This window comes from Pan troglodytes, chromosome 20 (assembly GCF_028858775.2).
Source record: "Pan troglodytes isolate AG18354 chromosome 20, NHGRI_mPanTro3-v2.0_pri, whole genome shotgun sequence".
Lineage (NCBI taxonomy): Eukaryota > Metazoa > Chordata > Mammalia > Primates > Hominidae > Pan > Pan troglodytes.
The window spans coordinates 53,005,333-53,491,892 of NC_072418.2; the positions used below are offsets into that span (position 1 = coordinate 53,005,333).

Genomic DNA, 486,560 nt, shown 5'->3' on the forward strand with positions numbered 1-486,560 from the left:
GGAAATATAAAAAATAAAAACAATATGACTTCTAAGGATGGCCAAATTGTCAGCGATGGCTTTTATGTTTTCAACCCAAAATTTCTGACAACTAAACCTATGGATATGGGATATAGATTTAAAAAACCATAAAGAGGCCGGGTGCGGTGGCTCACGCCTGTAATCCCAACATTTTGGGAGGCCAAGGCGGGTGGATCACACAGGAGTTCAAGACCAGCCTGGCCAGGATGGCGAAACCCCATCTCTACTAAACCTACAAAAATTAGCCAGGTGTGATGGCAGGTGCCTATAATCCCAGCTACTTGGGAGGCTGAGGCAGGAGAATCACTTGAACCTGGGTGGCAGAGGTTGCAGTGAGCCGAGATCACACCACTGCACTTCAGCCTGGGCGACAGAGTGAGACTTTGTCTCAAAAAACAAAAAAACAAAAAACATAAAGAAACACACCCAAGAATGACTGGCGAGTCTCTCTGAGCTGCAGAATTACAGGGAATTTGTCTTTTATTTCATACTTCTTTACACTTTCCAAATTATCCTTTATGATGAGCATATGGTATTTCACTAAATTTTTTTCTGTTATAAAAATATATGGCCGGGCACGGTGGCTCATGCCTGTAAATCCCAGCACTTTGGGAGACTGAGGTGGGTGGATCACGAGGTCAGGAGTTCGAGACCAGCTTGGCCAATATGGTGAAACCCCATCTCTACTAAAAATAGAAAAATTAGCTGGGCATGGTGGTGCACACCTGTAGTCCCATCTACTCGGGAGGCTGAGGCAGAAGAATTGCTTGAATCTGGGAGGCGGAGGTTGCAGTGAGCCGAGATCTTGCCATTGCACTCCAGCCTGGGTGACAGAGCAAGACTCTGTCTCAAAAAAAAAAAAAAAATATATATATATATAATTATTAAATGAAAAATAATACTATGTTTTAAAAATATGATTAAAAGTCTCCCCTTGGGAGGTGGGGCTTACAGTGAGCCAAGGTCACGCCACTGCACTCCAGCCTGGGCGACAGATTAAGACTCTGTCTCAAAAAAATAATAACAAAATAAAAAATCTCCCCTTGGGCGTGAATAAACAGTGATGCTTAACAACATGACGCTTAATAGAACAATCACTTTGTAGGCCGGGCACGGGAGCTCACGCCTGTAATCCCAACACTTTGGGAGGCCGACGGAGGAGGATCACATGAGGCCAGGTGTTTGAGACCAGCCTGGCCAACATGGTGTAACCCCACGTCTACTAAAAATAACAAAAATTAGCTGGGAGTGGTGGCAGGTGCCTGTAATCCCAGCTTCTTGGGAGGCTAATGTAGGAGAATCGCTTGAACCCAGGAGGTGGAGGCTGCAGTGAGCTGAGATCATGCCACTGCACTCCAGCCTGGTAACACAGCAATATTCTGTCTCAAAAAATAAATAAATAAATAAATAAATAAAAGAACAGAACAATAGCTTTGTAAAGCATAGATCCTGGAAACATAATAAACAGAAACAATAGGACATTAAAAATGTCTATAAATATGTGAAACATTTATATTTATATCCATATTTATATGAAACATATTTATTGTTTAAGCCAACTGCAGATTCTGATATTTGTAGCTTAAAGTTTCAAAGGAAACTAAAAATGTTACTTTAAAGGGTTAATCTTTATAGCTGTCTTCCCCCATTGAATATTCAGGCTCCAGTTTAAGTTTCTTTTTTTTTTTGAGATGGAGTCTTGCTCTGTTGCCCAGGCTGGAATGCAGTGGCGCAATCTCGGTTCACTGCAAGCTCCACCTCCCGGGTTCATGCCATTCTCCTGCCTCAGCCTCCCGAGTAGCTGGGACTACAGGCGCCCACCACCACGCCTGGATAATTTTTGTATTTTTAGTAGAGAAGGGGTTTCACCTTGTTAGCCAGGATGGTCTCAATCTCCTGACCTCGTGATCCACCCACCTCGGCCTCCCAAAGTGCTGGGATTACAGGTGTGAGCCACCGCGCCCAGCTCAGGCTCCAGTATAAGGAAGGATGAATCAGTTTAAGAAGCTTGGAGAGAGCTGTTCTTGGTGAAGGTCCCAGATGAAATGGCATCCCTTTTGGACCACCCTCTAACTATACCACGATCTAGGGACATGGCAGGGTGGAGGAAATATGCAAGGGAAGCCCCCAGAATGATCAGAACCTGTCGCAGTTAGTGAAAAACTGTGCCACCTTCCCTCTAGGGAACAAAGGAACAAACCGTCTCAACATATGGCGCCAGCATCCTTCTCTGGGGAGTTCCTAGTGTTGATGAAGAGCAGATTGCTGAAAGGCCATTTATGCACCTGGATCCATCTGTTCCTGAAGGCAAAATTTTTCCTAGGGTTCCTAGTGTTGATGAAGGTGGGATGGAACCTAACAGCAGGACAGCCAGCTCATCACACACTCAGGTTGTCTAATCAGCATGAGTTCTCTGATGTTCAGCAAGCTGTGTGCCCCAAGCAAAGGCTTTCTCAAAATCATCACAGAGGTAGGCATTCTGGCCAGTATGAAGCCTCTGGTGTTCAGTCAGGTGTGAACTCCAGCTGAAACCCTCTCCACACTCCTCACATGCGTAGCGTTTGCTGCCAGTGTGGACCTTCTGATGTTGGAGAAGGTGTGAGATCTGGGTACAGGTTCTCCCACAGTCACTACACTTGTAAGGCTTCTCTCCAGTGTGAATCCTTTGGTGTTGGATTAAGTGGATGCTCTGGTTGAAGGCCTTCCCACATTCCTTGCAGGCGTAGGGCTTCTCGCCGGTGTGAATCTTCTGATGTTGAGTGAGGGATGAGTTGTGACTGAAGGTTTTCCCACACTCCTTACACTTATAGGGCTTCTCGCCAGTGTGGATCTTCTGGTGCTCAATGAGGTGCGTGCTCTGGCTGAAGGCTTTCCCACACTCGCTGCACTCGTAGGGCCTCTTTCCAGTGTGAATCCTCTGGTGTTGAATGAGGTGGGAGATCTGGGTATAGGCTTTCCCACACACTTTACATTCATAGGGTTTCTCCCCTGTGTGAATCCTCTGGTGGCGTGTGAGGGAGGAGTTCTGGCTGAAGGTTTTCCCACACTCCGTACATTTGTAGGGCTTCTCACCGGTGTGGATGGTCTGGTGCTGAGTAAAGGATGAGGTGTGGCTGAAAGCCTTCCCACATTCGTTGCATACGTAAGGCTTTTCCCCCACGTGAGTGCTCTGGTGCCTCATGAGGTGGGAAATCTGCGTGTAAGCCTTCCCGCACTTGTGACACGCGTAGGGCTTCTCGCCAGTGTGAATTCACTGATGCTGGGTCAGGGACGAGCTGTGGCTGAAGGCTTTGCCACAATCAGTGCACTCATAGGGTTTTTCTCCAGTGTGGACTCGCTGGTGCTCAGTCAGGGATGAGCTGTGGCTGAACGTTTTCCCACACTCGTTACATTTGTAGGGTTTCTCCCCGGTGTGGGTGGTCTGGTGTTGGGTCAGGGAGGAGGTGTGACAGAAGGCCTTGCCGCACTCTCCACATTGGTAGGGCTTCTCCCCCGTGTGGATTTTCTGGTGGCGGGTGAGGTGGGAGACCTGCGAGTAGAACTTCCCACACCGGCCGCATTTATAGGGCTTCTCCCCGGTGTGGCACCGCTGGTGTTTGATGAGGGATGAGCTCTGTGTGAAGGCCTTCCCGCAGTCCTTGCATTTGTAGGGCTTCTCTCCGGTGTGAATCCTCTGATGCTCGGTAAGTGAAGAGCTCTGAGTGAAGGTCTTGCCACATGCACGGCAGGCATAGGGCTTCTCGCCTGTTTGGATGATGTGGTGCTGAATGAAATACGAGCTGTTGCTGAACGCCTTCCCACAGTCACGGCACCTGTAGGGCTTCTCCCCGGTGTGAATTCGCTGATGGAGAATATAGTCTGAATGGTAAATGAAGGCTTTCCCACATTCCGTGCAGTTAAATGGTTTCTTCTCCACGAACATCCTTTGGCGTTTCAAGCTCTTCCAGGGCCTGCCCCACTTCTGGGGCCTGTCTCCAAAGGGCACTCGTTGCTTCCTGATGAGGGCAGAGGCCTGCCGGAGGCTTCTCCCAAGCTCGTTACACCCAAGGCCTCTCTCCCCTGAGGTGTCTCCCTTGGGAGTAGCAAATAAACACCTCAAATGCCTCTCCTGCTTTCTTGCGTCCTCCGACCGATAGTGACATGCCAAGGGTTTCCCCACCTGGGCATCTCCAAGCATGGCCCTTAAAGGTCCCTCTACTGGGGAAGCTGAATCTTCAGAAATGCTCTTTTTTCGAGGTGTCTCTCGAATAGTCACAGAGCTTGTCTCTGAGTCTGAAAGAAATGGAAAATACCAATACCACCTGTCCCAGGACAAAGCAAGCTGATTACTTGGAAGTGGCAGTGTAAACCTAAAAAAAAAAAAGAAAATTTCAAACTCGATGTTGCTACTTTGTTTGTTTCTTTCTTCTTTTTTCTTTTTTTTTTGAGACAAAGTCTTGTTCTGTTGCCTAGGCTGGAGTGCAGTGGCACCATCTCCACCTCCCGGATTCAAGCAATTCTCCTGCCTCAGCCTCCTGAGTTGCTGGGACCACAGGCGCCCACCACCACACCTGGCTAATTTTTTTGTATTTTTAGTAGAGATGGGGTTTCACCATATTGGTCAAGCTGGTCTCAAACTCCTGACCTTGTGATCCACCCGCCTCGGCCTCCCAAAGTGCTGGGATTACAGGCATGAGCCACCGTGCCCGGCCGATGTTGCTATTTTGAAAGGCATGGTGTACATAGATAGATTCATGTTCTGACATGGAAGGATAGTCTCAATATACTCTAAAAATGAAGACAACCAAGTTCTAAACAGTTTATGTACACAGAGTTGAGTAGCTATGCTATAGAGTACATTTTTTTTACAAATCAATAAGAAAAATGATAGAAAAAAATCCAAGAAAATAGAGAGGCGAGAATATGAGTAGACAATTCACGGAAGAAAAATAAGAGGCTGATAAATACATGTATAGATGCTGAACATCAGCAATAGTTAAAAAAATCAAATCATTAGGATGCTATTTTACCCATTTTAGATTGGAAAATATTAAAGATATCCAGTGTTGCCAAGGGAGCATGGCACAGACCTTCTCACACTATGTTTGTGGGAATGTGCAAGGAAAGAGTGAACAGAAGGTCCATCTCAGTTTTTTTTTTGTTTGTTTTTTGTTTTTGAGATAGAGTCTCGCTGTGTCGCCCAGGCTGGAGTGCAATGGCACGATCTCAGCTCACTGCAACCTCCATCTCCTGGGTTCAAGCCATTCTCCTGCCTCAGCCTCCCAGGTAGCTGGGAGTACAGGCATGCGCCACCACACCTGGCTAATTTTTTTTTTTTTTTTGTATTTTTAGTAGAGCTGGGGTTTCACCATGCTGGCCAGGCTGGTCTCGAACTCCTGACCTCAAGTCATCCGCCTGCCTCGGCCTCCCAAAGTGCTGGGATTATAGACGTGAGCCACTGCGCCCAGCCCATCTCACTCAGTCTTTGTTTATCTCTGCAGATATGGCAATGACCCTTGGCCAGTCTCTGGGAACTAAACTCCTGGGATGTTTACACAGGTGCTGGGTAAGATGTTCTTCCATATGCTCAAGACCACGGGTCAAGATGTACTAGGCTGTCAGCATTGTTGACTGTAAATATGAAGATGCATGATGGGCATCTGGTACCTGGATTGGAGTTCTCACTCTGTTCATGTAGCAGGTATGTGCATACGTGACCAGCTCTCTTCAAGAACTCTGGACTATAAGACTCCAAGTGGGCTTCCCGGGGTGGAGACACCTCATACATGTGTCTGTGGTTTTGCATTAGTGGAAAAATGCACGTCCATGTGACCCACACAGGGAAAGGGAGGGCTGGAAGCCTGTGTATGACCTCTCTTGCCTTTGTTAGTTCCTACTGTTCCTGAGTTACAAACTTTGCTGTAAACCGTCAATACAACTCGCCAAGTCATGTGACTCCTTCCGGAAAATCGCCAAACCAGTGGGTGGTTGTTGGACCCCCAAAACAGAGACATGACAACTAAATGCTATGTGAGATTCCTGAAATTATCCTTTTGTCATTGGATTAGGCAATGGTATCTTAGACATGATGTCAAAAATCACAAAGCAACACAAGCAAAATAGATAAATTGGACACTGTCAAAATTAAAACCTAGGCCAGGCACATTGGCTCACACCTGTAATCCCAGCACTTTGGGAGGCCAAGGTGGGTGGATCACTTGAGCTCAGGAGTTCATGAACAGCCTGGGTAACATGGCTGAACCCTGTCTCTACCAAACATACAAGAATTAGGTAGTGATGGTACACGCTTGTGGTCCCAGCTACTTGGAAGGCTGAGGTGGGAGGATCAACAAAGCCCCGGAAGTTGAGGCTGCAGTGAGCCATGACTGCGCCACTGCACTCCAGCCTGGGTGAGACCCTGTCTCAAAAATAATAATAATTAAAAATTTAAACCTTTGTGCTTCAAAGACACTAGTAAGAAGCAAAAAGACAACTAATAGAATGGGAGAAAATTTTTTCCAATCATATGTCTGATAAAGAACTTGTTTCTAGAATACATAAAGCATACTTACAACTCAGTATTTTGGTTTTTGAGACGGAGTCTCGCTCTGTCACCCAGGCTGGAGTGCAGTGGCACGATCCCGGGTCACTGCAACCTCCGCCTCCCAGGTTCAAGTGATTCTCCTGCCTCAACCTCCCAAGTAGCTGGGACTACAGGCACGCACCACCACGCCCAGCTAATTTTTCTATATTTAGTAGAGACAGGGTTTCACCGTGTTGGCCAGGATGGTCTCGATCTCTTGACCTCATGATCCACCCACCTCAGTCTCCCAAAATGCTGGGATTACAGGTGTGAGCTACCACACCTGGCCACAACTCAATATTTTTAAAAACTCAATTAAAAAAGGGCAAAGTTCTCAATAGTCATTTCTTTAAAGATATACGAATGGCCAATAAGTACATGAAAAGATACTCAACATCATTAGACATCAAGGAAAATGAAATGAAAATCATGAGATTCCACTTCACACTCACTAGTTATATAATAAAAAAGACAGATAGTAACAAGCGTTGGTGAGGATGTGGAGAAATCAGAGCCCTCACACACTGCGGGTGGGAATGTAACATGGTACAGCCACTTTGGAAAATAGTCTGGGAGTTTCTCAAAAGGTTAAACATAGAATTACCCTATGATTCAACAATTCCACTCCTAGGTATCTACCCGAAATAAATGAAAACATACATTCACACAAAAACTTGTGCATGAATGTTCATAGCAGTATGATTCATAATAGCCAAAAAGAAGATATAACTCAATGTTCACCAACTGATGAATAAACCGTGGTACATTCATACAACAAAATAGTATTCAGCCATAAACAGGAATGAAGCTCTCATACATACTGCAATGTGAATGACTCTTAAAAATATTATGCTAGGCTGGGCGTGGTGGCTCACGCCTGTAATCCCAGCACTTTGGGAGGCTGGGCGGGGGTGGGGGTGGATCACGAGGTCTGGAGTTCGAGACCAGCCTGGCCACCATGGTGAAATTCTGCCTCTACTAAAAATACAAAAATTAGCCAGGTGTGGTGGCAGGTGCCCATAATCCCAGCTACTTGGGAGGCTGAGGCAGGAGAATCACTTGAACCCGAGAGGCGGAGCCTGCAGTGAGCCAAGATCATGCCACTGCACTCCAGCTTGGGTGACAGAGCGAGACTCCGTCTCAAAAAATAAATAAAAAAATAAAAAATAAATAAAAATAAATGAATAAAAAGAAATGATGAGCAGAAAGCAAAACCATCTGGAATTTGTGGAGGGAATGGATTTTTTTTTGGAGCTAGTGGGTTTGTTCATGGAATGTCCATTAATTACATATGTGCCAACCACGGTGCTGTGAGTAGGTGACCTTTTGCTAAACAAGATATCTGGTTCTTGTCCTCAGAGAGGGGGGAGAGGCAGGCTTGTATTCAGACATTTTGGACATATCCTACTTATCTCTTTAGCATCCCTGTCTTTGAACAACCACTGCTCCCCTTTTCCTATAGTCTTGGTGGGGCTGTCACATATCTCCCCAACCCCCACCTCAGCAATGGGCATCAGACTTCAGACTGGCCAATCATAATACCCCATTCCTCAGGCCATAATAATTGGTTCATCATCCAAAGGGACCCAGTCAGAGTCTTCCCCAAGATGAGTATATGGGGTTATTAGGCAGAATATAAGTTTGAGACCGTGGGTAGCCATGTTGATTGCTACTTGGAAAGGTCTGTAGACAGAACGAAGCTAGAAACAGACAGAATCAACACATGTGGAAAGCGAAGGAGGGGGAAGGTGGGGGTTGTGGGGAGAGAGAGAGAGAGAGAGAACAAGTAAGCCCTGACAATACCATTTAAGGCCTTAGATTCATGTATGCCGAAAGTCTTGCACTGCAATACTTCCTAGTTATATGGGTCAAAAAAAATCTAATTTTTCTTAAGCTATTTTGATTCTTTACATGTGAGAGTCCTGATATATCAGATAATAACAATTATTATTATTGCACTAGAGAACATTCATTAAATGCTGACTACATGCCAGATACTGTTCTGAGCTTGTTCTGTGTATTAAGTAATTTCATCATCCAAACATTTCATTGAGGTGGGTACTATTATTCTCCCTATTTAATAGGTAAGGACGGCTGGGCGCGGTGGCTCACGCCTGTCATCCTACCACTTTGGGAGACCAAGGCGAGTGGATCATTTGAGGCCAGGTGTTCAAGACCAGCCTGGTCAACATGGCGAAACCCCATCTCTTGGCAGGCGCCTGTAATCCCAGCTACCCTGGAGGCTGAGGCAGGAGAATTGCTTAAGCTGGGGAGGCGGAGGTTGCAGTGAGCTGAGATCGCCATTGCGCTGCAGCCTGGAAGACAGAGCGAGACTCTGTCTCAAAAAAAAAAAAAAAAAAAAAAGATAACTTTAAAAATTCTCATGTCCCGGGTGTGGTGGTTCATGCCTGTAATCCCAGCACTTTGGGAGGCAGAGGCAGGCAGATGACCTGAGGTCGGGAGTTCGAGACTAGCCTGACCAACATGGAGAAACCCCATCTCTACTAAAAATACAAAATTAGCCGGGCGTGGTGGGGCATGCCTGCAATCCGAGATACTCAGGAGGCTGAGGCAGGAGAATCGCTTGAACCCAGGAAGCAGAGGTTGCGGTGAGCCGAGATTGTGCCATTGCACTCCAGCTTGGGCAACAAGAGCCAAACTCCATCTCAAAAAAAAAATTAATAATAATAATAATAAATAAAAATCTCATGTCCTGGGTGTGGTGGTTCACGCCTGTAATTCCAGCACTTTGGAAGGCTGAGGCGGGAGGGTCTCTTGAACTCAGGACCTTTAGATCAACCTGGGCAACATGGGGAGACCCTGTGTCTACAAAAAAAAATTCAGAAGTAGCCAGGCCTGGTGGCACATGCCTGTAGTCCCAGCTACTCAGAAGGTTGAGGTGGGAGGATCACTTGAGTCCGGGGAGGCAGAGGTTGCAGTGAACAGAGATCGGGCCACTGTACTCCAGCCTGGGTGATAGAGTGTGACCTCACGTAAAAAAAAAAAAAAAAAAAAAAAATTCTCACAAATTAAAAAATGTTCTTTTAAATAACTCCTGGGTCAATGAAGAAATCCTAATGGAAGCTGTAAAACACTTTAACTGTATGGTAAAAAAAAATACTATATATTTTTAAATGTGAATGCAGAAAGCAGAACTTCAAGGGAAATTCATGGCACTAAATACATTCATCTCAAGGAGTTAGAAAAAGAATAACTAAAAAAATCCAAAAAAATAAGGAAATGGAAAAAATAATAAAAATGAAAAAAGTCATATAGAAAACAAACATAGAGTTAGGATAATCAACTACACCAAAGTTGGTTACTTGAAAAGCCTAGTAAGATAGTCAAACCTCCAGTGATAGTGATTAAAAAGAGAAAGAAAAAAGCACAAATAGCCAATATCAGGAATTTTTAAAAGGGAACTTTACTACATGGGATCCAGATAACAAAGGAGTAAAACTGTGTGTTAAGAACTTTACACTAACAAATTTTAAAATATAGCTGAAATGGACAAATTCCTGGAAAGCTATAACTTACCAAAAATGACTCAAGATAAAATATAGCATTCAGTTAGTCCAAAACCATGAAACAAATCAAATCAGTAATTTTTAAAAGATTAACCGCAAAGAAAATTCTGGGTCCATACAGTGTCACTGACACTAAATGTTGCTAAACATTTAAAGAGGAAATAATTCCAGGCCAGGCACAGTGGTTCACAACTGTAATCCAGCACTTTGGGAGGTAGGAAGATCACTTGAGGGCAGGAGTTCAAGACCAGCCTGGCCAACATGGCAAAACCCTGTCTCTACTCAAAATACAAAAATTAGCCAGGCACAGTAGCGCATGCCTGTGATTCCACCTATGCTGGATGACGCACAAGAATCGCTTGATTGCGGGAGGCAGAGGTTGCAGCGGGCAGAGATTGCACCACTGCACTCCAGCCTAGGCGACAGAGTGAGACTCTGTCTTGAAGAAAGGAATAAGAAAGGAGGAAGGAAGGAAGGAAAGAAGGAAGGAAGGAAGGGAGGGAGGGAAAGAGGAAGGAAAGAAGGGAGGGAGGGAGGGAAGAGGGAAGGGAGAGAAGGAAGGAAGGGAGAGAAGAGAGAAGGGAGGAAGGGAGGGAGGGAGGGAAGAGGGAAGGGAGAGAAGGAAGGAAGGGAGGGAAGAGAGAAGGAAGGAAGGGAGAGAAGAGAGAAGGGAGGAAGGAGGGAGGGAAGGAAGGAAGGAAGGGAGGGAAGAGGGAAGGGAGGAAGGAGGGAAGGAAGGAAGAAGGGAGGGAGGGAGGAAGGAAGGAAAGAAGGAAGGAAGGAAGGAAGGAAGGGGGAAGGAAAAGAAGAAAGAAGGAGGAGGAGGAGGAGGAGCAACCAGCCAGAAGATCCAGCTGGCCTAACTTTAATACCAAAATCTGACAATGAGAGTATGATAGGCCAAAAAAGGAATCTACATTTTGTTTTTTCCCGTGACGACTTCTTTACAATATGAAACTTTTTTCAAGAAAGAATGTGGGCGAGCCCACACTTTGCTGGTTTCTTGAGCATGTTTGTGGTCTGCATCTTGGGTTATCCAGCATCGGCTGTAGGCACAGGGAGGAGCAGGGACAAAGGAGCATGTTTGGCACATTTGAGGGACAGACAGAAAACCAACATGGCTGGAAGGAGCCTAATGAATGACGGTGAGAGGGACTCCAAACGAGGGCATAGAGACAAGCGACAAATCTTATAAGGCCCGGTGGCCACGGTGAGATCCTGCTTTTGTATTCTAAGAGGGAAGGGAAGCCATTGAAACACTCTCTATAAAAAGCAAGCTAGGAGCTTGCTCGGGTGAATGCAGGCAGCTGTGCCAACAGGAAAAAGCTACCTGGGGACCAGGCATGTTCAACACGGAGGCTCCATCTTTCCTTTTCTTTGTCGACCACGTGTGCAGTAACGAAGCAGGTAGGTCGGGCGCAGTGGCTCACGCCTGTAACCCCACCACTTTGGGAGGCCGAGGCGGGTGGATCGTGAGGTCAGGATATCTAGACCATCCTGGCCAACATGGTGAAACCCCGTCTCTACTAAAATACAAAAAATTAGCCAGGTGTGGTGGTGCGTACCTGTAATCCCAGCTACTGGGGAGGCTGAGGCAGGGGAATCGCTTGAACCCGGGAGGTGGAGGTTGCAGTGAGCCGAGGTGGGGCCACTGCACTCCAGCCTGGCGACAAAGCGAGACTCCGTCTCAAAAAAAAAAAAAAAAAAAAAGAGCAGGCAACATGGTGCCGGCCAGGTAGAGAGCCCATCTGCATAATAAAAGATTCCCTCGGCACGCTATGCAAATGGCACACCTGGTCCCACCAATCTCTCATCCTCTATGTAAATCACACTCCACCTACCCAAGCTCACCTATAAAACCCAGTTCATTTCACCAGGGAACCAGATGACCCACTTGGAGTCCCTCCCTCTCTGCAGGAGAGAGAGATTTTCTCTTTCACGTATTAAACCTCCACTGTTAACCTCAAAAAAAAAAAAAAAAAAAAAAAAAAAAAAAAAAGAGAGAGAAAAAAGAAAAGAAAAGAAAGAAAAAGAAAGACCTTCCATATGTAAAAGAGCTAACGGGGCCAGAATTCAAAACCCGCTTCATATCTTTGCTGTGTATCTTGGGCACGTACTGTGCCACTCTGATCTTGGGTTCTTCCAAGTGTGGAAAGAGGGGAAAGAGAAATATAATCATAATCCAGGAAAGAGATCCAAGAGAGGCTCTTAGATTCCAAAAGTAGATTGGAATCAGTAGATTCCAAAAGTAGGGCTGAGAGATTCTCTCAAAGAGGCTGAGTGCAGTGATCGCAAAGAGCCTTTTTATGCCTCCCGCAGAGAACTCCCACCTTTCATTCCTTGATCCGGTGGTTTATGACCTATATCAAAACTCCTCTTCAGGATTTGGAGGGAGGGACTGGGCATCCTGGGCTCCCTGAGATACTCTGTCTCTTCTCTCCTTTTTGATGCCTTGCTGGCGATACAGCTTGGAATACAGCAGGACTTCATAACCTGGGGCCTGACTTCAGGGGTCAAAAGTTTCCCTGAAATCGTATATAAAGGTTTGTCCACATGTGTTTTTCTCAAGGGAAAAAAATTTATAGCTGTCATCAGATTCTCAAAGGATTAGTCCACTTGCAAAAGACAGACCCCAATTCAAATTGGCTGAATTTTAAAAAGGAGGTTCATGGCCAGGCATGATGGCTCACACCTGTAATCCCAGCAATTTGGGAGGCCGAGGTCGGCAGATCGCTGGAGGTCAGGAGTTCGAGACCAGCCTGGCCAACATGGTGAGACCCTGTCTCTACTAAAAATGCAAAAAAAATAGCCAGGAGTGGTGGTGCGTGCCTGCAGTCCCAGCTACTCTGGAGGCTGAGGCAGGAGAATCGCTTGAACCTCAGAGGCAGAGGTTGCAGTGAGCTCAGATCGCACCACTGCACTCCAACCTGGGTGATAGAGTGAGACTGTGTCTCCAAAAAAAAAAAATTGTGGGGGATTTATTGAATGTATTGCCTCATGTAGCTGAAAAGTCATGGCTAGCCTAGAACTTCAGGCAGGACTAGATCCAAGCACTCAAACGATGTCGTGGGGAATGTGCCTCTGCATCTCTGAGTCCTCATTCCCTCTGACTGGCTTCGCTTCACATAAGCTGTTCCCTCATGCTGGAAATATGACCATCAGTATTATCAGGCTCACATCCAACCCCCTTAGCAACTTTGGCTTAATTCTCTGCTTTGGCCCAGTTTTGCTCACATGACCATCCTTGAACCAGTCAGTATGGCCAGAGATTGTAAATTCTCTGATTAACCAAGCCTGAGTCCTCTGTCTGAAGCTGAGAGGACCCAGTGTATCCAAAGAGATATGTCCAGGAAGGACACATGGGCTATTTGGAGAGAAAGGTGTTTCTGCCACCAAAAATAGAGATGCCTTTGTAGGAATCAAAGGTTGCATTGGGCTGGGTGTGGTGACTCACACCTGTAATCCCAGCACTTCGGGAGGCTGAGGTGGGTGGATATTTGAGCCCAGGAGTTTCGGACCAGCTTGGGCAACATGGCAAAACCCCATCTCTACAAAAAATGCAAAAATTAGCTGGGCGTATTAGTGTGTATGTCTGTGGTCCTAGTTACTCGGGAGGCTGAGGTGGGAGGATTGCTTGAGCCAGCGAGGCAGAGGTTTCAGTGAGCTGAGATGGCACCACTGCACCCCAGCCTGGGTGACAGAGTTGAGACCCTGTCTCTCTCTCTCTCTCTCTCACACACACACACACACACACACAAAGTTGCATTGTTTTTTCTTGCTACCATAGCTATGCAATTTTTTTTTTTTTTTTTGAGACAGAGTCTCGCTCTTCTCGCCCAGGCTAGAGTAAAATGGCGCAATCTCAGCTCATTGCAACCTCCGCCTCCTGGGTTCAAGCAATTCTCCTGCCTCAACCTCCCAAGTAGCTGGGATTACAGGCACCCACCACCATGCCTGGCTAATTTTTCTATTTTTAATAAAGATAGGGTTTCACCATGTTGGCCAGGCTGGTCTTGATCTCCTGACCTTGTGATCTGCCCGCCTCAGCCTCCCAAAGTGCTGGGATTACACACGTGAGCCACCGCGCCCGGCCTACTTTCCCTATCTTAACGTCAGCTGATTAGCAACCTTAATTCCGCCAGCTGCCTTACTTCCTCTTTGCTATGTAATCAAACATATTCACGGGTTCTGGGGATGAGGACATCTTTGGGGAGTAATTATTCCGCCTACCCTAGGGAATGTAAGTGCTAAGGCGGCACCTACAAAATAGTCACCACAGCATGACTCATGGCTTAGGAGCAAGGTTAGGGGTAGCAGGGACTGGGAAGTGGAAGGGAAGGGTATTCGTATTTAGTTGAACATACGCTAGTTGTCAGACACTGCTCTTGGAACTTTTTTTTTTTTTTTGAGACGGAGTCTCACTCTGTAGCCCAGGCTGGAGGTTGCAGTGGCTCACTGCAACCTCTGCCTCCGGGTTTCAAGTGATTCTCCTGCCTCAGCCTCCAGAGTAGCTGGGATTACAGTTGCCTGCCACCATACCCGGCTAATTTTTATATTTTTAGTAGAGACAGGATTTTGCCATGTTGCCCAGGCTGGTCTCGAACTCCTGACCTCAGGTGATCCACTCATCTCAGCCTCCCAAAGTGCTGGGATTACAGGTGTGAGCCACCATGCCCGGCCTGCTCTTGGAACTTTACAAACATTATAAGTTACTTTGATGACAACCCTATTAAATATAAATGAGTATCCCCATTTTACATATGAGGAAACAGAGGTTCCAAGTGAAAGAATGGACTTGTCTAGTGACACAGTTAGGTGGTGGCAGTAGCAGGATTTGAATTCAGGCCTGTCTGCCACAAAGAACATTTAAAATAAGGCCCTATGTTTATATTCATAGTATGCATGGATGTATATATTCATATATATTTCTTCCTTTTAGAAAATTATTTTTAGGCCGGACACAGTGGCTCACACCTGTAATCCCAGCACTTTGGGAGGCCAAGGTGGGAGGATCACTTGAGCCCAGGAGGTCAAGACCGACCTGGACAACATGGCAAGACCCCATCTCTACAGAAAAAAAAAGCAAAAATTAGCTGGGCATGGTGGCGCTCACCTGTAGTCCCAGCTACTGGGGAGTCCGAGGTGGGAGGATCACTTGAGCCCAGGAGTTTGAAGCTACAGTGAAGCCATGATCATGCCACAGCACTCCAGTCTGGGTGACAGAGCAAGACCCTATCTCAAAAAAAAAAAGAAAAGAAAAAAAGGAAAATTACTTTTAAATTGTACAAATAATATACAGATAGACTTTCCTTGCTTCTTAAAAAAAGCTTACAGACAAAGCTAAAATTCTCTTTGGTCACCTCTCTCTCAACTAGATCTCTTCCCTGGAAGTAACCGTTATTATTGGTTTATGGCTGATCCTTCTAGATCTTTGTCTAAAAGTGAGTGCATGCTGCATGTGTGTGTGTGCATGCATGTGTGTGCATGTGTGTGCGTGTGTGGTAATAGAGTATATGCATAGTATTGTATAGTAAATGAGTAGTATTGTTTTGAGCAAGCATATGAGTGTCTTTTAACATAAATGGGAGCCTACTGTACATATTGTTCCGCAGCTTGCTTTTTTAACTCAACAATATGTCTTGGAAATCTATCCAGATTTATTTAAAGAGCTTGTCCTCTTCCTTTTAAAAGGTGCAGTAGTATTCCATAGAACTCGGCGTTTCTTTGTCCGCTCTCCTCTTGCTGGACATTTGGGTTATTCTTGGTTTCTTTGCTCTTATAAACGATGTTGCTATGAACATCTTCACACGAGTTTCCTTGGAGACATGTCTAACAAGGAGAGTTAGAATTATCAAGTTATATGAATGTATTCATTTTAATTTTAATAAACAATTCCTGGAACTGTCAAGTATTTCTACATAACAAATACCAAAAACTCAGCAACTTCATGTGTTCTTGATCTAGCCAGGCTTTTCTGCTTTTTTGTTTATTTTTTGTTTTGTTTTGTTTTGAGACAGAGTCTCTCTCAGTCGCCCAGGCTGGAGTGCAATGGCACAACCTCGGCTCACTGCAACCTCCGCCCCCCGGGTTCAAGTGATTCTCCTGCCTCAGCTTCCCAAGTAGCTGGGACTACAGGCATGCACCACCACGCCTGGCTAATTTTTGTATTTTTAGTAGAGACAGGGTTTCACTATATGTTGGCCAGGCTGGTTTTGAACTCCTGACCTCAAGTGATCCACCTGCCTCAGCCTCCCAAAGTGCTGGGATTACAGGCGTGAGCCACTGCACCCGGCCTAGCCAGACTTTTCTAGGGTTGCTCTGCTTGAAGCTGCGGGTCTGGCTGGCTCAGGTCCGCTCCAAACGTCTCATTCTGGGAGAAGGTCTGGGAGAAGGCCTGAGAGAAGGTCGGCTGCCAGGGAGAGCGTCTCGTGGTGACAGTTGGGGCACAAGCAGACTAGAGGCAGATGCAAGGCTTCTGAAAGCCTAGACTCAGACACTGGTGCATCCACCCACATGCCATTGGCCAAAGCAAGTCAAGTCAAGTTAACTGTGCAGAGTTAAAGGGCAAGGAGGCACTGTCAGGCCTCTGAGCCCAGGCCAGGCCATCGCATCCCCTGTGACTTGCACGTATACATCCAGATGGCCTAAAGTAACTGAAGATCCACAAAAGAAGTAAAAACAGCCTTAACTGATGATATTCCACCATTGTGATTTGTTCCTGCCCCACCCTAACTGATCAATGTACTTTGTAATCTCCCCCACCCTTAAGAAGGTTCTTTGTAATTCTCCCCACCCTTGAGAATGTACTATGTGAGATCCACCCCCGCCCACCAGAGAACAACCCCCTTTGACTGTAATTTTCCATTACCTTCCCAAATGCTATAAAACGGCCCCACCCCTATCTCCCTTTGCTGACTCTCTTTTCGGACTCAGCCCGCCTGCACCCAGGTGAAATAAACAGCCATGTTGCTCACACAAAGCCTGTTTGGTGGTCTCTTCACACGGACGCGCATGAAAGGCACCCTACACACACGATGAGGCCATGGCAAGGGTGTGGAACCATTGGTAGACATACTGATTTTCACTTTGTGTGTGTGTGTTCATGACAGGGTATCGCTCTGTCACCCAGGCTGGAGTGCAAAGGCGCGATCTTGGCTCACTGCAGCCTCCGCCTCCCGGGTTCAACTGCTCCTTATGCTTCAGCCTCCTGAGTTGCTGGGATTACAGGTGCCCGCCATCACACCCAGCTAATTTGGTAATTTTAGTAGAGATGGGGTTTCGCCATGTTGACCAGGCTGGTCTCCAACTCCTGACCTCAGGTGATCCGCCCGCCTCAGCCTCCCAAAGTGCTGGGATTACAGGCGTGAGCCACTGTGCCCAGCCTGATTTTCTTTCTGCTGGTAGTGAGACAGAGGACCTGTTCCCCTACATTCTCATCAATGCTTTTTTTTTTTATGCTGAGCCTCTCTCTGTTGCCCAGGCTGGAGTGCAGCTGTGCGATCTCAGCTCGCCACAACCTCCGCCTCCTGGATTCGAGCGGTTCTCCTGCCTCAGCCTCCCAAGTAGCTGGGATTACAGGCGCTTGCCACTATGCCCAGCTAATTTTTGTATTTTTAGTAGAGACGGGATTTCACCATGTTGGCCAGGCTGGTCTGGAACTCCTGACCTCAAGTGATCCGCCTGCGTCGGCCTCCTAAAGTGCTGGGATTACAGGAGTGAGCCACCGGCCCAGCCCATCTCATCAATGCTTACTACACCAGTTAACTTAGCTTTTGCCAGTCCTATGGGGGGAATATATATTGATTTCCTCTCCCTTAAGGCTACTGTCAGCCAAAACACAGCACAAAGTAGAGGGAAAGTACCAGGTGGGAGAGCCTGCCACTCTCGGTGATTTTTTTTTTTTTTTTTTGAGGCAGGGTCTTGCTGTGTTGCCCGGGCTGGAGTGCAGCGGTGCGATCACAGCTCATGGCACCCTCAACCTCCCAGGTATAAGAGATCCTCCACCTCAGCCTCCTGAGCAGGCATGTATCACCATGCCTGGCTAATTTTTCTGATTCTTTGCAGAGACAGGGGTCTCCCTATGTTTCCCAGGCTGGTCTCAAACTCCTGGGCTCAAGCTATCCTCCCACCCTGGCCTTCCTAAGTGCTAAAATTATAGGTCACTCTGTCTCAAAAAAATAAAAATAATAAAATTATTAGTCAATAAGTCAGGAGTGGCTGGGCGTGGTTGCCCACGCCTGTAATCCCAGCATTTTGGGAGGCTGAGGAGGGCAGATCATTTGAGCCCAGGAGTTCGAGACCAGCCTGGGCAACATGGTGAAACCCCATCTCTACCAAAAGTACAAAAATTAGCTGGGTATGGTGGCGGGCACCTGTAATCTCAGCTACTTGGGAGACGAAGGCAAGACAATCACTTGAACCAAGGAGGTGGAGGTTGGAGTGAGCTAAGATTGCACCACTGCACTCCAGCCTGGGTGACAGAGACTCTTGTCTCAATTAACAACAACAACAACAACAACAATAATAATAATAATAAAATTATTAGTCAATAAGGCAGGAGTGGCCAGAAATGGTGGCTTACGCCTATAATCCCAGCACTTTGGGGGGCCAAGGCGGGTGGATCACTTGAGCCCAGGGGGCTTGAGCCCAAGAGTTTGAGACCAGCCAGGGCAACATGACAAAACCCCATCTCTACAAAAAAATACAAAAATTAGCTGGGCATGGTGGCAGGCGCCTGTAGTCCCAGCTACTCAGGAGGCTGAGGTGGAAGGATTTCTTGAACTCAGGAGGTGGAAATTGCAGTGAGCTGAGATTGTGCCACTGCACTCCAGCCTGGGCGACAGCAAGACTCTATCTCAAAATAATAATAATAATAATAATAATAATAATAAGGCAGGGCCGGGCACAGAAGCTCACGCCTGTAATCCCAGCACTTTGGGAGGCTGAATCAGGCGGATCATCTGAGGTCAGGAGTTTGAGACGAGTCTGGCCAACATGGTGAAACCCCATCTCTACTAAAAATACACAAATTAGCCGGGCATGGTGGTACAGGCCTGTAATCCCAGCTACTCTGGAGGCTGAGGCAGTAGAATCGCTTGAACCTGGGAGGCAAAGGTTGCAATGAGCTGAGATTGTGCCACCGCACTCCAGCCTGGGCAACAGAGCGAGGCTCTGTCTCTAAAAATAAAAAATAAAAATAAAAATAAATAAAATAAATAACGTAGGAGTGAAATGAAAACAGTCTACAGGTAAAGCAGCATCCCCAGATCACACGTACTCCATTAATTTTTAACACTTAAGTTTTTTTCAGATTTGGCTGTAATAAATGATTCTATGAGATACATCTCTGTGTGTATATTTTTGTCTACCTCTCTGATGACTTCCTGAATATAAGTTCCCATGAGTTGAGTTGCTGGGTCATTAACAAAAGTTTTCTGCAGAAGCTAAAACAATTTTCACATTAACTGTTTCATTTAGTTCCTTTTATAAAGCCCAAAGGCATAGCATTAAAACAGCTCAGTGATTCCGTCCTCTGCCCATCAAATGAGCAACAAATGTTTTAAGCTTCTACCGAATGCTAGAGAGAGTGCAGCCAAACAGACATGCATGCTGATACTCAGTTGTCAGAAGGTAAATTGCCACCACAATTTTGGAAACAATTTGGTGAAAGGTGTCAAATACAGGGACAATGTCCATACCCTGAAAATATCCCATGCCTGGGAATTCACCTGAAAGTCAGAAGCTTACAAAGAGGTTCGTCGTGATATTATTTATAATAGTTTTTTTTTTTTTTTTTGAGATGGAGTCTTGCTCTTCTCACCCAGGCTGGAGTGCAGAGGCGTGATCTCGGCTCACTGCAACCTCGGCCTCTCAGTTTCAAGCGATTCTCCTGACTCAGCGTCTTGAGAAGCTGGGACTACAGGCGCGCACCACCATGCTCAGCTAATTTTTGTATTTTTAGTAGAGACAGGGTTTCGCCATCTTGTCCAGGATGGTCTCAAACTCCTGACCTCAGGTGATCCGCTCATCTTAGCCTCCCAAAGTGCTGGGATTACAGGTGTGAGCCACTGTGCCTGGCCTTTATTTTTATTTTTTATTTTTATTTCTTTTTTGAACAGAGTCTTGCTCTGTCACCCAGGCTGGATGGGTGCAGTGGTACCATCTCGGCTCACTGCGACCTCCACCTCCCGGGTTTAAGCGATTCTCCTACTTCAGCTTCCCAAGTAGCTGGGACTATAGGCACGCACCACCAAACCTGGCTAATTTTTGTATTTTTAGTGAAGACGGGGTTTTACCATGTTAGCCAGGCTGGCCTCAAACTCCTGAGCTCAACAGATCCACCCACCTCAGCCTCTCAGAGTTCTGGGATTATAGGCATGAGCCACCATGCCAGGCCGAGTTTTTGAAAAATAAAATTACCAGAGTATCCAACTAGAAAGGAATGGTTAAATTAACCATGCTGTATCCACTCAACAGAATATTAAGTCGGGGCCTTACTCCTAAAGCATGGCCTTCCTGAGCTTTCAACTGAGTGCCCGGGAGCTTAGTGAGGCCCTCCCATTCTGGCTGGGCTGGAGACTCATCTCCTAGCGCTGCATGACGGCTTTTATTTCTGTTCATCTCTCATCTTTGTAGCAGCTACCCCCGACTGGGACTCATGGAGTCTTGTCCTCTGCAGACACTGTCCAGTCCTTAGCCAAGGACCTACGGTGAACTCCACACAGGCTTCTGGGGGCCCACCTCATGCGGCTCCCTTTTCCCCACTGCCCTATCCTGCAAATTCCAGCCTTGTCAGCAGCCCCCAGAGCCCTCTCTCTGCCTCCTCGGCTCAGTAAGACCACTCTGGGCCGGGCACGGTGGCTCACGCCTGTAATCCCAACACTTTGGGAAGCTGAGACGGGCAGATCCCTTGAGGCCAGGAGTTCAAGACCAGTTTTGGCAACATAGCAAAACCCTGTCTCTACTAAAAATACAAAAATTACCCAGGCGTGAAGTGAGGAGCGCCTCTGCCCGGCCGCCCCGTCTAGGAAGTGAGGAGCCCCTCTGCCCGGCCGCCACCCCTTCTGGGAAGTGAGGAGTGCCTCTGCCTGGCCGCCGTGCAATCTTCCAAGTGTGAAGTGACAGCCTTTCTGCAGGTGTACCCAACAGCTCATTGAGAACGGGCCATGATGACGATGGCGGTTTTGTCGAAAAGAAAAGGGGGAAATGTGGGGAAAAGAAAGACAGATCAGATTGTTACTGCGTCTGTGTAGAAAGAAGTAGACATAGGAGACTCCATTTTGTTCTGTACTAAGAAAAATTCTGCCTTGGGATGCTGTTAATCTATAACCTTACCCCCAACCCCGTGCTCTCTGAAACATGGGCTGTGTCCACTCAGGGTTAAATGGATTAAGGGCGGTGCAAGATGTGCTTTGTTAAACAGATGCTTGAAGGCCGCATGCTCCTTAAGAGTCATCACCACTCCCTAATCTCAAGTACCCAGGGACACAAACACTGTGGAAGGCCGCAGGGTCCTCTGCCTAGGAAAACCAGAGACCTTTGTTCACGTGTTTATCTGCTGACCTTCTCTCCACTATTGTCGTATGACCCTGCCACATCCCCCTCTCCGAGAAACACCCAAGAATGATCAATAAATACTAAAAAAATTAAAAAAAAAATTACCCAGGCATGATGGCACGAGTCTATAATCCCAGCTACTCGACAGGCTGAGGCAGGAGAACCGCTTGAACCCAGGAGGTGGAGGTTGCATTGAGCTGAGATCACGCCATTGCACTCCAGCCTGGGCAACAGCGAGACTCGGTCTCAAAAAAAAAAAAAAAAAAAAAGAAGATAATAGAAAGAAGAGAAGAGAAAACACAAAAAAACAACTGCACTGTTTTAGCCCCGTATCTCTGTGCTGTGGTAGGGACAGGGCTCCCAGTGAGGAACCTGGGCCAACACATGGGCTCACCTTCACCATCATCTCTTCTCAAGGATCGCAGTCCTCTTTCCACTGTTCAACGCCTGAAAACAGTGGCCCTCCTGTATTTTGTCCAGTTTCATAGCTGTTTTTCGCAGGAGGGCACGTCTGGTGCCAGTGACTCATCCCAGCCGTACGCAGGAGCGATGTGTTACATTTGTAATGGAAAAAAAAAAAACCCTCATGATTCAATTTTGTCCCAAACATTATGGCAGAGTAGAAAGAACATGTGCTCTGGAGTGCAGTAGAACAGGTCTCGATTCCACACTCCGACGCTTCGTTCCTGTGCGGTGGTCGTGTAAGCACCTCAGCTCTTTGCACTTGAGTCTTCTCTGTAAAGTGGAGAGGAGGATATTAATAGCACCTTCCTTGCAGGATTGTTGGTGGGGTCAGAGGTAATCCAAGCACTTATCTCATGCACGGCAGACCAACAAGAACAATTAATGTTTTGTTATGGGGAAGGATGATTCTGTTTCAGGAAAGGTATTTAAAGTGCAGAGAAGCCTGCATGGATTGTATGTAAAATTCCACAAATTCCATGAAAATACTCAGTTCTCCTGGCATTTTCCAGACACTGGGAATGTAGTCATCACTGAAAATAGACCAGGTCTTTGTTCTCATGGAGTTTGCCTTCAAGTGAGGGAAGACAGTAAGTAGCAAGGAAAGAAGCGAAGAAAATTTCAGGCTGGGCACCATGGCTCATGCCTGTAATCACAGCATTCTGGGAGGCCGAGGAGGGCAGATCACTTGAGGTCAGGAGTTTGAGACCAGCCTGGCCAACATGACAAAACCCCTTCTCTACTAAAAATACAAAAATTAGCCTGGCGTGGTGGTACACGCCTATAATCCCAGCTACTCAGGAGGCTGAGGCACAAGAATTGCTTGAAGCTGGGAGGCAGAGGTTGCAGGGAGCCGAGATGGCGCCACCACACTTCAGCCTGGGCAACAGAGGGAGACTGTCTCAAAAAAGAAAGAAAGAGAGAAAGGAAGAAAGAGAGAGAGAAAGAAAGAAAGAGAGAGAGAAAGAAAGAAAGAGAGAAAAAGAGAGAGAGAGAAAGAGAGAGAAAGGAAGGAAGGAAGCAAAAGAAAAGAGGAAAATTTCAGTTATCAATGAGAGCTGTGAAGAAAACAGAACACAATTGTGTTGCAAAGAGTTACCAGGAACAGGTAGGAGAGTGTCTCTAAATCAGCGGGACAAGGAAGGCCCCTCTGAGGTGATATTTGAACTGAAACCTGAAAATCGGAAGCCAGCATCTGACGATGTGGGAGAAGAGCGTTCCGGCAGAGAGGAACAGGTGCCAAGGCCCTGTGGTGGGAATGAGCACACTGTCCTGGAGAAGCTGGAGTGGGGAGAGGTGGGAGGTGAGGGTGGGGCAGCATCAGGGCCCAGACCGCTCAGGACTTTAGCAGTCATGGGAAGGAGGAATGAATCCCAAATGCAGTGAGAAGTCCTCCGAGTATTTTAAGTTGGAGGTTAATGTGATCTGATTTCATTTTTCTTTTTTTTTTTTGAGATGGAGTCTTGCTCTATTGCCCCGGCTGGAGTGTAGTGGTGCAATCTTGGCTCACTGCAAGCTCCACCTCCCGGGGTCACGCCATTCTCCTGCCTCGGCCTCCTGAGTAGCTGGGACTACAGGCGCCCGCCACCACGCCCAGCTACTTTTTTTTTTTGTATTTTTTTTTCTTTTTTTTTTTAGACAGAGTCTCACTCTGTCGCCCAGGCTGGAGTGCAGTGGCACAATCTCGGCTCACTGCAAGCTCCACCTCCCAGGTTCACGCCATTCTCCTGCCTCAGCCTCCCGAGTAGCTGGGACTACAGGCGCCTGCCACCACGCCCGGCTAATTTTTTGTATTTTTAGTAGAGATGGGGTTTCACCGTGTTAGACAGGATGATGTTGATCTCCTGACCTCATGATCCGCCTGCCTCGGCCTTCCAAAGTGCTGGGATTACAGACGTGAACCACCGTGCCCGGCCTTTTTTTGTATTTTTAGTAGAGACGAGGTTTCACTGTGTTAGCCAACATGGTCTCCATCTCCTGACCTCGTGATCCACCCGCCTCAGCCTCCCAAAGTGCTGGGATTACAGGTGTGAGCCACTGCGCCCAGCCCTGATTATGTTTTTCAGCAAGTTTCACCCTGGCTGCTGTGTGGAGAATGGATTGTAGGGAGGCAAGAGCAAAGGCAATAAGGCTAGGCTGGGCATGGTGGCTCACGCCTGTAATCCCAGCACTTTGGGAGGCCGAGATGGGTGGATCACTTGAGGTCAGGAGTTCAAGACCAGCCTGACCAATATGGTGAAACTCCGCCTCTACTAAAAATACAAAAGTTAGCCGGGCGTGGTGGCAGGTGCCTGTAATCCCAGCTACTTGGGAGGCTGAGGCAGGAGAATAGCTTGAACCCAGGAGATGGAGGTTGCAGTGAGCTGAGATCACGCCACTGCATTCCAGCCTGAGCGACAGAGTGAGACTCCATCTCAAAAAAACAAAAACAACAACAATTAAAAAAAGCAGTAAGGCCAGGGAGGAGGCCTTCAGTCGGCCATGGGAGAGAGGATGGTGGCTTTTGCTACCGTGGTGCCAGAAGGGATGAAAAGAAGGGATGCTTGGAAATGTACTTTAAAGGTAGAGTCACTGGATGATGGACTGGACAGAGGGAGTGAGAAAAGAGTGCCATCAAGAACAATTTCTACGTCTTGAAGTCAACAGCTGAGTGGAGGATGGTACAGTTTACTGAGATAAGGAAGACTGGAAGCAAAGCAAGTGTGTGTGGGCAGGGGCCGGGAGTCAGGAGCCCGACTTTGGCCGCTACATTTAAGAAGAGATGTCAAGGAGCCATTTGTATACCTGCAGGAGGAGCTCGGCGCAGAGTTCAGAGTCGGACACCCATACTGGGGAGTCATCAGCTGCCTGGATTTTTTGTTTGTTTGGTTTGTTTCGTTTTCTGAGACAGGGTCTCACTCTGTCACCCAGGCTGGAGTGCAGTGGTGCGATCTTGGCTCACTGCAACCTCCACCTCCCGGGTTTACGTGATCCTCCCGCCTCAGCCTCCCAAGTAGCTGGGATTACAGGCACCTGCCACCACGCCCGGCTAATTTTTGTATTTTTAGTAGAGACAGGGTTTCGCCATGCTGGCCAGGCTGGTCTCGAACTCCTGAGCTCAGGTTAACCGCCCACCTCAGCCTCCCAAAGTGCTGGGATTACAGGCATCAGCCACCGCACCCAGCCTTCATTCATTTCTTCAACCACTGTTTTTTCAGGAGCAGGGCCTGGGGACCCCAGGCAGCCCTCGGCAGCTCCAGGTCTAGATGGTCGGGCCCTGTGTCAGGGGCCAGGGTTATGGGGAGGCACAGGAGGAGCCTCTGCAGGGCTGTGGGGGATCTGGGAGCTTGTGGAACGAGGGGAGGCTCAAAGGCCAAGGAGGAGATAGAGGGAAGAGTGTTCTGGCAGAGGGACAGCCTGGGCAGATGCCCTGAGGGGAGCAAGGAGAGAGTCCTGGGACAGTTGGGAGGCCGCAGGGCTAGGCCAGGTTGGTCAAAGCTCCCAGCTAGCTCCAGCGTGGCTCCAGCCTGTGTGTCAGGGTTGGGGGCGGTCCTGGAAACTTCGGTGGAGGTTGATGAATCTCCTGCCCTCTCTCAGGCTGGTTTATGTGTGTGTGTCTGCTTGGTCTTTGTCCCACTCTGTCTGAGTCAGCCTCTCTCTCTCTCTCTCGGTGCAGGGAGTGGGGTATCTGAGTCTAGGTTTCTCTCTCGCTCTCTGGTCTCTGCACCTCCACTCTAATTCTAGGTAACTATCACTCTCTCTGGGTCTTTATGCACCCCCAACCCACTGTCTCTGTCCCTCTCTCTCTCTGGGCCTCTGTCTCTCTCTGAGTCTCTCTCTCTATATATATCTCTCTTTCTCTCTCTGGGTCTCTGTACCCCCTGTCTCTGGGCTTCTGTCTCTCTCTGGATCTCTATCTCTCTGTCTCTGGGTCTCTGCCCCTTTCTCTCTCTGGGTCTCTGTCCTCCTCTCTCTGGGTCTCTGTCCCCCTCTCTCTCTGGGCCTCTGTCCTCCTCTCTCTCTGGGCCTCTGTCCTCCTCTTTCTCTGGGTCTCTGTCCTCCTCTCTCTCTGGGTCTCTGTCCTCCTCTCTCTCTGGGCCTCTGTCCCCCTCTCTTTCTGGGCCTCTGTCCTCCTCTCTCTCTGGGCCTCTGTCCTCCTCTCTCTCTGGGTCTCTGTCCTCCTCTCTGGGTCTCTGTCCCCCTCTCTCTCTCTGGGCCTCTGTCCCCCTCTCTCTCTGGGTCTCTGTCTCCCTCTCTCTCTGGGTCTCTGTCTCCCTCTCTCTGAGTCTCTCTGTCTGTCTCTGGGCCTCTGTCCCTCTGACTTGAGAACTTTGCCTGTGGGTCTGTCTTTCCAGCTGTATCCCTCAGTGAGCATCTGTCTCAGTCTATTTCTCTTTGTGTTTTCTCTCTCTCTCACCTTCTCTGTCTCTCCCCTCCTCTCTCTCTCCCCTCACTCATGCTTCTTCCAATCTTTCCTGCAGAACAAATAAGCTTTGATGGTCATGGGCAGCTGTGGCCAGGGAATTACTGGGCCTTGTCCCAAGAGTCAGATTGTTAAGTGGATGGGAAGCCTGAGCCCTGGATGTCAGGGTGGAAAGCAGGAGGCTCCGACGGGAGAGAAAATCAGGGAGAGTTGAAGAGGGGCTGAAGCAAGATATCGCTGACCTTTTCCCCAACTGCAGGAAAAAGCAGATCTTGGGGAGCTCAACTTCTCACTCTGCTACCTCCCCACGGCCGGGCGCCTCACCGTGACCATCATCAAAGCCTCTAACCTCAAAGTGATGGACCTCACTGGCTTCTCAGGTGAGGGTCCTGGGTCTGAGGGAGGAGGGCTGGGGATCTGGACTCCTGGGTCTGAGGGAGGAGGGGCCGGGGGCCTGGACTCCTGGGTCTGAGAGAGGAGGAGCCAGGGGCCTGGACTCCTGGGTTTGAGAGAGGAGGACCTGGGGTCTGGACTCTTGGGTCTGAGGGAGGAGGGGCTCGGGGCCTGGGGTCCTGGACCCCTAGGTCTGAGGGAGGGAGTCTCTGTTCCTTACTTCATTGCTGTTCCCAGACCCCTACGTGAAGGCCTCCCTGATCAGCAAGGGGTGGCATCTGAAGAAGCGGAAAACCTCCATCAAGAAGAACACGCTGAACCCCACGTATAATGAGGTGCTGGTGTTCGACGTGGCCCCCGAGAGCGTGGAGAACGTGGGGCTCAGCATCGCCGTGGTGGACTACGACTGGTGAGGGGCGCGGCCCGGGCGGGGGTCAGGCAGGAGGGCTGGGGTGGGGACAGGCCCTCCCACCACCCTCCATGGTCCTCACCGACCCCAACCCCCAGCATCGGGCACAACAAGGTGATCGGTGTGTGCCGCGTGGGCCCCGACGCTGCCGACCCGCACGGCCGCGAGCACTGGGCAGAGATGCTGGCCAATCCCCGCAAGCCCGTGGAGCACTGGCATCAGCTAGTGGAGGTGAGTAGGGGTCCCACACCGACCCCTGACAAGCACCCGTGCACCCTCGGCCCCTTCATCCATGCAACGAACGCCCTGCATGTTTATGAGTTGCAGAGCCAGGCGTCCTAGGTTTCAATCCCTGCTGTGCCAACTTTAGCTGTGCGGCTTAGAGCCAGTTACCCAAGCGCTCTGTGCCTCAATTTACCCACTAGGAAATGGGACTGTTGATAGCATCTTCTGTTAGGATAGAGGTGAGATGTGCTGAGTTAAACGTTCTGTAAGTGGTCGCTGCTGTTGTTACCCATGAGGCTAAGTTGAAAATAGAGGGGGCCGGGCGCAGTGGCTGATGCCTGTAATCCCAGCACTTTGGGAGGCCGAGGCAAGCGGATCACCTGAGGTCAGGAGTTCGAGACCAGCCTGGCCAACATGGAGAAACCCTGTCTCTACTAAAAATACAAAATTAGCTGGGCGTGGTGGCGCACGCCTGTAATCCCAGCTATTTGGGAGGCTGAGGCAGGAGAATCGCTTGAACCTGGGAGGCAGAGGTTGCGGTGAACCGAGATGGTGCCATTGCACTCCAGCCTGGGAGGCAGAGGTTGCGGTGAGCCGAGATGGTGCCATTGCACTCCAGCCTGGGCGACAGAGCAAGACTCTGTCTCAAAAAAAAAAAAAAAGTCATTTAAGATCATCGCTTGATCAGGAGAAATAATCAAACATGGCCATTCTCTCAATAGAAAACAAGAGGAGCAAAGAAGTAGATTTAGAAAGTGTTAATGACAGATTTGCCTCCATTAAAAGCCAAGAAAGTCAAATTATTCAAATTCTGTCTAGGGTATATATGAAAGATTTAAATGTAAAATAATATTGTGAATTTCAACACACTTACTTCATTTTTCAGTATTTTTCAACTAGTTTAGCATTCCAGGAAAAATAAATTTAGAAAAAATATATAAAAACTTGGGCAGGGCACAGTGGCTCATGCCTGAAATCCCAGCACAGGCCTTGGGAGGCCAAGGTGGGTGGATCGCTTGAGCCTGGGAGTTTAAGACTAGCCTGAGCAACATGGGGAGAGCCTGTCTCTACAGAAATAATTTAGGAATTAGCTAGGCATGGTAGTGTGTGCTTGTAGTCCCAGCTACTCAGGAGGCTGAGGCAGGAGGATCCCTTGAGCCCAGGAGTTTGTTACTGCAGTGAGCTATGATCTCACCACCACACTCCAGCCTGGGCAATGGAGCAAGAACCCCTCTCCTTAAAAAAAAAAAAGCAAGTATATGGGGGCACATACATTTCCTTTGAAATAGCAGTCTGATGTGGCATGAGACTGGCCTTTTTAAAAAATTTGATATTTTGTTCATCATTGATTTTTTTGCATTAATTTTGATTTTTTAAAAATGTTGCATTATTATTATTATTGTTATTATTGAGACAGAGTCTCACTCTGTCACCCAGGCTGGAGTGCAGTGTTGCAGTCTCCCTGAGTTCAAGTGATTCTCCTGCTTCAGCCTCCCAAGTAGCTGGAACTACAGGCATGTGCCACCTCACCTTGCTAATTTTTTTTTTTTTTTTTGTAGAGACAGGGTTTCGCCATGTTGGCCAGGCTGGTCTCAAACTTCCGACCTCAAGTGATCCACCCACCTTGGGCTCCCAAAGTGCTGGGATTACAGGCGTGAGCCACCGCGCTCAGCCGAAGAAATACTTAAAGAAAAATCCGTCAAGCCATTTTGTGCAGGAGATATTCGCAAGTCCCATTCTATCCCAGACCCCATCCCTGATCCTGACCCCCATTCCTGACTCCAGGGATGAGGCTCAGGGATGAAGCAAAACCATCCATTGCCCACTTTGCCTGGTAACTGAAAGGCTGCAGTGTTCGATGAAAAATGTTTAGACTGCGCGACACGGTCCCAGCTCAGAGCATTCTGCCTGTGCCTCCCGCCCCTCGGCACTGCCCGGCTCCCCTCTCCTCATACCCCCTTTCCCAGTATTGGAAGAGTCAGGAGACCTTGAGATCATGCACAGGGATGAAGAGGGCCCACTGGAGTCCACAAAGTTATCCTGGGGAAGAGGAAGCCCAGACTCACCTGGCCCTCGGCCATCAGGGTCCCATTGGCCATTGCTGGGTTCTGGGCATGTGCCTCTGGGAGAAGGGTCCACGCCAGGGCCCGAAGAGCTGGAGGAGGAGACCACAGCAGAAAAAGGGTCATTTGTGACCCTGACAGACAGATGCTTTCCCCAAGACTCCTGGTCACGGAAGGGGCCATGGTCCCCTAAGAGTCAAAGCAAAGTCCCAGGACAGGCCACCTGAGGCCCCCATTCCATACCAGTGACAACAGCCAGCAACCATGAGGCTGTCTCACCTCCCCGACACAACAGCACTCGGACGTGGGAACGATGGTTACCCCTAGATGAGGACATTGAGGCACAAGAGGTCAAGACGCGCTCAAGTTCATGGAGACAAAAAGTTTCAGAGAAGTCTAGCCACAGGGCCACCCCTATCTTTTATATGTATATATATATATATATATTTTTTTTTTTTTTTGATGGATTCTCACTCAGTGTCCCAGGCTGGCTGGAGTGCAGTGGCGCCATCTCGGCTCACTGCAACCTCCGCCTCCCAGGATCAAGCAATTCTCTTGCCTCAGCTTCCTGAATAGCTGGGATTACAAGCACCTGCCACCATGCCTGGCTAATATTTACATTTTTAGTAGAGATGGGGTTTCACCATGTTGGCAAGGCTGGTCTCGAACTCCTGACCTCAGGTGATCTACCCACCTCGGGCTCCAAAATTGCTGGGATTTTAGGCCTGAGCCACTGTGCCTGGGCCAGGGGTTCTTATTTATTTATATAATTTATTATTTTTTAATAATACAGACAGGGTCTCTATGTTGCCCAGGCTGGTCGCGTACTCCTGGGCTCAAGCAATCCTCCCACCTCGGCCTCCCAAAGTGCTGGGATTACAGGCATGAGCCACCACACCCAGCCTTGGCAAAGATTCTTAAAACTTTATTCCATAAACTGGGACTTCCTGCCTGGTGGGGTAGACAGGCTGTATAACAGCCCCCAGAGATATCCCTGGAACCTACAAATCTTATCTTATATGGAAAAGAGACTTTGCAGAAGGGATTAAGTCAAGGATCTTTAGATGGGGGGAATTATCCTGGATTATCTGGGTGGGCCCTAAATGCCTTCACAAGTGTCCTTATAAGAGGGGGCAGAGGAGAGTCTGACACAGGGCAGAAGAAGGCCATGCACCAGAAGCAGAGAGCAGCAGAGGCTGAGAGAGAGGACGCTATGCTGCTGGCTTTGACGACAGAGGAAAGGGCTACAAGCCAAGGAAAGCAGGCCCCTGGAAACTGGCAACGAGGCAGCGAAACAGATGCATCCCTGGAGCCTCTGGAGGGAGCGTGGCCGCGCTGACCCCTTGATCCCTTTGAATCCCGCTTCCAACTTCTGGCCTCCAGGATTGTAATATAATAAAATTGTGTCATTTTAAGTGTGTGGCAATTTGTTACAGCGCCATGGGAAACTAATACAGTCCACAGAATGAAAAGATGCAGCACCTCACACACATTTCCCAGGCGATAAGCCATACACATCCCCGGCTACACAGAACACACACACCTGAATGCTGAAACTAGTGCATGAGGTGTTTTTTTTTTTTGAGACGGAGTCTCTATCTGTTGCCCAGGCTGGAGTGCAATGGCGTGATCTCGGCTTACTGCAAGCTCCACCTCCCAGGTTCACACCATTCTCCTGCCTCAGCCTCCTGAGTAGCTGGGACTACAGGAACCTGCCATCACTCCTGGCTAATTTTTTTTTTTTTTTTTTTAGGAGAGACAGGGTTTCACCATGTTAGCCAGGATGGTCTCAATCTCCTGACCTCATGATTCACCCGCTTCAGCCTCCCAAATTGCTGGGATTACAGGTGTGAGCCACCACACCCGGCCTAGTGCACGAGGTTTTGATGAGAAAATGAGGAAGACAGTCTTAACTTTATCCCCATGAATCACTTGTTAATTACAAAAAGAACAGGGTAACTTTTTTATCTTATTTAAATAATTAATTTATTAATTTGGAGACAGGGTTTCACTCTTGTTGCCCAGGCTGGAGTGCAGTGACTCAATCTCAGCTCACTGCAACCTCCGCCTCCTGGGTTCACACAATTCTCCTGCCTCAGCCTCCCGAGTAGCTGGGATTACAGGTATCCACCACGACACCTGGCTAATTTTTTGTATTTTTAGTAGAGATGGGGTTTCACCATGTTGGCCAGACTGGTCTCGAACTCCTGACCTCAGGTGATCCACCCGCCTCAGCCTCCCAAAGTGCTGGGATTACAGGCGTGAGCCACCACACCTGGCCTTATTTTATTTTTGAGACAGAGTCTCGCTCTGTCGCCCAGGCTGGAGTGCAGTGAGGCGATCTTGGTTCACTGAAACTTCCACCTCCCGAGTTTCAAGTGATTCTCAGGCCTCAGCTTCCTGAGTAGCTGGGGTTACAGGAGCCCGCCACCACGCCCAGCTAATTTTTGTATTATTATTATTATTATTATTATTATTATTATTTGAGATGGAGTCTCGCTCTGCCACCTAGGCTAGAGTGCAGTGGCGCGATCTCAGCTCACTGCAACCTCCACCTCCCAGCTTCAAGCGATTCTCCTGCCTCAGCCTCCCAAGTAGCTGGGATTACAGGTGTGTGCCACCACACCAGGCTAATTTTTTTGTATTTTTAGTAGAGATGGGGTTTCACCATGTTGGCCAGGCTGGTCTCGAACTCCTGACCTCGGGTTATCCGCCCCCCTCGGCCTCCCAAAGTGCTGGGATTACAGGTGTGAGCCACCGCGCCCAGACCAGGGAAACTAGAGAGGAGAAACTTGGCAGATGCCACCTTACCCATGTGAGTGAGGCTGATGTGGTGTGTGGTGGGACAAGCCGAGCCCAGGGTCCCCAGTCCGATGAGGAGACAGCATCACTCCTAGGGCATCCCTGCCAAAAGCGTGTGACCTAAATCTAACTATGAAGAAGCACCAGACAAACCCAAACTGAGGGACATGCAAGTACATGGTCTGTAATCTTCGGAACTTCCAAAAGAAGACTGAAAACCGGTTCCAGACTGAAGGAGACCCAACAAAGCGAGCAATGTGTGACCTAGGATTTCCTTTGGTCATTAAGGACATTATTGGAGCCAGCTGTAATCCCAGCACTTTGGGAGGCTGAGGTGGGAGGATCGCTTGAGCCCAAGAGTTTGAGACCAGCCCGGGCAACACAGTGAGACCCCGTTTCTACAAAAAAAAATTTTTTAAATTAGCCGGGCATGGTGGCGTGTGCTTGTAATCCTGATTACTCAGAAGACTGAAGTGGGAGGATCTCTTGAGCCCAGGAGGTCGAGGCTGCAGTGAGCTATGATTGTGCCACTGCACTCCAGCCTGGGTGACAGAGCAAGACTCTGTCTCCAAAAAAAGAAAAAGAAAAAGAAGGACAAAAAGACATTATTGGAAGAATCATCAAAAATTTGAATAAAGTCTATAGATTAGCTATTACTATTACATCAATATTAATTTCCTCATTGTGATCGTGGTGCTATGGTTATGTAAGAAAATGACCTTGTCTTTGGAAAACACAGAGATTCGCTAGAAGGGCTGGGGAGTGGGAGGGCGCAGAGACCGAGAGAGGGCGACAGAGACCCACAGAGAGGGGGACAGAGACGCAGAGAGAGGGGGTACAGAGACCCAGCGAGAGGGGGACAGGACCTGGGGCGGCGAGGGTGAGGGGAAGATCAGAGAGAGCTGGGAGACCCAGAGAGGGAAGAACAGATGCTCAGGATAAGGGGAGCCGAGACCGAGTCTGTGCCTGTGCAGTGCTGCTTTCGGGTTCTGGGGTCAGAATCTGGGTTGCAGCTCTACCAGCCTGAGAGAAATCGCGGAGTCTCCCCGACTCTCAGTTTCTTCAGTTGCAAAGTGAGGAAAGGTAGGTTCCCCTTCCTAGGGATCGCAGCAGTCCCACGCTCCGCCGGACTCCTGGCAAACAGCAGACGCCCAATTCCTGCGCGCCGAGGCGTCTGAGCCGCACTGATACTAGGTGGGACTCAGGGAATGACAAGAGGGGGCGGGGCGTCACCCACAGCGCACTCCCCACTCCCACCCAGACCCAACTCGGGCCCGCCCCCGGAGCTTCTGCTAGCCTGTCTGGCCCGGCCTGCACCCACCTGCTCCGGTCGGGTCCGCGAGGTCCGTGCGTCCAGGCGGATTCCGCTGGACAGCCAGGCCTTCCCTTCCTCCGCCGGGTCCCGGAACGCGCCTGCGCAGTCCCTGTCTCGGAACTGTAAGTCCAGGTACCTTAAACGCGGCATCGCAGCTGGACTACATTTCCCAGAAACCATTGAGGCTCTTGCTCCTCCCGGCCTAAGGGCTCTGACTGCGAGGGAATGCTGGGAAATGGAGTCTGGGAGCAGGATGCGGGGCAGGAGTAAGACTGTATTTAGATACATACACAACAGCTTTTGGAGGAAAACTGGTATTTGGGACATGCCTGACTGTACTGGCACGCGAATATCCCTGTTTTAGGCAGAGGCGATGCCATTGTCCATTTAATCCAAATTTCTCATACCATGGCTGAAGTCTTCAGGACAGATAAAATTTGGCCCTGTGTAAACTGATGGTGAATGAATTGAACCACTGTTACTCAATTTCCCTGGGCATCTGCCTTCCTGTTTGCCTCAGTTTCACCCACCACTTCTTAAAGGGCAGTGTGATACAGGCAATGGAGCCTGTTCTGGGAGCTGGGAGATGTGTGTTCAGGAGTGTAAGGATGGTTTGATATTAGGACATTACGCAATTTATCTTTTGACCTTTCTGAATATATCAATATGCAAGCATATCTATAGATACACTAAAAAGACTTTTAATAACATTCAGTAACCCTAGATGCTGAGAAAGCTTACAAAAAAATTCTGTAACCAGTCATTTCTAGATAAGCTTAATAAATTAAGCATATATTCATATTGAACAACAATAGCGACAATGTTAAAGAATTACTGGCTTCTTATTGTGTTTATGTATGTCCATATAATCAAAACCTCATATCAATCTTAATCGTAAAACACTAAAAGAATTGCCAGGCTGGGTGCAGTGGTTCACACCTGAAATCCCAGCACTTTGGGATTTCAAAGAGGGAAGCTAAAGAGGGAGGATCACTTGCACTCAGAAGTTTGAGACCAGCCTGGGCAACATAGCTAGACCCCCATCTCTACAGAAAATATAAAAGTTAGCCAAGCATAGTGGTGAGCACCTGTAGACCCAGCTACTCGGGAGGCTAAGGCAGGAGGATCAGTTGAGCCCAGGAGGGCAAGGCTGCAGTGAGCTGTGATGGTGCCAGCCTGGGCAAGAGAGCAAGACTCTGTCTCAAAAAAAAAAAAAAAAAAGTGTAAACCATATATGTGCTCATGAGCAAAAGCTAGATGGCTCATTGCCAGAATGAAATAATAATAGGTGTTACTTATTGACAACACGTTGTGAGATTTACTAGTTGACTGAGCTGACACCACCACCCTATGAAGAAGGCATTGCTCTCCCTATTTCACAGACAAGGACACTGAGATAGAGGATTTATGTCATCCCCCCAAGCTCCCAGAGCTAGTCGAGGACAGAGGCAGGACTTGAATCCAGGTCCAGCCCATATTTGCAACCACTTCATTTTACTGCTGCCGAGTTTGCTCCTTTTTCCTTGTGTTCCGATAACCAAATGCTCCAAGCACAGGTTGTACTGTCAGCTGAGGCTCTAGAGTCAGGGTGGCATGGAGCAGAACCTCAGCTAATCTATAATAGGCATGTCACACTGGAGACAAAGGTGACTCCATCTTGGATGGTTATCCGCCATGTTGACTTCTGATTAATCCCAGTCCTGGGAATTCCTTCTGATTTCTACTTTACTTACTGTCCCTAGTGTAAGAACATGTCAACCTTGATGTTATCACACAAATTATAGGCTATGACACAGCATACAGAACATTGCCTGTTCTGTAGGGTTAATTGTCTTAACCCTTAATTGTCTTGCTAAAGCAAGTATTGCCCTTCCCTATGTGAGATAAGCCTTAGGATTAGGGAGTAACTGTGTGGAGATAGACCTGTCTTGCTGCCACCCAAGACCATGCTTCCCTTTGTAAGTTCCCCAAATAAATCACCCCTTACCAATGAACTGGGTTTGTCTCCCTCTTTTTTGGTTTATTGTCTCCTTCCACACTTGGGGGTTATTTTGCATAAAGTCCTTATATGGAACACACGTGAACAAGGAGTAAGTCTTCATTGCTACAAGCCATGAAGGAGGTTGGGGGGGTGTTTGTTACTGAAGCATAACTACTTATCCTGGCTGATACAACTGTCTTCAAAGGTTTTGAGGAAGCTGAAATTTGATATTAAATACAAGTTATTATCAGAGCTTTGCAAGTCATTAACCTCTCCGTGCCTCAGTTTCCTCATTGTACATGGGGTGATAATAAGTACATGGGGCAATAATTAGTACCCTCTTTATCAGGTTATGAGATTTGAATAGGTAGATAGGAGTAAAGCCATTAGAACAGTATGTGACAGATAGAAAACACCATATAAGTGTTTGCTATTATTAAAAAACGCGTTAGGCCAGGCGCGGTGGCTCATGCCTATAATCCCAGCACTTTGGGAGGCCAAGGCAGGTGGATCACTTGAGGTCAGGAGTTCAAAACCAGCCTGGCCAATATGGTGAAACCCTGTGTCTACTAAAAATACAAAAAAATTAGCCAGACGTGGTGGCTGGGGCTTGTAATCTCAGCTACTCGGGAGGCTGAGGCAGGAGAATCACTTGACCCGGGAGGCAGAGGTTGTGGTGAGCCAAGATAGCACCATTGCACTCCAGCCTGTGAGACTCCGTCTCAAAAAATAAAAAATAAAAAACGTGTTAATAGTTCCCGCCGGTGACTTATATTTTTTACTTATTTATTTATTTTTTGAGACGGAGTCTCACTCTGTTGCCAGGCTGGAGTGCAGTGGCACGATCTCGACTCACTGCAACCTCTGCCTCCCGGGTTCAAGCGATTTTCCTGCCTCAGCCTCCCAAGTAGCTGAGACTACAGGCGCGTGCCACCACACCCAGATAATTTTTGTATTTTTAGTAGAGACGGGGTTTCACCGTGTTGGCCAGGATGGTCTCGATCTCTTGACCTCGTGATCCGCCCGCCTCGGCCTCCCAAAGTGCTGGGATTACAGGCATGAGCCACCGCACCTGGCCCCAACTGTGACTTGCTATTTGCTCTTCCTTCTACCTTTTCCCCACTACTGCTTTCAGAAAACACCTACTTTTCTTGCAAGAACAAGTTCTTACAGCCTCTCCTGCAGTAAACGTTCTCCGATTTCCACCGAGCTGAGCCGGAGCTGGCAATTCGCTCTGTTGGGTTCCCACAGGAACATCCCAGTATCTTATAGGGCTATGTGCTAACCGCTGTGTTGTAATTCTTTGTAACTGTCTGTCTCTCTCGCTCCAGTCTCATCACACTATAATTTATGTACGACTTAATTATCTGTTTATTCTGCACTTCTCCCAGGAAATTTCCATGAAGTTGAGGAAGTGTCTGGACCTGCAGCATTAAGACGTTAAAACAAACAAACCCCAGCCAGGCGCGGTGGCTCATGCCTGTAATCCCAGCACTTTGAGAGGCTGAGGCTGGCGGATCACTTGAGGTCAGGAGTTCGAAACCAGCCTGGCCAACATAGTGAAACCCCATCTCTACTAAAAATACAAAAATTAGGCCGGGCGCGGTGGCTTACGCCTGTAATCCCAGCACTTTGGGAGGCCAAGGCAGACGCATCACAAGGTCAGGAGATCAAGACCATCCTGGCTAATACAGTGAAAGCCCATCTCTACTAAAAATACAAAAAATTAGCTGGGCGCGGTGGCGGGCACCTGTAGTCCCAGCTACTCGGGAGGCTGAGGCAGGAGAATGGCATGAACCTGGGAGGCAGAGCTTGCAGTGAGCCCAGATAGTGTCACTGCAAGTCCGGCCTGGGCAAAAGAGCAAGACTCTGTCTCAAAAAAAAAAAAAAAAAATTAGCTGGGCATGGTGGTGCACGCCTGTAATCCCAGCTACTTAGGAGGCTGAGGCAGGAGAATCGCTTGAAACCGGGAGGCAGCAGTGAGCTGAGATCATGGCACTGCACTCCAACCTGGGTGGCAGAGCAGGACTCTGTCTCAAAAAAAAAAAAAAGAAAAAGAAAAGAAAAAGAAAAAGAAAGAAAATGTATTCGAATCTAGTATTCAGGTGCACAGAGGGTGAAGAATTGTAGTTCAGATAGAGAAGAAAACCTGTACCTTCCACATTGACCACTGCTCTTCCTCTATTTAACCATCCTCGAGGGTTGCACTGAGTCATGTCCTTTCGGATGCATTTCCTTCCCAGAGGATAAGTGGTTGTCACTTCAAACCCTTACAATATGCTGTCCATCCTTTTTGAAGGTCCAAGTCACTTCTACCTTGAATTAGGATAATGGGTGTCTACAGATGAGTGGGATCTGGTCCCAGCCTTTGAGGAGCACCCAGTCAGGTAGAGAAACAGAGTTGGACACCAACTAGGGGGAGGGTCCCCAGGAAACGGACAGAGACATTGATGGATTTGTCACCAATTTTATTAAATTTATTTTCCTTTCTCCTTACCCCCAAACCACCGTCCTACTGCAGCAGGAGTTTTCGGTTTTGTCTGTATGTACAAGCCCTGGTCAGAGAGAAAAAGCCTGTAGATTAGAATGAGAATTTCAAGCTTTTCCAGATCAAGGGACCCATAACTTGCCTCCCCATAACTTTCCTCCAGTCTTTGGCCTGATTTGGCTCATCCAGTGATGTCATGGGCATCTGGGCAGATTTTCAGGGTTCTCTGCCAATCGGAGTTGGTGAGGAGAGAGGAGAGAAGAGCTGGGACCAAGGGTGATGGTCAAATGTGGGAACAGAAAGAGTCCAAAAAGACAAGAGGAGACACAGGCAGAAATGGAGAGAGATAAGGTAGAGACAGGGTATAGTGGAAGCAGGTATAGTGGGTTACAGTGTGTCCCCCACCCCAAAGATATATCCAAGTCCCAACTCCTAGGACCTGGGAATGTGACCTTAATTGGAAACACGGTCTTTGCAGATGTAATTAAGTTAAGGTGACATGAGATTTAGGATGGGCCCTACTTCTAAAGACAGGTGTCCTTAGAAGAGAAAGGAGAGGGAGATTTGAGATGGACACACAGGAAACAAAACCATGTGAAGACAGAGGAAGGGATTAGAAGGGAGCTAAGGAATGCCAGCAGCCACCAGCAGCTAGGACACAGGCATGGGGTGGATTCACTCTCAGAGGCTCTGGAAGGAACCAACTTTGCCAACCTCTTGATTTCAGACTTCTGCTTTCAGAACCCAGAGAATACATTTCTTTTGCTTTAAGTCACCCAATTTGTGGTGATGTTACAGCAGCAATAGGAAATGAATACACAGGGAGACAGAGAAATGAGGAGAGAGAGTTGGAAGAGAGGCTGAGCAAGTTCACAGTGAGAGGTAGCCTGCATGGAGCACTCCCCATGCGCTAAGTGTTATTAACAGCGTTCACTGGCCGGGCGCGGTGACTCATGACTGTAATCCCAGCACTTTGGGAGGATGAGGCAGGTGGATCACCTGAGGTCAGGAGTTTGAGACCAGCCTGGCCAACATGGCGAAACCCCGTCTCTAATGAAAATATAACAATTAGCCAGGCTTGGTGGTGGGCACCTGTAGTCCCAGCTACTCAGGAGGCTGAGGCAGAAGAATCGCTTGAACCTGAGAGGCGGCGGTTGCAGTGAGCCAAGGTCGCAAGATCGCGCCATTGCACTCCAGCTTGGGCCACAGAGCGAGACTCCATCTCAAGAAAAAAAAAAAGAGCGTTCACTGATTCAGTGATCACCACACCCCCCAGTGGGAGGTGATGGCATTACTCCCTTTTTGCATATGAAGAAACTGAGGCGTTAGGGAAAGGAGATTAATTGGGTACTTGGAGGAGGCAGAGAGAGAGAGAGAGAAATTGAGACGGAGAGGGGAAGAGAGGGGCCGGAGAAGGGGCTGGGGGGGAGGGGGAGGGCACAAGCAGAAAGAGGCAGCGAGATAAGCTTAGAGGGGGAGAGGAAGGTGAGGGCCACTTCCTCCCTAGGCACAGGGCCTGGGGTCCATGGAAATGTTTTCACTGTAGTATCTTTAAAAGGCAGAAGAAGATAAATGAATATAATAACAGTAATTATGATGATGCATAGAACATAATGAAGCCAACTTGGATGATATTTGTCTTTCTACCAATGCATCCACAAAATATAACTTTTAGCGTTTTTTTTTTTTTTTTAATGTAAGAAGAGGCCCACAAAGGCAAAAGTGCTGAGGACCCGGGAAAGTTGTAATGTGGCCCAGAGGTGGAGAAAAAGGAAAATGAGAAAGAAAGACAGAAATACAGATGAGAGAAAGGTACGGGGCAGGGGGCGGGAGGGAGAAGAGGGAGGAGAGAGACAGAGAGAAAAAGAGAGACAGAGACTAAAGTGACTGAAGAGGAGACTCCCAAAGTACACAGTGACCCATCCAGGGAGTCGCCATTTTTGAGGGGCCCAGTGGGTTCCACGGGGGACTGAGGAGGGGGCAAGGATGACTCACGAGACCACGATGACCACGAAGACAAAGACAGCCAGAGACACAGAAATGAGGATGCCCAACAGCGCCTGGTTCCTCGGGTATTTGCTGTCCATCTGGTATTGCAGGGCCACGCGGGGTTGCCGGTCGACTGGGGCGGGTGGGGAAACAGCCCCGACCTCCACGTCACCACCCCTCCTTAGCCTCATACCCACCCCACCTGTTCATTCAGCAGCCTGGGGCAGGGGTGGGGGTGGGGCGCTCTCTCTTCTTCTCTTCCTGCTTGTTCCCTGCCCTCTCCTGGGGTCTGACTCTCCATTTATCCATTCCTCTAATGCTCTGTCTCAGGCAGCATTGTAGGCATTTGGGATATAGCCGGGAACCAAACTGGCAAACTGGACTCATGGAGTTGACAGTCCACCCCGCATATCACAGTTATCACAGTTACAGTGAGGAGCTAGTTCTAAAAGCATTTCATTTGATGGGATGGGGTGGGGTGAGGAGGACTTGGGAAGTTTGACTCAAAACCAAAAGATACGATACAATGGTCAGGCATGGTGAGCTCGCGCCTATAATCCCGGTACTTTGGGAAGCTGAGGCAGGGGGATCACTTCAGCCCAGGAGTTCAAGTCAGCACGGGCTGTGAGATCCTATCTCTACAAAAAAGAAAAAATTAGCTAGGTATGGTGGCACGAGCCTGTAGTCCTAGCAACTCAGGAGGCTGAGGTGGGAGGATTGCTTGAGCACAGGAGGTTGAGGCTGCAGTGAGCCGTGACTGTGCCACTGCATCCCAGCCTGGGGGACAGAGCAAGACCCTGTCTCAGAAAACAAAACAAAACAAAAACCAGAGACACCATGCACATGAGAGGGAGGTGCAAAATGCGAACAGTTTCACAAGATGAAAGTCTTAGTTGCTGCATCTTAGCTATTGGCCCTGAAGGTGGCCTTGGGAGTTGCTTTCTGCATCTTCCACTTGCCTCGCACCACCAACTCTTTCCTTCTATCAGCAAAGCCTCTTGGCTTGACCTTCAAACTGTAGGCAGAATCCAATCCACTTCCATGGCTACCAAGCAGGTCCAACCCCAGCCCACTGCTTCTCTTAGGAGGCTCCCTTGACCCCTCCTCCCACAGTTCCTCACATGGCCTCCGGGAGGCGCTGTTAAAACCTAAGTCGGCTCCCTCTGCTCAGTGTCTTCCTGCTACTCCATGGCCCCCCATCTCAGAATAAAAGCTCAAGTTCTCACCATGCTCTTGCAAGCCCTGCATCATCTGGTTCCCACGTGACCCGGCCATTGTTCTAGCCACCCTACTATTCTCTTTCATTCACTCAGCTCTGGCCACACTGGCCTTCTCCTCCTTGTTGCTTAATTATGTTGGATCTTTGCATGTGCTGTTCCCTCTGTCATTGACACTGTTCCCATCACTTGCTTACTTCCTTCAGCTTTCAAAAGTCACCTCTTTAGAGGTGCCCTACATCCGTATTTTCTAAAGTAGCAGCCTCCCCCAGGCACTATCTACCAAACCATTCTATTTTCATTAGAACACCATTGCCATCTGGATCAAGCCTGTTTATTTGTTCATGCAATTACCATCTAACCCAGTGGTTCTCAATCTGGGATAATTTTGTCACTTAAGGGACATTTGGAAATGTCTGGGGACATTTCTGATTGTCATAATGGGGAGGGAGATGCTACTGGCATCTGGTGGATCGAAGCTAGGGATGTTGCTAAACATCCTACAATAACCAGGACAGCCTCCCTAACAAAGAATGATCCAGCTCCAAATCTCAACAGTGCTGAGGTTGAGAAACCCTAGTGTAACCTCTGGCCCCACTAAAATGTGGGCTCCATGAGGGCAGGAGCTACATCTGTCTCCCATTCCACTGTTCCTCAGTTTGGGACATCGTAGGGTGCTCAAAATATTTGTTGTCACCAAATACCAGCCAAAGGAAGCAAACAGGCAAATCCAAAAGTGGGACACTCTATAGGACACACTCCCTTCTTTTTCAATGCCAATGTCATGGAGGGGAAAAAAAAAAAAACCCAAAAACTGATAAGAGAAACTGTTCTAGGCCGGCTGCAGTGACTCATGCCTGTAATCCCAGCACTTTGGGAGGCTGAGGTGGGCGAATCATTTGAGCCCAGGAGTTTGAGACCAGCCTGGCCAACATGGCAAGAATCAGTCTAAAAAAACAAAACAAAACAAAACAAAAACTGTTCTAGATTTTAAAAAGAAGAGAAAAACCTAACAATTGAATGATATAAGAAGTCCTTTCATTGAACCCTGGTTTGAACAAATCAACTGTGAAAAATATTCTGGGGACAATTAAGGAAGTTGACAGTGGGACCTGGAATTATTTGACATTGAGGAATCATTGCTAGGTTTGGTGGGTGTGGGAACGACATTGTGGCTACTTAGGAAAATGTCATTATTTTTAGAGGTACATGCTATGTATGGGGCATGGTGTCTGTGGTTTCTTTTAACATACTATGGCAAAGAATAAAGTAGGTGAAATAAATATGGAAGAATGTTAATTGTTAACATAATTTGATAGTAAGTGCTACTTTTGAGATTATGATCAGAGAGGCCTGTCTGAGGAAGTGACCTTTGAGACCCAAATGAAGTGAAGGAGTGATTGCAACAGTGTGACAGAGAGAGGGAACAGCATGTGAAAAGATCCAGCATGACTATTCAACCCGGATAGATAGATGTGGATTCATTATACTTTTTTTTTTTTTTTTGAGATGGAGTCTCGCATTGTCACCCAAGCTGGAGTGCAATGGTGCGATCTTGGCTCACTGCAGCCTCCACCTCCTATATTCAAGCGATTCTCCTGCCCCAGCCTCCTGAGTAGCTGGGATTACAGGTGCCTGCCACCACGCTAGGGTAGTTTTTTGTATTTTTAGTAGAGACGGGGTTTCACTATGTTGGCCAGCCTGGTCTTGAACTCCTGACCTTGTGATCTGCCTGCCTCGGACTCCCAAAGTGCTGGGATTACAGGCGTGAGCCACTGCATGTTCAGTCTCATTGTACTATTCTTTCTGCTATGAGAATAAGTTTCTTAGGCTGGGCATGGTGGCTCACGCCTGTAATCCCAGCACTTTGGGAGGCCGAGTGGATCACCTGAGGTCAAGAGTTTGAGACCAGCCTGGCCAACATGGTCAAACCCCATCTCTACTAAAAATACAAAACTTAGCAGGGTATGGTGGTGCACACTTGTAGTCCCAGCTACTTGGGAGGCTGAGGCAGGAGAATCACTTGAACCTGGGAGGCAGAGGTTGCAGTGAGCCAAGATCCTGCCATTGTACTCCAGCCTGGGCGAGAATCCATATCAAAAAAAAAAAAAAAAAAAAGAATGTATGTTTTTTAGATTTATGAATGAATGAATGAGTGAATTCAGCACTTCCTTCCAAATTCCTCAGGTACAGCAATGGCTAAGAATAAAATCTTTTTCTAGCACCTGCCATTCTGGAGCTAGGGGCATTCTAAAGTTCCAGGGAGTCTTTCCATTTAACAGATGGAGGAAAGTGAATCTCAGAATACAGGAGCAACTTCTGGGCCACACTCTAAGCAAATGGTTAGGGCAGGATTCGAGGCTGCATGTGGGAGCCTCGAAACCCATATCTAGTGGGTCATGGCTGTCTTCATCTCTTGCATGCCTGTCCCATGTCTTCCCCCACCCCCAGAAGCTTACCAAAGCAGTACTTTTTGTGGATACACTTGGGAGTGATCCTCTGGCAATGTAAACAGTCCAACACCTCTTCTTTTAGCAAGCCTAGGCAAGGGGAAAGGGAGAAGTAAGACAAGGGCACATATCAGAGGACCGGCAAGGGTGGAAAGGAAGAAGGAGAAAGAGGAGATGGGGTCCCTTGGCTTCTCCTAAATTTCATAGGTCCCACTGCCCAGCAGAGGAACTAAGCAAAATGCACTGACAATTCACATAAAAAATAATTGTTATATAATCATTGAAGAACTAAATTCATCCAGTAGATTCAGCATTCTGCTTGTGGACATTTAATTAAACATTTGTTAATTCTGAGTTTGCACTTTTCTTTTTCTAATTTGGAGCCTCCTTTGCAGACACTGGTGAGATGTCTCCTCTTTGGGCGCACTGCCTCCTCCTCTACTGGTGCATACAGGAGGACTACATTTCCCAGGGTGCCTTTCAGTAAACTGTGACCATGTGACCTAGTCCTGGCCAATGGAAAGTGAGCAGGATCATGTGTGTCCCTTCCAAGGCTTGGCTATACAACTCAGTGTGATTGCTATTGCTTTTCCTTTTGAAGCATGCTTAGAAGCTGCCATGTGTGTATAGCCTGGATCCCTGAGTCACCACCTGGACTGCCACTCAACTGTCAATGAAATTTGGGTGAAAGAAAAATAAACCTTTGTTGTGTTAAACCACCAAGATGTGAGGGTTTATTTGTTAATACAACATAGCCTATTTTATCGTGACTTACGTACCTTCAAAATGTTGTTTTGCAGATAGTCATTATTTTCATAAACCTTTAAAAAGCAAATCTCCCTAGGTACCATGGCTTTGGGGTAAGGGAACTGCCAAATGGAGTAAGGAGTGGTAGCCAGGCTTGATTTGGGGAGACAGGGTGAAGGGGGTTAGGAGGGTAGAGAAGGGAGAGATAGACGATCCAGAACTCACGGCAAAGTTTGGGGTTGCAGGCTGCAAGAGAAAATTGCTGAGGTGAGTTAAATTGGGATGGCAACTTGATAATTTAATTGGAAAGGGATCAGGAGAGCAGGTAAGGGGTGAGGCTGGGAAAGGAGAGAAGGGAAGATTGGGGAGAGATGAAGAAGGCTGAGCTATAGGGGAGGTGAAGAAGGAGTTTGGGAGAAAAAGTGGTAAAAGGGGATCAAGAGGTCAAGGGAGAAGAGGAGAGGGGATTGGTGGAGAGATAGGCCGCACCTTTTAATTCATATGAAATTAAAACTTTCTTGAGTTCCTTGATCACATTCGCCCTGAGGGTCACCAGCTCTTCCAGCAGAGGCTCATCTGAGGAGAGAAAGAGATCTCTGTGGGGTGGGAGGCACCCAGAAAGCCCACCCCACTACCTGAAGCTTCCAGGAGAAGAGATAAGGAAGCTCCTCTTCATTTATAAAGGGTAACCAAGACCAGGATTACTAAGGGTCCCCCAGGCAAATCTATGGCCGGGGAGATCCTGCATCTATATTCTGATTCACCGTGGGGCCTAGGCAAAGCCACCCTTCCTTGGCCTCACTTTCCTCATCTGGCAAGTGGATTTGATCTCTCTTCTCCTCTTCTTTTTTTTTCTTTTTGAGACGGAGTCTCACTCTGTTGCCCAGGCTGGAGCGCAGTGGTGTGATCTCGGCTCACTGCAACCTCGGCCTCCCAAGTTCAAGCGATTCTCCTGCCTCAGCCTCCCAAATAGCTGGGATTACAGGCACGTGCCATCACACCTGGCTAATTTTTTGTATTTTTAGTAGAGACAGGGTTTCGCTATGTTGGCCAGGCTGGTTTCAAACTCCTGACCTCAGGTGAACCTCCCACCTCGGCCTCCCAAAGTGCTGGGATTACAGGCGTGAGCCACCGCACCCGACCTCTTCTTTTTTGTGTCTACACTCACTCCTTCATGATTTCAATCCATATGGCTTTATATATTACCTAGACTTGCACTGTCCAGTGTGGTAGCCACTAGCCACACATGGCTACTGAACTTGAAATAGGCTAGTCTGAATTGAGATGTGCTGTAGGTATAAAATGTGCACTGGATTTTAAAGACATTGTGCAAAAAACCTGTAAAATATATTGATAATTCCTATGTGGATTGCATGTTGAAATGGTGATATTTTATATATGGGGTTAACTAAAATATATTATTAAAATTAATTTCACCTGTTTCTATTTACCTTTTTAAAAATGTGACTACTAGAATTTTTTTTTTTTTTTTTGAAACGGAGTTTTGCTCTTGTCGCCCAGACTGGAGTGCAATGGCGTGATCTTTGCTCACTGCAAACTCTGCCTCCTAGGTTCAAGTGATTCTCCTGCCTCAGCCTGAGTAGCTGGGATTACAGGTGCCCACCACCACACCTGGCTAATTTTTGTATTTTTAGTAGAGACGGGGTTTTACCATGTTGGCCAGGCTAGTCTTGAATTCCTGACCTCAGGCGATCCACCTGTCTCGGCATCCCAAAGTGCTGGGATTACAGGCATGAGCCACCGTGCCCGGCTGCTACTAGAAAATTTAAAATTGCATATGTGACTCCTATTTGTGGCTGGCATTCTATTTCTATTGGATGGTGCTGTTCTATACACAGATGCCCCCCACGTTTATATTACTAGCCCAGAGGGCTCACTGAAGGTGGGATTTATATACCCAACTATCTGGTCAAGATCTCCAATTGGATGTCTAAGAGGCATCTCAAACCCACTAAGTCCAAAACTGAACCCTCGTTATTCTCCTCTAGACCTACTCCCAACCTCCCAGTCTACTCCATCTTAGTAAATAGATGTGTCATGATTCTAATTGCTCAATTCAAAATCCTTGGTGCTTTGACGCCTTTTTCTTTTTCTTTTTCTTTTTTGAGACGCAGTTTTGCTCTTGTTGCCCAGGCTGGAGTGCAATGGCGCAATCTCAGCTCACCGCAACCTCCGCCTCCTGGGTTCAAGCAATTCTCCTGCCTCAGCCTCCTGAGTAGCTGGGATTACAGGAGTGCCACCATAGCTGGCTAATTTTGTATTTTTAGTAGAGACGGGGTTTCTCCATGTTGGTCAGGCTGGTCTTGAACTCCCAACCTCAGGTGACCCACCGTCCTCAACCTCCCAAAGTGTTGGGATTACAGGCGTGAGCCACTGTGCCCGGCTGACGCCTTTCTTTTTTTTATATCCCAGTGCAATTCGTCAGCATGACTGGCAACAAATCCTGTTTGTTCAATATTCAAAATACCCATTCCCTCCCCTTAACTCTAAGATCTCATCTTCCATAGAGACAATGTCGCCGTCTCACTCCACTCTGGCCTTTTTGGATGTTCTGTGACTATGCCAAACATAGTCCCATCTCAGGGATTCCACCAGCTGTTCTTTCTGCCTGCACCCTTCTACCCCTAGACCCCCTCATGGCTGCTTCCCTCTCCCCTTCAGGTCTTTTCTCACATGCTCCTTTTTAAGGGACATCTTTTTTGGATGCCCTACTTTAAGCTGCAATCCCCACCCCTACTCACAGCACTTGCTATTCCGTGGTCCCTGCTTTATTTTTTTCCTCCTTAGCATCTCCCTCCATTTGACATATTTTATCGGGCAATAAAGGATTAACTGAGCAGGCCTGGGTTGTCCCAATCCTGCACATCCCCCGCTCCCCCCCCAAAAAATTTGGCTCTTGCCTGGCTCACAGAAGGTAACCTCTATTTCCTTGGAATATCCTGCCTGTTAAGAGTATCTTGGTTTGGCCAGGCATGGTGGCTTACGCCTATAATCTCAGCACTTTGGGAGGCCTAGGTGGGCAGATCACTTGAGGTCAGAAGTTTGAGAACAGCCTGGCCAACATGGTGAAACCTCGTCTCTACTAAAAATACAAAAATTAGCCGGGCATGGTGGTGGGTGCCTGTAATCCCAGCTACTCGGGAGGCTGAGGCAGGAAAATCGCTTGAACCCGGCAGGCAGAAGCTCCAGTGAGCAGAGATTGTGGCACTGCACTCGAGCCTGGGTGACAGGGCGAGACCGTCTCAAAAAATAAAAATAAATAAATAAATAAAAGAGTATCTTGGTTTATGACCAGGTGCAGTGGCTCACACCTGTAATCCCAGCACTTTGGGAGGCTGAGACACGAGGATTTATTGAGGCCAGGAGTTTGAGACCAGCCTGGGCAATATAATGAGACCCAGTCTCTACAAAAAATTAAAAAGTAGAAAATTAGCCAGGTGTGGTGGCACACGCCTGTGGTCCCAGCTACTTGGGAGGCTGAGGCGGCAGGATCGCTGGAGCCCTGGAGGTCGAGGCTGCTGTGAGCTGTGATGGCGCCACTGCACTCCAGCCGGAGCGACAGTGAGGCTCTGCCTCTTAAAAAAGAAAAAGAAAAGGCTACATTACATGCGTGTTTGCTCTTATTTTTATATTCAAGGGAGGTGGGGCAGACCGGCGGAAAGAAGAGGGGTGCTGGAGAAGGCGTTCCCTCGTCTCTCCTACCTTTCAGAGAGTTACCCATTAAGTGCTGCGTTTGGTTCTTGACAAAGGACGCCACAAGGTCCAGTTGATTTGTCTCTGGGGGGAGAAGGGAGAGGACACTCCAGTGAGCCCCCCAGAGAGCCAAGTGATCTCACCCCCTCCAGGCCTGGCCCCGACCCCTCTTGGGGGCGTGGTCTCCGGCATCCCTCGCCCAGCCCCGCTGCCCAATTTCTCCCAACACGCACCCACTTTCCCCACAAACACGTTCAGCGCGTAGTCCCGGAAGAAAGGCCCCTCCATGCCCATCAGCACGGCCCCGGCGCGCGCCTGCAGCTGCTCCAACTGGAAGCGACTGGGGATGAGGGCGGAGCGCAGGTGACCCAGGGCCTCCAGCACCAAGGGGTCGCACTGCAGGCAGCCCCAGCCTCCGGGGGCGCCCAAGCCCGAGAGCAGCAGAAGGGTCAAAGCCAGAGGCATGGCGGGGCCTTTGTGACGTCACAGAGAGAACCCGGCCCGCCCCGCCTCCCAGGCGAGGGCGCGGTCAGGAGGCCCAGGGAGCATCACGGTGTTACAGGCACGTGTTCGCTGAGCACCTGCTATGTGCCAGGCATGGTTCTAGAACCTAGAGAGAAAGTCAACAAAAACAGAAAGCCTCTGCTCAACCCCTCTTGGAACTTACTAATTCCTCTTAAATTTATTCATTCAACACATATTGTTTTATTTTATTTATTTATTTTTTTCCCGAGACGGAGTCTCAACTCTGTCACCCAGGCTGGCGTGCAGTGGTGTGATCTCGGTTAACTGCAACCTCCGCCTCCCGGGTTCAAGCGATTCTCCTGCCTCAGCCTCCCAAGTAGCTGGGACTACAGGCGTGCGCCACCACGTCCGGCTAATTTTTTATTTTTAGTAGAGACGGGGTTTCATCATGTTGGCCAGGCTGGTCTCAAACTCCTGACCTCAGGTGATCTGCCCGCCTCGGCCTCCCAAAGTGCTGGGATTATAGGTGTGAGCCACCACGCCCGGCCCACATATTGTTTTTTTTTTTTTTTTTGAGACAGAATCTTGCTCTGTCACCCAGGCTGGAGTGCAGTGGGGCGATCCCGGGTCACGGCAAGCTCTACCTCCCAGGTTCAACCTATTTTTGTGCCTCAGCCAACCGAGTAGCTGGGGTTACCGTGCCACCACACCCAGATAATTTATATATATATATATATATAGAGAGAGAGAGAGAGAGAGAGAGAGAGAGAGGGAGGGAGGGAGGGAGGGAGGGAGAGATGGAGTCTCACTCTGTGTCACAGGCTGGAGCTCAGTGGTGCGATCTCAGCTCACTGCAATCTTTGCCTCCCAGGTTCAAGAGATTCTCCTACCTCAGCCTCCTGTGTAGCTGGGATTACAGGCACGCACCACCACACCCAGCTGATTTGTGTATTTTTAGTAGAAACGGGGTTTCACCCTGTTGTTGAGGCTGGTCTGGAACTCCTGACCTCAAGTAATTCACCCGCCTCAGCCTCCCAAAGTGCTGGGATTACAGGCCACCGCGTTCAACCTTACATGCAACACATATTTATTTATTGAGCACCTACTATGTGCCAGGTGCTGTTCAAGGCCCCCAGAGCTAGAGCTGAGAAAAACAAGAGGTTCTTGTGCTTGCGGTACTTAAATTAATTAACAAATATTTATTGAGCACCTACTATGTGCCAGGCTCCAGAGATAGACTGACATAAGACGAACACAATCTCTGCTCATAGAGTTCAGGCTAGCAGGGATGGGAGGGAGTGGCAGGAAGAGAAACGTAAAACCTGGTACACAGATGAGTAACTGAAATAGTGACAAACTGCATTACCTGCTGGGAAGCAAATACACAGTGTGATACAGTTAAGAGAGTTCCCTGAGGCCAGGAGGTAGGGTCTGGTTCCCTGCTGTTGTCCAGCGCCTAGCATGTACTAGTTGTTCAACAGATATTTAGCAAATCAATGAATCCACAAGGGAGGGTATACTGAGGGAAGGGCACTTTGTTTTTCCCTGCAATTTTCATCTTGAAAGTTTTAAAATCTGGAGAACAGTTGCAAGAATGACCCAATAAACACTCAGATATGACTTCACATTTTGCATTCGCTGTATCTCTCTATATATGTAGATGAATTTAATATCAATTAAATCATAGAAATTCAACTAAAAGACATTATAATAGTATACACAGAGATATAGCAAATGTCAAAATAATATGATATATTAATATATAGTTAAATATTAATTCAGAGAGATTAAATTAATTAAGACTAAATATTACTACGTTGAGGGAGAGAGGAGGAGAGAGAGGCAGAGTAGGAGAGGGGAGTTGTCTTATTAATAGTTTAGGTTCTACAACAAAACTCCATAGACTGGGTGGCTTATAAACAACAGAATTTATTTCTTCCAGTTCTGGAGGCTGGAAATCCAAGAGCAGAGCACCAGCAAGGTCAGGTTCTGGTGGAGCTCTCTTCTTGTATCCTCACATGGCAGAAAGAGGGTGAGAGGACTCTTTGGGTTCCCTTTTTTAGTTTTTAATTTTTGAGATGGAGTCTTGCTCTTGTCACCCAGGCTGGAGTGCAGTGGCACGATCTCAGCTCACTGCAACCTCCACTTCCCAGGTTCAAGCGATTCTCCTGCTTCAGCCTCCTGAGTAGCTGGGACTACAGGCGTGTGCCACCACGCCCGGCTAATTTCTGAATTTTTAGTAGAGATGGGGTTTCGCCACGTTGGCCAGGCTGGTCTCAAACCCCCGACCTCAAGTGATCCGCAACCCCCCTCGGCCTCAAAAAGTGCTGGGATTACAAAGTGTGAGATCAGGCCACAAGGAGGTGCTCACACCCAAGTGAAATTCTCTCTGCTCCCGGACTGAGAGTCAGGCCTTGCCACCCACGCCTACCTTTCTTGGGATCATCCAGTTGTCTACCTAATGCCGTGCTGGCCATAATTTGAGAAATGAACCTGAGATATTAACGTGTGCGTCCTTTTCCTCATCCCCTATTACCACCTACCTTTCAGGCAGGGAGTCAAGGGGCTGTTGTTTTGAAGAAGGGGTGGCCAGAATGGGATGGGAAGGCCGCTCATTCCTCAGCTTCAAGCCCCAAACCCTCAGGCCTGGGTGTGAGGCAGGAAGGCTTGGGATGCAGAACCGGTTTTGTTTATCGGGTTCAGCCATGCTAATTTGGTAAAACATAAGTTAGATGAACTATCATCAGATTTCACACCCCAGCAAAAGTGGCTGAGGAAGTTCCCACACTCGCTCTCCAGGCGCACAGACGTCCATCACTGTGTTGTTGACGGCACTGGGAGGCAAAGGCAAGCTGGGTGTCCTCACTGGGGAGGTGGGTCGCCTGTGGTACAGGACCCTGCAAGCAGCTAGAAGAACAGATGAGCCTGTCCACACCATGCCATGAATGGATCCAAGTGAAAACAGCAAAGAGCAAAACAAAGCAAGCAAACAAACAAAAAACCCACAGTGAAACCTACAGCTCAATACCATTGACATAATTTTTTTTTTTTTTCTGGAGTCAAGGTTCTCCCTCTGTCGCTCAAGCTGGAGTGCAGTGGCACGATCTCGGCTCATTGCAGCCTCAACCTCCTGGGCTCAAGTGATCGTCCTGCCTCAGGCTCCCACACAGAATAGAAAAAAAATAGCCGGGTATGGTGGCATGCGCCTGTAGTCCTAGCTACTTGGGAGACTGAAGTGGGAGGATCGCCTAAACCTGGGAAATCGAGGCTGAAGCCAGCCATGATCTCGCGACTGCACTCCAGCCTGGGGCAGAGAGCAAGACCCTGTTTCAAGAAATAAAAAGGAAAAGAAAAGGATGATATGTTTGTTCGTTTGTTTATTTTGAGACAGAGTTTTTCTCTGTCGCCCAGGCTGGAGTGCAGTGGCACGATCTCGACTCACTGTAATCTCCGCCTCCTGGGTTCAAGCGATTCTCCTGCTTCAGCCTCCTGAGTAGCTGGCACTACAGGTGTGCACAACCACACCCGGCTAACTTTTGTATTTTTTTTTTTTTTTTTTGAGACCGAGTCTCACTCTGTCACCCAGGCTGCAGTGCAATGACATGGTCTCAGCTCACTGCAACCTCTGCCTCCCAGGTTCAAGCGATTCTCTTGCCTCAGCGTCCTGAGTAGCTGGGACTACAAGCGCACGCCACCACACACAGCTAATTTTTGTATTTTTAGTGGAGATGGGGTTTAACTGTGTTGGTCAGGCTGTTCTTGAACTCCTGACCTCGTGATCCACCCACCCCGGCCTCCCAAAGTGCTGGGATTACAGGCGTGAGCCACTGCGCCAGGCCAATTCTTGTATTTTTAGTAGAGGCGGGGTTTCACCATGTTGGCCAGGCTGGTCTCAAACTCCTGGCTTCAAGTGATCTGCCACCTTGCCTCCCAAAGTGCTGGGATTACAGTCGTGAGCCACCACGCCCAGCTGAAAAGGACTATATGGTTTTATGCTCATCTGAGTTTGTGACTGTTCAAAGCTGTGCCTGCTGCTCTCATATTTCCAGAGGGTTTGGGGGGCTTTGTGAATCTCATGAAGTAATGTACATACACATGTGTGTATTGCCAGAATGAAGGCATGCCTTATCTCATTTCGTCCACACGAAATTTGGCTGATGTGGATTCGGAGGCAGAGCAGGGACAGTCTACTCGTGTGAGGTCACGCAGGTAGAGACAGAGACAGATGTGGGGCCAGGCAGGCAGCCAGAGGTCCCCAGGCTGCAAAGCCCTGCTGAGTGACACTAATGGCCTGATTCGGCGATGGTGTGCAGCAGGCGGAAAAGAATGTCTGGGAAATGGTTAGAGGGATTTGGCTTCAAGCCCAGCGGAGGCGGGGAATTCGAGGAGGTGGTTCCAGCGTAGCGGGGTGGGGTGAGGGGTGTTTTCTCATCATCCACTTCCCATGTCCAGCCCCCTCCCTAGTACACATTGTGTGGCTACAAAAACGGTGACCTGTTCTCATGCACAGCTGTGGGAGGGCAGACAGGGACAGCCACGTTGGAAAACCGTCAGGCTCTATGCAGGCTGGCCACGTGCGCATCCCTTCCTCCACATGCACACACGGGAAATGGGTGCACACATCCGCCAGGGCACGCAGACACGAATCCCCTTGGCAGCGTCCTTTGTAAGGAACTCAAGGTGGAGACGGCCCAAATATCCGTCAACGGGAAGACTCGCTGGATAAACCCACTGTGGCGTGTTCCTCGGATGGAATCCCGCACGGCAGTGGGATGATGATCTAGCTGCCCACAAACCTCTCTGGGCCATCGTTCAAACATGATGTTGAGCAAAAGCAGAAACAAAGGACGACGTGATCTGCAATTCCTTTTTTATTTTTATTTTTATTTTTTGACAGAGTCTCGCGCTGTCCCCCAGGCTGGAGTGCAGTGGTGCGATCTCCACTCACTGCAACTGATCCGCCTCCCGGGTTCAAGCGATTCTTCCGCCTCAGCCTCCCCAGTAGCTGGGACTACAGGCGCCCGCCACCACGCCCGGCTAATTTTTTGCATTTTTAGTAGAGACGGAGTTTCACTGTGTTAGCCAGGATGGTCTCTATCTCCTGACCTCGTGATCTACTTGCCTCGGCCTCTCAAAGTGCTGGGATTACAGGTGTGAGCCACCGTGCCCGGCCAATCTGCAATTCCGTTGATGGAAAGTTCAGAACAGGCAAAGGCACGGGATGGAGCCACAGCTGCACGCTCATCTGACCTGCGGTCCCTGTAAGGACAGTGATGATGGGAAAGTGAGGAGAGAGGTTTTCTCTGCAGGGACAAGGGGGCTCCAACTGGGCCACCTTCTGAGGGGCCTTGACTTTTTCTGAGGGGCCACCTTCTGAGGGGCCTCACTGCAACCTCTGCCTCCCAGGTTCAAGTGATTCTCCTGCCTCAGCCTCCTGAGTAGCTGGGACTACAGGCATGTGCCACCACACCTGGCTAATTTTTGTATTTTTAGTAGAGACAAGGTTTTACCATGTTGGCCAGCATGGTCTCGATCTCTTGATCTGATGATACGCCTGCCTCGGCCTCCCAAAGTGCTGGGATTACAGGTGTGAGTCACCACGCCTGGCCTACAGCCTCCTTTTTTAAGGCTGAATAATATTCCATTGTATGGATGGGCCACATTGCGTGCATTCATTCATCGGTCGATAGATACGTCAGTTGCTTGCACATTGTGTTCTGCATTCTTTTCTGGATGTGTGTTATATTTCACACATACAAAAACTTTAAAATAACATGCTTTGTTATTTGCATGGCCTGGGATTGAATGGCAGGCACCCCAAGGCAGAGGCGGGGCCCGTGACCTGCCCCGTGGGGCACTTCTCACCTAGTTCAGTGACTCTCACACTCACGGGTGGGGCACGGTCACACCCACAGTTCCTCTCATTCCATCACCAGCACCGAGGGGTGACATGGGCTCTGCTCACACACTGGGCCTGGAGGCTGCCCCTCAGGCCAGAGTCCCCACACCCTCCCGAGGCCCAGGGGTTCTCTGTACACTGCCTGTCTCCACTGCCTGCTCTCTGGACGGAAAACTGGGGTGTGAGGTGACCACAGGCTGTCTGCCCCCAGCCAATCCTAACTGTCCCTCTTGTTCCTCAAACTCTATCACTCGCTCCTTTTTCTCTTATGCCTCCCTTTCTGCCTCTTTCTCTCTCTCTCTAGGTCTCTGTCTCCTCCCTGGGTCTCTGTCTCTCTCTCTCTCTCTCTCTCTCTGGGTCTCTGTACCCCCCTGTCTCTGGGTCTCTGTCCCCTCCGCCTTCTGGGTCTCTGTTCCTCTCTCTCTCTCTGAGTCTCTGTCCCCCTCTCTTTGGGTCTCTGTACCACCTCTCTCTGGGTCTCTGCCCTCACAGTCTCTCTGGGTCTCTTTTTTTCCCTCTCTCTCTCTCTCTGTCCCTCTTTCTCTGGGTCTCTGTCCCTATCTCTCTGGGTGTTTGTCCCCTTCCTCTCTGAGTCTCTATCCCCTTTCTCTGGGTCTCTGTCCCCCCAACCCTCTGGGTCTCTGTCCCTCTCTGTCTGGGTCTCTGTCCCCCCCCCCCCCTGGGTCTCTGAGGTGGGTGGATCATTTGAGGTCAGGAGTTCAGGAACAGCCTGGCCAACATGGTGAAACCCTGTCTCTACTAAAAATACAAAAATTAGCTGGGTGTGGTGGTGCGTGCCTGTCATCTCGGCTACTTGGGAGGCTGAGGCAGGAGAATTGCTTGAACCCAGGAGGCGGAGGTTGCAGTGAGCCGAGATTGCACCATTGCACTCCAGCCTGGGCGACAAAGCAAGACTCTGTCTCAAAAAAAAGAAAAATAAAAAAAAAAAAAAAAAAAAGAAAATGCTCTGGAATTAGATAGTGGTGATAGTTGTGCAAACATATGAATATACTAAAATCCACTGAATTGCACGTTAAAATGGTGAATTTTATGGCATGTGAATTATATTTTTAAAAAAGTTTAAAAGGTAGTTTTTTTTTTAAGAGTGTGGGCTGTAGTGTCAGGATTCCAGCTTTGTCCCTTATGAACTGTGTGACCTGCGCATATCCCCCCGTACCTCAGCGTCCTTGTCTGTAAAATGAAGACAACATTAGCATCTCTACAATAGTTTTGCTGTGAGGGGCAAATGGGATGATGAATTTAAAGTCCTTGTACACAGACATTGTTCTGTAAATGTGAGCTGGGAGCACAGAGGTATGGCCTGTGAGTCACCTGAAAATTCTGTTTGGTGAGAACTCAGCTCACATCCTCTCTCCCACTAGCCCCTGGCCCCAACCTGCCCCCAGTCCCCCTCCCAGCCAGGAAAGTTTTATACTGTATGCATGCACTACTTTGGACCAAAATCTAGGGCCTTTCTTTTTTTTTTTTCTTTGGAGACAGTCTGGCTCTGTCGCCCAGGCTGGAGTGCAGTGGCATGATCTCGGCTCACTGGAATCTCTGTCTCCCAGGTTCAAGCGATTCTCCTGCCTCAGCCTCCCAAGTAGCTGGGACTATAGGCATGTGGCACCATGCCCGGCTAATTTTCTGTATTTTTAGTAGAAATGGGGTTTTACCACACTGGCCAGGCTGGTCTCGAACTCCTGACCTCAGGTGATCCACCTGCCTTGGCCTTCTAAAGTGCTGGGATTACAGGTGTGAGCCACTGCGGCCAGCCTCTAGAGCTTTAATTTTAATTTTTATTTTTAGAGATGGGGGTCTCACTATGTTGCCCAGGCTGGTCTTGAACTCATGGCCTCAAGCGATCCTCCCACCTCGGCCTCCCAAAGTGCTAGGATTACAGGCTCGAGCCACTGTGCCTGGCCAGGGCTTATTTTATGCCACAACACTGCATAGGAAAGAAAAATCTTAAAGATTATAAGGCATCATGCAATCATGAAAAGCTAATTATTTTCTGTACCTCCAAGACCAAAGGTTTTAATCTCAACCTAAAAAAACCCCAGTCATGCAACATGCATTAAATATTTGACATAATGAGTGCCTAGATGTGCTTTTGAGTTGTAGAGCTGTTTGGCTATTAAAAGTACATTCAGCCTGGTGGCTCCTGCCTGTAATCCCAGCCCTTTGGGAGGCTGAGGTGGGCAGACCTTGAATCTAGGAGTTTGAGACAAGCCTGGGCAACACAGGGAGACCCTGTTTCTACCAAAAAAAAAAAAAAGAAAAAGAAAAAAAAAAAAAAGCTGGATGTGGTGGCTCACGGCTGTGTTCCCAACTACTTGGGATGCTGAGGTGGGAGAATCCCTTGGGCCTGGGAGGTCAAGGCTGCAGTGAGCCATGATCACACCACTGCACTCCAGCCTGGGTGACTGGGTGAGATCCTATCTCAAAAAGGAAGAAAAGAGAAAAGGAAAAAAGGGAGGAAGGAAGGAAAGAAGGAAGGAAGGAAGGGAGGGAGGGAGAGAGGGAGGGAGGGAAAAAATCCAGCCTCAGGGGCATTTCCAAGGAAAATGCTGTCCTGGTCACAGGACACTGCTCCACCCATGGCTGAGGCAATTGTCCCTCCCTCACAGATCTTATCAGACTGCAGGATGGTATCGGTTTCTCTTTCCCTTGAGGACTCAGCCCTCCCCACCTCAGACAGCGACCGCTCTAGGCCGGAACCTTATCTGAGCTCCCTAGGCCTCCAGAACCCACCCCTGTTTCTAGCCACACGGTAGACATGCTTGTTTCACGCGCACATTCATTCATAGACACAGCACATGCACCACCTCTATGCCAGGCGCAGTTCTAGACACGGGGGCTACACCAGTGACCAGCTCAGACTCAAACCCCTGGAGCTATGTTCTAATAAAATAAGCACATGAAATATATAGTATATTTCATGGTCTTCGGCACTAAGGGGAAATAAATAAAGCAGGTAGGGAGGGTGGGAGGAGGTGGCAGGAGGTGCTGCTAATTTCCAGGGTTCTGCAGAGGAGAGGAGACCTCACCGAGAAGGTGATATTCAGGTAAAGTCCGGAAGGAAATGAGGAGCAAATCACGAGGTCATCCCAGGGAAGAGCCTTCTGGGCAGAGGAAACAGCAAATGCAAAGGCCCTGGGGTGAGAACGTGCCTGGCCTTTTTTTTTTTTTCTGAGACAGAGTCTCACTCTGTCGCCCAGGCTAGAGGGCAGTGGCGCAATCTTGGCTTACTGCAACCTGTGCCTCCTGGATTCAGGCGATTCTCCTGCCTCAGCCTCCCAAGTAGCTGGAATTACAGGCATGGCCACCATACCCAACTAATTTTTGTATTTTTAGTAGAGACAGGGTTTTGCCATGTTGGCTAGGCTGGTCTCCAACTGCTGACCTCAGGTGATCCACCCACCTTGGCCTCCCAAAGCGCTGGGATTACAGGTGGAAGGATCGCTTGAGCCCAGGAGTTCAAGACCAGCCTGGGCCGCATAGAGAGATCCCATCTTCACAAAAAATACAAAAATTAGCCAGGGGTGGTGCATGTCTATAGTCCCACTTACTTGGGAGGCTGAAGTGGGAGGATTGCTTGAGGCTGAAAGTTCGAGTGTAGCACCTGTTCTGTGCATACACCTTGTGTCCTTCTGCCACAGGACCTTTGCACATGCTGACTCTTCTGCCTGGACCACCTTACTCTCCCATTCTACCTAATAACCCCTACTCATCTTTCAACTTAAAGCTCAATGAGGACACCTTCTAAGGGAAGACCTTGGGATGGTCCTGACAAGGTCAAATTCCTCTGTTAGATGTTCTTAGAACACTATGCATTTTTCCATAGTAGCCCTCAGCAGGGAGGGGAGTTTACATTTTTGGGTGTGACTGCCTGATTAATGATGGTCTTCCCCACCTGAACGTAAGCTCCACGTGGACACGAACTTGCTCCCTGCTGTGTCCCCTGCCCCTCGAACAATACCTGGTACACAGTAGGGGCTCAATAAATATTTGTCGGATGAATGAGTGAATGTATGAATGAGAAGAATAACAGGAATGCAGGCTAACAACTAATGAGCTCAGACAGGAACGGATAAATACAAGCCACATTGCAAAGGAAGAATGGGTGAGAGATGGATTTGGAGACAGAATAATAACGACCTGGCTGGGGCCGGGTGTGGTGGCTCACGCCTGTAATCTCAGCACTTTGGGAGGCCAAGGCGGTGGATCATGAGGTCAGGAGATCGAGACCATCCTGACTAACATGGTGAAACCCTGTCTCTACTAAAAACACAAAAAATTAGCCAGGCGTTGTGGCGGGCGCCTGTAGTCCCAGCTACTTGGGAGGCTGAGGCCGGAGAATGGCGTGAACCCGGGAGGTGGAGCTTGCAGTGAGCCGAGATCTTGCCACTGCACTCCAGCCTGGGCAACAGAGCGAGACTCCATCTCAAATAAATAAATAAATAAATAAATAAAAATAATAATAACCTGGCTGGGCGCAGTGGCTCACACCTGTAATCCCAGCACTTTGGGAGGCCGAGACAGGCGGATCACTTGAGGTCAGGAGTTCGAGACCAGCCTGGTCAACATGGCGAAACCCTGTCTCTCCTAAAAACACAAAAATTAGCCAGGCATGGGTGGCACATGCCTGTAATCCCAGCTACTCAGGAGGCTGAGCCAGGAGAATCACTTGAACCTATGAGGCGGAGGTTGAAGTGAGCTGAGATCATGCCACTGCACTCCAGCCTGGGTGACAGAGCGAGACCCTGTCTGAAATAATAATAATAATAATGATAATAATAATAATAATAATAACAACAACAACCTTGGCAGAGAGAGGGAAATCCAGCCGAGATGGTGGAGGCTTACCCCAAACCTAAAAAGTCACCAGTCTTAGGAATGTTTGAGTTTGAAGGTTGAGTTTGCAGCTGGTCGCCACATGTGGCTCCGAAGCGCCTGAAATGTGGTTGGTCTGAGTTGAGATGGGATTAGAGATTTCAAAGGACTTAGTATGAAAAAAAAAAAGAATGTCAAATATCTCGTTATAATTTATTACAGTGACCACATGTTAAAATGATAATGATTTACGTATATTGTATTAAGTTAAAATATATTATTAAAATAAATGTCACCTGGTTTTCTTCTTTTTTTAATTTTTGAGACAGGGTCTCACTCTGTCACTCATGCTAGAGTGCAGTGGTGCGATCATAGCTCATTGCATCCTCTAACTCCTGGGTTCAAATGATCCTCTCACATCAGCCTCCAGAACAGCTTGGAGTATAGGTGCGTGATCCCAGTGCCCAGCTAATTAGAAATTAATATGTTTTTATAGATGGGGTCTTGCTATGCTGCTCAGGCTGGTCTCAAACTCCTGGCTTCAAGTGATCCTCCCACCTTGGCCTCCTAACGTCACGCTGGGTTTGTAGCTGTTCAGGGTGATGATATTACCTGTGCAAGCCCTGGCTGCTTCATTATGTCATCCGGGTCAACACTTCTCAAACTTTAATGCACACATGGATCTCCTGGAGGTGTTGATCAAATGCGGATTCTGATGTATGAGGTTTAGAGTGGGGCGTAACGTTCTAAATGTTTTCCAAGCTTCCAGGAGTCGATGATGCTTCTGTTACCAGAAAAAGGGGTCTTGATCCAGGCCCCAAGAGAGGATCTTTAAACCTCTTGCAGGAACGAATTCAAGGACAGACACAGAGTGCAGTGACAAGAAAGATTTTATTGAAAGCTACTTTATTGCAGAGGAGGGGGGCATCCTTGGAAAGCAAGCAGGAGAATGCATCGTCCTTGTTTTAAGTTTTTCTTATATAGGGGTCTTGTCTATGTAAAGACTAAATTAGGCATGGTGGCCCATGCCTGCAATCCCAGCACTTTGGGAGGCAGAGGGTGGTGGATCATCTGATGTCAGGAGTTCGAGACCAGCCTGGCCAACATGGCGAAACCCTGTCTCTACTAAAAATAAAAAAAATAAAAATAATTTAAAAAAATTAGCTGGGTGTGGTGGCACGTGCCTGTAATCCCAGCTACTCGGGAGGCTGAGGCAGAATTGCTTGAAACCAGAAAGCAGAGGTTGCAGTGAGCCGAGATCGCGCCACTGCACTCCAGCCTGGGCAAAAGAGCAAAACTCCGTCTCAAAAAAAAAAAAAAAAAGGATTGTTAAAAAAAAAAAAAAGAATATGTGACAAATTTTTTTTTTTTTTTTTGAGACGGAGTCTTGCTCTGTCGCCCAGGCTGGAGTGCAGTGGCATGATCTCGGCTCACTGCAATCTCCGCCTCCTGGGTTCACACCATTCTCCTGCCTCAGCCTCTGCAGCAGCTGGGACTACAGGTGCCCACCATCATGCCCAGCTAATATTTTGTATTTTTAGTGGAGACGGGGTTTCACCGTGTTAGCAATCTCCTGACCTTGTGATCCGCCTGCCTCGGCTTCCCAAAGTGCTGGGATTACAGGCTTGAGCCACCGTGCCCAGCCTGTGACAAAGATCTTATATGATTCCCTAAGTTTAAAATATTTCCTCTCTGGGCCGGGCATGGTGGCTCACACCTGTAATCTCAGCACTTTGGGAGGCCGAGGTGGGTGGATCACCTGAGGTCAGGAGTTGGAGACCAGTCTGGCCAACATGGTGATACGTCATCTCTACTAAAAATGCAAAAATTAGCCCAGTGTGGTGGCGCACCCCTATAATCCCAGCTACTCAGGAGGCTGATGTGGGAGAATTGCTTGAATCCAGGAGGTGGAGGCTGCAGTGAGCCAAGATCACGCCACTGCACTCCAGACTGAGTGACAGAGAGAGACCCCGCCTCAAAATAAAATAAATAATAAAATAAAATAAAATAAAATATTTCCTCTCTGGCTCTTTGTAGAGAAAGTTTCACAACGCCATAAAAGACTGTCCTTAGAAACTCTATTGTAATAACCCCAAACTGGAAACTGCACAAACATCCATCTGTCCACCATTGAATGGATAAATAGATTGTGTTATATTTGTACAATGGAATGCCATCTAGTAGGGGTTGACAAACTTTTTCTGTTAAGGACCAGATAGTAAATATTTTCAGTTTTCTGGGCCATGTGGTCTCTGCTGCAGCCATTGCCAGGCTTACACAGCTATAGACCACAGTGAATGAATGGGCGTGGCTTTGTTCCAATAAAACTTTATTTACACAAACAGGCAACAGTCTAGAGCTGACTCCAGGTTGTAGGTTTCCAGCCTGTGCCATTCAGCAATGAGAGGCAACAATCAACATAGAACCTATGTTAAATGGAGGAAGACGGACTCAAAGGAGTACAGACTGTACTGTTCCATTTCCATAAAGTTCAAGAACAGGAAGAAGTAATCTATGGTGTTAGAAGTCAGAATAGTGGTGACCCTTGGGAGAAGAAGAGGGACAAGAGGGCTTGGGGATGTTCTGATTTTAAAATCTGGGTGCTGGCTTCATGGGCTTGTTCACTTTGTGATAATTTGTTGAGCTGTACATTCACAATGTTTGCACCATTTTTGTGTGCATTTATTCTAAATAAAGCTGGGCAAGGGTGCTGCCTGTGACAGTCTGATACCTGGCACAGCAGCTGCACAGCGGAAACCCCCAGCTTCTCACCGGAATTGGGATCTGACAGCTTCTCAGCCTCACAGCTGTTGGAGCTTCTCAGCTCCACTGATTTAGTGAATTTGACACGGCGGAAAAATTCTCAGGTTCTTACAAGAACCACGCCTCAGTGACTCTCCTCTTTCTTAATCTCACCACTTTCAAACCAGGAAATGAGCAGAGAAAAAAAAAAACAAAACAAAAACCAACAATAAACCCATTTAAATACCTCTGAGACACCAAGGGAAATGTCCTAAACGCCAGGTAATGAAGTCCATGTTCTTTACTCCTGGGAAAGCGTTGCTAATTCATCTCCTTCATGCTGTGACTCACACATCTCTGGTGAAGAGAGGCCTCCCCAGACCACCTGATCTAAGGGAGCAGCCCCTCACCCCAGCGTTTCCTGGCAGTCTTCTCTGCTTTCTGTTTTGCCTTCATGAGTGTAAGAAACTGAATTGTGTCTCCCCCTAAAAAAGAATTGTTGACATCCTAACCCCCAATACCTCAGAATGTGACCATATTTAGAAACAGGGTCATTGCCGATGTAATTAGTCAAGATGAAGTCATCCTGGAGCAGAGTGAACCTCTAAACCAATTTGACTGGTGTCCTTATAAAAATAATGCCTTGTGGGCTGGGTGCTGTGCCTCATGCATGTAATCCCACACTTTAGGAGGCCAAGGTGGGCAGATCACCTGAGGTCAGGAGTTCGACACCAGCCTGGGCAACACGGTGAAAGCCCGTCTCTACTAAAAATACAAAAATTAGCCAGGTGTGGTGGCACACACCTGTAGTCCCATCTACTCGGGAGGCTGAGGCTAGGAGAGAGGACTAGGACAGATTCTCCCTCGTGGACTTCAGCAGGAACCAGCTCAGGCAACACTGCAAATTTCTGGCCTCTGGAATTGTGAGACAATAAATTTCTACCATTTAAGCCACACAGTTTCTGGTGCTTGGTTATGGCTAATACAGATGGATAAAATTCAGATATGGGGGAAGGGGAGGATGGGCATTCAAGGTGAAGGGAACAGCCTGGGCAAAGGTTAGGAACCAGGACACCACTAGGCTTCCACAGAGAAGGATGCAAAGTTTAGTGTCACGGGGTTGTGGTGTGCATAACTATAGGATGCTGCATCTCAGGGACACTTGACCCATGCTCACTGTCCCTTTCTCAGTTCCAGATGTGTATCTCTGACAGGGTCTGGCCAGGCAAATGAAAATCACCTTAGGTCTTTCAACAGGAGGTAATTTAATAGAGGGGATTGATCACACAGAGCGTGGAAGGACTAAAGAGTTACATGCTGCACAGGGAGGCATTCTAGAGAGTCTGTACATAGAGCACGGCTATCTGTCTATCTATCTTTTTAAATTTTTATTTTTGAGACAGAGTTTCACTCTTGTCGCCCAGGCTGGAGTGCAGTGGCACTGTCTCAGCTCACTGCAACCTCCGCCTCCCGGGTTCAAGCGATTCTCCTGATTCAGCCTCCCGAGTAGCTGGGATTACAGGTGCCCACCACCATGCCTGGCTAATTTTTGTATTTTTAGTACAGACAGGGTTTTGACATGTTGGCCAGGCTGGTCTTGAACTCCTGACCTTAGGTGATCTCCCCGCCTTGGCCTCCCAAAGTGCTGGGATTACAGGCGTGAGCCACTGTGCCAGCCTATCTATCTGTCTGTCTGTCTGTCTGTCTGTCTGTCTATCTATCTATCTATCATCTATCTATCTATCTACCTTTTCAGAGACAAGGTCTCACTCTGTCACCCAGGCTGGAGTGCAGTGGCTCAATCACAGTCCACTGCAGCCTCAAACTTCTGGGCCCAAGTGATTCTCCCACTTCAGCCTCCTGAGTAGCTGGACTACAGGTGCATGTCACTACGCCTGGTTAATTTTAATTTTTTTTAAAGTAGAGATGGGGGTCTTGCTATGTTGCCCAGGCCGGTCTTGAACTCCTGGCCTCAAGCAATTCTCCTGCGTTGGCCTCCCAAAGTGCTGGGATTACAGGCACGAGCCACCGTGCAATCCATACAATCTGGATTTTACCAAGTCCTAGAGGTGGTTTTCAGCTTTGCTCAAGTTTAAGCAGCTCCAGCTTTGCTGCTTAAAATGTGTCCATGAAGTAGCAGCAACAGCATCACCTGGAGTTTATATTAAAAATACAGAACCTCCACCCCACCCTGGGCCTGCTGAATCAGAATTTTAAGATCCCTCACAACATTAACTGCGGGAGGGATGCTGCGTCCTTGATGCGTGACATCAAGAGGTCTCTGATGTCAGCAGGTCCCACAACGGGTGATACTAACTTTGATCCCATGCTTAAGATGCTGTCTACCCAGTTTCTCCTCTGTAAAGTTACTCTTTCTCACACAGAGCTCATTTGATGGCTTTTACCAACGCACATTTTTAGAGCATATGAAACTGTGAGAATCCCTGATCTAGAGAGTATTGCTCAATAACCATAGGTGTAATGACCCATGTTTGTAATAACAGCCCTGAGTCAAGGAAAGAGCTGATTAATTACGGCATCTGTGGGAGGTAATTTAGCTTAATGGGTAAGAGTACAGACTTGGAGGCACCAAATTAGGGAAGCAGGTAGCCAAAGCGCAGAGGTTTAAAACTTCTACCTTCACTGTACTTTTGTTTCCTATTCTCAGTATTCAGCTCCTTACTATGTTCTCTCTATCCCCCTGTTGCCTTGTTTTGTTGTATTTTTTTTGAGACAGGGTCTCTCTCTGTCACCCAGGCTGCAGTGCAGTGGCGCGATCTTGGCTCACTGCAACCTCCGCCTCCTGGGTTCAAGTGATTCTCCTGTCTCAGCCTCCCAAATAGTTGGGATTACAGGCATGTGCCACCACACCTGGCTAATTTTTGTAGTTTTGTAATAGAGATGGGGTTTCACTATGTTGGCCAGGCTGGTCTCGAACTCCTGACCTCAGGTGATCCACCCTCCAGGGTCTTTCTCTGTTGCCTACACTGCAGTGCAGTGGTGCAATCATAGCTCACTGCAGCCTTGAACTCCTGGGCTCACGCGATCCTCCTGCCTCAGCCTCCAGTGTAGTTGGGATTACAGGCATATGCTACCATGCCCGGCTAACTTTTTGATTCTCGGTAGAGACAGAAGTAGAGGCTGGCCTTGAACTCCTGACCTCAAATGATCCGCCCGCCTTAGCCACCCAAAGTGCTGGGATTACAGGCATGAGCCACTATGCTCAGCCTTGTTCAGCATTTTTAAAAGCTTCACTACCTGCCCGGCGTGATGGCTCACACCTGTAATCCCAGCACTTTGGGAGGCCGAGTGGGGCAGATCATGAGGTCAGGGATTTGAGACCAGCCTGACCAACATGGTGAAACCCCGTCTCTACTAAAAATACAAAAACCAGCCAAGTGTGGTGGCAGGTGCCTGTAGTCCCAGCTACTTGGGAAGCTGAGGCAGGAGAATCGCTTGAACCCGGGGTCGGGGGGCAGAGGTTGCAGTGAGCTGAGATCGTGCCACTGCACTCTAGCCTGGTGACAGAGCGAGACACCATCTAAAAAATAAAAATAAATAAAAATAAAATAAATAAATAAATAAATAAAAGCTTCACTGCCTGACATTATGTCAAACATTTTATTGTTTACTTGTTCATTGTCTCTTCCATGAGAAGTTGAGATCCAGGAGGACAGACACTCTGGCTTGTCCATGGGGGTATTCTCAGTTCACAGCACAGTGCCCAGCATACGGTAGGTGCTTAAAAAATTGTGTTGAATTTTTAAAAATGTGATCACTGGAATCAGACTCACATGAGTTCAAATCCCAGCTCTGCCCCTTACTTATCTGTCTCTAAGTCTGTTTCTGTGTTGGTGAAATTGAGATAATGGTGCTGAAAGGGTTAAAGAAATATGATGCATGTGAAGGTTTTGCCATATATGGCTTTTGAAAAGCTTTTTATTTTGAAATAATTTCAGACTTAACAAAAAAGTTGCAAAAATAATGCAAAGAATTCTCATACAAAATAATGCAAAGAATTCTCACCCTTCACCCAAGCTTCTCCAAAGGTTGAAACTTTTCATAACCACAGTAAAATATTATGAAATAAACATGGTAACATTTCTGTGGACTAATCTACGAACCCTTTCCCTCCCTCCCTCCCTCCCTCCCTTCCTCCCTTCCTTCCTTCCTCCCTCCTCCTCCTTCCCCTCCTTCCCTCCCTCCTTCCCTTCTTTCTCTCTCTCTTTCTCTTTCTTTCCCTCCCCTCCCCTCCCCTCCCCTCCCTTCCCTCCCTCCCTCCCTCCCTTCCTTTCTTCCTTCCTTCTTTCCTTCCTTCCTTCCTTCCTTCCTTCCTTCCTTCCTTCCTTCCTTCCTTCCTTCCTTCCTTCCGACAGAGTCTCACTCTGTTGCCCAGGCTGGAGTGTGGTGGCGCAGTCACAGCCACTGCAGGCTTGACCTCCCAGGCTCAAGCAATCCTTGAACCAAGACCTGGGTCACCTACTGATTTCTTTTTGTTACAGGCGTGTGCCACCATGTCTGGCAAATTTTTTTTTTTTTTTTTTTTTTTGTAGAGATAGGGGTCTCTCGGCTGGGCGTGGTGGCTCGCGCCTGTAATCCCAGCACTTTGGGAAGCCGAGGCAGGCAGATCACCTGAGGTCGGGAGTTCGAGACCAGCCTTGCCAACATGGTGAAACCCCGTCTCTACTAAAAATACAAAAATTAGCCGGGCGTGGTGGCACGTGCCTGTAATCCCAGCTATTCCGGAGGCTGAGGCAGGAGAATCGCTTGAACCCAGGAAGCGGAGTTTGCTGTGAGCCAAGATCATGCCACTGCACTCCAGCCTGGGCGACAGAAAAAGACTCCGTCTCAAAAATACAAAAATTAGCCGGGCGTGGTGGTGGGCGCCTGTAATCCCAGCTACTTGGGAGGCTGAGGCAGGAGAATCGCTTGAACCCGGGAGGTGGAGGTTGCGGTGAGCTGAGACTGTGCCACTGCACTCCAGCTTGGGCAACAAGAGCAAAACCTCGTCTCAAAAAAAAAAAAAAAGTAATAAATAAAAATAAAGAGACAAATGACTGATTCATATAACAACATGGATGAATATCAAAAGCTTTACATGGAGTGAAAGAAACACAAAAGATCATCTACTATAGGATTCTATTTATAAAAAGCTCTAGAACAGACAAAACTAATCTGTGGTGATAAAAATCAGAACATTAGTTGCCTGGGGGTGGGTGGAGGTGCGAGTTGGCTGGGGAGAGTGTCAGGTAACTTTCTAGGACATGGAAATGTTCTATTTTTTTCTAGCTGGGTGTATACATTTGTCAAAACTCATTGAATGGTATACTTAGGAATTGTACATTTAACTGTCTGTAAATTTTACCTAAAAAAAAGGAACCCTAAACAAATATTGAAATTGAATTAATGATGTGTGCAATGAAGTGTTTATGGCTGAAGCCTACTGACGTCTGCAGATTATTCTAATGAATGGATAAACTGCAGTTTCTCAACTCCAACACTATTGACATTTGAGGCCAGAGAATTATTTGTTGTGGGAGGCTGTCCTGTGCATTGTAGGATGTGGTTGACAACCTGGCCTCTACCCACTAAATGCCAGCAGCACTCCCACACACACAGGTTGACAGTAATAAATGTTTCCAGACATTGCCAATGTCCCTGGGGGGACAAATTTGTCCTTGGTTTAGAATTGCTTAAATAGAGAGAAGGATGAATGGATACATATTTATCCAATGCAGCTAATACAGCATATATATATATATATACTCATATATATATACTCATATATGTATATGAGTATATGTGTGTGTATATATATATATATATATATATTTTTTTTTTTTTTGAGATGGAGTCTCACTCTGTTACCCAGGCAGGAGTGCAGTGACACGATCACAGCTCATTGCATCCTCAACCTGCTGGACTCAAGCGATCCTCCCGCCTCATTTTTTGATTTTTTATAGAGAGGAGATCTCACTCTGTTGGCCAGGCTGGTCTTGAACTCCTGGCCTCAAGCGATTCTCCTGCTTCGGCCTCCCAAAGTGCTGGGATTACAGGCGTGAGCCATTGTGCCCAGCCTAATGCAGCAGAATATTAACAGCTGTAGAATCTAGCCAGTGGCTACTTGGAGGTTCATTGTACACTTTTTTCCCCCAAATTTTCTGTATCTTTGAAATGTTCCATAAGTATTAGGGGAAAAATGCATACACCCTAAGATCCAGCAGTACCACTTACTAGTGACTACCCTAGGGAAAAATAATTGGCCTGCATTCACAAAGAGTCATGTATAAAAAGATCCTTTAAAAAAAATTCCCTTGTCTAAAATAGCAAAACACTGAGACAATGTAAATGCGTATCAACCCATCAACTGTGGAATTTTTTTTTTTTTGAGACGGAGTCTTGCTCTGTTGCCCAGGCTGGAGTGCAGTGGCGTGATCTCGGCTCACTGCAAGCTCTGCCTCCCAAGTTCACGCCATTCTCCTGCCTCAGCCTCCTGAGTAGCTGGGACTACAGGCGCCTGCCACCACACCCAGTTAATTTTTTATATTTTTAGTAGAGACGGGGTTTCACCATGTTAGCCAGGATGGTCTTGACCTCCTGACCTCGTGATCTGCCCGCCTAGGCCTCCAAAAGTGCTGGGATTACAGGCGTGAGCCACTGCACCTGGCCCAACTGTGGAATGTTTAAAATGAATTATGGGCCGGGCATGGTGGCCAGTGCCTATAATCCCAGCAGTTTGGGAGGTGGAGGCAAGAGGATTGCTTGAGGCCAGGAGCTTGAGACCAGCCTGTGCAAACAGAGAGACTCCATCTCTACAAAAAAAATTTAAAAAATTAGCTGGGTGTGGTGGTGCATGCCTGTAGTCCCAGCTACTCAGGAGGCTGAAGCAGAAGGATCGCTTGAGCCCAGAAGTTCAAGGTTGCAGTGAGCCCTGATTGCACCATTGCCCTCCAGCTTGAGTGACAGAGTGAGATTCTGTCACACACATACACACACAAGAAAAAGAAAGAAAAGAAAAGAAAAGAAAAAAGATCCTTAATTACATCTGCAAAGTTCCTTTTGCCATGTAAAGTAGCATATTCACAGGTTTCAAGGATTAGGATGCAGACATCTTTGGGAGGCCATTATTCATCCTACAACGGTGATTGTACCATTTTACATTCCCACTATCAGTATAAAAGAATTCCAGTTGCTCCACATCCTCACCAACAGTTGGTGTTGTCAATCTTGTTTATTTTAGCCATTCTGGTACATTTCATTATGATAAATAATATACATTAATTTTACACATTTAAAAACATTGGGCTGGGTGCAGTGGCTCACGCCTGTAATTCCAGCACTTTGGGAGGCCAAGGTGGAAGGATCACTTGAGCTCAGGAGTTTGAGACCAGCCTGGGCAACACAGCAAGACACCATCTCTATGTTTAAATAACAACAAAAAAATAAAAACATTATTCTATATTCATTATTGCCACACCGAAGAATTATACAGGCTAAATATCCTTTGACTAGTGAATGTATAGACAAACTGTGGTATATTTGTACAATAGAGTACTACTCAGCAATGAAAAAGCATACACTACTGATACATGCCACCACATGGGTGAATCTCACATGCATCATGCTAAATGGAAGATGCCAGACTCAGAGGCTATACACTCTGTGATTCTATTTATATAACATCCTGCAAAAGGCACACCACAGGGACCGAAAACAGAGCAGTGATTGTCAGGAGCAAGAAAGGAGTTGACTGGGCCGGGTGTGGTGGCTCAAGCCTGTAATCCTAGCACTTTCGGAGGCCGAGGCGGGCAGATCACGGGGTCAGGAGTTCGAGACCAGCCTAGCTAATATGGTGAAATCCCGTCTCTACTAAAAATACAAAAATTAGCCGGGGGTGGTGGTGCGCACTTGTAGTCCCAGCTACTCAGGAGGCTGAGGCAGAAGAATCTCTTGAACCCAGGAGGTGGAGGTTACAGCGAGCCGAGATTGCAGCACTGCACTCCAGCCTGGGCGACAGACTGAGACTCCATCTCAAAAAAAAAAATTGTGCAAATATACACAAAAATTATAAATCTGTACATATATTTAATAAGCCTGACTTTAAAAAGACAATTCTGGAGGAAGGGTCTGTAAGTTTTATCGGATGCCAAGGGACCCACGGCACGTGCACAAAGACTAAGACTCCTGCGGGGGTTGACTGTGCACACCTGTGTCACCTGCCACGATGGGAATGAAGGAAGAGGAAGGGAAGGACATTCCAAGGAAAGGACCCTTCCCAGGCTCAGATTCAGGACAGGGGTGGCCCCTGGGCCAGGAGCCCGGAGTGCAGGGAGCTTGCAGAGGAGTGGTAGGGAGGAGGAAGGGGGTGGGTTGAAACCAGATGGGGACTCGGTTTCTACCTTTGTCACCAGGCTATTATCATCTACACCCCTCCATATATTCGTTAATCATACACCTGCTTTATCTGCCCTCCCAGCCTGCATTCCATTCGGGCGGACAGATGTCCCTGAAGGCCCGAGGGACACCAGCCGCTATGCCAGGCTCCAAAGAACCCGAGGCAAACCAACGCTGGTCCCGGTCTTTGAGGACTCCCCGGCCCAGTGAGGGAGACCGACAGGTAAGCAGGCAGTGTCCAAGCCTGGGGAAGAGGCTGTAAGGCAGGCGCCGCAGGCACTGGCAGGGCTCCCTATGGAACAATCAGGGAAGACATCCTGAAGAAGGGGGCATTGGAGTGAGGCCTTTCCCCCACGTAATGAGGCCAAGCCCAATAATAATAATGATATTAATAATAATGGCCACTGGCCGGGTGCAGCGGCTCACACCTGTAATCCCAGCTCTTTGGTTTTGTCCTTTGTTTGTTTGTTTTGAGACTGAGTCTTGCTCTATCGCCCAGGCTGGAGGGCAGTGGCACAATCTCGGCTCACTGCAACCCCGGGTTCATGTGATTCTCCTGCCTCAGCCTCCCGAGTAGCTGGGATTACCGGCACCTGCCAGCTCTTTGGGAGGCTGAGGCGGGAGGATTGCCTGAGGAAGGGAGTTCAAGACCAGACTGGCCAACGTGGTGGAACCACATCTCTGCCAATAATACAAAAATTAGCTGGGCGTGGTGACGCGTGCCTGTAGTCACAGCTACTCGGGAGACTGAGGCAGGAGAATCACCTGAACTGGGAAGGCAGAGGATGCAGTGAGGAGAGAGCACACCACTGCACTCCAGCCTGGTTGGCAGAGCGAGACTCTGTCTCAAAAACAAAAAGTAAATAATAATAATAATAATAATAGCAGCCACCAGCATTTATCGAGGGCTTGCAATGGGCCAAAATCACTATGCTAAGCACAGGACGTGAACTAATTAATTTAACCCTTCAACAGCTGTAAATGGTAGATACTTTTCCCATCCTGCCTTCCTGCCTTGCCCGCCAGCCCTCCCTCCCTCCCTCCCTTCCTTCCTTCCTTCCTTCCTTCGAGACAGGATCTTGCTCCGTTGCCCAGACTGGAATGTGCAGTCGTGCAATCACGGCTCACTGCAGCCTCAACCTCCTGGGCTCAAGCGATCTGCCCACTTCAACCTCCCAAAGTGCTGGGGTTACAGGCGTGAGCCACTGCACCTGGCCAGCAGATACTTTTATCACTATCCCCCTTCTTACAGATCCAGGAACATTGAGGCACACACTTGTTTCCTTCCCTCAAAATGTTCCTGCTGTGGCTAGGGAGATGGTCATGGACACTGTCAGTCTGGTGAAGCTGTGCTTTGACGGTAGCAGCAGAAGGCATTGAAAGGAAGTGAGAGGAGAGAGGGACTGATTCTGGCTGGGGAAGGAACGGAGGGTTGGGGATGCCGCTTGCAGAAGGCTTCTGAGAAGCGATTGCCCTCCAGGACAGATCCTTTTATAGGGCGTGGACTTTGGTGCATAGAATTCCGTCATATTTTCTGTTCCTGTTTCTCTATCATTTGTCCATATCCCGATTTTGCTTTCTTTCTTATTTTTCCCTTTAATACTCCAGCCTCACTCCTGTTACCTCCTCTGGTGCCCCATAAACAAACCCTAACACCTTTAACATTCACGCAATCTTGGGTATGTAGAAATGCTTACAGACCAGACAGCATTGCTTCGTGTAATTATATCTTCTAAATTGACACAAAGGATAAATGCTATCTTTTAAATTGTGCTATAGACTGTTTTATTTCCTACTGTTTCAATTCAAAATTAATTTTTTTTTGTTATGTTGTTTTTTGTTTTTTAAAACAGAGCTGGTGCCTTAGCCTCCCAAGTAGCTGGGATCACAGGTGCGCACCACCACGCCCAGTTAATTCTTATATTTTTAGTGGAGACGGGGTTTCGCCATGTTGCCCAGGGTGGTCTCAAACTCTCGGCCTCAAGCGATCTGCCCACCTCAGCTTCCCAAAGTGCTGGGATTACAGGCCTGAGCCACCACGCCTGGCCCAGTATTATGTTTTTATGATCTCTCCACGTTACCAAGTGAAACTGATTTATTGCTTCCAGGACAATATGGAGGAATCCACTCCCTTTTGCTTACCAGCTCCCCACGAAACAGACCTCATGGTGTTCTCTACCTCCCTATTCCCACCCATAATGCTGCCCTGGGCATCCTGGGGTATGTCCTTGTATGTTACCTGTGCATGCTTCTCTATGGTACCTACTTGGAAGTGGGATCGCTGGATCCCGGGAGAAATGCACAGTGAATGTCACAAAATTCTGCCCCATTATCTAAGGTGGGTCTTGAAGCTCTAGCAGCATGTCACCAGGCAGAGAAGGGCGGAGAAGGGACCAACCAGTTCAAAGGACTGACAGTCCACAGCATGTCCAGGGTTCAGTGAATTATAGGTGACCCACCCGAGGGGTGGAACCTTTCAGGGAACAGCCGTGTAATAAACACTTGACTGCACTGGTTTCTTTTTCATTTTTTTTTTTCCTAAAAAGGAAAATAGTCTTGTTGTGGGTGGCAGCTTGGCAACGTCTATGAAAATCTTAACTGCATATACTCTTTGACCCAGCAATATCACTACTCATGCATGAGGAAGTAGGAAGAAGGAGGCTCAGTGTGTTGCGGTCTGTAAAGGTGGAACAAGGAAAACCACCAGCAGCCCCACCAATGGGTGAGGAGTCAAAGGAACCATAGATAGGCTGCGGCTATTGGGTACTGTGTGGTGTAGACAAGATAAAGGTGAATTAAAACATAGGAGCACAGGCTGGGCGCGGTGGCTCACGTCTGTAATCCCAACACTTTGGGAGGCTGAGGCGAGTGGATCATGAGGTCAGGAGATCGATACCATCCTGGCCAACATGCTGAAACCCTGTCTGTACTAAAAATACAAAAATTAGCCGGGTGTGGTGGTGGGCACCTATAATCCTAGCTACTGGGGAGGCTGAGGCAGGAGAATCGCGTGAACCGAGGAGGTGGAGGTTGCAGTGAGCTGAGATCGTGCCACTGCACTCCAGCCTGGGCAACAGAGTGCAGCTCCATCTCAAAAAGGAAAAAAAAAAAAAAAAGGCGAGCCAGATTTCCCTATATCAAGTATCATCCTATATCCCTGAACTCAAGAGATCATAATATTTCTCAGTTCTGCATCTATATATGTAAACCAGGAGTTGGCAAGCTTTTTCTGTAAGGGCTCAGATTGTAAATATTTTCAGCTTTGAACATATGGTCTCTGTCACAATTGCTTAACTGCGTCCTTATAGCATGAAAGCAGCCACAGCCACAGACAATACTAAACCAACAAGCATGGCTGTGTTCCAATAAAAGTTTATTTATAAACCCAGGCAGTAGGCCAGTGTGGCCTGTGGGCTGTCATTTGCTGACCCCAATGTAAATAAATAGTAAATGTTAGATCCGGCTCAGTGGCTCATGCCACTGAGCACTTTGGGGAGCCAAGGCAGGACGATCACTTGAACCCAGGAGTTCAAGACCAGCCTGGGCAACATAGTGACACCTCATCTCTACAAAACAATAAAAAAATTAGCCAGACGTGGTGGTGAGTGCCTGTGGTCTCAGCTACTCTAGAGGCTGAGATGGGCAGACAGCTTAAGCCTGGGGTGGCAAGTTTAGGCTGCAGTGAACTGTGATTGCACCACTGCACTCCAGGCTGAGTGACACAGTGAGACCCTGTCTCAAAAAAAAAATATTTGTGGAAGAAATTACAACAAAATACCAGGGGTACATCTGGAAGGCAGAGTGAAAAGGAAGGGCCTGGTCAAGGGAAATATTACCCTCGTGTTTACATTTTTTCTACTTTGTGTAATTAAAATTGCTTTAAATTAAAAAGAAAAAAGTGTTTTAAAAATAGCTTTGGTGACCTTCTTCTTTCTGATCAGCATCTTAGAAATGCCAGCAGCAGCAGGGCCTAGTGGGTCACACCTATAATCTCAGCACTTTGGGAGGCCAAGAAGGGAGGATCAGTGGAGGCCAGGAGTTTGAGACCAGCCCGGGCAACGTAACGAGACCCTGTCTCTATTTATTTTATTATTACTATTTTTTATTTTTTGAGACAGAGTCTTGCTCTGTCACCCAGGCTGGAGTGCAGTGGCACGATCTTGATTCATTGCAACCTCCACCTCCCAGGTTCAAGCGATTCTCCTGCCTCAGCCTCCCAAGTAGCTGGGATTACAGGCGCCTGCCAACACACCCAGCTAATTTTTGTATTTTTATTAGAGACAGGGGTTTCACCATGTTGACCAGGCTGGTCTTGAACTCCTGACTTCAGGTGATCTGCCAGCCTTGGCCTCCCAAAGTTCTGGGATTACAGGCGTGAGCCGCAGCGCTTGGGCCCCATCTCTATTTGAAAGAAAGAAAGAAAGACAATGCCGGCAGTACATGAAAGCAGTGAGGAAGCAAAGTTCTCTAGCACCCTACCAGCTAGAGGAGAATTTCTCAGAGAGTTTCTTTTATTCACTTAGCAGGTATTTACCCGGCACTTACCATGTGCAAGGAACTGTCCTAGGTGCTAGGGATAGAACAGTAAATGAAACCGAGTCCCTCCCCTCTATAGGGTGGATATTCTGCAGTCAGAGAGACAGGCAACAAATAACAAACAAATAAATGGTATAGCAGGTGAGAAGGTCAGAAGTGCTACGGAAAGGCAGAAACAAGGGGCAAGTAAAGGGGATGGGGGTGCCTGGTGCCAGGTGAGGCATTAAACAGAGTGACCAGAGAAGGCTTCATTGCGAAGGTGACATTTAAACAATGGCCTGAATGAATGAGGCGAGAGCTAGGGGGATGTCTGGGAGGAAGAGTGTTCCAGGCAGAGGGAGCAGCCATGCAAAGGCCCTGAGGTGGGAACGTGTCCGTTGCATTTGAGGAACAGCAAGGGAGCAAGTTGGCTGTAGTGGCATGAGCCAGGGGGAGAGGGTGAGAGGTGAAGAGAAATGAGGGACAAAGCAGGTCACAGCCTGCACGGCCCCGTGGTCCATGGTGAGGACTTTGGTTTTACTCTGGGCCACGGTGAGGTGGGGGCGGTGTCTGAGCAGAGGAGGGACAGGAGCTAACTTGAGGTCTAAGAGGGTCCCTCTGACTGCCCTGTGGGAGCAGACGCAGTGGGAAGTGGGGAGACCAGAGAGGAGGCGCCTGCAGTGGTCCAGAAAGGAGATGATGGTGGATTTGACCAGAGTGAGGCAGTGGGGGTGGCAAGAAGGGGTCAGATTCTGGAGCTAGAGCTAGAGCTAGAGCTAGAGATTATATAGATATAGATTTTTTTTTGAGATGAGGTCTCACTCTGTCACCCAGGCTGGAGTGCAGTGGTGCGATCTCAGCTCACTGCAACCTCTGCCTCCTAGATTCAAGTGATCCTCTCGCCTCAGCCTCCCAAGTAGCTGAAACTACAGGCATACAGGCATGCGCTACCACACCCAGCTAGCTTTTTTTTTTTTTTTTTTTTTTTTTTGAGATGGAGTTTTGCTCTTGTCACGCAGGCTGGAGTGCAATGGCACAATCTCAGCTCACTGCAACCTCTGTTTCCCAGGTTCAAGCGATTCTCCTGCCTCAGCCTCCTGAGTAGCTGGGATTACAGGCATCCACTACCACGCCTAGATAATTTTTGTGTTTTTAGTAGAGACAGGCTTTCACTGTGTTGGCCAGGATGGTCTCAATCTCCTGACCTTGTGATCCACCCGCCTCAGCCTCCCAAAGTGCTGGGATTACAGGCGTGAGCCACCGTTCCCGACCTTTTTTTTTTTTTTTTGAGTTGGAGTTTTCGCTCTTGTCGCCCAGGCTGGAGTGCAATGGCATGATCTCAGCTCACTGCAACTTCCACCTCCTGGGTTCAAATGATTCTCCTGCCTCAGTCTCTGAGTAGCTGGGATTACAGGCGTCTGCCACCATGCCCAGCTAATTTTTGTATTTTCAGTAGAGATGGGGTTTCACCAAGTTGGCCAGGCTGGTCTTGAACTCCTGGGTTCAAGGGATCCGCCTGCCTCAGCCTCCCAAAATGCTGGGATTACATGGCATGAGCCGCCACATCCAATCAGATTCTGGATATATTTTGAAGGTCACATTGACATTTGCTGATAAACTGGATGTAGAGGTAAGAAGGAAAGAGGAATCAAGGATGGCGCTAAGTGTTTTGGCTCAAGTACAATCAAGAGCCATCTGCCACAGATCACCTGGGGACTCGTAAAAATGCAAGTCCCTGTCCCCGCCTGGATCTACTCAGCTGGCAACTCTGGGTGGGACCCAGGAAACTGCTTTCTGAGTGAGCTGCCCAGGAAAAGACTAGAAACCCAGAGGCAACCATGATCCTCTTTCGGGGGGGGGGGGGGGGTGGTGGTCGTCTCAGGGTAGAACATTAGAGTGGTTGCAAGACTCCCCAGGTTCAAATCCTGGCCCTGCCATTCCACCTATGTGAGCTGGAATGACACCTTAAATTCTCCCAGCCACAGTTTCTTCATCTGTAACAAGACTATCGATGGTGCCTGCCTCACAGGGCTGACTTAGGGTCTGAATGAGTTCATGTGTATAAAATATATAAAATGGTGCCACCACATACAACTTCCCAATAAGGGCAGCTAGAATTAGCATCCAGTTCCAAAGATGATGAATTCTTCTTCTTTTTTTTTTTTTTTGGACAGTCTTGCTCTGTTGAGGTTGGAGTGCAGTGGCGCAATCTCAACTCACTGCAACTTCTGCCTCCCAGGTTCAAGCAATTCTCCTGCCTCAGCCTCTCAAGTAGCTGGGATTACAGGAGCCTGCTACCATGCCTGGCTAAAAGATGATGAATTCTTAATAATAAAATCCACACCAAAATATTATCAGGTGTCAGAGGTACATTTTGTTGGTTAAGTGAAACAGAGGATATTGGTCAAGGGAAACATTTCTCTATCCCTTGATTTTTTCCATCTTGTGTAATTAATTAAAATTGTTTTAATTCAAAAATAAAATAATGTTTTAAAAATAACTGTAGTGGGCCATCTTGGTGGCTCACACCTGTAATGAGCACTTTGGTTGGCAAAGGCAGGAAGATCACTTGAGCTCAGGAGTTCAAGACCAGCCTGAGCAACATAGGGATACCCCCATATCTACAAAAAATCTCAAAAAAAATTAGCTGGGCATGGTAGCACATGCCTGTGGTCCCAGATACTCGGGAGGTTAGATGATTTAATATGTATATATAAGTAAGCCCAAGCATCATAAAAGTATTAGCTATTATTATTTGGCCAAACATGAGGAGTCAGACGTTTTCTCAAAGGGGGAACTTTTAGTTGGGTTTTGAAGTATGAGTAGGAGCTCACCGGGTGACAAAAAGTCATACTTCCTTTCATTTTCTTAGTCAAGACCCTCCCTCGAGGCATGCTGTGTTCCAGATCTTGTGCTGGGAGATCCCAGGGACCTAACATGAGTCTGACTCTGACCTACGTGGAGCTACTAGTCCCAGGGATGGATCAGACCCAAGCCCTGTCCTCTAGTGTCTCCAAGCTGGTAGGAGAGGCAGAGAGGGATACAATTCAGGGTGACCAGGGCAAGCAGAGAGAGGAACAGAGTGAGTCATGGACTCCGAGCAGGTCAGCACTGAGCAAAAGCTTTGAAATGGCTAGTCTGACCCCCCTCTCCCATTTACTAAACCCTGGAGAGGGACAGGGCTTGCTCAAGATTACACAGAATGAATAAATATCCTGATCTTGGAGTCTGGGGATTTCAAGGACCAAACGAGATGCCAGAGATGCAGACCTGCCCCCTCGCAGACCCTTCACCCAGATGCCCAACACACCCCAAATCCCCACTCAAATCTGCAGACTACCCCCTGGCCCCGCAGACAATGATGCTGTCAGAGATATCTGCCTCCCCAGCCCTCAGGCTCAGAGACCCACTTCATCCCTCACCCACATGCACAGCACACATCCCTGCAAGCCCTTATCATCCTATGTGCCCTGTGCTGGGTCAGGCTGGACACAGACATGACTCAGATGCAGGTTGAGCCCTGAAAGGGCTGCTAGTGTGGAAAGGTACCAGGAGACAGAGCATCCCAACCCAGTGTGAAGAGTGTGTGGAAGCCGTGGCAGGGCATGGGATGGGAGGAGGGTGAGATGAGATGAGGGAACCCTTAACACACTTTGAACCTTGGGAAGTTCACCTGGAGTTTCCTGGCATGGGGAGATGGAGAGAGGGAGTAACAGGCAGAAAGCACAGCATATGTGAAGCCACAAAAGCATGAAACACTATTTATTCCTTCATCCATCCATCCATTTATCCATTATCCATCATCCATCCATCCATCCATCCATTTATCCATCCATCTATCAATTTATCCATCCATCTGTCCATTTATCCATTCAACCATCCATTTATCCATCCATCCACCCATCCATTTATCCATCCATCCATCCATCCATCCATCCATTTATCCATCTATCTATCCATCCATCCATCCACCCATCCATTTATCCATCCATCCATCTGCCCATCTGTCTGTCCCTCTGTCCATCTGTATATTTATCTGTTCATGTACTTATGCGTTAATCGATTCTTCCATCCATCTTATTTATTTATTCATTGTGTATATCATTCATTCATTCATTCATTCATGTATCCATCTATTCAAATGATCATCTGCCCCCTCATCCATCCATTTATTTATCCACTCATTGGTCACACATGCATCCGTTCATATAGTTATCAGCATCAGCTGTCATATGATCCTTCCCCAGCAACAACTCCTCAGAGAGCCTTTCCGAACCCTTTCTAAAATAATACCCAGCCACCTTGCCTCTATTACCCTCCTTTTTATTTTCATCACAGCCCTGAACGAGACTTGCCATTTTGCCCTGTAATTGTATGTTTACTTGTTCGGTGTCTGTGGCTACCATGAGAACATGATCATTTATTCAATGAGTGTTTCTCTCTTTTTAAAATTTAACTTTTAGGGGTACCTGTGCAGGTTTGTTATTAGGTAAATTGTGTGTCACAGGGGTTTGGTGTATGGATTATTTCATCACCCCAGTAATAAGCATGGTAGCCCAGACAAATATTTCTTGAGCATCACTGTGTGCCAGGCTCTGTTGTAGACACTGGGGATAACAGAGACAAAATCCCCTTCTGCATGAAGCTGACATTCTAGTGGTGGTGTCAGACAATAAACATAAACATAAATAAACATAAAGGTAGTAAATAAATTATAAAGCATGTTGGAAGGAGGGTGCTGCGGTAAAAGAAAGCGTAGAGCCAAATGAGGGTGTCAGGGGTCCAGGGGGATGGGTGCTCAAGGAAGACCTCACCAAGGAGGTGATAGCTGAGCAAACACTGCGGGGGAGAGAAGGAGCCCAAGCGGTTATCCAGGGGAAGAGCATTGCAGTGAGAGAATGGCACATGCAAAGGCCCTGAGGCAGGACTGAGCCTGGTGTGTTTTGGGGACATTAAGAAAGCCATTGTGGCTGGAATGGAATGAGGAAGGAGGAGAGAGCAAGAGGTGGGGGCAGAGAGGGCAGAGAGGGGACAGAGGGGACCAGATGGAGCAGGGCCATGTGGGTAAAGACTCTGTTTTCACTCTGAGTATGACCAGAGCCAGAGGAGGATTCTGAGCCAGGAAGAAATAGGATCCAACTGCCGGCAGGATGTGGTTCCCTCTGCCTGCCATATAGGGAGTAGATTAATACCTGAGTTTTGTGAGAGCCAGGATCATATCTTTGCACCTGTCGCCTCCTCTGTGTCTGGGTGAAGTCTGGGTGGGGCACAGTGGCTCACATCTGTAACCCCAACGGTTTTGGAGGCCAAAGTGGGAGGATCGCTTAGGCCCAGAAGTTCCAGACCAGCCTGGACAACACAGCGAGACCCTGTCTCTACAAAATCTTAAAAAAAAAATTAGCCAGGGCCAGGCACGGTGACTCACGCCTGTAATCCCAGCACTTTGGGAGGCCGGGTTGGGTGGATCACGGGGTCAGGAGTTCAAGACCAGCCTGGCCAACATGGTGAAACCCCTTCTCTACTAAAAATACAAAAAAAAAAAAAAAAAAATAGCTGGGCGTGGTGGAGCGCATCTGTAATCCCAGCTACTCGGAGGGCTGAGGCAGGAGAATCGCTTGTACCTGGGAGGCAGAGGTTGCAGTGAGCCAAGATCACACCACTGCACTCCAGCCTGGGGGACAGAGCAAGACTCTGTCTCAAAAAAAAAAAAAAAAAAAAAAAAAAAAAAAAAAAAAAAATTAGCTGGGCATGGTGGCAAGTGCCTGTAGTCCCAGCTACTCAGGAGGCTTAGTTGGAAGGATTGCTCAAGCCCAGGAGGTTGAGACCGCAGTGAGCCATGATTGTGCCACTGCACTCTGGCCTGGGTGACAGAGTGAGACCCCATCTCAAAACAAACAAACAAAAACAACAACAACAACAAAAACAAACGAAATAACAATAAACAGGAGTCTGCAAACTACAGACTATAGCCCACTGGCCAAATTCCTCCTGTCTGCATAAATAAAGTTTTATTGGAACACTACCTCACCTATTCATTTGCATATTGTCTCTGGCTGCTTTTATAGTGCAAGGACAGTGTGGCACAATTAGAGCCAAGGCTTCTGTCCCGCAAAGCTGAAACTATCTACTGTCTGGCCTTTTACATGAAGAAGTTTGCTGACCCCTGGTCTAGAACAATGCTTGGCACACAGTAGGCACTCAAAAAATAATTGTTGCAGAACTGAACCTGTCACTCATCTGTGACCCACACGGGGTTGCTAGCTTGCTCTTGTCTCAGAGCCAGTTCCAGCTCCGAGTCACATGCAGGAAAACAACAGCCCAGCGACCAAAAATAAAATACTGGAACCATTCCAGTCTTTGCTGCAGAGAAAATGCCCAGGCAGGATTGCAGTCAGGACCCATGGCAAAACTTAGCACCCTCTTCCTCCTTTTGCTCTAGTAAGACTCAGGCCCTTTTCCCTCCATCAGGCATGGAAACTGTTCCCTAATTTTTTTTTGCTCAAAATTTCCCCCCAAACTCTCTTCCACAAAGCTGCCTTGTCCTTGGTTCTCCCGTCCCTTCCCCTTTCAGCTCCAACTTTTTATCTTCTTTTTCTTTTTTTCTCACCCTGTCTTTTGGTGCTGACAGCTTTTTGTTTTCATCAGCTTAGTTCCTTGCTGGCTTTCCCCACACCTGTGCTGCTCCTTACTCAGATTCTGCATAACGAGGTCACATCTGGGGGCTGTGCCAGCTGGTGGGAATCCAGCTTCCCTGGAGGCTCAGAATGCCCCCATATTCCCCTTTCCTTTTCCCCGGCACACACCCGTCGTGGTATTCCATCCCCCTTCACTGTCTGGGTTCCCTCTCTGCTGCAGCTGATACCCACAGGACCCACAGAGGGGTCAGCCCTGGACAGCCAAGGACTCACAATTTAATGTGAATGATCCCAGTGCCTGGAGTTCAGAGAGGGATGGCTGACGGGGTGGCCTTGATCCCTGAGATAATGAGTTTGGGGCTTTATCCTGAGGACCTTCTCTGGCAGGCCTGGATGGAGGACAGATGGAGAACTTAGAGGCAGTGGAGTGCCTCCTTTGGACTTGATTTTCCGGGTCTCAGCCTCCCTCTGCTGCCTTTGTGCAGCCCAAGCTCTACAGCCAGACTACATTGATTCGAATTCAGGCTCTGCCACCTTTAAACTGTGCAGACTACATTGATTTGAATGCAGGCTCTGCCACCTTTAAACTGTGCAACCTTGGCCAGCTGTGCCTCAGCGTCCCCATCTGTAAAATGGGTTTGACATTAGTACTTACCACTTAGTGTTATCAGGAGGATTATAGGATTTAGCACACAGAAGGGGCTTAGAACTGTGCCTGGAACACAGTAAGCACTCAATAAATACCAGCAACTTTCAAAGTGCTGATACAGGCGTCCACCTCATAGAATGCCCTCCGCAAAAGAAAGCTCATTACTATCACTCAGTGATGTCATCAATTACCTCATAGACTGAGCAGAATTGATGACATCTCCAATTATGAGGTCAATTTAGAACCTGGTGGGCATGATGATATCACAAGTTGCCAGGTAAATCTACCTGGGTAATCCCAGGCTAAATCTAGCCCTGGGTAGTGTTGATGACATCACCAGTTACCAGGCAGATTATAGTTAAAATGTGGGTGCCCAGTGCCTTCTTTCCTGTTTGAAATTCTGTTGTGTCCCAGTCCACACTCTTTCCTAGCACCATTGGGAGCAGGACTTTCATGTCTCTGGACCTCAATTTTTCTTTCTTTCTTTCTTTCTTTCTTCTCTCTTTTTTTTTTTTTTTTTTGAGTTTTTTGTGATAGAGTCTCAGTCTGTCACCCAGGCTGGAGTGCAGTGGCACAATCTTGGCTCACTGCAAACTCCACCTCCCGAGTTCAAGCAATTCTCCTGCCTCAGCCTCCCAAGTAGCTGGGACTACAGGCGCCCACTGTCATGCCTGGCTTATTTTTGTATTTTTAGTAGAGATAGGGTTTCACCATGTTGGGTAGGCTGGTCTCAAACTCCTGGCCTCAGGTGATCCTCCCTCCTCAGCCCCACAAAGTGCTGGGATTACAGGGGTGAGCCACTGTGCCTGGCGTGGACCTCAGTTTTCTATCCATCAAATGGGGATAATAAAAGCACCAGCCTCGTAGGGTTGTGGAAAGAATCCAATGAGTTAATACATAAAAGGGCAAAATGTCCAGCACACAGTCAGCACTCCATACACAGCAGCACTCATTATCTTTACTGTAGGATGTTTCCATGGAGAACACTCCAGCCAGAGTGACAGGAGCCCTCAGCTCTGTCTTGGTTAAGACAGATGCCTTCAGGGGCCTGTTTCCTAGGAATTGGAGCCCAGATCCGCCATTAGCAGTAGTCAGGAGACCCTGGACATGTTGCTGGCCTATAAAGTGGGGTAATGACCATGCCAGCCTCACGGGGCTGGCATGAGGATGCACTGACATAATGACAGTCATGTTTCCAGCACACAATCAGACCTCACAACCGTGAGCTGTGTTATCACTGCGAGTACTCTCAGAAAGGTCCTTTTCTCCCCAGCATGTTGTTTCCCCATCTGCAAAGAAGTGGAAGGTGGCTGTGGCAATCTCAAAGCCATGGCAATCTTGACACTATGACCACAGGGATGGTCCTGTGATTCACCTTTGCTGTTGCTGAGCAAGTGCATTGGGAGTTGGATGCTTGAATCTGTGTCTGCCCTCAGCACCCAACTCCAGCTTCTCTTGTCTCTTTTCTGCCCATCTCTTATCTCCCAACTTTTCCTTTCATATTTCTTTGGCTTCTTGCTCGTACGCTAGATTTCGTATGTATATAGTTTCTCTCCTGCATGCTGTTTGTAGGACAATAAATGACAATAGTCATGATAATCAGTATTTTCTTTTTCTTTTCTTTCTTTCTTTCTTTTTTTTTTGAGATGGAATCACTCTGCCACCCAGGCTGGAGTGCAGTGGTGCTATCTCCGCTCACTGCAACCTCCGCCTCCTGAGTTCCAGTGATTCTCCTGCCTCAGCCTCCCGAAAAGCTGGGATTACAGGCGTGGGCCACTATGCCTGGATAATTTTTGTATTTTTAGTAGAGACGGGGTTTCACCATGTTGGCCAGGCTGCTCTCGAACTCCTGACTTCAAGTGATCTGCCTGCCTCAGCTTCCCAAAGTGCTGGAATTAGAGGCGTGAGCCACCGCTCCTGGCCAGTACTTTCTTATTCAGCCTTTTCCCTGGTGCCAGGACTGTACTAAGCTTTGTAGGCACTAATTCACTTAATCCACTCAATACAAGCACTCATTACCATTTACTCAACAAACACTTATTAAACACCTACTGTGTGCCAGGCACTGAGGATTCGGCACTGAACAAAATAAAGATCTTTGTCCTCGTGGGACTTAAATTCTAGTGAGGAGACAGATGATAAACAGATAAATTAGCAAACACTCCCAGTGCTATGAGAAAAAGCAAAGCGGGGTTAAACGAGAGAGAGTGATGAGAGGAACTGTCTTATATAGGATGGCCAGGAAAGGCCTCTTGGAAGAGGTGATATTGGAGCAGAACGGATGATGTGGGAGGGAGGTTGTCATGCAAAACCTGGGGAAGAGCATTCCTGGTGGACCCAACAGAGAATGCAAAGGCCTTGGGGCAGCACCAGGCCTTCTGGTTTGAGAAATTGAGCCAGTGTAGCTGGAGCAGTATGAAGGGGAGGGCCTGGGAGTGAGATCAGAGAGAGCAAAAGGGCCAGCCACATCCCGCAGGACCTCATTGGCCATGGTGAGTACTTAGACTTTTACTGAGTGAAATGGGAGCCATGGAAGGCTCTGAACAGAGGAAAGGCCCCATCTGAATAGAGTAGACTGTAGGGAGAGCAAGGGTGAAGGCAGACAGTCCATCACTCCCATTTTACGAGTGCAGAAATAAATGGAATCTCAAAAAAGTCCAGCAACTGGCCTGAGCCCACACAGCTGCTGAGCAGCCGAGCCAGGCTGGCAGGCCACCTCGGGTTCAGTGGAGCCATTCCTTTGTGCCCTTGGCTCTTTTTATTTTCCTTTTAAATAGAGATGGGGCCTGTTGCCCAGGCTGGTCTTGACCTCCTGGGCTCAAGTGATCCTCCCACCCTGGCCTCCCAAAGTGTTGGGATTACAGGTGTGAGCCACGGCACCCTTCCAACCTTGGGAAGTCTTTTGGCTCTCCTGAGCCTCAGTTTTCCCATCTGTAAATTGTAAATGGGGAATCATTACCACGTTTGGGCATAGCATGGCGGTTAAAAGCACAACTTCTGGTTGGATCTGAGTCCTTGCTCTGCCATCGGCCAGCTCTGTGACTTTCTGCAATTAACACCCTCTTTCTAAGCTTGGGGTTACCTCATCTAGAAGATGAAGATCTTAATAGCACCAATTTCAAGGGCTTCGTTGTAAGGATTAAATGAGATCATGCAGGTAAGGCGCTTAGCACAGCTCCCGGTCTACATCGGGGTGCTTGATAAACGATCATTGTTATTCCGATAGTATCACGGCCCACACCTCCCTGGTGGGTGAGAGCCTGGGAGGGTGCCTGGTACATGGTCTACGTTCGACAAAAGTGAATTCTCTCTCCTGTCTCTCCTGCCCGCCGGGTCCCGGGGGACCCAGGCATTCCGGCCTTCGGTCGGCCCCCCCACGCCGGCCCTTACAAAGGCCCCCATTCATGCCTTGCGCACAAAGCGGCCCATTCACCCTGGCCCCTTGGGCCTCCCGCCCCCGGCCGCCCCCCGCGCCTCGCTATTGGTGGCGCCCCGTGCCCATCAGGCCTCGGCTTCCACCCCCGACCGCGCCGCCTAGCTCCGCGCCCGGGCCGCGTTCTTTTCCCACGGCTGGCACCCTTCGACAACTTCTGATTGGCCCAGCCCGCCAGCCGCTCTTTTTGATTGGCGGCTCCCGTCCCCCAGGGGCGGGGCCGTAGCTTGCCGCAGCGGGCGCCGATTGGCCTCTGCTGCGCTCTTGGGGGCGGGGCTGTCCTGGCGGACACGCCCCTCTTTCTCCCCAGGCCGAAGCCTCGGGACGGCCCTGGAAGCCGGTGAGTGCCCGGGGCCGGCAGCCCTCCGGGGGCGGCAGAACGGGACTGAGCCAGGGGAAGCTGGAGCCTGGGGGCTGCGATCGGGGCCCGGGAGCCCGGGCAGGCGGCCGGGGACGGCGGGGAGGTGACGCGGACACTCACCTTGGGCGCGCAGCGGGACGGCGGCGAGGGAGATGGGGGGGCGGGACGTCTACACTCCCCCAACTCCAGTTGCCGCCGTGTGCGAGGCCTGGTCGGGGTCCTCGCTGGCAGCCCCGGGCCTGTTCCGCAGAAGGGGAAACTGAGGCTGTCTTTGGAACCTCGGCCGCTTTAATACCTGAGTCATCGCCTCCAGTCCCCCGCCCCCAGCATGACATGTCTCTGTTCTCACGTGTCAGAATCGGAGGCCAGAGAGAGGGGTCGTGACTGGAAGAGGCGGAGGGGTAGGGAAGGACATATTTGAGAACCTATGATGTACTTGGACGCTTTTATTTTTTATAACTAAAAAATTTCCTTTCCTTATCGTGTTGACTCGAGGTGAGTTATATTGTACCCATTATACAGAGAGGGGAAGGCTGAGACTGGGCCGAATTGGTGACTGCAGGGGGACCTGGTGGAGAAGAACACTCCGGAGACCAACTGTGTGCTGGGTCCTTTAACCTTTTCAGTCCCACAGGAGTCCCCTAAGGAAAGCGGTGGTCCCTGTGGCATAGATGGGGAAACAGGTTGGTAGTAATCACCAACTGGGACGCAGAAATTCATGTCTTTAGGGACCTGCTACAAGTTCTTTCCAGACCCCCTCCTTTAGAATGGCAGAAAACGGTATAGGCTTGAATTCCAGACCTCCCTCTTACGCTGTGTGATCTTGAGTGCCTTACTTTGACCCTTCCTGCCTCAGTTTCCACATCAGAGAAATGGACATGCTGATCACCCCTATGTCATTGGTTGTTGAGATTATTCTAGGCCGGGCGCAGTGGCTCAGGCCTGTAATCCCAGCACTTTGGGAGGTGGAGGCGAAAGAATCGCTTGAGCCCAGGAGTTCGAGACCAGCTTGGGCAACACAGCGAGACTTCGTCTCTACAAAAAGTAAAAGAGTTAGCCGGGCGTGGTGGCATGACCCTGCTGTCCCAGCTACTCGGGAGGCTGAGCAGGGAGGATCGCTTGAGCCCAGGAGGTCAAGGCTGCAGTGAGCCATGATCGTGGCATTGCACTCCAAGCTGGGCAACAGAGAGAGACCCTGTCTCTCCCTCTTTTTTTTTTTTTTTTTTAAATCATTTTATGATCTCAAAGAGCTGTTCTAAGAGGAGAAAATACCCGACACATAGTAGGTACTCTTATCACCATGTAGTCTTTATTTCACTCCCGAGACTGAAGCTCAGGACAGAATACCATTGTCCTCTTCTTTGGTACTCTTACTGTCTATAGATTTTGTTGTTCCCTTCCCGCAGTTGGGAAACTGAGGCTCAGGGAGATTAATGATGAAGCACGGGGCTGGGGAACTTTCTGAGCGTCGTTTTATTAATTTCACTGGCCGCAATGCACAGCAGGGAAAGCTGAGGCCCAGGAAGCTCCAGCGGGGTTTGAATCCCGGGAATCCTCAGCCTTCTCCGCGGCGGGCCCTCGACCTTTGCCCTCCATAAGGGGGAGGAGCCCTGGCGCCGCCGCCGCCGCCGCCCACCTGGCAACAGGCTCAACCCCCGCCTTCCCCCGGCCCCCGTCAGAGGCCCTGAAGCTCCAGGCCCGCCCCGTTCCCAGCCGGGCAGGTGCTGGGTGACATCAGAGCCGGGCTCCCGCCCTGTGACGCGACGGGGCCCCGCCCTGCGCTGGACCGCGGAGGTCGCCGCACCTGAAGAGAACGGGGATTCCCGCGCCCTCACCCCATCTCCCCGCTCCGGTCGGCGCCCCCAGGTAGCCCCGAGGATCTGCGAGTTGAGGGGGCGGCGACACAGGCGCTTGGGTCCAGGGGAATGGGTACGGGGCTCTCAGACTCCTGGATCTGAGAAGGGGCCTTGGGGGCCGGCTGTCCCAGGTCTGAGGAAGGACTGCGCCGCGAGCCCGAACTTCTTCTGGGTCCTGGGGGAGGAAAGGACTGGGGCCAGGACTGCAGAGCTGGGGTCTTAGGGGAGGAGGGGGCTGCAAGCCCGGATTCTGGGGTCTGTAGGAGAAGGGGCTGGGGGCCTGAACTCCTGGGTCTGAGACAGGAGGGCATTGAGTACTGGGACTCCGGAAACCCAGCGCTAGAAGCCAGGGTCAGACGGCTGGATGCCAAGGGCCCCAACCTCTGCCCCAGGGCGGATCCCTGGCTGCTTTTCTTTTTCAAGCCCAGCAGTCTCGGCCCCTCCCAGGGCAGGTGCTTTCACCTGCCCAGGTGACAGTAATTAGCCCTGGCAGAGTGTTCCTGCTGGTTGAGGAAGGGTAGGGCAGTCAGAGAGGCTCGGCCACTTGGAGCCAAGGCCTGCAGGCCCTGCCCGCCCCATCAGGGCTGTGATCCATCTTCAGAACTCAGCATCCTCACCTCTAGCCCGGCTGCAGTGAGGTGAGGGGGCCTGCACTTCCCAATCCATAGGAGGAGGGGGCTGGGGGCTCAGACTCCTGGGTCCTGGGAGAGGAGGAGGCTGGGAGCTCGGACTCCTCAGCCTGGGGAAGGAAAGGGCTGGGGGCTTGGACTCTTGGCTCCAGGAAGGAGAGGCATAGGGCATAGGGTGATTGCAAAAACTCTGAAACCCTTCCTGGTCAAAGGCCACAGGGCTGGAGAGGAAGTGGATGGGGTGGGGTGGGGTGGGTGGGGGTGAGGGTAAAGTCCCAGGGATGGAGTTTGGGTCCGGTGTATCCAGGTCACACTGGAGGTCTGGGGTGAGCCTTGACGATTTGGGGGCCACGGGGTGGAGAAACTCCCTGCTGCCTTCAGAGTGCAAGGGTCCAGCGTTTGAGGCCTGAGAGCCTCAGGGCCAAGAGTCACTGGAAGCTGGAGCTGCTGGGCTTGGGGATGGGAGGGGAGGGTCTGGGAGGAAGTGGGTCCTCGCAGCGGAGCTGAGATTCCCGTGGGAGAGGCTTGAGGGAAAGGCAGGAGTCTGCTGGGACCAGATCCAGGGGTGCCTCCAGGGCAGCTGGGCGTTTAGAAGGACTTCTCCAGGGGTATGTGGGAGCGAGGTGGGGACGGCAGTTGCATATAGGTCTATCGGGCAGAGGTGAAGTCCTGCTGTTGGGGAGACAGAAATCTCCCACTGTTTCTGTGACTGATGTGGAGGGGCAGTGATGGGGACATTTGAGGCAGTGGATGAGAGTAGGGGCCGGGCATGGTGGCTCATGTCTGTAATCCCAGCACTGTGGAGGCCAAAGCAGGAGGATCACTTGAGCCCAGGAGTTTGAGATCAGCCTGGGTAACATAGGGAGACCCTGTTTCTACCAGAAAAAAAAAAGGCTGGGCCTGATGGTGCGCACCTGTGGTCCCAGCGACTGAGGAGGCTGAAGTGGGAGGATCACTTGAACACAGGAGTTGAAGCTGCAGTGAACTGTGATTGTGCCACTGCACTCCAACTCCAGCCTGGGCAATAGAGCGAGACCTATCTCTAAGAAAAAAAAGAGAGCGCGAGAGAGAGAGAGAGAGAGAGAAAGAGAGAGAGAGAGAGAGAGAGAGAGACTAGGGGCAGACTTCTTTAGCAGGAGGGGGCCACGCAGGATAGGGAGAATATTTTTCCTGCCTGGTGCTTGGACCGCGTTGGAATTGCCACTACTGCCCATGGCCCCCTGGATGGTGGGAGGGGCCTAACACATTCTAGTTCCCCCAGCACCTGGTTGCCTCCGAGATAGCTGGAGCTGGATCCACCCCTAGGCCAGGAGCTCCTCCAGGCAGGGCTCCCAACCTACTCTTCTCTGGGTCCTCAGGCCCACTCGGGGCGGAGTCTCGTACTTGAAAGTCCTCAGAGAGTTGAATGAATGGGGCCAGTCTCCCCATTTTATGGAGAAGGAGCCAGGTTCCAGAGAAGGAAGGAATTGTTCACTGAAGCAGTGAGATTCGAGTCTATTCTGCAGGCATGAGATAGGCGTGACCAGAGGTGGTCAGGGAACCTGAATGACAAAAATCAGGTCAATTCCCACCCTGGGCTCATATCTTAGAGTAAAAGCAAGGTTGTACCTTTTGTCCCCTCTCTTACATCCCCTCCCACCCTCTGCCCCTCGATCCTGGCTCTAGCCATGCTGCCTACCTCACAGTGACACAGCCACACAGATGCACTGTGGCCCCAGGACCTTTGCACTGCTGTCTGGAATGATTTTTCTCTCAACAACCCCCTTGCTCGCTCCTGTCATCTCCCTTGGGTCTTCATTTAAATGCCACACCAGAGAGGCCCTCCCTGGCCACCCTAACGAAAACTTCAACATCCTCAACCCTAACATTTCCTGTCCCCTGGTTTATTCCTCCCCTTAGCATTTATCACCATTTTACATACTATCTGGCCGGGCACGGTGGCTCGTGCCTGTAATCCCAGCACTTTGGGAGGCCCAGGCGGGCGGATCACCTGAGGTTAGGAGTTTGAGACCAGCCTGGCCAACATGGTGAAACCCCATCTCTACTAAAAATACAAAAATTAGCCAGGCATAGAGGCATGCGCCTGTAATCCCAGCTACTTGGGAGGCTGAGGCAGGAGAATCTCTTGAAACCGGGAGGCAGAGGTTGCAGTGAGCCAAGATCAAGCCACTGCACTCCAGCCTGGGTGACAGAGCAAGACTCTGTCTCAAAAAACAAAAACAAACAAACAAACAAACAAAAAAACCCAAAAAACCCACCAAACATACTATATTTGGTTTCTGTAAAAAAATAAAAAACAGAGAGAGAGAATTTTTAAAAAACAAAAACCATACTATCTAATTTACATTTTTAATCTTTTTATCTGTCTCCTGGGATTACAGCAGCTCTGTCCAATAGCAATATAATACAGGCCAGATGTGTAATGTAACATTTTCTAGTAGCCACATTTAATGATAAAAGTAAAAAAGGAATGGGTAACATTAGTTTAATGATTTATTTAACCCAGTAGATTGAAACTATTATCATTTCAGCATGTCATCAAATATTTAAAATCTCAGCAAACTATCTTTTTGTTGTACTAAGTCTTGGAAATCTGGTGTGTATCTTACACTTAGAACTCCAGATGGGGATATTTATATTTAAATTTTAAGATGGGGCTCGGTGGCTCACACCTGTAATCCCAGTACTTTGGGGAGCCAAGGCAGGAGGATCGCTTGAGCCCAGGAGTTTGAGACCAGTCTGGGCAACATAGAAGACCCTGTCTCTACAAAACAAATTTAAAAATTAGTAGGCATGGTGGCATGCCTGTTAATACACTTATTTTTTAATTAATAAATTTCAGACATGAATCACCTGAGGCTGGGAAGTCGAGGATGTGGTGAGCCATGATTGTACCACTGCACTCCAGCCTGAGCAACGGAGTGAAACCCCATCTCAAAATAAAATAAAATAGATTGAATTTAAATGAATGAAATTGAAAATGTGTTTCCTCAGTGACACATGCCACATTGCAAGTACCCGCTAGTGCACAGGTGGCGGTGGCTTCTGCAGTGGACAGCCCGGGGCTAGAAAGTAAACTTTTGGAGGCAGGCGTCTTCTTCCAGCTTGTCTGTTGCTCCATTGTCAGTGCCCAGAACTGAGCCTGGCCAGGAGTGGTGGCTCACGCCTGCAATCCCAGCACTTTGGGAGGGTGAAGAGGGTGGATCACCTGAGGTCAGGAGTTCAAGACCTGCCTGGACAACATAGTGAGACCCTCATTTCTACAAAAATTGAAAATAATTGGCCAGGCACGGTGGCTCACACCTGTAATCCCAGCACTTTGGGAGGCCGAGGCGGGCGGATCACCAGGTCAGGGGATCGAGACCAACCTGGATAACACGGTGAAACGCCGTCTCTACTAAAAATACAAAAAAATAGCCGGGTATGGTGGCAGGCGCCTGTAGTCCCAGCTACTCAGGAGGCTGAGGCAGGAGAATGGAGTGAACCCAGGAGGCGGAGCTTGCAGTGAGCCGAGATCGCGCCACTGCACTCCAGCCTGGGCGACAGAGTGAGACTCCATCTTAAAAAAAAAAAAAAGAAAATAATTAGCCGGGGCCGGGTGTGGTGGCTCATGCCTATAATCCCAGCACTTTGGGAGGCCGAGGTGGGCGGATCACCTGAGGTCAGGAGTTCGAGACCAGCCTGGCCAACATGGTGAAACCCTGTCTCTACTAAAAATACAAAAATTAATTGGGCGTGGTGGCAGATGCCTGTAATCCCAGCTACTTGGGAGGCTGAGGCAGGAGAATCACTTGAACCCCGGATGCCGAGGTTGCAGTGAGCTGAGATCACGCCATTGCACTCCAGCCTGGGCAACAAGCGAGACTCCATCTCAAAAAAAAAAAAAAAAAAGAACTGACCCTCTGAGCCTGGTTCACAGCCTAGCTTATTAAAGAATGAATGAGTGCCTAGAGAGGTGAATGAATGAGATGAGTAAGCTGGGTCTGTTAACCCACTTTGCAGAAGTATGGCAAGAGGTCTGGTAAAGGAAGGCAGAGGTGGCTGCCTGGGGAATTTGGGGTAGGGAAGGGAGGCCCGGGGGACGGAGCCCCATCTGACCCCCACCCTCTTTCTTTGCCCCTGCAGACCATGGCAGCCGTGACCATGTCGGTGCCCGGGCGGAAGGCGCCCCCCAGGCCGGGCCCAGTGCCCGAGGCGGCCCAGCCGTTCCTGTTCACGTCCCGCGGGCCCAGCGCGGGTGGCGGGCCTGGCTCGGGCACCTCCCCGCAGGTGGAGTGGACGGCCCGGCGTCTCGTGTGGGTGCCTTCGGAGCTTCACGGGTTCGAGGCGGCGGCGCTGCGGGACGAAGGCGAGGAGGAGGCGGAGGTGGAGCTGGCGGAGAGCGGAAGGCGGCTGCGACTGCCGCGGGACCAGATCCAGCGCATGAACCCGCCCAAGTTCAGCAAGGCCGAGGACATGGCCGAGCTGACCTGCCTCAACGAGGCCTCGGTCCTGCACAACCTCCGGGAGCGGTACTACTCCGGCCTCATCTACGTGAGTGGGCTCCTGCTGGGGGGCGCGCGCGGCGGAGTTGCTGCCGGTTGGGGAGCCAGGTCCACAACCCGGCTCCCCTGCATGAACTCGAGGCTGTTTATCATCTGTATCCCATGTCCCGTGACTGTTCCTACACTTACATGGTTGCCAAATTATGAATTGTTGGATTACTAGGATAGTCTCGGAACCTACTGGGGACATCGCATGATACATATGGTAGATAAACTGTATTATTTTCCTAAAGTATAAAACGTTCCAATTTCTCAGATATAGCTCATCCCGAGTTTTAAGGAACAGAAACAGATGTGTGACAATCATTAATGTGAATCACTGAGTATAGAAATATGTTGCTTGAGGTTCAAGACCAGCCTGGGCAACAAAACGAGACCCTATCTCTTAAAAAAAGATAAATTAGCCAGGTGTGGTGGTGGCCCGTGCCTTTAGTCTCAGCTTCCAGGAAGACTGAGGCAGGAGGATCACTTGAGCCCGGGAGGTCAAGGCTGCAGTGAGCTATGATGATACCACTGCACTCCAGCCTGGGTGACAGCACAAGACCCGTCTCAAAAAAAGACAAAAAGCAAAAACCATATGCTAGGCTCTGTGCTAAATGCCTATCTATTAATTCATTCAATCTCACCATAGGAAAGATAGAGTCTATTATTATTACCATTTTACCTAAGAGGCAAATGAGGCCCAGAGAGAGTTAATAACAATAAAAATGAACATTTGTTAAACATTTACCAAGCATTCGTCCAAGCTTTCTACAATACATTGCCTCTGTAGATTTTCAGAATTATAAAGCATCTGATCTTCATTTTACAGGTAAGAAAACTGAGGCACAGAGAGTTCAAGGTCACACAATTAGACCTGACAGAGCCAGCTAGTCTGGTCCCAGGCATTCTCCCTTTGCTGTGGTGCCTCTTAAGATTGAGATGGGGCTGGGAATGGTGGCTCATGCCTGTAATCTCAGTACTTTGAGAGGCCGAGGTGGGTGGATTGCTTGAGCCCAGGAGTTCGAGACCATCCTGGGCATGGCAAAACCCCATCCCTGCAAAAAAAAATACAAAAAATACAAAAAATTAGCTGGGCATGGTGGCACACTCTTGTAGTCCCAGTTACTTGGGAGGCTAAGGTGGAAGAATCACCTGAGCCCTGAAGGTGGAGGCTGCAGTGAGCTGTGATGGCGCTACTGTACTCCAGCCTGGGTAACAAATCAAGACCCTGTCTCAAACAAAACAAAACAATACAAAAACCCATTGAGAAGGGATTGATGATACTTAGGTTGACTATGGTAGTCTTCTCACGTCTGTGCTAAGCATTGGATGTTCGTTGCGTTTTTAAAACTCTTTACAGCAAATGGATGGGGTAGAGCAGTGGTTCTTAACCCCACCTCTATGGTAGAATCATTTGGGGAATTCTTAGAAAATACCAGTGACGGAGCCCCACCCCAGAACTTTCAATCAAGCTCTCTGGGGCTGTGACATGAACATTGGTATTTTTAATAAGCTTCCAAGGAGGTTCTAATGGGCAGCCAAGGGGTTATTAATTTCATTTAACAAAAGAGCAAACAGGATTAGAGACATTGACAAGGAATGTGGACAATCATAATGAAAAATAATAATAAGAGGAGGCTAGCAAATATTTAATCGAGCACTCGTGATGTGCCAAGCACTGTTCTAAGTGCGGCATGTGAGTTATCAGCTTCCCTCTGGGCCAGGGGCTGCTGATATCACCTGATGTTCAGGAATGTTAAGTGACCCACAGCCATGAAGGAATCATGCCAGGATTTGAACCCAGGCAGCTGGTTCCAGAGTCATGCTCCAAACTCTAGCTTAGACTGGTGGGGTCTCACAGCTTTGCTCCAACATCTACCCCTCTGAGGTTCACAAAGCGGAAGATTAGAATATTTTTGTGAAGTCTCACTCCTACTTGGAGATCGAGGCTCTGAGATAAGCAGTGGCTGGCTCAGGGTCCCTCAGCTTGTGGTGGCAGGTGTGGAATTTGAATCGAGGGATGTCGGACCCTGCATGGGGTTGGTGTCTTCTCCAGTCTGCACTGGCCCTTTCCAAATCCTCAAACACCTTTACTAGCCCTGGAAAAGAGGCCTCTACATGATCCACTCCCCCACATCTCACCCAAGGCCACAGACATCAGGATGACATCCAAAACATGGATCCACTAGTTGCCTTTTATTCATTTATATATATATTTTGAGACAGGGTCTCACTCTGTTGCCCAGGCTGCAGTGCAGCAGCATGATCTTGGCTTACTGCAGCCTTCACCTCCTGGGTTCAAGCAACTCTCTTGCCTCAGCCTCCTGAGTAGCTGGGACTACAGGCGCCTGCCACCAGGCCCAGCTAATTTTTGTATTTTTAGTAGAGTTGGGGTTTCACCATGTTTGTCAGAGCTCGAACATCTGAGCTCAAGTGATCCGCCCAACTCAGCCTATCAAAGTGCTGGGATTACAGGGGTGAGCCACCGCATCCGGCCACTCTTTGCCTTTTAATAAATACTCTGAGCGCTCCCAGCAACCTTGTAAGGTATCTGCTGTCATCCCCACTCTGCAGGTGGGGAAGCTGAGCCTCAGACTAGGGGGCAGGATTTGAACATAAGCCCCACAACTAGGAACCAGCTAAGCTAGAACTTGAAACCAGGTCACTGTGACTGCAGACCCCAGGTCCTAGCCATTGCACTAGGAAGATTATTCAGAAAGTTCAGGAGAAAAAGTGGTAGGGCCTGAGCTAAGGTGGTGGCCAGGGAGCCAGACTTTTGGGGCCTAAGAAATGAATGTGAGAGAGAAGATTCTAGAATTCCAGACAGGAAGCACATTGGGTCTTAATAAAGATCATTAGCACTTAGTGAGTACCTGCTTTCTCTGCTGGGTGTTGTTCTAAATTTCTTTCCAATATGATCTTATTGACCCCCTCCCCATCCACATAAGGTTGTGAGGTAGGGATTATCACCCTCTTTTTCCCACAGCTTGGAGAGGGGAAGCCATTCGCCCAACAGAAGCTGATAGTGGCTAAAATATTGAGCATGCAGTGTTTCAAGGTCCATGTTCTGTTTTTTGTTTGTTTGTTTGTTTTAGACATAGCCTTGCTCTGTCACACAGGCTGGAGTGCAATGGCATGCTTACAGCTCACTACAGCTCAACCTCCTGGGCTCAAGTGATCCTCCTGCCTCAGCCTCCTAAGTAGCTGGGACTACAGGCACATACCACCAAGCCTGGCTGATTTTTTAATTTGTTGTAGAGACAGTGTTTCACAATGTTACCCAGGCTAGTCTCAAACTCCTGGACTCAAGTGATCCTCTTGCCTGGGCCTCTCAAACTGCTGAATTTACAGGCTTGAGCCACTGCTGTGCCCAGCTGGGGTTCACATTAAACCCTCTGCATGCCACATGAACTTGTGGATGACTCCCAGGCACCTTATGTAGGAAGCACTATTTCTGTCCCCATTAGCTAAAGACACTGAGACCCTGAAAGGTTGCTTGCTGGAGCCACCTGGCCTGAAAATGTTACAGGTGTGATTCAAACTCTGCCCTATTTAAGACCTGTGCTTAGTACATGTTTGTTGACTGACCAACTGATGATGGGGATGGTGGTGTTGTCCAGTGAAAAGTGGGACATCCAGGGCTCCAGAAAGCCAGTTTCTGCCACTAATAGGCTGTTTGGCTTTGAGTTGCTAAGAGTCTCAGTCCCTTTCCTGGGACCCTTGGGGCAGGGAGGGAACCCCTTTGTAGAACACCCCGCTCTGAGAAACACGGAAGATGCATTATGTGATTTCACACTCAGAACACTTCTAGGTGATGGGTTAAAAGCCGCATTTTCCAGGGCTGGAAACTGAGGTTTAGAGAGGACACATCCTTCATTCAAATTCACACACAGCTCAAAAATGCTGCATCTGAATTTGAACACTGGATGGCTTCAAAGTCTGAGTGATGAGCCTGAGAGTTTGAGGCTGCAGTGAGCCAGGATTGTGCCACTACACTCCAGCCTGGGCGACAGAGCCAGACTCTGTCCCACCTGCCCCTGTCCAAAAAATTCCGAGTTAGCCTAGGGCTCCCAGGTAGGATGAATGATGTAAGAGTCTCCAGACCCATATCTGGCGTGTGTTGCATGGCCCCGCCTCGGCCTGGCTGGTTTTTATCCATGATCTCCCCTAATCCCCACAGCCTTTGTAATGAGGTGGGGAGTGTCGCCCTCGGTTTCCCAAGGAGGAAACTGAGACTATGGGGAAAGTCACCAGGCTGAGGGGAGCGGGGGGCAGGTCTGTCTTCAGAGCCCCGAGGGCTGGAGCAGCCATTCCTGACCCTTCCAGGAGGGCTTCCCCAGCTGTCTCCCACCCTGTGGGGGTGCACCAGCCTTTGTTCTTCCCCCCTAGCCTTGTTGACCAGCTCAGGTTTCCGTTCCCAGGGTGTCGCCCTGGAAACAAGGTGTGGCTGGCAGGAGGGGCTGGGGTGGGAGGGTGGCATGGGGAGTGGGTTCCTCCGCCAGCCAGGAGTGGGGGCCGGGGCGCCGGCAGCCATGAGATACCCTCCCAGGGAATGTGGTCCGGCCGCCCCACCCTCTGAGAGCTGGGGGGAGCTCCTGGAGCAGCCCTTTCAGGCAGGGAGGGCAGACACCCAGCAAACCGGTTGTTCTGCTCCTGGCTGGCCACCCAGGCCACCCACCCTCCCACCGTTAGAAGGTTGGCACCTGGGACCAGGCAGCCTGTGGTGGCCACACCCTACTGTGCTTGAGAAGCTCAAGCTCCCTGGGAGCTTAAAACAGTTCTGCTGGCCGGGCACAGTGGCTCATGCCTGTAATCCCAGGCATGCCGGGGTGGGAGGATCAGTTGAGCCAGGGGTTCAAGACCAGACTGGGCAACATAGTGAGACCTGATCTCTACAAAAAGTAAAAATTTAAAAAATTGGCCAAGCATGGTGTTGCATACCTGTGGTCCCATCTGCTTGGGAGGCTGAGGTGGGAGGATTGTTTGAGCCCAGGAGGTAGAGGCTGCAGTGAGCTGTGTTCATGCCACTGCACTCCAGCCTGGGTGACAAAGTGAGATCCTGTTTCTAAAAAACAAAAGAAAAAGATAGTCCTGCTGCTAACCAGCTTAGAAACCAGCTAGCTGGGTAACTAGCAGAGTAGGTTACCCTACTTTATCACACACAGCTAGAAAACACATCTGAATTTGAATCCCGGGTGGCTTCAAAGTCGAGCGACAAGCCCAGAGTAGCTAACTAGCTAAGCCACTAAGCAGGTAATTCTCTGGCTAGTTTAGCTAGCTAACTTTAGATAGCTTGGCTAGTTAGCTCTCTGGCTGGTTTAGCTAAGTGGCTAACTAGCTCTCTAGCTATGTTTAACTGCTTCTGTGAGTGTTGAGCCCCTCTTGCCTACATGATACCCTTGTGAGCTGGATTTGTTCTTAAACTGTTACAGAGTCCTGAGGCCGGGTGTGATGGTTCACACCTCTAATCCCAGCACTTTGGGAGGCTGAGGTGGGCAGATCACTTGAGGTCAGGAGTTCAAGACCAGCCTGGGCAACACAGAGAGACCCTGTGTCTACAAAAAAATACACCGGGTGCGGTGGCTCAAGCCTGTAATCCCGGCACTTTGGGAGGCTGTAGTGGGAGAATTAGTTGAGCCCAGGAATTCAAGAGCAGCCTGGGCAACGTAGTGAGACCCCGTCTCTACTAAAAATAAGAAAAATTAGCCTAGTGGATTGACACACACTTGTGATCCCAGCTACTCTCAAGGCTGAGGTGAGAGGATTGCTTTAGTCTAGGAGGTGGAGGCTGCAGTGAGCCATGATTGTACCACTGCACTCCAGCCTGGGTGACAGAGTAAGACCCTGTCTCAAAGAGGGAAAAAAAAAAAAGACTAGGCATGGTCATGTCAGCAGGACTGTTACGTGTCTATTATCACTAGAAACCGCAGATATGTTCCTGTTGCATTTCGGTTATTGCAGATACCACAGGCACCCTTCCAGAGATAGTCCATGCATATTCAAATGAATATATAAAAATATATAAAAAGATTCCTCTTCCATCCTTTCTTTTTTTTTTTTTTTTTTTTTTTTGAGAAAAGTCTCACTCTGTTGCCCAGGCTGGAGTGCAGTGGCGCAATCTTGGCTTACTGCAACCTCCGCCTGCCAGGTTCAAACAATTCTTCTGCCTCAGCCTCCCATGTAGCTGGGACTACAGGCATGTGTCACCACACCTGGCTAATTTTTTTTTGTATTTTTAGTAGAGATGGGGTTTCACCGTGCTGGCCAGGCTGGGCTCAAACTCCTGACCTCGTGATCCGCCCATCTCGGCCTCCCAAAGTGCTGGGATTGCAGGCGTGAGCCACCGTGCCCGGCCCTCCTCTTCCATCCTTTCTAATGCAAATGGTAGCTCCTCACGCAGTCCTCAACTCACCTCCTTTTACTTGATATTGATTTGAAGATAGTCCCATGTCTATATACAAGAGCTTTGTAGGAATGCGTCATATGAAGGTGCATTCAGGTCGTTTCTAGTCTTCTGCTGCTACAAAGAGTGCCTCAACCGGTCACCTCGCACATGGTCATTTCCTGTGTGAGTCCAGGCAGCCACAGGCTGTGACCCAAGTCTGGCTGGCTGCAAAGGCCTTGTTCTCTCTCAGGACAAATCCTCACCCAGACAGTGCCTTTGTGCAATTTGGAAAGATTCTTTGCTACCATCAGCCTGAAAATGCTCATAACAAACGTTCAAATCTACATTGTTATGGTGTAGACATACCATGTGCAGATGCCCTTGTGCAGTGCACGACCTGCTCAGCAGCCCCATGACGCCTTTCAGGCCGTGGGCAGCCATCTGAGACCCTCTCCCCTCTCACCCACTGCAGACGTACTCCGGCCTTTTCTGTGTGGTCATCAACCCGTACAAGCAGCTTCCCATCTACACAGAAGCCATTGTGGAGATGTACCGGGGCAAGAAGCGCCATGAGGTGCCACCCCACGTGTACGCAGTGACCGAGGGGGCCTATCGGAGCATGCTGCAGGGTGAGTGCTGGGTGGGGCTGTAGGCCAGCGAGGCGGCTCTTCAACAGGGGCCTGACCTGGGGCTGCCGGAAGCCAGAGTCCAGGTCAAATGACAGCTTGCAGACTTGACTCTGTAGGGCTTCTTAGGGGACTGGAGGGAGCACAAGTAGAGGCCTGAGTGGGTGAGGTGCTAGGTCCTGGAGTCTTTTTACCTGTCTCCATGTTCATCGTCTCTTTTATTATTGTTATTATTTTGAGACGGAGTCTTGCTCCGTCACCCAGGCTGGAGTGCAGTGGCATGATCTTGGCTCACTGCAACCTCTGCCTCCTGGGCTCAAGTGATTCTCGTGCCTCAGCCTCCCAAGTGGCTGGGACTACAGGCGTGCACCACCGCGCCTGGCTAAGAGATGGGGTTTCACCATGTTGGCCAGGCTGGTCTCAAACTCCTAACCTCAAGTGATCTGCCCACCTTGGCCTTCCAAAGTTCTGGGATTACAGGCATGAGCCACCATGCCTGGCCTCCTTTTTAATTTTTAAATAAATTAATTTATTTTTGGCCAGGCGCGGTGGCTCACGCCTGTAATCCCAGCACTTTGGGAGGCTGAGGCGGGCGGATCACAAGGTCAGGAGATCGAGACCATCCTGGCTAACACGGTGAAACCCCGTCTCTACTAAAAATACAAAAAGAATTAGCCGGGCGTGGTGGCGGGCGTCTGTAGTCCCAGCTACTCGGGAGGCTGAGGCAGGAGAATGGCGTGAACCCGGGAGGCGGAGCTTGCAGTGAGCCAAGATCGTGCCACTGCACTCCAGCCTGGGCGACACAGGGAGACTCTGTCTCAAAAAAAAAATTAATTTAATTTTAATTTCAATAGTTTTTGGGAAACAGGCGGGGTTTGGTTGCATGGAAAAGTTCTTTGGTGGCGATTTCTGAGATTTTGGTGCACTTGCCATCGGAGCAGTGTACACTGCACCCAATGTGTAATCTATCCCTCACCACCCCCACCACCCTTCACCCTGAGTCCCCAAAGTCAGTTGTGTCATTCTTATGTTTTTGCATCCTCAGAACTTAGCTCCCACTTACAAGTGAGAACATACGATGTTTGATTTTCCATTCCCGAGTTACCTCACTTACAATAATGGTCTCCAATTTCATCCAGGTTGCTGTGAATGCCATTATTTCATTCCTTTTTATGGCTGAGTAGTATTCCATGGTGTATGTGTGTCTATATATCCCATGGTGTATATATATATATATATATATATATATATACACACCAAGGGATATATACTCTCTCTCTCTCTCTATATATATATATATGAGTATTCCATGGTGTGTATACACACACACACACACACACACACACACCATGGGATATATATGTGTGTGTGTGTGTATACACACCATGGAATATATATATATATATATGTATCACAGTTTATCTACTCGTTGGTTGATGGGCATTTAGTCTGGTTCCATATTTTTGTGATTGTGAATTGTGCTGCTATAAACATGTGTGTGCAAGTGTCTTTTTCATATAATAGCTTCTTTTCCTCTGGGTGGATACCCCAGAGTGGGGTTGCTGGATCAAATGATATATCTACTTTTGGTTCTTTAAGTAATCTCCATACTGTTTTCCATAATTAAAAAATCAAAAAATAACATGTTGGTGTGGATACGGTGAAACGGGAACACTTTTACACTGCTGGTGGAATGTAAACTGTACAACCACTACTGAAAACAGTATGGAGATTCTTTAAAGATCTTTGTTCACTCTTTCTCCGAACAATATTGGTTGGGTGTGGGGCTTCTACGAACATTTCCCTTGAGACAGTAATTCCCAGAGTGTTCATTCATTTATTCAACATTTATCGTTGAATTGTAGATCTGATCTCCATTGTCATGGGGTAAATGTAGCCCCTTAGACAGATGGCAGGTCAAGGCAGTTGTGTACAGCTGAGCAGGTTGTACACTGAACAAGGGTATTCATCCAAGGGGCTGCCATTCATACCATGACAACATAGATCAGTCCTGGCAGAATTACATGATTAATATCTATTATAGATATAATGCCCTTATTATATATTTGCTATATATCATCTATTTTCATAGATATTTAGTATTTTTTGTTTATAGCTATTAAACATTTTAAAATTATATCTATTTACATCATATAACATATAATAGGCCAGGGGCGGTGGCTCACACCTGTAATCCCAGCACTTTGGGAGGCCGAGGCGGGAGAATTGCTTGAGTTCAGGAGCTCAAGACCAGCCTGGGCAACATAAGACCCTGTCTCTACAAGAAAATTTAAAAAGTTTTTGTTAAAAAAGGAAAAACCCCATGTAATAGTACACAACATTCAGACCCTTCGACCATGGCTTCGAAACCCATTGGTGCCGCTCGCCATTTCCGTCCCGCACCCCAGCCTCACCCACCTTCCTGTCTGTCAAACATCCCTAACTCAGTCCTACCTCAGGGCCTGAATATGAATATATTATACTTATTGAATATGCATATTAAATATGAGCAAATTATTAAATTTATATATTTGATTAAATAGTATAATATTGTGAATATATTATGCTTATTTAATATGCATATTCAATAAGTATTTTATTTTATTATACTTTATTTTTATTATACTTCATTTTTATTTTATTATACTTTATATTTATTTTATTATTATATAAGTGTAATGTTGATTTAATAAATTATACCTATTTAATATGCATATTCAATAAGTATAATAACGTGTTAAGTTAAATAGTATAACATATTAAATTAAATGGTATATTAAATAGCATAATATTGTAAACATATTATGCTTATTTTTTTTTTTGAGACAGAGTCTCACTCTGTCACCCAAGCTGGAGTGCAGTGGCATGACCTTAGCTCGCTGCAACCTCCTCCCGGGTTCAAGCCATTCTCCTGCCTCAGCCTCCCGAGTGGCTGGGACTACAGGCACATGCCACCGTGCACAGCTAATTTTTGTATTTTTAGTAGAGACCAGGTTTCACCATGTTGGCCGGGCTGGTCTCGAACTCCTGACCTCAGGTGATCCGCCTACCTTAGCCTCCCAAAGTGCTGGGATTACAGGCATGAGCCACCATGCCCGGCCTAATATGCTTATTTAATATGCATATTAAATGGGAGTATCAAATGGGAATACTGAAGTCTCCAGGTAGAATAGTGGATTCATCTATTTCTCCTGGCAGGTCTATCAGTTTCTGCTGGATTAATTCATTTAACCTCGTAGCAAATCTATGAAATAGGTTATCTCCTTGTCCCTGATTTCTGGGTGGGGAAACTGAGACACAGAGCAAAACAGTCATGGTCACACTGGTGGGTGTATGCTGAGGTGGGATTCGAACCCAGGGCCCCTGACCACCGCCTCCCTGTATGTCACACTGTGTGTTATATTTCCTCCTGTGCCATGCACTGTGCTGAGTGCATTTTGAGCATTCTGAGTTCTGACTACAGCCCTGCGAGATGGCAGCTGTTTTGAGCCCCATTTTTCAGATGGGAAAACAGAGGCACAAAGCAACTCAGAGACTGGCCCAAGGTCACGCAGCAAGTCAGAGAGGCAGCCGGGCGGTGAACCTGTGTGCATATGGTCCCCCATACCAGGCTGCCAAGTCTGAGGTCCTACTGGATGCAGCTTACTCCCTGGCTTGAAGACACCCAGAGGATGCCTGTCCTGCTTAAAAAAACATTCAGACCCTTTGATCATGGCTTTATTTATTTATTTATTTATTTAGAGACGGAGTCTCACTCTTGTCACCCAGGCCGGAGTGCAATGGCACGATCTTGGCTTACTGCAACCTCCGCCTCCCGGGTTCAAGTGATTCTTCTGCCTCAGCCTCCTGAGTAGCTGGGGATTATAGGTGGCGCCACCATGCCTGGCTAATTTTTGTATTTTTAGTAGAGACGGGGTTTCACCATGTTGCCCAGGCTGGTCTTGAACTCCTGACCTCAGGTGATCTGCTGGCCTCGGCCTCCCAAAGTGCTGGGATTACAGGTATGAGCCACTGTGTCCAGCCTAATCACTGCTTTAAAACCCATCCCACCACTCGCCATCTCTGCCCTATCCCCCAACCTCACTGGCCTTTCTGTCTCTCAAACATTTCTAACTCAGAGCCTTTCCCCGGCTGTGCCCTCTGCCTGAAATGCCACCTCCACTGAGAAGCCTTCCCTGCTCCTTCCCCCAAGTCGATTCTTATTACCTAACACCAGGGTTTTGGAATCCTGGCTCTACTGACATTTGGGGCTGGATGATTCTTTGTCGTGGGAGGCTGTCCTGGTCATTGTAGGATGTTTAGCAGCACCCCGGCCTCTACCCACTCAGTGCCCATGGAACTCTCCTCTCTCAGGGTAATAACCAAAAATGTCTCCCAGACATTGCCAGGTGTCTCCTGGCGGGAATGGAGGACATAATTACCCCCGTTTAAGAACCACTGCTTCGGCCGGGCGTAGTGGCTCACGCCTGTAATCCCAGCACTTTGGGAGGCCGAGGCGGGTGGATCACGAGGTCAGGAGATCGAGACCATCCTGGCTAACACAGTGAAACCCTGTCTCTACTTAAAATACAAAAAATTAGCTGGGCGTGGTGGTGGGCGCCTCTAGTCCCAGGTACTCGGGAGGTTGAGGCAGGAGAATGGCGTGAACCCGAGAGGCAGAGCTTGCAGTGAGCCGAGATTGCGCCACTGCACTCCAGCCTGGGCGACAGAGCGAGACTCTGTCTCAAAAAAAAAAAAAAAAAGAACCACTGCTTTATTCTAGTACTGATTTAATTTTCTTCCCAGTGCTGATCGGTATTTGATTGTAGGTTTCTGTCCCCTACATCTTAAGTGGAAGCTCTGTAGGGGCACACACCCTGCCAGTTCCCCACTCCCCTCCATGCCTGGCGCTCAGTAGGTGGTCAGCATGCGATTGTGGAATGGCTGTGTTAGGCCCAGGGCGGGCGCTGGGGTAGACATCTTATATCACAGGACCTCGCTTCTGTCTTTGAATCTCACATGCCCAGCATGAGGCAGCACACAGTAGGGTCTCACGTTGAGGTCGTTGAATGAATCATATTCTCTTCAGTTGAGGGAGGCTGTCTCCATTTTACGGGTGAGGAAACCAAGGCTCAGAGAGGGACAGCTGCTTTCCCAGGGTCACACAGCGAGCAGGGGGCTGAGCTGGGTGGGGAATTAGAATCCAGGATTGTTACACATCAAGACCCAAGCTTTTCCTTACTCCCTGGGAATAATTTTTAAAATGCAGCGGCCAGTGTAAGGGACCAGAGGGCCCTGCTAGAGACTCTCTCAGATGACATATTCCCCCACTCTGTCCCCTACAGATCGTGAGGACCAGTCCATTCTCTGCACGTGAGTAATCTGGAAGGACTTCCTGGAGGAGGAGAGGTCCGGGTGGGGCGTGGCTGTGTTTGGAATCGGCAGGGCAGGTGGGGAGCTTGCCCGAGGTCATTGCCAACCCCTTTGCTTCCCCTTGTCATCCCCACAGTGGAGAATCTGGAGCTGGGAAGACGGAAAACACCAAGAAGGTCATCCAGTACCTCGCCCACGTGGCATCGTCTCCAAAGGGCAGGAAGGAGCCAGGTGTCCCTGTAAGCAACCCCGCCTTGGGTCACCCCCGGGCCCTGCCACAGCACTGCCCCTTCCATCTTGGGCTTTCCCCACAATTGTCTCTTCCCCTCATGGAGGTCCTTCTCCTAGATGCCTATGCCACCTGAGCACCTACTGTGTGCCTGGGGTGGGGCTGGAAGCAGAGTCAGGGGGACACAGAGGTGTGAGGGTCAGTCTTGGTCTCACTGGCTCTCGGAATGGCTCCTAGTACTTAGTAGGTGCTTTCTTTTCTGAGCACCTACTGTGTCAAGCCTGATTTTAGGTGATCATGATGCCCGGGTTTGTCGTCTAAGTGAATGTTATATGGTGCCCTCCACTGTTCCAAGCCCTGTTCTCACACTGCCTTACTTACCCCTCGGGTGGGGTGGGTGCTGTTTTCCTGCACTGAAGACGGAGAGCCCAGGCATGGGAGGGGTGAGTCAGTTGTTGGTCATGCACCGAGGAAGAGGTAGAGTGAGGCCGGGCACAGTGGCTCATGCCTGTAATCCCAGCACTTTGGGAGGCCGAGGCAGGAGGATCGCTTGAGCCCAGGAATTCAAGACCAGCCTGGGTAATATAGTGAGACCCCATCGCTACAAAAAACATTTTTGAATAAAGGAGGTAGAGTGGGATTCAAACCCAGGAGTGTGGTCCCCCAGGCCACCCTACTCCACATGCCCGGTTTCCCCAGTCCCCCTTCCCCCACCCCCATGCCACCACCTGAGATCACTGGTTCACCTGTGTGTCTGTCCACGTTCCATGTGCTGTGTCCTGGTCCGTGTCTCGTGTCCCGTGACTTCCTCAGGCCTCCATCAGCACCGTGTCTTATGTGAGTAGCAGGGGATCACCTCGAGTCTTGCTGCCCCTAATGCCTTCCCGGCCACCCAATGCATGATCTTCTTGGTAGACAGGGCCCAAGGCAGCAGTGGTCCCACCTGCCAGGGACCCCTCTGCCCCACCACTGCTATTCATGGCGGCCCTGCTGTGTGAGTGTGTGCAGATGGGCCACAGACACCAACATGAAACAATCCAGAGAACAAAACTGCCACTTACTGCTGATCTACTAAATGTGTCCAGCCGGGGCCCACAGATGCTGCGTGCACACAACCAGAGTGAACAGTGTAGCAAGGGAAATACACGCATGTCCCATGTTCTTCTGTGTGCCAAGTCATGTGCCCTTCACTTTGTGTATCTTTTCATTTGACAAAGCATCCACCTAGCTAGATCATTTCATCTTAACACAAGCAAGACATGGACTGAGAGAAGACATAAACAGGCTGCCATTTATGAAGCACCTACTGTGTGCCAGGCTCTGACCCAAGGGGGCTGGAGGGAAGTTTGGAGTAGAGTTCCTGCCAAGGAGTAGCCTGGTGGGGCTAGGAACCCACTATTTTTTGAAGGCCTATTATATGCCAGACTGCTTGAAGCACTTTACATAGGTGGTACAGATTTTTGCCTTACTTAAAAATTCTAGGCTGGGTTTGGTGGCTCAGGTCTATAATCCCAGCACTTTGGAAGGCTGAAGTGGGAGGATTGCTTGAGGCCAGGAGTTCAAGACCAGGCTAGGCAAAAGAGTTAGATCCCATCTCTACTAAAAATTTTAAAAAGTAGCTGGGCATGGTGGCGCTTGCCTGTAGTCCCAGCTACTCAGGAGGCTGAGGTGAGAGGATTCCTTGAGCCCAGGAATTTGAGGCTGCTATGAGTTATGACCATGCCACTGCACTCCAGAATTTCTACAAGCAACACATGAGTACATATTCATTGTAACAACAACAAATCAGATGAAATGAAATTCCTGTTTCCTCCCCTCAGTCCCCTTCCTTGGAGTGCCTTACACTGTTGACAGTTTGGTGTGCATCCTTGCAGACCTTTCTCCATATGTTTACAAACATGTATATATCTGTAGATTTAAGAGTCCTGTTTTGTGGCGTTTCTTCCTTAATTCATTTTTTATTAATGGGATAACATTGTAGACATTGTTCTGCAACTTGTTTTTTTGTTTGGCTTGGTTTGGTTTGGTTTCCACTTAACAACATGTCTTGGAGATGCTTCCCTCTTCCCCTCACAATAGACAGATGGGCAAGACCCGGATATGGGAAGTGGGTACACGCCCAGACACACAAAGGCCCCTCACACACAGATACTCAGCCAGCTGGAGACACAGCCCGAGCTGGGCTGGCCTGGCCTCCTGCCCCATTCTCACTGACCTCATGCATCATCTCCTGTGCCCGGCAGGGTGAGCTGGAGCGGCAGCTGCTTCAGGCCAACCCCATCCTAGAGGCCTTTGGCAATGCCAAGACAGTGAAGAATGACAACTCCTCCCGATTCGTGAGTGCCAGGGGTGGGCAGTGCTGGCTGTGTCAGGGATACAGGAGCTGGGAACCTCAGGGTGGGCTTCAGGGGGAAAGACACGTGGATCTGTTGAGGGAGGAGGGGCTGGGGGCCTGGACTCTTGAGTCTGAGGGAGGAGGGGCTGGGGGCCTGGACGCCTGGGTCTGAGGGAGGAGGGGCTGGGGGCCTGGACTCTTGAGTCTGAGGGAGGAGGTGCTGGAGGCCTGAACCCCTGGGTCTGAGGGAGGAGGGGCTGGAGCCCTGGATTCTTGAGTCTGAGGGAGGAGGGGCTGGGGGCCTGGACTCTTGAGTCTGGGGGAGGAGGGGCTGGGGGCCTGGACCCCTGGGTCTGAGGGAGGAGGGGCTGGGAGCCCCAGACCCCTGGGTCTGAGGGAGGAGGGGCTGGGGGCCTGGACTTTTGAGTCTGAGGGAGGAGGGGCTGGGGACCTGGACCCCTGAGTCTGAGGGAGGAAGGGCTGGGGGCCTGGACTTTTGAGTCTGAGGGAGGAGGGGCTGGGGGCCTGGACTCCTGGGTCTGAAGGAGGAGTGGCTGGGGGCCCAGATCCCTGGGTCTGAAGGGGGAGGGGCTGGGGCCCTGGACTCTTGAGTCTGAGGGAGGAGGGAGTGGGGGCCCGGATCCCTGGGTCTGAGGGAGGAGGGGCTGGAGGCTGCGTGCCTGGTTCCAAGGGAGGAGCAGCTGGGGACCAGGGGGCTGGGGAAAGAAGTCCAAGGGGCCTGGACCTTGAATTCCCAAGGAGCCCCCCGCTGGGGACTCACCACAGGATGGGGTTCAGGTCGAGGGAGCAAGGAAGTGGGGGGGCAGCCGCAGCTCTGGGAGCAGTGGGTGTGGGGTTGGGGCTGTTGTTCAGGTCTGAGTGGGGAAGGGGACCCTCTGCTGAAGCCCACCCACCTTGGTCTCTCCCAGGGCAAATTCATCCGCATCAACTTCGATGTTGCCGGGTACATCGTGGGCGCCAACATTGAGACCTGTATCCTCTCACAGCCCATGGGGGTGGCAGCCGAGGGGGGCAGCCTTTCAGACAGCACTGAATATGGGAAGCACCTCCCACTGCAGGGACCCCTTACCTGCTACTCAGATGGGACCTGATGCTCAGGCAGCATCTGCATGGGGAGGGGAGGGTGGGACTTCTGGTGTGTATGAGGCCAGCACAGCCTCGCTATGGGGTGGTGGGTTGGGGTCCACCCAGTTCAGCCATAAGGGGAGTCCCGGCACTCAGCCTGCAGTGGCACTCATGGTGACCCATGACAGTGAAATGACATAGAGCAGTATAAGCAAAGGGAAAAGGCACATGGGGCCAAATCCCCAGGGACCAGGCACAAGCTCCTAGAACCCTCTCCAGCAGAGGCACACAGGACACCAGGTGCGACAACACTTATGAAATGCTGTCCCGGGGAAGCACAGAGAGACTCACTACCAGGGTTTTCACTGGTGGCTGGCCACATCCCCGCCTGCACCCCCCGTCCCCTGCCCTTAATATGAACCAAAATTCCACACTCCCAGGAGGAAAGCAGGTGATCAGTGTAAACCACAGTGTTTGCACAAACCCTTTAGGCCCAGCGAACCCCTCATCCTGTTAGAGGATGCTGGAACCCTCCCAAAATCCAGGTGCCCAGACGCTAGCCAGGGGCCCACCTGGCCAGCAGGCCTTTCCAGGGGAGCACCTCAGGACGGCTGTTTTCTGCTCAGACGGCATATAGGCGTTTAAAGGAAATTAAACAATAAAACACAGGCACTCTGGGAGTGCAGAAATTAAGAGAATGGGCCAAGAAATCGTACCAACCTGGGTTCAAATCCCAGTTCTGCCACTTTGAGACTCTGGGGACTTGGGTATGTGACTTGGCCTTTCCCTGCCTCAGTTTCTCCCTCTGTAGAAGGAGAAGGAACATAGAACCTACCCAAGAGGGGTTTGGAGGATTTTGGAGTTAAATGCTTGGCCACAGCACCTGCTACATAGCAGGCACTCAAGAACAAGCTATTATTAGCAATTAATGATTAAATTAGTGGCCAGGCACGGTGGCTTATGCTTGTAATCCCAGCACTTTGGGAGGCCAAGGCCGGTGGATCATTTGAAGCCAGGAGTTTGAGACCAGCCAGGCCAACATGGTGAAACCCTGTCTCTAATAAAAATACAAAAAAATTAGCCAGGCGTGGTGGCGCATGCTTGTAGTCCCAGCTACTCTGGAGGCTGAGGCAGGAGAATTGCTTGAACCTGGGAGGCAGAGGTTGCAGTGAGCCGAGATCGCGCCACTGCACTCCAACCTGGGTGACAGAGCGAGACTCTGTGTCAAAAAAAAAAAAAAAAAAAAAAAAAGATTAAATTAGCAATATCTGTATCAATGCTAATATTATTGACTAATATTGATTGATAATTACTAATCAATAACATTAACAACTGCTAATAAGCCACATCCCCATCCCAGAGGCATCTGATAAGCTCACGCTCTTCCATAATCAGTGGGGAGGGGTTTCTCCTAAGTCTGCTCAGGGCATGAAGCAGCCAGCCGGCCCATTGGTTCTGCTGCCTTGTGGGAGATGCTTCCTGGGCTGTCACCACCCCAAGTCCCCAGCAGCACCGCAGCCCCTGCTCCTGCCGTTTTCTGCTCATGGCTGCTCCTTCCTCCAGGTCCTCTTGCCCTTGGCTCCCACCTCTCCATGGTACCTGCATATCCAGGTTCTTGGAGCTCATGGCTCTTCCTGCCAGCTGTCCTGGCACCGCGTGTCTCTGCTTATATTCATATTTGCCTTCTCTGTCCGCTTCCACCTGCTCACTTTCTCCTGTCCACGCTCCCCATGCAGTGTGGCTGCCCCTCCTGGGCACAGCTGTGGTCCCGGCTGTCTCAGGCACCAGTGGATTGATGCTCATGAATCAGGTCCCGCCCCCAGGCCAATCGTATGAGTCTTGGGATGGCCTGCCGGGTAAGGAGCACCACCCTGTGTGGCTGACCCCTCGGCACTAGCATCAGTGCCATCGTGACCAGCTTTTCTGGAGTGCTGACTGTGTGCCCACCGCCACCTCGAGAGTCCCCGTGACATCTCAGTTCCTCCTCTCTGCAACCCTGCGAGGTGGCTGCTGCTATCACCCCCGCTTCACAGAGGAGGAAACCGAAGCTCAGGGCTGTTGTCCCCCAGGGTTCGACAGCCTGCGTGTGCTCCCTGCACTCCAGCTTTCCTTGTGGGAGCCCCTCCACCTGTTTCTCCCCATCTAACCAAGCAGGTTACACCCCAGGGCTTCTGGGAAATGGACCTCAGGTTTGCAGCTGATCTTGGTCCGAATATGTATTTGGTGGTGCATGAGTGTGGTGGTGCATGAGGGACACAGAGGGGTTAAGCAAAGTGTATGGTGTTTTGGTGTTTTGTTTTACTCTAAGATGTTTTGGCTGGGCGCAGTGGCTCATGCCTGTAATCCCAGCACTTTGGGAGGCTAAGGCTGGAGGATCACTTGAGCTCAGGAATTCGAGGCCAGTCAGACCTCATCTCTACTAAAATAAAGAAAATTTAAAAATTAGCCAGGTGTGGTTGTGCACACCTGTAGTCCCAGCTACTTGAGGCTGAGGTGGGAGTATCGCTTGAGCTGCGGAGGCGGAGGTTACAGTGAGCTGTGATTATGCTGCTGTGCTCCAGCTGAGGCAACAGAGCCAGACCCTGTCTAAAAAACAAAACAAAACAAAACAAAACAAACAAAAGTCTTGCCACCTTTTAATATGTAAGTTTGACACGTGACTTTCTTGGGAGGGAGAGCATGCAGAGTGACAGTCTAGGTGAAGGTGGGAGCTGATTATCTGCATGGGGAAGCTGAGGCTGGGAGAGTACTAATGGCAGGAGACATTCTCATCTGCGGGTAACTTTGAACCAGGCATTGTTCAGGGTGCTTCATGCACAATAAGTCATTTATCTTCACAGCAATTCATCCAGGGTCGATGAGGTTTCTCTGTTTTGTTTTGTTTTTGTGACAGAGTCTCACTCTGTCGCCCAGGCTGGAGTGCAGTGGCGCAATCTCGGCTTACTGCAACCTCCTCCTCCCAGGTTCAAGCGATTCTCCTGCCTCAGCCTCCCAAGCAGCTGAGATTACAGGCACCCGCCATCACACCGCTAATTTTTGTATTTTTAGTAGAGATGGGATTTTGCCATGTTGGCCAGGCTGGTCTTGAACTCCTGACCTCAGGTGATCCGCCTGCCTTGGCTTTCCAAAGTGCTGGGATTACAGGCGTGAGCCACTGCGCCCACAGGGTTGATGAGTTTTTTAGAGACAGAGCAAGACCCTGTCTCTAAAAAGAGAGAGAGAGAGAGAGGAAGGTTTCATAAAGGTGTTATTTTCAAGCCCCTTGAACAGGTAGATGAGGAAACTGAGGCACAAGTGCTTAAGTGACATGAGCATGGCTGCTCATCCAGTCAGTGGCAAAGTCACCAGCCTAGGCTGTGAACGACTCCACTACACCACAGGAGAGAAGGGGGCAGCGTGGGCAGGGCAGGCTCCTGTAGTGGCCTGGCAGCGTCGGGGCCGTCCCTTCCCCTCTAGCACCTTGACTCGCTGTGTCCAGACCTGCTGGAGAAGTCGCGGGCCATCCGCCAGGCCAAGGACGAGTGCAGCTTCCACATCTTCTACCAGCTGCTGGGGGGCGCTGGAGAGCAGCTCAAAGGTCAGTGCCCCCCCCCCCCCCCCGTCCTACCCTGCTCACCCGGGAGAGGGTGGGCACCATGTCTCTCGGGGCCCCTTCTGGGGAGGAAGCAAGAGTGGGGGGCTCTAATATCCGTCAAACACCGACTTCGCATGAGGCTCCCGCAGCCCCTGCTCTCGCTGCGTAGTGGCGTCTGTCGCACGGTGGGTTCTGCTGCGCTCTGGTTCCAGCTCTGTCCCGGGTCTGGCTCGCGCCCGCTGTCACGGCCACGCAGCCCCCGCCGCCTGGTGGCTCCTGCTCACGCTCGCTTCCGAAGCTCCGTGGCTTCTCTCTCGCGCGGCTTCTCCTCACTCCGGCGGGTGACTCCGGCTTTGCTGAGGCTCCTCCTGGTTCCTGACGACGCTGGTTTGTGTTGCTTCTCGGCTCGTGCTGCCTCGTGCTCCCCTCTGCTCTGGCTCCTAGGCCACGGCTCTTGCCGGAGTCCTCCTGTCCCTGCTCCCTGTTCCTCCTGCCCTCTGGCTGCCCAAGCGCCCTTGGCTCCTGTTTGCAGTGGCTGGCACTGCCCTGTAGCTCCCTCTGCTCCTGGCTCCTTCCTCCTGGTGGCTCAGGCTGCTTCCTGGCTCCGGCGGCCACGTAGCCCCTCCTCATCCAGGTTCCCACTCACTGTGGCCTTTGAGACCGCATGTCCTTGGGCGCCGGCCCCTGCCATCCCATGGCCTGTGCTGACTTGGGCCTGCAGCCCCACTGCTTCTGCCAACCAGTGGCCCCTGCCTGCTCTGGGCACTTCTAGAGACTCAAAAGCCCCTGCGGAGGGAGCAAAGAGGAGTGGTATATACTGCGCGAGGACTCATGCCTGCAATCCCAGTACTTTGGGAGGGCGAGGCAGGAGGATTGCTTGAGCCCAGGAATTTGAGTCCAGCCTGGGCAGCATAGTGAGACCCCCATCTCTGCAAATAATAACAATAATAATAAGTTGGGCATGGTGGCACACAGCTGTAGTCCCAGCTATGTGGGAGGCTGAGGTGGGAGGATTGCTTGAGCCCAGGAGTTTCAGGCTGTGGTGAGCCATGATTGCATCACTGCACTCCAGCCTGGGCAACAGAGCAAGACCCTGTCTCTAAAAAATTAAAAAAAAAAAAAATAGAGAGACAGAGTGGTGGTCTCATAGGTGCTAAACGCCCACTCCACCCCCGACCCTTCCCACCACACTTGTGAGTAAAGGCCCCCACCCACTTGACAGTGAGGATATGGCATGTCCTGGGATTGCCACCGATGAATCCAGGATAAGTCTGACTCCACAGCCCACCTTTGACCTTGACCCCACTCATTGTCCCTGCAGCCGACCTCCTCCTCGAGCCCTGCTCCCACTACCGGTTCCTGACCAACGGGCCGTCATCCTCTCCCGGCCAGGAGCGGGAACTCTTCCAGGAGACGCTGGAGTCGCTGCGGGTCCTGGGATTCACCCACGAGGAAATCATCTGTGAGTGAGCCCCATGGAGGCCAGGGGTGGGGGGGGCACCCCACGGAGAGCTGGGGACCTGGCCATTCATGCCCTGATCTCTTTGAGCAAGTGTTTATTGAGCACCTACTGGGTGCAGGCACCGGGGCCAGAGCAGGGAATGAGACTCACAGACATCTGTGCCTTGGGGAAGCTGACAAAATGAGAGCCCCCAACCAAGTCAATAAGGAATCACATGGCCTGCTAGTAGACTATGAGTGCAGCTGGGTGCAGTGGCTCATGCCTGTAATCCCAGCACTTTGGGAGTCCAAGGCAGGTGGATCATTTGAGGTCAGGAGTTCAAGACCAGCCTGGCCAATATGGTGAAACACCGTTTCTACTGAAAATACAAAAAAGTTAGCCAGGCGTGGTGGTGGGCACCTGTAATCCCAGCTACTCAGGAGGCTTAGGCAGGAGAATCGTTTGAACCCAGGAGGCGGAGGTTGCAGTGAGCTGAGATCGCACCACTGCACTGCAGCCTGGTCAACAGAGCGAGACTCTGTCTCAAAAAAAAAAGAAAAAGACCATGAGTGCCATGGAGAAAGATGGGGGAGGGAGGGGCACAGCTTTAAGCAGGGGCTCAGGGGAGGGTGGACTGAGATGGGGATGTTTGAACGAAGTCCTGAGGAAGTGAGGGAATGAGCACTGGAGATGTGGGGGAAGAGCATTCCTGGCAGAGGGAACAGCCTGTGCAAAGGCCCTGAGGCCAGGAAAGGGGTGGCATATTTGAGGGATTGACACTTCTGGTGGTAGAGCTGCAGAGGGGTGGGGAGTCTCAAACGCCAGCCTAGGAGGTTGGGACTTTGTCCTGGGGTGCTGGGGAGCTGTGGGAGGGCTGGGAGCAGGGGTTGGACAAATTCAGCTCTGGGAGCAAGAAGACCCCTTGGGGGCCGTGTGAGAGACACACTGGAGTGGGTGGTGCTGAGACCAGAAGGAGGCTGCTGAGGGTCTAGGGAAGGCTCAGGACGCTGGCCCAGGGCTGCTCAGGTTGGCCCAGGCTGCGCGGCACTGGTTGTTTGGTGTTAAATGCTCAGCTCATCACCCCCGTGTCAGGGTGCTGTGCCCACCCCCACTTTTTTTTTTTCTTTTGAGACGGAGTCTCACTCTGTCACCCAGGCTGGAATGCAGTGGTGTGATCTCAGCCCACTGCAACCTCTGCCTCCTGTGTTCAAGTAATTCTCCTGCCTCAGCCTCCCCAGTAGCTGGGATTACAGGCGCCCGCCACCTCGCCTGGATAATTTTTGTATTTTTAGTAGACATGGGGTTTCACCATGTTGGCCAGGCTGGTCTCGAACCCCTGACGTCAGGTGATCCACCCTCCTCGGCCTCTCAAAGTGCTGGGATTCCAGGCGTGAGCCGCTGCGCCCAGCCTGTGCCCCCACTTTTTTCACCAAACAGCATGTTTTGACAGCAGCTCTGTCTCAGTGCTGCATTAGTTTGCTTAGGCTAACAAAGTACCACAAACCTAGTGCCTAAAACAACAGAAATTGATCGTCTTGTGGTTCTGGAGGCCAGACGCCCGGGATCGAGGTGTTAGCAAGGGTGGTTCATCCTGGGAGAATCGGCTGCAGGTCTCTCCCTAGGCTCCTGGTGGTTTTCTGGCAATCTTCGGCGTTCCCTGGCTCATAGTCGCATCACCCGATCTCTGCTTTTGTGTTCACATGGCGGCTCCCTGTGTGTGCATCTGTGTCCAAAATCCCCACTCCCCCCTCCCCCCGCCCCAACCTTTTTGTTTTTTTGAGACGGAGTCTTGCTGGAGTGCAAGTGGTGCAATCTCGGCTCACTGCAACCTCCACCCCCCGGGTTCAAGCGATTCTCCTGCCTCAGCCTCCCAAGTAGTTGGGATCACAGGCGTGTGTGCCACCACACCCGGCTAATTTTTTTGTACTTTACTAGTAGAGACAGGGTTTCACTAAGTTGGCCAGGCTGGTCTCGAACTGCTGACTTCAAGTGATCCTCCCGCCTCCGCCTCCCAAAGTGCGGGGATTACCGGCATGAGCCACCGCACCTGGCCTCCTACCCTACACTGGTATGATTTTATCTTAACTCGTTACATCCGTAATGACCCTGTTTCCAATAATGTTACATTCTGAGGTCCTGGGGTTTAGATCCCCAACATGCTTTTTAGGAGGGGGTGGTGTAGACATGATTCAACCCGTCACAAGTACGTAGGTGGACCTCCACCTTTTCAGAGGCTGCGTAATGTTTCATTGTTTGCGTGAACTATGATTTTTTTAACCAAGCCCTCGAAAGAAAGACCTTTAGGTGTTTCCGGGCTGAGCCGGGGCCGCCTCTAGGTCTAATTGTCCTCTGGTCTCTGGCGCTGTGGGAGGCCCCAGGAGCTATTGTTGGCTCCAGGGCCGGATTGGAATTGCTGGAAATGGAGCGTAGCTTGGCTGTCTACCCAGGCTGCAAACAGCCGGGCTTCTTGTGGCCTGTTGACACAGGGTCTTGGGCCTCTCCCACCCCCACCCTGCCGCATTTCCCAACCAGGGTTGCATAATTCCCCAGCCTGCATGACTCCGCAGCTGGGCAGCTGGCACACAAATTCAGACTGTGGCTGCAATGGGGACCTGGGCCTCCCAGCCTGTCCTCTTAGGTCCTGCCTGGCCTCTTGTCACCATGAGCTCATGTGACCCTCCTGGCAGCTGCCCTGCTGTGTGGCAGGCGCAGGCAGCAGCTCTGATTTTTGGAATTCAGAAATAAAAACTTTGCAGCAACCTATGCATGTAGTGACATAACCTGAATGTGGCTAAAGGTCGTACTGACAACACCAAGCCTTCCCGCTCTTCCCTGGCCCTAGTTTCCCACTGTTAAGCTTCTTGTATCTCCTTCCAGAAATATTTTAAGAATATAAGAAAAGACACATATTATTTGTCTATAGGAGGAGGCATTCTCTAGCCCCACAGCTGATGTTCAGCTGTCAACATCACTGTGGTGATAAAAAAAATGTGAAGCAATTTCTCTGTTCGTTCAAAAGTTCCGGCCAAGTGCAGTGGCTCACGCCTGTAATCCCAACAGTTTGGGAGGCCGACTGAGGTCAGGAGTTCGAGACCAGCCTGGCCAACATGGTGAAAACCCGTCTCTACTAAAAATACAAAAATTAGCCAGACATGGTGGTGGGCGCCTGTAGTCCCAGCTACTCAGGAGGCTGAGGCTAGAGAATTGCTTGAACCTGGGAGGCAGAGGTTGCAGTGAGCCAAGATCTCACCACTGCACTCCAGCTTGGAGCAGAGCGAGACTCCATCCAAAAAAAAAAAAAAGTTCCTGGATGTTGGTTGCTCCAGCTGGCCCCCCAGCTCCCTACCCTTCCACTAGAGACCCCCCCTGGATCCTGGCCCAGCACTCTGGCCTAGGTTAGTCTGGGCCAGGCAGTGCTAGAGTTACATACTCAGCTTGTCATTGGCTCACTCCTGTAATCCTAACACTTTGGGAGGCCGAGGTGGGAGAATCACTTGAGGCCAGGAGTTTGAGACCAGCCTGGGCAATATGGTGAGACCCTGTCTCTACTAAAAATTAAAAAAAAAAAAAAATTAACCAGGTGTGGTGGTGCACACCTGTAGTCCCAGCTGCTTGGGAGGCTGAGGTGGGAGGATTAAGTCCAGGAGTGGGAGACTACAGTGAGCTATGATTGCACCACTGTACTCCAGGCTGGTGATAGAATGAGACCCCATCTCAAAACACCCCAAAACAAAGAAACAAATTACTCAGCTCATCATTCCCATGGAAGGATGCTCTGGACCCCCTCTCCACTGCCCTTTCCTACTGACTGGTATATTTTGGCCATAGTTGTGGTTCAAAATAGATGGACCTCATTCCTTTTTGCAGCTGCGTAAGGTTTTATTGTTTAAATAAACTATGATTCTTTCAACCAATCCCTTGCAGATAGAGCCTTAGGTTGTTTCCATTCCATTACTATTGGAACAATTAAAAAAAAAAAAAGCTAAGCCAGCGCAGTGGCTCACGCCTGTAATCCCAGCACTTTCAGAGGCCAAAGCAGGCAGCTTGCTTGAGCTCAGGAGTTTGAGACCAGCCTGGCCAACATGATGAAACCTCGTCTTTACAAAAAAACACAAAAAATTACCTGGGCGTGGTGGTGTGCGCCTTTACTCCCAGCTACTTGGGGGGCTGAGGTGGGAGGATCTCTTGAGCCTGGGAGGTGGAGGCTGCAGTGAGTCGAGATCATGCCACTGCACTCCAGCCTGGGTGACAAAGTGAGACTCTGGGTCAAAAAGAAACAAGCTACCGTGAATATCCTTGTAAGCAGGTTCTTGTGCTCATGTGGAAACAGACCTGTAGGTTCAATTCTTAGAAACGAAATGCCGGCTGGGCGCGGTGGCTCACACCTGTAATCCCAGCACTTTGGGAGGCCGAGGCAGGCAGATCATGAGGTCAGAAGTTCGAGACCAGTCTGACCAACATGGTGAAACCCTGTCTCTACTAAAAATACAAAAATTAGCTGGGCGTGGTGGCACATGCCTGTAATCCCAGCTACTCGGGAGGTTGAGGCAGGAGAATCGCTTGAACCCAGGAGGCGGAGGTTGCAGTGAGCCAAGATTAAGCCACTGCACTCCAGCCTGGGTGACAGAGCAAGACTCCATCTCAAAAAAAAAAAAGAAAAAAAAGAAATGAAATGCCATTTCCAAGGAGATTTGTGATTCTTGTTTGCGTTCAGCATTAAAAAAACGAACAGCTTTAAGATATAATTCACATGTCACACCATTCACCTATTTAAACTGCAATTCCATAGCATTTTGTATATTCATAGAGTTGTGCACCTATCATACAGTCACTTTTAGAACATTTTCAGTAGCCCAAGAAGATAACGCACACCCTTTAGCTGTCCCTCCAGGCCCTGTCCACAGCCCCTGGCAACCACTCTTCTGCTTTTGGTCTCTATGGACTTGCATATTCTGGACATTTCATAGCAGTGAAATCATGCTGTATATGATCCTTTGTGACTGGCTGCTTTCTTTTGGCATCATTTTCAAGTTTCATCCACGTTGTAGCATGCAGTAGATTTCCTTCCTTTTTATTGCTCAATAATCTTTATTGTTATCTTCTTATCATGGAAAATTTCAAACATGTATGCAAACAGAGTGCAGAATGTAATGAACGCCCCACCACCACCAGCTGGCAGCTGTCACCAGCTCCATCAATGATGAACTGGTGACCTCTTGTGTTTCATCTCTCCCCAACCTCCCTACCCCAACTCAGGTGTGAACATTTTTTTTTTTTTTTTTTGAGACAGAGTCTCGCTCTGTCACCTGGGGTTGGAGTGCAGTGGCACGATCTCGACTCACTGCAACTTCCACCTCCTGGGTTCAAACGATTCTCCTACCTCAGCCTCTTGAGTAGCTGGGATTACGGGCATGTGCCACCACACCGGCTTTTTTTGTATTTTTAGTAGAGGCAGGGTTTCACCATGTTGGCCAGGCTGGTCTCGAACTCCTGACCTCAAGTGATCCACCCGCCTCCGCCTCCCAAAATGCTGGGATTACAGGCGTGAGCCACCGCACCCGGCCATGAGCATTTTTTAAATTGCAGAGAATCTACCTCATCGCCGTCCACAGGGTGGCGCTAGTTTCCAGTTCCTCCAGCATATACCTGGAGCACCTGTGTCCCCACCTGCACCCAGCAACGACGGCTGGAGCTTTTTTGTGTTTGCTGATGTGGCAGATGAATGAGCTCTCATTACAGTTTCATTCTGTGTTTTGCTTACAAGGAGCGGAGTTAGTCACCTTTTCACAGACTCTTTTTTTGACAAGAGACAGAGGGTCAGGGAGGTGGGGTGTCCTGTCCTAGGACTCACCCCAATTCAAGAGGAGGAGGCAAAGCCATGGTGGAAACCACGTCTGACCCCAAAGCCAGCCCATGATCCAGAGAGAGAGGTGGACACCTCAGTGTCACCCACAGGGAGCCCAAGGCAGAAAGCATTTGGGGCCAATCAAGGCAGGGTGTCTGTCCATCTCCTTCCCCACTTTACATCTCTACCTGCCACCCCTTGGCACCATAAATGCCATGCTGAGAGGTTGAGCAGGTAGCCTGGGACACAGGGAGGCATGCCAGCCTCTCACATGAGGCATCCGCAGGCTGGGCTTGCTAGTGATGGGCGAGTCTGATGTCAGCAACAAGAGCTGACTGCCAGGTCCTCAGGGCATCAGATGCGCCCCGGGGCCTGGCACAAACACAGCTTCCTAAGCCAACTGCAAGAGGCCATTTTAAAGGCCATTGAGGGAAGCCAGGTCTGGACGGGGTCTAAGCTGACGTTAAGGAACGATCATTAAGTTTGCTGGGCCAGATGCGCTGTGGGTCTGTAAGGATGTGTCCTTCTTTATTTATCTTTTTTATTTTTATTTTTTTTTGAGATGGAGTCTAGCGCTCTGTTGCCCAGGCTGGAGCAGAGTGCGGTGGTGTGATCTCAGCTTACTCCAACCTCTGCCTCCCAGGTTCAAGCAATTCTCCCATTTCAGCCTCCCGAGCAGCTGAGATTACAGGCACTCGCCACCACACCCAGCTTATATTTTGTATTTTTGGTAGAGTCGGGGTTCACCATGTTGGCCAGGCTGGTCTCGAACTCTTGACCTCAAGTGATCCCCTTGCCTTGGCCTCCCAAAGTGCTGGGATTACAGGTGTGAGCCACCACGACTGGCCTAGGATCCTTCATTTAATCACATCTGCAAAGTCCCTTTTGCCATGGAAGGTCACATTCACAGGTCCCAGGGATTAGGTTATGGGTATCTTTGGGGGCTGTTATTCATCCTCCCACCTCCCCTGAAAACATCAGCATGTATTTCCTACGAACATTCCTTTATACAACCACAGACCAGCAGTGTCACCAGGAAATCGAGTTCAGCACAGCACTATTATCCAGTCCACAGACCTTATGCCAGTTGTCCCCCAACCTCCAAAAAAAACCAAAAAAAATTCTCTCTTGCGCATGATGGAGTCTCACTCTGTCCCCCAGGCTGGAGTACAGTGGCGCGATCTCAACTCACTGCAACCTCCGCCCCCCAGATTCAAGCGATTCTCCTGCCTCAGCCTCCTGAGTAGCTGGAATTACAGGCATGCGCCGCCACACCCAGCTGATTTTGTATTTTTAGTAGAGACGCGGTTTCTCCATGTTGGTCAGGCTGGTCTTGAACTCCTGACCTCAGGTGAACCGCCTGCCTCGGCCTCCCGAAGTGCTGGGATTACAGGCGTGAGCCACCGTGCCTGGCCCTCTTGCTCTCTTTTTTTCCTGGTCATCCATCTCTTTACTCTCCTTCAGTCTGAAACTCTTCCTGAGTCTTTCTTTATCATTCATGGTTTTGACACTTTGGAAGATTACAGACTGGTTGTTTCGTCTGTATCTGGGTCTGTTTCCCTGCAATTACATTCTAGTTACACGTTTTTGGCGGGAGTATTCCAGAAGAAATGCCGACCTCCCACCCCCACTCACACACACCTTTTTCTTTTTCTTTTTTTTTTGAGACAGTGTCTCACTCTGTCACCCAGGTTGGAGTGCAGTGGCCCGATCTCGGCTCACTGCAAGCTCCGCCTCCCAGGTTCATGCCATTCTCCTGCCTCAGCCTCCAGAGTAGCTGGGACTACAGGTGCCCGCCACCACGCCTGGCTAATTTTTTGTATTTTTAGTAGAGACAAGGTTTCACTGTGTTAGCCAGGATGGTCTCGATCTCTTGACCTCGTGATCTGCCCGCCTCGGCCTCCCAAAGTGCTGGGATTACAGGCGTGAGCCACCGCGCCCGGCCACACACACCTTTTTCTAAGCCACCTTTGTGTAGAAGTACAGTATACACACCAATAAAAGGAGCACAGGCCCTTGGCATCCAGCCTGGGGGAGTTTTGGGAGGGAACACCCTGTATATCCAGCACCCAGGAGCCCCCCATGTCCCTTCCCACCACCAGCACCCCCTCAAGGTAACCATTATTCCGACTTCTAAGAGCATGGAGTTGTGTTGCCTCTTCTTGGATTTGGTACAAATAGAATCACACGGTGTGCAGTTTCTCACCCGGCTTCTGTCACTCAGCCGTGTGTTTGTGACATTCATCCATGTCCAGTGAGGGAAGGGGGCTTTGGAGAGGCCGGTTCCACAGACACATTCACTTTGTAAACGTTCCTGGAGCTGGACGTCTATAGTATGTGTCCTTTTCTGTATGTGTGCTGCGCATATGTATTTACATTCATAAACCTATGCTACGCCGGCACGGTGGCTCATGCCTGTAATCCCAGCACTTTGGGAGGCTGAGTTAGGAGAATCGCTTGAGCCGGGGAATTTGAGACCAGCTTGGGCAACATGGCAAGATCCCATCTGGACAAAACATTTTTTTAAATTAGCTGGGCATGGTGGTGAGCATCTGTAGTCCAGCTACTCAGAAGGCTGTGGTGAGAGGATCGCTTGAGCCCAGGAAGTTGAGGCTGCAGTAAGCTATGATCACACCACACCACTGCACTCCAGCCTGGGCAACAGAGCAAGACTCTGTCTCTTAAAAAAAAAAAAAAATCTATGCTAAAATGAAAAAGGAAAAGGGAAGTACAGAAATTAAAAGCACTCCCTCCCAGGCCAGGCACAGTGGCTCATGCCTGTAATCCCAACACTTTGGGAGGCCAAGTGAGGAGGACTTCTTGAGGCCAGGAGTTGGAGACCAGCCTGGGCAACAGAATGAGATCTCATCTCTATTAAAAAATAAAATAAAATAAAAAAATAAAAACAGAAAAACAAACAAAAAAACCCCCAAAAAAACAACCACAGACTGCCCTGGTTTGAATCCCAGCTCTGCCAGCCTATGTGAGCTGGGTGATCTTGGGTGAGTTGATTGAGTGCCTCAGTTACCCTATCTGTAACATGGGAAGCATAGAAGGACCTGCCTTGTTCAGTGGTTATGAAGGGTACCTGAAGTCATTTGTAAGTGTTTGGAACAGGTTGCGGTATGGAGGAAGTGAAAAATAAATCAAGGTCCATTTCAGTGCACAAATGGTACAAACTGTTCTAGAATGAATGGTTGACCAGGCGCCCGAGGGATTGCACTGACCTATGGCCCCACCATGAAAGCATCAGATGCAGCCAGGCTTGGTGACTCACGCCTGTAATCCCAGCACTTTAGGAGGCCCAGGCGGGCGGATCACGAGGTCAAGAGATTGAGACCATCCTGGCCAACACGATGAAACCCCGTCTCTACTAAAAATACAAAAATTAGCTGGGCGTGTTGGCATGTGCCTGTAGTCCCAGCTACTCGGGAGGCTGAGGCGGGAGAATCACTTGAACCCAGGAGGCAGAGGTTGAAGTGAGCCAAGATTGTGCCACTGCACTCCAGCCTGATGACACAGCAAGACTCTATCTCAAAAGAAAAAAAAAAGAAAAAGCATCAGATGCAAACACAAACACAGCCTCACCTGCTGTCCTCTTGACTCAAACACCATGCACAGCTCTGCTGTCAGGGGAGAGTGTTCTGAAAAGGTGATCGATTTTGATTGAGTCCTGAGCAAAGCAAAGAACAGCCTTCTCTGGGATTTACACGGTGGCTGTCCTCCTGGAAAATTCACTGTATATTAATTTTTTTTTTTGAGGCAGGGTCTCTCTCTCATTGCCCAGGCTTGAGTGCAGTGGTGCAATCATGGCTCACTGCAGCCTCGACTTTCCAGGCTCAGGTGATCCTCCTACCTCAGCCTCCCGAGTAGCTGGGACCACAGGCATCCACCACCATGGCCACCTAATTTTTCGTATTTTTAGTAGAGACAGGGTTTCACTATGTTGCCCAAGCTGATCTCAGACTCCTGGACTCAAATGATCTTCCCGCCCTTGCCCTCCCAAAGTGCTGGGATTACGGGCGTGAGCCCGTACCACCACCACCACACTGCACCAAGCCTCACTGTGTATTAAAACCAAGCACAAAACACTGCTGTATTTATACGTAAAACTGTTGGGAATTTGTTGCAGATAATTACAAACCATGACTTCATGGACGCAAACATCCAGGGGGCCATTTTTCAGAAGCCATGTGGGCTGTAGAAACCGTCCGCATCCAAGTGGCCTGCCCAGTCCTGGTGACGTCCAGGAACACCCGACCGCTCCACAAGTTCCTGAGACATATTCTAGGGGGCAGCACTACCCACTTCCAATGCACTTTCGAGAACTCTGCACAGCCTACTCGCCAAATCTATTTGTAACCCCCAATTCAAGGTCCATTTCTGTATTAGTCCGTTTTCATGCTGCTGATAAAGACATACCCAAGACTGGGTAATTTATAAAGTAAAAGAGGTTTAATAGACTCACAGTTCCACGTGGCTGGGGTGGCCTCCACAATCACGGCAGAAGGCAAAAGGCACATCTTACATGGTGGCAGGCAAGAGAGAATGAGAGCCAAGCAAAAGGGGTTTCCACTTATAAAACCTCAGATCTCGTGAGACTTATTCACTACCACGAGAACAGTATGGGGGAAACAGCCCCCAAGATTCAGTTACCTCCCACTGGGTCCCTCCCACAACACATGGGAATTATGGGAGCTACAATTTCAAGATGAGATTTGGGTGGGGACACAGCCAAACCATATCAATTTCGACCCACAAATCGTGAAAACTGTTCTACAATGAACAGCTGATGATGTGGCTGAGGGATTGCATTGGTGCATAGCATCACCATGAAATCAGTACTCCTGGTGTGTTCGTGGTCATTTACGGTCCTGTGTAGAATGGAGGAAAATTTGAGTCACTGAGTGCACACTCAGCTCACATCAGACAGGGGTGGTGTTCTGCCTTCTGGTTTCAGTTCTCATACTGTACAGTGTCCTTTCCTAAATAGTGCCATGTTAGTCACAAATTTGCACTTTTTGCTGGTGATTGCACTGTCTCAAATGTCCCCTGAGCACAGTGCTGATGTGCTGTCTGGCATCCCCAAACACAAGAAGGCTGCCATGTGGCTTTGGAGAAATGATAAAATATGTGTGTGAGATGAGCTTCCTCCAGGTGCGAGTTACGGTGCTGTTGGCCTCGAGTTCTGTGTGAATGAGTCAGTAGTATATTAAATAAGGTGTCTCTAAAACAAAATGCACATAAAACAAGGTGACGAGGCCGGGTGCAGTGGCTCACACCTGTAATCTCAGCACTTTGGGAGGCCGAGGCGGGTGCATCATCTGAGGTCAGGAGTTCAAGACCAGCCTGGCCAACATGGCGAAACCCCATCTCTACTAAAAATACAAAAATTAGCCGGGTGTGGTGGTGTGCACCAGTAATCCCAGCTACTTGGGAGGGTGAGGCAGGAGAATCGCTTGAAGTTGGGAGGTGGAGGTTGCAGTGAGCCGATATGGCACCACTGCACTCCAGCCTGGGTGACAAGAATGAGACTCCGTCTCAAAAAAAAACAAAGTGAGTTATTGATCGGTTGGTGAAAATGTGACCAGAGGTGGTGGTACACACCCGTGGTCTCAGCCACTCTGGGGGCTGAGGCAGGAGGATCACTTGAGCCCAAGAGGTCAAGGCTGCAGTGAGCTATGATCGTGCCACTGCATACCTGCCTGGGCAACAGAGCAAGACCCCAATCAAAATAATTTTTTAAGAAAGAACATGACCAGTGCAAGTCACAAGAATCGAATATACTTTATATTTCCTCCCTTTTGTGCATAGATAGCAGTAAGCCACACACAGCATTGTTCACCTCCTGTTTTTCACTCATTGTGGTAGAAGTCTTTCCATATCACTGTAGACCTTCTTCATTCATTTCCCTAAGTCCTTTTAAATTCTATTTGCATCGTTTTGCAAAATACACAACGTAAGCAGACACTGGTTAAGTATCATAGCGATAGGGCAAGCCTCAGATATAATAAACTCAACCAGAATTCACTGATCTGTTCACATATTTCAAGTCCTGCCCAGTGTCAAAGATGGGTTCTTTTTTTTTTTCTTTCTTTTTTTTTTGAGATGGAGTCTTGCTGTGTTGCTCAGGCTGGTCTCAAACTCCTGGGCTCAAGTGATCCTCCCGCCTCGGCCTCCCAGAGTGCTGGGATTACAGGTGTGAGCTATCACGCCCATCCCACAAGTAGATTTTAAGCTGAGGGGTGGTGATATAATTTGCCTTAAGCTTTTTAAGTTACATGTTTAAGGGGCCAGTTAAGGCCACACATTGGGGTCCAGAGCCACACGTGACCTCTGTCCTTGCGTCCCCAGCCATGCTGCGGATGGTCTCAGCAGTTCTCCAGTTCGGCAACATCGCCTTGAAGAGAGAACGGAACACCGATCAAGCCACCATGCCTGACAACACAGGTACTGCCCCCGGCCTGCCTGCCCACGACCCCCAGCCCCCGCCCAGGTGGTGCCCAGCCCTCCTGCACCCCTGTCCCACGTAGAGAGCATCCCCCTTCCAGCCACACCTGTCTCCAACCCAGGATCACTCTGATTTCCTGCATTTTTTTTTTTTTTTTGAGATGGAGTCTCGCTCTGTCACCCAGGCTGGAGTGCAGTGGCGTGATCTCAGCTCACTGCAAGCTCCGCCTCCCGGGTTCACACTATTCTCCTGCCTCAGCCTCCTGAGTAGCTGGGACTACAGGCGCCCGCCACCACGCCCGGCTAATTGTTTGTATTTTTAGTAGAGACGGAGTGTCACCGTGTTAACCAGGATGGTCTCGATCTCAGGACCTCGTGATCTGCCCACCTCGGCCTCCCAAAGTGCTGGGATTACAGGCATGAGCCACCGTGCCTGGCCGATTTCCTGCTTTTTGCTGAGTCTTTGCCAAAATAACATCAACCACTCTTTTCCTGATTCTAAAAGCGTGAGCTCTGCTGGAAGTGAACCGCACCAGCACGACAGTGGGGAACAGCAGGAGCCCATCCTCCCAGACCCCCTCTCCCCACAGGGAGCCACCATTAGCATTTGGCGTAGCTTCTCCAGCCTCTGCACTCTGCAGAGACACACTTCTTTTTGCCTTTCAAGAACAGAATTATAGTCAATATCCCTTACTTTAAACCAAAATAGAAATAGCTATGTCTCTTTATTATTATAAAATAATACAAGCTGGAAGGGGGAAAAATCTGGCATGACAGAAAAGTAGAAAGGAAGAGAGAAAATTACCCATAATCACCTGTAATCCCAGCACTTTGGGAGGCCAAGGCAGGCAGATCACTTGAGGCCATGAGTTCGAGACCAGCCTGGGCAACATGACAAAACTTCTTCTTCTCTACTAAAAATACAAAAATTAACTGGGAATGGTGGTGGGTGCCTGTAGTCCTAGCTGCTCAGGAGGCTGAGGCAGGAGAATTGCTTGAACCCAGGAGGCGGAGGTTGCAGTTGAGCTGAGATTGTGCCGCTGCACTCCAGCCTGGGCAACGGAGCAAGAATCTGTCTCCAAAAAAAAAAAAAAAAAGAAGAAGAAAGAAAGAAAAAGAAAAAGAAAGACAATTACCCATAATCATATTCCCAGAGATAATTGCTGCTCACATTTTGGGATGTGTCTCTCTGGGCTTTGTTCTGTGTCTGTATCACTGTGGATATAGAGTGTCACAGAAATGGAATCGTGCTTCGCCCCCTCTTCCCCTGGAGACAGCAAGAGCTTTCTGTCCTGATTATGAAATCCGATGGGCTCATTTCTGAAAGCTGCACAGCACAGAAAATAGGAGGACAGGATGCATTACCCCACTATGCTGCTGGTAACAGCATTACCTGAGGCACCTGGGGGCTCTGTACATAGGCACCCAGCAGGTGTGCCGTGCACACACGTTTACGCATTTGTTTTACAAAACTGGAGTCAGACCCTGCAAACTGTTTTGAAACCTGCTTTTTTTCCCCCTGAATGCTTTCGGGATAACTTTTCAGGTTATTCACAAGAAACTCTACTGGGATCCCTTCCCTCCCTCCCTCCCTCCTTCCCTCCCTCCTTCCCTCCCTCCTTCCTTCCTTCTTTTAGATAGAACTGTACTGGGATTCCCTCGCTCCCTCCCTCCCTTCCTCCTGCCCTCCCTCCTTCCTTCTTTTAGATAGAACTCTACTGGGACTCCCCCCCTCTCTCCCTCCCTCCCTTCCTTTCTTCCTTCCTTCCTTCCCTCCTTCCTTCCTTCCTTCCTTCCTTCCTTCCTTCCTTCCTTCCTTCCTTCCTTCCTTCCATCTTTCCTCTTTTAAATGAAGTCTCGTCCAGACTGGAGTGCAGTGGCACCATCTCAGCTCACTGCAACCTCTACCTCCCGGGTTCAAGTGATTCTCCCTGCCTCAGCCTCCCAAGTATCTGGGATTACAGGCACGCACCACCATGTCGGGCTAATTTTTGTATTTTTAGTACAGACGGGGTTTCACCATGTTGGCCAGGTTGGTCTCAAACTCCTGACCTCAGGTGATCCGCCCACCTTGGCCTCCTGAAGGGCCTCCCTGGGATTACGGGCGTGAGCCACCGTGCCCCGCCTCCAGTGTAGCTTTTAGTGACTGCAGAACATTCTTTCAAATGGGCCAGGCACCTGTAATCCCAGCTACTCAGGAGCTGAGGCAGGAGAATCACTTGAACCAGGGAGGCGGAGGTTGTAGTGAGCTGAGATTGCATCACTGCACTCCAGCCTGGGTGATAAGAGCCAAACTCTGTCTCAAACAAAACAAAACAAAACAAAACAAAACAAAACAAACAAACAAAAAAACCATCAAAACATTCTTTCAAATGAATGAAGCCCGACCCATCTAACCAATTCCCGCTTCTTGGGCACTGAGGTTGTTTCCTAGCTTTCTCTGATTATAAACAACACTGCGCTGAACATCCTTGTGGCATGGTCTTTGCTCACATGCAGGGTTATTTTGCCAGTGCTGGTTCCTGGAAAAAAAATAGTTGGGCAGAGAATGTACACACTTTTGGGACTCGTAAGGCCTCTCCTGGGAAAGGCGGGGCCCGTCTTCTGCTCCCCCAACAGTGTGGGAAACGGTACCCTCTCCCTTGCTGGGCAGCAAGCACCTCTTCCCAGTGCTGATCGGATCTTGGTGCCTCTCGCCCTCAGCTGCACAGAAGCTCTGCCGCCTCTTGGGACTGGGGGTGACGGATTTCTCCCGAGCCTTGCTCACCCCTCGCATCAAAGTTGGCCGAGACTACGTGCAGAAAGCCCAGACTAAGGAACAGGTAGGCGGGGCTGGCGGTGGGCAGGCACAGAGAGAGCCGGGCACCCCGGCCCTGGGTCTTTAAACAGTGTATGCTGTTTTTCCCACCACTCAACAGACTTTTGCTGAGTGCCCGCTCCGTTACCGATCCTGGTCTAGGTGCCAGGCGTAAAAGCATCATCGAAACAAATAACCAGGCCCTCAGGGACCTCAAGTTATAGTAAGGAAATGGATAATAAAAGTTCAACAGGATGTGTCTGGGAGTGGTGGCTCACACCTGTAATCCCAGCACTTTGGGAGGCCAAGGTGGGAGGATTGCTTGAGCCTGGGAGTTTGAGGCTGCAGTGAGCCGTAATTGCGCCACTGCACTCCAGCCTGGGTGACAGAGTGAGACTCTGTCTCTAAGAAAATTAAAAAATTTAATAATAATTAAAAAAAACAGGATGTAAATGCAACATGGTATCCTAGAAAAACAAAAAACAAAAACCCAGGATGCTTTTAGATGGTGAGAGCACCTGTGAAGGGGAGGTTTTGTTGGTCAGGAAAGTCCTCTCTAAGGAAGCTCTAAGGATGAAACATTCCAGATGAGACCTAGATGGTTCGAGGCAGACGGAACCGCAAGTGTAAAGGCCCTGGGGGTGGAGCAGGCTTGGGGAGTTGGGAACATTAAGCAGGTCAGTGAGGCCGGGCGTGGGGGCTCATGCCCGTAATCCCAGCTCTTTGGGAGGCCGAGGCAGACAGATTGAGCTCAGGAGTTCAAGATCAGCCTGGGCAACATGGTGAAACTCCGTCTCTACTAAAATACAAAAATTAGCTGGGTATGTGGCACACGCCTGTAGTCCCAGCTACTTGGGAGGCTGAGACACGAGGATCACTTGAACCCAGGAGGCAGAGGTTGCAGTGAGCTGAGAGCACGCCACTGCACTCCAGCCTGGGTGACAGAGCAAGACTCTGTCTCAAAAAAAAAAAAAAAAAAAGAATAAAAGAAAATTGAAGGAGGTCAGGTCAGTGAGGCTGAAGAGCAAGGGAGAGAGGGTGGGTGAATCCACAGTCAGAAATGTCAGCAAGGGGCAGATCATGCAGGGTCTTAGGGGCCACAGTAAGGAGGTGAGTTTTATTCAAAGTACATAGGAGGCCATTGAGGTTTTAAGCCAGGGAGTGACTTGATTTAGTTTGTCTTTCATAGAAAGATCCCCTTGGCTGCTGCATGGAGAATTGGGTTCAGGGATGCAGGTAGAGGTGGGGAGACCTAAGGAGGCTGCATCCAGAGTCTTGGCAATCGTGGGAGCTCACACCATGAGCAGGGAGGGTGGAGTGGAGTGACGACAGGCCAGGGAGGGTTTCAGAATCCAGCTTTTGGGCAGAGGCCTCTGCTGGCGCCAGGCTGGGCAGTGAGGTACCTGGATGAAGTAGATCCCGTGGGGGAGATGAGGAGTCTGGGAGCCACACTGACCCGGGTTCAATCTCAGCTGGGGTACTGTTGTTAGTTCCCATTTTACAGAGGAGAAAACTGAGGCACAGAGAGGTTTATTCACATGCCTGAGGTCACACAGCCCCTAAGTGGCAGAGCTGGGATTCAAACCCAAGTTGTCCGGCTCCAGAGTCCACGCTCTTAACCGCTGTGTGGTAGAAACTGCTTTGAGGGGGTGAGGGAAGGATTCAAGGGCTAACACATCCGAGCCCGTCACGTAGTACCTGGTGCGCAGTAGGACTTCAGGAATGTCTGCCTGTTGTTCATGGCATTGTTCTTGATGGTATTTATACTCAAGGAGCTGGGAGGCGACCTTAAGGGGGACGAGCTGGGGGCCCTTCCCCGGTTCACCCCCGACGTCTTTCAGTCTGCTGATGTGCAGGCTGCGCCCTTACCACGAGCCCTGCCCCACAGGCTGACTTCGCGCTGGAGGCCCTGGCCAAGGCCACCTACGAGCGCCTCTTCCGCTGGCTGGTTCTGCGCCTCAACCGGGCCTTGGACCGCAGCCCCCGCCAAGGCGCCTCCTTCCTGGGCATCCTGGACATCGCGGGCTTTGAGATCTTCCAGGTCCACCCTCGTGCTGGGAGGGGGATGCCGACTTCCTCACTCCGGTCCTGGTCCTTTCTGAAGCCCTGGGTCTCTCCCCTTCTCCCTGGTCTCTGTCCCCCTCTCTCTCTCTGAGTCTCTGTTTCTCCCTCTCTCTGGTCTCTGTCCCCCTCTCTCTGGGTCTCTGTCCCCTGTCTCTGGGTCTCTGTCCCCTTCTCTCTCTGGGTCTCTGTCCCCTGTCTCTGGGTCTCTGTCTCCTATCTCTGGGTCTCTGTCCCCCTCTCTCTGGGTCTCTGTCCCCTCTCTCTGCATCTCTGTCCCCTGTCTCTGGGTCTCTGTCCCCTGTCTCTGGGTCTCTGTCCCGTCTCTGGGTCTCTGTCCCTCTCCATCCTCTCAGCTCACGTGTCCTGCGTCCCTGCAGCTGAACTCCTTCGAGCAGCTCTGCATCAACTACACCAACGAGAAGCTGCAGCAGCTCTTCAACCACACCATGTTCGTGCTGGAGCAGGAGGAGTACCAGCGTGAGGGCATCCCCTGGACCTTCCTCGACTTTGGTCTTGACCTGCAGCCCTGCATCGACCTCATCGAGCGGCCGGTGAGCCCCAGGCCCCTCCCAGCCCACACTCACGGTTCAGATCCGTCTCTCCCAGCATCTGCGAGACCAGGGTCTAGCTCCTCCTCTGCTGGGCCTCAGGATGCCCCATGGGTTCTGTGGGGAAGGTGACAGCACCTGCTTCCTCGATCTTTTGTGACCATAGGTGATTAGGGCCCAGAATGTGCCTGCCACAGGGCCCGGCTCAAATCAATCGGTTAATCAGAGCTCTCACTGTAACTGTTGTTCTCACGTTTGTTTTTTGTTTGTTTGTTTTGTTTTGTTTTGTTTTTTTCTTGAGACGGAGTCTCGCTCTATTGCCCAGGCTGGAGTGCAGCGGCGCGATCTCTGCTCACTGCAAGCTTCGCCCCCTGGGTTCACGCCATTCTCCTGCCTCAGCCTCCCGAGTAGCTGGGACTACAGGCGCCCGCCACCATGCCCGGCTAATTTTTTGTATTTTTAGTAGAGTCAGGGGTTTCACTGTGTTAGCCAGGATGGTCTCGATCTCCTGACCTCGTGATCTACCCGCCTCGGCCTCCCAAAGTGCTGGGATTACAGGCGTGAGCCACCGTGCCTGGCATCTCACGTTTGTTTTTATGTCCAAGTGTGACTTATAAGAGCTAAAAATCAGCAGCCACCTGAGTGTCCAATATTTGGGGATCTGACTTACTCTCCCCCTGCTGTCAATGGCCAGGCCAACCCCCCTGGACTCCTGGCCCTGCTGGATGAGGAGTGCTGGTTCCCGAAGGCCACAGACAAGTCGTTTGTGGAGAAGGTAGCCCAGGAGCAGGGCGGCCACCCCAAGTTCCAGCGGCCGAGGCACCTGCGGGATCAGGCCGACTTCAGTGTTCTCCACTACGCGGGCAAGGTAGGGGCTGGGGCTGGCCTTGGGGCATGTGGGAGTGGGGATCAAGGGATCTCCACTGGCTACAGATGGGGGGAGGGTGCAGAGGGAAAACAGGGTCCTCCTGAGGTCCAGACAAACAGAGCAGGGGCTAGGAGAGCCCAGGGAGGAGCAAGGATTCTGTCTGATGGGATCACAAAAACTTCCTCAAAGAGGTGATATTTGCAGTGGGTTTTGAGGGATGGGTAGGAGTTCATCAGGAGGCGATCTATGTGCATTTTATCCACTTATTCAGCAGATATGTGCGGGGTGCCATTTGTGTGCCCAGCTCGGGGCCGAGCAAAGCTGGATACACAGATCAAACATGGTTTCTGTCCTCACAAAGATCCCTATCTGGGAGGGAGGCAAATACAGACCATCAGGATATAAGGTTAATAGGTGTTTCAGTGGAGGCAGCTGAGGGTAATGTCAGAGCCCAGAAGAGAAGTACCTGGGAAAGCTTCACAGAAGAGAATATGCTCGATCTCAAATCTCAGTCAAGGGCCGGCAAACATTTTCTGTAAAGGGTCCGATAGTAAATAGTTTCAGCTTTGTGGGCCAGACGATCTCTGTCACAGCTACACAATTCTGCTGTGGTCACACAAAAAGAGCCACAGATAATACATAAGTATCTTCAAGCCCCCAGGGAAAAAGAAAGGAAAAACAGACTGAGAAACAGTTTCGAGGGCTCTCCTGCCCCCAGAAGGGCCCCCATGAGTTTGACTATGAAGACATAAATGAAGGTTCTATTCCTATATATATATACACATATATATACACACACATATATATACACACATATATACACACATATATATACACACACACACATACATATATATATATATATATATATATATATATGTATGTATTTTTTTTTATTTGAGACAGAGTCTCCCTCTGTTACCCAGGCTGGAGTGCAGTGGCACGATCTCGGCTCACTGCAATCTCCGCCTCCTAGGTTCAAGCAATTCTTCTGCCTCAGCCTCCCCAGTAGCTGGGATTACAGGCACCTGCCACCATGCCTGGCTAATTTTTGTATTTTTAGTAGAGACAGGGTTTCACCATGTTGGCCAGGCTGCTCTCGAACTCCTGATCTCAGTTGATCCACCCGCATAGGCCTCCCAAAGTGCTGGGATTACAGGTGTGAGCCACCGTGCCCGGCCCTATTCCAATGAAAGTATTTGCAAAAAGAGGTGGCAGGCTGGATTTTGCCTGTGAGCCATAGTTTGCTGATCCCTGGTTTTGATGATGTGGACCAGGCAGCCCCAGAGGATGGGTGAAGGGTGGGAAGGGCTCTCCAGGCAGAGGGAACAGCATAGACAATGGCTGGGAGGCAGGAGATTCCGTGTGTTCTGTGTCTAGCCCTCAGTTTCTTCCCCAGACATACTCCAGAACTCCCCCTGTACCCAGCCCTCTGCTAGGCCGTGAGTCAGACCTGGGCCCTGCCCTTGGGGGACCGCTGTCTGGTGGGGGGCACATATGCAGAGAATTGTAGTGGCCAAGATCGTGACTCTATGGAGCCCCACAGCAAAGCCCTGAGTACCCAGAAGGAGCCAGTGGTGTGAAACCCACAGAGACAGAACCCCAGGTGGCAGGAACCGCAGGGGTAAAACCCCGAGGTGGGAGTAAGCTCGCATGTTTGAGGAACAGTGCGGAGGCCAGGGTGGCTGGAGTGGAATGAATAGGAAGAAAGTGGTGGTGGTGGAGGTCACAGAGGTGGCAGGGGGCATAGAGGGGAAGGAGAGAGAGGGGGCCATGCTGGTGGGGTGCAGTTCAGAATATGGACACAAGGTGGCACCAGTGCTCGCCTGTCCATGGTGAGCTCCAGACCTGGGAGTCTCAGAGCTTCTGGAAGGCTCCTTAGGAAATCCAGAGAATGTCTGAGCCTGCAAGTCATCGCCCTCCTCTACCTGACTTCATTCAGGTCGACTACAAGGCCAACGAGTGGCTGATGAAAAACATGGACCCTCTGAATGACAACGTCGCAGCCTTGCTCCACCAGAGCACAGACCGGCTGACGGCAGAGATCTGGAAAGACGGTGAGGACCCACTTCCCCCACCCCGGCTCTAGGGGTCTGTGCGGCCATTCTCCAAATCCACAGCGTGAGCACCTTTGTTTCAGAGGCAGAGGTCTGAACCTGAGTTTTCTGCTCAGACCCAGAATAGCCAGTGTCACAAATAGTATTTCAAATCAGTGATGGATGGATCCATAGATTAATTGATTGACTATTGACTTGATTGTTAAGCCAGCATCCTTCTCAAAGATAAAACACTCTGCCTTAATCAGAAATGTGGCAAAGATACCCACTAACACTACTGTTAAACATCGTTTTTTTAGCAATACTAGCCTATGCAATCAGACCAGAAAAAGTATGAATATCGAACAGGAAGAAGTAAACTTATTATTTTTAGATGGCCTGTGTTCCCTAAACAATTAGGAGATTTGGCTGGGCATGGTGGCTCACACCTGTAATCCCAGCACTTTTGGGAGGCCAAGGTGGGCGGATCACTTGAGGTCAGGAGTTCAAGACCAGCCTGGCCAACATGGTGAAACCCTGTCTCTACTAAAAGTACAACAATTAGCCAGATGTCCTGGTGCATGCCTGTAGTCTCAGCTACTAGGGAGGCTGAGGCAGGAGAATCGCTTGAATCTGGGAGGTAGAGGTTGCAGTGAGCCAAGACTGTGTCACTGCAATCCAGCCTGGGTGACAGTGTGAGACTCTGTCTCCAAAAAAAAAAAAAAAAAAAAATTCTACTGAGAAATAATTTATAACAATAAGAGAACACAGAATGATGATCTTTTGCAGGTCAGTCAACTTTTAGGCTTTGCTTTCTTTGTTTTCTTACAAAGTTCCCTTCACGCCCCCAGGGAAGAAGAAAGAAAAAACAGACTGAGATACAGTTTTGGAGGGCTTTCCTGCCCCCAAAAGGCCCCCATGAGTGTGACTGTCTTTTTGGATTGACACTTCTAGGGGTCATAGGCAGAGATGCCAAATGCCCTGTGGTAGGACTCTGACCTTTTCCAAGCCTTTTCTGCCACTGCCCCTGCCCCCACATCCTTAGAGGAGGTTTGAGAGATGGTTTTAGAAAGCTGGCAGAACTGGCATCCTGTTTTTTCCAGGTTCCAAGTTTCTGGCATTTGTCAGTTTGCCTTAATCTTTTATTGACATGAAAAGGTAGCTGTAGAAATACCAGTCCATGCAATTTGGCAAGAAAACAAAATGAGCGGCCAGGCGTGGTGGCTCACGCCTGTAATCCCAGCACTTTGGGAGGCCAAGGTGGACGGATCACCTGAGGTCGGGAGTTTGAGACCAGCCTGACTAACATGGAGAAACCTCATCTCTACTAAAAATACAAAATTAGCTGGGCGTGGTGGCACATGCCTGTAATCCCAGCTACTCAGGGGGCTGAGGCAGGGGAGTCGCTTGAACCCGGGAGGCGGAGGTTGTGGTGAGCTGAGATCGTGCCATTGCACTCCAGCCTGGGCAACAAGAGTGAAACTCTGTCTCAAAAAAAAAAAAAAAAGAAAAGAAAAAAAAGAAAACAAAATGAGCAAGGTGGGTGGTTCCCAAAACACACTCACAGAGCAAAACAGCATGGAGGGTCTTGATCTTGTGAGCTCATGCTAGAAAGATAGATTTTGTTTTTATGTCTCATATAGTATTTACACAAGGAGATTGGAAAGCAGGGTTTGATGTTCAGGAACAGAACCAGATTATGCTATGAGAATCATCTCCTGGCTGAAAATCTGCTGTCCTTTTAAAATATTTGTGCTGTCTTCATAAACACATGATTCTCCACAGTGAGCCCTCATTTGTCACACTCTGTGTGTGCCTGACTCTCAGAGGGTTCCAAAAGAAAAAGTGGAAGCTGCAAAACCTCCTTGCTCAGCCTCCCGAGTAGCTGGGGAGCTGCCATAATGTCACTTCCTCCATAATCCTCCTAAACAAAGCTAGTCACAAGGTCTTCCCAGATTCAAGGAGCTGCAAGACACAGGCAAAGGGTGTCAATACAGGGGAAAGTGGGGAATCGGGGCCATTTTTGCCCAATCTCTGCTAGAGCTGCTTTGAGCCCAGAATTGGATGCCCAGCATCCTGACAGCCCAGGGAAAAACGGAAATGAGATTAGCTCTCCTCTGAGAGGCAAAAACGACAAGTGGCCTGGGAGCATCAAGTTCATTCTTGAGCTTCCTGGCAGCCAGAGCAAAAAGGGCAACCTACTAAAACAGACACAACCTCTAGAGGGAGAGATTTTTTATTCTTTGCACTGAATTCTTACAGAGGACATTCGTCCTTTTGGCCAACAGTGTGTGGATACAAAGATGAACAGGAATTCAGAAGTTTATGGCCAACATTCTGGTTTTCCATCTTGCTTTGCTCTGTACTGTTGACTAATAACCCTCTCCTCTTTTTCTTCCTGCCACCTCCTCTCCTTCCCCTCTTTTCATGCATCTCTCTCCGCCATCTCTCTGCCATCTCCCCTCCACCCACCCACACATCTGTCCTCACTCCCCAGAACATGGGGGCTTCCAGCAGTTCTCTTTCCTTGGCTCCTTCCCACCGTCGCCCCCAGGATCTGCAGAGAGGTGCAGCTCTGCTAGTTCTCCGCCAGGGGGTGGGTGTCTTTGTGCATCGATGGGTGAGGCTTGCTGGAGGAGGAGGGTGGACCTGTTGGGCTGGGGACCTGGTTTTGAACATCTGTCCCCTCTCCTCTTACTGTGGAGGTCTCTCACTCTTCCTCTCCCTCCTTGTTGGCTCCCTTGGAAGTTTCCAGACTCTGTAGCAGCAGAACCCCTTCTTCTAACTAAACTGCATGTAAAAGTACAAACAAGTGTGATAGTACCAGCTTGCCTTTCTTGAGCACTTACTATGTGCCGTTCACCACGTGAAACCCCTTTAGAATTATCAACACCTCATTTGTATAATGGGGTAATAGTACTAACACCTCATGAGGCTGGTGTTAGTACTATTACCCCATTATACAAATGAGGAAACTAAAGCACAGAGAAGTTAAGTAACTTGCTGAGGTCACACAGCCAGTAAGTGGCAGAGCTGGGATTTGAACCCAGGACATCAGATTCCAGAACTTTAGTTCTTATCTGTGCTATGAGGATTTAATAAATGATAATTATCATTTTGAAAATGACAGGGAGTACAGGGTAGGGGAGACGGTTGAACCTGGGGAAGAAAATAACATATTTGAGCCCCTGCCATGACCTGGCCCTGCCCTAAGCACAGATTATCTAGTTGACGGTTGATGGCGCTTGAATGGGATGAGTTTTGCAGGACATCAGATTCTGCCCTAGCTGTGGGTTCCTGAGGAACCTGGCATGATTCAACACATAGAATTTGGGACCAGGTGCATTGGCTCACCCCTATAATCCCAGCGCTTTGGGAGGCCGAGGTGAGAGGATCACTTGAGGCCAAGAGTTTGAGATTAGCCTGAGCAACACAGGAAGACCCCGTCTCTACAGAATAAATTTAAAAATTAGTGGGCATGGTGGTGTGCGCCTATAGTCCAAACTACTTGGGAGGCTGAGGTAGGAAGATCACTTGAGCCTAGGAGGTTGAGGCTGCAGTGAGCTGTGATCACTCCACTGTACTCCAGCCTGGGTGACAGTGAGACTGTGTCTCAGAAAACAAACAAACAAAACAGAATTTGAGACAGTGCCAATAGAAGGAATGGGTATTTTTCACTACCCAAAGCAGCACCGCCAAGCGGCACTAGAGAAAATAGAATCTTTTTGTTGAGACAGAGTCTAGCTCTGTTGCTCAGGCTGGAGTGCAGTGGCACAATCTTGGCTCACGGCAACCTCTGCCTCCCAGGTTCAAGTAATTCTCCTGCCTCAGCCTTCCAAGTAGCTGGGATTACAGGCATGTGCCATCACACCTGGCTTAATTCTTTGTATTTTTAGTAGAGATGGGGTTTCACCATGTTGGCCAGGCTGGCCTCGAACTCCTGACCTTAGGTGATCCACCCGCCTTGGCCTCCCAAAGTGCTGAGATTACAGGCATGAGCCACCGCACCCTGCCAAGAAAATAGAACCTCTATGAAATCAGGCTCTTCTGGAAAAATGGTTAAAATAGAGACAGTTTGCCCTATTTCAAATATTGCATATAATGCAAGAATTTATTACATCTTTTAATATGTTTCAGATTCCTAAAATGCAACTGCAGTGGTTATGTTATCACTGTTTTCTCTCTCTATGCCTCAGTTTCCAAATCTGTAAAATGGGAATGATTCTTACAGGCTTATAAAGCCATTGATGTAAATTGCTTTGAGCAATGCCTGCCAGAGTATCTATGCTAGGTAAGCATTTGCTGTTATTGTCATCATTTATTGATAAGGAAAACAGAGATCATGTCCTTGAAGAGAAGAAGGGTCAAAGACCAGAGTTTGAGAGGACTCCTACTGTCTGAGTTCTAATCTCGGATCTTCAGTTTCTAAGCTGTGTGACCTTAAGCACATTCTCCCACTCTTCAGAGCCTCAGTATGTCCATCTGTCCAATGAAGCTGATATCTACCTTACAGGCTGTGTGAGGTCCTTCATATGTAAAGTGCCAGTTGTGATAAATGATAAGACCCTTGACCTTTGGCCCAGGTCCCTAAAACTGACCCCTGACCTCCTTCTCTCTCTCTCTGCATCTCCATCTGACAGTGGAGGGCATCGTGGGGCTGGAACAGGTGAGCAGCCTGGGCGATGGCCCACCAGGTGGCCGCCCCCGTCGGGGTATGTTTCGGACAGTGGGACAGCTCTACAAGGAGTCCCTGAGCCGCCTCATGGCCACACTCAGCAACACCAACCCCAGTTTTGTCCGCTGCATTGTCCCCAACCACGAGAAGAGGGTGAGTGACTCAGCCTGGGGAGGAAGGGGTGGCTGTGGCTGTGGGTTAAGGTTTGGCCTCTGGACTTGGCTGGAGCCACATCTGATTCGAGGACCCTCAAATTGGCTGTGTGGCTTTGAGCAAATTGCTTCTATTCCTAGGCTCAGGGTCCGGTTGGGAAAGTTCATGCATTCATATGACTTAATGTATTGAGCATCTACTGTGCTGGGAACAGGTACTGGGGAGGCACTGGAGAGAAAAGCACAGCCAACTCCTGTTCTCAGGGAGCTCACAGTCTGATGGGAAGCATAGACATTCATCTAACCATCCAAAATGAACGTCCAGTTAAATCTGTAGGGGTGGTGAGTATCACACAGGGCTTGATCTGGTCAGTGAAGTTAGGGAAGGTTCCCTGGGGGACGTGATGACTGAGCCCTGAAGGATACGTGATATTCCAGGCAGAGAACAGTTTGTACAAAGGCCCAATGGTAGGTTGGAGCACGCGAGGTACAAGGGATAGAGGAAGGCCATCAGGGCTGGGCTTGTTGCATGGGTGTGACAAGACCATGGCCAGCCTCACTGGCCACTGATTTTCATGTTGAGAAAATCAGAGAATGGGCCCTACAGAGAAGGGTCAATGGGAATGGAAAACAACATGTTTGTCATGTTGCCTAGGCTGCTCTCGAACTCCTGAGCTCAAGCAATCCACCCGCCTTGGCCTCCCAAAGTGCTGGGATTACAGGCGTGAGCCACCACGCCCGGCCTGAGATCCCATATTTTATCAAATCTAAGCCATGTATTCCTCCCCACTAGCGTCTCTGAAGTCGAGATGTGGCTTAGTCAACGGCCTGTCAGGGTTTAATTACCAGTCTTTTTCCTTTCATGGTGGCATATTTAACGACAGCGTGTGCCATTGGAATTTTTGTACTGTTTAGATTTTTGCCATTTGTGTATTACTGTTGAAAAGAGAAAAGGTGGCCTGGCATGGTGGCTCATGCCTGTAATCCCAGCACTTTGGGAGGCTGAGGTGGGAGGACTGCTTGAGCCCAGGAGTTCAAGACCAGCCTGGGCAATGGCGAAACGCCGTCTCTACTCAAAATACAAAGATTAGCTGGGCATAGTGGTGTGCATCTATAATCCCAGCTACTCAGGAGGCTGAGGCAGGAGAAGCTCTTGAACCTGGGAGGCGGAGGTTGCAGTGAGCTGAGATCACGCCATTGCACTCCAGCCTGGGCAACAGAGCAAGACTCTGTCTCAAAAAAAACAAAAAACAAACAAACAAACAAACAAACAAAACAAAAAAACATGATTTACCAGCTTTGGCCAGACACCAGCTTCCCAGGAGGCCTTTTGGCGACTCTCCTGCGTGCAAATTCAGCCCCACCCATCTCCCTCCCTGCGGATCTTTTCTCCTTAGCACTTAGTATTTCTTCTTTATTAGTGACTGCTTCACCTAGGGTATTTCTAGTTTCTCCTACTGAACTCTCAGTTCCCCAGGGCAGGCATTTCCCCCTGGTTTGAGCATTGCTGTCTTCCCAGGGCCTAGAACCGTTCCTAGGCACCTAGTAGGTGCTCAGTAAATTACATGTGGAAACAGGAAATTGCCAAGCTTGACCGTTTGGCGCCCCCGTGTGGCCGCCGCTGACCCCCGCGTGTCCGTCCGCTCTCCCCAGGCCGGGAAGCTGGAGCCGCGGCTGGTGCTGGACCAGCTTCGCTGCAACGGGGTCCTGGAGGGCATCCGCATCTGTCGCCAGGGCTTCCCCAACCGCATCCTCTTCCAGGAGTTCCGGCAGCGGTGAGCTAGAGCGAGGGCCCAGGCCCGGCGGAGGGGCTGGGTGGGACCCGGGTCTGGAAGCCGACACACCTGCATTCAGGTCTCCACCCACTCTTGTTCCTTCTGAGCTGGGGAAGTTGAGGCAGATTACTCACTTTGCTGAGCCTCAGTTTACTCGTCTGTGTATGGGAGAACAATAGCCCACTTGATGCACTCCTGAGAGAAAGCACACAGAGTCTATGGGGATCTGGGGTACATTGCTGCTGCTGTTTAGGGCAGTGGGCCCCAAACTATGAACGTGAAATCACTGCATGGTGTTACAAATCTGCACGTCTTTAAAAATGAAGTAGAAGGCGGGGCGCGGTGGCTCACGCCTGTAATCCCAGCACTTTGGGAGGCTGAGGCGGACAGATCACCTGAGGTCGGAAGTTCGAGACCAGCCTGACCAACGTGGAGAAACCCCATCTCTACTAAAAATACAAAATTAGCCAGGTGTGGTGGCACATGCCTGTAATCCCAGCTACTCGGGAGGCTGAGGCAGGAGAATCACTTGAACCCGGAAGGCGGAGGTTGCAGTGAGCCGAGATTGCGCCATTGCACTCCAGCCTGGGCAACAAGAGCAAAACTCTGTCTCAAAAAAATAAATAAGTCGCGGTGGCTCACGCCTGTAATCCCAGCACTTTGGGAGGCCGAGGCGGGCGGATCACAAGGTCAGGAGATCGAGACCATCCTGGCTAACACGGTGAAACCCCGTCTCTACTAAAAATACAAAAAATTAGCCGGGCGTGGTAGCGGGCGCCTGTAGTCCCAGCTACTCGGGAGGCTGAGGCAGGAGAATGGCGTGAACCCGGGAGGCGGAGCTTGCAGTGAGCCGAGATCGCGCCACTGCACTCCAGCCTGGGCGACTGAGCGAGACTCCGTCTCAAAAAAAAAAAAAAAATAAATAAATAAATAAATAAATAAGTAAATAAAGAAGTAGAATAGGACAGAATAGAAAATACCAAGGCCTAATGAGCAAGTAATACAGCAAATATAACAAAAATGATGCTTCACACAAGCTGTGTAGAGCAGCACCGTCCCTTAGAAGTAGAATGGGAAGCCTTGTACACAATTGAACATTTTCTAATAGCTACACTTTTACAAGTGAAAAAAATGAAATTAATTTTAACAAGATATTTTACTAAAGCCAATACATCCAAAATACTGGCCAATACTGGCTGGGCACTGTGGCTCATGCCTGTAACCCCAGCACTTTGGGAGGCCGAGGCGGGTGGATCACTTCAGGTCAGGAGTTCAAGACAGCCTGGCCATCATGGTGAAACCCCATCTCTACTCAAAATACAAAAATTAGCTGGGCATGGTGGCACATGCCTGAATCCCAGCTACCTGGTAGGCTGAGGCAAGAGAATCGCTTGAACCTGGGAGGCGGAGGTCGCAGTGAGGCAAGATCTCGCCACTGCACTCCAGCCTGGGCGACAGAGCAAGACTCCGTCTCAAAAAACAAACAAAACAAAAAACTGAAACAGTCAATCATCGTCAATGTTGCTGTCCTTGGTGGTGGCGTGAATGCTCAGATGTGAGTTTTGTGACTGTCCTTGTTATTGTCACTGTTGTTCCTGCTGTGTGTCACTCTGAGCCCAGTGCCCGGCCCGCAGCAGGCACTAGGTGAGCGTTTGCTGTAACTCTCTCCTCCCCATCCCTCCCTGCTCATTGCAGATACGAGATCCTGACACCCAATGCCATCCCCAAGGGCTTCATGGATGGGAAACAGGCCTGTGAAAAGATGGTGAGTGGGGCAGAGCCTGGAGTGCGTGTGTGTGTGCATGCATGTGTGTGTGTGCGTGTGTGTGTGCATGCATATGTGTGCATGCGTGTGTGTGCATGCGTGTGTGTGCATGCGTTTGTGTGCAGGGGCCCAGGTGATGGGGGAGTGGGGCTGGGATCTCCCCTTCATTGACCTTCCTCATTACCTCTCCCTATCACCGCCCCCACCCCCGCTTCCTCATCATCCCCTATCACCCCCCTCCCCGTCACCCCATCACCCCCTCCCCATCATCACTCCCCCATCGCCCCCTCCCTATAACTCTTCTCCCCTATCACCCTCCTCCACATCACCCCCTCCCCCATCGCCCCCTCTCCCCAATCACCACCCCCTCCCAATCACTGCCCCTCCTCAACACCCCCCCTCCTCCATCATCCGCCTGCCCCATCACCCCCTTCCTATAACTCCCCTCCCCTATCACTCTTCACATCACCCCCTCCCCTATCACTCTCCTCATCACCCCCTCCCCATCACTTCTCCCCCATCACCTCCCTCCCCCATCACCCCCTCTCCCCAATCACCACCCCTTCCCTATCACTCCCCCTCCTCGCCACCCCCTCCCCCATTACTCCCACTCCTCACCACCCCCACTCCCCCATCACCCCCTCTCCATCATCACCCCTCTCCCACCCCTCACAGATCCAGGCCCTGGAACTGGACCCCAACCTCTACCGCGTGGGACAGAGCAAGATCTTCTTCCGGGCTGGGGTCCTGGCCCAGCTAGAAGAGGAGCGAGACCTGAAGGTCACCGACATCATCGTCTCCTTCCAGGCAGCTGCCCGGGGATACCTGGCTCGCAGGTGGGCAGCCACGCTGTTTCTCCCGGGGTCCTGTTGGCCGAGGCTAGGTCAGGGAGGGGTTGACCAGATGGCTCTAGGTGTCAGGGCCTCCAGGATGGGTGCAGGGCTGAGGAGCAGGTGGATGGAGCTGCCGGGTGTCCAGGCTTCTTGGTTCTGCAGTCCCTGAGAGGCCCTGTGGGCAGGCCCTGTTCAGAGTAAGACTGGCAACACAGAGGCTGGACTTAGCCGCAGGGTGACCAGCTGTCCTAGTGGGCCTGGGTCTGGGTTTCCCAGGGTGCAGGACTTCCAGTGCTAAAACAGAGAAAGCCCGGGGCAACCCAGGTCAAGCCGTCTGCTCTCCCTGGCCAGGCCCTCGAGGGGCTCCAGTCTGGAGGTGAGACTTCCATGGGCACAGAGTCCCAGTCCCGGATGAGACTTGCTTTGATGGGGGCCATAGAGGTGCAGCAAGGAGGCCCTGCTGCAGGCCATGACTCCCCCAGGCCACACCGGACAAGCAGGTGGATGAAGGAAAATGGGAAAGGTGATCAGGGCAGGAGTGAGCTTGTGCAAAGACCCAACGATGCAAGATCCTGGCACGCTTCAGGAATACAGGGAGTTTGCGGGAGAGTCTCCTTCCTCCTTAGAAGTGGCTCAGAGAGGCCGGGCGCGGTGGCTCACACCTGTAATCCCAGCACTTTGGGAGGCCAAGGCGGGCGGATCACTTGAGGTCAGGAGTTCGAGACAAGCCTGGCCAACATGGTGAAACCCCATCTCTACTAAAAATACAAAAATTGGCCGTAATCCCAGCTACTCAGGAGGCCGAGGCAGGAGAATGGCTTGAACTCGGGAAGCAGAGACTGCAGTGAGCCAAGATCATGTCACTGCACTCCAGCCCGGGTGGCAGAGTGAGACTCTGTATCAAAAAAAAAAAAGCTGAAAGAATAGAGTGGCAGGAAAGGATGGCCCAAACACCAGGCTGAGTGGGGCCTTGTCCAGAGGAGCTAGGGAGCCATGGAGGGCTGTGAGCAGGGGAGGGGTGGGTCAGCTCTGGGTGTAGAAAGACTCTCTGGAGGTGTGTTGGGATGGGCTGATAGGAGAGGCTGGAGAAGGAGGCCAGGCAGAGGGTCCAGGCAAGGGAGGGTGGGGCCTGAACTGCGGCTGGGGCTTTGGGACTGGGCAGAGAGAGTCGGGGGGGGGCGAACGGCCAGAACACAGTGAGATCTCAAAGTAATAAGAGTGCCTGCACACAGTAGGCATTTTATGATGGCTGACTAAGTGAAAGGAGCTTGGCTTGGTCAGGCATGGTGGCCCACCCCTGTAATCTCAGCACTTTGGGAGGCCGAGGTGAGTAGATCACTTGAGGTGGGGAGTTGGAGAGCAGCCCGGCCAACATGGCAAAACCCCATCTCTACTAAAAATACAAAAATTAGCCGAGTGTTGTGGCACGCACCTGTAATCCTAGCTACTTGGGAGGTGAGGCAGGAGAATTGCTTGAACCTGGGAGGTGGAGGTTGCAGTGAGCCCAGACCATGCCATTGCACTCCAGCCTAGGCAACAGAGCAAGACTCTGTCTCAGAAAAACAAACAAACAAACAAAGAAAATAAATAAGAAAGGAGCTTGGCTCTCTTGCTAAGGGGATGGCGCCTGGAGGCTCCCACTCTGCCCCTCACCCGTTTCCCCACCCAGGGCCTTCCAGAAGCGCCAGCAGCAGCAGAGCGCCCTGAGGGTGATGCAGCGGAACTGTGCGGCCTACCTCAAGCTGAGACACTGGCAGTGGTGGCGGCTGTTTACCAAGGTGAGGGCAGCCTGGGGAGGTGGCCCCAGCAGGGAGAGGATAGGGCCTTGGGGCTTGGTCTGCTTGACAAGTGACTTCCTCCATGTGGGCCTCAGTTTTCTGCATCACTAAAATGGGGCCAGTCGGCCCAGGCTTTGATGGCTGGGATTCTTTAGTTAGCAAGCAACAAGAAAAATCTAACTCGAACCAACATGGATCAAAGATTCAAGACAATGTGGGCTGCACCTGGATCCAGGGGTCCCCAAGACTTCTGTTCAAGGATTTGCTGGAAGGACTCACAGAACTTAGAAAAGCTGCTGTACTCACAGCTACAGTTTATCACAATACAAAGATACAGATTGAAAACAGCAAAGGTGCTGGGTGCAGTGACTCACACCTGTAATCCCAGCAGTTTGAGAGGCCGAGGCGGGTGGATCACTTGAGGTCAGGAGTTCGAGACCAGCCTGGCCAATATGGGGAAATCCTGTCTCTACTAAAGATACAAAAATTAGCTGGGCATGGTGGCAGGTGCCTGTACTCCCAGCTACTTGGGAGGCTGAGGCAGGAGAATCACTCAAACCTAGGAGGTGGAGGTTGCAGTGAGCCAAGATTGTGTCACTACATGTAGCCTGGGCAATGGAGCAAGACTCTGTCTCAAAAAAAAAGAAAAAAGAAAAGAGCAAAGGTTAAAAAAAAAAAAAGTACATAAGTGTCTCGGAGAGACCAAGCATGAGCCTACAGCTGCTCTCTCCCAGTGAAGTTGTGTGGACAACACTTAGCTTTTCCCAGCAATGAAGTATGATAATATGCACAGAGTATTGCTAACCAGGGAAGCTCACCTGAGCCTTGATGTCCAGCATTTTTCCTGGGGCTGGTCACACAGGCATGGACAGGGTCACACACATGGTGACCTCAGTTACTCAGTCTCCAGCCCCTCCAGAGTCAAACTGATGCCATGTGGCCCAGGGCCCCCACCACAGATCCCATCGTTAGCATAGACTATCCAGGGTGGCCCAAGGCCCCAGGTAAACCAAGACACTCTTATCAGATGGGACATTCTAAGGACTTAGAGGTAACCTCCCAGGAGCCCATCAAAGGCCAGACTTTTCTTAGGAATGTGCGGGGTTTGGACAACCCAGGCCTGCTGAGTTAACCCTTTACTGCACAAGGGTCCAAACAGTGACGTCAGTATGCAGTGTTCTGCGTCTCCCGCTTGGCTTTCCTCCGTGATGATCACCAACAGAGGCTTTCCACACAGGGGCCACCAGCAGATGGAGTCTTGCCCCTAACCACCTTGGCCAGCCTGGTCTCTCTTATCATAGAGCTCCAGCCAGATTCCCAGGTTTCATGCTCATTGGCCCAGCTGGAGTCATGTGACCATCCCAGAGCCAGTTAGTAGGGATCAGATGAGCCAGGCTGGCATCACATGCCTACCCAAAGCAGAGGGTGCCAAGCCAGGTCGCCATGCACCATGGAGCTCAGGGACTAGGTGTTCCCCCAGGGGGAAATTGGAAAGGAATGAGAAGGATGGAGGTTTTGGGGGCAGTAATGTAATTCTGAATACGATGTCTGAGAGATCAGCCTGCATTCCCTTGGTCAGTGTTAACTGAGCACCTACTATGTGCCCAGAACTTTTATAGAGGCTGGGGTAAATGGTGATTAAAAAGAGACAAGGTCCTGCCACCATGGAGCTCACAGTCTGGGACAAGAGTTGCTGCACTGCGGCCTGTGGGCCAGATGGCTGTTTTTGCAAAAGCCCTTTCGTTAGCATGGTGTCTGCAGCTGCATCTGAGCTACAACAGCTGAGTGGAGTAGGTAAACAGCCAGAAGCTGAGGTTAGTGGCTCACACCTGTAATCCCAGCACTTCGGGAGGCCAAGGCAGGAGCATCACTTGAGCCCAAAAGTTCGAGACCAGCCTGGGCAACAAAGTGAGACCCTCATCTCTACAAAAAAAAAATAATAATAACTGGGTGTAGTGGTGCACACCTGTAGTCCCAGCTACTTGGGAGGAAGGATTGCTTAAGCCCAGGGGTATGAGGCTACAGTAAGCCATGATCGCATCACTGCACTACAGCTTGGGTGACAAGAGTGAGACCCTGTCTCGAAAAAATAAATCAAAATTAAAAACTGGCCAGGCACGGAGGCGTATGCCTGTAATCCCAGCAGTTTGGGAGGCTGAGGCGGGTGGATCACTTCAGGTCAGGGGTTTGAGCCCAGCCTGGCCAATATGATGGAACCCTGTCACTACTAAAAATACAAAAATTAGCTGGATGTGGTGTCAGGCACCTGTAATCCCAGCTACTCAGGAGGCTGAGGCAGGTGAATCGCTTGAACCTGGAAGGTGAAGGTTGCAGTGAGCCAAGATCGCACCACTGCACTCCAGCCTGGGTGACAGAGTGAGACTCTGTCTCAAAATAAATAAATAAATAAAAATAAAAATTAATAATAAATAAAAAACAGCCAGGGTGGCCTGTAAAATCTCAAATATTTCCTGCCTGGCCCTTGAAGAAAAAGTTTGCCTACCTTAGGTGTTGGGGGTTGGGGTCAAGTAGGATTTGATTGGCATCATTTGAGAAATGTGAATGATACCTGCGAAAGATGCTAGGAGTCGGGGCAGAAAAGGAGAGAATAGAAGGGATACAGAATTGGGTGGAGAGGAAAAGAATCAAGTAGACTTGTGTAGAACGGAGTAGAATATGATTGAACAGAAATTATCAGAGCAGATCTCACTTAGCAAGGGCGACGAGGTTTTGTGAAGTTTTTGTTTCAGTTCTGTGTGTACCTCTGTCACTGCAGCCTGAATCATGCCATGTAAAGCTCATCTCTCACTAAGGACCTTGGACTAACAGGCTTAAGAAACACTGGCCTTTGGCCAGGCACGGTGGCTCATGCCTATATCCCAACACTTTGGGAGGCTGAGGCGGGTGGATTACTTGAGGCCGGGAGTTGGAGACCAGCCTGGCCAACATAGCGAAACCCTCTCTACTGAAAACACAAAAATTAGCCGGGCGTGGTGGCGGGTGCCTGTAATCCCAGCTACTCGGAAGGCTGAGGCAGGAGAATCGCTTGAACCTGGGAGGCAGAGGTTGCAGTGAGCCGAGATCCCACCACTGCACTCCAGCCTGGGCGAGAGAGCAAGACTCTGTCGAAAGGAAGGAAGGAAGGGAGGGAGGGTGGAAGAAGGAAGGAAGGAAGGAAAGAAGGAAAAAAGGAAGGAAAGAAGGAAGGAAAGAAGGAAGGAAGGAAGGAAGGACTGTTCCACAGAATAGCAGCAGCCACAGTACACAGTGTCTCTTGGATGTGGAAGGATCCTTTAGCCAGAGAGATTAGATAGATCAATAGTGTATTTCGTGGTGCTTGCCTGTACCTGTCAGTGTTCTAGGCCTGTGACCAGGGACTGTTGCCAAGGCGGGGACACACAGCTAATAGGTGGAGGAGAAGGGATTTGAACCCAGAAACTCAAACCCCCCTAAGAGTGTGAGGTCTTGGCCCCTGAAGTCAGCCATTCCACCCCCTTTCACCTCCACCTAGGTGAAGCCACTGCTGCAGGTGACGCGGCAGGATGAGGTGCTGCAGGCACGGGCCCAGGAGCTGCAGAAAGTGCAGGAGCTACAGCAGCAGAGCGCCCGCGAAGTTGGGGAGCTCCAGGGCCGAGTGGCACAGGTGAGGGGGCGGGGGCAGGGCGTGGGGGCGTGTCTTCGGGGTGGGGCTGTGTCGCATGGGTGGAGCCAGGTGTGAGGGGCGGGGCTTCCGGCTGAGCCAGCCTGTGCCCAGGCCGGGCTGTCGGGAGGATGGGAGCAAAGCTAAGGTGTACTGAGGCCGGGCGGGGATTGGGGCTGTTTAGTTTGGTTGAGTCGTGACGTACAGGGAGGAGGGCCCTGGGGGTGTAGCCAGGGTATGGGCCTGGTAGGGGTGGGGTGGGAGAGTCCTGCAGAGCCAGAATGGAGCTGGGCTGTAGGATCTGGGGGCAGGGGCCTCAGCTGTGGCCGGGCTATGGTATGCAGGTGGCGAACTTATAACTGTTTCCAGTATTTTAGCTATCTTAAAATAATGCTAGAACATTTGGGAGGCTGACGCGGGCAGATCACCTGAGGTCAGGAGTTCAAGACAACTCTGGCCAACATGGTGAAACCCCGTCTCTACTAAAAATGCAAAAATTAGGCCGGGCGCGGTGGCTCACGCCTGTAATCCCAGCACTTTGGGAGGCCGAGACGGGTGGATCACGAGGTCAGGAGATCGAGACCATCCTGGCTAACACGGTGAAACCCCGTCTCTACTAAAAATACAAAAAATTAGCCGGGCGTGGTGGTGGGCGCCTGTAGTCCTAGCTACTCGGGAGGCTGAGGCAGGAGAATGGCGTGAACCCGGGAGGCGGAGCTTGCAGTGAGCCGAGAGAGATTGCGCCACTGCACTCCAGCCTGGGGGACAGAGCGAGACTCCGTCTCAAAAAAAAAAAAAAAAAAAAAAAAAAAAAAAAAAATGCAAAAATTAGCCGGGTGTGATGGCGCACGCCTGTAATCCCAGCTACTCTGGGAGGTGGAGGTTGCAGTGAGCCGAGATGGCGCCACCGCACTCCAGCCTGGTCGGCAGAGTGAGACTCTGTCTCAATAATAATAATAATAATAATAATAATAATAATAATAATAATGCTAGAACAAACCCCTTCTTGAGCATTTTTCTGTTTGCCTTTTCTGCATTATTTCCTGTGGTTACATTTTAGGTATGAAATGTATTAAATGAAATGTGAGGTAGTAGAAAGACCCCTCGGGGGTTATTTGAAGGATGGACTGGAAGGGGAAAGGCTAGAGTCTGGGAGGCTGGGGAGGGGGCTGGAGAGAGACAGGTGAGAGAACGAAAGACCTGAGCCTGTTGGGGCTATAGGGACAGAGAGGAGGGGCCAGAGAGAGCAGGGGTGCAGACTGATGGCTGTGAGAGGTGAGGGAGGGCATCCCCAGGATTCTGACTTAGTGATTAGGGGGATGTGGGCTCATCCTGAGATGGGGACCTGATGGGGAGGAGGTGGGGACACCGTGTCCTCCTGCCCCTCAGTCCTGCCCTGGAGAACTTAAAGGCCAAAGCAAGTTACAAGGCAGTAGGCACCCAGTGCAGGTTGCCCTGGGAGCACTGCCTGCTGACCACTAACCTCCCACACACTCCCCAGCTGGAAGAGGAGCGCGCCCGCCTGGCAGAGCAATTGCGAGCAGAGGCAGAACTGTGTGCAGAGGCCGAGGAGACGCGGGGGAGGCTGGCAGCCCGCAAGCAGGAGCTGGAGCTGGTGGTGTCAGAGCTGGAGGCTCGCGTGGGCGAGGAGGAGGAGTGCAGCCGTCAAATGCAAACCGAGAAGAAGAGGCTGCAGCAGCACATACAGGTCTGGCCCCCTGCATGCCCACCAGGCCACCCTCCAGACCCCTCTGTCTACACCATCCACCTTTGCTTCTACAAACCGTGTGTCTTTGGGCCATGAATTTGTAGAAAACTCAGTTCTAAGTGAATTTGCAAAAAGAATTCATTTTTGATTCAGATCGCGGGAGACCTTAAAATGTGTGAGCTTCACCTATGGGTGGATCCAGGCATCCAAGTGATATGTTCAGCTTCAGGCCTGGCTGGATCCAGGTGTCTGAGTGATTTCCTCAGCTTCAGGCATGGCTGGATGCAGGAATCCAAGTGATATCCTCAGCTTCAGGCATGGCTGGATCCAGGCACCTAAGTGATGTCCTCAGCTTCAGGCATGGCTGGATCCAGGCATCCAAGTGATATCCTCAGCTTCAGGCATGGCTGGATCCAGGTGCCCAAGTGTTGTCCTTAGCTTCAGGCATGGCTGGATCCAGGCATTCAGGCAATGGCAATGTTCTCAGTACTCCCCCTCTCTCCATCTCCTGGCTGCATTCACGGGCAGGCTGCCCTCATGGTTCCCCTTCAAAATCTAGTGTGTATTTTACACTACAGCACATCTCAATTCAGATGCTAAATTTTCATTGGAAATACTTGATCTGTATTTCTATTTCATAATTTCTGCAGTTTATAAAAACTAGATTCACATGGCCAAGTTGTTCCAAACATGCTTAAAAGCTTTTCAGTGATTGGGTGTCTGGTTTTAAATTTAAAATAAATAAAATTAAATAAGACAGAAAATTTAGTTCATCAGTCCACATCAGCCACATTTCAAAAGCTCAGTAATGTTTTTTTGTTTTTTGTTTTTTTGAGTCAGAGTCTTGCTCTGTCGCCCAGGCTGGAGTGCAGTGGCACCATCTCAGCTCACTGCAACCTCCGTCTCCCGGGCTCAAGCAATTCTCCTGCCTCAGCCTCTACAGCAGTATCTGGGATTACAGGTTTGTGCCACCATGCCCAGCTAATGTTTTTTTATTTTTAGTAGAGACAGGGTTTCAGTATGTTGGCTAGGCTGGTCTCGAACTCCTGACCTCAGGTGATCCGCCCACCTCAGCCTTCCAAGGTGCTGGGATTACAGGCGTGAGCCACCATGCCCGGCCCAGTAGTGTTTTAATCAACTTCTCTTGATCCCTTTGGTGAGGGAGGGACCCTACCCTAGGTTTATGGGGATGGCTGAGCACACAGCACTGGACACCAGACAGGTGAGGGGGGCCAACATCACACCACAGACGGCCACATGGATGTTGCCCTCAAGAGCAGAGTGAACAAGCAGGGGCTGTGGGAAACAGGCTTTGTCACAACAACAGGTGGAGGTGACCCCTGGGTGCCGTGGGAAAATGTGTTTGGTTTGTTTCAGTAATTCCATGGGCTGGCAGGGAGCTGGAATGTGCTTCTCAGGGATAAGCAGGCACTATGCCTGGTCCCCAGGATAAGGAGGGTCCCCAGATAAGGCTGGGGGACCTTATCTATGGGAGCAGAGGGAGTAGGAGGACTTTTGTTTAGGCCATTTGAGGCCCCTGCTACTTTTAGCAAATGTCAAGGCAGCACATAAAATTGAGTCTTGGCTAGGTGCAGTGGCTCAATCTGTAATCCCGGCACTTTGGGAGGATCTCTTAAGCCCGGGGGTTCAAGACCAGCCTAGGCAATGAAGTGAAACCCTTTCTCTACAAAAACAAAAACACAAAAATTAGCCAGGCATGGTGTCACACACCTGTAGTGTCGTCACACTACCCATGAGGCCTGAGGTGGGAGGATCACCTGAGCCCAGGAGGTCAAGGCTGCAGTGAGCTGTGATGGCACCACTACACTCCAGCCTGGGTGACAGAATGAGACCTTTCTCAAACAGAATAAAATAGGCTGGGCGCGATGGCTCACTCCTGTAATCCCAATACTTTGGGAGGCCGAGGTTGGTGGATCACCTGAAGTTAGGAGTTCAAGGCCAGTCTGGCCAACATGGTGAAACCCCATCTCTACTAAAAATACAAAAAATTAGCCAGGTGTGGTAGCGGGTGCCTGTAATCCCAGCTACTCGAGAGGCTGAGGCAGGAAAGTCACTTGAACCCCGGGAGGTGGAGATTGCAGTGAGCCAAGATTGCACCATTGCACTCCAGCCTGGGCAACAAGAGCAAAACTCCGTCTCAAAAAAAAAAAAAAAAAGAAAAGAAATTTAAACAGAATAAAATAAAATAAATTCAAAAAATAAAATTAAGTCTTGATTTCCAGTGTGCCCGATGACTGTCAATATTGGCAGTACACATTTCTATAATTTGTGTATTTACTATGTTTATTTTATTTTTAAAATTATTTATTTATTTATTTATTTTGAGACAGAGTCTCACTCTGTTGCTCAGGCTGGAGTGCAGTGGCACGATCTCAGCTCACTGCAAGCTCTGCCTCCTGGGTTCACGCCATTCTCCTGCCTCAGCCTCCAGAGTAGCTGGGACTGCAGGCGCCCGCCACCGCGCCCGGCTAATTTTTTGTATTTTTAGTAGAGACGGGGTTTCACCGTGTTAGCCAGGATGGTCTCGATCTGCTGACCTCGTGATCCGCCTGCCTTGGCCTCCCAAAGTCCTGGGATTACAGGCGCGAGCCACTGCGCCCGACCTATTTACTATGTTTATAGTTTATAATCTGTACCCCTAACCCCCACACAAGAATGTGATTTCCACAAGGATAGGTGTTCCTTTTTTTTTTCAGAGGCAAGATCTCGCTCTGTTACCCAGACTTCAGTGCAGTGGTGCGGTCATCTCTCACTGCAGAAGGACAGTCACTTTTACCCATCCTCAGTGCCTAGAACCGTGCCTGGCATACACTAGGCACTCAATAAATGCTTGTTGAGCTAATGAATGAAATGGGAAAGCCTATAAGAGTTTGATCCTTCCCGGCCTCACCCAGGGCATGGACATCTCTGAACCACAAGCCCCGGGGATCCGTGGGCCGGCCGTCCCCACTCCCATCCTTCCCCATCACACTCCATCTATTGGCCCAGTATCCTCACTCCTCCTGCCTCCCCACCCCAGGAGCTAGAGGCCCACCTTGAGGCTGAGGAGGGGGCGCGGCAGAAGCTGCAGCTGGAGAAGGTGACGACAGAGGCAAAAATGAAGAAATTTGAAGAGGACCTGCTGCTCCTGGAAGACCAGAATTCCAAGCTGAGCAAGGTTGGGGGCCTGAGGGCAGCTGGGAAAGTGGGGATGGGGTGCACTGGTGGGTTAATGAATGGTGAACTTCAAGCCATGGGGGTTCTCAGGTGTGCACCGGTGGGGGTGGGATGGGTCTATAGACCCAAGGGAATGGGAAGGAGAGGGAGGTGTAGGGGGAGGAAGGTCAGAGAAGGGTGAAGAGGAGCAGAAACATAGATGAGAACAACACCAGAAGCTGCAGATCAGGTAGGGGCTGCTCCTGGCCCAGCTCCTCCTGACTGCCCCCCATCCCACTCCACCCCTCAGGAGCGGAAGCTGCTGGAAGATCGCCTGGCCGAGTTCTCATCCCAGGCAGCAGAGGAGGAGGAGAAGGTCAAGAGCCTCAATAAGCTACGGCTCAAATATGAGGCCACAATCGCAGACATGGAGGGTGAGCTCCCGCCCAGCCAGTAGGGGTCTGTGTGTGCTCTAATGGGGGATCTCAGGCAAGCCTCATGTGCTACAGGGCCTCAGTGGCTGTGTCTGCTAAATGGGATAGGAAGGAAGGATCAGGGCGGATTGAGTGTCCTCCCAGCTCTTGAGTTCTTAATGCATCTCTAAATCCAACTCTCTTTCTCTCCTTGGTGTCTTGGGTTGTCCTCCTTTCTTCCCATCTGACTGTCCCACTGTCTGTCTGTTTCAGACATGTTTTTGTCTCCCTGTCCCTTCCTGTTGACTTAGAATCAGAAACAGAAGGGAAGGGGCACAGGGAGGAGGCAGGGCTGTAGACACAGGGCAGAGAGAGTCAGAGGGTGGAGGCATGGGCTGTCGGTGGGGATGAGGAGGAGAGGACAGTGCGTCTACGACAACATTGTGGGAAGAGTCCCTGAGATAGATGGGGAAGGTGGGAGGAGGAGAAGGCGTTAAGGGAGGTGCGGAGCTTAGCCTTATATGTGACTGGGGGCCTGTGGTCTCTGTGAGAGCGGCTGAGCGTGCAGGCCTGGAGTCCTCATGCACGGCCCCCACCCCTGCCTCCAGACCGCCTACGGAAGGAGGAGAAGGGTCGCCAGGAGCTGGAGAAGCTGAAGCGGAGGCTGGATGGGGAGAGCTCAGAGCTGCAGGAGCAGATGGTGGAGCAGCAACAGCGGGCAGAGGAACTGCGGGCCCAGCTGGGTCGCAAGGAGGAGGAGCTGCAGGCTGCCCTGGCCAGGTGCAGGGTGGGGTGGGCTTGGTGGGGTAAGCAGCACGGGTGCATGGCCGGCCAGCGCGGGGTGCCCAAGTCAGACGCTCCTGGGTACAAACCCCAGTGGAGCCACTCACCAGCCACAGACAGGCCACATCCCCTCCAAGCCTCAGTGTCCCCTTCTGTCAAATGAAGATAGCAAGAGTTCCAGGCCCACTAGGTTAAGGGAAAAGTGAAACAAGACTCTATGTGTCTGGTAACTTGCATAACAGTGCACAACGAGAACAAGAAAATGCTATTTCTAGGCCAAGTATGATGGCTCACACCTGCAATCCCAGTACTTTGGGAGGCCAAGGCCGGTGGATCACTTGAGGTCAGGAGTTTGAAACCAGCCTGGCTAACATGGCAAAACCCTGTCTCTACTAAAAATACAAAAGTTAGCTGGGTGTGGTGGCGGGCGCCTGTAATCCCAGCTACTCAGGAGACTTAAGCATGAGAATTGCTTGAACCCAGGAGGCAGAGGTTGCAGTGAGCCGAGATCACACCACTGCACTCTAGCCTGGGCAACCGAGCAAGACTATGTCAAAAAAAAAAAAAAAAAAAAAGAGCTATTTCTTCCTCTTCCCTGCTTGGCCTCCCCACACCAAACAGCCCAGAATCAGCTGAGATTTGACAAGTGGCCTATGTTAGGAATCATAATAATTATATTTACACTCGTTCACAGTAATTGAGCTCCTACTGTATGCCAAATGTGGTGCTTAGTGTTTCAAATGCTTTTTATGCGCTGTGCTTCATGCAATCTAAGACCCACTTGATTACAAGTACAGCTCCATTTCGGAGATGTTAAAATGTGAAAAACTGTGCATCTTAGAGTTGATGGAACATGGGGTGTGTGTGTGTGTGTGTGTGGTTAAGAACACGTCTTTGTTTTGTTTTGAAACGGAGTCTTGCCCTGTTTCCCAGGCTGGAGTGCAATGGTGTGATTTCGGCTCACTGCAACCTCTGCCTCCCAGGTTCAAGCAATTCTTGTACTTCAGCCTCCCAAGTAGCTGGGATTACAGGCGCCCGCCAACAAGCTAATTTTCGTATTTTTAGTAGAGACGGGCTTTCACCATGTTGCGCAGGCTGGTCTGGAACTCCCAACCTCAGGTGATCCATTCACTGAGGTTAGGATTATAGGCGTGAGGCACTGCACCCGGCCGTGAACACACATCTTTGAGTCTGACTTCTGGGTTGGAATCCTGGCTTCTCCCCTTTCTAGTCATGTGACCTCATGCAAATCATATCACCTCTCTAGCCTCAGTTTTTTCATCTATAAAGTGGGGTAATTGTAGACGCTACTCCTAAGGTTAGTGTGAGGGTTAAAGAAGAAAGTGCTCCTCAGACACTTCGCATACCCTGAGCCCTCAATAAATGCCCGATGTTTCTGTTACTACTTTTATTACTCTTGTTAATTTTTTTCTTTTTTACTGAGGTGAAATTCACATAAAAGTAACCATTTTTTAAATGTACAATTCTGTAGATTTTGCCCATTCACAATGCTGTGTAACCATCACCTCTAACTAGTTCTAGAACATTTTCTCTTTTATTGAGCTGGAGTCTTGCCCTGTCGCCCAGGCTGGAGTGCAGTGGCGTGATCTTGCCTCACTACATCCTCCGCCTCCTGGGTTCAAGCAATCCTCCTGCCTCAGCCTCCCGAGTGGCTGGGACTACAGGTGCCCACCACCACACCCAGCTAATTTTTGTATTTTTAGCAGAGACGGGGTTTCACTATGTTGGCCAGGCTGGTCTCAAACTCCTGACCCCAGGTGATCCACCTGCCTTGGCCTCCCAAAGTGCTGGGATTACAGGCATGAGCCACTGTGCTGGCCTCCAGAACTTTTTTATCACCCCCAAAAGGAAACCCTGTATGTATTAACCAATCACAGCCAGGCACAGTGACTCACGCCATAATCCAGCACTCTGAGAGTAGGAGGCAGGAGGGTCGCCTGAGCCCAGGAATTCAAGACCAGCCTGGGCAATGTAATGAGACCCTGTCTCTACAAAAAACTTTTAAAAATTAGCCAAGCATGGTGGCATGTGCCTGTAGTCCCAGCTACTTAGAGGACTGAGGTGGGAGGATCCTTTGAACCTGGGAAGTCGAGGCTGCAGTGAGCTATGATTGTGCCACTGCACTCTGGTGTAGGTGACAGAACGAGACCCTCTCTCTCTCAAAAAAAAAAAAAAAAGAAAGCAGCCACTCCCCATCCCTCCTTCTCCCCAGCCTGGCAGTCTCTGATCCACTTTCTGGCTAAATAGAATTTGCCTATTCTAGATATTTCATACAACATGTGGCCTTTTGTGCTTTAGTTATTTTTATCGCTATCTCCCCAGCAACCCTGGTAAAGGGGAGTGTTCATCGTCATGTCCTCCCACAAATCAGGACCCTGCCCTTCTTAAGTCACTTGTCGGAGCAGGGGGCCAGGAGAGGATACTAAGCCAGGCCTGTGTGGCTCCTGAACCATTAACCCCCAGGTCCCAGTTGGTGCTGCCCCCAGATCCAGCTTCTCTTTGCAATGACGCTGCGTGAAGGGACAGGAAGCCACATCCCTGTGAGAGCTGTAAGGAGGGACTCCGGGCCAACCCAGCCACTCACGGACCGGGTAACCTCGGCAAGTGCTTTCTCCGCGCTGGACCTCAGTTTCCTCATTTGGCAGGAACGTTAAATGAGGTGATACAAGTAAAGCACTGGCATGAGGCAGGAACTTACTAAGTGTCTCCTACGATTACTGTTGCTGTCATTCCTACTTTACAGCTAAGAAAACTGAGGTTCGAAATGAGTCAGGCTGGGCGAAGTGGCTCACTCCTGCAATCCCAGCACTTTGTAAGGCCGAGGTGGGAGGATGACTTGAGGCCAGGAGTTCGAGACCAGCCCTAGGCAACATAGGCAGACCCTGTCTCTTTGGGGAAAAAAAATTAGCCAGGCATAGTGGACCGCACCTGTGGTCTCAGCTACACGGGATGCTGTGGTAGGAGGATCACTTGAGCCCAGGAATTTGAGGCTGCAGTGAGCCGTGACTGCAGCACTGCACTCCAGCATGGGCAGCAGAGCGAGACCCTGTCTCAGAAAACTTAAGTTAGTACTGGAGCCAAGTGCCCAGTGGCAGAGAGAGGATTCTAACCTGGGACTGGCCACTCCCAAAGCCCACATCCAGCCTCTCAGTCCCCAGAAATCATTGCCTCGCCCTTGCCTGCCCCTGTACCAACTCCATGGTTCTTGTCACCCCCAGGGCAGAAGACGAGGGTGGGGCCCGGGCCCAGCTGCTGAAATCCCTGCGGGAGGCTCAAGCAGCCCTGGCCGAGGCCCAGGAGGACCTGGAGTCTGAGCGTGTGGCCAGGACCAAGGCGGAGAAGCAGCGCCGGGACCTGGGCGAGGAGCTGGAGGCGCTGCGGGGCGAGCTGGAGGACACGCTGGACTCCACCAACGCACAGCAGGAGCTCCGGTGAGGCCCGGTGGCAGGCCGCTGTCACAGCCTGTGCACATACAGGGCTGGGGGAAGGACTTAGGTGCAAAGTCTCTGTCTATACAGAGGCTTACTTATTGTACAGTTGTTCATGAACCACCGGCTCTAGGTCCGGCCTGGGTCAAGCTGGGGACAGAGATGGGTCGGACCCAGGTGTTACCCTTGGGAACTTCCAGTCTCAGGGGAGGCACATTCAGGCAAAGACAATCTCAACCCAGAACAAGGGGTGCTTTAGCGGAGTAACACGGGGCACTGTGGGTGATAAGTGAAGACCCCTAAATCAAGTCTATGGGAGATCCAGGAAGACTTTCCTGAGGAAGGGCCTTTTGGAAAAGGGTTTTGAAAGGTGAATAGGAGTTCACCCTTAAAGTCACACTCCTTCCACAGCATCACCACCCAGATCTCCTGGGGAGCATAACATGAGGCCCTCATATTTTAAGGAAACATGAAAAGGAGAAACAACCAGCTCCCCCAAAGCCCCTGCCTTCCTCTGCTCTGAAATTCCCTTCCTCTCTCCTTTCCCCCAATAAAGGTCCAAGAGGGAACAGGAGGTGACGGAGCTGAAGAAGACTCTGGAGGAGGAGACTCGCATCCACGAGGCGGCAGTGCAGGAGCTGAGGCAGCGCCACGGCCAGGCCCTGGGGGAGCTGGCGGAGCAGCTGGAGCAGGCCCGGAGGGTGGGTTGGGGCAGGGGGACAGGGCAGAGGGGCCACGGGGAGGGCAGGGCAGGACGCGGGGTTGGAGGAGGTACCGCTGGCTGGTTCTAGGCCAGCTCATCTCCCTGGGCCCCTTTCCTCACGCATTCATGTGCATCTTTCATTCAGCAAGCATTAATGGGGTGTGGACTATGTTCCAGGAGCATTGCTGGGGAACCAGCCATGAACCCAACAACCAGCACTGCCTTCCCTTGTGGAGCTTTCCTTTTAGTGAGAGAGGCAGAGAGTAAACAATATAAACACTTTCAGTTTATATTGGGGTGATAAGTGCTATGGGGCCATAATGAACAGGAAAAAGGGATCAGAATTCTAAGGCGGGTGAGTTTTTAAGTAGAGAGGCTGTGGAGGTATTCTGCGAGAAGGTGACATCAGGGTAAAAAACTGAGGGAGTGGCCGGGCATGGTGGCTCATGCCTGTAACTTTGGGAGGCTGAGGCAGGCAGATCACTTGAGGCCAGGAGTTCGAGACCAGCCTGGGCAACATGGTGAAACCCCATCTCTACTAAAAATACAAAAACTAGCTGGGCGTGGTGGCACACACGCCTATAGTCCCAGCTACTTGAGAGGCTGAGGCAGGAGAATCACTTGAACCCAAGAAGCAGAGGTTGCAGTGAGTCAAGATTGTACCATTCCACTCCAGCCTGGGTGACAGAGCAAGACTCTGTCTCAAAAAACAAACAAACAAACAAAAATGGGCCAGACGTGGTGGCTTATGGCTGTAATCCCAGCACTGTGGGAGGCTGAGGTGGGTGGATCACCTGAGGTCAGGAGTTCAAGACCAGCCTGGCCAACATGGCAAAACCCCGTCTCTACTAAAAACACAAAAAATTAGCCGGGCGTGGTGGTGGGCGCCTGTAATCCTAGCTACTTGGGAGTCTGAGACAGGAGAATCACTTGAACCTGGGAGGCGGAGGTTGCAGTGAGCAGAGATCGTGCCTTTGCACTCCAGCTTGGGCAACAAGACTGAAGCACTGTCTCAAAAAAAAAAAAAAAAAAAATTGGGAGTGAGGGGTGAGCTATTTGTTCACTGGGAGAAGTGTGTTCCAGGCAGAGGGAACAGCCAGTGCAAAGGCCCTGAGATGGGAGTGTGCCTGGCCTGGTCCAGGAAAGGCCTCATAGATCTTTGCTCATCTCCTTCCCACACCAGGGCAAAGGTGCGTGGGAGAAGACCCGGCTGGCCCTGGAGGCCGAGGTGTCCGAGCTGCGGGCAGAACTGAGCAGCCTGCAGACTGCACGTCAGGAGGGTGAGCAGCGGAGGCGCCGCCTGGAGTTACAGCTGCAGGAGGTGCAGGGCCGGGCTGGTGATGGGGAGAGGGCACGAGCGGAGGCTGCTGAGAAGCTGCAGCGAGCCCAGGTAAGTGGGGTGGGCAGGGCAGAGGTTTCTGCTGTGTGACCCTGGTGACATGCCTGCCCTCTCTGGGCTTCTATTTGGTCCATATCAAACCAATTGTCTCGTTTGGCTCTTCCATGTAATCATGTACAAGTCTGGGCACAGTGGCTCATGTCTGTAATTCTAGCACTTGGGAGGCCAAGGCAGGAGGATTGCTTGAGCCCAGGAGTTCGAGACCAGCCTGGGCAACATAGTGAGACCCCATCTTCAGAAAACAAAATTTTTTAATTAGCCAGGTATGCTGGCATGTGCCTGTAGTCCCAGCTACTCAGGGGACTGAGGAAGGAGGATCCCTTGAGCCTGGGAGCTCGAGGCTGCAATGAGCTATGATTGTGCCACTGCACTCTAGCCTGAGCAACAAAGTGAGATCCTGTCTCAAAATAATAATAATAATACCCAGTACTTTGGGAGGCCGAGGCGGGCAGATCACCTGAAGTCGGAAGTTCGAGACCAGCCTGACCAACATGGAGAAACCCCGTCTCTACTAAAAAAAAAAAATACAAAATTAGCCGGGCGTGGTGGCGCATGCCTGTAATCCCAGCTACTCAAGAGGCTGAGGCAGGAGAATCACTTGAACCCGGGAGGCAGAGGTTGTGATGAGCTGAGATCGCGCCATTGCATTCCAGCCTGGGCAACGAGAGTGAAACTCTATCTCAAATAATAATAATAATAATTCACTCATTTAAGGTGTGCAATTCAATGGATTTTGGTATATTCACAGAGTGGTGTGGCCATCACCATAATCTAATTTTGGACCATTTTCATTATCCCAAAAAGAAATCCTATACCCTTTAGCTATCATCCCCCACTTCTCCCCCACCCCACCCAGGGAACCACTAATCTCCTTTCTGTCTTTACTGATCTCCCATTCTGGAGATCTTATATAAATGGAATCCTACTATATATGGGTGGCCTTTGTGGCTGCCTTCTTTTACTTAACATAACGGTTTCAAGATTCATCTGTGTTGCAGCTTGTAGCATAATTCCTTTTTTATTTTTTAATTTTTAAAACACCAGCTGGGTGCAGTGGCTCATGCCTGTAATCCCAGCACTTTGGCAGCGGAGGCGGGTGGGTCACCTGAGGTCAGGAGTTCAAGACCAGCTGCCTTACCAACATGGTGAAACTTCGTCTCTACTAAAAATACAAAATTAGCCGGGTGTGGTGGCACATGCCTGTAATCCTAGCTACTTGGGAGGCTAAGGCAGGAGAATCACTTGCACCTGGGATGCGGAGGTTGCAGTGAGCCGAGATTGCACCATTGCGCTCTAGCCTGGGCAACAAGAGTGAAACTCTGTCTCAAAAAAACCCCAAAAAACAACAGCATGCAATAGATCCATATACCTTTCTATTGCCGAATAATGCCCGTTGTATGGCCATTCCACATTTGTTTATCCATTCGTTTATTGATGGACATTGGGGCTGTTCCCGCCTCTTGGCGATGGTGAGTAATGCCACTAAGAACATTCCGGTACGAGTTTCTGCATAGGCCTATGTCTTCATTTCTTTTGGGTATGCACCTAGGAGCGGAATTGTTGGGTCATGTGGGAACCCTATGTTTAAGCATCTGTGGATCTGCCAGACTGTTTTCCACGGCAGCTGTAACATTTCACATTCCCGCCAGTGTGGTAGAGAGTTGAGGCAGATGGGGTCACTGGGTGGAAGCCACGATTGGAGGGCTTCATTCCCGTCCCTTCCCTGCAGGCTGAACTGGAGAATGTGTCTGGGGCGCTGAACGAGGCTGAGTCCAAAACCATCCGTCTTAGCAAGGAGCTGAGCAGCACAGAAGCCCAGCTGCACGATGCCCAGGTGACCCTGCCTGCCCTTCGGCTCCACTGTCACCCTCCCCTCCTTGTCCTCCCAGCCACACCTGACATTGCCGTCTCCTCCATTTACAGGAGCTGCTGCAGGAGGAGACCAGGGCGAAATTGGCCTTGGGGTCCCGGGTGCGAGCCATGGAGGCTGAGGCAGCTGGGCTGCGTGAGCAGCTGGAGGAGGAGGCAGCTGCCAGGGAACGGGCGGGCCGTGAACTGCAGACCGCCCAGGCCCAGGTGAGCAGCCCTACGTAAGACCTTCAGGGAGGCACAGCCCCCCTCACTGCTCCTCCTGGGTTCCCCAGCTCAGGGATGGCCACGCTGCCCACCTTCTCATAGGCCAGACCCATGGGTGCCTTTCTCATCTCTGACTCCCCCTTACCCCCCACAGCCCATGCCCAGCCCTGGCTGTCCTGACCCCTGACTCTCAGCCTCATCCCTTGTCCTAGCTCCAGCTCAGCCCCAGCTCCAGTGCCGTCCTCTCCCATCTAGATCCTCCTCTTGGCCTCTGGGCCTCCAGCCCCTCCCCTAACAGCTCATCCCCTGCACAGCCCCAGAAGCTTCTTTCTTTACCTGGAGCTGACCCTGTCCCTCCTCTGCTCACAGCTCTCCCACGCCTCCCCAGTACTCCTAGACAAAGTCCATGCCTCTCAGTCAGGCATTGAGGCCCTGCAATCTCTGGTCCTTCCTCTGCCTTTAGCTGTTTTCATCTCTATCTCTGCTTTCCTATTTTATTTGAAAAAAACCTTTTATTTTTCCAGACTTAGCATTAGGCTCCCCTGTGGGAAGTTTCCTGACCCGTCTTCTCTTTCTCCTCTGTCCCAACTCCAGTCACCTTGGGCTGGGACTGTCTCTGCCCATGAGTCTCCCCACCAGACTGAGAGCCCCTTCAAACTAGAATCCCATCAGAGTTAGATCCAGGTCTGTAGCACAGCCTGATATAGGGCCTGATGTATGGTAGGCTTTGAGAAATGCCTATTGAATGAATGAGTGATGGTACATGCCTGCAGATATCCTTCAACTGGCAGACTTCTATGCATACTTCAAGACCCATCTCAAATGCTCCTCCTTCAGGAAGTTTCTCCTGAATGTTCTAAACAGATTCTGAGCACTTCCTGTGGACCTCCATAGCTCCCATACTGCTACCTTAACCCCTATCACCCTGGCTGTGACTCTGTGTCTCCCCCAGCAGCCGAGGGGCTCCCCAGGAAAGACTCCAGGTCTGATTCACCTCTGCATCTTGGAGGGAGTAATTTTAATTCCCTGGAAGAACTAGGGCTCATAGTATTCACAACTTCACACCACTCAGAGGCAGAAGAGCCCAGCAGAGTGACCCCTTTCCCTCTTCAGGCCTCAGTCTCTTCATCCTGGAAATGGAGCACCACCAGCTTACACCTTGGTCACTCATGGCCGTGACCACCAACCACCCTCTCTCTCCTCCCCTCAGCTTTCCGAGTGGCGGCGGCGCCAGGAGGAGGAGGCAGGGGCACTGGAGGCAGGGGAGGAGGCACGGCGCCGGGCAGCCCGGGAGGCCGAGGCCCTGACCCAGCGCCTGGCAGAAAAGACAGAGACCGTGGATCGGCTGGAGCGGGGCCGCCGCCGGCTGCAGCAGGAGCTGGACGACGCCACCATGGACCTGGAGCAGCAGCGGCAGCTTGTGAGCACCCTGGAGAAGAAGCAGCGCAAGTTTGACCAGGTGGGGCACCTCAGTTCACCCAGCCGGGGAATCAGCAAGTCCATCTACGCTTCCCATGGTCGTTGTGAGGAACCAGTAATCCGTGCTGTCACGGCTCAACTAGGCAGTTGTAGTGGACCAGGAAGCAAGACCCTTCTTTGCTCTGGGCCTCTGTAAAATAGGACATCCCTCTGTCCTGATTCATGCCTCTTGCCACAGCATAATTCCTCCTAGCACCCACTTTTACCTTCAGAGCTGCCCTGGTTTTTGGATGACAAAATATACGAATACCTTCAGTACCCCAGAGGTTGCTTATGAGAATTAAATCAAATAACTCATCTCACTTCTGCTGATTCACGGGGTACCTCAGGCAAGTTGCTTTTTCCATCTCAGCTTCAGTTCGCCCGTCTGGAAAATGGCAATAATACCAAGCATCTGGCAGCCTGAGGATGAAATAAAAATCACAGAACCTTAGAGAGTTCAGATCAGGCAATCCTGAGGTTCAGATCCCAATTCGGCCTCTTGATGGCTGTGTGGCTTGGGCAAATTGCTCAACCTCTCTGTGCTTTATTTTATTCATTTAGAAAATGCAGTGTGAGGCTGGGCACTGTGGCTCATGCCTGTAATCCCAGCACTTTGGGAGGCCAAGGCGGGCGGATTGCCTGAGCTCTGGAGTTCACGACCAGCATGGGCAACACGGTGAAACCCCGTCTCTACTAAAATACAAAAAAATTAGCTGGGCGTGGCGGTGTGCGCCTGTAATCCCAGCTACTCGGGAGGCTGAGGCAGGAGAATCACTTGAACTGGAAAGGCGGAGGTTGCAGTGAGCCAAGATCGTGCCACTGCACTCCGGCCTGGGTGACAGAGCAAGACTCCATCTCAAAAAAAAAATTAAAAATTAAAAAAATTTTTTAAAAATTGTCATTTCCCTGTAGGTGGTGCAATATGTTTTTCTAGCTGACTTACGATTTCTCTCTTTATGTTTGGTTCTTAGTGGTTTGACTGTGATACGCCCAGCTGTGGGTTTTTTGTATTTATCCTGCTTTAGATTCACTGTGCTTCCTGTAGCTGTGGGTTGATGTCTTTGTTCAAATGTGGAAAATTTCAGCCATTATTTCTTCAAATATTTTTATCTCCCACTCTCTCTCCTTCCCCTTCTTCTTGGACTCCAAATACATATGATTTGATTATAATACTCTTCCACAGGTCATTGAAGCTTTATTATTTTTGGCATCTTCTGGAATTTTATATAAATTATTTTCACATAAATCTCTTTTGGGATGGGCTTATTTTACTCAAAATAATTTTTTTTTTTTGAGACAGAGTCTCGCTGTGTCACCAAGGCTAGAGTGCAGTGGCACGATCTCAGCTCACTGCAACCTCCACCTCTCGGGTTCAAGCGATTTTCGTGCCTCAGCCTCCCAAGTAGCTGGGATTACAGGTGTGCACCACCATGCCTGGCTAATTTTTGTGTTTTTAATAGAGACGAGGTTTCACCATTTTGGCAAGGCTGGTCTCGAACTCCTGGCTTCAAGTGATCCACCCACCTCAGCCTCCCGAAGTGCTGGGATTACAGGAGTAAGCTACTGCACCCAGCCTCAAAATAATTATTCTGAGATCCATCCATATTTTTGCATATCAATAATGTATTCAATGTATCAATAATGTATTTTTGCTGCTGAATATTATTCCTGTGGTATAGATCAGCCACATTTTGATATTCATTAACCTTTTGATGAACATTTGGGTTTTTTTGCAGTTTTTTTCCAGTTATGGATAAAACCTTAGTCTTTCTCAAAGGTGGTTTTAATTAACATTTCCCTAATGACCAGTGACGTTGAGCATCTTTTCATATGCTTATTTGCCATCCATATATCTTATTTGCTGAAGCTTCTGTTCAGATCTTTTGCATATTTGTTAATTAGGTTGTTTGTTTTACTATTATTGAATTTTGAAAATTCTTTATGGGCCGGGCACGGTGGCTCATGCCTGGTAATCCCAGCACTTTGGGAGGCCAAGGCAGGCGGATCACCTGAGGTTGGGAGTTTGAGACCAGCCTGACCAACATGGAGAAACCTCGTCTCTACTAAAAATACAAAATTAGGTAGGCATGGTGGTGCATGCCTGTAATCCCAGCTACTTGGGAGGCTGAGGCAGGAGAATCGCTTGAACCTGGGAGGCGGAGGTTGTGGTGAGCCGAGATCATGCCATTGCACTCCAGCCTGGGCAACAAGAGTGAAACTCTGTCTCAAAAAAACAAACAAAAAAAAAAACAAAAAAAAAAAAAAAGAAAGAAAATAAAGTTATTTATATATTCTAAATGCAAGTTCTTTATTAGATATATGCTTTGCAAATATTTTTGTCCAGTCTGTGGCTTTTCTTTCCATTCTGTTAAGAGTCTTTCAAAGAACAGAAGTTTTTAATTTTGTCCAATTTATCAATTTGTTGTTTTATGGATTGTGCTTTTAGTATTGTGTATAAGAAATTTTTGCCTAACTCAAGGTCACAAAGGTTTTATCCCGGTTTTTTTCTTGTTTTCTTTTTGTTTGTTTGTTTTGTTTTTGTTTTTGTTTTTTGAGACGGAGTCTTGCACTGTTGCCCGGGCTGGAGTGCAGTGGCATGATCTTGGCTTACTGTAACCTCTGCCTCCTGGGGTCAAACGATTCCTCCTGTCTCAGCCTCCCAAGTAGCTGGGATTACAGGCACATGCCGCCACACCCGGCTAATTTTTTTATTTTTATTTTTTTTATTTTATTTTTTATTTTTAGTAGAGACAGGGTTTCACTATGTTGGCCAGGCTAGTCTCAAACTCCTGACCTTGTGATCTACCTGCCTCGGCCTCCAAAAGTGCTGGGATTACGGGCATGAGCCACTGCACCCAGCCTATCCTGTTTTTTTTTTTTTCTGGCAGTCTTCCAGTTTCAAGTTTACATTTAGGTCTGTGATTTATTCTGAGTTAATTTTTATATATGATGCTATCATGGCTCCATGTTAATTTTTGTGAATATAAATATCCAAGTATTCCAACACTGCTCTCCACTGACTTGTTTTTGCATATCTATTGAAAATCATTTTTCTTCTTCTTCTTCTCCTCCTTCTTTTTCTTCTTCTTCTTTTTTTTTTTTTTTTTTTTTTGCCCAGGCTGGAGTGCAGTGGCGTGATCTTGGCTTGCTGCAACTTCTGCTTCCCGGGTTCAAGCAATTCTCCCACCTCAGCCTCCCGAGTGGCTTGGATTACAGGTGTGTGCCACCACACCTGGCTAATTTTTGTATTTTTAGTAGAGACGGGGTTTCACCATGTTGGCCAGGTGGTCTCGAACTCCTGACTTCAGGCGATCTGCCCGCCTCAGCCTCCCAAAATGCTGGAATTACAAGCATAAGCCACTGCACCAGCCTTTTCTTCTTATTTGAAGTTATTTTGCCTCTTCTAGTTCCTTTGCATTTCCATATGTATTTTAGAATCAGTTTGTCAATTTCTACCCCAAAACAAAAAGCCTTCCGATTTGGAACTGTGTTGAATCTATACAACGGTTTTGGAAGAATTGACATCATAACAATATTGAGTTTTCTCACCGAGGAAGAGGGTATATATGTCCATTGAAATACCTTAGAAATGTTTTTTAGTTTTCAATGTACATCTTTCACATCTGCTGCCAGATGTATTTCTAAGTATTTCATGGTTTTATGGCTATTTTAAGTGATGTTGCTTTCATTTCCATTTTTGATTGCTAGTATATAGAAACAATAGATTTTTGTATATTGATCTTGTGTCCTACAATCTTGGCTAAACTCACTTATTAGTGCTAATATAGTTTTTATATATTTTGTTGGATTTTCTACATAGATGATCATGTTTTCTGTGAACAAAGGCAGTTTTACTTCTTTCTTTACTTTTTCTTTACCCTTCTAGGACTCCAAATGCTTGTATGTATGACTGCTTGGTACTTTTTGCAGGTTGTTAAAGTTCCATTAATTTCTGTTACAATCTTCTTTCTTTCTTTGCTCTGTTTGGATAGTTTCTATTGACCTGCTTTCAAGTTTACTGATTCTCCTGATGTGTCCAGTCGGCTACTAATTTCATCCAATGACTTTTTTATTTCAGATATTTCATTTTTCAGTTCTGGCATTTCTATGTGGTTCTATTTTACAGTTTCAAATCCCTCCTCAAATAACTGCCTCTTCACCCATTGTATCTGTCTCATTCTGAAACTTATCATGAAGTCCTTGTGTGCACATTCTAATATGTAGGTCATCTGTTGGTCTATTTGTATGGACTGATTTTTCTCTTAACTATGAGTTCTGTTCTCTTTTCTTTTTTGCATGTTTTATAAGTTTATTTGCCAATTACTGTGTCTTAAAAAAAACAGTAAAGGTTGAAGTCCATTTAAAAATATATATATATGTATTTTTTCTACTGCCACTCTTAAGAGGAAGGAATACCCTTTCTTCTGTTGAACATATAGAGTTAGGGACTGATCAGTTTGATCCATTCAGGAATTAAGCTGGTTTGGGACACGGTTGCAACTTTAATCCCTCTACCTCCCTCTTGTGTCTCTGCCTTTGTCTGTCTCTTTCTCTCTCTTTCTCTGTTCCTGGCTGCTCCCTCTTCCTGTTCCCTTGTACACTCCTTTCAGCTAATCTATTTCCCCCTACCCCATCTCCCTCAAACTGGAAGCTTCTGGCAGAGGAGAAGGCAGCTGTACTTCGGGCAGTGGAGGAACGTGAGCGGGCCGAGGCAGAGGGCCGGGAGCGTGAGGCTCGGGCCCTGTCACTGACACGGGCACTGGAGGAGGAGCAGGAGGCACGTGAGGAGCTGGAGCGGCAGAACCGGGCCCTGCGGGCTGAGCTGGAGGCACTGCTGAGCAGCAAGGATGACGTCGGCAAGAGCGTGAGCAGGGCCCCCGCTCCCCGGGACACACTGGGTGAGGGGAGACACGTACATGCATGTATGCTTTCACACATAGAACATGAAAAACAACCAGCCATCAAAGTCATATATTCATGCACAAACAGAACAAGAGGGCTGGGCATGGTGGCTCACTTCTATAATCCCAGCACTCCAGCACTTTGGGAGGCCAAGGTGGGCGGATCACCTGAGGTCAGGAGCTCGAGACCAGCCTGGCCAACGTGGTGAAACCCTGTCTCTACTAAAAATACAAAAATTAGCCAGGCATGGTGGCACATGCCTGTAACCCCAGCTACTTGGGAGGCTGAAGCAGGAGAATCGCTTGAATTCAGGAGGGAGAGGTTTCAGTGAGCCGAGATCATTCCACTGCACTCCAGCCTGGGTGACAGAGCGAGACTGTCTCAAAAAAAAAAGAGAACAAGAGGAGGACTGTTCAGCAAACATTTGCGTCCATATACACACACACAGTGTGAAGAGAATCTCCACCAAACACTGTGCTAATGCACACGCATAGAAAGTAAGGAGAGCCATTCACCAGAGGCAGGTCTTCATGTAGACATTCACAGAACGTGAGGAGAATCTTCCATCCAGCACATGTGTTCACACACAGAATACAAGAGCTGCTCACAAAGCACACATGCTCACATTTGTGTACACGGGATGTAAGGAGAATCTTCTATTAACTTGTTTTTGTTTGTTTTTTGTTTTGTTTTATTTTTGAGATAGGGTCTTGCTCTGTTGCCCAGGCTGGAGGGCAGGGGTGCAATCATGGCACATTGCAACCTCAGTCTCCTAGGCTCAAGCAGTCCTCCTGCCTCAGTCTCCCGAGTAGCAGAGACTACAGGTGCATTCCACCATACCTGGCTGTTTTTTACATTTTTTGTGGAGATGGGGTCTTGCTGTGTTGCCCAGGCTGGTCCTGAACTCCTAGGCTCAAACAATCCTCCCACTTCAGCCTCCCTAAGCATTGGGATTACAATGAGCCATTGCACCTCACTGAGAATTTTACATTAAATACATTAAATACACATATTCATGTGCATATGTACACATACAGCATGAGAAAACTACTCACCACACATATGTACGAATACTCAGAGAGAGAACACGAAGAGAATTTACTACAACACACAGCCTGAGAACCACTCCCCAGACATGACTAGGTGCGTGCATACATACATAACACACACACACACACACACGCACACACACAGTGTGAGGACTCCCACTTTGCCTGCCACCAATTCCACTGAGCACACACAGACTCTCCCACCAAGCCTCTGTCTTCCCTTAACTCGTATATCCCTCCAGGGCCTGTAGGGTGGTGCCCCAAGGCTTCTCCCAGGCTCCCCTCACCCAGCCAGTGTCCCAGCCTTCCGAATGGTCAAAATGACCCGCCACATCCTCCACTCCATCCTTCCTTCATTCATCCTCTAAATACATTTATGGATCACACCCAGGGACACAGGCCACCCTCACTAATGATGGGAGGCACTGGCAGAATTTGTTGAGCTCCTGAATAGATGCCGTCTTGACGTCCTTATTTCTTTATTTTCCCAACAACGTGCTTCTAGGAGTCCAATGGGTGAGGGCTTTATCTTCTCCACGCACTTAGACGTTGATCCGATTTTGCTTTTAGCCAGGCCTGGAGAGAACCCCTCTCTCCCTGACACAGACCTGGCCTGCAGCCCTAGGGATAATTGAGCTAAAACCCAGCTCATACTTGAGCCCTTAAGGTCCGTCCCTTGGGGAAAATGTCAGGTTATTTGTAGTGACTCCAAAGGCCCTTGTGGGAAACAGGATGTTGATGGGAGAAAGTCTGATCCCTTCAAGTAAACAAAATAAATTGGCCAGTACCAAATAGGAAGGGAGGCTAGAGGGCCCATTCCACGGACCGAAAGTAGATACTGTCAGTGACCAGAATTGTAATGAACATCATGTGGACAGTGGCGATCCACAGACATAGGCCTTGCTCTGTGGAACTCACAGTTCAGTGCGGGAGGCGGGTGTTGCACAAAAAGCCACCTAAGCAAATGTCAAATGACCACTGTGACTAGGGCTAGGTAGGAGAGGGGCCCCAGTGCCAGGAGCATGGGTAGCAGAGAGGCCCTGATGGGTCAAGAGAGGCTTCCTTGAGGAGGTGACAGTTAAGTAAGGAGAGGGGTGAAGGGGGAGTCTCTGAAAATTCATAAGCCCAGCTCTATTTTCACAGCATTTGGGGGTTTAATTCATACCTCCCTGAAAGATCAGGGACCCTCCCAAACAGAAAACCCAATAGAAGTAGATAGTGGGTAGGTGACACCCTGGGGAGTCTGGCAAACACCAGCACTGATGACCCTGGAGCTACGTGCCTTCAACCCATTCGCACAGGATTCCCAAAGATGAATTCCCAGTGAGTGAGCTCACAGTGCAAAATTACAAAACTCAGAGGGAATAATCCGCCATGAGTGAGAGTCAGCTGACCTAACAGACGCTTGTATTGGACTCTGAAGGGCTTCAGAAAATAGAATTATGAAGCATCAGTTATTCATGAAATACATTTTGGGATGATGCTGAATGAGACACCTAGGAAGGAGCCGATCAGCAGATTTTGAATGGATGAATGAACAAACTAGGATGGGCACACTGACTTGCCACCTCCCCATCCTCCATCAAATCTTCCCCTACTCTAGCTAGGCTCCTAACCTCCTCTGCCTCAGTGACCCAGGTACCCAGCAGCTACTCTCCCCACCAGGTGCATGAGCTGGAACGAGCCTGCCGGGTAGCAGAACAGGCAGCCAATGATCTGCGAGCACAGGTGACAGAACTGGAGGATGAGCTGACAGCGGCCGAGGATGCCAAGCTGCGTCTGGAGGTGACTGTGCAGGCTCTCAAGACTCAGCATGAGCGTGACCTGCAGGGCCGTGATGAGGCTGGTGAAGAGAGGCGGAGGCAGCTGGCCAAGCAGGTATTGTCACACAGAAGGCCATAGGGTGCCAGTCCAGCTGGGGTATGCCATGGTGTGTACAGGCAGCAAGAAGGGCAGCAAGGGGTCTCCCCGACCCACCCACCACTCTGTCTCCTCCACCCGCCGACCACTCAGTATCTCCCCAACCCTTCCACCGCTCAGTGTCTCCCCACCCACCTGCCACTCGGTGTCTCCCCACCTGCCTGCCACTCAGTATTTCTGCCAGTCTCGTGCCAGCCAAACCATCTTCCTCCCACAAAACCATCTTCCTATTCCCCAACCCATTAACCTGCCATGACCCATTAACCCACACACATATCCTGTTGACCTGTTGCTGTACCCAGTCATACATCCTCCATCCACCACACAAACCATTCACCCATCCATCTGCCACCCCATCTATTCAACTACCCTAACCACCCACATACAGCCTCTCCCCCAACCAGCGTTGTGTCCAACTACTGCTCCATCCACCCAGTGACTCCCTTCCAACCCATCTCCTCTCCCCAACCCAACCCCTCCCCTATTTACCCAACCCCAGCCCCTCAGCACCCCCTGCTGACTCACTTAGTCACTGACTCACTGACCTGCTCATCCGCCCTCCCCTCCATCCACATCCCTCCCCAATCCAGTCAGTCATCGCTCCCTCGCTTCCTTGTTTGTTCCGTTGCTCTCTCCCTCTCTGCATCGTTCATTCATTACTTGTTCACTCCAGGAACTTCCCATGTCTTCCCTCTACTAGGTGGTGAGGGGCAGGGACAGCTCTGGGTGTCAGAAAGACCCCTCTGGAGCCATGTAGGCAACAGACTTGGGGTGGAGGGTGCTAGAAGCTGGGGAGGCAGGGAAGAGAGGTGAACAGGTGACCTAAGGCCAGGGGTCTCCGCGGGGTTTTGTCTCTACTAGCCCCTTTGACTTAGACATGGCTGAGTGTCCAAGACTTGGCCCTGGGGGCACTGGGGAACCATGGGAGGGCTATGAGCAGGATCAGCTCTGGAGACGTGTTGGAATGGGCTGGAGGGGAGAGATGAGAGGCTAGAAAGGAGGCTTAGGTGAGATGGGGGACTGAGCTGGGGCAGTAGGGATAGAGAGGGGACCAAGTAAGGAGAGTCGGAGTGAGAGGAACGGGGCTTGCAGCCTGGGCAGGAGCTCCAGGGCAGACATCCATGTCCCTAGCACACAGAGGGAGGCTGGGCTTCCTGTGCCTGACCCGGTCCCTCCTGACCTCTTCTCCAGCTGAGAGATGCAGAGGTGGAGCGGGATGAGGAGCGGAAGCAGCGCACTCTGGCCGTGGCTGCCCGCAAGAAGCTGGAGGGAGAGCTGGAGGAGCTGAAGGCTCAGATGGCCTCTGCCGGCCAGGGCAAGGAGGAGGCGGTGAAGCAGCTTCGCAAGATGCAGGTAAGAGCGGGCGTGAGCTGTGCCAGGGAGGGGAGGCTTTGGTGTCTTCAAGCCCCAACCATCACTCCAGGGTCTAAGGCTAGCTCGGACCCCTCGCTCTCAACCCACAGGCAGCATCCGCATGGGTCAGCACCTTTATAAACATCCATGCCCCAGAGGCTGGCTTCCTTCTTCTATTTTACATTTCTTTCATTTAAAATGCTGCACTTTTAAGTCAAATTTCCCCATTTTTTTGTTTGTTTCTTTGTTTGTTTGTTCAGTTGGTTTGTTTTTTTTTTTTTGAGACAGTCTCATTCTGTCACCCAGGCTGGAGTGCAGTGACGTGATCTCAGCTCACAGCAACCTCCGCCTCCCAGGTTCGAGCAGTTCTCCAGCCTCAGCCTCCTGAGTAGCTGGGATTACAGGCGTGCGCCATAATTTTTGTATTTTTAGTAGAGACAAGGTTTTGCCATGTTGGCCAGGCTGGTCTCGATCTCTTGGCCTCAAGTGATCCACCCGCCCCCATGGTTTTGTTTTTGAAGTGAAAATACCATATGGTTTTTTGGCCAGACACAGTGGCTCACACCTGTAATCCCAGCACTTTGGGAGGCCAAGATGGGCAGATCACCTGAGGTCAGGAGTTCAATACCAGCCTGGCCAATATGGTGAAACCCCGTTTCTACTAAAAATACAAAAATTAGCCAGGCATGGTGGCACGCACCTGTAGTCTCAGCTATTCAGGAGGCTGAGGCAGGAGAATTGCTTGAATCCGGGAGGCAGTGGTTGCAGTGAGTTGAGATCCCACCACTGCACTCCAGCCTGGGTGACAGAGCGAGACTGTCTCAAAAAAGTAAAGATAGAAATAAAATAAATAAATCAACAGTAGGCAAACTGAGGCTCAGAGAGGGGCAGTGGCTGGCTCACAGTCACCCAGCAAGGATATGGCCAAGTTGTAATTCAAACCCATGTCTATCTAACTTGAAGCCAGGCTCCATCAGGCTTCCAGCTGCCTTCTAGTTCTCAGCCAGGTCAACCTCCTCCCTTGAGGACCAGAGTGCGAGAGGCTGGCTCAGGGTCACACAGCAAGTGGCTTTATACACAGGAGCCCAGGTCTGCAGGGTTCGGAGAGTTCCCTGCTTGTTCACGGGAGCTGAGGAGCCCCGTCGGTCTGGCAAGGGGGTGGAGGAGTTCCCTGTGCTGTGTGGCCAGGCTGAGCCCATCTACCTGTTCCGTTCCACCCAGGCCCAGATGAAGGAGCTATGGCGGGAGGTGGAGGAGACACGCACCTCCCGGGAGGAGATCTTCTCCCAGAATCGGGAAAGTGAAAAGCGCCTCAAGGGCCTGGAGGCTGAGGTGCTGCGGCTGCAGGAGGTGAGGCTGGGGTAGGCTGGGCCCTGGGACAGGAAGCTGGGAGGTGGGCAAGGCTAACCTCGAGGCCCCTGGGGTGTGAGGCTGGGGAGGTGGGCAGGGCTAACCACAGGGTCCCTCGGTGTGAGCCTAGGGAAGTGGGCGGGGCTAACCACAGGGTCCCTGGATGTGAAGCTGGGAAGGTGGGCGGGGCTAACCACAGGGTCCCTGGGGTGTGAAGCTGGGGAGGTGGGCGGGGCTAACCACAGGGTCCCTGGATGTGAAGCGGGGGAGGTGGGCGGGGCTAACCACAGGGTCCCTGGATGTGAAGCTGGGAAGGTGGGCGGGGCTAACCACAGGGTCCCTGGGGTGTGAAGCTGGGGAAGTGGGCGGGGCTAACCACAGGGTCCCTGGATGTGAAGCGGGGAGGTGGGCGGGGCTAACCACAGGGTCCCTGGATGTGAAGCTGGGAAGGTGGGCGGGGCTAACCACAGGGTCCCTGGGGTGTGAAGCTGGGGAGGTGGGCGGGGCTAACCACAGGGTCCCTGGATGTGAAGCGGGGAGGTGGGCGGGGCTAACCACAGGGTCCCTGGATGTGAAGCTGGGAAGGTGGGCAGGGCTAACCACAGGGTCCCTGGATGTGAAGCTGGGGAGGTGGGCGGGGCTGACCACAGGGTCCCAGGGTGTAAGGCTCGGGAGGTGGGTGTGGTTTACCATGTGGCCTGCAATGCCAGCCTAAGAGCAGGGATTTTGTCTTAGGGCACTAGGGAGCCATGGAAAGATCCAGAACAGAGGATGGGCAGGGTCAGCTCTGTAGCAGTTGAACTGGAGTGGGGAGATTGGAGTCACAAAGGCTGTGGGAGGGGGAGTGGGAGAGGGGGGAGAGAGAGAGATTGAGAAAGAGAGAGAGAACCCTGAGCCAGGGCCAAGGGGATGCAGAGGACGGAGAAGGCAGTCAGAAGGCAGGAGGGAGAAGGCTATGGTGAGGGGGGCTGGAGGAGGGGAGGAGAGCACTGGGGGTCTGGCCCGGTGATTGGGGGACCCTGGAGGAGAGGCAGGTTTGAGAGGAGGACCTGTGTGCAGTAAAAGGTGGAGAGGGTGAGGGGCCTGGGGGTTGGGCTGCAAGAGGTGAGCACAGGTCAGGGGCTCAGGAGACAGATTTAGGAGACATCTGTAGGTTGAAGCTCATTCCAGGGTTACCCAGGGACAGCATGAGAAAAAAGCCAAGAGACTTGAGGTGTGAGGGACAGAGAAAGGGGTGAGACCCGTGCCCAGATTGCTTCTCCTCACACCCACCGGCCGCCCCTCCGTCATCACAGGAACTGGCCGCCTCGGACCGTGCTCGGCGGCAGGCCCAGCAGGACCGGGATGAGATGGCAGATGAGGTGGCCAATGGCAACCTTAGCAAGTAAGTGCCCCAAGGGTCTGAAGGCTGAGGTACTGCGTCTGCAGGAGGTGAAGCTGGGGTAGGCTGGAGGTGGCTGGGCTCTGGGACAGGAAGCTGGGAGGTGGGCGGGGTTAACCTCGGGGCCCCTGGGGTGTGAGGCTGGGGAGATGCGTGGGGCTAACCACAGGGTCCTGTAGTGTGAGGCAAGGCACCCTCCTCTGACCATCCTGTCCTTTCATCCCCATGCCTTCCTGTCTCCCTAGGGCAGCCATTCTGGAGGAGAAGCGTCAGCTGGAGGGGCGCCTGGGGCAGTTGGAGGAAGAGCTGGAGGAGGAGCAGAGCAACTCGGAGCTGCTCAATGACCGCTACCGCAAGCTGCTCCTGCAGGTGAGCGTGATTGACCGCCCCCACCAGCCTCAGTCCCCATTGACCTGGGACCGTAACCTTCAGTCCTCTTATTCAACAAATATAGAAAGGGGATATTTGAGTTGGGTTTTGAAGGTTGAATAGGAGTTCTTAAAAGGGTTGAAAGGCATGATTCACTTGTATTTCTGAGGGGTTTCTTCAGGGCTAGATCCAAAGATGTATTATGTGGGGAAACAGACATGGGCCAGCAAGTGTGATCATGGAAGTCTCCTGGGCCCAGTAGAGAGAGAGAAAAGACTTTCTGCAGGAGTCATAAGAAAACATTTGGAAAAAGAGACATTTGGCTGGGGGTTTTAAAGCATAAGTTGGAGTTCAGCAGAGGGAGAAAAGCATGTTTTCCTTTGCATATTTATTTATAAATATTTTCTGAGGATTCCGGTGGCCCAGATCCTATTCCAGGTTATGCTGGGGACCTGGAGATGGATAATACTAAGCCTCCGCCCTCAAACACGTCTTAGTCTAAAGGAGGAAATAGACCATCCCAATACAGAGATACAAGTGAAAATGGAGGAAACACGGGCACTGTGGGAACCTAGAAGGGACTACCAACCTAGCCTGGAGGATAGAGGCCATCAGAGAAGGCTTCCTGGTGGAGGTGATGCCTTGAGAGATCTTAAAGGAAGTGTAAGAGTTTGCCAAGAAGACAACAGAGCGATGGGATTTCCAAGGACAAACCAATGTCTGCATTCTTCATTAATTTTTTTCTTTTTTTTTTTTTTTTTTTTTTTTTTTGAGGTGGAGTCTCCCTCTGTTGCCCAAGCTGGAGTGCAGTGGTGCGATCTCGGCTCACTGCAACCTCTGCCTCCCAGGTTCAAGCGATTCTCCTGATTCTCCAATTTTCTCTACAAAATATTTAAAAATTAGCCAGGTGCAGTGGTGCATGCCTGTAGTCCAACTACCTGGGGGGCTGAGGAGGGAGGATCGCTTCAGCCTGGGAGATTGAGGCTGCAGTGAGCTATGATTGTGTCACTGCACTCCAGCCTGGGTGACTGGATGACAGAGTGAGACCCTGTCTCAAAAAAAAAAAGGTAATAATTATATGCTCAACAGTTATGTGTAGTAAGACTACTTTTTAAATGGAGAGAATGGGGAAAATATGCAAAATGTTTTAACCTACTTTAATTAATTGATGGTGATAGTATTAGCATTGTTTTTCTGAGACATTGAGTTTATAATGTGGGATAAAGTAAATGATCAAAGATGGGATACTATGTCATCTACTACGTCCTTGACATCAGGGTACTCAGCACCAAAGAACCTTGATATAGTTGTCCTAGAGAAGAGATTAAGTTTTTTTTTTTTAAAAAAAACAGGCCAGGTGTGGCCGGGCGCGGTGGCTCACGCCTGTAATCCCAGCACTTTGGGAGGCCAAGGCGGGCAGATCACGAGGTCAGGAGATCAAGACCATCCTGGCTAACACAGTGAAACCCCGTCTCTACTAAAAATACAAAAAATTAGCCGGGCATGGTGGCGTGTACCTGTAGTCCCAGCTACTCGGGAGGCTGAGGCAGGAGAATGGCGTGAACCCAGGAGGCAGAGCTTGCAGTGAGCCGAGATTGCACCACTGCACTCCAGCCTGGGCGACAGAGCAAGACTCCATCTCAAAACAAAAAACAAAAAAACAAAACAAAAAAAAACAGGCCAGGTATGGTGGCTCATGCCTGTAATCTCAGCACTTTGGGAGGCCAAGGTGGAAGGATCGCTTGAGCCCAGGTGTTTGAGACCAGCCTGGGCAACACAGTGAGACCCCATCTCTACAAAAAATATATGTGAAATAAAAAGAGAAAAGAAATTACGTTTAGTGGGGCGCAGTGGGTCACGCCTGGAATCCCAGCACTTTTGGTGGATTGCTTTTAGCGTAGGAGCTCAAGACCAGCTTGGATGACATGGCAAAACTCCATCCCTACACAAAATTAAAAAATTAGCTGGGTGTGGTGGTGCACACCTATAGTCCCAGCTACCCAGGAGGCTGAGTTGGGAGGATCACCTGAGCCCAGGGAGGTCGAAGCTGCAGTGAGCCATGATTGCACCACTGCACTCCAGCCTGGGCAACATAGTGAGACCCTGTCTCAAAAAGAAAAGTGATAAATTATGTTTAAAAAATAGTTTAAGCCAGGCGCAGTGGCTCATGCCTATAATCCTAGCACTTTGGGAGGCTGAGGCGGGTAGATCATGAGGTCAGGAGTTCAAGACCAGCCTGGCCAACATGGTGAAACCCCGTCTCTACTAAAAGTACAAAAACTAGCCAGGCGTGGTGGCAGGCACCTGTTATCCAGCTACTCGGGAGGCTGGGGCAGAGAATTGCTTGAACCCAGGAGGCGGAGGTTGCAGTGATCTGAGATCGTGCCACTACACTCCAGCCTGGGTGACAGAGCGAGACTTCGTCTCAAAAAAAAAAAAAAAAAAAAGTTTAAAAACAAAACTAAGCAAACCTGTAGTTCTCAATTTGACTTCATCATATTCACGTGAACTGGTGATGTATTTTATACAGATCCAGTCTCTCTGACCACCCAAAAGGCCTAGAAACAGGGAACCCAGTAGCAATGAGTATCCCTATGTCCACGTTGTGATCTGGAAATGCTGTTTCCCTCTAAAAGAAACTGGGGCTGGCTGGGCGCAGTGGCTCACACCTGTAATCCTAGCTCTTTGGAAGGCTAAGGCAGGAGGATTGCTTGAGCCCAGGAGTTTGAGACCAGCTGGAGCAACCCAGTAAGACCCCGTCTCTACAAAAAAAAAAAATTAGCCAGGTGCTTTAAGCCACAAACACAGTGGCTTAAAGCAACAGGAATGTATTCTCTCTGTTTTTGTTTGTTTGTTTGTTTGTTTGAGATGGAGTCTCGCTCTGTCACCCAGACTGGAGTGCAGTGGTGTGATCTCGGCTCACTGCAACCTCTGCCTCTCGGATTCAAGTGATTCTCCTGCCTCAGCCTCCCAAGTAGCTGGGACTACAAGCATGCACCACCATGCCTGGCTAATCTTTGTATTTTTAATAGGGAGGGGGTTTCACCATGTTGGCCAGGCTGCTCTCAAACTCCTGACCTCGTGATCCGCCCGCCTCGGCCTCCCAAAGTGCTGGGATTACAGACGTGAGCCACTGCGCCCGGCCAGGAATGTATTCTCTCGTGGTCCTGGAGGCCAGAGGTCTGAAATCAAGGTGTGGGCAGGGTTGGTTCCTCTTGTTCATGCCTCTCCCCTGGCTTCCCATGGGTGCTGGCAGTCCCTGATGTTTCTTCATCTGTAGATGTGTCATTGCAATCTCTGCCTTTAACTTTACAAGGCATTTTCCCATCTTTGTGGCTCTGTCTTATCTCCTCTTTTTTTTTTTTTTTTTTTTTTTTGAGACAGAGTCTCGCTCTTGTCGCCTAGGCTGGAGTGCAATGGGCTGATCTTAGCTCACTGCAACCTTCACCTCCCGGGTTCAAGCGATTCTCCTGCCTCAGCCTCCCGAGTAGCTGGATTACAGGCGCCCGCCACCACATCTGGCTAATTTTTTTTGTATTTGTAGTAGTGATGGCGTTTCACCATGTTGGCCAGGCTGGTCTCGAACTCCTGATGTCAGGTGATCCGCTGCCTCAGCCTCCCAAATTGCTGGGATTACAGGTGTGAGCCACCATTGCCTGGCCCTCATCTCCTCTTAAAAGGACACCAGCCGTATCAGATTTGAGGCCCACCCTAATCCAGTGTGACCTCGTGTTAATCAATTACAACTGCAAAGATCCTATTTCCAACGAAGGTCACATTCCGAGGTTCTGAGTGGACGTGAATTTTGCGTGGGAGTCTATTCACCCCATGGGTGCATGGGGAGGGCATGGGGGAGGGGCATGGAGCTTCCGTGCTCTCCTGGGAGCGCCACCCTCCAGGTACTGCACATGTTCAGCTTCCAGAAGCTGCCCACACCCTGTCCTCTTGGGCCTTTTATGGAGACGTCACTGGATAGGTGTGATTAACAACCACGTAGAAATGCGATTGGACAAAAAGGGTCCGATCTAAACCCAGCGAGGCCTGTCTGTTCAGATTCTTCCTGGCTTCTCTATGCAGCATTCCTTCCCCCTCTGAAATGAGGGTCCTGTGATCCACAGTCAGGTTAGAGTTTCTGCCTTGTGCAGGTGAAAAGAGGGGGCAGGAGGAGGTTAGAGAGAGAGGTTCTGTTTACTCTAAAAGGGCTATGCAAATTATGATCAAGGAACCGTGGACAAAACCCAACACACACACACACACATATACACACACACACACACACACATGCACGCACACATGAAGTATAGACACAAAGCAATATCACAGGTACAAATTCCCTTGAAAATTCACAAATAAGGCCAAGCGCGGTGACTCACACCTGTAATCCCAGCACTCTGGGAGGCCGAGGCTGGCAGGAGTTCCAGATCAGCCCGACCAATATGGTGAACCCCTGTCTCTACTAAAAATACAAAAATTAGCCAGGCGTGGTGGCAGGTGCCTGTAGTCCCAGCTACTCAGCAGCGTGAGACAGAAGAATAACTTGAACCCAGGAGGCAGAGGTTACAGTGAGCCGAGATCGAGCCACTGCACTCCAGCCTAGGCAACAGAGCGAGACTCCATCTAAAAAAAAGAAAAGAAAAGAAAAAAGAAAATTCACAAATAAGAGAGAAAGATCGGGTGCAGTGGCTCATGCCTGTAATCCCAGCACTTTGGGAAGCTGAAGCAGGTAGATTGCTTGAGACCAAGAGTTCAAGACCAGCCAGGACAACAAAGTGAGACCCTGTCCCTACCAAAAACAACAACAACAACAAAATTATCAGGGCATGATGGTGTGCACCTGTAGTTCCAGCTAGTCAGGAGGCTGAGGCCGGAGAATCGCTTGAGCCCAGGAGTTTGATGCTGCAGTGAGCTATGATTGTGCCACTGCACTCCAGTTTGGACAAGAGTGAGACCCTGTCTCCAGAAAACAAAAAACAAAAAAGAAAGAAAGAATAAAGTCCCTGGACACAGCTGCCAATTTCCAGGAAACACAGAGGAGAGACAAATAAATGCTGAATTAGACCGTAAGTGTGTGGTCAGAAAAATCCAGACAGAGAGGAACTCTACAAGGCTAACAACCTACATTCTTCAACAGATAAATTGTAAGAAATAGGCTGGGTGCAGCGGCTCACATCTGTGATTCCAGCACTTTGGGAGGCCGAGGCGGGCAGATCACTTGAGGTCAGGAGTTTGAGACCAGCCTGCCCAACATGGAGAAATCCCGTCTCTACAAAAAAATACAAAAATGAGCCGGACGTGGTGGTGTGTGCCTGTAGTCCCAGCTACTGGGGAGGCTGAGGCCGGAGAATCACTTGATCCTGGGAGGCAGAGGTTGCAGTGAGCTGAGATTGCACCACTGCACTCCAGCCTTGGTGACAGAGCAAGACTCCATCTCAAAAAAAAAAAAAAAAAAATTGTAAAGGAATAAAAGGGATGGAGGAGGGAACTGTAGGTTAAAAGAGACTTAAAAGACATATATCTGGCCGGGCGTGGTGGCTCACGCCTATAATCCTAGCAGTTTGGGAGACCGAGGTGGGTGGATCACTTGAGGTCAGGAGTTTGAGACCAGCCTGACCAACATGGTGAAACCCCATCTCTACTAAAAATACAAAAATTAGCCAGGTGTGGTGGTGCGTGCCTGTAATTCCAGCTACTCAGGAGGCTAAGGCAAGAAAATCGCTTGACCCCGGGAGGCAGAGATTGCAGTGAGCCGAGATCGTGCCACTACAGTCCAGCCTGGGTGACAGAGTGAGACTGTGTCTCAAAACAAACAACAACAAACCCACATACATCTACTTTTTTAAATGGGTAGGATTCAACTATAGGATCTAGGGATGCATCTGTGTGTAATAAAACTAAAGACATACAAGGAAGTGAGGACCTGAGAAGTCAGGATAACATGATATTTTGGGGAGAAGGAAGAGGTTTTCATTAGGAGGAGTGCATGAAAGGGCTTCTGGAAGGGCAACGTTCTCTTTCTTGACCGAGGTGCTACTGACAGTGATGTCTGCCTTTTGTTAACTCATGATGCCTGTGCGGGATGACACCCACACACATCCATGTTCAGAGACAGGAAGCAGCAGGGTCATGGGGCTGAAACGGTTCTCATCTCCAGCTGCTGGAATAATCAGGAACACTCCCATAATGTTCTTGGTTGAGAATTACTGTGCTAATAAAACTAGCAGAATATTTATTACTGATTTTTTTATTTGATTAATGTTTGGCTCTCTGTATCACCATTTTATCTCACAATAAAAAGTTTGAGGCCAGGCGTGGTGGCTCACACCTGTAATCCTAGCACTTTGGGAGGCTGAGGTGGGTGGATCACTTGAGGTCAGGAGTTCGAGACCAGCCTGACCAACATGGAGAAACCCCATCTCTACAAAAAATACAAAAATTAGCCAGTTGTGGTGGCAGGCACCTGTAATTCCAGCTACTCAAGAGGCTGAGGCAGGAGAATCGCTTGAACCTGGGAGGCAGAGGTTGCAGTGAGCTGAGATCGTGCCACTGTACTCCAGCCTGGGCGACAGAGCAAGACATGGTTTCTAAATAAATAATAAAATAAAATAAAATAAAATAAAATAAAATAAAATAAAATAAAATTAGCAGGGGTGATGGTGTACGCCTGTGATCTCAGCTACTCAGGAGGCTGAAGTGGGAGGATCACTTAAGCTTAGGAGTTTGAGGCTGCAGTGAGCTGGGATTTCACCAGCTGGGCAACAGCTGTGCTCCAGCCTGGGCAACAGAACAAAACTGTCTCAAAAAAAGTTTTTTAAGTTAAAAAAAAAAAAAACCCACAAAGGAGAATATGCTAATTACCCAGTCATTGTGTCCCTGCGAGGGTGAAATAAAGTATGAATCAGACTGGGTCTGACTCACTTCCATGTACCCAGCAGAAGGCCTCGCTCAGAGTACGAGCTGAATAAATAAACGGGAACTATTATTAGGGGTGTGTTTACACATTTTCCACGTAGCAGCTACTGTTTATTGAGGCCGTGTTTCTCAAAATGCTCCTGCATATAACACCTGAGATGCCTGTTATAAGTGCAGATTCCCAGACTCCACTTTGGTCTTGCTGAGTCAGAATCTCTGAAGGGTGAGACCCAGATGTCTGCATTTTTTTCACAAGCTCCCCCAGATGATCCTGGTGCAAACAAAAGTGTGATAACCCTTAGAATAGACTCATTCACAGTCAGAAGTAGAATTTATGACATTTAAACAAGTTTGTGATGGTCTCGTGGACTTATTAAAGTAAGCAGAAAACTATCCAAAATGTTAAGACCCAGGGCTGGCAGTGCTGTGGGTGACAAGTCAATAAACTATTAATAAAAATACAAGCTAACATCTGTTGAGTATTTAGTATGTTTCAGGCTCTGTGCTATGCGTGTGACAATCATCAGTGCACTTAATTCTCAGAGGTGCCTGGATTTACCTACCACCTTCCCTCTGAGACTCCACCATGACATCCTTCCTTCCCCTCCTGCTACAGGTAGAGTCACTGACCACAGAGCTGTCAGCTGAGCGCAGTTTCTCAGCCAAGGCAGAGAGCGGGCGGCAGCAGCTGGAACGGCAGATCCAGGAGCTACGGGGACGCCTGGGTGAGGAGGATGCTGGGGCCCGTGCCCGCCACAAGATGACCATTGCTGCCCTTGAGTCTAAGTTGGCCCAGGCTGAGGAGCAGCTAGAGCAAGAGACCAGGTAGGTGAGAGCGGAGGCCACAGGAGAAAGGTGACCTTCACATTCTGGTTGGTGAGAGGAAGGAGGCTGTGTTACAAACACCTGGTTTAGAAACATCCAAAAGACATCATCATAGTAATGACTGCTGGCCTGGCATGGTGGCTCACGCCTGTAATCCCAGCACTTTGGGAGGCAGAAGCGGGAGGATCCCTTGAGGCCAGGAGTTTTCAGACCAGTCTGGGCAACATAGCAAGACCTCATCTCTTAAAAAAAAAAAAAAAAAAAAAAGCCAGGTGTGTTAGCGTGTGCCTGTAGTCCCAGCTGCTCAAGAGCCTGAGATAAGAAGATAGCTTAAGCCCAGGAGTTCGAGGCTGCAGTGAGCTGTGATCACAACACTGCACTCCAGCCTGAGTAACAGTGGAAGACCTTGTCTCTAAAAAAAAAAAAAAAAAAAAAAACAGCCAGGCACAGTGGCTCACACCTGTAATCCCAGCACTTTGGGAGGCCAAGGCGGGCAGATCATTTGAAGGCAGGAGTTTGAGACCAGCCTAGCCAACATGGTGAAACCCCATCTCTACCAAAAAACACCAAAATTAGCCGGGTGTGGTGGCTCATGCCTGTAGTCCCAGTTACTGGGGAGGCTGAGGCAGGAGTATTGCTTGAACTCAGGAGATAGAGGTTGCAGTGAGCCAAGATTGCGCCACTGCCCTCCAGCCTGGGTGACAGAGCCAGACTCCATTTAAAAAAAAAAAAAAAAGAAAAAAAGAAAAGAAAAAGATGCCAGGCACGGTGGCTCACGCCTGTAATCCCAGCACTTTGGGAGGCTGAGGCGGGCGGATCACCTGAGGTCGGGAGTTCGAGACCAGCCTGACCAACATGGAGAAACTGCGTCTCTACTAAAAATACAAAAAATTAGCCAGGCGTGGTGGCACGTGCCTGTAATCCCAGCTACTCGGGAGGCTGAGGCAGGAGAATCGCTTGAACCCAGGAGGCAGAGGTTGTGGTGAGCCAAGATCACGCCATTGCACTCCAGCTTAGCAACAAGAGTGAAACTCCGCCTCAAAAAGAAAAAAAAAGAAAAAGAAAAAACAAAGTGTGTAAATGTATGTAAATATTTAAATGATTGCTGATTTTCTGTATCATTTAGGATGCTTTGGGCTGCAAGTAACTGCAGTCTCACTACGAGTATTATTTACATAATAACGTGCCAGTTAGCTATAGCTGAATTACAAACTACTCTGAAACTTAGTGGCTTAAAACAACAACCATTTATTATTGCTTATGAGTCTTTGGCTAGTAAGTTCTGCTGATTTGGGCTTGGTGGGCTTCACTCATCATCTGCTTAGTTGAAGGTCAGCTAGATGGATTTGCTAATCTTGACTGGGCTTTCATTTTTTTTTTTCTTTTTTATTTTCAAGAACAGCATGAGTGGTATTGGCTGGGCTTGCATAACTCTTAAGGCCTTGCCTAGGACAACTAAGCTAACTTGTCTCTGCTCTATGTGGCCTCTCATCCTCCGGGAGGCTAGCCCAGGATTGTTCATATGACAGAGTCAAGGTTCTAAGAGCAAGGGAAAGTGCTAAAGACTCCTTGAGGCCTGCACTTGGAACTGGTACTGTGTCACTTCTGCCATATCCTATTAACCAAAGCAAGTCACTCAGCCCACTCAGATTCAAAGGAATGGGGAAATAGATATGACTGTTTGATAGGAGCAACTGCAAAGTCATATTGCCAAGGGTATGGATACAGAAAGGGGTGAGAACTGGGACCATCTGTTGTATCAGTCTAGCACAAAGAGGAATGTCTTTTTTTCAAGTGATAAGAAGTCTAGAGCTAGGCAGCCAAAAGATGGTAGGGCTCTGGATCAACATCTGTGTTGTTTTTTAGTCTTTTCCTCATGGTCACAAAATGGCTGCAATTGCACCAAGCTCCACACCCACAGACATCCATGTTCAGAGACAGGAAGCAGCAGTAGTATGGGGCTGAAAGAGTTTCCATCTCCAGTTGCTAGAATGACCAAGAATACCCCCATAACATTCCTAGTTGAGAATTGCTGTGCTAATAAAACTAACAGAATATTTATTGCTAAGCCTAATACCTTTCACTCTTCCAATACAATAGATTTTCCTATTGCTCAGTACTATTCAGCAACAATAATTACAACAATACTAATAGTTCCCATTTATTGAGGATTTACTATATATCAGGTGCTGGACTACTTGTATATACCTGTATGATACCACATAATCCCTGTGAGAGAAGGACCATTGTTATCCTATTTTGCATGTAGAAAAACTGAGGCTGAGATGGACTATAAATGTAGGATACTTGACTTGCTATTCATCATCTGCACATTATCTCATGGGGAGGAATGTTATTATATTATACATCAAATTTATATAAGGTTCCCTTTTGTATTCATTCATTCATTCAACAAACAAATATTAAGAGTGTACTGTTGGGGCCAGGCATGGTGGCTCACGCCTGTAATCCCAGCACTTTGGGAGGCCAAGGTGGGCAGATCACTTGAGATCAGGAATTCAAGACCAACCTAGCCAACCTGATGAAACCCCGTCTCTACCAAAAATACAAAAATTAGCCAGGAGTAGTAATGGACGCCTGTAATCCCAGCTACTCAGGAGGCTGAGGTAGGAGAATCACTTGAACCTGGGAAGTGGAGGTTGCAGTGAGCCGAGATCACACCACTGCACTCTAGCCTGGGCAACAGAGCAAGACTCCGACTCCAAAAAAAAGAGGAGTGTACTGTTTACCTTCCCATGTGCTGGTCACTGAAAAAATTAGACGTACCGTGGAAGTATGTCTAATTACCTCCATGGTATGTCTAATACCACGTCTGGTGGGATTCCCCAAGGTGAAAGACTCATGAGCTGGACATGGCAATGAAGGCCTATGAACTAGAAGGGTTGAAGGGACACAGATGAAGAAGAAGCTGGAATGCCCTGAGATGTAGTGGTTTGGGAAGGGTATCTAGAGGAGGAGGCACTTGAGCTGGAGCTGACAAGAATGGGATTTCCAGGGCTTAGAGTCCCAAGTCAGTTGGCAGCTTTGTGGGAGAGTCTGGGAGACATCAGGGCATTTGGAGGAGGAGTGTGGTTGGTTCTGAGAGTCTGGGACCCAGGAGAGGGATCAGGGAGACAGGGAGGTAAATGAGGCTTGAAGCACACAGAGCCTTGAATACTGGACCAAGGAACTCTGTTCTGTGGGCAGTGGGGAGTCCTGGGGGCAATGGGGAGCCATGGGAAGGCTGTGGGCTGGGGAGGGACACAGCCAGCTCTAGGTATAGAAAGATCTCTCTGGGGCTAAGGTGGGAATGGATCAGAGGAGGGAGACTGGAAGCTGGGAGGTTTGGAAGGAGTCTGGAATGATGGTCCAAGCAGAACAAGATGAGGCCTGAGCTGGGGCTGGGGCTGTGAAGATGAACAAGAGAGGATGAAGAAGAGAAAGCAGGGGGCAGAAGGAATGAAGCTGAGGCTATGGGTGGTGGCAGGGGAAGAAGACACTGTTTGGAGCTAAGGCCTGGTGACTGAGGGAATATTGGCTTTTTGGGGGAAGATGCTAAATTCGTTGTGGAACTTGATGAGAGTGAAAGGCCTCAGGGACAGGCAGAAGGAAACGGCCCCAGAGGTTCATGAGACAAGTGGTTCTCAGTCCACAGGGTCACCCAGGGGCCCCGGGGCTTATGGGAACTGTAGCTTGAGGTCTATGGGGACCCCTGCTCCATTATACAAATGAGGAAACTGAGGTTCCGAGGGAGTAGATGAGTTGCTTAAAGTCACCCTGCACCAGGTGCAATGGCTCATGCCTGTAATCCCCACACTTTGGGAGGCTGAGGCAGGAGGATCACTTGAACCCAGGAGTTCAAGACCAGCCTGGGCAACATGGCGAGACCCCATCTCTACAAAAATAAAAATTAAAAATTAGCCCAGCATGATGGCACACAGCTGTAGTCCTAGCTACTCAGGACACTGAGGTGGGAGGATCGCTTGAGCCCAGGACATTGAGGCTGCAGTGAGCCATGATCACACCATTGCACTCCTGTCTGGGCAACAGAGCAAGGCCCTTTCTCAGAAGAATAATAAAGTCACCCTGGGAGCAAAGAATGACCAGATGATTCTTAGCTGAAGAAGTCTCAGCCGGGCGCAGTGGCTCACGCCTGTAATCCCAGCACTTTGGGAGGCCGAGGCGGGCGGATCATCTGAGGTTGGGAGTTCGAGACCAGCCTGACCAACATGGAGAAACCCTGTCTCTACTAAAAATACAAAATTAGCCAGGTGTGGTGGCACATGCCTGTAATTCCAGGTGCTCGGGAGGCTGAGGCAGGAGAATTGCTTGAACCCAGGAGGCAGAGGTTGCGGTGAGCTGGAGATCGTGCCTTTGCACTCCAGCCTGGGCAACAAGAGTGAAACTCTGTCTCAAAAAAAAAGAAGTCTCTCTCCTTCATCCTTTTCCACTGCTTAGTGCCTTCCCACTCGCCCCCAGCCCTGTGCCTTCCTCTCAGCACATCTGGGGCCGTTGTATCCAGGGTGGCTGTCAAGCAATCCCGATTGCTAGAGGTCCCATCACATGGACTTCACCCCAGATGTGATGGTCCATGCAGGAGAGGACAGGTGTAAGGGCAGAAAGAGTGTTCCCTCCTGCTCTGAAGATTCAAGTCTGCTGAAATAAACTGACAATAAATAGATTAACAAAATAAAAGGCTACAAATATATTAATGTGCATGAACACAGGAGCCATGCAAAATATAAGACTTTTTATACAGGGTCAGATGGTTGAGGCTTAAGTATCTTCTTTATAGGGGAGAGAGACAAAAAGGATGTATTCAATTGTGAGAGATAGTAAATGATTTTCAGGGGAAAATGAATGGGCCCAAAGAGTAAACTGTAGTTTGTAAATGATCCTCTTTGGAAACTGAATAGGACCAAACATATACTTATTATAACTCACAACATCATAGGAAACAGGTATGTGAGGTGTCCTAGTAGAAGCCAAGGACATGGATGCCGAGGAGAAGGCAGCATGTCAGTGTTTGGCCTCAGTAAACTGTGGGAACCAGTTAGGGGTTAGGAAAGAGGGAAGAAGCCAATCTAAGAACAAGATGACAGCCACTGCATGAGTCTATGGGGACAAAATCCTAGGTTGAGCCCCTCTACTGAGACTCCTCCTCATCCCTGTCTTCAGAGAGCGCATCCTCTCTGGAAAGCTGGTGCGCAGAGCTGAGAAGCGGCTTAAAGAGGTGGTGCTCCAGGTGGAGGAGGAGCGGAGGGTGGCTGACCAGCTCCGGGACCAGGTAAGCAGCTGACATCATTAGGGAGCAGTGGAGAGTGTGACCACTGGCTGAGAAATTGCACAGGCCGTCTCCAGAGGCAATGAGCTCCCATCACAAGAAGCAACTTGCAGGTGCTGGACTGGAACTGAGTGCAGATACCATCTTGGCACTTGGCACATCAGCAGAGGGTTGGAATCAGTGAGTTTGCAATTCATAAATGCTGGCATCTAGAAAGGGCCCTGTAGGGAGCTGAGGAAGCCAGGGCAAGGGAAGAAGTTAAACCCTACCCAGAAGCTAGACCAGGACTAGCTTCTATGTACCAGGCACTGTGCTAAAGACATAACATTTACTGTGTTTAATTCTTATCAGAATGGTAGAAGGAAGGTGCTATTATTTACCCTCTTATTTATGTGAGGAAACTGAGGTACAGAAAGGTGAAGTAACTTGCTCAAAATTATTTAGCTGGTAAGAGGTGGGGTCAGTATTCAAACCTCAGCACTCTAGCCCCAGAGTGTGTGTTCTTGATTACTTACTGAGCAGTTACTGTGTCATAAGCAACTGCTTTTTAAAAAATACATATTTGCATTTCCTCACTAGTCCCATTTCACAGATGAAGAAACTGAAACTTTAAGGGGATATATTTTGCCTCAGAGTCACAGAGATAGAGCCTGGATCAGATGCCAGATTTGTCTGGACAGAGTCCCTCTGCCCTTAAAAGCTCAGCTGTGCTTTATTCGCCATTCATTCCACAAACAATTATTGAGCACCTGCTATGTGCCAGACACTGTGGTAGGCATTAGGGATATGGATGTGAACGAAACAGAGGAAGTCCCTGCCCTCATGGAGCTCACATTTTCTGCATAGGATGAGACATAATAAACCTGTAAACAAGCAGATAATTACAGATTGTGACAAGGGCTATGAAGACAAAAAGTGAAGAGAGAGGAAGACACAGGATTGGGGAATCCTCTTCAGGTTGGGAGATCAGGAAGAACTCTTTGAGAAGGTGACATTTAAATTGATACCTGAAGGGTGAAAAAGAGCCAGTCAGAGGGAACAGCAAGTATAAAGGCCTTGAAGAATAGAAATACGTTTGGTGAGTTCAGAACAAAAAGCAGATTAGTATGGTCTAGATAAACATCTGTTGTTATTTTAGTCCTGGTCTAGCTTCTTGGTAGAGTTTAACTTCTTCCCTCACTTTGGCTGCCTCAGCTCCCTACAAGGGCCCTTCCTAGATGCCAGAATTTATAAATTGCGAAGTCATTGATTCCAACCCTCTGCTGATGTGCCAAGTGCCAGGATGGTATCTGCACTCACTTCCAGTCCAGCACCTGCACGTTGCTTCTTGTGATGGGAGCTCATTGACTCCAGAAAATGTGGGATAGGAAGGCTGAACGATAAGAAATGAGGTCAGATCATGTATGTTCCCTCCCTGAATAGAGAGGTGGTAGGGTCTGGGGAGGATCTCAGTGAAGTTGGTCTGGACAGTGGGTTTATGGGAAGAGAGAACTGGACAAGAAAAAGACCCTGTGGGGCCTGGAATGCCAGGCTGAGGGGCTGGAACCTTGTCCCGGGGGTACTGGGGAGCCATGAAAGGATTGTGAGCAGGAGGGTCTGGGTCAGCTCTGGGTATAGGAAGACCTTTCTGAGGCCATGTAGGAGACAACCTGGAGGGGAGAGACTGGAGGTCAGGGTAGAGGCTGGCATGAGGGATTTAGGAGAAAAGAACAAGGCCTAAACAGAGAGCAGAGGATGGGGCAGAGAGAGTCAGGGGGCAGTAGGGATGGGGCAGTAGTGGGCTGTTGGAGAGGGAGGGAGTGATGACAGTACCTGGAAATATAACCCAGTCCCCCTGCTTCCATCAAGCTGGAGAAGGGAAACCTTCGAGTCAAGCAGCTGAAGCGGCAGCTGGAGGAGGCCGAGGAGGAGGCATCCCGGGCTCAGGCCGGCCGCCGGAGGCTGCAGCGTGAGCTGGAAGATGTCACAGAGTCGGCCGAGTCCATGAACCGTGAAGTGACCACACTGAGGAACCGGCTTCGGTATGGTCATCCCACGTACAGGCCTGACGGGTGGGGAGCACCCTAACTCCATAAACCCCAGGGACGCGAGGCTGTGCCAGGGGCAACAACAGGGGGAAAAGGGATCCACGGGGGTGTGGGGCTGTGGGAGCAGCGGCTGTGTTGCGGGAGAGCCAAATCCAGGTAACTTCTTTCTTCCCACACCCATTTCTCCCTGTCATCTCTGTGCCCTCCTTTCCCACTGTGCACCACCACCTTTCTCTCCTTTCCTCCTCTCTGTGTGTCCTTCATCTCTCTCTGCCCCCATTGCTCCTGCCCGTCTCCCTCCATTTCTCTTGATCTCATCCCTCTCTTCCCCCTTATTTTGTTCTCTCTCTCTCCCCCTATCTCTCTCTCCCCCCCTTTCTCCTCCCCTCCCCTCCCCTCATTTCATCTCTGTATCCTGGTCTCTCCTCCCCACAGACGCGGCCCCCTCACCTTCACCACCCGCACGGTGCGCCAGGTCTTCCGACTAGAGGAGGGCGTGGCATCCGACGAGGAGGCAGAGGAAGCACAGCCTGGGTCTGGGCCATCCCCGGAGCCTGAGGGGTCCCCGCCAGCCCACCCCCAGTGACCCTACCCTGTCCCCAGATGCACTAACAGATGGGGCCCAGCCCCCTTCCTCCCTGGACCCCACGGGCCCCTGTCCCAGGAACCCCGCCCTCTGACTTCTTGCCCTGTGGAAATGGTGCAGCACTCTGGCATTTACCACCCCCACCTGGGTCCCCTGCAACCTCCCATCAAAGGATGACCCCTAAACACAGAGGAGCGGGGCAGGCAGGGAGGCAAGGACTGGAACTGCCTTGCTTGTTGGGGGACTGGGTACAGTTGGCAAGCTGTGTTCCCATCAGCTCCCTGTCCTCCTTTCTTCCCTCGTTATTGATCTATAGACATTAGGAAGGGAGTGAGACGGCTCCTCCACCATCCTCAGCCAGTGCAACCCATTCCCTCTGCTTCTCTCTCTCTCTCTCCCTCCCTCTCCTTCCCTACCCTCTCACCATCTTTCTTGGCCTCTCTGAGGGTCTCTCTGTCCATCTTTTTAGGAATCTCGCTCTCACTCTCTCTCTACGTAGCCACTCTCCTTCCCCCATTTCTGCGTCCACCCCTGAACTCCTGAGCGACAGAAGCCCCAGGCCTCCACCAGCCTTGAACCCTTGCAAAGGGGCAGGACAAGGGGACCCCTCTCACTCCTGCTGCTGCCCATGCTCTGCCCTCCCTTCTGGTTGCTCTGAGGGTTCGGAGCTTCCCTCTGGGACTAAAGGAGTGTCCTTTACCCTCCCAGCCTCCAGGCTCTGGCAGAAATAAACTCCAACCCGACTGGACCATCTCTGTGGCTGTGTGTGTTCCTGCGGGGGGTCTCTGATGGGGCAGGATGGGCACAGGCTGCTTCAGCCTGCTAGGGCGGCAGGTCAGGCAGCCTGCTGGTTAGAATGACACCTGCGTGGGTATACAGGGACATCCTGTGGATCAGGCGCTTCATAACTCCTTTCCTCCTCACTCCAGTGTATAATGGAAATATTCCCTGCATTATACAGATGAGGGAACAGTCTCAGAGCAGCAGCATCCCTCACTCCACGCCCCCAGTGAGTGCTAGAAGGGGTGTTGCACTCGGGCCAACTCTTAAGTGTTTGCAAAATAAATGACAGGCCTGCTGCAGTGGCTCATACCTGTGATCCCAGTGCTTCGGGAGGCTGAGGTGGGAGGATCACTTGAGCCCAGGGGGTGGAGGCTGCAGTGAGCTATGATTGCATCACTGCACTGTAGCATGGGTGAAGAGTGAGATCCTGTCCCAAAAGCAAAACAAAACAAAAAGACAGCCGTGGTCGTTTGTGCTGCGTGCTGTGCTAAGCACACAGTTTATCTTAACCCTTACATAGCACTACAGGTAGAGATTTCATTGCACTCCAGTGCCTAGAACAGTGTCTGGCACACAGCAGGCATTCACTCAATATTTGCTGAATAACTAAGTGACGCCCCTCCCACCATTTTAGAGTGGTGGAAACAGGCTCAGAGAGGCTGAGTGACTTGCCCAAGGACACACAGCTACTAAGAAGTTGAAACAGTTTGAACCCAGACAGTCTGGCCTCAGAGTCAGCACATATAGAGTCTGAGCCCTCAGCCCCTGACCCCACCCTGGGGACCCAGGTCTATCTCTCTCGTGGGAACTAGGCACCCTCGTGTGGGGGCTCACGTTCGTCAGACTGAGTCCTCAGTGACTTTTCAGTTAGAGGTGTGGATCCCCATTTTTACCATCAGGGAAACTGAGGCAGGTGCTTGCCCTAAATAAGGTGCAAGCCGTGGAGCAGATGTCAGGATCACCAAAGCCCATCCTCCCCTTTTTTAAAAAATTGAGAAAGGGTCTCACTCTGTCACCCAGGCTGGAGTGCGGTGGCACAGTCATAGCTCCCTGCAGCCTCGACCTCCCAGGCTCAAGCGATCCTCTCGCCTCAGCCTCCGGAGTAGCTGGGACTACAGATGCCACCACACCTGGCTAATTTTATTTTATTTTTTGTAAAGACAGGGTCTCTCTTGTGTTGCCCAGCCTGGTCTTGAACTCCTGGCCTCAAGCGATCTTCCTGCGTCCTTGGCCTCCCAAAGTGCTTGGATTACTGGCCTGAGCCACTGTGCCCAGCAATAGGGCCCCACTCTAGAAGTCCAATCCCTCTGTGCGCCCCAGCCGCAATCAGGAGACTTTCCGAGCAGGTACACAGGAGGCCATTTTTAAATGAAAAGGAAACGTTTATTTTGGTGGGGAGTGAGGGTGGGTGGGAAGGGGGCATGACACTTTTTCTTTGGGGAGAGGGGGGTGACATGCGGCAGCTTCTGCATTGGGCGGTTCATGCACCCAGGGTGGGCGTGGGGGAGGCTTGGGGAAGGGGCCACGCCGACCCCTCCCTCCCTGCCCTGCGGGTGGGCTGAGAAGACCCGCCATTAGCACCAGAGTTGGACGATTTGCAGACCTCCCCTCCCCACACTGTCTCCGAACCCCGCCCCCATCCCTGAGAGCGCCCCCTCACCACTCCCCCCACCAGCGACAGGCTAGGCCCGCCCCGCCCACATTTGAGTGAGAGAAACTTATTGCTGTGTGTGTGTGTGTGTGTGTGTGTGTGTGTGTGTGTGTTGGGGAGGGTGAGCCGCGGAGCTCAGGAAGACCCCCCCCGCCATTCATTCCTCCCCAATCGCCCCGCCCCCTGGCCCGTGTCCGTGCGTTCCCGGAGCGCAGGAGGGGTGCGACATGCGTGTGGGGGGCGCGTCATGCAGCGCATGCGTGTAGGTGCAGGCACCCTGGCGGCCGGGGGGAAAAGGGGGAGCCGGACTTGGAAAGAGTCCCTTTAGCTCGCTCTCTCCCTCCCCGAATCCCACACTATTGACTTGGGGGATGGGGTGGGAGGGGAGGAGAATCACGTTTTGTAGAAGTTTATCATGATTGTGGTTATTTTGAAAAGCTGAACTAAAAAGCTGGGTACGTGTGGCGGATTGGCGAGCAGGGGGAGACGTTGGGAAGAGGTCAGTACCCTTTGGAAAAGACCCTCACCCCCTTTCCCCGCCTCCTTCGGCTTTCGTGAAGGTCAGGGGAAACGGGGGGGCTTGTTAAGTTGAACCCTTTGGCAATATAATCAGTCCCCACCCCGTACCCTGGTGTCTGGAGCCCCTAGCCCTTTGCCCCGCCCCCACCAAAACCCGCCCCACCCCTCACCCCTGATTCACCAGGGTTTAGGGTCCGAGGGAAGGATGGGGGGGACTCAAAATGCCCCTTGCATAGGAATCGTTGCATCGAGAATCGTGCTCAGTGACGCCCCCCATCCACCCTCGGGTGGGGGGTTCCTGAGGCCGTGGGAGCAGAGGGAGGGAGGTGGCTAATTCCGTGGGACCCCGGCTCCAAAAGGGGAGTCCGCTAAAGAGTCTGGGACCGGTGTGGTCTCTGGGCTTGGGGGAGGTAGCGCATCCTTGAGCCAGGATAGGAGGTGGGAAATGATTTTCCACCCGCGAGCGTGACGCGGTGAGGACCGCTGGGGAAGGGGGGCTGGGATCCCAGCCGAACTGGGTGTTGTCGGTTCCCAATCTTCTGATACTCCAGTGTTCCTCCCTTCGGGAACAGCCTCTGTGATCATCTGTGGACTACTTTAAATGGAAACACTCTTAACCTAAATAAACCGTGTCCTAGCCAAGCAGCGATGCCTGCACTTACCGGCTTCTGTACAAAATGGGTATTAGAGACAAAACTTTTAAAACAAGTGTTTGTCCTCATACTGCCTCAAACCTTAGCACACCACCAAAGGTACAAATGCAACCCTCTGGGAAACACTGGTGTCTGTGAAGAGGGTACCTTTGGGGCACCATCTCAGGGAAGGGACTCAGGGTTAGGCGTAAGACAAAGAGGGTGCTTGGGGAGGGTCTGGTTCCCTGGAATTGCAGACAGGTTGCGCCTATCTTGGAAGTTCTAGCATCAAGGGAACCTGGGCTGGACAAGTCTGTTAGGGCTTTGGGGATATGGGTGCGGAACAGGCCTGAGGCTTTGGGGGTGTCCAAGAAATGTCAGTTGTGGGAAGGATTTGGAGCATCCCAAAGGCTGAATTTGAGCTGAAAAGAGCTGGGTCAAGTCTTGGAGGTTTGAGAAGTGCTGGGATGCAGTTCAGGGAATTTGGTGGGGGTGTTTGGGGTGGCAGGAGTGGGGAGGGAGGGTGGTTCAGGGAGCCTCTGTGTGCAGAGGTTAAGTCGCAGGAGTGTGTGGGGATTGGGAGATGTGGCGTGCCAGGGTCAGTCTCAGAATTCTGGGTGCAGGTCTCATGTCGTGGGAATGGAGGGAGATAGTTGGGGAATTTCGTGTGCTAGGGCCAGATCATCCCAGGAATTCTGGGATAGGAGGTCTGAGTCCATGCAGCAAGAATAGAGGCGAGCAGGTCCCTGGGGGAAGGGGCGGATGAGAGGGTGAAATTCACCGGAGGAATTCTCCTAAAGGCTGAGGGAGCAGGTCCAAAGCCCGCCCCGCCCTCCCACCACCTGAGCTCAACTCGGCCCCGCCCTCCCGCCACCTGAGCTCAACTCCGATTTGGGGCTTGGGTAACTGTTCCTCCTTCCCCTACACTGTTTCTAGTTTCTGGTTTGTTTTCTCCTAATCAACGCACAGGGTTGGTTGTCCTCCTGGGGTGAAGGATGGGAAGGCTGGAGACCTTAAAGGCCAGCCCCACCCCCGGGAGGTGCCAGCCCCTCAAACCCGCGCATGCGGCCCCTGGCGGCTTATTGCTGAGGTGGACTTGGAGTGGGGGCTCCAGGTTAGGGAAGGCATGCAGTGTGTGGGGGGAGGTGCCCCAAGATGTAACTGGCATAATTTGGACTTATTTACACAAGTTGATGGCAGGGGGATGTCCTATGGCTCGTGGAGACCTGAGAAGGCTTTTTTTGGGGAGGGAAGAGTTGGGGGGATGGGCTGTGGCCCCTCTCTCCATCCTGGGGGCCCAGGTTGGGGGTGAGGGGCCCGGGGGTGTCTGCTGGCATCGTCATCTCGGTTGCATATTATTAATGACTTTTTGATTTTTTTTTAAAAAACCCTTTTCCCCACCCCCCACCCCCAGCTCCTTTGACCTTCTTCCCGGTCACCCCCGAGTCCCCCCACAGGGGGGAGGGGAGCGCTAAAGGATGGAGGGCAGGGTCGGGGGAGCGCGGCGGGCGGCCCGGGGAGAGCCAGGGGGGGTGGCAAGGGGCGCGAGGCGCAGGGACACCCCGCTCAGGCCCGCGATGCTGCTGAGGCTGCGGGATTTCTCGTAACCTGGGGGATGGGGAGGTGTGCAGACACAGGGGGGAAGCACGAAGATGGGGTGCAGGGAAGGGTCAGACAGAGAGACCCAAGGCAGGGAGAAAGAGACAGAGAGAGAAAGAAATGGAAGGGGAGGACAACAGATACCCAGAGAGACAGAGAAGGCAAGACAGACAGAGTCAGGCAGACAGAGACACAAAAGGACGGATGACAAGAGACAGATGGACAGAGATGGACCAAGGAGATGGAGAGAGAAAGTGAACAAATCGGGGAGTCAGTCAACATCGATGAGAAAGGGGGAGACATCGGGGAGGGGGAAGAGACTCCGGATTAGGAGGCAGGTTGGTACCCACCGAGCCTCCCCCGCCCCATTCCCACCACAGTCCACCGCCCTTCCCCCCCTCCATTGGTCCCCTCATCTGAGGCAAAAGGTGGGGGGCAGCAAGGCGGGATGGTGGGCGGCAGGGGCGTGGGGAGGGGCTGGGTGGAATGCATGTGGGAGCAGCCAGCGGAGAGGGCAGGGAACGGTGCGGCCGCCGTGGCGGGGCTGGGGGCTGACCTAGTTGTAGGGAAAGAGAGCAGGCAGGGGGTGGGGTCTGTAAGGGGGCTGAGTGGAGCGAAGCTGGCAGTGCCCTTGGGGAATCAGATGAGAACTCCAGGAGCAGTGGGGGTGGGGTGGGGGGGGAGGGAGGCTCCTCCAGAAGATTCTAAGGACGGGGTCGGGGGTGGGGGGCGGTGAGGCGGAGGGCTGGGGAGAGGGACATCTTTAAAGGGTCCAAGAAGGCTCTGAGCTTCTGACGGGTGCGGGAAGGCTCTCACAGGCATCTCACAGCTAATGGGACTCAAGATCCAGCAACAGTGTGTGTGGTTTCTGCAAAGCCTGGGGCTGCCTGCAGGGTTCTGCACCCCCGCAGGGAGCTCTGTGGCTTTTCCAGGCAACGCTAAGGGAGCTGTCTGGACAAAAGGTGTCTTGATCTTAGGAGAGAGGGCTTGGGGGGAGATTTGAAGCCCAGTGTCTTGGGGACACCCCCTCCCAGCCATTCCCAATTGCTAACCTGGGGGGAAGGGGCAGGGGGGGACCGAAAGTCTCGCGAGGTCTCAGGCGGTGACAAGAGCTGGGGACAGAAATACACAGAGTCACGGGGGTGGGGAGAGGATGGTCAGGGGAAACCCCCCAACACAGCCTCACTGTTGGGGGGATGGAGAAACGCCGCCGGGATCTCTTCCTCCTCTCTGGTGTTTTCCGCGGGAGGGGAGCAGTGAAATGGGGGGCGGCTGAGACATCAAATATGGAAGGAGCTTCCGGGGTGGCTGGGGAGGGGGAGGGGAGGAGGAGGGATGGGAGGAGGGAGAGTGCTGGGGAGGAGTGGGAGCCAGTGATCAGGTGAGGGCAGATGTAGGAGGGAGGCGCAGGGGTGGAGGACAAGCCTGGAGGAAAGGAAGGTCTTGGGAGGACCATAGGGGACAATTAGGGAGGGAAGAAGCCTGGCGCAGTGGCTCAGACCTGTAATCCCAACACTTTAGGAGGCCAAGGCAAGCAGATCACTTGAGGCCAGGAGTTCGAGACCAGCCTGGCCAACAAAACCCCATCTCTACTAAAAATCCAAAAATTAGCCAGGTGTGGTGGCAGGCACCTGTAATTCCAGCTACTCTGGAGGCTGACGCAGGAGAGTCACTTGAACCTGGGAGGCAGAGGCTGCAGTGAACCAAGATTGCGCCACTGCACTCCAGCCTGGGCGACAGAGCGAGACCCCATTTCAAAAACAAAAACGAAAGGGTTGGGAAGGGAAGGTTGTGGTAGGAGAGACTCTTGGGGGAAGGAGCATGGGGGGCAATAGGCCAAAGGGGTCTTGTGGGAGGGAGGGTTGTGGGGCTGAAGGACAGCAAGGAAAAGGCTTGGGGAGGGCTGGAGGGGGAAGGATCCAGGGCACCAGGGATAGAAGCTTCAGCCAACCCCATCAGCTCCAGCCATGATTTGAGTTCAATGAATGGATTTTGGCATCATAGGCAAGAGAAGCAGGGACCTCCCCCACCCAGCCACCCCCACCCCAATCCTCCCTCACCCATAGGCCCACACCCTCCCCACACCCTCTCCCCCTCAATCCCATAGGGGCCCCTCTAGACCTGGGGGTGGGGAACAGAGGAAGGTAAAGGACTGGGAGTGGGTGCAAGCAGGGGGAGGAGTTAGATAGGAGCAGGGAGGGGAGTGGGGGGGTAATGAGATGGAAATGGACAATGACGGGGAGGTTACAAAAAGGAGAGGTGGGGGGGATGGAACAAGAGGAGCCAGACAGTCCCCCCTCTGGACTAGGAGCCCGGAAGCCTGGGGTCTCGGCCCTTGTGCTCTGTGGCCTGGGATGGTGGGTTGGTCATGGCCTTCCCTGAATGTCTGTGAAACACAGGGGTTTAGGTGAGGCCATTCCTGGAAGCCCCCCAGGTTCCCCTATGGCATCTCCTTAGGCTGTGGACAGGGATCCTTTAGGATGTGTCTCTGCATTTCTAAAGAAGATTCCACAGACGGTTGTTGAATGAATGCGTGATAGATCACATACCTTCAGGTGGCTTCCCTTCACGTTTAAGATAAAGTCCCGCCTCCTCACCATGGCCGAAAATCCGTCCTGATCTTTCTCCCTGGACTCCAGCAGCCCTCTCCCCTTGGCCACTGGGATCAGCCTCACTGTGCTCCATGCTGTCCCTTGAACAAGCCAAGCTCATCCTCCACCCCCTCCCCCAGGGAAGCTCAGGGCCTGTGCACTTGCTGTTTCTTCTGCCTGCCTGGCCCTTTTCACCCTCCAGGTTCTGTGTCACCTCCTCAAAAAGTCCTTTGCAGAACTCCTTTTCTTCCCCCAGAGACGGGGTCTTACTCTGTCCCCCCAGGCTGGAGCACCATGGCACAATCATGGCTCACTGCAGCCTCCCAGACTCCTGGGCTCAGACAGTCCTCCCACCTCAGCCTCCCAAGTAGCTGGGTCTACAGGCATGTACCACCACACCTAAGTTTTTTGTTTTTGAGGAAATGGTCTTGCTCTGTTGCCCAGGCTGGTCTCAAATTTCTAGGCTCAAATGATACTCCCATCTTGGCCTCCCAAAATGCTGGGGTTATAGGCGGCAGCCACTGTGCCCAGCCAGACCTCTTTAACTGAAGTGGCCAGAGTAATAGTCTTGTTCTTTTATCTTTATCTTAATTGCTTCTTTTCTTCTTCTTCTTCTTCTTTTTTTTTTTTGTTTTTTTGAGAGGGAGTCTCACTCTGTTTGTAGCCCAGGCTGGAGTGCAGTGGTGTGATCTTGGCTCACTGCAACCTCCACCTCCCGGGTTCAAGTGATTCTCCTACCCCAGCCTCCCAAGTAGCTGGGACTACAGGTGCCCACCACCACGCACGGCTAATTTTTGTATTTTTAGTAGAGATGGGGTTTCACCATGTTGGCCAGGCTGGTCTCGAACTCCTGACCTCAAGTGATCCACTGTCCTCGGCCTCCCAAAGTGCTGGGATTACAGATGTGAGCCACCCCCGCCGCCCAGCCTTAATTGCTTATTTTCTGCTTCTTCCTATGAGCGGCTGGAAACTTTTCCTGTAAAAGGCCAGATAGTAAATCTCTTTGGCTATAGGGGCTGTATAGTCTCTGTCCCAATTATTCCACTCTGCTGTCGTGGCTTAACATGGTTGTGTTCCAATAAAGCTTTGTTTACAAAAACAGATGCTGAAAGATCAGGCCCTCAGGCTGGAGTTAGTTTGCTGACCCCTTACAATCTAGAGACTGTAAACCGTGATGGCAGATTCACGCTTTGTTTTATCCCAAATTTGTAGTGCCTGCAACTGTGTTCTCAAGAATCAGTTGTGGCCATGGGTGGTGGCTCATGCCTGTAATCTTAGCACTTCGGGAGGCCAAGGCAGGAGGACTGCTTGAGCCCAGGAGTTCAAGACCAACCTGGCCAACATAGCGAGACCCCAACACTTGAATCCAGGAGGCGGAGGTTGCAGTGAGCCGAGATTACACCATTGCACTCCAGCCCAGGTGACATAGCAAGACAGTCTCAAAAAAAAAAAAAAAAAAAGAATCAGTTGCTGAAACAGTGAATGAATGGATTGAATACATGAATGAAAGGAGCTAGGAGTTGGCTCGGATTGTTACAAGGATTAAACAATATATGTTAAATTCCTAGCATGTGGTAGGTACTTGGTGATATTTGCTGAATGATTCGTCTACTAAATAGCACCACTGTCTTATCCCCCTCACTTCTGCATGGCCGGCAGCCCCCAGTCTGTCCCTTCTGATCCCTGACCCCGACTCTCTCGGCCTCGTCCCTTCCTCTCCATCCTCACAGCCCTGGCCCCAGCTCACGCTTCCACCTGTCACCTCAGCCTCCTCTCCAGCCTCCTAACTTCCAGCCTCCCACCTCCAGTCCATCCTCACAAGACCCCAGAGCTGCCCTTCCCAGCTCACCTGCCTCCTCCCCAAGCCCCTAGACAAGGTTGCAGCCTCTCAGCCCGGTGCCTGCCTCATATCTACCCGAGAATCCTCCCTCCACAGTCTAGTCTCCTAAGCTCTGTCCTGCGGTTCCCTTCAACCGTTCCTGTCGATGGGATTTCTTCCTCTGCGTGTGGTCAGAACTCCTGCTCAACCTTAAGGCCCCACTGCAGATATCGAGTCTTCCCTGATGCCCGGCCCCGTCCCCTGGGAGTTTCTAGTGTTCCTCTCACGGTCTGTGCTCCCTCCATTTTAGCATACATCGCCTCAAACCGTGACTTTCTAGGTCCGTGTCTGCCTCCTGCTCCAAAGCGGAAGCTCCTGGGGGCATGGTTTTTGTTCACGGTTGAACTCCCCATGCCCAGTACCTGGGATGCGTGGGTGCTGTCTAAGCGCTGGCTGAATTCACAGGGGCATGGACGGATGGCTGAGCCTTTCTCTCCCCATTCTGCACCCAGAAGTGTTCTGGGTATGCCCTCCGTTTTCCTGATTGAATTTTTAAAAAACACCCTAGGACCAAGGAGGGAGGCAGAGATGTTGATGGGGGTGAGGATGGGGTTGGTCGTGAGGGCAGGTGCAGTGTGGGAGGCAGGGTTGAGTTAGTTCGGGGGTTAGTGAGGAGCAGGGTGAGTCCTGGGTAGGTGGGTGTGGGGTCAGTGTCAGGAGCTGGGGGTTAACTGGGTGCAGCTGCTTGCAGTGAGGGGGCCGAAGTCTCGGTCAGTGGGGGCTGCATGTTCTCAGAAGGGTTAGTCAGGCAGGAGTGGGGAGTCTGGGGGTCCGGGGGATCAGAGGGTGGGGGCTACTTACCCCGGGGGGAGGGGGTTCGTCCACTAGGGGGATATCCAGGCCGCGGCGTTGGCGTTGAGGTCGGGCAAGAAGCTTGGGGGGCCTGGCTTACGCCAGTCTTGGGGGGGCAGTGGGGGAGCACCAGTGGCTGGGGGTGGGGGAAGAGGCCAGAGGGTTGAGGGGAATGGACATGGAATAAAGACAGGTGAAGGGTCAGTGGTGAGGAAACTTGGGGCGGGGGTACAGGGAAGATCTGGGAGGGAGGCAGTTTGGGGCCAAGGGAAGGGGGAAGGGAAGTCCACCGCCTCCTCCCCCATCCCCCTCTCCTCCCTCCCCTGGGCAGGGGAGAGAGAAGGAGGGTCCCAGGGGATCAGTAGGGGGGCACCTCACCTTTTCGGATGGAGCCATCAGGGGAAGGGGCATAGTCGGTGAGGAGGAAGCAGGCTCGGTCCCGGCTATAGCGGCCACGGCTTCCAGGCGTGATGGGGCTCTTGTCTTCCGGGGACATGGCGGGCTGGTCAATGGCTGGGCAGTCCTCGTGGGCAAGCGCAGCTGCTGCCGGATCCCCATTGGGGCGAGGATCTGCATCCCAAGGGGGTCAGACAGAGAGACAAAGGAGAGAGTGAGGTGCGGTGAACACGCGGTGGGGCAAGATGTCTGCGAGGAGCAGATGCTGGGATGGTCGGCGGATGTTTGGCACTGGAAGTGGAGATTCAAGGGCAGGGTGATGGGAAGGAGTGGCCAGGAGGGTGGCAGGGGGCACAGCTGGGAGAGGGTATCAAGGGGGAGCGGCTGGGGGGTGATCATGGGGGGTGTTGAGTGCTGGGAAGGGCGACTGCAGTTGGCAAGGGTGGTCTGGACAGGGAGTTGGACAGATTGTGGTGGTGCAGGGAGGTGTTGAGAGCTGGGATGTGGTGGTGGTGCCAGGTGTGGGGTGCCAGGAAGGGTAGGACTGGGGTGGGATGCTGTTTAAAGATATGGTCTGGAGCTGGCCACATTGGCTCATGCCTATAATCCCAGCACTTTGTGAGGCTGAGGTGGGAGAATTGCTTGAGGCCATGAGTTTGAGACCAGCCCTGGCAACATAGCAAAACTCCATCTCTACAAAAAATAGAAAAATTAGCTGGGTATAGTAGTACACGCCTATAGTCCCAGCTACTCTGCAGGCTGAGGCAGGAGGATCACTTGAAACTGGGAGGTCAGCCTGCAGTGAGCCATAATAGTTTCACTGCTTCAGCCTGGGTGATGGAGTGAGACCCTGTCTCCAAAAAAGATAAAAGATAAAAGATGCCAGGCGTGGTGGCTTACACCTGTAATCCCAGCACTTTGGGAGGCCGAGGTGGGTAGATCACTTAAGGTCAGGAGTTCGAGACCAGCCTGGCCAATATGGTGAAACCCCGTCTCTACTAAAAATACAAAAATTAGCTGGGCACGGTGGCGGGCGCCTGTAATCCCAGCTACTCCGGAGGCTGAGGTAGGTGAATCACTTGAACCCGGGAGGCGGAGGTTGCAGTGAGCCAAGATGTTTCCACTGCACTCCGGCCTGGGAGACAGAGTGAGACTCCATCTTGGAATAAGAAAAAAAAAAGAGAGAGATGGTTGCGGATGAAGCAAGCTGGGTGTCGGGGAGAAGATGAGGCAGTGTTGGGGGGTGGTTGGCTGGAGCGAACTTCAGGGGGCTTGGCTGGGGTAGGGGTAGCGGGTGGAGGCATGGCTGGAGAGGATGTGGCAAGCTAGGAAGTGGCTGTTCAGGGAAGAGTGCTGGGCTCTGGGAAGGGCACCAAGGGGAAGGGCTGGGTTAGGTGAGAGATGGGAGGTGGGACGTGGGGGTCCCCTAGGCTCTGACTCCAGCTATTTTTAACTGGTGTGAAACTGGGTCAGCGGCTGAGGGAGCAAGATGGGGGCCAAGTGGCCCAGCTCCCTTTCTTGACCTACTTAAGGCGGGGCAGTGCAGGGGGGGGCCACCAGCCTCTCCTTCCTCCTAGACTCCCAAGCCACTGCCTCTGAGGCATAGACACCCCCTGGGGGAGGAACACACACAGAAGCACAGGTAACTTTCTTCTCCCTCATCTCTTGCTTGTCTCTTCCTCTGAGCAGCACCTCTCTGGATCTCTCTTTGGGACCCTCCCAGGCTGCCCACAGCAAAGCCGACTGACCAGGCCCTGGTTTCCATTCTGCCCTGGGGGCTCTGCCCTGGCCTGACTCTCCGTTTTGAAGTCTGTCTGCCTCTTGGGCTTGCTGTCATTAGAACCCAAACTCTCTGCCGCTGACCGCCCCCACCTCCGCCCAAAATCTACATCCCATCTCTCTCTGGTCTCCATGACAATCTCTCGGTTTCTGACTCCCCGCCTCAGACCCTATCGGCTTCGGTCTCTCTTCCCTCAGGGCTGTCTCCCAGATGCTCAGATGCTGCTACGTTCCCTGGGGTTCTGCCTCGGGTCTGCCTGTGATTCCTGTGAGACCCTCTTTCTGTGTCTCTCTGAGCCCCACGCTCCTCCGGGTCCCTCTCTCTGCACAGCTGATGACACTGCCTCTGCCTCGCCAGCCCCTCTGAATACCTTGCAAATCTGCTTCTCCCCAAAACTCTTTCCCATGAAACCTATGTCTCTGTGTGATTATCTGTGCCTCCTTCTTCGCCTGAGCTCCTGCTGTTGGTTTTTTTCTCCCTCACCTCTTCGACGCCAACCACCCCAGGTTCTCTGAACCCCAGCAGCTACCTCCCCAGTCCTCCCCGGGTCTCCACCTGTGCCCCCGATCCCTGACGCCCAGGCTCACCTGCCCGGTTGATCTCAATCACCTCCTCCTGAGCCAACGGGCAAGGCTCGCCGGGGGCTGGCAGAGGAGGCAGCCCCATGATCCCCAGCCCACCCGCTCCCCCCCTGAGCAGCCCGGGGTGCGTGTGGGGCCCCGCTGGGTAGGCCCCGGCCACAGTCACCCCCATGGAGGGTGGGGTGATGGGTGGCGGCGGGCTGATGCCCCCGCTGCCGTGGTGCGGGTGGGGCGGGGGCGGCGGGGGTGGGTCAGGCTTGCAGTAGTTGGGCGAGCCCGGTTGCGGGGGCCGGGGGATGTGTTTGTTCTTCTTCTTGGGCAGCTTCTGCTTGGCCATGGCCAGCGAATAGTACATGCCAAAGTTGTTGACAATGACGGGCACGGGCATGGCGATGGTCAGCACCCCCGCCAGGGCACACAGCGCCCCGACCAGCATCCCCGACCACGTCTTGGGGTACATGTCTCCATAGCCCAGGGTCGTCATGGTGACCACGGCCCACCAGAAGCCAATGGGGATGTTCTTGAAGTAGGTGTGGTTGGAGCCCAGGATGTCATCGGGGTCGGCGCCAATGCGCTCAGCGTAGTAAATCATGGTGGCGAAGATAAGCACCCCCAGGGCCAGGAAGATGATGAGCAGCAGGAACTCGTTGGTGCTGGCGCGGAGCGTGTGTCCCAGCACGCGCAGCCCCACGAAGTGCCGGGTCAGCTTGAAGATGCGCAGGATGCGGACGAAGCGGACCACCCGCAGGAAGCCCAGCACGTCTTTGGCAGCCTTGGAGCTGAGGCCCGAGAGGCCCACCTCGAGATAGAAGGGCAGGATGGCCACACAGTCGATGATGTTGAGGCTGCTTTTAAGAAACTCCACCTTGTCTGGGCAGAAGGTGATGCGCATGAGGAACTCGAAGGTGAACCAGACCACGCACACCCCCTCCACGTAGGTCAGGAAGGGCTCCGTCTCCACCTCCACGTTGGTGATGTTCTCCGGAGGTGCCCCGGGGATCGGGGAGGCCTGGGTCACCGTCTTGTTGCTAATATGGATGAAGCCCTCATGGGTTTCCAGGCAGAAGGTGGTGATGGAGATGAGGATGAAGAAGAGGGAGGCGAAGGCCACATACTGCAGGGCAGGGAGGGAGAGAGAGGGGGAGAGGTGACCTAGGCATCGGGTTGGCCATAACATCCAGAAGACCCTCCCAGTGCCCCCTTCCCCAGCCTCCTGGGCCCAAACTCTGGGCAAAATCCAGGTGTCTCAGCCCTGTGGCTCCATCACTTCCAGAATCCCATTCTCCCCTCTAAAGCTAGCAAAAGGGGAGAGAAAGGAACAGAGGCAGTTGGAGAAGAGCTGGCCCCAGCAGACGCAGCAGATGGGCAGCTTCTTTCCTTGGAAACATTTCTGGCCCCTTGCTGTTTCCTAGACCACCTCCCCCCACCCTCCTGTTCCCTGTGTCCTATTTCAGGGCCCCCCAGCAGGGTCCACAGGTTCTGCTGTGGGACGGGAGCCACCAGGCCTAAGATCACACATCCTGTGTGTCTCGGAGGCTTTAGGGCTCAGCTTGGAGCTGAGCAGACGGGAAGGGAAAAGGTGGGCAGGGAGGCAGAATCATGAGGTGGTTAAGAGTCAGAGAGCCTGGGTATGAATCTGGCTTTTAACCTGTCAAAACTGGGCAAGGAGACTGAGCTTTCTGAACCAGAAGTTTGTAGTGGGATTGTTGTGAGGATTAAATTAGATGAGCGTACGAAGGACTTGGCTCCAAACACAGTGCTTGGAGCAGTGCCTGGAACACAGTAAGAAGACCTGAGCTGTTGTTAGGGTATGCAGGCAGCAGTCAGTTGGGGGGCAAGGTCAAGGCCTCACCCAGAGAGGACAAGGCAGTGGTGGTGCCACAGAGGGGAGGTGGGGGTCCGGGCCCTTAAGGGAGGAGGGGTTGAAGGGTTAAGCCTGCAAAAATGGAAGAGGAGATAAAAGAGGAGAGTCAGGCAGGGTTTAGGGCCCTGAAGAGGAAGGAGAGTCACTGGCCTGGACACTGTGGGAGAAGGCAGAGCCAGGGCCAAAGAGAAGTTAGGGCATTTGCCAAAGGGGCAGAGAATGAGGGGTGAAGGGTCCTGAGCCATTTCAAGATGGGGGATAACCAGAGTCCTGCCACACAGTGATGTGGGTTTTGATGAAGGCCTAGAAGAGGAGGGAGTGGGGTCAGGGTCTTGGAGAACGAAAGCAATGGGCCAGGCCCCTAGAGATGTCATGGGCTTTATCAGATATGCAGAGGGGTGGGAGGGGAGAGATGTGCATTGGAGAGGGAAGGAAGACAGGTGTTATAGTAAAGAGAGGGTTTTAATCCTGTGGGTAGTGGAGGAGGGAGGGCATGGGGAGTTTTGCTATTAATCAGGGGCACAGAGCACGGGGAGGCCACTGCTGGACCACAGAGAGGACCTTGGACTTTGGGGTGGGCCAAGGGCCAGCACTGTCCCTCTGTGCACCCCCCTTCCTCCACAGGGGTTGGGCTCTGGGCTTGACTTCACTGAGGTGCAGAGCTGGGAAGTAGTGGGTGGAGAGTTTCGGGGCCACAGAGAGGACCCTGGACGTTGGGGTGGGCTGGGGGCCGGCGCAGGTCCTCTCTGAACTCCCCCCCACCCCCACCTTCGTTTCTCTGCAGTGGTTTAAGAGGCCAGAGGCCTTCGCAGAGCGCATGCCTAGTTCCCCGCCCCCTCCGAGCCGGGCGCGCGGCGCTAGCTGCGGCACCGCAGTGGGGGCGGGCCAGCCGGGCCGGGGGGCGGGGCGCACGGCGGCCAGTACCGCGGACAGCTCCCCCGCCGCAGTGCGCAGCCGCGGCGGCTAGGGGCCGTCTTAACCCCTTCCGGGCCGGAGCCTAGTATTCAACGCGCAGCCGCAGTGTTGCTGCTTTCCGGCGGGAGGCCAAGGGCCAAGAGTCTAATTAACTCCTTCCCTCCCAGGGCACAGGGAAAGGTGGGCACCCGCCGCAGTGCGCAGCTGCAGAGGCTGGACGGCGTCGGGCTGGTTTAACCCCTTACTCCAGAGTGTGTCAAAAGCAGAAGGGGTAGGAGGGCATGGAGTCTCTGTAAGAAGGAAAGGAGTGATTACGAGGAAGGGGGCGGGGGCAGGGGGCTGTAGGGTCGGACCCTCCACTTTGCTTTGGCCTCAGCTCCCAACTCTCTCAAGCCATCTCACTGGGAGGCTGGAAAGGGCTCGGCACACCTTGGACACCCAAAACACATTGGCGGAGTAAATGAGTATCTCCCGTAGCTGTCCCGAACACCTAGCCTGACCATCACAGAAGAACTCTAACTTCATCCCGCTCCTCACCTCAGCACCCTTCAATGGGGTCACAGGAGAGAAGGGCGCCCCGGCCATGGGGGAAGGAGCCGCTCAGTGTCTTGAGGGGGCATCCAGGGCCATGTCCCTTCCGCACCTCCTCTTCCCCACCTCCCCCCATCCAACCCCAAATCTCGCCAACTCAGCGCTTTCTGGGGACCAAACTTTATGCGGTGGCTCCAGGCGTCCCCCCGCTCCCTCCCCCGGCGCGAATGCGGCACTGCGGCTCCGCGTCCTTCCCGGCTCAGGACGCGGCACGGTGGGGGGAGGGGGCCAAGACCTGCTCCTCTGTGTTTGGGTCCCCAGGAGCCCAGGAGGGGGTCTTGGGATCGCTCTTATTTCCCCCATTTCCAATTGCCCCCATTTTGCACTGCCCCCCTTTTCCACCACATTCTCCCTCCGGGGTCCCCGGGACAGGGAGGAAGTTAGTAGGAGGAAATGGTTCAGGAGAGAACCCAGGGGGAGGGTAGTCATTTAGCCTAGGAAGTTATGGATGCTTGAGGAAAGTTTTCTGGGAGCGATGGAGAGAGCTTTGGGGGAAAATCTAGAATTTGGAGAGAGAGAAGGCTCTTTGGTTCACTTTGATGGAGGGGGACAGACTGAGGGGCTAGGTTCTGGGTTTTGCACGGGGAGCGGGTGGAGGTTCCAGAAAGGAAGAGGGCAGGTGGAAGGAATCCCAGGGCAAGGTAGAAAGAATTGTAAGTTATTTTGAGATGAAAGTTTTAGGGCTGATGACTTGAGGGGCCTCCCAGGGTTTGAGGTTAGAAAAAGTTCTAGAGCAGGAGGGAAAGTCACTTAGACTAGAAAAAGGGCTGTGGGGGCTTTGGATGGGGGGAGTCCCAGGGATAGAGAGTGCACTGTGCAGTTAAAATGATGGAGAGGAGAAGCTGCGAGGATCTATGGAGGAGGAAGAACAATTCTGGAGGACATGTGAGGGTTCTGGAGAGGAAAGGCATATGATGGGGGCATGGGATGCTTCTGGAGACACTGAGGAGGAGTGTGAAAGGCTTGGGGGAAGTCTGGAGCTTTATGGGGAAAGTCCTTGAGATGGGAGTTGGCGTGGAGGTTGAAGAGTGTTAAACACAGAGTGAACACAGAGGGGGCCTGGAGGTTCCAACGGAGAAGATGCCCCAAGACTCAGTATTGCAGTGAGGGGGAGGTGAAAATGTCCAGGCAAGAACAAGTGGAGGTTCAGAGGGGTCCAGAAGGCTGTGAGGTTGGAGTGGGGGAGTTTTCTGAGACTTTGAGAGCAGAAGATACTGCAGGAAGGGGGTGGAAAAAATAATCAGGAGATTCAAACTTGGAGAGAGAGGTCTTCTGGGAGACGGGCCACGGGGTGAATCGGGGAGGTGCTGGGAGAAACTGAGAGTTGAATAGGGGGCCCCAGAGAGTCTGGAGAAGGCAGGGAAAGTGGGGGTCAGGGCTCACAGGGCCTAGGAGAATTTGAGGGCTGAGAAGGGATGTCTTCTGAGGGGCTAGGGAAGGTCCAAGAAACCAAGGGCTGGACGGTGACCAAGAGTAGTGAGAAGAGATTTGGAGGGGCCCAGGAGACATGAGGGTTGGGGAGGGTCTCAGAGGAGCCCAGGAAAGGTGGGGACCGGGTTGTTCAGAGAAGCACGGGAGATTCACGGTCTGGAGGAAGTGTCTAAGCGTCTAGGGTGGCCTTGGCGGGGGAGGGGGAACTTTGGAGGGGTCTGGAAGAGCCTGAAGGTTGGAGATCCGTCTTTGGAGGATCTGGGGGATGGCTGCGAGAGGGGGGTGTGTTCGGAGGAGCCCAGGAGACTCAGGATTGGGGAAGAGGCTTCTAGGAGACTGAGAAGCCTAGAGGGACCCAGAGGGGTGGAGCTGGGGCGCTCCTGGGAGACTGGGGGCGCCTGGAGAGGCGGGGGTGGGGTGGATGGGGGCCCCGAGAGCGCGCTCACCCTGGCAGCCCGCGACGAGTAGGGGTCCTCGAAGAGCGCCCACACGCGGGGCTGCCAGCGGCGCCACCATGTGCCGCCCGCGCCGCCCGCGCCCCCTGGCGGCCCCCCGGCGCCGCCGCCCGCGTCCTGGAAGCAGAGGCGCTTGAGCTCGCCGCCCGCTCCGTCCAGGCCGCCGCCGCCCGCGCCCGCCTCGTCGTCCAGGCCTCCGTCGTGGGCGCCTGCGGCGTTGGCGGCGTTGGCGGCGTTGGCGGCGCCCGCGGGGTCGGGCGCCTCGAAGGAGTCGAGCGCCTCCTCAGCGTCGCGATGCTGCCGGTAGGTCATCCAGCAGCAGGCCTCCACGTCGGTCTCGTCGATGCCCCAGAAGCCGAGCTCCTCCTCAAACAGGGGCCCGCACACGTCGGCCGGGCAGTGCAGCTTGCCGGTGCGGTAGTAGTTGAGCACGTACGCGAAGACTCCCGGGTGCCGGTCAAAGAAGAACTCGTCGGCGCCCGGGTCGTAGTCGAAGCGTGCCGCCGCCTCGGGCTCCGTCAGGCCAGCCAGCCGCGTCCCCGGCAGGGTGCGCAGCGTCGAGCGGTACGTCTCATGGCGCACGCCGCCCACGTTGATCACGATCTTGCCGCTGTCGCCACCGCCGCCGCCGTGCCGCCCCATGGCCGCCGCCGGCAGCCCGGGGCATGGCTCGGCGCGCCGGCCCCCGGGCCCGCGGGGTGCCGGGGGGCCCGCCGGGGACGCGGCGGGGCCGGGCTGCGCAGGCTGCTGCTGCTGCGGCGGCAGCGGTGGCGGCGGCGGGGACTCGGGCGGCTGCGGCGGTGGCGCCGGCTGCTGCTTGCTGGCCCCCTGGCGCCCGCGGAAGGACGAGACGCAGACTGAGCTCAGCATTGGACGGGGGGCGGGGCGGGAGGGGCGGGGACGCAGGGGCGGGGGCACAGGGGGAGAGACCGACGGGATTGGGTGGGAGGAGGAGCGAGGTAGCGGGGGCGTGGCTTAGGGGAGAGGAACCAAACTGATTGGCCTGGGGGAGGTGGGGCGGGGCTGTGGCTGGGAGGAGTGGGGCGGGCACTCTAACGCGACCCAGCTGGACGAGTCGGGGCCGCCAATGAGACGGAGCGATTGGCTCTTTCTAAGAGAGCAGGGAGGAGGGGCGGGGCGGGGCGTCAAGGGAGGCGGGACCGGTTACTACTAATTGTGTTCGGCAGCACTGGTAGCCAGGGGAAGGCGGGGCTAGATACGATAGAGAGAGACCTTACTGAACTGAAAAAAGTGCGGGCGGGGTAGAGGGAGGAGGGGGACACATCCAAGCTATTTAAAGACGCCCGACTGGCCTGGAGGGGCGGGGCCACCATGAGAGAGGCCGTCCTGATTGGGCTGAGAAAGGGGCGGAGAGAAACAAAACAGATTGCACGCCCTCACCTAAAACACCGCTAGGCAGGACCTGGTGGGGAGCAGCATTGCTTGGAAGAGACAGGGCTGCAGAAAGTAGAAACAGTCCAGATGAGACTGCACTGGGGCGGGAACTAGAGATGGAGGACTTTTCCGCGCAAGGGGGACAGGCTGGACTGAAAGAGGACACGGGAAGAACAAAGACTTAGACTCGGTGAGAAGGTGTTGAAACTTGAGAGAGTCCTGGAAACCCGAGAGGGTCTGGATAGGCCTAAGGGAGGGAGCGGGGCTGAGGCTCCAAGGCGGGCCTGGTTAGTCGGGGCTGGGCCCGGAGAATGAGTGTCCGGATGGATGAGTGGTACTGAGGAAGGTGAGTGGGGTCGACAAATAGAAAACGTCCTGAGGCAGGGCGCAGTGGCTCACGCCTGTAACGCCAGCACTTTGCGAGGCTGAGGTGGGTGGATCATTTGAGGTCCGGAGTTCGAGACCAGCCCGGCCAAAATGGTGAAACCCCGCCTCTACTAAAAATACAAAAATTAGTTGGGCGTGGTTGTGGGTGCCTGTAGTCCCAGCTACTCGGGAGGTTGAGGCAGGAGAATCGCTTGAACCTGGGAAGTAGAGGTTGCAATGAGTCGAGATTGCACCACTCCACTCCAGCCTGGGCGACAGAGCGAGACTCTGTGTCAAAAAATAAATAAATAAAAGAAAAAGAAAACGTCTTGAATGGGCGGTAGGAAAGAGAGACTAAGGGAGGAGCGGGGCTTGAGGGGCTTGAAAGCAACCAGGGTAGGCGAGGGCAGGGCAGGGCTAAGGGAGGGTAGAGGAACGGGAGAGGTGGATCCCAGGGGAACAATGAGACTACAAAGAGTACAAAGCTACTGGGCTGGATGGAGGGGAGGGACCTGGAACGGGGAGTCTTCGGGATCAGAAGACCTGGGAGAGGGCACTGCCTAAAGGTCACAGGGTCTCAAAGGGCGAGGCGAGAACTTCTAACGAACGCTACACCGCGGCGGACTGCAGATTGGAGGACCGAGGGTAGATGAGGACTGGTGAGGAGGGGGCACGCAAGGAGGCAGAGAGGACGGGAGAGGGGAGAGGCCAAAGCGCCAGGAAGCACCGTCAAGACTGAGGCAATATAGGCAGGACCGATAAAAAATGGGGTGGGCTAGGAGTCTCAGAGGTCGGGTTCTGGGGAAGAATGGAGTGAGGGGCGGGGCCAGAAAAAGGGGACCGCCTCGGAGCGGGCCGTCCCCGCCCCCTGGGCGGTCGTAGGCTCCGAGAGGCAGAGCGCAGGCTCAGGGGGCTGGGGCGGGGCCAGCGGCTGCGGCTGGGGCTGCGGAGGGAGGAGGCGGCGCCTGCGGGAGCGAAGGGGGCGGGTCAGGGGGCTGCGGGCGCCCTCGGGCCGCACAGTTTCTGGCCCGCCGCTTCCTGCTGCAGGTGCGGCGGCTGGTTCGTATCGCCTCCCTACCCCATCCCACCCCCGCTCCCGTTTCTGGGTTTCTTGGCGTCTCTTTTTCTCCCTTCTTGAGTATTTGTGCCGCCGTCTCTGTTCCCACCCCTCTGAGTCTCCGACCCCTCGTTTGTAAATCTGCCCTCCTGGGTCTCTGATTCTGTCCCCCTCCTTCTGAGTCTTTGCTCCTCTTCTCTCTAGGCCTCAGTCTCTCCTCCCTGGTGTCTCAGTCCCCGCCCCCCCACCCCAGCTCCCCCGAGTCTCTTTCTCTTGGTTTCTGTACCATTTTATCAGGGGTGTGCCTCTCTGTCTGGGGCTCTGTACCCCACTCCCTGGGTCTTGTGTTCCTGTCCTCTACTCCCTCCCCGCAACCCGCTCTGTCCTGCCTCCTCTCTGGGTCTCTGCCCTTTCATCTGAGTCTGTCTCCTCCTTGCTCTCTGACAACCTCTTTCCCCTCCCCCTTCTTCTTCCCCTTCTCCCCATCTCTGGTGTATTTCCCCCTCCTTCTTCCCCTTCTCCCCATCTCTGGTGTATTTCCCCCTCCTTCTTCCCCTTCTCCCCATCTCTGGTGTATTTCCCCCTCTTCCGTCTCTTTCCCTCCTCTGTCTCTGCTCTTTCTCTTGCTGGCTCTCTGTTCTTCTCTCTCTCCCTCTAAGTTTCTGCCTCTTCACTTTCTCTATGTCCCCTCCCTGGGTCTCTATTCCTCCTATGTTTCACCTTCTTCTGGGTCTCTCTCTTTCTAGGTCTCTGTCTCCACTTCCTGGGGACCCTGTCCCCCTCTCTCTGGGTCTCCGTTCCTTTCTCTCAGACCCCCCATCACCCTCTCTAACCCCCGTCCTAGCTGGGACTGCGTCACTGCAGAGAGAGTTGCAGAAGTGGGGCCTATCCTGCAGCCCAGGAAGGTCGTTGCCCTCACTCCCCAGACCCAGGGCTCTCCATTGCACCCAATCCATCATGTCCTTCAGCTTCTGATGGAATCCAAGAGGGCACAGAAAAGACATAGGTACTTCCTACCCCTTCCCCGAATTCTGGTGCACCCCCAGGCAGAAGCAGCGAATCCTGAGGTGAGGGACTGGGCTGGGGCTGGATGAGGCTCCTGGGCAATTGGGGGTGGGGTGGTGGAGGCAGGAGCAAGGGCTGGGTAGGCACTATGGGCTAGGTAAGGACCTCGGTCAGCCATCCTCCTCCACACTCCCCCCTCAACCCTGCTTTTCCCTTCTGCTTTTCACAGCAGCCAGGCACGGTATCAAGTGGCTAAATCAGCGTTTTTTTGCAGAGGTCAGAAGTGTGGGAGAAGGTGGGGGCTGTGGGGAAAAGGGGCTGGAATAAGGAGGAATGTGCGATGCGACTCAGGATTAGACTCAGGATTAGAGGCCATGGGAGGGGAAGAGGCAGCGGGCCGGGAGTAGCAGGCTGGTCCGTCCACATTCCATCAGGCCCTGGGAAACTTGGATGCCAGCACTCCCTCATGGCCCTCCACAGACACCACCAGGGTCTATGGGAGGTTTTGTGAGCCTGGAGTCTCCACCCCCCCATTAGAGAGGAGGGGGCTTCTGGAAGCTTCATGAGGGCTCCAAATACTGGACACTCAGCTATGTTCACAGACCGGGAGGAAGTAGACTCGACTCTTGACTAGGGACACCAGGAGGGGAGAGGCCAAAGTCTGTCTCGTTTTCAGTTCCTTTCCCCACCCCTGCTCCTCCCAATCCATCCGTTCCCAGGCCCTCAAGACACAAAATTCCTGAAAGCTCCAACTCCCATCTACGTCATCCTCGGCGTCCCCTGATAACCCTCCCTCCCCCATTACCCCAGGCCCTGGAATTGGGGAAGGGTCTTCCCTCCCTGACTTCTAGGACCCCTTCCTTGTTCCTCTGCCCCCATTCCCACCCGGTTCCATTCGGAGCCTTGGTCTCTGGACACCAAAGGTGAAAATGTGAGGACTGTCTGCCTACGATCCTTCGTCCCCTAAAACCCTCCAAGTACCTTGGGAATCTCCCCGCTATAATCTTTGGGTCCCTGGATCCCAAGTCCCCCGTCTCCAAAACTAGGATTCGGGCTGTCTTACCGCCCCCGGACCCTGAGCCTTCGCCCCCTCCCCCGTACTCACCCCAAGTCGAGGCGAGCTGGGGATGGGGGAATCCGGGGCTCGAGATGGGGGGAGGGGTGACCCAGCCCCGGCAGCTCTGGGCAGCAAGAGGCTGCGGAGGGGGGAGTGACATCACCGCCGGAGGAGGGGCAGCACCGCTCCCCCAACCCAGGGGCTTCAAGCTCCGCCTTTATGGCGGACCCCGGGGTCCTGGAATGCCAAGGCAGAGAGGAGAAACAGGAGACGAGGTCCGAGGGAACGGTATCCCCGCCCCTTAGAACAGGAACTGGTAAACCCTTACCAATTACAGCCACCCCCGACTGCCACCTGTGGCTGCCGTCGCGACCTGTCGCCTCCCACGCATGTTGTGGCTGCGCCCGCCCCCGTCAGGGCGTGACCACGGCGTGGACTACAACGACCGTGATGCTCCACGGAGCCAGGAGCCTTTGACTAAAGGCAGCGTAGGCGAGGGGCTTCATGGGACTCGTGGTACAAGGCCCATCACAAGGGTGCGCCGTGGAGAAAAGGGGTGATACCCTTCGCCTCCCTCTCTTCCTCAACTCCGTGGGTCCATGCACAAAGCTTTCTCTTCAAAAAGTACGCTCTGAAAAGAAGCAACCTAGGCAGGTTCGTTCAATGGAAATATGGATTTTTACTGAGTAGCGCTAGCTCTGCTACTCGGTGCGCATGCGCATCACCTGGGCGTCACCCGCGGTACTGCGCCTGCGCGGTCTCGCGCCTTCCCAGGTCCGCTCCGCGAGGGCGAGCGCGCGCCAGTCCCACTCGTGCGCCGCTCTTCATGTCCCCGCGGTCGAAGACGGTCACATACGCCCCCAAGAAAACGTCGCCGAGGATCCACACAGGTACTGGAGGCGAAGCGATGTCCAAGGCCCGGAAGCCGGACAAGCAGAGGCGGACGTCACCCTGAGCAAACTGCAAGGCGACAAGGCGGCAACTGGGTATCCAGGCCGCAGGAACCACCATTTCCCTGGGAGTCCGTGCTCTCTCCGCCCCCAACCCCGGGGACAAGAAATGTTTCTGTGGCCCCTTCCGGCCCTAGTGATGTCCAACTACCAGCTCCGCCCTCTCAACTCCAGTCATATTACATCACTGTGGCGTCATTATGACGGACACCTACCTGGATGACGTAATCCTGGGCCGTGAGAGTAAACCAGACCCCCCCAATGAGGAGTGAGACTGCGGGGAGCTTTGGGATTTCTGAGCACCGGATGATGTACTGGGGGAGGAGAGGAACAAGTGAAGATGGGAGATTCCTGCTCTGCTCAAATCCCGTCCGTGGCTCCCCAGTGCCATGGAGTAATGTTCATATTGAGCACCTGGGTATTCAGCACCGTGTGTGGACAGCCCTGTTGCCTAGGCTCCTCTCATCTAGTCCCAAACAAAACTGCATTATCATCTCCCCCAACAACCCCCCCCCACTCCCACCCCTACTTCACCATCCACTGAGCCACTTAGCATAGACACTTGGGAAGTATCTTTGCTTCCTCCCACCACTCTCCGGCATGTCACTTAAGAAGCCCAGTCCCCTCTGTCCTGGATACGCTCTAGCTACCTGCTTCCCATCCTCAGGCCGCAGTGTTCGCCATCGAATTGCCACCATCTTCCCCAGGACACACCCACCAGAGACTGGGACCTCACCTCCCCAGCCAGCAAGGGGATTCCCCCAATGGCTGCATGCAGGGCCCGGATCTCCTCAGTGGGTCCTACGATGACAGGTGTGCCTGTATCCAGGATGGCAGCACAGCCCTGGGCACAGAGAGTCAGCCGTGAGCCCACCTTCACACTGAGGGGGAAGGAGGCAGTCATTAGAGGCAGGGTCCTAGGAGTCCAGGCCTCCACCTCCAGACCCAGGAGACCAAGTCCCTCACCGCTCCATGTGGATCTGCCAGTAGGCGGGGACTGTGACTGGCACGAAGGTGAGGGGTGGGATGTAGTGTGCCGGGTCTGAGCCCCCCAGGACCAGCTCTCCTCCATCAGCCACTTCAGGGTCCCTGCAGGGGCAGAGTGTAGAGGTCATTGTCGCCGGCCCTCCCCCGCCAGCCCTAGGAATGGCCAGGGATGGGACTTCCTGCCAATTGGGTCATTTTTGGGGTTCTAGTTGGGGCAGTGGAATGCAGGCAGGGCCTAGATGTTGGGACTGGAAACAAGAAATGAAGGGAAATGGTGCTTTTCTTGATGGAAGTTAGGACTTTAGGATGATGGATACTTCCTGAAGTGGAGAGGAGACTTCTTCATTTGGCTGTGGAAGGTAGAGCTTTTGGGGGAAATTCCTGAGCTGAATATCATAGTAACCAAGCAGACCAGTGGAGTCTCAGAATTGGCTCGAAGGTGTGACTTGTACAGGAGTGGGGTGGCTTCCTGGGAAGGTGCATAGACTTTCTGAATTGCCTGTTGTGGTATCTAGAAAGGTGTTAGACTTCCTGAGCTGGCTGAGAGTGATGGGAACGGGGATGGAAACTTCCTGGAAGATGTAAATGAGTGGGACCTACCGAGAGCTAGGTGGAACTTTTTGAGTGGGTTGGATGTAAGGGTAACTGAGTGGGCATTGGACTGTGTGTGATGGGCCCTGGGAGGGAAAGTGAAGACTTCTCGGGTGGTGGGTGGGACTTCTGAGCATAAGATTGACCTTCCTACCAGGTGGGTGGGGCTTCGTGAATTCAATCAGGCATTTCCTGACTTCTGGTCAGTGTTCTCAAATGGGATTTGAGCTTTATGGTGAAGAGAAGGTTCCTGAGTATTTGGTTGGGTGGGGCATAGAATTTCCTAGTTTGATTTTGAAACTCAGCATATTGAACTGTTGGTGAGTTTCTTTAATATGTCTTAAGTTGTCACTTAAGCTCTGGGGCTTATGAATAGGGTTGAGGTGTTTCTTCTGTTAGGTAGGTGGCTACTTCCTGAATGAAGGGTGGGATTGATTTTTTTTTTTTTTTTTTTGGAGACGGTCTCTCTCTGTCACCCAGACTGGAGAGCAGTGGTGCGATCTCGGCTCACTGCAACCTCCACCTCCCGGATTCAAGCAATTCTCCTGCCTCAGCCTCTCAAGTAGCTGGGATTACAGGCATGTGCCACCGCACCCAGCTAATTTTTATAGTTTTAGTAGAGATGGGGTTTCACCATGTTAGCCAGGCTGGTCTGGAACTCTTGACTTCAGGTGATCAATCTGCCTCAGCCTCCCAAATTGCTGGGATTACGGGCATGAGCCACCGTGCCTGAACTGGGACTTTCTTTATGGAGTAAGAGACTTCCTGAAGGAGGGCCTCACTTCCTTCTGGGGAATAGGACTCATAGATAGGTGCACCCTCCCCAGTACCTGTTGAGGTAAAAGGAGAAGACAGGCTTATCCAGTAGCCCCTGCTCCACCAGTACATCCAGCGGGGGCCGAACTCCTTCCACAGACAGAATGGGAAAACCGAGGCCCAATATCCCATCGGGGCGGGAAACAGTGAAGACCAGGCTGGATTCCCACAGAGCTTCCCCGAAAATCACTGATGCACCCTTGATTCCACCAATCTAGGGGTAGATTGAGATGTGACCAGTTACTTTTGGGAGGACAATAACCACATGTCCTGAGGTCTCCCAAACCAAAGCATTAATCCCAGGTCTGGGGACATCTGGACCCAAGCCCCCAACTGCTTAGCAAACTTTGCCTCTGGACTTGAGAGAATTCCTATCCCTTCACCCAGGAACCCCTCCCACTCCTTGAGAAGCCCCATCCATCGGCTCAGGAAGCCCCTGCACCTCAAGCCCCTCCCTAAGCCAGATGATCTTAGACAACAGGGTTCTCCCAGGCTCGAGGCTTCCTGGAGTCAAAGGCCACTCACAGTCAGCTTGTCCTCACTCAGGATTCCATCTACCCGCCCAGTTCCATATTGAATGGCAAACTTGGTCCCATTGGGCTTGAAGGAGCTGGAGGCATTGGGATTGAAGCGGTGGTGGAACCCTAGGTCAGAAGTCAGAGAGGTGTCACTGTGGGAGGGGAGCTTTCCGAATGCCTTCTGCCCCTTTAACCTTCTGACCTTTGAGGGTGTCAGAAAAGAACAGTTCCTCAAAAACCTTTGGGAAGCTGAGGCCCAGCCCCACCTTCTCCCTTCACCCCCATTCAGCCTTATTCTCCCACATAGAAGCTCACAGCAGGGCACACTGAAGAAGTGGCATCTCCTGGACGGGACCCAGAGATTGGAGGAGCCAGTGTCAAAGGCAACAGTGAAGTTTTGTGGAGGCGTTCCCAGCCCAATTTCCCCAAAATACTGGGCCTGAGGAGGCAAAAGAGGAGACAGAGTCAATGAAGAGTTTGGCTCAAGGGCACAGGAGTGGGGGCTGTGTAGGGCTGTGACTCACATCCAGGAATTTGGAGAGAGGTACCGAGGCAGGCTTGTCCCCAGGGGATGGGGCCCCCAACTTGGGGAGCTCTGCTGGTTTTCCCCATCCTCTCAGTAGGTTCAGGGTCCTGCGCCCAGGGTGGACTTGACGAAGAGGGATCCTGTAGGGTATGAAGATGATGAGAATTAGGAAGCCGCCCTTCCTGGAGACCCTCTAAAATAGACTTACCCAAATGGAATATGATGACAAATTCAACATTTCCAAGGCGCTACAATAGGAGTCATTACCAGAAACCCTACAATAACAACCTCCGGGAAACCCTAGCACAGAAACCGTGATGACAAATACCCCCAAAGACTTTACAGGAACAAACCATCCCAAACAGAACTTCCCAATGGTATCCAAGTCCTTAAAATAAGCCATTCCCAGGGAATTGACATTCTCAAAGTTTTCCCAAGACCCTAACATGAAATCTGACCTTTGCAGAAGCCCTCGGATGGTGGCCCTTGCATGCTTCAGTTCATGATGTTGGAGACTATTTCCCCACCCTTGCGGAAAAACGTAAGCATCAAATCTTAATTTCACTCTTTTTTTTTTCCTGCAACCTCTGCCTCCTGGGTTCCAGTGATTCTCCTGCCTCAGCCTCCCGAGTAGCTGGGACTACAGGCGCGCACCACCATGCCCAGCTAATTTTTGTATTTTTAGTTGAGACAGGGTTTCGCCATGTTGGCCAGGTTGCTCTCGAACTCCTGACCTCAGGTGATCCACCTGCCTCGGCCTCCCAAAGTGCTGGGATTACAGGTGTGAGCCACCGCGCCCGGCTGAGACAGAGTCTTGCTCTGTCGCCAGGATGGAGTGCAGTGGTATGATCTCGGCTCACTGCCGCTTTTGCCTCCCAGGTTCAAGTGATTCTCCTGCCTCAGCCTCCTGAGTAGCTGGGATTACAGGCACGTGCCACCAGCTAATTTTTGTAGACAGAGTTTCACTGTGTTGGCCAGGATGGTCTCGATCTCTTTACTTCGTGGTCTGCCTGCCTCGGCCTGAGGCACAACAGCATGAGCCACCGCGCCTGGCCTGAGGAAAGCTTTTCTAAGCATGAAGGCAGGATCAAAAATCATGGGGGAAAATATTAATAAGTGTGACTCAAAATTGACACCTGTTGGCCAGGCACCATGGCTCACGCCTATAATCCCAGCACTGTGGGAGGCAAAAGCAGGCAGATTACTTGAGCTCAGGAGTTCGAGACCAGCCTGGGCAACATGTTGAAACGCTGTCTCTACTAAAAATACAAAAATTAGCCAGGTGTGGTGGCACACACCTATAATCCCAGCTTCTTAGGAGGCTGAAGCGGGAGGATTGGTTGAGCCCAGGAGTTCAAGTCTACAGCTACAGTGAGCTATGATCTTGCAACTGCACTCTCCAGCCTGGGCAACAAAGCAAGACCCTGTATCTAAAATAAATAAATAAATAAAATAAATAAATTTTAAACCCTTGTACTTCCCCTCTACGTACACACACAAAGCTGTAAATAAAGGCAAGGACAAAAAATCTGGGGGAAATAATTATAAGTTGTATATTAAGAGTTAATATTCCTAATATGCAAAGAGCTTCTACAAATAAATAACAAGATAACCCAGTCTTGGGAGACAGTTTTTCTTGAGTCTCTCACATGTCTGCAGAGCACTGACTTGTCTTTTGAAGGATTTTGTTTAGTGAACAGCCTTGGAAGAGAGATAGCATCTCTTTCTGGAGCAAAGGGAAGGCAGGCTTATAATGCCTTATAAAAGATTTAAGCTCCCTATGCTCAAGGTTCTATTAATATCATGCACCACAGTGCATGTGCAGGTATCATCTGGCCTTCTTCATTTCATCTTGTGGAAACGGGCTCAGAAAAATAGGCCAGCTGTGGTGGCTCATGAATCCCAGCACCATGAGAGGCCGAGGTGGGAGGATTGCTTGAGGCCAGGAGTTTGAGACCAGCCTGGACAACATAGTGAGATCCTGTCTCTACAAAAAATAAGAAAGCCAGGTCTGGTAGCACATGCCTGTAGTCCTAGCTACTTGGGAGGCCCAGGAATTCAAGGTTACAGTGAGCTATAATCATGCCACTGCACTCCAGCCTGAGCAACAGAACAAGACCCTGTCTCAAAAAAGAAACAAAAAAGAAAGAAAGAAAAAACTGGCACACGTACTAATACTCTTGCTACTACTATTGCTGGGAGTAATAAACTGCCCTTTGTCTCTGACTTGGGAGTCTTGGGTCTTCTATGAGCAGCCATGAAACTATGGCAAACTAACTTCATAGTTCTTGACACTCATTAGGAAAATGGGCAAAGGACATAAATTGCAAAAGAAGTACAAACAAATTCTAAATACATGGAAAGATGTCATCAACAGTCATCAAAAAAATACAAATGACAACAGTGAGAAACCTTGTTTCACCATACAGATTGGCAAAGAACTGAGAATACGTATTGTTGATTAGGTTTGGCAAATGTGTATCAAATGCTCGAAAATTGTACCCACCATTTAACCCAACCCAGAATTTCATCTATAGGAGATCACTGGATGAGTGCACAGAGGTGGGTTTATGAGGCTGTGCCTAATTTTGGAAACTGGAGACAGTCCAATGATGAACTGCCTTTGCAAAAACTATAAGTGAGAAAATTAGGACAGTGAAAGAGATCTGATCTAAACAACCGCTACCTTGCCTTTAACTTCCAAACTGCCCTTGGTCATTCCTGGGCTTAGGCCAAGCTAACTTTGGGAGACAGTTTATAGTTTAAATGGTAATAGTCCATCCCCAAAACTAAACCACCTTTGTAAAGCTAATGAAGTACCACCAGGATAGGAGGATGAGAGGAGCATGAATTCTGCTAAGGTGCAGACATACATGATTACCAGTCATTATTCCAGAGGTCAAAATATTTGCAGCTTCCCCAATTACTCCTGCAGATTACATCACTACTGTAGAACCTGACTGGCCTTTTGAGACTAAGGGTTTTTGCATTTCTGGTGATGCCACCCAGACCTGCCAACCAGTCCTGTGGCTCCACCCAGAAGCAGACTATTTTCCAGGCCCCTATGAATGATTACATCCTTGACCAATCAGCAGCACCCATTCCCAGGCCTGACAAACTATCCTTGAAAAACCCTGGCCTCCAAATGTTAGGGGAGGCTAATTTGTTGTTTTCGTTTTGTTTTTTTATGAGATGGAGTCTCACTCTGTCACCTAGGCTGGAGTACATTGGCATGATCTCAGCTCACTGCAACCTCCACCCCCTGGGTTCAAGTGATTCTCCTCCCTCAGCCTCCTAAGTAGCTGGGATTACAGGCATCAACCACCATACCCGGCTAGTTTTTGTATTTGTAGTAGAGACGGGGTTTCATCATGTTGGCCACGCTGGTCTTGAACTCCTAACCTCAGGTGATCCACCTGCCTCGGCCTCCCAAAGTGCTGGGATTATAGGCGTCAGCTGCCATGCCCACCTCTGATTTGAGTAATAATAAAACTCTGGTCTCCTGCTCAGCCAGTGGCTCGGCATAAATCAAACTCTTTCTCTATTGCCGCTTTCCTATCTTGATAAATTGGCTGTATCTGGGCAGCAGGCAGAAAGAACCAGCTAGGCGGTTACAGTGGCCAACAATGGGTACAGCTTAGTTCTGCTTTGGAACATACATAGAATGGAACCCCATTTGACCTCTAAGAAGGAGGAAGTAGCTGTCTATACCAGTCATTCTCAAACTTTATTTAGCATGACCCAAAATCACCTACAGCAGTGGTGTTGGGCAAATCTTTGTGTAGAGGCTTTGCAGGCCAGACAGTCTCTGTGGTAACTATTCAAATCTGTCCAGATAGCATGAAAGCAACTGCAGACAACAGATGCTATGGAAATGAATGTGCATGCTGACTCCAGTTTTGTTAGAGACAGGGTCTCACTCTGTTGCCCAGGCTGGAGGGCAATGACACGATTGTGGCTCACTGCAGTCTCAAACTCCTAGGCTCAAAGGTCATCTTGCCTCAGCCTGCCAAGTAGCTGGAATCAGGCATATGCCACCACATCCTCGCTAATTTTTTTTTCATTTTTTGTAGAGGTAAGTTCTTGCTAAGTTGCCCAGGCTGGTCTCAAATTCTTGGCCCCAAGCAATTCTGCCTCGGCCCCGCAAAGTGTTGGGGTTACAGGCATGAGCCACTACATCTGGCCTAGATTCCCTTTAGCTTATTTGTAAAAGGGAATTAGCACGCAGGGTTTGACCCTCAGGCTCAGTGTTTGCCAAGCCCAGACTCAGAGGGCTGGTTCAAATTCAGATCTCTTAATTTTTAAGTAGATCTGGGATGGGGCTTGAGAATTTGCATTTCTAACAAGGTCCTGGGCCATGCTAATGCTATTGGTTTTGAGACAACATTCTGAGACTCACTGTTCTTTGCATTGACTTGGAAAATGTCCGTGATATATTAGGTTTGCAAAGCAGATGAATAGGGAATGATGAATTCATTGAACCTTACACCAGCAACATCTATACTCTCAGAGTCCTGGGAGAATTTCAGATTGTAAATCCTTACTTATTCAAAGATCTTACTGAGGTGGGAGGATTACTTGAGGCCAGGAGTTCATGACCAGTCTAGGAAACATAGTGAGACCCCCCATCTCTACAAAAAAAGAAAATCTTAAAAAAAAGCTGGTTAACAAACATAATGTGCAGTAATTTTTAAAATAAATTTTATATTTAATGATTTTTTTGTAGAAAGAGATGGGGTCTCACTGTGTTGGCCAGGTTGGTCTTGAACTCTTGGCCTCAAGCAATCCTCCAGGCCTCTGCCTTCCATAGTGCTAGGATTACAGGTGTGAGCCACCATGGCTGGCCTCATGCAGTAATTTTTTTTTTTTTTTTTTTTGAGATGGAGTCTCGCTCTGTTGCCCAGACTGGAGTGCAGTGGCATGATCTCGGCTCACTGCAAGCTCCGCCTCCCAGGTTCACGCCATTCTCCTGCCTCAGCCTCCTGAGTACCTGGGACTATAGGCGCCCGCCACCACGCCCGACTAATTTTTTTGTATTTTTAGTAGAGTTGGGGTTTCACCATATTAGCCAGGATGGTCTCGATCTCCTGACCTTGTGATCTACCTGCCTTGGCCTCCCAAAGAGCTGGGATTACAGGCATAAGGCACCACGCCCAGCCTGCAGTAATATTTTTGTACCCAATTTTAGTCACTCCTTGGAGCATGACACCCTCACTCACACCTTTGCCCTCACCCCTCATGACTCAGTCTTTGAAAGGCACAAGAACGAGAAGTGGGGAAAACACTTTCTGGAAAATACACCCCTCCCCCTGCGAAGAGCCCCAAGGGGTAAGGAGAAGAGAAGAGAAGAGGGGAAGGGAGAAATTGGGGAAGCATCAGAGGTAAGGTAGGGGAGGACTTCTTGGGTGGGGTCCCCAAAACTGTACTTCTTTTTTTTTGAGACAGGACCTCCCTTGTCGCCCAGGCTAGAGTACAGTAGCTCAGTCATAGCTCACTGCAGCCTCAAAACCCTGGGTTCAAATGGTCCTCCCACCTCAGCCTCCCAAGTAGCTAAGACTACAGGTGCCTGTCACCGTGCCCGGCTGATTTTTTTTTTCTGTAGAGACTGGGGGTCTCACTATGTTGCCCAAGCTGGTCTTGAACTCCTAGCCTCAAGCAATTCTCCTACCTTGGCCTCCCAAAGTGCTGAGTTGACAGTGGTGAGCCATTGTGCTCAGACAAAAAAATAGACTTCTTGAGGCCTAAACAATTTGGAGGGTGTGAATGTGGGGGAGTCTTAGTTTAAATGCCACATGCCTTGGTCTCCAAGATGGCGGGAATGTGTCACATGTCTGGAGACCCCCATAACTGGTCATCAGAGCTTGCAGTGGGATCTGCAGAGGCCTCCAAAAAAACATATCCAGAGAAGAAGGGGAGGGTTCCTCACTCAAGAGTCTTAGTGAAGGCCGGGTGCGGTGGCTAACGCCTGTAATCCCAGCACTTTGGGAGGCCGAGGCGGACAGATCGCGAGTTCAGGAGTTCAAGACCAGCCTGGCCAACATGGTGAAACCCCATCTCTACTAAAAATACAAAAATTAGCCAGGCATGGTGGTGCGTGCCTGTAATCCCAGCTACTTGGGAAGCTGAGGCAGGAGAATCGCTTGAACCCAGGAGGCAGAGGTTGCAGTAAGCCGAGACCACGCCACTGCACTCCAGCCTGGCAACAGAGTGAGACTCCGTTTCAAAAACAAAAAACAAAAAAAGAGTCTCAGTGTTGGAGGATCTGGGACTTAAAAGGGCTCTGGGCTGGACATGGTAGTTCATGTCTGTAATTCCAGCACTTTGGGAAGCTGAGGTGAGAGGATTGCTCGAGCCCAGGACATGGAGACCAGCCTGCAAAACATAGGGATACCCTCTTCTTTACAAAAAATTTCAAAAATTAGCTGGGCATGGTGACACATGCCTGTAGTCCCAGCTACTTGGGAGGCTGAGGTGGAAGAATGGCTTAAGACCACGAATTTGAGGCTGCAGTGAGCCATGATCGCACTACTGCACTCCAGCCTGGGTGACACAGCAAGACCCAATCTCAACAAATAAATAAATAAAAAGAAAAAAATTATTTTAAAAAGGGAGCTCTGAGCCAGACGTGGTGGCTCACGCCTGTAATCCCAGCACTTTGGGAGGCTGAGGTGGGCAGATCACCTAAGGTCGGGAGTTCAAGACCAGCCTGATCAACATGGAGAAACCCCATCTCTACTAAAAATACAAAATTAGCCGGGGTGGTGTGGCACATGCCTGTAATCCCAGCTACTTGGGAGGCTGAGGCAGGAGAATCGCTTGAACCCAGGAGGTGGAGGTTGTGGTGAGCCAAGATCGTGCCATTGCACTCCAGCCTGGGCAACAAGAGTGAAACTCTGTCCCAAAAAAAATAAATAAATAAAAGGGAGCTCTGATCTTAGGAGATGTCAGAGTAGAGCCCTCGGGGTGAGAGCCCACTTTAGAGATCTGGAAAGCCAAGAAAGAAGAGTCAAGGATCCTGGGTGCCAGGTTTGGGAATCACTGAACCAGGAGCCCCAGACTTAAAGGGCAAAAAGCAGAGAATCCCTCCCAGGTTTGGGGGTGGCACATGGGGTCACCATACCGGATCAGTGTGGCCCCAGCAGGCTCCACGTTCAGCAGAGGCAGCAGCAGCAGCAAGGGTAGCAGCAGCAGTGGTGGAGACATCGCTGGGGAGCAGGGTGTGAACCCAGGCTTCCTAGTTTTCTTTCCCCTGTGACTCCACCCTGTTTATGCCCCACCTCCCGGTTTAGGAGGTGACCAGAACACGAGGTCTCTCAGCAGGTGACACAGGGGGACAAGGATGTTTTTGAAGATTTGTGCAGAGTATTTGTGTAGTGTCAACAAAAGTTGTATCCTGTGTCCTTAGTGCTCCTCATTCCCTACTTGGGGGGTGGTGGTCGTGGGGTGTCCTCTGCTGGGACTGCCTCCCACCCCCCATCCTTTAGCCTCTGTCACTTTTACTTCTCACTTTCACATCACTTTTCTGAGACTCATTAACCACGGTGTTTCCTTGGCCAAGTGGGAGGGACCAGCAGGTGTCTGTGAAGGGCCTGGGGAAGGGAGAGAGGAAATGATTATAAGCCTGCCCTCCCATATGAAGTGGGACTGCCTGCGTCTGAGGACCCAGACTCTTATTTGTAGGTGAAGTATGTTTCTTGTAAGCAACAAAACACTGGGTCTTCTTTTTCATCCATTCATCCGTTCTATATCTTTTTATTCGAGAGTTTAGTCCATTTACATTCAATGTTGTTCTTGATAAGGACGTCCTCCTGACATTTTGTTACTTGTTTTCTGGTTGTTTTGTAGTATTCTCTTCTTTCTGTCCTTCTTTCATGTTATTTATTTATTTATTTATTCATTTATTTTTGAGACAGAATCTCATTGTCACCCAGGCTGGAGTGCCCTGGTGCAATCTCGGCTCACTGCAACCTCTGCCTCCTGGATTCAAGCGATTCTCGCCTCAGCCTCCCGAGTAGCTGGGACTACAGGCGCGTGCCACTGCACCTGGCTAATTTATGTATTTTTAATAGAGATTTGGTTTCATGATGTTGGCCATACTGATCTCAAACTCCTGACTTCAGGTGATCCACCCGCCTCAGCCTCCCAGAGTGCTGGGATTACACACGTGAGCCAGCACACCTGGCCTCTGTTTTCCTTTTAGAGAAGATAATTTTCCTTGGTCATATGATTTAATTTTTTGCTTTTTTTTTGTATCTGTTGTATGTTTTTTGATTTGAGGTTACCATGAGGCTTGCAAATATTGTCTTTTTTTTTTTTTTTTTGAGATGCAATATCGCTCTGTTACCCAAGCTGGAGTGCAGTGGCTCGATCTCGGCTCACTGCAAGCTCTGCCTCCCGGGTTGACGCCATTCTCCTGCCTCAGCCTCCAGGGTAGCTGGGACTACAGGTGCCTGCCACCACACCTGGCTATTTTTTTTTTGTATATTTAGTAGAGACGAGGTTTCACCGTGTTAGCCAGGATGGCCTCGATCTCCTGACCTCGTGATCCGCCTGCCTTGGCCTCCCAAAGTGCTGGGGTTACAGGCGTAAGCCACTGTGCCCTGCCATAAATACTATCTTATAACCCATTATTTTAAGCTGACAACATAAACTTAACACTGTTTGCATAAACAAACCAACAAACCAACAAACAATAAGAAAATTAGTAAAAACTCTACACCTTCACTTTGTCCCCAACTTTTTAACTTTTTGTTGTTTGTACTTTTATTGTACTGTCTATGTCTTGAAGAGTTGTTGTAGTTATTATTTTTGATTGGTTCATCCTTTAGTTTTTCTACTTAAGAGTTGTTCACACACCATAGTTATACTGTTACAATACACCATGTTTTTCTGTGTGCTTACTATTAGCAGTGAGTTTTGTACCTTCAGATGATTTTTTTTTTTTTTTTTTTTGAGACGGAGTCTTGCTCTGTCACCCAGGCTGGAGTGCAGTGGTGCGATCTCAGCTCACTGCAAGCTCCACCTCCCGGGTTCATGCCATTTTCCTGCCTCAGCCTCCCGAGTAGCTGGGACTACAGGCACCCCCCACCACATCTGGCTAATTTTTTTGTATTTTTAGTAGAGACGGGGTTTCACCGTGTTAGCCAGGATGGTCTCGATCTCCTGACCTCGTGATCCACATGTCTCCGCCTTCCAAAGTGCTGGGATTACACGCGTGAGCCACCGCATCTGGCCCAGATGATTTTTTTTATCACTCATTAACATGCTTTTCTTTCTGACTGAAGTACTCCCTTTAGCATTTCTTGTAGGACAGATCCGGTGTTGATGAAATTCCTCAGCTTTGTTTGTTCTGGGAGAGTCTTTATTTCTCCTTCATGCTTGAAGAATATTTTCACTGGATATGCTATTCTAGTGTAGCAGGACAAGCCGTGGACAAAACCCCACAGACACCGAGATAGTGAAGGAAGTAGCTTTTAATCAGCTGGAAGCATCAGCAGACTAGCATCTTAAAATTCGAGCTTGTTGAGTGCACAGTTTCTGTCCCTTTTAAGGGTTCACAACACTAAAGATTTTACATGAAAGGACCGTGATTGATTGAGCAATCTAGGGGGTATGTGACAGGGGCTGCATGCACCAGTAATCAGAGCGAAGCAGAACAGAACGAGAAGTTTCACAATGTCTTTCCATACAATGTCTGGAATTGATGGATAATCGGTTGCTAGGTCATGGGTTGAATTTTAACTATCAGGCTAAGGTCAGGCAGGCCCAGGCCTGGTTTTGGGTCTGGTTTTGGGTCTGGTGCATGGCGCCGGGCTGCCTGCCTTTGGTTTCGCTTCCTTGTTTCTTCTTAAAACAGGTACTGAGTATGAAACAATATAGAACAATATGGGGGGGTCTCTTTCTCTCTTCTCTCATTTACCCCCTTTGAGACTCTCACTCATGGTATTAGTGGAAGTTCTCACTTTCATTTTTACTACTTATGTCTTCCTGTGCAATAGATTGATAGTGATTCAAATAATATACTCGTGCTGAAGCATTCTGGTGAACTAAGGTAGTGATGAAGCTTTTTATCATTTGAAGAAGTATAGGTAGCAAACAAGGGAGTAGTAAGCGGATTCCTATTACTATTATAACTCCTATTATAAGAGTTTTAAGCCCTCCTATTGCTGGGAACCAATTTCCAAACATGGCCTCAGGATCAAATCCGTGCCACACTCGCACCGTACATGTGCCAGTTTTGTTATATCTTTAACTATGTCTTCAACTACTTGCCCTTGATCATCTATGTGGAGACAGCAATTAGTAAGGTTAAATTTTCCACAAACTCCTCCTTCAGCTGCTAGCAAGTAGTCGAGAGCTAGTCTATTTTGGTAGATAGCATTCCTCATCTGAGTCTCTTGCCGGGCAAGAACAGTCAAGGCTTGACCAGTTTTATTAGTAATAATTTCTAAAACAGCTTGCAACTGTATGATTCAGTTGAGCATGTAGATGGGGGTCCAATATCCCTACGAGCCATCTTATGCCCAAGTGGCGGGCCCATAGTATTGTATAATTCTTTCAGGGGGCCATCATCATCTTTCCAGTTACCTATGGCTATGCTTCGTTTTTCACGGGAAGCATAGACATGGAATCCTAAGAGTTTGTTGTTTTTATGGGCAGCAGGAAGAAAGATGGTTTAATAGTGCCAATTACACAGCTACCCGTCTACTGATCAGATAGCTTAGCATAAGCTCTATGTCCACATATCCAGTATAACCCAGTAGGGGCAGTCCAGTCCAGTGGAATTCTGGGTGGGCCTAAACAGTCTGCAATTTTGGAAATTTACGGAATGGATTTTTTTCTGTGTAATTGGAACTCCACCATGTAACTGTTTTTGTGGTACCATTATACAGTTTTTGTCCAAGACAACTAACCTGTCCTACAGGATGAGTGAATTCTTTTCCTTCTCTAGCTATGCAACATTGTCCAATAATTGAGGCTTTTAGAACCCAGAAATTGTCAGGGTGGTTCTTTTGGGCCGAGAATTCATTAGGAACTGGGTCTGTAGGAACTAATTCTCGGGCTTCCCAGGGCCACTGATCTCCTGTTACAGTTGCTCCACAAACATAACACGAAGTGACTTTTAGAGACTGGGCTACATGCTCGGCTAATTGCAAAAACAAATGTCTAGTTTTTCCTGGAATTTCAGGTACTGGCACATTTAGTTCATCATAGAAAGTGTGAAATACTGGCTCTGGAGAGCATTTTCGAATCTCTCCTTTTATTAAAATGTTTACCCTAGGGTCTAGTCTTTTTCCATCAATGCCTAGAGATAAGTATTTTCCTTTTTTCTATTTTGGGTCTGAGGGGCTTGTGATTACTAATTCTAAAGGGTTGCAGCTTCCACTCATGCAGGACAGGCTTCCTTTCCCTTTTTGGAGCCAAACAGGATCTTTTTCATTTTTTTTTCCCCAAGTAGCCTAAATGACACAAGACCGGTACCCACATTCTTTCCACACAGTCCTGATTCATGACAGATGGACTTATTTTCGGTCATGTAGTTTTTTCCTAATTAAAAGAGCCACATCCTGCTCCTAACTTATTGCTATTAATGACAGCACAGCGTCAAATCTTAAGATTATGCATTTGGGCACCCCTTTTTCTTCTGTTCTGGCTAATACTTTACTTGTATCATTTATGAGTCCCTGCCAGTGTTCAGTCCTTAATCTTATTTCAAAAACTGTGGAAATGGGAGGTTCAGAGGGGTCATAGCACACATCGGGCTGGTCACTTCCTGGATCACAGACTTTGTACTGAGTGTTATTATACAAACATGTTCCTTTTGGAATTCCTAGGCCTTCATGATAACTATAGAACAAAAAGATTGTCTTAACTTGTTGTCCTGCCTCAGTGACCCGAGGTATGCACTGAAAGCAGTCCTCTGTGTGGGAAGAAGCAGTGGAAGCTTTTACCACACAAGTCCGTGTTATAAGGAAAGTAAGTCCCACGACGATTTTCCTCATGCTTCGGCCGCGAATAGGCCAGTCAGCTTCCGGGTGTGACTGGAGCAGGGCTTGTCGTCCTCCTCAGGGTTACTTTGCAGGGATTGTCTAGGCCTGGTTTGGCCTCCCAGGTTCCAGTGGCTGCAGGCTTTCCGCAGCTGTGGGGAATCCCGGCTGGAATTCCTTCTACCTTCACAGCCGTGGGAGTGGTCAGGATAACGGTCTGGGGTCCCTTCCACTGTGGCCCTAAGGGAGCTACGTTCCAGTCCTTGATCCACACGCGGTCACCTGGAGAAAAAGGGTGAACTGGGGAGAATAAGCTGACCGGGCACCTCATTTACCCAAGTTGAGATTGTCTCGGTAATTTTCCCCAAGGCCTGTAGCTGTCGCTGCAATTCAATTTCACCCAACTCTTGGGGAGTACCCAGAAGCCCTCGCGGCATAGGAGGAGGCCTATGATATAATATTTCATAAGGGGAGTGTCCTGTTTTCTTAGAGGGGGTGCACTTATTTTAAACAATACCATAGGAAGGGCCTGTATCCATTTTAATCTTGTCTCTTGACATACTTTCCTTAAACTATTTTTGATAGTCCGACTCATTCGCTCCACCTTCCCGGAACTCTGAGGTCGGTAGGCAGCATGTAGACTTGTTTGTACCTGTCCTTCTTGGGAAGGCTTTCCAGGTATTCAAAAGGACTTGAGGATTGTGATCTAAGCCATATCTGCATCAGGGGGCCTCCCAAGCCTATTAATGCTGTGGTTTTTGTTTGTTTTGTTTTTTTGAGACAGAGTCTCACTCTGTCACCCAGGCTGGAGTGCAGTGTCATGATCTCAGCTCACGGCAACCTCTGCCTCTCAGGTTCAAGCGATTCTCATGCCTCAGCCTCCCAAGCAGCTGGGATTACAGGTGTGTGCCACCACGCCTGGCTAATCTTTGTGATTTTAGCAGAGACTAGGTTTCATCATGTTGGCCAGGCTGGTCTCAAACTCTGGGCCTCAAGTGATCCATTCACCTCAGCCTCCCAGAGTGTTGGGATTACAGGTGTGAGCCACCACACCCGGTCTGCTACGGTTCTTGCAGACTCATAGAGGTACTGCCTTAGTGGTCTTGGATAAAATCCAGAAGAATTATCTGGATTACCAGGCAGAGGCTCTTGTTCTCTTCTTTTACTTTCTCCCAAACAAAGGGAGCTGAGCTACCTGGAGGTGGGGATAGGGTGACACAAGCACCACTGTGGCCAGTAGCACTGGGACTGCACTGGGTCTCGACCAAAGCCCACTATAACCGCTACCTGGCTGCTGGCTATATTTGCTTAAGGCCCTAGGGCTCTAAAACCAGCAGGTTCCAAATGCAGCCAGGCTTATATCCTTTTCGTCAGGGCAGCAAGTTTCCCAAAGCTCTGGGTGGGTCCAGAAATGCAGTCAGTAAGCCAGGGACTGGAGTTAAAAACCTTAGAAATCTACCTGGTGTCTTGTTCTACTGTGGCTGAACTGGCTCTCAAATCACAAGACGCTCAGCCGGGTGTGGTGGCTCATCCCTGTAATCCCAGCACTTTGGGAGACTGAGGCGAGTGGATCACCTGAGGTCAAGGGTTTGAGACCAGCCTGTCCAACATGGTGAAACTCCGTCTCTACTAAAAATACAATATTAGCTGGGCATGGTGGTGCATGCCTGTAATCCCAGCTACTCAGGAGGCCGAGGAAGGAGAACTGCTTGAACTTGGGAGGCAGAAGTTGTGGTGAGCCAAGATCGCACCATTGCACTACAGCCTGGGCAAGAAGAGTGAAACTCTGTCTCAAAAAAAAAAAAAAAAAAAAATCACAAGACACTGTCTTTCCCACTCTTCCCTCCCTTTGCCACAGGCAGAGGTGCCTCACCCCATGGTTACCACAACCATAGGCTCAAGGGGAGTACTGCCAGGCCTCTGCCAAAGTTCACTCAAGGCCCGAGGACTCTTCAGTCAGCTTCTAGTGAATGCTGCCAGGCCTAGGACTCACCCCTCAGGGCAGTGGGCTCCCCTCTGGCCCAGGGAATTTCCAGAAATGCCATCCTAGAGCCAAGATCTGGCATCAGGGATTCCAAGATCCCACTTCTCCTCCACTGTGTCTGAGCTGGTACCTGAGCTGAAAGACAAAGTTCCTTTTACTTTTCCCTCTGCGTTTCTCAAGCAGAAAGAGTCCCTCACTGTAGCCACCACAGCTGGGAATGTGGTGGGTCTCACCTGAAGACAGCATGTCTCAGAGTCTCACCGAAGGCCAATAGCATGTAGTAGCTGGCATCACTGCTTGTTATTCAGGGCCCAACGGCTCTCGAGTCAGCAGGTGATAGAGCCTGCCAGGACTGGATCCTTCCCTTCAAGGTAGCTGGTTCCCTTCTCGCCCAAGGTGTGTCTAGAAATGTCATCTGGAAGCTAAGTCCTGGAATGGGAGGCTCATGACTCTGACTCGTGTCCCATCCTACTGTGTCTGAGCTGGTATCCAAGATGCAAGACAAAGTCCCCTTTACTCTTTCCTCTCCTCTCCTTAAACAGAAGAAAAGGGGTCTTTTTTGGAGCCACAAGGTATGCTACCTGGATTTGGGAAAGGAGTGGCACAAGTGGCCCCTTAGCTGCCGAGGTTGGTGTCTTAGTAGGTCATGTGGCCCCCAAATCCAATGGCTTTGAGTCCAGCTCAGCACCAGGACTTGCCTAGGAGTTGCAGTCCTCATGACCTAGACTGCCTTTCAAGTTTATTTAGGACCCCAGAGCACTTTAGCCAACAGTGGTGTGGCTTGCCAAACCTCACATTCCGACTGTTGGGATGGGCGATTCTCCTCTGGCTTGGGCTGGTCTAAAATGCTCACTCCAGGAGCAGACAGTCTGCTGAGTTCAGGGCAGTTTTGCTTTCCACTGTGACAGGGCAGCACTGAGTTCAATGCAAAGTCTCAAAATCACTGCACTCTCTCTCTCCCAAACACACAGCTTCTCTCTGTGCCATACAGCTACTGCCAGGGATGGAGGATGGCTGGAATTGGCAACTAAAGACTGCCCTCCTACCTTCTTCAGTGTGTCCTCAGCAATATGGAGTTAAAACCAGGTATTGTAAATGCTCACCTGATTTTTAGTTCGTATGAAGGTGCTTTTTTCCTGTAGATTGTTGTTAAATGTGGTATTCCTGAAGAGGAAATGATTGGTGGAAACTTATATTTGGCCATCTTGCTCCAGCCCCTCTCTAGACACTCTCTTACTGTTTTATTTGGAAAATACTGAAACAGACATACACACACACAAATAAAAACCACCCATAGCCCCATCATCATCTAAAACATATAAAAATAATTTGCACTGTCTCTCTGTTCGCCAGTCCCTCTTCTCCCAGATTAAGCTTCTCAATTTTTAACAAGCATAAGAAATCTAGTTAAAATGCAGATTCCTGGGCACCACCCTCAGCTATTCTAGTTTGGGAGGCCTAGGATGAGACCCAAGAATCTGCATTTTTAAACAAATTCACTGATCGGCTGGGCGCAGTGGCTCACACCTGTAATCCCAGCACTTTGGGAGGCCAAGGCGGGCGGATCATGAAATCAGGAGTTCAAGACCAGCCTGGCCAACTTAGTGAAACCCCATCTCTACTAAAAATACAAAAAATTACCCAGGTGTGGTAGCGGGCACCTGTAATCCCAGCTACTCAGGAGGATGAGGCAGGAGAATTCCGTGAACCCGGGAGGAGGAAGTTGCAGTGAGCCGAGATCTCGCGACTGCACTCCAGTCTGGGCGACAATGTGAGACTCTGTCTCAAAATAAATAAATAAATAAATACAATAAATACAATAAAATACAATAAAAAATTTTCACTGATCATGGAGCCACAAAGATGTCTGAGAAACCCTATTCAAGCTCTTTGGCTTTCTAGGATAGATTTGCATGTCAATATCAGCATACACATTTTTTTTTGTTTTTTGTTTTTGGTATTTGCCTGTTTGTTTTAGTAAATAAAAGCTGCTGTAATTATTGATCTGCAAGTGATTGTTTTTAACTTAACCATATTCCCTGGACTTCAGGAAAAAATTGACATAACTTATCTACAGTAAAACACATGAGTCTGAGGCCAGGCGTGGTGGCTCAGGCCTGTAATCCCAGCACTTTCGGAGGCTGAGGCGGGCAGATCACTTGAGGTCAGGAGTTCAAGACCAGCCTGTCCAACATGGTGAAACCCCATCTCTACAAAAATACAAAAATTAGCTGGGCGTGATGGTGTGCGCCTGTAATCCCAGCTGCTTGGGAGGCTGACGCAGGAGAAATGCTTGCAGAGGCAGAGGTTGCAGTGAGCAGAGATCATGCCACTGCACTCCAGCCTGAGCAACAGAGCGAGACTCCATCTCAAAAAAACAAAACAAAGGCCAGGCGTCGTGGCTCATGCCTGTAATCCCAGCACTTTGAGAGGCTGAGGCGGGCAGATCACCTGAGGTCGAGAGTTCGAGACCAGCCTGACCAACATGGAGAAACCCCATCTATACTAAAAATACAAAATTAGCCGGGCATGGTGACACATGCCTGTAGTCCCAGCTACTCGGGAGGCTGAGGCAGGAGAATCACTTGAACCCAGGAGGCAGAGGTTGAAGTGAGCCGAGATCACACCATTGCACTCCGGCCTGGGCAACAAGAGTGAAACTCCGTCTCAAAAAAAAAAAAAAGTAAAACTTAGCCAGGCATGGTGCCATGTACCTGTGGTCCCATCTGCTGTGTAGGCTGAGGTGGGAGGATTGCATGAGCCCAGCAGCTTGCAGATGCAGTCAGCAGTGATTGTGCTACTGCACTCCAGCCTGGGTGATGGAGCAGAAAATAAACTAATAATCTGGTTCCCAAATGTCAATAGTGTCAAGGTTGAGAAACCTTGCTGTATTCATTCCTCAGCCCATCTCATTTTCTTGATTTCAAAATAAGTTGCAGACAACAGTATTCTTCAGTGCATATACTTCACATACCCATTCTTTTAAACAGGTTTTAAACAGCTACTTAGTGTTTCAGAATACAAATGTAACACTACTTCCAGAACTGATTCTCTACATAGATTGCTCCCCGTCCTTTTTTTTTTTTTTTTTTTTTTTTTTGAGATGGAGTTTTGCTCTTGTTGCCCAGGCTGGAGTGCAATGGCGTGATCTTGGCTCACTGCAACCTCTGCCTCCCGGGTTCAAGCGATTCTCCCGCCTCAGTCTCCCGAGTAGCTGGGATTACAGGCGTCTGCCACAACACCCAGCTAATTTTTGTATTTTTAGTAGAGATGGGGTTTCATCATGTTGTCCAGGCTGGTCTCGAACTCCTGACCTCGTGACCTGCCCACCTCGGCCTCCCAAGGCCGTATATATATATGGGAGTTTATTAAGTATTGACTCACACAATCGCAAGGGTCCCACAATAGGCCGTCTGCACATTGCGGAGCAAGGAGAGCCAGTCCGAGTTCCAAAACTGAAGAACTTGGAGTCCGATGTTCGAGGGCAGGAAGCATCCAGCACGGGAGAAAGATGGAGGCTGGGAGGCTAGGCCCGTCTCTCTTTTCACATTTTTCTGCCTGCTTATATTCTAGCCACAATGGCAGCTGACTAGATTGTGCCCGTCCAGATTAAGGGTGGGTCTGCCTTTTCCAGCCCACTGACTCAAATGTTTTTTTGTTTGTTTGTTTGATTTTATTTTATTTTACTTTAAGTTCTGGGATACATGTGCAGAACATGCAGGTTTATTACATGGGTAAACGTGTACCATGGTGGTTTGCTGCACCTATCAACCCGTCATCTAGGTTTTAACCCCCGCATGCATTAGGTATTTGTCCTAATGTTCTCCTCCCCCTTTGTCCCCCAGCCCCCAACAGGCCCCAGTGTGCGATGTTCCCCTCCTCAAATGTTAATCTCTTTTGGCAACACCCTCATGACACCCAGGATCAATACTTTGTATCCTTCAATCCAATCAAGTTGACAGTATGAACCATCACAGTCCTTATAGATATTTTCTGTGCATCTGTTCCATATCATCTGTATTAGTCCATTTTGCATTGCAATAAAGGAATACCTGAGGCTGGGTAATTTATAAAGAAAAGGCCAGGTGGGTGCCTCATGCCTGTAACCCCAGCATTTCAGGAGGCTGAGGCAGGAGGACTGCTTGAGCCCAGGAGTTGGAGACCAGCCTGGGCAACAAAGGGAGACTCTGTCTCTAGGGAAAAAAAACAATTAAATTATCTGGGCGTAGTGGTGCATGCCTGTGGTCCCAGTTACCTGGGAGGCTGAGGCAGGAGGATTGCTTGAGCCTGGGAGGTGGAGGCTGTAGTGAGCCATGATTGTGCCACTGCACTCCAGCCTGGGCAACAAAGTCAATCACTCAATCACACATTCACTGTCCTACAATTATGGAAATCAGAAGCCCGAAATGATTTCAGTGCTGAGACTGCCATGTTTGCAGTGCTGTGTCCCCTCCGGAGGCTCTAGAGCAGAATCCACGTCCTTGCCTTCCCCAGCTTCTAGAGGAGCTCTGCAGGAGCCCCTTCTCCCTTCTTCAAAGCCAGCATCCTGGCATCTTGCTTCCGTCTTCACATGAACTTCTGAATCAATCTCCCTCTGCCTCCCTCTTATAAGGACCCTTGTGATGACATTTAGGGTCCACCTGGATGACCCAGGATAATCTCTGTTCTCAAACTCCTTCATTTGATTACATCTGCTAAATCCCTTTCCTCATATAAGGTAGTATTCACAACCCCAGGGATTGAGGTGTGAATATATTTTGGGGGCCACTCTTCAGCCCACAGTGTTGGTAATTTGCTTCCTATCTTAATGCCTATTTCCCCATTCGAGTTTAATTCCTATGAGGGCAAAGATCTTCATCTGTTTAATTCTCCACTGTGTCCCCAGCACCTAGGACAGAGCCTGGCACATAGTGAATAATAAATAATGACCAAGGCAACATGGCAAAACCCCGTCTCCACCGGGCGTGGTGGCTCACGCCTGTAATCCCAGCACTTTGGGAGGCCAAGGCGGGCGGACCACCTGAGGTCTGGAGTTCAAGACTGGCCTGACCAACATAGAGAAACCCCGTCCCTACTAAAAATACAAAAATTAGCCGGGCGTGGTGGCACATGCCTGTAATCCCAGCTACTCGGGAGGTTGAGGCAGGAGAATCGCTGGAACCCAGGAGGCGGAGGTTGCAGTGAGCCGAGATGGTGCCACTGCACTCCAGCCTGGGCAACAAGAGCAAAACTCCCTCTCAAAAAAAAAAAAAAATCTCCACAAAATATTTAAAAATTAGTCAAGCATGGTGGCCCACGCCTGTGGTCCCGGCTACACATGAGGCTGAGGCAGGAGGATCGCTTTCTCCGGGGAGTTCGAGGCTACAGTGAGCCATTACCGCGCCACTGCACTCCAGCTTGGGCGACAGAGTGAGTGAGTCCCTGTCTCAATAATAATAACAATAATAAAATAATAATAATAATAATAATAGTAAAGATCCACTTTGTGCACTCCTTGCTCTGGGGAATTTTTCTGAAACAGTGGACAGTGTCTCTATGATAACTCTCACCACCACCACCACCACCCCCGCTTTGTTTTCTCAGTCAGAGCACTCGATCTGGGCCCTTTCAACTCGCCCCTCATGCTTTCCGTTTGCAGCACCCCATCCAACTTCACCCAAAGCGCCCTTAAGTAGTTTCTGAGAGGCCGTGCCTGCAAATTCCCAATTGGCCACAAGGTGGAGGTGTGGGCCTGTTTTCCCAGCCAAGATTCCCCAGCCGCCACCCGTTTCTAGAGCTGGACCCCTGGAACACCAGGCTCTTTCTAGCTTCCCTGCTTCCGCCCTAGCGGTTCCCACCGCCTGGAATGCCGACTTGCTCGCTCTCTGCATCCCACGGGAAAAGGAGCAGAACAGAGGCTTCCTCCCTGACTCTCCTGCCCGAGCTTACTCGGACCTGAATCTCCCCGTGTTTAGTAGTTTAGCGGTTTGTGATCAGGTCGGCCTCCACCATCAGAGCAGCACACTCTCGAGATGGGGCTCAGGCCTGACTCTTTTCGGGGTCCCCAGAATCGCTCAACACAATTCTTCCAGAAGCCTCGGGATGCGATTAAAGGATTGCCAGATTTTTCGACCGGTCGTTTTGTCGAATCCTTTAGTTCTGGGTAGCAAGAGGCTAAGGAGGGGAGAGTGACGTCACCTCAGCGGGTGGGGCAGCACCGCTCCCCGAACCCGGGGGCCTCGAGCTCCCCAGGGGTCTAGGAATCCGGAGGGAGAGAGGAGAAACAGGAGATGAGATCCGGGGGAATGGTATCCTTGCCCCCTTGAACAGGAACTGGTAAACCCTTACCAATTACGGCCAACCCCCACTGCCACCTGTCGCTGCCGTCGCAACCTGTCGCCTCCCACCCATGTTGTGGCTGCGCCCGCCCCCGTCAGGGCGTGACCACGGCGTGGATTACAACGACCGTGATGCTCCACGGCGCCGGGAGCTTTTGACGGAAGGTAGCGTAGGCGAGGGGCTTCATGGGACTCGTATTACAAAAACCCCTCGCCAGGGTGCGTCCTGGAGAAAAGGGGTGATACCCTTCGCCTCCCTCTTCCTCAACTCCATGGGTACAGGCACAAAGTTTTCTATTATTTTTTTTTGAGATGGAGTTTCGTTGTTGCCCAGGCTGGAGTGCAATGGTGCGGTCTCGGCTCACTGCAACCTCGGCCTCCCAAGTTCAAGCCATTCGCCTGCCTCAGCCTCCCGAGTAGCTGGGATTACAGGCATGCGCCACCACTCCCGGATAATTTTTTTTTGTATTTTTAGTAGAGACGGGGTTTCACCATGTTGGCCAGGTTGGTCTCGAACTCCTGACCTCAGGTGATCCACCCGCCTCGACCTCCCAAAGTTCTGGGATTACGGGCGTGAGACACCGCGCCCGGTCACAAAGCTTTCTCGTTAAAAAGTACGCTCTGAAAAGAAGCAACCCAGGCAGGTTCGCTCAATGGAAATAGTGGATTTTTACTGGGTAGCAGGACCTCCGCGACCACCCGCTGCGCATGCGCTTCACTTGGGCGTCACCCGGGGAACTGCGCCTGCGCAGTCTCTCCCCATCCCAGGTCCGCTCCGCGAGTGCGAGCGCGCGCCAGGCCCACCCGGGCGCTGCTCTTCATGTCCCCGCGGTCGAAGACGGCCACATACGTCCCCAAGAAGACGTCACCGAGGATCCAGAAGGGCCCTGTAGGCGGAGGGACATCCAGGGCCTGGAAACCGGACAAGCAGAGGCGGACGCCATTTCGAGTAGTCTGCAAGGCAACAAGACGACAACTGGGTGTCGCGGCCACAAGGACGGCCATTTGCCTGGGAGCCCGTCCATCCCCCCCACCCTCGGGTTCTTTGATGTTCGCCAACAAACTGCCATCACAGGGACAAGAAATGTTTCTGTGGCCCCTTCCCTTCCTAGTGACGTCTCTCAGCTCTACCCTCTCAAACCGTCATATGACGTCACTATGGCGTCATGGTGATGGCCACCTACCTGGATGACGTAATCATGGGCCGTGAGGTTAAACCAGACCCCCCCAAGAAGGAAGGAGACTGCGGGGAGCTTTGGGATTTCCGAGCACAGGATGATGTACTGGGGGAGAAGAGGAAAAGTGAAGATGAGATTCCTGCTCTGTTCAGTCCCTTCCGTGGCTCCCCAGTGCCATAGGGTAATTTCCCTATTGAGCACCTGGGTACTCAGCGTCCTGTGTGCAGAGGCCCTGCCGCCTAGACTTACGCAGTCCCAAGCAAACCTGCATGATCGTCTCCCTCCACCCGGCCACCATCCGCAGAGTCGCAGTGTAGACACGTGGAAAGTGTCCTCAATTCCTCCACCACCCTCCAGACTGTCACGAAGTCCAGTGCCTGCTGCCCTGGAATGCCCCTTAAATACTTGCCTCCCACCCTTAGGCCCTTTGATGTTCACTGTCAAACTGCCATCAGCCTTCCCAGCCCGTACCCACCAGACTGGGACCTCACCTCCCCAGCCAGCAAGGGGATTCCCCCAATGGCTGCATGCAGGGCCCGGATCTCCTCAGTGGGTCCTGTGATGAGGGACGTGCCCGTATCCAGGATGGCAGCACAGCCCTGGGCACAGAGAGTCAGCCCTGGGCCCACCTTCACACTGAGGGGGAAGGAGGCAGTCATCAGAGGCAGGGTCCTAGGAGTCCAGGCCCCCAGCCTCCAGCTCCAGAGCCAGGAGACCAAGTCCCTCACCGCTCCATGTGGATCTGCCAGTAGGCAGGGACCGTGACTGGCACGAAGGTGAGGGGTGGGATGTAGTGTGCCGGGTCTGAGCCCCCCAGGACCAGCTCTCCTCCATCAGGCTCTTCAGGGTCCCTGCAGGGGCAGAGTGTAGACAGTGTAGATGTCAGTGTCACTGGCCCTCCCTCAGCCCTAGGTATTGCCAGGAATGGCACTTCCCACCAACTGGGTTGTTTCTGGAGTTCCTACCGGGTAATGGGATGCAGGAAGGGCCTAGATGTTGGGACTGGAAGCCAGGCAAGAAAAGCATGATGCTTTTCTTGGTGGAAGCTAGAACTTCCTGAAGTGAAGACGAGACTTCATTTGGCTGTGGAAGGTAGAGTTTTGGGGAATTTCCTGAGCTGAATATCATAGTAACCAAGTAGAGCAGTGGTGTCTTGGAATTGGCTCTTGAAGGTGTGACTTGTGCAGGGGTGGGGTGGCTTCCTGAGTAGGAGAAGAGAATTTCTGAATTGCCTGTTGTGATATCTAGAGAGGTGTTAGACTTCCTGAGTTGGCTGAGAGCGATGGGAACAGGGATGGAGACTTCCTGGAAGGTGGAGGAGAGCAGGATCTACTACGTGGTTGGTAGAACTGCTAGAGTGGGTTGGATGTCAGGGTAACTGAGTGGGCATAGGATTTTCTGACTGTGTGTGACAGGCCTCTGGGAGGGAAAGTGGAGACTTCTTGGAAACTTCTTGGATGTTGGGTGGGACTTCTGAGCATAATATTGAACTTCCTAGCAGGTGAGTGGGACTTCCTGGATTAAATCGGGCAATTCCTGACTTCTGGTCAGTGTTCTCAAATGGGATTTGAGCATTCTTTGTGAGGAAGAGAAAGCTCCTGAGTATTTTGTTGGGTGAGGCATGGAATTTCCTAGTTTGATTTTGAAACATGGAGCATTCTGAACTGATGGTGGGTTTCCTTAGTATGTCTTAAGTTGTCATTTAAGCTCTGGGACTTCGAATAGGGTTGAGGTGTTTCTTTATAGGGCAGGTGACTTCCTGCATGGAGGATGCAACTTCTTGTATTGAATGGCTGACTTCCTGAATGGACAGTGTAAGTGGGTGACTCTGAGAGTGAGAATTCCTGCATTGGGTCAGTGACTTCCTGAAGGAAGACTCTCTTCCTTCTTGGGGACAGGACTCATAGATAGGTGCACACTTCCCAGTACCTGTTGAGGTAAAAGGAGAAGACAGGCTTATCCAATAGCCCCTGCTCCACCAGTACATCCATCGGGGGCCGAACTCCTTCCACAGACAGAATGGGAAAACCGAGGCCCAATATCCCATCAAAATGGGCAAAAGCGAAGACCAGGCTGGGCTCCCAGAGAGCCTCCCCGAAAATCACTGATGCACCCTTGATTCCACCAATCTAGGGGTAGATTGAGATGTGACCAGTTACTTTTGGGAGGACAATAACCACATGTCCTGAGGTCTCCCAAACCAAGGCATGAATCCTAGGTCTGGGGACTTCTGGATGCAAGCCCCAACTTTCTAGGAAACTATGCCTCTTGAGAAGCCCCACCCCTTCACCCAGGAACCCCTTTCTTCTCCTTGAGAAGCCCCACCTCTTCACCCAGGAAGCTCCTCCCCTGCTCGAGAAGCCCCACCTCTTCACCCAGGAAGCTCCTCCTCCCTGCTTGAGAAGCCCCACCTCTTCACCCAGGAAGCTCCTCCTCCCTGCTTGAGAAGCCCCACCTCTTCACCCAGGAAGCTCCTCCTCCCTGCTTGAGAAGCCCCACCTCTTCACCCAAGAAGCTCCTCCCCTGCTCGAGAAGCCCCACCTCTTCACCCAGGAAGCTCCTCCTCCCTGCTTGAGAAGCCCCACCTCTTCACCCAGGAAGCTCCTCCTCCCTGCTTGAGAAGCCCCACCTCTTCACCCAGGAAGCCCCTCCCCGTCCTTGTGACGCACCATCCCTTCACTCTGAAAGGCAGGCCCTCCTCCCCACTTGAAAAGCCCCATCCATTGGCTTGGGAAGCTCCTCCTCGAGCCTCTTCCTAAGCCAGATGATCTTAGACAATGGGGTTCTCCCAGGCTCAAGACTTCTGAGAGTCAAAGGCCACTCACAGTCAGCTTGTCCTCGCTCAGGATTCCATCTACCCGCCCAGTTCCATATTGAATGGCAAACTTGGTCCCATTGGCCTGGAAGGAGCTAGAGGCTTTGGGATCAAATCGGTGGTGTAACCCTAGGTTAGAGGTCAGAAAGGTGTCATGGGGGAGGGAATCTCCCCAGTGCCTACTGCCCCTTTGACTTTCTGACCTGTGAGGGCATGATAAAAGAACAGTTCCTCAAAAGCCTCTGAGAAGCTGAGGTCCAGCCCCGCCTCCTCCCTTCACCCCCATTCAGCCTTATTCTCCCGCATAGAAGCTCACAGCAGGGCACACTGAAGAAGTGGCATCTCCTGGACGGGACCCAGAGATTGGAGGAGCCAGTGTCAAAGGCAACAGTGAAGTTTTGTGGAGGCGTTCCCAGCCCAATTTCCCCAAAATACTGCACCTGATAGCAAAAGAGGAGAGTAAACGAAGAGTTTGGCTCAAGGGCACAGGGGTGAGGGCTGTGTGGGGCTGTGACTCACATCCCTGTAGTTCGAGAGAGGTACGAAGATGGTCTTGTCCCCAGGGGATGGGGCCCCCAACTTGGGGAGCTCTGCTGGTTCTCTCCATCCCCTCAGTAGGTTCAGGGTCCTGCGTCCAGGTTGGACTCGATGAAGAGGGATCCTGTAGGGAAAGAGGATATTGACAGGAAGCTGCCCTTCTTGGAGACCCTCTAAATAGACTTACCCAAATAGGATATGATGACAAATTCAACATCTCCAAGGCACTACAATAGTAGTCAGTACCAGAAACCCTGCAATAACAACCTCCAGAAAAGCCCATCAAAGATGCCATGATGACAAATATCCCCAAAGACTTTACAAGAGCAAACCATCCCAAACAGACCTTTCCATGTCCAAATCCCTTAAAATAAGCTATTCCCAAGGAATTGACATTCTTAAAGATTTCCCAAGACCCTAACAGAAAACCTAACCTTTGCAAAAGCCCTTGGGTGGTGGCCCCTGCATGCTTCAGTTCGTGAGGTTAGGGACTATTTTCCCCACCCTTGAGGAGAAAAATGTAAGCATCAAATCTTAATTGTCTTGCTGTGTTGCCCGTGCTGATCTCAAACTCCTGGCCTCAGCCTCCCAAAGTGCTGGGATTACAGAGGAGAGCCACTATGCCCTGTCCGGGTTCCTTTAAACTGTATTTGCAAAAGCAGGAGGCAAACAGGATTTGGCCCTTAAGCTGAGTGTTTGCAACCCTTGACTTAGAGGGCCAATTACAATTCAGGTATCTTAGTTGCTAATTAAGTAGGTCTAGGATGGGGCTGAGAATTTGGATTTCTAACAAGTTCCCAGGTCATGACAATGCTGTTGATACAACATTTGGAGACTCACTTTTCTTTGCATTGACTTAGAAAATGGCCATGAGACATTAGGTTCAAAAAGCAGGTTAACAAGCACCATGTGCGGTAATATCTTCGTTCCTGCCTTTAGTCACTCCTTGAAGCACTTGTCACATCACTCACACCTTTCCCGTCACCCCCCATGAGTCAGTCTTTGAGAGGCACGAGAATGTGAAGTGGGGAAAACTCTTCCTGGAAGTGTACACCCCTCCCCCTACCAAGAGTTCCAGGGAATGAAGACAAGAGAGGAGAAAAAGAGAGATGGGGGCGGGGAGGGGACATCAGAGGTAAGGTAGTGGGAAGACTTCTTGCATAGGGTCCCCAAGATTGGATTTCTTTTTCTTCTTTTAAACTTTTTATTTGAAACAGGGTCTCCCTCTGTCACCCAGGCTGGAGTGCAGTAGTGCAGTCAGGGCTCACTGCAGCCTTGATCTCCAGGGCTCAAGTGATTCTCCCACCTCAGCCTCTGGAGTAGCTGAGACTATGGGCACACCACCACACCTGGCTTTTTATTTTATTTTATTTTATTTTATTTATTAATTTTTTTTTTAGACAAGGTGTCACCCTGTTGCCCAGCCTGGAGTGCAGTAGCAGGATCATAGCCCACTGCCCCCTTGAACTACTGGGCTCAAGCAATCCTCCTTCCTCACCCTCCTGAATAGCTGGGACCATGGGTGTGCACCACCACACTGAGCTAATTTTTGTATTTTTTGTAGAGGTGGAGTCTGGCCATGTTGCCCAGGCTGGTCTCAAAACTCTTGGCCTCAAACAAGCTTCCCACCTTGGACTTCCAAAGTGCTGGGTTACAGGTGTGAGCCATGTCTCTGGCCAAAAACATGACTTCTTCAGGCCAGTTTGATGGGCGTGATGTGGGGGAGTCTCAGTTTAAATGTCACATATCTGGGGCTCGAAGATGGGAGGAGTGTGTCACAGGTCTGGAAACCACAGTACCTAATCATCAGAGCTCATAGTGGGGTCTGCAGAGACCTCTCAAAAACATGTCCTGGCCAGGCGCAGTGGCTCACGCCTGTAATCCCAGCACTTTGGGAGGCTGAGGCAGGCAGATCACGAAGTCAGGAGTTCGAGACCAGCTTGGCCAACATGGTGAAACCTCGTCTCTACTAAAGATACAAAAAAAATTAGCCGGGCATGGTGACTCACGCCTGTAATCCCAGCACTTTCAGAGGCAGGAGAATGGTGTGAACCTGGGAGGTGGAGGTTGCAGTGAGCTGAGATCGCACCATTGCACTCCAGCCTGGGCGACAGGGCAAGACTCCGTCTCAAAAAAAAAAAAAAAAAAGGCCAGGCGCGGTGGCTCATGCCTGTAATCCCAGCACTTTGCAAGGCTGAGGTGGGTGGATCACGAGGTCAGGAGATCAAGACCATCCTGGCTAACACCGTGAAACCCCATCTCTACTAAAAATACAAAAAATTAGCCGGGCGTGGTGGCGGGCGCCTGTAGTCCTAGCTGCTTGGGAGGCTGAGGCAGGAGAATGATGTGAACCCAGGGGACAGAGCTTGCAGTGAGCCGAGATTGCGCCACTGCACTCCAGCCTGGGCAACAGAGTGAGACTCAGTCTCAAAAAAAAAAAAAAAAAAAGTCCTGAGAGGAGGGGGAGGGGTCCTCAATCTAGAGTCTCAGTGTTGTAAGATCTGGGACTTAAAAGGGCTCTGGGACCGGACGTGGGGGCTCACAGCTGTAACCACAGCACTTTTGGAGGCTGAGGCGGAAAGATCACTTGAGGTCAGGAGTTCAAGACCAGCCTGGCAAACATGGCGAAACCCCATCTCTACTAAAAATACAAAAATTAGCCGGGCGTGGTGGCATGTGCCTGTAGTCCCAGCTACTTGGGAGGCTGAGGCAGGAGAATCACTTGAACCCGGGAGGCAGAGGTTGCAGTGAGCTGAGATCGCCCCACTGCACTCCAGCCTGGGTGACAGAGCAAGACTCTGTCTCAAATAATAATAATAATAATAATAATAATAATAATAATAATAAAAGGGCTCTGGTCAGCCCGGCGCGGTGGCTCACGCCTGTAATCCCAGCACTTTGGGAGGCCGAGGTGAGCGGATCACAAGGTCAGGGGTTCCAGACCAGCCTGGCCAACATGGTGAAACCCCGTCTCTACTAAAAATACAAAAATTAGCTGAGCGTGGTGGCGTGAGCCTGTAATCCCAGCTACTTGGGAAGCTGAGGCAGGAGAATCGCTTGAAACCAGGAGGCAGAGGTTTCAGTGAGCTGAGATCATGCCATTGCACTCCAGCCTGGGCAACAGAGTGAGACTCCATCTCAGAAAAAAGAAATCTGGTCTTAAGAGATGTCAGAGTGGAGCCCTTAGGGGTGACAGCCTGGTTTAGAGATCTGGGAAGCTGAGAAAGAAGCTCTAGGGATCCTGGGTGCCAAGTTTGGGGATCACTGAACTGGGAGTCCTAGACTTAAAGGGCAAGAGGCAGAGAATCCCTCCTAAGGTTGGGGGTGGTAGATGGGGTCACCATACCGGATCAGTGTGGCCCCGGCAGGCTCCACATTCAGCAGAGGCAGCAGCAGCATCAGGGGTTGCAGCAGCGGTGGTGGAGACATCGCTGGGGACCTGGGTGTGAACCCAGGTGTCCTGGGGCCTCATTTTCTTTCCCCTGTGACTCCACCCTGTTCATGCCCCACCTCCAGGTTTAGAAGGAGACCAGGACATGAAATCTGTCCGCAGGTGACGCAGTGGGACAAGGATGTTTTTTGAAGATTTGTGCAGAGTATTTTTGTAGGGTTGGCAGAAGTAGCATCCTGTGCTCCTGGTGCTCCTCACTCCCTACTTGGGTGGCAGTGGTGGTGGGGTCTCCTCCACTGTCACCACCTCCCACCCCCCATCCTTCAGCTGCTGTCAGTTTTACTTTTAACTTTCACATAACTTTTCTGAGACTTATTAACCACAAGTGTTTCCTTGGCCAAGTGGGAGAGACCAGCAGGTATCTGTGAAGGGCCTGGGGGAAGGGAGAAAGGACATGATTAGACACCTGCCCTCACATGTGAAGTGGGCCCGCATTTCAGGACCCAGTCTCTTACTGTTTTATTTGTAGGTGAAGTATGTTTCTTGTTGACAACAGATCATTGGGTATTGTTTTTTGTTTGTTTGTTTTTGTTTTTGTTTTTTGGTTTTTGTTTTTTGAGACCGAGTTTCACTCTTGTTGCCCAGGCTGGGATTACAGGCATGCGCAACCACGCCCCACTAATTTTGTAGTTTTAGTAGAGACAGGGTTTCTCCATGTTGGTCAGGCTGGTCTAGAACTCCCGACCTCAGGTGATCCGCCCGCCTCAGCCTCCTAAAGTGCTGGGATTACAGGCGTGAGCCACTGCACCCAGCTGATTCTCAATTATTTCAATCTCTTTGTTAAATTTATGTGATGGAATCTGAATTCCTTCTGTGTGTTAGCTTGAATTTCTTTGAGTTTCCTCAAAACAGCTATTTTAAATTCTTTGTCGAAAAGGTCACATATCTCTGTTTCTTCAAGGATTGGTCCTTGGTGGCTTATTTGATTTGTTTGGTAAGGTCATTTATTCTGGATGGCCTTGATGCTTATAGATGTTCATTGGTGGCTGGGCATTGACGAGTTATTTATTTATTTATTTAGATGGAGTTTTGCTCTTGTTGCCCAAGCTGCAGTGCAATGGTGTGATCTCAGCTCACTGCAACCTCTGCCTCCCAGGTGCAAGTAATTCTGCCTCAGCCTCCCGAGTAGCTGGGACTACAGGCACCCGATACCACCCTGGCTATTTTTTTTTTTTTTTTTTTTTTTTTGAGATGGAGTTTCACTCTTATTGCCTAGGCTGGAGTGTAATGGCGCCATCTTGGCTCACTGCAACCTCTGCCTCCTGAGTTCAAGCGATTCTCCTGTCTCAGCCTCCCAAGTAGCTGGGATTATAGGCGCATGCCAGCTAGTTTTTGTATTTTTAGTAAAGACAGGGTTTCATCATATTGGTCAGGCTGGTCTCGAACTCCTGACCTCAGGTGATCCACCTGCCTCGGCCTCCCAAAGTGCTGGGATTACAGGCATGAGCCACCGCACCCAGCCTACACCCAGCTAATTTTTGTATTTTTAGAAGAGACAGGGTTTCACCATGTTGTCTAGCCTGGTCTCAAACTCCTGACCTCAGGTGATCTTCCTGCTTCAGCCTCCCAAAATGCTGGGATTAGACATGAGCCACCATGCCTGGCCATGTTAGGTATTTATTGTAGTCTTTGCAGACAAGGCTTGTTTGTACCTGTCCTTTTTGGGGAGGCTTTCCAGGTATTCAAAAGTACTTGGGTGTTGTGATCTAAGCCATGTCTGCATTAGGGGGCTCCCCAAGCCCATTAATGCTGTGGTTCTTGCAAACTCATAGAGGTACTATCTTAGTGGTCTTGGATAAGATCCAGAAGATTTATCTGGATTACCAGGCAGAGACTCTTGCTCTCTTCCCTTGCTTTCTCTCAAACAGTCAGTCTCTCTCTCCCTCTCTCTCTTTCTCTCTCTCTCTCTGCTGAGCTACCTGGAGCTGGGAGTGGGGTGACACAAACACCCCATGCCTACTATCACTGGGATTGCGCTGGGTCCTGCCCATGGCCTCCTGTAACCACGACCTACCTGCCTACTGCTTATGTTTGCTCAAGGCCCTTGGGCTCTAAAACTAGCAGGTTCCAAAGGCAGCCATGCTTGCATCCTTCCCTTCAGGTCATCAAGTTACCTCAGGTCCCAGGTGGGTCCAGAGATACAGTCAGTGAGCCAGGGACTGGAGTCAAAACCCTTAGAAATCGGCTGGATGCGGTAGCTCACGCCTGTAATCCCAGCACTTTAGGAGGCTGAGGCAGGCGGATCACTTGAGGTCAGGAGTTCGAGGCCAGTCTGGCCAACATGGTGAAACCCTGTCTCTACTAAAAATACAAAAATTAGCCAGGCGTGGTGGTCAGCGCCTGTAATCCCAGCTACTCGGAAGGCCGAGGCAGGAGAATCACTTGAACCTGGGAGGCGGAAGTTGCAGTGAGCCAAGATCGCGCTGCTACACTCCAGTCTGGGCGACAGAGCAAGACTCCCTCCCAAAAAAAAAAAAAAGAAAGAAACAAAAGAAAGGCTAGGTGCGGTGGGGGTGCGTTTGGGAGGCTGGGGGTGTCATCCCAGCCCTTTGGAAGGCTGAGGCAGGAGGATCGCTTGCGCCTGGGAGTTGGAGACCAGCCTGGGCAACAAAGGGAGACCCTGTCTGTACAAAAAAAATGTAAAAATTATCTGGGCGTAATGGCACACTCCTGTAGTCCCAGCTACTGGGGAAGGTGAGGCTGGAGGATCACTTGAGCCCAGGAGGCTGAAGCTGCAGTGAGCCGTCATTACGCCACTGCACTCCATCCCAGGTGACAGAGTGAGACACTGTCTCAATAGAAATAAATAAATACATAAATAATGGTAAAGATCCACTTTGTGCACTCCTTGCTCTGGGGGATTTTCCTGAAGCAGCCGAACGTGTCCCTGATAACTGTCACCACCCCCCTTTGTTTTCTCAGTCAGAGCACTCGATCTGGGCCCCTTCAACTCGCCCCGCACGCTTTCCGTCTGCAGCACCCCATCCAACTTCACCCAAGCGCCCTTAAGTAGTTTGAGAGGCCGTGCCTGCAAATTCCCAATTGGCCACAAGGTGGAGGTGTGGGCCTGTTTTCCCAGCCAAGATTCCGCAGCCGCCACCCGTTTCTAGAGCTGGACCCCTGGAACACCAGGCTCTCTCCAGCTTTCCTGCTTCCGCCCTAGCAGTTCCCACCGCCTGGAATGCCGACTTGCTCGCTCTCTGCACCCCACGGGAAAAGGAGCAGAACAGGCTTCCTCCCTGACTCCCCTGCCCAAGCGTACTGGGAGATCTCCTGCCGAACACGGCCCGGCCAATGGGACCTGGATCTCCCCATGTCTTGTCTCTCAGGGGGTTGTGACCGGGTGGGCCTCCACCATCAGAGGAGCACAGTTTCCAGAATCGCCCAACACAATCTTTCCCGAATCCCCTCAGGAAGTGATTAGGTAAAGGATTGCCAGATTTTTAAACCCGTCATTTTATTTACTAACCTTGTAAGAAAGGAATTATCGCCCACATTTTACGGGGTTGGGGAGGGGGTGCTGCGGTGCAGCAAGATTAAGAGGAGGCAGCCCAGGTGCACTTGGAGGGGAATTGAACCTGGTTCTTGAAGCTGCAGACACCAAGTAATCAGCCCAGATGCCTCGCATCGTCTTTCCCAGGATTACTTTTGCCCCTGTTCCATTGGTGGGAATCTGTCACGTGGTTGCTCCTGGCTGCAAGGACGACCCGGAAATGTAGTCCAGTTGTGTGTCCAAGAGTGGGGGACCCTTTGGGTGACTCTCAGCCACTGTGGGCCACATCAGACCCCACAAGGCCTCAAGTTCGGACCTGCGTTCCCTCTATGATCTTATATCGCAGCTTCCCGAGGTCTCGCATTAGTTGTTTTTTTTTTTTTTTTTTGAGGCAGAATCTCGCTCTGTTCAGGCTGGAGTGCAGTGGCTGTGATCTCGGCTCACTGCAACCTCCGAACCCCCAGGTTCAAGCGATTCTCCTGCCAATTTTTGTAATTTTAGTAGAGACGGAGTTTTGCCATGTTGGCCATGCTGGTCTCGAACTCCTGACCTCAGGTGATCTGCCCGCCTTGGCCTCCCAAAGTGTTGGGATTACAGGCATGAGCCACTGCACCTGGCCTACTCAAAATATTAAACATAGGCCGGGCATGGTGGCTTACACGTGTCATCCCAGCACGTTGGCAGGCTGAGGTGGGAGGATTGCTTGAGCCCAGGAGTTCCAGACCAGCCTGGGGAACATAGTGAGTCTGTCTCTACAAAAGAATTACCTGGGCTTGCTAGCGCATGCTTGTAGTCCCAGCTACTCTGGAGACTGAGATGGCAGGATCACTTAGCCCAGGAGGTCATGGCTGCAGTGAGCTGTGACCACGCCACCCCACTCCAGCCTAGGTAGCAGAGTGAGACACTGTCTCAAAACAAAACAAAACAAAAAGTTAAACATAGAATTACTGCATGACCCAGCAATCCCACTCCAAGGTGAAATGAGAACATATGTCTACACAAAAACTTGTACATGAATGTTCATAGCAGCGTTGCAGCCAAGAATAGAAACATCCCACCTGTCCATTAACTGGCGAATGGGTAGGTAAAAGGTGGTATATCCATACCATGGACTATTACTGTGCCATAAACAGAAATGAAGTACTGATACATTCTACAAAGTAGATGAACCTAGAAAACGTTATGCCCAGTGAGGATGCCAGTCACAAAGAGCTACATATTCCAACGATCCATTTATAGGAAATGTCTAGAATAGGAAAATTCCATAAAGTCATATAATTTTTTTTTTTTTTTTGAAACAGAGCCTTGCTTTGTCACCCAGGCTGGAGTGCAGTGGTACCATTATGGCTCACTGCAACCTCAACCTCCTGGGCACAAGTGATCCTCCCATCTCAGCCTCCTGAGTAGCTGGGACAAGAGGCATTCGCTACCCTGCATGGCTTAGTTTTTAATTTTTTGTAGAGATGGGGGTGGGGGTGTCTCCCTATGTTGCCCAGATTGGTCTCAAACTCCTGGGCTCAAACAATCCTCCAGCATCGGCCTCCCGAAGTGCTGGGGTTACAGGCATGAGCCACCTCACTCAGCCAGATATAGATTAATGGCTGCCTCAAGCTGGAAGAAAAGGGTGGGAGAATTGGGTATAACTGTTTTTTGTTTGTTTGAGATGGAGTCTAGGTCTGTTGCCAGGCTGGAGGGCAGTGGCGTGATCTAGGCTCACTGCAACCTCTGCCTCCTGGGTTCAAGCGATTCTCCTGCCTCAGCCTCTTGAGTAGCTGGGATTTCAGGTGCCTGCCACCATACTCGGCTAATTTTTGTATTTTTGTAGAGACGGGGTTTCGCCTTGTTGGCTAGGATGGTCTCAATCTCTTGACCTTGTGATCTGCCCTCCTTGGCCTTCCAAAGTGCTGGGATTACAGGTGTGAGCCACCGTGGCCAACGGGTATATCTGCTTATGGGAATGGGGTTTCTTTGTGGAGTGACCAAAATGTTCTAAAATTGGTTATGGTGGTGGTTGCACAACCCTGTGAACTTGCTAAAAACCATTAAATTGTACTTAAAAGTGCTGAATTGTTTGGTATGTGAACCAAATCTCAATAAAGCTATTACCAAAAAAATTAGAGAATATTGGGTTACTTACAAATGAGAACCTTGGTCCACAGCTACCTTCAGACAACAAAACTGCCAGTGACCGAATGCTTCTGTATGCCAGGCACTGCGCTTCCGGGATCCTCATACCCTTCATAAGAAATAAGAACAAGAGGCCAGGCACGGCAGCTCACTCCTGTAATTCCTGCACTTTGAGAGGCCGAGGGGGTGGATTGCCTGAGGTCGGGAGTTCGAGACCAGCCTGGCCAACATGATGAAACCCTGTCTCTATTAAAAATACAAAAAATTAGCCGGGCGTGGTGGCAGGTGCCTGTAGTCCCAGCTACTCAGGAGGCTGAGGCAGGAGAATGGCGTGAACCCGGCAGGCAGAGGTTGCCGTGAGCCGAGATCACGCCACTGTACTAGAGTACACTCTGTCTCAAATAAATAAGAACAAAGCCGGGCACAGTGGCTCATGCCTGTAATCCCAGCACTTTGGGAGGCCGAGGTGGGTGGATCACTTGATGTCAGGAGTTTGAAACCAGCCTGCCCAACACGGTGAAACCCCGTCTCTACTAAAAACACAAAAATTAGCCGGGCATGGTGGCGTGCACCCGTGATCCCAGCTACTCAGGAGGCTGAGGCAGGAGAATAACTTGAACCCGGGAGGCAGAAGTTGCAGTGAACCAAGATTGGGCCACTGCACTCTAGCCTGGGTGACAAGAGCAAAACTCAAAGAAAAAAGGAAGAACGATTTATCCTATTTACCAGTAGGTCAACCGAGACTGAGTGCAATGTGACTCGTCCCAAAAGTGTTGTAATTCCTCTTCAGCCTATTTCAGGACTCTTGCACTTTTCTAACAGTGGAAACTTAGAAACTACTTTAACAGCCACAAGAATCAATACAGGCTGGATGAGAGGCTCATGCCTGTAATCCCGGCACTTTGGGAGGCCAAGGTGGGCAGATCGCCTGAGTCCATGAGTTCAAGAACAGCCTAGGCAACGTGGCGAAACCCCATCTCTACCAAAAATGTAAAAACTTAGCTGGGTGTGGTGGCTCATGCCTGTGGTCCCACATACTCTGGAGGCTGAGGTGGGAGGATCACCTGAGCCCAGGAGGTCAGGGCTGCAGTAAGCCAAGATGGCACCACTGCACTCCAGCCTGGGCGACAGAGTGAGATCTTATCTTTAAAAAATAAATAAATAAATAAAGTATAAATACAGTTCCACCATATCAGGCACCTCATTTGAAACCCACCCTGTTTATGCTTTTACCTCATTTAGTCATAAGAGTAAGGCAACAAGGTCATACTCGTGATCCCGATGGGCTAGGGGAAGTCCCCATATGCTGGTGTGGGACCTCCACCCCAGCCAATGTCCAGGCTCTTGACACCATCTCAGGAAGGAACTTGAGGACAAGTGGGAAAATACTGAAAGTACAAAGATGTATTGCAAAGTGAAAAGTACACACTCAACAAAGAGGAGTACAGGTGGACTCCAGAGAGAGTCTCCTGCAGGGGGGGTTTGGGGCTGCTACCTTAATGGGTTTCTCTCCTTTTTTTTTGAGACAGTCTTGCTCTGTCCCCAGGCTGGAGTGCAGTGGCATGATCTTGGCTCACTGCAACCTCCGCCTCACGGGTTCCAGCGATTCTCCTGCCTCAGTCTCCTGAGTAGCTGGGACTACAGGTATGTACTATGAATTTCTTTAATCAAGGAGTGGAATATTCATGAAGATTCCTAGAAAAAGGAGATTTTTGAGAACTGTGGTGCCACCCACTTTTACACCAAATATGGGTGTTCCTGTAACCGTCCTGGTGCTGGTGGGTGTGTGTTTATGTTAATGAGCATATAACGAGGTCCTAGGTGAGACCTAGGTCATATGTAGGGCCTTGTTGGGTCCAATGTGTCTTAGCCAGGTTGGTCCACACCTAGGGTTTTCAAGAGTCTTATCAGCCCCCACCTGCTGCAACTATTTCAACAGTTTCCTTTTGCTAGTCATGTGAAACTGCTGCCTGGAATTTTCTATTCTCCTGTGACTACCCTGTGTTATTCCTGTCTCGCTTTTTTTTTTTTTTTTTTTTTTTGAGATAGAGTTTCAGTCTGTCGGTAGGCTGGAGTGCAGTGGCGCGATCTCGGCTCACTGCAACCTCCGACTCCTTGGTTCAAGAGATTCTCCTGCCTCAGCCTCCCAAGTAGTTGGGATTACAGGCACGTGCCACCACGCCCAGCTAATTTTTGTATTTTTAGTTGAGATGGGGTTTCACCATGTTGGCCAGGATGGTCTCGATCTCCTGACATCGTGATCTGCCTGCCTCAGCCTTCCAAAATGCTGGGATTACTGGCATGAGCCACCGTGCCTAGCCTCCTGTCTCACTCTTTTTAATTTTTTTATTTTTATTTATTTGTTTATTTATTTATTTATTTTGAGACGGAGTCTTACTCTGTTGCCAGGCTGGAGTGCAGTGGCGCGTTCTCGGCTCACTGCAACCTCCGCCTCCTGGGTTCAAGTGATTCTTCTGTCTCAGCCTCCCAAGTAGCTGGGATTACAGGCACGTACCACCATGCCTGGCTAATTTTTTTTGTATTTTTTTTAGTAGAGATGGGGTTTCATGGTGTTGGTCAGGCTGGTCTTGAACTCCTGACCTTGTGATCCACCTGCCTTGGCCTCCCAAAGTGCTGGGATTACAGGCGTGAGCCACCGTGCCCTGCCTTTATTTTTTTATTTTTGAGATGCAGTTTTGCTCCTGCTGCCCAGGGTGGAGTGCAATGGCAAGATCTTGGCTCACCACAACCTCTGTCTCCCGGGTTCAATTCTCCTGCCTCAGCCTCCTGAGTAGCTGGGATTACAGGTGCCCACCACCATGCCCGGCTAATTTTATATTTTTAGTACAGACCAGGTTTCAGCAAGTTGGTCAGGCTAGTCTCGAACTCCTGATCTCAGGTGATCCACCTGCCTTGGCCTCCCAAAGTGCTGGGATTACAGGCATGAGCCACCATGCCCGGCTTTCTCACTCCTGTTTGCAATTTACAGGCAAGGAAACTGAGGCACGGGGAGGTTAAGGAACTGGGCTCAGTGTTACACAGGAAGGAAGTGACAGAGACACCAGGTTCTGCCATTTCCAACGCTCATGTTAATCACTTATTTCGCTTCTAACATCCCTAGGTGGAAAATTCCACAATCTCAAACGATGGGCCTGAGTAGACATAATAAGTTACAGAAGAGCATGGATCACATAGTCCCATTTCTTTTTTATAAAGGCATACACATATGTCAGAGGCATTCCAACCACAGCGATTGTGTCTTGAATAGGAGCTTGGTAAAATAAGGCTGAGACCTACTGGGCTGCGTTCCCAGGAGGTTGAGGCATTCTTAGTCACAGGATGAGATAGGATAGGAGGTTGGCACAAGATACGGGTCACAAAGAGCTTGCTGATAAAACAGCATATGCAGTAAAGAAGTCAGCCACATCCCAGCAAAACCAAGATGGCGATGAGAGTGACCTCTAGCCGTCCTCATGGCTCATTATACACTAATTATAACGCATTAGCATGCTAAAAGTCACACCCACCAGCACGATGACAGCTTACAAATGCCATGGCAACGTCAGGAAGTTCCCCTATATGGTCTAAACGGGGGAGGAACCCTCAATTCTGAGAATTGCCTACCCTTTTCCTGGAAAACTCATGAATAATCCACCCGTTGTTTAGCATATAATCAAGAAATAACTATAAGTATAATCACAGTGAACAGCCCAAGCCGCTGCTCTACCTGGAGTAGCCATTCTTTTATTCCTTTATTTTTATTGCATTTTATTTTTGAGACGGAGTTTCGCTCTTGTTGCCCAGACTGGAGTGCAATGGCGCAATCTCGGCTCACCGCAACCTCGGCTCACCGCAACCTCCGCTCACCGCAACCTCCGCCTCCCGGGTTCAAGCGATTCTCCTGCCTCAGCCTCTCCCGAGTAGCTGGGATTACAGGCGCCCGCCACCATGCCTGGCTAATTTTGTATTTTTAGTAGAGACGGAGTTTCTCCATGTTGGTCAGGCTGATCTCAAACTCCCGACCTCAGGTGATCTGCCCACCTCGGCCTCCCAAAGTGCTGGGATTACAGCCGTGAGCCACCGCGCCCGGTCCAAGACTGAGCTTTTTTAATTCTTCCAATCACCAAGTTATTGAAACCATTTTTGCAAAATTTTAACAATGAGAAAATTCTGACATCTCAAATCTGGCCAGGCACAGCGGCTCACGCCTGTAATCCCAACACTCTGGAAGGCCGAGGTAGGGGGATTGCCTGAGGTCAGGAGTTCGATACCAGCCTGGCAAACATGGTGAAACCCCATCTCTACTAAAAATAGAAAAATTAGCCAGCCGTGGTGGTGGGCACCTGTAATCCCAGCTACAAGGGAGGCTGAGGCAGGAGAATCGCTTGAACCCAGGAGGCGGAAGTTGCAGTTAGCTGAGATCGCGGCACTGCACTCCAGCCTGGGCAACAGAGTGAGACTCCATCTCAAAAAAAAAAAAGTAAAAATAAGCCCGGTGCCGCAGCTCACGCCTGTAATCCCAGCACTTTGGGAGGCCGAGGCAGGCGGATCATTTGAAGTCAGGAGTTCGAGACCAGCCTCGCCAACATGGCGAAACCCTGTCTGTACTAAAAATACAAAAAAATGAGCCGGGCGTGGTGGCACATGCCTGTAATCCCAGTTACTTGGGAGGCTGAGGCACGAGAATCTCTTGAACCCAGGAGGCAGAGGCTGGAGTGAGCTGAGATCACACCACTGCACTCCAGTCTGGGGTGACAGAGCGAGACCTCTCCAAATAAATAAATAAAAATAAATAAAACCAACAAGCAGCACGACTCCAAAATCAGAAAACTTGTAACGACCAAAAAAGTGCAAACGTGCCTTAAATCAGTCATGTGCGACAAGCAGCTATAGCTAGGGTTTGGCCGCAGGCTCAGAGAAGCGCATGAATGAGCTAAAGCCACAAAGCGCGGGGCTGGAGGTTTGGCTCCCAAGAAGCGAGGAAATGGGTTCGGAACTCTTCTGCCAAGTCCCAGTAGATCTACCCGGTAAACTTCCGGTGAGTTTCCAACTTCCGTGCGGGGCAGCAGCTTCGGCTGGTCCTAAGCGGACCGGAAGTTCGTCAACTTTCACGCTCCGCCCCTCTTCCGGACGTGACGCAAGGGCGGGGTTGCCGGAAGAAGTGGCGAAGTTACTTTTGAGGGTATTCGAGTAGCGGCGGTGTGTCAGGGGCTAAACAGGAGGACGAAGAAAAGCAGAGCAAGGGAACCCAGGCAGGTGCACCCGAGAGTGGGGAGACGCAGGAGGAGCCCCGAACCCGGGGCTTCTCGGCGCTCCCCGCGTACTCCGCTCTGCCCCCTTCTCTCCTTCCATTTCCTCCCCTCGGTAACTCGCGCCTCCCGCGGCTGTTTCCAGGGCAACAGGAGTAGTTCACTCCGCGAGAGGCCGTCCACGAGACCCCCGCGCGCAGCCATGAGCCCCGCCCCCCGCTGGTGCTTGGAGAGGGGCGGGACCTGGAGAGAGGTGTGAGGGCGGAGCATGAATGAAGGAGGCGGGGCGGGGCATGATGGGAGGTGATGGGGCGGGACCTGCAGCGCGGTGCGGGGGCGGGGCATGAAGGGAGGAGGCGGGGCTGGGGGCGGGGCATGATGGGAGGAGATGTGGCGGGGCCTGGAGCGAGGTTGTGGGGGTGCAGTAGGAAGGGAGGAGGCGGGGCGGGGGCGGGGCATGATGGGAGGGGATGGGGACCTGGAGCGAGGTTGTGGGGGTGAGGCTTGGAGGGAGGGATGCGTATGGGGCGGGGCAAGGTGTTGGGAGGCCCATGATGGGGGCTTTAGGGGCTGAACCTGGAAGGTTGAGGGCGGAGCATAGTAGGAGGAGGTGGGGTCAGAATGAGAAATAGGGATGCTTGGGGCAGAAGTGAGGTAAAGTCTTAAGAAGAGGAGGTGGGGGGAAACTACATGGCATGGAGGCCGTGAAGGCAGAGCATGATTAAAGGAGAATGGGCCCTACCTAGAAAAAGCAGGTGGATCGGACCTGAGGGGGCGGGGCCTACAGCAGGGGCGGGGCCTACAGCAGGGGCGGGGCCTACAGCAGGGGCAGGGCCTACAGCAGGGGCGGGGCTTAAGACCAAGCTGAAGGCTGGCGTGGAACAGAAGGGGGCAGGTCCTGTTAGAAGGATGGGGAGGGTTTGTAGGCTGGCAGGAACCAGGGTTGTGGCTGAGAGTAGGGTCTCTGGAGAGATGGAAAAAAAAGGGAAAGCCCTGTCAGGACCTGTAACTGACCTAACCTAACCCTTCTTAGCCCCACAAGGCTCTCAATCCCCTGTATTCTACAGGCTGCTCCGTGACCCCACCATGTCCTCTCCCACCACGAGTTCCCTGGATACCCCCCTGCCTGGTGAGTGACTCTCTTCCCCACCCAGCCCTTATCACACACGAGCAGAAGCTCACTGTACCTCTCCCGGATTCCACCCTCTTCCAGGAAATGGCCCCCCTCAGCCTGGCGCCCCTTCTTCTTCACCCACTGTAAAGGAGGAGGGTCCGGAGCCGTGGCCCGGGGGTCCGGACCCTGATGTCCCAGGCACTGATGAGGCCAGCTCAGCCTGCAGCACAGACTGGGGTGAGACAGGGCCCAGAGACAGGGCCCTGGAGTTGATGTGGGGGCTTGGGGAGGGGTTTAGGAAGGGAGAAGGAAATAGAAATGGGAATGGGAGGCCCCGATCTTTGCTTTTTGTTCTTGCTTTCTCCTTAACATATACATCTTTCTAAATTGCAATTTCCCTGAATGTGAGCAGCAACTCCTCTCTCCCTCCATCCTCTGGCTCTTTGCCCAGGGATCTCCTGTGGGCCCATCTCTCTGGTTCCTGTTTCTCCTTGTGGCTTTCTCATGGCCTCTACCTACCCACCCCAGTCATCCCAGATCCCGAAGAGGAACCAGAGCGCAAGAGAAAGAAGGGCCCAGCCCCGAAGATGCTGGGCCACGAGCTTTGCCGTGTCTGTGGGGACAAGGCCTCTGGCTTCCACTACAACGTGCTCAGCTGCGAAGGCTGCAAGGGCTTCTTCCGGCGCAGTGTGGTCCGTGGTGGGGCCCGGCGCTATGCCTGCCGGGGTGGCGGAACCTGCCAGATGGACGCTTTCATGCGGCGCAAGTGCCAGCAGTGCCGGCTGCGCAAGTGCAAGGAGGCAGGGATGAGGGAGCAGTGTGAGTGCAGCGGGAGGGGGTGGTGCCAGCCTGGCCCCCCGCCTAGCCCTGGGGTTCTGCTGAGGCCTGCATCCCCCTACAGGCGTCCTTTCTGAAGAACAGATCCGGAAGAAGAAGATTCGGAAACAGCAGCAGCAGGAGTCACAGTCACAATCGCAGTCACCTGTGGGGCCACAGGGCAGCAGCAGCTCAGCCTCTGGGCCTGGGGCTTCCCCTGGTGGATCTGAGGCAGGCAGCCAGGGCTCCGGGGAAGGCGAGGGTGTCCAGCTAACAGCGGCTCAAGAACTAATGATCCAGCAGTTGGTGGCGGCCCAGCTGCAGTGCAACAAACGCTCCTTCTCCGACCAGCCCAAAGTCACGGTACTGCTCCCTCCATAACCTTGAGTGTGACGGTCCCAATGGGGTAGAGCCAGCTGGGCCATCACCCACGGTGTGGAAGAATGAGGCTCCAGAGGGCAGGGGCTTTGGGAAGAGGGTCCCCCAGGGTGCAGGCTTGGCCTCAAGGTGGCCGCCCAGACTTAGGCTCACAAAGACCTGGGAGTGATCCTGGTCTCCTGTGTCCCAGCCCTGGCCCCTGGGCGCAGACCCCCAGTCCCGAGATGCCCGCCAGCAACGCTTTGCCCACTTCACGGAGCTGGCCATCATCTCAGTCCAGGAGATCGTGGACTTCGCCAAGCAAGTGCCTGGTTTCCTGCAGCTGGGCCGGGAGGACCAGATCGCCCTCCTGAAGGCATCCACTATCGAGGTAATGGTCCATCTGCCCACAAGGAACCCCAGAGATAGCTCCAGGACAGATGCTGGGAGCAGAGTTAAGGAAGACCAGTGCTTGCCCTTGTAGGATGACATTCCACGGCGAATAGAGTCTTCTATGAGCCAAGGGGAGAAAGGAAAAAGGGTCTGAGGCTGAGAAAATTGAGGATCAGGCCAGAGGCACTATTGCAGAGAAAAGTTGCCAAAAAGGCTTTTCAGAGGAGTTAGCATTTGAATCAAAGTAGGGATAACATATAAGTATTGAGCACCTGCTGTATGCCAGGCTCTATTCCAAGTGTTGGCATATGGGGCAAAGAACACAGCAGATCAAACCCCGTGCCCCAAACCTTGTGCTCACCTGGGGAAAGAGTATCCTAAGGAGATGGGGATGCAGCATGTGCGGAAGCCTGAAGTGGAGAAAGAGCTCGGGCTGTCTCACGTGATGGCTGCACGCTGGTGTGGCTGAGAGAACAGGGGAGAAGGGGACAAGGGATAATCCTGGTGAGATTACACCCCCATTTGGGCCAGGAGGGGAGGGACTAGCAGCTGAAGGGTCACAGGGTTCAAGCTCCCCCTCCCACTGCCGCCCTTAGATCATGCTGCTAGAGACAGCCAGGCGCTACAACCACGAGACAGAGTGTATCACCTTCTTGAAGGACTTCACCTACAGCAAGGACGACTTCCACCGTGCAGGTAGGGCCCAGGGGAGGCTTCGGGGAGGCTTGGCACCCCTGCTGGCTGGAAGACCTGGGGCCAACTCATCCCTGTTGGAGTCTCTGTTTCTTTATCTCCAAAGTTGGGGTGAGGGTTGAGCCAAGGTGAGAGTGAGGTAAGAGTGCATGTGCCACGTGTGGTGGTGCACGCCAATAGTCCCAGCCACTCGAGGCTGAGGAGGGCAGATTGCTTGAGGCTATAGTGAGCCGTGATTGTGCGACGGCATTCCAGCCTGGTGACAGAGAAGACCGTGTCTCTATTTTTAAAAAAAAAGCATGTATTGAGTGCCGACTCTGTACATTGGGTTGCAGTGGAAGTTGAGATAGGAGGAGCCCTGTTACCACATCAGGCATCTTGGTGGGCATTAGGAAAAGCATTCCCCCCTCCCCCGCCAAAACGTGGTCTCACCCAAGGGAGGCAGGCTGGAGCTCGGTCCATTGTGAAGCGGGCAGCCTTCTTTACTGTCTAGGGGAGCACTGCTTCCTGCTCTCTCAGAGCGCTAACCTGCGTGGGTGGGCTTCTGGAAGAAGGCCTGGGCAGTGAGAGGCACTGCCTAGGAAAAGGGTGGGAGGAGCGTTGCTAGTGCTGCAGAGCATGCACCAGGGCCTCGCTCCCTCATTGTCCCAGAATCTCTGGGGGACCTCTCTGTATTTCCCGACATCTGTCCAAACCCCACCCTCTCCCCTTCCTCTTACTCCGGCCCTTTCACCACCCGAGACGGTCCCAGTAACCCTTTTAGTATGAGCTTAGCAGGGCAGGGCTGCAGGGAAGTGTTTCTGGCAGAGGAGATTGGCGATTGCAGAGGCCCTGAGGTTGGGGAGAGTTGGTGGTTTGGAGGAACTACAGGGAGGCCCAGGCAGCTGGAGCACAAGGAGATGGGGTGGAGAGGAGGTCGGGAATCCCACCCTACCCCTTCCCAGCCGCTCCTCTGCCACCACCCTGGAACACTGCCAGGGTCCCCTTGAGGGGCCGCCTGCCTCCACCCCTGCCTGATGGGGCTGCTCACAGCGCAGGCAGAAGGGTCCTGTCAGCACTTGAGGCTGCCCACATCCCTCCTCCGCTCAGAAACCTCCGCGGCTCCCGTCTCACTGGGAGAAGAGCTAGAGTCCTCTCTGTGGCCCACAAAGCCCTTTAGGACCTGGCCTCGCTCACTCTCTGCCCTCAGCTCCCACCCTCTCCCCCTGTTCCAGCCACTCTGGCCTCTTACTGGCACCCATCCAGCATGCTGCAGCCAAGGGCCTGTGTACTTGGAGTTTCCTCTGCCCAGAACTAGGGGGACCAACTGGTCCTAGTTTGCCCAGGACCTTCCCAGTTTTAACACTGAAAGTCTCATGGCCTGGGTAGCCCCCGTCCCAAATCATGGGAACAGCAGACGTTGGTCACCCTCACAATCCCTCATCTCCTTCGGATTGGTTACTGCTCCAGCGTCACCCAGAGCGCAGCCTTCCCTGCCCGCCTTGTGTAAAATAGAACCATGGCTCAGTAGGGCCCTTCACACTTCTCTGCACTGCCTGGTTCCATTGAACTCACAGCCCTCTGACAGGCTGGGCCTCTTCCTAATGTGTTTGTCTGTGACCGGTCCCCTAGGCTCTCAAATGTAAGTGCTGGAGCCTGGCACGTGGCAGGTACTCAGTGACATTTGATGACTGAATGAACAAGTCAGTTTTGGGAATGAGTTTGGGCTTTACCTTGAGCAGTGGAAGCCAGCGCTGGGACCAGCACGATGTGACCTAGGTTTTAAAAGCTTCCCTTTGCCTTTGTGAAGGGGACAAGAATAGGACTCAGGGGAAGCTGCAGCCACCGCCCAGGTGGGAAGGGAGGGTGGTGATAGGATAGTAGAAAATACTGAAGAAACATGCACCCTCATTCATTCCTTCACTGGGCAGCATGTGTGGCACACCTACTACATGCCAGCACTCATGGGCACGGGGCACAGGTGGACAGAAATGACAAGAACGCTGTAATTACTGCTGTGTTCCCAGCCCCGGAGACTGTGGGCAGCGCCAGGGTCCAGGATGTGGGGCACGGTTTCGGGCTGAGGGAGTCACGGGCTGCCTCCCGCCCCGCAGGCCTGCAGGTGGAGTTCATCAACCCCATCTTCGAGTTCTCGCGGGCCATGCGGCGGCTGGGCCTGGACGACGCTGAGTACGCCCTGCTCATCGCCATCAACATCTTCTCGGCCGACCGGCCCAACGTGCAGGAGCCGGGCCGCGTGGAGGCGTTGCAGCAGCCCTACGTGGAGGCGCTGCTGTCCTACACGCGCATCAAGAGGCCGCAGGTAGGGCCCCGCAGAGCCTCTGCGCAGAGCCAACTACGTCCCGCGGCCCACATGGTCCGTTCAGGCTGGGTTCTGCCAGCCGCACTGCCGTCCCCTCCGCAGAGTCTTTCCTCAGGCCCCACCCTGCTCGACTGGGAGCCAGGTCTAGTCCAAGCACAGAGGCGGGCCCCACGCTGGCTCCCACGCCTGGTCGGGGAGGGGCCCTCTTTTCTGTTGGGGTGGGCCTCCCAAAGCCTGGCAGGGCAGGGGCTCAGCCAGCGCCCACCTGCCTCCTCCCTCAGGACCAGCTGCGCTTCCCGCGCATGCTCATGAAGCTGGTGAGCCTGCGCACGCTGAGCTCTGTGCACTCGGAGCAGGTCTTCGCCTTGCGGCTCCAGGACAAGAAGCTGCCGCCTCTGCTGTCGGAGATCTGGGACGTCCACGAGTGAGGGGCCGGCCACCCAGCCCCACAGCCTTGCCTGACCACCCTCCAGCAGATAGACGCCGGCACCCCTTCCTCTTCCTAGGGTGGAAGGGGCCTTGTGCCGAGCCTGTAGACCTATCGGCTCTCATCCCTTGGGATAAGCCCCAGTCCAGGTCCAGGAGGCTCCCTCCCTGCCCAGCGAGTCTTCCAGAAGGGGTGAAAGGGTTGCAGGTCCCGACCGCTGACCCTTCCCAGCTGCCCTCCCTCCCCAGCTTACACCTCAAGCCCAGCACGCAGTGCACCTTGAACAGAGGGAGGGGAGGACCCATGGCTCTCCCCCCTAGCCCGGGAGACCAGAGGCCTTCCTCTTCCTCTGCTTTTATTTAATAAAAACTAAAAACAGAAACAGGAAAATAAAATATGAATACAATCCAGCCCGGAGCTGGAGTGCAAGATGGAGAGGGCGTGGGCTTCTAGGGACCTCAGTGACACTGGGTCCCTGAACCTGATTGAGCAGGTGGGACTGGGTGTCCCCAGGCTGTTGGGAAAAGGGTGGCACATAGGGTCCCAGTGCTGGGTGGTGTGTCGCCTGCTGTGAAAGTTCAGGACAAAGGCCTCAGCCTCAGGGTCACCTCCCTGGACAAGGTGAATCAGAACTCGCCCTTGAAGGATAAACAGGATTTAAGTGAATGAGGGGACCTGGACTTTTGTCCGAACAACAAGTGTTTGCTGAGGCCTCCTGTGGGCCAGGCACTGGGTTGGCCATTCTAGAGATGGAGACATTCACCCAATAAATGTTTCCAGAGCATTAACTACAGTTAGGCACAATTCTAGGCACTGGAAACATCCGTGAACAAGATAACCATCCTCCTACCAAGACTCGGGGGATAGGGACTTTAATGAGCATGGCACTGTGGTGGGGCTAGAGGAAATCAGGGAAGATATCACAACAGAGGCAATCGCTGGGACCTAAAACGAGAGCCTGGGGGCTGGGCCTCCAAGTTGAGGGAACAGCACTTGCAAAGTTTGAGAGGAGAGACGCCAGGAGTTCGGAGCGAAGCGACGAAGTTCCTCCAATCCTTCCTGCCCCTGTGCCAGCCCTGAAGGAGCTGAATGAGCAATTCCAATCGAGGGCGAAAGGGGGGTTGCATGGAGGGATGCAACTTAAAGGTATATTTATTTGGGGCGGGGGACAGCGGAAGTGAGAGTAGTTACCAACGATCACCTTATCCTAAGAGTAGTGTACCGGGCGCCCCACAAGTGTCCCTATCATGCGTTGTTGAGTCTAATTTACATATAGGGAAACTGAAGCTAGGATGAAGGAGAACAGATCAAGCCAGGACTCTACCGCTTATCGGCCAGCCTCTGCGGGGATCTTGGGCGTCAGGTCACCAGCTGGCTGCTGGGCAGCGACGGGGCAGCGCTCCCTACACGGCCCCGGGCGAGAGGCGGGCGGGGGGACGCGGAGGATGCGCGCGCAACACCCGAGGGTGGGAGGAGAGAGAACAGAACCGCGGCGCGCCCAGACCGCACGAGGTCGTGAAGGTAGCCGCGCGGAGGGGCGTGGCTTCGGGCAGACAGGTCATGGGGAGGCGGAGTTAAGGGAATTTTTCAGCAAGGGGGCGAGGCCACTTCGGAGGCTGAGAGAGGGGGCGGGGCCTGCCCTGCAGTCGAACAAGCGGGGCGTGGCCTTGCCCGCACTTGGGCAGGCGGGGGCGTGGCCCGTCTCTGAGCGCCGCGGCTCTGGGCTTGCGCGCGCGGGAGTCAGGGGTCACGGCGGCGTAGGCTGTGGCGGGAAACGCTGTTTGAAGCGGGTGAGTAGACGGGAAAAAGGGAGTTCGGGGCAGTGGGCCTGGTAGGGAACGGGGCTTGAGCAGCCAGGCACATAGATCTGAGAGACGGTTGGGAGGGCACCCTTTGGCCCGGGGGCGCGCAGGAGAGGGCAGGGACCAGGGGTTTCCTGGGCGAGGGCGCGGGGACGAGCAGGAAAAGCCCGGGGTGGGGGTGGAATTCCTCGGCGGGCAGGGGGCGCGTGCGCCGGGCACCGTGGGGCGGGACGTGGCCCGGGAGGAGCTGGGGGGACTGGGTGGTGCACGTGCGGGCTTGGTGTCATCCTGGATTCGCTGGGTGTTTGAGTACTCTGTGCCAGGCACTTTTCTGGAAGCAGGAACAAGTCAGAGAAGTCCCTGTCTCGGGAAGACAGACGGTAGACAAGTGATGAGTTTTAATAGCATCAGTAAAGCAGTGCTCTGGGGCTGTCAGATGCTCTCAGAAGGAAACTAACGCAGGGTAACGTGATAATGAGCGAAGAGCCTGCTGCTTTAGCTGGAGTGGTCCAGAATCGACCGCTCTGGGACCCTCAAGTGCAAAGCCCTGAGGTGGAAGGAGCTTGGCGTATTTGTAGCAGGAGCCGAGGGGACGAGAGAAACACAGATGAGGTCGGAGTCATGATGGGGAACTAGATCCTATAGGGCCTTGTAAACCTTGGTATGGAATTTCTCCTTTATTCTAGGTTCAGCGGGGAGCCGTGGGAGGGTTTGAGCGTGGAAACAACACGATTCGCCCCATGTTTTGAAAAACTCACTGACCACTGAGTGGAAATTGGATTGTAGCAGGAATAAGAATGGAAGGAGGGAGATCTGTTAGGAGGGAGAGCGTCCTGCAGGCAGAGAATCAGGCTCAGGTTACCTTTGCGGGCGGAGACAGGGGGACTGGCTGATGGACTGGGCGTAGGAGCAAGGGGAAGAGTCCAGGATGACCCCTGGGTTTGTGGTTTGAGCAGCAGGCTGGATGGGGAAGGCTAAGGGAGAAGCAGGTTGGGGTTGCCGCTCTGAAGGCAAAGATTAGTGGGGGAGTGAGTGGGCAGGGTTTAGAGCGGAGCCAGGAGTGGGCAGGGCGATGTCAGTGCCTCGCCTCAGCCCTTCCACTGAAGGAACTTGTTGCCACTGTCTTCTCTTTTTTTTTTTTTTTTTTTTTTGAGACAGAGTCTTGCTCTGTCACCCAGGCTGGAATGCAGTGGTGCAAACTCAGCTCATTGCAACCTCCGCCTCCCGAGTTCAGGCGAGTCTCGTGCCTCAGCCTCCTGAGTAGCTGGGATTACGGCACCCACTGCCACGCCCAGCTCATTTTTTGTATTTTTAGTAGAGATGGGGTTTCGCCGTGTTGGCCAGGCTGGTCTCGAACTCCTGACCTCAGGTGATCCACTTGCCTCGGCCTCCCAAAGTGCTGGGATTACAGGCGTGAGCCACCACGCACGGCCGCTTCTCCTCCTTCCTGCACTTCCCCCCCACAGGTCTCTCTTCCCCCTAGAGAGGTTCCTTCCCTCCCCCTGAAATGCTCTTCCCTCTCTTATGTGTTTCTGACAGCTGCTGTTTGGACAGGCCCTCTGCTGAGCACTGGGGAGCCAATGATCATTCAGTTTGGTTGGGGAAGGACAGGAGATTTCAGTCCAGAGTGCGCTGAGCTATGGCGGAGCAGTGATAGTCTTTGGGAGCCAAGAGAAGAACCTGTGTGCTCAGGGAAGACTCACCAGAGTGGTTGATATTCACAGGGAGTTTCAACTCACATGTCTTTTTTTTTTTTTTTGGTTTTTGAGACAGGGTCTTGCTCTGTCGCCCAGGCTGGTGTGCAGTGGCGCGATCTCGGCTCACTAACCTCCACCTCCCGGGTTCAAGCGATTCTCATGCCTCAGGCTTCCGAGTAGCTGGGATTACAGGTGTGTGCCACCACGCCCAGCTAATTTTTGTATTTTTAGTAGAGACAGGGTTTTGTCATGTTGCCCAGACTGGTCTCGAATCCCTGACCTCAAGTAATCCTCCCACCTCGGCCTCCCAAAGTGCTGGGATTACAGGTGTGAGCCACCACACCCGGCCTAAACTCATGTCTTGAAGTAACCGGACACTGTGCAGAGTGATGCTGGAGACCCCAACTTGGGCAAGATGCTGACTCCTTTTCTCAAGGAGCTCACAGGCTGAAAGGATCCCAGCTCTGCATTGTGCAATAACGAAAGTGGCACAAGGCGTTGTGGGAATCCTGAAGGGCAGCTGGTCAGCTTGGAGGAGCTAAGCCTGAGCTGAGTCTCTGGATGCAGTGGAGTTTCATGCAGCGAACACTGCCTAAGGCCTCCTGGGGGCCCACTCTGTGCTGGGTGATGCTAAGGTCCCAGAGGAGAGTCAGTCCTTGCTCTGCCATCCAGAGGTCCCTGGCTGGTAAGGGAGGAAGACACACACAGAGGCAGTCCAGAGACAGCAGTCACAGAGGCCTAGGGGAAGGACAAGGCCGAAAGCGTGCAGGTGAGCCTGGGCAACATAGCAAGACCCTGTCTCTACAAAAAATACAAAAGCTAGGCCGGGCGCGGTGGCTAACGCCTGTAATCCCAGCACTTTGGGAGGCCGAGGCAGGCAGATCATGAGGTCAGGAGACCAAGACCATCCTGGCTAACACGGTGAAACCCCGTCTCTACTAAAAATACAAAAAATTAGCCGGGCGTGGTGGTGGGCGCCTGTAATCCCAGCACTTTGGGAGGCCGAAGTGGACGGATCACTTGAGGTGAGGAGTTTGAGACCAGTCTGGCAGACATGGTGAAACTCTACTAAAAATACAAAACTAGCTGGACATGGTGGGCGCCTGTAATCCCAGCTACCTGCGAGGCTGAGGCAGGAGAATCGCTTGAGTCCAGGAGGCGGAGGTTGCAGTGAGCAAGATCCTTTCCCCAAAAAATATATAAATAAAAATAAAGCTGTGAGATTGGGCAAGATTGGATGAGGTCATTGAGGAAATGAGTGTCTCACTCATCGAGAAAACTGGTGTCTGGCCTGCAGCGAGCGCGTGGTGTCATTTTAGTGCTGAATCTCTGTTAAGTGCTTGCTACCGAAGGGTCGTGAGAGGGGCAGAGGACAGTGTTTGCCAAGCTGTCATCCTGTGCCAGGGCCAATGAGAGGGGACACACGGGCCTTTCCTTCCTAATGCTGCTGTGCCTCCACTAACAAGAGCCCAGGTTTTGCCCCTGCTGACACCGTCCCTCCCACCGCACCCCCGCAGCCACAGCCAACTGACCAAGGGCAGCCAGTCGGCTCCTTCCTTCCTCCTCCAGCTTCAGCACTGACTCTGGGCTCCCACAAGCCCCTGCACTTCCTCTGTCCCACCCGGGTCTCTCCCCGCAGATCATCACTCCCTGTCCCTCTCCTGGCTACTTGCACAACCCGAAGCCAGAGCCGCTAACGACGCTTGCTTCTTCCTGTAAGTCACACATGTACGCGGTTGTCACCCAAAGAGCACAAACGCAGTCAAAGTCTTCCTCACACAAAACCCCCTGCACACGCTCACAGCTGCACCACTCACAAAAGGTGGAAGCAACCCTAATGTCCATACACTGATGAAGGGATACGTCAGACGTGTTCTAGCCATACAGCGGAAAAGTACTCAGCAAAAAAGGGACACAGCACTGACGAAAGGCCGCCACACACATGAGCGATGAACACATTCAGAGAAAGCAGCCAGACACAAGAGGCTGCATATTCCAAGATCCCATTTATAGGAAATGCCCAGAATAGGCAGATCCATGGAGACAGAAAGTTAGATGAGTGGCTGCCAGGGGTGGGGGCAGATGGGCTGAATGCAGGGAGAGAGCTAAAGGATTTAGGCTTTTTGGGGTGATGAGAGAGTTCTAAAATTGACTGTGGTGATGGTTGCCTAACTCTGAACATACTAAATACCATTGAACTATATATACTTTAAATGGGTGAATTGTATAGTATGTGAATTATAGCTCAATAAAGCAGTTAGCAAATGAAGTCTTCTACCCTGTCCCCCAGGAAACCAGTTTCTTAGCTCTCCTTGTAGAATGATGCATTAAAAGCAAATAGATTTATACATATGCCCTGCATTACAATAAAAAAGACGTCTACATACTCCCTGCATTAAAAGCAAAAAGATTTCTACATACTCTTCTGCCCACCTTGTAAATTTGTTACTATTTTCATTTTATATATTTCCCCCTTAATATTTTGAAAAGTTTCAAACCTGCAGAGAAGGTACAAATTGAGTACAGTGAACAGCCACGGCCCTTTGCCTAGATTCACTGGCTGTTGGCATGACACCTCATTTGCTTTACCCAAGCACATGCATATACCTGTACCTTTTGTCCTTTCTTTGGCTGAACTATTTGAAAGTTGTGGTCAGCATGATACTTCACCTCTGAAAACTCCAGCAGTTAACTCTTTTTTTTTTTTTTTTTTTTTTTTTTTTTTTTTTTTTGAGACGGAGTCTTGCTCTGTCACCCAGGCTGGAGTACAGTGGTGCGACCTTGGCTCACTGCAACCTCTGCCTCCCAGGTTCAAGCGATTCTCCTATTGCAGCTTCCTGAGTAGCTGGGACTACAGGCGCGCACCACCACATCTGGCTAATTTTTGTATTTTTAGTAAAGATGGGGTTTCACCATCTTTGCCAGGCTGCTCTTGAACTCCTGACCTTATGATCTATGTGCCTTTGCCTCCCAGAGTGCTGGGATTACAGGCATGAGCCACCCCACCTGGCCTCTTTTTTTTTTTTTTGGTACAGTATTTTACTCTGTCATGCAGGTTGTAGTGCAGTGGGGTGGTCACGGCTCACTGCAGCCTCGACCTCCCCAGGCTCAGCTGATCCTCAGCCTCTCGAGTAGCTGGGACTAAAGGTGTGTGCCACCACACCCTGCTAATTTTTATATTGTTTATAGAGACAGGGTGTCACCATGTTGCCTAGGCTGATCTCAAACTCCTGGGCTCAAGCAATCCCCCTGCCTCGGCCTCCAAATGTCCTGGGATTACAGCCGTGAGCCACCGTACCTGGCCTCCAGCAGTCAGCTCTTAAGAACAGGGATGTCCGCCTGCAGAACTACAGTGTCGTTGTCATCATCATGCAGTTTAACATGAGACAGTGACGTTATTGAATAGATGATTCTTATTTAGATCTGCCACGTGTCCCTGTAATATTCTTCAAGGCTATAAATAATTTCTTCTTTTTTTTTTTTTTTCCAAGACTGAGTCTTGCTCTATCGCCCAGGCTGGAGTGCAGTGGCACTATCTCGGCTCACTGCAACCTCTGCCTCCTGGGTTCAAGCCATTCTCTTGCCTCAGCCTCCCGAATAGCTGAAATTACAGGCATGCACCACCACGCCCGGCTAATTTTTTTGTATTTTTTGTAGAGACGGGGTTTCATTTTGGCCAGGCTGGTCTCGAACCCCTGACCTCAGGTGATCCGCCCGCCTTGGGCTCCCAAAGTGCTAGGATTACAGGCGTGAGCCACCATGTCCAGACTGTTTTTTTTGTTTGTTTTTTTGTTTTTTTTTTCTTTTTTGAAACAGAGCCTCATTGTCACCCAGGCTGGAGTGCAGTGGTGCGATCTTGGCTCACTGCAACCTCCGCCTCCCAGGTTCAATCAATCCTCCTGCCTCAGCCTCCCAAGTAGCTAGGATTACAGGTGCCTGCCACCACGCCTGGCTAATTTTTATATTTTTAGTAGAGACAGGGTTTCACCATGTTGGCCAGGCTGGTCTCAAACTCCTGACCTCAGGTGATCCACCCACCTCAGCCTCCCATAGTGTTGGGATTACAGGTGTGAGCCACTGCGCCTGGCCAATAATTTCTTTTTTTCTTTTCTTTTCTTTTTTTTTTTTCAAGTTACATGAAGTGAATTTATTATTTACAGCTAGGCAACATGGGAAAACCGAAGCATAGGATTCATTGTGAGCCAATCTCCCGAGACTCAGGAAAGTTGCCCCGGGAGGATGGAGTCTCATTTGTGTGTACCCCATTTGAACCTGGAAAGCAGACCATCTTGGGTTTTATATTCTGGAGGCAACATGACATGTTGGGCTAAAATGATGAAGGACATCCTGTTTCTAGGAGGGACTGGAACAGAGCCTGGGCTGTTTCAGCCAGTCCCTCCTTATCTCAGGATATTGCATTCCTAGCACATTCTACAGTTATTCTTGAGAACTATTTTTTTTTTTTTTTTTTTTTTTAGTATTTATTGATCATTCTTGGGTGTTTCTTGGAGAGGGGGATTTGGCAGGGTCATAGGACAATAGTGGAGGGAAGGTCAGCAGATAAACAAGTGAACAAAGGTCTCTGGTTTTCCTAGGCAGAGGGCCCTGCGGCCTTCCGCAGTGTTTGTGTCCCTGGGTACTTGAGATTAGGGAGTGGTGATGACTCTTAAGGAGCATGCTGCCTTCAAGCATCTGTTTAACAAAGCACATCTTGCACCGCCCTTAATCCATTTAACCCTGAGTGGACACAGCACATGTTTCAGAGAGCACGGGGTTGGGGGTAAGGCCATAGATTAACAGCATCCCAAGGCAGAATTTTTCTTAGTACAGAACAAAATGGAGTCTCCTATGTCTACTTCTTTCTACACACAGCAACAATCTGATCTCTCTTTCCTTTCCCGTTTCCCCCTCTTCTATTGGACAAAACCGCCATCGTCATCATGGCCTGTTCTCAATGAGCTGCTGGGTACACCTCCCAGACGGGGTGGCGGCCGGGCAGAGGGGCTCCTGACTTCCCAGACGGGGCAGCTGGGCAGAGGCGCCCCCCACCTCCCGGACGGGGCGGCTGGCCGGGCGGGGGCTGCCCCCCACCTCCTGGACGGGGCGGCTGCCGGGCGGAGGGGCTCCTCACTTCTCAGATGGGGCGGCTGGGCAGAGATGCTCCTCACCTCCCAGATGGGGTGGCGGTCGGGCAGAGACACTCCTCAGATCCCAGACGGGGTCGCGGCCGGGCAGACGCGCTCCTCACATCCCAGACGGGGCGTCGGGGCAGAGGCGCTCCCCACATCTCAGACGATGAGCAGCCGGGCAGAGACGCTCCTCACTTCCTAGACAGGATAGCGGCTGGGAAGAGGCGCTCTTCACTTCCCAGACTGGGCGGCCAGGCAGAGATGCTCCTCACTTCCCAGACGGGGTGGTGGCCAGGCAGAGGCTGCAATCTCGGCACTTTGGGAGGCCAAGGCAGGCGGCTGGGAGGTGGAGGTTGTAGCGAGCCGAGATCACGCCACTGCACTCCAGCCTGGGCACCATTGAGCACTGAGTGAGCGAGACTCCGTCTGCAATCCCGGCACCTCGGGAGGCCCAGGCGGGCAGATCACTCGCGGTCAGGAGCTGGAGACCAGCCCGGCCAACACTGCGAAACCCCGTCTCCACCAAAAAATACAAAAACCAGTCAGGCGTGGCGGTGCGCGCCTGCAATCCCAGGCACTCGGCAGGCTGAGGCAGGAGAATCAGGCAGGGAGGTTGCCGTGAGCCGAGATGGCGGCTGCACAGTCCAGCCTCAGCTCGGCATCAGAGGGAGACCGAGAGGGGGGAGAGGGAGGGGGAGGGAGAGGGAGAGGTCTTCCCCCCACCCGCCGCTCTCGTTGCCCAGGCTGGAGTGCAATGGCGCAATCTTGGCTCACTGCAACCTCCGCCTCCCAGGTTCAAGCGATTCTCCTGCCTCAGCCTCCCAAGTAGCTGGGATTATAGGCGCCTGCCACCATGACAAGCTAATTTTTGTATTTTTTAGTATAGACGGGGTTTTCACCACGTTGGCCAGGCTGGTCTTAATCTCCTGACCTCAGGTGATCGACCTGTCTCAGCCTCCCAAAGTGCTAGGATTACAGGCGTGAGCCACTGCACCTGGCCCATCATTTTACTTTTTTAATCCAAGTTCTAACCTAGGATAACACACATTGTCATGGCAACTTTTTCATTTTTTAAGACATGTCTTGCTCTCTTGCCCAGACTGTATTGCAGTGGTGCAGTCATGGTTCACTGCAGCCTTCACCTCCCAGGTTCAAGTGATCCTCCCACCTCAGTCTCCCAAGTAGCTGGGACTGTAGGTATGCACCACCATGCTTAAGTAATTTTTAATTTTTTGTAGAGATTGACTAATTTTTAATTTTTTGTAGAAATGGAGTCTCACCATGTTGCCTAGGCTAGTTTCTAACTCCTGGCCTCAAGTGATCATCCCTCCTCAGCCTCCCAAAGTGTTGGGATTACAGACGTGAGCCTCCTAGCCCAGGCAACTTACTTTTTCATGACATCGACAGTTTTAAAGATTACAGACCAGTGTTGTCACCCTTCACTTTGGATTCGTTTGTTTCTTTTTCTTGTTTTGTTTTGAGACAAAGTCTTGCTCTGTCACCCAGGCTGGAGCGCAGTGGCGTGATCGCAGCTCACTGCAACCTCTGCCTCCCAGGTTCAAGTGATTCTCCTGCCTCAGCCTCCCAAGTAGCTGGTATTACAGGCACCCACCACCACGCCTGGCTAATTTTTGTATTTTAGTAGAGATGGGGTTTCACCATGTTGGTCAGGCTGGTCTGGAACTCTTGACCTCAAGTGATCCACCCTCCTTGGCCTCCCAAAATGCTGGGATTACAGGCGTGAGCCACTGCACCCAGGCTGTTTGTTTCTTAATGACTAGAATCAGGGTAAACGTTTTCTTAGACATTTTTTTTCAACACAAAAGATAAAATTGTGAGTGCACCACTGTGCATCTTGCTTTATCTACTGAACAATGCCTCTTTGAGAACCTTCCCTATCAGTACACAAAGAGCTTCCTTGTTCCTTTACACAGTTGCATAGTATTCCATTGAACGGACTTAACATATTTAAATAGCCCCCTGGGGGAGGACAGTTAGGTGGTTTCCAGTCCTTGGGGATTTCAAACGATGCTTCCGGAAATAACCTTATAAATGCAGTTTTTCTTATGTGATAATATATCTACAGCGTACGTCCCTAGATGTGGAATTGAGCCTCCAAACTTTTATGTTTATAATTGAGGTGTCATTTACATGGCGTGCCATGCCCAGGTCTCCAGTGTACAGTCAGCTGTATAGTGTGTTTTATCACCCCAGAAACCCCCTCATACCCTTCCCAGTCTCTCCTACCCTAGGAGCAGCCACTAGTCTGATTTCTAGCACTGTAGATCACTTTAGTGTATTCTACAACTTTGTCTAAATGGTATCGTACAATTTTTATGGAGGTAAAATTAGCCATTTTAAAGCAAACAATGACTGGGCGTGGTGGTTCATGCCTGTAATCCCAGCACTTTGGGGAGGCCAAGGCAGGCAGATCACTTGAGCCCAGGGGTTTCAGACCAGCCTCAGCAACATGGCAAAACCCGTCTTTACCAAAAAACAATTGGCTAGGCATGGTGGCACGCATCTGTCTTCATAACTACTCAGGAGGCCAAGGTGGGAGGATCACCTGAGCCCGGGAGGTCAAGGCTGCAGTGAGCTGAGATCATGCCACTGCACTCTAGCCTGGGCAACAGAGTGAGATCCTGTCTCAATAAAGAGAGAAAGTAATAATAAAGCAAAGAATTCAGTTGGTACGTTCACAGTGTTGTACAACCATTACCTCTGTCTAGTTTCAAAACATTTCCTCACCCCTACAGAAAACCCCATACTCCGTAAGCAGTCACTCCTCATTCCCCCAGTGTGCACTTTGTGTTTGGCTTCTGCACAGCCTGCTTTCAAGATTCATCCGTGTTGCATGTCTGTCAGGAGCTGGCCCCTCTCTAATGCTGAGTGTCTGTTATGAACCTCCCTGAACATTTCTAACATATACTCCATCAGTTCAGAATTTTTCCATGCTTATTTCAGGTCTAAGCTGTTGTACCAAGGAGCCCCCAAAACACAGTGGCCCAAGAAAGATACAAATTGATTTCTCCACATAACGCTTTGGAAGATAGGCAAGTGTGCAGGGTTGGCAGACAGCTTTGCTCTGGAAGGTTGTTGGGGAGCCCAGTGTTGTCCCTGTCCTTGTGGTTGGCTCTCCCACTACATCCATGTTCCAGCCACTGTGACGGGGAAGAGGGTGGGAGGATTACCCAGTAGCTGCACACCTCATGATCACTCTCATTCCTGGAGGGAGAACTTAGTCACGTGGCCCTCCTGGCGGCGCACACTGGGAAATGTAGCCTTTGGCTGGGCAGCCTGTGGCCACTCCGGACACGCAGGGTTGGAGGGGTGTGTTCTATTGCAAAAAAGCAAAGCAAAGCCGGGCGCGGTGGCTCACACCCATAATCCCAGCACTTTGGGAGGCTGAGGCGGGCGGATCATCTGAGGTCAGGAGTTCGACACCAGCCTGGCCAACATAGTGAAACCCCATCTCTACTAAAAATACAAAAAAAATTTAGCGGGTATGATGGTGGACGCCTGTAATCCCAGCTACTCGGGAGGCTGAGGCAGGAGAATCGCTTGAAGCCAGGAGGCGAAGGTTGCAGTGAGCCGAGATCAGCCACTGCATTCCAGCCTGTGTGACAGAGTGAGACTCCGTCTAAAAAAAAAATAAGTAAAATAAAAAGGCAAAATGAGGACTGGATATGGGGCAACCGTTATGAGATCCAGGGATAGACAGCTGACCTGCTCACCTGCCTCTTCCCAGCCGCATCTAGGATCTGCCCTAGGTTCCAGTAATCCCCTCTGTCTCAGCCTGGACCCTGGGGGACAAGTACTTTGTTTTTGTTTGTTTGTTTTTTGAGACAGAATTTCACTCTTGTTGCCCAGGCTGGAGTGCAATGGCACAGTCTTGGCTCACTGCAACCTCTACCTCCCAGGTTCAAGGGATTCTCCTGCCTCAGCCTCCCAAGTAGCTGGGGTTCCAGGTGTGCGCCACCATGCCCAGCTAATTTTGGTTTTTTTTTTTTTAGTAGAGACAGGGTTTCACCATGTTGATAAGGCTGGTCTCAAACTCCTGACCTCAAGTGATCCACCCGCCTCAGCCTCTCAAAGTGCTGGGATTATAGGTGCGAGCCACTGCGCCCAGCTGGGTACAGGTACTTTTTAAAAACTTCTTTCTCTGACAATTTCAAATTAACAGGAAGGTTGAAAGAATAGTGTAGGCCGGGCGCGGTGGCTCACACCTATAATCCCAGCACTTCGGGAGGCCGAGGCGGGCGGATCACGAGGTCAGCAGATTGAGACCACAGTGAAACCTCGTCTGTACTAAAAATACAAAAAAATTAGGCGGGCGCAGTGGCGGACGCCTGTAGTCCCAGCTACTCAGGAGGCTGAGGCAGGAGAATGGCGTGAACCCGGGAGGCGGAGCTTGCAGTGAGCCGAGATCGCGCCACCGCACTCCAGCCTGGGAGACAGAGGGAGACTCCGTCTCCAAAAAAAAAAAAAATAGTGTAAAGAACACCTGCACGCCCTTTGCCCAGATCACCTGTTTCAACATTCTGTCCTATTTATGATTTGCATGCATGTTTCTTATCTCCCTTCTCTCTGTATACGTACACTCACTTTTTACAAAGAATTCCGAATACCTTGCAGACATTATGGCCATTTACTCCTAAATACTTGAGTGTGTATCTCCTTAGAATATTCTTATTGAACCACAATAAAGTCACCCACTTAAGTTTAACCTGCATATAACCTTGTCTAATCAACCAGAGGATATATACTTTTTTTTTTTTTTTTTTTGAGACGGGATATTGCCATCTTGTCCAGTCCAGTCTTAAACTCCTGGGCTCAAGCGATCCTCCCACCTTGGCCTCCCAAAGTGCTGAGATTACAGGCATAAGCCACTATGCCCAGTGAACTGTTTTGTTGTGGTTGTTTTTTTGTTTGTTTGTTTGGGTTTTATTTGTTGGTGGTGGTGGTGGTTTTTTTGTTTTTTTTTTTTTGAGACAGAATATTGCTGTGTTGCCCAGGCTAAAGTGCAGTGGCATGATCTCGGCTCACTGCAACCTCCACCTCTCGGGTTCAAGTGATTCTCCTGCCTCGGCCTCCCGAGTAGCCATAATTACAGGTGTGTACCGCCACACCCAGCTAATTTTTTTGTATTTTTATTAAAGATAGGGTTTCACCATGTTGACCAGGCTGGTCTCGAACTCCTGACCTCAAGTGATCCACCCGCCTCAGCTTCCCAAAGTGCTGGGATTACAGCGTGGGCCACTGTGCCTAACTCTAGTCAACTTTTATATTGTATATCTTGTATATTGTATATCTTGTCAAAGATATTGTATATCTTGTCAAGGATATTGTATATCTTGTCAAAATACACCCCCAGAATAATATTTTTTTTTTTTTTTGAGATGGAGTCTCGCTCTGTTGCCCAGGCTGGAGTGCAGTGGTGCAATCTCAGCTCACTGCATGCTCTGCCTCCTGGGTTCACACCATTCTCCTGCCTCAGCCTCATGAGTAGCTGGGACTACAGGCGCCCATCACCATGCCCGGCTAATTTTTTTGTATTTTTTTAGTAGAGACGGGGTTTCACCATGTTAGCCAGGATGGTCTCGATCTCCTGACCTCATGATTCACCTGCCTCCTAAAGTGCTGGGATTACAGGTGTGAGCCACTGCTCCCAGCCTCCAAAATAATCTTTTATAGGTTGTAATTAAGAAAACACAGGCCAGGCTTGGTGGCTTACGCCTGTAATCCCGGCACTTTGAGAGGCCGAGGCAGGTGGATCACCTGAGGTCAGGAGTTCAAGACCAGGATGGCCAACATGGCGAAACCCTGTCTCTACTAAAATACAAAAATTAGCCAGGCATGGTGGTGGGCACCTGTGATCCCAGCTACTCAGGAGGCTGAGGCAGGAGAATCTCTTGAACCTGGGAGGTGGAGGTTGCAGCCAAGATCGCACCACTGCACTCCAGCCTGGGTGACAGAGCGAGACTCCATCTCAAAAAAAAAAAAAGAAAACACAGGCCAGGCTTGGTGGCTCACGCCTGAAATCTCAGCACTTTGGGAGGCCAAGGCAGGTGGATCACTTGAGGTCAGGAGTTCAAGACCAGCCTGGCCAACATGGTGAAACCCAATCTCTACTAAAAATACAAAAATTAGCTGGGCATGGTGGCGCGTGCTTGTAATCCCAGCTACTCGGGAGGCTGAGGCAGGAGAATTGCTTGAACTGGGTCCCGGGAAGCGGAAGTTGCAGTGAATCGAGATTGTGCCACTGTACTCCAGCCTGGGCAACAAGAGTGAGATTCTGTCTTTTTTTTTTTTTTTTTTTTTTCTGAGACGGAGTCTTGCTCTGTGGCCCAGGCTGGAGTGCAATGCACGATCTCGGCTCACTGCAACCTCCGCCTCCCAGGTTCAAGCAATTCTCCTGTCTCAGCCTCCTGAGTAGCTGGGATTACAGGCGCCTGCTACCTCACCTGCTAATTTTTGTATTTTTAGTGGAGATGGGGTTTCGCCATGTTGGTCAGGCTGGTCTCGAACTCCTGACCTCGTGATCCGCCCACCTTGGCCTCCCAAAGTGCTGGGATTACAGGCGTGAGCCATCGCACCCGGCCCTGATTATGTCTTTAGAAGAAAGAAAAAGAAAACACAAATATATATAAGTAGCAGTCTGTATGTGGTTTGTGTTGTGTTTTGTTTGCTACTGTGGGTCCTGGACTCGGGGAGAAAGCGGGTTACTATAAACGGCATTTTGGAGACAGTTGGAGAAATTGGGAAAGGTGCCCTTTATTTTATATCAACCTTGAGTCAGTGTTAAATGTCCTAGATTGTATCGTACTGTGCTCGGTGAAAGGAATTCCTTATTCTTAGGCACTACGTGCTAACATGTGGAGGGGTATGGGATCTGCAAGGAACTCTCAAATTACTCAGGAAAAGAAGTAACAATATGGTGTGTATACCGCACATGTGGGAGGGCAGAGAGAGGCGGTGAGAGAGCACACACACGACACGCTGACCACCGGGGAGCCTGGGGAAGGGCATACAGGAGTTCTAGGCATTTGAGATTATTTCAAAGTATTTAGGTTGGTGCAAAAGTAATTGCAGTTTTTGTCATTTCAATGGCAGATGGCCTGGGCAGATGGGTGGTTGGTAGGCGAGGTATCGGAGACAGAGGTTTATGGAAAATAAAGAGATGTGCCAAGGCCGGGCACGGAGACTCACGCCTGTAATCTCAGCACTTTGGGAGGCTGAGGCGAGTGGATCACCTGAGGTCAGGAGTTCGAGACCAGCCTGGCCAACATGGCAAATCCCCGTCTCTACTCAAAACACAAAAATTAGCTGGGTGTGGTGGTGGGTGCCTGTAATCCCAGCTACTCGGGAGGCTGAGGGGAGAATCGCTTGAACCTGGGAGGTAGAGCTTGCAGTGAGCCGAGATCATGCCATTGCACTCCAGCCTGGGTGACAAGAGCACAATTCCATCTCAAAAAAAAAAAAAAAAAAGCAAGAGATGTGCTAAGGACCTAGTGTGATGGGAGAGAGGGTCAGGGAGTCGACGGGGCTGCTGCTGCAGTAGCTAACAATTGAGTGTCTGGAATGTGCTCCCACCCCACTGCCTGCAGGGTGCAGAGAGCTATGTTAGTACAGCCAGTCCAGAGTAGGAAAAGGCTCATGGTCATGGTGGGTGCATGGGATGCCATGGAGACAGGGTAAGAGGTGTCTCCGGTCAGAACCTCCACCAAGCTCCAACTTGCCCAGCAGGATGGATGGCAAGCGGCGGCCAGGCCCAGGGCCCGGGGTGCCCCCAAAGCGGGCCCGTGGGGGCCTCTGGGATGATGATGACGCACCTCGGCCATCCCAATTCGAGGAGGACCTGGCACTGATGGAGGAGATGGAGGCAGAACACAGGCTGCAGGAGCAGGAGGAGGAGGAGCTGCAGTCAGTCCTGGAGGGGGTTGCAGATGGTAAGGCTTGGAGTTGGAGGCTCCTGCTGCCCAACCCATTGCCCCTGGTCTTGCCTTTGGTCCAAGAGTCAGCTGCAAAGCTGACCTGTGACCCCACTCTGGCCAATTTTGAATCCTACAAAGGACTGCCCTTCCACCCCATGCAGCCTGTGTGGCCTACAGTGATTCTGGCCCTGACCCTTGACCCCCATTCTCTTCCAAGTTTCCTGCCTGACCCAGACCACCACCTCTGCCTGGCTCCTTTCAGAACCACATGCCATCCTGGCCGGGGAAGACCATGACTCCATGTACTCCACTTCCTTCCCTTCCCCCACCAGGGCAGGTCCCACCATCAGCCATAGATCCTCGCTGGCTTCGGCCCACACCACCAGCCCTGGACCCCCAGACAGAGCCCCTCATCTTCCAACAGTTGGAGATTGACCATTATGTGGGTGAGTTTAGGGGTTATGGGTGAGTGCTGGGGCCCTGCGCTCCTGGGGCAGAGGCCGGGCCAGGTCAGCCCCTCTGGCCCTGTGCTCCTGGGGCAGAGGCCGGGCCAGGTCAGCCCCTCTGGCTCTGCCCCTCTGGTTGCCATAGAGCTGTAGTGACAGAACAGACCAGTGGGTGCCAGGGGTTGTGGAGTGCGAAGCGAAGGTGACACAGGGTCAGCTTGAGGGAGGTGCTTGGAGCGTTGAGCTGTTTTGCATACGTAGTGGCTGCAGCCTGTGCAAGGACCTCTGTGCCTTAAAATTCATAACACCAGACACATAAACCAAAAGTCAATTTGACTTCTTTTTTTTGAGATGGAGTCTTGCCCTGTTGCCCAGGCTGGAGTGCAGTGACGTGATCTCGGCTCACTGCAACCTCTGCCTCCCGGGTTCAAGTGATTCTCCTGCCTCAGCCTCCCAAGTAGCTGGGATTACAGGTGCACACCACCATGCCTGGCTAATTTTTGTATTTTTAGTAGAGATGGGCTTTTGCCAAGTTGGCTAGGCTGGTCTTGAACTCCTGACCTCAAGTGATCCACCCGCCTTGGCCTCCCAAAGTGCTTAGATTACAGGTGTGAGCCATTGTGCCAGCCCAATTTGACTTTTTACAAGATTTTTTTTTTTTTTTTTTTTTTTTTTTTGAGACAAGATTTTCCTCTGTTGCCCAGGCTGGAGTGCACCTGGCCAATAATTTTTTTTTTTTTTTTTTTTTTAAGATGGAGTCTCGCTCCTGTTGCCCAGGCTGGAGTGCAGTGGCACACTCTTGGCTCACTGTAACCTCCGCCTCCTGGGTTCGAGTGATCCTTCTTCCTCAGCCTCCCAAGTAGCTGGGATTACAGGTGCCCGCCATCACGCCCGGCTAATTTTTGTATTTTTAGTAGAGACAGGGTTTCGCCATGTTGGCCAGGCTGGTTTCAAACTCCTAACCTCAGGTGATCTGCCGACCTTGGCCTCCCAAAGTGCTGGGATTACAGGAGTGAGTAACTGTGCCCCGCCTATTTTTTTTTTTTTTTTGAGACAGAGTCTCCCTCTGTCACCCAGGCTGGAGAGCAGTGGCACAATCATGGTTCACTGTAACCTCAATCTCCAGGGCTCAAGTGATCCTCCCACCTCAGCCTCGGAGTAGCTAGGACTACAGGTGTGCACCACAATGTCTGGCTAACTTTTTTTTTTTTTTTGAGACGGAGTCTTACTCTGTCACCTAGGCTGGAGTGCAGTGGCGCGATCTCGGCTCACTGCAAGCTCCGCCTCCCAGGTTCACGCCATTCTCCTGCCTCAGCCTCCCGAGTTGCTGGGACTACAGGCACCCGCCCCCACTCCTGGCTATTTTTTTGTATTTTTAGTAGAGATGGGGTTTCACCGTTTTAGCTAGGATGGTCTTGATCTCCTGACCTCGTGATCCGCCCGCCTCAGCCTCCCAAAGTGCTGGGATTACAGGCTTGAGCCACCGCGCCCGGCCTGGCTAACTTTTAAAAATATACTTTTGGGCCCGGCATGGTGGCTCACTTTTGGAGGCTGAGGCAGGCTGATCACTTGAGGTCAGGAGTTCAAGACCAGCCTGGCCAACATGGTGAAACCCCGTCTCTACTAAAAATTCAAAAAATTAGCCAGGTGTGGTGGCATGGGCCTGTAATCTCAGCTGTTCAGGTGGCTGAGGCACAAGAATCCTTTCAACCTGGGAGGTGGTTGAAATATAAGAGATATATATATGATGTATTCTTTATATATTATATATTAATTTATGTATAACATATATTAATATATTTTGTAGAGACAAATATATTTATTTGTACGTGTGTGTGTGTGTATATGTGTATATATATATATATATATTTTTTTTTCTTTTTTTTGAGACTGGGTCTCGCTCTGTTGCCCAGGCTGGTCTCAAAGTCCTGGGCTCTAGCGATCCTCCCGCCTTGGCCTCACAAAGCACTGGAATCACAGGTGTGAGTCACTGTGCATGGCCAGTTGTTTTTATCTTGTAATAAAAAAGAGGGGCCTCCCTGTAGTTGTGCTGTGGAGAATGGATCCTGGGGGATGAGGCTGGAGATGGGAACCAGGGCGGAGGCTGAAATGGACTCAGGGAACAGTACAGGGGCAGGAGTGCCCCAGGCTGCAGGCCCCAAGGTATTTCGAGGCTGTGGAGGCACACCTTGGAGGACCCTGAGAGGCATGGCCGCTGTCTTACCCTGTGACCCCACAGGCCCAGCGCAGCCTGTGCCTGGGGGGCCCCCACCATCCCGTGGCTCCGTGCCTGTGCTCCGCGCCTTCGGGGTCACCGATGAGGGGTTCTCTGTCTGCTGCCACATCCACGGCTTCGCTCCCTACTTCTACACCCCAGCGCCCCCTGGTGAGTGGCCCCTACCCAGCCCCTCCCTGAGCCACTGGAGCCCCCTGCACCTCTGATCATCCCTCCCACACCAGGTTTCGGGCCCGAGCACATGGGTGACCTGCAGCGGGAGCTGAACTTGGCCATCAGCCGGGACAATCGCGGGGGGAAGGAGCTGACTGGGCCGGCCGTGCTGGCCATGGAACTGTGCTCCCGAGAGAGTGAGTGCTCCCCCAGGATCAGCGGGTTGGGGGGTCCCCTCGGGAGGCCATTGGCTGGTCCCAGCTTCTTCCATCCACAGGCATGTTTGGGTACCACGGGCATGGCCCCTCCCCGTTCCTGCGCATCACCGTGGCACTGCCACGCCTCGTGGCCCCGGCCCGCCGTCTCCTGGAACAGGGCATCCGTGTGGCAGGGCTGGGCACGCCCAGCTTCGCGCCCTACGAGGCCAACGTCGACTTTGAGATCCGGTACGGCCTCTGCCTCACTTCTCCAGCCTCTGTCCCCACCCTCGGGCAGCCCCTGTCCACTGACCCCCAGCCCCTTCCAGGTTCATGGTGGACACGGACATCGTCGGCTGCAACTGGCTGGAGCTCCCAGCCGGGAAATACACCCTGAGGCTGAAGGAGAAGGTGCAGGGCTTCCCAGGGCAGGGCGGGGTGGGGAGCTGGTACCCTGCTGCCACCGCTGACCCACCCATGCCCACAGGCTACGCAGTGCCAGCTGGAGGCGGACGTGCTGTGGTCTGACGTGGTCAGTCACCCACCGGAAGGGCCGTGGCAGCGCATTGCGCCCTTGCGCGTGCTGAGCTTCGATATCGAGTGCGCTGGCCGCAAAGGTCTGTCCCCGGGCCCGGGCTCCTGCCTGCCTCATTGATGTGCCAAGTGGGGGGTCGGAAAGGCAGGTCCGGTGGAGGGAATGGCAAGCATGAAGGTGCCGGGGCAGGAGCACCCCAGCCCATGTGGCCAGATGGAGTGAGCGCAGAGGGTGTGGAGACGGCCTGGAGGTGAGAGCAGAGCAGGAGCCAGGGTGAGCCACGTAGGGCCGGCAGGCAGTGGGGACAGCCCTGGGGAGATGGGAGGTACAGCCTCCCTGCTGTGTTGGGAGTGAGGGGCAGGAGTCAGGCGCCTGCATCCTCCTGCCTCGCAGGCATCTTCCCTGAGCCTGAGCGGGACCCTGTCATCCAGATCTGCTCGCTGGGCCTGCGCTGGGGGGAGCCGGAGCCCTTCCTACGCCTGGCGCTCACCCTGCGGCCCTGTGCCCCCATCCTGGGTGCCAAGGTGCAGAGCTACGAGAAGGAGGAGGACCTGCTGCAGGTAGCTCTCGCTCCACACCCCACACCATTTCCCGGGGTCCCCGCAAGCCTCCACGTCCTGAGCCATCAGCTCCTGGGTGCTGCGACGCCCATGTCTGTGGGTCTGGGTGGGTGTCTGTGGGTCTGGGTGGGCCCCTGTGCACTTAGGCTTGAGCACTTCCCCTCTGGGTTCTGCAGGATTTTCAGGGGTGGCTGGGGTTCTAGAACATTCTGGAAGTAGGGGAATCCGAGGCAGGGCAACCACCAGGGTGACCCAATGTGCTCCCACCCCCAGGCCTGGTCCACCTTCATCCGTATCATGGACCCCGACGTGATCACCGGTTACAACATCCAGAACTTCGACCTTCCGTACCTCATCTCTCGGGCCCAGACCCTCAAGGTGAGGGCTGGGCAGGTGGGAGGCTTCTCTCAGATGCCCCAGGTGTGGCCTCCGGGCCCTGGGCCTCCTTCCCACTCCCTCTCCACATGGCTTGGTGCATCTTGCTCTGTGTGCCTCAGCCGATTGCCTGCAGGGGCAGCCTAGGCCTGGCCCTGCCCTGCTCCAAGTCGGAAAAGTTACTGTGGCTTTTGTCAGAGGCAAGGAGGGCGTTACAGTGGAGTAAGAGAAGGCTGTGCATTCAAGGTCGGCCTGAAGCTTGAGGGGTTCAGCAAGCCATGAAGCAGCCACTGAATCCCAGTCTTCCTTTAGGTTATATCAGCATAAGGAAAAGAATCATAATTGAGGAGGAGGGGGGAGTGTGTTGACGGATGGGGCAAATTCCGGGTGCTTCTTGAGTCTGCGTGTGTGTAAGGGTGGATTCCTCTGCCCGAGTTGCTGTAACAAAGAGCCACAGACCAGGTGGCTGAAAACAGCAAAAAGTCATTGTCTCACCGTCTTGAAGGCTGGAAAGTCCACGACCAAAGTGTCAGTGGCCTGCTTCCTTCGGGGGCTGCAAGGGAGGACTGGTTCATGGCCTCTCTCCTTGGCTTGCAGACGGCCATCATCCCCCTGTGCCTCTTCACACCGTCTTCTCTCTGTGCGTGTCTGTTTCCACATGTCCTCCCTTTTTTTTCTTTCCAAGACAAAGTCTCGCTCTGTCACCCAGGCTGGAGTGCAGTGGCGCAATCTTGGCTCACTGCAAGCTCCGCCTCCCAGGTTCATGCCATTCTCCTGCCTCAGCCTCCCAAGTAGCTGGGACTACAGGCGCCTGCCACCACGCCTGGCTAATTTTTTGTGTTTTTAGTAGAGACGGGGTTTCACTGTGTTAGCGAGGATGGTCTTGATCTCCTGACCTTGTGATCCGTCTGCCTCGGCCTCCCAAAGTGTTGGGATTACAGGCGTGAGCTACTGCGCCCGACCCCTTTTCTTTTTCTTTTTTTTTTTTTTTTTGAGACAGAGTCTCACTGTGTCGCCCAGGCTGGAGTGCGATGGCACGATCGAGGCTCACTGCAACCTCCGCCTCCCAGGTTCAAGCGATTCTCCTGCCTCAGCCTCCCAAGTAGCTGGGATTACAGGCGTGCGCCACCACGCCCCGCAAATTTTTGCTTTTTTGTTATTGTTTCTTGAGATGGAATTTCGCTCTTGTTGCCCAGGCTGGAGTGCAATGGCATGATCTCAGCTCACCACAACCTCCGCCTCCCGGGTTCAAGTGATTCTCCTGCCTCAGCCTCCCAAGTAGCTGGGATTATAGGCACCCGCTTCCATGCCCGGCTAATTTTGTATTTTTAGTAGACAGGGTTTCTCCATGTTGGCCAGGCTGGTCTCGAACTCCCAATCTCAGGTGATCTGCCCACTTCGGCCTCCCAAAGTGCTGGGATTACAGGCGTGAGCCACCGCGCCTGGCCTATTTTTGTTTTTGTTTTTGTTTTTTTTAGCAGAGACTAGGTTTCATCATGTTGGCCAGGCTGGTCTCCATCCTCACCTCAGGTGATCTGCCCACCTCAGCCTCCCAAAGTGCTGGGATTACAGGTGTGAGCCAGTGCACCTAGCCCACATGTCCTCTTTGTGTAGTGACACCGTCGTGAGGTGAGGGCCCACCCCAGTGACCTCATCTTCACTTGACCCCCTGCGAAGACATATTTCCAAATGAGGTTACATTCTGAGGTGCCGGGGGTTAGGACTTCAACATCTTTTGGGAGAACATGGTTCAGCCCTTAATGAGATATATTGCCTTATTTTCCTGCTTTTCTGTATGTCTGGCCAGCTTGGTAATGGAAAAACAAAACAGGCTGGGTGTGGTGGCTCACGCCTGTAATCCCAGCACTTTGGGAGGACGAGGCGAGAGGATCGATGGAGCCCAGGAGTTCAAGACCAGCCAGGGCAACATAGCAAGACCCTGCCTCTATTAAAGAGAAAACAAGAAAAAATCCATTCTAAAATACAGAACAAACTCTTAGGACCCCCAGTGTACATTCCACAGCGTGGCGCTGATGCCCGGGCCATGGTACTCCTCCTCCCCTTCCCTGGGTGTCCCTCACCCTCTGCCCTGGCCCCAGCTCAGGCTTCTTCTGGCCTCAGTCTCCCCCAGGCTGGGCCCCAGCACCCTGCAAGGCCTCCTGCAGCCAGGCGCCCTCCAGCGCCCTCAGCATCCATCTCAGCCCAGCTCCACGCCGCCTCCTGCCTCTGCCCCCACCTGGCCGCCTGCTCACAGTGTCCCCAAATCTCTTCCTGTTTCCTGCCTAGGTACAGCCCGCAGACACTGGGCTCCATCCTTGGCCCCCAGTCCATCAGGGCCCCTGACTCTCGCTATCCCAGCCTCGGCTGCAGCTTAGTCCTTCCTCCGGACTCCCTCCCCAGTCTCCAGCCACCCACACCCAGCCCCAGACCGTCTTTCTGCCCCCAGGATTGCTCTCGACCCCCTAGGGTTGTTATAAGGATGTTGTGGTTGGTCTCAATCTCCGTTCTTCTGGCTGATGTGACGGGGACCCGCAGCCTGCTGCACACCCTGCCTCTTCTCCTCAGGTACAAACATTCCCTTTCCTGGGCCGTGTGGCCGGCCTTCGCTCCAACATCCGGGACTCTTCATTCCAGTCCAAGCAGACGGGCCGGCGGGACACCAAGGTTGTCAGCATGGTGGGCCGCGTGCAGATGGACATGCTGCAGGTATGGGCGGGAGGTGGGGTGTGTCGCTGTCCTTGGAAGGCCACTGCCCAGGCCCGCAGCCCACCAGCCCACCCACCCACCTAGGTGCTGCTGCGGGAGTACAAGCTCCGCTCCTACACGCTCAATGCCGTGAGCTTCCACTTCCTGGGCGAGCAGAAGGAGGACGTGCAGCACAGCATCATCACCGACCTGCAGGTGCCTGCTGCCTCCCTGACCTCTCACCCCAACCTCTGACCTCCACCTCACCCTTCCCCGGCCTCTGACCTCAACTTCACACCCCCACGTCTGACCTCACTCTTTGACCTGCTGTTATGACCTGTGACCTTACCTGACGCCCACTTTTTCCTGACCTCTGACCCCAGATTTCTCTCCACTCCTGTGACCTCTGTCACTATGACCTTGTCTCTGCTTTCCTGGCCTGACCACAGGTCCACGGTGGCCTTCAGGCTGCTCCCTCCTCCTCCCTCTGGCCCTGTGGACTCCCTGGCCCCCAACCCTACCTCCATCCCCACCCAGACCCTGACAACTTGGAGGCCCCTCCTGCCCGCCTCACCTCCCAGGCCCTTCCCAGGCTACCTCACCCTGACCCCCACTTCCTCCTCCTGCTCCACCTCCCACCCCCAACCCCTGGTCCCTGACCCCATCCGTGCCCATCCCCAGAATGGGAACGACCAGACCCGCCGCCGCCTGGCTGTGTACTGCCTGAAGGATGCCTACCTGCCACTGCGGCTGCTGGAGCGGCTCATGGTGCTGGTGAATGCCGTAGAGATGGCGAGGGTCACTGGCGTGCCCCTCAGCTACCTGCTCAGTCGTGGCCAGCAGGTCAAGGTCGTATCCCAGCTGTTGCGGCAGGTCAGTAGCCGAGACTTGTCCTCGCCACCCCCCACCAGGCACGTCTGTGGCCCTCTCCAGGCGATGGCATCCTGGATGCACTTTTTCTCCCCACTCCCAATCTGCACGGCCCCGCCTATACCCACTCCATTTCCCACCTTCTCCCCTCCCAGGCCATGCACGAGGGGCTGCTGATGCCTGTGGTGAAGTCAGAGGGCGGCGAGGACTACACGGGAGCCACTGTCATCGAGCCCCTCAAAGGGTGAGGCCCCAGGCTGGGTGCAGTTTTTACCTGTAATCTCTGGGAGGCTGAGGTGGGAGGATCGCTTGAGCTCAGGAGTTTGAGACCAGCCAGGGCAACATAGCGAGGCCCCTGCTCCACAAAATTTTTTTGTTTTTATTTATTTTTATTTTTATTTTTTTGAGACAGAGTCTCGCTCTGTCACCCAGGCTGGATTGCAGTGGCGCAATCTCAGCTCACTGCAAGCTTTACCTCCTGGGTTCACGCCATTCTCCTACCTCAGTCCACAGCAGCTGGGACTACAGGCGCCCACCACCACGCCTGGCTAATTTTTTTTTTTTTTTTTTTGCATTTTTAGTAGGGACGGGGTTTCACCGTGTTAGCCAGGATGGTCTCGATCTGACCTCGTGATCCACCTGCCTCGGCCTCCCAAAGTGCTGGGATTATAGGCGTGAGCCACCGTGCCCGGCCAAAAAAATTTTTAAAAATTAGCCAGGCGTGGTGGTGCATGCCTGTAATCCCAGCTACTTGGGAGGCTGAGCTGGGAGGATGATGAGCCCAGGAGGTGGAGGCTGCAGTGAGCGATGATTGCGCCACTGCCCTCCAGCCTGGGCGACAGAGCAACACCCCGGCCCTAAAATAAATTAATAGGCCAGGCACGGTGGCTCACCCCTGTAATCAATCCCAGCACTTTGGGAGGTCAAGGCGGGCGGATCACAAGTTCAGGAGATTGGGACCATCCTGGCTAACATGGTGAAACCCCATCTCTACTAAAAATACAGAAATTAGCTGGGCATGGTGGCGGGCGCCTGTAGTGCCAGCTACTCGGGAGGCTGAGGCAGAAGAATCGCTTGAACCCAGGAGGTGGAGGTTGCAGTGAGCTGAGATTGCGCCACTGCACTCCAGCTTGGGTGACAAAGCAAGACTCCGTCTCAAAAATAATAATAATAAAATAAAATAAAATAGTAGATTAATTATATATATATATTTTCTTTTTCTTTTTCTTTTTTTGACGCAGGGTCTCACTCTGTCACCCAGGGTGGAGTGCGGTGGCATGATCTTGGCTTACTCCACCTCCTAGGCTCAAGCAATCCCCCTGCCTCAGGCCCCTGAGTAGCTGGGACCACAGGCGTGCACCACCACACCTGGCTAATTTTTAAAATTTTTTTGTAGAGATAGGATTTTGCCATGTTGCCCAGGCTGATCTGAAACTCCTGAGTTCAAGCGATCCTCCTGCCTCAGCCTCCCAATGTGCTGGGATTGCAGGAGCGAGCACTGCTCCCAGCCAATGAATGATTTTTTTTTTTTTAAAGGGTGAGGCCACAAGACAGGGCAGGGGGCGGCATGGGAACTCCTAGCCCTGACTCCCGGCCGCGGCTGCTCCCCTCCCAGGTACTACGACGTCCCCATCGCCACCCTGGACTTCTCCTCGCTGTACCCGTCCATCATGATGGCCCACAACCTGTGCTACACCACGCTCCTTCGGCCCGGGACTGCGCAGAAACTGGGGTATAGTGCCCAATTCAGCACGTGTCCCCCGAGGCCCATCTGGGCCTTCCCGTGGGGGGCTCAGTCTGGTGGGGGGCATAGGCACAGGCCCAGAGATAGTGGGGAGTGGAGGGGTGCTTGAGGGGCCTGCGTGTGCTCATGGCCAAGGCCAGGACCGTAGGGCAGAGGTGGGCTGGAGCAGGAGGGTGGCCGGCAGTCACCCCAGCATCTTCCAACCCAGCCTGACTGAGGATCAGTTCATCAGGACCCCCACCGGGGACGAGTTTGTGAAGACCTCAGTGCGGAAGGGGCTGCTGCCCCAGATCCTGGAGAACCTGCTCAGCGCCCGGAAGAGGTGAGCCCTGGAGATCGCCTGCTTGGAGCTCAGACCTGTTGGGGCCTCTGGGCAATCCCTGTCCCTCACTGGGACACCCCAGGGCTGCCCAGCCACCCTGCCCTTAGCTGTGCGTGAATTAGCACAAGGCATCCCCTCCTGGCAGCTTCCTTTTGCCCCCTTGGCCAGAAGCTTCTGTGCAGTGCACAGTACGCCCAACTGTACATGGCACTCACTTCCAGAAAGGAGCCCTGACCAATGCGCAGGTGCCGCCTGAGTGTGCTTTCCCCGTGTTCCCTCGCAGGGCCAAGGCCGAGCTGGCCAAGGAGACAGACCCCCTGCGGCGCCAGGTCCTGGATGGACGGCAGCTGGCGCTGAAGGTGAGCGCCAACTCCGTATACGGCTTCACTGGCGCCCAGGTGGGCAAGTTGCCGTGCCTGGAGATCTCACAGGTGAGCACTCGGGCCCCTGGAAGGCAAATGGGGGCAGGTGGGCCCCCTGTGTAGGAGACCAGAGCTCCATGTAGGGGACCTGTATCCAGAGGACTGGGCACCCCAACTCACTGGCCTTCTAGAGAGAGGATGCCAATGTGGCTTGAGCAATCGGTCCATTCCTTCACTCAGCAAATGCCTACTGAGCACACACTGTGGTCAGGGCTCACTCTGTGCCCTGGGGATACAGAGGGGAACAAAATGGATGAGAGCTCCTGTCCCTGTCATCTTGCAGCCCAGTGGGGACACTGACAGGTCTGTGTAAACGTGTTTAGGACACAAGTGGCGCTACGAGCTTTGCAGCCGGATAAAGCAGGAGGTGCGGACTGTCGGGGAGTGATGGGGCTGGGTGGGACTCACCCCTCTCAATAGGCGACGCTCACACAGAGGCCAAGGGACGTGGGGAGGGAAGCCATTCACCATCCCCATGGCAGCTCTGCTGCTTGAACGGAAAAACAGATTCTTTGAAACCACAGAGGGCCTGAGTTTCCGAGATTGCCAAGCTGGGGTCAGTGCCCCAGCTCCTGGCATATGAGGGCCTCGGAAGGGTCTTCCTGTCCAGCCTTCTCCCCTGGGACTTGAGTCTTGGCCCATTCCAGGCCAGTAGTTGTGCCGCTCTGCTTGGTTACCTCTAGCCATGGGGAGCTCCCTCCCTGGCTGGGCACTGCACCACTTTTCACAGGGCTCTGGGTGGAAGGCTTGGATGAATTCTCAGTGGGTGGGGCCTTTGCACACACCCACCCACCCGCAGTTCTGGGGGCCCCAAAGACCACTTAGGTTCAGTGATTCACTAGAAGTACTCAGAGAGCAGAAAAGCTGGTTCTCATGGTTATGATTTAATACAGCAAAAGGACACAGATTAAACTCAGCAAAAGAAAGAGGTGCACAGGGCAGGGTATAGGAGGGATCAGGCGTGTCTTCCAGTTGTGCTCTCCCAGTAGAGTTGCCAGGATGGCCCTCCTTCCTCCCAGTGTTGATGCGTGCCTGCACACATGCAGCATTGCCAACCAGAGGCTCTCACCCAAGCTTTGGGTTCCACGGTTTTTCTTGGGTGTCAGTCCTGTAGGCATGGAGCACCCTGTGACTGGCCTTAGTGACTCCATCATCCCCAGGCCCCTCAGCAACCCCCAGAGGTCAAACTGATACTGCATGGCCCCGGGCCCTACCATAAACCATGTTAGTGTCAACTACCTGGTGTGGTTCAAAGTCCCAGGTACACAAACACCTTTTTTTTTTTTTTTTTTTTTTTTTTTGAGACAGAGTCTCACTCTGTCGCCCAGGCTGGAGCGCAGTGGCACAATCGTGGCTCACTGCAGCCTCAACCTCCAGGACTCAGGTGAGCCTCCCACGTTAGCCTCCCAAGTGGCTGGGACTGCGGGCACGCGCCACCTATTTTTGTTATTTTTTGTAGAGATAGGGTCTCGCCATGTTGCCCAGGCTGGAACAGAGACACTGTTATCAGGCAGGATATTCTAGGGGCTTAGACTACCAGGAGCCAGGCAAGAGCCAGACCTTTCTTTGCACAAAGTGAATCGCTCACTGCATGCTCCCAACTCCCCTCTGCCTTTCACAGTCCCCGGCTGCCTCCCCAGCCTCCTTGGTGGAAAGGGGTGGCTGTGTGGACATCAGGCTCCAGCCCTGAAGCAGAGGCCAGGCCAAGAGAGCACGGCTTGGCCCTCCCCTGGGGCTGCCTCTTACCAATCCTGTGTCTCTGTCTTTTCTCTCTCAGCCGCTTCCCTCTGTCACTGTTCTGTTTCTGTCTCTTGACCTCTTTCCTTATTTCTGTCTCTCAAGCTTATGGGAGCAAGAGGTGGAATAATAAATGCAATGAATTGGCTGGGCGCGGTGGCTCACGCCTGTAACCCCAGCACTTTAGGAGGCCGAGGCGGGCGGATCACGAGGTCAGGAGTTCAAGACCAGCCTGGCCAACATGGTGAAACCCTGTCTCTATTAAAAATACAAAACATTAGCCAGGAGTGGTGGCAGGTGCCTCTAATCCCAGCTACTCGGGAGGCTGAGGCAGGAGAATCGCTTGAACCCAGGAGGCAGAGGTTGCAGTGAGCCGAGATTGCGCCAGTGCGCTCCAGCCTGGGCAACAGAGCAAAACTCCGTCTCAAAAAAAAAAAAAAAAGTAATGAATTACAGTGTTCATGCCTGTAATCCCAACACTTTGTGACACTGAGGAGGGAGGATCACTTGAGGCCAGGGGTTTAAGACCAGCCTGGGCAACATAGTGAAACCCCATCTCTACAAAAAATACAACCAAACAAAACTAGCCAGGCATTGTGGTAGCTCATGCCTATAGTTGCAGCTACTCAGGAGGCTGAGACGGGAAGATGGCTTGAACCCAGCAGTTTGAGTTACAGTGAGCTGTGATGGCATCACTGCACTCCATTCTGGGTGACAGAGTTGAGACCCTGTCTCTTTTAGTTTTTGTTTGTTTGTTCTGAGATGGAGTCTTGCTCTGTCACCCAGGCTGGAGTGCAATGCCACAATCTTGGCTCACTGCAACCTCTCCCTCCCAGGTTCAAGTGATTCTCCTGCCTCAGCCTCCTGAGTAGCTGGGATTACAGGCACCCGCCACCACGCCTGGCTAATTTTTGCATTTTTAGTAGAGACGGGGTTTCACCATGTTGGCCAGGCTGGTCTTGAACTCCTGACCTCAGGTGATCCACCTGCCTCGGCCTCCCAAAGTGCTGGGATTACTGGTGTGAGTCACCACGCTTGGCCTCCTGTCTCTTAAAAAAAAAAAATATTGAATCATTTCAGGAAAAGATTACAAAGGAAAGAAAAAGGAACATAGGACAGGTGGAACAAGTAAAAGCTAGACAGTAAAGTGGTAGACGTAAGCCCAGCTATGTCAGTAATTACACTAAATGTAAATGGGCAAAATGCTCTAGTTAGACAGATTTCCTGACTGGATCCACACAAACAAAAACAGAAGAATCACACCCATCTCTCCTTGGTGTCCCCACCCCCAGCCTCAGGTTTGGTGGTGGTGGTGGTGGTGGTGGTGTTTTTTAAGTATTTTTTAGTTTTTTTTTTTTTTGTGTGTGTGTGTGTGTGTATTTTTAGTAGAGATGGTGTTTCACCATGTTGTCCAGGCTGATCTCGAACTCCTGACCTCAAGTGATCCAGCCACCTCAGCCTCCCAAAGTGCTGGGTGTACAGGCATAAGCCACCACGCCAGCCAGTTTTCTTAACTCTAAAATAAGACAGTGGGTTTCTCAATGGTTTCTTAGTCAGGGTGGTGCCACCCCCTGCTCTGGGGGGCATTTGTCAATGTGTACGTAGGGCCAGTTCTGGTGGTACAGGGATGGGGGTTGGCACTGCTGGCTTCCAGGGATGGGGCCGGCTATGTCAGTGGTCCTGTACCATAGAGAGCTGCCCAGAATGTCAATGTGAGGGAAACACTGGGCCAGTGGCCTCTTCAGGCCGCAGTCTTTCCAGCATGCATTTGATGTAGTCACTTCCTTGTGCATGCCCAGAACTCTGAGCCAGGGAACCCACTTCTTTCCACCTGACCATTGAGGAGCCGCCTCATAGTCCCATTTTGCAGATTTGGAAACTGAGGCCCAGGAGGGGCAGAGTGGCTTGTGCATAAGCCCATGCCACTGGGAAATGGCAGAGGTGAGACCCCTCCCCCACCAGCCCACGTTCACTGCACATGGCCCCCAGGGCTTCACTCCACATGATTCTCTCCCCGACAGAGCGTCACGGGGTTCGGACGTCAGATGATCGAGAAAACCAAGCAGCTGGTGGAGTCCAAGTACACAGTGGAGAATGGCTACAGCACCAGCGCCAAGGTCGGGGGCCGCCCACCGCTGCCCTGAGATGGGCCCAGGGCAGGTGGGGGGATGGAAGCCGGACCGGACCCCCATGTCCCCGTGCCTCCTGGTCACACCCTGCCCACTCTCCTGTTGCATCCTTGGGTCCCGTTGGCATTAGCCACCCGCCACCCCCCAACACCAGTAGTTGACAGAAGGGACCCTGCTTCTCATATACACACATCCCCGCCGCCCGCAGGTGGTGTATGGTGACACCGACTCCGTCATGTGCCGATTCGGCGTGTCCTCGGTGGCTGAGGCGATGGCCCTGGGGCGGGAGGCCGCGGACTGGGTGTCAGGTCACTTCCCATCGCCCATCCGGCTGGAGTTTGAGAAGGTGCGTGGCTGGGTCAGGGGCTCTGCATTTAGGTGCCCTCATCAGGGTACTCAGGGTGTCCCGTTCTTTGGGTTCACAAAAGCCACAGTGTGAAGGGATGTTGCTGCTTAGATTCTCCTGAGGCTGGGGCCTTGGTTTGGGAAGCCTCCAAGGCCTTGGGCTTTGTTACCCTGGATGGCATCTGTTCTTTGAAAACCCTGTCACTGTCCCTGGTTTTGAGGTTCCCAGTACCTGTCAGATGTGGAGCTGCCCTCCACGCAGGGACCCTGATGGGGGTGCACCTTAGATCTGTGCACCATTGCCCCTGGCCCTCGGGGTGCGGCACACTTGGTCCCAGGAAACCTTGCACCATATTTTCTTTTGAAGAGACTGGGTCTCGCTCTGTCGCCCAGGCTGGAGTGCAGTGGCGAGTTCACAGCTCACTGCAGCCTCCAACTCCTGGGCTCCGGCGATCCTCCCGCCTTGGCCTCCTGAGCCGCCACGCCCAGTTCTCACACTGTACTGTTTCTCCGTGGCTTAATGCTCTCTCATGCCAGGCCTTGGACTTGGAGCCTCGCAGAGTGGGGAGGTCTCTGCCTCAGGCCTCACCCAGCCGTAGTTTCTCCTCTCTTTCATGGGATGCTTCATTGACTCCCCTGTCTGGATCTCATGTTTTAGGGACTATCTGGATTTATCCCAGTCTCTGTTTCAGATTGGGGTCTCTGGTGTGGGGGCCCTGGCATTGCCGAGGGGCCTCAGGAGCCACTTCCAGCCACACAGTGTCTCAGGGTCCATCCCACCAGGCTCAGGGCACGGCTCCCATGTCCTCATCCTGTGTCTGGGACCCTGTCTACCTTCAGTTTCTGGGGGGCGTCTCCGGATTGGGGCTTGGCCTCCTCAGGCTCAGGGTCTCGGCCACGGCTCCCTCCCAGGTCTACTTCCCATACCTGCTTATCAGCAAGAAGCGCTACGCGGGCCTGCTCTTCTCCTCCCGGCCCGACGCCCACGACCGCATGGACTGCAAGGGCCTGGAGGCCGTGCGCAGGGACAACTGCCCCCTTGTGGCCAACCTGGTCACTGCCTCACTGCGCCGCCTGCTCATCGACCGGTGTGTGGGGCCTCCTCCCTCAGACTCAGGGGTCTGGGCCCCAAACCCCTCCTCCCTCAGACCCAGGAGTCTAGGCCCCTAGCCCCTCCTCCCTCAGACCCAGGAGTCCTGACCCTAGCCCCTCCTCCCTCAGACCCACGGGTCCAGGCCCCCAGCCCCCTCCTCAGATCCAGGGGTCGGGGCCCTCAACCCCTTCCTTTCTTAGATACAAGACTCCAGACCCCCAGCCCCTCCTCCCCTGGGAACACAGGTGTCAGGCCCAGCTCTTCCTCGGTGGTGAAGCAGTGGAAAGAGTCGGCTTGGGCAGCTGTGGGTTCAGGCCCTGCCTCTGCCACTCTGCAGCCTATGGTAGGAAGGGCCCCTCTCTGCCCTGAGCCTCAGCCCTAAGAGCTCATCCTGGTCTCCAGCCCTGAGACCCATGGAGGCACCAGCCTGGCCCTCAGTGCCTTTTGGTGACACTGTGCGGCCCGCTCTCCTACAGAGACCCCGAGGGCGCGGTGGCTCACGCACAGGACGTCATCTCGGACCTGCTGTGCAACCGCATCGATATCTCCCAGCTGGTCATCACCAAGGAGCTGACCCGCGCGGCCTCCGACTACGCCGGCAAGCAGGCCCACGTGGAACTGGCCGAGAGGTCCTGCCGCGGGGCGGGTGGCCCGGCCAGAAATAACCCCCTCCTTCCTGCCAGCTGGGCCCACTTCCTACACCCCCACCCCCACCCCCGCCACCCACCTGCCCTCACCCACCCGCCACCCCGTCTCCACGCAGGATGAGGAAGCGGGACCCCGGGAGTGCGCCCAGCCTGGGCGACCGCGTCCCCTACGTGATCATCAGTGCCGCCAAGGGTGTGGCCGCCTACATGAAGTCGGAGGTCAGGCCCACCTGGCTGCCTGCTCCCGCCCAGCCCCCTCGCTCTCACTTCTGCTTTCCGAGATGGGCGGGCCTGCGGGAAGGGTGGGGCCTCCCGTGCCCTGTGGGGCCCTGAGAACCGCCCCCCATGGCAGCCTGGGTGTGGCCTCGGCCCCCTCTGGAGGTCCCCCCTCTATTCTGACCCCTCCCTTGCTTCCCTATGGAAGGGGCCCCAGTCCGTCCCCTGTGCATACAGCTCCCCAGCCGGGGGTTCCCTTGGATTCATAATCCTCCAGCTCTACCCCCACCCCCAGTGACCCACATCTTAGCCCCATGACCTCTGACCTCCTGACCCCTTCCTCATCCTTCCTTCCCCTTGTGAACTCTGACCCTTCCGTGGTGACCTGAGAGCCCTACAGACTCTGTGGCCCAGATACTCCGTGACCTCCGACCCCATCCCAGACCCAGGACCCCCCATGGCACAGCCCGCAGGCAGGCCTAGGCCCTAAGCCCCAGGCCCCATGACCACCCCGTGTCCACCCCGGTGCCCTTTCCCTGGCTGCCCGGGTGTGACTGCCATGTGGCCGCAGGACCCGCTGTTCGTGCTGGAGCACAGCCTGCCCATTGACACGCAGTACTACCTGGAGCAGCAGCTGGCCAAGCCCCTCCTGCGCATCTTCGAGCCCATCCTGGGCGAGGGCCGTGCCGAGGCTGTGCTACTGCGTACGGGGGCACCAGGGGACTGGGGGCACCCTGGGGGGGCAGGGGAGGTCACCGGCCCACCACCTGCCTCCTCTCCTGCAGGGGGGGACCACACGCGCTGCAAGACGGTGCTCACGGGCAAGGTGGGCGGCCTCCTGGCCTTCGCCAAACGCCGCAACTGCTGCATTGGCTGCCGCACAGTGCTCAGCCACCAAGGTGAGCGGCCCTGGCCACTGGGCCCCCACTGGCCCTCAGCCTGCCTCTGCCATCATCCCAGATCCTAGACACCCACCCCATCGGCTGGCACTGCCACCCAGTGGGCCCAGGGCCCCTGGGCGGGTGGCCCCTGTCTCCACCCCCCACAGAGGGTCCTCGGCCCCCACCCCGGGAGTTCCCCAGGGGAGTTTTCCCAGCACACTTGCTCCGTTGTTCTCCAGCCTCTGGGGACTTTCAGAAGCTGGGATTGGCAGTGGGCAGGGATGGGGTGGCCCAGTTCCTGGCTGGGCCCCAGCACTTGGGCTGACCCGCCTCCCCACAGGAGCCGTGTGTGAGTTCTGCCAGCCCCGGGAGTCTGAGCTGTATCAGAAGGAGGTGAGAGGGCCGGGAGGTGAGGAGGGGCCAGGTGGGGAGGCGGGGGCGCCCTGCTCAGCCGCTGCCGTCCCCAGGTATCCCATCTGAATGCCCTGGAGGAGCGCTTCTCGCGCCTCTGGACGCAGTGCCAGCGCTGCCAGGGCAGCCTGCACGAGGACGTCATCTGCACCAGGTGTGTGCCGTGTCCTGACCCTGGGCTGCCCCGCCCCTTCCCAGCTCCCAGGCCTGTGGGTTGTGGACCCAACCTCTGACTCCAAGGCCTCTCCTGAGCATCCTCCCCGCCCATCCCCTTCCAGCTGTGAGCTGTCCTGAGCCTCAGTGTCCTTGTCTGAAAAATGGGCCCATCCCAGCCCCCCAGAGGGGGTGGGTGCTTAGGGAGGCAGCGCCCGGCACCCAGTGTTGCCCGGGAAATGGCTGTCCTCCCGACACACCCAGCCAGCCTGGCCCCCTCCCCAGGGCGGGGCCGGGCTTTCCCCAGGGAACGGGTAGGCGGGGTGGGTTCCCACGCCAGGTGACAGGTGATATACGGCCAGCCATGGCCCTGCACCTCGCCAGGCACCCGCTGTTATCGGCTCCCCACCGTGCCTGCTGAGCAAACAGCCCGCTGCGGGAGGGGGCGGGTGGGCTGGGCAGCAGGCGGGGACCAAAGTCCTGGGAACAGCCCCCACCCCTCTCCCAGGCTGGGCACTGGGCCTTGGCTGGTCCTGACCCTGCCCCTGCCCCCACCCGCAGCCGGGACTGCCCCATCTTCTACATGCGCAAGAAGGTGCGGAAGGACCTGGAAGACCAGGAGCAGCTCCTGCGGCGCTTCGGACCCCCTGGCCCTGAGGCCTGGTGACCTTGCAAGCATCCCATGGGGCGGGGGCGGGACCAGGGAGAATTAATAAAGTTCTGGACTTTTGCTACATGGTGCTTTGTGGTCTCTGGGGGACACTGTCTGGTTTCATAAGCCCTGGCCTTGGCTGGGACCCTCCTGAGGCCCGCACCGCCCCTCATCCTCAGCAAAAGCCCCCGGACTCCCACCTGTGCTGCCTGGTTCATGTGGGCCAAGCCTGCCTCAGTTTCCTCTCTGGCCCTGAATGAACCCTTATACCAGCGCTTCTCTGCCCTGCTTAGGGCCCCCAGGTGTCTGGCCCGGGCCCAGCCCTCCCTGGTGATGACCCTGGGGACCCTGGTGGCTGCCCCGCCCTCCAGGTGCTGACCTGTTTCCTCCAGGCCCTGGGGCAGCCCCAGGCGCACCGGGGCTTCCACTCCTCAGCCCGGCCAAGAGGACCCCCCCACCCCCCGCCGGACCACACACCCACGATGTTTCCACGTCGGGGTCCTGGCAATGGGCTTTGGGTCTGGGTTTCCCCCCAGCGACTCCCATCTCTATCCCCGCAGCCTCTAACTGCCCTCAGACGCCCTCGGCCCTCCCGTCACCTCACACATCCCCCGGGGAGAGTCTTGTGCTTGCCCCTCGGCCCCCAGCCTGCCCCTGCTGGAATTCGGCTCCTGGGTCCAGATCCTCTGTTTCCTGATTCTCCTCTTCAGTGAACCCCAGCCCTTCCTCGATTTTTTCAGGGTTCCCCCAAATCCAGCTCCTGTCCCATCTCCAGCCCTCAAGGTCAGCCCCCCAAACCCAGCCCCACGGGGATCCCCAAATCCAGACAGCCCCTGGCCCGCCCTCCCTGCCACGTGACAAAGGGGTTGTGCAATCCAGCCCCCTCCCCTGACCCCCTCCCTGAGGGGATTTTTGAGGAGGGCCGAGCTTGTGGCCAGCGGGCACCCTCCTCCCCCCGGCAGGGGCTGGGCCAAGATATAAATAGGGTTGGCGGCTGCAGCGGGCGGCAAACAGCCCGCCCGGCACCACCATGCTCGCCCTGGAGGCTGCACAGTAAGTGAGGGCCCCCAAACCTGCACCCGGGGTCCCCACCTGCACTGCCCCTCTGTGGGGCCTCACCCATGGGCAGTGGTTTCTCTGCTCCTCACGGCCGGTGGGTGGGAGTGGAGGGGAGGGGTCCGCCCTGTCTCTTGCCCCTTCTGGTTCTGTTCCCTCTTCACTTCGGACTCTCCATCCCCCCAGTTCCTATCTTTCCTGGTCCCCAAAGATCTCATTTCCCCGGGACACTTGCTAGCATGTCCTCGCTGGGACTCTCCTCCATCCTCCCAGTCCTTGTCCTTCCTGGTCCCCAAAGATCTCATTTCCCCGGAACACTTGCTAGCGTGCCCTCCTGCGGGCGTCCTCCGTGGCTCTCACTCTGTCCATCCTCCCGTCTCCCCGAGTTCCCGTATCTGTTCGCTCTGTATCTGGCATCTCCCAGCTCTCAACATTCTGCCTGTTGCTCTCTGTCTCTCTGCCTGTCTCTGTGTCTCTGTCTCCAGTTCTCGCTCTCCCTGCCTTTTGGTCTCCTTCTGCCTCACCCTCACTCTCAGTGCCTCCATCTGGGGCTCCAGGAATCCTCCCCGCCTCTGTGCGTGAATGTCCCTTTGCACACCTTTCTCTGTGTCCCACCTCTCCTTGAGCCTCCTCATCTGAGTCTTCTCCGGGCTTCCCCCTCTCCACCCAGACATCTCTCCATCCCTCTCCTCTGGTCCAAGCTGGACTCAACTGACTCGCCACCAAGGCCGCACTTGACCCAGGCCCCCTCTCCATCCCCACACCTCCTTTCCGGGACTTTCTCTCCCTCACTTTCCCTGCCCCTCCCCACCAGGGTGTCTATGCAAATCCTGGGGAGGAGGGGGACATTTGCCTCCCCCCCACCCCCCACTTCCTGTCCCAGCAGGGGGTAGTGGGGGAGTCCGGTGAATGTGGTGGGGCTGGTCCCTCACACAGGGCTGCGGTGGTCACAGCTGCTGCCGCCTCCCCATCAGCCCCCAACCACTTTGAGATTCAGGTGGCTGGAGGCAGCCTCGGCATGCCCCTGTGTCTCTCCCCCTCCAGGCTCGACGGGCCACACTTCAGCTGTCTGGTGAGTTGGGGCCCCTGGGGGCCAGGGAGGGGTGGCCCACAGTGACCTCCCTCAGAGAAGTCATTTGCTTCCTGCCTCAGTTTCCCCTCCCACCTCTTCCTGTCACTTTGTTTCTGAGCTCCCCCTTGGTATCTCCCGCTACCCCGCATCCGTATTTTTGATGTCTCTCTCCCCCTCTCAGGCTTGAATCCACTTCCTTGTGGCTTTGTATCTCTCTCTGCCCATCCCATATTCAGACAATGTATTTTCATGTTCCTTTCCTTCTTTTTCGTATTTTTAAAAATTGTGTTCTCTAACAGTTCAGATACGGAATACTATACCCAACACCCTTGAACCCACAACCCAGTCTGAATAATCAAATCTTACTGATGTGGTTGAAAGAAAGCCCCTGTTTATGCCCCTCCACATTCACACCCCAGCCATGTTTTTTTGTTTGTTTTTTTTTAATTGAAGTGTAACTAACAAGTCAGTAAAGTGACAAATCTTGTTTTTGCATTATCTATACACCGTGTAGCCACAAGCCAGATCAAGATACCGAACATTTCAATCTCTGAAATATTCCTTCCTGTCCCTTCTCAGTCAATACCTTTCTCTGATATTTTCCACCACCAATTTGTAATTTGTTTTGCCTGCTCTTTTTTTTGTTTTGCTTTTTGAGGAGTCTCGCTCTGTCACCCAGGCTGGAGTGCAATGGCACCGTCTTGGCTCACTGCAAGCTCCACCTCCCGGGTTCAAGCAATTCTCCTGCCTCAGCCTCCCAAGTAGCTGGGATTACAGGCATGTGCCACCATGCCCAGCTAATTTTTGTATTTTTAGTAGAGGCAGGGTTTCACCATGTTATCCGGGCTGGTTTCAAACTCCTGAGCTCAAGTGATCCTCCCACCTCAGCCTCCCAAATTGCTGGGATTACAGGCGTGAGCCACCGCACCCAGCTGCCTGCTTTTGAACTTTATGTAAAGTGAGTCATACAGCATGTCCCTTTTGGGGTCTGGCTTCCCTCACTCAACATGAAGTGTGTGTCAGTGTCTGTCCTTTTTCCTTGCTGTATAGTACTCTATCTATGATCAGCCCACACCACAGTCTGTTTATCCCTTCTCCTGTTGATGACACCTGGGCTGTTTCCAGTTGGAGACTCATAATAAAGCTGCTGGGATGATTCTGGAACAAGGCTATTTTGTGCACATCCATTTTCAGTTCTCTTGATTAAATGCCAAGGAGTGAGACTGCCAGGTCCTAGGCATGGTGTGGATCTAGCTTTAATTTTTCCTAGACTCGAGTTCTTGAAGCAACAACACATGATTCATGGGGCGAATCAACATATGGAGGTTTATTTATTTATTTATTTATTGAGACAGAGTTTTGCTCTGTCGCCGGGCTGGAGTACAGTGGTGCGATCTCGGCTCACTGCAACCTCGGCGTCCTGGGTTCAAGCGATTCTCCTGCCTCAGCCTCCCAAGTAGCTGGGACTACAGGTGCGCACCACCATGCCTGGCTAATTTTTGTATTTTTAGTAGAGACGGGGTTTCACCATGTTGGCCAGGCTGGTGTCGATCTCCTGACCTCATAATCTGCCTGCCTTGGCCTTCCAAAGTGCTGGGATTACAGGCATGAGCCACCATGCCCGGCCTATTTATTTTTCGAGACAGAGTCTCACTCTGTCACCCAGGCTGGAGTGCAGTGGCGCAATCTCAGCTCACTGCAACCTCCACCTCCCAGGTTCAAGCGATTCTCCTGCCTCGGCCTCCAGAGTAGCTGGGATTACAGACATCTGCCACCAGGCCCAGCTAATTTTTGTATTTTCAGTAGAGATGGGGTTTCATCATGTTGTGCAGGCTGGTCTCGAACTCCTGACCTCAGGTGATTCACTGGCCTCAGCCTCCCAAAGTGCTAGGATTACAGGCGTGCGCCACCACGCCTAGCTAATTTTTGTATTTTTAGTAGAGACGGGATTTCACCATGTTGGCTAGACTGGTCTTGAACTCCTGACCTCAGGTGATCTGCCCGCCTCGGCCCCCCAAAGTGTTGGGATGACAGGCGTGAGCCACCACGCCTGGCCTGGAGGTGTATTTAAAAAGCATTAACCCCTGCCTCTGTTAAGTGAAACACTCCCATTTCCCCTTGCCCTTCACCTCCGGAGCCCCCAGGCAGGCAAGGCTGTGGGAGTTCTTCCACCCCTTCTCCAGGCGCCCTGATGCGCTGACTGTGTGCCAGTGAGGGGCCAGGGTTCTTGGGAGCCCACCGTCTTAGCAGGAGCTGGCTGCTGTGTGCCCCTATTGGGTTGTGTCTCTACTCTCTGTATCTCTGTCTCTTTGTCCCTGTCTCTGATGCCTAGTCTCTGTGTTTCTTTGTTGCTCTAATCTCTCCAGCATCCCCTCTTCTCTCCCATGTCCGTGCTGGAGTCTCCCCAAGGGTCCAGGGTGGGGGTTGGGAGTCCCCAAGGCCTGGGATGACCCCTCTTCCCTCCTGCACCCCGTATCAGTACCCAGATGGCGTCTTCTATGACCTGGACAGCTGCAAGCATTCCAGCTACCCTGATTCAGAGGGGGCTCCTGGTGAGTGACCCCAGCCCTGTGCCCTTCCTGCCTTGGGGCCCATTTCACAGATAGGGGAGCTGAGGCCCAGGGGAGGTCATTTCCTAGCACAACAGGATAAAGGTGGCCCGGGCCTATAGCCCTCCTCCCCTTTCCTCTCCCACCCATCCGCTCCTCCATGCAAATCCTGGGGTCAGAGATTTGCACAGCCTACAATGGCCTCTCTGTGCTGGGGGCTTCGACTGCGAGGAGGCCTCCGTGAGACATCCCAGCTTCTGACTCAGTGCCCTTCCCCCAGACTCCCTGTGGGACTGGACTGTGGCCCCACCTGTCCCAGCCACCCCCTATGAAGCCTTCGACCCGGCAGCAGCCGCTTTTAGCCACCCCCAGGCTGCCCAGCTCTGCTACGAACCCCCCACCTACAGCCCTGCAGGGAACCTCGAACTGGCCCCCAGCCTGGAGGCCCCGGGGCCTGGCCTCCCCGCATACCCCACGGAGAACTTCGCCAGCCAGGTGAGTGGTAAGGGGACAGTTAAAATCAAGCCCAAACCAGGTGTGGTGGTGCACGCCTGTAATCCCAGCTGCTTGAGAGGCTGAGGTGGGAGGAGGATTGCTTGAGCCCAGAAGGTCGAGGCAATCCACCGCACTCCAGTCTGGGCAACAGAGCGAGACCCTGTCTCAAAAAAAAAAAAAGAAAAGAAAAAGAAAAGAAAACTCAAGCTCAGTCATTTGGTTGAGGTTTGCTGGGTGCCGGGCACTGCACTGAGACTGCACATAGTAAGCCCTGCAGCGGCCTGCCAGGTTACGTTCCGTTGTTGCCCCTCTGAACAAGTGAGTCAAGAGAGGTAGTGACAGGAAGCCAGGGACAGGGCAGACTCGCATTACCTGTGTTGGGCCGGCTTTGAGGAGGTACCTCAGGTGTCCCCTGGCCACAGCGTGGTGATCTGAACAAAGGCCAAAGTCCAGGCTGTCAACAAAGAGGGAGACCAGAGCCAGGAGGGCCACCGCCTTGGCCTGAGAGGAGGAAGTGGAGGGAGACAAGGGGTCCCTGGACATGCAGGTGACCCTGACCTTCCGCAGACCCTGGTTCCCCCGGCATATGCCCCGTACCCCAGCCCCGTGCTATCAGAGGAGGAAGACTTACCGTTGGACAGCCCTGCCCTGGAGGTCTCGGACAGCGAGTCGGATGAGGCCCTCGTGGCTGGCCCCGAGGGGAAGGGATCCGAGGCAGGTATGCGGGAGTGGCTGGGGTGGGGGAGATGCCAGCTGGAGATGGTGGGGGTGCTGAGAGCACCATGGCTTCCTGGGCCTCTACATATACTCCAGCACTCTGGGCAGCTCCCAGATTCGCACCACCTGCTGGCTGTGTGACCTTGGGTAAGTGCCTCTACCTCTCTGTGCCCAGGTTTCCTGTCTGTGCGATGGGGATGGAGGTGATAGTGTCTACCCTCCTGAGGTCGTTGGGGGGACTAAATGGGATAGTAAGTGTAAATGGGACAGCAGTGCCAGGCACAGAGTGAGCACTTCAATAAGTCAACCTCTTCACCATCATTCCCGACACCACAGCAACAGAAATAATAACGCTATCAACCCCCAACGGTTCAACCCTTGCCCCCTGCCCGTGTGCCCAACATCCTTTATGCTCAACCCCAAGAAAGCTGAGATCGCTCCTTCCTTTCTGTGTCTGGGCCTCGGTTTCTCGTCTGTAAAGTGGGCATCACTGTCATCCTCCCCATCTCACGGGGTTATGATGGAGATTCAATGAGCTCATAACTGTAAAGCGCCTTGCGAAGCACCTGGCACTACATGCTCCACGGTGCATTGTAAAAATCAACACACAGGCTGGGTGTGGTGGCTCATGCCTGTAATCCCAGCACTTTGGGAGGCTGAGGCGGTCAGATCACCTGAGGTCAGGAGTTCGAGACCAGCCTGGCCAACATGGCAAAACCCCGTCTCTACTAAAAACACAAAAATTAGGCTGGGCATGGTGGCTCATGCCTTTAATCCCAGCACTTTGAGAGGCTGAGGCGGATGGATCACGAGGTCAAGAGATCGAGACCATCCTGGCCAACATGGTGAAACCTCACATTTACTAAAAATACAAAAATTAGCTAGGCGTGGTGGTGTGCACCTGTAGTCCCAGCTACTCGGGAGGCTGAGGCAGAAGAATCGCTTGAACCCAGGAGGCAGAGGTTGCAGTAAGCCGAGATCTTGCCACTGCAGTCCAGCCTGGCGACAGAGTAAGACTCTGTCTTAAAAAAAAAGAAAAAAAAAGGGAAAAAAAATTAATGGGGCATGGTGGTACATGCCTGTAATCCCAGCTACTCAGGAGGCTGAGGCAGGAGAGTTGCTGGAACCCAGGAGGCAAAGGTTGCAGTGAGCTGAGATTGCACCACTGCACTCCAGCCTGGGTGACAGAGCAAGACTCCGTCTCAAAAACAAACAAACAAAACCACAGCCTCATTTAAAAAATTTTAATTAATTAATTAATTTATTTTTTGAGACAGAGTCTCACTCTGTTACCCAGGCTGGAGTGCAGTGGCACGATCTCGGCCCACTGCAACCTCCACCTTCTGGGTTCAAGCAATCCTCCTGCCTCAGCCTCCGCAGTAGCTGGGATCACAGGCACCCACACCATACCCAGCTATTTTTTGTATTTTTAGTAGAGATGGGGTTGCACCATGCTGGCCAGGCTGGTCTCAAACTCCTGACCTCAGGTGATCCGCCCGTCTTGGCCTCACAAAGTGCTGGGATTACAGGCGTGAGCCACTGTGCCCAGCCACACAGCCTCATTTGTGGCTGAGAGACTTCAGCTCAGAGAGGTTAATTAAGTCACCTATTTTAACTTAGGACATTTAAGATGGAGAGGATCTCTCCAACGACTAGGAAAGACACAAGATGGTAATAAAGATTTTATTTATTTTTATTCATTTATTTGAGACAGGGTCTCCATCTGCCACCCAGGCTGAAGCGCAGCGGCGCAATCTCGGCTCACTACTGCCTCAAACTCCTGAGCTCAATCGATCCTCCTGCCTCAGCCTCCTGAGTAGCTAGGACCACAGGCGTACACCACCACACCTGACTGATTTTTAAAATTTTTGTAGAGGTGAGGTCTCGCTATGTTGCCCAGGCTGAACTCCAACTCCTGAGCCTATGTGCTCCTCCCACCTCAGCCTCCCAAAGTGCTGAAGTTACAGGCATGAGCCACCACACCCAGCCGGAAATAAATTATTTTATGGCTTATAGGTCCTGGGGCATACATGGCACGCCTGGAGGCCACACACACCAGGTCAGGGAGTGCAGGCAGGGAGGGAGAGAGAGAGGGACCAGTGGACTGACGCCTTTATTGGGTCCAAGGCGTCGGCCAAACAGGTTTCCTGAGGGGGGTTTTAATTGGTGGGTTCAGGCCAGGCACAGTGGCTCAGGCCTATAATCCCAGCACTTTGGGAGGCTGAGGCTGGTAGATCACCTAACGTCAGGAGTTCAAGACCAGCCTAGCCAACATGGTGAAACCCTGTCTCTACTAAAAATACAAAAATTAGCTGGGCCTGGTGGTGCACGCCTGTAATCCCAGCTGCTTGGGAGGCTGAGGCAGGAGAATCGCTTGAATCCAGGAGGCAGAGTTTGCAGTGAGCTGAGATCATGCCACTGCACTCCAGCCTGGGCAACAGAGCAAGACTCCATCTCAAAATAAATAAATAAATAAATAAATAATAAATAAATAATTGGTGGGTTGAAAGCAAGCAGGATCAAGTTCCAGGAGGTCACGCTGTGACTGAGAGGGGGTCACTGAGGCATCTGCACAGTCCATGCAGGGCCGTCAAGTAGGCTGTCCATGGCTCTCCCACAGGGAGGTGGTCACCAGGAGTCGGTTGCATAAGAGAGATATCTGGGTCAGCCACACTGAGGAACTCGGGGAGGGAGATGTAGAACTGCCAAGGAGGACAGCCCTGCTTCCAGCATGAGAATGTCCAACTTTTATTTAGTTTTATTTTATTTTATTTTGAGAGGGAGTTTCGCTCTTGTTGCCCAGGCTGAGTGCAATGGTATGATTTCAGCTCACTGCAACCTCTGCCTCCTGGGCTCAAGTGATTCTCCTGCCTCAGCCTCCCAAGTAGCTGGGATTACAGGCATGAGCCAAGCACACCCAGCTAATTTTTGTATTTTTAGTAGAAACCGGGTTTCATCATGTTGGCCAGGCTTATCTCGAACTCCTGACGTCAAGTGATCTGCCCACCTTGGCCTCCCAAAGTGCTGGGATCACAAGCATGGCCCACCGCGCCCAGCCTCCAACTTATACTTTCAATGAATGCCGAGGCAGCCTAAAATTATAAGAATTCAATCCGGGTGCAGTGGCTCACACCTGTAATCCCAGCATTTTGGGAGGCCGAGGTGGGAGGATCACCTGAGGCCAGGAGTTCAAGACCAGCCTGGGCAACATAGTAAGACACCATCTCTACAAAAAATAAAACAATTAGCTAGGCATGATGGTGCATACTTGTAGTCCCAGCTACTGGGGAGGCTGGGGCAGGAGGATTGCTTAGGCCCAGGAGGTCGAGGCTGCAGTGAGCTGTGATTGCTCCTCTGCACTCCATCCTGGGTGACAGAACGAGACCCTGCCTTGAAAAAAAAGAAATTAAGATGTCACTACGTCACCACCCCAAGGTCACACTGCTGTAAAATGGCAGAGATGGGATTCTTGTAGCCAGTGCCCTGCTTTGAAACTCCCAGTTATTGGCCGGGCGCAGTGGCTCATGCCTGTAATCCCAGCACTTTGGGAGGTCGAGGTGGGCGGATCACCTGAGGCCAGGAGTTCGAGACCAGCCTGGCCAACATGGCGAAACCCCGTCTCTACTAAAAATATAAAAATAAGCCAGGCATGGTGGCAGACGTCTGTAGTCCCAGGTACTCGGGAGGCTGAGGCAGGAGAATTGCTCGAACCCGGGAGGCAGAGGCTGCAGTAAGCCGAGATTGCACCATTGCACTCCAGCCTGGGCCACAGAGCAAGACCCCGTCTCAAAAACAAACTAAACCCTAGGAGCCCAGGAGTCAGGTGCCCTGGCCTCTCCCGGGACCCTGTCCCGCTTTGGGCTGAGAGGCTGGGAGACCAGGAGCTGGAGAGATAGCCAGGCCAATGCAACTGCCTCCAGATCTGTTCGCCTCTCTGTTATAATCCTTTAAGCGGCGCTGTCAACCCATTTCACAGATTCTTTCATCCACTAGCTCAACAAATATGGAATATTACGTGCTGGCCGCAGGGCGGAAGGCAGGACAGATGTAAATCTCGAAAATTAAAGCACAGAACGCGGAGGGGGCCTGGGGTTGACAGCTTCGGGCAGGGGGAGTGGCTTGCCCCCCCCACCCCCCGTGGTGAGGGGCGCAGAGCCAGGTGTATGTAACAGCCACTTCCCTCACCCCACTTTTCAGATCCAGGAGATGGAGGCCGGGGTGGAAGTCTCGGAGGAGGGTGGATGGGGAAGGCGGGGCCTTAGGGACCCCCTCACCTAACGTGTGTCCCCGACCCCACCGCAGGCACTCGCAAGAAGCTGCGCCTGTACCAGTTCCTGCTGGGGCTACTGACGCGCGGGGACATGCGTGAGTGCGTGTGGTGGGTGGAGCCAGGCGCCGGCGTCTTCCAGTTCTCCTCCAAGCACAAGGAACTCCTGGCGCGCCGCTGGGGCCAGCAGAAGGGGAACCGCAAGCGCATGACCTACCAGAAGCTGGCGCGCGCCCTCCGAAACTACGCCAAGACCGGCGAGATCCGCAAGGTCAAGCGCAAGCTCACCTACCAGTTCGACAGCGCGCTGCTGCCTGCAGCCCGCCGGGCCTGAGCACACCCGAGGCTCCCACCTGCGGAGCCGCTGGGGGACCTCACGTCCCAGCCAGGATCCCCCTGGAAGAAAAAGGGCGTCCCCACACTCTAGGTGATAGGACTTACGCATCCCCACCTTTTGGGGTAAGGGGAGTGCTGCCCTGCCATAATCCCCAAGCCCAGCCCGGGCCTGTCTGGGATTCCCCACTTGTGCCTGGGGTCCCTCTGGGATTTCTTTGTCATGTACAGACTCCCTGGGAGCCTCATGTTTTGGGTGACAGGACCTATGGACCACTATACTCGGGGAGGCAGGGTAGCAGTTCTTCCAGAGTCCCAAGAGCTTCTCTGGGATTTTCTTGTGATATCTGATTCCCCAGTGAGGCCTGGGACCCTTTTAAGATCGCTGTGTGTCTGTAAACCCTGAATCTCATCTGGGGTGGGGGCCCTGCTGGCAACCCTGAGCCCTGTCCAAGGGTCCCTCTTGTCAGATCTGAGATTTCCTAGTTATTTCTGGGGCCCTCTGGGAGCTGTTATCATCTCAGATCTCTTCGCCCATCTATGGCTGTGTTGTCACATCTGTCCCCTCATTTTTGAGATCCCCCAATTCTCTGGAACTATTCTGCTGCCCCTTTTTATGTGTCTGGAGTTCCCCAATCACATCTAGGGCTCCTCCGAGATCCTTTTGTCATGTCTGAAATCACTCTTGAGAGGTCTGGGGTGGAGGATGGGGAGTCAGTGAAATGTGTCATGTCTGGGCCCTGTCAGGGACACCCTTGTTATATCTGGGATCCTCCAATCACATCTGAGACCTCCTAGGCTCTCCATCTGATATGCCCTTTCAGGGACCCCACAAAGACTGAGTTCTCATGGGGATCCTACCCTTCCTAGTGGCACTCCCTATGGCCATGCTGAAGACCACTCTGGCCACGTGACTGATTTTGGGTGATCATGGCAGCTCCCCACCCATGTCATTTCTAACCAGAAGTCTCAAGGTCGTCACCCGCCTGCCCCCCAACCGAGGCCCCGGTCGCTGGTGGTGGTCTCTTTAGTGCACTGTAGCACTTGGTGGTGGAGGTGTGAGGGATCCACATTAACAGCAGACCATCAGCTGGGCAACGGCTCACACCTGTAATCCCAGCACTTTGGGAGGCGAGGCAGGGGGAATGGCTTGAACCCAGGCATTCAAGACCAGCCTGGGCAACATAATGAGACCTCGTCTCTACAAAACATAACAAAAACAATTAGCCGAGCATGGGGGTGAACACCTGTGGTCCCAGCTGCTCAGGAGGCTGAGGTGGGAGGATCTCTTGAGCCCAGGAAGTAGGAGGCTGTAGTGAGCTGTAATCGTGCCACTGCACTCCAGCCTGGGCGACAGAGTGAGACACTGTCTTAAAAACAAAAACAAGGCCGGGCACGGTGGCTCATGCCTGTTGTCCCAGCACTTTGGGAGGCCGAGGCGGGCGGATCACGAGGTCGAGAGATCAAGACCATCCTGGCCAACATGGTGAAACCCTGTCTCTACTAAAAATACAGAAATTAGCTGGGCGTGGTGGCACATGCCTGTAGTCCCAGCTACTCGGGAGGCTGAGGCAAGAGAATCGCTTGAACCTGGGAGGCAGAGGTTGCAGTGAGCCTAGATTGTGCCACTGCACTCCAGCCTGGGGGACAGAGCGAGACTCCGTCTGAAAATAAAAACAGCGAGACTCCGTCTGAAAATAAAAACAACAAAAACAGCAGACCATTCAAAATAGGGAGACTTTGCATAATCCAGATTTCTGCCTTCACTTAAAACTTTGGACGGCCTGGAGAGAGTCGGCCAGTTTTCAGTGGGGGGTGGGGAGCTGGAACAGGACAGTAGCCTTTCCTAATGAGGCATTTGTTCTCCAATCTGCCCCAGTCGCTGCCATCCCTGGCTATCTCACCCTAGCAGCTTCTCAAGCCTGTTGGCTTTAGACCACTGTATAAACCCAGCTGGAACTGAAGCCTGGGTGGACTATGGAGCCCTGGTTGGGACCCCCAGGGAGTCAAAGGCTGCGGGTCCTTGAGCCTGGGTGGGCAGGTGGATCTAGGGTGCATGACTTGCTGCTTCCCAACCTTAGTTTGTCCCTTCTGTGAAAAAGGGAGAGAAGGAGGAGGAAGATCTCAAAAAGACTTTCCAGCCCAGTGCGGTGGCTCACGCCTGTAATCCCAGCACTTTGGGAAGCCGATGCAGGTGGATCACCTGAGGTAGGAGTTCAAGACCAGCCTGACCAACATAGTGAAGCCCCGTCTCTACTAAAAATACAAAATTAGCTGGGTGTGGTGACGCATGCCTGTACTCCCAGCTACTTGGGAGGCTGAGGCAGGAGAATCGCTTGGACCTGGGAGGCAGAGGTTGTAGTGAGCTGAGATCACACCACTGCACACCAGCCTGGGCGACAAGAGCGAAACTCCGTCTCAAAAAAAAAAAAAACTGTTGCAGCCCTGTTGAGCCTTTGACACCGCCTGAAATCCACCCCACTCCCAGGAGGAGGAGGAGGAAGGAATGCCAATGACCTAGAGACACGAGAAGTCCATGTGGAGGCACACAGCAGCTGGTGGCAGAGCCCAGGCTGGGACCTGCCCTTAAGAGAATGAGTGGGAAGGGGGAGGGAGGAAGGGCAGGTAAAACGTCCTCCCCAGGGCCCCCTGCAACGAAGAAGGTACTTTTTACAAAAGCTATCATTGTCACCCTAAATGTGGAATAAAATAAGATGCATCGAGGTAGACAAACCTCCTGGGACCTTTTGTCAGGGACTGCAATCCTGCCCCTCCACTGAGGCCGCTGGCTCTCAGAGACACCGTGACATCACGGGTGATGATGAGAGAGGAGTTCAAAGAGAGAATTATATGCTGGCGCGGTGGCTCTGTAATCCCAACACTTTGGGGGGCCAAGGCAGGAGGATCGCTTGAGTACAGGAGTTTGAAACCAGCCTGGGCAAGATAGTGAGATCCCCTTCCCACCCGTCTACAAAAAAAATAAAAAATTAGCGGGGTGTGGTGGCGTATGCCTGTAATTCCAGCTACTCCGAACTACTGAGGTGGGAGGGTCACTTGAGCACAGGAAGTTGAGGCTGCAGTGAGCCGTGATCGTGCCCCTGCACTCCAGACACGGCGAGACCCTGTCTCAAAAACAAACAAACAAATCACAAAGACACCATACAGCAAAACCTATCTGAACCTTAATGCCGAGAAATAAGAGGCTTGACGCGCAGGCACAGAGGGTTCCGTTTATGTCTTCCTCTATTCCTGCCAACTGAAGTTCTCCACCTCCTCCCCGCTTCCCCTTCCGTCTGGGTGTCTGTCCCCTTCCCTCTGAATTGAGCCCTCGGGCTGGCAGCGAGGGACGCGAGGCTTCAGGTGGCCGCGGCACTACAGGCCTGGGCCCCTCCCCAACTTAGCGGGGCTCGCGGGAGCGCAGTGGCAGTCTGCCTGGCAACCCGTGACATCACATGGAACTGACGCCGGATTGGCTGGACGCTCCCTGGAGGCGGAGAAATTTCCGGCTCGTAGGGGGTTTTGGAAAAGGAGGAGGGGGAAGATGAACAGGAAAAAAAAGCGGAGGGACTTGTTTTCCTCACACCGGGTCCCTCACGCTGCGTTACTAGCCAGGCAGTCCCCCAGCCTTAACCCTAAGTCCCCAACACCCTTTCCCTCCTTCCTCCCCACAACACCTGGTGTCCCCAAGCCCCGCCCCTCCCCAGGCCCCGCCCCCTCGGCTCCCCGCCGCGTCCAGAGCCACCCCATTCAGAAAGTCACAGGTCCCCCTGCCGGGAAGGGCGCCAACGTCCGGGCAGCCCTCCAGGGCCTTCCCAGCCTCCCACCCGCCCCCACCGGGGACGCCCGCCCCCTACTCGCGTCCGGTGCCTGCCGTGCCCGCTCCGGGAAGAGTCGCGGGGAGCGGTCCCAGGAGGGGCGGCGGCCAGTCCGGGGTCCCAGATGGCCGGGGCCCCAGCTCTTTGGGTTTGCCCACGCCCGGGGCGCGAAACTCCGGAGTCCCAGAGCCGCGGCGCCCTCCCCGGAGGCGCAGGGACCTCCTCCCCCCGCCGCCGTCCTGCCTACGCTAGGAAACCGGACCCTCCCTCCCGGCTCCGGTTTCCCGAAAACTCCTGACTTGCAGATGCTAAGAATGGCTTCCTAGACCCTGTCCCTCCCCTCCCTGCTTCATGCCAGAGCTCTGGCCCGCAGCCCTTACCCCCTTGAGACCCTCAGTCTCTTCCTCTTCCTCCTCCCGGGACCCAGGCGTCCAGGCGCTCGTCCTTTCTAGGGAACCCAAGAATCTGGGACCCCAGTTGCTTCTGCTCCCAGACTCAGGGGTCCAAGCACCCAGTCCCCTCCTCCCTGAGATTCTGGAGTCCGAGCCCCAGCCCCCTCCTCCCTCAGACCCAGGTGTCCGAGCCCCAGCCCCTCCTCCCTGGGGACCTGGCTCTCAGCCATCTCCCTAGGTCCAGCTGTTATTTCTCGCCCTTTAGAACATGCGGGCGGAATGTGGGGCGGCCCTGTGGTCTGATGTCTCCCGGAGCCTTCTGGGAGTCTCAGGACTCATTAAAAGGCTCCCCTTAGGGGCCCACCTGTCCTCCCTAGGGCCTCGCGGGACGCGGCTGCGGTCAGAGGAGCAGGAGGAGGTCCCCCGACATGCCTGAGGCAAAACCAGGTGGTGCCAGGACCCCCTCCCTGTGTGGGGATGGGGCTCTTCTTTTCTGAATGGGGATTTGGGACCCCTCTGTTTGTAGGGTTGGGAGAAGGAGGAACCTTCGCTGTGTGAGGAGGAGGCTCCCTTTGCTGTGCGGGATGGGGGTTCCCGCATCGGTTTAGGGTGAGGGTCTCGACTCTGCATGGGGAAGAGGGTCCCTTCCCTTTGTGACAGGAGTTTCCTTCCTTGTATGAGATGGGGTGGGTCTCATATCTGTGTGGGGTGAGGGATCCCCTTCACTCGGCAGGGAGAGTGTTTCTTTTTCTATAAGTGATTGGGGGGGCATCTCTGGTGGAGATGGGATTCTCTGGTTGTAAATTGGGTTCCTTTTGCTTGATGGGGATGGGGGTCTGTGTGTGTAGACTGGGTTTTTTTGTTTGTTTTTGTTTTTTGGTTTTTGGTTTTTTTTTGAGATGGAGTCTCGCTCTGCCCCCGGGGCTGGACTGCAGTGGTGCGATCTCGGCTCACTACAACATCCGCCTCCTGAGTTCAAGCAATTCTCCTGCCTCGGGTAGCTGGGATTACAGGCATGCGCCACCATGCCTGGCTATTTTTGTATTTTTAATAGAGACGGGTTTCGCCATGTTGACCAGGCTGGTCTCAAACCCCCAACCTCAGGTGATCCACCCGCCTCAGCTTCCCAAAGTGCTGGGATGACAGGCATGAGCCGCCGAGCCCGGCCAGACTGGGAGGTCTTTGCATGTGATTGGATTCTCCACATCCGGGGACGGCATCCTCTGGGCAGGGTCTGGGCCACTTCTCTGAGTGAAGACTCAGAGGGAGCCAGGTGCAGGGGCTCACGCCTGTCATCCCAGCACTCTGGGATATCGAGGCAGGAGGATTGCTTGAGGCCAGGAGTTCAAGACCAGCCTGGGCAACATGGCGAGACCTTGTCTCTACAAAAAATTAAAAATCAGCCAGGTGTGGTGGTGCATGCCTGTAGTCCCAGATACTTAGGAGGCAGTTGAGGCTGCAGTGAGCTGTGATCATGTCACTGCACTCCAGCCTGGGTGACAGAGTGAGACCCCGTCTCTAAAAAACAAGCAACAGCAACAACAAAAATGGCCCAGTGCGGTGGCTCATACCTGTAGTCCCAGCACCTTGGGAGGCCAAGGTGGGTGGATCACCTGAGCCCAGCAGTTCAAGGCCAGCCTGGCCAACATGGCAAAACCCCGTCACTACAAAAAATACTAAATTAGCTGGGCTTGTGGGGGTGTGCCTGTAGTCCCAGCTACTCAGGAGTCTGAGGTGAGAGGATCACTTGAGCCCAGGAGGCGGAGGTTGCAGTGAGCCCATATCTTGCCACTGCACTCCAGCCTGGGAGACGGAGCGAGACCCTGCTGGGAAAAAACAGAAACAAAAAAAATAGATTCCAAGGGACCTTCTCTGTAGGATATGGGGTGATTGTGGGTATAAAGATTAGTGGTTCCCATCTGCATGGAGTCACAGGGGAAGTCTCTGTATTAAGGATGGGGGAGCCTCATTTCTGTGGGCACTGAGGCTTCCCCGTGTAGGAATTAGCGGGGCTTCTTCATACAGGGAATGGGGTCCTTTCTGTGGGGTTTGGGGACCTTCTTTGAATGGGGAACACTTTCTGTGGAGATGAGGCTTTCTCTCTATGAGGAACTCACCGCAGGAATCATGCACCGCTGGGCGGACCCCCCCTCCTGGGATGTCTGGTCCGCTGGCATCAGGCCAAGCAGGCTGTGGGGTGGGTCCAGCCCCTACTGTAGCTGCAGACCCAGCCGGCAAGGAACAGCAGGCAGGGCAGGGGAAGGATGCTGCGGTCAGCACCAGGTGTCCAGTTTCCAGCCCAGAGGGAGAGCTAATTATACCCTCGGACCCAAAAGGTCAGGGCCTGGTGGCCTGGGCGGATGGGGCAGGCCTGCTGGGGGTAAGGGAAACCCGATCCCACAGACTCTCAAATCTGAGATAAATTTATACCTACGGTGGGGGCCTGAACTCTTGGGTCTCAGGGAGGAGGGGCTGGGGACCTGGATTCCTGGGCCTGAGGGAGGAGGGGCTGGGGGTCTGGACTCCTGGGTCTGAGGGAGGAGGGGCTGGGGGCCTGGATTCCTGGGCCTGAGGGAGGAGGGGCTGGGGGTCTGGACTCCTGGGTCTGAGGGAGGAGGGGCTGGGGGCCTGGACTCCTGGGTCTGAGGGAGGAGGGGCTGGGGGCCTGGATTCCTGGGCCTGAGGGAGGAGGGGCTGGGGGTCTGGACTCCTGGGTCTGAGGGAGGAGGGGCTGGGGGCCTGGACTCCTGGGTCTGAGGGAGGAGGGGCTGGGGGGTCTGGACTCCTGCGTCTGAGGGAGGGGCATGGGTGTGCAGACCGCATGCTCAACTATGACTGTCCCCTACCTTACAGCGGCCAAAAAGGCCCCCAAAGGCAAAGATGCCCCCAAAGGAGCCCCCAAGGAGGCTCCCCCTAAGGAGGCTCCTGCAGAGGCCCTCAAAGGTGAGGAGGTGCTCCCTCGGGCTCAGCCGACCTGGCTTCTCATCTCCATCCTCCCCGCTACGCCTCTCCAGGCCTTTCCCCAGCCTCTATCCTTGAATCTGTCCCCGCACAGCCCCAGGGCTGACCCACGCCTCCCGTGCTCCCAGCCCTCCCGGGGCTCCCTGGCACCCGCAGGCAGAGCCCAGCCCCTCGGCTGGCATCGGCTCCGGTCAGCTGGCTGATTGATCACCAGGTCCGGCCCCGGTCTCTCTAAACCTCTCCCGCCCCAAAGGCACATTCAGTGCCTTCCAGTCCACAGATGAGGAAACCGAGGCCCAAAGGGGTGAGGGAGCCTGGCCAAGGTCACACAGCCACGAGGGTGACAGGTGGCCTTTCCCAGGTCAGGAAAAGCCATTTAACCCCCATGATGTTTGGTTTCTGAGTAGAGGGGCCCTCACTGTCTCTAAGTCCTTTCCCCAAAGCGGCCCACTGTCCCCTCCCCAGCCTATCTCAGACCTCCTCATCCTAATCCTGTCCCCTGAACAGAAGCCCCACCCGAGGACCAGTCCCCGACTGCAGAGGAGCCCACTGGCGTTTTCCTGAAGAAGCCGGACTCCGTCTCAGTGGAGACTGGTGAGGGGAACCCGGGGGAGGAGGGGCTGCGGCCTGGACTCCTGGGTCTGAGGGAGGAGGGGCTGGGGCCTGGACTCCTGGGTCTGAGGGAGGAGGGGCTGGGGCCTGGACTCCTAGGTCTGAGGGAGGAGGGGCTGGGGGCCTGGACTCCTAGGTCTGAGGGAGGAGGGGCTGGGGCCCAGACTCCTGGGTCTGAGGGAGGAGGGAGCTGGGGCCCGGACTCCTGGGTCTGAGGGAGGAGGGGCTGGGGGCCTGGACTCCTGGGTCTGAGGGAGGAGGGGCTGGGGGCCTGAGCTCCTGGGTCTGAGGGAGGAGGGGCTGGGGCCTGGACTCCTGGGTCTGAGGGAGGAGGGAGCTGGGGCCCGGACTCCTAGGTCTGAGGGAGGAGGGGCTGGGGGCCTGGACTCCTGGGTATGAGGGAGGAGGGGCTGGGGGCCTGAGCTCCTGGGTCTGAGGGAGGAGGGGCTGAGGCCTGGACTCCTAGGTCTCAGGGAGGAAGGGCTGGGGGCCCAGACTCCTGGGTCTGAGGGAGGAGGGGCCAGGGTCTCGTTCTCAGTCTCCCTCTGGAGAGCCTTATGTTCCTTCCTGGGCCTCCTCCCACTCTACCCTGTCACTCACCCCATGTAGGGAAGGACGCAGTGGTCGTGGCCAAGGTGAACGGGAAGGAACTCCCGGACAAACCGACCATCAAGTGGTTCAAGGGGAAGTGGCTGGAGCTGGGCAGCAAGAGTGGCGCCCGCTTCTCCTTGAAGGAGTCCCACGACTCCGCCAGCAATGTGAGGACCCCGTGGGCCAGAGGGCTGGTGGAGGGGAGTGGAGCTTGTGCAGGACATGCTCCTCAGAAGCCCTGTTGCCTGAGGCATCAATGTGGGCCTGGAGCCGGGATGGAGAGTGGGCCCTCTGAGGATGGAGGTTGTGCGGGGCTGCTGGGGAGAGGTTGTGTGAAGCAGAGGGAGGATGCCTGGGGTTGGGTGGGGATGCATTAGGGCTGGGTCATGTACATTCCTGGCAAGGCCTGAGGGGGCCAGGGATCTGGGCCCCAGAAGTCCTGATGGGTCAGATATGAGGAGACAGAGCTGGCCACCAGGTGCTGAGCTCCTTCTCGGTCTCCATTGGCCCCCCTGTGGGGTGGGGGTGAGGACGTGGAGATAGAGCTATGAGTGGACTCTGAGGAATATGGGGTGGCTCTAGAGGGTGGTCCCGTGTACCCACACCCCCGGCCCTGGACCCAGGTGTACACCGTGGAGCTGCACATTGGGAAGGTGGTACTGGGGGACCGTGGGGATTACCGCCTCGAGGTCAAAGCCAAGGACACCTGTGACAGCTGTGGCTTCAACATCGATGTGGAGGGTACGCTGGTGGGGGGTGGGGGAGCAAAGGGTTCTATGTCTGGGTGGGGTGGACAGATGTACCAGCCAGGTGTTGGGAGAGTGCACAGGCATGGGCATGAGGTGGGCACAGGTTTTTGGAGGAGGGAGTGCAGATTCTGGGGTCAGAGTATTCAAACTCAAGGAGACGTAGCATGGGAGGAGGTCTGGATTTGGGGGGTGAAAGTGTTCAGGGTCTTGGGATGCACATGCAAAGGCTTAGGAGGCGAGTTATGCACATTCCACATTTAAGAAAGTAGGCAAAACGGCTTGGGAAGTGAGAGTGTCCAGGTTTAGAGAATAAGGGTGTAGGGGTTTAGAGTGAGGGTGTACAGGATTAACAGGAGGTTACACGGATTTGAGGGCACATATATGGGCCCCTGAGGGTGTATGGGCTCTGGGGGTCTGCAGCCCAGAATGTGTGAGGGCTTAAATGTGGGGTGCACAGGAAATGAGATTGTCCAGGCCTGGGGAGAAAGACATGGTGGCCCAGGTGTGGGGGGTATAGGCTGCTGAGAGAGGGTGGAGCTTGGCAGCTGGGGAAATGAGTATGAGCTGGTCTAGAACTAGAGGATGCCCAGGCCTCAGCGAGGTTGTGCTGTTCCAAGAGATGGAGAAAAGGGGGCCTGGAAGAGGTTGTGCAGGCCTGGAGAGGGGCTCTCAGTCTAAGATCAGCCCTGGCCTCTAACTGACCTTCCCTTCTCTCATCACCTCTCCCCAGCACCCCGTCAGGATGCCTCTGGGCAGAGTCTAGAAAGCTTCAAGCGTACGTAAGTGACCTCAGGCCCTTACCAGGGTCCCAAGGACCATGGGAGGCTCTCCCTTGGAAGGGGAAAAAGGGAGGATTGAGGAAGGCAAGGGGTGAATCTGAAGGGTCAAGACTCACATGCCCTCTCAATGGCCACAGGGGTGAAAAGAAGTCGGATACTGCAGGTGAGCTGGATTTCAGTGGCCTGTTGAAGAAGAGGTGAGCCCCGGACTTGGCACAGAGAGGGGAGACGGGACTCAAGGGGAGGAGGTGGTGGGTGAAGCTCCATGGCCCACTGATTCCTCCTGGACCCACTGCTTATCCATCTACCACCTCCATCTGTTCACTCCCTGCCCACCCAGCATCTAACACACCAACCCATCAGGCTGCCTGTTCATCCACCCATCTACCCATTTACCCAGACCCTACCCACAACCCCACCCAGCCAAACATCTGCCATGAGTTCACCCACCTTCTCACCCTTTAACCCACCATTCTCACACCCACTCTGCTGTTCACTCAGGCTCTAGTTCACCTATGCCTCCACCTACTCACCCTCCCATCCATCCATCCATCTATCCCTCCATCCCTCCACTTTCCACCCACCGATCCATTCACTCACCCATCCATCCAACCAGTGGCCTATTTATCTATCCACTAATACATCTATCCACCTACCTGCCCAGTTGCCAATCTATCTACCCACATATCCATCCGTTAACCACCATTTTCCCACCTGTTTACCTGCCCATCTGCCATTACAGTCAGCCTAGCTACATGGGTAGGTGGATGGATAACGGGTGAATGGGATGTTGGATTTGGTTGGGAGATGCAGGTGCAGATAGACAGGTGGGAAGGTGGGTGGATGGTACGGATGAATGGATGGTGGAGAGGTGGGAAGATGGGTGCCTCAGTAGGTGGGGAAGTGGATGGATGGATGGGGTGAGTGGAGGATGAATGGATGGGTTCATGAATAGGTGGCTGAGTTCACCAGTGAAGAGGTGGGCAGTTGACACACCCATCCACACAGATAGCCCTCTGTTAGATTGAACTATGTGAAATTGATGTTCTGTAGGTAAAAAATGATTGAAGTCTGGGTGCAGTGGTTCACGCCTATAATCCCAGCACTTTTGGAGACCAGTGTGGGAAGATCACATGAGCCCAGGAGTGTAAGACCAGCCTGGGCCGCATAGGGAGACCCTGACTCTACAAAAAAAAGAAAAATTAGCAGGGCATGGTGGCATGTGTCTGTGGTCCTAACTACTTAGGAGGCTGAGGGAGGAGCATCGTTTGAGCCCAGGAGATCAAGGCTGCAGCGAGCCATGGTCGCGCCACTGCACTCCAGTCTGGGCAACAGAGTGAGACTGTTTCAAAAACAACAACCACAAAAAATTAAATATCGGCAATCTCATACGCATTATCTGCTGGTCCACTTATCCATCTTCACTTGCCCATCAATCCCCATAACTATATCCCTGACAATTCCATTTACTGATCAATTCTGTCTGCAGCCAGCCAGCCACTTCCTTGGCCACTTCTCATCAACATATTCGCCCAACTGCGCAGTCATTTCTCACCAACCCATCAATCCATCCACTCACCCACCTGTCTTCCCCCAACCCATCAATCCATCCACTCACCCACCTGTCTTCCCCCAACTCATCTGCCTCTCTTCCCACCCACCCTTCCACTGACCCACCCACCTACTTATCAGCCCACTTACTCACCATTCTGTACATCAATTCAAATATTCATGTCCCCACATTCACCTCCACATCTATCCTCTCTTTGTTCCTTTCCCTTCCTTCCTTCCCTCCCAAGCTCCATCCATGCATTCACTCACTCTCTCACCCATCAACCATCTTCTGAGGCCTCCCGTCTACTAGGTCCTGGGCTGAGATCCAGGGAGAGAGAACAGTCTGACTGGGTCCCTGATGTGAGATCACTCATTGCCTTGGGAAATGGGTCTTGTCCAACAGACATAGACACAGACTGAGACTATTTGGTGTGATTTTAGAGAGGGTCCCACTGGGGCCTGTGAGAGCCCAGAGCACGAGCAACTCACTGCCTTGTAGGACACGGAATGCCTCAGGGAGAAGGGAACTTTGGTGCTAGGTCTTGTAGGATGAAGAGGAGTCCAGGAGGAAGAGAAGGTAGGGAGAGGTCATGAAGGTAGGGAAACATTTTGTGCAAAGGCTGGGAAGCAGGAGAGAGCCTGAAGTGTTCAGCAAAAGTCAAGCAGCTTGGTTCAGGTGACTTTGGGGGGAGTGACGGAAGTAGCTGGGGTGTGATGGCCAGGCGGAGGGCTGGGGCTTCCTCCTGAGGGCAGTGGGGAGCCACAGAAGAGTTCTGAACATGAAAGGGAGAACCACTGATGTGGGTGTCAGAAATACCCCACAGGATAAAAGAGGACAAATAGGGTGTAATGTATGCTGCTTGGGTGATGGGTGTACCAAAATCTCACAAATCACTACCAAACAGCTTACTCATGTAAACAAACACCACCTGTTTCCCAATAACCTGTGGAAATAAAATAAATAAATAAATAAATAAATAAATAAATAAATAAATAAATGAAAAGAAATACCCCGCGGACCAGGCATGGTGGCTCACACCTGTAATCCCAGCACTTTGGGAGGCTGAGGCGGGTGGATCACTTAAGGTCAGGAATTCGAGACCAGCCTGTCCAACATGGCAAAACCCTGTCTCTACTAAAATACAAAAATTAGCCAGGGGTGGTGGCGTGAGCCTGTAGTCCCAGCTACTCGGGAGGCTGAGGCAGAAGAATCGCCTGAACCCAGGAGGTGGAGGTTGTAGTGAGCCGAGATCACACCACTGCACTCCAGCCTGGGAGAGACAGAGTGAGAATCTGTCTCAAAAAAACCAAAAAACAAAAAAACCCAGTGGGGACTGTGCCGGGAAGAGGTCAGAAGACCCCAGGAGGAGGCTGGGGCAATGGACCAGGCGGGAAACAATAAGACCCCTAAAGGGAAGGTGGCTTGGGTGAGTCACAGAGCCAATGAGTGAAGAAGGCAGAGGGACATCCTCCCTTCCTCACTCCCTGATGGCCCCTGTCCGTTCCCCCACCCCCCAGGGAGGTGGTGGAGGAGGAGAAGAAGAAGAAAAAGAAAGATGACGATGACCTAGGCATCCCCCCGGAGATTTGGGAGCTCCTGAAAGGGGCAAAGAAGAGCGAGTACGAGAAAATCGCCTTCCAGTATGGCATCACCGACCTCCGGGGCATGCTGAAGCGGCTGAAAAAGGCTAAGGTCGAGGTCAAGAAGAGCGCAGGTCAGCCCTGGTCTGGGGGGAGCTGGGCCCTGCACACAAGGGACCCCTAGCCTTGTGGGTGTCTAATGATTGGACCCTGGACCTATCTTTTCGAGGTCCCAATGAGGTAGGAGGCAAGACCCAACTCTAGCGGTGGGCCTCGGACACCAGACCAAATTGAGGACTAGCTAAAACAGGGACAGGGTGGAAGCAGCTTTCCATAAGACACGCCCACCAGTGTGCCATGTCAGTTTACCATGGCCATGGCAACAGCCAGGAGTTACTGCCCCTTTCCATGGCAATGACCAGACCACCCAAAAGTTACCACCCTTTTCCTAGCAATTTCTGTATAACCTGCTCCTTAATCTCTAGGTAATTAAAAGTGGGTATCAATCTGACTGCAGATCTGCCCTGAGCCGTTGCTCTCTGTCTCTGGGGTAGCCCTGTTCCGCAGGAGCAGTCAGAGGGCTGTAACACTGCCACCTCAATAAAGCTGTTTTCAGGCTGGGTGCAGTGGCTCACGCCTGTAATCTCAGCACTTTGGGAGGCTGAGGTGCGCAGATCACCTGACGTCAGCAGTTCGAGACCAGCCTGGCTAACATGGTGAAACCCCATCTCTACTAAAAATACAAAAGTCAGCCGGGCATGGTGGTGTGCACCTGTAATCCCAGCAACTTGGGAGGCTGAGGCAGGAGAATCGCTTAAGCCAGGGAGGCAGAGGTTGCGGTGAGCTGAGATTACGCTGTGGCACTCCAGCCTGGGGAACAGAGTGAGACTCTGTCTCAAAAAAATAAAATAAAATAAAATAAATAAATAAATATAAATAAAGCTGTTTTCTTCTACCTAACACTGGCTTGCCCTTGACTTCTTTCCTGGGTGAAGCCGATAACCCTTGCAGGCTAAGCCCCACTTTGGGGTCCCCTGCCCTGCATCACCACCAGAGAAGTTCTCAAGGATCTCTAAGTTCATAGGAGTCCCCCTGACTTACTCACTTTGACCTTGGAGAGCCCAGGGCCTGGGGAGGGAGATGTGGTGCCTCTGGGGATGACCAGGGGAATGAGGACCACACGCCTCCATCCCCTTTGCATGCCTCAATCTCCAGCATTCACAAAGAAGCTGGATCCAGCCTACCAAGTGGACAGAGGCAACAAGATCAAGTTGATGGTAGAGATCAGCGACCCAGACCTGCCCCTCAAGTGGTTCAAGAACGGCCAGGAGATCAAACCAAGCAGCAAGTATGTGTGGGGTGGGCAGTCCCTGCACCGGGGAGATCCCAGTCCAGAGAGAACGCCCGGAGACAAGGCCTATCACTCTTAACCAGAAAGGGCATATTCACCCCTATATGAAGAGTACAGGCCAGGCGCAGTGGCTCACGCCTGTAATCCTAGCACTTTGGGAGGCCGAGGCGGGCGGATCACCTAAGGTCAGGAGTTCGAGACCAGCCTGGCTAACATGGTGAAACCCCGTTTCTACTAAAAATACAAAAAGTTAGCCGGGTGTGGTGGCACATGTCTGTAGTGCCTGTAATCCCAGCTACTTGGGAGGCTGAGGCAGGAGGATCGCTTGAACCCAGGAGGCAAGAGGTTGCGGTTGCGGTGAGCTGAGATCTCGCCACTGCACTCCAGCCTGGGCGACAGAGTGAGACCCTGTTAACAACAACAACAACAAACACATCACAAGACAACCTTTTTTAAATTAATTACTTAATTTTGTTTTGAGACGGAGTTTCGCTCTTGTTGCCCAGGCTGGAGTGCAATGGCATGATCTCAGTTCACTGCAACCTCTGCCTCCCAGGTTCAAGAGATTCTCCTGCCTCAGCCTCCCAAGTAGCTGGGATGACAGGAGCGCCCCAACACATCTAATTTTTGGGGTGTATTTTTGGTAGAGATGGGGTTTTACCATGTTGCCCAGGCTGGTCTTGACCTCTTCAAGCAATCTGCCCGCCTCAGACTCCAAAAATGCTAGGATTACAGGTGTGACTGGCCCTGCCATGGTTATTTAAATAATAGGAATTGCTAGCTTGGACAACATAGCGAGATCCCATCTCTACAAAAAAATTAAAAAATTAGAAGATACCAAGAAAAGAGAAAAAAAAAAATTAGCTGGGTATGGTGGTGTGCACCTGTGATCCTAGCTACTCAGGGGCTGAGGTGGGAGGATGGCTTGGACCCAGGAAGTCTAGGTTGCAGTGAGCTGTGATTGCACCACTGCACTCTAGCCTGGGTGACAGAGTGAGACCCTGTCTCAAAAGTCAATAAAAATAAATAAATAATTGAAACTGGGCCCTCAATCTCTTTCCACACAATTTGGCTCTGAGAGAGAGAGAGAGAGAGACTTGCCTTGAGAACAGGTGAGCAGAGCTACCCCAGGGCTAGGTGAATGCTCCACGCCCTGGTTTGAGGTGAGACTTTTGCATCAGGTACGTGTTTGAGAACGTTGGTAAGAAGCGAATTCTTACCATCAACAAGTGCACGCTGGCGGATGACGCTGCCTATGAAGTAGCTGTCAAGGATGAGAAGTGTTTCACCGAGCTCTTCGTCAAAGGTGAGGCTGGAATTCAGAACTGAGCCTGGAGAGGGACTGGAACTCTGGAGGGGGTCCTGAAACGACTGACCTCCTGTCCCCCTGCCCCACAGAACCTCCAGTCCTAATTGTCACACCTCTTGAGGACCAGCAGGTGTTTGTGGGTGACCGGGTGGAAATGGCAGTGGAGGTGTCAGAAGAGGGTGCCCAGGTGATGTGGTAAGTGACCCTTGATCCCTGATCTCCATACAGGTGCACATAGCTTCTTTGCCTCTGCCTTGATCTTTATGGGACCTCCTGTGACTTCTCTTGGAGATTTCTGACCTTTACTCAGTAGTCATCCCCAGGAGATCTCAGCTTTTCTCTATAAATCCTTACCTTCACCTAAAATTGTTTCTAGAATTTCTGACCTCTACCTATCCTATCCTCTTCAGGGTCGTCTTCCTGATCTCCGACTGTTCCATTAAATATTGATTCATCTGACCAATTATCTATCCCTTGGTCCATCTATCCAGGTATCCACTCATCCACCCAGTCCATCCATCCATCCATCCATCCATCCATCCATCCATCCATCCATCCCTCTGCTTAACCATCCATCCACTCATCCATCCATCCATCCATCCATCCACTTAACCATCCATCCATCTACTTAACCATCTGTCCGTCCATTCATCCATCCATCCATCCATCCATCCATCCATCCATCCATCCATCCATCCCATTGACCCATTCATCCATCTACTCATTCATATATCCACTCTTCCATTTAGGTTGCCATCTAGCCATCCATCGACCTATCAATCCAGAGATCTATCCATCCACTCACTCACTCACCTGCATACTTGCCCACCATCTACCTATCCATTCATCCATCTATGTACCTATTCACCAACCCAACAAATATTTATCGAGCACCTGTTGTGTGGTGTACTCTTCTACATATCAGAGATATAATGGGGAGAAAAAAATGTCAACATGGTACCTGCCTTCTTGGCATTTATAATCTGCTAATTTGGTGATAGTGGTGGTGGTGGTGTGTGTGTATGTGTGTTTGTGTAGGAGAAAGAGATAGGCATTAGTCAAGTCATCACATACATACATATAAAAGTTCCATTTTGAGACTGGCTTGAAAGGAGCAGTAATGGATGCTGTAATAGCTTCCTAGGAGGAAGGGACTCAGGAGGTCAGGGAAGTCTTCCTGGAGGAGATGACAATTGAGCTGAGATCTGAATGACATGGAGGTATAAGTGAAGAGAGAAGGGGAGAGTGCCCTGGACAGGGAAAACCATTGACAGAGGCCACAACATTTGATGTTTCTCTGAGACCCCAGGGCTTCCTCTGTGCGGACCTCTCTCCATGATATCTTTTTGTGTCCCCTGACTTCCAGCCAGTACCTTGGTACCTTGAGGCAATTAACTGTGTGTGGCCTGTGACTTCCTCCTCTCTCTCCTCACTGCCTTTTTTTTTTTTTTTTTGAGACAGAGTCTCACTCTGTCACCCAGGCTGGAGTGCAATTGCGTGATCTTGGCTCACCGCAACCTCTGCCTCCCGGATTCAAGCAATTCTCCTGCCTTAGCCTCCTGAATAGCTGGGATTATAGGCGCCCACCACCACACCTGCCTAATTTTTTATTTTTTATTAGAGGTGGGTTTTCACCATGTTGGCCAGGTTGGTCTCGAACTCCTGACCTCAGGTGATCCACACACCTCAGCCTCCCAAAGGGCTGGGATTACAGGCATGAGCCAGCGTGTCTGGCCCTCTCTCTCCCCTTCACCTGACCTGTGACCCGTCCACCACTCAAGATGCCTCTGCCACTCATTATGTCTCCTCCCTCCGGGGACCTGCCTTCTGACCCCTCTGCATGGGCCCCCGACTGACTCTCCAAGACCCAGACCGAGAGCTGTGCTGTCTCCTCACGTCCCGTTCTGTGTCTCACCCACCTAGGATGAAAGATGGTGTGGAACTGACTCGGGAGGATTCCTTCAAGGCCCGGTACCGCTTCAAGAAGGACGGGAAGCGCCACATCCTCATCTTCTCAGACGTGGTCCAGGAGGACAGGGGTCGCTATCAGGTCATAACCAATGGCGGCCAGTGTGAGGCCGAGCTGATTGTGGAAGGTACGGGGCCTCCAGGTGGGGCACGGGCTGCACTGCGCATGCTTCTCCACACAGCTTGAGGTTGCTCAGGCCCCCCAGTCTGGAAGTTGTTCCTGACTCCTCTCTTTCCCACACACCCTATGTTCAGCCCACCAGGGAGATCTGATGGCTCCAGCTTCAAAGTAAATTTTGGATCCAGCCAAGCGTGGTGGCTCACGCCTGTAATCCCAGCACTTTGGGAGGCCGAGGCGGGTGGATCACTTGAGCTTAGGAGTTCGAGACCAGCCTGGCCAACATGGTGAAACCCCATCTCTACTAAAAATACAAAAAAAATAGCTGGGCATTGCGGCGTGCACCTGTAGTCCCAGCTACTCAGGAGGCTGAGGCAGGAGTATCACTTGAACCCGGGGGGTGGAGTTTGCAGTGAGCCAAAATCACGCCATTGCAGTCCAGCCTGGGCGACAAGAGTGAAACTCCATCTCAAAAAAAATAAATTAATTAAATAAAATAAATAAAATCCCCAAAGTGCTGGGATTACAGGCATGAACCACTGTGCCCGGCCACCTCAGGGCCTTTGCACACGCTGGTCCCTCTACCTGGGAGGCTTTTTTTCATCTTCCATCTTCTGGTAGATTCCTCCCTGCCTCCCTCAGGCCTCCTCGCTCCCTCTTCTGTTTCTTTCTTCACTGTCTCCCACTAGCATGGGAGCTTCCCAAGGCCAACGGGTTGTTTCTGGGTTGTCTGTGGCTGGTATCCCCAGTGCCTAGACCAGCGCCTGGCACACAGTGGGTGCTCACAAGTGTCTGTGCACTGACTAGAGTAGTGACGGCTCCTTGTCTTTCTCTCCCTGACCAGAGAAACAGCTGGAGGTCCTGCAGGACATCGCGGATCTGACGGTGAAGGCCTCAGAACAAGCTGTGTTCAAGTGCGAGATGTCTGATGAGAAAGTGACGGGCAAGTGGTATAAGAATGGGGTCGAGGTGCGGCCCAGCAAGAGGATCACCATTTCCCATGTAGGCAGGTGAGGAGTGGGCTGCAGAAGTGGCTGGGGGTAGGGTGTGCGTAGCAGTTAGCTTTAGCTGTGTAACAAGCTGTCCCCCATTTATTTTTTTTTTTGAGACGGAGTTTTGCTCTTGTTGCCCAGGCTAGAGTGCAATGACGCGATCTCAGCTCACTGCAACCTCCGCCTCCCGGATTCAAGCGATTCTCCTGCCTCAGCCTCCCAAGTAGCTGGGATGCACCACCACGCCTGGCTAATTTTTTTGTATTTAGTAGAGACAGGGTTTCGCCATGTTAGTCAGGCTGGTCTTGAACTCCTGACCTCAAGTGATCCACCTGCCTCAGCCTCCCAAAGTGCTGGGATTACAGCTATGAGCCACCACACCTGGACTTTTTCTTTTCTTTTTCCTTTTTTTTTTTTTTTTTTTGAGTCAGAGTCTCACACTGCAACCTCCAACTCTGAGGTTCAAGCGATTCTCCTGCCTCAGCCTCCTGACTAGCTGGGACTACAGGCATGCGCCACCATGCTAATTTTTGCATTTTTAGTCAAGACAGAGTTTCACCATGTTGGCCAGGCTGGTCTCTAACTCCTGACCTCAGCTGATCCACCCACCTCGGCCTCCCAAAGTGCTGGGATTACAGGTGTGAGCCACCGCACCTGTCCTGTCCCCAAACTTAGAGGTTTAAAAGGATGAGGATTGGGCTCGGAGCAGTGACTCATACCTGTAATCTTGGCACTTTGGGAGGCCAAGGCAGGAGGATTTCTTGGGCCCAGGAGTTCAAGACCAGCCTGGGCAACATAGTGAGACACTCTCTCTAAATAAATAAATAAATAAATAAATAAATTAGGATTCATTTCATCTTGAGCGTGAAGGTTGGTTGGGGGCTGGCTGATCCAGGATGGCCTCGTTCTTACCTCTGTGGTGGCAGGACCTGGGCCCTGCTGACTTTGCGTGGGCACTGTCAGGACCTCAGCTGGGACAGCTGGGCGCCCAGCACGCCGCTCCCTATGGCACCTCCTCCTCCTCCAGTGAGCTCAGCCTAGCACACTCACGTGGCAGAGGCAGAGGTCCTGAGAGAGCATGGAAGCAAATGAGACCTCTGTGGCCCAGGCTGGAAACTGGCCCAATGCCACTTCCGCCATAGTCTGTTGGGCAAGGAAAGTCCCAGGCCAGCTCTGAGTCAAGGGCTGGGAAGCAGATTCCACCACTGATGGGGATGCTGCAAAGTCGCATTTCAAGGGCATGGACACCGGCAGGGAAAAGCCTCTGGCCATATCAGCTAACAGTCAACACGGGCTCCAGCTCAGAAAACAAGAAGCTGGGATTCAACAGGTGGCACGTGGACACCTAAGACAAACACCTGGTTATCTGCAGAATGCAGAGAGCCAGCATGATGCCTGGAGAACATCGTGCCGTCCAGGGCTTCCTGGCAATAGCTCTTGGTGGGATGTAGGTTTTCCCTGTGTTCTGTCTAGGGAACCATGCCGGCTGGTGGTCTCAGTAATGATGATAATGGCCGGGCGCGGTGGCTCACACCTATAATCCTAGCACTTTGGGAGGCTGAGGTGGGTGGATCACTTGAGGTCAGGAGTTCGAGACCAGCCTGGCCAACATGGTGAAACCCCCATCTCTACAAAAAATACAAAAATTAGCTGGGTGTTGTGTTACACGCCCATAGTCCCAGCTACTCGGGAGGCTGGGGTGGGAAAATCATTTGAACCCAGGAGGGGGAGGTTGCAGTGAGCCAAGATCATGCCATTGCACTCCAGCCTAGGTGACAGAGTGAGACTCCATCTCAAACAAACAAAAACAACAACACATAATGATGATAACACATCCTGACACTTATAGGGCCCTTACTATGTGCCAGGTACTTTTCTAGGTGTGGTTTTTTTCTTTTCTTTTCTTTTTTTGAGACAGGGTCTCAACCTGTCACACAGCCTGGAGTGCAGTGGTGCAATCATAGCTCACTGCAGCCTTGACCTGGGCTGGAGCAATTCTCCAACCTCAGCGTCCCCAAGTGCTGAGATTACAGGCGTGAGCCACCATGCCCGGCCAAAGAACAGTATCTATTTATTTATTTTCTGTAGAGACAGGGTCTTGCCGTGTTGCCCTGGCTGGTCTCGAACTCCTGGGCTCAAACAATTCTCGATCCTCAGCCTCCCAAAGTGCTGGGATTACAGATGTGAGCCACTGCACCTTTCTCGATGCTTTACAACAACCTTGATGTAGATGGATATCATTACCCCTATTTTATAGATGAAGAAACAGAGGCACAGAGAGGTTAAGTAACTTGCCCAAGGTCACATAGCTACCGATTTGAAAATAGACCACAGCATTCCAAAGCCCTGGATAAGAATGCAGGCATGTGGACTGCACTGAGGGAAGCTGATTGAGGCGGTGCAGCCCCATAGTGGTCCCATTGCAATCTGGTCCGAGCCCTACCCTGCTCCCCCACCCCTTAGGTTCCACAAGCTGGTGATCGATGACGTCCGCCCCGAGGATGAGGGAGACTACACGTTCGTGCCTGACGGCTACGCCCTGTCGCTCTCGGCCAAGCTCAACTTCCTGGGTGAGGATGCCCCTTCCTCCTTCCCTGGGGGCTGTAGGATCCACCCTCGCAGACCCAGGGCCCGGGATGTCCCTCTCCAGGATTAAGGTTCCCTGAGTGCGAATGAGGACGACAGCAAACGTCTGTCCCACTCATGGCTGGAGTCAGAAGATGGAGGGAGAGCGCTGAACTCGCTGCCACCTGCCGCCCGGGAGGAGGGGTGGCTCCTGGGCCTGAACCTGTCTCCAGCACCCCAGTTCCCAGGGAGACTGCCAGACCCTGTCACCTCTTCCTCTGGGCTGTGAAGGTGGGGTGAGGGGCCTGCTGGGTTTAGACCTAACTGTCCAGTCTTTGTCTTGCAGAAATCAAGGTGGAGTACGTTCCCAAGCAAGGTGAGTGCCACGGGCTGCGCTGGGAGCGGGTCTGAGGGAGGAGGGACCGGGCTGAGGGAGGAGGAAAATGGCCGAGGGAGGATAGGCAGGGCGAGGAAGGATGGGCGGGGTGCGGGAGGATGAGTGGGGAGAGGAAGGAGGGGGTTGGGGTGCTGAGGAAGGGAGGGAGGAGGGGCGGGGAGCCGACAGACGGGGTGGGGGCTATCGGCCGAGAGGAGGGACTGAGGTCCTGAGGGAAGAGGGGTTGGGGACCTGGATCCCTGGGTCTGAGGGAGGAGGGGCTGGGGGCCTAGACTGTAGGGTGTGAGGGAGGAGGGGTTGGGGACCTGGATCCCTGGGTATGAGGGAGGAGGGGCTGGGGGCCTAGACTGTAGGGTCTGAGGGAGGAGGGGTTGGGGGCCTGGACTACTGGGTCTGAGGGAGGAGGGCTTGAGGACATGGACCCCTGTGTCTCTGTCACTGTTGGAACCCAACTTTTTGGAGATTCTCTTGTGGGGACTGGGAAGGCCCAGCCTCCCACTCCCAGGGTCCCCGTATCTCTTCTGTGCCACCAGAGCCACCAAAGATCCACTTGGATTGCTCGGGGAAGACCTCAGAGAATGCGATTGTGGTTGTGGCTGGAAACAAGCTGAGGCTTGACGTGTCCATCACAGGGGAGCCCCCTCCTGTCGCTACCTGGCTGAAGGGAGATGAGGTGGGTTGGGGCCGCCCCTCTGTCCTGACTCCCTCTCCCTTTAGGCAAGTCTCTTTCCCCCTGAGCCTGAGTTTCATCCTCTATAAAATGAGGGTGATGGTTCCTTCTTCACAGGGTTGTTTTGAAGATTAGAGATTATGTTTGTCCATCACAGGTATGGGCCTAGCACATGGTGGATGCTCCATCCATTCATCCATTCACCTTTCAGTTAATTAATCAAGTGATCGACCAGTTTAGGCTTCCAGCCAGCCAGTAACTCATCCGCCCATCCAGCTGATGATTTTTTCATCAACTAATTGGTTAATTCACCCAGCCATCCACTCGTCCAGTAATTAATCTGTTTGTCCATTTATCCATCAACCAATTTAGTTATCCATTCATCCAGAAACACATCATTTACCCACTTCAATCTATCTATCTAATCTATCTGTCTATCTATCTATGTATCTGCGTATGTATGTATGTATGTATGTATGTATGTATGTATGTATCTATCTATCTATATTTTTGAAAGGTGGAATCTCACTCTGTCACCCAGGCTGGAGTGCAGTGGTGTAGTCTTGGCTCACGGAAACCTCCACCTCCCAGGCTCAAGTGATCCTCCCACCTCAGCCTCTTGAGTAGCTGGGACCACAAAAGTGTGCCATCATGCCTCGCTAATTTTTCGTATTTTTGTAGGGACAGGGTTTCACCATGTTGCCCAGGCTGGGCTCAAACTCCTGAACTCAAACGATCCTTCCACCTTGCCCTCCCAAAGTGTTGGGATTATGGGCATGAGCCAACATGCCCAGCCATATCTATATATTCCTCTATCATCCGTCCAACAAATATTTTAACCTTGCATGTCCCAGGCCCTGGGACAGCTCGATTTTTCATTTCTTCTCTGTGCTTCCATTTTCTCTTCTGTAAAATGGACAGACTTGGCTCAACATCCATCCATTTGCTCACTCAGCACACATCCCCTAAAGTTTTCTCCGCACCAGGCACTGAGGATGCAACCGTGAGTTGGATGCGGCTCCTGCCCTCCAAGAGCCTTCATTTTACTTAAAATTTATTTATTTATTTTTAAATTTGAGACAGGGTTTCACTATGTTGCCCATGCTGGTCTTGAACTCCTGGGCTTGGGTGGCACTCCTGCATCAGCCTCCCAAAGTGCTGGGATTACGGGCATGAGCTACCTCACCCTGCTCAGTAGCCTTTACTCTTGCGGAGACGCAAACACCTGCCCAAGAAGCCACAGTCCAGGGTGCTCTGGCTGAGATAAAGGGAGGTTCTAGAAGCTATGAGAACCCAGGGGCTGGAGCCAGCACTTCCAGCTAAGGGTATCCAGGAAGGCTTCCTGGAAGAGGTGTCTTCTGGGTGCTTCCTGAAGGATGAGGAAGAGCTTAGTGTTGCATGCACAGGGACCAGCCTTGCAAAATCTCTGGGACAAGGCAGTCTTTTTTTGTTGTTGTTGTTGTTTGTTTGGTTGGTTTCTTTTTTTCTCTTTTTTTTTTTTTTTTTGAGATGGAGTTTTGCTCTTGTTGCCCAGGCTGGAGTGCAGTGGTGTTATCTTGGCTCACCACAACCTCCGCCTCCTGGGTTCAAGCGATTCTTCTGCCTCAGCCTCCTGAGTAAGCTGGGATTACAGGCATGCACCACCAGGCCCGGCTAATTTTGTATTTTTAGTAGAGATGGGGTTCCACCATGTTGGCCAGGCTGGTCGCAAACTCCCAACCTCAGTTGATCTACCCGCCTCGGCCTCCCAAAGTGCTGGGATTACAGGTGTGAGCCACCGCGCCCGGTCCAGTCTGGTGCTTTTAATGAAGGACGGCATTTGGAGGGCGAGGAGGGCAGTGGAGCGAGTGAGGACTCTGTGTGTTGATGGGGAATCATGGGAGGATTCTGAGCAGGGGAATGGCAGAAGCAGGCCTGGGTTTGCTTGGGGACACGATGGGGTGCAAGGCCATCTGGTGGCTGCGTTCAGGTATTCACGACCACCGAGGGCAGGACCCGCATCGAGAAGCGGGTGGACTGCAGCAGCTTTGTGATTGAGAGTGCGCAGCGGGAAGACGAGGGCCGCTACACCATCAAGGTCACCAACCCCGTCGGCGAGGACGTGGCTTCCATCTTCCTGCAAGTTGTGGGTGAGCAGAGAAAGCCTAGGTGGCTGGGCCAAGGGGTGACTCCCTGAGGCCTCGAGGGGCCACCTGACTCTCCTGCCCCCTGCAGATGTCCCAGACCCCCCGGAGGCTGTGCGCATCACCTCGGTTGGAGAGGATTGGGCCATCCTTGCCTGGGAGCCACCAATGTACGATGGGGGGAAGCCAGTCACCGGTGAGTGCCTCTGTCCTCATGACCTCTGACCTTCCCTCTTTCTGCCTTCTGTTTTTTTTTTTTTTTTTTTTTGAGATGGAGTCTCACTCTATCGCCCAGGCTGGAGTGCAGTGGCTCAATCTCGGCTCACTGCAACCTCTGCCTCCTGGGTACAAGCAATTCTCCTGCCTCAGCCTCCCAAGTAACTGGGATTACAGGTGCCCACCACCACGCCCGGCTAATTTTTGTATTTTTAGTAGAGATGGGGTTTTACCATGTTGGCCAGGCTGGTTTTGAACTCCTGACCTCAAGTGATCTGCCCACCTCGGACTCCCAAAGTGCTGGGATTACAGGTGTCAGCCACTGCACCAGCCTCTGCCTTCTCCTTGACCTCCCAGAGCCCTTAGCATCCTCAGTGACCTACCTCTGACCCCTGATTTTCCATTTTCCCATCTCAATCCCTTTGGTCTTCCCGCTTCCTTTACTCGCTGGTGACCTGGGAATTCTCACTTTGACCAGTAGCCTGGGTTTTTCTATGGCTCCTGGCCTCCTGGTTCATGAGCTGTGACCCCCTCTTGATTCCTGACTCCAGGACTGGTGGCCTCTGAATGCTCTGTGGCCCCTGAGATCCACCTAAGATTCATGGCCTCGGACCGCCCTGGCCATGCGATCCTCTGGATGTGGCCCTCACTCCCCCAGCTGACTCATGCCCCATGCCCTCCCGTTCCCTCTTCTCCTTTCTGCTTGGAGCCTCCAGGGTACCTCGTAGAGCGGAAGAAGAAGGGCTCTCAGCGCTGGATGAAGCTGAACTTTGAGGTCTTCACAGAGACCACCTATGAGTCCACCAAGATGATTGAGGGCATCCTCTATGAGATGCGTGTCTTCGCCGTCAATGCTATAGGGGTCTCCCAGCCCAGCATGAACACCAAGCCTTTTATGCCTATTGGTAATGTCCTCCCTCACTTTTATGCCTATTGGTAATGATGGATCACTCTGATCCATCAACCCTGTCCACCTCTGGCCCATCTTTTGCCCGCCATCAATCTCTGACCCTACACCCTGGCCTTCTGACCAATCATTCTACCTCTGACTCCTGCCCCTTCCTGCTGACCCCTGACCCCTCATTCCCCCCATATCCTCTTTTTCTGGATGCTTGCAGCACCCACGAGTGAACCCCTGCACCTGATAGTGGAGGATGTGACAGACACCACCACCACACTCAAGTGGAGGCCTCCGAACAGGATTGGGGCAGGTGGCATCGATGGGTACCTGGTGGAGTACTGCCTGGAAGGCTGTGAGTGACCCTGGCAGGGCTGGTGGGGGTGGTGGCTAGCACAGGTGGGTATCCAGTCCAGGGAGCTGAAAATAGGACCATGTGGGAGAGAGATGGGTGCAGTGGCCTGCTTGTGTTTTGTGTCTGTACTGTTATAAGTCTCTGGGATGGGACCCCCCTGTGACTAGTGGGTTTTCTCTCCCTTCTTCCTTTCTACATCCATCCTCCATACAGCAGTGACTTTCTGTCATTCCATCTATCCTTCCATCCCCCCATTTATCTTTTATCTTTTACCTTTATGCCTTCTTTCTTTCTTCTATTCATTTATCCATCTAACCAATCTTTCCTTCATCCATCTTAACATCCACCCATCCATCCATCTGTCTATCCATCTGTCCATCCATCTGTCCACCCATCTGTACATCCATCCATCCATATTTCCATCCATCCATCCATCCATTCATCTTACCGTCCATCCATCCATCCATCCATCCATCCATCCATCCATCCATCCATCCATCATTTCCATCCATCCATCCACCCACCCACCCACTCATATTTCCATCTATCCATCCATCCATCCATCCATCCATCCATTTATCCATCCATCCACCCATCCATATTTCCATCTATTCATCCATCCATCCATCCATCCCTCCATTTGTCCATCTGTCCACCTGTCCATCATCCATCCATTCATCCATCCATCTGTCCATCCATCCATCCGTCTGTCCATCCATCTGTCCATCCATCCATCTGTCCATCCATCTATCCATCCATCCATCCATCCATCTGTCCATATTTCCTTCGTTTCTCTCTCTCTCTCTCTTTTTTTTTTTTTTTTTGAGACAGAGTCTTGCTCTGTTGCCCAGGCTAGAGTGCAGTGGCACGATTGGCTCACTGCAAGCTCCACCTTCCAGGTTCACGCCATTCTCCTGCCTCAGCCTCCCAAGTAGCTGGGACTACAGATGCCTGCAACCATGCCCAGCTAATTTTTTTTTTTGTATTTTTAGTAGAGACGGGGTTTCACTGTGTTAGCCAGGATGGTCTTGATCTTCTGACCTCATGATCCACCTGCCTCGGCCTCCCAAAGTGCTGGGATTACAGGCATGAGCCATCGCACCCGGCCCAGTATCATTTTTTCATCCATATATCTATCTCTTCACCACTATCTTTGCTTCCTTCCCTCTTTCTACCTATATGGCCATCCAACCATCTGTCCACCTAACCAGCCATTGTCTCTCTGCCTGTCCGTCCATCATCTGTACCTCCATACATCCACTCTCCATCCTCCACCAAACAAACATTCACTGAGCACTGACTTGTGCCCGACCCAGCGCCATGGCTATGGAGATGTCTCAGACGCAGCCATCTCTCTGGGAGAACAGACGTGATCACCTCGACACACTATCCCAGGTCTTAAAGTCAGACAGATGTGGGTTCCAACCTTGCCCCTCCACTGTCTAACTGTGTGTCCTTGGGCAAGTCTCTGAGCCTCAGTCTCTTCATCTAACCATGGCGAAGACAGTTCTCATCTTGACAGGGTACAGTGACGATGTACTCGAGAATGCATGGAAAGGAGGGATGGTTGAACCCTCATCAGCTTCCTCCCTCCTCCTCTCCTCCGTGCTCTTTATCCCATTCCTCCCTGGCCGGCTGCTCCCACCCTGACGTTTCAGAACCCAGCTTGTTAGAGTTCACTCTGTTGATTGCTGCTCTGAGCCAACAGCCATGAGTTCCCCAGCCCATGGCCATAAACCCAAGACAGAAGGGCATGTAACGAAAAGCAGGCAATCCGAAGAGCTCTGACCCTGCCCTCAGCCCGCCCTCCCAGACACCCACCTGGCTGCGCCCTCAGACAGAGCCAAGATCCCTGCCCCTCTGTGCCAGCCTTGCAGGAAAGCAGAGCTTGAGAGCGTGCTGGAGTCAGACAGGCCTGGGTTTAACATCCTAGTCCACAGAGCCTGAGCTGCGTGTCCAGGATGGTCTTGAATTCCTGGGCTTGAGAGATCCTCCTGCCTTGGCTTCCCAAAGTGCTGGGATTACAGGCATGAGCCATGGTACCTGGGGAAAGTTTTTTTTTTTTTTTTTTTGATGGAGTCTCGGTCTGTCGCCCAGGCTGGAATGCAGTGGGGTGATCTCGGCTCACTGCAACCTCTGCCTCCCAGGTTCAAGCGATTCTCCTGCCTCAGCCTCCTGAGTAGCTGGGATTACAGGTGCCTGCCACCTTGCCCGGCTAATTATTGTATTTTTAATAGAGACAGGGTTTCACCATGTTGGCCAGGCTGGTCTTGAACTCCTGGACTCAAGTGATCTGCCCACCTCAGCCTCCCGAAGTGCTGGGATTACAAGCATGAGCCACGGGATTACAAGCATGTTAGGGATGGTTTCCCATCCCTAACATGCGGATAGCACAGGGTTGAGGTAAGAATTAATGAACAACGCCTGTAATCCCAGCACTTTGGGAGGCCGAGGTGGGCGGATCACGAGGTCAGGAGTTCAAGAGCATCCTGGCCAACATGGTGAAACCCCATCTCTATTAAAAATACAAAAATTAGCTGGGCGTGGTGGTGCGAGCCTGTAGTCCCAGCTACTCAGGAGGCTGAGGCAGGAGAATTACTTGAACCTGGGAGGCGGACGTTGCAGTGAGCCAAGATCTTGCCATTGCCCTGCAGCCTGGGCGACAGGGCGAGACTCCACTTAAAAAAAAAAAAAAGAATTCGTCCCACTGCACTCCAGCCTGGGCGACACGGCGAGACTCCGTTTAAAAAAAAAAAAAAAATTAATCAGCGAACAGAATGGCCACCCTTAGAACCTGGCCATAATGAATGCTTAACTAACTCCAGCTGCTGCTGCTGCTTCTACTGGGAACTTACTCAGTGCTCACTCGCTCGCTGCGTGGGGCCCAAGTCCCCAGGAGAAACGGGAGCGGAGGATGGGAGGAGGGCACGAGATCCGCCAGCAGGGCCTCTCTCTCCAGCCGAGGAATGGGTCCCTGCCAACACCGAGCCCGTGGAGCGCTGTGGCTTCACCGTCAAGAATCTCCCGACCGGAGCCAGAATCCTCTTCCGAGTAGTTGGGGTCAACATCGCGGGGCGCAGCGAGCCGGCCACCCTGGCCCAGCCGGTCACCATCAGGGAGATTGCGGGTGCGTGGCCCCTGACGCTGCGCTCCGAAAGACCAAGCTGGCGTCGTCCCGCCTGCCCTTTCCGTGTCGTCGACAGGACCTCCCCAGAGAGCCTTATCACCATTGGCCCCTGGAATGCGCCCCGGCCCCCCGCTGAGCCCCCTCCCTGTGTTTGCGCCCTCAGAGCCACCCAAGATCCGGCTTCCCCGCCATCTCCGCCAGACCTACATCCGCAAAGTGGGCGAGCAGCTCAACCTTGTCGTCCCCTTCCAGGTCAGGGGAGCTGGGTCACGGGCCGGGGGTCCGCTCTTGCCGCAAGCCCCCTTTTTGCGGGTGGAGCCCCGCTGACCCCGCCCCGCCCTCTCCCCGCAGGGAAAGCCCCGGCCCCAGGTGGTGTGGACCAAGGGCGGGGCCCCGCTGGACACCTCCCGCGTGCACGTGCGGACCAGCGACTTCGACACCGTGTTCTTCGTGCGCCAGGCGGCCCGCTCCGACTCCGGGGAGTACGAGCTGAGCGTGCAGATCGAGAACATGAAGGACACCGCCACCATCCGCATCCGCGTTGTGGGTGCGCGCGCTGGGGAGGGCCCCTGGAGGCCGGGAGGGGCAGGGATGGGGAGCGATGGGGGAGGAGGTAAGAGATGAGGGGTGGGGAAGGAGGTGGGAGATGAAGGGTGGGAGAGGAGGTGAGAGATGAGGGGTGGGAGAGGAGGTGAGATGGGGGGTGGGAGAGGAGGTGAGAGATGAGGGGGTGGGAGAGGAGGTGAGAGATGAGGGGTGGGAGAGGAGGTGAGATGGGGGGTGGGAGAGGAGGTGAGAGATGAGGGGTGGGAGAGGAGGTGAGAGATGAGGGGTGGGAGAGGAGGTGAGATGAGGGATGGGAGAGGAGGTGAGAGATGGGGGGTGGGAGAGGAGGTGAGAGATGGGGGGTGGGAGAGGAGGTGAGAGATGGGGGGTGGGAGAGGAGGTGAGAGATGGGGGGTGGGAGAGGAGGTGAGAGATGGGGGGTGGGAGAGGAGGTGAGAGATGGGGGGTGGGAGAGGAGGTGAGAGATGGGGGGTGGGAGAGGAGGCGAGATGAGGGATGGGAGAGGAGGTGAGAGATGAGGGGGTGGGAGAGGAGGTGAGAGATGAGGGGTGGGAGAGGAGGTGAGAGATGAGGGGTGGGAGAGGAGGTGAGAGATGAGGGGTGGGAGAGGAGGTGAGATGGGGGGTGGGAGAGGAGGTGAGAGATGAGGGGTGGGAGAGGAGGTGAGAGATGAGGGGTGGGAGAGGAGGTGAGATGGGGGGTGGGAGAGGAGGTGAGAGATGAGGGATGGGAGAGGAGGTGAGAGATGAGGGGTGGGAGAGGAGGTGAGATGGGGGGTGGGAGAGGAGGTGAGAGATGAGGGGTGGGAGAGGAGGTGAGATGGGGGTGGGAGAGGAGGTGAGAGATGGGGTGGGAGAGGAGGAGAGATGAGGGGTGGGAGAGGAGGTGAGATGGGGGGTGGGAGAGGAGGTGAGAGATGGGGTGGGAGAGGAGGAGAGATGAGGGGTGGGAGAGGAGGTGAGATGGGGGTGGGAGAGGAGGTGAGAGATGGGGTGGGAGAGGAGGTGAGAGATGGGGGTTGGGAGAGGAGGTGAGAGATGGGGGGTGGGAGAGGAGGTGAGATGAGGGATGGGAGAGGAGGTGAGAGATGAGGGGTGGGAGAGGAGGTGAGATGGGGGGTGGGAGAGGAGGTGAGAGATGAGGGGTGGGAGAGGAGGTGAGATGGGGGGTGGGAGAGGAGGTGAGAGAAGGGGTGGGAGAGGAGGTGAGAGATGAGGGGTGGGAGAGGAGGTGAGATGGGGGTGGGAGAGGAGGTGAGAGATGGGGTGGGAGAGGAGGTGAGAGATGGGGGGTGGGAGAGGCGGTGAGAGATGGGGGGTGGGAGAGGAGGTGAGATGAGGGATGGGAGAGGAGGTGAGAGATGAGGGGTGGGAGAGGAGGTGAGATGGGGGTGGGAGAGGAGGTGAGAGAAGAGGGGTGGGAGAGGAGGTGAGATGGGGGGTGGGAGAGGAGGTGAGAGATGGGGGTGGGAGAGGAGGTGAGAGATGGGGGGTGGGAGAGGAGGTGAGAGATGGGGTGGGAGAGGAGGTGAGAGATGAGGTGGGAGAGGAGGTGAGGGATGGGGGGTGGGAGAGGAGGTGAGATGGGGGTGGGAGAGGAGGTGAGAGATGGGGTGGTGGGAGAGGAGGTGAGAGATGGGGTGGGAGAGGAGGTGAGAGATGAGGGATGGGAGAGGAGGTGAGGAGATGAGGAGGGGAGGGGGAGAGGAGGTGAAAAGATGAGGTGGGGGAGACTAGATAAGGAGCAAGGCAAGTACCAGGGCTAGGAGTGGAGGAGAGATGAAGATGGGGGAACCCTTGAGAGGGAGATTGGGTGAAGAGAGGAAGTGGGGAGACATGGGGGTGAGGAGAGGAGGTGAGGAGGGATGAGGGTGGCCCAGGATAAGAGGAAGTGGAGAGATTGGGATGGGGGAGGCCGTAGGCAGGAATGGGAATGGGGCATAAGAGAGGTTAGAATCAGGAGGGAGGGGGTGTGGAGAGGGGAGGGGAGGGAAGCGGCTGGACATCCCAAAACCCGGACTGACTTGTCACACTTCCCCATTTCCAGAAAAGGCTGGGCCCCCCATAAACGTGATGGTGAAGGAGGTGTGGGGCACGAACGCGCTGGTGGAGTGGCAGGCCCCCAAAGATGATGGGAACAGTGAGATCACGGGGTATTTCGTCCAGAAAGCAGACAAAAAGACCATGGTGAGAGAGCAGAGGGGGAGACGGGGAAGAGCCGGTGAGGTGGGCAGAGCAGGTGCAGATGTCCCCCGTTCACAGCTGGAAGGGCAGGGAGGGGCCCAGAGGCTGGAGGATGGGCTGGGGCCAGGAGGGAAGCCTTTTAGCTGAGACTTGGCACGTGATGGGTTTTCATTTTCTTTTTTCACTGAGGTAAACGTCACATAACGGAATTAGTCATTCGCCGTTTTAAAGCGAACAATTCAGCAGCACTTAGGACATCTGCAGGGTTGTGCAGCCACCGCCTCTACCCAGTCCATTTTCATCCCCCAGAGGAAGCCCTGTACCCAATAGCGCCACCCCCTGGTCTCCCCTGGCAGCCACCGATTTGCTTTCTGTCTCCCTGGATTTACCTACTCTGGACATTTCATACACATGGAATCCTAGCTATGTGACCCTTGTGTCTGACTTTGTTAGCTCAGCACAACGTCTTTGAAGTTCATCCATGCTGCAGGGTGCACGGTGTGTCCGTGCGGAAATCCTGTTTTTAGAATTCTTTTTTTTTGAGACAGGGTCTTACTCTGTCACCCAGGCTGGAGTGCAGTGGTGCAATCTTGGCTCACTGCCTTCTCTGCCTCTGAGCTCAGGTGATCCCCCCCATCTCAGCCTCCCAAGTAGCTGGGAATACAGGCACGTGCCACCACGTCCCGCTAATTTTTGTAGAGACAGGGTCTCAGTATGTTGTCCAGGCTGGTCTCGAACTCCTGGACCCAAGTCATCCTCCCACCTTGGCCTCCCAAAGTGTTGGGATTACAGGCATGAGCCACTGCACCTGGCCTTTATTTCTTTTATTTTATTATTGTAATTTTTTTGAGACAGGGTCTTACTCTGTCACCCAGGCTGGAGTGCAGTGGCATGATCATGGCTGACTGCAGCCTCCAACCCGCAGGTTGAGGCAATCCTCCTCCCTCAGCCTCCCAAGTAGCTGGGACTACAGGTGCTGGCCACCAGACCTGGCTAATTTTTTGATTTTTTTAACAGACAAGGGTCTCGCCGGGTTGCCCACTCTGGTCTCAAACTCCCGGGCTCAAGCGACGAGCCTCCCACCTCGGCCTCCCAAAGAGCTGGGATTACAGGCATGAGCCACGGTGCCTGACCCCTTCTTAGCGTTGAATGATGTTCCTTTGTCTGGGCCGACCGTTTTGTTTGTCCATCCCTGCGCTGATGGGCGCTGGGTTGGTTCCACCTGTTGGCCACCGTGAGTAGTGCGCCATGAGTGACACATTTTTTAAACACTGGATGTGCTTTTCTCACCCCTTCTTTCGTCTGTGTCTTGTGTGTAATCGTGTGATCCTGTGGCCCCGACCCGCCTGGTCCCTCCCTGTTCCCACACTAGGAGTGGTTCAACGTCTATGAACGTAACAGGCACACTAGCTGTACTGTGTCCGACCTCATCGTGGGCAACGAATACTATTTCCGAGTTTACACCGAGAACATCTGTGGGCTCAGTGACTCACCTGGTGTCTCCAAGAACACGGCCCGCATCCTCAAGACAGGTACAGCCATCCTGCCCCACAGCCCAGGCCCACCCCATCCACCCTCTCGCCCAGGTCCTACCTGGACTCCTCCTGCCCTCCCCTCCCCACTGGGGTTGACGGCACCTAGTCATGGGAGAGAGGTGATTGCGGTTTGTTCCCTGGTTGGTGTCAGGGGAGAATCTAGATCAGTCGCCTTACGGGTGCATCCTCTCTCCCCAGGAATCACCTTCAAACCGTTCGAGTATAAGGAGCATGACTTCCGGATGGCTCCCAAGTTCCTGACGCCTCTCATAGACCGCGTGGTCGTGGCTGGGTACTCGGCAGCCCTCAACTGCGCTGTCAGAGGCCACCCGAAGGTGCCAGGGCAGGGACCCAGATCTGCGTGTGTGTTGCCTTGTGGGGAATCTTCCATACAATGAAGCCCACTCCCCATCACGCCAGTTCTTCTTCCCCGAGTTCTCTGTCTCAAGGGATTTAGTCACTTAAAAAATTTTTTTTAATTGATTTTTGATTTTTTTTTTTTGAGACAGGGTCTTGCTGTATCACCCAGGCTGGAGTGCAGTGGCACAATCACAGCTCACTGCAACTTTGACCTCCTGGGTTCAAGTGATCCTCCTACCTCATCCTCCCGAGTAGCTGGGACCACAGGCATGAACCACTGTGGCCAGCTAATTTTATAATTTGTAGAGATGGGGTCTTGCTATGTTGTCCAGGCTGGTCTTGAACTCCTAGGCTCAAGTGATTCTCCCGCCTCGGCCTCCCAAAGTGCTGGGATTACAGGTGTGAGCCACCATGCCCAGACTGGACTTGCTCACTTTTCACCTACTTCCTGTTAACTCCTCTGACCAGAGCCCAAGTCTCAGACAATCAATCACATCTTGCCTTTGGCTTCCTGCCTTTTTCCTTCTTTCTTTTTTTTTCTTTCTTCCTGAGACCAGGCTGGAGTGCAGTGGTGCGATCTCAGCTCACTGCAACCGCCTCCCAAGTTCAAGCGATTCTCCTGTCTCAGCCTCCTGAGTAGCTAGGATTACAGGCGTGCACCACCATGCCCAGCTAAATTTTGTATTTTTAGTAGAGACGGCGTTTTGCTGACCTCAGGTGATCCGCCTGCCTCAGCCTCCCAAAGTGCTGGGATTACAGGCATGAGCCACTGCTCCTGGCCTCTTGCCTTTTTCTTTGTCCCCTGACTGCCAGGTAACAGCTTGTCTCGGCAGCTTGAGGAGAGGACCATTAAGTCTCTCTTGTTCTGTCCAAGGACAAATGCCAGTCCCGTGGAAAAAGAAACGTTGGGAGCAGGGGCAGCCTAAACCAGCACGGCTCCCCAGGGTCTTCCTGTCCAGCCATTTTCCGACTGCTCTTTGTGAATAGGGACACTTGCAACCTAGAGCTCATTGAGACCAGGGGTTGGCAAACCATCACCCATGGGTCAAATCCACCCACCACCTGTTTCTCTCAATAAAGTTTTATTGGAACACGGGCCAAGCATATTTGTTTATGTTTTGTTTACCGCTACTGCAGACAAAATGTAAATAAATGTGCGTGGCTCGTGTTCCAGGCCCAGAGACTACAGGGCCCAAAAAGCCTGAAATATTTACCATCTGGCCCTTTATAGGAACAGTTTGCCAGCTTCTGGTCTGGGCTGTAGGTTCTTCGCTTCAGCCTCCTTAAGGCATACCATGTCTCCATCTCTGTATACTTTATTCACTAACTCCACTCATTCATGTCACTCATTCCACTCATTTATCCACCTACCAATCCATCCATTTACTCAGTTCATTCCTTCACTCCATTTGCTTATTTACAGCACTGTTTCGTGCTCTCGTTCATTTATTCACTCCATTTATTCTTACAACAAACATTTTCAGAGGCTTTCAATGACCTGGGTGATTCGAACAAGAAATTTCCTGTATGTTGGGGGAGACTGACATTTGCCCAGAGTCACATAAATAATATAAAATTATGAAGGGCTGGGCCAGACACGGTGGCTCACACCTGTAATCCCAGCACTTTGGGAGGCCGAGGCGGGCAGATCACCTGAGGTCAGGAGTTTGAGACCAGCCTGGCCAACATGGTGAAACCCCATCTCTACTAAAAATACAAAAACTAGCCAGGCATGGTGGCAGGCGCCTCTAATCCCAACCACTTGGGAAGCTGAGGCAGGAGAATTGCTTAAACCCGGGAGGTGGAGGTTGCAGTGAGCCAAGATCACGCCACTGCACTCCAGCCTGGGAGACAAAGCGAGATTCTGTCTCAAAAAAAAAAAAAAGGGAAGGGCACTATGGAAGAGGGAACAGCCAGTGCCAGGGTCCTGAGGTGGGTGCCTGTCTGGTCTGTTTGAAGGACAGCGAGGTAGACTGGCTGGAGCAGAGAAGTAATGGGGGTCAAAGAGCGTGGGACCCTGTGGGCCACTACAAACAGTGAGCTCTTTGTCCTGAGAGCAATGGGAAGACCCCACCGTTACCCTGTGAAGTGGGATTATCAACCTGCTTTTACAGAAGAGGAGACTGAGGGTCAGGGAGAAGTGACTCGTCCAAGAACATCTGGCAAGAGGGTGGCAGAGCCTAGAACCCAGATCTGCTTCCTGAGCCCCATTTTGTCATCATTGCCCAGGGACTCTCTCTAAGTTGGCCTCCTCTCCCTTGACTCTCAACAGCCCAAGGTGGTCTGGATGAAGAACAAGATGGAAATCCGTGAAGATCCCAAGTTCCTGATAACCAATTACCAAGGAGTCCTGACGCTGAACATCCGTCGCCCCTCGCCCTTCGACGCTGGGACTTACACCTGCCGGGCCGTCAACGAGCTGGGCGAGGCGCTGGCTGAGTGCAAGCTGGAGGTCCGAGGTGAGGGCGTGGCCATCCCCAACACTGGCTGACCCTTGCTCGGGCCCTGTGCCAGCCTGGCCGGTGGCCCCGGGCTGAGCACCGCTGAGATCTGGAGACGAGTGAGACCGGCCCTCTGGGAGGAGGACTGGGAAGCTGCTGTCCTGAAGGCAGCACAGGGCATCCTAGGAGTTGGGGTGGGGGAGCCCCTGACCCAGCTTGGGCAGGAGTCAGATTTTTCCAAAGGAGTTGAAGGACAAGGAAGAGGAAGGCTGAGTGAGAAGGGCTTAGGAAACGTCCCCAAGGCCTCCAGTGTACCTGGGCCCCCGTAGGCAGATGGGTTGACAGAGTGAGAGCAAATATGGGTAACACGGATGACCAGGGGTGGCGGGAGCTCCCGAAAGTGCCTCCCCTCCATAGCCTGTCCCCATGCTCCCACCCACCTGCCCCTGCCTCTCCCTGCCCCGTCCCCTCATCTCGGTCCCACAGCTCCAGCCCCAGGAAAGCTACATCCTCTTCCTCCCATATTCCATTGCCAGCCGCCTCCCTGTCTCCAGTCTCTCCCTCCTGCCAGCCACTTTCACCCTTGGACTCTGGCCCCAGAGAGCTCTCTCTATCCAGAGCTGCTCTGCCCCAGCCCTGATCCCAGCCCGCTGGGGACTCCCCACCGCCCCAGCGCCCCTCCGCCTGGTGTTCACGGTGGTGTGTCCACCCCGGTTCTTCCCACATGATGTCCCAGCTACACCGGGCTGTTGGCGGTTACACTGGCCAGGCTTTCCCGCCACAGGGACTTGGCACATGCTCTTCCCTCTTCCTGGAACACAATTCCCCCGCTCCTTTACCCTGGGCTCCGGCCCATCAGATGTCTGCCAGTCAAGGCTCAGCGAGGAGGCCACTAACCGTGTCCCTCAGAGCAGGATGACATCAATGTGGACTTCCAGAGTCCCTCCCGGATGGTGACTTCTGACCTCTGACTTCCCTGGCTCTGAGGACAGCCCAGCAGACAGGGTGGCTGGGGACCCTTAACAAAGGCTCAGAGAGGACACTTTCTAGCCAAGCACGGTGGCTCTCGCCTGTAATCCCAGCACGTTGGGAGGCCAAGGCAGGCGGGTTGCTTGAGCCCAGGAGTTCAAGACCAGCCTGGGCAACATGGCGAAACCCTGTCTCTACTAAAAATACAAAAAAATTTAGCCGGGCCTGGTGGCACATGCCTGTTGTCCCAGCTACCTGGGGGGCTGGGGCAGGAGGATCACTTGAACCGGGGAGGCCGAGGCTGCAGTGAGCTGAGATGGCACCACTGCACTCCAGCCTGGTGCAACAGAGTGAGACTGTGTCTCAAAAACCAAACAAAAACACCCCAGATCACTGCCCTTCCAAGCCCACCCAATTTCTGATACTCTGCTGTCTCCCTGATTAACTATTAAATCAGCTCAGAAAAATCCCAGCCTCAGGATTCCAGTGACCGCGTACAGCCAGCAGCTCAGAATGTCCCCATCTGGGATCCAAAATACCAGTAATCAGGGGCACTGTGACTCTGGGTTGTCCAGCCAGAGTGGCCTGGGATGGGGCGGGATGGTGACCGTCATCCTGTCCCCCTGCTGGTCATGTGGATGCAGCTCCTCCTCCTGGGGCTTCAGGAGGAGGCGTGCCCGGGCCTGGCTCACCCGCTTTCTCGTTTTCCTGCAGTGCCGCAGTGAGACCTGTCCCCTACCTGCCAAGACAATTGGTGGTGGAGTCCTGACCCCAATCCCCAACCTCCCAGGACTGTGTTCTTTCTGGAGTTTTCGCTGAGAACAAAACAGTGTTGTCTGGACCCTGGAGTGTCTGTCCTTCTTGACTCCGTAGCTCCGTCTTCCTCCTGCAGGGGATTGGTCACCCCGGGGTTGGCGATGGGAGCAGCTGCGTCGACACAGGCCGCGGTGAGGTGGCCTCTTGGAATAGCTACTTTAGCGAGGCAGCCACGTTGTCACAGCAACCACAGAGCATCAGAGGTGAACCCAAGCCCACGGGGAGGCCGGCCCCAGAGAAGCTGCTGGGAGGGAGGGAGGGTGCAGGCTAGGGGCAACGACAGTGGCAGCGAGTCAAAGACACACCCAGGCCACACCCAGAAGGCCACTCTACCGAAGCAGCTGTGACGGTGTGGCCGCCTCTAGGCCTTGGCAGCGGCCCCAAGAGCTAAATGTGGTGAACCGAAGAGGGAGGCAGCCGTACCGGACAAACTCCTGCCAGGCAGCTGCGCGGACTTGGTGACGAAGGCGAAACCGCTCGTGGCCTGCTTGTTGGTTCTTAATGGATTGACCTTTATTAACTTTAATATCTCATCTGCCCGGCCCTGAGGCAAGGTACTTTGATCTCTGGTCATTCGGTGACCTTGAAGGATGCTGGAAGACTCAGAGTCCCCAGAGTTCAGAGGTCTTGGGGTCAAGTCTGGCTTCCACGCCTTGGGGCTGGGGAGAGAGAGTTTGTTTCAGAGGCCTTGGCCTGCAGTTAGGGAGTGAGGGGGCGGGGAGGGACTTTGCACTTACTGGAATGGCAGGGGAAGCCAGGTGTCTTAAGAGGGGGCACAGATTCCAGTGCCCTCAGCTTCTAAAACTGGCATCATCCCCTGCTCCACCTTGACCCCCAAGGCCCTACAGAGAACTGGACATTGGGCCTGGCTGACCCCACTCCTTCAGGGCACAGGTTGTCCCTCTCTAGACCCTACTCTGGTATGTCACGGGGAGAGGGGCTGGGGCACGGGTGTGGGTGGCTGTGTGTGTTCCCAAGTAGGATACGACAGCCCCCTTGGCTAGGGGTGCCAAGGCCCTGGAGAGACTGCTGGCTTCTACCCACAGACCCCCATATCCCTGGGTCACCTCTACTTCCAGACCCAGGAGTCCAGGCCCCAGCCCCTCCTCCCTCAGACCCAGGAGTCCAGGCCCCAGCCCCTCCTCCCTCAGACCCAGGAGTCCAGGACCCCAGCCCTCATCTCCCTCAGATCCAGGAGTCCAGGACCCAAGCTCTCTCCTCTCTTAGACCTGGGAGTCCTCAGACACCTCCCCTCTGCCCTCTGCTGCCCCACTGCGCTTCCCCCCTCTCCTCACCTCCTCCCACTCCCTCTGGGCCTCCACCTCATCATCATCACCCTCCCCATCTTCATCCTCCAGCACCTCTTACTCCTGCGTGAAGGGCACAGTGGAAGCGGAGAGGAAGCGCAGGCGGTAGAGCAGCCGCACCCACTGGCCGAACTCTCGGTCTCGGGTCTTGAGTGGGGCGCGCAGCTGCAAGTAGAAGGTGCGGCTGGTGTTCAACTTGACCTCGAGCTGACACCGGCTTTTGTCGTGGACAAAGAGCTGGACGAACTTCAAGGGGAACAGCCTGGGTGGCAGGAAGGGGCAGCCTCAGGTTCTGACCCTGTCGGGTCCTCCAGCACCATCGGGGTCAGGGGTCCCCACCTTGCCACCCCTCCCTCTGCCCCACGAATCCCTTTCCACTTTCACTGCCTCTTGAACTTGAGTCCATTCCCAACTTTCTTCCAGCCACATGTCTTCTTTTTGTCTCCCACTAGTCCTCTCCCCTAAACTCCAGACTCGAATATACAACTGCCTACTTGAAATTTCCATCTGGGGCCGGGCGTGGTGGCTCACGCCTGTGATCCCAGCCCTTTGGGAGGCTGAGGCAGGAGGATCACCTGAGGTCAGGAGTTTGAGACCAGCCTGGCCAACATGGTGGAACCCCATCTCTACTAAAAATAGTAAAAATTAGCCGGGCATGGTAGTGGGTGCCTATAATCCCAGCTACTTTGGAGGCTGAGGCAGAAGAATTGCTTCAACCTGGGAGGCGGAGGTTGCAGTGAGCCGAGATCACGCCACTGCACTCCAGCCTGGGCGACAGAGAGAGGGACTGTGTCTCAAAAAAAAAAAAAAAAAAAAAAAAAATCCCATCTTGGGTGTGGGATCTACCATCCGACTCACAACATGTTCAACAGCCCACTTCTCAAGCTCCCTCAGCCCCTCACACGCAGCCTACTCCTCTTGGTCTTCCCTGTCTTAGCTACATCCCCCTCTTGCTTGGTCAAAATCTTGGAGTCGCGGTGGACTCCATGTTCTCACACCCTGATGAGTCCTGACGCCACATCCTGGTGGCTCCACTATTTTTTGTTGGTTTTTGAGATAGAGGGTCTCACTCTGTTGCCCAGGCTGGAGTGCAGTGGCACGGTCATAGCTCACTGCAGCCTCAACATCTTGGGCTCAAGCAATCCTCTTGCCTCGGCCTCCAGAGCAGCTGGGACTATACGTGCACCACCATGTCTGGCTAATTTTTCTATTTTTATATAGTAGAGATGGGGTTTCACCATGTTGGCCAGGCTGGTCTCCAACTCCTGGGCTCAAGTGATCCTCTCGTCTCGGTCTCTCAAAGTGCCGGGATTATAGGCATGAGCCACCTCACTTTGCCTGCCACCTTTAAAATGTATCCACAATCCAAACCCTTTTAACTCCCTCCTCTGCCACCCTTGCGTCCAGCCACCTGCCTCAGCCCTCAGTCCCTACAGTCTGTTCCCCACAAGTCCCCCAGAGGGCGCAGGTCAACACCTTGGGCAGCTTGGGTCCCTCTGCTCAGAGCCTTCCTGTGGCTCTGGCTCAACAGGAATAAACACAAAGCCCTCACTGTGGCCCACAGACCTGCAGAGCCCCTTGCTCCCTCTCTGCCCTCACCTCCTGCACCTCCAGCCACACTGGCCTCCCTGCTGTTCCATGAACACACCAGGCTCAGTCCGACCCTAGCACCCTTGCACAGATGGTTCCCTCCACCTGAAAAGCTCTTTCTCCAGGCAAGACCCGCCCCCTCATCGCCCTGTGTTTCAGGAGGCACGTTCTCAGGGACGTCTCCCCTGGCCTATTTCAACCACATCCACCCTGTTGAGACTTCCCCGTAGTCCTTTCCGGTCTGACGGAGCCCCACAGGCCTTGCCCATCTAACAAATGGCCACCTGTTCCCTCTGCCTGCCTGGTAGAGTGGGAGCTCCTGGAGGGCAGGGAGTCCCTGGAGGCCTGCTTTGTCCAGTGGTGAAAGTTTCCCTGGTACCCGCAGCTGACACGTGGCAGGTGCTCAGTGGATGCTTCAGTGGATGCTTTTTGAGTATCTTGGTAAATTGATTGCTCAGGCCCGCAGCCCGATTTAAGGTCCAACAGGGCAGAGCAGGAAGCAGTCAGGAAGGAGTGAGGATCTTGGCTCAGGTCACACAGCAGGATTGGAGCCCAGGTCCCATGTTCACCTACAACACTGAGTAGCCAGGTGGCCTCTCTGGTCCAGCAGTATCACTGCCAGGAATGGATCTCACAGACACCCTCACACCTGTGCACAGACACATACGCGCGGATGTCCCCTGCCACACCGCCTGTAACCGAGATGCCAACAAACCCCAGTGTCCCTCAGTGGGTGACTTGATTTTTGTCCCCCAAATAGAAGAATAACAGCTGACATTTGTGGAGCACTTACTCAGAGCCAGGTGCTATTATATTTACCCAGTTTTTCCCCCGACAACCTTATGGGGTGCGCTCTCCTCTTATCCCTGTCATCCAGATGAGGAAACTGAGGCACAGGCAGGTAGGCTGAGCTTGGCCAAAGCCAGTGATGAAGTAACGCCAGGATTTGAAACCAAGCCATCTGAGGGCAGGCATTTGTTTAAGGACGTTGCCTACCACTTTAACATGAGGAGGCTGGACACAGCTTGGTGTCTAAGACAGCAGAGCACGTGCAATGGTCAAAAAGAGTCCAACTGTGCAGGCCATGCACGGTGGCTCAGGCCTGTAATCGCAGCACTTTGGGAGGCCGAGGCAGGCGGATCACCTGAAGTCGGGAGTTTGAGACCAGCCTGACCAACATGGCAAAACCCTGTCTCTACTAAAAATACAAAATTAGCTGGGTGTGGTGGCACATGCCAGTAATCCCAGCTACTTGGGAGGCTGAGGCAGGAGAATTTCTTGAACCTGGGAGGCGGAGGTTGCAGTGAGCCAAGATCATGCCACTACACTCCAGCCTGGGCAACAAGAGTGAGGCTCCGTCTCAAAAACAAAAAAAGAGTCCAATTGTGCAAATATGTCTGAAGGAGCGTGGTGGCTGTGCTCATGGCAATACGAAATGGATATGGGCGTCGTGCTGACGACGGGGTGGGCGCAGGGAGAAGTGGCGTATGGCTTGTGGCTACTGCTGTTTTTTTTTTTTTTTTTGAGATGGAGTCTCGCACTGTTTCCCCGGCTGGAGTGCAATGGCGCGATCTCGGCTCACTGCAACCTCCACCTCCTCGGTTCAAGTGATTCTCCTGCCTCAGCCTCCCGAGTAGCTGGGATTACAGGCGCCCGCCACCATGCCTGGCTAATTTTTGTATTTTTTAGTAGAGAGGGGGTTTCACTATGTTGGCCAGGTTGGTCTCAAACTCCTGACCTCGTGATCCACCCGCCTCGGCCTCCCAAAGTGCTGGAATTACAGGTGTGACCACCGCGCCCAGCCTGTGGCTACTGCTTTTTATTTTATTTTTTGAGAAAGGGTCCTGCTCCCATTGCCCAGGCTGGAGTGGAGTGGCGTGATTACAGCTCACTGCAGCCTGGACCTGCTGGGCTCAAGCAATCCTCCCACCTCAGCCTCCTAAGTAGCTGGGACTACAGGCACACCCCACCATCCCTGGCTAATGTTTGTATTTTTAGTAGAGATGGGGTCTCACTATGTTGCCCAGGCTGGTCTCCAACTCCTGGGCTTAAGCAGTCCTCCCACCTTGACCTCCCAAATGCTGGGATTACAGGTGTGAGCCACTGCACCCAGCCTTCTACTGCTGGTTTGTTTGTTTGTTTTGAGATAGTGTCTTGCTTTGTCACCCAGGCTGGAGTGCAGTGGTGAGATCTTGGCCACTGCAACCTCCGACTCCTGGGCTTAAATGATTCTCCTGCCTCAGCCTCCTGAGTAGCTGGGACTACAGGCGCCCATCATCATGTCTGGCTAATTTTTTGTATTTTTGTAGAGATGGGGTCTCACCATGTTGGCCAGGCTGGTCTCAAACTCCTGGCATCAGGTGATCTGCCCACCTCAGCCTCCCAAAGTGCTGGGATTACAGGTGTGAGCCATCACACCCAGCCTCTACTGCTGTTTTTAAAGAAAGGATGGATCCATATATATGTGTGTATATATATGTGTGTATACATGTATATATACATGTGTGTGTATATGTGTGTATATATGTATATATATGTGTGTATATATGTATATATACATGTGTATATGTATATATACGTGCGTATGTATATATACGTGTGTATATGTATATATACGTGTGTATATGTATATATACGTGTGTATATGTATATATACGTGTGTATATGTATATGTGTGTATACGTGTATGTGTGCATATGTATGTATACATGTATGTATGTATACATGTATGTGTGTGTATACATGTGTGTATATGTATATATACATGTATGTGTGTATATATGTATATATACATGTATGTGTGTGTATATATATATCTCTGTCAGAAACTGCCCCAGAATAGCTCAGGGCTGGAAGTTGGTTAGACAGAAGTGAGGGGCTAGGAGGTGAGTCCTGAGGCCAAATTTGTAGAGCAAGCTCAATGTTCTCACTTCAGTGGTATGTTCATTTGGGAAGGGGTTTTAGGGTGCCAAAGGAGCTTAGCAGGGGGTCACAGCCACTCTCAGCACCATCATTGGTGTTCTTCCAACTGCAGGTCATGATTCAGTGAGTGATGAGATCAATTGGTGAAATACAGTTAGCATTTAAAATAAAAGGGGCTGGGCAAGGTGGGTCACACGTATAGTCCCAGCACTTTGGGAGGTTGAGGGAGGAGGATTGCTTGAGCCCAGGAGTTCGAGACCAGCTTGGGCAGCATGGTGAGACCTGTCTCTACAAAAAAATACAAAAATTAGCCAGGTGTGGGTGGTGCACACCTGTAGTCCCAGCTACTCAGGCAGCTGAGGTGGGAGGATCGCTTGCGCCTGCAGAGAACTGTGATCACTCCAGCCTGGATGACAGAGTGAGACCCTGTCTCAAAATTAAATGAATGAATGAATGAATAAATAAATAAAGGCCAGGCACAGTGGTTCATGCCTGTAATCCTAGTGCTTTGGGAGGCTGAGGTGGGAGGATCACTTGAGGCCCGGAGTTCAAGACCAGCCTGGGCAACATAGTGAGATCCCACCTCTACAACACATAAACAAAAATAAAGGTATAGTGTAGAAGAGAAAATATCTCAGGGTACTGTACTGGTGTCAGAATACTCCTTTGTGAAAGGTTTTTAACTTAGGCAGGGGGGAGTAATAAAGGCTGTAAGTCATCTTGAGTACATGCAGGTCAAAATCTGATTTGGCCACGAAATTAGAAAAGCAATCTTTTGGATTTCAGAAATGCAGAGAAGGAACTGTGGACCTTCATGTGTGCATGTGTGAGACAATGTGAGTTTGTCCTTCCTTCCTTCCCTCCTTCCTCTATTTCTCCCTCCTTACTTTCTTCCCTTTCTTCTTTTCTCTGTCTTCTTTCTTCCCTCTCTTTCTTTCTTTTTTAGAGAACAGGTCTCACTTCATTGCCCAGGCTGGAGTGCAGTGGTGTGATCACAGTTCACTGCAGCCTCGAACTCCTGGGCTCAAGTGATCCTCCTGGCTCAGCCCCAGTAGCTAGGACCACATGTATGTGCCACCATACCTGGCTAGCTTTGTAATTTTGATTTTTGTAGAGATGGGGGTCTTGCTATGTTGCCCAGGCTGGTCTTGAACTCCAAGCCTGAAGTAATCCTCCCACCTCATCCTCCCAAAGTGCTGGGATTACAGGCATGAGTCACCATACCCGGCATCTCTCTTTCATGAACTGTGAGATGTGGTAAAAAAAGTGAAAGCCAGACAGGCATGGTAGCTCATGCCTGTAATCCCAGCACTTTGGGAGGCCCAGGCAGGCAGATCACCTGAGGTCAGGAGTTCGAGACCAGCCTGGCCAACATGGTGAAACCCCGTCTCTACTAAAAATACAAAAATTAGCCGGGCGTGGTGGCAGGCACCTGTAATCCCAGCTACTCGGGAGGCTGAGGCAGGAGAATTGCTTGAACCCAGGAGGCAGAGGTTGCAGTGAGCCCAGGTTGTACCACTGCACTCCAGCCTGGAGACTCTGTCTCAAAAAAACAAACAACAAAAAAAGTGAAAGCTACTGGCAGAATGTTTCTGTACTGTAGGCACGTAAACATTTCAGTGTTTGTAGCTGGAGTTGGGGCAGGAGCCTTGGGTGAGAAAAAGGAACATCTTCTGCTGTCTATTTTGTGCTTGTTTTCTCGTTTGTTTGCATTACTTTTTCTTTTCTCTTTTCTTTTTTATTCTCTCTTTTTTTTTTGAGACAGAGTCTCACTCATTCTGTTACCTAGGTTGGAGTGCAGTGGCATGATCTCGGCTCACTGCAACCTCCACCTCTTGGGTTCAAGCGATTCTCCTGCCTCAGCCTCCCAAGTAGCTGGGATTACCGGCGCCCGCCACCACACCTGGCTAATTTTTTTTTTTTTTTTTTTTTTGAGATGGAGTCTCGCTCTGTCGCCCAGGCTGGAGTGCAGTGGCGCAATCTCAGCTCACTGCAACCTCCGCCTCCCGGGTTCACGCCATTCTCCTGCCTCAGCCTCCCAAGTAGCTAGGACTACAGGCGCTCACCACCACGCCCGGCTAATTTTTTGTATTTTTAGTAGAGACGGGGTTTCACTGTGTTAGCCAAGATGGTCTTGTTCTCTTGACCTCGTGATCCACCCACCTCAGCCTCCCAAAGTGCTGGGATTACAAGCGTGAGCCACCGCACCCGGCCCTGGCTAATTTTTTGTATTTCTGGTAGAGACAGGGTTTTGCTATGTTGGCCAGGCTGGTCTCAAATTCCTGGCCTCAAGTGATCTGCCTGCCTTGGCCTCCCAAAGTGCTGGGATTACAGGTGTGGGCCACCGCACCCGATCTGCATTACTTTTTCAATGAAAAAATATGACGTAAAGGGGCAGTGTGGGCTGAGGCACAGGAGGGCTCAAGATCCATGAGATCCACAATCATGACAAGCTTGGCATTCCAATCCTGGCCCACTCTGGAGCCACAGTGGGACCCTGGGCAACTGGCTCCCGGCTCTCTGAGCCTCAGTTTAGCTCTTTGGGGGATGGGGCTAAGGGACCCCACCATGTGAAGATATGAGGTCAGAGGTGAGATCGTATGCGCGGCCTAGGGGCGTCTGGCATGAGCAGGCCCTGCGGAAATGATCATTCTCCTGACCGCTGCTGGGGCATGGCTGAGGACTGTCCCCTTCAGGTCTGTCTAGTCTCTGATTTCTGGCCCCTGAGGGCTGCTCTGTCCTTGTTCTCCCGGGTAGATGGCAGCTCAGGGAGGGCCGGTAGCACTGCCAGCTCCTGGCCCTGGGGGTGGTCTGGACGAGGGGAGGTACTGCTGGGGGCTCAGGTGCCTGGAGCTGAGGGAGGAAGGGGTCTCGGCTGAGGTGAGGGCAGTTACCCGAAGAGTTGCAGGTGTCCATTCTCCTTGGCAGGGCCGGCCAGAAGCAATAGGTCCGGGAGCTCCAGGGCTGGACTGGAGGCTGCCACCCCCATGGTGACCTCGTTGGCAACTTCTCCCAACCGAGTCACCTGGGGCCAGAGGTCAGAGGTCGGGGCAGGATAGATGTGGGGGCAGAACTGAGGAGGGATCAGAGGTTCGGAATCTTGGTAGGGGAAAAGGTCATGAACCAGGTGAGTTGAAAATCAGGCTGGGGCCAGAGATCTTGAAATTAAAGTTCAAGAATCATATGGGTGTGAAGTCAGGGAAACCGAGGCAAGGGAGTTACAGGCCAGGGTTCACAAAGAATCTAAAGAACTAGAAGTATGGGGTGTCAGAGATCACATAGGAGTTGGGAGTCGGGAATCCCACGAGATGGACGTTATGGGGGAGCAGGGGCTTTCCAAGTCAGGAGGAGGTCGAGGGGCAGGCCGAGGCTGGGGATGAGGGGGTTCTGGGGCTCCCTACCTGTACGAAGTTGCTCTCAAAGATGGGGAAGTCCCGAAACTGGTCGAATTCGCCGCTCTGGAGGTAGCGTTGGAGCCGTCTGGGACGGCCCGTGGGAGAGGCTGCAACCAGGAGGCATTTTACCAGGACGAAGTCTGGGGGTCGATCCTGGGAGGCTGTGCCTGGCTCCCCAACTGGGAGGGCCCGGCACAGCCCCGCGGAGAGGACGGGGTATCAGATGTCCCCGAATTGCCGGCCCCATCCTACTTGGTTCCTTCACCAGGTCCAACCCCTCTAGGCCTGGCTCCCCTCTCTCACCTGCCATCCCACCTGGTTCCACCTCGCCAGCTCCATCCAGGGCCGGCTTAGGGCCGCGATCCCGCCTCATTGCAATGTCCCCGTCCGACGGGAGCGGACGGAGGAGCAGAGGGAGAAAGCGAGGGGACGGGACTACGCGCACTGTGACGTCATGATGCGGAGCGGGCTTTATCACGTCACACAAGAGCGGGCTCCTGGTTTGTGATGACGTCCCTGGAGGGGGCGGTTCCTGGAGATCAGGCCAAAGGGGCGGCCCCATCCTGCTGACGTCAGGCCCCAGGTGCGGACGGGCGCCAGTGCGCAGGCGCCGGGGCCCAGCGCAGGCGCACGGGCGTCAGGCTGCGGCCTGTTCCTCCCGGCGTGCTCCGCGGCTCTTGGCTCACAGCCGTCCCTTCGCTGGTGGGAAGAAGCCGAGATGGCGGCAGCCAGCGCTGGGGCAACCCGGCTGCTCCTGCTCTTGCTGATGGCGGTAGCAGCGCCCAGTCGAGCCCGGGGCAGCAGCTGCCGGGCCGGGACTGGTGCGCGAGGGGTGAGTGCTCTTTAGCTGTGCATAGCGGGCGCGGTCTACGGGTGTCGCGGGTCTTGGGTCTTTAGGTGAGTTACAGACGGAAGGAGGCTGCGCAGGGATGAGAGGGAAGAGGTGGGAGATCCCTGGAAAGCCGGGCCTCAGTCACGCACGCGCAGGAGGGGCCTCGCCAGTGCACCGGGTTGCAAGGACTGGGTGGGAGAACAAGCGCACCTGTCGGAAGGCTCTGGCTCGGGAATATGTATGAGGGGGCGGGGCTGGGGGTGTGGAATCTTGGAGAATCCGACGTCCGGGCGGTTGAAATGAAAGAGGCAAGGTGAAGCCGGGCGCGGTGGCTCATCTGTCATCCCAACGCTTAGGGAGGCCGAGGCGGGAGGATTGCTCTAGGCCAGGAGTTCAAGACCAGCCTGGGCAACATAGCGAGCCCTGTCTCTACAAAAAATACTAAAAAAAAAAAAAAAAATTAGGCCGGTCGCGGTGGCTCATGCTTGTAATCCCAGCACTTCGGGAAGCCGAGGCGGGCGGACCACTTGAAGTCAGGAGTTCAAGACCAGCCTGCTCAACATGGTGAAACCCGTTTCTACTAAAAACACAAAAATTAGCTGGGTGTGGTGGCAGGTGCCTGTAATTCCAACTACTCGGGAGGCTGAGGCAGGAGAATCGCTTGAACCCAGGAGGCAGAGGTTGCAGGGAGCTGAGATCACGCCACTGCACTCCAGCCTGGGCGACTGAGCGAGACCCTGTCTCAGAAAAAGAAAATAAGGCGTGGGAGGGGGCTCTTGAGGAAGTGGAGATGAGTTTTGTCTCCTAAATATGCGTGAGTATGCAAGTTTGGAGGTTGGAGAAAAGGAAAGCATGAATCTTGAATGTGCTTAATAGGGACTGAACTCAGGCTGCATCTTGGCTATTGGGCTGTCAGGTGATAAGGAGGCCATTTGAATATTAGCATGAAAAAGAAGGCTTGGGAGAGGGAGGGTGTCATTTAACTCATGAGTATTTGTGGCGCAAGGCTTGGAAGTGACCTTGGGATAGTTGCTTTGGCAATGAGGTTAGGCATGTTTGTAGGGTCTGGTTTTCTGGGGGTGAGGGAGTCCAGAGTATGAATATTCATGAAATGGGTGGTTTCTAGTGAAATAAAGGCAAGCAGCAGTGATTAACTTGAAGATAAGGCTCCTCCCTCAGCCCACCAGTCTGTCTGTCCTGGGTTCTGTGGGTGACTACTATGCTGAGAGCTTGGGTGGTCCTCACCTGGGGCCTTCTGTGTCCTCTGCAGGCTGGGGCGGAAGGTCGAGAGGGCGAGGCCTGTGGCACGGTGGGGCTGCTGCTGGAGCACTCATTTGAGATCGGTGAGTCAGGCAACGTCCTCTCCTAGACACTTAACATTGGTGCCCTGAGAAGTCAAGACTTGGAGTCCGGGTGCCTCCCGTCGTATGACATTTACTAACATCCATTTACTAACAGATTTACCTCAGGTTAGGGGAAAGTGGGACATGAAAGAAGAGAAACACTCTTTAAATGCCCCCTTGCCTGTGAGACAAACCTCAGTTTTTAAAAGGTCATCACAGCAGTAATAATTTCAGAGCGGCTTTCCTGATCAGTCGCCACGTGCCCAGCATTAGCAGTTCCACGCTTTGCAAGTATTAACTCAGATGTCCTCACAGCAGCCATGTGAGGTGGTAGGTATTCGTGTCAGCCCCTTTTTCCAGAAGAGGAAACGGGCTCAGAGTAGGCACCACACAAGGTCTCATCGTGAGTGAGTGGCAGAGCAGGGGCCAGCTTCAAACCCAAACTTAAATTGCCATGATGCAGGTGTCCAGGTTCCCAGAGCTGGACGTCAGTGCTGCCCAGAGTGTAGTAATCGAGTCTGAGGCCCCGAACCTGAGGGCACAAACCCTGAAGCTGGTGCCCCTCTGCAAACCCTGGCATCTGCTCAGTGAACAGCTCCCCTGATTCTGACATGGCCAGGTAGTTGGGAATTCCTGAACTCCACAGCCTCCGTATTTTGCAGTTGGGGAAGCTGAGGCTCAGAGAGGTTGTGTGGCTATCCCTGGGTCACCTGGCGAGGCAGAGGTAGGATTTGGGAGCTGTGGGGTTCATGCATCTGCTACGGGTTGCCTTGTGAGGTGGAACATGGTGGAGGTGTCCCCACTTTGCAGATAGGAAAATGGGGGCCAAGATGGGGAGGGAACCTGGTCACTCGGGTGGAGGCCAGGCCAAAATTTGAAGCTGGACCTCCTGGCCCCTGCCTGGGTTGAAGGGTGGGCGGGGGAGGGGGCGTCTCTGAACCTGAGCTCCTCACAGATGACAGTGCCAACTTCCGGAAGCGGGGCTCACTGCTCTGGAACCAGCAGGATGGTACCTTGTCCCTGTCACAGCGGCAGCTCAGCGAGGAGGAGCGGGGCCGACTCCGGGTGAGGTGGGGCCCTCAGGGCTGGGTGTGGATGGGGATGGAGGGTTTCCAGCTGTCTCTTCAGCCACCCCCTGCTGGTCCCCGGCAGCCTTCCCTCCAGGCCCAGGTGGGCTCCCAGCACCACCTGCCACTCTCAGCCTCTGTCCTCAATGACTGCCCCTGGTGGAACGGCATTGCAGTTCGTTTTAGCGCCGCCAGGCATGGTGTCCTGCGTCACGGCCTCTTCCTGCACTGCTCCCTCTGCCGGCAGACCCCCTTCCCCTGCAGGTTCACACAGTCGGCTCCTCTTCTTTTCCAGATCAGCTGAGCTGTTTCATGACCACTTAGATGAGATTTGTTTGTGAGGAGAAAGCCTCAAAATAGCTATGGTTGGACAGGAGCTCACTTCTGTCGCCCTGTGTTGTGGCAGCCTCAAGGGCCCAGCTCAATCCTCCGTAGGGGTCATGCAGAGAGGCCCCAGGGCTCCAGGCAGCAGGATAGAGAGGGAGAAAGAGGGGCAGAAGGAGCAGCAGCATTTAGAGAAAGCTTGCAAAAGCTGGCACAACCCACTTCCACCCATCAGCCAGATGTAGCTGTGAGGGAGGCTGGGGAGTGCAGGCTTGATTCTGGTGGCCACGTGGTGAGGTCTGCCTGAGCAGCCTTCCTGCATGGTGCCCACATGATTCTCTTGTCACAGCTGTCCCCAGACAGAATTTATTATGCATGTAACTGGTACGTCCAGGCGTAGGGTGGACACCAGGTGCGGCTGGATCCAGGCACAGGGAAGGCATCCTCAGGACCCACTCCATTGCTGGGCTGGGCTTTGCCCTCCTTGTGGTGGCTTTTCCCCTAGGTGGGGCGGTCCCAGCTGCTCCTGGCCTCACCCACCAGCCGGGCCACCCCAACAGGAAGAGTCCCGGGCAGACTCAGGTTGGCTAGCCTGGGGAGTGTGGGCCGTGAGGTGGGTGGGGCTGGAGAGGGGCCTCCGCGGAGGCCTGGTGGGCATCACAGCCTGTCCAGGGCTGACACCATCCTTCTGACCAGCACCCTCTTCTCCCATCCCCAGGATGTGGCAGCCCTGAATGGCCTGTACCGGGTCCGGATCCCAAGGCGACCCGGGGCCCTGGATGGCCTGGAAGCTGGTGGCTACGTCTCCTCCTTTGTCCCTGCGGTGAGTTGGTGTCGAGGATGAGCCCCCTTCTCCCTCGTCCTCCTCACCCCCTACCCTGGTCCTGCTTCCACCATTCGAACCCCTGTGTTTCTGGAGCCCGCAGAGGCCTGGGAGACTCAGACCTGGCCTTGCCCTCCAAGGCCTCCTGGTCTGGAGGGGTCGGTCCAGGTAGCGGGTGCTTTCATGGGGATAGCATTGTGAGGACTCCGGGGTGGGGGGCGGTTGAACTTGGGCCTGAGGGTAACAGGGAGCCATGGGAAGGTTTTGAAAAATGCTCCGGGGGTCCTGTGGTGGGGGCGGGGGGAGGTTAGGGTGGAGCCCAGGCAGCAGGCTCCCCACCTCCACTGACCCCACTCCCCCCACAGTGCTCCCTGGTGGAGTCGCACCTGTCGGACCAGCTGACCCTGCACGTGGATGTGGCCGGCAACGTGGTGGGCGTGTCGGTGGTGACGCAGCCCGGGGGCTGCCGGGGCCATGAGGTGGAGGACGTGGACCTGGAGCTGTTCACCACCTCGGTGCAGCTGCAGCCGCCCACCACAGCCCCAGGGTGAGCCCCTGCTGCCTTCGCGGCGCCCTTGCCACCTGCCCCGGCCCTTCCTGGCGGCCTCAGGGTCTCCAGGTCCCTGGACTCCGGGCCTCACCCTTCTCCTTCTCTCCCCTTGCCCCAGCCCTGAGACAGCGGCCTTCATTGAGCGCCTGGAGATGGAACAGGCCCAGAAGGCCAAGAACCCCCAGGAGCAGAAGTCCTTCTTCGCCAAATACGTGAGTGGGGCTCCCCCGCCTCCCCTATTCCCTTCCTGACAGTCCCGGTGCCTGGCCAGGCCCTCCATGCTCCCACCCATACTCCCCTATGGTGCTCGGGCCTGCTCCTTGTCCTCCGGGCCTCCTGTGTGTCCTGGTACCTGGGCTGAGGCTTGTTTGCAGGAAGAGGGTATGGAAGTGTGGTCAGGGGAGGTCGGGCCAGCTCTAGGGCGCAGGGTCCTGGGGGAGGTCTCGGCCTGAGCTAGGTTGGAGCCATGAGGCTGGAGAGGAAGGGAACAGTGGAGGTTTCAAAGGAACCAGGGAGGCTTGGAAAGGAGGGGCGAGCAGGTTCTCCAGGGGGTTGTACAGGAAGGAGAGAGGAGTGGGTCCGGGAGGGATGTGGCCCAGGGAGGGGCACTGGGGGCAGCAGGGTGCCTGGGAGGCCTCCTGGAGCTGAGGAGGGAGGGGCCTGTGCTGCCAGCAGCAGGTCTGAGTCCCGGGGGCTTGGAGGCTGAGGCGTGGGGTGGGGAGGCTGGGGACAGCCGGAGGAGGTGGCTTCCACCCAGGCCTCTGGTCCCTTGAGTGTGGAGACTGGTGTTAGGTTGTGGCACAGGAGCCCAGGCAGGCCAAGGCCAGCGAGGAGGTCTGCGTGGCCCGAGGCAGGCTAGGAGGATGCTGAGGCTGGGATAGCTGAGCCCTGCTGTGCTGAGTGCCCTGTCTGAGGGCCTCACCCGCTCTGCCTGGATAGTCCAACAGTTGTGCTGCAGGGAACTGAGGCCCAGAGGCTGAGCCCTTGCCTGCTGGGCCCTGCCCTGCTGCCCACTCGAGCGCCCTCCCGCTCCCTGCTGGCCCTCGGGCCCCACGGCAGCCCACTGGCCCTGACCTGCGCTCCCTCCCTCCCCAGTGGCACATCATCCTGGGGGGGGCCGTGTTGCTCACAGCCCTGCGTCCTGCTGCGCCAGGGCCCGCGCCACCGCCGCAGGAGGCCTGAGTGAGGACCGAGACCCCTGCCCCTCCCTGCGCCCCACCGGCCCTCCCTGACCTGTAGTGACGTAGGGGACCTGGGCGCCCTCCCCTTACGCGGCCTCCCCTCATGCTGGTCCCCACCGTGGGTGGGTGATGCCCACACTCACCTCCTTCCCCTCTCTCTCTCTTTCTGTGTCTGTCTGTCCATCCTTCCGTCCGGCTGCAGTGGATGTACATCATTCCCGTCGTCCTGTTCCTCATGATGTCAGGAGCGCCGGACACCGGGGGCCAGGGTGGGGGTGGGGGTGGTGGTGGTGGTGGGGGTAGTGGCCGGTGAGGGCCCAGGCTGGTCAGCGTCCCGTCTTGCACACCCAGGGGCCTCCCTTTCTGCTGGAGTCCCCTGTGTCCTCAGCCATCCCAAGAAGGGTTTGCTGGTCCCTCCTTTCCCCCTGTCCCATGAGGCCACCTGGGCCAGCCCCTCGTCCTCTGCCTTCTGCTGGCAGAGGAGCAGCTGGATTGGGGCCTTTGGCACAGCAGCCGGTGTCTCCTGCGCCCGCCTCCCCCATGGCCCCATGCAGCCCCAGGGGCTTCCCCCCTGCCCATGGAGTAGAGCCCGAGATCCTGGCCACTATGTCAGTTCTGACCTTGCATCCCCCTACCCCGAGCCCATGCAGTCTGGGAACATGCCGCCTTCTCTCCAGCCTCTGTGCCTTTGTTCCAGGTGGTCTTACCCTCCTGTCCCTGGCTGGGCTAGGTGGTCCTGTCCGGGCTCCTGCAGCGCCCCCCTCACTTTGACACTGGACTAGGATGCAGCCTCCCTTCTGTGTCCCCTTGAGAATACCCTGGGTCCCCTCATCAGGGGCAGAGGCATGAAAGAGTCGGGGCTGGATGGCCAGGGGCTTCTGGGCCCGACGCCTAGTGCAGCCCCTGGGGTCGTGGTTTGACATTTGTCTGCCTGGTGCAAACAAGGAATCCTTGCCTTTAGGGTGACAGGCCCTCCACAGGCTTCCAGACTTGAAGGAAAAGGTTTAAGAAAGAAAACAAAACCAACAGTTAGTGGAGTCAAAGCCCAGACACTGTAAATAGAACCCCCTCCACCACCCCCCGCCGCCCAGCATCCTACCTGGACTGCGGTGCTACGAGGGCCTGCGGGCCTTTGCTGTGTGCCACCCTCCCTGTAAGTCTATTTAAAAACATCGACGATACATTGAAAAGTGTGAACGTTTTGAAAAGCTACAGCTTCCAGCAGCCAAAAGCAACTGTTGTTTTGGCAAGACGGTCCTGATGTACAAGCTTGATTGAAATTCACTGCTCACTTGATACGTTATTCAGAAACCCAAGGAATGGCTGTCCCCATCCTCATGGCTGTGTGAAGCTCAGCTGTGTTGTGTGGCAGTTTATTAAACTGTCCCCCAAATCGACACGCAGCTAGCCTCCTGCATTGTATGGTTATAAATAGCACCCTAGTGAATGCTGTCGTCCAGTCTCTCTTGGGTGTGGTTTGAATGATCTCGGGATGCATGACTAAAATGGAATTACGATGGCAGATCGGAAACGCGCTTATAAACAAGTGATGGTTCGTGAGTCGACTGTCAAGACCAGGAGGTGGTGCACTGTGGGAGGTTGCCTTCCCTCCCATCACTTCTTTTTGTTTTTGAGTCAGGGTCTTGCTCTGTCACCGAAGCTGGAGTGTAGTGGCGGTACCTTGACTCACTGCGACCTCCACCTCTCAGGCTCAGCGATTCTCCCACCTCAGCCTCCTGAGTAGCTGGAATTGTAGGCGTGCACCACCACGCACAGCTAGTTTTTGTATTTTTTGTAGAGACGGGGTTTCACCATATTGCCCAAGCTGGTCTTGAACTGCTGGACTCGAGTGATCCACCTGCCTCGGCTTCCCAAAGTGCTGGGATTACAGGCGTGAGCCACCGCGCCTGGCCTATTTTTGATAACTTTAATAAAGAAGATAGTCTTAGCATTGCTAACTTCTGTTTCTTTCTGCACCTGCAGGAGATAGCTTATGCTTTTTCTGTCTTCATTCCATGTGAATCCTGCTTCATTCTTTTCCTAGAGGATTCCCGAAATATTTACTAATGCTTTTTTTTTTTTTTTTTTTTTTTTTTTTGAGGCAGAGTCTCGCTCTGTCATCCAGGCTGGAGTACAATGGCACGATCTCAGCTCACTGCAACCTCCGCTTCCTGGGTTTAAGCGATTGTCCTGCGTCAGCCTCCCAAATAGCGGGGATTGCAGGCGCCCGCCAACACACCTGGCTAATTTTTGTATTGTTAGAGACAGAGTTTCACCATGTTGGCCAGGCTGTTCTTGAACTCCTGACCTCAGGTGATCTACCTGCCTCAGCTTCCCAAAGTGCTGGGATTACAGGCATGAGCCACTGCGCCAGGCCTACTGATGCTTTTTGGGAAGTGTTCCCAACTTGGAGTCCTGGTCCCTGTGTCTGATCTGCAGATGTCTTCTACCCCGGCACTGGGGGAACATCTTATTTTTCCTGGGTTGAACATTGGGATCTTTATAAACCTGATTATGTCCTTTCCCTCTAAGTCTCGGTTGCTTTCAGGCTGGCAGGGTTACTCTGTGGGGTATTCCAGGAAATGCCTGAGCTCCTTCAGGCTCCCCTAGGGTTCTGTTCTTATTAAACTTTTCTTCCCGGTCTTGCCGGTCCTTGGGGAACCCACTCACTATTTTATTTTATTGACCGGGTTATCCAGGGATGAAGTACGAAACTCAAAAGATAGAGTAAGTTGGCCAGGCATAGTGATTCATGCTTGTAGTCCCAGCTGTTTGGGAGGCTGAGACAGGAGGATCACTTGAGCCCCAGAGTTCGATGCTTCCTGAGCTGTGATTGAATCACTTTACTCCAGCCTGGGTGACAGAGTGAGACCCTGTCTCCAGAATAGACAAAAGATGCAGTGGAATCCACGTCGAGAAACCATATGCTCACTCTGGGCTCCAGCACCCACTTCCCCTCCCTGGAGGCAGCCTGAGTTTTCTGTCCCCTGGTATGCTGCAGATACTCTCCACAGAAACAAGCAGATGCACATGTCAACAGTTTTGCAAGTGTTGCTCTTTTCCCCCACCTTCTTTTGACATAGCTGGGGCAGTTTCCATCTCTGGTATAAGGTGCCATCTTATTCCATCTCTGGTGTAAGAGTGTGTTGCTGGATTTGAGTAGTTCTAAGCAGCACTGCAGGAGTCCCCCTGTTCTGCTGCATCATTTTGCACACATGTATGTCTGTGGAAGACATGGCCCGGTGGGGCTCCACCTTGCTGGGGGAGAGGGATGTGTGTGTGATGGTGGTGCATGCTTCCCCCTTGCTACTCCAGGTGTCTGCCCCATCCCTTCACCCTGGAGGTTCCAGACAGCCCCTCTTCACCAGCGATTCCCCAACTCATCTCCAGCTCAGATCCCACCCCGATCTCCAGACTCATGGCCCCATCTGCCTCCTGGGCTCCTTCCCCAGGATGTGCCTCAGGGGCCACTAAAGGAGCCAGTGCCTCCCACCTGCCCGGATCGGGTGCTCCTCCAGGGATCTTTGTTCCAGTGAGTGGTGCCATCACCTGCCCAACCTCATGGACCAGAGCACTGCCCTGTCCCAATCACGTTCTCCTATGCACCACCATACCTACTCCTAAAGTTCTTCCTGGCCTCATCCCTTCACCTCTGTCTCCATGGCCTTGGTCCCAGCTCAAGCCTCGTCCTCTGCCACCTGGACCATCGGCCCAGCCTCCTCTTTGGCCTCCCAGCCCCCAACATCCCCCCCTCAGTCCATCCCCCTAATGGAGAGCTTCCTGACACTAGAGCTGACTTCACTACTCCCCTGCTCACAGCCCTCCCCGTGGCCTCTCACCTCCCCCAGGATAAAGTCCCAACCCATCCTTCTGTGTCTCCTCCTCTCTGTCTCCCCTGTCCTGACCCTAACTCAATCCTCATTCTCTGCCTCCTGGACCCTCATCCTAGCCTCGTGACTTCTGGTCTAAGATGTGAGAGCACCTGACAAGGTAAATGCTCCAGGAGGGGTTGCTCCCTCCCATTTCCTGCCACCAGAAAATGTTATCGGCTGCGTGGCATTGCGAAAGCTTCCCTCTTCCCAGCCTAGGGTTTCATGTGGGCATTTAGGTGCTCCCAGTACATAGTTGCATGGCAAACAATCCTAAAATATACAAGACTACATTTAGTATTTTGTAAAATTCTTTACTAACCCCAAATTGTCTACTGGAAACTATAGGCTCCTTTTTTTTTGGTGGGTGGGGGGCAGGTGTGTTTGTGGGATGGAGTTTCACTTGTCACCCAGGCTGGAGTGCAGTGGCTCAATTTTGGCTCACTGCAACCTCCACCTCCCAGGTTCAAGCAATTCTCTTGCCTCAGCCTCCTGAGTAGCTGCGATTACAACCGTGTGCCACCACACCCAGCCAATTTTTGTATTTTTAGTAGAGACCGGGTTTCACCATGTTGGCCAGGCTGGTCTTGAACTCCTGACCTCAAGCGATCCACCTTAGTCTCCTAAAGTGCTGGGATTACATGTGTGAGCCACTGCCCCTGGCCTCTGTAGGCTTATTTAACCCATCAGAGAGACTCCCTGGTAAGGATTAGGGGCTAATTACTGGTGCCTCTTCAGCTGTCAGTCCATCCTCCTTTATTTGTACCCACCTTCCAGTCAGCAAGGCACAACAATGTTGTTACAAAGGAAACAAACTCAATTTGGCCCATTTCCTGGAAATGCAATCTCCCAAACAGGTTTGTGTGAACCAAATTCCATTTTCCTTTTTTTCCCATGTGCAGTCCCAGTTGCATTTCCATGGGAGCCAGTCCACCCACCCATAGAATGACTTGAAAATGTGTGAAGTTCAGAAGTTTCATACCAAGAAGTTTGCTGAGCATGATGTTTATATATTGATTAGGAGTAAAAATGTTCATTTTTACAAAATATTACAACTTCTCCCTCTCCCCTCCTTCCACCCAGTATCCCCTGTTCCTCCCCCAGGCATTCTGGTCACTGTCCCTTTTTGTTGAGATCATTCTGGGTGTCTCATATAGCTGGGTTGCAGCTCCGTTCTTTGCCAGGAGGTGGTGATAGAGGATTCCACGCACTCAGAATGCCTCAGGCCGGCGCCTGTGGCTTCTCTCAATGGAGGGAAGTGTCCTGCAGGGGGCGCTGTTGGTCCTTCAGGCAAGGTCGGGTTCCCTCGAAGTCTCTGTCTTAGCAGTTGCTGGTCTTCAGAAACATTGGGCACCAATTTTCTCATCTCTGAAATGGAATTCAGGTGAGGTCCCCTCAGTGCTGAGGTGCTTCATGTTGTCAGAGGAAGAGTTGGGAAGGGAGCGGAATGGAGCAGAAAGGCGTCATCCGCTGCTCACTGAGCTCAGATAGGAGGCCAGGGATCAGCAGATTCAGGAGCCCACTCCTGGCCAACCCCAGGGGCCCCACCCAGTCCTGTCCCTGCTCCTTACGTGCTGTGTATCTTTAGGCAAGTTGCTTCCTGTCTCTGAGCGTCGTCTTTGTTTCCGCCTTCCTGGGCCTACGGCAGGCCTGATTCCTCCAGGCAGTGTCCAGAGTTCCGGACAGATGGAAAAGGAAGAGAGAATGGGTGTCACAAAGGTCTGTCCACTCCTGGGCCTCAGGCTTGGGGGCCCTGCTCAGGGCTAGCCTGTTTGGGCCTCGGTATGGACTCCTGCCTCCTGGTCAGGACCTGGAAACCTGGGAGCAGGCAAGGCAGGAACAGGAGAGGGAGGCAAAGGCCCACCAGGCAGGGATGCAGGGGCCACCTGGAGACGGAGGAGATGGGGCTCCCGGGAGGGAGGCCAGTGGGAGTGAGAGCTTGAAGGAGAGACAGCCAGGAGAGGAGACAGGTCCAGAGAGGAGGGAAAGGAAAGGACAGGGCAGAGACAGAGAAACCAGAGAGAGGGAAGGAAGAGAGACCCAAGGGGGAGAGACAGGGAAGGAAGAGGGAGGTGAGAAGAGGAAGAGGCAGATTCAGAGGAGAGAGGAGAGAAAAGAGGTGGAAATCAAACAGGAGAAAGAGGGAGGAAAGGAGGGAGGAGAGAGTGTAGGAAAAAAGCAGGAGGAAAGAGCTGGGCATGGTGGCTCACGCCTGTAATCCCAGCACTTTGGGAGGCCAAGGCAGGCAGATCACGAGGTGAGGAGATCGAGACCGTCCTGGCTAACACGGTGAAACCCTGTCTCTACTAAAAATACAAAAAAATAAATTAGCAGGGCATGGTGGCAGGCGCCTGTAGTCCCAGCTACTCGGGAGGCTGAGGCAGGAGAATGGCGTGAACCCTGGAGGCGGAGCTTGCAGTGAGCCGAGATTGCGTCACTGCACTCCAGCCTGGGCGACAGAGCGAGACTCCGTCTCAAAAAAAAAAAAAAAAAAAAAAAAAAAAGAAAAGAAAAGATGGCCAGAGCAGGAGGGGAGAGAGGAAGAGGGAGAAAGAAGGAAACAGTGTAGGGGGGCAGAAATGGAAAGAGAAGAAAAAACAGAAGAGGAAAGAAAGACGAGGGGGTGAAAAAAGGGACAGGAAGGAAGAGAGGGAGAGGGTGGGTGCCATGGCTGGTGAGCTCGGAGAAGAGGGAAGCAGAGAAACGGGTGAAGGAGGGAGCGTCCTAGGGAGAAGTGGGTGGGGGAGAGGGGGTTGGGGGAGAAAAGGGTGGGGGAGAGGGGGCCGACTGCCCCGGGAGAGGGAGGGATGGAGGAGCGGGGAGCTCCAGCCAGAGAAGAGGAAAGAGAGAAAGAGAGCCAGGAACTGGGAAGGAAAAGAGCTAGGAGGAGACCATGAGACAGACAGAGAAGAGGGTGAAGAGAGAGGATAGTGGCTGGGAGGAGAGAGGAGGAGGGAGGAGCACAGAGGGAGAGGAGAGGAAACAGCCAGAGAATCTGCTAGAAGGGAGAGAGGAGAGAGAAGAGCCGGACAGGGAGAGCAGAAGTGAGAAAGAGGAGGGTGGCCGCAGAGAGGACAGCGAGAAAAAGAGAACAGGAAGAGGGGAAAAGAGAAGAAATGAGAGAGGGAAGAAGGGTGGGAGAGAAAACGGAACAGAGAGGGGGCACAGACAGCGGACTGGACCGAGAGGGAGATGGAGCGGTGCAGAGGGGGAGAGAGAAAGAGGGAGGGAAGGAGGGTAGGAGAGGGCTGGAGATAGGGGAAAAGAGAAAAGGAGGGTAGGAGAGGGCTGGAGAGAGAAGGGAAGGAGAGAGACAGACATTAGGGAAGAAGGAAAGGAGAAAGGAAAAAATACAAAAAAGGGCAGAGAGAAAAGAACAGGCCGGGCATGGTGCCTCGCACCTGTGGTCCCAGCACTTTGAGAGGCTAAGGCAGGAGGATCACTGGAGCCTGGGAGGTGGAGGCTGCACTACTGCACTCCAGCGGGTGAGTGAGCGAGAAAAAAAGCAGAAAGGAAAGAAGAGGTGCATGAATGTGGAAGAGCAATACGGAGAGAAAGAAGGGAGAGAGGATTGGAAGTAGCGACAGAGGACCATGCCCCTCCAGCTGAGGAGGGGGCGCCCCTAAGACAGCGTCAGCCCAGAGACCAGGGCAGAAAGCAGGAACGTGAAGCAGGTTAGGAGCCAGTGTGAGGCACGGAGAGGGCCGGGTAGCTGGGCGGCGGGGGTGTCGTGGGCACAGCCCAGGCTACTGCGGGGACAGGCTGCCAGACCCGGCGGGTCCAGGTTGGGAACTCGGCCATGCAGCAGAAACGTTCCCTGCCTCAACAGGGCGCAGCCACCCCGGGGCCATCTCTGTGACCCAGGGAGAGAAAGGACAACGAATGGGACTAGACGAGGATGGGGAGGAACAGAGCAGCTGTGGAAGGTGCGGCAGAGAAGGGCCCAGGAGAAAGGAGGAAGGGAAGGAGCTGGAGGGGCGGGAGAACAGGAGACAGAACAGGACAGAGACAGCTGCCCGGGAGGATGGGAGAACAGAAAGAGGGAGGAAACGCCGAGCACTGACCTGGGGGAGGGGAGTAAAGAGAAGTGAAGGGGGATTGGAAGGGAACTGGAGAATGAGAGAAGCAACAGGCGGGGTGCGTGTAGGAGGGCGGGAGAGCCAATGACAAGACAGAAAAGGCACAGAAAGCAAAGCAAGACCGGACTCCTCATCCGGTAACACTGTGTCAGGTCATTGCCCTCCCACCCCGCCCCCAACCCCATAACTGAAAACAAGTAGGAACCTGGATAAAATAGTCTTAACAATTTTTTTTTTGAGACGGAGTCTTGCTGTGTTGCCCAAGCTAGAGTGCAGTGGCGCGATCTCGGCTCACTGCAAACTCCGCCTCCCGGGTTTAAGCGATTCTCCTGCCTCAGCCTCCCGAGTAGCTGGGATTACAGGGACCCGCCTTCGCGCCTGCTAATTTTTGTATTTTTTAGTAGAGACGGGGTTTCACCATTTTGGCTAGGCTGGTCTCGAATTCCTGACCTCATGATCCGCCCACCTCGGCCTCCCAAAGTGCTGGGATTACAGGCGTTGAGCCACCGTGGCCGGCCCTTAAAAGCATCAAACTACATACAAGACCGTAAGGAAGCTGTGGGTCAACGCGGAGGGACGTGGGAACCCATCCCGGTGAAGCGGCAGCGTCACGTCCTTTCTCCCAGGGCTCTGTTGGTCGGAGACATCTGGACTTTCATGTGGACAGCCTGAGTGACGGGGACCCAGGGGCCTCACCTGGGCTACCTGGGGTGGGTGGACCCTCCACTGTGCCAAGGTGCAGCCTGGGCTCAGAGGAACATGCCCTCCGCCTAGTCCCTGACATCCTTTTCACATCCAACACGCAGAGCAGGGGCGCGAGGGAGCAGGCAAGCAGGGAAGGGAAAGACAATGAGCAAGAGCCAGCGGGACGGTGGGGCGGATGGCAGAGGCTTTGCTGCTGGAAAATCAGACGCAGAATACGAAACGCCTGTGCTCACTATGTTAATAATAATAATAAAAGGCAAAAAACCAGGCTCATTGATACACTGATATTAACAAGAACAGAGTACTGAGAGAGAGAGAGGTGAGGAGGAAGGCAGAAGAGGGAAGGCTGGGTTTCCTGCCGTCCGCTTTGTGACCTCCTGCGTGATGGCACGTCCTTCCAAGTCATGGGGTAACGTCCTTCTGGCCCAGATAATGAGCTGCAGACGGACGGGAATGTGCAACTGTGGAGACACGCGAGCTTATGGTCCCAGGACCTGGCAGGACATGAAATGAGTTTCTTAAAGGGTGAAACAGATTGCAGGACCAATCGTCCCAATCGTCCAAGGCAGGATAAAAATATCCCAGCATGCGGAGGAGCCCTCCCTGCCCAGTCTCCTCCGAGGGGCCTCGGGGCCTCTGCAGCTGCAGCTGTTGGAGTCATCAAGAAGACGGGGACGCGGGAGGGGGACAGGGACCAGGAGGTGAGGGGATGGCGGGAGTCGGGGGTGGGGTTGGGCGGGGTGGGGAGAAGGCTGTCAGCGCCAGGCTCAGACGAGCCGGTGGGAGCAGAGACGAGGAGAGGGAAGGGTCAAGGACAATGACTGGCAGAGAAACTGGAAAGGAAGGAGCGGGCATGGAGAGGCGGAGCTGGGAAGGACTTGGGGGACTAGAGGCGAGGGGAGAGAGCTTGTGGGGTGAGGGAGAAAACGGAGAGGAAAGAGCGAGAACAAAATACCAAGAAGGTCAGGAAAGAGCGAGTGAAGGTGAGGATGGAAAGGAAACAGGAAAGCCCCATGGAGGGGAGGATGGGAGAAATAGAGAGTGTGTGTCAGAGACAGAGAGGGAGAGAGAGATGATGAGAGATGGAGAAAGAGACAGGGAGAGAGACAGAGACATTGAGAGAAACAGAGATAGCGAGAAAGAGTGAGAGAAAGAGACAGGGAGACAGCAAGAGAGACAGTGAGAGAGACAGCAAGAGGGAGACCGAGAGAGAGAAAGAGTGAGAGACAGAGAGACAGCGAGAGAGAGACAGTAAAAGAGAGATAGCCAGAGAGAGACAGACAATGAGACAGAAAGCGAGAGACAGCTAGAGAGAGACAGTGAGAGAAACAGACAAAATGATGGCAAGAGAGAGCGAGAAAGAGACAGTGAGAGAAACAGAGACAATGATGGCAAGAGAGTGAGAGAGGCAGAGCGAGAGAGACAGAGACGGACTGAGAAAATGAGACAGAGACAGCGAGAGATGGGAGAGACAGGGAGAGAGAGAGAGAGAGAGAGAGAGAAGCGCCAAAGAGAAGCCACCAGGAGCGTGTGGAGGGGAAGCCAGGTGGAACTCACTGAAGGTGCAGGGAGAGGAAGGGGAGGCAGGAGTGAGAGGAAAGAGGAGAGGCAAATCCAAGGGACAGAAACTGGAGGCAAAGGAGGCAGAGGAGGGAGGGAGACCAAGGGCACAGGCCCTAACCACAGTGCTGCCCCGTGTCCCCGGCCCCCTTGTCTCCTTCTGACACAGTCCGGCGCTGTGGACAGGCACAGTGAGACTGGGGCCCCATCAGCGCCTCCTCTGGGGGTTGGGTACAGACGATGAGGAAATGACAGGGCGGGGATGAGGGGGAGGACCTCGCGCAGGGGAAGGAGAGGGCAGAAGACAGTGGGGGGTGGCAGTCTGGAGGACAAGGGAGAAGATTCCAGAAAGGCTGAGAGCCACAAGGTGGACAATCAGGAAAAGGTGGGGCCGGGTGGAAGCGTGTGGAGGACTGGAATATCGCCCAAGGGAGGAGCAGTGTGTGCGAGACCTAGAGAGGAGGAAACACTGAGGATCCAGCCGAAGAGAGGACACACAGGGACAGGGACAGCCTGTGTGTGTGTGTGTTATGGAGAGGGGGAGGAGGAGGGGGAAAGAGGAGGAGGGAGAGAAAAGAGGAGGAGGAGAAGGAAGAAGGAGGAAGAGGAAAGAGGAGGAAGGGGGAGGAGGAGGAAAGGGGGAGGAGGGGTGAGGAAGAAGAGGAAAGAGGAGGAGGAAAGGAGGGAGGAGGAAGGAGGAGGAGGGAGGAAGAAGAGGAAAGAGGGAGAGGAGGAGGAAGGGGAGGAGTGAGGAGGAGGGAGGAGGAGGAAGAGGAAAGAGGAGGAGGAGGGAGGAGGAGGAAAGGGGGAGGAGGGGTGAGGAGGAAGAGGAAAGAGGAGGAGGAAAGGAGGAGGAGGGAGGAGGAAAAGGAAAGAGGGAAAGGAGGAGGAAGGAGGAGGGAGTAAGAGGAAGGAGGAAGAAGGAGAAGGAAAGATGAAGGAGGAAAGAGGAGGAGGTGGAGTAAGAGGGAGGAGGAGGAAGGAGGAAAGGGGGAGGAGGGGTGAGGAGGAAGAGGAAAGAGGAGGAGGAAAGGAGGGAGGAGGAAGGAGGAGGAGGGAGGAAGAGGAAAGAGAGGAGGAGGAAGGGGAGGAGGAAGGAGGAGGAGGGAGGAAGAGGGAAGGGAGAGGAGGAGGAAGGGGAGGAGGGGTGAGGAGGAGGAAGGAGGAGGAAGAGGAAAGAGGAGGAGGAAAGAGGAAGGAGGAGGAAGGAGTAGGAGGAGGAGGGAGTAAGAGGGAGAAGGAGGAAGGAGGAGGAAGAAAGGAAGGAGGGGAAGAGGAGAGGGAGGAGGAAAGAGGAGGAAGGAGGAGGAGGGAGGAGGAAGGAGGAGGAAAGAGGAAGAGGGAGGAGGAAGAAGGAAGAGGAATCAGGGAGGAGGAGAGGAGGAAGGAGGAGGATGAAAGAGGAGGAGGGAGGTGGAGGAAGGAGGAGGGGGAAGAGGAGGAAGGACATGGAGGAAGGAGCAGGAGGAGGAAAGTGGGAGGAGGAGAGAGGAGGGGGAAAGAGGAGGAGGAAAGGGGGAGGAGGAAGGAGATGGAGGAAGGAGAAAAGAGGGGGAGGAGGAGGAAGAGGAAGGAGAAGGGGAAAGAGGAGGAGGAAGGAGGTGGAGGAAGGAGGAAGGAGGAAAGAAGAGGGGAGGAGGGGGAGGAGGAGGGAGGAGGGAGGAGGGGGAGGAGGAAGGAGGAGGAGGAAGAGGAAGGAGGTGGAGGAAGGAGGAGGAGGAAAGAAGGGGGGAGGAGGAAGGTGGAGGAAGGAGGAGGGAGGAGGGGGAGGAAGAGGAAGGAGAAGGGGAAAGAGGAGGAGGAAGGAGGTGGAGGAAGGAGAAAGGAGGGGGAGGAGGAAGGAGGTGGAGGAAGGAGGAGGAGGGGGAGGAGGAAGAGGAAGGAGAAGGGGGAAAGGAGGAGGAAGGAGGAGGAGGAAGGAGGAGGAAGGAGGAGGGGTAGTTGCAGGAAGAATAATGAAAAGAAGAGGTGATCAAGAAGGTGGGAGTGAAGGACGCTTGCTGGCATGTAGTGGGAGGGAAATTAGTGTGTGGAGGAAAGCGTGTGGCAAAGAAGTTGGGGCCAGGTGCAGTAATCACGCCTGCAATCCCAGCATTTTGGGAGGCCGAGGCAGGTGGATCATTTGAGGTCAGGAGTTCGAGACCAGCCTGGCCAACATAGCAAGACCCCATTTCTACTTAAAATACAAAAATTAGCGAGGCGTGGTGGCGGGTGCCTATAATCCCAGCACTTTGGGAGGCTGAGGCAGGAGAATCACTTGCACCGGGGAGGCGGAGGTTGCGGTGAGCTGAGATCGCTCCATTGCACTCCAGCCTGGGCGACGGAGCGAGTCCCCATCTCAAAAAAAAAAAAAAAAGGGAATTTGGGGGCGTGCAGAGACAGGAACAGAGTGGGAGCAGGGGTGGGGGGAGAGATTCAGAGAATGGGAGAGAGGAGAGGGCGAGAGAGAGGAAGGGGGTCACAGAGGAGAGGTAGAAGGAGAAATGGGGAGGGGCAAATCCTCTTTCCCACCCGAGCCTCAGTTTCCTCATCTGCTCCCTCAGGTGGTGAAGAGTCCAGGGAACACCCGCCAAGTGTCTGCAGGGCAGGAAGGCCTGCGGAGGGGAGAGGGAGGTGGAGGAAGGAGGCTCGGGCTTGAATCCAGTGTGGTGACTGGCGGCAGAAGCGTCCCCTCCGTGGGCACGGGCTGCCTCTCAGGCTCAGATTCTAGAGTGTTCCTTCCTAGAGTCCCTCCAGGCCTCCTTCAGCCTCCCCCACCCCACCCTGACCTGGGAGGGAGTAGCCATTGTCGTCCACATATTTTTCCAAGGGAGAAATCAGGCTGCAGCCCACATCCTCCTTCCTCCTCCTCTTTCCTGCAGCCCCGCACGGTGTAGCTGGCCACCCCTTCTAGGGCTGTGGCGGCTGAGACTCCTGGGGGAAACCTAAACCCCTTCCATCTGGAAGGTTTGGAGCTTCCACCGCTGAGAAGGAAAAAAAAGGGAGTCGGTGGAGTGGAAGGGGCAGAGGGAAAGGAGGGTCTAAAGAGAGTCGCCTGGTACACAGTCGGCGCTCAATTGGTGCCCTTCCCCTTTCCTAGGGGAGAGCACAGAGAGTAGGAAGGCAGAGAGAGGAAGGGAAAGGGGGAATCGAGGGTGAGAAGGGGAGGCTGTATCTATAAAAAGCCTGGCACACAGTCGGTGCTCAATAACTGCCCATTCCCTTCAGGACCACATGAAAAGGGAGAAGAAGAAACTCCCGCAGAGCAAAAGCAGAAGGAGAGGCAGCCTAAAGAGAGGGACATAGGGCCAGGCGCGGTGGCTCACGCCTGTAATCCCAGCACTTTGGGAGGCCTAGGCGGGTGGATTGCCTGAGCTCAGGAGTTCGAGACCAGCTTGGGCAACACGGTGAAACCCCGTCTCTACTAAAATACAAAAAATTAGCCGAGCATGTTGGTGGGTGCCTGTAATCCCAGCTACTCAGGAGGCTGAGACAGGAGAATCGCTTGAACCCGGGAGGCAGAGGTTGCAGTGAGCTCAGATTGCCCCACTGCACTCCAGCCTGGGCGACAGAGCAAGACTCCATCTCAAAAAAAAAAAAAAAAAAAAAGAGAGAGAGAGAGGGGCACGGGTGGAAAGTGTGAAGCAGACCAGTAGGTGTTTGTTAAGTGTTATTTCTTTTCCCCAAGAGACAGGAGAAAGTAAAGGAGGAGTGAGGAGAGGAGGAGGAGGAGGAAGAGAAGGAGGAAGAGGAGGAGGAAGGGGAGGAGGAGGAGGAGGAGGAGGAAACTCCAGCAGAGAGAACAGAAGAGACTGTTGTGTGGGAAGGAGACAATATATGTAAAGTGACTAATACACAGTGGGTGCCTAATAAATGCCCATTCTCCTCCCTGGCAGCAAGCACAGAGAAAGCAGCCAGGAGGAAGGGAGCAAGCAGAGAGAAGGAGAAAAGGAGAGAAGGGAGAACAGAGCCTGTGAGGCAAGCAGACAGCGTAGATGAAGCGGCAGCATACAGCAGGCACTCAATACATGCCTATTTCCTCCCTCAGGAAAGAGCTGGCAGGGCAGAGAGGAGGGGGAGAAGCTGGTGGAGAGAAGGAGGCAGGGAGAAGAGAGGAAATGAGAACAAGTGCGCTGGTGAGGTGGTGGGCACACAGGAGGCACTCAGTAAATGCACATTGTCGTCCTTGGAGGAGCAAGAGAACAAGACAGAAATGAAGGCACAGACAGGAATGAGAGGAAAAGGTGTTGGCCCAGGAGGCCTCCGTGGGGGTGGAGGAGCAGAGGGAGGAGGGATCAGTGAGAGGAGTGTGGCAGAGGAGAGGATATGCAGGGAGGGGGCATTGCAGGTAAACCATGGGGCACACAGGAGGCGCTCAATAAACACCTGTACCCTTCCCCAGAAAAGGACCCAGAGAACAGCAAGGGGATAAGCTGGCAGAGCAAGAGGGGCAGCGAGAAAGAGGTAAGAGGAGATGAGGAGGGATGTTAATTGCCTGGCATACAGTAGGTGCCCCATAATTGCTTGTTTTTGTCCCCGAGAAAGAGCCGATGGGACAGAAAGAAGTTAGAGATAAGGGAAGAAGGCGAAGTGAAGGGTTAGGGGAGAATAAGAAAACTGTCTGGCACACAATAGGTACTCAATAAATGCCCATTTTCTTCCCTGGCACAGAGCAGAAAGAAGCAGAGACTGGTGGAGTCAGTGGAGACTGAAGGGCAAGAGGAGAGGAGAGAAAGGACATAATTGCTTGCATACCAGAAGTGCTCAATAAATGTAGTCCTTGCCTTGGAAGAGGGCAGAGAGCTCAGAAACACAAGGAAAGGACAGAAGAGGGACCGGGGAGGAAGAGAGTGAGGAGAGAGGTATGTAAGGTGTTTAGTACACAGTAAGTGCTCAAAATGTGTCCACTCCCTCTGCCAGGAGAGAGCAGAAAGTCAGAAAGGAGAGGACACCAATAGAGAGGAAAGAAAGGGGCCAGGCGCCGTGGCTCATGTCTGTAATCCTAGCACTTTGAGAGGCAGAGGTGGGAGGAACGCTTGAGCCCAAGAGTTCGAGACCAGCCTGGCCAACGTAGAGAGACCCTGTCTCTACAAAAAATACAAAAATTAGGCTGGGTGCGGTGGCTCACTCCTGTAATTCCAGCACTTTGGGAGCCAAGGTGGGTGGGTCACCTGAGGTCAGGAGTTGAAGACCAGCCTGACCAACATGGTGAAACCCCGTCTCTACTAAAAATACTTAAAAATTATCCAGGCGTGGTGGCGGGTGCCTGTAATCCCAGCTACTCGGGAGGCTGAGGCAGGAGAATCGCTTGAACCCAGGAGGTGGAGGTTGCAATGAGCTGAGATCACGCCATTGCACTCCAGCCTGGGCGGCAAGAGCAAAACTCCATCTCAAATAATAATAATAATACAAAAATTAGCCAGGAATGGTGGTGTGTGGAGTTCCAGCTACTTGGGAGGCTGGGGTGGGAGGACTGCTTGAGCCCAGGAAGTCGAGGCTGCAGTGAGCTGCGATTGTGTGCGCTCCAACCTGAGCGACGGAGTGAGACCCTGTCCCAGAAAGAAAAAAAGAAAGAAAGGAATGGGGGTGGGGGGAGGAAAGAATGTAGTGAGAGAGGAGCCATGTTCCTCAACTCCTCGGCGCATAGCATATGCTCAGTAGATGCCCGTTTCCTTCCCAGGAGAGACCAAGCAAATCAGAAAGAGAAAGGAACTGGGGCAGAAGGGACAGGAAAGCAAGAAGGATGGAAAGTGCAGAGGCGGTTAGGGGAAGTGCCTGCCAAGCATCAGGTGCTTAATAATTGCCCGTTTCTTCCATGGAAGGAGCCAGAGGCACAGGAGGAACAAGTAGAGGGCGCCGAGGACGGCACACCCGAGGCGGGCACACCCGAGGACGGCACACCCGCGGCGGGAGGCAGAGTGTGTGAGGAGAGGCAAGGAGGCATTTTGGGTGCATACAGCAGGTACTCCATAAATGCCTGTCCCCTTCCCCAGACAGAGCAGAGAAAGCAGGCTGGGAGTAGGTGGAGACCCCAGGAAGGGAGGCCAGGGGAGAAGGAGAGTCTGAGGGTGGAGGCCGTGGGCCAGGCCCGCAGGAGGTGCACCTTCCCCAACCCAGCAGCCGCTGTGGCCGCCCCTCCTCCGTGGCCCAGCCCACAGGCCTCCCCAGCTGGCCGGCTCCTCCGGAGCCCTGACAAGGGCCCATTGTCCTGGGCCTGGCACCGCCTGGCCTGGCCTGGCCTGGCCTGGAGGGGGAGGGGAGGCTGTCCAGCCCTGCCCGGCTCTTGTCCCCTGTGTCTGTTTGTGTGTATTGGAGTGGGGGTGCTGTCTGGTCTGTCTGTCTCTGAGTCTCTCTGTGTCTCCCTGTCTCTCACGTGCTGTGTCTCTGTGACCTGCTGTCTCTCTCATTTCTGAGCTTATGGCCCCCATCTTGTCTCTGTCTCACTCTGTCTCTCTCTGTCTCTCTCCGTGCCTGTCTCTGGTTCTCTCTCTGCATCCATCTCTGTCTCTGGGAGGGAGGAGCCCCCACCCCCAGCTCCAGAATTCCCACCCCCTATACCCAGGATCAGGGCTGGGGGGCCGAGCTGAGAGGCAGAGGAGTGAGGAAGGAAAGAAGGAGGCACAGAAGGGAGAGAGGTGAGGACAGAAACAGCTTTATTCAGCAGGGACCGCAGAGGCCCCGGAGGGCTTCGTCCAGGGAGCTGGGGAGAGAGGAGGAGTCAGAGACAGGAGAGACAGACAGAGATGGAGAGAAATAGGGGGAGAGACAGAGACAGAAATGGGGGTAGAGACAGAGACAGAGAGAAATGGTGGGAGAGAGGCAGAGAGAAGTGGGGGAGAGTCAGAGATAGAAATGGGGAAGAGACAGAGATAGAAGTGGGGGAGAGACAGAGAGAAGTGGGGGAGAGACAGAGACAGAGAGAAATGGGGGAGAGACAGATAGAGAGAAGTGGAGGAGAGACAGAGAGAAGTGGGGGAGAGACAGAAGTGGGGGAGAGACAGAGACAGAGAAATGGAGAGACAGAGATAGAAGTGGGGGAGACAGAGACAGAGAAGTGGGGGAGAGACAGAGAGAAGTGGGGGAGAGACAGAGAGAAGTGGGGGAGAGACAGAGACAGAGAGAAATGGGTGAGAGACAGAGATAGAAGTGGGGGAGACAGAGATAGAGAAGTGGGGGAGAGACAGAGATAGAAATGGAGAGACAGAAATGGGAGAGAGACAGAGATAGAAATGGGGAGAGACAGAGACAGAGAGAAGTGGAGAGACAGAGATACAAATGGGGGAGAGAGACAGAGAGAAGTGGGGGACAGACAGAGGCAGAGAAGTGGGGGAGAGTCAGAGATAGAAATGGGGGAGAGACAGAGATAGAAATGGGGAGAGACAGAGAGAAGTGGGGAGAGACAGAGAGAGAAATGGGGGAGAGACAGAGATAGAAGTGGGGGAGAAACAGAGACAGAGAGAAGTGGGGGAGAGTCAGAGATAGAAGTGGGGGAGAGACAGAGAAGTGGGGGAGAGGCAGAGAAAGAAGTGGAGGAGAGGCAGAGACAGAAGATGGGGAGAGACAGAGATAGAAGGAGACAGAGAGAAAGAGACACAGAGATACAAAGCCGGGGAGAGACAGAGAAGTGGGGGAGAGGCAGAGAAAGAAGTGGAGGAGAGGCAGAGACAGAAGATGGGGAGAGACAGAGATAGAAGGAGACAGAGAGAAAGAGACACAGAGATACAAAGCCAGGGAGAGACAGAGAGATGGGGAGAAAAGGGAGAGTAAGAAAGAGAAACGGGGTGCTGAGGGAGACTGAGAGAAAGTTGGGGGGAGGAGACAGAGACACAGAAAAGAGGTGGGAGGAAGAGACACATGAGACAGATGGAGAGACAGAGAGAAACAGACAAGAAGGAGGAGAGATGGAGAGAACGATAGGGAGAATGAGAGACAGAGACAGTGAGGAGAGGGAGATGAGGCAGGAGAGGAGATAAAGAGAACTGGGGAGAGGGACACAGAGAAAGACAGACGGGGAGAGAGACAGAGACAGGGAGAAAGAGAAGGAGAGAGAGACGGAGAGAGAGAGGAGAGAGGGAGACAGCGGGAGAGAGAGAGACGGAGAGAGGGAGACAGAGAGAGAGACGGAGAGAGAGACAGAGGGAGAGAGAGACAGAGGGAGAGAGAGACAGAGGGAGAGAGAGACAGAGGGAGAGAGAGACAGAGGGAGAGAGGGAGAGAGAAAGAGGGAGAGAGAGAGAGAGGGAGAGAGAGACAGAGGGAGAGAGGGAGAAAGAGGGAGAGAGAGAGACGGAGAGAGAGAGACAGGGAGAGAGAGACAGAGGGAGAGAGAGACAGAGGGAGAGAGAGACAGAGGGAGAGAGAGACAGAGGGAGAGAGAGACAGAGGGAGAGAGGGAGAAAGAGAGGGAGAGAGAGAGACAGGGAGAGAGAGACAGAGGGAGACAGGGAGAGAGAGACACAGGGAGAGAGAGACAGAGGGAGAGAGAGACGGAGAGAGAGAGAGATGGAGAGAGAGACAGAGGGAGAGAGAGACAGAGGGAGAGAGAAGGAGAGAGAGAGAGGGAGACAGAGACAGAGAGAGAGACAGAGGGAGACAGGGAGAAAGAGAGAGAGGGAGAGAGAGAGATGGAGAGAGACAGAGGGAGAGAGGGAGAGAGACGGAGAGAGAGAGACGGAGATGGAGAGAGAGACAGAGAGAGAGACAGAGGGAGAGAGAGAGATGGAGAGAGACAGGGAGAGAGAGAGGGAGAGAGAGAGAGAGAGACAGAGGGAGAGAGGGTGACAGAGGGAGAGAGAGACAGAGGGAGAGAGGGAGAAAGGGAGAGAGAGACAGGGAGAGAGAGACAGAGAGAGAGGGAGACAGAGATGGAGAGAGAGACAGAGGGAGAGAGGGAGAAAGAGAGAGAGAGATGGAGAGAGAGACGGAGAGAGGGAGAAAGAGAGGGAGAGAGACGGAGAGAGGGAGAAAGAGAGGGAGAGAGACGGAGAGAGAGAGAGAGAGGGAGAGAGACAGAGGGAGAGAGGGAGACAGAGGGAGAGAGAGACAGAGGGAGAGAGAGACAGGCAGAGAGGGAGACGGAGAGAGAGAGGGAGACGAAGAGAGAGAGGGAGAGAGAGACAGAGGGAGACAGTGAGAGACGACGCGCGGAGCCTTGCGGCAGGAGGTCGAGGAAAGAACAGCCCCTCTCACCTGGCGTCGGTGGCAGCTGAACCCTGGGCCCGATTGTGCGATTTAAGGGGTGCCCTGGGGGTGAGACCGCCCCCCCACCCAACTGCCTTATCTGGCCAGACCCGGCTCTGTGAGCTAAATCGGGCAGCAGCTGTCACCACCAGGGGGTGTGGGACAGCTGTCCCCCTCCCCCCGCACCTGCCCTGCACCTGCCTCGTGACCACAGCCCCTCCCTCTCCCTTTCTGCAGCCTGGGGGTGTGGAGAGGCCACTGGCATCTGTGCGGGGCGCCCCAGCCCCCTCAGCTCTGTGACAGGCCTGGCCGGGTGCCCTGGGGCAAGCGGTAGCCCTCTGAGTCCTGAGGCGCTCCCCTGGGAAGAGCAGTCCCAGCGGGTGGGGGCACAGGCGCTCTGCACTGTAAGGGGCAGACATAAGTGCTTAGTTGATGCAATGACCTGGTCTGTCCTGCCCGCTCTCACCTGCCAGAATATGGGGGTTGGGGCAGGAGGGAGTGGGAGCAGGAGGAGGTCAGCTGGCCCCTCTCCCCCCACCCCCGGCGCCCCCAGCTCCTCCTCCCTGGGCTCCTCACTCCGGACCTTATTTGGCCATAGCCCAGGACGCACCTGGGGGCCACAGCCCCGCCTGCCACTCAGGCCCAAGAATAGCAACACTCAGGCCCCCGCCAGTCTGTCTGGGACCTGCGATGGGACAGGCGACAGGCACAGGATGGCAGGGAGGGGCCCAGGGCACTGAGAGAAGGGGAGAGACACAGACAGAGGGGAGACTGAGAGAGACCGTGGGAGAGACAGAGAGACAGGGTCAAAGAGACAGAGAGGGGTGGAGAGAAATGCCCAGCAAGAGAGAGAGAGAAGGGAGGCTGAGACAGGTGAAGCGAGAGAGGGAGACACAGAGACAGAGGGGGTTAGCCAGGGGCCCGGGGCCAGACACCCAGATGGGGCAGAGAGCGAGACCCACACCAGCAGAGGCGTGGGGAGCCCGGTGGGCGGGCAGGAGGTGCAGGGATCTGGATAGGATGGGGACAGAGCCGTTCGGGAGTCTGCAACCCCCAGCAGCTTCCCCTCCGGTGCTGTCTGGCTTTTAACTTTACGACCTGCCCTTTGACCTTGGGAAAACTTGCAAACCAGAACCTGCCACACCCTGGTCCATGCGCAGCCAGGGCTTTCGTGAGTGTGTCCTGCGGGGCATCAGCTCCACCTTGCCGGGGGTGCATGGGCAGCTTGTGGGCTGCCTGGATGAACTGCCTGCCTGGGCGCATGGGCCTGTGGCTCCAGGAGGGGACACACCCCAAGCTGGGGACCCCTTGCCTCCCTGTGCCTGAGTCCCCCACTTCTGCAGGTGCCTAACGGGGATCCCCAGGTTCATCCAGGCCCCTGGGCACCTTCCACTCATTCCTGCCTCCTCACCTCCCAGGGCCCACCAGCCTCAGACCCTCCTCTCTGTCGCCCTCAGGGGCCTAGCTCAAGCCCTGCCTCGCCCCTCCCAGCCTCCTCCCGGGCCTCCTGGCTTCTGGTTCCCCCTCCATTCTGTGCCTGCAGCCCCAGAGGGGTCTCTGCACCCAGAGCTGACCTGTCCTTCCCTTCTCGCAGCTCCCAGGCTGCCCTTGGAGGTCCCGCCTGGTTGGGTTCCTGGCCGGGACCCACCCTCCTCCTTCATCACCTCCTCAAATAACTCTGGCGATAAACAGCCGTGGCGTTCCAGGTCTCATCCGGGATGACTTCCAATTCTGGAGTGCCCTCCCGTGCCCCGCCAGCCTCTGCAGAGCCCTCCTCAGCCTTCCGTGGCCAGCCTTGTCTCTGGGCCATTTTATGCGACTTGCTTGTCCCGGGGTCCCTTCTCTGTTCTCTCGTCCCTGCAGTGCTCTGTGGGAACCCCATAAAAGCCCCCACTGCTGGGACAGAAACTCTTGGTGTCCCCTTGGGTCTCCCCACAGGGTGGGAGCTGGGAGGGTGGGCCGACACTTCCCGTCAGCACAGGCGTCCCTCCTCCGCTGTGGGGACCCTCGTGATGACCCGGGGCCCACCGGGGGATCCAGGACACTCTCCCTGTCTCAGTCCCACTCGCAACCTCACTCTCCCTTGGCCAAGTAACACAACATATTCACAGGCTCCAGGGATTAGGACAGGGCATCTTTTAACTTTATTTATTTTAATTATTATTATTATTTTTTGAAATGGAGTTTCACTCTTGTTGCTGAGGCTGGAGTTCAATGGCGCGATCTCAGTTCACTGCAACCTCTGCCTCCCGGGTTCAAGCGATTCTCCTGTCTCAGCCTCCCAGGTAGCTGGGATTACAGGTACCTGCCACCATGCCTGGCTAATTTTTTTTTTTTTTTTTGAGACGGTGTCTCACTCTGTCACCCAGGCTGGAGTGCAGTGGTGCGATCTCGGCTCACTGCAACCTCCGCCTCGCAGGTTCAAGCAATTCTCCTGCCTCAGTCTCCTGAGTAGCTGGGATTACAGGTGTGTGCCACCACACCCGGCTAATTTTTGTAATTTTAGTAGAGATGGGGTTTTCACCATGTTGGCCAGGATGGTCTCAATCTCTTTACCTTGTGATCCACCCACCTCAGCCTCCCAAAGTGCCAGGATTATAAGCGTGAGCCACTGCACCTGGCCTAATTTTTTGTTTGTTTGTTTGAGATGGAGCCTCACTCTGTCACCCAGGCTGGAGTGCAGTGGCACGATCTCCACTCACTGCAAGCTCCGCCTTCTGGATTCACGCCATTCTGCGTCAGCCTCCCCAGTAGCTGAGACTACAGGCGCCTGCCACCATGCCTGGCTAATTTTTTTGTATTTTTAGTAGAGACGGGGTTTCACCGTGTTAGCCAGGATGGTCTCAGTCTTCTGACCTCGTGATCCGCCCGCCTCGGCCTCCCAAAGTGCTGAGATTACAGGCGCGAGCCACCGTACCTGGTCTATTATATTTATATTTATTTATTTTTTTGAGACAGGGTCTCACTCTGTCACCCAGGGTGGAGTGCAGTGATTCCATCATGGGGCACTACAGCCTCGACCTCCTGAGCTCAAGTGATCCTCCTGCTTTTGCCTCCCAAAGTGCTAGGGTTACAGGTGTGAGCCACCATGCCTGGGCTATTATATTTTGAGACAAAGTCTCTCTTACTCACGATCATGGCTAACTGCAGCCTTAACCTCCTGGGCTCAAGCAGTCCTTCTGCCTCAGCTTCCCAAGTAGCTGTGATTACAGGCGCAGGCCACCACGTCCCACTTATTTATTTATTTATGAGACAGAGTCTTCCTCTGTTGCCAAAGCTGGAGTGCAGTGGTGCAATCTCGGCTCACCAAAACCTCCACCTCCTGGGTTCAAGTGATTCTCCTGCTTCATCCTCCCGAGCAGCTGGAATTACAGGCGTGCACCACCACACCTGGCTAATTTTTGTAATTTTAGTAGAGATGGGGTTTTCACCATGTTGGCCAGGCTGGTCTCGATCCCTTTACCTTGTGATCCACCCACCTCGGCCTCCCAAAGTACTGGGATTATAGGCGTGAGCCACGGCACCTGGCCTATTATTATTATTATTATTATTATTTTTGAGACGGAGTTTCACTCTGTCACCTAGGCTGGAGTGCAGTGGCACGATCTTGGCTCACTGCAAGCTCTGCCTTCTGGATTCACGCCATTCTCCTGCCTCAGCCTTCCCAGTAGCTGAAACTACAGGTGCCCACCACCACGCCCAGCGAATTTTTTTGTATTTTTAGTAGAGACGGGGTTTCACCATGTTAGCCAGGATGGTCTCAATCTCCTGACCTCGCAATCTGCCCGCCTCGGCCTCCCAAAGTGCTGGGATTACAGGCGTGAGCCACCGTGCCTGGTCTATTATATTTATTTTTATTTATTTATTTTTGAGACAGGGTCTCACTCTGTCACCCAGGGTGGAGTGTAGTGATTCGATCATGGCTTACTACAGCCTCGACCTCCTGGCCTCAAGTGATCCTCCTGCCTCCGCCCCCCAAGTAGCTGGGATCACAGGTGTGCACCACCATGCTTAGCTTATTTTAAAATTTTTTGTAGAGACGGGGTCTCACTATGTTGCCCAGGCTGGTTTCAAACTCCTGAGCTCAAGTGATACTCCTGCTTTTGCCTCCCAAAGTGCTAGGGTTACAGGTGTAAGCCACCATGCCTGGGCTGTTATATTTTTGAGATAAGATCTCTCTTACTCACAATCATGGCTAACTGCAGCCTTAGCCTCCTGGGCTCAAGCAATCCTCCTGCCTCAGCTTCCCAAGTAGCTGCGATTATAGGTGCTGGCCACCATGTCCCGCTTATTTATTTATGAGACAGAGTCTTCCTCTGTTGCCGAGGCTGAAGTGCAGTGGTGCGATCTCGGCTCACCAAAACCTCCATCTCCTGGGTTCAAGCGATTCTCCTGCCTCAGCCTCCTGAGTAGCTGGGATTACAGGCACCCGCCACTACAACCAGCTAATTTTTGTATTTTTAGTGGAGATGGGGTTTCACCATGTTGGCCAGGCTGGTCTTGAACTCTTTTTTTTTTTTTTTTTTTGAGACAGAGTCTCGCTCTGTTGCCCAGGCTGGAGTGCAGTGGCACAATGTTGGCTCACTGCAAGCTCTGCCTCCCGGATTCATGCCATTCTCCTGCCTCAGCCTCCCAAGTAGCTGGGACTACAGGTGCCCGCCACCATGCCTGGCTAATTTTTTTGTATTTTTAGTAGAGACGGGGTTTCACCATGTTAGCCAGGATGGTCTCGATCTCCTGACCTCGTGATCTGCCTGCCTCAACCTCCCAAAGTGTTGGGATTACAGCCATGAGCCACCGCACCTGGCCAGTCTTGAACTCTTGACCTCGGGTGATCTACCCGCCTCGGCCTTCCAGAGTGCTGAGATTACAGGCGTGAGCCACCAGCCTCACATGCCACTTATTTTAATTTTTTTTTTTTTTGTAGAGACAGGGTCTTGCTATGTTGCCCAGGCTGGTCTCATACTTGTGGACCTCAGCCTCCCAAAGCACTGTGATTACAGGCATGAGGCACCACATCTGGCCAGGGTGTGGACATCTTTGGGGCCACTGTTCTGCCCGCCTGCCAATCAACGGAATAGAATCGAGAGTCAAGAAGTAAACTCAGGCATGGTGGCTCACACCTATAATCCCAGCACTTTGGGAAGCAGAGGCAGGCAGATTGCTTGAGGTCAGGAGTTCAAGACCAGCCTCGGCAACAAAGCGAGATCCCATCTCTACAAAAAAATTTAAAGAAAGTAGTCAGGTATGGTGGCATGCACCCGTGGTCCCAGCTACTTGGGAGGCTGAGGTGGGAGGGTCGCTTGAGCCCAGGAGTTCAAGGCTACAGTGAGCTGTGATTGACCCACTGCACTCCAGCCTGGGTGACAGAGTGAGACCCCTGTCTCAATCAATCAGTCAAATAAAGAAGTAAACACCTGCTTTCTCCTTAGCAATGACCCCCGTGGAACCCAGGAGATCAAACTCATTTGTTTGCCACTGGTCTCTCTCTAGCACCGGAGGAGCGTGAGCCCCAGGGGGCACGGACTTGTGTTTTTTTCTGCTGTGTCACTGATGAGGAAACTGAGGCCCAGCAGTGAGAAACTGGCATGAGGTGGCAGAGAACCAGGAGGCCTCCTGGGCTCTCGGCCCCACACACCAGGGTGTCTGGCCTGTAAGGTAAGTGGGAGTCACTGAGTGGAAGGGGCCCCAGAAGGGTGGGGCCGTCAAACACAGGCCACGCAGGCAGCAAATCAGCAGATTTATTGAGGCAGCAGCGGCAGTGAGGAGCAGGGGTGTGGGGAGGGGGCGGGGCCTCCCCGGGTCCATGAAGTGCTGGCCTTTCCCAGGCACGCAGTGTGCGCAGCCGGAGGGGGATGCACAGGGACTGCGCTGTGGGCGCCGATGGTCAGCCATGGTCAGTCTGTCCGCAGCCAGCTGCCCTTCTCCTCCACCTCCTTGGTCACTACCAGCAGCACCTCGCACAGGCCCTGGGCCAGCGCAGCCGCCAGGAAGGCCCTGGGTGGGAGAAATGGGGAGACTGAGGCTTGGCCAGCCTGGGCATTCCCTCTGGGGAGTGGGGTTTCAGGCCCCTGGTCTTGGAATCGCCTCTGCGGTGCTCACCTGACTCCGTCCTCATCCCCCAGGGCCTCGGGCGCCCGCAGCTTGGAGTCCAGGTTGTAGTAGACACCGTCCACCTGGCGCAGGGCCACCCAGTGCCGCCGGCGCAGCGGCAGTGACAGCAGCCCCAGCGACACGGGCGAGGGCAGGTTCAGGATCAGCCCCAGTACCTGGGGCAGGGCCAGCTGGGACAGGGGCCTGTGTGGGCAGGGAGGGGACACTGCCATCAGGGCCTGCTCCGCCCGCCAGTGAAATGTTGCTGAACATGTGGGGCCCAGGCTGGTGGTGGTGAGGGCCTCCTGAGCCCACCCAGAGGTGTTCCTTAATCAGCCACCCTGGTTCCCGACACTCATCCGTTCCCCTGCCCACTCAAACCTCCCACCCATGCAGCCACCCAACCAGACCTCCCACCCACCCACCGTCCACCCAACTCACATCGGCCCTTCACCAACCACCATCACCCTGTCTGTCCAGCCACCCACCTACCAACTTACCAACTCCTCACACAGCCACCCAGGATCCATGCATGATCCGCCCACCCCACTGAGCCTCCCAGCCACCAGCCAACTTCCCAACGACGATTCACACACTCACCTCCCATCTATGCATTCACTTCCATCCCTCATACACACCCGCCCCACCTCCCCGTCAACCACCCAACCACCATCACCATCCAACTAGCCATCTACTGTTCCCCACCCACCACCCACCCACCCACACAGCCGGCCACCACCCAGCCAGCCATTCACCCAACAGTGGACTCGCCATGCCCCCAATCCTCACTCACTCTTGACCCCCCTGCCATTGGTCTACCCCTCATCCACCAGCCACACGCCTGGCTACTGGCCAGCCGGCCATCAAAACTTCCCATTCATCCACCCAACTCCCCAGCCTCCTGTCTGCTGCCCATTGCCCAGGAACACCCATCACTTCACTCCCCCTGACCCAACACATCCAACGGCCTACTCAGCATTCACCCAGTAACCATCATCCACCCAGCATCTCAGCCCATCGACCACCTGATCTCCCCCTACCAACCCATCAGTGCCAGGCTTCCCACATTCATGCCAACCTCCCCCAGCCACATTCCCCTCCCTGCCCCCCAACAGGCTCACACTATAGGGTGCCCTCTGTGCCCGGCCCAGCACATGCTGTGCTGCTCTGGGGCCTACCTCCTCCTGTCCCACCACACGGCGGCCAGGCCCAGCCCCTGCAGAGCGGCCATGATCACATTGACATCATAGTTGCCGGTGCCCAGGAGGCTGCGATGAGGGTTCAGCCGGGAGTCTGGGGCCAACCTGGTAGTGGGGGTGGCCAGAGCTGAGGTGGGGACCCCTGGAAAGGCCTCCCCACAAAATGGGGGTCCCAGGGGCCACAAGTTGCCTCAGCCTTTGACTCTCCCCGCTTCAGACCCCACAACTCATCCACCCCCAAGTCCTGCCTCTCCTGCCCCAATTCTGCCCTGTCCCCAAGTCCTGTCTCTCCTGCCCTGACTCTGCCCTGTCCCCAAGTCCTGCCTCTCCTGCCCCGACTCTGCCCTGTCCCCAAGTCCTGCCTCTCCTGCCCCGACTCTGCCCTGTCCCCAAGTCCTGTCTCTCCTGCCCTGACTCTGCCCTGTCCCCAAGTCCTGTCTCTCCTGTCCTGACTCTGCCCTGTCCCCAAGGCCCCAGATGTGCTCTGTCTTCTCCCGCAGCCTCCAGCCTCCCTCCAGTCCATTCCCACACGGCCCTGGCCCTATCCTGCTCTCAGCTCTCCCATGGCTCCCCAGTGCCTTGGACAAAGTCCCTGTCCCTCCGCCAGTCCCTTCCTCTGTCCTTCAAGGCCCACCTCAGATGTCACGTCCTCTGAGAGGAGCCTCCTGACCTCCAGGCTGGGTCGGGGCCCTGTCTGGGCTCCCCCAGTGAACTGAGCCACCTCAACGATGACAGCTGCCCGCATCACCCTGATTTAACACTGCTTGCTTCTCCCACGGGGTTGCCCTCACCCCTCCCCTGCTCACAGCCCACTCTGCTGCCTCATTTCCCCCAGGACAGAGTCCCACAAGGCCCTGCGTGGTCTGGCTCTGGTGGCCTCACCTCAGAGCCTCAGCACCCTCCTTCCTGGTCCCCTGTCCCCAGCCGCATCCCCGGTGCCCACCGCCTCCCGCCCCACCCCCGCCAACCTTTCCTCCAGCTCTTCCCCTGCCTAGGAAGGCTCTTCCGCCTGTCACCACTTGTCTCTGGGCCCTGCCTCTGAACAGCTGCACCTCTGTTCCCTATCTGGACCCTGGGCAGGCAGGACATGGGAGGAAAACGCTCGTGTGTGTGTGTGTGTGTGTGTGTGTGTGTGTGTGTGTGTTTCCCTCACCACCCTTAGGCTGGCACTTGTGTCTGAGTCATCTCAGGGTCTCCAGCATGGCTTTTGTATGAAAGAGCTGATGGGTCCTTGTTGTGAATGATAGAGGAGATGACTAAATACCATAATAATCAGTCTGAGGGGCTGGGACTCTTAAGATGTCCGAGAGCTGGAGGAGGCTTGGAGCAAGAGGCAGGGGAGGCAGGGCCATCTCCAGGTGTAGAAAGACTCTCCAGGATCAAGTGGGGACTGAAGGCAGGGACAGACTGGAGGCCATGGGCAGGCTGGGCAGGAGAGGGTCAGGCCTGAGCTGGGGCCAGGGACATGGGGACAGAGAGGAGGGAGTGAGAGATGGTAAAGGAGTGATTTTTTTTTTTTTTTTTTTTGAGACAGTCTTGCTCTGTTGCCCGGCTCACTGAAACCTCTGTCTCCCAGCTTCAAGCAATTCTCCCACCTTAGCCTCCAGAGTAGCTGGGACTACAGACGTGTGCCACCACGCCCAGCTAATTTTATTTTTTATTTATTTTTATTTTTTAGTAGAGACAGGGTTTCGCCCTGTTGGCCAGGCTGGTCTGAAATTCCTGACCTCAAGTGATCCACCCGCCTCAGCCTCCCAAAGTGTTGGGATTACAGGTGTGAGCCACTGCGCCCGGCCAAGGAGTGATGTTGGACATTGTGAATAGTGAAGAGGAACATTCCATGCTGGCAGAGAAGGAAGCCATGCCGGGCAGAAAGAAGTACCTGGAAGCCCAGAGGCCGCACAGAAGGGCTCACGGGAGTGGAGAGTCTGGTTTGAGGGGGGCCGTGAGGGCTGAAGATGCAGAGGCAGGCTCGGCCTCCGCTATGAGGAGGGCCTGAGTAGGGCGGGGGCGTGTTTAGGATGGACTGGAGAGCTGTGACAGGGCCCAGATAAGAGACCCCTGAAGCTGGGTGAGCCTGTAATCCCAGCTACTGGGGAGGCTGAGGTGGGAGGATCACTTAAGCTCAGGAGTTCAAGACCAGCCAGACCTTGTCTCTAAAGAAAGAACCACTGGGCCGGGTGCGGTGGCTCGTGCCTGTAATCCTAGCACTTTGGGAGGCCGAGGCGGGTGGATCACGAGGTCAGGAGATTGAGACCAGCCCGGCTAACATGGTGAAACCCCATCTCTACTAAAAATGCAAAAAATTAGCCAGGCGTGGTGGCGGGCGCCTGTAGTCCCAGCTACTCGGGAGGCCGAGGCAGGAGAATGGCATGAACCCGGGAGGCCGAGCTCGCAGTGAGCGAGATCGCGCAACTGCACTCCAGCCTGGGCGGCAGAGCGAGGCTCTGTCTCAAAAAAAAAAAAAAAAAAAGAAAAAGAACCACTGGATTGAGGTCTGGCTGGGGCTGAGGCCACAGGGACAGACAGGCACAGGAGGCAACATCTCCCCAGAGTCCCAGCGTCTAGCTTAGGCAAGTGAGCGCGGAGCAGAAGAAAGCCCCCAAGGCTCAGCGCCTGCCTGGCGGCGAGACCCAGGTGGGTCACTCCGCCAGAGCCCTGCTGCTCCAGGGGCTGGGGTGGGTGACGGTCACCTCTTGCAGATCTCATCGGCAGCCTCCTGGCTAAAGAGCTGCTGCTGCAGAACGTTGTTGAGGGCGTGGACAGCACACAGCTCCAGGCGCTGCCGTTCGTGGTACACGGTGGGTGGGCTCGGCTGTGCTCCCGGGGCCTGGGACATGCCGTCCTCGGCTCCTGCTGGGGGTTGGGAGGGGGAGAAGGTCCTCAGGGGCCCGGGATCTAGAGGTCCAGCCTCCCAGCAGGCCTTTGGGGCATCGCCATTGATTGAGCTGGGGCTCGGAGCAGCCCAGGAGGACACTGGGCCCCTGACCCCGTTCCCTGGCAGTCTCCTGGCAGTACACGTTCCTCCATCCCTTATTCCTATTCCTACGAAAAACGCTGTCTCTTCTGCTCCCCTAGCAACAGAAAACCACCCTCACCAGGTCTTTAAGTAAAAGGGTCCCTATCATGGTCACCTAGCAACAGAGGAACCGGCCTCCCCGTCCCTAGGTAACCAGGGCGCTCTGTGGTTACCTAGCAACAAAGCCCCCTCCCCACCGCACTAGGTAACAAAGTCTGTCCTCCGAGCACCTAGCAATAGAGAATCCTCCTCCCCTGTCTCTAGGTGATAGGGTCCCCTCTGGTCTCCTAGCAACAGAAGACTCCCCTTCCCCGGTCATGTAGCAGCGAGGCTCTCTGCTCTTGTCACCTGGCAACGGGGCCCCCTCCCCAGTCACTAAGCAACAGGAGTTCCTTTTCCTATCACCCAGCAACCAGGCCCCCTCCCCGGACACCAAGGAATGGAGCCCTTCGCCGACCCGCACCCCAGCCACGGCGCTCGCCCTTTGCCTGGCAACGCCCCTCACCCCGCCTGCCTCTCCGCTCCACCGAGCCAGGGGTTTCCGCATCCCCTTCCTGGGCGGCGGCTCTGGGCTCCGAGTGCGGGGCGGGCAACACCGCGCTGACTGGGCAGGCGGGACGGACTACAGCTCCCGGTGATCCCCGCGCGCCGGACTACTACTCCCGTGGGGCCCCGCGGGACTCTTGCTCCACACGGAACGCCCGGGCCGCGTGGCCCTGAAGTCGGCCGTCGGGCCTAGGAAATGCCGCACTACAACTTCCGTCGGGCTCCGCGGCAGGTCCCGGAAGTGCGCCTCAGAGGCCCTTCTTTCGCATACGGCCGCGCCCACTACCGCTCAGAGATTCTAGGAAACTTAGTAGGTAGGCTCTCGCGATAGCTTCCTGGCGCCGCGCTCTCATGGGTGCTCGCCCCCGGCGATGGCGTCATGCGCGGTGCGCAGACGCAGCGTGACGTCACACAAGGGAAAGGGATCAGAGACGCCAGGCGGTGCGGGGGGAGGCAGCGGTGATCTTTACTGAGTCAGAAGGGAGACCCTGGGGAAGTGGGGCAGGGCAGGGGTGGGATGGTGGTGGTGAGAGGCCAGGCAGATGATCTTGTCTCAGGAGGGAGGAGGCTTCTCAGCAGAGATGGATCCCCGGCCTGGAGGGGAGCTGGCAGCAGGCTGCGGGGAGAGAGGGGAATGAGCGAATGAGACAGAGGAGAGTTGAGGAGACAGACGCCTGGGGGAGGCAGTGGTGGGAGGAGGGGACAGGGCAGGGGGGCGGTGGAGGAAGACCCGGAGAGAGCGGGACAGAGCCCTGGGGGTGGACAGAGACAGAGAGAGTCTCGATCAGAGGCGGGCACAGAGACTCAGGGGACGCGGACAGAAATGGAGACATCTACAGTGCCAGGATTCAAAGTCATGGAGAGAGGTTAAGGAAATAAAGGTCAGAAAGAAAGGTCAACAAATACAGAACCAGAACTGCAGAACTAGTGAGAGCCCGGGACCCCCAAGCTCTGCAGAACACAGGAGCCCAGGGCCGGGGGAGAGGGGCCTGGCCGCACCCAGGAGGCTCCGCCAGAAGGCCGTGACGGTGGCGGAGCCGGTGACCGCGCCTGGCTCGGCAGGGTTCTCTCTGTGGGTGTGCACAGCAAAGCTTCGGCCCGTGGGGCCCCGGGGTCCGCTCAGCTCTACATCCACCACGTGCATGTCCGTGAGGCTGGGACAAGAGGGGCAGTCAGTCTGGAGAGCCTGGACTCAGCCCAACACCCTGCTTACCTCTGCTCACCTGGTATCAGCCACAAGCACCCCAATCACCCCATCGAAGCCCAGGCTGGGGGCAGCCAGGGCAGCCGCCGCCATGGTGTTGGAATTTCGCGGGGCAAAGGGGCAGAGCCCACGGACAGGGCCTTCGTAGAGCACAGTGCAAGGCCCAGGGCTGTGGGCTGCAGCCAGGGGTCCCTCAAGCCGGAAGCCATCGGGGTGTGTGGCCATGGTGACACGAAGGCTCTGGAAGCAAGAGCCCGGGTTAGGGGGAGTGGGGTCTTTGCAGGCCTCCCCTGGTTCCTGGGGAGCCCAGCAGGCCTCACCCGGAGGCCCCCAGCTGCATCCAATCTCCTGATGTCCTCAGTGCCCCACAGGGCCCCTCGGGCCACAAACACGGCGTGGTCCCAGTGCTGTGAGGCCTCCAAGAGCTGCCGCTCTGTGGTCTGGTCACTTAGAGCTGAGGGGGACCCCACCTGGGGTGGATGAAGGAGGGGAGGGTTGAGGTCAGGGAAGGATATCCACTTCAGGGTGGGGTGAGACCAAGACAGAAGGGGTAGGGCTCTGCGTAAATGGTTGGGGTGGGGCTTACCAGGAGATTGGCATGGCGCAGGATTTGTGCCCCAGATTCATGGATTATTTTGGGATGGGCCACTTCCACAACCAGATCAGGGCGCCTGGGAGAGGGGAAAGAGGGCGGAGGGTCTTGGAGAGGTATTAGGCCTCTTCTCCCCAAGGTTCCCTCCGAGTCTACTGAGGGCTGCCCTTCTTCTCCCTGACCTGGGAGGCGAAATGAGATGAATGGGTTCGTCCTGTTTCACATTTGCTTGAACCAAGGCCCAGAGAGGGTCAGGGAACCCCTGAGATCACACAGTGGCTAAGAGAGCCAGGACAGGAGCTTCAGGCAGCTCCACTCTCCCATGGCAAGGTCACTGACCTTTCCCCAAGGGCAGCAAGGTTCTGGAGCTGCAGGGAAGGGGGCACGCTCCCTGCCATTCGTCCTGGGTCACGATTCCAGACAAAAACAAGTTCTAGGCCAAGTTCTGGTCCCTGAGCCAAGAGGCGGGAGACGAGGGACTGTCCTGGGGAGAGGGAAAGGAGAGGGCTAGAGATCCAGAGAGAGGGGGACAGAGACCCAGAGAGAGAGGAGGTGGGGACAGAGACCCAGAGAGAGAGGAGGTGGGGACAGAGACCCAGAGAGAGAGGAGGTGGGGACAGACTCAGATTGCAGGGTAGGGAGACAGAGATGGGGGTAGGACAGAGACACAGTGGGGTGGACAGAGGCCCAGAGAGAAGGGAGACAGAGACGGAGAGGACAGAGACCTGGGGTGGGGGTGCGGTGGGCAGACCCAGAGACACAGCCAGGGGCAGATAGAGACACAAAAAAGTGTTTGTGGAGGGCAGAGTCTTGGGAGCTTTAGGAAGGGGTTTGGGGAAGGAGGCCAAGGATGGTCAGGGACTCACCGAGGCGGCCATAGCCCACCACGCCCACCCTCCACGGGCCCCTGTCGGCCATGGCCCTGAGTGCGGTGTCCGGGGCCCGGCTCCCTGGGCTGCTCACTGCCCCCTGCACAAGGCCTGGGCAGCCGCTGCTCTTTGGACATCTGACCCTTGAGCCTCTGGGCTCAGTCTTCCCCCTTCCCCGCAGGCCCAGCGTGGGGGCGTGGGCCTGCGGGAGTGGAGGCGGGAGAACCCTTCCCTGTGCTCTGTCCACTTTCCCGGGTCCAGCACAGTGAGCATGGTGACTGGGGGTTCTGGGAGCCCTGCGTGCCCCCCTTTCCCCTGCAGCACACCCTCTTTCTCCCTGCTGATGTGGAAAGTTTCCTCTGCAGTCCCCTGCCCCCTCTCTGGCCGGCCAGGTTGTCATGGAAACTGCATCTTGCTTTGGGTTGGGAGAAGAGATGGTGACAGAGACTCTGGGCTCTGTCTGTTCCCTCGTGCTCACCTCTCCTCCTTGTTCTCAGGCGGCTAAGGTCTGAGGGAGGCTTCAGCCTGGCTGTGCCCCTAGCCCTCCCAGAGGCAGCGGGAGCCCTGGTTGTGGCTTCTCCTCAATGTGTCCTTGCCTCAGCGGGTCCAACCTCCCTAGCCCCGCTGCGCAGCACGGGTCCCCTTCCCACAGCCTCCGCTCCTGTCCACAGCCTCCCTCTGCTCTGATCATCCTTCAGTTCACCTTGACTTGCTACCTTTCACTCTGTCCCCCATCGTGCCACCAGCTGCCTCCAGTGTGACGTTCTCACTCCCACGTCCGTCCCTCCCGTTCCCCAGCTCGCATCAGCCCAGGAGAAGCCTTCGAGGCCTGGAGAGGCCAAGTGTCCCCAACATGAGCCCCAGCCTCTGTGCCTTGAGGGTGCCTGGCACCGGAAATGGCGCAGGCTGCGGCAGCGCAGGCTCCCTGCCCCCAGCCACCACCTGGTACCCGCTGCAGTGTTTCCATGGCAACCAGGATTGGCACTGGAAGGAGGCTGGAGAGAAAGAGAGCGTGAACGGGAGCATGGGGTTGGGGGGGGGGGGCGGGCACTGGGTGGCGAGAGCCCCAAGTTGACAGGAGGAGAGAGGAGACAGACGCAGGCAGACAGAGAGGGGCCAAGACCCCGACGTGGCACCCAAAGGCTGCCGCTGCTGATAAGGGAGGAATTGGCTTCCAGAGCCAGGAGCCCCGGGTGTGGGAGAGATAAGATGCCTGGGTGTAGACAGAGCCAGGAAGGGGGCAGGGGCCAGGCACCTCATGGAAGTGGGGGGCCTCCCGCCATCTCTACCTTCTGACTCCTGCTGGGGCCTGAGTGTCCCCATAGTGCCCATAGCTGCCGTGTACGGGGTACAGCCTGGGCCACTACGAGGGGAGAAGGGGGCTGGGCGCAGGCCTGTGTGTCCTCAGGGCTGTGTCCCCGAAGCCACCTCAGCGTGGGAAAGCACTGGAAGGCCCTGCATGGCTCTGTCACTCCCTCTGCCTCCCCCAGCAGTGTGAGATGGCAGCCCTGGCCAGCCCCAGCCCTCCAGGGGCTGCAACTCAGGCACCTTGACCCCCCAAGAGACATCATCACCCCCTCCCCCAACCCACCCAACAGCTGCCCACTGTGCCAGCAACCCCCCAACCAGGCCCGCTCGGGGCTTGCTCCCTGCCCTCCCAGGGCTCTGTTCCTGCCCTTCTGGGTGGCACTGTGGTGCCCCTGCCGCCCCAGGCCCACCCGATCCGGCCCTCCAGCCTCCCACTGAACCGGCCAGAAATACAGCTGCTGTGCCCCAGAGGCCGCAGCCCCAGCCTCCCACATGGCCTCCCTCCCCTTCAGCACCCCCTCCTCTGGAGCAGCCTTGAGGGGGTCTGCAGTGGAGACACACACTCTGGATTGGGCCCTGTTGTGGGTTGAATTGTCACCCAGAAAGGGAAGCGCAGAAGTCCTGACCTCCAGGGCCTCAGAATGGGACCTTATTTGGGAATTGGGTTTTTGCCAAGGATGGAGCTGAGGTTATACTGGAGGTGGAGGCTCCTGGTCCAGTCTGACCTCTGTCCTTGTAAGAGGGGAGGTTAGGCAGGCTGCAGTGGCTCACGCCTATAGTCCCAGCACTTTGGGAGGCTGAGGCAGGTGGATCACTTGAGGTCAGAAGTTCGAGACCAGCCTGGCCAACATGGTGAAACCCCGTCTCTACTAAAAATACAAAAATTAGCTGGGTGTGGTGGTAGTCGCGTGTAATCCTAGCTACTCAGGGGGCTGAGGGAGGAGATTCGCTTGAACCTGGGAGGCAGAGGCTTCAGTGAGCTGAAATTGTGCCACTGCACTCCAGCCTGGACAACAGAGCAAGACTCTGTCTCAAAAACAAAGAAACAAACAAAGAAAACGGTCAGGCATGGTGGCTCATGCCTGTAATCCGAGCACTTTGAGAGGCTGAGGTGAGTGGATCACCTGAGGTTAGGAGTTCGAAACCAGCCTGGCCAATGTGGTGAAACCCCATCTCTACTAAAAATACAAAAATTAGCCAGGCCTGGTGGCGCATGCCTGTGATCCCAGTTACTTGGGAGGCTGAGGCAGGAGAATCGCTTGAAGCTGGGAAGCAGAGGTTGCAGTGAGCTGAGATCACACCATTGCACTCCAGCCTGGGCGACAATAATAAAACTCCATCTCAATTAAAAAATAAATAAATAAAAGAGGGGGAGTTGGACACAGACGGACGCACAGAGAGGGAAGAGATGAGAGGCTACAGGGGCAGGCACTGGAAGACTGGGGTGATGTGATACAGCCACCAGCCAGGACAGCCTGGGGCCGCCAGAAGCTGGCGAGGCAGGAAGCTCCCCTGAGGTACCCCCAGGTTTCAGAGAGAGCGTGGCCCTCCCTCCAGCCTCCAGAACTGTGGGACGATAGATTTCCTTTGTTCTAAGTCTCCACCTGGGTTTGGGTGTGGTGTGGCGGTGCTGGGGGAGGAGTTTAGGAAGAGAGGGAATCAGACCTTCTCTGGGGTCTCCAGGGTGAAGGCTGAGGGGCCTAAGACCACCCGGAGGTGCCCCGTGCCCACCCTCCCGACGGAGCTGCGAGGCTGGCTCTCCAGCCTCTCCTTCCGCCCCCACCCACATTCACTTTGTTTTCTCTCCTCCGTGCTTTCATGACCAAAAAAAATATTTTTTTACTTTTTCCATGTTTTTTTTTTAAAGTAATTACAGAGCAGGTAGTCGTTGACGCAAACCTCCCTTCAGTATCAAAAGTGTCTGTGGGGCAGGTGGGGCTGGGGCGGGTGGAGGCTCCCCCCCGCGCCGACGACAGGGACCGCCGGCCGGGAGCAGAGCCGGGCGCTGGGACGGGAGCTCTGGTGACGTGCCCATCTCTTCAGTTTTGAGGGCGGAGGAGTGGGAGGGAGGGACGGGCGTCAAACTGCAAAAACTGAACCGTAAAAGGAAGGTGTTTGGGGCCGAGGGGAAAGGACACCCCTGGAGAAAGCTCCTCTCTCCCCTGGAAGGCGGCGGGCCCGGAACGCTTGGTGGGAGAGCGAGGAGGAAACGCGGAGAACTCAGGCCACTTCTCCTGGGTCCCACGTCCCCTCCCGTCACCGGGGATTGGCGGGGGTGAGGCGAGGATCCCGGAGACTCCGCTCCTGGAGCCCCACCCTGTCCTCACTGGGGGTCCGAGCCCCAGAGGGGGCTGGAAGCCACCTCTCCCCAATTCCCTGCGTGGTCCCAGAAGGTGGGCTGGGCTGTGGGAGGAAGGGGTCCCGGTCAGGCTGCGCCCGGGCTGGGACCTGGGTGGGGGGCTCCACGCCCCTCGCCCGCCCGGCCCTGCCGCCTCAGATCTGCGTCTCTTGCACGTTCTCCTTGGAGCCGCTCTTGAAGAGCAGAGGTTCGTGGATGGAGTTGAGGCCAGGCGGGCCTTTGCCCCCGCAGCCCCCGCCGCTGGGGTTGCTGCTGTAGTGCGCCTTGAAGGCGGCAGCCACGTAGTGGTGGTGGTTGAGGTGGTCTCGCTCCAGGGCGGGCAGGGCCAGGTGGCTGTCCCCGCCCACACCACCCCCACTGGCCACGGCGGCCGCGGCGGCCACGGACACGGCCGAGGCGGCGGGCAGCTCGTCCTCCACGTTGATGATCTCCACGGTGCGCGTGGGCCCGTGGTGCTTGTGGAGCTGGTGCTGCTTGCGCAGCTTGTAGAAGGCCACGAGCATCACCGCGGCCATGAACGTGATGGCCACGAAGCAGCCGATGATGATTTTGGTGGTCTTCATGACGTCGTCCAGGTCCTTGAGGGCGTTCTCCGTCACATCCGTGATGGGCACCGTGAACGCCTTCTCCGTGGGCCGCGAGGAGCGCGGGGCGGGTGCCGTGGTAGAAGACGAGGCAGGGCCGGCCGCGTCCCCAGGCCGGCCCCCACCCCAGACACCGTCTGTCGTGGGCCCTGGCGGTTCCTTCTCCGTCCCCCGCGGCTGCAGGGCCTCCTCTCCGGGCTGCGTCTCCAGGGTCTCCACGGTCACCGTGGTGAAGTAGGTGTAGCCGCCACTGCCCCCTCCAACACCACCACTGCCCCCAGGGCCGCCCCCGCCGCTGCCGGTGCCCCCGGCCGCCACGGGGTCCACGGCCGAGACGTTGAGCGTGGCCGAGGCGGTGGTGTTGCCGGCTGAGTTCGTCACCATGCACGTGTACTGGCCCGTGTCCTGCACGGTGACGTTGGTGAAGTTAAGCGTGCCGTCATGCAGGACGGAGATGCGCACGCGGTAGGAGCCGTGGGTCATGAGGGTGCCGTTGGGCGTCAGCCAGTTGACGGAGGTCATGGAGGTGCCCGTGCGGCATTTGAGCTCGGCAGCCATGCCCTCGGTGACGTTGAGGTCCGTGGGCGGCTCCACGATGACGGGCGCATAGCAGGTGAAATGCGACTGGTCCAGCTCCCCAATGTAGCGCCCCTTGAGGCCGGCGGGCGCATGACAGCGGGCGCAGCAGGTCGTGTTGCTGGGCACCGTCTCCTTGAGCCACCAGCTCAGCCAGAGCACGTCGCAGTTGCAATGCCAGGGGTTGTGGTTGAGGTGCACGCGCTCGAGGCGGTGCAGGGGCGTGAAGAGGTCGTGGGGCAGCGACATCAGGTTGTTGTGGGACAGGTTGAGCTCCTCCAGCGACTTGAGGTCGTCGAAGGCGTTGCGCTCGATAGTGGCTACCTGGGCGTGCATGAGCCACAGCTTGCGCAGGCTGGTGAGACCCTGGAAGGAGCCCGGGCGGATCAGGTCCAGCCGGTTGCCCGACAGCTCCAGCTCCTCCAGGCGCACCAGGGCCGTCAGGTTGGGGATGTCCTTGAGGTTGCACATGCCCAGGTTGAGGTAGCGCAGGTTGACCAGCCCCTCGAAGGCCGCCTCCGAGATGTACTCCAGCCGCTTGAGCTCGCCCAGGTCCAGGCGCCGCAGCGAGGGCACGCGGTTGAAGGCGTAGGAGGGGATGCTCTCGATGGGGTTGTTCCGCAGCCAGAGCTCCCGCAGCTTGGACAGGTACTCGAAGGCCTGCGTGGGCACCGTGGTCAGCCGGTTGTCAAAAAGCTCCAGCGTGTTGAGGCTGGGCAGCCCGTTGAAGGCGCCCACCTCGATCTTGCGCACCAGGTTCTTGCTCAGCTGCAGAATCTCCAGGTGCCGCAGGTGCTTGAACGTGTCCGTCCGGATCACCTGGGGAGAGGGAGACACGGATCAGTCACGGAGATACTGACGGGGACCGTGGGGGGATCACCAAGGTCCCGGGCGCAGGTGGGGCCGTGTGGCTGGATCTCCCGTGCTGTGCTGTGACGGTACGACCTATATTGCAACATGGTTTGATGAGTTTCTTATAAAGTTAAAACTGGAGTCAAGGCTGGGTGTGGTGGCTCACGCCTGTAATCTCAGCACTTTGGGAGGCCGAGGCAGGTGGATCACTTGAGGTCAGGAGTTTGAGACCAGCCTGGCCAACATGGTGAAACCCTGTCTCTACTAAAAATACAAAAATTAGCCAGGTGTGGTGGTGCGTGTAATCCCAGCTACTCGGGAGGCTGAGGCACGAGAATCACTTGAACCCAGGAGGCGGAGTTTGCAGTGAGTCGAGATAGTGCCACTGCACTCCTGCCTGGGCAACAGAGCAAGACTCCATGTAGAAACAAACAAAAAAACTGGATTCAAGAATTTTGGGGGACCAAGCACAGGGGTGGCTCATGCCTGTAATCCCAGCACTTTGGGAGGCTGAGGTGGGCAGATCACTTGAACCCAGGAGATTAAGATCAGACTGGGCATCAGAACATAGACCCCATCTCTACAAAAATAAAATAAAATAAAATAAATTAGCCAGGCATGGTGGCATGTGCCTGTTGTCCCAGCTACTAGGGAGGCTGAGGTGGGAGGATTGCGTGAGCCTGGAAAGTGAAGGCTGCAGTGAGCCCTGATCACGCCACTGCACTCCAGCCTGGGCAATGAAGTAATACCCTGTCAAAAAAAAAAAAAAAAAAAGAAAAGAAAAGAAAAATGAACAAACAAGAAAATGAAAAAAAGAGAAAAAAAGATACTTAGAAAGTTAAAACTGGATTCAAGAATTTTGGGGACGGCCAGGCATGGTGGCTAACGCCTGTAATGCCAGCACTTTGGGAGGCTGCAGTGGGTGGATCACCTGAGGTCAGGAGTTTGAGACCAGCCTGGCCAACATGGTGAAACCCCGTCTCTACTAAAAATACAAAAATTAGCCAGGCATGGTGGCTAACGCCTTTAATGCCAGCACTTTGGGAGGCTGCAGTGGGTGGATCACCTGAGGTCAGGAGTTCGAGACCAGCCTGGCCAACATGGTGAAACCCCGTCTCTACTAAAAATACAAAAATTAGCCAGGCATGGTGGCACATGCCTGTAATCCCAGCTACTTGGGAGGCTGAGGCAGAAGAATCGCTTGAACCTGGGAGGCAGAGGTTGCAGTGAGCTGAGATTGTGTCACCACACTCCAGCCTGGGTGACAGAGTCAGACTCCGTCTCGAAAAAAAAAAAAAAAAAAAAGAATTTTGGGGGCCAGGCACAGTGGCTTATGCCTGTAATCCCAGTGCTTTGGGAGGCCAAGGTGAGAGGATCACCTGAGCCCAGAAGCTTGAGACCAGTCTGGGCAACACTGGGAGACCCTCCCTGTCTCTACAAAAAGAATTTAAAAAGAAATATAAAACCAAGAATTTTGGGATTGAAGAGGAAAAAACTTTTGAAAAAAAAGTTAAAACTGGAGTGGCCATCCGACCCGGCTGTTCCATTCCTGGGTATTTCCTCAAGAGAAATGAAGGCAGATGTCCACGCAACGGCTTCTGTGTGGGTGTTCACAGCATTTTTTTCTCAGGACTGCCTAAGCTGGAGACATCCCAAATGTTCCTCAGCAGGTGAATGGACAAACACTGCGAGGTGTGGCCATGTAAAGGATGCTGCGGCTCAGCCATGAAAGGGACCTGGCTACTGTGACCCCCTGGATGAATCTCTCAGCTCAGCCATGAAAGGGACCTGGCTACTGATGACCCTCTGGATGAATCTCTAGGGGGTTACACTGAGCAAAAGACGCCGAACACAAAGGAGCTGGTGCGGTGGATCCGTCCACACCATGCTCTGGGTGTTGTAAGTGGGCGTCTCTGCGTGTGTGGGCGGGTGAGGTATCTGGGGCAGACAGGGAAGGGCATGAGAGAGCTTTCTGGGGTGATTGAAAGGTGCTACATTGGTGTGGTGGTTACAGGACGGAAAGCAACTGTTAGGACTCCCCAAACTACACTTAAAATGAGGATATTTTATTCCATGCCAGTGATACATTATTTTATTTTATTTTATTTTTGAGACAGAGTCTTGCTCTGTCACCCAGGCTGGAGTGCAGTTGCACAATCTCGGCTCACTGTAACCTCCGCCTTCCAGGTTCTAGCGATTCTCCTGCCTCAGTCTCCCAAGTAGCTGGAATTACAGGGGCGTGCCACCACGCCTGGCTAATTTTTGTATTTTTAGTAGAGATGGGGTTTCACCATGTTGGCCAGGCTGGTCTTGAACTCCTGACCTCGTGATCCACCCGCCTCGGCCTCCCAAAGTGCTGGGATTACAGGCGTGAGCCACCGTGCCCAGCCAATTTTGTATTTTTAGTAGAGACGGGGTTTCCCCATGTTGGCCAGACTGTTCTTGAACTCCCAATCTGAAGTGATCTGCCTGCCTTGGCCTCCCAAAGTGCTGGGAAATTACAGGCGTGAACCACCGTGCCCGGCCACTATACATAGTTTTAAAAATGAAAAAAATAAGGCTGGGCATGGTGGCTCACAGCAGTAATCCCAGCACTTTGGGAGGCCGAGGTGGGAGGATCACTTGAGCTCAGGAATTGAAGACAATCCTGGTCAACAAAGCAAGACCCCTGTCTCCACAGACAAATACGAAACTTAGCCCTGTGTGATGGCATGCACCTGTGGTCCCAGCCACTCAGAAGGCTAAGATGGGAGGATCGCCTGAGCCCAGGAGGCCCAGGCTGCAGTGAACTGTGATCGTGCCACTGCGCTCCAGCCTGTGCGACAGAGGGAGATCCCGTCCCCAAAATAAATAAATAAATACACAAAATGAAAATACTAATACCAGCAACTAAGACACATTGAACACATCTTTGGTGCCAGACACTGTTCTAAACATTTTGTGGGTGATAACTCTTTTAATCCTCCAAACTGCCCTGTGAGATGGGCACTATTACCAGTCCTTATTCGATACCTGCAATTCCAAAATTCTTAAGGCCCTAACAATCAGATTTTTCCAAACTTTGACACCAAATCCCACTTGGCGGCAAAACCCGATCAGAACTCATGTGAAGCTATTTTATTTATTTATTTATTTATTTATTTATTTATTTTGAGATGGAGTCTCGCTCTGTCGCCCAGCCTGGAGTGCAGAGGCGTGATCTCGGCTCACTGCAACCTCCGCCTGCCGGGTTCAAGTGATTCTCCTGCCTCAGCCTCACAAGTAGCTGGGATTACAGGCACGCATCAACACGCTTGGCTAATTTTTTGTATTTTTAGTAGAGACAGGGTTTTGCCATGTTGTCCAGGCTGGTCTCGAACTCCTGGCCTCAGGTGATCCACCCGCCTTGGCCTTCCAAAGTGCTGGGATTACCGGTGTGAGCCACCTCACCCAGCCACATGAAAGTAAAGCTTTTATTGATCCCACTTGTGACTATCCAAACATTTCATTCTAGAAATTCCCATGTTTCACGACCACTAAGATATTATAAAACCTATACTATCTATTACTATGTTTCTAATATCGGAATGTCAAAACGCATCAGACCGCAAGAGTTTCACACGAAGGATGATGAATTAGGCCCAGGGAGGTGCAGTGACTTGCCCAAGGTCACACAGAAGTGGACAGCAGAGTTGGGACTGGATCCAGGCCCTCTGGTTCCAGAGTCCTGGCTCTTGACCTCTGACCCTGGCTGCTGCCTCTCAGGGCTGGGGCTGGGGTCCACAGGAGGGGCAGTGCTGGGTCAGAGCACGGGAGGCAGGATCTCACAGGGTCCTCACTACTGATGACCACGCCGGGTGCACTGAGGCCCAGAAGGCCACACAGCCATTGGATCATATCTGCAAAGCCCAGATAGTGGTGTGTGCCAGGGAGAAGGGGACGGACACTGGGGGAATGCGGTGTTACAGTATTAACGGAGGAAACTGAGAACCTCAGATGCATCCTGTGTCATCACAAAGAAGCTGAAGAATTAGGTATCAGAGTATATGCACCAAAAGAAAAAAGAGAAAAAGAGGCCGGGCGTGGTGGCTCACACCTGTAATCCCAGCACTTAGGTAGGCCGAGGCGGGCAGATCAGTTGAGGTTGGGAGTTTGAGACCAGCCTGGCCAACATGATAAAACTCCATCTCTACTAAAAATACAAAAATTAGCTGGGGGTGGTGGTGGGTGCCTGTAATCCCAGTTACTCGGGAGACTGAGGCAAGAGGGAGGCGGAGGTTGCAGTGAGCCAAGATCGCGCCACTGCACTCTGGCCTGGGCGACACAGTGAGACTCCATCTTAAAAAGAAAAAAGAGGCCGGGCATGGCGGCTCATGCCTGTAATCCTAGCACTCTGAGAGGCCAAGGCAGGTGGATCACCTGGGTCAGGATTTCGAGACCAGCTTGGCCAACATGGCGAAACCCCATCTCTACTAAAAATACAAAAAATTAGTCAGGCATGGCGGCAGGTGCCCGTAATCCCAGCTACTTTGGAGGCTGAGGCAGGAGAATCTCTTGAACCCGGGAGGCGGAGGTTGCAGTGAGCCAAGATCGCCCAGTTGCACTCCAGCCTGGGTGACAGAGTGAGACTCTGTATTAAAAAAAAAAAAAAAACAAAAAGAAAAACTGGAAGGACATACTCCAAGCTTTTCTTAGTAGTGAACTTTATCTGTTGGGAATTATGGACAATTTTTATTCTTGTGTGATATTTTTTCCTCAATGAGCAAAAATTACTTTTATAGTAAGCAGGAATAAAAACCAAACCAAACCCAGATATACCTGAGAGGCAAACAGCGTTAAGAAATGGTAGTATCTGTGGCATAGGCAGAGTCATAAAATAATAATAATGTATGTCGGTGCTGTCCAATAGAAATAGAATGTGAACACGTGTGTAATGTTTGTTTGTTTTGTTTTAAGACAGAGTCTTGCTGTGTCACCCAGGCTGGAGTGCAGTGGCACAGTCTCGGCTCACTGCAGCCTTGACCGTCTGGGCTCAAGTGATCTGCTCGCCTCAGCCTCCTGAGTAGCTGGGACTATAGGCACATGCCAGCACGCCTGGCTAATTTTATTTTAATTTTTTGTAGAGATGGGGTCTCCCTATGTTGCCCAGGCTGGTCTCAAACTCCTGGCCTCAAGCGATCCTCCCGTCTCAGCCTCCCAAAGTGCTGGGATTATAGGTGTGAGCCACCACACCCAGCCCACATGTGCAATTTTAAATTTCCTAGAAGCCACATTGAAATAATAATAAACAAAAAACCAAACAGGTGAAATCAACTTTACTAATATATTCATTTAGCTCAGCAGGTCCAAAATACTCTCATTTGAACCTGTCATCAGATGCAAACTTGCGATTGAGCCATTTTACACTCTTTATGGTGGAGCTTCGAAATCCAAGGAAACCCAACATGTGTTTTACACCCAGGGCGTCCAGGGCGCCTCTCAGTAGCAACACACGCAGTCCCCGAGCCCAGCCAGCAGCCCCGATGCTGGCGGCTGCCCTGTGAGATGCTGCGGGTTTACTCGGCACTCAGGGGCGCTCTGCAGACACAGTCACCTTTTGTCCATCCAGCAGCCCTATGAACAAGGACTGTGATCGCCCCGTTTTAGAAAGGAGGAAACAGGAGCCTAAAGAAGTGGCTTGCTCCATGGCAGAGCTGGGCAGGGCTGGCTGGAGCCTGCGCCCCTCCCCGTCTCGCTCGGCCACCTCACACCCACCCATCGCCGTTCCCCGTGGACAGACACGGAAACAGAGGTCACGGGTGTAGTGTGAAGAGCAGAGCCCTGTTCAAATCCCGCCTCCCCCGTCCTGGTTGTAGGGCCTGTCACTTGAGCTCTCTGTACCTCTGGGCCCACTCTTACCACGAGGGGGATGATGAAAAGCACTTCAGAGGGTGAGGGAGAGGAGATGAGGTCCCAGTGTTCAGGGGTGCTCAGCACGTCGTCATTCTCATTGTTATCGTTATCGTTGGCGTTGAGAAACTTGTACCATGCCCTTGGGATTACAGCCCTGAGCCGTCCACTGAAAGGCGGCTCTTAGGGCCAAGAACCGTACTTTTTTTTTTTTTTTGAGAGGGAGTTTTGCTCTTGTTGCCCAGGCTGGAGTGCAATGGAGTAATCTTGGCTCACTGCAACCTCCACCTCCCGGGTTCAAGTGATTCTCCTGCCTCAGCCTCCCAAGTAGCTAGGATTACAGGTGTCCTCCACCACACCCGGCTAATTTTTGTATTTTTTTTTTTTTTTTAGTACAGATGGGGTTTTATCATGTTGGCCAGGCTGGTCTTGAACTCCTGACCTCAGGTGATCTGCCCAACTCGGCCTCCCAAAGTGCCGGGATTACACGCGTGAGCCACCCTCCCCGGCAAGAACTGTCTGACTGCATCCTTTCCCGCAGAAAATCAGGGCCGCCCCCATCCTGGCCCCCTGTCCTCCGACTCCCTGTTCCAGCCTCTCCTCTCCATGCCAACGGCCCCAGCTGCACCTCAGCCCTCTGCCTCTCCCACCAGGCCCTAGAAAGGTCTGATTAGGCAGGGCGCATGCCTGTAATCCCAGCTATTCGAGAGGCTGAGGCAGGAGAATCGTTTGAACCCAGGAGGCGAGGTTGCGGTGAGCTGAGATAGCGCCATTGTACTCCAGCCTGGGTAACAAGAGAGAAACTCAGTCTCAAAAATAAAATAAAATAAAAGTCTGTTTATACCCACAGATCCCCTGTCCCTCCCCTGGGCCCTTCACAATCCTCCCAGGACTGCCCGTCAGTCCCAGCATAAGACTCTCCCATGACGCACTGTGCTGCCACCAAGGCGACAATGACAGTGAGAGCCCATAAGACACAGTCTCTGCCCTGGAGCAGCTCATCCGCCTGGCACCACCTTCTCCTTCCTCCCCTACTTGTTTCCCCCACCTCCTGTTCTGGCAAGTCCCTGAGCCCAGCAGACACACTCTTGCCTCTGGCCTTTGCACCTGTGTTTCCCTCTGCCAGGAACACCTTTCCTGCTTTTTTCCTGGATACCTCCCCCAATCTGTCCTTCAACACCTAGTTGCAGGGTCACTTACACAGGAGGATGTCCTGGTCCCGTCTACCCACCCCAGTCTGGTCAGGGATCCCTGGGGCTGGGTGCCCCGGAGCCCAGAGTCCAGGTGCCTCCAGGGAGGGCAGGGACTGGGTCCCAACCACAGGGCGTCTTGCGCAATGAAGGACTCCACGGCCTCAGAGTGAAAAGGATAGACGAAGGATAGGCGCAGTGGCTTACGCCTGTAATCCCAGCACTTTGGGAGGCCGAGGCAGGCAGATGACTTGAGGTCAGGAGTTCCAGACTAGCCTAGGCAATAAGGTGAAACCGTGTTTCTAAAATAAAAAACATTTTTAAAAAGTAATATATACTCATTTAGGAAAAAGTGTATGAGAAGAAAATAAAAATTGGCCAAAATACATCTACCCAGAGTTAATTTATGTTAATCATTTGGCACATCCTTCCAATTTTTTCTGTGCATATTATGCAGGGATATATTTTTTCATTATCTTTTACTTGTTTTTTTTTTTTTTTGAGATAGAGTCTCACTCTGTTGCCCAGGATGGAGTGCATTGGCACAATCTTGGCTTACTACAACCTCTGCCTCCCGGGTTCATGCAATTCTCTTGCCTCAGCCTCATGAGTAGCTGGGATTACAGGCACACGCCACTACGCCTGGCTAATTTTTGTATTTTTGTATTTTTTTTTTTTTTTTTGAGAGAGTCTTGCTCTGTCACCCAGGCTGGAGTGCAGTGGCGCAATCTCGGCTTACTGCAAGCTCCGCCTCCTGGGTTCACGCCATTCTCCGGCCTCAGCCTCCCAAGTAGTTGGGACTACAGGCGCACGCCACCACGCCCGGCTAATTTTTTGCATTTTTAGTAGAGATGGGGTTTCACCATGTTAGCCAGGATGGTCTCGATCTCCTGACCTCGTGATCTGCCCGCCTCAGCCTCCCAAAGTGCTGGGATTACAGGCGTGAGCCACCACCCCCGGCGGTTTTTTTTTTTTTAGTAGAGAGGGGTTTTCACCATGTTGGCCAGGTGGTCTTGAATTTCTGACCTCAAATGATCCACCCATCTCAGCGTCCCAAAGTGCTGGGATTACAGGCATGAGCCATTCATTGTGGCTTGCTTTTTCACAATTTTTGATGATACAATGTACTTGCCTGGGTCCTGCATTTCCCCTTAATAACATTGTGAGTATTTTCTTACATCATGAAAAGTGCTTCAAAGACATGATATGAACGGCTCTCTAGAGTACTGGCCCACGGCTATACCTATGTATGGACATTGATCTGTAATTGACAGGGTAATCTTTCCTTTTCTTTCTCCTTTCTCTCTGTCTCTTTCCCTCCCTCCCTCTTTCTCTCTCTTTCTTTTCTTCTTTTTTTTTTTTTGAGTCTCGCTCTGTTGCCCAGGCTAGAGTGTGGTGGCACGATCTCGGCTCACTGCAAGCTCCGCCTTCTGGGTTCAAATGATTTTCCTGCCTCAGCCTCTGGAGTAGCTGGGACTACAGGCACGCACCACCACACCCGGCTAATTTTTTGTATTTTTAGTAGAGACGGGGTTTCACCGTGTTAGCCAGGATGGTCTCCATCTCCTGACCTTGTGATCTGCCTGCCTCGGCCTCCCAAAGTGCTGGGATTACAGGCGTGAGCCACCGTGCCTGGCCCTCTCTCTCTCTTTCTTTCTGACAGGGCCTCCCTCTGTCACTCTGGCTGAAGTGCAGTGCTGTGATCATAACTCATTGCAGCCTCAACCTCCTGGGTCCCAGTGATTCTCCCACCTCAGTCTCCCAAGTAGCTTGGACTAAAGGCACACACCACCATGCCTTGCTAAGTTTAAAATTTTGTAGAGATGGGGTCTTGCTGTGTTGCCCAGCCTGGTCTCAAACTCCTGGCCCTGAGCAGTCCTCTCGCCTCAGCCTCCCAAAGTGCCGGGATTACAGGTGTGAGTCACTATGTCTGTGCTTGATTTCTTCTTTTCTTTTTTTCAGATGGAATTTCACTCTGTCGCCCAGGCTAGACTGCAGTGGTGCGATCTCAGCTCACTGCAACCTCTGCCTTCTGGGTTCAAGCAATTCTCCTGCCTCAGCCTCCCGAGAAGCTGGGATTACAGGTGTGCACCACCACGCCCAGCTAATTTTTGTATTTTTAGTAGAGACAGCATTTCGCCATGCTAGCCAGGTTGGTCTCGAACTCCTGACCTCAAGTGATCCACTCGTCTCGCCCTCCCCAAGTGCTGGGATGACGGGCGTGAGCCATTGCGCCCGGCCGATTTTTTTCTTAATAGGCTTCTGCCTTGTCTAACTTCCCAGAGTGAACATGGCTAGCTTTCAGAACTGAATGAGACCTCCGTGAATGCTATTTCACAGGCAGGAGGGTGTGAATGTGTTTGCAGGGAGCTGGTGGGGGCTCAGCCTGCAGGACACAGCCTGAGGATGGGCTCGGGCAGGCCTTGTGGGGCAGGGAGAATGGCGGAGTACAGCAGGAATGCCTCTGCAGGTGCGGGTCCTGAGGGTCATTTGGGTCCCAAGCCGGCCTGGGGTCTCTGCACCCAGCCGGAGATGCGACTGTGCCTGGGCATGAGGCTGGGGGCTGTGGGCATCGCCTGTCCAGGGCAGGAGAAGCAGGGGCTTGAGAATGTCTCTGGCCTGACTGGGCTGGAGCTCTAAAACTCCCCCCTCTGCCAGGGGACCCCCCAGAGCTTGCATTTCTTCCTCGGAGAGAGTATCTGGGGAAGAACCCAACCTGGAGCTTCTCAGAGCCGGTTCTCAGAGCTTGTTCCCCGGGACGCTAAACACCAACAGCAAAAAAACACTCTCTCATTTCAATGCATTAGGAGCCTGCACACTCCCTCCCCGAGACTCCAGTGCACCTGGCGTGTCGAAGCTCTGTGAAGCCCAGTGGGAGACAGCGGCTTTGTTTTGCTCAACTCTAGTTTTCCCAAACATAATACACATGGGACCCTTCTCACCAAACGCCGCTTATCACCTCCCTGGGAAATGCTGGTGATCGACAAAGCAGGCGCTCGGTTGCTATTTCTATTAATAATAATAACATCAATAATAGCAACAGGAGGAGGACCCGGTCATCACTGATCGCTAGGCAGAGAATGAGGCGGACTTTAAAAGAAAGCCTGGACCAAGAGGCCGGGCGCGGTGGCTCATGCCTGTAATCCCAGCACTTTGGGAGGCCGAGGCGGGTGGATCACTTGAGGTCAGGAGTTCAAGACCAGCCTGGCCAATGTGGTGAAACCCCGTCTCTACTAAAAACACAAAAATTAGCTGGGCGTGATGATGCACGCCTGTAATCCCAGCTACTCAGGAGCCTGAGGCAGAATTGCATGAACTTGGGAGGAGGAGGTTGCAGTGAGCTGAGACTGCCAGTGCACTCCAGCCTGGGCAACAGAGTGAGAATCGTCTCGATAATAATAATAATAAATACACAAAGAACAAAGGTATTGCTGGTCCATGTGCTGTCAAGAGCCCCCTGGAACTTTCCCCCTCTCTGGGTTACACTGAGATGGCCTGGGGCCCCCTTCATTCCCAGCAAACACTCTGTGCCCCACCCTCCCCTCCCTCCCTTCAGGGTCCCTTTTCTCAGTGGGGCCCCCCTAGCTCACCCTCCCCGTCCAAAGCGGGGCTGCGGCCTTGCCCCTGGGTCGGCCAGCAGGGCCAGGCGGCTTCATGCCTTTTAATGCCTTGCAGCGAACTCCCCCATTTCCTCCCCATCCCCACAGCCCAGCCCCGCCTCATCCTCTCTCCCTGGGCCCGCCGCAGCCTCCTGCCTGGCCTTCAGTCTCTGCCCTCCAGTCCATCTCTGGGGTCCTGCTATGCCAGAGCTGACCCTGCCTCTGCCCTCCTCTAGACGCCTCCGGGGCTCCCCAGTGCCCTCGGGAAGTTCAGCCTGTATTGGAAGCCCTGCCTGAGCATCTGCCTTTCTCCCCACTCCCCTCTGCATGGCCCCTCACTCGCAGCCCTCACTCGGATACACATTAGCCAGGATCAGTCCTTGGACCCTCTCGCCGGGCACTCCACCTTTGCACATGCTATTCCCTCTGCTCAGGACACCCTTCCCTTTCATCCACCGGGAAAGCTCCTGCTCACCCTCTTGAACCCAGCCCAAAGGTCTCCACTCATTCCCCCATTGCTTATTGATTGAATGGAGATACAGCAGGCCTGCAGGTGCAGAGGTGGAGAGGGGCCGTTGTCTGAAAGGACCTCACAACGTCAGCCTTGCGAGCTGCTCTGAAGGCTTGAGGTGAGACTCACTCCGCTCAGGGCTTGGCACCTGGAGGCGTGTGCTGGGCACAGGCGATGATGCCCTGCAGGGCACGTGTTGCTAGGCTCCTTTTTTGTTTTTTTTTTTTGAGACGGAGTTTCGCTGTTTTCACCCAGGCTGGAGGGCAGTGGCGCCATCTTGGCTCACTGCAACCTCCGTCTCCCAGGTTCAAGCGATTCTCCTGCCTCAGCCTCCCGAGTAGCTGGGACTACAGGCATGTGCCACCATGCACGGCTAATTTTTTGTATTTTTAGTAGAAACGGGGAGTGGGGGGAGGTCTCTCTATGTTGGTCAGGCTGGTCTCGAACTCCCGACCTCAGGTGATCCACCTGCCTCGAACTCTCAAAGTCCTGGGATTACAGGCATGAGCCACCGTGCCCAGCCTTGGCTCACTTTTCAGAGAAGGAAGATGGCTCAGCGAGGCCACACGACCAGGAAGTGGCACAGCCAGGGTTTGAGCCCTGGGCCTCAGCCCCCTCCATGCCCACCTCCTGCCTGCAGCTCCCGGAGCCTCTGCGGCACCCCAGGCTCCTGCTGACTCCCCCGGCAGCTCCGGAGGTGAGCATCACACGCCATTTCAGAGACAGACCAAGGCTCGGTGAAGTCAAGTGACTCAGCAGGGTTGCCGGTCCCGGGGAGCGTGCACCTGGGGCTCCTGCCCACAGTGTCTGTTTTCCAAGTCTCCTTGGTGCCTCTGGACAGAGGACCGTGACAACAGCGTGGCCACAGGCGGACAGCCTGAGGCTGCTCGGCGCTCAGCACGCAGTGACCCAGCTGCAGAGGGAAGGGGGTGTGAAGGGAGATGAAGGGACACTCCCAAAGGGAGGGGGTGGGGTCCCCCCGCCAATCACTTTAATAATGCAGTTGAGAACTGAGTGGAATGGGGGTGTTGCTGCAAAGGGAAGCCTGGTTTTGTTGAAACATGTGGCATCGGGCTGCTTTAAATAGGGAGTCTCTTTATTTTGAACAGAATTCCAGTCTATTCTCTCTTCTCTGCAGAATGCCTGCTGAGCAGCCTCGTGGGGGATGGTTGAGGCTGGGTTTGAATCCTGGCTTGGCTGCTGACCAGCCTGAACTCCCTGGTGGCCTCGGGCAAGTGTCCTCACCTCTCTGAGCCCACTTTCCTCCCAGGTAGCATGGAGTTACTGTGACGCTTGGACAAGACAGTGAGCGCTTGGGATGAGACGATGAATGTGTGGGACACGGCGGGCATGCAGTAATAGATATGTTTTCACTGTTAATTCAGTGGATAATGATCATTAACACTGGTCCTGGCCAGCCACAGTGGCTCACGCCTGTAATCCCAGCACTTTGGGAGGCCAAGGCGGGAGGACTGCTTGAGCTCAGGAGTTCGAGACCAGCCTGGCCAACATAGTGAAACCTCGTCTCTACTAAAACAACAACACCACCCACCAAAATTTACCCTGGCGTGGTGGCACACTCCTGTAGTCCCAGCTACTTGGGAGGCTGAGGCAGGAGAATCGCTTGAACCCGGGAGGCGGAGGTTGCAGTGAGCTGAAATTGCACCACTGCACTCCAGCCTGGGTGACAGTGAGACTCTGTTTCAACAAAAACAAAAACAAAAAAACAAAACACTGGTCCTGTCTCTGGGCTTCCAGTTTCTCCCTCAGCATCTTTCCTCTACACTGGCTGTCAGAATGACCGGAAATGCAGTTCAGACCTTGCCACATCCCCACTCCCAGCCTCCCATGGCTATCACCCTCGACAAAGTGTCAGAGGCCCTTCAGAACCTGCCTTGCTGCCCTCTCCTTGACTCTAGCCATAGTAGGGAGAAGAGAGATGCATAGGGTTCCCTCTGCTTGCCACACTCTGTCCAGCCTCTCTGCCTCTGCACAGGCTCTGCCCCTTTTCTATACTGTCCTCCTCCTTGTTCTCTGGAAAATTCCAATTGCCTTCCTTGGAAAAGCCCTTTTTGACCCCTGGTCCCTCATCAGTCACACACACACACTCTCTTATTAGATCCCTATCGCAGTGACTATAATTTGGTTTCACACATCTGTCTCCTTGTCTAGGCTGTGAGTTGGTGTGAGTAGAGATTGTGTTGGGGCGACTTCTGCATTCCCAGCACGCTATGCAAGGCCAAGTTCGTGACAGACTTCGGCCAAGGTCTGCTGAGTAAACAGACTTGAGTGTCTAAGGCTCTTACTGGGGAACACCCTGGTTGTGCTGGTCCCTATTTCCCTCATGCTTTTTGGCCTGGGTGATAATGCCAACATGTCAAAATCATGTTGACATCAATATGACAGAACTTGGGAACGGAAAAGCATTGGTGTTCTGGTTCCAACCTATTCTGCTTTTTACCTTCGTGTGCACGTCTGAGATCATTAAAGCTACATCACCTTTCTTGTGTTTGTCATCATTTTTACTTTCATGAGTTCTGTCCTCATGTTTTAGGTATGTCTTTCGATTTTAAGTCAGTCTGAAATCCTTGTCTTTTAACTGGAAGTTTAGCTCATTTACATTTACTATAATTACTAATATATTTGAAATTCTTCCTATAATGTTATTTTGTGCTTTTTAATTGTCCTGATTTTTGTAGCTTATTCTTTCCCCTTTCCTGTCTTCTTTGTATTGATTGAATTTCTTATGATTCCATTTCTTCTCTCTACTGTTTTAGAATTTATGTATTTTCTCTTTATTTAGTGGTTACCCTTAAAATTTAACATGCATACCTAAAGACCAAAGCCAGTTAATTCTTCTCTTCTCCTCCCAAATGATACACAGACCAAAGACCAGTTAATTCTTCTCTTCTCCTCCCAAATAATACAAAGACCAAAGACCAGTTCATTCTTCTCTTCTCCTCCCAAATAATACAAAGACCAAAGACTAGTTAATTCTTCTCTTCTCCTCCCAAATAATGCAAAGCTGATCTCATCTCTGACTCTAAAACAAAGAGACATCCTGGTCAGCTTCCCAATAAGGTAAAAGGGGGGGAATCATAATCTGTTAAGTGCCGATTATTGCCAGAGCTGTGCTAAATGCTCTGAGGTATGATCTCATTTAATCTTTGTGGAAATTCTGTCACATGGGGGTTATCAAGCACATACCCCTGCTCCCTTCATATCTGGTGGTTCATAGCTGAGAAAATGAAGGTTCAGAGAAGTAAAGTCACTTGTCCCCAGTCTCACAGGCTCCAAAGTTGCAGAACCAAGACTCAACGTCTCCTTTTCCTGAGCACAGACATGGGAGTCTCCACCACACCTACCCACCCTAAACTGAAACAGTTGGGCTGTCTGTGGGCTTCACAATGCTTTTTGAGCTGTGGGGCCCATTCATTCTTACATTACCATGTATTGTTTCACTCATTTGACAGGTTATTTTTTGAGAGCTGCTATGTGTCAAGTGTCATACTGGGCTCTGGGGATCCAGCTGTGGACAAGACAGACAAAGCCCTGTCTTCCTAGATCCTGGCCTCAGAGAAGAAGAGAGACACTAAACAAAACAATTATGCAAACAATCATTTAACCAGCAAAGGTGTACACAGATCGTGGAGGCTGCCATGGTTGCAGGGGGAGGCAGGCCTGGGGCCCCTCCAAGGCCTGATTTGAAACACCCTAGACCAGATCACCTCTGAAGTTGTGAGTGTCATCACCCTCACGGCCCTGACACAGAGTAGGATGGGCAAGGTGGGGATTGGTTCTTGAAGCAGGTAAATCCCCCTGCCCCCTCACCCTAACATCTTTAGCCTGACGAAGATGTTGACATTTTGTCCTACAGTAGAGGACCTAGGCCTGGGGCCACCTCTGACAGCCACATAGCTGCCCACACTTCCAAGTTCCCTGGATCTTCAGCCCCCATCTGCTGAGCCCACCTCCACCTATGCTGGGCTCTGGGACAGATCTCAATGATGCAGATGTGAATTCAGCAAAGGGACGTGGCCCCCATCAATGACTGCCTTCTAACCCCGATGGGGACTTTCCTTTTATCCTGCAACTTGGCCTGTGTAGGGGACTTTCCACTTTGGTTGTGGTAGGTAAATATTACTAAAGCTGAAAAAAATCCCACTGAGATCTGTTGGGGTTTTTAAGAAAATAAATTGTGAAGAAATTCCGTATTAAAAATGTAACTGTGGTAAGAAAACAATTAAGTGAACTGTTCATCTTAACATTATAAATTGTATTTATTTATATTTATTTATTTATTTGAGACACTCTTGCTCTGTCACCAGGCTGGAGTGCAGCGATCTCAGCTCACTGCAACCTCTGCCTCCCGGGTTCAAGTGATTCTCCTGCCTCAGCCTTCCGAGTAGCTGGGATTACAGGTGCGTGCCACCACACCCAGCTAATTGTTTGTATTTTTAGTAGAGACAGGGTTTCACTGTGTTAGCCAGGATGGTCTCGATCTCCTGACCTCATGATCTGCCCGCCTTGGCCTCCCAAAGTGCTGGGATTACAGGCGTGACCCACCACGCCCGGCCTATTTATTTATTTATTTATTTATTTATTTATTTATTTATTTATTTATTTTTAAGACAGGATCTTGCTCTATTGCTCAGGCTGGAGTGCAGTGGCATGATTTCAGCTCACTGCAGCCTCCGCCTCCTGGGTTCAAGTGATTCTCCCACCTTAGCCTCCTGAGTAGCTGGGATTACAGGTGCAAACAACCACACCAGGCTAATTTTTGTATTTTAGTAGAGACAAGGTTTCACCAAGTTGGCCAGGCTGGTCTCCAACTCCTGACCTCAGGTGATCTGCCTGCCTCTGCCTCCCAGAGTGCTGGGATTACAGACGTGAACCACTGCACTCGGCCTGTTTTTATGTTTTGAATATAATGAGTCAATCACAAAAGTTTAGCAAGCTTACTGTTGCTTGTGTGTGTGTGTTAATTTTTTTACATTCAGATTTTAAAAACTGTTATTTGTCACATGAACTGTCTTTATGATGACTTCTCATATTTCTTGCTTGTCCCTGAGACAAGGAACTTGTGCCTCCCTCTCCAGCAGGGACTTCCCTGATGCCATGACTGGCAGCACTGCAGGGGCCGTTGTGGGCCCCTGATTCTCACACTGACCCGGCTCAGGCCTAGACGTCCCTCCTCCCATTCATCCTCCTGGGAGTGGCCTCCTGAGCCCTTCTGGGACCAGGCCCTGGCCTGGGTGGAAAGTCTGGCTGGATGGCTACCCGCCCCCGACCCTTCCCCACCACCAGGAGCCCAGAGAGGCATCTGAACCTGGGTGTAAACAACAAGGGGATGAGATCTATATCAGAGGCATGTGCAAGACCAAGCAAGGCAGCAGGACTTTGCCTAAGGCACCTGCGGGTGGGGTGGGAGAGTGGGGTTAAGCTGAGGCACAGGCCATGGGCCTACACCGCTTCCTGGGCAGCCTTCCCTGGCCTCCCCTCACTATGTTCAGCTCAGCAGCCCCCCGCCAGCTCGTGCACGCTGCTACTGGACTTGTTTACCTTCCTTTTTTTTTTTTGTGATGGAGTCTCGCTCTGTTGCCCAGGCTGGAGTGCAATGGCATGATCTCAGCTCACTGCAACCTTCGCCTCCCAGGTTCAAGCGATTCTCCTGCCTCACCCTCCCGAGTATCTGGGATTACAGTAACACATCACCACACCTGGCTAATTTTTGTATTTTTAGTAGAGATGGGGTTTCACTACGTTGGTCAGGCTGGTCTCAAGCTCCTGACCTCAAGTGAGCACCCGCCTCAGCCTCCCGAAGTGCTGGGATTACAGGCGTGAGCCACTGTGCCCGGATGAGACTTGCCGACTTTCTGAACGACCTCTTTCTGCACGCAGTGTCGAGAGGGCAGGGATCTCTGTATGTCCTGCTCTCTGGGCCTCGGGTGGTGCCTGGCACACACTAGGTGCTCAATAAATCAGGGCTGCACTGAATGCTGCAGATGGATTAGCCGGGGCTGTTCAGACACAGGAGGAACAGCCCATGCAGGGAGAAGGATGCACGGGTCTCAGCTCAGCTCCTAGGCTCGCCTCGGGGTGGTGACGAGACCATGGCATCCTTGTGAGGATTAAACTGTCTCGATATCTGTAAGCCATGGAGAAGAGCGCCTGGCACAGGGCAAGCACATCTGTCTGTGACTACTTAAAGGCAGGGCAAGTTTCTGGAAGGGTGGGAAGGAAGGGGCTGGGGTAGCTTCTGGTGCCCAGTAGAGGGTGCCCCTGAGCTTGGTGTAGCTGGGAGCGCCAGGCATACTCATCCTGATCTGAGATGGGGACAGGGTGGCTTGCAGAAAGGTGTCCCCTAGGAGGAGTTGGTGTGGCAACTCCAGCTGGGTGTGGTGGCAGGGGTGTGTGGGTACAGGCTACATCTGGGAGGCTAGGAAGAAGCTGGGGCTTCCAGATGAGCAAGGACAAGGCCAGAGCAAGGACAAGGCCAGAGCCAGGCTGGGCTGTGGGGATGTAGACTGGGACTCAGTGGCAGTTCTGAGACTGAGTCACCAGGGTGCAGCGCCAGGGATAGCTACGAATTAGGAAGCGTTAGGAATCGCGTTGAAAAAACCAAGTTCTGCAGCCAGCCTGCCGGGGCCGAGTCCCAGCTCCGTTACTAACCATGGGACCAGGACCGTTTGCAAGTGTCTTAATTCTCCTATGCCTCAGTTTCCTCATCTGTAACATAAGAAGAATAGGACCTACTCAGGGGGCTGTCGTGAGGCTGAAATTCACTGACCCTGTAAAGGGCTTGGAGCAATGCTGGGGGCCCGGCTGACATTCTCCCGCCCACCCTCGCTGAGCTGTAGAAATAATTGGTCTATTTTCTAGACGAGAAGGCAGGCTCAGAGAGGTGACTCAACGCCTTAGCGTCATTCGTGGAGGGGAGAACGCGGGTCTTGTGCCTCTCAGGCCTCGCAGGCTGCTCAACAGAGATGTGGGACTGATACTCCCACCCAGCCCGTCCCGGGCCTGTCCCGAGGCTCAGGGGCCATGTGGCTTTGCAGGACGCCAAGCAATTCTATGCCTTTGTCAATTTAACTTTAACAGGTGTGAGCCACCGCGCCCGGCCGACTGTTCTTTTCTGTAAGTGTGCTGTGAGTCATCATGAGAAAAAGTTAAGAAGAAACTGACAAAGTATGGGAAATCCTATTTGAAAAGGGTAGAAACTGAGGCTCGGAGTGGTGACAAGGATTATGTGGGCCCCGAGATGGCGCTGCTGAGGGAATGAAGAGGATAACTCAGCTGGAATGAGAGCCAGGGAGGCCGCAGTTAGACACGAAGTCTCAGCAGCCCGGGAACGGACGGCAGAGGGCGCACTGCTCCCTCCTATCCAGAGGACCCCCTGGCTGCTGGTCGCAGACCCGCGGCTGGGGGATGTCCCAGTTGACCTCAAGAGAGGTCAGCTCCTAGATTCCCCTCTACAGATCCTTCCTTCCGCCATTTTCTTTCTTTCTTTCTTTTTTGTTTTTTTAGATGGAGTCTCTCTCTGTTGCCCAGGCTGGAGTGCAGTGGCACAATCTCAGCTCACTGCAACCTCTGCCTCCGGGTTCAAGTGATTCTCCTGCCTCAGCCTCCTGAGTAGCTAGTACTACAGGCACGCACTACCACTCCCAGATAATTTTTGTATTTTTGGTAGAGACGGGGTTTCGCCATGTTGGCCAGGCTAGTTTCCAATTCCTGACCTCAGGTGATCCAACCGCCTCGGCCTCCCGAAGTGGTGAGATTACAGGCGCGAGCCACCGCGCCCGGCCCTCCCACCGTTTTCTTCCTTAAAGGGCTCTAACTGGGAAAAGTCTGTCCAATCAAAAGCCCCATGTTTCATGCCTCTGGAGGGATCAGCCGCCTGGAAAATGCGAACTAGTGGGTAATTTAAAAGCTATTCTTGGTATTTGCCTTGATAATGCACTATGGCCGGGGTATTTATTTGGTTAGTTTGGGTTTTGTCTTGCTTTGTTTTTTTTTTTTTTTTTTTTTTTTTTTTTGAGACAGAGTCTCGCTCTGCCACCTAGGCTGGAGTCCAGTGGCAAAATCACAGCTCACTGCAGCCTCTGCCTCCTGGCCTCATGCAATCTTCCCACCTCAGCCTCCCAGGGATCTGGGACTACAGGTGCGTGCCACCACACCTGGCTAATTTTTGTATTTTTAGTAGAGATGGGGTCTTGCTATGTTGCCCAGGCTGGTTTCAAACTCCTGAGCTCAAGCGATCCACCTGCCTTGGCCTCCCAAAGTGCTGGGATTACAGGTGCGAGCCACCGCACGCCGCCTTTTTTTTTTCGAGACGGATTCTTGCTTTGTCGCCAGGCTGGAGTGCAGTGGCACGATCTCGGCTCACTACCACCTCTGCATCCTGGGTTCAAGCGATTCTCCTGCCTCAGCCTCCCAAGTAGCCAGGTGCCCGCCACCACACCCGGCTAATTTTTGTATTTTTAGTAGACACAGGGTTTCACCATGTTGGCCAGGCTGGTCTCGAACTCCTGACCTTGTGATCCACCTGCCTTGGCCTCCCAAAGTGCTGGGATTACAGGGGTGAGCCACTGTGCCCGGCCAGGTTTTGTTTTTTGTTTTTGAACAGAATTACCATCCTGTAGCTGCCTCACTTTGGCTGTCTGGGCCTGGCTTCTCCACATTGACTCTCAGGGTGGGACAGACATATATACCTTCTGAGGCACATGGCAAGCCCATGGGGGCTACAGCTTGCTGGGCGACCTTGGATAAGTCACTCAGAGCCTGTGCCTCCATTTCCACGTCCATAAGATGAGAGAAGTCATCCTGCCCTCACAGGAATAAATGGGGTTAGATGAGCGCTCCCTGACCCCCTGCTCCAGGTAAATGCTTTGAAATTTTTGTTTCTTTTTCCTCATTTAGGAAAAGGTGAGCAAATTCCAGTATAGCCTTTTTTTTTTCTTTCCAGCTTGCATAGGATTTTATACTTAGTATTTTTAAAGCTTAATTTGTTCTGATTATAAAAGTTATTGGCTGGGTGTGGTGGCTCACACATGTAATCCCAGCACTTTGGGAGGCCGAGGCAGGTGGATCACAAGGTCAGGAGTTCGAGACCAGCCTGGCCAGCATGGTGAAACCCCGTCTCTACCAAAAATACAAAAATCAGCAGGGCGTGGTGGCAGGTGCCTGTAGTCCCAGCTACTCGGGAGGCTGAGGCAGGAGAATTGCTTGAACCCGAGAGGTGGAAGTTGCAGTGAACCGAGATCGCGCCACTGCACTCCAGCCTGGGGGACAGTGCGAGACTCCATCTCAAAAAAAAAAAAAAAAGTTATTAAATGCTCTCACTGAAGAAAATCTAGAGAATAAAGAAAACATAAAGAAGAAATTAAATATCCCTGTAATACTAATGCAAAGAGAAAAGACCCTGTTGACCTTCCTGGGTGTTTCTCGGTCTTTTAAAATATATTGCTTAAGTTTTAAAAGTGAATTGGAGATCCTATTCACATTCTTTGAAAGCTCAGTATTACGTTTTGAGCATTTCCCCATGTCATCCACTATTATTTGAAACTCTGTTTTAAATAGCTGCATAATATTCCATTGTAATGGGCACAGTGATTCATTGAACCCAGGGGTCCGCAACCCCTAGGCCACAGACCGGTACTGCTGGGTGGCCTGTTAGGAACCAGGCTGCACAGAAGGAGGTGAGCAGCAGGCGAGCGAGCATTACTGTCTGAGCTCTGCCTCCTATCAGATCACTGGCGGCATTACATTCTCTTTTATTTAAATTACAAAAAAAATTTTTTTTGAGACAGAGTCTTGCTCTGTTGCCTAGGCTGGAGTGCAGTGGCACGATCTCAGCACACTACAACCTCCGTCTCTCGGGTTCAAGTGATTCTCCTGCCTCCTGAGTATCTGGGATTACAGACACCTGCCACCATGCCTGGCTTACTTTTGTATTTTTAGTAGAGACAGGTTTTGCCATGTTGGCCAGGCTGGTCTCGAACTCATGACCTCAGGTGATCCACCCACCTCAGCCTCCCAAAGTACTGGGGTTACAGGCGTGAGGCACCACGCTCGGCCAGCATTAGATTCTCATAGGAACGTGAACCCTATTGTGAACTGTGCAGGCGAGGGATTTAGTTTACTTGCTCCTTATGAGAATCTAATGCCTGATGATCCATCACTGTCTCCCATCACCCCCAGATGGGACCATCTAGTTGCAGGAAAACAAGCTCAGGGCTCCCACTGATTCTACGTTATAGTGAGTAGTATAATTATTTTATTATACATTACGATGTAATAATAATAATAGAAATAAAGTGCACCGGCCGGGCGTGGTGGCTCACGCCTGTAATCCCAGCACTTTGGGAGGCCAAGGCAGGTGGATCATGAGGTCAGGAGATCGAGACCATCCTGGCTAACATGGTGAAACCCTACCTCTACTAAAAATACAAAAAAATTAGCCGGGTGTGCTGGTGGGTGCCTGTAGTCCCAGCTACTCGGGAGGCTGAAGCAGGAGAATGGCGTGAACCCGGGAGGCGGAGCTTGCAGTGAGCCGAGATGGCGCTACTGCACTCCAGCCTGGGCGAAAATGAGAGGCTCTGTCTCAAAAAAAAAAGAAAAGAAAAGAAAAGAAAAGAAAAATTAGCCGCACACAGTGGCGTGTGCCTGTAATCCCAGCTACTCGGGAGGCTGAGGCAGGAGAATCGCTTGAACTTGGGAGGCGGAGGTTGCAGTGAGCCAAGATTGCACCACTGCACTCCAGCCTGGTGACAGAGTGAAGCAAGACTCTATCTCAAAAAAAAAAAAAGGAAAAAGAAATGCACCATAAATGTAATGCCAAAACCATCTCCTCGACACCCCAGTCCATGGAAAAATTATCTTCCATGAAACCAGTCCCTGGTGCCAAAAGGGTTGGGGACCGCTGATGTAACCAGTCCCTTGTCAGCAGGAGTTGAGGCTACTTCTAAACGTTGGTAGTCGGGCCATCCTTAAACACAACTCTTTGAAGCCCCTCTTATAATTTCCTTAGGATGGATTGGTTTGTTCCTTAAGCTGGAACCACACTTGCTTGCCATACAACCTCATAGCCAGCCCCAGGAGGGACCCAGGGCTGCCCGCTAAAAGCCTTGGGTGGATTTAGTGGTACTTTGTTAAATTAAGTACGTGAATATCCTACGGCCCGGCAATTCCCTCTGGGTATATATTCCACAGAAATGATCATGCAGCTCCCAGAGTGGTCCTGAGGGAGGATTTGCGGTGGGGCAGCTAGAAGCCTCCGGGACGTCCAGTCTCATCAGGAAGCAGTGGGGGACTTGGCAGATGGACGGGGGTGGGTGCCCATCAATTCTGTAGCAGCGACAGCAGCAGAGTGGACACACACAGCAATATGAACCACTCTCAGAAACACAGGCCGAGCGAACACAGTGAGACAAAGACAGCGATCTTAACGCAGCTTCATCTGCATAAATTAAGAATACGTGTACACAAAGCAACAATACGCATTTTGCAAGAACACACACAAGCAAAAAATCCACAGTAAACACATTAGGAGGACTTTCTGTGGGGAGAGGGTAAGGCGGGGATATGAGGATAAAAGGGAGGGAAGGAGGAAGGAGCCAGTCCGGTGAGGACCAGGTACCTGACTGAGGAGCGAGGAGTGGACAGGCTGGGCCCAGCCGAGGTGGTGCAGCTTCCCCCCAGGTCCCGAGGAGATGGAGGCGCAGATCTGCACCCGGTCTTCTCCCAGGGGGCCTGGGCATGTGAGCTGCGGGGAGGCAGTCTCCAGGCCTCTGCCTTAAAAGGCATTTCCGGAGGCTCCAGGCTTGCAGCCCCCACCAATCTCAAAAAACAGTGGTGGGGCCGGGGGAGGGCCTCAGAGAATTGCTGATTTTTTTTTTTTTTTTTTTTTTTTTTGAGACGGAGTCTCGCTCTGTCACTCAGGCGGGAGTGCATTGGTATGATCTCAGCTCACTGCAGACTCCACCTCCCGGGTTCAAGCTATTCTCCTTCCTCAGCCTCCCAAGTAGCTGGGACTACAGGCATGCGCCACTATGCCTGGCTAATTTTGGTATTTTTAGTAGAGATGGGGTTTCACCATGTTGGCCAGGCTGGTCTCGAACTCCTAACCTCAGGTGATCTGCCTGCCTCAGCCTTCCAAAGTACTGGGATTACAGGCATAGCCACCGCGCCTGGCCATGATATTTTAAAAAACACATCCTCTGTCTTACTATGGGGACCACCTACTGTCTCTGTCATGTGGCAGAAGAACATTTTAACTCTCTCACCAAAGATGAATGGCAACGTTCTAGCTTCCCAGAGAGAGGCCAGCACCGTCACCCCGTGGACTTAGAGTCCCCCAAAGTCCCCGCGAGGTTCTTGCTGCCCACCGCGCCCAGGCCAGGGTCAGGTGAGAACAGGAGTCTCCGAGCCACCCCCCAGAGCTCACGGGAGGGCGTCGCAGGGATTCGCGTCGGCTCCCACCGACAGATGGCTGCAGGCCTCTGCCAAGGATCCGGGCAGGAGCTCGGGAGCTGGCCTCCCATTCAGAGGCAAACAGCTGCTGGGCACCTCCTGTGTGCCAGGCTCGGCCCTAGGTGCTGGGGATCCGGCAGGGAACATTGCAAAGTCCCTGCCTTCATGCAGGTGGCAGCACGGCGGGGGACAGATGACAACCAAGGCGGCAGGCCACACGGGAGGCTCTCGAATCCCCAGAATTCAGCCTCCCGCTACCAATGCTTCAGTGCCAGGCCCTGGTGTGTGTGTGTGTGTGTGTGTGTCTCTCTGTGTGTGTGTGTGTAAGGGAGAAGTATACTCAAATGAGGAAGCCACATAGAACTCACAGGGCGGTGCTTCTCTCATCATCCCTCAGACCCAGAAACTCCGCTTCTAGGAATTTATCCCAAGGGCAGAGTCCAGAACATTAGGAAGAATGAGCCAACGGATGTCCCCCCGGTGTTGTTCATATCAACTCAGAAATTGGAAATAAGGAGGCCGGGCGCGGTGGCTCACGCCTGTAATCTCAGCACTTTGGGAGGCCGAGGTGGGCGGATCCCTTGAGGCCAGGAGTTCGAGACCAGCCGGGTCAATATGGTGAAACCCCGTCTCTACTAGAAAGTACAAAAATTAGCTGAGTGTCATGGCGGGCACCTGTAGTCTCAGCTACTCGGGAGGCTAAGGCAGGAGAATCTCCTGAACCCAGGAGGCAGAGGTTGCAGTGAGCCAAGACTGTATCACGGCACTCCAGCCTGGGTGACAGAGTGAGGCTCCATCTCAAAAAAAAAAAAAAGGCCGGGCGCGGTGGCTCACGCCTGTAATCCCAGCACTTTGGGAGGCCGAGGCGGGCGGATCACGAGGTCAGGAGATCGAGACCATCCTGGCTAACACGGTGAAACCCCGTCTCTACTAAAAATACAAAAAATTAGCTGGGCGTGGTGGCGGGCGCCTGTAGTCCCAGCTACTCGGGAGGCTGAGGCAGGAGAATGGCGTGAACCCGGGAGGCGGAGCCCTGGGCGACAGAGCGAGACTCCGTCTCAAAAAAAAAAAAAAAAAAAAAAAAAAAAAAGAAAAGAAAAAAGAAAAAGAAGGGCCTGGTTAAATAACAGGATGCTGGCTGGGTGTGGTGGCTTGGGCCTGTAATCCCAGAACTTTGGGAGGCCAAGGCGGGCAGATCATCTGAGGTCAGGAGTTTGAGACCAGCCTGCCCAACATGGTGAAACCCCGTTTCTACTAAAAATACAAAAAATTAGCTGGGCGTGGTGGTGCGTGCCTGTAATCCCAGCTACTTGGGAGGCTGAGGTGGTAGAATAGCTTGAACGCGGGAGGCAGAGGTTGCAGTGAGCTGAGATTGCACCATTGCACTCCAGCTTGGGCAACAAAAGCAAAACTCCATCTCAAAAAAAATAAAAAATAGGCCGGGTGCAGTGGCTCATGCCTGTAATCCCAGCACTTTGGGAGGCCGAGGCGGGCAGATCACGAGGTCAGGAGATCAAGACCATCCTGGCTAACACGGTGAAACCTCATCTCCACTAAAAATACAAAAAAATTAGCTGGGTGTGGTGGCGGGCGCCTGTAGTCCCAGCTACTCGGGAGGCTGAGGCAGGAGAATGGCGTGAACCCGGGAGGCGGAGCTTGCAGTGAGCCGAGATCACGCCACTGCACTCCAGCCTGGGCGACAGAGTGAGGCTCCGTCTCAAAAATAAATAAATAAATAAAAATATAAATAAAAATAAAAAAATAAAAAAGCTAAAACTCCATTTACAAATCAGCAGCAATTGTGCAACACACTGTGCATGGGTGGGGAGGGTGTCCGAATGCAAAGACACCAAAGCGAAGGAGAGCTACCCGTGGCTGTGGGATTATGGTTGGCTTCTGTCTTCCTGTTTTTACTTAGGTATATTTTCTAGTTTTTCTCAATTAATTTATATTCATTCTGTAATAAGTAATTAAAAATACACTTATGGCTGGGTTAGGTGGTTTATACCTGTAATCCCAGTACTTTGGGAGGCCGAGGTGGGTGAATTGCTTGGGTCCAGGAGTTCAAGACCAGCCTGGGAAACATAGTGAGACCCTGTCTTCATAAAAAAGAAAAAAAATCGAGACCATCCTGGCTAACACGGTGAAACCCCGTCTCTATTAAAAATACAAAAAATTAGCCGGGCGTGGTGGGTGGCGCCTGTAATCCCAGCTACTCAGGAGGCTGAGGCAGGAGAATGGCGTGAACCCAGGAGGCGGAGCTTGCAGTGAGCCAAGATCGTACCACTGCACTCCAGCCTGGGCGACAGAGCGAAGACTCCGTCTCAAAAAAAAAAAAGGTCAGGCTTGGTGGCTCACGCCTGTAATCTCGGCACTTTGGGAGTCCGAGGCGGGCAGATCATCTGAGGTCGGGAGTTCGAGTTTAGCCTGACCAACATGGAGAAACCCTGTCTCTACTAAAAATACAAAATTAGCCGGGCGTGGTGGCACATGCCTGTAATCCCAGCTACTCAAGAAGGCTGAGGCAGGAGAATCACTTGAACCCAAGAGGTGGAGGTTGCGGTGAGCCGAGATCACGCCATTGCACTCCAGCCTGGGTTACAAGAGTGAAACTCCATCTCAAAAAAAAAAAAAAAAAAAAAAAAAGAATTAGCTGGGTGTGATGGTGTCTCCCAGTAGTCCCAGCTACTCTGGAGGCTGAGGCAGGAGGATCACGTGAGCCAGGGAAGTTAAGGCTGCAGGGAGCCGTGATAGTCCCACTGCACTCCAGCCTGAGTGACAGAGTGAGACCCTGTCTCTAAAAATGAAACCATTTACATAGACACAGGAAAGAGCCAGGAAGGCATTAGAACAAAATGTAAACAGTAGTTATTTATATCTGGTGATGGAACTAGGGTGATTTTTTCAATTTTTTATTTGGATAACTAAAGAGTTATTACTTTTTTTTTTTTTTTTTTTTTTAAGACAGGGTCTCTCTGTTGCCCAGGATGGAGTGCAGTGGTGAAATCTCAGCTCACTGCAACCTCTGCCTCCTGGTCTCAAGCAAGCCTCCCACCTCAGCCTCTTGAGTAGCTGGGACCACAGGCTCATGCCACCATACCTGGCTAATTTTTGGTTTTTTAGTGGAGATGGGGATTTGCTGTGTGGCTCAGGCTGGTCTTGAACTCCTGGGCTCAAGTAATCCACCTGCTTCAGTCTCCCAAAGTGCTGGGATTACAGGCATGAGTCACCGCGCCAGGCTAAAAGTCATTACTTTTTAAAGAGCCTCTGGGCCAGGCGTGGTGGCTCACGCCTGTAATCCCAGCACTTTGGGAGGCCGAGGCGGGTGGATCACCTGAGGTCAGGAGTTCGAGACCAGCCTGACCAACCTGGTGAAACCTCGTCTCTACTAAAAATATAAAAATTTGCTGAGCGTGGCAGCAGGCGCCTGTAATCCCAGCTACTCAAGAGACTGAGGCGGGAGACTCGCTTGAACCCGGGAGGTGGAGGTTACAATGAGCCAACGTTGCGCCACTGCAGTCCAGCCTGGGAGACAGAGCGAGACTCTGTCTCAAAATAAATAAATAAATAAATACAAAAATAAAGAGCCTCTGATTACCCTCGACGTGGTCCATGCCTCTTGCTGTCTGGGATGTGTCCACTGAGGGAGGCCAAGCCCACTGACAAACACAAGCATCCACTCTCGTGGACTGGACGAACACACCCTCCATCCATGTCTCTGGGGGGGGGGGGGGCGGTGCAAGAACCCCTGGGTGGGGAGGATGAGAAATAGAGGCGTCTGGATCCCTATTGATGCTTTTCACCCTTTGACAATGTCCACCTTGGTGTGTGCTTTACCAGGTGCATGATATACGGAGGGAGCGGGCCTGTGCATGACTTACCATAAATGAACGTACGTCCGCTGGTGGCGCCCAGCACGTTTGTGGGACTGAATTGTTCACTGAGCCCCCTCGCCCCCGCACAAAGAGAAACGGGTCCAGGTTCTACGACGGGGATGTTGCCACGGCCTGGGGCTGCTGGTGAGTGGCGTGGGTGCCTCCCTGTCCCACGCTCTCCCTGGCCATTTCTGCAAAGCGCGTTTCCCTGGCGTGCCGTCCCAGCCACTGGCTCCTTTTCCTCCTCATTTCTTCCCCACTAGAATGTGAGCTGCCGGGGCTAGGGCTGGGCTTTGCCTGGCTCGGTCACCACCCAGGACAGGGCTTGGTGCAGAGCCGGTGCTGCCGGTGTCTGTTGAACGTCACGTGTATAAGTGGGGGAAGGATGGAGTGCAGGGAAGCCGGGGGCAGGTGCATGGGGACCGCACAGTGCGGAATGTCACCTGCTCAAGGGAGACGTGGATGGATCGGTGGAGACTGCAACTAGGGAGATGCAAGGCAGACTCAAAGCAAACTGGCAGACATGGGAGCCTGTGGGAGGTGGGTGTGGACAGAGGGACAAGGCCCTGCGGGAGCAGGGGGTGGTGATGTGACGACGCCCCTGACGTTTCTGGACCCCTTTGCTGGCCCTTGCCCCACAGCCACCAGGAAGGGACTGCTCCCCTGGGAGGTCCCTTTTCTTCCCTGAATCTGGCTCTCAGGATGGTCAGATGGGAGCAGCCAAGTCCTCCCACCCCTTCCCAGGGACAGACCAGGCAGAAAAGCAGCCGCATTTCTTAGGGGAGCTGTTACATCTGGAAGATTAGATCTGGAGGGGCTGGGACCTCTGGCATCAGCACCCTCTTCTCTCCCAGCTTTACAGGCTGGAACAGGAGGGGGCTTGCTTGGAGGCAGGAGTTGGACCAAATCAGCCTGGGGTAATGATCCCCTGGGAATCACTGGCAATGCCTGGAGATATTTTTGGAACTGGGGGTGGGGTGCTACTGGCATCTAGTGGCCGGAAATGCTGGTAAACATCCTACAGCACACAGGACAGAGCCCCCCACCCTGCCCGCCAAAGGATGATAGGGCAGGCCCCAAATGTCAATAGGGCAGAGGTTGAGAAGCCCTGCTTTCTAATAGCACAGCTCTGTCCCCCCAAGCCCTCGCTTACGGCCTATCCTAATCAGAGTCATCATTAATCGAGTGGCAGCTGCCCCATCCTGAGCACCAGCCACAGGCCACCATGGCGCCAAGCACCACAGCGTTCTCAGCCTCTCTGCTCTCCAATTCTCACACCAGCTCCAGGAAATGGGGACGCAAACCCTGCACTGCCCGGCAAATGACCATGGAAACGCCTCCTGTCCTCTGACCACTCGCCAGGTGCCAGCACACAGGCTAACGCCCCAATAAGTACCAGACCCATCAGCCCTCACAGCAACACCTCAACGCAGGGGCTCGCATTGTCCCCGCTTTTCAGATGAAGAAACTGAGGCTCAGAATCATGCCGTCACCTTCCCAAGGCCACGAGAGGGTGTGGTGGTGCAGATGCCACAGAGGTCCCTGTGAAAGGGTTGCTCTCCACACCCCAGGGACTCCAGGGCTCGGCCTAGGCCAACCCGCCTGTCCTGTGCCGGGGGGGCTGGGCAGGTGGCCTGCACTTGGGCCCCGACACGGTGGGTCAGAGACAGGGAGCACTGTGCTCTCAAAGCCCGGAGGGCCTCCACTCCACCTCGGGAGCCCGGCTCCAGCTGATAGGATGCAGACCCGCAGGCCACATCCACAAGTGCCGGAGACAGGGAAGCCCCGGTGTGGGGAGGCCCAGAAGGGATGGGCTACATCTGCATGCCTCCCCAGTGTCCCCCTCCAAGGTCCCCCTCTGCCCGCTGGCCCCGCATACCTGGATGCCGTTCTCTTGCAGGTTCAGGTACCGCGTGTTGACCGGGATGCTGGCTGGGACCTCGGCCAGGTCTCTCCGTGTGCAGATCACCCGGCTGGCCTGGTTGCTGCAGGAGCAGGCCACGGGGCAGGAGGTGGCCGGCGGGGAGCCCCCTCCGGCGGCAGACGTCACGGCCACTCCACCTCCACCGGCCCCCAGGGGTGGGGAGAAGAGCCAGAGGAAGAGCAATGCCCCGTGGGGCCAGGACATCCTACCGGGCGGCAGCGGGGGGCACGGGGAGCCGCGGGCACGCGCCATCCTCAATGTTCATGCTCTGCGTGGACGCTGGGGGGCTGTGGGTGGGGGAGAGAGCGGGGAGAGGCTCGGTGAGGGACAGGAGCCCATGTGGCCCGGGTGCTCGCCAACACCCAGGCAGCCCCATCGCCGCCTCCCTGCCCCATGCCCAGAACAAAGGGACAGGGAGGGAGACAGCCGCCGATGGACCCACCCAGCAGGCTGGGGCAGGCAGAAGGAAGCTTGGCCCGCCTGGCCCTGCACTAGCTCATCCTCTCCATGCTGGCAAGATTCTATGCCCATTCTGCAGCAGGGAAAACTGAGGCTGGGGGAGAGGAAGTGCCTGCCCAAGGTCACTCAGCCAGTAAGTGCAGAAGTTGTCCAGATTCAAAACCCAGTTCTTTGCATGACTTCAAAAAGGTAGATACATCAGAGGAGTGAGACAGACAGACAGACAGACAAGGCGAGGGGGCAGAAAGGGGGAAGAGCAAGCGAGGTGGCGAGGACCTCGCTCCCATCCCAACACCCGCCTGGTCCCCTTGCCACCTGCGTGATCACCTGGGAGGTGGGTCCCAGCCTCCTCTCCCCTCCACTCCCTCCCCCTCTCCCCCTCCCAGGGATGTTAGTGAAGAGATGCATTTCCCCCACCCCCTGTGCCCTCAGCTAAACCAAAAGACCCTCCGCTGCACACCCTCCTGTCACTGCCCACCCTGTCCAGGCCCTGTGGGGGCCTCACAGCGCTTCAGAGACTTGAGTCAGACTCATGGGAGAATCTGAGGGAGAGAGAGGTAAGGTGGCAGACAAGGCAACCGTGGAGGTGACAGGTGTGGGCAGGTGAAGGGAGGGCTGGGAGGCAGCAGGGTGAAGAGGGAGGAGACTGGAGCTTGTGTGTGAGGGTGGCTGGGGACCTGACGGGGGGTGGCACAGGCCGAGAGGCCACCAGCTGCACCCCCTCCTTTGCCCCGAGACTGTGGGTGCTCCAGGCAGAGACAGCCCCGATGGGACTCATGCCAGCTGCTGCCGCAGGACCGAGCTTGGTTCTCGGGGAGGGGATGGGGAAGGGAAGGGGGTCCAGGGACTCTGCCTGGGTTCTGGGAGGAAAGCAGACAGTGGGGACTCGGGAACTCTGAGAAGTCACGCTGTACCTCCCCAATCTGTCCTGCCCCGCCATTTCCATGGAACCAGAGAGGGAAAGGGGATGGGTGAGTCACAGCAATGATACCAGTAACAATAGTCTCTCCGGAACACTGGGTGAGCCCTTGCAATGCAGCAAACTGTATCCTGGTCGTCTCATGTGAGCCTCATAATGACCATAGGAGAAAGCTATTAGGATGCCCAATTTACAGATGGGGACACTGAGGCACTATGAGGGAAAACGGCCTGTCCAAGGGCACAGAGCAGGCCGGGAGGGCGCAGAGGGGGTACTTCGGCCCTGGGTCTACCCTCTGGCTCCCAGCTCTCCTTTGCACGCAGCATCTCTGAGTACACACAAATACACCCATACCAGCAGGCCCTGCCCCAACACAGGCCAACCCCAAACCATTCCCAAGAGACCAGGAGGAGAGCAGGTCACACAAACACGCACACCGACCCACTCACACACTCAGCAGTGATGGGGCACACCCTCTCACGGTGGACTCTCAGGACCCCCCTCTCACGGTGGACTCTCAGGACCCCCGACACAGGCTCACCCCCAGGCACATGGCTATGCACACACACAGTCACTCCCTCCTCCTGCAGTTTCCAAGACCATTTTAACCCAGATAAAAATGTGTGTGCATACGTCTGTGTATCTGAGTGCATGTGTGAGAGCGAGGGCTAGACAGAGACACAGAGAGACAGAGAGAGACAGAGACAGAAGCAGAGGCAGAGAGACAGAGGGCAGGGGAAAGAGGGAGCTGGGGAGAGAAAGAGAGAGAGGTTGATTCTGTGTCCACCCGGGCTCATTTTTCTCCTGCAGGGCTGGGGCCGTGTGTCTGTGTCTGACTATGTGAGTGCGGTGAGGGTCTTCATTTTCCTGAATGTGAACAGGGAGGTCGATGCCCAGTCCTTATCCTGGGTCTGGGGCTCCCACCTCTTAAGACCCTGGCGATGATCCAGCCCACACCCTCTTAGCCAAAGGGCTGGCCCAAAGCGCAGGGCCTGGATTTGAGGCTGGAGGACCCCGCAGGGCCTGTGGGAGCCCACGGCACCCACCCCGGCCTCCAGGCCTGCCGCTGCCATGTCTACCTCCGCATCTGTCCCCAGCTCTCCCGCTGCCAGCCCGCATCCCCCCACCCCCATCACGGTTTCTGCAGCGACTCGGCCTCCCTCCCCTTCCCCCCCCCGCCCTCCGCCATCTCCCATCCTTTTCTCCCCACAACCCCACGGTGGGGGACACTCACCCTGGTGGCTTGGCTTCCGCTGGGCCTCTCCCTGCGCCCAGGCCCCCCCCTCCACATGCCTCCGGCCAGCCGGGGTCTCTGCCTCCCCAGTTCTCCAGGGCTTCCCGTCGAGATCGTGCTGGGGGGGGCGCAGGGGCTTCTTGGGTCTCCCCGCGCCCCCCCCACTGGCCTGTCGCCCTTCCCACCCCTGGGGAGGGCTGTCCTTTGGCCACTGCAGCAGTTCTCTGCTCCCCTCCCCGCTCGCCTCCTCCGGTCTCCTTCCACCCCCTCTCCCACCTCTACCTCGACTCTCCCCCCACCGCAGCCTCCTTTCTCTCCACCCACCGACCCCAGCCCCCTTCTCCTCTCTCTCTGCCCCTCTCGGTCCTCCCCCTCCGCCTCTGGTCCCCGTCCACCTCCTCTGGCCTCAACCCCCTCCTGAGTCTCCCCCCTCACAATCTTGCCTCCCTCGGGACCCCCAGGCCCCTTCTCTCCTTCTCCTCCATCTATTCCTCCCTCTTGCTCTATCCCGGTCACCCTCTCATCGGCCCTGAGCCCGTCTCAGTCAGGTTGTCTGTCTGTCCGTCTGTCTTGGTCCCTTTCTCCCTGGCTCTGTCTGTCTCTCTCTTTCTCCGCAATTACAATTTCTAGTCACACGGCAGTGCAGAGCCAAGCTGTGCCTCAGCTCCCTCCCTCCCCACCCCTCCCTCCTTCTTTCTCTCCTTCTGAACGGGGAGGGCGCCTCTTCTCCCTCCTCCTCAGCCTCCCTTCCCTGCGCCGCCTGGGGGAGGCCTCCCCCTCCCCCGCTAATCAAAGGCTCCGTTATCTAATTAACCCATTGGTTCTGGGCAGCCGAGGAGGCAGCCGAGGAAGGTCGGGGGAAGCGGGGGAGGAAGGTTGCCGGCTGGGCTGCCCAAGAAAGGGGGGTGGTTGGGCCGTGCCAAGCCGGAGCCTCGTGGCACACAGACAGCCTCGTTGGCTGCATGACCGGGCTGGGCCACCGCTGACCCCCTCGCCCCCACTTCCAGCCAAAACCCCCCAGCATCACACCCCCCACCGGGTCTAGGCACACAATCTTGCCCAGCGTTTTCCTGCAGATGCCCCTGTACCCCAGGAACTCCTTTGAACCCCCACCATGCCACACAGCCTTTACTCCAACCCTGATACACACCTGATATACCGGCACTGGAACCTGCGCCCTGCACCGTCACCCCGTCCCGTGGCTGAGGGCCAGCCCCTCTCCATGCCACAAAGGCCCCCACCCCTAGAGGAACCCCTCTCCCTTGGACCTTAGCCAGATCCTGACATCCACCTCCTGACACACTTCTGCAAAATCTGCAGGGCAGCCACGTTCATTCATTCAACTTATCCGCCCATCCATCCGTCCATCCATCCGTCCATCCAATCCGTCCATCCATCTGTCCATCCATCCATCCATCCATCCATCCATCCATCCATCTGCCCATCCATCCATCCGTCCGCCCATCCGTCCATCCATCTGTCTATCCATCCGTCCTTCCATCCGTCCGCCCATTCATCCACCCACCCACCCACCCACCCACCCATCCATCCATCCATCCATCCATCCATCCATCCGTCCACCCATCCATCCTTCCATCCATCTGTCCAACAAATGTCTACCCAGTCCCTGCTATGTGCTAGACACTGGCCCAGGACACCCATGGGCCACAAAAGGCACCTCTCGAGAGTGGGGCACATTGGTGAGTGCCGAGAGGCCTGGGTTTGAGTCCTGACTCTGCTGCCACTTCCCGTGTAACCTCGGGCCGGTGGCTTATTCTCCCAAGCTGCAGTTCCCTCCACTGTGAAACAGGGATAATGAGAGTATCTGCCTCCTAGGGCCACTGTGGGGATTAAATCGCTAAATCCTTGGTAAAGAGTTCTGTCTTCACAACATATGCGGAATCAGACCCCAGAATCAGAGGATCTTTCTCCCCACGCCCAGGCTACTTCCCTGACCTGGCTCCCATCTCCCTCTTGAATGATTACAGTGTCCTCCCCTCCAGCCTCCCCATTTCTGCCTTCACCCCCACTCCCCGTACGTTCCCCACGGGCAGCGAGGGGTATCCTGTCAACACCCCATGGACCCTGCCCCGCCTCTGCTCCACAGCCTTCCACAGCTCCCGTCCCACTCAGAGCAGAGGTGAGGACTTCAGTTTTCAGGCCCCCACTCTCCACCCCAGCTCCTCCTCTGACCTCATCGCTTCCCTCCTCCCCCTGCTCACTCGCTGTTTCCAGAACAGGCCGTGCACACCCCGGCCCCAGGGCCTTTGCACCTGCTCTTCCCTTTTCCTGGAATGCTCTTTGCCGGTTGTCCACAGGGCTCTTGCCCTGCTCTCTATCAGGTCCGTGCTCCAATGCTACCTTCTCAGTGAGGCCGTCCTGACCGCCCCGCATCAAACAGCACCCCTATCCCTCTCCAGAACCTTCTCTGTTTCCTTTTTCTCCATGACATTTATCAGCATCTGAGCTTTTATATGGGTCCGTGCGCTTGAACGCAAGTTTCCCGAGGGCAGTCAGTTTGTGACTATTTGGTTCCCAGGACCCACGACAGTGCTGGGCACATGGCAGTTGCTCACCAAACACTGGGTGCAGGGACGGATGGGTACGTTATCATCACTGTGAGTCTATTTCCCCCCACGCTCACACACAGATACCCCCACTCTCCGTTCTGCACACCGAGCCAGGCCGCACTGCAATAGCTGCACAATGCAGGCTCCCAGCCCTGGACACCCTCGGTCCCCAGGTCCCCTTCCATCCCAGGAGGCCTGCTGGCAGAGGCAGCACCTTTTTTTTTTTTTTTTTTTTGAGACAGAGTCTCACTCTGTTGCCCAGGCTGGAGTGCAGTGGCGCGATCTCAGCTCACGGCAACCTCTACCTCCTGGGTTCAAGCAATTCTCCTGCCCCAGCCTCCTGAGTAGCTGAGACTACAGGCGCCCACCACCACCCCGGCTAATTTTTGTATTTTAAGTTAGAATCGGGGGTTTCACCATGTGGGCCAGGCTGGTCTTGAACTCCTGACCTCCAGTGATCCACCTGCCTTGGGCTCCCAAAGTGCTGGGATGACAGGTGTGGGCCACCGTACTTGGCCGAGGAAGCACATCTCACGTCAGCTGGACACCAATGTCCCGGGTCACCCTCCACGCCCTGGGTCACTCTCCGTGCCCCAGCACCACCCGGATGGCTAAGTCCCAGATACTACACCTCAGGTTCCAAACAGGAGGTCCCCAGCGCAGCTCCGTGCACCCAGAGGAAGGCTACCACTCTGCCCAAACCTCAGATACCACCTGCGTGAGCTACACTCCTGGATACAGCTGCATACTGAGAGGGCACCTGGCCCCAGTTGTCCCCAGATAGAGCCCTCTGACCTGGATAACAGGAATGCTGGCTAACCTCATCTCTTCCGCACACACATCTGACTTGCGTGAACTCACTGAATAATGACACCACCAAAGGTGGTAACGTCCAACACACATCTGGCACTGACTGGGCACCATTCTGGGAGCTTTACTTGCATTAGCCACCGCAGTTCGCATCAACCCTCTGAGAGAAGACTGCTATTACACCCAGTTCCCAGCTAGCAAAGCTGAGACACACAGAGGTACTGTTAGTTGCCTAATGCGAAACACACGGCTAGGAAGTGGCCCCTCCTAGGTCAGCCTCGCCAGAGTCCAGGGGCCCCAAAGACCCCCAAGTGTGGCCTGACAGCAGCAACAATTCCCATGGAGGTTGCCTGTGTGTGTGGGGCAGGGTGCAGGCAAGGCCACAGGCATGCTGAACAGCCACCCTTCCTCAGCCCCTGCAGTCACCCGCACTGCACAGGATATCACACGCCCGACACCCCACCACGGCTTCACGCCCGGCTGGCAGAGGCTCCATGGACTGCCCTCTGCCCCCACGCACCCCTAGTAGTGATGGGAAATACTGATTACATGTGGGTGCCATGCTATCCACTCCTCAAGCTGCTGGCTTCTCCCCACGGCCCTGGGAGGAAGGGATGGTTCTTGTGCCCATTTTACAGATTCAGAGGTGAGCGGCACTTGCCAAAGGTTACACAGCCCTCCAGCAGCACAGCCGGCATTGGAACCCCAGTCCCAGAACTTGCCCAGGTCACCACGGTTGCCTCTCCCACTGCAGCTGCCCCGGGAGAGGACCCATCACAAGGGTACACCTGTTCTCCTCCCTCACCTGGTGCAAGGAACAAGCCAGAGGTGCAGACACAGAAGGACCCCAAAGAGGAGAAGTACGAGGGGCAGAGAGTGGCAGAGTCACAGGGAGACAGACACAGGCATACAAAGGGGCATGAAAGGGGCAGGAGGACAGGAGGCCCCGAGATGGAGCTGAGATCCAGGGGAAGGCAGAGGCTGGGAGGGCCCGGGCACTCGAGGCGTGAAGCTGATTCCTCACCGGCTTCACCATCCTCCCCAGCCCCAGCTCTGAGAGATCTCGGGCACTGTGCCTGGGAGGATTCAGGCAGATGGCAGATCGGAAACTCGGGGACCCAGGAGAGGCGGGGTGAGGAGAAATGGGAGGCAGGGAACGTTCCTGTCAGGCGCACTCATTTTTTGGGGTGGGGTGGGGGGGTAAATTCAGACGGCCAGAGGGAAGATAGGAAATTGACTACCATTGCAGCAAGAGGCCTGGAGGTTAGAGCTAGAGAAGAACTTCCCCACTGCGAGGGACTGGGGCAGAAGTGGAGCCTGGAGCCCAGAGGGTGGAGAGGGATTGAAGCCGGGGAGGGATGAGCCCTTCTGTCCCTGGAAGCCGGTCCTATGGGAGAGACCTGGGTTCTGGGGGAGGGGACAGGCAGCGCTGGCGTTCTGAGCCAATCCATGTCCTGAATGCTTTCAAAATAAAAGCAGCCCCACAGCCCCGAGAATTGTCAGGCTTCTATGTTTGGAGGTAGAAGAACCTTAGGGAAAGGGCAGTCCAGGCCCCCTAGGAGCTGCTGATGAGGAAGCAGGACTAGGGGCTTGGCTCAGCTCACGAATTTCCTGGGCCACTGGCCACTGGGCAGCAGGACTAACAGGCGGCCCGTGCAGTGGGGGTGCAGTCGGGGTGGGGGTGAGGTGCAGTGGGTGGGGGTGAGGTGGTGACTTGCTTGGAGGGGGGCTGTCCTTTCCCGTGCAGCCACGCCGCTCTCCCCCAGGCTCCTCCCACCCACCAGGCGCCTCCCACCCAGGCTCTTCCCATCCACACCAGGCCCGTTCCCCTGAGGGGACTCTGCCCCTGCTGTGCCCTCGGCCAGCCGGGGGTGCTCTTCCTGGGGTCAGGGGGGCTCTGCGTTCCCACGACACCTCCAGGAGGTCTTGAGCTCCCCCTACCGTCCGTATCCCTTGCACTTCCTTTTCTTCACAGCTCGTGTCACGGCCACCCAGCACCTGATGCTCGGTGATTTGTTCCTGCGTTCATTGCCTGCCTTCCTGCTAAGAGGGGAGCTCCTGAGGGCTTTGCCGCGGCGTCCACGGCTGCATCCGCAGGGCCTGCCAACGGCGCTGGCCCCTCCGAGCCTCAGTATTTGCTGCAGGAACGAGCGAGCCAGCGCCCCCTACCGGCAGTTCCTCTGCTGGCACCCGAGGCAAGGAGCCCTGTGTCTCTAGGGAGGCAAGTGTGGGGGTGGGGGAGCCGTCCGAGGGCTAAGTGAGAGGGCGGGCACAGGGTGGGCCCCGGAACGTCCAGGAGGGAAGCCGGGAGGAGGGAATGTCGAGCTGTTACAGAGGCCGTGGCAATGGGCCGGGGGCGGGGGGGCCCTCCTTCCTCTCACATCGGGCTGTGACAACAGAGGGGCAGGCTCAGCTCTGGTGGGTGAAGGACCCCTCTGAGTGGACTGGAGCGGGGCGGCTGGAGGCCAGGGAGGAGCTGCGCCAGGGGTCTGGGGGTAGAGGATGAGGCCGCGGCCGCGGCTGGAGCCACGGGGATGGAGAGAAGGGAAAGAGTGAACAGATAAAGCAAATTTGTAAAAGTGGCAGAACCTGGAGGCGGTGTAGGAGGTGAGGGAGAGGGAGGAGCCAGGCTCTTCTTATAGATCTGGGGTCAAATTCCAAAAGCCAAAAGAGGATGTGGGGCGGGAAGCAGTTACGGGGAGAAGAGAATGCAGAAGTCCCTGCCACAGGCCCCCCAGCCCCAATCTCCACTCGCAGGCGGTGCCTCGCTCTGGTCACACCCACAGGGCAGCAGGGGAGCTGGGGACACACCGCCCACCCGGCTCCCGTCCAGTCCCTGGCTGTGCCACTTTGGGCCAGCTGCAGCCTCTCTGATGATGCTGCACGGGGCTGTGGCAAGGGGGCCCAAGTAGGGCCTGGCACACAGCAAGTGACCAGCAAGTGACATATAGGACTCGGAGCCTGGCTGGAAGCCAGGAAAAGCAGAAACCTGGGCTCCGACCCCCCGGTGCTGCCAATTTTCCGCTAGGAACAGTACCCTGTGGCCACTCAGTTTCCTCATCAGAGAAATGGGAATTAACAGCAGGTTTCAGAAGAGGGCTGGGAGGGCTAGGTGGGGGGTGGTGGGGACCCAGGAAGGGCTGAGGTGAGCTATTTACCAGCCAGCGGAGGACTACACTTGACCCTTGAAGGGGTTTGAATCGTGTGGTCCACTTATATGTGGACTTTCTCCTGCCTCTGCCACTCCTGAGACAGCAAGACAACCGCCCCCTCCTCCTGCTCACAGCCTACTCAACGTGAAGACAATCAGGGGAGCCCGTTACGATGATACACTCCACTTAGTGGCTAGTAAATGTATTTTCTCTTCCTTAGCATTTTCTCAATAACATTTTCTTTTCTCTAGCTTACTTTATTGTCAGAATTCAGGATAGAATACATTTAACATGAATGTGTTAACTGACTGTTTATGTTATTGGTAGGGTGTCCAATCAACAGAACACTATTAGGAGTTAAGTTTTAGGGGAGTCAAAAGTTACAGGCAGATTTTCAACTGCACAGGGGGCTGGCACCCCTAGCCCCCAAGTTGGTCAGGGGTCAACTGTATACATACATACACACACACACACACATATACACACACGCATACATACATACACACACACACACATCACACAAATTTCTGCTGGAGTGCAGTGGCGTGATCTCAGCTCACTGCAGCCTCCACCTCCCAGGCCCAGGTGATCCTCCCACCTCAGCCTCCCGAGTAGCCGACTACAGGCGTGGACCACTACACCCGGCTAATTTTTTTGTATTTTTGTAGAGATAGGCTTTTGCCATGTTGCCCAGGCTGGTCTCAAACTCTCGGCCTCAAACAATCCTCCTGCCTCAGCCTCCCAAAGTGCTGGATTATAAGCGTGAGCCATAGCACCCAGCTGTATTTCAATATTTCAACGCATCACCGTCAAATAGACTCTCTGCAATGATGCAAATGTTCTCTCCGTGCCGTCCAGCACTGGCGGCCACCAGCCACACGAGGCTACGGAGCACGTGACATATGTCGAGAATGAGCAGGGACTGAATTCTTCATTCGACTTGATGTGACTGTTGCTGCTCATGCATGGCAGTGGCTGTGGCAGCTACTGTGTTGGACAGCATGGATCTAACCACTGATCCTGCTTGGAACTGCTTCTGCCTGAGTCCCTGAAGTGCCGCTCCGTCTGCTCCTTGGCCCTGCCCAGCTACCTCACAGGGCTCTTATGGGACTCATGGAGAAGCCAGGGAGATCACAGCCGGAGAAACGGAATGTTATGGAGAGTCTGAGGCCTGAGCACCTGACCAGCGCTGCCTTGGTTGCCTGTGCCAGGCCTGCGCTGCAGGAGCTGCCTGCAAGAGCTCATTCAGTCCCCGCAAGGGGCCCATGGCGAGAGCTGCTGCTGCCCATTTTACAGAAGGGCACACTGAGGCACTGCCATACCCATGGATAGCCAGATTTGGGTAGGCTTTGAGATAAAAACTGAACTTCCAAAAAAAAGAAAAAGAAAAAGAAAAGAGGGCCGGGCGTGGTGGCTCACGCCTGTAATCCCAGCACTTTGGGAGGCCAAGGTGGGCGGATTACCTGAGGTCAGGAGTTTGAGACCAGCCTGACCAACATGCTGAAATTCCACCTCTACTAAAAATACAAAATTAGCCGTGCCTGGTGGCGGGCACCCATAATCCCAGCTACTGGGGAGGCTGAGAAAGGGGAATTACTTGAACCGAGGAGGCAGAGGTTGCAGTGAGCTGAGATGGCGCCACTGCACTCCAACCTGGGCAACAGAGCGAGACTCTGTCTGAAAAAAAGGAAAGAAAAAAAACTGAACTTCCAGGTCCCTGGACTGTGATTCTGTGCTGGGATGGGGCGGCTTAACACCCCTGAACTGAATTCACCCCAGAAGAGAACTGGGCCCTGGCCTGGCATTGGTGGTTTTTACAACAGTATTTGTTGCCAAGGCTCAGGCAGTGGGGCGTGAGAGCGAGTTTGCAGGTTGGGAGGGGCGTGGCCCCCGCCAGCTCCACTCATAGGGGTCCTGCCTAGGAAGGACGCTGATCCCATCTGTTTTCTCTCACAGGGTTGTGCATAGTTATTTTGTTTACGACAAAAGGATGCTGCTAAAAGTCATAAAAAGCTGAAAACTATGTGAACTGGAGCAATGCTTCTCAGACATGAATGTGTGTCCAGCTGTCTGGGAATCTTGTTAAGAGGCAGATTCTGGCCGGGCGCAGTGGCTCACGCCTGTAATCCCAGCACTCTGGGAGGCTGAGGCGGGCAGATCACTTGAGGTCAGGAGTTTTGACACCAGCCTGACCAACATGGTGAAACCCTGTCTCTAATAAAAATACAAAAATTAGCTGGGCGTGGAGGCACCTGCCTGTAGTTCCAGCCACTCGGGAGGCTGAGGCAGGAGAATCGCTTGAACCCGGGAGGCGGAGGTTGCAGTGAGCCGAGATCGCACCACTGTACTCCAGCCTCGGTGACAGAGTGAGATTCTGTCTCAAAATAACAATAATAATAACAAAAAGCTGCAGATTCTGCATCGCCATATCTAGGGTGAGGCTGTCATTCTGTTTCCCAGGGGATGCAGGTCTCACAGCAAGGGGTTGAAGGGTCTCTAAGTGCCCATCTCACTCCTATATTCCATTTCGGGATGAAGAATGAAGCCCCCTCCTCTCCTCTCTGGAGCTCTGTATAGGGGTGTAGCTCAAGGCGGGCCTTGGAATCAACTAGACCTGAGTTTGAACCTCAGCTGCCACAGTTACTAGCCATGTTGGCTTGCAAAGGGAACTTCACCCCTCGGGACCTCGGTCTGCTCACCTGTAGGTGGGGAAGGTCTGATATCTGTGATGAGTTTAGGGAAATGCCTGGGGCATAAAAGGAAAATGCTCAGTGAACTTATTCCAGGATCCAGAAGATCCTCCTTCTCCTCGTCTACCTCATCACACCGTCCTGTGAAGAGGAAGGATGGAGAGGTGGAAAGAGTGTTGGTGTTGAGGAAAACTGGGTTGAAACTCTGGCTGGCCACTTTCTCCCTGTGTCCCCCACCCCAGGCTCCGCCTTGCAGTCTGTGAAGATAATGACACCTATTAATAGCTTGTTGGGGTTCCTGGTGACCATGTACAGTGCTTGACACTTAAGTGACAGCTACATTAAAAGTTATCATTTATTCTCGGCCGGGTGCAGTGGTTCACGCCTGTAATCCCAGCACTTTGGGAGGCCGAGACGGGCGGATCGCTTGAGGTCAGGAGTTCGAGACCAGGCCGGCCAACACAGTGAAACCCCCGTCTCTACTAAAAATACAAAAAATTAGCCAGGCGCGGTGGTGCGTGCCTGTAATCCCAGCTACTCAAGAGGTTGAGACAGGAGAATCACTTGAACCTGGGAGGTGGAGGTTGCAGTGAGCCAAGATAGCACCACTGCACTCCAGCCTGGGTGACAGAGCGAGACTCCGTCTTAAAAAAACAAAAAATGGTATTTATTCTTACGGGTCAGAAGAACAAACAGTTTTCCCATTCCATGACTCAGCCCCCTCCCCACCCAACCCCGCCACTTCTCTGCCATTGTAAATCCAGCATTTCTGGCTGGATCAAAACCACTCATCTGTCAAGGAGTGGGGGGCCCATGGGATCACATTTGGGGTCTTTGCCCTTCCCGCAACAAGATCCTACAACCCCCACGTCGGTGAGGGCTGATTCTCTACTGTGAGAATCAGCATGGGGAGTCCTTTCCCTTCTGGTGCTTGAGAGGCATAAACAAGATTGAGAACCTGACAGCCCCTAAGTTATAGCAGCTTCAATGCCTTCAAAAGTCTAGACTTGTTGGCCGTGGTGGCTCATGCCTGTAATCCCAGCACTTTGGGAGGCCAAGGCAAGAGGATCGCATGAGCTCAGGAATTCCAGACCAGCCTGGGCAACATAGTGAGAACCCCCTCTCTACAAAAAATACAAAAATTAGCTGGGTGTGGTGGTGCACGCCTGTAATCCCTGCTACTTGGGAGGCTGAGGCGGGAGGATCGCTTGAGCCCAGGAGGTCAAGGCTGCAGTGAGCTGTGGTTGTGCCCCTGCACTTCAGCATGGGTAACGGAGCAAGACCCTGTTCTTCCCCAACCCCAAAAGTCTAACCTTCTATGAGTGTATTGTTATTAACAACCTAATTATTGTGATTATTAACAATTTTATGGCCGAGTGCAGTGGCTCACACCTGTAATCCCAGCACTTTGGGAGGCTGAGGCAGGTGGGTCACTTGAGGTCAGGAATTTGAGACCAGCCTAGCCAACACAGTGAAACGGTGTCTCTACCATAAAATACAAATAAATAAATAAATAAATAAGCCAGGTGTAGTAGTGATGCGTGCCTGTAGTCCCAGCTACTCAGGAGCCTGAGGCAGGAGAATTGCTTGAACCCGGGAGGCAGAGGTTGCAGTGAGCCGAGATCGCGCCACTGCACTCTAGCCTGGGCGACAGAGTGAGACCCTGTCTCAAAAAAAAAAAAAAATTGAATTTCCACTTTTAGGGCCCAATGGACCAGTGCATTCTCCTCTCTTGGCCTCAGTTTCCCCCTCAGTAAACTGGGAGTCTCATGGAGGGAGGCGACCTGCAGGGCGGCCCACACCAGGGTTTGGAGTCCCGGCTCTGCCATTTCTAGGTGTACTATTTTGGGCAAGGGACCCCACCTCTCTGGGCCTCAGTTTCCCCATCTGTCAAACCAGGGATGATGACTGTGCCTCCTTGCAGGGTTGCCCGAGGAATACACGGAAAAAATCCACATAAGAGGCTGAGCACTGAGCCTGGCTCGTGGCATGCTCTCAATCAGTTAGCTACGATCATGGTCATCTCCAGCTCTGGAGAGAGGGTTCGAGGCAAGGGGAGGGCCAATCTCCTCTGCGTTTACCACCCCCTGGGGCTGGCCTCTCCAGCGGAGCTGTGGCCGCACAGCCTTCTGACCTTTGTTGCAGTGTTTGAACAAGAGCTCTGGGGCCTAAGCTCAACTCCCTGGGCTGGGGCAGCATCTGCGGGGCACAGTGAGCCTGGGAGTGGCTGGGGCTGCTGCCCCCTCCTGCCCTGCCTCACTCTCTTCCTCCTCTCCACCTAGGTTTTTTTTTGTTTGTTTGTTTGTTTGGCGATGGAGTTTTGCTCTTGTCATCTAGACTGGAGTACAACGGGCATGATCTCGGCTCACTGCAACCTCTGCCTCCCGGGTTCAAGCGATTCTCCTGCCTCGGCCCCCTGAGTAGCTGGGATTACAGACTCACACCACCACACCTGGCTGATTTTGTATTTTTGGTAGAGATGGGGTTTCACCATGTTGGCCAGGCTGGTCTCAAACTCCCGACCTCAGGTGATCCACCCGCCTCAGCCTCCCAAAGTGTTGAGACGGCGTGAGCCACCATGCCTGGCCTGTCTCTGTCTAGGTCTCTCAACCTCCCACCAGGATCCCAGATACTACCAGACACCCCCCATTCTCACTCTCAGCAGCCCTCCTGGGGAAACAGCAGTCCCCTGGGCTCCTGCCTGCCTCCCGCAGTGAGCCCCCACCAGCCCCTCTCGTGGGTCTCCAAGGCAGCCCCTCCACCTCTGCCTGCCATGACAACAGTTGCGCGTGGGTTTCCAGGCAACAAGGGGCATCCTGCCACTCTCCTTACTCTCCTGCCACCCCGTCTGGCAGAGCCAGCCCAGCCTCAGGAACTGGGACTCGAAGGGAAGGGAGGTTCTCCCCAGTGGGGACAAAGGGTCTCCAAACTCAGAGTTAATGAGGTTTCCCGTACCCCGCCAGAGAGGACACAAAGACGTGCCCCCTTCACCCAGCAAGGGTGATGGTGGAGGGGATGCTGCTGGGCTTGAGCGCTGCCAGACACAAAGGGGAGCCCTGTCCTTTGTACCCCTATCTGGAGGTGAGGCCCTCCCTCCAGAAACAGGGTCCGCATGCCAGGTCCTCTAAGGCAGCCCCTGCTCTCCACCTGCTCTGGGGCCAAATGTGCAGCCTGGTGTACAGAGAAGCCCACCCCCTGCCTACGGGCTGTGATGCCACATGCTGGGGACAAGAGTGTGGGGTCTGTGGCCCACCCCAGCCATCAGCCAGCTGAGAAGGACAGGCTGCAACATGGTGCCTTCACGCAACGCTGACTTTCCAACACTGTGAGGGGCTGGCAGTTTCACAGCCGACCCTGGCCCTGGAGAATGGGCGTGTGCTCTGCGTCCTGGCAGTCTTAGGAACCACTTCTCCCAGAGAAGGATGAGACTCTTCCTGCTCTCAGCAAGGGAAGGAGGCCATTTAAGTGGAAACAGGGCCCAGTCAAAGTGAGGCTTGGAGTTAGGGCAAACTGATGGGGGGATGAAGGAGGAGGGGCAGAGAGAGGACCCGGCAAGGGAAACCAAGGGAAGGAGAGTGGAGAGGTTGACAGGGCACAAAGAGATGGAGCAGAGAGGAAGAGGAGCAAACAGCAGAGGTTGCAAACTCCTCTGTCTACGGAGCCCAGCAGGGAAGATGATCATGATGCTGGTTAGAGGGGAGAGTGGGGAGTGGTGGCCCTTTGCACCTGAGCACAACCCACAGTTATCCAGGGGGAAGACGATTCCAAAAGCTGACAGTCTAGATTTTTATGCAAAATCTCTAATTTAAAAAATGTTGGCAACAAATTAAACGTGTTGAAAGCACTGGGGGAAAATAACCCTCTTGGGCCGCCCGGACGACCCCAGGTAAGTGAGTCCTCAGGGAAGTGGGGAGAGGGAGCCACGGGGAAGGAGCAGGGGAGGCGGGGAGGCAGGCAGGCTGGCAGGAACAGCAGCAGAGGTGAGGGCGAGTGACACAGAGGGACAAAGAAGGGAGGCACAGAGAGCGGTGTCGAGCAGAGACAGAAATAGAGGCAGGTTTCACAGCAGATGGGGTGGGAGAGGGAAAGACTGATGAATGAGTCCACAGACTAGACGGATGGGCCAGGTCAGCAAGACACTGGGGGCTGGGAGGGCGAAGGGTCAGTCCCAGGGAAGATGAGGGGAGATGGAGAGGCGAGACGGCTTGACAGAGACAGGAGGTCCAGGTGACACCTCGAGACAGATGCCCGGCCAGAGAGAGTGGGGTGGGAAGGGATGAAATGCAGGGAGAGAGGATGGAGAGAGAGAACCAGTGTGAGCTACACAGCAGGTGTCCTAGCAGGTGAGACAGGTGATTGAGGGGGTGGGGACCCTGGCAAGAAAGCAGGGCCAGGGTTCCGGAAGGGACTGAGGATTCAGCAGCCACCACCCCCCCAATCCCCAACCCACAGCACCTCTGCCTGAAGATCGGCCTCTCTGCATGGGCCCTGAGGGTGTGTGTGCAGGCACATGTGTGCACAGGCTCTGCTTGTGAGAGATGCCAGCGCCCTCTGATACCTGATGTCTTAATTCTGCTGACCTCTCGGACGGGGAGGAGGTCCCTGAGGAGCCCTGTGGCGAGAGGGACACTCTCAGGGCTGTCTCTGAGTGGGATTAAGGGTGACTGCTGGATGGGGCTGGCCCTCCCTGCAGTGCACACACGTGCCCCCGACGCTGGCACTCGGTTTGGTGTGTGCGCCACAGCGCACAGCTCTGTGACTGTCTTAGCGGCACCTGGGGCTGCATCTCTGTAGCTCTGGGGCCACCTCCCTGCCTTTTGCCTTGTGTCTGTCCGTGAGCGTGAGGCCACGAGGCCACAGGACCACAAGGCAAGGGCCTCCTGCCTTTGTCTCTCCCTCCAGGTCTGTGTACGAAGGACTGTGTGTGTCTCTGTGTGACACACGACTACAGGTCTGGGGACTGCTCCTTGTCTCTCCTGACCACTGGCTGACTGAGTGTGGGGGCTGCGTCTGCAACTGGGCCTCTCTGGTTCCATATCGGGGTCTCTGGCTGCCAGTGAATGACTGTGTGCTCTCGTGTGTGTGTGTGTGTGTGTGTGTGTGTGTGTGTGTGTGTGTGTGTACCTGCCAGGGGAATCTTTGCCTCCACGTGCCCCGTGTCTTCCTCGCACGCTCCCACTGTCTGTCACTGACTTGCTGACTTGGGGTCCCTCTGACAAGTCAGAAGCGGCCTCTAATCCCCCAGAACTCTGGTGGCCAGTGTCCCCCGGCTCCCTGCTGGCCCCAGCAGGCACCTCGCGGGTCTGTCCCACCCTCCCTGAGTCTGTGGCTCCCTGCGTCTCTGCCTCACCCGCGTGTCTGCTCTCTGGGTGGGAGTGGCGTGTGTCCCCGGCTCCCCGACTCTTTCTTTCGGAAATTAAGTGAGTAACTCCGTGACTCCGTGCTGATGCCCTAATTGCCTGTATGTCTGTTTCGGAGGCTGGGTCCCTTCTCTCCCTCTGTGCCTCCCTCCCTGGCTCCCACTCTTCCCTTCCTTGGGTCTCTCTCCCCGCCTTTCGGCGGCTTCACTCTCTGTCCCTCCTTTCTCTGTGTGCGTTTGGACAATCCGGTGGCCAGGAGGAGAGGAGCCCCAGGGAGGAGGAGGAGGAGGAGGAAGGTGGGAAGGGGAAGTGGAGGCTGCGGAAAGGCAGGTTAGAAGGCGAAGGCTGCGGAAGATGCTACAGGAAGAGGGAGGTGCGGTCCTGGCCGCGGTCCGGGGGTGGGGGGCGGGAGTTTTCAGGCTCCTGGACCAGGAGCGAAGCCGGCTCCGGCTACTCCCAGCTGCCTGGAGCCCGAGTTCCTGTCTGGCGGCTGCGCGGCCGGGACTTGGGATGTGAGGCGCATAGCAATGGGGCGCTGCGGAGGCGCCACTGCAGCTCCCAGCTGGAGAGGGGGGCGGGGAGGGGGCCGAGGGGCAGCCCCGAGGCTCCCTTCCCCCTCCCCCTTCCCAGCTGGGCTCTCCCCAGGGGAATTCCCCACCCCGACAGAAAGTCACCAGAGGCTGCGGGGAGGGGGCAGGGAGGAGGGGAGGGCGCCTAGGAGGAGAGCAGAGGTGAGGAGGTCTGGGGAAGGAGATGGGGGTGCAGAGAGGAGGCGAAGGGGTGGAGGGGTGGGCAAGAGGCCATCCTGGGCTCTGGAGACTCGAGTCCTGGAGAGAGACTGGCTGGGCCCCTGGCAGGACAGGACCCCAGGGAGGCAGGGGCATAGAGATGGGGGGAACCCTGAGAGCCCGGGATTGATGGTGAGTTGGAAGGAGAGGCTCCCAAAAGGAGAGAGCTAGGATTGGGGGGGTCTGAGATTGGGGAGTACTATGGGGTGAGGAGACAACGATGGAGGGGGTCTCTGGGTGATGAAAGGTCATAGAAGGATGTTTCAGAGAGTGATGGGCTAAGGAGAAGGCGACTGGGGGTGTTGGGGAGAAAGGGGAGAGGCTGGGGTGCAAGGCCCAAAGAGGGGCGGGGAGGGAGTGGGAGGAGGGAGCTAGAGGAGAGGGCGGCTGAAGTGAGGGTCTCCTGGACAGAAGGTCTGGAGAGGGATATCTGGGGGATTGTCAGAGATGGGGGTTAGAGAATCCTGAGGAGCAGATGCCGTGTCTTAGAAGGTCCTAGAAGAGCAGGTGTGAGGGTCGGAAGCCTGGGGAGGAGGCAGCAAATGGGGGGCGGGGGTCTCCAGGAGGAGAGGTTTCCAGGAGGGGAGGGCGGAGGGAGATGGGAGAGGCAGTGGTCCTGGAGAGACACGTGCCCAAGGATAGAAGGCCCCAAAGCCTAGTGGGGTCAGGGAATGGGGGGTCTTGGAGAGACGGAGGGGCAGGGGTCCGAGCCGCCCACCAGGAGAGGCGGGGTGACCCCAGAGGGAGAAGGGCTGAAGACTGGGGAGGGGGTTGTCTCACTCCCCAATCACCCCCTCCGTCTTTCCCATTTTCACTTCCCAAACTCCCCGGTTCTCCCCGGTTGCCACGGCAACCGCTCTTGCCAGGCGCGGTCACCAAGGAAACCCCGTGCCCGCCTCTCCCCCCTCCCCATCACTGGCGTGCCCCCCCACACCCCAAGCAGCAGCGGTGTGGAGGGTGGGAGGGGCCATGGGGAGAGGAAGAACCTGGACTCCCGCCCCAGAAAGGGGGGCCCGGACCTACGCCCGGAGAGCCCCCCACCCTAAGCCTACTTCCTCAGCCCCACAGCTGGATACGCAGCGACCGCCGGACGCACCCCCCACAACCTGTCCCCAGGCAGCAGCGACAACCACCCCCCCCCCCCACAGCAAAGAACTCGCCCTGCCCGGAGAACCCCCACCCAGTCGCCTCCCCCACCGGCTTCTGCCTCCCATTAGGCCCCGCCCCCTGTCCTCTGCCATCCCCCCCATCCCGGAGGAGGCCTAAGACCACTGTCCCCCAATTAGCGAATGCCCCCCACCCACCCCCCGCGGTTCCGCCTCCGGCCCCCGCCCCCGACCCGTGCCCCTTGGCGGCTACTCACAGCGAGGAGAGGGGTTCCTTCCGGGGGGCAGCATGCCCGGCCCGTGGGGGGAGGACCCCCCAATGAGGCTCAGGAATTTGGGGTGCAAGGCCCGCTGCGGGGAGGCGCGGGGGGCGGGGCTGCGGCCGGGCCTGGAGCCTCTCGCGCTCTCCCCCCTCCCCGGCTCCTGGGTGGGGAGGGGGCTTCCGCAGCGGCGGCGGTGGGGCTGGGGGGGCCGCTCTGCCTCCTCGCCTCGCGCCCGCCTGCCGTCCGGCCCGGCGCCCTCGCCCGCCGCCCGCCTTCCTTCTTGCCTTCCTTTCTTTCCTTCTTTCTTTCCTGGCTTCCTTCCTTCCAGCCTTCCTTCCTTCCTTCCTCCCTCCTCGGGCCCGCCGGCGCCGCTCTCCCCCCACCCCACCCCCCCCCAGGCCCCGGCCCCGGCCCCGGCCCCCGCCTCGGACGGTGCGGCAGCGACCGAGAGCAGCCGAGAGCGGCGGAGACGGGAGCGGAATACTGATGATGGTGGGAGCGGGCGGGCGGAGGGAGGGAGCAGGGAGGGAGGCCCGGGAGGAGAGGAGGGGGGAGAGAGGGAGGGGAGGGAGGGCAGCGTGGAGAGGGAGGAAGGAAAGAGGGGGGAAGAACCGGAGAGGATGGGAGAGGGAGGGAAGAAAGGAGAGGGAGACGGGAGGGAAGGGGAAGGGGGGAGGAAAGAAGAGGGAAGGGGAGGAAAGAAGGAAGGAAGTGGGAAGGGGGTGGAAGAAAGAAGAGGGGGAGAAAAAGGGGAGGGAGCAGGGGAGAGAGGAGGGAAAGGGGAGAGGGTGTGGGAGGGGAGGGGAGAGGAGGGGGTAACTCCTGCAATAAGGTCCTGGATGAAGGGGAGGGGAGGGCGGGGGAGCAGGGGGAGTGGGTAGAGGAAGAGGAAAGGAGGGAGAGGAGGAGTGGAGGGAGAGATGGGTAGAGAGATGGGCAGGAGAGGCCCAGGGGCAGGGAAGTGAGGGGAAAGAGGAGGTAGGGAAGGCCTAACTTTGAGGGCTGCAGGGGACAGAGGGGCCTGGAGGGCGGCGGGGGCTGTGGGGAGAAGAATGGGGGGTGCGGTGTGTGTTGTCAGGAAGAGCAGGGGAAGCTGGCAGGACCCGGAAGAGGCAGGAGGATCTAAGTGGGACAGAGATGAGAGGATGGAAGAGGGAGGGAAGGACCCGTCGGGGGGAGGGGGGAGGAGAAAGATCTCGGGGGAGAGGAGAGAAGCTGGGGAGCTGGAGCTTTGAGGGCCCAAGACTGGGTGGCAAGAGCCCGGGGAGTAGACAGAGTGGGGGAGGGGACAGAGGGCCTTTCTTGAACTCCGCTGTATGCCCGCCTCGTCCGCCCCTCCACCTCATGAAGAGAAGAACCTTCAAACCCATTTTCCAGAAGAGACCACTGAGCTCTTGGAGGAGCCAGGATGGGGTTTGAATGCAGTTTTGGGCTGGGGGTACCCTGAGGGAGATGGAGAATAGGTCAGTTCCTAGCTTTCGTCCCTGGTCCAGACTTGGCAGGTGGAGGCACCTGGGAGGGGCAGAGGGCACAGCCTGCAGCCTCCCTACTCACTCTCCTCTGAGGTGCCCCAGGTGTTGGCAGCGGGTGCTAGGGATGCATTTAGAGCTGTGAAGCTGAGCTGCATCTTGGGTGCAGGGAGGGGGAGGGCAGATGCAGAGGCCTCTGGGAGGTCACCGTGACCCTCCCCTCTACCTCCCCGGTCCACTACCCCAAAAGCTTGGGCCCCAAGGAAGGGGGACATCGGGAATCAGGGGCGGAGAAACCCAGAAGGAGGGGTGGCCCCTGTCCAGGACACTGAAGATCCTTCCAGATGTTAAAATTAGCACAGAAGTTTCACCCCTTCCTTGTTATCCCCCAAAACACTGACTAATAACTGAGGACTCAGGAGAGAGAGAAGAAAGATGAAGGTTCCTTCTTTCAGTGCCAGGGGACCCGGGACAGACTCTCCCTCTTCCCCTTCTCCTCGGAGAGCCCCAGGGAGGGAAAGTGTGGCCATACCCCTGCAGGCAGAGCCTGGGGAGAGTCAGGGTTGGAAGCTGGAAGGAAAGTGGGCCAGACACATCTATAATGAGCCAGGGTTCCCGAGAGAAGCCAGGTCACAGATGGGTTCGGAAGAGGCGATTTTGGGTGGGCGCTGGTGGGTGCTGAGCCCTGAGAGCTGCCGAGAGGGGAAACTGAGAAGGGGCTGGGCGAGGGCCAGGGAGTGGCAGGTGGCAGTGGTGCTTCGGGTTTCACCCGCCCCTGGCGCCGCTCAAGTCTAGTTTGTGAGACTGGACCAGTGAATGTGTGTGTGCACCAGGGTCCAGCACAGAGTAGGCCAGGACCGATGGTGATACCAGCAAAACAGAATCACATGGTGGCAGCCCGCGGTTCCTCCTGGTCTCCCACAGGCCAGATGCTGTGCCCAGCACCTCACAAGCGTGGCATCGATCCTGCAACCATGCGGTACCAACTCCTAGGGATGGTGGTACCTGGTGGGCACAGGTGAGAGCAGGCCCCTGATGAGCCCTGAGTTAACCCTTTCATTACAAGAGGGTCTCGGCCGGGCATGGTGGCTCGCACCTGTAATCCCAGCGCTTTGGGAGGCCGAGGCGGGAGGATCACTTGAGGTCGGGAGTTCGAGACCAGCCTGGCCAACATGGTGAAACCCCATCTCTACTAAAAATACAAAAATTAGCCAGGCATGGTGGTGCGCGCCTGTAATCCCAGCTACTCGGGAGGCTGAGGCACGAGAATCACTTGAACTTGGGAGGCCTCCAGAGGTTGCAGTGAGCCGAGATCACGTTATTGCACTCCAGCCTGGGTGACAGAGCGAAACTCAGTCTCAAAAAACAAACAAACAAACCAAGAGGGTCTCAGGTGAGAGGCCAAGCCGTGTCAGGTGGGGCCGTTAGAGAAGCAGGGAAGTATTCCAATATTTGAACAACCAGCGAACCGTCTTGGTCCATGCAGCCTAAGTCTCAGCCCTGCCTGGAGGGTATGACTGCCCCTGTTTTACTGAAGGAGAAATGATTTGCCGTCAACCCCCAGAGCTCATCAAGGGTCTTCAGCACCGGGCACTGTTCAGGGCTTTGAGAGCCCGGCCGGAGAACAGTAAGGAGACAGCCCCTGTCCCCGTGGAACTGACCCTCCAGCAGAGAGGATAACTCAAGGTCCTATTTCCAAGAGCAGTGTGAGCAATGAAGAAAATAAGAGGACAATTAGGGAGGAGAGAAGTTGGTGGGCGGTCAGGAGGACAGACTTGAGGTGATCAGGGGAGGCCTCCTGGAGGAGGTGTCTTTTGTGGTGAGGCCAAAATAAGGAGATAGCTCATTGCGTGCACAGGGGCAAGCACCTGGGGCAGAGGCCCCCAGATGGCAGCAAGCCGGGCCCGTTTGAGAGACGGGAGCCAGACAGGTGTGGCGTGGAGGAAGAAGAGAAGCAGAGTGGAAAAAGATGAGGATGCGGCCCCAGCTTTGGCTCAAACACAAAACCAAATCTTAACGCTTCCCACTGTCCCCTAAACCTTGCCCTAAGGCTTAACTCTAATCTCCCACTCAGGTGACTGTCCTGAGCAACTGGAACACTGATCCTCAGTTTTGATGCATGTTGTCAACATGGACTGGGGCCTCTGATGTCCCAGAAATGGTATTAGGTAAGAGACAGGGACAGTGACCCTCCACAGTAATGAGTGCTCAAAGGTATTTTCACCATTTCAAAAAATAAAACCAAAAAACAAAAACAGACAAAAAAAAAAAATGGAAGTTGTACATTTCCTTCGGGATGGGATTTCAGAGGTTAAATTTCAAATTTCTTTGCTTCAGGCTGTAAAAAAAATTATCCACTCAGTGTGTTCACTGCCTGTCTCACCCCAATCAGAAGCTATGATCGGCAGTTTGGTATACCTTTGATAAATAAAATATGGGAAAATGAATGAACTTTTCACTTAATGTAGTTTGGTTTGCTCAGAAAAATCTCTCAAAGTGGGACTCATGGGGGACAATGGCTAAAGGAATCACAGCCACTCAGGTGTTCCTGTTATTTAGTTCCACACAGTTGCACTGGACAACTCCCAGGCACCTTTCACCTGGGCTGCGATATAACAAGACTGCCACCCACGATAGGAAGCTATGGGAAGGTGGCTCACACCACCATGGGTGCTAAGCTGCTTGGCCTTATGCCTTACCCCAATTCTCCTTTTTTATTTTTTTTGAGACAGGGCCTCGCTCTGTCACCCAGGCTGGAGTGCAGTGGTGCGATGTTGGCTCACCGCAACCTCCACCTCCCATTCTCGTGCCTCAGCCTCCGAGTAGCTGGGACTACAGGCACGCACAACCATGCCCGGCTAAGTTTTGTATTTTTAGTAGAGATGGGGTTTCACCATGTCGGCCAGGCTGGTCTTGAACTCCTGGCCTCAGGTGATCACCTGCCTCAGCCTCCCAAAGTTCTGGGTTTACAGGCACGAGCTGCTGCACCCAGGCCCTTACCCCCAATTCTGACCATCACTAACTGCTATGATCTGAATATGTTCCCCCAAAATTCCTATGTTGAAACTTAATTGCCAATGTGACAGTATTAACAGGTGGGTCCTTTATGAGGTGATTAAGTTGCAAGGATAGAGCCCTCATGAATGCCATTAGTGACTTTATTTATTTATTTATTTATTGGAGATAGTCTCACGCTGTCGCCCAGGCTGGAGTGCAGTGGCAAGATCTCTGCTCATTGCAACCTCTGCCTCCTGGGCTCAAGCAGTTCTCGTGCCTCAACCTCCCAAGTAGCTGGGACTACTTGCCCCTGCTACCAAGCCCAGCTTTTTTTTTGTATTTTAGTAGAGACGGGGTTTCACCACGTTGCCTAGGGTGTCTTGAACTCCTGAGCTCAGGTAATCCACCCATATCAGCCTCCCAAAGTGCTATGATTACAACCATGGGCCACCACGCTCAGCTGCATTAGTGGCTTTATAACAGAGGTTTGGCCAGGCACAGTGGCTCAGACCTGTAATCCCAGCAATTTGGGAGGCCGAGGTGGGAGGATCACTTGAGCCCAAGAGTTTGAGAGCAGTCTGGGTAATACGGCAAAACCCATAAAAAATACAAAAAATTAGCCAGTATAGTGGCATGTGCCTGTAGTCCCAGCTACTCAGGAGGCTGAGATGGGAGGATGGCTTGAACCTGGGAGTTGCTGGTTCCAGTGAGCTGAGATTTCACCACTGCACTCCAGCCTGGGGGACAGAGTGAGATCCTGTCTCAAACAACAACAACAATAACAAAACAACAAAAAAACTGAGAAGTTTGAGTGAGCTGTATTCCCTTTTGCTATGTGAAGACACAGCAAGAAGGCACCATCTATGAGGAACAGCTCTTCTCCAGACACTGAATCTGCTGGCGCCTTGATCTTAGAATTCGCAGCCTTCAGAACTGTGAGAGAAAATTCCCATTGTTTATAAATTACCCAATCTAGGCTGGGCGTGGTTGTTCACACCTGTAATCCCAGCACTTTGGGAGGCCGAGGTGGGCGGATCACTTGAGGTCAGGAGTTCAAGACCGGCCTGGCTAACATGGTGAAACCCCATCCATCTCTACTAAAAATACAAAAATTGGCTGGGCATGGTGGCAGGTGCCTGTAATCCTAGCTACTCAGGAGGCTGAGGCAGGAGAACTGCTTGAGCCCAGGAGGTGTGGAGGTTGCAGTGAGCCAAGATTGTGCCACTGCACTCCGGCCTGGGCAACAGAGCAAAACTCTGTCTCAAAATAAATAAATAAATAATAAATAAATAAAATTACCCAATCTAAGGTATTTTTCTGTAGCAGCCCCAATGGATGAAGACACTGTGCCTCTAATCCAAACCCTAACCCTCACTGTTAGGAGAGATGAGTGGCCACTGAAATAGACGCACAGAGCTGGGTGCTCCATCCTCACAGCACGGTAACATCCCTATTGCCCGCTTGTCTGGTTTCCAGAACGTCTGTATTTGTCCTGAGTCAGTGTGACAGGCTACATTTCCTGAAGATAGCTGTAATCATCGTCCCGTCCCTCAGGCTCTTCTTACGATGAGACTGACACTTTCCCCTGTCTCATCCCATCAAAGTGCTGATTGGCAGTGAGGTATACCTTGATAAATAAAAGCCCTTGAAACCGGGAGGGCTTTTGTGACTTTTTCAACCAATGGCCTGTGGCCGCCAAAAAGATGTAGCTTCTGTTTTATTTGCTAAAATATTAACTCCAGCCTTTGGCAGCTCTATGAGCTGACTGACTGCCCCGAGGTAGTTACGCTGTGAGGCGGCTCAGACTAACCTGATATAGTTGGGTATTTTTTTATTTTTTTTCATTTTTTGAGGCGGTGTCTCACTCTGTCACCCAGGCTGGAGTGCAGTGATGCAATCATGGCTTAACCACAGCCTTGACCCAAGGGGTTCAAGTGATCCTCCCACCTAAGCCTCCCAAGTAGCTGGGACTATAGGTATGTGCCACCACACATGCCTAATTTTTAAGCTTTTTGTAGAGATGGGGGTCTCACTATGTTGCCCAGGCCGGTCTCAAATTCCTGGGCTCAAGCTGTCCTCCTGCCTTGGCCACTCCAAGTGCTGGCATTACAGGCATGAGCCACACCTGGCCAAGTTTAGATACTTGTCCCTTCCAAATCTGATTTAGAAATGTGATCCCCAATGTTGGAGGTGGGGCCTGGGGGGAGGTGTCTGGGTCCCAGAGGCAGACCCCCTCATGAATGTCTTTGTGCCATTCCTGCAGCAATGAATGAGTTCTTGCTCTATTAGTTCACTGAGGTCTAGTTGTTAAAAAGGGCCTGGCGCCTCCCTCCTCACTGTCTTTTTTGCTCCTTCTCTCACCATGTGACATACCAGCTTCCCCTCGCCTTTCACCCTCTTCTATGATTGAAAGCTTCCTGGCCGGGTGCAGTGGTTCACGCCTGTAATCCCAGCACTTTGGGAGGCAGAGGTGGGAGGATCGCCTGAGGTCAGGAGCTGGAGACCAGCCTGGCCAACATGGCAAAATCCCATCTCTACTAAAAATACAAAAATTAGCCAGGCATGGTGGCATGCACCGGTAGTTCCAGCTACTCGGGAGGCTGAGGCAGGAGAATTGCTTGAACCCAGGAGGTGGAGGTTGCAGTGAGCCAAGATCGTGCCACTGCACTCCAGCCTGGATGACAGAGCAAGACTCCGTCTTGGGAAAAAACAAAAACAAAAACAGAGCATCACTTACGACGTTTTCTTGCCAAGAGCATTTAAAGTAAATCTAATTAAGCCCCAAGACCTATGGTTCCCAAACTAGATGCCAAGACACCCTGGGGGGACTACAGCAAATTCATAGCAGGCCACAGCAGTGCCATGCAGGTAAACGTTTACCAGCCGGTTCTCAACATTCGCTAGAGAAGAGACGTACTTTTTTTGCTTCTGTTTGCAAAGCCAGCATTCGCTGGCTCCAGCACACAACTGGTTACAGGATCTTTAAATTTTTCAAGTGAAACACAGTGATAGTTGACATCTCTCAGACACCACCATGACCTCATGGCTTGGGACAGTCCACAGTTTCAACATTAGATTATGCTACATTTGGGGGATGATATTATCTCTGTAAAGCTGAGTTTTTGGCAGTTCCGTGATTAAAAGTAAGCACTACCTGTTTGTGGAACAGGAAAGGAGGGTGGTAGTGTCCAATCTGATTCCAAAGTGTGATAGGTTGTACAGTGCCCAACAGGTGCATATACCCTTTTAGTAAGTAATCAGTGCCATTTAAGACTGAAATAAAGGCCGGGCACGGTGGCTCATGCCTATAATCCCAGCACTTTGGGAGGCCAAGGGGGGCAGATCATTTGAGACCAGGAGTTCGAGACAAGCCTGGCCAACATGGCAAAACCCGTTGGTGAAACCCCGTCTCTACTAAAAATACAAAAAGTAGCCAGGCGTGGTGGCACATGCCTCCAGCCTCAGCTACTCTGGTGCCTGAAGCAGGAGGATCACTTGGACCCCAGAGGCGGAGGTTACAGTGAGCTGAGATTGCACCACTGCACTCCAGGCTGGGTGACAAAGCAAGACTCTGTATCAATTAAAAAAAAAAAAAGGATGAAATAAAATATTTTTTCTTTCAATTTGTGTGCATTACTTTTTCAACTGGTGCTAAGTTGCTAGAACATAATACTTCTTAAGTTGTGTGAACATAACTGCTTAATAACGGCCACCACGTATTTCTTTCTGGGTCAGGGACACCATGAGAAAATGACTGAGGTGCTGTGAACTGAGAATGTGGGGGATCCTCTGCACGAGCTCTCTTGTCCATCTACAGGAATTAGGAGAGAGAAACAAGCTGGAAGACACTGTGAAGGAACAATCAGGCAAATCCAGAATGTGGGGCATTCTAGGAGACAACCAGCCTGGTCCCTCCAAAAAGTCCCCATGATGGGGCAGAGAAACTGGCTGGAGTGGTTGCTCTAAGTTAAAATAGATTAAGGAGATATAACCACCACATGCAATGCATGAGCCTTGCTTGGATCCTGGTTTGCAACATTTCTTTTTTCTTTTTTTTTTGGAGATGGGGGTCTCACTTTTTTGCTTAAGCTGGAGTGCAGTGGCACAATCATAGCTCACTGCAGCCTCCAACTCCTGGGCTTAAGTGAGCCTCCTGCCACAGCCTTCTGAGTAGCGGGGATTACAGGCAGGTGCCACCACACCTGGCTAATTTTTTGTTGTTGTTGAGATGGAGTCTCGCTCTGTCGCCCAGGCTGGAGTGCAGTGGCATGATCTCAGCTCACTGCAACCTCCACCTTCCAGGCTCAATCCATTCTCCTGCCTCAGCCTCCCAAGTAGCTGAAACTGCAGGCGCACACCACTATGCCTGGGTAATTTTTTTTCTTTTGTATTTTTAGTAGAGATGAGGTTTCACCATGTTGGTCAGGCTGGTCCCAAACTCCTGACCTCAAGTGATCTTCCCGCCTCAGCCTCCCAAAGTGCTGTGATTACAAGTGGCAGCTACTGCACCTGGCTAATTTTTAAACCTTTTTTTTTTTTTAGAAATGGGGTCTTGCTATGTTGCCCAGGCTGGTCTTCAACTCCTGGCCTCACGTGATCCTCCTGCCTTGGCCTCTCAAAGCACTAGGATTATAGATGTGGGCCACTGTGCCCAGCCCATAGTATGTTTTAAAAGTCCTAAAATACAATGTCTGGACAAGTGGGATAATGTGAATTTGGACTCGATCTTAGAAGCACTAGGGAATTAAGTTTACTCTTCTTGGGTGTGATATGATATAATATTGTAGTTATGTAGGAGAATGTTCTTATTCTTTTCTTTCTTTTTTTTTTTTTTATTTTTGTTTTTGAGACAAGGTCTCACTCTGTTGCCCAGGCCGGAGTGCAGTGGCACAGTCTTGGCTTGGTGTAACCTCTGCCTCCCAGGTTCAAGCCATCTTCTCTTTTCAGCCTCCTGGGTAGCTGGGACTACAGGTGTGCACCACCATGGCTGGCTAATTTTTGTATTTTTTGTAGAGTTTCATCACGTTTCTCTACATTGCCCAGGCTGGTCTTGAACTCCTGGCCACAAGCGATCTGCCTGTCTCAGCCTCCCAAAGTGCTGGGATTACAGGCATGAGCCACCACGTCTGGCCTAGAATGTTCTTAGGAGATTCGTATGGAAGCATTTGCGTCTGCAACCTCTTCTCAAATCATTCAGCATCTCAAATATTAACAACGATGGAATCAAAGTGGTGGGCATATGGATGCTCAATGGTTTTTTCAACTTTCTGGATATATGACATTTTTCATAAAAAATTTGGGGGAGATTCATCTGAGAGAAGTCACATTTAGGGCAGGTTGTTGCTTGCAATTAACCACTCCCCTCCTGCGTAAACGCTTTGCCCTGTCTGCACCAGCATTTAAGATTTCCCCAGTATCTCCCGTCTTAAAGAGGAACCACCCCATCATGCCCTCCTCTGACACGTCTCCCCGCAGTGACCACCCCCTTCTCTTGTTCTTCTCAGCAAAACTTCACAAAAGCTACCTCTCCTTCTTCATCTCATAGTCCCTCTGCAAACACCAGCTGGGCTTCTGCATCCCACCCCCGACCAAGCTGTCCTTGTCCAAGGCCACCAATGGCCTCCGTACTGCACATTCAATGGCCACTTCTCTACCCGCATCCCACTCTTCCACTTGGCAGCACTGGCCACAGAACCTCCTGGAAACCAATGTCTTTTCATGGCTTCAGTGACTTCAAACCCTCCTCACTTTCCTCCTCTTTCACCTGGCTGAGCCTTCTGGGACTTGTCTGCCAGTTCCCCTCCTTTGCTTGCTCCCTAAATGTGGGAGGAAAGCCACTGGATCCCAGCCCTCTTTGTGCTCTGTTCTCTACCCCTAGGTGACCCAGTTCTGTGGCTTTAAACCCAGACAGCCGGGCCGGGCGTAGTGGCTCAGGCCTGTAATCCCAGCACTTTGGGAGGCAGAGGCGGGCAGATCACTTGAGGCCAGGAGTTCAAGACCAGCCTGACCAACATGGTGAAACCCTTTCTCTAATAACAATACAAAAATTAGCTGGGTGTGGTGGTGGGCGCCTGTAATCTCAGCTACTCGGGAGGCTGAGGCGGGAGGATCACGTGAACCCGGGAGGCGGAGGTTGCAGTGAGCCAAGATCGCACCACTGCACTCCAGCCTGGGTGACAGAGTGAGACCCTGTCTCAGAAAACGAAACAAACCAAACAAACAAAAAATCCAGGCAGCTGATGACTCCCCAGTATGGGTGTCCGATTCTGAACTCTGCGCCGAGCTCCTCCTGCAGGTATACAAATGGCTCCTTGACATCTCTTCTTAAATGTAGCGGCCAAAGTCGGGCTCCTGACTCCCGGCCCCTGCCCACACACACTTGCTTTGCTTCCAGTCTTCCTTATCTCAGTAAACTGTACCATCCTCCACTCAGCTGTTGACTTCAAGACGTAGAAATTGTTCTTGATGGCACTCTTTTCTCACTCCCTCTGTCCAGTCCATCATCCAGTGACTCTACCTTTAAAGTACATTTCCAAGCATCCCTTCTTTTCATCCCTTCTGGCACCACGGTAGCAAAAGCCACCATCCTCTCTCCCATGGCCGACTGAAGGCCTCCTCCCTGGCCTTACTGCTTTTTTTAATTGTTGTTGTTTTTGTTTTTTTGAGATGGAGTCTCACTCTGTCGCTCAGGCTGGAATGCAGTGGCGTGATCTCAGCTCACTGCAACCTCCATCTCCTGGGTTCAAGCTATTCTCCTGCCTCAGCCTCCCAAGTAGCTGGGATTACAGGCACCTGCCACCACGCCCGGCTAACTTTTGTATTTTTAGTAGAGGCGGAGTTTCACCATATTGGTCAGGCTGGTCTTGAACTCCTGACCTCAAGTGATCCACCCATCTCGGCCTCCCAAAGTGCTGGGATTACAGGCGTGAGCCACCATGCCCAGCCTAGCCTTATTGCCTTTGCTCTTGCCTCCCTACAATCCATTCTCCACACAGCAGCCAGGGTGAAACTTGCTGAAAAACATAATCAGGGCCGGGCGCAGTGGCTCACACCTGTAATCCCAGCACTTTGGGAGGCCGAGGCGGGTGGATCACGAGGTCAGGAGATGGAGACCATGTTGGCTAACACAGTGAAACCCCGTCTCTACTAAAAATACAAAAAAAGGCCGGGCACGGTGGTTCACGTCTGTAATCCCAGCACTTTGGGAGGCCGAGGCAGGCGCATCATGAGGTCAGGAGATCAAGATCATCCTGGCTAACACGGTGAAACCCCATCTCTACTAAAAATACAAAAAATTAGCCGGGCGTAGTGGTGGGTGCCTGTAGTCCCAGCTACTCGGGAGGCTGAGGCAGGAGAATGGCGTGAACCTGGGAGGTGGAGCTTGCAGTGAGCCGAGATTGTGCCACTGCACTCCAGCCTGGGCGACAGAGCGAGACTCCGTCTCAAAAAAAAAAACAAACAAAAAACAAAAAACAAAAAAAAAAGTAGCTGGGCGTGGTGGCGGGCACCTGTAGTCCCAGCTACTCAGGAGGCCGAGGCAGGAGAATGGCGTGACCCCGGGAGGTGGAGCTTGCAGTGAGCCAAGATTGCACCACTACACTCCAGCCGGGGCAATAGAGCAAGACTCCATCTCAAAAAAAAAAAAAAAAAAAAAGAAAAACGATATCAGATCACATTAACCTCCAACTTAAAATACTCGGAGGACTTCTCACTGCATTTGGGATTCATTCCTCCTTCCCATGACTGCTAAAGTCCTGAGCGGTCTGGGCCTTGATGCTGCCCCACCCTCACCTCCCACCTCTCCCCACTCCAGCTTCTCCAGGACAGTGTGCTCATTCCCACCACAGGGCCTTGGCACCTGTTCCTCTCTGCCGGAACGCTCTTCTCCCACATCGTCACATGCTGGCTTCCGATTTTCAGGTTTCAGTTCAAATATCACCTTCTCAGAGGGGCCTTCCTTGTCCCGCTGATTTAGAGACACTCTCCTACCTGTTCCTGGTAACTCTTTGCAACACAATTGTGTTCTGTTTTCTTCACAGCTCTCATTGATAACTGAAATTTTCCTCTTTTCTTTTGCTTCCTTCCTTCCTTTCTCTCTCTCTTTCTCTCTTTTTTCTCTTTCTTTCTTTTCTTTCTTTCTCTCTCTCTTTCTTTCTTTTCTTTCTCTTTTTCTTTCTTTCTCTCTCTCTTTCTTTCTTTCTTCCTTTCTCTCTTTCTTTCTTTCTTTTTTGAGACAGTCTCCCTCTGTTGCCCAGGCTGAAGTGTGGTGGCGCCATCTCGGCTCCCTGCAACCTCTGCCTCCCAGCTTCAAGCAATTCTTGTGCCTCAGCCTCCTGAGTACCTGGGATTATAGGCATGTACCACCACGCCAGGCTAATTTTTGTATTTTTAGTAGAGAAGGGGTTTTGTCATGTTGGCCAGGCTGGTCTCGAACTCCTGACCTCAAGTGATCTGCCCTCCTCGGCCTCCCAGAATGCTGTGATTACAGGCATGAGCCACGGCGCCCAGTCTGAAATTTTCTTCGCTTCTTTCCTTGCTACTCACTGTCTTCCCTCACTTGAAGGCAAACTCCATGAGAACAAAGACCTGGTCTATTTTCAGTGATGACTACATTCCCAGTGTCTGGAAAATGCCAGGAGAACTGAGTATTTTCATGGAATTTGTGGAATTTTACATACAATCCATGCAGGCTTCTCTGCACTTTAAATACCTTTCCTGAAACAGAATCATCCTTCCCCATAACAAAACATTAATTGTTCTTGTTGGTCTGCCGTGCATGAGATAAGTGCTTGGATTACCTCTGACCCCACCAACAATCCTGCAAGGAAGGTGCTATTAATATCCTCCTCTCCACTTTACAGAGAAGACTCAAGTGCAAAGAGCTGAGGTGCTTACACAAGACCACCGCACAGGAACGAAGCGTCGGAGTGTGGAATCGAGACCTGTTCTACTGCACTCCAGAGCACATGTTCTTTCTACTCTGCCATAATGTTTGGGACAAAATTGAATCATGAGGGTTTTTCCATTACAAATGTAACACATCGCTCCTGCGTACGGCTGGGATGAGTCACTGGCACCAGACGTGCCCTCCTGCGAAAAACAGCTATGAAACTGGACAAAATACAGGAGGGCCACTGGTTTCAGGCGTTGAACAGTGGAAAGAGGACTGCGATCCTTGAGAAGAGACGATGGTGAAGGTGAGCCCATGTGTTGGCCCAAGTTCCTCACTGGGAGCCCTGTCCCTACCACAGCACAGAGATACGGGGCTAAAACAATGCAGTTGTTTTTTTGTGTTTTCTCTTCTCTTCTTTCTATTATCTTCTTTTTTTTTTTTTTGAGACCGAGTCTCGCTGTTGCCCAGGCTGGAGTGCAATGGCGTGATCTCAGCTCAATGCAACCTCCACCTCCTGGGTTCAAGCGGTTCTCCTGCCTCAGCCTGTCGAGTAGCTGGGATTATAGACTCGTGCCATCATGCCTGGGTAATTTTTTTTTAAAATTTTTTTAGTATTTATTGATCATTCTTGGGTGTTTCTCGGAGAGGGGGATGTGGCAGGGTCATACGATAATAGTGGAGAGAAGGTCAGCAGATAAACATGTGAACAAAGGTCTCTGGTTTTCCTAGGCAGAGGACCCTGCGGCCTTCCACAGTGTTTGTGTCCCTGGGTACTTGAGATTAGGGAGTGGTGATGACTCTTAAGGAGCATGCTGCCTTCAAGCATCTGTTTAACAAAGCACATCTTGCACCACCCTTAATCCATTTAACCCTGAGTGGACACAGCCCATGTTTCAGAGAGCACGGGGTTGGGGGTAAGGTTATAGATTAACAGCATCCCAAGGCAGAAGAATTTTTCTTAGTACAGAACAAAATGGAGTCTCCTATGTCTACTTTCTACACAGACACAGTAACAATCTGATCTCTCTTTCTTTTCCCCACATTTCCCCCTTTTCTATTCGACAAAACCGCCATCGTCATCATGGCCCGTTCTCAATGAGCTGTTGGGTACACCTGCAGAAAGGCTGTCACTTCACACTTGGAAGATTGCACAGCGGCCAGGCAGAGGCACTCCTCACTTCCCAGACGGGGTGGCGGCCGGGCAGAGGGGCTCCTCACTTCCTAGACGGGGCGGCCGGGCAGAGGCGCTCCTCACTTCACGCCTGGGTAATTTTTGTATTTTTAGTAGAGACGGGGTTTTGCTATGTTGCCAAAACTGGTCTTGAACTCCTGGCCTCAAGGGATCTGCCCATCTCAGCTTCCCAAAGTGTTAGGATTACAGGCGTGAGCCACCTTGCCCGGCCCAGAGCGGTCTTACTGAGCCGAGGAGGCAGAGAGAGGGCTCTGGGGGCTGCTGACAAGGCTGGAATTTGCAGGATAGGGCAGTGGGGAAAAGGGAGCCGCATGAGGTGGGCCCCCAGAAGCCTGTGTGGAGTTCACCATAGGTCCTTGGCTAAGGACTGGACGGTGTCTGCAGAGGACAAGACTCCATAAGTCCCAGTCGGGGGTAGCTGCTACAAAGATGAGAGATGAACAGAAATAAAAGCTGTCATGCTGCGCTAGGAGATGTTGAGTCTCCAGCCCAGCCAGAGTGGGAGGGCCTCACTAAGCTCCCGGGCACTCAGTTGAAAGCTCAGGAAGGCCATGCTTTAGGAATAAGGCCCCGACTTAATATTCTGTTGAGTGGATACAGCATGGTTAATTTAACCATTCCTTTCTAGTTGGATACTCTGGTAATTTTATTTTTCAAAAACCAGGCCTGGCATGGTGGCTCATGCCTATAATCCCAGAACTCTGGGAGGCTGAGGTGGGTGGATCTGTTGAGCTCAGGAGTTTGAGGCCAGCCTGGCTAACATGGTAAAACCCCGTCTCTGCTAAAAATACAAAAATTAGCCAGGTTTGGTGGTGCGTGCCTATAGTCCCAGCTACTTGGGAAGCTGAAGTAGGAGAATCGCTTAAACCGGGGAGGTGGAGGTTGCAGTGAGCCGAGATGGTACCACTGCACCCATCCAGCCTGGGTGACAGAGCAAGACTCTGTTCAAAAAAGAAATAAAAATAAAAAATAAAAATAAAGGCCAGGCACAGTGGCTCACACCTGTAATCCCAGCACTTTGGGAGGCTAAGATGGGCGGATCACCTGAGGTCAGGAGGTCGAGACCAGCCTGGACAAGATGACGAAACCCTGTCTCTACTAAAAATACAAAAATTAGCTGAGCATGGTGGCGCGCGCCTGTAGTCCCAGCTTCTCAGGAGGCTGAGGCAGGAGAATCGCTTGAAACTGAGAGGCCGAGGTTGCAGTGAGCCAAGATTACACCACTGCACTCCAGCCTGGGTGAGAGGAGCAAGACTCCATCTCAAAAAACAAAACAAAACAAAAAAAAAACTATTATAAATAATATCACGACGAACCTCTTTGTAAGCTTCTGACTTTCAGGTGAAATCCCAGGCATGGGATATTTTCAGGGTATGGACATTGTCCCTGTATTTGACACCTTTCACCAATTTGCTTTCCAAAATTGTGGTGGCAATTTACCTTCTGACAACTGAGTATCAGCATGCATGTCTGTTTGGCTGCACTCTCTCTAGCATTCGGTAGAAGCTTAAAACATTTGTTGCTCATTTGATGGGCAGAGGAAGGAATCACTGAGCTGTTTTAATGCTATGCCTTTGGGCTTTATAAAAGGAACTAAATGAAACAGTTAATGTGAAAATTGCTTTTAGCTTCTGCAGAAAACTTTTATTAATGACCCAGCAATTCAACTCATAGGAACTTATATTCAGGAAGTCATCAGAGAGGTAGACAAAAATATACACACAGAGATGTATCTCATAGAATCATTTATTATAGCCAAATCTGAAAAAAACTTAAGTGTTAAAAATTAATGGAGTACGTGTGATCTGGGGATGCTGCTTTACCTGTAGCCTGTTTTCATTTCACTCCCACGTTATTTATTTATTTTATTTATTTTTATTTTTATTTTTTATTTTTAGAGACACAGCCTCGCTCTGTTGTCCAGGCTGGAGTGCGGTGGCACAATCTCAGCTCATTGCAACCTTTGCCTCCCAGGTTCAAGCGATTCTCCTGCCTCAGCCTCCAGAGTAGCTGGGACTACAGGCCTGTACCACCATGCGTGGCTAATTTGTGTATTTTTAGTAGAGATGGGGTTTCACCTGGCCAGACTCGTCTCAAACTCCTGACCTCAGATGATCCGCCTGATTCAGCCTCCCAAAGTGCTGGGATTACAGGCGTGAGCTTCTGTGCCCGGCCCTGCATTATTATTATTATTATTATTATTATTATTATTATTATTTTGAGATAGAGTCTTGCTCTGTCGCCCAGGCTGGAGTGCAGTGGCACAATCTCAGCTCACTGCAATTTCCACCTCCTGAGTTCAAGAAATCCTTCCACCTCAGCCTCCTGAGTAGCTGGGACTACAGGTGCCTGCCACCACGCCCGGCTAATTTTTCTATTTTTTTGTAGAGATGGGGTTTTGTCATGTTGCCCTGGCTGGTCTCAAACTCTTGGGCTCAAGCCCCCTGGGCTCAAGTGATCCACCCGCCTTGGCCTCCCAAAGTGCTGGGATTATAGGCGTAAGCCACCATTTCTGGCCACTCCTGCCTTATTGACTAATAATTTTATTATTATTATTATTATTGTTATTGAAACAGAGTCTCTGTCACCCAGGCTGGAGTGCAGCGGTGCAATCTTAGCTCACTCCAACCTCCACCTCCTTGGTTCAAGTGATTCTCTTGCCTTTGTCTCCCAAGTAGCTGGGATTACAGGTGCCCGCCACCATACCCAGCTAATTTTTGTATTTATGGGGTTTCACCATGTTGCCCAGGCTGGTCTCGAACTCCTGGGCTCAAATGATCTGCCCTCCTCAGCCTCCCAAAATGCTGGGATTACAGGCGTGGGCAACCACACCCAGCCACTCCTGACTTATTGACTAATAATTTTATTATTTTTATTTTTTTGAGACAGAGTAACCTATAATTTTAGCACTTGGGAAGGCCAGGGTGGGAGGATAGCTTGAGCCCAGGAGTTTGAGACCAGCCTGGGAAACATAGGGAGACCCCCGTCTCTGCAAAGAATCAGAAAAATTAGCCAGGCGTGGTGATACATGCCTGCTCAGGAGGCTGAGGTGGAGGATCTCTTATACCTGGGAGGTTGAGGGTGCCATGAGCTGTGATCGCACCGCTGCACTCCAGCCCGGGCAACACAGCAAGACCCTGCCTCAAAAAAAAAAAAAAAAAAATCACCGAGAGTGGCAGGCTCTCCCACCTGGTACTTTCCCTCTACTTTGTGCTGTGTTTTGGCTGACAGTAGCCTTAAGGGAGAGGAAATCAATATATATTCCCCCCACAGGACTGGCAAAAGCTAAGTTAACTGGTGTAGTAAGCATTGATGAGATGGGCTGGGCCGGTGGCTCACTCCTGTAATCCCAGCACTTTGGGAGGCCGACGCAGGCGGATCACTTGAGGTCAGGAGTTCCAGACCAGCCTGGCCAACATGGTGAAATCCCGTCTCTACTAAAAGTACAAAAATTAGCTGGGCATAGTGGCAAGCGCCTGTAATCCCAGCTACTTGGGAGGCTGAGGCAGGAGAACCGCTTGAATCCAGGAGGCGGAGGTTGTGGCGAGCTGAGATCGCACCGCTGCACTCCAGCCTGGGCAACAGAGAGAGGCTCAGCATAAAAAAAAAAAGCATTGATGAGAATGTAGGGGAACAGGTCCTCTGTCCCATTACCAGCAGAAAGAAAATCAGGCTGGGCGCAGTGGCTCACGCCTGTAATCCCAGAACTTTGGGAGGCTGAGGCGGGTGGATCACCTGAGGTCAGGAGTTGGAGACCAGCCTGGTCAACATGGTGAAACCCCGTCTCTACTAAAAATACCAAATTAGCTGGGTGTGATGGCGGGCACCTGTAATCCCAGCAACTCAGGAGGCTGAAGCATAAGGAGCAGTTGAACCCGGGAGGCGGAGGCTGCAGTGAGCCAAGATCGCGCCTTTGCACTCCAGCCTGGGTGACAGAGCGATACCCTGTCACAAACACACACCCAAAAAGTGAAAATCAGTATGTCTACCAATGGTTCCACACCCTTGTCATGGCCTCATCGTGTGTGTGGGGTGCTTCCTTGCCCTTTAACTCTGCACAGTTAACTTGACTTGACTTGCTTTGGCCAATGGCATGTGGGTGGATGCACCAGCGTCTGAGTCTAGGCTTTCAGAAGCCTTGCATCTGCCTTTAGTCTGCTTGTGCCCCAACCATCACCACGAGACGCTCTCCCTGGCAGCCGACCTTCTCTCAACCTGGGCCCCAGAATGAGACGCTTGGAGCGGACCTGAGCCAGCCAGACCCGCAGCTTCAAGCAGAGTAGCCCTAGAAAAGTCTGGCTAGGCCGGGCGCAGTGGCTCACGCCTGTAATCCCAGCACTTTGGGAGGCCAAGGCAGGTGGATCACTTGAGGTCAGGAGTTCAAAACCAGCCTGGCCAACATATAGTGAAACCCTGTCTCTACTAAAAATACAAAAATTAGCCAGGCGTGGTGGTGCACGCCTGTAGTCCCAGCTACTTGGGAAGCTGAGGCAGGAGAATCACTTGAACCCGGGGGGCGGAGGTTGCAGTGAGCCGAGGTTGTGCCATTGCACTCCAGCCTGGGCGACAGAGAGAGACTCTGTCTCAAAACAAAACAAAACAAAAAATAAACAAAAAAACAGAAAAGCCTGGCTAGATCAAGAACACATGAAGTTGCTGAGTTTTTGGTATTTGTTATGTAGAAATACTTGACAGTTCCAGGAATTGTTTATTAAAATTAAAATGAATACATTCATATAACTTGATAATTCTAACTCTCCTTATTAGACATGTCTCCAAGGAAACTCGTGTAAAGATGTTCATAGCAACATTGTTTATAAGAGCAAAGAAACCAAGAATAACCCAAATGTCCAGCAAGAGGAGAGCGGACAAAGAAACGCCGAGTTCTATGGAATACTACTGCAGCTTTTAAAAGGAAGAGGACAAGCTCTTTAAATAAATCTGGATAGATTTCCAAGACATATTGTTGAGTTAAAAAAGCAAGCTGCAGAACAATACGTACAGTAGGATCCCATTTATGTTAAAAGACACTCTTATGCTTGCTCAAAACAATACTACTCATTTACTATACAATACTATGCATATACTCTATTACCACACACGCACACACATGCACACACATGCACACACACACACACAAGCAGCATGCACTCACTTTTAGACAAAGATCCAGAAGGATCAACCATAAACCAATAATCATGGTTACTTCCAGAGAAGAGATGTAGATGAGAGAGAGGTGACCAAAGAGAATTTTAGCTTTGCCTGTAAGCTTTTTTTAAGAAGCAAGGAAAGTCTATCTGTATATTATTTGTACAATTTAAAAGTAATTTTCCTTTTTTTCTTTTCTTTTTTTTTTTTTTTTTTTGAGATAGGGTCTTGCTCTGTCACCCAGACTGGAGTGCTGTGGCGTGATCATGGCTTCACTGCAGCTTCAAACTCCTGGGCTCAAGTGATCCTCCCACCTCGGACTCCCCAGTAGCTGGGACTACAGGTGCGCACCACCATGCCCAGCTAATTTTTGCTTTTTTTTTTCTGTAGAGATGGGGTCTTGCCATGTTGTCCAGGTCGGTCTTGAACTCCTGGGCTCAAGTGATCCTCCCACCTCGGCCTCCCAAAGTGCTGGGATTACAGGTGTGAGCCGCTGCGCCCAGCCTAAAAATAATTTTGTAAAAGGAAGAAATATATATGAATATATACATCCATGCATACTATGAATATAAACATAGGGCCTTATTTTAAATGTCCTTTGTGGCAGACAGGCCTGAATTCAAATCCTGCTACTGCCACCAGCTAACTGTGTCACTAGACAAGTCCATTCTTTCACTTGGAACCTCTGTTTCCTCGTATGTAAAACGGGGATACTCATTTATATGTAATAGGGTTGTCATCAAAGTAAATTATAATGTTTGTAAAGTTCCAAGAGCAGGCTGGGCATGGTGGCTCACGCCTGTAATCCCAGCACTTTGGGAGGCTGAGGTGAGTGGATCACCTGAGGTCAGGAGTTCGAGACCAGCCTGGGCAACATGGCAAAACCCTGTCTCTACTAAAAATATAAAAATTAGCCGGGTATGGTGGCAGGCGCCTGTAATCCCAGCTACTCTGGAGGCTGAGGCAGGAGAATCACTTGAAACCCGGAGGCGGAGGTTGCAGTGAGCCGAGATCGCATCACTGTACTCCAGTCTGGGTGACAGAGTGAGACTCTGTCTCAACAACAACAACAACAACAACAACAAAAAAGTTCCAAGAGCAGTGTCTGACAACCAGTGTATGTTCAATTAAATACGAATTCCTTTCCCTTCCACTTCCCAGTCCCTGCTACCCCTAACCTTGCTCCTAAGCCATGAGTCATGCTGTGGTGACTATTTTGTAGGTGCCGCCTTAGCACTTACATTCCCTAGGGTAGGCGGAATAATTACTCCCCAAAGATGTCCTCATCCCCAGAACCCGTGAATATGTTTGATTACATAGCAAAGAGGAAGTAAGGCAGCTGGCGGAATTAAGGTTGCTAATCAGCTGACGTTAAGATAGGGAAAGTAGGCCGGGCGCGGTGGCTCACGTCTGTAATCCCAGCACTTTGGGAGGCCGAGGCGGGCAGATCACAAGGTCAGGAGATCAAGACCATCCTGGCTAACATGGTGAAACCCCTTCTCTACTAAAAACACAAAAAATTAGCCAGACGTGGTGGCACACGCCTGTAGTCCCAGCTACTCGGGAGGCTGAGGCAGGAGAATTGCTCCCAGAACTCGGGAGGCAGAGGTTGCAGTGAGCCGAGATATGCCGCTGCACTCCAGCCTGGGTGACAGAGCAAGATTCCATCTAAAAAAAGAAAAAAAAAAAAAACGTTAGGGAAAGTATCCTGGAGTACACAGACATGCCCTATGCAGTAAGAATCCTTCCAAGTGGAAGAGGGAGGCCAGAAGGAAAGAATCAGAAAAACATGTGGGACAATGGAAGCAGGGTTAGAAAAATGCTACACTGCTGACTTTGAAAATGGAAGGTGCTATCAGCCGAGGCAGCCTTTAGAAGCTGGAAAGGACAATTAAACAGATGTTCCCCTAGAGCCTCCAGAAGAAATGCAGTCCTGCTGCCATCTTGATTTTAGCCCAGTGAGACCCATGTTGGACTTCTGAACTACGGAACTGTTAAGATAATGAATTTGCACTAGATGGCGGGGCTCGTTGGCTCATGCCTGTAATCCCAGCACTTTGGGAGGCTGAGGTGGGCGGATCTCCTGAGGTCAGGAGTTCAAGACCAGCCTGGCCAACATGGTGAAACCCCATCTCTATTAAAAATAGAAAAATTAGCCAGGCATGGTGGTGGGTGCCTGTAATCCCAGCTACTTGGGAGGTTGAGGCAGGAGAATTGCTTGAACCCGGGAGGCAGAGGTTGCAATGAGCTGAGATTGGGCCATTTTACTCCAGCCTGGGTGAGAAGAGTGACACTCTGTCTCAAAAAAAAAAAAAAAAAAAAAAAAAAAAAAAAAAATTGCATTGCTACGGCAGCAACAAAAAACAATGCAACTTTGTGTGTGTGTGTCTGTGTGAGAGAGAGAGAGAGAGAGAGACAGGGTCTCAACTCTGTCACCCAGGCTGGGGTGCAGTGGTGCCATCTCAGCTCACTGAAACCTCTGCCTCGCTGGCTCAAGCAATCCTCCCACCTCAGCCTCCCGAGTAACTAGGACCACAGACATACACACTAATACGCCCAGCTAATTTTTGCATTTTTTGTAGAGATGGGGTTTTGCCATGTTGCCCAAGCTGGTCCGAAACTCCTGGGCTCAAATATCCACCCACCTCAGCCTCCCCAAGTGCTGGGATTACAGGGGTGAGTCACCACACCCAGCCCAATGCAACCTTTGATTCCTACAAAGGCATCTCTATTTTTGGTGGCAGAACCACCTTTCTCTCCAAATAGCCCATGTGTCCTTCCTGGACATATCTCTTTGGATACACTGGGTCCTCTCAGCTTCAGACAGAGGACTCAGGCTTGGTTAATCAGAGAATTTACAATCTCTGGCCATACTGACTGGTTCAAGGATGGTCATGTGAGCAAAACTGGGCCAAAGCAGAGAATTAAGCCAAAGTTCCTAAGGGGGTTGGATATGAGCCTGATAATACTGATGGTCATATTTCCAGCATGAGGGAACAGCTTATGTGAAGCGAAGCCAGTCAGAGGGAATGAGGACTCAGAGATGCAGAGGCACATTCCCCACGACATCGTTTGAGTGCTTGGATCTAGTCCTGCCTGAAGCTCTAGGCTAGCCATGACTTTTCAGCTACATGAGCCAATACATTCAATAAATCTCCCACAATTTTTTTTTTTCTGAGACAGAGTCTCACTCTATCACCCAGGTTGGAGTGCAGTGGCACGATCTGAGCTCACTGCAACCTCTGCCTCTGAGGTTCAAGCGATTCTCCTGCCTCAGCCTCCAGAGTAGCTGGGACTGCAGGCACGCACCACCACTCCTGGCTATTTTTTTGCATTTTTAGTAGAGACAGGGTCTCACCATGTTGGCCAGGCTGGTCTCGAACTCCTGACCTCCAGCGATCTGCCGACCTCGGCCTCCCAAATTGCTGGGATTACAGGTGTGAGCCACCATGTCCGGCCATGAACCTCCTTTTTAAAATTGAGCCAATTTGAATTGGGGTCTGTCTTTTGCAAGTGGACTAATCCTTTGAGAATCTGATGACAGCTATAAATTTTTTTTCCTTGAGAAAAACGCATGTGGACAAACCTTTATATACAATTTCAGGGAAACTTTTGACCCCTGAAGTCAGGCCCCAGCTTATGAAGTCCTGCTGTGTTCCAGGCTGTATCGCCAGCAAGGCATCAAAAAGGAGAGAAGAGACAGAGTATCTTCAGGGAGCCCAGGATGCCCAGTCCTTCTCTCCAATCCTGAAGAGGAGTTTTGATATAGGTCATAAACCACTGGATCAAGGAATGAAAGGTGGGAGTTCTCCGCGGGAGGCATAAAAAGGCTCTTTGCGATCACTGCACTCAGCCTCTTTGAGAGAATCTCTCAGCCCTACTTTTGGAATCTACTGATTCCAATCTACTTTTGGAATCTAAGAGCCTCTCTTGGATCTCTTTCCTGGATTATGATTATATTTCTCTTTCCCCTCTTTCCACACTTGGAAGAACCCAAGATCAGAGTGGCACAGTACGTGCCCAAGATACACAGCAAAGATATGAAGCGGGTTTTGAATTCTGGCCTCGTTAGCTCTTTTACACATAGAAGGTCTTTCTTTTTCTTTCTTTTCTTTTCTTTTTTCTCTCTTTCTTTTTTTTTTTTTTTTTTTTGAGGTTAACAGTGGAGGTTTAATAGGTTAAAGAGAAAAGCTCTCTCTCCTGCAGAGAGGGAGGGGCTCCCAAGTGGGTCATCTGGTTCCCTGGTGAAATGAACTGGGTTTTATAGGTGAGCTTGGGTAGGTGGAGTGTGATTTACATAGAGGATGAGAGATTGGTGGGACCAGGTGTGCCATTTGCATAGCGTGCCGAGGGAATCTTTTATTATGCAGATGGGCTCTCTACCTGGCCGGCACCATGTTGCCTGCTCTTTTTTTTTTTAATTTTTTTTTTGAGACGGAGTCTCGCTTTGTCGCCAGGCTGGAGTGCAGTGGCCCCACCTCGGCTCACTGCAACCTCCACCTCCCGGGTTCAAGCGATTCCCCTGCCTCAGCCTCCCCAGTAGCTGGGATTACAGGTACGCACCACCACACCTGGCTAATTTTTTGTATTTTAGTAGAGACGGGGTTTCACCATGTTGGCCAGGATGGTCTAGATATCCTGACCTCACGATCCACCCGCCTCGGCCTCCCAAAGTGGTGGGGTTACAGGCGTGAGCCACTGCGCCCGACCTACCTGCTTCGTTACTGCACACGTGGTCGACAAAGAAAAGGAAAGATGGAGCCTCCGTGTTGAACATGCCTGGTCCCCAGGTAGCTTTTTCCTGTTGGCACAGCTGCCTGCATTCACCCGAGCAAGCTCCTAGCTTGCTTTTTATAGAGAGTGTTTCAATGGCTTCCCTTCCCTCTTAGAATACAAAAGCAGGATCTCACCGTGGCCACCGGGCCTTATAAGATTTGTCGCTTGTCTCTATGCCCTCGTTTGGAGTCCCTCTCACCGTCATTCATTAGGCTCCTTCCAGCCATGTTGGTTTTCTGTCTGTCCCTCAAATGTGCCAAACATGCTCCTTTGTCCCTGCTCCTCCCTGTGCCTACAGCCGATGCTGGATAACCCAAGATGCAGACCACAAACATGCTCAAGAAACCAGCAAAGTGTGGGCTCGCCCACATTCTTTCTTGAAAAAAGTTTCATATTGTAAAGAAGTCGTCACGGGAAAAAACAAAATGTAGATTCCTTTTTTGGCCTATCATACTCTCATTGTCAGATTTTGGTATTAAAGTTAGGCCAGCTGGATCTTCTGGCTGGTTGCTCCTCCTCCTCCTCCTCCTTCTTTCTTCTTTTCCTTCCCCCTTCCTTCCTTCCTTCCTTCCTTCTTTCCTTCCTTCCTCCCTCCCTCCCTTCTTCCTTCCTTCCCTCCTTCCTCCCTTCCCTCTTCCCTCCCTTCCTTCCTTCCTTCCCTCCCTCCTTCCTCCCTTCTCTCTTCCCTCCCTTCCTTCCTTCTCTCCCTTCCCTCTTCCCTCCCTCCCTCCCTTCCTTCTTTCCTTCCTTCCTCCCTCTTTCTCTCCCTCCCTCCCTTCCTTCCTTCCTCCCTCCCTCCTTCCCTCCTTCCCTCCCTTCCCTCCTTCCCTCCCTTCCCTCCTTCCCTCCCTTCCTTCCTTCCCTCCCTTCTTCCTCCCTTCCTTCCTTCCCTCCTTCCTCCCTTCTCTCTTCTCTCCCTTCCTTCCTTCTCTCTTCCCTCCCTTCCTTCCTTCTCTCCCTTCCCTCTTCCCTCCCTCCCTCCCTCCCTTCCTCCCTTCTCTCTTCTCTCCCTTCCTTCCTTCTCTCCCTTCCCTCTTCCCTCCCTCCCTCCCTTCTTTCCTTCCTCTTTCCCTCCCTCCCTTCCTTCCTTCTTTCCTTCCTTCCTTCCTCCTTTCTTATTCCTTTCTTTAAGACAGAGTCTCGCTCTGTCGCCTAGGCTGGAGTGCAGTGGTGCAATCTCGGCCCGCTGCAACCTCTGCCTCCCGCAATCAAGCGATTCTTGTGCGTCATCCAGCATAGCTGGAATCACAGGCAGGCGCTACTGTGCCTGGCTAATTTTTGTATTTTGAGTAGAGACAAGGTTTTGCCATGTTGGCCAGGCTGGTCTTGAACTCCTGCCCTCAAGTGATCTTCCTACCTCCCAAAGTGCTGGACTACAGGTGTGAACCACTGTGCCTGGCCTGGAATTATTTCCTCTTTAAATGTTTAGCAACATTTAGTGCCAGTGACACTGTATGGACCCAGAATTTTCTTTGCGGTTAATCTTTTAAAAATTACTGATTTGATTTGTTTCATGGTTTTGGACTAACTGAATGCTATATTTTATCTTGAGTCATTTTTGGTAAGTTATAGCTTTCCAGGAATTTGTCCATTTCAGCTATATTTTAAAATTTGTTAGTGTAAAGTTCTTAACACACAATTTTACTCCTTTGTTATCTGGATCCCATGTAGTAAAGTTCCCTTTTAAAAATTCCTGATATTGGCTGTTTGTGCTTTTTTCTTTCTCTTTTTAATCACTATCACTGGAGGTTTGACTATCTTACTAGGCTTTTCAAGTAACCAACTTTGGTGTAGTTGATTATCCTAACTCTATGTTTGTTTTCTATATGACTTTTTTCATTTTTATTATTTTTTCCATTTCCTTATGTTTTTGGATTTTTTTAGTTATTCTTTTTCTAACTCCTTGAGATGAATGTATTTAGTGCCATGAATTTCCCTTGAAGTTCTGCTTTCTGCATTCACATTTAAAAATATATAGTATTTTTTTTACCATACAGTTAAAGTGTTTTACAGCTTCCATTAGGATTTCTTCATTGACCCAGGAGTTATTTAAAAGAATATTTTTTAATTTGTGAGAATTTTTTTTTTTTTTTTTTTTTTTTTTGATGAGGTCACACTCTATCACCCAGGCTGGAGTACAGTGGCCCGATCTCTGTTCACTGCAACCTCTGCCTCCCCGGACTCAAGTGATCCTCCCACCTCAACCTTCTGAGTAGCTGGGACTACAGGCATGTGCCACCAGGCCTGGCTACTTCTGAATTTTTTTTTGTAGAGACAGGGTCTCCCCATGTTGCCCAGGTTGATCTAAAGGTCCTGAGTTCAAGAGACCCTCCCGCCTCAGCCTTCCAAAGTGCTGGAATTACAGGCGTGAACCACCACACCCAGGACATGAGATTTTTATTTATTATTATTATTATTAATTTTTTTTTTTTTTGAGACGGAGTTTGGCTCTTGTTGCCCAAGCTGGAGTGCAATGGCACAATCTCGGCTCACCGCAACCTCTGCCTCCTGGGTTCAAGCGATTCTCCTGCCTCAGCCTCCTGAGTATCTGGGATTGCAGGCATGCGCCACCACACCCGGCTAATTTTGTATTTTTAGTAGAGATGGGGTTTCTCCATGTTGGTCAGGCTGGTCTCGAACTCCCGACCTCAGGTCATCTGCCCGCCTCTGCCTCCCAAAGTGCTGGGATTACAGGCATGAACCACCACACCCAGGATATGAGAATTTTTAAAGTTATCTTTTTTTTTTTTTTGAGACAGAGTCTCGCTCTGTCATCCAGGCTGGAGTGCAATGGCAATCTCAGCTCACTGCAACCTCCACCTCCCCAGCTTAAGCAATTCTCCTGCCTCAGCCTCCAGGGTAGCTGGGATTACAGGCGCCTGCCACTAAGCCCGGCTAATTTTTAGTATTTTTAGTAGAAATGGGGTTTTGCCATGTTGGTCAGGCTGGTCTTAAATTCCTGACCTCAGATGATCCATCTGTCTTGGCCTCACAAAGTGCTGGGATTACAGATGTGAGCCACCGTGCCCAACCTAAAGTTATCATTTTTTTTTTTTTTTTTTTTTTTTTTAGAGACAGACTTTTGCTCTGTCGCCCAGGCTAGAGTGCAGTGGTGCGATCTCTGCTCACTGCAAGCTCTGCCTCCCGGCTTCACACCATTCTCCTGCCTCAGCCTCCGGAGTAGCTGGGACTACAGGCGCCCGCCACCACATTAGCCAGGATGGTCTCGATCTCCTGACCTCATGATCCACCCACCTCAGCATCCACCCACCTCGGCCTCCCAAAGTGCTGGGATTATAGGCATGAGCCATCGCGCCCGGCCAAGTTATCTTTTTATTATTAACTTATAACAACCTACCTATGGTAATGACCATATTTATTCTGTATGATGTCAGGTCAAACATTTGAAATGTGTTACTGCGTGTATATCTCATTTTATTGCTCCTTGCTTTATTGCACTTTGCAGATTTTTTTTTCTACAAATTGAAGTTCTGCTGTGTTGAGTCTGTCTATCAGCACCATTTTAACAACAGCGTGTGCTCCCTTAATGTCTCTGTGTCACATTTTGGTAATTCTCCCAATATTTCAAATTTTTCATTATCATTCTGTTATGGTGATCTGTGATCAATGATTTTTTTTTTGAGATGCAGTCTCACTCTGTCGCCTAGGCTGGAGTACCGCGGTGCGATCTTGGCTCACTGCTGCTCCGCCTCCCGGGTCCAAGCGATTCTCCCGTCTCAGCCTCTTGAGTAGCTGGGATTACAGGCGTGCACCACCATGCTCAGCTAATTTTTGTATTTTTAGTAGAGACGGGGTTTCACCATGTTGGTCAGACTGGTCTCGACCTCCTGACCTTGTGATCTGCCTGCCTTGGCCTCCCAAAGTGCTGGGATTACAGGCGTGAGACACTGTGCCCGGGTGATCAGTGATCTTTGGTGTTGCTGTTGTAATTGTTTTGGGATGCCATGAACCACATCCATATCAGATGGTGAACTTCATCCATAAATGGTGTGTGTGTTGTGGCTTTTATACCAACTGGCCTTTCCCTTGTCTTTCTCCCTCTCCCTGGGCCTCCTCATTTCCTGAGACACAACAGTATTAAAATTAGGCCAATTGATAACTCTACAGTGCACTCTAAGCATTTAAGTGAAAGGAAGAGTCACATGTCTTTCACTTTAAATCCAAAGCTAAAAATGATTAAGTTCAGTAAGGAAGGCATGTTAGAAGCTTCGACAGGCCAAAGGCAAGCCCTCTTGCCTTTAGCCAAGGTGGAAATGCAAAGGAAAAGTTCTTGAAGGACATGAAAAGTGTGATTCCAGTGAATGGCTGAATCATAAGAAAGCCAAACAGCCTTATTGCTGATATGAAGAAAGTTTTCGTGGTCTGGATAGAAGATCAAACCAGCCACAGTTTTCCCCTAAGCCAAAGCCTAATCCAGAGCAAGGCCTTAACTCTCTTCAATTCTACAAAGGCTAAGAGAGGTAAGGAAGCCACAGAAGAAAAGTTGGAAGCTAGCAAAGGTTGGTTCATGAGGTTTAAGGAAAGAAGCTATCTCTGTAATATAGAAGTGCAAGGTGAGGCCAGGCACGGTGGCTCATGCCTGTAATCCTAGGACTTTGGGAGGCCAAGGTGGGTCGATCACGAGGTCACGAGTTTGAGACCAGCCTGGCCAACATGGTGAAACACTGTCTCTACTAAGAATACAAAAATTGGCCGGGCGTGGTGGCATGCACCTGTAATCCCAGCTACTTGGGAGGCTGAGGCAGGAGAATTACTTGAACCCAGGAGGCGGAGATTGCAGTGAACTGAGATCACACCACTGCACTCCAGCCTGGGTGACGGAGTGAGACTCTGTCTCGGAAAAAAAAAAGAAAAAAAGAAAAAGAAGTGCAAGGTGAAGCACCAAGTGCTGATGGAGAAGCTGCAGCAAGTTATCCAGAAAGCCTGGCTAAGATAATTGATGAAGGCAGCTATACTAAACAACAGATTTTCAATGTAAATGAAACAGCCTACAGCCTTCTATGAAAAGAACATGCCATCTAGGGCTTTTATAGCTAGAGAGGAAAATTCAATATTTGGCTTCAAAGTTCCAAAGGACAGGTTGACTCTCGTTTTAGGGGTTCATGCAGCTGATGACTTTAATCGAAGCCAGTGCTCATTGGCCATTCTGAAAATTCTAAGGCCCTTAAGAATTTTGCAGAATCTACTAGGCCTGTGCTCAAGGAATAGAACAACAAAGCCTGAATACAACACATCTGTTTACTTCATGCTTTACTGAATATTTTAAGCCCATTGTTGAGATCTGCTCAGAAAAAAATATTATTTCTTTCCAAATATTACTGCTCATTAATAATATATCTGGTCAGCCAAGAGCTCTGATGGAGAGATACAAGAAGATTAGTGTCGGCTGGGCGTGGTGGCTCACACCTGCAATCCCAGCACTTTGGGAGGCCGAGGTGGGCGGATCACGAGGTCAGGAGTTCAAGACCAGCCTGGCCAACATGGTGAAACCATCTCTACCAAAGATACAACAAATTAGCTGGGCATGGTGGCATGCACCTGTAATCCCAGCTACTCAGGAGGCTGAGGCAGGAGAATTGCTTGAGCCTGGGAGGTGGAGGTTGCAGTGAGCCGAGATCCTGCCATTGCACTCCAGCCTGGGTGACAGGGTGAGACTCCATCTCAAAAAAAAAAAAAAAAAAAAAAAAAAGAAAATTAGTGTAATTTTCCAGCCTGCTAACACAACATCCATTTTATAGCCCGTGGATCAATGAGTAATTTTAATTTTCAGGTCTTATTATTTCAGCAATACACTTCATAAGGGCATGGCTGCCATAGATAGTGATTCCTCTGATGGATCTGGTCAAAGTCCATTGGAAACCTTCTGGAAGGGATTCACCATTCTAGATGCCATTAAGAACATTTGTGATTCATGGGAGGAGGTCCAAAATCAACGTTAACAGGAGTTTGGAAGAAGTTGATTCCAGCTGTCATGATGACTTTGACAGAAGTTCAAGACCTCAGTGGAAGAAGTCACAGCAGATGTGGTGGAAATAGCAAGGGAACTGGAATTTGAAGTAGAGCCTGAAGATTCTACTACTGAATTGACTGAATTGTGGCAATCTCATAATAAAATTTGAATACATGGGGAGTTGCTCCTTATGGACGAGGAAAGAAAGTGGTTTCTTTTTTTTTTTCTCTGAGATGGAGTCTTGCTCTGTCACCCAGGCTGGAGTGCAGTGGTGTGATCTTGGCTCACTGCAACTTCTGCCTCCCGGGTTCAAGCGATTCTCTTGCCTCAGCCTCCTGACTAGCTGGGATTACAGGCGCACACCACCCTGCTAATTTTTGTATTTTTAGTAGAGAAGGGTTTTCACCAGGTTGGTCAGGCAGGTGTCGAGCTCCTGACCTCGTGATCTGCCTGCCTCGGCCTCCCAAAGTGCTGGGGTTACAGACATGAGCCACCGTGCGGGCCAAGAAAGTGGTTTCTTGAGATGGAGTCTACTCCTGGTAAAGATGCCGTGAACATTGTTGAAATGACAAACAAAAGATTTAGAATATTACATAAACTTAGTTGATAAAGCAATGGCATGGTTTGAGAGGACTGACTCCAATTTTAAAACAAATTCTACTGTGGGTAAAATGCTATCAAACAGCATGCATACGTATCTATGTATGTATAGAACAATTGGAACATGTCAACATCATTCTTGAAATATATTTTCACTGGCTGGGCATGGTGACTCATGCCTGTAATTCTAGGATTTTGGGAGGCCGAGGCTGGTGCATCGCTTGAGCTCAGGAGTTGAAGACCAGCCTGGCCAACATGGTGAAAACCTGTCTCTACTAAAAATACAAAAATTAGCCGGGTGTGGTGGCGCGTGCCTGTAGTCCCAGCTACTCAGGAGGCTGAGGCAGGAGAACTGCTTGAACCCGGGAGGCAGAGGTTGCAGTGAGCTGGGATCATGCCATTGCACTTCAGCCTGGGTGACAGAGTAAGACTTCATCTCTCTCTCTCTCTATATATATATATTATAGATTATATATATTATCTATAATATATTATAGATATATAATATATTATATATAATATAATATATAATATACATATAATATATGATATAATATAATATATATTATATATAACATATATAATATATAATATAATATAATATATATTATATATAACATATATAATATATAATATAATATATATTATAATATATATAATATATATAATATATAATATATATAATATATATTATATGATATAATATATATTATATATATATAATATAAATATATATATAATATGTATTTTACTGTATATTAAATATATAATATATATTATATATATATTTTACTGGATATTAAATTGACAGTTGTTATTTTCTATCAGCACATTGATCTTATTCTAGATTCCATTGTTACTGATGTAACAATGTCAGTTGTTATACAAATTATTTATTTTTTTAAAAGCCAGTCCAATTTAGCAGTAAGGGGTTGTATAACAACTCGCAGTGAATTTCTTTTTTAAGAAAGTTCTCACTCTATTGCCAAGGCTAGGATGCAGTGGTGCAGTCATGGCTCACTGCAGCCGCGACCTCTTGGGCTCAAATGATTCTCCTGCCTCAGCCTCCTAAGTGAGTAGCTGGGACTACAGGCTGTGCCACCATGCCTGGCTAAGTTTTTAAAAAAATTTTTGTAGAGACAGTCTTGCTATGTTGCCTAGGCTAGTCTCAAACTCCTGGCCTTAAGCAATCCTCCTGCCCAGAGGCTTCCCCGAGTGCTGGGATAACTGATGTGAGGCACCACACCTGGCCCTCCAACTATTGATCTTTTAAAGGACATCTGTCTTTTTTCTCTAGCTGCTGATGAGATCTCTTTGCCTTTAGTGTTCTGCAAACATACTGCCGCGGGTGCGACTGCTGGGGCCGGTGTCACGGTCATTAAAGGAATTTACCGAGACAGTCATAGCTAAAGAAAGGCAGATTTATTGGAGAAAGTATGAAGATACATTGCAAGGTTGCAATGGGCTGCACAGCAGAGAAGCGGCTGTTTGCAAAGAGGCAGGGGCTAGAGGGATGAGTTTATGCTGCTGAGGTTACATGCGGAGTGAGGTATTTGGGAGCAGGATGTTGTGCCAGCCTGTTGTCTGTGATTAGTCATCTCTCAGAACAATTGTTTTCCCCAACCTGGGACCCCTTTCTTTTTGCTTGCTTATTTTGTCAGGACTCCATGCATATTAATACAATGATGTTTCTAAGTGTAGATTTCTTTATACTTATGATTCATTAGTCTTCTTGAATCTTTGAATTAGATTCTCTCCTCAATTTTGGAAAATTTGAAAAATCCGCCATTATTTTCTTAAATATTCTTTCTGCCATATTCTCTTTATCCCCTCTTTTGGGACTCAGAATATAGATAAGACTCTCTGTCTTATCTATACTCCATGCCACTTAACCTCTTTTACATGTTTCCTGCTTTGTCTCTTATGGTGAATTGTGGATAACTTCTATTGATCTATGTTCCAATTCACTATGTCTCTACTTAGCTGTTGCTTTTACTTTTAATCCTCTTTTAGAGTTTTTGTCATTTTCAAAGTACCTAGATAATTTTTTATAGTTTCTCGGTCCCTTGCCATTGCAAAACAATGGCAATCTTATATTTTATATGAACAAACCACACTGTTTTATGTCCCTCTGATAGTTCTAAAATCACAAGGATTAGTGCGTCTGTTTACAGTGTCTCTTATTTCTGCTAGTTCTTGCTCCTGGTACTTTGTGTTCTTGGTTATACCTGCGTGCTGCTCACGTTCCTTGGGAAAAAAAATATGTTTACAGGAATAATTTGAGGCCTTCAATGAAGATTATTTTCACCAGAGAGAATTATCTGTGTGTTGTCATCAAGAGTTTAAAAATACTTCCACTTGGGGACTTTAAGTCCACAACTTGAGGTCTTTCGGACCACCCATGGAATAGGCTGCCAAGTAACAAACCAGGGCCAATTTACTTCTAGTTCCCCCTTACCCTGAGGGCATAGCCGTTGCTTTCTCAGCTCAATGTGGACTCCCCACCTTGCTTGGGCCCTAGCTTTTTTTTGTATTCCTTCCATCTAAGAAGCCATCCAAATAAAAGTTTAAATTTGCCAGGGTTATAAAATTCCCTTAGGGTAGAAGTACTCTGATTACTTCTCTGAGTCCCCAATTTTCCATCAGTTACAGCCTGATAAATCCTGTGAGCCTTCGGTGGTTTTTTTTTAAGTTACAGAAATTCTTTTAGAGACAGGGTCTTGCTATATTACCCATGCTGGAATGCAGTGGCTATTCACAAGCATATTCATTGTGCACTACAGCCTCGAACTCCTGGCCTCAAGGGGTCCTCCTGCCTCAGCCTCCTAGGTAGCTGGGACTACAAGTACAGGCCACTGTGCCAGGCCAATGCCTTCAAGATTTAAAAAAACGCATCCAGCATTTTTAGTTGCTTTTAGTGGGAATGTTGGTCTGAATAACCTAGCCTGCCATTATCAGCAACCTCAATTACTCTGACCTCTTATCTTTGCTTAATTTCTCTTCTTAGCATTTAACACTACTTGACATTATATATTTATTTGTCCACCAACTAGGCTGAAAGCTGCGTGGGTGCATGTACTTTGTTTGCTGCTGTTGTCTCCCTGGCACCCACAATAATGCCTGGAAAATAGTGAATACTCAATAGTTGTTGAATGAATGAATGAAAAAAGAATGATTTTGCTTACTGCTTTGTGCCATGGCTACTGTGGGCCAAAGAAAGAGGACTGGGGGATTCAGTGTCAAGATCTTTCAAATCACAATTCCAAATCAAGGTCACAACTTAACCAAACTGGCAGAAGGAACCTCAAGCGTTCTTGGCTTTCAGTACTTCCCAGGTTTAGGTACTGAGCTGAGTGGCAGGTCTCAGCTACCGACAGGTT

At 52.5% G+C, this 486,560-nt stretch overlaps 16 protein-coding genes and 3 long non-coding RNA genes across 49 annotated transcripts; 8 read left to right on the forward strand and 11 right to left on the reverse strand.

Annotated features, from left to right (window-relative positions):
- Positions 1–877: 877 nt before the first annotated feature.
- On the reverse strand, positions 878–33,867 carry LOC468965 (zinc finger protein 345). Its single transcript, XM_054672632.2, is given in 3 exon segments — positions 878–4,293; positions 22,061–22,401; positions 33,744–33,867. A coding segment is annotated over 1 exon segment (1,782 nt). The 5' UTR covers positions 4,199–4,293; positions 22,061–22,401; positions 33,744–33,867; the 3' UTR covers positions 878–2,416.
- Positions 33,868–38,169: 4,302 nt separating this feature from the next.
- On the reverse strand, positions 38,170–48,875 carry IZUMO2 (IZUMO family member 2). 4 transcript variants are annotated; one of them, XM_001173619.4, is made up of 7 exons: positions 48,557–48,875; positions 48,333–48,407; positions 45,099–45,185; positions 44,835–44,855; positions 43,872–43,952; positions 40,202–40,328; positions 38,170–38,273 (listed from the first exon to the last, which is right to left on the reverse strand). In XM_001173619.4, the coding sequence occupies exons 1-7, from the start codon at positions 48,786–48,788 to the stop codon at positions 38,231–38,233; spliced, it is 666 nt and encodes a 221-aa protein (XP_001173619.1). In that variant the 5' UTR covers positions 48,789–48,875; the 3' UTR covers positions 38,170–38,230. The 4 variants fall into 4 exon arrangements, 3 of the variants coding, with proteins under 3 accessions (XP_001173619.1, XP_016792129.1, XP_016792130.1); XM_016936640.3 differs by lacking the exon at positions 38,170–38,273 and adding an exon at positions 38,357–38,432; XM_016936641.3 differs by lacking the exon at positions 38,170–38,273 and adding an exon at positions 39,219–39,428.
- Positions 48,876–86,169: 37,294 nt separating this feature from the next.
- On the forward strand, positions 86,170–193,365 carry MYH14 (myosin heavy chain 14). 6 transcript variants are annotated; one of them, XM_003316544.5, is made up of 43 exons: positions 86,170–86,228; positions 92,860–93,267; positions 100,118–100,274; positions 105,596–105,623; positions 105,760–105,862; positions 106,666–106,689; positions 108,096–108,188; positions 109,117–109,180; positions 112,752–112,850; positions 114,169–114,309; positions 126,488–126,583; positions 129,287–129,405; positions 131,269–131,421; positions 131,822–131,995; positions 132,687–132,860; positions 134,803–134,917; positions 137,394–137,492; positions 139,537–139,724; positions 141,377–141,498; positions 143,194–143,263; positions 143,939–144,099; positions 145,766–145,874; positions 149,386–149,517; positions 151,016–151,222; positions 154,263–154,400; positions 154,689–154,812; positions 155,400–155,571; positions 158,814–159,026; positions 159,580–159,724; positions 160,910–161,116; positions 162,855–162,959; positions 163,049–163,201; positions 164,412–164,660; positions 169,314–169,526; positions 172,279–172,491; positions 173,725–173,886; positions 175,108–175,236; positions 176,532–176,620; positions 176,863–176,986; positions 184,512–184,720; positions 189,899–190,007; positions 191,853–192,025; positions 192,467–193,365. In XM_003316544.5, the coding sequence occupies exons 2-43, from the start codon at positions 92,863–92,865 to the stop codon at positions 192,615–192,617; spliced, it is 6,111 nt and encodes a 2,036-aa protein (XP_003316592.2). In that variant the 5' UTR covers positions 86,170–86,228; positions 92,860–92,862; the 3' UTR covers positions 192,618–193,365. The 6 variants fall into 6 exon arrangements, with proteins under 6 accessions (XP_003316592.2, XP_003316591.2, XP_063658178.1 ...); XM_009436079.4 differs by lacking the exon at positions 86,170–86,228 and adding an exon at positions 87,987–88,115; XM_003316543.6 differs by lacking the exon at positions 137,394–137,492.
- Positions 193,366–194,761: 1,396 nt separating this feature from the next.
- KCNC3 (potassium voltage-gated channel subfamily C member 3) lies at positions 194,762–211,954 on the reverse strand. Of its 7 annotated transcripts, XR_008540804.2 has the most exons (6): positions 211,068–211,954; positions 205,827–206,934; positions 203,442–203,633; positions 203,073–203,199; positions 198,854–198,913; positions 197,792–197,810 (listed from the first exon to the last, which is right to left on the reverse strand). XR_008540804.2 is itself a non-coding variant. In XM_054672647.2 (5 exons), exons 1-4 carry the CDS (start codon positions 211,944–211,946, stop codon positions 198,897–198,899), a joined length of 2,196 nt encoding a protein of 731 aa, XP_054528622.1. In that variant the 5' UTR covers positions 211,947–211,954; the 3' UTR covers positions 194,762–197,810; positions 198,854–198,896. The 7 variants fall into 7 exon arrangements, 6 of the variants coding, with proteins under 6 accessions (XP_054528622.1, XP_054528618.1, XP_024207368.2 ...); XM_054672647.2 differs by lacking the exon at positions 203,073–203,199 and having other exon boundaries at positions 194,762–197,810; XM_024351600.3 differs by lacking the exon at positions 198,854–198,913 and having other exon boundaries at positions 197,729–197,810.
- A 60-nt stretch (positions 211,955–212,014) lies between these two features.
- LOC104003412 (uncharacterized) lies at positions 212,015–256,242 on the forward strand. Of its 2 annotated transcripts, none has more exons than XR_676012.4 (4): positions 212,015–212,661; positions 220,811–220,885; positions 235,287–235,401; positions 255,763–256,242. It is a non-coding gene; the product is annotated as an uncharacterized LOC104003412 (long non-coding RNA). The 2 variants fall into 2 exon arrangements; XR_676011.4 differs by lacking the exon at positions 212,015–212,661 and adding an exon at positions 217,449–217,920.
- LOC112206403 (uncharacterized) lies at positions 215,144–216,128 on the reverse strand. The gene is made up of 2 exons (XR_002940694.1): positions 216,005–216,128; positions 215,144–215,529 (listed from the first exon to the last, which is right to left on the reverse strand). It is a non-coding gene; the product is annotated as an uncharacterized LOC112206403 (long non-coding RNA).
- On the reverse strand, positions 216,616–228,213 carry LOC456226 (napsin-A-like). Its single transcript, XM_530061.9, has 9 exons — positions 227,465–228,213; positions 220,343–220,484; positions 220,134–220,257; positions 219,826–219,944; positions 219,315–219,514; positions 217,873–217,995; positions 217,643–217,787; positions 217,122–217,220; positions 216,616–216,916 (listed from the first exon to the last, which is right to left on the reverse strand). Exons 1-9 carry the CDS (start codon positions 227,545–227,547, stop codon positions 216,689–216,691), a joined length of 1,263 nt encoding a protein of 420 aa, XP_530061.4. The 5' UTR covers positions 227,548–228,213; the 3' UTR covers positions 216,616–216,688.
- NAPSA (napsin A aspartic peptidase) lies at positions 241,283–248,659 on the reverse strand. Of its 2 annotated transcripts, none has more exons than XM_016936646.4 (9): positions 248,509–248,659; positions 245,145–245,286; positions 244,942–245,065; positions 244,636–244,727; positions 243,740–243,939; positions 242,539–242,661; positions 242,302–242,446; positions 241,817–241,915; positions 241,283–241,586 (listed from the first exon to the last, which is right to left on the reverse strand). In XM_016936646.4, exons 1-9 carry the CDS (start codon positions 248,589–248,591, stop codon positions 241,359–241,361), a joined length of 1,236 nt encoding a protein of 411 aa, XP_016792135.1. In that variant the 5' UTR covers positions 248,592–248,659; the 3' UTR covers positions 241,283–241,358. The 2 variants fall into 2 exon arrangements, with proteins under 2 accessions (XP_016792135.1, XP_524345.4); XM_524345.8 differs by having other exon boundaries at positions 244,636–244,754; positions 248,509–248,653.
- A 3,073-nt stretch (positions 256,243–259,315) lies between the features above and the next one.
- Positions 259,316–265,979, forward strand: NR1H2 (nuclear receptor subfamily 1 group H member 2). 2 transcript variants are annotated; one of them, XM_054672652.2, is made up of 10 exons: positions 259,316–259,489; positions 259,628–259,735; positions 260,550–260,611; positions 260,696–260,833; positions 261,125–261,415; positions 261,498–261,775; positions 261,981–262,160; positions 262,759–262,858; positions 264,949–265,157; positions 265,439–265,979. In XM_054672652.2, the coding sequence occupies exons 3-10, from the start codon at positions 260,569–260,571 to the stop codon at positions 265,583–265,585; spliced, it is 1,386 nt and encodes a 461-aa protein (XP_054528627.1). In that variant the 5' UTR covers positions 259,316–259,489; positions 259,628–259,735; positions 260,550–260,568; the 3' UTR covers positions 265,586–265,979. The 2 variants fall into 2 exon arrangements, with proteins under 2 accessions (XP_054528627.1, XP_016792139.1); XM_016936650.3 differs by having other exon boundaries at positions 259,341–259,485.
- Positions 265,980–267,213: 1,234 nt separating this feature from the next.
- On the forward strand, positions 267,214–301,037 carry POLD1 (DNA polymerase delta 1, catalytic subunit). Of its 6 annotated transcripts, XM_063802111.1 has the most exons (29): positions 267,283–267,374; positions 268,926–269,096; positions 278,226–278,351; positions 281,959–282,161; positions 282,479–282,592; positions 284,832–284,978; positions 285,053–285,178; positions 285,259–285,427; positions 285,508–285,589; positions 285,666–285,795; positions 286,107–286,273; positions 286,547–286,651; positions 289,214–289,354; positions 289,439–289,549; positions 290,015–290,206; positions 290,359–290,447; positions 291,819–291,935; positions 292,156–292,269; positions 292,553–292,700; positions 296,450–296,545; positions 296,766–296,903; positions 297,815–297,990; positions 298,472–298,624; positions 298,759–298,861; positions 299,430–299,562; positions 299,644–299,757; positions 300,080–300,132; positions 300,207–300,304; positions 300,865–301,037. In XM_063802111.1, exons 4-29 carry the CDS (start codon positions 281,960–281,962, stop codon positions 300,968–300,970), a joined length of 3,324 nt encoding a protein of 1,107 aa, XP_063658181.1. In that variant the 5' UTR covers positions 267,283–267,374; positions 268,926–269,096; positions 278,226–278,351; position 281,959; the 3' UTR covers positions 300,971–301,037. The 6 variants fall into 6 exon arrangements, 5 of the variants coding, with proteins under 5 accessions (XP_016792138.1, XP_063658181.1, XP_054528624.1 ...); XM_054672650.2 differs by lacking the exon at positions 268,926–269,096 and having other exon boundaries at positions 267,313–267,374; XM_063802109.1 differs by lacking the exons at positions 267,283–267,374; positions 268,926–269,096 and adding an exon at positions 276,806–277,265.
- A 344-nt stretch (positions 301,038–301,381) lies between these two features.
- SPIB (Spi-B transcription factor) lies at positions 301,382–314,177 on the forward strand. 2 transcript variants are annotated; one of them, XM_016936651.4, is made up of 6 exons: positions 301,382–302,008; positions 303,056–303,083; positions 305,563–305,635; positions 305,913–306,127; positions 306,695–306,845; positions 311,147–314,177. In XM_016936651.4, exons 1-6 carry the CDS (start codon positions 301,986–301,988, stop codon positions 311,443–311,445), a joined length of 789 nt encoding a protein of 262 aa, XP_016792140.1. In that variant the 5' UTR covers positions 301,382–301,985; the 3' UTR covers positions 311,446–314,177. The 2 variants fall into 2 exon arrangements, with proteins under 2 accessions (XP_016792140.1, XP_063658202.1); XM_063802132.1 differs by having other exon boundaries at positions 301,875–302,008; positions 306,695–306,841.
- Positions 314,178–315,028: 851 nt separating this feature from the next.
- Positions 315,029–349,463, forward strand: MYBPC2 (myosin binding protein C2). The gene is made up of 28 exons (XM_024351602.3): positions 315,029–316,098; positions 318,505–318,594; positions 319,120–319,206; positions 319,834–319,982; positions 320,439–320,556; positions 321,295–321,343; positions 321,481–321,540; positions 324,416–324,612; positions 325,694–325,826; positions 327,011–327,135; positions 327,228–327,333; positions 329,062–329,234; positions 330,069–330,234; positions 332,680–332,786; positions 333,128–333,157; positions 333,712–333,851; positions 335,818–335,977; positions 336,063–336,167; positions 336,904–337,092; positions 337,306–337,440; positions 340,400–340,567; positions 340,731–340,819; positions 340,919–341,114; positions 343,181–343,320; positions 344,690–344,849; positions 345,051–345,187; positions 347,485–347,671; positions 349,337–349,463. The coding sequence occupies exons 1-28, from the start codon at positions 316,080–316,082 to the stop codon at positions 349,345–349,347; spliced, it is 3,426 nt and encodes a 1,141-aa protein (XP_024207370.1). The 5' UTR covers positions 315,029–316,079; the 3' UTR covers positions 349,348–349,463.
- A 463-nt stretch (positions 349,464–349,926) lies between these two features.
- On the reverse strand, positions 349,927–359,234 carry GARIN5A (golgi associated RAB2 interactor 5A). Of its 2 annotated transcripts, none has more exons than XM_513012.8 (5): positions 358,956–359,234; positions 358,659–358,759; positions 358,152–358,282; positions 350,800–351,007; positions 349,927–350,097 (listed from the first exon to the last, which is right to left on the reverse strand). In XM_513012.8, the coding sequence occupies exons 1-4, from the start codon at positions 359,212–359,214 to the stop codon at positions 350,803–350,805; spliced, it is 696 nt and encodes a 231-aa protein (XP_513012.3). In that variant the 5' UTR covers positions 359,215–359,234; the 3' UTR covers positions 349,927–350,097; positions 350,800–350,802. The 2 variants fall into 2 exon arrangements, with proteins under 2 accessions (XP_513012.3, XP_009434364.1); XM_009436089.5 differs by having other exon boundaries at positions 358,152–358,330.
- A 118-nt stretch (positions 359,235–359,352) lies between these two features.
- EMC10 (ER membrane protein complex subunit 10) lies at positions 359,353–366,219 on the forward strand. Of its 2 annotated transcripts, XM_016936652.4 has the most exons (8): positions 359,353–359,484; positions 360,755–360,827; positions 361,783–361,892; positions 362,937–363,041; positions 363,407–363,588; positions 363,710–363,803; positions 364,687–364,773; positions 364,975–366,219. In XM_016936652.4, exons 1-7 carry the CDS (start codon positions 359,371–359,373, stop codon positions 364,771–364,773), a joined length of 765 nt encoding a protein of 254 aa, XP_016792141.1. In that variant the 5' UTR covers positions 359,353–359,370; the 3' UTR covers positions 364,975–366,219. The 2 variants fall into 2 exon arrangements, with proteins under 2 accessions (XP_016792141.1, XP_001173798.1); XM_001173798.7 differs by lacking the exon at positions 364,687–364,773.
- A 3,411-nt stretch (positions 366,220–369,630) lies between these two features.
- Positions 369,631–377,425, reverse strand: LOC100609338 (uncharacterized). Its single transcript, XM_054672653.2, has 2 exons — positions 370,213–377,425; positions 369,631–370,009 (listed from the first exon to the last, which is right to left on the reverse strand). Exon 1 carries the CDS (start codon positions 376,433–376,435, stop codon positions 375,194–375,196), a length of 1,242 nt encoding a protein of 413 aa, XP_054528628.1. The 5' UTR covers positions 376,436–377,425; the 3' UTR covers positions 369,631–370,009; positions 370,213–375,193.
- Positions 377,426–380,835: 3,410 nt separating this feature from the next.
- Positions 380,836–394,130, forward strand: LOC134809120 (uncharacterized). Its single transcript, XR_010153941.1, has 3 exons — positions 380,836–380,926; positions 389,638–389,802; positions 393,115–394,130. It is a non-coding gene; the product is annotated as an uncharacterized LOC134809120 (long non-coding RNA).
- JOSD2 (Josephin domain containing 2) lies at positions 389,872–394,275 on the reverse strand. Of its 2 annotated transcripts, XM_016936656.4 has the most exons (4): positions 394,130–394,275; positions 391,416–391,541; positions 390,247–390,441; positions 389,872–390,141 (listed from the first exon to the last, which is right to left on the reverse strand). In XM_016936656.4, the coding sequence occupies exons 1-4, from the start codon at positions 394,273–394,275 to the stop codon at positions 390,042–390,044; spliced, it is 567 nt and encodes a 188-aa protein (XP_016792145.2). In that variant the 3' UTR covers positions 389,872–390,041. The 2 variants fall into 2 exon arrangements, with proteins under 2 accessions (XP_016792145.2, XP_016792146.2); XM_016936657.4 differs by lacking the exon at positions 391,416–391,541.
- Positions 394,276–395,446: 1,171 nt separating this feature from the next.
- Positions 395,447–398,066, reverse strand: ASPDH (aspartate dehydrogenase domain containing). 2 transcript variants are annotated; one of them, XM_524347.7, is made up of 7 exons: positions 397,664–398,066; positions 397,137–397,281; positions 396,792–396,876; positions 396,526–396,675; positions 396,225–396,445; positions 396,001–396,155; positions 395,447–395,617 (listed from the first exon to the last, which is right to left on the reverse strand). In XM_524347.7, the coding sequence occupies exons 1-7, from the start codon at positions 398,064–398,066 to the stop codon at positions 395,574–395,576; spliced, it is 1,203 nt and encodes a 400-aa protein (XP_524347.4). In that variant the 3' UTR covers positions 395,447–395,573. The 2 variants fall into 2 exon arrangements, with proteins under 2 accessions (XP_524347.4, XP_009434366.3); XM_009436091.4 differs by lacking the exon at positions 396,526–396,675.
- Positions 398,067–400,785: 2,719 nt separating this feature from the next.
- Positions 400,786–452,667, reverse strand: LRRC4B (leucine rich repeat containing 4B). 4 transcript variants are annotated; one of them, XM_016936659.3, is made up of 4 exons: positions 452,129–452,516; positions 435,396–435,513; positions 432,739–433,070; positions 400,786–403,312 (listed from the first exon to the last, which is right to left on the reverse strand). In XM_016936659.3, exons 3-4 carry the CDS (start codon positions 433,033–433,035, stop codon positions 401,468–401,470), a joined length of 2,142 nt encoding a protein of 713 aa, XP_016792148.1. In that variant the 5' UTR covers positions 433,036–433,070; positions 435,396–435,513; positions 452,129–452,516; the 3' UTR covers positions 400,786–401,467. The 4 variants fall into 4 exon arrangements, with proteins under 4 accessions (XP_016792148.1, XP_016792149.1, XP_016792150.1 ...); XM_016936660.3 differs by lacking the exon at positions 435,396–435,513 and having other exon boundaries at positions 452,129–452,667; XM_016936661.3 differs by lacking the exons at positions 435,396–435,513; positions 452,129–452,516 and adding an exon at positions 440,717–440,818.
- Positions 452,668–486,560: the final 33,893 nt, after the last annotated feature.

What these genes read in the sequence shown, in the direction of transcription:
- IZUMO2 (XM_016936641.3), bottom strand. Translation starts at nt 48,788, where the DNA reads ATGCCTCTGGCTTTGACCCTTCTGCTGCTCTCGGGCTTGGGCGCCCCC. An exon ending in AATTTCATATGAATTAAAAG is followed by an intron (nt 44,856 to 45,098) that starts GTGCGGCCTATC and finishes TTTCTCTTGCAG; the next exon opens with CCTGCAACCCCAAACTTTGC. An exon ending in CCACAAAAAGTACTGCTTTG is followed by an intron (nt 40,329 to 43,871) that starts GTAAGCTTCTGG and finishes CACCCGCCCCAG; the next exon opens with TCGACCGGCAACCCCGCGTG.
- MYH14 (XM_003316544.5), top strand. Translation starts at nt 92,863, where the DNA reads ATGGCAGCCGTGACCATGTCGGTGCCCGGGCGGAAGGCGCCCCCCAGG. An exon ending in CACCCACGAGGAAATCATCT is followed by an intron (nt 114,310 to 126,487) that starts GTGAGTGAGCCC and finishes TTGCGTCCCCAG; the next exon opens with CCATGCTGCGGATGGTCTCA. An exon ending in AACAGGCCTGTGAAAAGATG is followed by an intron (nt 143,264 to 143,938) that starts GTGAGTGGGGCA and finishes CACCCCTCACAG; the next exon opens with ATCCAGGCCCTGGAACTGGA.
- KCNC3 (XM_054672643.2), bottom strand. Translation starts at nt 211,946, where the DNA reads ATGCTGAGCTCAGTCTGCGTCTCGTCCTTCCGCGGGCGCCAGGGGGCC. An exon ending in ACTCGTCGCGGGCTGCCAGG is followed by an intron (nt 206,935 to 211,067) that starts GTGAGCGCGCTC and finishes CCTGCCCTGCAG; the next exon opens with TATGTGGCCTTCGCCTCCCT. An exon ending in GATTGAGATCAACCGGGCAG is followed by an intron (nt 203,634 to 205,826) that starts GTGAGCCTGGGC and finishes CTTGGGATGCAG; the next exon opens with ATCCTCGCCCCAATGGGGAT.
- LOC456226 (XM_530061.9), bottom strand. Translation starts at nt 227,547, where the DNA reads ATGTCTCCACCACTGCTGCTGCTACCCTTGCTGCTGCTGCTGCCTCTG. An exon ending in CTCTCTCCAAATTCCTGGAT is followed by an intron (nt 220,258 to 220,342) that starts GTGAGTCACAGC and finishes TTGCCTCCTCAG; the next exon opens with GCCCAGTATTTTGGGGAAAT. An exon ending in CCCAGGATTACGTCATCCAG is followed by an intron (nt 216,917 to 217,121) that starts GTAGGTGTCCGT and finishes GTCGCCTTGCAG; the next exon opens with TTTGCTCAGGGTGACGTCCG.
- NAPSA (XM_524345.8), bottom strand. Translation starts at nt 248,591, where the DNA reads ATGTCTCCACCACCGCTGCTGCAACCCCTGATGCTGCTGCTGCCTCTG. An exon ending in GCCGGGGCCACACTGATCCG is followed by an intron (nt 245,287 to 248,508) that starts GTATGGTGACCC and finishes CTTTCCCTACAG; the next exon opens with GATCCCTCTTCATCGAGTCC. An exon ending in CTCTCTCGAACTACAGGGAT is followed by an intron (nt 245,066 to 245,144) that starts GTGAGTCACAGC and finishes TTTTGCTATCAG; the next exon opens with GTGCAGTATTTTGGGGAAAT.
- NR1H2 (XM_054672652.2), top strand. Translation starts at nt 260,569, where the DNA reads ATGTCCTCTCCCACCACGAGTTCCCTGGATACCCCCCTGCCTG. An exon ending in AGCCTGCAGCACAGACTGGG is followed by an intron (nt 260,834 to 261,124) that starts GTGAGACAGGGC and finishes TACCCACCCCAG; the next exon opens with TCATCCCAGATCCCGAAGAG. An exon ending in CCGACCAGCCCAAAGTCACG is followed by an intron (nt 261,776 to 261,980) that starts GTACTGCTCCCT and finishes CCTGTGTCCCAG; the next exon opens with CCCTGGCCCCTGGGCGCAGA.
- POLD1 (XM_016936649.4), top strand. Translation starts at nt 281,960, where the DNA reads ATGGATGGCAAGCGGCGGCCAGGCCCAGGGCCCGGGGTGCCCCCAAAG. An exon ending in GGAGATTGACCATTATGTGG is followed by an intron (nt 282,593 to 284,831) that starts GTGAGTTTAGGG and finishes GTGACCCCACAG; the next exon opens with GCCCAGCGCAGCCTGTGCCT. An exon ending in CGTGCCTGGAGATCTCACAG is followed by an intron (nt 292,701 to 296,449) that starts GTGAGCACTCGG and finishes TCTCCCCGACAG; the next exon opens with AGCGTCACGGGGTTCGGACG.
- SPIB (XM_016936651.4), top strand. Translation starts at nt 301,986, where the DNA reads ATGCTCGCCCTGGAGGCTGCACA. An exon ending in GGCCACACTTCAGCTGTCTG is followed by an intron (nt 303,084 to 305,562) that starts GTGAGTTGGGGC and finishes ACCCCGTATCAG; the next exon opens with TACCCAGATGGCGTCTTCTA. An exon ending in CGGAGAACTTCGCCAGCCAG is followed by an intron (nt 306,128 to 306,694) that starts GTGAGTGGTAAG and finishes GACCTTCCGCAG; the next exon opens with ACCCTGGTTCCCCCGGCATA.
- MYBPC2 (XM_024351602.3), top strand. An exon ending in CCTGGCTGAAGGGAGATGAG is followed by an intron (nt 333,852 to 335,817) that starts GTGGGTTGGGGC and finishes GGCTGCGTTCAG; the next exon opens with GTATTCACGACCACCGAGGG. An exon ending in CATCCGCATCCGCGTTGTGG is followed by an intron (nt 341,115 to 343,180) that starts GTGCGCGCGCTG and finishes CCCCATTTCCAG; the next exon opens with AAAAGGCTGGGCCCCCCATA.
- GARIN5A (XM_009436089.5), bottom strand. Translation starts at nt 359,214, where the DNA reads ATGGGGCCGCCCCTTTGGCCTGATCTCCAGGAACCGCCCCCTCCAGGG. An exon ending in GGAACCAGGTGGGATGGCAG is followed by an intron (nt 358,760 to 358,955) that starts GTGAGAGAGGGG and finishes TCCTGGTTGCAG; the next exon opens with CCTCTCCCACGGGCCGTCCC. An exon ending in GGACACCTGCAACTCTTCGG is followed by an intron (nt 351,008 to 358,151) that starts GTAACTGCCCTC and finishes CCTGCCACCCAG; the next exon opens with GCTGTTCCCCTTGAAGTTCG.
- EMC10 (XM_001173798.7), top strand. Translation starts at nt 359,371, where the DNA reads ATGGCGGCAGCCAGCGCTGGGGCAACCCGGCTGCTCCTGCTCTTGCTG. An exon ending in GGAGCACTCATTTGAGATCG is followed by an intron (nt 360,828 to 361,782) that starts GTGAGTCAGGCA and finishes AGCTCCTCACAG; the next exon opens with ATGACAGTGCCAACTTCCGG. An exon ending in CCGCCCACCACAGCCCCAGG is followed by an intron (nt 363,589 to 363,709) that starts GTGAGCCCCTGC and finishes CCCTTGCCCCAG; the next exon opens with CCCTGAGACAGCGGCCTTCA.
- LOC100609338 (XM_054672653.2), bottom strand. Translation starts at nt 376,435, where the DNA reads ATGTCCTTCCTCCTCTTCCCCCTCCTCCTTCCTCCACCTCCCTCCTCC.
- JOSD2 (XM_016936656.4), bottom strand. Translation starts at nt 394,275, where the DNA reads ATGTCCCAGGCCCCGGGAGCACAGCCGAGCCCACCCACCGTGTACCAC. An exon ending in GTGTGGTGGGACAGGAGGAG is followed by an intron (nt 390,442 to 391,415) that starts GTAGGCCCCAGA and finishes CTGCCCACACAG; the next exon opens with GCCCCTGTCCCAGCTGGCCC. An exon ending in GGGGATGAGGACGGAGTCAG is followed by an intron (nt 390,142 to 390,246) that starts GTGAGCACCGCA and finishes TCTCCCACCCAG; the next exon opens with GGCCTTCCTGGCGGCTGCGC.
- ASPDH (XM_524347.7), bottom strand. Translation starts at nt 398,066, where the DNA reads ATGACAACCTGGCCGGCCAGAGAGGGGGCAGGGGACTGCAGAGGAAAC. An exon ending in TGCGCCATGCCAATCTCCTG is followed by an intron (nt 396,676 to 396,791) that starts GTAAGCCCCACC and finishes CATCCACCCCAG; the next exon opens with GTGGGGTCCCCCTCAGCTCT. An exon ending in CTTCTGGCGGAGCCTCCTGG is followed by an intron (nt 395,618 to 396,000) that starts GTGCGGCCAGGC and finishes CTCTCCCCGCAG; the next exon opens with CCTGCTGCCAGCTCCCCTCC.
- LRRC4B (XM_016936660.3), bottom strand. Translation starts at nt 433,035, where the DNA reads ATGGCGCGTGCCCGCGGCTCCCCGTGCCCCCCGCTGCCGCCCGGTAGG. An exon ending in TGCAAGAGAACGGCATCCAG is followed by an intron (nt 403,313 to 432,738) that starts GTATGCGGGGCC and finishes CCCTCTCCCCAG; the next exon opens with GTGATCCGGACGGACACGTT.